Consider the following 576,716-nt stretch of genomic DNA (forward strand, 5'->3'; position numbering starts at 1 on the left):
GAGGACCAAGTTCAATTCCCAGCATCCACATCAAGTAACTCACTACTGCTTGGAATTGCATCTTCAGGAAGCCAATGCCACTCTGGCCTCCTTGGGAAGACATAAACACATGTACATACACATAAATAATAGTGATTTAAAAATGAAGACTTGTGGTAGAGCGCTTGCCTAGCAAGTGCAAGGCCCTGGGTTTGGTCCCCAGCTCCAAAAAAAAGAAAAGAAAAAAAAAATGAAGACTCAACAGTCACGATAAACTGTAACCAGTGGCCAAGTCAAACGAGCATTAACCCTGATCCTACAGTGCTCCATTTCTGTCCCTTTATCCAATATACAGTGTCAACGATACATGCTAAAAGGCAGAGTCTGGAGGGACAAACGCAACAATAGAAGCAGACTCATAAATGACAAGGGTCTGAGGAACCTTTCGGTACCAATTTTAAGTAATTACTGAGAGAAAATGGACAGTGTGCAAGAATGAGTCAAGCGCACAGATCAGGCAGGATCTGTGTCCTTGCCGGAAACCAAAAGCCACGTAAGAGAGATAGAGACCTCAGCTCAGTGGTAGAATATTTGCCTAGCATGTCTGAAGCCCAGGGTTCAACTCCCAGCAACACAAATAAAACATGCTAGTAGGTTGAATACAGACTGGGGCGGGGGGCACACGAAAAGGTGTGTAAAGGTGTGCAAAGGAGGTGTGTAAAGGAGGCGTGTAGAGGTATGTGAAGGGGGTGTGCAAAGGAGGTGTGTGAAGAAGGTGATGCTCTTATTTCCGAGGCCTCTTATAATAGTTTTTAAATGTTGGATTTCTTAACTTTGCAATGGATATGGCATATTTCTATAATGCTCACTTTAAGATAAATAATTGAACTGTGAAGGTTAGCAAAATAATAAAGCAAACCACCAAACTGGAGAGAGGTGGGGAGATACAAAATGCACTTGACAATGGAACTATATCTAAAATATGCACAGAATCCTTAAAGCTCAGTAAGAAAGGAACTCAGTTCAGAAGCTGCCTCTGCAGGTAGAAGCACTGGGTGCTCTTGCACAGGACCTGGATTTAATCCCCAGGGCCTACCCAATGGCTGGCAGCATCATTAACTCCGGTTCCAGATCCCACACTTTCTTCTGGCCTCCATGGCCAATAGGCACACACGTGTAGTGCACATATATACTTGCAGGCAAAACACTCACATAAAACAAAATAATCTTCTTTAAAATGAGAGGATGATCAGCATCTTCAGGGAATTATGAGTCCAAAGCAATGGCCTACCACCACACACATATTCCAACGACAGATCACATAACTACGGACAACAATGGGAAATATAGGAGCTATTACGTATTGCTGGTGGGATACAAAATAGTAAAGAGACTTTGGAAACAGAGAGTTTCTTTCAAAGCAGTCTACGGTCTATCCAGAAGTTGCAATGTAACTCTGAAACTGTATGGCCACACACACTTGTACAAGAACATTTCCTCCTGGTTCTCAAGAATTAAAAGCACCCAACATCTGTCTAGAGAGGAGTAGATACCTGGGCCGGGATGTGTCCTGGTAAATCCACACACTGTGCTGCTGCGCCATGAGGACTCAGGGAGGAAACAGCCTCAAAAGGCTTTCTGTAGACTATGATTCCAACTCTTCAGTGTGAAGACCAAGGGTCACCAAGAGTTAAAGAGGGAGGGGCAGTAGCTGACACACTGGGACCTGGGAGACTGTAAATCTTTTCTGCGTATTAAGCTGTAATGGTGGATACACATGCTTTTGGCAAAACTATCTTTCGGGACAGAAATGGGCCCTAATGTGAACTCTGAATTTTAGTTAACGTGTGAGTACTGATGCATTCATATAGGGGATTAACCACACTCATGTAAAATGTTAATAGAAGCTGGGTGGAGAGACATGGAAACACCCTGTGCTTTCTGCTCAACTTTCTGTAAATGCCTAAGTGCTGTGAAAAAGGAACTCGAGAAAATAAAAATAGAACCACCATCTGACACCCTGTCCCTCTCCTGGGAATGTGCGCGGGAGATCTAAGCATCCGAAGGAGTGCCTGAACCCATGCTTGCTGTGGCATTGTTCACGGCAGCTGGATCATGATCCTGGAGGAGACACAAAGGGCACGCGCGCACGTGTGTGTGTGTGTGTGTGTGTGTGTGTGTATGCGTGTGTGTGTGTGATCAAAGCTCGTGATATACATATATGAAATGCCATAATCACATGCATTATTTTTTATAACCAACGTGCATTAAATAAAGAGGGGAGAGAAGAGGAGCACACATTACCACCCCTTGTCCAACTAAGTGAATACTGTGGTGATCGTGTTGACCTCCCCCAAAGTTAGACCAAGAAAAGGTCTTGAGAAGAAAATGCACTGTGTGGGAGAGCCTCCGTGTGCCCGTACAGTTAAACCATGCGCTAGGCAGCTATCACAAACCAAGGGGCTTCCTTTGCACTCTCACACACTAGGCGGAGGGTGTCGCTGCCCAATCCACGGATCGTCGAGGCAGTCGGAGAAACTGAAGCTCGAGGAGAAACACTTTAAATAAGAATTCGTACTCCACAGAAGTAAGAATCTCTCAACTTTTATTTCTAGGATACATTCATCCGGAATCTTTGTTTCTTTACAATTTTCCCCCTAAGAGAAATAAATGAATACAATAAAAATAGAATCCAACTACCAGCAATGTCTGTAACCAGAAAGGAATCTAAAGTCTCCGGTGTGATAATATAGGATATATATTCTTTAAAAATATAAATTTCATACCAGAAATAAAGCCTGAATATTCTCTTTTGTTAAAAATATAATTTTCCTTCTTTGCTCTTCCATTTAGTTCTAAAGTCTGTACTTAAACCAGCAATTTTAACTCTTCTTGGAAGGCCGTGCCCAGCTGCGCCCGGTTCCACACTATGGGTCAACTGACTGCACGTCTGAGAAGTGACAGGCCACAGGGCTGTAGCAAGGCTTCAAGACATACTAGTCACGGACTTAAAAACTCCCACTAGCAAACTGAGGCCTGGTTACTATTTTACCTGTTCATGAAATTAGGAAATGTACACAAATTTACAAACTGTAAATCTCAATTGGGGAAAAAAAGATACCGCGAATCTGTCTTGGCTAGAAAGGTAGCTGGCTGGGACAGAGGTGGGTTATACTGGGGGACATAATTGCAAAGGTGCCGGGGTACAGACTCGGGGTCTCAGAGACTGGTTGCTATGCAGCGTGACATGCGACCACTCAATCAAGAAAGGGACCAAAGAACAAAGAAACGGTTCTTCAGCTCAGAGACCGACACCACACTGAGTAGTCAAGCCACCCATCCATCGCTGGGGGCAGGAAATCCAAGTTGGATGGTTTCCCCTCTTCTGACTGGTGTCTCCACAAAGCTTCAGTAGTTGGCAGGTAATCCACTTCTTAAGAGGCTTAAAAAGCCAACATACATGGCCTGGGGACAGGCACCTCCACTTAAGAAGGTTGCAGAAAGTCTCATTATAAACACGGGATAACATACTTAAGCCAGAGTGGAACCTTCTACCTCCGAGTAAACAGCCATCGTGCGTGCTAACTTCTGCAGTGTGTTCTAAAGAGCACAGCCAACGGAGCACAGTTAGGGTGTGCTGATGGTGAGGGACGCCATCTAGACAACAGGCGCATGAGGAGGCTTCCGGCCAGCAAACCGAACAGGCCTAGGAAGGCAAAGTTGGCGCTGCAGGGTAAGGGCACCTGACCCGAGACCGGAGCATCCTGAGCAGCGTGAAGGGGGAGACACCTGGCAAGAGGCTTCCCTCAGGAGCTGAGCTGGGAGGCAACTGGAAGGGGCCCTCCCCCGCTGACTGTCCGCTGTGAGCCTGGAAGCATAGCACAGGGCAGGAGGAAATGGCCGCCGGCCTGACCCCTCCTCCCTTTGGCTCTCTGATGCACTTGCCCTTCCCGTTAGACCTCCAACCCCCTTTCCCCAAGAGAATATTCAGGCCACTTTTTTTTTCTTTTTTCTATTTTTTTCTTTTGGTGGTTGTTTTGCATTAGTAAGGAATACACTAGCAGTCTGGGAGCTCCCTAACTCGGGGGATGTCTCGTGTCAGTATAAGAACTCAGGAGGGGAGAATATAAAATTCAAATGCATTTACAGAGGATTCAAATACACTGTCTCATACACCGAGTACCGCGGAGCACGGAGCTGAGCAATGGCACGTTTGTTACGTTTTGTCGAGGTTTAAGCCAATGTCCACATTCCCGGCGATTGGTCTGTGTTTTCTGCATACAACAAAGCACGGAGCTTTAAATACACACATTTAAACCAGTTTACTCCCTTGTACAATCGTATCTTCAGTCTTACATTTGAAAGTATCAGCCTGAATTGTCATTGAGAGCAATGAGGACTAAGTGACAGTATCATTTAAACGAGATGAGAAACAAGATGTCAGCATTAAACTTAGAAGACAAACACAGATTAGGAAATCTGTCTGTACGCCTGTTCTGTTGGACAAGAGCCTCGCACAGGCAGAGCCCCCGAGACCTCACTGTTTGGGGCTTGCACGCAGCCCCACCAATTGTCTTACATGCTCCTGGATTACAGAATAACCTCAGCTTCCAGGAACCACAGAAAATAAAAAATCATAATATGAAATTTGAAAAGAAGGGTTAAGAAGATCTGTTCCAGTACACTGCGCACAGTCACCATCACAGGACAAGAGTAGATGGAGCCAAGGACGAGAAAGGCACAGGAGCTTTCGCCAGGCTCTACACATCCTGGCACTGTACGGCTAAAACTACTCACTTTGACCGGATTATGGGTAAGGGAAGTGAATTATTACCAGAATTTGCATCATTTTCTTGGAAAATCTAATAATAAAACATTAAATACATACTTTTAAATTTTATATTTATTTGAAGAATCTTTGGTAACAATTGTGTGTGTCTCCCACATTATAGGACTTTTAAAAATCAGTGTCAACAGGACTGACTAAGGAGAGTATGGCAGACAAGCTGGTGCGCTTGGGCTCTCAGGGCAGCCCTCACCTGACTGCCAGTCTGCAGTCCATGCAGTCCAACACAGTACACGGAGCCTGTGAACATACAAAGGAGAGGCTAACACCAGAAAGGAATCAGACAGCAATGAGAATCAAGGACAAACCATAACAATGACAACTGTTCGTAAGTAATTTATTTTTAAATTATAAGATTTACAATGCCTTGATTATGCAAAATATCATAATAGAAATTAAACTAAATCAATAAACCAAGAGAAAGAAAACTTTTTCCTTAAATATCAGTATTTAAGCCATCCTTGTCCCAACCTCATCTTATAAAGTATGCTAATTTCAAAGGTTTCACTTGCAGGTTTAATTGTCATTTTCAGCGTTTTATGGAACTGTAATTTTTTCCATTGCTATCATAGCTAGCGTTTATGCTGCAACAGCAGCAGAATCTCACAAGTGCGATCAAATGTGGAGGTGGGGCCCAGCCTTCGGTTTTATCCACAGACAGAAATCATCCACAGGCATCAGGAGAGCGAGATATTCTCGAGTGGCCAGAGTGTGGCTTAGAGCGTGGTGGCAGCCGCTGTCCTGTCGCTCTGATCTGAACCAGCAGCGCGTGGTGGCATTACTGCTGTGGATAGTATGACTGCTGCGGGGGCTGAGGGAAGGGGTAGGTAGGCTGCTGGGGTCCTGGGTACGGAGCCTGTCCAGGGCTCTGGTGATACACCGGTGGGTACGGCATATTGTACTGGCCATATGTGTAGGGGTTGTAGCCCATGGGCATGGGCATTTGGCAATACCTGATGGTGACAAGAAAACAAACAAAACACTGGTTGGTAAACCAGACCCCAGAGTGCGACACACAGTCACTACTTGAGTCAGCGCTCACCAAGAGCCACTTTCCTCTGTTTCAATCTTCTGAGGAAGAGGAGTGAGGCAAAGGTCTTCTTTCAAGATACACAGAGAAAAAGCATTCCTACCATTAATTAAAAAGAATATCACACTTCTAACACTACCCAGGAAATAATAATGTTGAATCCAACTATTAACAGCATATAAAGACAGAGACAGCTCGTTTTAACGAGGCAATCTAGTTCTCTAAGTATGTTTCTCTGTGGAGCTGGAGAGATGGCAAGTAGTTAAGAGAACCAGCTGCTCTTCTAGGACAGAACCACGATGGGTGGGTGGATGGATGGATGGATGGATGGATGGATGGATGGATGGATGGATGGATGGATGGATGGATAGATGGATAGACAGACAGATGAACTAATGAATGATGCCCCCAAAACAAGGCTAACCTTTGAATGTATCCCATAACTGTCTAAGTTTCTATTCATCTGTTTATTAGATACTGAGATTTCCAAGCACCAGTATATAAACAAGGCCTGTCTTTGCTTCATATAAATAAGGGCAGCCATAAAATATATACTGAATTTCAAACAGAAGAGATATATTTATATAAATACAAGATGTAAAAAATAAAAATATATATCCTAGACACCTAGTAAATAGCTATTCAGCTACTCAAACAAGTAATTATAACATGATCTTTAATTTCTGGGCAAGTTGACATGGCTAATTCATGAATCTGTGTTGAAAGAAGGGACAAACCTGCCATAAAGATTAGTCACAGCTAGAAATTACTCGATCCCTAGTGACACAGGGTGCCACTGCTTACCCGGGATATCCTGGATAGGTGGGATACGGTGGTCCCTGAGCCTGTGGAGGGGGAGCAGAGCCAGGGGTCTGTGGCGGTGCTGCTGAAGCAGTCCCCACCCCTGCAGGGGCAGTAGCGGCAGCAGCAGGAGGAACTCGGTTTGCAGGAAGCACAGGAGGTGGAGGCCGGGCTGGAGGCTGGGGCTTAGCAGGCTGGAAGAGAGACAAGAGTGACAGAATGTGAAGTATGGGTCTCAAAGAGTGGAGAACTAAACCAACAGAGTGCAGACGGCAGTGTGAACATTCGACCAGATACTCCTTCACCGGCCACTCTTAGATACCAGCTTTCTACGCTAGCATGCGGCTGAGTAGAGGCTCTCTCGACATCTGTGAAGACCCACAGTTCTTCCTGGTGCTGACATCTAGTCACACACTGCCTCCACCAACAGTCAGACACACTACTTCTGTCAGGCCCCAAATTCTTTTTACAAAAGTCTTCAAACCTGTGAAAACTTCTAAAACCCTCAGTGGCATATGTAGCGGTGAAACTCTGTGACTGTTAGCACTCCTTTCTCTCCTGTGTTTCTGGAGAGCCACCGGAAGCTGCTGTCTTTACAGCGCAAGCCCTCCAGACAGCAGCCCTCAGCATATCAGCCGAACAATCAAGCTGTTCCCTAGGACTAGAGAATACCCAGGGGGTCCAAGATTCCCTAGGCACCTGAAAGAAAGGTCTCCTATGGCTGCTTCTGTGAACCAAATTCAAATCAAGGTTCACTCCACAAAGACCAGAGTGAATTGTTTGTTCTCATCTACACTTCCCTCCGGTCTCCCAGGGGTCCCAGAGTCTGCACCGCATGCTCTAGGTCTGTGCAGCCATTACTGAGGACACGGCTGGGCATCTGTCTCCAGCACTTCATTCCCTTGTAAGGGAAAGTCCATTCTAAAGCTGTTGTCTCACGCAAGAGAACTCATGAGTACTGGCTGTGTTTACACACTGAAGGCATCAAAAGGTTGGGCCTGGTCAGAGGCGGGACCACCAGTTTCCTCACTGCAGCCAGCCTTCAGAGCTGCCAACCCGTTGCCGAAGACCTGGCCTAGGGAAGACCTGGCCTACTCACCGGCATGGTTCTTGGAGCTGGAGTTGGAGCTGTCGCATGTCCCCCTGCTGGGGAGGACTGATATGCTGGCGGAGGGATAGAAGGAGCGCTGGGCTCTCTGGCAATGCTCTGCTGCAGATCCCTTGAGAAAGACAGGGTTAGTCTGACACCATGACAAACACCCAGGTCACTTTGTTTGTTTTCTTCATACATGAAGTAAAAGTGCCTCCAAATCAGATCAGTATTCTAGAATGTGTTTTCAGTCTCGCCTAGAAAGGAAGTCTATTCTTGCAGCAAAACGAAGTTATAGCCTAATAGTTCTAAAAACTAGCAAAGAGGGTAGATCTTTCAGACATCTTAATTACAACTCAAATATGGAGTGTATAAACTAGGCAAACAGTCTCCTTAGAAGACTGCTTCTTGTCTAATAAGAGGTAATTACAAAACAAAAATACTACAGCCCATTCAGTCACGGAGCCAACATTTCAATCATGATATGACACCAGTGTCCAAACAAAATAAAACCAGGAACCAAGGAGACAGAGGCAGACAGAGCACAGTGTGGGGTAGCCCTGGCTGTATAGCAGAAAGCTTCCCTCAAACAAACAGCAAAGGAGTAAAACTAAGATGGGCACTAATTATGCAAATAATTATGTAAATTCCTAGCGAAATTCTCAACCAGTTACCTAAAGACATGTGGCACTGAGCTATTTTATGTTCAAAGATACTATAACAACGTCACTGGGTAACCTGTCACTAAGGTAGCCTGTCACTGGGGCACTGTCACTGGGGCACTGTCACTGGGGCACTGCCACTGGGGTACTCTGTCACTGGGGCACTGTCACTGGGGTACTCTGTCACTGGGGCACTGTCACTGAGGTACTCTGTCACTGGGGCATTGTCACTGGGGCACTGTCACTGAGGTACTCTGTCACTGGGGCACTGTCACTGAGGTACTCTGTCACTGGGGCACTCTTGTCACTGGGGCACTCTGTCACTGGGCACTGTCACTGAGGTACTCTGTCACTGAGGCACTGTCACTGGGGTACTCTGTCACTGGGGTACTCTGTCACTGGGGTACTCTGTCACTGGGGCACTGTCACTGAGGTACTCTGTCACTGGGGCACTGCCACTGGGGCACTGTCACTGAGGTACTCTGTCACTGGGGCACTCTGTCACTGGGGCACTCTTGTCACTGGGGCACTCTTGTCACTGGGGCACTCTGTCACTGGGCACTGTCACTGAGATACACTGTCACTAGGGCACTAGGGCACTGTCACTGGGGCACTCTGTCACTGGGGCACTCTTGTCACTGAGGCACTCTGTCACTGGGGCACTCTGTCACTGGGGCACATTATCACTAGGGTACTCTGTTACCAAGGTACTATGTTACTGATATACTCTGTCACCAGGGTAAATTCACAAAAGATATGTAACTAAAAAAATACATAAGTATTAAGAGACAGATTTAAAGTCTCTTCAAATCCCAAGTCTGTTCAGTATATTGGAATTAACTTCAAAAGCCTCACTAAACCCCAAGGTCTACACTCAGTGACACATCGTGGCCATCAGTTTCTTGGAGCAGGATCAATAGCTACAGTGGGACCAGCAGTCCTGAAGCCAAAGTCACCCTTATCACAGTCACCCCTCCCACCTGTCACCCACACTTTCCTCTCAAAAAGGGCCCAAGGTGAAAAATACATCAGAGCTATATTCTTCAATGAAAGAAATCGATGTAAGGGCTTAATGTAAGCAAACACTATATAAATGAGGAATTTGTAGTCGATAATAATATTCTAAAGGTCTGACTTTGAAAGATCTAAAATATATACATATACCACAAAGACTTAACATAAGACTTCCCCCTTAATAAACTCCAGTAATTAGCATATTTGTGGGCCAATGAGAATTTCCTATGCCTTACTACTGATATAAGTCAAAGCTACTGTCAGAGCTCAACAAAGTACAACACAGAAAGTAAACCGCCACAACTGCTCCAACGATAGCCACTGACACTGGTGCTTTATACCCTGTGAAAAGAAACTGAAGTAAAAACAAAAACATTCCATTCTTCCAAATGTTTTGCCTTTAATTAAAGCATTTCAATTAACAGTGAAAGTAGGAAATCTGAAGGCAAATGGTCAGTCATAACTGGACAATTAATTATACTGACTGAAGGCACCCAGATCTAGAAAGACCAATACTGAATGTTCTCACTCTAGATTTCTGTGTTCACTTGGAATACCTGCACAAGGCAGGAAACTAGAAAGGGGCCACTGCGGGGAGAGAGAAGAAAGATCTGAAGGGACGTATGGATAATACAGCACAGGTGACAAGACAAAGAGAAGGAGAGAGAGAAGGATGGAGGGCAATGGGAGGGTGAGGAGAGGAAGGCTTAGGGAAGGGATAAACAAATGCTAGGGATGAAAGAGCCATCCAGAAACATACAATTGTATACGTTTCCTAAATATGTATATAGATATATGAAGATGTCTATCTACAGGTGAGTGCATATATATATGTATATATGTGTGCATATACATGTGTGTATGTATATATATATGCATTTGTGTTTATATATACATACATATATGCATATGTATATATATGGGAGAGAGAGAGTGTGAGAGTGTGTGTGTGTGTGTGTGTGTGTGTGTGTGTGTGTGAGAGAGAGAGAGAGAGAATAGGCTTAAGTGAAATTTCTCTACACAGGGGAGTGTGCTGGTTATCAAATGAAAAGTCCAGTACCAAGTATGAATCTCTCCCCCTTAAGCTGTTCGTCAACAGTTCCTAAATCTCTGTGTGAATATGGGTCAAGGCCCCGCTTTCACAGTGGCTCCTGCAAAAGGGACTGTGCTCTCTTCTGAACTATTCACTGTCTTCCCCTCTGCACCCCACTGTACTTCCTCAGCCTCGGTCTCTCTCCTTTCCATTCTTTCATCCCAGATCAGGACGCCCTATGACTGTGAAACACTCAGAGGGAAGGAGAAGGGCAGCGGCTGCGCCAGCATCAGCCGGCTCCCAAACACAGGGCCACAGTAGGATCTGACACAAAACCAACTCACTTCAAGAGCTCATCTCTTTCCGTCTTCCGTGCAAACACTATGTCACTGCATTTGTTCTGGAACCTGACCAGGATTTCAGTCAGCTCATTGTAAAACTATAAGCAAAGAAAAAATACAGATAATAAGTAAAAGTTTAAATCTAGGAAAAAATGCACTCTAACAATAATTTGGATCAATGCTGCTGAAACTAGAGGCTGAGATCACGCACGGGAGACGCATTCATACAATCACCTGAGTAGCTTAGTACTATGTCCTAAGATTGGTAAGGAAAATAAAAGTAATGAGAGGATGTCTGCGGAAGAATACTAACACTAAACATTACAAGACGGGAAGTTAAAATTTTATAACTGTGAACATGTTCCCAATCCTTAGACAAAAGCCAGCTACTAAGTGATGACTGTGAACCCACACTCACGCTGCATAACTCCAATGCGGGCCCCACTACCGTAATGCCCGAGGCTCTCAGAGAAGCCCTCGGGACATCTGCTTGAACAAAGCACTGAGCCCTAGGGACGGTCACCTCACTGTCACCACCCCAGGCGGCACAGTACTTGCTGTCTATTCAGAGCACAGTGAGGACAAGCGTCTTATCCAAGGTGACTGCACTCGGTGACCACCACAGAGTTAAGAACCAAAAGGAACTTTGCATCTGGAAAATTTAAAAATCACTTGTCTCAAAAGCAAAATAATCAGAAAGATAAAAATGCATTTCTCTAAACCCTTTAAGGGACAAAGCAAAAAAGTACTCAGAATCTACCTCTGATACTCAGGCAGGCTCCAAGTCTGTCCTCACCACCTCCTTCCACCACACATCAGTCCCAACTGAGATGTCATCACTGGCTCCGGACAGCTCGGATTCCTGCTCCCTGCAATACGCTAGCCAGTACCTCTCCATAGAGCGCCTCCTTCAACGTTCCACTGAGAGTTCCCCCTCTACAAGCCTGACACCAAGTCAAAAGCACGAAGCTTGGTCACTTGGAAGGACCAGCAGCAGCAGCCACGTTCCTTCCTCCCCCTCTGTACATCTCAGCTCTAGTCTCATGCGCGCACGCATACCTTTGTGCCCTCTTTCAAGTTAGCTACGAGCTCCACGAAGTTGTCGTACGCGGTCGCTAAGTTCTTCAGGACCTCTTCCCTCAGGCTGGCCTCACTGTTAGACTGCTTCATTTTGGAGAATTCCTGGTGTGAGACCTTTGTAAACAAACAAAATGTGTATTTTATAAATTTAATTCAGCTTGAAATACTTTTTCATTTATTATTTATTGCATACACATGTGTGTGTAGGTATGCGTATGTCACAGTACACATCCGAAAAGTAAGAACACAAATTTCAAGAGTTGGTTCTCTCGTTCCACCACATGGAATCCTTCACATAAGGACTGAACGCAGGTCCTCAGGATTGGTGACGTGCACCTTTAGCCCCTGAGCCATCCTGATAGCCAATCAAAATATTTATAATAGGAATGGAGTGTAGTGGCGCATGACTTTAATCCCAACACTGGGGAGGCAGAGGCGAGCAGATGTCTAACACGATTGAGCCCTCAGGCTTCCATCTCCCAGGACAAAAGTGTAACAACAATGTGCTGCTCTCTTTTCAATTAAGAAATCATGATTGCTGATCTGCACATTTACAAGAAATACGGGCAATGTTTCATGCCAGTACACTGCTTTGACTTTTTTCTTAAGTAAAATATCACAAATCCAATGGATATAAAAATATAATCAGTAAGTTACCAACTTCTATCATTCTATAACACAAAAATACCCAGACAAAAGCTGTTTATTTGATAACACTTTATACTACTATAAAATTCTGCACATTCACTATAAAAAGGCAAAGTCTCGAGTCCTGTCAGTACAAACTACTGATGTGCAAATGCACAGCTAATGTCTAATTATGTATTAGCCAGATGATTCTGAAGGCATTGATGAGCCCAACTAATGTTGATTCTTCCCTACACATAGCAAGAAAACTAAAAAGGAAACATCACAAGTGATTTGGAAAACACTTGTCTGAAGTAACAAGGCCTTCTCACCAGCATGCCACCCCCTAGTCAGTCAGAGGTGGCTGTGTTTCTAGTGCAGGGAACTGAGCTTAGGTCATACCCCAGGTAAGTACAGCCAACCCTAGAGATGTTCAGCCATCGAGAGCTCACACTGCTTTGAACCCCAGCACTTGGGAGGAAGACACACAAAGGTAAGACACACAGTGACAGTTGTTAGTTCTAGGCCAGCCTGAGCTGAAAGCCCTTGATTTTTGTAAACTCTACAGACATACCATGCTCTATTCTGTGAGTCCTTTCACTTTTACATTTTTTAATGGTCATAGGCTGTCATATACCTCCAATTTAAAAAAAAATTTACCTGTATATTTTTTAGAAGTCCCTCCTGTTTCTTCAGAGACTCTTGAACTTTAGTTGTTAGCCCACCATAGATCCGATCCAGCTCAGTGACAGAAAGAGCCTCCTCATTTATCACGCCATCTTGGGCCAGAGCTGTCAAAAACTTGCTTGTCATGTCAAAATTCACTGACTTCAGGTCATTCTCAAGACCCTCTCTTTCCTTCTTTATTTCATCAAGATTTGATAATAAGGATTTTAAGACATTTACAACCTAAACAACAAACACATCCATGGTCAATGGTAGGGCATCCCTGGGACAAAGCTCAGACTGAGGAACGCAACCCCTGAAGACAGGGTTCTCACCATTTTTTATACATTCAAAACATAAAACTTTAGTACTGAAAATAAATGGGCCTGTCAAACAGTTACTGCAGAGGAAATATTCCAGGCTAGGTTTGTTTTTACTCGCCTTTAATCCAAGCATTGGGAGGCAAAGGCAGGTGGATAACTGTTGATTTCAACCTGAACTACACAGTAAGTTCCAGGCCAGCCAAGGCTACACGGAGAGAGCATGTCTAGAAAGGAGAAGGGGAGGAAGGGGAAGAAGGGAAAGGGGGAGGGGAAGAAGGGAAAGGGGGAAGGAGGAGAAGGGAAGGAAAGGATAGGGGGAGGGGGAAAAGAGGAAGGGGAAGGGGGAAGAAGGGGAAAGGGGAGGGGGAGGGGGAGGAAGAGAGAAAGGGGGAAAAAATGACCAGGGAAGGTAAGTCCCTGAAAGGTCCACAGCAAGATGGAAATAGTCCTTTTTTAGGGCCACTGTAAAGACCACGGGGACCCATACAAAGTGTTCAACAGAACTCCCTGCGGATGGCCAAGCATCTGCACCACGCACCCACCACTCCCTGGCACTCGACATTTGTGATTCCCCACACAGGGCCAGCCAAGCCCACTGTGCAGGCTGGCGCCCGAGCTTTACGGTTGACAGCAAACTGCACACATTTTGAACTACATAGAAGCTTGGAAATCTAAGATAAAAATCAGAAACAGATCAGGACTTAAAGTTCTGTTTATTTAGTGAATTTAAACTTACCTCTCTAATTATGTGCCATAATTTTATCTGGCAAAGTGAAGTAGGGTTTGTAAGTTTAAAATGTTAGAAAATCTATATAGTGGGAGGGCTGGGGAGATGGCTCAGTGGGTAAACATTAGGACCTGAGCTTGGATCCCCAGTGCCATGTTTAAAAAGAAAAGGTGAGAAGCAGTAGCACAGCCTGTGACCACTCTCGGCTCCTACCCCACCCCAGCAGGAAGTGAAGAGGAACCGGAAGAGGAACACAGGGACTTATGGGGCTAACGGTCAAGCCAAACAATGCCAAGCTGTAGACTTACTGGGAGGTCCTCTTTCAAAGAATGAGGAGAAATGATAGAGAAGATACCCAGTGGCAACCTCTGACCTCAAGCGCGTGCTCCTGTACATGTGAGCATGTGTTTGCACACGCACGCACCACAAAAAATTATTGAATTTCCTATTAGCACACTAAAGTTGATAATGGACTAAGTTGATTTTAGATCTCTGTACAGACTGCATGACTAACAGGAAATGAGAATGAAGGAGGGAGGAAAGGCGAGCTGGTACCATCCTCAGGTCTCACTGCGGATGGGGTCCGGTGGGCAATGAGGGAGGCCTCCCCACCACTGTAATAGTATAACTGCCCATGTCCACTGGCACACTGAGTGACACAAAACAGAGAGTCCTAGCAAACTAGTGGAACCTCAGAATAGGCCCGGAACTAGGCAGTGGCTGTTCCCCCTCTTTAAGAAAGTCCCCTCAGGGGGCTGGGGATTTAGCTCAGTGGTAGAGCGCTTACCTAGGAAGCGCAAGGCCCTGGGTTCGGTCCCCAGCTCCGAAAAAAAGAACCAAAAAAAAAAAAAAAAAAAAAAAAAAAAGAAAGTCCCCTCAGGTGCTGACAGCCCACTACCTCCCCACAGAGCCAATGGAATGGCTGGCTACTCTAGAACTCATGTAGTTTGCCCATTGGTCAAAAGGCTGTATAAAATGCTTGCTGCTGTCGATGATGGTCTCCGGAATCTGTGTCCCTAGGTCCATGACTCTGCCTCCCTTACCCTTTCCTGATCCCAGTTCCCACATCTCATCAGCCAAAAAGGAGTAAGCTGGAGAGAAAAGGAAATTTGCAGAAGGGCAAGCCAGCTAGGACCCACAGCTGGAGCACCACTGTCTGATGACTAACCGTGTGTCTCGGACACAGCACAGAAACTTCAACTTAGATCCTCTCACCAAACAGCAGGTCTAAATGATGGCGAGAATCACCCCCACTATGAGCTACCAGTAAGAGCTGATGGAAGGGACACATATGGACACAGGTTCCTCCCCAGTGACAAACTGCACACAAGCAGTGAAGATTGTGGGAAGAGCCCTAGGGTTTCTCAGAATGGGTCTAAAACCAGCTCTATTTACCGAGAAAGCCAGCCTACCTCCTGGTTTTCATGCACATCACTTTCTAACCATGGAAATAACGACAAGTTCCTACACTTGGCAAGTCTTGTGTTATTTCAAAATGCCATGGTCCCAAGTCTCTGAAATATATCGTTTCAAACAACTGATTTATGATTGTGTGAACACCACATACAGACCAAGACAGCCGGCTCTTGGTCTCGTGTCACAGGGGCCTCTGTGCTATCCCGGTGATTAACGGGCGCCCACACTAGCTTAACTACAGTTCAGTCTGCCTGATCCTGCCCTAATTTTAAGAAAGTGGATAACGAGAAAAATGGATTGAAGTGCTTGCACAGACGAATGGCTAGTATAACAACCACAACCACAACAACCACAACAACCACAACCACAACAACAACCACAACAACAACCACAACCACCACAACCACAACCACAACCACAACAACCACAACCACAACAACAACAACAACCACAACCACAACAACAACAACAACCACAACAACCACAACCACAACAACCACAACAACCACAACCACAACAACCACAACCACCACAACAACCACAACAACCACAACAACCACAACAACCACAACAACCACAACAACCACAACCACAACAACCACAACCACAACCACAACAACCACAACCACAACAACAACAACCACAACAACCACAACCACAACCACAACAACCACAACCACAACCACAACAACCACAACCACAACCACAACAACCACAACCACAACAACAACAACCACAACAACCACAACCACAACAACCACAACCACAACAACAACCACAACAACCACAACAACCACAACAACCACAACAACCACCACTGTCTAAATACTCTCAGATACTCTAATTTGAGGCTCACACTCATTATCATATCAAAATACACAGAGGTCTAATGCACTTACTTAGTTCTCTCTTTTCAGTAGCTGCCATTATATGATCTTTCTTTAACAGGGTCCCATGTAGTCCAGGATGGCCTTTAACTCTCAAGCCTCCGAGTGCTGATATTATAGGTGTTTAAGTTTGTCGTTACTAATACATCTGCATGTAATCAGCTTTTAAAAGAACTGCCTGAATTACTTTATTAAATTAAGCTGCCAGCAGTTACTGTTCCATCAAATGTGGGACAGCTTTCTGAGCTACTGTGTCAATTACGCTAACTACCATTCCAGTTAGTGACTCCCTTCACTTGATAAGCAGACAACAGACTGATCCGGCAAGGACGGAGGAATGGCTGGGATCTGAGACAAGGAAAAGGCATGGTAGGGTAAAAAGTCCTTAAAGAAAATACAAATGTAAACAAGTCCTTGGATAGGATGGAGTTAACAGGTCAGGGCCACAGCACAGAACCAAGAAGCAGAAGGATTAGGAGGAATCCCCACAAGCTGCCAGTGCTCCTCTCGACGTAAGGAGACAGTGACTTGTGGCAACAGGCTCAAGAGGTCCCAGCCTCTACAGAGTAATAAAGTCTATGGGACGGGTGAGGAATAGACGCAGGCTCAGAAAGCAGATAAATCACTGAGTTGACTAAGTTTTACAAACAACAAAAATCACTCATGAACACTGAAATTAAATATCACATAATGTCCATACATCATGAACCATTAGTCTCCATTTTCATGATCATTTAAAGCTTGTAAGAATGGGGGGTGGTCAGGAAGGTAGGAAGGGGTGGGTTGGTGGGGGAATACCCTCATAGAAGCAGGTGGTTGAGGATGGGATAGGGGGTTTAAATGATGGGAAACCGGGAAAGGGGATAACATTTAAAATGTAAATAAGAAATATCCATTAAACAATGAAGAAAAAAAGAGAGAAATAAACCTTTTCATCTTCCTCAAAAAAAAAAAAAAAAAAAAAGAATGGGGGGTGGTAGGGACAAGGCAACACATGAGGTGGCAGCTGTGTTCAGAATATAAACTGAATGAATGAATGAATGAATGAATGAATGGAAAGAAGCCCATAAGAACCATTCTTAGCTTACATGTTATATCAAACCAAGAGGTGACTGGGCCCACAAGGTCTGTCTCAGACTGGGTCTCAGACTATGGAAGCCTTTATGGCCTTAACAGCACTAAATACACTAGCGGCATGAGGAGCTATCGGCTTCCCAGTCAGCTCTCAGACTCAGTCTGTCACTTTACTTCAAAGAAGGTAATATAAGGTACAAACAGCAACAGAGAAACAGGACTCAGCACAGCTAACTTGGAAGCTTTGCCTGCATGAGGGCCGCCATGCTCAGTACAGCTACGGGTACACAAGACACCTCTGGTCTACAGTCAGCCTTCTCAATGTCTGCTGATAAACATTCTCTTAGAGAGATGACTCAGAAACTAAGAGTGCTTGTTGCTCTTCCATAGGACTTGAGTTTAGTGCCCAGCACCCACACAGGGCAGCTCACAACTGTCTCCAACTCCAGCTCCAGGGGCTCCAATGCCTTTGGCCTCCAGTGGCATCTGCACTTCCGTGGCACCATGTGCAAGGCTCAGGTCCCACAGACACAGCAGTGGTGAGCACAACTGTAATCCCAGGATTGAAGGAGAGGCGGAAGGGTCAGAAGTCCAAGGTCCTCTCCAGCTACACAGCAAGTCTGAGCTACATGAGACACCGTCTTAAAAGAGGAAGGGGAACAGGAGAAAAGCCGCTCAGAAAGCATAGCTTAGGCAGTACTCCCCCATGAAGGTTTGTTTTTTGTTTTGTTTTGTTTTGTTTTAATGAGATACCCACTCCTCTGGCCAGAATCCCATTGGGTGAGGCCTGGCAGGCCCAAAACAAAGTCTCAGGCTCCCATGCACAAGGCCAGGTGGTAGCCCCAAGCATCCAGCGGAAGGACCTTTGAGTACAGCCCCGGCAGTTTGAACACTTTTCAGACAACAAGCTTCTTCATGATAACATAAAAATATCTCCATCAGCAAACTTTGGCTTCTGAAAAAGTATATGTCACAAAACTTTATCAATTCAATAACTGTTTCAAATGGTTAGGTTTTTGTTTTTTGTTTTTCTCTTTTAAGAAAATAGAAACCTAACAATAAGAGACACCTTGGTGGTCTTTTTATATCAGTTAGAGACAGAGTCCTTTGTTTATCTTAGCCTGGTGCCTGGCTTGGTGGCCAAAGCTCTTTTATGCCTAGGACTCATAAAAATCAAGTCAAATCAAATCAAATCCAGACAGTGCAGCACAGAACAAAGATAGACCTGCAGTCTATGATGTCACCCACAGACCTGGCCTTCCAGCAAGAACAGAGGATGTCACCTAGAGGTCCAGCAGCCATGTGGCAGCCTGCAGAGGGAGCCACTGCAGAGGGAAAGTGTGTGGTGCACAGATGAAGAGAGAGGGAAGCGGAACAGCTTGAGTGGGGGGGTACACCGTGGCGCCAGACAGAATTCCTGGTAAGGTTGAAGCAGGTTTAAAAACACCAGGAATTTGTATTTTTAATGGTCCTTCCATAATGGTCACGTGTGGGCGGCATGCCTGCCTCTCCCTGTGATGCTGGAGCACCGACAGCATGTTGCTCAGGGGAGGCAGAACACAATCCGAGATGGGGTCCCAGTCTCTGTTTCCCCAGGGAGAAACAGCCGGGAAGTTGGGACAGATGTTGTGGTTCTCTATCTCCTGTGTACCCAGACACCACCAGGGACCTCAAGGAGTTGAGAATGGTGGTTCCCAGCCTCCTGTACACCCAGGCGCTGTTGGGGACCGCAATGAACAAGGGTCTGCAGGCCCACACTTCCCCTACACATCAGGCAGGAAGGGGGTGGCTGAGCCCAGGATGGGGCAAAATCTGGTCTGTTGGATTGAGTGCCGAAAGTGTGGAGGGGCTGGTAGAGAGGCCTCTTCCAGACTTATGCTCAGCTCTTTATGACAAGGCCCCAGTGATCATTGATGAAGAGACTTTTCATTTACCCTCTGCCTGGCCAATCAAAGCTGATCAGGCAACTGCTGCAGAAGAGAGGATAGGGTGGGACTTCTACCAGCCAGGAGAGGGAAGGAGAGAGAAGAAGAAGGCTGATTCAGCCATGAGGAAGGGGTCCAGAGGGACGGCAAGGCAGAAGCTAACTGAAGCCCAGAGGGCCAGACCAATACTGAAATACAAGTATCTCAGGACTTTGGCTGGGAAGTAGCCAGATTAGTTTAGAGGATCAAAAATGATCAATGATTGCCCAGATAAAACTTGATTAAATAAATCTTTTGACTCTGTGTGTCATGATTGGGGAATCAGCTAGGATAGGAAACATAGTTGCTATATTTACTGTGTACATTTATATTAAAGTTACCCTTACAAAGATATTGTCTTTGCTTTGTATTTTGGGGTGTGTGTGTGTGTGTGTGTGTGTGTGTGTGTGTGTGTGTGTGTGTGTGTGTTTTATGGGGGGGGTGCAAGGGCAAAGGGCAGATATGAGAAGACAGAGAGCTGTGTGGGACTGAGGTGCATGATGTGAAACTGATCAAGAATCAAAAGTTTCTAAGAAAGGAAATAGATTTTTAAAGTGATTCCTGATGATATTATGCTATTCTTATAGATGGGTACCTTATCCGCTCATCATCAGAGACTTCCTCTGGCAGCAGAGGAGAGTAGATACGAGATCCACAGCCAGACATTATGTGGAGAAAGCCATCAAATCCCTCCCTTCCCTCAGAAGAGGAGGGGAAGACTGTTAAGAGCCAGAGGGGATGGAGGACGCCAGGAGAACGAGACCCTCAAGTCAGCAGAGCACGGTGCATGTGAGCTCAGGGAGAAGCAGCAAGCACAGGCCCCAGGGTCTGCACAGGTCTTCAGCCCAGCCCTCAGCACAGCGACCCCTGGGACTCCTGACTGAGAGGCAAGCAGATCGGTGACCCTGGTGACCGGGCGCCTGCTCTTAGGAATCTTCCCTCCTAGTGAGCTGCGTGACCAACTTCAACACGACAGTCCTTGCCTGACTTCACTGTATCTATTTGTCATAACAGTCCTTGCCTGACTTCACTGTATCTGTTTGTCAGTCATGCCTGGCTATTGTCTCTAAAGCCTGCTGTTTTCTAGTGAGAGAGAAAGAAGAAGAAACGGTGGGGAGGAACTGGGAGGAATAGAGGGGAGAAACTGTAATCAGGATATATTCCGAAAAGAGTCTTTTTAATAAAAGAAAAAAATGGAAAAAAGAACGCTATTGTGTATCTGCCCGACATTTTCGGTCTTACATGAACTACATGGATTAGAAAACACTAATTAGAAACATTAATTATATATATGCATATTTGTGATGCTAACTACAGAAGACAACATGAATTTGAGAAGGTGCTTTGGGGAGGGACATGAGAAGGATTGGCGTGTAGACAGAGCTGTAGATAGGATCAAACGCACTGTACTCATCTATGAAATTCTCAAGACCAAAAAAGAGAAATAGCTAATAAATATTTCTAAGACTTAAAAAACATTGATTTTTTTTCTCCATACAATGTATTCTGATTACTTTTTCCCTTCCCCCAATTCCTCCTGGTTCCTCCATACCTCCCTGTCCATCCAGATCCATATCCTTTCTATTTCTCCTTAAAAACACAGGCATCTAAGGAATAGTAATAAAATCAAACAAAACCAAATTGAAATAAGTCAAAATAAACAAAGAAAAGAGAGCAAAGAAAAAGAGCAAGAAACACACATATTTAAGACAGAGTCTCATCATATATCCTGGCTAACCTGAACCCCTCTTTGTAGACCAGGTTAACCTTGAACTCAGAGAGATCACAAGTCTCTACCTAAGTCGTTACCTAGGCATGCACTACCATGCCTGGCTTTCAAATGGCAAAGTTTTACCATGAACACTCTGGGTAAACTATCATCAAATTTCATGATAAAAGTCTGAAATAGCTTTGATAGCACATGATGCTTGTCTTAATTAGCAGAGTGCTAAAGATTTTCTTGCCACCTCTGTCAGGAAATCCAGCTTCAATACAAAAATTTAATGTTGATTATAAAAGACTTTACTTTTGTGTGCGATGGCATTAAAGAATATCAAAAGGCCTCTTAATATAAATTAACAATTTAAATTACCAAAAAAAAACCAAACTAAAATGCCAAAAAATGAAGGCTTACTAGTTCTGATTTTGCTTAGCACAAACGATTTTATTTTTCCATTAAAGGGAAATCAAGCCATATAAATTTATCAATACAACGCCAATGGGCTGGGACTGTAGAACTTAACAAACCTTTGGTTTCAATCACAGCATGGAAAGGAAAAAAAAAAAAAAAAAGGACACCAAACGGAATAAGGAAGGTATGTCTCACAAGTAGCTTTCTCTAAAATTTAAAAAAAAAAAAAGCTGCAAAGGGCTGGAGATGCCGCTCTGTAGCTCTGTAATAACACGCTTACCCAGCATGCACAAGGCCCGAAATTCAATCCCCTCCTCTGCCAGGGCAGACACAGAAGGGTTGCAGGTTAAAGACTCACTTGGGCATTTAGAAAGGCTTTGTCTCAAAAAAGAGGGGTTGGGGGTAAGCTGGGGACGCAGCTCAGTGGTAGAATGCCCGTGTAATACGCACCAGGCCCTGGTTCAGTCTGTTGCCGTACCCTGCGCTATCCTCCTTCAGCTTCCTTGCCCTCGCATGCAGCTAGCACTCCTGGTCACCACTCCTGCCGCCCTGGTTTCCTCTCTGCTGAGCTTGCTGGTGAGCGCTGCTGCCTGGGGCCTGCTCTGCTCTCCACCCGTTACCATTTCTCATACACCAGACAAACTCAGCCATGGAGGAGCCTCACATGTGATCACATTCTACCTCTGTTCTCACAAGTGTGCCAACATCCCAAGAAGACTCCCAACTCCTGTCTAAACCCCAACAGCAAGCCCTCATGCTTTTCCTGCGGAGTTTATAAACTTGTAGCCAATCATTGTCATCTTGTATATTACTAATGTTCCGTGCTGGACAACAAGTTGAAATAAATAAAGGCTAGATTCGTTTGCTAATTTTATGAAGCACTTAACATATTATATCACACAGTAAGTCTTGCTAGAATATATAAAATTATTCTATACAAAGAGAAATAAAGAACACTATTAACAACTCTAGAAATCTACTGTGTCTAGAAATGGACCTTTCAATACACTGTGTTCCTTGCTTGCCTGGACTTATTTCTTATGGAGTGGGGAGCGTCTATCCTAGTGCAATGCAACCTACCTTACAACGGCCACCACTACACTCTGCCTGCGTTTTCTCTGCTCTCTAAGACTTCCCCAGGCAGAGGATCTGGGGGTTTTCTCTTTCCACCATCATTAGCAATGTCATCCCGATGCTGCCCATTTACTAACATGCACACCTTGCCACTTTCCCCTTCAATCCAGCCCCATGTGGAACATGATGGGAGCCAAAAGAAAAATCATAAAGAACAAAGAAATTATGGTTGGAAGGCCCGTCTTCTTCACCCCAAGAAGTTTCTGTCCTTTCCAAGCCCCCCCCCCCCTTTTACAAAACCCGAATTAAACACTGTTAGCATATGAAGTACCAGCTCACAAAAGTAACTCAACAAATGAAAATCCCAACAGGGATTAATCAATAACTCCATACCACTCGATGCATAGATCACTAGTTTTGAATAATGACCCTAATTTACTTCTATGTGTGTTTATGTGCCTGTGAGTGGACATGAGTGTTTGGTACTTGGATTCAACCCCAAAGCCTGGTCCAAGCTAAGCAGTGGTCTACCATGAAGCAGTACCTCAAGCCCCCTTCGGCTGTGTTAGAGTGGCAGTAAGACCCCGGCGGGTCTCTACACAGCAGCTTCAACACAGTCCCATGAACACAGGACCACCCGCCTTCTCAAGCTCTCCCTTCTCACCTCACTGCCCTGCATGGTCTTTGCTGGGTTAGCAGAAGGGATGGCGGCATTCAGCTCCGGCTCTGGCTTACACAGAAGGGCGATGGTGTCTCGGTGGGACTGGTAGCGCTCCTTCACCTGTCCATCCGCTTGCACCGCTTTATCTAAAACGGCTCTGAACTTGGCTCCCTCTGGAGAAAGAGTTTCAAGAACTCAGCAGGCTGACAGGGCTGATTAGATTACTAAAGCTCTGGTCCTCAGTTTGCTCTTCCTTCCCTTCTGTAGGCCCTAACTCACTAGACAACAGACCTCAACTTCTATCCATCTGGGCAGCTGTGATTTAGGATAAAAGACACAATTACTTACGAAGCGAGGGTACAGTAATTTGTAGTCACTTGGTTAACATTTGCCCAGTGAAAGAAAACAGACATTTGTCCAGTTTCTTTCTAGAACTCATAAATACAGAAAAAAAAAAATCATTCATGCCAAAATAGGGTAAAACTCACTGAAAAAGTACTCCTCTCTCAAGGAATGCTCTCACTTCAAAGAAAAATAGGATCACTTTCAGAGATACCTAACAGAAATATAAATCTCTAGCTAAAATGAAGACATTTATTGTAAGCACAAATCTTAATAATCAAATTTTAAAGATTATTTATTTATTGTACATAAGTACAATGTCACCGTCTTCAGACACCCCAGAAGAGGGCATCAGGTCTCATTACACATGGTTGTGAGTCACCATGTGGTTGCTGGGAATTGAACTCAGGACCTCTGGAAGAGCAGTCAGTGCTCTTAACTGTTGAGTCATCCCTCCAGTCTGATAATCAAATTCTTAAAAAGCATAATTTATTTCAAAGTAGCTGTTAAGGCTCATTTTTTTAATCACCTAGAATTCACTACTAAGTCAAAAGGGAATTACCAGATCATAAATATCACTTCACACATGTCTTTAAAATGGTGCTTGGAGAAGCCCGAGATTTCTGTGATTAGCTTAACTGCGCCTGTCAGTGAACCTACGTGAGCGTCATTACTCACTACTGTTTGTCTTTGCTAAGGATAAGTGCCTGGGTTTTCCTTATTCACACACAAGTAAAAAGATGAGTTTACAACTGAGTCTAACTTTAAAAACTATTTGGATAAAGGGGAACTTCCTCTCACGCAGCTCATTTGTGCCATGGTTACCTGCTCGTAAAGGCTTGTACAGGTCATTGGATGGAGTCCTTTGCCACCGGTCCTTGAATTTTGCTCTTAAGTCATTATCAGTTGCTTCTTCTTCATCCAACAATCTTAGTGACTTAGGAAAGTAAACAAAAATCATTGTTATCATTTTAAAAAAAGAAACTTCAAACATTTTTGTTGTTGTTTATAAGGTCTGAGAGGGTTGTTCATATGGTTTGGTTTTATGAGTGTCTCTTACATAGACCTGGCTAGTCCAGAACTGGCTATGTAGAGCAGGCTGGCCTCAAACTCATTTCCCTGAGTTGGAATTATAGGTATAAGCCACCAGGCCTGCTATTGTTTTTAATGATCATATCCAGTAAAGGAAGACAACTAATGAGGAGGAAGTATTTCAATACCACTAACTGACTGCTGTGCAGATTTTGTTCTGTTGGAAATGGTCTCAGAATACAACCCTTATTAGCCTCAGATCTGTTATCTTCCTGCCTTCTAAGTGCTGACATTATAGTTGTGAGCTACCACATCAGCTTAGTACACAAAATGGTACATTTCTGTTGCAGAAATCTGAGTCACAACATGACAGAAACTTGATCTGGGGAGGTAGCTCAGTAGTAGTGGAGAGCTTGCCTAACAGGTGCAAAGTACTAGATGGGGTGTGTGTGTGTGTGTGTGTGTGTGTGTGTGTGTGTGTGTGTGTGTGTGTGTGTGTGTGTGTCAGAGTCAGGGTTAAGGGTAGCTATTCTCTTTCTCGGTGAGAGAAAACTGTATCTCGATGGATACAGTGCCTGCTGAGCGCACACAGCCATCGCTTCAGTCTCTAGCACCACATAAAAAATAGGTATAGTAAGCATGGTGGTGGCGTCATAAGCCTTTAATCCCAGCACTTGGGAGGCAGAAGCAGGCGGATCTCTGAGTTCTAGGCCAGCCTGGTCTACAGAGTGAGTTCCAGAAAAGGACTACTCAGAGAAACCCTGTCTCAAAACAACAACAACAATAACAATAACAACAACAACAACAACAACCCCACAGGACAGCAATCAAGTATAGTGTCAAGCGCCAGTAACTTCAGCACTCAGGAAATGGAAGCAGGAGGATTAGAAGTTCAAAGTCAACATTCCCACATGGAGAGGAGAGGGGCTAGGGTCGTTTGAACAAGGATGGCCCCTTAAGGCTTACATATCTGAATGCTCAGTCATCAAAGAGTGGCACTATTTGAGGACTCAGAAGTGTGGCCTTGTTGGAGGAGTGTGTCACAAGGGTCTGAGGTGTGAAAAGCCCACACAGACCTCAGTTGGCTCTCTATGGATCAGGATAGCTCTCTCGGCTGCTGCTCTAGCACTACAAGTGCTACCAAGCTCCCCACCAAGTCGATAACGAGCGGACCCTCAAGAACTGTAAGCAGCCCCCAACCAAATGCTTTCTCTGCCTTAGTCAAGGCATTTCTTCACAGCGAGACAACAGTGACCAAGACAGGAGCTCGCCAGGCTCCACCCTAACCAGCAGCTGGTGGCTGCTGGGGGGGGGGGGGGGCGGCAGTGTTTTCCTTCTGTGGTGTGGGCTCTTATGGGCTGTCTACACGGATAGCATCCATGTGCATGCTAGCAGCACTAACTGGACTTACTGGAGGATGGGGAGAGCAAGAGAACGTGAAGGTAGGAAGGGTAAGTATGGGAGTGGTCTGAGAGGTTGGAGGGGCACTGGAGCTGGGGTTGAAAACATGACATACATGTATGAAACAGGCAAAGAATACAGTTTTTAAATTCTAAAACTAAAATAAAAAAGTAGCTCAGCTGGAAGATGTTAGCCTAGCTTGCACAAAGGCCTGTTCGATGTCATAAACCAGGGTCAGTGATGGACATCTGTCCTTCTAGCCCTTGGCAGGAGTCGGGGGAGGGGTATCAGGCTCAAGGTCATCATCCCCAACTACTCCTAGGCCTGCCAAAATTTCATGAGATTATTTTAAACTAGAAAGAAAGAAAAATACCCACAAAAAGAAAACACTGAGTGTAAGAGTTGTCGGGTGTTTAATACCTTTCTAATAGCTAAAAAACAAAACAAAACAAAACGCCATAAACCCTACCTAGAAAAATTCGCTTTAAACCCAGAGCTCAAAGAAGGACACAGGGAACATGAATTCAGGTCAAACCTCATTCAACATTAAACACAACATGGGCCATGGGATACAAGGACAGGGTGCGAGTGCACATGAATGAGTGCATGTGTAAAACCTACAGTAGTCTCACTTCTTAGTTTAAAATCTTAACTCAGGAAAAGTGTGATTCCACATTTACTAAGAAACCTGAAGTCCAGGTCTGGGGCTGCAGCACAGTTGGTAAAGTGCTTGCCTAGCACTGTGTTCAGTCCCCAGCGCTGCATAAGCTGGGTGTGAGGGTACACACTTGTAATCACAGAGCTCAGGAGGTGCAAGCAGGAGGATCAGAAGTTCAAAGTCATCCTTGGCTACATAGGCCAGCCTGGATAGCAGAATCAAAACCATGAACAGGGGGTTGGGGATTTAGCTCAGTGGTAGAGCACTTGCCTAGCAAGCGCAAGGCCCTGGGTTCGGTCCCCAGCTCCGAAAAAAAAAACAAAAAAAAAAACAAAAAACCATGAACAAAAACAAAAAAACCATGAACAAAAACAAAACCTGATATCTAATACAGAGCCTAATGTTTATACACAAAAGAGATGACTAATTATGAAGTGTTAAGCCTAAACAGTTTGTTTGATTCCCACCAGTATGCACCAATCAATGGCCGTATGATTAATTAAGCTAATACGCATGTATTTTCCCGTAAGAATGGCTCACTGTTCCTCAGTGGAATTCTTCCTGAAGCTAAAAGGCAAATAAGGCACAGTGACTCAACCAGGCAGAGTGCTCCCCCCCAGAAACCCATGAGTCTGAATCCTACAGGCACAGAGTGCTCCCCTCTGGAACCCATGAGTCCTAATCCTACAGGCACGGAGCGCTCCCCGCCCCGGAAACCCATGAGCCCTAGTGGACGCCATGAGAACAGTTTCTACTTGAGAAGGTGTCTTTCCAAACGTACCTCCTCTAATATTTCCCTATTTCTTTGTAGCAGCTCAGGCAGCTCTTTTATCAGCTGGTCGACAGTCTGGATGCCTCCCTGCTCGACTACAGCTGTGGACTTGGTAAGTATAGACTGAGGTACAGTGTCTCCAGACACATCTTCAATTGCTGCTGGAAGGTTAAGGGAAGCCAGTACTCTGCAAAATAGGAAACAAGTTGTGTCATGTGCAAGTCTACACTGCCTTTAAAATAGCAGTCACTTTAGGCACATATCTTTAATCCCAGCACTTGGGAGGCAGGTGATCTCTGAATTCAAGGCCAGGCTGGTCTACAGAGTGATTTCCAAGATAGCCAGAGGGATCAAACTCAAGTGATCAATGCCTGCACCCACTGATCTATGTCAGGAAAACCTAAATTTTGAAAAGGCAATAAATGACTAAGGGTGGTAGAAAGAAGCCCAGTGGTAGGAGTGCACCTAGCATATAAAAGCTGGTATCAGTCCCGGGGACCCTCCATACTCTTACCCACCCTTGTCCCTCTGTAGTTCTGAAGCAAAATAAACCCTTTATATTGCTTTTGTTGTCTAGGTACTTTATCAAAACAACAGAACAGAAACCAAGACACCCCCTCGGGTAGTTTCCACAGTATTCTGTCACATGATAAAATACTGAGTATTATGGGCTGAGTCCTCCCTGGGTCTTGTCCTCAGCACTTGATCCCAGCTGGAGGTGCTTTGGAGTGCGGGGCCCTTTCCAGGTGAGGCCCACGTGAAGGCAGTGGATCAGTGGAGGACAGGCTACAGAAGTCATGGCCCAACTCCACCTCGTGAGCACGCCATAACCAGTCACCCCATGTTCCTGCTACCATGGCCAACTGCTCCCACCCTCAAACCTGCCCTACCACATCCTCTCAAGCCATGAGCCAAAACGAAGACTTCCTCCCCGGGATGCACCCTGTAGGTACTATGTGGCAGCAATGGACAGAATGACTGCTGCACACAGCGACAGCTGCATGCGCTCTAGTGGCCCAGGTGGTGCATAATGTGGCAAACAAGAACGACATGATATACACACTACAGTGTTACATATATGACAAACTGCAGAGCACACAGGCATGTGAGAGTAGCCATGAACTAAGGACGGAGGCACTGAGGGGGAAGCGTGAGGACTGACTTAGGTCATGTTCTTTCTGTAGTAGTTACACATGCACTCAGCACACTGAATAAACTACATTTTAAATGAGTACATTTCATTATATGAAAATTATACCTAATTTTTTAACCCATGGAATGTTTTCTTAATCCAATATAAAAATTGGGTTACAGTCCAGTTCCACGAGTTTTTATTACATGCATTTATTTTGTTGGGTATGCACGCGGACAGTCTCGGCCACAGTATATGGTCCCAGGAGCAGGCGGAAGGCTTGGCAGCCTGTACCTTTACCTGCTAAGCCGTCTCACCAGCCCGGACCATGCCTCCTAAAGGGCTCATCTCCACCCATTTTTGCCTCAATCAATCTCTTGAAATACAAAACAGGAGTGAAATATTCTCACTTTTTTTTCTGTAATTCCATTCCTTCCAACTCTAGATTACCTAAGCTTTTTAATAAAATGACTACAAGAGAGGAAAGAGTGACTGTGTGTGTGTGTGTGTGTGTGTGTGTGTGTGTGTGTGTGTGTGTGTGTGCGCGCGCATGATTCATTTCCAAGCTCATAAAACTAAAAAGAAAAAACTAACAACTAAAAAAGTTCATAGGGGCTGGGGATTTAGCTCAGTGATAGAGCGCTTACCTAGGAAGCGCAAGGCCCTGGGTTCGGTCCCCAGCTCCGAAAAAAAGAACCAAAAAACAAAAAAAAAAAAAACAAACAAACAAACAAAAAAAAAAAACAGTTCATAAATTATTCAAAACACAATCCTGAGAACCTTTAAGTAGTTCTGAAAGCCAGGTTCACCTACCCATTTGCCAAAGTTGTAGCTTCTCTCATCTGAGCGATTGATCTGTTAACCAAGTCAGCTTTCCTCTGACTAAACACAGCCAGGGACTGCTGCACAGACACAGGCACCATCTTCTCAAACAAATCTAAAACAAGAAAGATCCAAGTAAATGATACAGAACCGACCCAAACTACAGAATGACCACTCACTTTCTGAGTAAGACCACACTGAACAGCAGCCATGGAAAGACGTCTAGACCACGCTGTGGGCAGAAGCCGTGACCGCTTCCTTTTGAACCTTTGTTTCCCTTAAGGTTTTAAGTCCTCATATGAGGGATCTGGTGGCACTGCCCACTTGCCATTAGACAGGCAGACTGTGGTCACAGTTCATCATCTCCCAGCCCTGCAGCCTTGGGGAAGAGCCCCCTCTGGGCCTCAGCATCCTCATCAGTGGCACGGAAATCAGTCATAGTTCCCGTGCCACACGGCTGACGTGAGAGACAAACACTCATCTTAGGATGCTTAGCAATCAATGCGCGTGGTGCACGCTTTCTGTCTACTAAATACAAATAAGTTCAACAGCCACTGCCCAGGAATACACTACACATATTCACACTATCAAAAGATGGCTAGAAGAACATTGATCTAATGCAAATCCTACCCTAGAAAGATACTGGTTTAAAAATTATTGATCCAAGTATGGGGGCTCATGCCTGTAATCTCAACCCCGAGGAGGCTAAAGCTGGAGAACTGGGAGTTCCACGCCAACAGCCTAGGTTACAGTGAGCTGAAGGCAGGCTAGGCTGGACGACATGCAACCTCGATCTCAGGTGAGAAGTGAATAAACAAGCATGTGTTTATTACAGTGACGGTATTTCAGATATAACAAATGCTCCTCAGCAGAATGGCCTGGCTTGTCTCCAGTCCTACTCCTACCAAAACTGTCTCAAACATCCCACATGGTTTGTACGTGACAGATGCTTCACCGCGTACTGTCCCCTTAGAAACCTCACAGAAGACACCACCTTTAACTTTCCTACACTTTCCTGTCCAGTAGCTGGTAGCTTGTTTGCCTGTCTCACTCATCCTACAGCCAAGCAAGGCCTCAAACTCAGCCCCCGGCCTCAGCCTCCCAGGTGCTGGGACTTCAGGTACACAGCACCATGTCTATTCCCACATTTCTTTTAAACAACATAAATGAATGTTATGCTCTAATTGTTAGAAAGAGAATGTAAGACTTTACATGAATCACACAGGTCAACCTAGACAAAAAAGAAGGACGCACCAAAGCATCATTTTCTTCATGGAAAAGGGAAGATAAAGCCAAGCGGTGGTGGTGCACACTTTACCTCAGCACTTGGGGAGCAGGGGCAGGCAGAGTTTAAGGCCAGCCTGGTCTGGAGAGTGAATCCCAGGACAGCCAGGGCTACAGAGAAAGCCCAACTCAAAAAAAATGGAAAATAAGTAACTTTTAGGGTCTATGAGTGCAAAGAAAAGAAAGAGAAAGGAGAGAGGAGGGAAGGAAAGACCTGGAGAAAACACAAATGCACTACAGTGTATGTGGAAAACAGCATACCCGTGAACTTCTGGCTGATGGGTACATTAACTGGAGTGGGTTTCACAAGCGTGGCTTTGCCAATAGGATCCAGATCCTTAAGGTCCGGAACACGGTCATGATAAATAAAATCATTATCCTTCTTTGCTGCAGCCAGGGCACGGTTGATTTTGTCAGAAAAATCCTTCACATTGACATATTCATCATAGCGAGAGGCCACATTCTTAATCAGTTCTGCTGCATGCTGAAAGTAAGCATTAGAGAGAGGCTGTTTACAGGTGAAGGCTTCTCTACCAAGCTTTTTTAAGCTCCCAGGATTTCCAGTGCTGTGCTTGACAGGACAACCTGGAAATTCCATGACAAAGTAAGTACCTAAGACTAGAGAGGGGCAAACGCCCCTGTAAATCCACAAATGAGCTGCCAAGGCAGGAAAGGAAAGGTAGGCCAATCCACATAAACTGACACTAATGAAGGCTGGATATTAAGTAATTCCCACAAGCTGTACAACCGTTAAGGATAATTAAGAAGTACTGAACACCTTTATGGGGCCCTAAGACAAAGGTCTTCAAACTACAGAGTAAGCAATCAAGGGGTTGGGGATTTAGCTCAGTGGTAGAGCACTTGCTTAGCAAGCCCAAGGCCCTGGGTTCGGTCCTCAGCTCCGGAAGAAAACAAAAACAGAGTAAGCAATCAGAGATGCAGCCCCTCCACACTGACAATTCTGATAAAAGAATTGTCAGGGATGAAACAAGTACTTGTTTTAACACCTGCCATCATAAGCTACAAAACTTCTTAATTCTGCATATAAAACACTAGCCATGTAAAAAATCATAAGTTACTGGTAACTCAGTCCATGTCAAAGATTTTTAACATTCCTGGCTGAATGTTTAGGTCCATACTGGGACTAAGTTTAAAAAAAAAAAAAAAAAAAAAAAAAAAGGGGGGCTGGAGAGATGGCTCAGTGGTTAAGAACACCCGACTGTTCTTCCAGAGGTCATGAGTTCAATTCCCAGCAACCACATGGTGGCTCACAACCATCTGTAAAGAGACCCGATGCCCTCTTCTGGTGTATCTGAAGACAGCTACAGTGTACTTATATATAATAAATAAAATAAATCTTTAAAAAAAAAAAAAAAAAAAAAAAAAAAGATAAAAGACTTGAAAAGCACAATCAGTGTAATTTACCAGACCTTTCGGCTCATAGAGAACTGTGTAAACTTGATCCATGCTGAGATACAGCAAGCCTAAAACACCAAAACTACCCTACATAAAATGGTGGTTTAATACTAGACTATTTGCTTACATAATTCTCTGAAATATTCTAATTTAAATTTAAAAATGTCAAGGCTTTAGATAAAGCACCACATTTTCATCATTGGGACAAATATCTCAGGAAGTCAAAGGCTTGGGCCTCAGCATGGGAGGCCAACATAAGAAGGGCAGCTTCATAGAAGGTGTCCAGACACTGAAGTGCTCCATGAAGGACGCAGAGATCAGCTCCTTACTTGCCCTCTCTTGCATCTTGGCCATAGGTGAAATGGTTTGCACACTGCACCATGAGGTACTGACTCATTGCAGGACCAAAGGAAATACTCATGGGTAAAGCATTCAAAACTGGAGGACAAGAAAACTGACTGATGGTTTGTTCATTTGTCTGTCTGTATGTCTCTGTCTCTGTCTGTCTCTGTCTGCCTGTCTGTCTCTGTCTCTCTCTCTCTCTCTCTCTCTCTCTCTCTCTCTCTCTCTCTCTCTCTCTCTCCTTTTTCTCTAGTTTTTCATGGCAGTATGGTGGTCCCTGGCCCAGGGAGTAGCACTATTAGGGGTGTGGCCTTAGAGTGGGCGTGGCCTTATTGGAGGAAGTGCGTCACTGTGGAGGTGGACTTTGAGACCCTCCTCCTAACTTCCTGGAAGCCAGCCTTCTCCTGTCTGCCCTTGGATGAAGATGTAGAGCTCTCAGATCCTCCAGCCCCATGTCTGCCCAGACACCACCATGTTCCCATCCTGATGATGATGGACTGAGCCTCTGAACCTGTGAGCCAGCCCCAATTAAATGTTGTCCTTATAAGAAATGCCTTGGTCATGGTGTTTGTTCACAGCAGTAACACCCCAACGAGAATAACAGGGTTCCTCTGAATAGCCCTGGCTGTCCTAAAACTCGCTCTGTAGACCAGACTGGCCTTAAACTCAGAGATCCGCCTGCCTCTGCCACCTGAGTCTAGGATTAAAGGTGTGTGTGCCACCACCTCCTGGCAGCTTTATTTTTTATTTATTTTTGTGTGTGTATGCATACAGGTGCACCGGAAGGTCAAAGGACAACTTCCAGGAGTCAGTCCTTTCCTCTACCACATGGACTCTGGGACTTAAACTCAGGTCAACAGGCTCGACAGCAAGTACCATCACCCTGGCTGGGTGTTCCCTTTCCTTTTGTTATCTTAGTAGAACAGAAACAGACACACGGTTCTTTAAACATAATAAAAATCTTCGTTCTTCCAAAGGTCCTGAGTTCAAATCCAGCAACCATCTGTAATAAGATCTGATGATGCCCTTTCGGGGTTGGGGATTTAGCTCAGTGGTAGAGCACTTGCCTAGCAAGCACAAGGCCCTGGGTTCAGTCCCCAGCTCCGAAAAAAAGAACCAAAAAAAAAAAAAAAAATCTTCACCCCCCTAAGTTGGTACTATGCTTAATATAAACATGTAACATTCCTAGAAGCAGAAAAGTGAAAGCCACCAGTATCACCATGGTCCCAGACACAGCAAGCAATTGGACAAGCAGGTAATCACATGTATAAAAAAAGAACTCAGTTATAGGTGACGCATTCAGAGTTACTAAACTGATATCCCGTAAGTAGTGCTTGACACAAATACATACAGCAAGTACAAGCGCACGACCCCAAATGTGAAGCAACAGAGGAAACAGATCTACTCTTAATAACACAAAATGTAGGCTACACTTTAAAGCATCTAAGATCAATATGAAACTACAGAGAAAGGAGGACTGACATACAAAGATCTGAGGTATAGCCTAGGAAAAATACAAATTTACATGCAAATCAAATTTGATTTGCAAATTCACTGAACAGCTCCTCAAACAGAACCTTAATTCGAGGCATCCCGAAAACATGGAGAATGGAGCACAGAGCATCGTCCTTAGTGGGAACTGCTTAGAGCAAGTCAGAAACAATGGATGGATGGCACCGTAAGACACAAGCAGCCCAGACAAAAGCAACACCAACTGATTAACCTAACAGGAATCCATAAAAAAGATGGGATACTGAAGGCCTCGTGCACTGAGCAAGGGTCAGCCTACCCAGTCCTGAAGGTAGAGTTAGCAGATGACAGAGGTGAAGAGAAGGACTGAAGCGGGAGAAGGCAGAGGAGCACACACCAGGAGAACACAGCACAGACTCGAATGGGAAGCACGGGTGTAGAGGACAATTCCTTCCCACACCATCAAGCAGAGGAGCCTGTGCTAGAGCCACCAAAGGCCACCCAGGAAAGCCAGTCATATTCCAACACATGTAAATAAAAAGTATCTCACAGAGACAACTCTGAACCATCCATTCATAAGGAAACACGAATCAAGCCCTGTTTAAGCAGGAAGGGAAGAGGAGGAATACCTTAGCCCTAGCACTTGGGAGGTAGAAAGTGGCCAATCAGGAGTTCACAGTCATCCTCAACTACATAGTGAGTGTGAAGTAAACCTTATGTAAGACTATGTCTCAAAATAAATAAATAACAACAAATGTGTATTATAACTTTCCAAATTTACTAAGGAAGTACTGCCCAAAAATATTGAAAATTCCATGCTAAAGAAACTAAATTAAGCCAAGCAGTGGTGGTGTATGCCTTTAATCCCAGCACTCAGGAGGACGAGGCAAGCAGATCTCTTGAGTTCAAGACCAGCCTGATCTAAAAGGAGTTTTCCAGAATGGCCAGGGCTATGCAGAGAAAAACTGCCTCAAAAAAAGAGAGGGGATGGGGAGAGAAGGACTGAGAGAAGAAAGGAGGAAGGGAGGGAGGGAAGGAGGGAAGAACTAAAATTTTAAGTGTGCAACCATAGTAGCAAAACACATAGACAAAGCTTCTAGGCAAGGCAGTTAGAAAGTGCTGCTGTGGGGCTGGGGATTTAGCTCAGTGGTAGAGCGCTTACCTAGGAAGCGCAAGGCCCTGGGTTAGGTCCCCAGCTCCGAAAAAAAGAACCAAAAAAAAAAAAAAAAAAAAAAAAGAAAGTGCTGCTGTGTTCTAAAAAGTCAAAAACAGACAGGCTCTTCCAAAGAGAGAAAGAAGAAATGTATCAGAAACTGACCAATGGACTCAAGGGCAGCAAGAAAAGTCAGACAGTATGCCACTCCTGTCCTGGGGTCTCAGGGACAGACTGGACCCTGGTGAAAGAGACTGCCAATCCTGCCTCAGAAGGAGCCCACACTTGTCAAATGTCTCAAATGCAGACACAGGATCTGGTGACAAAGTAGCTCTCCCAAGCAGAACAGGTCAGCAGTAGAGGGAGGAGCTCCAGTTTTTCATTTGACAACACCCATGATGGCTGGCGGCCACCTTGAGTAGAACTCTACTATAGAGCTGAGCTACCCTGGAGGCCTGAGAACAAGAAGCAACAGGTTAGAGCCTAAAGTCAAGCTGCCACAGAGTGAGACACAACCCTCAGAGGTAATCCCAAAGAACCAGACCACTAGGCTATGTCCAAGCCTGCAGGCAGAAGTGTACTGGGAGGTGGACGCTGACTCAGCATCTGAGAATGGCCCTGGGTCTGAGGTCACATGTGATCACTCTCTGGAGCCATGTACCTGCCCACAAGGACACTGACCTAGCAGCTAAACTCTGATGCTCCAGCAAACTTTTGCCATCCATGGCCACATGCCCCTACCAAAGTACTTAACATTCAGTGGGTTTGAACCTGACCACACTACCCCAGTACAGAGCTCAGCGGGGCTCACTTGCCACACTGTCGACAGTCAGACACCAGAGGGCTGGGGAACTAGGTAATCTCAGGCTGGCAGATAGAACCTGCCCAATACATAGCTCGAGAGCTCAAAGAACATGGCAGATACCCTCATAGGAAAAGGAGGAAAGCGACTCTAGTGAAGGCAGCTGGGACGCAAGCTGACACTTGTCCAATCCACAGTCAGTGCAACCATCAGTCAGCTACTGTCCCTAACAGCAGCTACCCTGAAGACGACAGAAAGACATCAGTCCTGCATATTACCTATTTAGGGCTTTGCTGTGTGCTTCTCTTTTCACCTTTTGGTAAAATTTAACTGAAGAAGACACCTGACATGGACCTCTGGCTTATAGACACAGACACAGACACAGACACAGACACAGACACAGACACAGACACAGACACAGACACAGACACAGACACAGACACAGACACAGACACAGACACAGACACAGACACAGACACAGACACAGACACAGAGTGGGAGGGGGGGAGAGAGAGCGAGAGCGAGAGCGAGAGCGAGAGCGAGAGCGAGAGCGAGAGCGAGAGAGCGCAAGCAAACGAGCAAGAGCAAGAGCAAGGGCACCTGCCCCATACACACAGTGTAGAAGCAAAAAAGAATCTCACAGGGAAAAGACCAGAATGCATAACCCCACACCCTCTAAAACTGTGGGGTTACAACCTCCAGTTTACCAGCCTACCACACAAGCTAAGCAAGTAATTAATTTAGAATACTTTTACATTAAAATAAGCATGGACAAAAAATAAAACGGGATAAAAATTTAAATGCAATTTTTAGATAACACGTAAGATTTTACAAAGCATGTTTGTGGGTAAAATACAAAGATAAAGCCATCACTTGCCTCTGCTGATAAAGACAATATATGGGAAACCTGGGTCTCACTCAGCAGAATCAGGAGAAGGATGTCACCTAAACATTTATCGCCAGAAGACTCACCTGCAACCTTGCGATCTCTTCCCCAAACTTCTTCTGCTGCTTGGCCAGGATGGACTGGTGGTACTCAGCATTAGCCTGCATGATGCACTGCTTTGCAGCCAGGGTAGGGAATACCTCCTGGAAATAAAAATACTGACCAGGGGAAAGTCCAACCACACAAACCATCACAGACAACAAGGATGCAGGAAGAGAAAGGAGAAGGAGACAGAAATTACAATCACCCAGTAATGGTTTAGACAGTTAGTCATTAGGTGTGAGCAGAGAAGACCTCCTGGTTTTGCAGGAATTGCCATCTGTGAATTCAATTTTCTGTCAGTTAAAAAATTAGGGTTTATCTGTCTGTTTGTTTGTTTATTTGTTTTAAGCTGTTAAATGAAGCCAATTCAGGTTTTTTAAAGCTCATTCTATGGAGTCAGAAAATCAGCATTTTGTTTACAGGAAGAAAGGCATGCACTAGAAAGTTGGGAAGTTCGTGGGGATGAATCCCAAGCCCAGCTTTAGATGCTTTCTTAGCCCCTTACCCAGCCTTCAGGCCCTACAGCACCGTTACTCACATACACTAATGAACTGCTCTAGAGCTGACTGTGCCATCATGGTTAAAAGACAAAAGACAGTAAGGTAAGTTCTCACACAAACTCACATGCCAGGATACTAGAATAAAGATATGGTAGCCAATAAAAAAATGACTTAGTATCATATGAATATTAACATTTCAGTATTACAGACTCAAAAATATATCCCAAACATACAAATACACTAATTACTGTGATGATACAGTGTAACTTTGCCCTAATTTATTTTTGAAATCACTATAATCTGATATACTTAAATCCAAACGTAAATCAAGAAAGTCATGATATTGTTAGGGGCTCTTCCAAAATGTCGAGTCCTATCCTGCAATTTCACTGTTTTCGTTAAATACATGGTATTTTTAAAAACCAATGAATACACTATATAAGTGTTCTATTAAGAACCAAGTTACGAAGCGCAAGGCCCTGGGTTCGGTCCCCAGCTCCGAAAAAAAGAACCAAAAAAAAAAAAAAAAAAAAAAAAAAGAACCAAGTTACTACCGTGTTTTCTGTCTGCTAAAGAAAAACCCCAGCACTCTGAGCCACTGCTTGCAGACATCCAGTTAGAACCAGAACTGACTTGCTGCTTATGGACATCCAATAAGAACTGGATAATAAAATACCACGGAGACTCAGTGAAGAGAGAAATTCAGACATTGCAGACTAAAACTGCCGGCACTCCAAGAAGGCTGGAGCATCTCTGTAAAGATGTTTCAGGAGACACAGGCAGGCTGCAGAAGTGGCGTCCAAGTCTTTGAGATGACAGGACCGTGGTCAGACTGGAACAGGACTGAATTATTGATGCGACAGGATGTGACAGTGCACTGAGCAACTACCCATAGTGAGAGGGTCTGAGTAATGGCAGCAACACAGGAGGATCCTGGACAGACTTCTAAACTGGGGCACCTCATGTATCGTAAGTGCTGGGAAGTGCCTAGCAACAGCCTCAAGCCTGGTGTGCCTTAAGTCCCTAGATCTTGACATTCGCCCTCCTCTGCTCACGTACTTACTGCTCAGCACCTTAGGTCTACTTTGAACTGTACCCTATGTTTTCTGCGGTTTCATAATTTATAAAGATTCCTGAATAACATCAACTCACGGATTCTCCTACAGACACCACCAATACCACAGATAACCAAGTTCTTGCCCAACTATGAAGAAGAGCAGTTGAAACATCCTTCATGCCCACATCCGGGTACACACTTTGTCACCTACAGGCCATCTGGGAACAGTCTTCCCCACTCCCTAGAAAGGCTTACAGTGAAGCAATGCTTCCTGCAGTGTGTGGTCAGGACAGCTGCCCTGCCTTCACTGTTCATTAGCAACCAAACCTGCCATCTATCCCTGCTGGGAAAACCTAACTCTAACCAAGGAAACAGATGCATTTAGGCTTTCTTTCCTTTCTTTATGTCTGTTTTTGTGCTTTAAGGCTCATCCCTAAGAAAACAGGATAATAATTTAAAATGTGAGTCACCAACATGCTCCACCTCCAAGCTTCTCCCAAAACTATCAACAACCAGAATGATAATAAGATGGAGACAGGTGGCCAGAGTTTTCCAGAAAGAGCTTCAGCTCAGGAAAAGCAGCTCAGTAAAGAGCAAATAGAAAGGTGTCCCCCAACAGAGCAGCTCATGCACCTTAAACAGCATTCTAAAAGCTGTTCTTCAAATGTTTCCATTGAAACACCACATTCATTTGTTAGAACATACTCTTCAACTTGTTTCTCAGACATAAATATCCCCACATGCCCGACCGCCGACCATCCACGAGGGCGGTAACTGACCTTGGGGAGGGCATCTTTGTACTGACACTGTTTGAAAGCATCGCCAAAGTAATCGGCAGCCTGATTGGCCAGCTTCGCTATGATGGCATCCTTCATCTTATCTGGAATAAAATGTTAAACTGATCATTACAACTAAAACAAATGAGACAAGGGCCAGCAACAAAACTCAGCAGGTAAGGACGCCCTGCTCACCTCTGACAGTCAGCACTCCACACCAGAGCTCACAGTGAAGGAGAACACCAACTCCTCAGAGTTTCCTTTGGCCTCCACATCATAAGCACCATGGCACACATGTGCCTACATCCTCTCCCCTTTCCAACATATTCATCCTCTCCCCCTCTCTCCCTCTCCCCCCCCCTCTCTCTCTCTCTCACACACACACACACACACACACACACACACAAATAAAACAAAATAAATGAATAAATGACATAACCCCATGACATAGACACAAATTATTTAAAAAAAAGTCTACATTTGGGACTGGAAGGATGGCTCAGCAGTTAAGGACACTGGCTGGCTGCTCCTCCAGAGGACCTAGTTTCTGTTTCCAGCAGCTACATGGCAGCTCCTAACTGCCTAGGACCCAATGGTACCAAGCATATTAGTGATGCATAGATAGAAATCATCTACAATATACAGATGCATTTAAACGAAAAAAAGACAAAAGTAAAATTTATACATCTAAGAAATCAATAGTGATGAAATTTAGTCTTCTGCACAAAAAATATTCCATAGGTAGCAAAACATGATGATGATGCCAATTTACAGAACCCTAGCACTCTGGGCACAGAGCCAGGAAAATCAAAAATTCAAAGCTATCTTTGGCTACATAGCGAGTTCCAGGCCAGCAAGGCTCCATAAATACCTGTTTCTAAACAAGTAAGTAAACAAGTAATTCCGTGAACAAGTCAAGGACACTGGTGAACAAGGCAAGGAGTGAGTCCCAACAGTCCTTCTCGGAGACACAGTGCCCTAACAGACGGTAGTGGTGATAGCTATAACATTCTGTGAACACTCCAGAAAACACTGCCTTACCAAGTAAAGCCATGTTAAGGTCCATGACTGCTAGCTGCTCAGTTTTTAAAGTAGTCTGTAGTCCAGAATGGCCTCAAACAGCTATGATTATACAAATGAATCACCACATATGGAACTTTCTGTGTGTTTTGTTTGTGGACACAGTTCCAGACACTTGGCCAGGCTACTCTGGAACACACTAGGTGACGTGGCATTACCTCAGTATCACGGCATTCCCCTCAATCAGCCTCCAAGGTGTAGGGTTACAGGCATGAGCCACCAAATCTAACTAAGCAGCCATTTTAAGACAAAACTAAGATGTGTTTGTACTTGTGCACTTTCAGGTTCTCTGTTTGTAGACATTCAGTCTCTACTCTACCTTTCATATTGACTAGCACACCTTTACAAGGACTGTTCTTATCCTCCTGCTCACCAAGGACACTGAATAGCTCCCTATCATCTACATCTAGTTTAAACAGGACTACTTCAAGACGCCATCCTTGAAGGCTCCATGATTAAGAGCATCTGCTACTCAAACATGGAGAAAAACTCCCTGCACTGCTCCCAGTGCCTGTGACTCCAGCCCCAGGAGTCTGGTCCCTTCTTTTCACCTGCAGAGCACTGACACTTGCATTCACACTTGAACAGAATTCTTAAAGAAACCATTCTTAACTAACCTGATAATGCAGGGATCCCACAGCCATCCCTCAGGCAGAGCACCAGCCACTGCCACATGAAGCTTTCTATCTTCTTCCAGGTAACTCCCTCTGAAGTGAGCTCCAGAACCCAACGACCTCTTAGCATCCTACCTACCTAGAACATGCTGGGTGTTCCAGTCACTATCTTGGTATAAAAGCCTAGCACTTGTTTTCACATGTAACGCAGTAAAGAAGAAATTAGAGTTACCTCTTGTGGCTTTTAAGAAAAATACTTCTTGAGCTTGGGCCAGCATAATAAGACTGAGGGTCCCCACAGTATCTGGAGATATGTCCACAGTAGGCTCTCGACTTAAGGCAGATAAAACTGTGTCTTTAATATGTAAAAAGGCACCACTAGCAAACTAGAAAAAGAAGAAAAAGGATTCTTTAACATTGAGACTTAATTTTCTACTGTCATACACAAACATCATCTACATACCAACTGAAAGGATGGTAACTATAGGTACATTTCCATACATTCCATACATCCCAATTCATTGATAGGGTCTTTGCAAAATTTTAACAAAGATTCAAAGAAGACTACTTGGGAGAGCAAAGTAAGTGAATGTAAATGAGGATCAAAGAATTTACTAGGCACATGTCTTCACAGATGAAAGATAAAACACTATTCAAATCTCTCTCTTTCTCTCTCTCTCTCTCTCTCTCTCTCTCTCTCTCTCTCTCTGTGTGTGTGTGTGTGTGTGTGTGTGTGTGTGTGTGTGTGTGAGCGAGCTGACAGGGCTCATCCATTAGGCTAGACCGCTGGCTGGCCTGCTAGCCTCAGGGAACAGGACTACAAGTATACACCACCAAGCCCAGCATTTGTTGTGTGAGATCAAACTCAGGTCCTTGAGCTTACAAGGCAAATGCTTTCATGACTGAGGCATTCCCCCAGCTTCTACACAAATGTTTTTAGTATGGAAATACTCTTGTCTTCATGCCAAGTCATCTTTCAAATAAGCATAGCAGGCTTAGGAGACTTTTCCAATGTCACTCTAAGGGCCAGCAATGTGCTGACATTCTATCTGGCCTTCAGAACTTTCTACTGAATGTTTCCCTTTATATTTTTCTTCCCAATTTTATTTTGTTGGGGTTACTACTAAAATTACTTTTTATAAAACAAATTAAGCTGAGAAAAAGGAAATATCACTCTGGAATTTTTAAAGAGAGTTAGCTTGCTAGGCTACACAGACAAAACTCAAATTCATGGTATTAACAAAACTATTATGAGGCCAGCAAGATGGCTCAGTATGTAAAAGTGCCTGCACCAAGCCTGACAACCTGGGTTCAAGCCACCGGACCCGTATGGTGAAAAGAGAAACTAAGTCCCCCAAGTTGTACTCTGACTTCCATAAACGTGCTCAAACACACAGAGACACACAGACACACACACAGACACACACACACACACACACACACGCCCGCACGCACGCACGCACGCACAGGCATGCATGCACGCACACTTTTTAAAATGAAACTTTAGGAACTATCACTTATTGTTCTTTTATCTGAAACAAAAAATAAATACTGAGTGCATAATAAAGTCACAAACAGCATGTCATATTCGCCTAGGACTGGCCCTAAGATAGCATCTTAAAAACATTCCAGGCCTGACCACACTGACCACATTCAAACATGATTTCTCCACAGTCTACAGTTAACTATTTCCTTGCCAAAAGTTCTTAGTTTTGTCACACCACTTAAGAGTCTGGATATGCCTCACTCGCCCTGAGTAAACACACAAATATCTAACCGTTCTTGAATGAAGTCATCGATTTATAAGAGGTTTTCCACATGTTCATCTTTGCTGTCCAATCACCACTCACTGAGCCTCTGTTACATGCCAGGCACTGTGCTAGGTGCTGGGTGGGTGTGCACAGGGAGGAAAACAGACATGGGCTGGAGAGCAGCTGCGTTAGTGCTGACGTGTTCTTCAACAGCAAGGGTCGGTTGCTTAGAGCACATTTTCCGGACGCATCAGTCACGAAGAAGCAGAACTAGCACCTAAGTGCCAGTCACTGCTTGAACCCAGTTCTCCCTGTGTAGAAACTGCTTTTCTGCATACCTGGTACTGCTTAGCAGCGGTTTTCAGTCCTTCATCATTATCCAGGTTCTGCTCTGCTGCGATCTGGCTAGCTAAGGCAGCACAGTTGAACAACACACAGCTCTTTTCATATCCTAAGCTTGCAAGAGCTGGAAAAAAAGTGAAAAGGAAAAGTGTATCATTATTTTTTTCTAAAGAAAACTATGTTTAAATGAGTAATAGCATGGCCTCTATCCCACAGACTCTCCCAAGACCTGCCTGCTCTCCTACTGCAGGCTGACTGCATATCCCCACATTATATCTGTCATCAAAAACTCAAAGGATGGATAAATTATTATTTTTCTCCTACAGTTTGTCCCCATATTTTTACAATTGCCAAGTTCAAAATTTAAAACTTATTTTTATGTTATTTCTTAAATTCAAATAAATCATTTTCATTTTTCCATAACCTTTCAAATTTTTATCCCCACCCCATACACACACACACACACACACACACATACACACACACACGTGTTTGTGCGTGCACATACACGCATGCACATACTCACACACTTTAAACAAGCCCCTTCCTCCATATAATCCTGGGTCAATGCCAGTGCTTCCTGGATGGCCTTCCCAACTCCCCCCTTTCTGATGAAAACTCTACACAACCCACAGCTTCAATAGAGCGATTTAATTTAAAGATGAAAAGAACAAGTGTTGATGACGACAGAAATGAGCAGCAGCCTTTGCTGGAAATGCTGCAGGTGCTACGCAAACAGTGTGTGGGGCCTCAAAACATTAAAAATAGATTGCATGCGACTCAGAAATCCCCTTCCTGGGTATATGCCAAAAAGAACTGCACAGAGTCTCATGGAGGAATTTCTACACCTATGTTCACAGCAGCATCACTCAGAGCAAACTGAGTGGCCATCAACCAATGGATGTGTAAATGAAATAATGTATATTCATACACCAAGTATTTATCAGTCAACCACCAAGATAGGAACCTACATACTCCAACATAAGACAAACCTTACATGAAATAAGCAGTCACAAAGAGACTGAAGATTCCACTTAAGGAAATACTTAAGGGAGTCCAAGTCTTAGAGACACAAAGTACAAAAGTACCAATGGGGGTCAGCAGGTTTGTAGTTTAATGAATAAAGTACTACAAGATAAAGTTTTGGAGATTTGTTTTACAATGTGAATGTACCTTGGAGTATGAAAACCATGTACTTCAAAATGGTTAAAAGACAATCCCATGCATTGTTTCCTCCAACTTCTTAGAAAGACAGACGTGTAAGTCTACTTAATATGCAGTACTTACAAGAGTAAGATTCAAAGACAAGAGGATGAACAGGTCTGCCAGAAGCCAGCAAGAAGAGAGGGATGGGAAGTTACTGTTTAATGAGTACGGTTTCAGTCCGTCAGATGAGAGGGCGTCTAGACCAAGATGACCGCACAGCACTGAAAGGTGCTCAGTAGTCTTATGCCAACGTGACACAAGCTACAGTCATCAGAGGAGGGAACCCCAACTGAGAAAATATCTCCATGAGATCACCCTGTAGGCAAGCCTATACGGTATTTTCTTAGTTAGTGATTAATGAGGAAGGGCATAGCCCATTGTGGGTAAAGCCACTTCTGGGCTAGGATCCTGAGCAAGCCACGGGAAGCAAGCAAATAAGCAGCACCCTTCTACGGCCTCTGCATCAGCTCCTCCCTCCAGGTTTCTATCCTGACTTCCCTCTGTGATGGCTTGTTACCTGGAAATATAAGCCAAATAAACTCTTTCCTCTCCAAATTTCTTTGGTGTTTCACCACAGCAATAATAACCCTAACTAGAACAGTAAGAATGATTAATACGATTTGGAACTGTATGCTTACCATGATTAAGACAGTAGACTGTGTATTTTATCAAAATTTAAAGCAATTCTTTTAATCTACGATAGCTCAGTTATTTGTAAAATTTAATCACAGTGTAATTCAACATCTTATATATAGTTTACCAGACACTGATCATCAGGTCAAACTCTCAGAGGGCTGCCTACACAGAACACTGCAAACCCATCACAGCAAACCAGAGGGATAACAGCTCTCTACACAGGAGGACCATGAAGTAGTCAGCATCTCTCCAAAGGCAGCCAGTTCTCTACTTGTCCCCAACCCTCCTTACTCAGCAGACACACTAACTGTGCCAACTGAATTCTAAATAAGAGCATAGAAGCAAGGTAACACCGAGAGTAAATAGTGTGAGGGTCCTAAAGAAGAATGAATGCTCAAGGAAGTGGGGAGGTGCACACCTGCATCCCAGCATTTTGGGAAACGGAGGCAGGTGGATCATGGCTTCTCATAAGGCACTACTATCTCAAAACAAAGGCAATTAAAAAGTGAGCCCAGAATAAGTGTAGAAAACTCCAGAAGTCAAAGATCAGAGCTGGCATCCTGAAAGAAACTCTAAGGCAGTAAAGCTGAAGGCAGAAGATGCATCCAACAGTACAGGGTTATGGCTGCTGTCACCTTACACACTCGGTACCCAGGCTGCCAAGCACTCTAGATAGCCAAGGCCAAGCTACTCATCATCCTGCCTTCCCTTCCCAAGACCTAGGGCTACAGAGTAGTAGCCAGGACAAAATCCAAGCAGGATGTTTTCTAGGTTATTGGTACTAACATTTTCTTTTTTGTTTTTAGATTTATTTATTGATTCTATGTATGAGTGCTGTATCTACATGCACACCTGCATCTCAAAAGAGGGCATCAGATCTCATTACAGATGGTTGTGAGCCACCATGTGGTTGCTGGAATTTGAACTCAGGACCTCTGGAAGAGCAGTCAGTGCTCTTAACTGCTGAGCCATCTCTCCGGCCCCATACTAGCATTTTCTTTTAAAAAAAAAAAAAAATGTAGACGGTGTGCCTGGACTCAGAACCATCAACATCTGAGAAATAAAGAATCCGAGAGGCAGATTGGGGAGATCAAAGAAATATTTTTTAAAACTTCCAAGAGCTGAAGAATTAAGTGTTACAACTGAATGGACCAGCAATAAATGCTGTTGAATTTCTCATAACTATCATTACCCCAGGCTGTCGTCTGCCATTTTATTTTCATACTATTTCATATCTGAGAGATTTCTGATTACTTTTCTCCTATAGCATCTAACCTGAAACCAGCTTTTGAAAGCACTGACTATTCTCTCCTTCTACTAAGTGTGCGTTAAGGAAAGAACTAGTGATAAATAATAACTGTTCTCTAAAGTTCAAGCAACAGCTAAAAAAACTAACTACAATTACAAAAGAAAGGAAAATTAAAATCACCCACTATCATACCTCTTAGAAATAAACTTTTCTGTTTGCACAATAACTATGGGCACACTCCTACTCGCACACATCTTTTCACAGACGCCCACTGCATGTGGTTCAGCCTGTGGCATGGAAGCGAGCCCCAGGGAGGAGTGGGAAGAGGCTCTTTACAAGTATCCCTAGCAGCCCAACGCAAAGGGCCCTTATGGTGTAGGTCACTGAACTCGGTGCTCTATGGGCAGTTTAACACGCCACCACATACATGTCAGCATGGAAACTTACTCATCTAAGTGGACACACGAGCAGCAAGTGTGCAGTAAGATACTGCTGAAGAGCACTCGATTCTTCCAGACGTTCCACTACCAACCTGTTTCAACCCCACTTAGTCAACCCAACTCAGGCTGCACAACCGCCAGCTGGAGACAGGTCACTCACGTGTCCCACCCATCAATCCTTCTGTGGCACCGACACACTAGACTGTCCCCCGATTGTTCTAACACACAACCAAGTGTCAGAAGCACTGGACAGCACCACCTGAGAACACTTCATTTCCTGGGTCCTCCACGGCCCAAATGCTTTCTGTCAACTTCACTCCAGTTCTGGTTCTTATGTGCTCTTGCCTATAATCAGTCAGAGGGGATGAATTTTACCACTAATGATTAACTGTTACCAAATCTACAACTCTCTCTTCTGAGCTTCAAATCTACTATTTCCAGATGTCAGAGAAGATTACACAGAGGTGGTAACAGAAAAGCCACATTAGATCTATCATAAACTAAAGATCCGACCAGTCAAATCTCAGCCGAGCCGCTGTTCCTCCTCCTCCTCCCTCTGACACGCAGCAAAGCCAGTCAATTTCACTTTGCAAAAGCTCTTCCAAGCCAATTCTTCTGTGAGCACCCACACTGCCTAGTCTCACTCACCGTCTCTCAGATCTCCCAGTGGTCTGCTCCCCTGGTCTCAGAGGCAGGCTCTCTGCATCCCTCCCAGCTCCTTTAAATCCTAGCCACACACCCTTCACAAGTCACTTAACTTTTCTAAGCTAATATACTCAACTAGCCATGAAAGTGTCTGTCCTTATTTTTGTTACTGGGAATTCAGTACCATAATACATAAGAAGCCCCGTCCACAGTATGATAGTAACTGGCTATTAATAGGAAAAGAGGGAAGGTGCAAATTCTAGAGGATATCTATACCTCCTTACACTCCTTACAATCTATGCTCCATCACCATCGCCTTCAAAATCCCAGTCAGCTTACAGTTTACGCCATAGTAACTGTCACACTGATCACATTTTATACAGAACATATAGTATACAATATTATATAATAGTCCTACTTCCTCACCTATAAAGGTTTACACATATATTTACTTAAGTGTATCTATGTACATATTATATATATATTACAAAATATTAGCATATATTGTATCTTATATAATGTATATCTACTATATAAAATACACACATATAACATTCATAAAAATATATGCATCATATGTGTGCATATAAATATAGTTTACACATAGTAACAATATTTATTATTTATTATTCATTCATTATAGCTAATACTTAATGAACACTCAAACATTTTTTTAAATGAAACATTTAAAGATTTTAAATGTTTTCACTCTTTTAACCTACACAGTAACTCTATAAACTAAATACTGCTTCCATTTTTCAAATGAGGAAATTAAGGCTGACTGATCTAAACACCTTCACCTTCTGACCGTGGTTATAATGCTTGTACAAACTCCTCCTTCAAGACCTAACTCGGTGCTTGCTTTCTAGAAGTAAAGTTAACTTCTTGCTCATCCAGGCTCCCATGAGATTTTACAGCCATACCTCAATGACTTCTAGACATTGTGAAAAATAAGCCTTTAAGCACTTTGTTGTTATGTACATAGTTACACGAAATAAGACAGGTACAACATCACCAGACAACAATCAGACGTGACCACCATCATACATGTAGTCTCTCATGGAACAAAACATCATATTCTGCATTCTATACATATGTGTACATAGTACATTTCAGTGAGATAATTGTCTTCACAAGAAAGTGGACACAACTGCCTTATGCATCTTTGTAACTAGGACAGTGTCTGGCAAGGCATGGGCTCTGCAAATATTTTGAAATTACATTGGATTAGAAGGTGAAGTCAAAAAAGAAAAAGAGATTTTTTTAAAAACTGCAGTATTCACAAGGAGTTACTAGGAAGACTTTTAAAAAAATCTAAAAGCAGCAAAAATGTTTATCAAGTCTATAATTTTTATTAACCATTACATACCCAATTTTACAGATCCTCCAAAAAGGGAACCTTTATCAAAAGCATCCTTCCACGTAAATGTCAAGCAGATCTAGGATGAGGGAGAGGAAACAAAACATTACCTCTTTGGACTTGGTTAAATCCTGAAGAAATTCCAGTAAGGAGGACAGAGTCCAACCTGTGTGGCTGCCACCTCTAGCCAACGACCCCTTTCCTTCTTATGAACCTTTTTTTCCCATGTGAAGTACTAAACCTAAGTTATTTCAGAACATTATTCTATGTGGTCTTTATGAACAAAGAGAAGGAAAGGAAATAAAGCACTGTGAGGTTTCCTGGTGGACCAGAGGCAGAGCTTGCCACACAGTCCTTACGAGATGAGGTCAAGCCCTAGAACTCATGCAAAGATGAGGGAACAGAGTTGACTCCCAGAGGTGACCTCTGACTTCCACATGCAGACCATTACATCCACACACATCATATATACACATACCACTAATAAATACAGTCCGTTTGGGGGTTTTGTGAGGCAAGGTTTCACTATGTAGCCCTACAACTAGGCTAGTCTTAAACCCACAGAAATCTGTCTACATCTGTCTCCTATGTGTGGGTGAGAGGTGTATGACACCACATTTGGCCTAAAATACATATTTTTTATTTTGCTTCATTATTTTTAAAAACTTGGAAATAAATAAAAATAGCACATCAAAATTAACCAGACTCAAAGACCACACAGCTTAATGAACTTACTACAGTTAGAAATAGCACTCAAAATGCTAGCTGTGAAGCTTAAATTTTACACTAATGAAATATTTTTTAAAGGCATAAGACAATGGCTTTTGGGGGAAAATGCAATAAGGCAGTATTTTATTTCTTGATCTGAGTAATAGTTATATAGTATACTTCCTTTGTAGAGAGTCAGCTACACATGATAGAGAAGAACAAAAGTTTCACCTAACAGAAGACTAGCTGGGCCTCTGAGTGCAGGCCTACAACCCCAGCTACTCAGAAGGCAGGAAGATCACAGTTCAAGGTCTACCTGGGCTACATAAATTGAAGCCAGCCTCCACAATTTAGTGGGGCCCTGCCTCAAAATAAAAGGCAGAAAGAGGGGGCTGGAGAGATGGCTCAGTGGTTAAGAGCACTGACTGCTCTTCCAGAGGTCCTGAGTTCAATTCCCAGCAACCACATGGTGGCTCACAACCATCTGCAATGGGATCCGATGCCCTCTTCTGGTGTGTCTGAGGACAGATACAGTGTACCCACATACTTTAATAAGTAAATCTTTAAAAAAAAAAATAAAAGGCAGAAAGAGGGCTGGGGATGTAACTTGTGGTAGAGTGTCTGGGAACCACAGGTTCAATTGACAGTTCCAAAAAAAGGGGGGGGAGGGCGCACGAGGAGCTGCTACAACTCTCCTTATCTCTCTTCTTTTTGTTTTTCTAGACAGAGTTTCTCTGCACAGCCTTGGCTATCCTTGAACTCTGTAGACCAGGGTGGTTTTGAATTCACAGAGATCCACCTGCCTCTGCCTTCCAAGTGCTGGGATCAAAGGCATGCAACCACCACACCTAGCTTTCTTCCTAATTCTAAAGTAAGTTTGACCCATATGGAACTTTGAAAGATCTTAGTTTCACTTAAATCATTCATCAAAATACAACACAAAAATCTTTAAGCTGAATTATAACTTCCTAACACACACAACTACCACACACCCATCTCCATTCCCCAAGCTCCCAGCAGCTTCTGCCTTTGACTCTTCTGAGTTCACCTACTCCAGGCTCCTTTCCCGCCATCACACAAACACATCCACACATGCACACACTTTCACCCTGGACTTCCTTAAAGGGAGTCTCAACAAATGATAACTTCATCTGCAAAACTATTAGTACAAGAAGAGGCCAGGCACCTGGGTTACAGCACTAGTTCCAGGACAGTCAGAGATTCACAAAGAAGCCCTGTGTCAAAACCAAAAACCAAGCAAACAAACAATAAAGGCTTTGCCAGACTTGGTGGCCTTTAATCCTAGCAGAGGCAGACTGATCTCATGAGTTCAAGGCTACCCTGGTTTACATAGTAAATTCCAGGACAGCCAGAGACCCTGTCTCAACCCTCCTCAAAAAAAAAAAAAAAAAAAAAGTCAAGGGTGAAAATAGCAGATTATTTTCATCTATGAACAGATCCCATTAGTATAAAATACAGACTAACACTCTATACAAGTTTCAAAACTGACTGAGGACATGAAGAAAACTCAGGAGAATCTTCAGAAGGACAATATTCATATCAGACAGACTCAAAACTTATGATTTATATAAAACAGCCATAGAGGGCTAAACATAGTAAAGACACATCATTGACTTCAATGAAACAGACTCAGAGGGGAAGGAAATGGGTGATCTGCAACCACAATTTGATAGCAAAATTTACAGCTTACCTGATTTTCAGAAAATGGGAACTTGGGTTCAATAGAACAAATCTGGTCATAATATCTAAAAGAAAAAAAGATAGAAAGACTAATTATTAGCAGAGTAAAATGAGATGAATTTATATAAATCCAACTATATTTATATATAGACAGAGAGAGAGGGACTGGAGAAAAGGCTCAGAGGTTAAGAATACTGGCTGCTCTTCCAAAGGACCTGAGTTCCATCCAGAACACAATTAGTGGCTCACAACCATCTCTAACTTCAGTTCCAGCAGATCTTCTAGACTCTACATCCTCTTCTGGTCTCTGTGGGCACTAGGTATGCATACGGTCCACATACATGCAAGCAAAACACCCATACACATAAAATTAAAATAATAAATTAAAAGAATAAACCAAAACTATTTTTGGTGGCTTAAATGAGAACAGCTCTTATAGGTTCATAGATTTGAATGTTTGGTCATTAAGTAGTGACACTACTTGACAGAGATTAGGAAGTGTAACCTTGTTGGAAGAGGAGTGGCCCTGTGGTGTCACTGGGATAGACGTTGGGGTTTCAAAAGTCCAGGCCAGCCACAGTCTCTCTTCGGGCTGCCTGTGGATCTGGATGTCGAACTCTTAGCCACCTCTCCAGCACCACGGCTGCCTGCTTTCTGCAATACTTCCCACCACGCTGATAAGGGACTAAAACTACAAGCAAGCCATGGTTAATAAGAGCTGCCTTGGTCACAGCATCTCTTCACAGTAATAGGTTATTACTAAGACTCTACTTGTCCCCAATTACAGTGGCCCACAAATCCAACTTAATCATTTGTTTTAAGGTTACTAGATGCAATCCTTAAACCACACACTAAATTATGCACATTAAAGAGCTAGACTAAAATGAAAAAGGACCCTCACCACCACGAACAAATATTCACCTCACATTATTCAGTACAAGTCAGCAAACACCTACGTGAAAACTTTGTATTTCTTAAAATACTTTATTAAGATGGCTATGTTTGGCCTTGTATGACAGCTCACACCTTTAATCCCAGCACTGGGGAGGCAAAGGCAGGCAGAGCTCTGTGAGGCCAGCTCTTTCTACACAGCAAGTTCCAGAATACCTGTGGTTACATAGTAAGAGCCTGTCTCACTATTTTAAAAAGGTTCACTATGTCTAAGTTCACATCCCTAGTCAACCCATTAATAACTCATCTATCGACTTTCAGACGGGTTAGGCATATCATTACTGACACACACAGCTCCCAAAAAGCTCACAAATGACATGTATTTCAGGTCCACCAACCCAAAGTCCTCACTTCTTGTTCTTTGGTTCACAGAGTAATCGGTATTTCATATAATGCAGTAAATCAACCCTTACCCAAGCCACCACACTCAGGGTGAGCCTTTAACCAGTAACTGGAGGATAGAGGGTCAAAGCTAGACTTGCTGGCTGGCCTCCTCCTTCACTTTATTCCTGTCCATACCCCACCACCTTCATCATGACTAACTTTCCAATGAATACTTGCGGGGAAGGTTTCAAGAAGGCAAGCAAGAGAGACAGAGAGCAACATGCATGACAATATGTTTGCCTGCAAACTGAGCAAACTGAGCCTGTACTTAAATGCACACAGAAGCTAATGGGGGCCAGTTATCTCACTATCAAAGGAAAGAATCCCAAATACTGGAGGGGGCAGGGCTGGAACAAACTGTAATTATGGACTGGACTGGAAGTATCAATGTGAACTCATTTTCTTAACACTGTAGAGATAAACAAGAACAACTACAAAAAGAACAATACATTACATTCACTGAGAGGGCCTTGAAGCAATGACACCTCACCAGAACAAGAACACTTAGTGGCCAGATAATCTCCTACACTAACTGGAAAGAAATGGATGGAAAACAAGAACCAGGCCAGAAAGTGATGAGGATGTGAAAAACCAAGAGTGAAGCCAACCAAACCACAAGCAACTAAACTAGTCTTAAGGAGCTCCTAGTAGCCACACCAAGAATAATCTAACAAGAGTTGAGGAGATGTCTCAGTCAGTAAAGTGCTTGCTGTGCAAATAGGAGAATTTGATCCCATACTTATAACCTCAGCACAGGTACCCTGAAGCTCTGTCCAGCCTAGCCTACTCTATGAGCTTTAGATCAATGAGAGACCCTGTCTCAAAACTGAGCGGAAGTCAGGAGAGAGGCTCGACAGCTGAGTACTGAAGATCTTCCAAAGGACTTGGGTTTGATTCAGCACCCATAAGGTGGCTCACAGACATCGTTTACTCCAGTTTCAGGGCATCCGATGTCCTCTTCTGGTCTCCACAGGCACAAGGCATGAATGTGATGCACAGACATATTCTCAGACAAAACACCCATATGCGTTAAATAGGCAGACAGACAGACAGACAGACAAATTTTAAGGAAAATAAACAAGTGGATACACCAGAAGAATGGCATCCAAGGTTGACTTCTGGCCTCCACATGAATGTACACACAAGCACACAGACCGATGCACACATGCGACCACATCCTGATGAACACACTCACACTAAATAAGTCACACTGACAAATCACAATTCACTGAGGAGAAGAACAGTGTCGTGAAGTAAATAAGCAGGTGTCTGGAGTTAGCGCCACATACCATGTAATGACAAGTAGTAAATCTTTTCCCACGGTAGGTACCTATCTGGCTGGCTGCGGTGATATTCATCAGTAGACACTAACAATGGTCAAAGCTTGTACACACAGAGCCCAGGACACAATCTGTCATCGCTATGAGCTAGGGGAAGTGCTCTGCAGCTGTGATCACAGTTCTGGGGAGGCAGAGGCAGGAGGAACAGAGAGTTTGAGGCCAGCTTCAACAGAACAAAGCGGTAATAATAAAAGTTTGATGTGGTTTCTCTACAAATGTTTATTAAGGAATATAACCTACTCATCGACTATACGGTCAAGGACCTGCCAAACGTATCCCAACCAAGTCATAAAAAGCCAAGTCATCGAATGGCAGGCACCACACCCTAATATGCCCTGAAAACAGCACGGTCCACCTAGCACAAACACCTAAGCCACGAGGGAATGATACAAAACCTTACCAAAGGGGCCAGAGGAGCCAGATATGGTAGCACATACCTTCAGTCAAAACATTCAGGATTTCTGTGAGTTCAAAGCCAACCTCGTCTATACAGTAAGTTCTAGAACAGCCAGAGCTACATAGAGAGCATGTCTTTTTATAAAAAAGAAAAAAAGGGAAGAAAACACTTTATCAAGAGACATTCACAAAAAAACTAGCCTGAGTTCTTCAAAAATGCCAAAGTCATAGGTGGAGAGTAGAATGGCTGAGCCCCTGCATTTGATTCCCAGCAACCATAAAAGGGAAGGAAAGCCAAGGCTCAAATGACAAGAGGAGAACTACTCGGACTGAAGGACATTAAAGAGGCATTCGTAACCGAAGCAATGCACTGGTGGAAGCCAGACCCTGGACCTGTAAACCTCACCAATGGAGTACCAGCAAAACTTGAATTAAACAGATTAAATAAAGTCAGCAAGCTTCCTGATTAGGAAAGACACGCTGGATTACATATCCCTAGGAAACATTTTTAAGTACTAAAACCTTTGGGGGATTACTGTTGTGATAGTGAATGAGATGTCCTCTATGGTCTCAGGCATTTGAACACTTGGTCCCCACTGATGGTGTTGACCGGGAGGTGTGGCTTTGCTGGAGGAAGTAAGTCTCCCGGGTAGGCTTTGAGACTTCAAAACCTCTCACCATTTCTTATGTGCTCTGTCCCAGCTTGTGGTTCAAGATGTGAGCCCTCAGCTTGCTGCTCCAGCTGCCTTGTCTGATGCTTCCACATAACGGTGATAAACTCACCCTTCTAGAGCAGCGGTTCCCAGCCTCCTATTGCTGAGACCCTCTACCACAGTTCCTCAGGCTGTGGTGACCCCAACCATAAAACTATTTCTGATGTTACCTCGTTACTGTCATTTTGCTACTGTCATGAATCTTAATGTAAATACTTTTGGAGATAGTGGTTTGCCAAAGAAGTTACCGCCCACAGGTTGAAACCCACTACTCTAGAACTATAGGTTCAAATAAATCCTTCCAAGCTGCCTCTGGCATGGTGCTTTATCATAGCAACGAAAAAGTAACCCCAGTATACTTAAAGTGACGTTCAGAATGTTTAATGATGCTGTGCATTATCTGGCCACCAATCAACTCTCGGGCTCAACATCAGGCTACAAATTATACATCCAAGACAATAAATTACCTTCTCTCTGGCTCAGGGCCTATACTGCCTTCACTAGATCCTACTGAGGCTACAGCAAGGCCTGGAGCAACAGGGCCTGAAGACGTACCTGCCACACAGTAAGGCCAAGCTGGATAAACTTTTTCAGAAAAGGGATATTCTAGACTGCTAGTGAAAGGGAAATGCAAAACCTGTGTAAGTACAAGAAAGAAACTTCTGCCCCTGCCCCTGCCCCTGCCCCTGCCTCCACCTCTACCCCAAGCCTAAAGACACACAGCTGGTCAAGTCTCGTCAACTAGATACATTCTCTGAAATGTGACAGTTTGCAGGAAAGGAGACAGGAAGTGGCCAACACAGCCAGCATCCGCTGTAGTTTGGCTATTCAGTGTCACCCCAAGACTGACTTGTTAAAGGCTTAGCCCCCTGCCAGTGGTACTCTAGAGAGGTGCCTGAATTAGGAAATGCTCATCCACTGGTGAGTTCTATGGGCTACTAGGAAGTATCATTTCGCTGGATGAAGATCACGGGCAGCATGCCTTTGGAGGGCACATCTCCTCTCTGGGTACCCCATCCCCTGAAACTTCCTAGCTGCCATCTCACACTCAGGCTGCCTCACTCCAGGCACAAAGCAACTGAACCAGCAGCCACAGATCAAAAACCTTTGAAATCATGAGCAATAACAAACTTTTCTCCCTTTGTGTTTCTTGGTAGTCTGTCACAGCAACAAACAATACCCAAATTCTAGTGCACTCTCCTCTCCTCTAGGAGAACGAAACTGTGAACTCCCAGACTGGGGGTCCACTGGGGAGCCAGGCATGGCTGAGCTGAGTAACCAATGATATGAGTGGCAGCACAGTAAGTCTAGATAGCCGTGGTTGGTGGGCACACCAGCCAACTCAGGAAAAGCACTGAAGCAAAGCGCAGAGTAAGCACAGAACACCATTAGGCCACCAAGACTCAGAACTAACCAAGTGTTGTCTGCAGGCCATACAATAACAGGCAACCCATCAGTCCTAATCCTGACCCCTGCTAGAAAGTACGCAAAGAAGAAAATATGAAAGAATAACTGCATAGAATATACTGAAACCTTTGTCCCAAGCCTCTTCCTCCTTGAGGTCCACTAGCAAAACCAGAGTTGCTAGTTGGGAGAAGAAACCGGGTATATTCCACATTGACATGATCACGAGGTATGAGATGGCTGCCTTAGAACATGTTATAGGAGGTGACGGGAAGAGCAATCAGTCAGTGGAAATCAAAAAGCTTCTGACCAGCATGGTGCAAACTCCAAAAAGATCAGCTATAGCTCTCCAAGAGAGAGAGCCACAAAGCTAACTAGACCACAGGCAAAACTGCTGCTCCTGGAGAGACAGATACAAGAGCTATGTACTTCCGAGAGCAAGCAGACACCAGCGACTAGCTACCCTCTGCTTCCTAACTGTAATTCTGCTACTGTCATGGACGGTAATGTATATATCTGACTCCTAGGGTGTCTGATATTCGACCCCAAAGGGGCTGTGACTCACGGGTTGACAACCACTGCCTTAGAGGAACAAATGATACAATGTTGCATGGAGCCCTTGAGACAGCAGCTCACACAGGCCACACACACCACCCATAGGGACAAGCACTATGCTGACTTCCCTCCTGTTTTACAAAAGCCAGGCACTTTGAAGCAAATCCACTTTAAAACTCTAATGGGAGAACTGTTTGAAATCTGGCTCCGCTGTCTGTCAACAGATAAAGTTTACTCAGTGCTGGGAGCCGTTATGCCTATGCTAAGGGCTGTTAGCGGCCAGCCATCTCGCAGCACAGAAAGCTCATCTCTGAAGGAAACATCATGGGGTTAAGATGATGACAAAACTAAGGGATGTCTCTGGTCATCACGGTTCCCAGAATTTCTGCACCTTGCACCCGAATCCACCAGCGTCTCTTGCATGAAACAAGATCAGATTACCGGAAATTGGATCATAAGTTACCACGGAAATGTTCTCATCATTAAGTACCGGGGTTCTCACCAATTGCAAAAAGAACCAATGTATTACACATGTGCATATCCCCCCAACACCCCCCCCCGGGTCAAAAGAGTTTAAGTAGCCAGTCTGAGTGGTCTATTATGTCATTCAAGTTTTCGTTCAAATGACTGTAGCTCCTAACTTTTACAACTGTCAATCTGTCACTTGATTATTTTGAACATAGGATGACTTATTTCAAGTGAACAATGTAATAAGTCACCGACATTTGGTTCAGTGTGCCAATTCTCTCCCTTCCCTTACATAACTATTATTAGGAAATCTAGACGTGGCCCAATCAAGTCACGAAGAGGGATTGTAAAACGAAGACTTCAGTTATAACACCCAAAAAGTGAAAACCGGTCAAACAGCTGTAACCAGACAGACCATTACATGGCAGACGTCCTCCCAGGTAAGGCGTCTAGGTGACAGAAGCCACCCGGAAGGGAGGACAGGGTTACGAGAGTCCTCTCACCAGGAAAGAATGCTGACCACACCTACGCCGCTGGCCTGAGTCAGAGTGGAGAGGCCAGGCGCGGGGAGAGGGAAACGGAGCGAGGCTGTGAAGGGAGGAAGCAGAGCTGGGAAGGAAGGACGCTGGGAGGGGAGGATAGGAAAGGGAGCTGGGAGGAAGCCCCGCGACCCGGGCCCACCTCAGCAGCGTCTCCAGCGCGCCCTCGTGCTTGTCCAGCGGGCGGCCGAGCGCCGAGCGCCGCAGCTTGCTGAGCTCCTCGGCCGCGCGGCAGTACTGGGCCTGCTCCTCGCCGCCGCTCGGGTACGTCTGCTGGATGAACTTGACCAGCGGCTTGGCCAGGTCCACCTCCGAGGTCTTCTTCAGCTGCACCCAGATGAACGACGCCATGGTGAGCGCCCGGCCGCCGCTTCGGGCCGGACAGACGAAGGGACAGCGACGACGGCCTAGGCGCGCTCGGCACCGGCAGCGGACGAGCGGACCGACGGGCCGACGGACTGGGCCGCCAGCGCTTGGAGCCGGCCACTTCCGGGAGCCCCCACGCAGGCGCAGTCAGAGGGGCGCGCCGCTCGGTCACGTGACCGTGCCACCAAAGCGTCGCTCACCTGGTCTAGCCAGTGTGGCGCCTGCGCGGTGCGATCAGGCAGTAGCTTCCTGCGATGATTAAACTTTCAAGAAGATTCTTTTGGTTGTTGTGGTTTGGTCTGCTTGATTTGTTCGAGACAGGGCTTCTCTGTGTACCCCTGCTGTCTTGAAACTCACTTGCAGACCAGGCCGGCCTCGAACTCTCAGAGATCCTCCTGCCTCTGCCTCCCCAATGCAAGAATTAAAGGCTTGCACTAACTACCACCTGGCTCAAAGATATTTTTTAATTTGTCTTTAAATTCTGCTTTTATTTTTTAAATATTTTTAATTAACTATATTTTTCCCTTTTTTAGTACTTAAAATTAATTTTTAGATCAATATATTCTGCCCTGTGGTGAAATACTCCTTTGTTATGCTTTCTCGTATGAAGTCAGACTCTGGGGCCCTGGGGGTATTGTGATGTACCGTTGAAGGTCCACTGTGTGTGCAGCTCTTCAGTCCAAAGTAGGCAAAGTCTACTTCGTGCAGTCAGCCAGGTAAGGACACAGATGGGAGTCTCTTATAAGAACATAGCATAAGCGAGATAATTTAAGATACATTCTTCCAGAAGATGAACTCGCAGAAGAAGAATACTCGCAGTTTGAGAAGATGCCTTGACATTTAAGCAGGGCACGGGTGTAGAGGACTTAAGTGGAAAGAGCCCCCCAGACTAAAGCTCGTGTGTCCCATATCTAGAACTTAAAAGGGAAGTAGAGACTAGAATGAAAGGAAGTTGACAAGTTCATTATGGAACTTGTAGTCAATGTATAGAATCTGTTTAGCACGCTCAGTGGTACTTAGGCAATTTATTTTTATATTTTAAAAAGGCCTCCCTCTGTAACTGGAGAAATAGATTAGCAGTTAAAGATTGTTTGCCGCGGGGCTGGGGATTTAGCTCAGTGGTAGAGCGCTTACCTAGGAAGCGCAAGGCTCTGGGTTCGGTCCCCAGCTCCGAAAAAAAGAACCAAAAAAAAAAAAAAAAAAAAAAAGATTGTTTGCCGCTCTGCCTGTGAGCCTGAGCTGGGACCCCAGCACCCTCTTCAGGCACTGCGCTCAACACCTATAACTCAAGGTGACCCATCGCCCTCTTGTGGCCTCCTCTGGGACCAGCTTCCAAATGCACATACAAAAAACGTTTTTTGAAGGCCACCCAGAGGACAAGTCTGATATTTTTTTTTTCTTTTCTTTTTTTTTGGAGCTGGGGACCGAACCCAGGGCCTTGCGCTTGCTAGGCAAGTGCTCTACCGCTGGGCTAAATTCCCAACCCCAAGTCTGATATTTTTAATGTTTATATTTTTTCTTATCTTTCATTTATTTACAGGTATGCAGAAGACAACTTCTGGAGTCAGTTCTGTCAACCATGTGGGTCTCAGGGATGGAACTCAGTTGGTCATGATTGGCAGCAAGCACCTTTACCTGCTGACCCACCTCAGCACTCCTGATGGAGCAGATGTAGATGAACAATATCATCTATGAAACATTCCAAACAAAACTAACTTGAATCCATCAAGCCTTCCCATCAAACACGCAATTTTTTTAATTTGTTTTATTATTTTTTGATGTCTGTGTGTTATGTCTGCATGTATGTCTGTGTGCCATGTTTGTTCCCGGTGCCCCCTGAAGTCAGAAGAAGGAATCAGATCCCCTAGAACTGGAGTTTCAGAAAGATGAGCTGCAGGTGGGGGCTGGGAATTGAACCTGTGTCCTCTGGAAGAGCAGCTGGTGCTCTTAACAGCTGAACACCTCTCCAGTGCCAAACACACCATTTATAAGAAATACAACAGGTGAAATAACAAATTCTGTGCCATTCTGGAGGATAACTGGTGTATAAGCTTCAACAATGTATCATCCTGGAAGAAACAATGGCTGTGTGGGGAAAAAAAAAATCTAAGGGACATTACAGCCTGACCCAGATCCTATTCTGAACAGACAAGCTATAAAACACCTTTCAGCACAATTGAAGGAGGAACGAAAGCATGGAATATTTGATAAGATGAAGTTGTGTTGCCATGCAAGCCTTGGAGGTCATTAAGAAAACGGCAAGTCACAAAATGGTGTGTGTGCAGTAGTATCTCGGTTTTAAAAAGTTAAATGTGTGTGTTTACAGACTATGAAACAGGATTTACCCTGAGGTTGTGCTGATTACAATCTTTGGAAGTAAAATCATACATTTTTTTATCTTATATTTATCTTCATGTAATATTTTTGCTTTATACATTACATTTGTTCATTAACAATGAAATTTATTTTATGAAAGTTTATTTTATTTATTCATTTGCATTTACTTTTTTTTTTTTTCGGAGCTGGGGACCGAACCCAGGGCCTTACGCTTCCTAGGTAAGCACTCTACCACTGAGCTAAATCCCCAGCCCGCATTTACTTTTTTAATTCGGGGGGAAACGAGTAAACGAGTGTGTGTGTGTGTGTGTGTGTGTGTGTGTGTGTGTGTGTCAAAGGACGACTTGTAGGAATCTTTCTGGCCCAGCTCAGGTCTTCAGTCTGGCCTGTGGAGGTCAAGGACACCTTGGGGGACTCAGTTCTACTGCTATGTGAGTTCTGTGAATTAAACTCGGGTCATTGGGCTTGGAGACAACTGCATTACCTGCTCAACCATCTCACCAGATCTACCTGTTTATATTTTTTTAAAGATTGATTGTATTTTTGAAAAGTGTGAGTGTGTGTGTGTGTGTGTGTGTGGTGTGATATGTGGTGTATGTGTGTGTCTGTGTGGTGTATGTGTGTGTCTGTGTGTGTATGTGGTGTGATATGTGGTGTGTATGTGGTGTGATATGTGGTGTGTATGTGTGTATGTGTGTGTGGGGGTGGGTGGGTGGTGTGGTGTGTGGGGTGTGTGTGTGTGGTGTGGTGTGAGGGTGTGTGTGTGTCTGTATGTGTATAGTGTGTGTGTGGTGTGTGTGTGTGTGAGTGGGTGGGTGGGTGGTGTGGAGTGTGTGTGGTATGTGGTGTGTATGTGTGTGGTATGTGGGGTGTGTGTGTGGAGGGTGTACGTGTGCGTATGTGTGTGTGTTGAACTGGAAGTTTCTGGTTGAGTAATGTAATGCAGACTCACATGGTGTTTTGCTGGAGCAGACTCATGTGATGCTGAAGCAAACCCCTGAGAGGACACGTGATGTGTATAAGGTATAAGGAGGGCCCGACAGACAGTGACAGGATGCTCGCACTGCTAGCCATGCAACGCTTCCTCAATCTCACGTCTTTGGTGATCTTCACTTCCTTGAGAGAGGCACAGCAGAGAACTGCCTTGAATTTCAGCTGGGTCTGGTTGCTTCCGAGGACTTGTGCCTATCTGGTAAAGGCCTGGCTGGATCTGACTGCTGCCACTGATTCGTGTTTGGTGACACTCTTTGAACTGAACTGTTGGTATCCTGATGACACCCTGGAATCACCCGCCAAGAGCAAGTTTTTTTTTTTTTTTTCGGAGCTGAGGACCGAACCCAGGGCCTTGTGCTTGCTAGGCAAGCGCTCTACCACTGAGCTAAATCCCCAACCCCAAGAGCAAGTTTTAAATAGGTCTAAAGATCCCCTATTTACCATCTTTTCTCCCCTGCCTTTAGATAGTGGCCTAGAAGGGGCGGGGGGGGGGGTGGTGGAGATCAAAGCATTTGAGAACCCTTATTTAAGTGTACATGTGATACACAGACATGCATGCAGGCAAAACACCAATACACACAAAATGAAAATAAATATGTTTTGAGTCAGAAATTCTCTGTGTAGCCCTGGCTGTCCTAGAACTCTCTCTCTCTCTCTGTAGACCAGGCTGGCTTCGAACTCACAGAGAACCACTTGCCTCTGCCTCCCAGATGCTGGCATAAAGGGTGCACCACCAAAAGCGTTCTCTTCTACTTGCTTTGGGGTGATGCAGGTCGAGATGAGACAAGGGCACAGAAGCAAGATTACAAAAGAAGTTGCAGTTTGCAAAGTGTTCCAGCAAGACACATGTCGTGCTGCTGGGGCAGCTCTAAGGCCTGCCGCTTTGAGAGATCAACCAGTGTCAAAATGTGATTGCCCAGCTAAGCCCACGAGAAAGCGCACCTGGAGTGCCAAGAGGAAGAGTTGAAGTACTACTGGGACCAGATTGAAAGGAGGCACTTAAAACATGCCTATCACAGAGTCAGGCATGAATTCACAAAGGGGTACTGTGACCCTAGACCTAGGAGGGGAACTCCTGCAGCATCTGGCTTCTCTCATAGATCCCCACAAGCATCAAAACATTCTGATTTTTAAAACTAACTTTAGGGGCTGGGGATTTAGCTCAGTGGTAGAGCACTTACCTAGGAAGCACAAGGCCCTGGGTTCGGTCCCCAGCTCCGAAAAAAGAACCAAAAAAAAAAAAAACTAACTTTAAAAAGCCAATCCATTTGATTATCCCTTGGGAAAGTAAGATTGATACAAAGTTTCTCTAGGTAGCCAAGGAGGGCCTGGGAATTGCTCTGCATTGGCAAATAACCCCCAATCTTTGATCCTCCTGCCTCCACAGGGGTGCTGGGATCATAGGCCACACCCACCCATCTCGGTAATGATTTTTTATTTATTTTTATTTATTCATTTTACATCCTGACCACTGCCTCCCACTCCAGTCCCCCCTCCCACAATCCTGCCCCCATCCCCCTTCCCTTCTCCTCTGAGAAAGTGAGACATCGAGTCTCTTCAGGGCTTGGCACATTCTCTCCCACTGAGGCCAAACAAGGCAGCCCAGCTAGAAGAACATATTCCACGGAGAGGCGGCAGCTTTAGGAATACCCCCCCACCCCGCTCCAGCTGTTCGGGACCCACATGAAGACTGAGCTGCACATCTACTACCTATGTGCAGGGAGGCCTAGGTGCAGCCCATGTATGCGCTTTGGTTGGTGGTTCAGTCTCTGGGATCCTCAAGGGCCCAGGTGAGTTGACTCTGTTGGTCTTCCTGTGGAGTTCCTGTCCCCTCAATCCTTCCCCCAGCTCTTCCATATAAGAGTCCCCAAGCTCCATTCACTGTTTGACTGTGGGTCTCTGCATCCATCTGAGTCAGCTGCTAAGTGGAGCCCTTTAGAGGATTAGAGGACAGCCATGCTAGCTTCTGTCTCCGTGCATAACAGAGCATCATTAATAGTGTCAGGGGTTGGTGCTTGCCCTTGGGATGGGTCTGAAGTTGGGCCAGTTATTGCCCTCAGTCTCTGCTCCATTCCACCCCTGAATTTCTTGTGGACAGGGTGAGTTTTGGGGCAAAAGCCTTGTGGGTGGGCTGGTGACCTTATAGCTCCCCCAGGGTTCCTGCCTGGTCACAGGAGGTGGCCCCTTCAGGATCCATATCCCCAATGCTGTGAGGCACACTAAGGTCATCCCCATTGATTCTTGGGTGCCTCCCTTATCCCAGGTCTCTGACAGATCCTTGAGATGCTCCCCACCTTCCCACCCCCCTGACAGTTGCAGATTTCCATTCATTCTCATGGCCATCTGGCCATCTCTCCTGTCCCTCCTCACTCCTAATCCCCTCCCCATCTCCTCTCTCACCCAGGTCCCTCCCTCCATCCATCTGCCTCTTATGACTATTTTATTCCCCCTTCTAAGTGAGATTCAAGCATCCTCACTTGTTCCTTTCTTCTTTAGCTTCTGGGTCTGTGGAGCGTGGATATGGTACCTATATTTTATGGCTAATATCCACTTATAGGTGAGCACATACCATGCATGTCCTTTTGGGTCTGGGTTGCCTCACTCAGGGTGATAGTCTCAAGCTTCATCCATTTGCCTGCAAAGTTCTTGATGTCTTTGCTTTTCATAGCTGAGTAGTATTCCACTGTGTAGACATACTACATTCTATTTACCTATTCTTCAGTTGAGAGATGTCCAGGTTGTTTCCAGTTTCTGGCTATGAACAAAGCTGCTATGAACACAGTCGAGCAAGTGTCCTTAAGGGTGAAGCATCGTTTGGGTATAGGCCCAGGAGTGGTGTAACTGGGTCTTGGTGTAGAGCTGGTTTTCTGAGAAACTGACAAATTGATTTCCAGAGTGGCTGTACAAGTTTGCACTCCTACCAGCAATGAAGGTGCTTTCCTCTTACTCTGCATCCTCGTGGGCTATCACTTGAGTTTTTGATCTTAGTCACTCTGACGGGCGTAAGATAGAATCTCAGAGTTGTTTTGATTTGCATTTCTCTGATGACTAAGGACATTTCTTTAAGTGCTTCACAGCCATCTCTGTTGAGAATTCTCTGTTTAGCTCTGTACCCCATTTTTAATTGGGTTATTTAGGCTGTTGTTGTCTAATTACTTGAATTCTTTAAAATTTTGGATATTAGCCCTCTGTCAGTTGTTGGGTTGGTGAAGATCCTTTCCCAATCTGTAGGCTTCCGTTTTGTCCAATGACACTGTCCTTTGCCTTATAGAAGCTTTTCAGTTTCATCAGGTCCTATTTATCAATTGTTGATCTCAGAGCCTGAACCATTGGTGTTCATCTTTTTACCAGTACTTAAGAGATCTTAGTAACAGCGAAAATTCTTCTTGTTGTGTGTCCTATATCCCCTGAACCACAAGGGGGAGCAGAGGCCCAGGAACACGTAGAAAGATTAGCATGACCAAGATTGTCTTAGACTTCTGCAGTCTCTGGAGCTGTGGCTCTAAAGGAACAGCTGACGCTCCCTGGCATCAACATCCTCCTCCTTCCCCAACAGAAAGGCCAGCATTGTTTCTAAACACTGAGACAAGCAGAACAGAATCTCCCCAGGAGGAGAAGGAGGGTAAGTGACCTTGGTAAGGAGTGATGTGGGGTGGGAAGGCCGGGTACACATTTTGCTGGGCCAAGAGGATGACGTATGCTTGTCTGGGTTTGTGAGGGACGCTCATGCCACAGTGTCCTAACCCTGCATGGAAATGCAACTCTTGGGTTGGCCAAGCTTCAACAATACCTAAACCCCGGATGACAAGACACCCTCTCTTTCCCGCCATCCAGGGGGTTCCTGTTACCCAGGCACCTTTGTTTCTTTTCTGTTGTTGTGATAGAATACCCTGACAAAGGCAGCATAGGGGAGAACGGGTTTATTTTCCCTCCCAATTCCATGTCGCAGTCTATCCTTGTGGGGAAGTCAAGGTAGCAGAATTGAAGCAGCTAGTTCTATAACAACAGCAGTCAAAGCAACTAATTAATACCTGCACGCTGGCGCTCATCAAGATGTCTCCCTTCTCACACAGTTCAGGACCCCCCCTGTCCAGAGCACGTTGTCTCTCACAACACACTGGTCTTCCCACCGATTAACACAATCCAGCCCGATGTCCAGGTGGTTCTACCCACTGCCATAGTGACAGTCAAAGGTAACCTGAGCTCAAGACCCAGGGAACAAATGGCGAAAGAAAGACCAGACATCCCCAACTTGTCCTCTGACTTCTGTCTGTGCACACAAAGGAAATGCATGCCAATTAATAAGGTGGAAAGTAACTGAGGAAGAGACCTGATATCAACCTCTGTCCTGCACATGCATGCCATGTACACATACAAACATGTTATATGTGTATACCTCATACACCGACTATTCAATCAGCGGGTTCCTTTGGTTTTTTTACTTTTTCTATTTGATTGGAGACAGGGTCAAGTGCATCGAAGGCTGGCCTTGAACTCATCACAAAGCCGAAAGTGAAAGTGATCTTCAGTCTCTTCCTCCACCCTGACCTTTCCATTACCACCGTCCTGATTCCTGTCAGTGGTGTCTCCCACTATGTGTGGGTTTGCTTATTTCCTTGATGGCTAAACATGTTGAGCACTTTTGTCAGTCTCCATGATGACCATTTTATCTTCTTTTTAAAAAGCTTTTAGAATTATGTGTCTATGTGCATGTAGTCTGTGTGTGATTTTCGTGCACACATGTTCAGGCACTGTAGGTTAAGGGACTGTTGGCTCCATTTTTCTTTTAGTTAAACATTGTCGGACTTTGATCGTGCCCTTAGCTAGTGGTCCCCTTGTTTGTTTGCTTTTTAAATGGGTTCTTTGTCAATACCCTTGTGAATTACACATTGTAAATTGTTTTCGTTGTCCCAAGAATTGATTGGCCATAAAATGTTTCACGATTTGTTAACTGACCACAAACTTGTAAAATATACCTTCCCCACCATCATAAAAATAACTGTGAGAATCTGGGTTGTTTTTTTTTTTTTTTAATCACTTGCTCGCTTGTTACAAAAGGGTCCTCTTGCTTCTGGTTTGTGCTGCTTCATTTTCCTGCCAAAGGAGCATGTAAGTCTGGCCTAGCTTAAAGATCAAACTTTGCCTTGCAGCATCTTGGTGTTGGCTCCTGGTTTTCAGCGCCATAACATATGGAAATTAGAAGAGGGGGTCAGATGCCCAGGAGCCAGAGTTGGAGGCAATTGAAAGCCTCAAGTTCAGTGCTAAGAACTGAACTCAGGTCCTAGGGAAGGTCGGCGAGTCCTCTGACCACTGAGCCATCTCTAGTCCTAAGGAAGTGCTTACTCAGTCCCATGACTTTTCTTAAATTATTTGTCCTGTTCGTTTCTATGCATCTTTCATATATTGTAGATGCAAGTTCCTACACAGAGAACTTTACACTTGATACCTCACAGTGGTAAAATGACATGGCCTTCCTCCTCTTGAAAATGTGACTAACCAAGATGGTGGCCATGTCACATGACTGTTGCCGTTTTGATGATTGTCTTAGTTAGGGTTTTACTGCTGTGAACAGACACCATGACCAAGGCAACTCTTTTTTTTTTTTCCCTTTTCTTTTTTTTGGAGCTGGGGACGAACCCAGGGCCTTGCGCTTGCTAGGCAAGTGCTCTACCACTGAGCTAAATCCCCAACCCCGACCAAGGCAACTCTTATAAGGACAACATTTAATTGGGACTGGCTTACAGATTCAGTCCATTATCATCAAGGTGGGAGCATGGCAACATCCAGGCAGGCATGGAGCAGGAGCTGAGAGTTCTACATCTTCATCTGCAGGTTGTTAGTGGAAGACTGACTTCCAGGCAGCCAGGATGAGGGTCTTAAAGCCCACACCTACAGTGACACACCCACTCCAACAAGGCCACACCCACTCCAACAAGGCCACACCCACTCCAACAGTGCACCTTCTAACAGTGCCACTCCCTGGACCGAGCACATACAGACCATAACGATGAGGTAACTAGCCAAAATGACAATAAAGCCTCACAGTTACTTTTTTGCTCGTAGTGAACTCAGCTCCAAGACCCTCCATGACAATTTTATCCAGTTAGAAAAACATCTTCCTGAGGACCACATGGTGTAGGGCAGTGGTAGCCTAACCACACCAGCAGCTGTCCATTCTCCATCCCTCGGCCCTGACCCGAGAGACCCATGGCATATGGGTAATAGGGAATATTCGACCAAGGAGTTGAACTTAGCATCATCTAGCTCCCACCACATGGCTATCAGTCAGCTGGAAAAGCCTGAGAGAAGAGACTCCTTTTAAAATTGTGTGTGTGCCTGGACACATGTGCATGCCATGGCGTGTGTGTGGAGGTCAGAGGGTAAGTTCATGTTTTCTCAGCTCAGTCTTTTACTCCTGAGACAGTAACAAGAGAGTGATACCTTTATACCACTGACACGCTGCCGGAGGGAACCTGTTAAAATGACCCCGAACTCTCCTAACATACCATCCAAAATGTCCAGCACCTAATTTTTTTAAAAGATTTATTTATTTATTATAAATGAATACACTGTCGCTGTCTTCAGACACACCAGAAGAAGGCATCGGATCCCTTTACAGATGGTTGTGAGCCACCATGTGGTTGCTGGGATTTGAACTCAGGACCTCTGGAAGAGCAGTCAGTGCTCTTAACTGCTGAGCCATCTCTCCAGCCCAGCATCTAATTTTTAACATATCGTTCATTATATAAGAACTGAGAAAACATCACTCTAATGAGAAAAGGCAAGAGCAGGTGGGAACTCCCAGGATGTCAGATGTGGGAACTGTCTTAGTGTTTCATTGCTGTGAAGACACACCATGACCATGGCAACTCTCATAAAGGGAATTATTTAATCAGGGTTGGCTTATGGTTTCAGAGATTTGGTCCATTTTCATCTTGGCAGGGAGCACAGCAGCATGCAGGCAGACAATAGCTGAGAGTTCTACATCTTGATCCTCAGGCAGCAAGGAGAGATCGTACCACACTGGGCATAGCACAAGCATAGGAGACTTCAAAGCCCACACCCCGATGACACACTTCCTACAACTAGACCACACCCACTTCAACAAGGCCACGCCTCCTAACAGTGCCCCTCTCTATGGCCAAGCATTCAAACACATGATTCTGTGAGGACCATTCCTATCAAACCACACAAGGAATGTCTGAAAAGGATAGGAAACAGGGCATCAGAAAGTGACTTGGGAGAGACTATGGACAAGCTTGAAGCAAGGGGGAAAGTTTCAGTTAAAGCCAGGCATGATGGTTGTGTTAGTCACTGTTATATTGCTATGAAGAGACACCATAACCAAGACAACTACTATAAGGGAAAGCATGTACCTGGGGCCTTGCCTGCAGTTTCAGAGGGTTACTCCATCATCATCACGGGAGAGAGCATCACAGCATGCAGGCAGACACTGGAGTAATAACTGAGATCTTGATCCATAGGGAGAAAGAGACTCTCAGTCCAAGTCACTGGGCATGCGTTTTTGAAAGTCCACCTCCAGTGACATAATTCCTCCAAGGCCATACCTCTTATCTCTTCTACTCCTTTCAAATAGTGACATTCTCTGATGACTAAGCATTCAAATATATGAGCCTATGGGGACTGTTCTTTTTTTTTTTATAAGATTTGTTTATTTATTATATGTAAGTACACTGTCGCTGTCTTCAGACACACCAGAAGAGGGCACCAGATCTCATTACAGATGGTTGTGAGCCACCATGTGGTTGCTGGGAATTGAACTCAGGACCTCTGGAAGAGTAGTCAGTGCCTTTAACCGCTGAGCCATCTCTCCAGCCCGGGACTGTTCTTAAACACTGCAGTGATACACACCTGGAATCTTGCCCCTCAGTAGACTGAGGCAAGAGGGTTCTTGAGAGTTCAAGTCCAGCCTGGGGTTCATAGGCTATGTCTCAAATAACAATGAGGTTTCAAAGAAAGAGAAAGGAAGGAAGGAAGGAAGGAAGGAAGGGAAAAGGAAAAAGAAAGAAAAGAACTAAGTGAAAAAAAAGTATAGGGACTGGAGAGATGACTCAGTGGTTAAGAGCCCTGACTGCTCTTCCAGAGGTCCTGAGTTCAAATCCCAGCAACCACATGGTGGCTCACATCCACTGTAATGGGATCCGATGCCCTCCTCTGGTGTGTCTGAAGACAGCTACAGTGTATTCACATACATTATATAAAACTAAGACCCGGGCCATAGCTCAGTTAGCCTTCGGGAGAACACTTGCCTAGCTACAATAACGAAGCCCCCACACATCAGAAATAGGGTGGTGCACACTTGTAATCTCTATATTGTTGGTAGAGGCAGGAGGATCAGAAATCTAAGGTCACTATCAGATTCACAGAGAGTTCAAGGCTAGCCTGAACAACATGAAATTAAGTTGAAACAATGGAGATGAAAACAATGTTTTGTTTTGTTTTGGAGCTGGGGACTGAACCCAGGGCCTTGCGCTTGCTAGGCAAGCGCTCTACCACTGAGCTAAATCCCCAACCCTGAAAACAATGTTTTAAAAACAGTGAACAGGGGCTGAAGAAACGATTCAGTGGTTAAAAGTGTGAACTGCTCTTGCAGGCGACCAAGTTTGGTTCCCAGCATCCACATCAAGTGGCTCCCAACCATCCACATCCGCAGCTTCAGGGAGATCTGATGTCTCTGGCTTGTGAGAAGTGCACACACACATGTGCAGGATGCATGCACACACACACATACTGATAACACACGCACATGGCTCACACACACATGTACATACACACTCATCACTGACATACATACAGTCAGACACACAGGCAAGCGCGCGCGTGTGCGAACACGCGGGGGCGCGCGCGCGCACACACACACACACACACACACACACACACACACACACACACACACTAGGTGGTGGGATCAGAACAGATTGGAGAAGACAAGATAAATGGGTGGACCTGGAGTCACTTTCAACAGTATGAAGACAATGGACTAAAATAGAGGCAGTGAACACCACCCCGGGGCTGGCCAGCAAGTGGGACAGTCTGTGCCTAATGATGGAAGAAGGGTGTTGCCGTAAAAATAAAAAACAGGGGAACCGGGGTTGGGGATTTAGCTCAGTGGTAGAGCGCTTGCCTAGCAAGTGCAAGGCCCTGGGTTCGGTCCTCAGTTCCGAAAAAAAAAAAAAAAGAAAAGAAAAAGAAACAACAACAACAACAAAAACAAAAACAAACAAACAAACAAACAAAAATACAGGGGAGCCGATTCCCGCTCATACTGGCTCCAGCAGGCCACTGGAACTAGCGCTAATTTATCTCAGATTAGTATCTTTCCGGGTGGCTCTCTGCTAGCCTCCAACTCTCTGGTTCCAGCTACCCAGTAAAATCAGGGCTCTAGAAGTCCAGCAGTGGCTGGCCTATCACGGCTCCCTGCCCCGGACTCTGCCCACACCACCACACACCCACAGCCCACCCTCCCACCCCCACACTCCCACACCCTTCAGCCCCACCCCCAACCCCATTCCCCCGACCCTGGTAGTTAAAATATAAACTCCCAACTACCGGGTAAAATCAAAACTCAACAAACTGTAACCCAACAATCAGATTTACATGTTAAATTCTTAATCCGCAATACATCCACACAATAAACTTAACAACCAATTGATAAGGATATAAACGGCCCACCTGTATAAGATAAATTTGCCTACAGAAATCCATCCCAACTACCTTGGCAATTTAAGACCACCGGATCTGGGTCATCCTTCTCAGTCTCCATCTTGAGCCGGCCTTCTCTCTCCTGCCTTGCAAAAGCTTTGTCCCCGCCTTTTTTTTTTTTTTTTAACTGTCCAATCATGGCCTTGACCTAACTTCTCTGCCTTCACCTGCTTAATGACATCAACCTACAGAGGGAATGAGCGGTGAAGTGGAAGGGGAGATTGACAGCCACGGGGAATTTCACTGAAGTTAGACAGGAACCTATAATTCTAGCAGCAGACTGAGCCCCACCAGTGCTTCCTGTGCCGGGGTGGAGTACGGGCCCTTTTGTGTGCCAGGCAATCACCATATCTGAGTTACACTCCCAGCCCCATAATCAAACTTCTGAAAAACCAGAAACAGAAAAATAAAAAAGAATCCTTGAGAAAAATGAAAGGGAAGTGATGTCCTACCCACAGAGAAAACCAGTTCCCTTTGACAACAGATTACTCATCCCAAACCATGAAAACCAGAAGGAATCAGGAGAAGGATGCTAAAGAACCATGAACCCAGAATTCTGTATCCGGTTAAAATATCCAAATAAAGGGGGGAATGAGCATTATAAAAATTATATATGTAGGGGGTTTCTAGAGATGGTTCAGCGGCTCGGAGCACTGACTGCTCTTCCAGAGGTCATGAGTTCAATTCCCAGCAACAACGTGGTGGCTCACGACCATCTGTAATGAGATCTGATACCCTCTTCTGGTGTGTCTGAAGATAGCAGTGACAGTGTACTTATATATAATAAATAAATAAATCTTTTAAAAAAGTATATATGTGTGTTGCATGTATGTTTAGTGTATGCACTGTGTGTGTGTGCAAGCATGTAGATGGGTTGGTGCAAACGCAGAAGCCAGATGAGAATGTTGAGCATCCTGCTCACTGGATCCACAGCGAGGCGGGCAGACAGCAAGTCGCAGAAATAACATTGTCCCCCTGCCTCAGGACTCAGGGTGCAGGGTTTGTGCTCGGGTCCGGCTTTGTACTTGGATGCCGAGGTTTTGAACTCAGTTCCTCAAGCTTGTGTCTCAGGCCCTGTTATTCACTGAGCCATCTTCTCGGCCCATGTAAAGAATAACAACAAATAACTCATGTGACTCATCTGGTCGAGTGTATAGTCTATAGTATGGTCTATAGTATGGTCTATAGTGTACTCAAGGTCCTGGGTTCAAACAGTCCCTGGCAGCAGATTAAAAAAGCACCCCAGGGGCTGGGGATTTAGCTCAGTGGTAGAGCGCTTACCTAGGAAGCGCAAGGCCCTGGGTTCGGTCCCCAGCTCCGAAAAAAAGAACCAAAAAAAAAAAAAAAGCACCCCAAAATAATTCACCAAAAATAGAAAAATCCTTAAAAAGTAGCCAAAAGAACAAGGAAAGAATCCATGAATTAAAGGAACATTTTTTTTAAAAGGTTGAAATAAAATTCTCCCATGTCCCTCCATGCTAGCTACTCGAACCCTCATGGGAGGGAGGGTTTATTTTGGCTTTGAGAAGAGTAAGGAAGAAAAAACAAAGAAAAGACTAAAAATACAGATGATAACAATGGTACAGTGGACTCTCTGTGTCTTCAGTATTTGTTGTTGTTATTGTTGTTGTTGTTGTTGCTGCTGCTGCTGTTGTTGTTGTTGTTTAGCCGGAAGCCCAGCATGAGTCAGGAACAGTACTTACCCTCCCACCCATCCGCTCCTCTTCAGTCAATCCTGCCCACACAGAGAGAACTCTGTGCTAACAAGTCATCACCCCTTGGCTCTGTGTTTTAGTGACCAGTCTGAGAGTGCCTGCCCAGGGACTCAGTTCTTGACCATATATGGGCACAGTCCCAGCTCCTAGCAGACACATCATCACTCCTCACTGAAACAGCTATAAGAACCCCTTACTTAGCCTAGGTTCACACCGACTGCCCCCTGTGAGAACCCGTGAGCTGCCTCCCAGTAAACCTGCCTTTTTACTCTTCATTTGGCTTCCCTTGGCTTATTGTGTCTTTGGAGAAAGCCCATTAGTTGTCCATTGTTGTTTGTTTGTTTGTTTGTTTTTCAAAACAGGACTTCTCTGTGTGGCCCTGGCTGTTCCGGAGCTCTTTGTAGACTAGGCTGGCCTTGAACTCACAGAGATCATCCTGTCTTTACCTCCTGAAGCATGTGCCAACACACTTGGCACTGCCTCCAGAATCTCCTATGACCCAGGCTAGCCTTGAACTCCTCACGTAGTCAAAGATGAGATTGAACTCCTGACCCTCCAGGCTCCGCCTCCAAAATGCTGGAAGTGATGTTTAGAATTAGTATATCAACTTGTCAGAATCTAGAATCACCCGGGACATGGACCTTTAAGTATACCTGTATAGGGTAATCCTTAAATTTTAAAAATCTGTGTCTGGTTGGTTCAGCAGACGTTGTTTGCTTTTCCAGAAGACCTGGCTGGATTCAGCACCCAGCCCTCACTTGGTGGTTCCTGGGAATCTAATGTCCTCTTCTGGCCTCCATGGGCACTGGACATACAAGTGATACACATATGTACATGCAGACATACATCTTTCTTTCTTTTTTTTTTTTTTTTTTTTTTTTTGGAGCTGGGGACCGAACCCAGGGCCTTGCGCTTGTTAGGCAAGCGCTCTAACATCTTTCTTTGAAAACAGAGGAAGAAAGAACCTATCCATCGTGCTGGGGGAAGGCATAGACAGCAAAAATAGGTGGCCTAGTAATCTGGAAGCAGAACAGGAAGTGGGCCACGCTCCAGAGCCTCAAGGCCTACCCCTACTGACCAACTTCCTCTGCCCAGGGTCAGCCTCTTAACAACATTCTAAAACAACCGCATCAGTTGAAGACACTATTTAAACGCATAAGCAGAGACTAAGGAAGGAGGTTCTGGGGGAGCATTGCGTGGTCACGTTACTACGCACGCGTGGAGACTCTCCCCCCTGGGAACCCAGGGAGCACAGTGATTTGGCTTGGGCAAGTCCTTGGGCAACCCAGATGACCAAGGAAGCTGTGGATGGGCATAGAGCGGGTCCACCTTGTTCCCAGCATGAGGCAACGCCTGGAAACTCTGAGAAGCAGCCGGGCACTTGTGAGCACTGGCAGGTTACAAATGCCACGCCTTACCTATCGCTCTGATTGAGATAATGAAAATGGAATTTCATTTTATTCCTAAGAAGTACAGGGGGTAGCTGCCTTTCCCAGTGTCTTCGATGTACCTGCTCTTCAGACCCGGTGTCCAGACCCTTTTGGATGAGTGACCAGTTCTTTTTTTTTTTTTTTAATTAATTATTTTATTTAAAGTACACTGTCGGTCTCTTCAGATCCACCAGAAGATGGTATCAGGTTCCATTACAGATGGTTGTGAGCCACCATGTGGTTGCTGGGACTTGAACTCAGGACCTCTGGAAGAGCAGTCAGTGCTCTTAACCACTGAGCCATCTCTCCAGCCCTAGTGACCAGTTCTACAAATACAAAAAAGAATTTTTTTCAGATTTTTTCATTACTTATTGTCTGGATTGTCTGTCATTTTACTATTTTTAAATTATTCCTCGGGGCTGAAGAGATGGCTCAGCGTTTAAGAGCACTGGGTGCTCTTCCAAAGGATCCACGGTCAATTCCCAGGAGCCACAGGGAAGCTCAGAACTGTAACTTCCTCCAGGGGATCCGAACCTTCACACAGGCAGACGAAGCACCAATGTGCATAAAATAAAACCTAAGAAAGTATTTTTAAAAATTATCCCTCATCATAACCCAAACGTTTAACTTTTCCCAATATTTTATTTCATTAGAGTTGGAAGACATCTAATATTCAGATTTATTTTAACCACATTTGAAAAGGTGTCATTTGAGCATTATGGTTACATTAGTCAAGTGTTTTATTGGTTGCAAGTGGAAAAAAAAAAACCTCAACTATGTCTGGGGTTGCATAGTTCAGTGGTAAAGTGCATACCTAGGGCCAACTCCATGGCTCAGTGGATAAAGGAGCTTGCTGCCAAAACTGACAACCTGGGTTCGATACCTAGAACCCCCATCACGGAAAGAGAGAACCAACTTTCAATGATGTCCTTTGGTCTTCACACGAACAATATAGCAAATAAATGTCCCCCAACACACGTATATTTGTATACACACATATACATTATGCATAGATATACACATACACATACATGATGCATGCTAGGTTACATCTTTGTGGAATCGATTAGAGAACATTTGCTCACGTTTGGCCCTGGAAATCTGGAGGCTCAGTCTCGAGACACTCGTGCTTGCTCTTTGCGGATCAGGAAAGTCCATTCTCAACAGAGAATTAGGAAAAGCTCTGGAGGAGCAGAGAGACGGCTCAGCAGGTAAGGACACTGGATGCTCGTCCAGAGGACCTCAGCTCCATTCCTGTACTTGGATGGCAGTTGTCCGGAACTCCAGTTCCAGGGGACCCAATGCCCTCTTCTGGCCTCCAGGATATTGCATGCACGCAGTGCACATACATATATACATATATGCAGGGGAAAGACCCACACAAATCGATCCTGGGGGAAAAGTGAGAATAAAAGAGAGAAAGAGAGAGAGAGAGAGAGAGAGAGAGAGAGAGAGAGAGAGAGAAGAGAGAGAGAGGCGCCCCATGGGGGGATGGTGAATGGGAGACCAGAGGAACATATTTAGAGGTCACATTCTTGAACTAATCCTAAGGACAAAGGGAATATTGGGCTTTCATAAGTTTGGGGCCTGGCAGGAAGTTTCACATCACATGATTTATTTCAACATAGTGGTGTACATGACCAAGAGCATGTAAGAACCAGGGACTGGTTGGTGTCATACTGTAAGGACTGCTGATAAGCCACCGCACAGACAGCTTCTATCTCCGTCACAGTGAGGGAGCTTCTGGGATTGGCTGATGCCTTCTGGCCTAAAGATGCAGGCTCATATTCTAACAAAGTCTGCCGACTGTCCTTGCCAATGTGAGCACGAAGGGGCTAGATCCCAGCCGCTAGCCGGATGTGGCAGCACGTGCCTGGTATCCCAGCATCCACAGAAGGCTCGAGGATTAGTAGTTCAAAGTCATCCTCTGTTGCATAGCGAGGATGTGCTGTCTAGCCTGTGCTACCTCAGACTCTGTCTGAAAACAGCAAAGCTTAGACACAACCACCACCGCTAGCTTCAAGAGCTCCCTGTCTCGCCGATTTCTTCCTTTGACAATTTGCTAAGTTGAGTCACTTCATTTACAAGGTGCTATTCCAGCCCGGAGCCTTCTGATTTCTATCTAAAGATCTTTCAGCTCTGGGAGTTTCTCAAGGTTTTGTTGCTGTTGTTGCACTCTAGAAAAATTTCCACTCACTGTGAAAACAGACATTTTAAACCGAAAGCATTACTTGCCTTCTTGGGTCATCAGCAAAACTAGGAAAACCAGAGGCGGCTTAGTCGTCTAAAAGACTTATTCTTAGCGAGTAGAATTCCGAGGAAAAGGGTTCCAATCTCCATCCAGCAATCACATAGGCGCGCCTCTGACATGTCCACACATGTCCTGGGCTCACTCCACCTATTTCAGAAGCTGGAGATTCGAGGTCTGTTTCAGGTCTTACTGTGGTGTGGTAAGGAAGAGAAATGGGCTCATGTACGAAACTGCAAATTCCCGAGACCCATTACCTATTTACCAGTCTCCTTCATTGTTACAGTTGACCAGTTGTGATGCAACCATTCAACGATGTATCAGGAAGAAAATCTATGGGATTCTTTCCCTCTAGTCTCTGGCTTTAGGGACTGAGGAGTTAAACCTTCAGGCAGCAACATTCCATTCACCTTGGTAATTCATTGCATCTGGGCCCAACCCCAGTACCCAACCCAGAACTCAGATGGATATAGGAGAGAGGGCATGAGGGATGGCAACGCTAAGGGCCATGGAGACTAAGCACAAGGAGGAGATGGGATTTAAATTGAAGATAGGGTCTTGTTTTTTTTTAGTACTTTTCTACTTGGATTCTTGTTTTTAAGTGTCTTCCTTCTTCCCTCCCTCCCCCCCTCTTTTCTTATTTTGGGGTTCTTGCACCGACTTCTGAGAATCAGTGTCTCTCCCTTCCCCATCTTCCTCTCTGTTATTCTTTTTTCCTTTTTGAGAGCGAGGTCTCATGTTGCCCAGAGCTCCCTCAAATTCACTATACAGCTGAGGAGGGACTTGCCTGGACTCCTGGTCCTTCTGATGCCTGCCCCCTCTTTGGGATTCCGAGGGAACAAAAACATTGAAAAGAGGTACCGGGTCTCACTCGGGAGCCCTGGCTGGCCTACAGGACTTGCTGTGTGCTCCAGGCTGTTTCATAGGATCTTCCTGCCTCTACCTACTGAGCTGATATTACGGATATGCACCACCATGCCTGGCAAACAAAAAGGCTTTTTAAAAAAATTTGGGCTGGAGAGATGGCTCAGCGGTTAAGAGCACCCGACTGCTCTTCCAGAGGTCATGAGTTCGATTCCCAGCAACCACATGGTGGCTCACAACCATCTGTAGGGAGATCCGGTGCCCTCTTCTGGTGTGTCCGAGGACAGCTGCAGTGTACTTATATATAATAAATGAATAAATCTTAAAAAAAAATTTGTCCTTACAAATACCAATTAATTCAAAGAGTTCTAAAAATAGGATTTTTAAGTCCCAGATGAAGGCTTAAGTCTTCTTTGGGAAGTAGGAGCTGGAGGAGGTCAAACTGCTCTACAGAAAAAGAAAACGGAAAGAATTTTATGTATTCACTCTTTTTCACACTGGTTTGTTTATCTGTTCTGAGGGTGAGCCAGGAGCAGCTCTCAAGGGTGGGAGCGGCTGGGTATGGGGCTTGAGGCTAAGGTTGCTTCTGCGGTTCTTACCCCCTGACCGTTCATGGTAGACCACTATCTACTCAGAGCCTTGGGACCATTCTTGGTATGAAAACTATGGGATGGACTGATGATAGGGTAGAGTCAGATTGCTGACTGAAGACCAGGAATCCAGCAGAGGCAGCCAGCGGATCATGAGCCCACAGCTCCACAGGGAGTACATCTCGGCCAGGACTCGAGTTTCCTTCTCCCTGGGGTGGGGGGTGGGGGTGGAATATAAACAGGCCAATCTTAGCTGGATCTGTCCGAAAACTAACCATACCTGGGATGGGAAGTGCACATCACATCTTTGCAAGATGCCTTTATAGAGCAACATCCAATCAAAACACCAGAAAAGTGAACCACACAAAACCCACAAAATTCACGTGTGAGATCTAGAGCAGGAAGATCAAGAGTTCCAGGCCAGTCTGGGGTTACATAGCAGGATCCTGTCATAAAACAAAGCATGGGAGGGTGTCTTAGTTATGGTTTTACTGCTGTGAACAGACACCATGACCAATGCAAGTCTTTTTTTTTTTTTCTTTTTTTTCGGAGCTGGGGACCGAACCCAGGGCCTTGCGCTTGCTAGGCAAGTGCTCTATCGCTGAGCTAAATCCCCAACCCCCAATGCAAGTCTTATAAAGTACATTTAATTGGGGCTGGCTTACAGGTTCAGAGGTTCAGCCCATTATCATCAAGGTGGGGACATGGCAGCATCCAGGCAGGCATGGTGCAGGAGGAGCTGAGAGTTCTACATCTTCATCTGAAGGCTGCTAGTGGAAGACTGGCTTCCAGCAGCTAGGATGAGGGTCTTAAAGCCCACACCCACAGTGACACACCTACTCCAACAAGGCCACACCTACTCCAACAAGGCCACGCCTTCTAGCAGTGCCACCCACTGGGTGGAACGCATAAAAACCCTAACAGAGGGTGTAAAGATACTAGTTGGATCCACTACTATGTAACATTTTTTAAATAACAATTTGCTAAGACAGGGGCCATGCTACAACCACACAGAAAGCTCCTCTAAAAACCTTAATAATTAGTCAGGGATCTAATAAGTGGGTTCATTTAAGTCCCTTCTGCTGCATAGCTGCCCTGAGAACGGCGCTGATCCAAGCTACTATACGCGTATGGTAAAATTGCTGGCTGCAGTTGCATTTCCCATGATGCATAGATCTCTTCTACTTTTTCTGTTAAGCTTCTGGCATTAGCTGGGTGTAGTAGCACACTCTTCCAATCCCAGTATCTGGGAGCCTGAGGCAGGAGGATCTCAAGTGGGAAGTCAGCCTAGGCTATGTAATAACGTCCCCAACCCCCAAAACAAAGCAAAAGAGCACTTCGATGTTAAGGAAAGTGATTATGCAAGATTATTGAGGGCTGGTGACACGGCACAGTGGATACAATGCTCCTGTTTGGGTGTGCTGCTCCCGAGGCCAGGGGAGAATGACAGGTGTCCTGCTACTCTCTCTTATTCCCTTGAGACAGGATCTTTGACTTGATCTGGAGCTTATCCAGGAAGCCCAGCATTTCTTCTGCATGGGACTACACCTAACTTTTTCTTTTTCCATTGGTGTTAGGGATTTGAACTTGTATCCTCTCTCCAGCCCATCTGGGCTCTTTTTTTTTTTTTTTTTTTTGAGCCAAAATTTTATTTATTCATTTCTTGCATTTGAAGTACTCCTCGATGACTGGGCTCTTCTAATAAGAGCGATTTCAGCCAATTTGCTTTCTCTGTGACCATCCTCCACCCTCTGACCCTTGTGACCACAGTTAGGACAATTAAACATTTTCCTTTGGTCAGGGCATGAATCACACCAGGAGTGCCTCACTATCATGATTTCACGTGACCCCAACCACCTCCTAATATTCATATGGGGCTTTTGGGCTTTGGTGTGAATATGGAGGAAAGGCCTGAGAACTGCCATCTGGTGGTGTGGGCTTCGATCCACATATAAAGGCTTGAGAATCCAACCACCTGTGGTGGAAGTTCAAGTCTGGGTCTAAAGGCCAGAGACCAATGTCAAACGCTTTAAGTGGAGAGCAGATGCTGCCATACTCACTCTCTGTTCTCTTCAGGCCCTCAGCCGATTGGGCGAAGCTCTCCTGTTAGGGAGTAGGGAGAGCAAGGCTTCTTCCTTTACCAATCCCTGGTTTGAACATAAACCCATTTAGGGACGTTATCAGCTACACTTAGAATAAGCACCTGACCTGATAGCTTTGGTACCCTGTGGCCTGATCAAGTTGACACAAAGCAAACTCCACTGGCCCCATTTTATTTCAGGCTTAGCTGTTATACATGTGTGGGTGTGTGATGTGCACTCATATTTTTGTGTGGGTGTCATACCCAAGTGTGCACATGCCTGTGTGTGGAGGCCAGATGCTAGTGTCAGGTGTCTTCAATTGCTTCTGTCTCAGTTTTGAAACAGGGTCTCTGACTGACTGCAAGGCTCAGTGATTTGGCTAGACTGGCTGTTCATCAGGGACTAGGGATTCCCCACCCCACCTTGCAAGCATAGGATTACAGACACAAACCACCGAACTTGCCTTTTACGTGTTATCTGGGAATTGAACTTATGCCCCAGCAAACATACCAACTGGATCCTCTCTCTGACTCTGAGGCATTGTTAAACTTTATGACTCGTGCTTGGTCATATCTTTTTGCTGGTGGGGCCTGTACTTCTAGAATCAAGATGCTCCAATGCATGGATACATTGTTGTTTTTTGAGATAAGATCTGATTGTATACTCTTGGATGCCATGGGGCTCTCTGTGTAGGTCAGGCTGACCTCAAACTCACAGAGATCCCACCTGCCTCAGAGTCCTCGGTGCTGGGATTAAAGGCTGCTGGTATGAGTGCAGCTTTAAACTGCTTTATAATGTATGTAAGATAATCATTAAGTAGATGCCCTGGAAGCTGATAAAGGACTAGATCAATACATGAGTAGGCTACCTTTTATTTTTCCTTTTTTTTTTTTTGAGAAAGCTCTTTTTTTTAAAGTTTATTTATTTTATTTGTATGAGTACACTGTTGCTATCTTTTAGACACACCAGAAGAGGGCTTCGGACCGGTTACAGATGATTGTGAACCACCATGTGGTTGCTGGGAATTGAACTCAGGACCTCAGGAAGAACAGTCAGTGCTCTTAACCGCTGAGCCATCTCCCAGCCCCGAGAAAGCTCTTGAATGTAGCTCAGGGTACCCTCAATCTCTATCTTGGGTTAGCATTTCAAGTGCTGGGATTACCAGCACATGCCACCAGGCCCCGAGAGTACTATTAATGGAACTTCTTACACCCTAGCACTTAGGAGGCAGAGGCAGGTGGATTTCTGAGTGTGAGGCCATGAGTTGGAGGCCAGCCTAGTCTATACAGGGTAACCCTGTCTGAAAAAAACAAAAATAAAACTCATGATATACTCTTGTCTTTCCCGAGTGCTGGGCTTGCAGGTTTATGGCACTGTGCTCAGCAGCAGGTAGGATACACAGTGTTGCAAGCAGTAGAAGCACTAGTTTAGGCAGAGAAGTAACTGCAGTGCTTGGAGAGGTGGTGGCTCAGGTTTGCAGCTCCTTTCAGTTAGACTGAGTGGTCCAGCAACAGGGCCTTGGATCTCCATACCAGGCTGGATGTAAGTTACTCAAATTTTAAAGAGACCCATTTTCCCTAATGACCCTAGCAGAGAAGTCCAAGGGATAAACTAGCTTTGTTTAGAACCAGCTATTAAACAACCACCACGACCACATGGTCAGGACTTACTCATTATTAGAACGTGACCATGTGTCCCCAACATCGTCAGAGAAGAAAGAAGGACTCCGGCTGCCAACATAACCATAAGAATAATCCCCAAAATAACCAGCTCTGTTTTCCTGTGTCAGTAAGAGCTAAAACTGAGGCATTCAGGTCAAACCAAGCAGCTCCCTTACCCTCTTGGCAACCCAATGGAGGGTGGTTTTCTTTTCTTTCTTGTCTTTTGTTTTGCTTTTTTCTTTTCTTTTCTTCTCTTTTTTTTTGAGCCAAAATTTTATTTATTCATTTCTTGCATTTGAAGTACTCCTCGATGACATCCTTGGCCTGAGATGCTTTTTTTCTTTTCTGAGGTGTTTTTTTGTTTTTTTGTTTTTTTGTTTTTTTTTTTTTTCTGGAGCTGAGACCGAACCCAGGGTCTTGTGCTTGCTACCACTGAGCTAAATCCCCAACCGCCTTTTCTGAGTTTTTACTTCATTTTGTTTTGAGGCAGCGTTTCTGTGTGTAACCCTGGCTGTCCTGGAACTCACTTTGTGGAGATCAGGCTGGCACAGAACTCAAGAGATCTGCCTGTCTTTCCCTCTTGAGTGTTGAAATTAAAGATGTGTACCAGCTCTGGATTTTTAAAAATCTCTCTCCCTACCCCCTGCTCCCACCCCCTCTGTGTGTCTGTGTGTGTACATGGTGTGTGTGGAATATGTTCTTTCTAGAAGACAATTAAGGGTGGTAGTCTGCACCTTTCACTTTGTTTCAGAGCAGCCTCTGTTATTTTTCTTTGTGTACACCAGACTAGATGGATTTTATTGCTGTGAAGAGACACCATGACTAAGGCAACTGTTATAAAGGAAAACATTTAATTTGGGGCTGGCTTTCAGTGGCAGAGGTTTAGTCCATTGTGTTATGGTGGGAAACTCAGCAGCATGCAGGCAAACATGTGCTGGAGGAGGAGCTGAGAGTTCTCATCCTGATCCAAAGGCAGCAAGGGGAGAATGTGTGCCACAATGCCATGGAATAGGAGACCTCAAAGCGGGTGTCCACAGTGACATACTTTCTCCTACAAGGCCACACCTACTCCAACAAGGCCACGCCCACTCCAACAAGGCCACGCCTCCTAATAGGGCCAACCCCTATGGGCCAAGCACTCACACCGGAGTCTATAGAGGTACCACAGTGACCCACAAACTTCCGGGATTCCCGTTTCCGTCTTCATCTCCCTATAGGAATGCTGGGACTATGTGCCCACTTGCTGTCCAGCTTTCATGTGTTCTAAGGCTTACTTTTACCCTCTGAGCTCTTTCCTACCCACCACCCATCTTTGGATTTTCAAAAGGCCACATTTACCTTTCGCTACCCTTCCCCGAAAGCACAAAAACAAGTCTTTGCAACAAAGTATTCTGGGACAGAATTGAGCTATTCTGGAATTCTGTCATATATTTGGTTTCATCTCTACATATGCCCATACATTTGTTTCTAGAAAATTCAGTGTGCTAAAGACTTTTCTTTTTAAAAAGGGTCCCACTGTGTAGCCCTGCCCTGCCAGGAACTCACTATGAACACATTAGGCAAGCATTGCCTTCCTCTGCCTACCAAGCTTTCAAGTGCTAGCATTACAGGTGTGCATTACTACACCCAGCTACGATTTATGTTCCTGGAAAATGATTTTTAATATTTATTTTATCAGCTAATGCCTCTATAGACGTCTCCATTACACATTAACAATTGCCAGTAGGGAAGAACTGGTCCCAGCACTTGTTAGCTGTGGTGAGGGAGAGATGCCCCACCCCCATTTGCCACCTGCTGCAGGCCCTGGTGGCTAAGGAGCAGGTGAGCCAGCCCTAAGGGCAGGAGAGCAGAAGTGGCCCCACTCCTTGCTGATTGCAGCATTGGCTGAGGTGGGGCAGTGCTGCTCAATTACCCGAGGCCCAATCCAGGGCTTTGAGTGGCCCACCCAAGCCCTGCCCTCCATTTATGAACTGCTGGAGCTCATGAAGGGACTAGTTCTGCAGATCTAAAGCTGCAGGGTCTCCAGGACACAGGGCAATAGGATATTCAAGAGGTTAAATTAAAAAGAAATTAACAATTGCCTTGTTAATAACATATATTCATCTAAATGTAAGGAGGCTTGGATTATGTATAGTCCTGAATATATATTTAGATGTCATTTTTACAAGAAAACAACTTTTCAGATTGGCAACTTGTTTTCTGTCCTAAACAAATTTGGAAATAACTATCATCTAAAGTGTCACGAAACTAACTTCTTTCCTTCCTTCCTCTTCAATTTCCCAAGGTAATTAACAATCAGTATCAAAGTTTTGAGCAATTTTAAGTTGAGCTGTGTATTTTATTGTGTTTAGTCAGGGTATTCTGTTCTTGAAAAACAGCCACCAGAGTTTCCTTAGACACTTGCATAATTTGATTTAAATGCCACTTTTCTTGTTGTTGTTCCTGAGGAACAGTTCTGGCAATGCAGCCCAGGGTGGCTCAAAAGCTGACTTGTAGCCCAGGATGGTCTCAATTCTCTGATTCTCCCTGATTCAGCCCCCCAAATTCTGACAGTAAAGTTATGTGTCACCATATTGATTTTAAATGCACTTTTTTTTCTCAAATACTCTGCCACTAAGCTAAATTTCTTAAATGTCACATTGTTTTTTATTTTGTGTGTATGAGTTTTTGCCTGCTTGTATGTCTGTGTATTACCCGTGTGTCTAGGGACTGAGAAGGCCAGAAGAGAACAGTGGATACCCCTGGAACTGGAGTTTCTGACAGTTGTGAGCAACAATATGGGTTCTAGGAACTAAACCCAGGTCCTCTGGAAAGGCAGTCAGCACTCAACTGCTGAGCCATCTCTCCAACCCTTAACACACTACTTTTTCATTAATTCATTTATTCACTTTATATCTCAATATCCCCCCCTCCTCTGAGTCCCCCCTCCCACAATTCCTTCCCCTGCCCCTCCTCTTCTCCTCTGAGAGGGAGGAGTCCCCTTCCTGGGTGTCACTCTACCCTGGCATATAAAGTCTCTGCAGGAGTAGGCACATCCAGACAAGCCAGGCCAATTAGGGGACCAGGATCCACGGACAGGTAACAGAGTCAGGGACAGCCCCCGCTCCAGTTGTTGGAGGACCCACACAAAGATCAAGGTGCACATCAACTACATATGTGCGGGTTCTAGGTCTTTGGTTGGTGATTCAGTCTCTGGGAACTTCCAAGGGTACAGGTTAGTTGACTCTGTTGGTCTTCCTGTGGAGTCCTTGTCCTCTTTGGGTCCCTCAATCCTTCCCTTGACTCTTCCACAAGACTCCTCGAGCTCCATTCAATGTTTGGCAGTAGGTCTCTGCATCTGTTTCAGTCAGCTGCTGGGTGAAGCCTCTAAGAAGACAGTTATGCCAGGATCTGGGCTGCAAGCATAGCAGAGTATTGTTAATAATGTTAGAGATTGGCTCTTGCCCATGGGACTGGTCTCAGTTTGGGTATTTTTAAGCATTTCCACAGCAAGGATGAGAACTTAGTAGATTTCTGAAAAACAAACTGTAAAGATGCCACCTCACCGCGTGGACAGGAGACTTCCTGAGAGTCTACAAGGACCGGCCGATCTCATGTTAAAAACTTCCACTTTATGAAAGATCATTTTAAAAACATTTTGTAACAAAAAAAAATCTACAAAGTCCTGTAAATAAAATCCTGTCCCCCTTGCCTGCAAATGAATGTTTTAAGCAGCAGGTTTCCATTTCATTTAGCGGAGCTTTCCGATTAAAATTTACTAAAAAGTTTGAGCTGCACTTTGGCTCGCCTGATTTGCTGTATTGGCTATGTTGCTAGCAGCAGGCGGCCGCACTCTGGACGGCCTAGAACAAGGGTACCATTCATCATCTCTCACATCCCAGCAGGGCAGGAGCTTGAGAGACTCCCCCACTTATTTGGCTCCGGTTCTTTCCTGAGGTGACAGCTAAGACAGCAGCCAAGGCTGTGATTGTCTGAAGGCCACGGGGAGGCTTCAAGGTCATCTGGCTTTCACCAAGAAGCAGCTGTCCTGATTGTCTTGACAGGGCAGCTGGCTTCCTCTCAAGAGACAAGTTGAAGCTATTTCCATAGCCATCTTTCGTTTTCATAGGTCAACTACGCTCACCACAGAGAGCAGTCCTCTCAAGAGCATAGAAATCTACAGGTGAAGATGGGGGGACCATGTTGGAGGCTGATGGGTTATGTTTACTGTTATATTGTATTTTCACGTGGGAACATGCACAGCTCCATGCTTTTGCCATGTCCCCTTCCCCCCTTAATAATGGAATAAAAAAATTGAGAACAAAACAAAATGGAACCTTCAGCCCGGAGTGCAGATTCACCATTTTTAACATTCCTGTTTCTGAAACTGAAATGTTGGGGTTGAGATCTTTTCCTGAAGAGGTGCTTAAAATCTTTCTGTCCAGCAGTTAGCTCAGAATCTTAAAAAAAAAAAAAAAAAATCCAGTAGAGGGTGTTTTTCAACTGAAGGGCTACATGGAGTCCTGCACACCGGCACACAGTGAGAGGGCCAATCCAAACCACTGTTGATGTGGAGATGTGACAAGAGGAGCCCACAGCCCCCAGTGTTTCAACTCAGCGGCTGTTTTGGTTCTGTCATCTTACCAGGCCCTTTCCCGTCCAGGCAAGTGTTCTACCACTGAGTGACATCCCTACTTTTGTCCTCTCCGAGTCATTTTATTGTTATTTCGACAAGAATTCTACTGTGTGGCTACGACACATCTATTTCCTAGAGTGCCAACATCGGTGTTGTTTCCAGTTGGGCTGTGCCAAATCTTGAGTAAGCCACTCCCATTGTTCCCTAATACCCCACCCAGAAGAGAACACAATGCCTTTCTTGGTGGACATTTGTTGAAAACATGACTTCAAACTAGTCGTGTGCTCACTTTTTTCCTAGCTTTTGTATGGAAAATACTCCCATTAGAAAAAAATTTCCTCAGAGTTTCCACTATTTTCACAAATACCTAATAGGCCGGGAAGTCAGTCTCCTGTCTTGTTGAGAATAGACATGTGCTCCTGGGTACATTCTAATGACTGGTCATGACGGGATTCTCAGGTTATCATTTTCTTTCCTAAAATTCCATCCAATCCTTTCATTTCCCTGCACCTTTGTGCTTTTAAAGATTTATGTGTATGGCTATATTTCCTGCGTATCTATATATGCACTGCGTGCATGCCTATTGGCCAAGGAGACTAAAAGAGAATGTTAGATCCCCTAGAACTGGAGTTACAGACAACTATGGCTTGCCATGTCGGTGCTGGGACTCAAGCCTGGGTCTCTGCAAAAACAAGTGCTCTTGACCACTGAGTAATTTCTCTATCTACTGTTTTGTTTTGAGAGAAGATCTCAGTAGCCTAGGCTGGTCTTGAACTCCTGACCGTCCTGCTGCCCATGTGCTAGGATTACAGGAGTGCTCCACCAAGAGAAAGACAGTTCTATATAGCAACATTCAAAGCACCACCTGCATTATTTAAGGAATGGTATTTTAAAAATTAAAAAAAAAACTTTTAAAAATACTTATTTTATGTACTTTTTAATGTGTATGAGCATTTTATATATGTGTGCCATGGGTATGCCTGGTGCCTTTGGAAGTCAAAAAGGGCATTAGATCTTCTGGAATTGTAGGTAGATGGTGGTGAGCTGCCATGTGGATACTGGGAATCGAACCTGGGTCATCTGCAAGAGGAAACCTGATGTCTCTGCTTCCAAGGGCACCCAAACTCAGGTGCATATGGAAATAATTATAAAAACCATGAACAACCCAGATGCCTATTGCTATATGAATGGATCAACAAGCCAGAGTATAATGGGAAATGGTTAAGTATAAAAAAGGTAGAGACCTTAAAGATACACACTTCATGGAATGAAATACCAACATTTTGCTATGAGAAGTTAGACTCAAAGAATACAGCAGCAGATTGAGCCCTACAGATACTGAGATCAGAGTTAAAGAAATTGGGAGTGGGGAAGGAAAGGAAAAAGAACATAGTGTAGAGTTATATAATTTAAAAAAGGGTAAAGTTATATAATTTAAAAAAGGGAAAATTACCCTACCATGTTAGAAATAAATTTAGAATGCAAGACACCGAGGGAGAAGGATCAAGAGTCCCACACTAGTTCACGTTTCTCAGCTAAACCTATTCTCAACAACACTGGGCTGGAGAGAAGGCTCAGCAGTTAAGGACTTGTTGTTTTTGCGGAGAACCCAAGTTCGGTTCCCACTACCCACATCAGGTGGCTAACAGCTGCCTGTAACTCCAGATCTGACCTCCTTTTTTGGCTTCTGTAAGCAAGCACATGTGTGCAAGTGTGCACATGGTGCGCGCGCACACACTCAGGTGCACACATGTACACATAAAATAAAAGTAAATTAATTAATTAATTAACAGCCCCGGCCATCCCAAAATAAAACTCGAGTTTTGTGGTTCAGGCTTGAGAGGTAGGGCCAGAAGTTTAAGATCATCTTCTGCTATAGGGTAAGTTCGTGGACATCCTGTACTATATAAATCCCTATCCAAACAAAATCTGCCTAGGGCAGATTAGAGGCAGTAGGTTAGAGCTGTCTGGGAACTTTCCGGAGTGAGGTTGGGAGGTGAAAGTGAGTCAACAGAAATGTGGATCCATTTGCAAACACTCGGTATCAACTAGAAGAAACAAAGTCTTCCAGGGCGACTGTGTGGGCGGCTGCAGGAAGGGACAGCCAGGCCTTTGCCGAGGAAGAATACGACCCGTGTATTCCGGTTTTAAAAGACGGCAGAGGCGGGGCAGGGAGAGAACAAGTACCAGAAAGTTTTCTTTCAGTCTTGATGATGGAGGCGGGGCGAAACGCCGGAGACGCCGGGATTCCCACAGGGGCTTTCTGGGGTCGCCCACGCGAGTCAACCCACACGGCCCCGACAGCCCAACGCTCTGGTCCTCAGTAACGCTACAGGCCGCAGCCCACGAGGGGCTCGGGCGCGCCGGGAGGCCGGGCGCGTCGCTCTGACGTCACGCGCGCGCTGACGTCGCCGGCAGCCGCAGCCTCTGAAGCGGGGCTGGGACCGGGGGGCGCCGAGTTTGATTAGTTTAGGGGGGCCGTCCCCCGCCGGCCGCCGCGCCCCAGGGAGCGGCGCCTCTGGGTGGCGGGCGCGTCCCGGAGTCTTCACCGCCGCGACTTGGCGGTGCTGCGAGGAAAGTTGGCGGCGGAGGGGCGAGGGCGGCTGAGGGGCGGCGGGCGCGGCCATGGAGCCCCGCGGCGCCGAGTACTTCTGCGCCCAAGTGCTGCAGAAGGACGTGAGCGGCCGGCTGCAGGCGGGCGAGGAGCTGCTGCTTTACCTCGGCGCGCCCGGCGCCATCCCGGACCTGGAGGACGACCCGAGCCGCCTGGCCAAGACAGTGGACGCGCTCACCGGCTGGGTGGGCTCGAGCAACTACCGGGTGAGCGGCGGTGCGAACGGGCGCGCGGCCGGGGCGGGCGGGCGCGCTCCTCGCCTCGGCGCTTTAACTCTGGCGCGCTGCCGCCAGGGTCCGGGATCGCGCTGGCATCGCCCCTCGGCTTGGGGTACGAGGCAGGCGGCGGCTCGGTGACACGTTGCGGTGCTGCTTGGCGCTTCGCAAAGTGGTAACTTGTGGCCAAAGGCTTGAAGACTTTGTAACGTTTGTACACGCCCGTGGGGAACGCCTGCGCTGAGACAGGGCGTTTGGGTACAGCGTGAAGTTGGACAGTCAAGTTCATCTCTTCCGAGTGGTTTCTGTTTTACTTAATCTCCAGTTTCTTTTCTCTCTCCCCGTTCTTCCTCTCCTTTCTCTTTTCCTTTTGGTATCCCTTCTTTTTGCTTCTCTCTCTCCTCCGTCTTTCTCTCCCCCTCTCCCTCTCTTTTCCTCTTTCCCTTCCCCTCCTCCCTCTTTTCTTTCGTAGTCTTTACGTGAAGGTTGTGATCTCCCCAAAACACCGCACCGTTAGCGCGTTAGCGCTTATTTGGGTCCTTCGCATGGAGGGTCCTTCGCTCATCTCATGACATTTATTCACTTTTTCCCCTTAATTGACAGCAGAAAGCCATTAAACGTTCATCTGTTCTCTTGTTTTCACGCACTTGGGGACGAACGCAGATTTGAAACACCATGCAGTGTCAGGTTTACTTGATGCTGCAAACAGAGAGGGAGTGGGGAGGAGTGGGGTGAGGTACAAGGAGTAATGGGTGTCCTGTTGGCATCAGGGAGTTGTTAGGTAGTCACCGATGGAGATTAGTAAATATTCTGTAATTAGCTGGAGTTGATGGCCGTTACTTTTCTTTTTAGTCTTCTGGTGGCAGTATTGCTTTAGAATGCAGGCAGGAACTTCCCCTGGATGGAACCGGTTCTTAGTGATATATCCAGCAAATAGGCTGTACTTTGAAAGTTTTTATCTATAGAGACAAGAAAAACAAACTGTACAGCTAAGCAGACTTAATGATGAGACCTATAGGAGTTGTAGGATGGTTAGACTTACCAAGTTTTAAAATACAGTTTTCCTAGCATATATTATCAACCACATATAATGGGTTTCACTGTGGCATCTTCGTATGTATGTTTAATGTACTTTGTCCACATTCACACTCACTGCTATTTCCTACTCTTGCTGTTTCCATATAGTTCCACTCTACCTTTGTGTCATATATATATATATATATATATATATATATATATATATAAATAAAATGAATCAGTAAGCTTAGTTAGGGTTATTTAAAGGAGCATGAGTGAAGGGACCGATACAGGAACAACATGGGCATCTTACTAGTGGCTACATCACTGAAAGAAATGTTTCCCCCATAGATAATGTTTGAGGCCAAATTGGACTATATAATGAGGCCCTGTCTCCAAAAAAAATAAAAAATAAAAAAATAAAAAAATAAAATAAATAAAAGAGAGAGAGAGAGAGAGAGAGAGAGAGAGAGAGAGAGAGAGAGAGATGGATGGGGTTTGGGAAAGCTAATATTTACTAAAATACAGGGAGTATTAATTTCTTTTGAAGAAATTAGCTAGCCACCTTACTGTGTAAGTGCACACATGTTTGCTCAGCATGGCTGTTTTGTGCTATGTTGCAGCATTGGCTGTTGTGGGAAGTCAGCCCTTTAGTAATGTTTGCTCACCTTCTTCAGAGAAAGCTGCTGAAGAAGTGGCTTCATTCTCCATACTGACAGTGGATTGCCTTTGAGCCTTTGCCGTCAGATGTTTGTCATAGTGATACCACAGTTTCCAACTCTTCTGTCATCTCCAAGAGTCCTTCCAGGAAATATCTGATGTTCACACGTTTTCTCCATGTTCCTTCCAAGATACCGTAGCATGAGGCCGCTTGAGCAGTTGGCAGCGCCACAGGCCTTATGGCTCAGTCTAAGCACTTTCTGGTAGCGCTGTTCATTAGTCTTTATTTCTGGTGCATGAATGAGTCACCCGTCTTCCTTAGGTCAGTTCCTTGGCTCTGCCATTAGATGCCACGCCTTCTTCTCTACTCAAGGACACTCATCACTCAGTTTTCTCTCTTTCAGAAATTTTAGCATAAAACCTTTTCTAATGTTTGTTAGAGACATTCTATTCTTTTTTTTTAAAGTTTATTTTATTTATTTTATGTATGAGTGCTCTGCTGCATGTGTACCTGCATGTCAGAAGAGGGCATCAGATCCTTGTATAGATGACTATGAACCACCATCTGCGAATTGAACTCAGGACCTCTGGAAGAACAGCCAGTACTTTTTTTTTTTTTTTTTTTTTTAGATTTTATTTTATTTATTATATATATAAGTACACTGTAGCTGTCTTCAGATACACCAGAAGAGGGCATCAGATCTCTTTACAGATGGTTGTGAGCCACCATGTGGTTGCTGGGAATTGAACTCATGACCTCTGGAAGAGCAGTCGGGTGCTTTTTTTTTTTTTTTTTTTTTTTTTGGTTCTTTTTTTTGGAGCTGGGGACCGAACCCAGGGCCTTGCGCTTCCTAGGTAAGCGCTCTACCACTGAGCTAAATCCCCAGCCCCCAGTCGGGTGCTCTTAATCGCTGAGCCATCTCTCCAGCCCCGCAGCCAGTACTCTTAACCACTGAGCCATCCCTCCAGCCCTGAGGCATTCTATTCTAATGAGCCTGTTGTTTGGGTTTTCTTTGTTCACTTACTTAGTGATACAAGCTCTCATTTTTCACTATGTAGCCCTGGCTAGCATGGGACTCACTGTCAGGGTTGACGGGACACAAGTTTTTAGAATTTTTAAATATTCATAGCTATCATGTTTCTAGTTTAATTTTTTTCTTTGGTTCTTTTTTTTCGGAGCTGGGGACCGAACCCAGGGCCTTGCGCTTCCTAGGTAAGCGCTCTACCACTGAGCTAAATCCCCAGCCTCTAGTTTAATTTTTTTAAGATTTATTTATTTTATGTATATGAGCACACTGTAGCTGTCTTCAGACACACCAGAAGAGGGCATCAGATCCCATTACAGATGGTTTTGAGCCACCATGTGGTTGCTGGAAATTGAATTCAGGACCTCTGGAAGAGCAGCCTGTGCTCTTAACCTCTGAGCCATCTCTCCAGCCCTCACAGCTAGAGTATAATTAGTATGGTGTTAAGACAAAGTTGAAAGCCACTGGATATACAGACGTACAGGGTTTATTTTGTTTATTTTTTTGAGACAGGTTTTCATAGGGCTTAGGCTGGCCTCAAACTTACTACATCTAAGGTCATGTGATCCTATTTTAAATGTGGTAGGGTTTATATGAGGAACAGTCCTTTAATCCTTAGTGGGAAAGGAAAGGAATAGCAGAAGAAGCCCTTGGTAGCAAGGGCTGGCTTGGTAGCAGTGACAGTGCTGTGTTTTTTTTTTTTTTTTTTCTGTTTCTTTTTCTTTCCTCCTCACCTTCCTCCTTTTCCTCTTCCTCACCTTCCTCCTCTCTCTTTTTTTTTTTTTTTTTTTTTTTGAGACAGGATGTGGTGGTTTGAATGAGAATGTCCCTTAGGCTAATATATTTGAGTACTTGAGTACTCCATCTCCAGTTGGTAGACTATTGAGGAAGGATTAGGAGGGGTAGAGGTGTGTGTGTGTGTCCGTGTGTTTGTGTGTCTGTGTGTCCTTGTTGGAGCAGGTGTGTCACTGAGGGTGGGCTTTGATGTTTCACAAACCCATACCAGCCCTAGTTTTCAGGTCAGGATACAAGCCCTCAGCACCATGCCTATCTGCTTCCTGCTCTGATGTTCATAGACTAATCTTCTGAAACTGTAAGCAAGCCTTTAAGTAAATGCTTTCTTCTATAAATTGCTTTGGCTGTGGTTTTTCTTCATAACTGTAGTAACTAAGACACAGGTCTCTGTAGCCCTGGCTGGTCAGGAACTCACAGATCTAACAGTTTGAGTTCTGGAGTTAGAGGTGTGTACCACCAGCTAACCATTTGACATGTAATTTGTGGTAGGTCCAGGGGGACTTTGTTTTGGGTTGGTGTGAGGCTTGAGAGGAACAGTAATTAGGGATGCTACCTTCTTTTTTTTTTTTTTTTTTTTTTGGTTCTTTTTCTCAGAGCTGGGGACCGAACCCAGGGCCTTGCGCTTCCTAGGCAAGCGCTCTACCACTGAGCTAAATCCCCAACCCCGGGATGCTACCTTCTTGAGCAGTAGGCTAGGCATGCTGCCTGCTGAGTTTGGTTGTGACTAGGTTATGTTGGAAAGATGTTTGGTATCAAGGTTAAAATGTTGAGATGATTGGGGTCTCAGATCTGGTTGGAGAAGTCATAACTAGAGACTTAAGCTCTCATGGGAGTAGTACATGTGTGATACATATACTTTGGTATTTGAGTGTCGTCAAAAGCCTTGTAGATTTTGTAGCAATATTATGTTAATACGGTTTCCTTCTTCCATATTGTTAAAATGAGAAACACCACTTAAAAGCAGCCCTTGTGAGTCTTGGGGTCTGTCTTAAGGGCTAAGTTTGCATGATATCATTTACTCTCTAGGATGGCTTTAGGAAGTCTGCATTCTTACTTTCCTCTTGTAGAAAAGATGACCTAAGAAGTGTTTTGACTCGGGTCAGAGCCCTGGTAAATTAGCAGAACTGGAATGTTCTGTTTTTATCTTTTTGTACTTCTTAAGGATTAACAACATTACATTTGCCTATAAACAACAGTAAATTGACTGAAAATAGCAACTTGTAATAGTAACCTTTATTCTCCTGAAGTAACTGCTGTCTCTGAGACTCACTGCCTCTGTCTGCTAACTTAGGACTACTCCTGTAAGCTTCTAAGCTCTGGACAGTCTTACGTAGCCCTAGAGTGAATTGAGCCTCTTTCTGAACTTGCCGCCTGATTCAACTCAGCTGAGCTGTTGTGGCTCAAACTCTCCACACTAACTGGTTCAATCTAGCCTGTCCCTTCCCCCTTTTTCCCACCCCCCCTTCCCTATTTTTGCTCTGCTTGACTTCAAAATAACTCCAGCAATATTTTCTAATCTTCTGGCTCCTTCTCATTCTCTGGCTTGTTCTGTCTTCACCTGTGTCTACTTTGTTCTCCCTCTGTATCCTGGCCCTCTGTCTGGTAAAGCTGCCTCCTTTGTCTTCTCTGCACAGCTCCCTTAAGTAGCTTCCTTTTCCTCTCCTCTTGGGAGAGTTGGGCATTGCCTACTTTGTCAAATCTTTCTCTGTTTTGTCACTTTGTTTGCCACTCAGTTAAACAACACTTTAACGTGAGTGCTTCCTTCTACAAACTAATTTTACCTTCATTGTCTGGGATTAAAGGTGTGTACTAAGAGCAGAGCCACACCATAACTAGAAACAGTTGTTTTTTTTTTTCAGTAAGTAACACAGTCTCATTATGATCAAATATCCTGCATCAACAACTAGCATTTACAGTGAATGCATACTGCTAGGCTTACGCATGTGCTAGTAATTTTTTAATTCTGGGTATCCAAGATCACAGCCTATTTGCCATTTGTGTGTGCAGGTCTAGGTGCACACTTGTGCCCCAGTCCACATGTAGAGGCCAAAGAATAACTTACAAGAGACAGTTTCCTCCTTTTTACCATGTGGGTCCTCGGGATCAAACTCATGTTGCCAGTACCTGACCCAATGGTCACTGAACCATCTTGCTTGCACCGTTTGGCTTTCCTATACCACCCATTAATATTATATTACCTAAGTCCCACTTCCTGTTAAATACCACCTTCTTTTTTTTTTTTTTTTTTTTTTTTTTTGGTTCTTTTTTTCGGAGCTGGGGACCGAACCCAGGGCCTTGCGCTTCCTAGGTAAGCGCTCTACCACTGAGCTAAATCCCCAGCCCCAAATATCACGTTCTTAAAATATACCTGTTTTATTATATTTTCCTGAGAGAGAGTATGGGTACATGTGTATGGAGTGTCAGAGACAGCTTGTAGGAGTCAGCTTCTACCATGTGGGCTCTGGGGATGAATTCAGGGTGTCAGGCTTTGTGACAGGTGCCTCTACCTGCTATGCCATTTTATTATTCCAAGTGTGGGCATTTGGTTAAGAGAAAGGAGACAAGGTTTTTCTCTCATACTGTTTTGTTTGTTCTTAATTACCTGATGGGCAGGATGACCATCCAGGTTGTTTTAGCTTCTTTTCTTTTCTTATTTTTTTTTAAAGATTTATTTATTATATACAAGTACACTGTAGCGGTCTTCAGACACACCAGAAGAGGGCATCAGATCTCATTACACATGGTTGTGAGCCACCATGTGGTTACTGGGAATTGAACTCAGGACCTCTGCAAGAACAGTCAGTGCTCTTAACCACGGAGCTTCTTTATTACTTTTAACATTGTCTCTTTATGTTGCCAGTCTGGTCATATACCTGTGAAACTTTGTCCTGAATGATTTTCAGTATAGCCCAGAACATTTTGAATCTTCCTGCCTCAAGCTCCTGTGTGCTGGGCTACAGAGCCTGGCTTAATGTCCCCCTTTAATGCTCCTTTTACAATTCTCTCTCTCTCTCTCTGTGTGTGTGTGTGTGTGTGTGTGTGTGTGTGTGTGTGTGTGTGTAATATAGTTTATTTAGGACATGGAAAGTGGGGTTGGGAAGGAAGGGAGGAGGGGAGGGGAGGGGAGGAGAGGAGAGTTCGGAACAAGTGAAGAGAGGGGCGAAGGGGAAGGGAGAAAGGACTCAGGGAGAGAAGGGCAGAGAGTAGGAGAGCTCCTTTTACAGTTCTGAAATGACATATTTGGTATCAAGTACTTCATTCAAAAAAGATTCTTGTAATATCCTAACTACCATAAAGGAAACAAACATAATTTTGTTAAGAGAAAAATGTGTAGTTTCTCCATAATATTAAAAAGGGATTGGTTCTAGAGCTCTCCTTCCCTTGGATACCAAACATGCTTGGGTCCGTTACATAAGGATGTGTATGCCTATACATATCCTCCAATGTACTTGAAATTACTTCCAGAATTTTCCATCTAATGTCAGTTGAATCTGAGAATGCAGAACCTGTGGGTATGGAAGCCTGATGGTATCCAAATGTACCACCAGTCTGACTAACCAAGAAGATATAACAGTAGTCATGGCTGCAGCCGAACATGTCATTGCTGGAATGCCACCACAGCAGTTCAGACCATTACAGATGAGTGGTTGTTAGTGTCTCAGATGCTGAAAGTGATGATGTTATTGGCAAACTTTATTTCTCCAGTATACCTGGACTTAGAAGTTTGACTAGTTGGGCTGGGGAAATGGTTCAGTGGCTAAACTTAGCTTGCCATGGAATCCCTAGATCCCACATAGAGACTGATGGTGGAAAGCAGGTGCCTGTAACCCTAGTACTTCTGTAGGAGATGGAAGGAGGCGCTAAGTGAATTCCTGGCTAGCTGGCTAGCTCGCCCAAGAGTACACATAGGCAAAACAAGAAGACACCCTGTTTCCAACAAGGTGGATGTCAAAACCAACACTTGTGATTATTAGCTGTTCCATACATATAGATGTATTGTACCTGTGTGCCCCACCCTATACACATACACACATGAAAAACTGGCTTGACCACCCCATGGGACTTTCATGTCATTAAGACCTCCTTTATATTGCTTTGAAAACGAGAGATGGTTTCTAGCAGCACCATTGTTTAGGGTAGCCTTGAATTTGTCATCTCTTACCTCCACTCAAAAATGGTAGGGTCCTAGGCGTATGTGCATTACACTTGGCTTCACTGACTCCTCCATCTCTGTCTGTTCCATTTAGCTTTGGTCTTTCTAAGTAGCCTTGGCTGTTGTGGAACTTGGCTATGTAGACCAGGCTGGCTGGAAGTTGTAGAAATTTGCCTGCCTCTGCCTCTTGAGTCCTGGAATTAAAGGTGTGTACCACTATGCCCAACTTCATTAAGTGTTTAACTCTATTGCTTTCTCTCTTTACTTTTTTTTAGATTTTTTAAAAAATTTTGTTTTATGTTTATGAGTGTCTCACCTGCATGCATGTCTACCATATACATGTTGAGTGCTCTTGGAGGTCAGAACAAGGTATTGGATTCCCTGGAACAGCAGTTATAGATGACTGTGAGGCACCATGTGGGTGCTGGGAGTGAACCTGGGTCTTTTGCAAGAACAAGTGCTCCTAAGCACTGAACATCTCTCAAGGCCCATTCTTTCTCAATTCTCACCTCCCTCTTCATGCCTGCCTTACGGTCCCTTCAGTAAAACACAGTACTGGCTAACTCCACTCTTTCAGTCCTGAACCAGTGCTACCGCAGATCAGTGGGGAACCTCTTCAACTGGCTTAATTTACGTTGCTGAACTCTGGTGGCCCCTGGCACTCACATTATATCTTCTGAGTTCACTCATTTATACCTTTCTCTCCTCAGAGCACACCAGTGTTCTTCCCTCTGCTGGCTCTGTGGTTCCCTCTGCTTCATTCATTTCACTTGTGTGGGCTCATTTGCCTGCCACTTACTCTATAAGATTCTTTCACTAATCTTCTTAGAATTTATCATTTTTCTTAGATTTTTCAATTTTAAAAAAATTCTATGAGCTTTTTTCCAGCAAGAGGAGCATTGTGGGTGTGTGTCCTTTATGAACAACACGTTTTCTTCCTTAGTGGAAGACCATCCATGATTATGAATTAAGCTTACATGATAGCTACAGGTCAAAAACTCTTGTCTGGTTTGCCAATGTCACAGGTAAAGTTCTCAGTTGTGAATCTTAAATCAGGTGTGATCATTACTATTTTACTGTGGGGAACCTCCTGGTCTCACAAGCACGGAGATGGGACAGAGTCAGAAGAAAGGGGAAGAGAAACTGATGGCCTCTGGAAACTCTTTCTTACTGTTCTGTGCTAATCAATGATGGTTTCTTTTCTCTGCAATGCTAATTAACATTGGTTTCTTTTTTTCTGTTGCTTAAGGAACTCACTTGACAGGCTTGGACTCGTTAACTCTTCATGAACCAGTGAGAAAGTAAAAGAAGAAAAAGAAAATTCATCTACAGACACACACACACACACACACACACACACACACACACACACACACGTGTTCTGGTCGGGTCCCACCACCTGTCTCATCAGCTTTACAAGTGTTCATGCATACTTACATACACACACATATAGCTATACATGTATGTATATACACATATACATACATACATACAAACATACATACACATATATACATTTGGATGGGTGGCACAGAGCCCTCCAAGCCACACACACATTAGGTGGGTAGATGGGGCAGAGCCCCAGAAGCCACCACCTTATTGTTTCTCTCGCCTCTTACACCTTCTCAGGCAGAAATTCTTTAGAAGCTGCCTCATAGAGAAGATGTTACACACAAGGGGAGTTACAGAAGGATGTTGATAGTTAAGTTCAAAGCATGTTCCATTCTGTAAGCTCATTATAGGTTCAGCAATAGCTTCACACGGCCTTGATTTATCATGGTGCAAACCTGTGGCTTCATCCATGGACCTGACCTAGAAAGAATGTTTTTCTTTGATCACAAATTTGTCCCAAGTCTATTCCTCTTTTTAGTGTAATTGTGAAAACTTGTATTTCTTATTATGCAGCCTTTACTTACTAGTCTATGAGGAATGGACACATTCTATTTTTGATTCTGACTTTATTATATATTTATGGCAAAACAACTAAAAATTATCTCCAAAAACTTTCTAAAACTATTTAAATAAAATCGGTAATTCTATAAAATCATTGATTAAACATCATTAATTCATGAAAGTTCATCTTCATGTTGATCTGCAGGAAATCTGCCCAATAGGGTGGGCTAATGCCCAGGAATCATTAGATTGTGATAGGGAAAGGGATAGCAACAGTAAGAAGCCATCCTGAGATAAAATATCTGAAGGCCTGCAAGTCAGAGCTTACCTGTCACAGGCCATGCACAAATGGTGGGCCATCTCCAAAACATGTTTTTGCCTAGATGGCTCCTGACATTTTATATAGTTCTTTAGCTCTGTAGTTGACTGACATTTCTGTCAAAAAAAATTTTTTTTTTATTTCATGTGTGTGTGCACACACACACTAACGGATCATCATGTCCTGAGGTCAGAGGAATACTTTAAAGAATCATTTCTATTTCCACTATTGGTTCTGGGGATTGAACCAGTGCTTGGCTAGAAGTATTTTTACCCACTGAGCCCTCTAGCAAGCCTTTGACTGACATTCTGATCTAACCTATTTAAAAGATTATACATTCTACTGAACTGAAACTAGAGCTACGATGACTATAGCATGTTCATTTGTTAATACCAGTGTCGGACGTCGAAGCATTTGGGATGCAGATGGGAGGAGAAAGGGAGAGAAAGATTGATAAGGAAAACAGGGAGATGATCCTGGATACTGAATCTTCTCAGGATAATAGCATTCATTAAATTTGTAATTAAAACTAAAGCGTGAAGATGCTGCTGTGTATCCAGGCTAACTAGATCTTACAGTCTTCCTGCGTTAGCCTGCTATATGCTAGGATTGCAGGCTCCTGCTGCCAGGTCTGGCTTTTTAAAAGTTAAATAGTTGTGTGTGTGTGTGTCTCTGAGTGTGCCATGCTTGTGGAGGTCAGGGGACAGCCCGTAGGAGTTAGTTCTCTACTGGGCTGTATGGTTAAGGGATTGAACTCAGGTTGTCGGTCTTGATTGTAAGTACCTGTTGAACCATCTCCCCAGTTCCTGTCCTGACTTATTTTAAATCTTAGTTTTATGATTTAAGAACACACCAAAATAAAAGCCTTAAAAGTTGGCTTTAATTGATGGATTTAAAAATAGTTCTTGATTTTTGTTTGTTGCAGTTTGTGTTTAGAGTAAGGTCGGAGTAGTCTTGTCAGTGTGTTTATGTTCCTAACTGGGTCTAAATCCGCTTGTTCTGTTTCCAAGAGCAGGGTGTAGCGAAGTGGTACTGCACCTGCATAGATGCATAAAGGCCCTGCCCTTCTGCAAAAAATAAAATAAATAAAATGGACTATTTTTGTGAACCTTAACACTTAAATAAATGAAAGTAATTTTTATTTATGTCTTTGATATGGTTTTTGTTTGTATAAGTTGAGGCCTATTCATTTTGAACGTTGACATCTAATTATAGCAACATTTGTTTAAAGGCTAATCTCTTCCTTGAGGTCCTTTGTGCAGCTGCTAGATACCAGCTAGTTTTTCTCTATTTTGTACTCTGTCTTCTATTTCATGAAACTCTGTGTTCATCTCTTATTAATAACTATATATTTTTTTTTTTTTTGGTTCTTTTTTTCGGAGCTGGGGACCGAACCCAGGGCCTTGCGCTTCCTAGGCAAGCGCTCTACCACTGAGCTAAATCCCCAACCCCAATAACTATATTTTTAAAGAAGTTAATTTATTTTTATGTGTGTGGGTGTTTTTCCTGCATGCGCGTCTGTGACCACATGTATGCCTAGTGCCTAAGGCCAGAATTGGGCACTGGATCTCCAGGTACTCGAGTTAGAGTTGTGAGCTGCTGTGTGGTGCAAACTGGCCTTGAATCTGGGTCATGTGTACAAGCAGTGAGTGCCTTAACTGCTGAGCCATCTCTCCAGTCCCAGCTCTCTTTCTGGATTGCTGTAGCTTCATATAAAGTCTTGAAATCATGTGATTTGTTAGCTTGTTTTTAAGTTTAGTAGTGTATGTGTAGCCTGCTCATTTACCTTTTCATCGTAAGACCAGTTTAGGTCTCTGAACAAATCCTCCTGGCGACTTTGGGATTGCTTCCTGCAACCTTGAACTTCCTTAGCTCATCTTGCATTATTTTATTAGCATTTTGTAATTTTTGTGTGTTGACTTTATATAATTGTTATAAGTATTTCCCCCGTGTGTTAGTTATTTGTTCTGTGACAGAATACCTAACAGGAGCAATTTCAGGGAGGAAGGACATCAGTTCATCTTGGTCTGGAAGGCATGGAAGCTGGGGCTGTTCTGTTTATGGCAGTGGGAGCTTGTGGTGTGGCTTCCTCATGTCCTGGTGGGTCAGGGAGCATAGAGTCCAAACCAGAAGGAGGGAGGGAGGGAGGGGAGGAAAAATGGGGTTGGGGTTGGGGACCGTCTCCCGCAATTCATTGCTGCTACATGGGCTGTAATCCCAAAATGTCCATACACTCTCAAAGCAGTGTCATCATCTGGGGACCAGTTGTTCAGACACTTGACTTTTTGGGGTCCATTTGACATCCAAACTGTCATTGGTTTTACTCCTCAGTTTTGAGTGCTAGTGTGTAGAAGAATCACTGTCTGTTTTGTAGCAGGCTCTCACGCTGCAGCATTCGTGCTTTAGGATTTTGGGTACTAGAATCATGGCAGGGATCCTCACAGGCTTGTGTTTTGTTTTGTTTTGTGATAGAATCTAAAGCTTTTCCTGATTGTCCTGTTACTTGCTATTCAGATTAGTAGAGATCCACCTGCCTCTGCCTCTGCTGGGACTAGAGGTGTACGCCACCACCATGCCCAGCAGTCAGTTTTTATAACAACCTTTAATCTCAGGGCTTTACTGAACTCATTGGCTTTAGTATTTACTTATAGCAATCATTTTTAGTGATTAAGTACTTAACTTATTTTTGAGATATGATCTCTTGTAGCCCAGACAGGCTGTGAATTCTCTTTGTAGCCAAGGGTGGTCTTGTGTTTTTTCCTTTGTTTTCTTTTTTTAGGACCGTGGTGGTAGTTTTATTTGTTGGTTTGGTTTTTGGCTAGCTCTGATTCTTTTTTGAACGCATTTTGCATACTGAGTGCTGGGATTATGAGCATGCCATGGTGCAGTGCTGAGAATCTCATGGAAGGACTTGTACGTACAGTCAAGATTGCAACCCCAGTCCTCCTGCTTTGTTTTTAAAAGTTTTTGTATTACTATTATGATGTCGATGTGATGATGTGTATTGGTTAGGTTTTTTTTTCCTTTCTTGTCAACTTAACCCAAACTAGAGTCCTCTGAGAAGAGGAAACCTCAATTGAGAAAATATCTCCATGAGATTGGTCTGTAGGCAAATGAGGCATTTTCTTGATTAATGATATGAGAGGGTCCAGCCCACCGTGGGCATTGCCACTTCTGGGCAGATGGTCCTGTGCTATATATATTTTAAAAAGCAAGCTGAGTGAGTCATGGGGAATAAGCCAGTAAGCAGCATTCTTCCGTCTCTGCCTTTAGATCTCTTTCCTTTCTTTCTTTCTTTCTCTCTTTCTTTCTTTTTTTTTTTTTTTTTTTTTTTGGTATGGTCTTTCTAGCCCTGGCTGTCCTCGAACTCAGTATGTAGAGAAAGAAGGCTGGCCTCAAACTTAGATTCAACTGCCTCTGCCTCCCGAGTGCTGGGATGTACCACTGTGGCCAAAGGTTCCTGTCTTGAGTGTCTGCCCCAGCTTGCCTTCATGATAGACCACGAAGTTTACAGTATAAACGAACTATGATGGAGTAACGCCCCCCCACTATTCCTCCCTAAGTTGCCTTGGTCATGGTGTTTATCACAGCAACAGAAACCCAACTGGGGCTGTGTGTGTGTGTGTGTGTGTGTGTGTGTGTGTGTGTGTGTGTGTGGTGCAGAGATGGGGTACTGTGCTGGTGGGGTGGGAAGAGGACATATGCCATTGGTGTGCGTGTGGAGACTGAGGACAACTTAGTGCTGGCGGCTTTCTCTGTGTGGGCTCCAGGGCTGAGCACAGGGTGTCTGTCTTACACAGGGCTTTACCTGCTGAGCCAGTCTCCTGCGCCCTCTCCTCTTTTTTACCTTTTTTTTTTTTTTTAAATAAAACATATTTTGGATTATGTTTTATTTTTTTGAAACAGTGTCTCACTATGTAGCCTTAGCTGGCCTGGAACTTTCTGGGTGGACCAGCTGGTTTATGCTTCCCCAGGTTTCCATATGTATGCAGAAACTGCATATTTATTCATGTATGTTGTCTGGGTGTTTCTCCATGCTGCTTGTCGTGACAGCATATGTCTTTAATTCCAGCATGGGGCGTGGGGAGGCAGAAAGAAGAGAATGGTCTCTGAGTTCAAGGCCAGCCATGTCTACAGAGTGAGTTCCATGACAGCTGGAGATACAAAGAAGCCTTGTTTCAAAAAACAAACAACAAAACAAAACAAACAAACAAATCTTCCCCCATGTAGTGTTGTTCCCCATGTATCCTCCATGTCTGCTGTTTTCTACCATGTTCAGTTTGTATGGTTCTGGAGATTAAATCCAGGGCCTTACGCATGCTAGGCGAACCCTTTACCAACTGTGCAGTGCCCTGTTAATCTTATTTTAGAAGGTCATTTTGTGAAGGTTCATCTTTGGTCCTTTTGGTCACCAGTCAGCTTCCCAGGCCTCTGCTAGGGCCTGAGCCAAGGCTTCTCGTGTTCTGGGTAAGGGCTGTCACCCTGTGCTGTAAACACGTTAATCATTGGTTTAAACTTAGGCTTCAGACCTATACATTGTATTTTGTTTCTTGATGGTTTTGCTCTTGATATTGGGGTCCAAATTCCCTATCTTTTGATCTTTTTCCTGTGCCTCATACTTCTTAGTTGAAAGTTGCAGAGTTGAGAAATTTAAGACTAAACTGAATCGTTTCTTTCATTGAAGTAGCACCTTTTCCTTCTGTTAAGCTTATAGTATAGAGCTGTATAATCAGTGTAGTCAGGAGTTAAGTTAGGTCTGTGTGCTGTGTTTGTTGTTGATTCCTGTTTGCTTCTGGTTCCCCTGAGTTACCTTGATGATGGGTTTTCTTCCGTATTCTGATGAGCCCTCTGCTTGAATCCATGTTTCTGTAATGCTCCCTTCCCTGTGCTCTCGCTTCGTCTTGCCAGCCTGATTGTGAGGTGTGGGACGGCGGACTGTGCCAGGAACATTGGTATGGTTGAGCCGGATCCTGCATAGCATCGCTTGTCTCAAGGATTAAGCCATGCATGTCTAAGTACGCATGGCTGGGTACAGTGAAACTTCGTGTGAATGGCTCATTAAATTAGTTATGGTTCCTTTGTCACTCGCTCCTCTCATGCTTGGATAACTGTGGTCATTCTAGAGCTAATAACACACCAATGGGCACTGACGCCCCCCCCTCAGGGTGGGGAATTCATGCATTTATCAGCAAAAATCAACCTGGCCGGGGTGAGGGGCGGTGATGGGGGCTTTGGTGACTTCAGATAACTTTGGGCAGATCTCTGGCTCCTTGTGTCGGTAATGACCCATTTCAACATCTGCCCTATCAACTTTAATGGTAGTAGCTGTGCCTACCATGGTGACCATGGGTGACAGGGAATCAGGCTTCCATTCCAGAGAGGGAGCCTGAGAACCAGCTGTCACATCCAAGGAAGGCAGCAGGTGTGCAAATTACCCACTTTCGCCCTAGGGAGGTAGTGACAAAAAATAACAATACAGGGGCTGGGGATTTGGCTCAGTGGTTAGAGCGCTTGCCTAGGAAGCGCAAGGCCCTGGGTTCGGTCCCCAGCTCTGAAAAAAAGAACCAAAAAAAAAAAAAAATAACAATACAGGAGTACTTTCCTGAGGCCCTGTAATTGGAATGAGTCCACTTTAAATCCTTTAACGAGGATTCATTGGAGGGCAAGTCTGGTACCTTCTACGTGGGGCATACCCTGCTGGTGACCCACACAGAGCCCCATCGGAACTCCAGATTAAGCAAAGACCCAGACCTTCCTGCTCTAAAGGCAGACACTCTGTCTCCTTCCCATTTTTGTTTTCGGGCAGAGCTACTGCACTGACCTGTTCCAAATCCAGACAGTCCAACTGACCATTTACAAAAACTCCGATCCACACTCTCCTCTCCCTGCTCCCCACTCCCTCTGGCCCCACCAATACTGTGCCACCAAGTCCCTGTGCTTCTCTTTCCACTCTACTTTTAGGGTGTACAAAAACACCCCACCCCCACCGCCTTCTAGCAGTACCAGCCAAGGAAAAACATGCAGGAAGAAAAAGGGATACCTGCCTGTTAGAGCAGATAGCCACAGCCACAGCCATAGCCACAGCCATAGCCACAGCCATAGCCACGGCATGGCAGAGCAGGCCCTTCCCCCTTTACCTTGGGGAAAAGAGCCCACCAGAGCAAGGACTATAGATGAGATCTTGCTGCTGAGAATTTGAAACAAAAACCATACCTGTAACCTTTAACATAAAATTTTCATACTTCTTTATTTAAATGTTTATTTTTCTCCCTAACAGGAACACCTGAAATAATGTTTGTGCCTTCAAACTAAAATTGTCCTAAAATTCATATTTAATCTACTCCTATAGGTCAAACTGACTACATTAATAACTATTATTTAATCCTTAAATAACAATGTTTTCTTTTACAGGCAAACTGCTACTGCCTATCCTAGACACATAGTTAACATGGGATTTTCTTCCTCAGCCATCCAAAGCAGATAAATTTCCAATTCTTCCCTCTGCTTTCCTTAATACAATACAGGCAGCTGCTCACTTGAAGGATTCCCTCCAGGACTAAATTCTTCACCACCCTTGCCTTTTTTCTAGGACCATTACAACAGGCTACGCTATACTCCCAGCAAACTGTTACACCACCCACCCTGTGCAGACACCCACTGCTGGGGTTCTGCTCACCTCTTATTAATCTACAAGTTAATCTCTACAAAAGGGAGAAAGAGAGCTGCCGCCTCGGGCCAGATGGGCACTGACCTGCCACCTCCTAGGACCTGCCTGCGGCAACAAAGCTGCCTTCGTCCACACACAGCATCTGAAGACTTCTGAGACAAGCATGCGCTGACAGCTTCCGGACCTTCCAGCCACAGATGAACTCTCTTACCAGAGCCTAATGGCTACCGAGCTTGGGGAAACTTACATGATGTCTATATAGATAAATCAAATGTTGTTTAAAACCGATGTTAATACTCTCACAAACTCTGTACAGACTCACTCTCAGTTTCAATTTACTGAACAATTAATCCAATAATCCCTTGTCTTTCTAGCCCCTACCCCTCTGGCTTATATTGTGTTTTATTTTGATGCTTACACTCCAACCCACCCCAGATTTTCACTGTAGATAACATAAGAGACACTCACTCCAATGGCATCTCTCCTTTATAAAAGAGAAGAGGAGTTGTGGGGCAATGGATTGTGCCAGGAAACTCGGTAAGGTTGAGGGGGTTGGAAGCCCCAGAACCTTTGAGAGGACAGTAGGAGCTTCACCTACTTCCAGCCAGACCCCTTGACACGTGACCACACTTCCTACATAGGATTGTGACCTATGGTCACATAGATCAGAACAGTTCTCCATGCTAAGGAGATATCTAGATGGGCCCTGAGAGTTTAGCCAGTAAGCTTCTCTGCCTGAACATTCCTTCCTTCAAAAGGTATTTAATCTCTGGTCTACCTTGAGATTGTATGCACCCATTTTCCACAATGAACAATCAGTAAACAGTTTGAAACCAAGGACTGTCTTTTATCAAAAGCATGGAGAAAGCCTTTGTCTGCAGAGCCACTTTGCCTGAGTCTCCCTTGGAAAGCCCCTCGGAGCTCCCTGACAATCTGCTAAGCTAAGGACAACTGCCGATGAACTAAGCCAGAAGGCCCCTCTCCTCATCCGGGGGACCCAACTCTGTTCCCAACTCCCTGAGACACAGGATTTCCAGGAGTTTTGGAGCCTCTGGTCCCAGGCTCCTCATTGCAGGCTGGCGGACCCCTTACCCTATGACCCTCCATTCTCAACTTCTCTGCACAGTTTCCAGTGGGGACTGGACACTTGGGAGTCAGGGAACCCCAGCTTAGGCCTCCCACATCTTTGGCTGCGTTTTCCTACCCCCTGAGCAGTGTATTAGCATTTTCCTCAAGCCTGGCACCAAGAGCAGCACAGGGTAATCTAGGGCTCCTTGTGTAGTCTGCCTGGCAGCATTCCTGTACCCTAGTGGCGAAACCGCAGTATAGAGTCAGTCTTTGGAGGCTCTTTGCCCTTGAGCCTTGTGGTGAGTGAGTGAGGTTGTGTCAGAAACAGTCACCTGGATAGTGTGCTTGAGGACGGCTTTCTGTCTCATAGCGGAGTAGACAGCCAGCTTTGGATCTGCTCCTTCCCTCCACTACAGTTTATTCCCATTGGATACTGGATCTTCTTCCCCCAGGACTTCAAGTTAAGTTCTTCTTTTCTAGAAGACAAGGGGACTGAAAGCATTACCTTTACTGTGTAGGCCATACTGATCTCCAAGACTTCCACCAGCCACAGAGCCTTCTCTAATCTCCCGCCCTCCCGCCTAGCTATGGGTCTTAACTATCAAGTAATCTTGTTTTTGGGTGCAAACTGGGGCCTCTGAGTGGGTATGAACTCCTGCGTCTCTGGCTATTTGAGAGATTTTATACTAAGTGCTGGACACAAGGCTCAGCAGTTAAGAGCACAGGCTTCTCTTCCAGAAGACCCAGGATCAATTCCCAATACCCACAAGGTGGCACAACTGTCTGTAATTCCAGTCCCAAGGAGCTCTGAAGCCCTCCTCTGCCCCCATGGGCACAGCATCATGGATGTGGTGCACAGACGTTCACAGGCAAAACATCCATGTACACAAAAATAATAAAATGCTCAAAAATATTTTTAAAATTTTCTATACTAGTCTACACTCAGATTATTAGCAGTTTGTTAAATACAATGGAATTCTTCCTACCCATTCTTGTCACTGCAGCTTCATTTTCTCCTGTCACTTGTGGACGTTTTGTTTGTGTCTGTCTGTCTTTTTTTTTTTTTTTTTTAAATATGATATCTGACTGGCTAGTTTACACAGTGATTCTCAATCTGTGGGTCATGATCCATTTGGGAGGTCCAACAACCCTTTCACAGGGGCCACCTAAGACTATCAGAAAACACAGATACTTACATTATGATTCATAATAGCAAAATTACAGGTACAAAGTAGCAATGCGGATAATTGTATGGGTGGAGGTCACCACAGCACAAGAGTTGTAGCATTAGGAAGGTTGAGAATCACTGCCCTACATCCTCAGTTCTCTCATGCATTCAAGAACAGTGTTCCAGTCTCTACTCTCCAGACAGAAATGGGAAATCCTTTGTTATTAACTTGTATTACTGAACTGCTCACTGTTTAAATGTATTGCAAACTGAGAAGTGAGTTGCAGGTATGGTCACTAAGCCTTTGGTAACCGTCACCCATTTTATCCGTTATTAATTTAGTGCACTGAAACACTACGACCAAAAAGCAAGGTGAGGAGGAAAGCATTTACTCTGTTCTACTGTATGACATCACTCTTCATCACCAAAGGAAGTCAGGACAGGATCCTGGAGGCAGGAACTGGTGCAGAGGCCATGGAGGGTGCTGCTCACTGGCTTGCTTCCCTGACTTGTTCAGCTTGCTTTCTTATAGAACCCATGACCACCAGCCCAGGGATGGCACCACCCACAGTGGGCTGGGTCCTCCCCCTTGATCGATAGGTGAGAGTGCCCTTTCGCTGGATCTCATGGAGGCATTTCTTCGACTGAGGCTCCTTCCTTTCTGATGACTCTAGCTTGTGTCAAATTGACACACAAAACCAGCCAGTACACTCTACATTTATAAATTGTTATTATTGATGTATTTGAGAGTAGAATCTCCAGTCTTATGATTACCTACCTGTAAATATATCAATCTCACTAAAAAAATTTTAAATTTATTAAATTTTATTATTTTTTGATACATGGGTGAAACTCAAAATGTATAAAATATATAGATATATAATGTTTTTATATATGCATATGTATTTGTATGTATGTGTGTATACATGTATAATACACATGCATATATAATGTACATATATAAATGAATATATAAATACATTTTGAACCAGGGTCTCACTATGTGCCCTTGGTTGGACTGGAACTCACTATGTGGGCCAGGCTGGCCTTGAACTCATAGAGATTCTCCTGCCTTTCCCTCCTGAGTGGTGGAATTAAGGGCCTGTGCTACTATACCCAGCTAAACTTACTTTTAAAAATTTTAGTAATATGTGAAGATTGCTGTATATTAAGTATTATATACTGATAAGATATGCATCAGTAATTTTTACTTATTAAATCTTTCTATTTGTAGGTATCATTATTAGGATTGGAGATTTTAAGTGCCTTTGTGGATAGATTGTCAACACGATTTAAATCTTACGTAACAATGGGTAAGTTCACTTTAACAATCATCATAGAGTTTGATATAGTGACTTTTACTTGTAGTTTTTGTTAACTAGAGTGAATTTTTGTAAATTTAGAAAAAAATATAGTTTGGGGATTGGAGAAATGGTTCTGTGGTGAAAGCGTTTGTTCTTCAGAAGGCCTGCGAAAGGCCGGTGTTAGTCTCACCACTCAGAACAGGGGTTCACAACCATCTGTAACTCTAGTTCCAGGAGCTTCCGTGCCCACTTCTGGCCTCTGGTCTTTGACAGTACTTGCACACACACGCGCACACACACACACACACACACACACACACACACACACATACACACACATAGCACACACTTATATATAGACATATTAAAATCAAGTAAATGCAATTAATTAATTAAAAATTTAAAAAAATATAATTTTGAATAACCCGGAGACATTTTAATTTACTAGAAAACCTTTAAAGCTTCTTAAGCAGGTAATTCTGCAGGAGGTATACAGCAGAAACAACAGGACTGCACAGCATCCTGGATGCTGTTAAGTATTTGTGCCATGTCCTCATCTTTTTTAGTGTCATCTCTCTGTAAAATGACATTTGTAATATAAACTACATGCTATGGGTTGGTTTTTGTTGTTTTGAGACAGTCTCACTCTGTGGCCGTGGCAGGCCTGAAACTTGTTCTGTATGTGAGCCTGACATCCAACTCACAGAGATCCCCTGCCTCTGCCTCCCAAGTTCTGGGATTACAGGCATGCGTCACCATCCAGGCTACATTGCTAGTTTTTTTTCTTTTTTCTTTTTTTCGGAGCTGGGGACCGAACCCAGGGCCTTGTGCTTCCTAGGCAAGCACTCTACCACTGAGCTAAATCCCCAGCCCCTGCTAGTTTTTTGTTTGTTATAAAACCTAAGTTTCTAGTTATTCATGTTTAATCATTAATTAGTATTTCCCTCCTTAGTATTAAGATAAAATTTTTACCGTCAGTCTTCTGCTTAAAGTTCATGGTAGGTGTTTAAAAAATCCATGCTTTAAAAACATGTTTTATGTATTTGAGTGCATAAATGGGGATTTTAAAAATTAAAATTTTGAGGCTGTGAGAAATTGATTCTAAGGTGTGTCTGATTTTCTCTTATGTGTAATTATTACTTGAAGTTGTATTGCAACTTCCTTCTGTCTAGGTCCATGGAGCTTTTCTTTGCTTTTCTTTCCCTTCCTCCCTCCCTTCCTCCCTCCCCCCTTCCTTTTTTACTTCCTTTAAATAAAAGGTCTCCTCTCTGTGTAGCTCTGACTGGTCTAGAACTCACTGTTTATCTCAGGCTGGCCTTGAGCTGTTCATACAATCAAGAATGGCTTTGAATTTTAAATGCCCAGGCCTCGTGGATGATGAGCACTGCCTCTTCCCCAGGCCTCTTCATGCTAAGCATGCCTTTTCTCTATTGCCGACTGTCTTCACCTGCCAGCTTCCAGTAATGACACAGAGACTTTATTCCTGAATTGTTTATTTATTTCTGAGTGCTTAGGCCTTATAGTTTAGGCTCGTTCCCAATTAGCTTGTATAAGTTAATTTACTCTATTTATTCTAATAGTTCTTCCCTTTCAGTTCTGGCGCCTGTTTCTTCCTCAGCATGTCTTCCAGCAGCATGCCTGCCTGGTTCTTTCTCACACTTCTGTCTCCTTTCCTTTCCTGCTTAGGTATAGGCCATCAGCTCTTTATTAAAGCCAATCAGAGAATGCCTTAGGTAGTCAAACAAACCTTCACACAATGTACAAAAAGATCACACCAACACTTTCCACCTGAGCCTTCAGCATGGGCTTTCTCATTCATAATTCCTTTCATCTTTTTTGTTATTTAACTGAGAATATTGACTGCAATATTGCAAGGCTGAAATACTGCACTGAAATTGGCACACGTGGCATTTCTCGTCTCTCTATGGTTGTGGGCATGTTTGTGATCCCCTCAGAGATAGCAGTTTACACTGAAGTGTACTCTGGGTACTCGTGTCTTACGAATTTTTCAGATCCAGGGTATACTGACAACTCACTGAAGCATGATGGACTGGAGTTGTCACTGAGGTTGAATAGTGTTCCCAGACACTGGAATGGTGTTTCCTTTACATACATGTGCCTTCTCCCTTCTCAGTTATCTTCTACACAATCTTGAGCAAGAATTCTCCACTATAGTTTAGCAAAAGCCTGCTCACTTATTTTTTTAAAATTAATTTATTTATTATATATAAGTATACTGTAGCTGTCTTCAGACACACCATCAGATCCCATTACAGATGGTTGTGAGCCACCATGTGGTTGCTGGGACTTGAACTCAGGAAGAGCAGTCAGTGCTCTTAACCGCTGAGCCACCTCTCCAGCCCTCCTGCTCACTTGTTTGGATGACCTTAACTTGCATGTGCTGTGCTCTTTCATTTGCAATACCTCCTGTTCTCTGTAGTTCTTCCCTTCTTGGTATCTCAGAACTTTTCAGGTTAATTCTTTATACTCTAGACTTTTCTTTATAGTTTTTTTTGCTGTTAAGTATATTACACATAATATATTAATATTGTATATTAATATATCACCTATATTACATTAATATAGTATCTTATTTATGTATGTAATATTATATATAATATATAACGATATAATAACTATTAATTACATTTCATTGGCTCATGCTTTTTTTTTTTTTTTTTTTTTCCTTTTTTTCGGAGCTGGGGACCGAACCCAGGGCCTTGTGCTTACTAGGCAAGCGCTCTACCACTGAGCTAAATCCCCAACCCGGCTCATGCTTTTCATTTGTGTTCCCACTTCACATGTACACCCAGCCTTACTGCAGTGTACAGTTTATTCTTTTAATCTGTTACTTCGGCAGATTTCCTGTTAGTGACCATTGTTTTACTTTGAAGATCTTTTGTGAATCTTTAACTTGTTATTACATGCAAGCTTATGTAGTAGGATGAGAAAATGTGACCTTATTTTTTTGCTGCCATTTATTGGATGCCTCCTTAAAGTATTGATTATGTCTGTGAAAGAGTATCATCACATATTTCTGACTCAGGGTAAATAGAATGTCTGCATGCTCTTCAGGAACTGGAGAACTTCAGATTTGCCTTTCACAAGTCTCAACCAGATTACCTGACAGTGGCTCAGTGGGTAAACCTTGCTTCTCAACAAGCCTAGTGACCTGAGTTCAGTCCCCAGGTCCCACATGGTAGAGAAACCTGACTTGTTCAGATTGTCTCTAACTCCATACACATGACATGGCACATGTTCACCCTCCATACACAGCAGAGAGTAAATAAATACAGAACAGTTTAAAAAGTCTCTCTATAAAAGGACAGGGTTGAATTAAATTGGGGCCTAATGAACAGTGTGTGTGTGTGTGTGTGTGTGTGTGTGTGTGTGTGTGTGTGTGTGAGAGAGAGAGAGAGAGAGAGAGAGAGAGAGAGAAAGAGAGAGAGAGAGAGAGATCTCCTGGAAGAGGATTAACAGACAGTTGTGAGCTACCAAGTGGATGCTCAGAATTGAACCTGGGTCCTCTGGAAGAGCAATCAGTGCTCTTAACCACTGAGCCGTCTCTCGAGCCTTAATGAACATTCTTTTTTTTTTTTTTTTTTTTTTTTTTTGGTTCTTTTTTTCGGAGCTGGGGACCGAACCCAGGGCCTTGCGCTTCCTAGGTAAGCGCTCTACCACTGAGCTAAATCCCCAGCCCCTTAATGAACATTCTTTAAACCTTCCTCATTCTCCCAGATCCTTCTCAACTCTTCAACTTTTCTTTCTTCTTCCTTAGAAAGTGAACAAACAGAAAACAAAACAAAAACACCCAAAGAAATACTACAGGAAACATACACAAACTCATAGAAATACAAAACTGGAAGTCACTGTAGAAAGCAGAAGAGTAAAACCAAACGAAACAAACTCAGCAATGTGAGACAAGTCCACGAGTGCCACTGAGTGCATCTTGTGTTAGTCGTCTGCTGCTGAGCACGGGGCCTGCCACAAGCCTGCTTAATATACCCAGTGCGAGTTTATTGGGAAAAAACAATTTCCTTTACAAGTGCCAGTTGCAGATAGCTTCTTGGTTAGGGGTGGACCCCTGTCCACTACCCTTCTTACCACGGGGATCCTGCCTTACTTCAGTCTGTGTGGGTTTGTGCATGCTGCAGTGTCTCTGTGAGCTCAGATGTGTACCGGTCCTTTGTACACTAAAAGTAAAAAATTGAGAGTCCTATTCAGTTTTATTTCTAGTTCCAAAAAGAGATTTGTACATAGCTCAGTCATCAGAGCATTAGGGACAGTTTGGAAGAGAGTGGACTCAGCTTTGTGTTTGGAGCAATAATCTGTTCACATTGATACTCTGGTTTTATGGTAACTCAGCTTAATAAAGAATTTTGTAGTTTAAAATTTTTATCAGGGGGTTGGGGATTTAGCTCAGTGGTAGAACACTTGCCTAGTAAGCGCAAGGCCCTGGGTTCGGTCGTCATCTCCGAAAAAAAACTTTTTTTTTTATCAGATAGTTTAATCCCTAAATGGTATGGTGGAAACTGTCAAGAGTCTTTAGGAGACTCAGTAGTGAGTTTTATGTCTTGTAAAGTAATTTTACATTTTACAATGCCAGTGAAATGAAAACTACTAACACCCATACTTCAGTTTTCTGTATTTTACCTCTCAGTGCATTCTGTGGTAAATCAACATACTTGTTTACATCCTCTGGGCTTACAAAATGGAAGTCTCTTCCCTGGGTCTCTAGGAAAGATACAGAGAGTTCACTGTTGTTACTGATGATTCACAGATGTTCACATCCGTGAACAGATCTGCGCATATAGTGTGGGTGCCTTCCTATATCACCCAGACTGTCTTGACTCTCATGGCTGTTTTTGTGCCTCAGTCTCCTGACTGCAGGGCTGTAGGCACGAGCCATTAAAACTGGCTCTAAAGTTTTCTGTTAATTTTGAGACAGAGCCTTACTGTATTGATCCCAGCCTTGTCTGGAAGCCTGGGCTGCCTTGAATTTCATCATCTTGCCTCCACCTCTCCAATCTCAAGTACTGAGATCCCAGGTATAAACCACCACATTTTAAGTGTGGCCTAAAATACTTCGTGGTATTAAAATGAACACCTGTTTAGTCCAACTTTTGAGTTTCCTTTTGAAATTAAGTTTTACCTCTCAGGAACAGAGTATTTTCTTACCTTGTTACTGTTATATGGATGCCAACACAACACATACACACTCTCTCACACACACACACACACACACACACACACACACTCTCACACTCACACACTCTCACATACACACACTCTCACACACACATACACACACACTCACACACACTCTCACACTCACACACTCTCACATACACACACTCTCACACACACATACACACACACACACTCTCACACTCACACACTCTCACATACACACTCACACACACACTCTCACACACTCTCACACACACTCATATACACACACACACTCTCTCATACACACACTCACATACACTCTCACACTCTCACATACACACACACACTCTCATACACACACTCTCACATACACACACTCACACACACTCTCATACTCACACTCACACACACACACTCTCATACACACACTCACATACACCCTCACACTCAAACACACTCTCACACACTCACACGCACACTCTCACATGCACACTCTCACACACACACACACTTTCACACACACTCACACACACTCACACTCACACACACTATTCCAATTACCTTATTAAAAACTATGTATTTGGGGCTGGAGAGATGGCTCAGTGGTTAAGAGCACCAACTGCTCTTCCAGAGGTCCTGAGTTCAAGTCCCAGCAACCACATGGTGGCTCACAACCATCTGTAATAAGATCTGATGCCCTCTTTCGGTGTGTCTGAAGACAGCTACAGTGTACTCATATATAATAAATAAATCTTTAAAAAAAAAAAAACTATGTATTTACTCAAATTCTGATTGTACTCCCTAATAGTAGTTTAGTCTAATAGTGTTGTAAGGATTAAGTGGGATACATTATTATTATTATTATTATTATTATTATTATTATTATTATTATGATGATGTTCTGTGATTTAGAAGAAGCAGATTTCCATAATAGCTAGCCATATAGATATTGAATGATTCTTACTAATAATACATCTAAACAAAATGAGAAAGATGCTGGGTTAGAACCCACTGGCTAACACTCTACCACTGAGCCATATTCCTAGCCATGAGCAGTATGTATATGATTTATAGACTATCGTATTTTATGGGTGGAAGTTTTGCCTGCATGTGTGTCTGTCATGCCATGGAGGCTGCAAGAAGACATGGGATCTCTTGGCGCTAGGATTAGGAGTGGTTGTGAGCGGCCATGTGAGTGTTGGGGAGCAAACCCAGCTCCTCTGGAAGAGTAGCCAGTGCTCCTAACCACTAAGCCACCTCTTCAGCCCTATGTTTATGATTTTAATTGTGAGGGCCGCTTTTTGTTTTATTGTGACTGGTTCTCTTTATATAATCCAGGCTGGCCTGGAGCTCTCAGTCCTGCTGACTGAGCCTCCCAGTGCTGGGATTAAAGCTTGTACTTCCATACCTGGCTTGAAGGCTTCCCCTTGGTTACACCTTCTGTAGTAAACTAGATAGATACATCCTCCAAACATGTTCATTTCTCCTTCTTACACGCAGGCTTACATCTATGTTTTTGTTTCTGTTTGTCAGATTGGAAATATGTCCTACAAGAAGAATGTATAATATACAATTTAAAGTCTAACTATAAAACTGATCCTTGAGTATGACTGGGTGCAGAAACTCAAGCCTGCCATGTTCTTGGACTGCCCCTGTCCATCCTTCCTGAGGATGCCCTTTACTCTCCCAGAGCTCTCCCTTGCGTTAACCTCGACAAAAGCATTTACTTGCCTGTCTTTGGATCTTGACCACATACAGAGTTGTCCTGGCTTTGAGCAGTGTCCTAAGTGAATATGATTGTACTTATTACATTGAAATTTGTTCATTATTTTCACTTGAACTTATAACTAAGGGACTTAGCGTAATTTCTTCTTATAATTATTTATTGAAATAGTTGCTATTTATTGTTTTGTGAAATATGGTTTGCGATGGAGTTGATTTTCAAATACTTACTCTTTCCCCATTAGTTACCACAGCTTTAATAGACAGAATGGGAGATGCCAAAGACAAAGTTCGAGAAGAAGCTCAGAATCTGACCCTGAAGCTGATGGATGAGGCAGCACCGCCTATGGTAGGCTTACATTTGAATGAGCGTTCTAAGTAGATTGATGGCTGCCCTAGCAAACTAATAAATCATCAGGGGTGGAAATAGTAGAATTTTAAATACTGGATTGTTGCTAAGGTTTTAAAGAAATTCAAATTTAAGATAAAGTGCCATTTTTCCACTTACCTTTTCTTTTTTTCAGTTACTTACTGTTTTTACAGAACCAAAAGACTCGAGTGATTTGTCAGTGTGCTGGTTGTAGTTGTGTCAACATTTTCTGGTTTCTCTTACCTGTACATTATAAAATACCAAAGTTGTTATTTTGAAAACTACTGAATATTATGTTAATTTCTGCAGCTCTTTCAGGAGCAAGAATATTTTTTTATTTTAATAGGCAGTTATCGATTATGTAAAGCATAGTTTATGACAACTTGTGGTTTTTGTAATATAGTAGAAATAATTCTTGCTTAAGGAATGTAGTAATTACATTGGATGCATTGCTGTCAGTAAGAAAACCTAAGCTTGCTCTCTAGAGGCCTGTTTCTTTGCTTTCTTCTCTTTTAAAGTTAGGCTTGGTGGCATGTATTTGTCATCCCCAGTGATAGGGAGGCAAAGACAGGCAGATCCTTGGGCTGGGGCTTGCTCAGAAGCCAGTAATCTGGCTTAGCCAGCTTTGGCATGTTCTAGGCCAGTGAGAATCTAGTGACCAGAAGAACAACACACAAGGTCATCCTCTGCCTTCTAAATGTACACATACATATGTACTTGCACACACATTCACCCCCACACATATGTTCATGGGCATATACTAGTTATGTATTGATCTGTTTTATGCTGTTACAAAATGTCTGAGGCTGTACTTGTAACAAAAAATGTAGTTACCTCATGGCTTTGGAGGTCATAGTTTTGTGGGCACAGCTCATGGAAGGTGGAACCATGTTGGCAGGAATGGCTTCTTCATGTTTTTGAGAAACTAAGAGCCAAGATAGTGGCTTGTTTGTTTGTTTGTTTTTGGAGATAACATTTCTCTGTGTAGCCTTGGCTCTCCTGTAACTCTCTGTAGATCTGGCTGGCCTCAAAATCTTAGAGGACCACCTGCCTCTGGCTCTCATGAGCTGGGATTAAAGGCAAATACCACCACTCTGGCTACTATGTCCTGTTGCTTAAAGGTACTTCTATTAAAAATATTTTATATGTATGTTTGTGTGCATAAATATGTATACCATGTGTATGTAGGTACTTGTAAAAATCAGAATTGGAGTTATAGAGGTAGTTGTGTGGGTGCTGGGAACTGAACTCATATCCTCTGCAAGAGCAGCAATTGCCCTTCACCATGGAGCCATCTCTCCAGTCCCCAGGTCTTTCCGTCCTAACACTGAGGACCAGGCCTCTGACACAGAAGCACTTGTGCAGAAAACCACATCCAAACCAGAGCATGGAAATGTTTTGAAGGAGAATATAATAAGCTGACATGTATACCACGTTGAGAGGGTAGCTTAATGCTCATAAGTATAATATGCACAGTGATACAATGTGACGTGTTAAGTATAATGTCGCATATAGTTAGTGTGCCATGAGCACTGAGTTATAAAGGGAAGCCAATTCAAAGGGGTTTAATGCTTCATAGCAATACCCTTTAAAAAGGCTTTGTGGATAGCCTTTACTGATTTACATTTTAAATTGTTGCTCAGGTAACATCTGTGTATATTAATCTTTAGACATAGATGTAAGCATTTTTATAAAAAAGGGTTCCAGAGTTGAGTTACCTGACACAGGTTATTCTAAGTAAGATGTATGTATGTATGTATGTATGTATGTATGTATGTATGTATGTTTATTTGGTGGTGGTAGCAACAGAACCCAGGGCCTTGTAGATCTCAGTGGTAAATGTTTTGTCATTGAGCTATATACCCAGCCAAAGCTAACAGTTTTAAATTTCCCAAACCTGATGACCCGAGTTCAGAGTTTGGTCCCCAGAATTCATGGTGGAAGGAGAAACCAGACTCCTAAAAGTTGTCCTTGGACCTCTACTCACATATCTACAGTCATGCAAACATATACATCTCATGTAAGTGCAGAAGCACAGACACGCAAATAGTAAGCACTTTTAAAAAAGTTTTTTTTTTTTTTTTTGGTTCTTTTTTTTCGGAGCTGGGGACCGAACCCAGGGCCTTGCACTTCCTAGGCAAGCGCTCTACCACTGAGCTAAATCCCCAACCCCTTAAAAAAGATTTTAAAAATCAATTTTCAGGTTGGAGAGATGGCTCAGTGGTTAAGAGCACTGATTGCTCTTCCAGAGGTCCTGAGTTCAAATCTCAGCATCCACATGGTGACTCACAACCATCTGTAATGAGATCTGATGTCCTCTTCTGGTGTGTCTGAAGACAGCTACAGTGTACTTACATATAATAAATAAATAAATCTTTAAAAAAAATCAATTTTCAGATTATGTTTTTGAATATTTCACATACACACATGGTTGGGGGTGGAGGATGAGAATGTGGATTTGGTATGTTAAGTTGGCTTTCTAAATATGAAGTGACAATTTATGGGACAGTTTACTATGTTTAGGAAGCTAGAGTTGAAATCCTTGCTACACTATTCCTGAACAGTTGTTTTGCATTTTTGGTGTAAGCTCATTTTTCCTCTCCCCACAGACTAGGTAGTCATAAAACGACCTGTTCCAGATATTTCTGTACTTATGTCTGGTATTAAAAAGAGAAAAGCTTTAATTATAAAATGTTTGCAGTTGCTCCATGTGGCAGTCTGTTGTAGGGAGTTCATCTCTATTGAGTGCTTCCCAGACCACTGTGCCTATAATTGCAGTGTTCTTAGCATCAATGCAGCCCATGTTCTTAGAACTGCTTACATGCTACATATGGGACACGGTGTTTCTTACAGTCATTGAAACTTCAAGTGGAAAGTATGTATAAAACTCAGAATTGTGGTTCAGCTGTCAAGCGAGCAGCCCCCCCCCCCAAACAGCAGGAACAACAACAACAACAACAACAAAGTAAGCCAGACTTTGTAAATGGGAGTTGATCTGAAAATCTAAAAGTTTCATCCATTGATATAGCATTAACACTGTAGGTGGAAAATTGCACACCTGATCCCCATGGCTGGCTACAGTCAGAATTTAGCTGCACTAAGAATATTATATAAATTATGCTCAGGTTATATGTATAAAGTAAGTATGAAACAGACATGAACCTTACATTTTGGGTTGTTTCTTAGCAATAAGGTTTCTTACTGTTATTATGTAAATATTCCAAAATTTGCAAAATGTCCCACATATGGAGCACATCTGATTCCTGATGACTTGATTGTAAGGTTAGGAAAAGTTATATTTGTCTCGTGCATTTCCTAACTTTTTCCCATGCATGTCTACTTGCTTTCTTAATAGTACATCTGGGAGCAGCTGGCCTCTGGCTTCAAGCACAAGAACTTTCGATCTCGTGAAGGCGTGTGCCTGTGTCTTATTGAAACCTTGAATATGTGAGTCCTGTGGTTACAGAAATGGCCGCCTTTCTCTTAGTCGTTTCTCAAGGGTTTTCACAGGGTGATGGGAGAGAGAAAATAAATTTTAAGTAGTTATTAATTGATTTCCCAAACAAAAATAAAAACTTTAGTGCTACTTTTGTATGTATAAGATTTTTTCATGTTAATTTTTGAATTTATCATTTTTTTACTTAGCCATCCACAATCGATGTTTATATACGTCATAATGTTGATAACTTTGGATCCTTTTTCTGTTAGGATCTGCTTCAGAACTTTTGAACTCAGTGCCGTGTCACATGTTAAAGCCATTTCCCCACACCCCTTTTGTCAGTTGACCCTAGGCTGTGTGGAGCACTGTGGGTGACTGCTAGAGGTTTACAGAGTCTCTCTGAGTAGTAGTGGGCGGAGTCCTGACAGTGCAGGTGTCACAGAACTAAGAAGGAGGCAGGAGTGTAAGCAGAGGCTTCTGTTTCCATTCTAGAAGAGTTTTCCAGGCTGTGAGGTATGTTAGGTAATGCATACCCCTTTGCCTTTTCCTGGGGCAAGACGACTTCTTTTACTGCTCTGGGTCCTTCCTGCTAGCAAGTGCTAGTCAAGACCTTTAGTCAGCACACCTTCTGAGTGTTAGCACTTCTGTCCTTTGCACTCAACCTAGACTTTGGAATATTAGTAAACACAAATATCTGTTACCTTACGTCATCTCACTGTATGATGAGACTCAACTCAGGTTTTCTCAAGTAATTGATAAACTGTCAGGGTGGTCAAACTGCTGTTGAGAATTTTGCCCAGTTGTCCTGATTAGTTTATGTCAGTTTGACACAAGCCATAGTTATCAGAAAGGAGGGAACTTCAGTTGGGAAAATATTTCCATCCGTTCTGGCCGTAAGGCGGTTTTCTAATTAGTGATTGATAGGCGAGGCCCGGCCCATTGTGGGTGGCGCCATCCCTGGCTGTTGGTCCTGGGATCTATAAGAAAGCAGGCTGAGCAAGCCCTGGTCGTAAGCCAGTAAGCAAGACCCTCCATGGTGTTGCGTTAGTTCCCGCCTACAGGTTCCTGCCTCAGCTTCCCAGCCTGTGTGAATGATGGTTGCAGTAGTAACCCTAGCTAGGGCTGCCCAGGTCTACTTTGTGCTGCTTACCATCACGCTGCTCACTTCTCATCTTTCCTTAACAGTCTGTGTCCATGCTTCCCGCATAGAGATAAGAAGAAAGGCTGGTCGGTGTCCAACACCTTCAATCCCACTATGAGGTAGAGGCAGGTGGGTCTCTGACTTGGAGGCCAGCCTGGTCTACAGAGTAAGTTCCAGGAAAGCCAGGGCTACACAGAGAAACCCTGTCTTTAAAAACAAAGCAGAAAAGGTAGAAGAAACAGAAGATAACATCAGGATATTTTGTTCAATATTTAGATGAAACTAATATTTTTCTCCCTTAAATTATATTTAGGTTTGGGACTCAACCACTGGTCATCAGCAAGTTGGTGCCGCATTTGTGTGTCTTATTTGGAGATTCTAACAGTCAGGTAAAAATGACTTACCTTCAAGCATTGACTGGTCTTTTTTGAGGGTGGGGAGGGGGCAGCCCTTTCTTGTGCTCTTATCTTAGGACATAACATTGAAGAGAGAGAAGAAAGATAGTGAAAGTTTTGCCTTTTTTTTTTTTTTAAATTAAATGAATGTCTGGCTGTTTTGCTCAGAATCCACTGGGCTCACGTTATCTTCCTGCTCTACCCCTCCCAAGTATCGAGAACTCCTGGCCTCTTTTTCCCCCCTCTCCCTCTCCCTCCCTCTTCCCTTTTCTACCAGGAGTTGTTTGTTTTGAAAGGACCATAAGTTGCTTGTCAGTACTTGGGCTCATAGTAAAGACGGAAGGAACTGAATGGTTAGTTCTTGAGTTTGGCAGACTCAGAGACTTCTAGTTCCTTCTATAGTCCAGTCTTAGGTGAACTGTGAGGCTAGACTGTTAGTGGCCTGTGTGCTTGAATGTGCGTATACAGGAGTGGTTGCAGCTGTTGATGGCCTGTCTAATTAGGGAAGGCCTCTGTGTCCACAGCGCATCTCTTTCCTCGATGTGTCTGTGCTTTGGTGAGGAGGCTGAGGTCTGCACAGCCTCAGTCTTCCCCTAAAAGTCACTGTAATATTTCTATAGTTACCTGTAAACTAGCAAGGGCATTTAGGTGACAACAGTAAGATCCTTCCTTCTTAAAAGTCCTCGCTGCCCCTCAACAGTCTATAGTTTCTCTCTTCAATGGCTTTTTATTTATAGACCAAGCTTCTCCTTTTCCTGACCACCCTGGCTTCAAGCTCTTGAACGCAGTTGATTTTTTCCCCACCTTAGTGAGTCTCGCGGGAAACCAGGGCTGTGGGTATGCGCTAGCACATCTGACTCTGAGCTGTTATCTGACAGTGGGTTTTTCTAAAGAGTAAGTCTTATTTTTCAGATTGTTCTCTTTAGACTCCATTCTTTTTTTTTTTCTCTCTCTTACTTAGAATTTAGAATTTACCATTACAACTTTTTTTTAAAAGATTTATTTTATTTATGTGAATACACTGTTACTGTCTTCACACACAGCAGAAGAGGGCATCAGATCCCATTACAGATGGTTGTGAGCCACCATGTGGTTGCTGGGATTTGAACTCAGGACCTCTGAAAGAGCAGTCAGTGCTCTTAACTGCTGAGCCATCTCTCCAGCCCCTCATTGCAACTATTTTTAAGAGTACACTTCAATGGTGTTAAATACGTTTTTCTTGTTTTGCAACTATATCACCATCTACATGCAAAATGTTACTTCCTCAGCACTCAGACTCTGTATCCATGAGACAATTTCCCAGTCCTCTTCCCTAGTTGCTGGTAACTACCCTTCTTCATCATAGTTTGACTACGCCATGGACCTGGTGGACGAAAGTCAGACTGGTCCCATTTAGTATGATGACCACCACAAGGTATCCATGCTGCAAAATGTGTCAGAGTTCCCCTCTTTTTCTAAGGTTGAATAGTTTTCATTAACACACAGGCATCACATTTTGTGTATATAGTCATTTAAGAATAGGATTTTTTAAAAAATTTTTTTGTTTTTTTTCCCTATCTTTTGACTATTTTAGAAATAGTGATGTAAAAGTTTTTGGTTTTTTTTAAAGTTCAATTCATATCCTTGGAAGATAGTTTTGTTTCAAGAAAATTAATTAACTGTACTTTAGGTTAATACAATTACTTTTTAAAATCCCAATTGGTAGCTTTTATTCACAGATTTCTATTAACCACATCCTGACTTTTCTTTCTTTTTTCCTGATGATAGTAGGGATTGACCCCAAGGTATCATGCTTGTGGGGTAAGTGCTCTGCCACTGAGGTCTTAACCCTTTTCAATGGGTTTTTTAGGGCTTTCCTGACAGGCCTTGGCTTTGGTTTTCCATTAATAAGGTGTGATATTATAATTTACTCAGGGACTGAAAAGACATTAAACCCAGCTTAGAGTGTCAGGTTGGGCCTTCTAGTTTATTGTTACCTTAAAATGAAGTATATGTCACATCTGGATTTCTTTAAAATGTCTTGGATTCTTTGACAGGTGAGAAATGCTGCAGTATCTGCTGTAGTGGAGATTTATAGACACGTAGGAGAGAAGCTGAGGATTGATTTGTGTAAAAGAGACATTCCCCCTGCTAGGTAAGTCTTCCTAAATTTATTTTTTGCTACAGACTTTTAAAGTTGTGTATTTTTTTACTTTATTAAGGTAAATATTATAACTAGGTGTGGTGGTGTATCCCAGCATGTGGGACACAGAGGCAGAGGCAGAGGCAGAGGCGGGCAGATGTCTGTGACTCCGAGGCCAGTGAGGCCTGCATAGAGAGTTCCTGGTGAGGTAGGGATCCACAGCCTGTTCAGTTAGAATCCCAAGCTTCCTGGAACTGATCTGTAGACACAGAACTACACCAGTACCAGGCACTTGGTGCTCATGGAGCTTCAGGCCTCCTTCAGCTCTGCCGTGTAAGTGCTTAATATTCTCAGGGTAGGGTGTGTGTGAACTAGGGCTTCTCCGTAGGCAGTCTCACCACCTGCAGAGACAGCTGTATTTTTCCCAGCCTGTCCATTTTCAATTCCCTTCCTTGTCTTCATTTTCTAGGCTTTCCTGCATGCTGTTGAGAAAGAGTAGAATGGGGTACATTCTTGCCTTGTTCTGATCTTAGAACATTCTAGTTTCTTAACATTAAGATTGAGGTTACTTGCAGGTGATACTGCATGTCTTTAACCCAGCACGTGGAAGGCTGAGGTAGGCAGATCTCTGTCAGTTTAAGGCAGGTGAGACCCTGGCTCAAAAGAAAAGAATAAAAAAGAATGGTGTTAGTTGTAGACTTTTGGTAGGTGTTCTTTTTTTTCTTTAAGAGTTTATACTTTTTATTTCCATTTTATTTGGTTTTGAGTGACACTCATGTTGGGAGAGGCTTCAGGCCATCTTACAGTCACCTTTTTCTCCACTAGGCGTTTGTTTGTTTGTTTTTTTAACTTTTTATTGGTTCTTTGTGAATTTTACACAATGCTCTCTGATCCCACTGATCTCCCCCTTTCCCTCATATCCAACCTCTACTCTTCAACCTCCCTACAACAAAGGAAAAAAAAAATCTCAGTGTGGCAGCTGTAGTGTGTCACAGGGTGTCCCACAGTTCACCCTTTTGTCCACACTTTGCTTGCAAGTGTTCATTGCACTGGCTTGTTCTGGCACAGGCCTCTCTCTGACTTCTACTCTCAATCCTGGACCCTCACTGGGACTCCTGTGAATTCTGTTGTTGCCGCCCTGTGTCATGGGCATCCTAGAGCTTTGGGTCTGTAGGACGTCCCCTTCATGCTCTTCAACAGTGCACTGATAGGGTAGATGTTGGGTAGGCCAATTCAAAGTCCTGGGTCTGGGCCTGAGAGGTATCTTAGCGAGTCAGCTCACACCCTCAAGGGTGGGCTTATCACCAGCCCCACAACCAGGGCCAATTCTCCCACTCTCCTGACCCTGTGGCCAGCTCTCCTTCCTACCATAGATGGTGAGGGTTGAGGGAGGTGGGGAGGCCATCACTCTTTAATCCACACCACCACTCGGCAGACAAGAGGCAGGGGTCAGCTCTTCAATACTCACACCCTGGGGCTGGCTCACTCGCAACCCCCTCAATCCAAGGTCAGCTCTATTGTGCTGCCTGGGTGAGGGGCAGGGCCAACTCTTCCTCTCTGATGACCTTAGAGCCAGCTCTCCTTCCTGCCGCAGGTGGCAAGGGTTTGTAGGGGTTGGCACACAGTGCCCACTCTAGTGTTCATATTTTTGGGGCCAGCCCCCTTACCATTCCCGCAGTGTGCAGGTCCCACTCTCAGTACTGTAGCTGGCAAGGGGTAGGATCAGCATTCTGTTCCCATGCCCGAGGGGCTACCTCTCCCATGATGCCCAAGTAAGGGGTAGGTTCAGTTCTACACAGCTCTCAGTCATTAACTTGCCCCCAAGTGGCAGCCCAGAACAGGAACTGCTATCTGGCCTTTGATGGTAACAGACCCCTACAATTGCAGGGCCATGTATCCAGAAGTGGCCCCCAGTGGCAGCACAGGCCAAGACCCCACTATGGTCCCAGTTGGTATCAATGGCTACTTACATCAGGCTGTTCCTTACTACCCTCAAGTCTCTTAGTTTTGGCTCTCTTCATTGTACCCAGAGCCTCTGTTTCTCTTTCTCTACCACTTACTTGCTCCTTTTAGTGGCACCCAGGGTCTCTAAGTGTCTGGGCTCATCTCAGGAATGGTCTCAGGAGTGCTATGCCTTGTTTGTGCATTATGGTACCAGGCAGGGGTCATCTTGGGCATGATTCCTCCCTCCCCCACTCCAGGCCATTGGTTATCTTGGCCCAGCTGGCCCTAGTTGTCCCTTGTGAGGGTCATTTGTGACCTGATCCGTTGGTCCTAGGTGGATTCTTCTACTTTCCAGCTTGTTCCTCGTATTGGGAGGCAGTGTGGGCCTTCCTGACTGATAGTCGTCTCAGGCTAGCTCCCTGCCCAGCCCCATGGCACAGGACTGATTGTCGTTGTCTCAGGCTCCTTTTTAAAATTAATCTAATTATTGGAATGGTCATAGGTCTGAACACTGAGTGTAGACATAGCCTCTCTCCTCTGCCACCTCCTGATGTACATGTGACACAGCGGCCACACCTACAATCTAAGGGCAGGCCACTAAGCTATCTTTCTACCTCTAAACATGCACTCTGATGAGGTTTCAAGTATGTGGAGTTAAAACTAAGGTCAGTTGGGCATTTTAAGTGCAGAGATGGGCTGGGCAAAGTGACTTGTGGTTGTTGCAAATCGTCTTAATGGCTACTGACATATTTTCCCTAGAGCTGATTGAAGCCATTTATTTTCTACTTACATCGTTTGTGGCTGTCAGTTATCTGCGCTTTCACCAGTAGTTGCTATTGTGAGTCTTATTACTAACGCTCAGTTTCTGCTGGTAATATATGGTGGCTTCGTTTTGGACGTAATATACATTTTTCTGGTTTCTAGTAAAGAGAAGTATTCATATTTTTTTGCCATTTGGCTCTTTTTAAAATGTTTATTTTGGAGTGTGGCAGGGGCTAGTTTTTTGACACAAGGGTTTCTTATATATGGATCAGGTTGCCTTTGGAGTGTTTCTATATAATATATCAGACATAATATATAGACATAATATATAAACAAATATAAACATATATACCCAAATGCTCCCAGTCTCCTGAGTGCTAGGCTGACAGGTGTGTACTCCCATGAGAGTAAAATTTATTTTCTAAAGAAATATTCTTTTCAAGTCTCCTGTCTGTTTGTTAGTCTTTTTTATTATTTTTTTTTCTTTTCTTTTTTTCGGAGCTGGGGACTGAACCCAGGGCCTTGCACTTGCTAGGCAAGTGCTCTACCACTGAGCTAAATCCCCAACCCCTGTTTGTTAGTCTTGATTATCCGTTTTCTTAGATTATTTTTATTTTTATATATGTGAATATATCCATGTGCTGTGCCTATACCATGGAACCGGAGTTACAGACAGTCGTAAGTTATCCTAATCAAGTAGTGCTAACAGCCGAAGCCAGGTAGTAGTCTGGAAGAGAGTAAGCACTCTTAAGTGCTAATAGGTTGTCTGGCCAATCCCTAATGTGTCCTCAGAAATAGGGCTTGGGACAGTCTGTCTGTGTTGTAGATAAAAGCGTCCTTAACCACGTAAGGCCCCATTTATCTTATGCTCTGTGACTGGAACTTTTCCTGACAGTGGGGGCTTTTTGTTTGTTTTTTATGTGCATGGCTTTTTTGTTAATTTAAAAAATGATTCATGTGTGAGTGTGGGCCAAGCATTATTTGTATGGAGAGTGTGTAGGACTGTCTTCTTGCCATCACATATGATTTCTAGGGATGGAGCTGAAGTGACCAGGCTGGGTAGCCTTTTACCCAGTGAACCATCTCACTGGGTCTTTTCTGTTGTTTGTTAAATTTTTAGGATAGCATACAAAGTAAGAAATTTTATTATGGTTTTTCATATCTGTGTCATTATTCTTCACTTATAATCATTTCTATTCCTCACAGCCCCTCAGCATGCTCCTGCTCATGTCTAGTGGTTCCATTCTCTCCCTAGGTGGTCCCCTCCCCCTTTGCTTTCTTGTTTATAATCTGTTGCCCACTTCCATGGCCTTAAGATCCTGCCTCATGGTCATCTTACTAGTTTCCTGACTTCTACATACATTTTAAATACACACACACACACACACACACACACACACACATACACACACAGAGGCATATTTGTAAAATTTTAAATCTAGGATCTGCATATGAGAGAACATACGGTACTTGGCTTTCAGTTCCATCCATGTTCATGTAACTGTCACAATTTTTTCTTTATACCTGTGTAAACTCCTGTTGTGTATATATACACCAAAGTACTGTTCATTCACCTTAGATAGGCATCTAAGAGATGACATTTCTTACTTATTCTAAGTAATTCATCAATAAATACGTATTTCCAGGGGTGGAGTGACTTAGTCTACTCAGTAATTGTACAAGCAATTCACGGGGTAGTTCTGTTTGCATGGCATTTTTTATCTCAGTGTCGTTCTTACTCATTTGCTAAATGAATGGAGGGAAAATTCTGGGCTCTTGTTTGAAACCATTCCTCATGCAGCTGGAGCTCATGTAATCCTTCTGCTTCAGCCTGCTGGGTGCTGGGATTCCAGTCATGTGCCACCGTGCCCAGCATGACGGACTGTGCTGTGATTCCTCCTGATGAAGCTTTACTTGCATGATTGCATGTAGTCACAGTCAAATGACCTTGGTGTGAGCTTCGTGTGCCACACACAAGTACACAGTGGCTGCTGGTGCTATGCTTCTTCTGTGTGCAGAATCTTTCCTTTCCTTCCTTCCTTCCTTCCTTTCTTTCTTTCTTTTTTTTTTTTTTGGCATTTTAAACTTTTAAATGTGAAATCTGAAACACTAAACCTGCTAGAAGAAAACACAGGCAGTACCAACAGGGTATAGATGCAGGAAAGGTTAATAATTTTATGTGCATGGTGGGAGGGTGTCAGATACCCTAGAACTGGACAGTTACAGATAGTTCTGAGCTGCTATGTGGGTGTAGAATCCTCTGGAAGAGCGGCCAGTGCTCTTAACCACTGAGCTATCTCTCCAGCCCCGAACTTGTTTTATTAATAGTGTTTTTAATCTTTAAGCTACTGGAAACATAAAAAGGTTATAACCTTCAACAGGCTAAAATCTAACTTATTTTTATTTACCCTCCTTTTCCTCTTTCACTATGCCAGTTTTTCTTTTTCTATTTTAATATTTAATGTTAAGAACTAGCTTTATGCTAACGACTCATTGTTGTGATGGCTCCATTCTAACTTTAATTTTGCTGCTCTCTGGATAGAACTCTCTAAGTCTAAAGTTACATTTTGTTTATATTCAAATTTGTAGTAAAGCCATTCTTTATTTCAAGCAACTGAAGAATAATTAAATCATAGCTTTAAAATAATTTAGAGATGTTTTCCTTGAGATGTTCTCAGGAGATGTGTGCTGATAGCAGTGTACTAGTTCAGCAGTATACAGTGCTACTCACGGCTCACTAAAACATAGCTGAGAGTCAAGAAATAACCTCTTACTTTATTGGTCATTGATGCATATCCTCTGTGCAAGACCACGCAGAACAACAAGAGGTGCTTTCGGTGCATTTCAAATGTCCACATGCAGCATTTCATCCCCTCATAGCATACTCAAGAGTAATTTAAAAAAAAAGTAAAATCAGAGGAGCTAAAGTGATAAAACACTTAGAAATTGCTAGATAGTTTTTAAACACTTGAAACCAAATCATATGCTCCAAAAGAGAAATGTTAATAATTTGATCTATCAGTGATAAACAAATTTCTCAATGTTGCAGCATACAGAAGCGCTTACACAAATCAGTAGCTTTTTGTATACTTTAATGATCTTTTATACCAACAGCAATCACAGAGAAAAAGATTTTGGACATAGTCCTAGTCACAGTAACCAAGGGAGTGAAGACCTCCAAGGTGAAAACTTTAGACCTCTGAAGAAAGACATAGAGAGAGACAGTAGAAGATGGAAAGGCATCCCATGTTCATGAATTGGTAGAATTAATACTGTGAAAAGAGCTATTTACCAAAAGCTATTTATAGAATCAGTGCAACTCCAGTAAAATACCCATCTCAATTTTTACAAAAATAGAAAAAGATATTCTAAAATTCATATGGAACCACAAAATACCCTGGATTGCCAAAATAATCCTGAGGAAACAAACAAACAAAAAATAACTACTGCTGGAGGGCTTACCACTCCAGATCTAAACATGCACGAGAGCCAAACTAACACAAATAACCTGGTGCTGGTACAAAACCAGGCAGCTTAACAGTGCCGCAGAATCAGAGAGCCACACAGGAGTGCCTGCAGCTTCAGGCATTTAATACTCGATAAGGATCCCAAAACCAGAAACTGAAAAGGAAAGCATCTTCAATAGCTGATGCTTGGAGACCTGCAGGACAATGGAGTTCGACCTATATCCACCCCCTTGTAAAAAGACTAGCTCCAAATGGATCAAAGACCGAAATGTGAAATCTGAAACTCTAAACCTGCTAGAAGAAAACACAGGCAGTACCAATAAGATATAGGTGCAGGACAGGTCTTCTGGACTGGATCCCATTTGCCCCAAATTAAGACCAACAGTTGACAAGTGGGACTTCACAAAAATAAAACACTTCTGTGCAGCTTAAAAAACAAACAAACAAACAAACAAACAAACACCCAATTAATTGGGCCTGAAGAGATGGCTCAGTGGTTGAGAGCACTGAGTGCTCTTCCAGAGGTCCTGAGTTCAATTCCCAGCAACCACATGGTGGCTCACAACCATCTGTAATGAGATCTGATGCCCTCTTCTGCTGTGTCTGAGACAGTGACAGTGTACTCATATACATAACATAAATAATAAAACAAAAATCAAAAAACCAAAACGATTAATTGGGTGAAGAAGGAGCTCACAGAATGATAGAGAAGCATTGCCAATTATAAATCTGACAGTATATTAGTATCCAGAGTATATAAAGAACTGAAAAGCAGTGACTGAAAGCAAGCAAACAATGACCCATTGAAGGATGGCGCCTTCTACCTGAACAGAAGAAAACAAAGCCTAAGGGATCTCAGTGTTTATTGGCCTTAGTTACTAGGTCAGTGCAAATCAGAACCAGTGAGCTTTTATCTTACTCCAGTCAGATTGATGGACCGTCCTCCCACAGAGGCTGGCAGGGCTGAGGAAGGAGGTGGCGGTAAAGGGAAATCTTATTCGTTGGTGGTGGGATTGCAAATTGGGGCAGCCAGTGTGAAATCAGTGAAGAGACTTCTCAGAAAGTTAAAAGTAAATCTTGTATTGCCCAGCTATAGCCCTCCTGAACATTTGCCCCACAGGACTGGACATCATACTCCACCCATAGCTGCTCAGCCAGGTGCATTGCTGCTGTGTGCACAGTGGTTAGAGACCGGAACAACCGAAATGTCTTTCAGTTGACAAATGGGTGATGATTTTAAATAGGGTTCATATCCCCATGGAATACTACTCGCTGTAAGGAAATATAAAATTAGGAGTTTTGCTGGTAAACAGATGGAACTTTAAAAGATCATATTGAGTGAGATAACCCAGACACAGAAGGGCAAATATCACATGTTCTCTCTTATTATATGTTCCTAACTACAAATTTTCAAGTGTGCACACATATCCTGGAGTACCATTGTTAGAGGAGAGCTTGGCTAGGAGTGGAGCAATAGTGAAGGGAGCAGCAGGCTACAAGTGCTCTGAACGGGAGAAATGTGCGTGGGGTATTAACAGCCTACGTAAACAAGCCTGTATTGTGTGCCATCTGTATAAATATGCATGTGTAGTTTAAGTCTCAGAGATGATGAAAACTCCCAACACCAGGCATGGAAACCTTCCTTTGAATTATCGGCCAGGGTTGTCCAAGAGACTTCCGAAACATTCCAGGTTATTGCTGTTGCCCTTATTTTATCCCCTAGAGATGGAAAGTAAGTCCTTATTGTTGAATACACAGCACATAGTGAGACACTAGGCCCAGAAGGACCCTTCACTGGGATCATCTGAAAGCTCCCTCCCTGAGAGACTGACCAACAGTCCTACCCAGCTCTGAAGTCTGTGAACCACAACAGTGAGCAGAAGGACACAGTATTCCTAAGGGTTCAGTAGTGCCATGCAAACCTTGGCAGTAGCCAGCAGCTCTCTAATTGGACTGAAGACCCACTCAACAAGAGGAAATTGTGCCTGGTATTGGAAACCTAGCTAAATTCTCACAGCTAGTGAAGTCATGGGTCTTGGAGAAAGAACCTATAGCCTCCACTTTACTAAACCAGCATAATCCAGCTACACTCCAAATAACTGTCCTTATACTCACAGACGAATGCAGTCCTCACCGGGGCCTCAAAAAGCAACTTCTTTTTGTAACAGTGAGAGTCCATTGCAGAAAACTGTAACTAATCACAATGTAGAGTTATGGAGCCAGTCCCGGTGGGTAAACATCTACCAAGCGACTCTTAAACCTAAGGCTCAGGCAACACTGCTGAAGAGGGGCAGAAAGAATATAGTAGCAGCCAGAGGAGCAGGAAGTTTACTGTGCGTGGGAAAGGAGTTTATAACTTTCAGAATGTCAATCATAGAGCGATCACATGACCCAACAGTTGTATTCATAGCTATATGAGCAAGGAATAGGTAACACGTCTCTACAAAGACCTCTTATGTAAGTGTTTCTGACTGCATTCATCATAGTTAGCAAACCATGGAAATACCTGTCGCCCACACATCTCTCAGCTAATGAGTGGTTATTCAAATGGAGTATATCCATGCACCGCACCGGAATATTCGGAACCCGGTCATAAAAGCTCCACATCCTGTGATTCCATTTGAATAATGTGACATGTACCTCATAGATCATGTATGACCTACAGCAATAGGAAGTGGATTAAATATTGCCAAGATTGGGGAGAAGTAAGAAAATGGGGAACAGCTACTGCTAATGGTGTGTGGGTGTTCACTGAGATGATAAAAATGTAAAAGTTGTAATAATAGTTGTACTACTCAGGGACTATTTGTAAACTACTGAGTTGTACATTTCATTTTCTTTTATTGTGATACTGGTGATAAATCCCAAGGCCTCACACTTGTAACACACATATTCTACTACTCGGCCACACCCTAACTTTGAAAGGCACTCTTCAAAGCAATGAAGTATCTGATACTTGAAGTCTGTCTCAGTAACGCCTAAAGAAGATGTGCTCTGAACACCTCACTTTAATGTACCCTTCTTACCTGGGAACCTAGGCTACACTTACGTTAGAGTTGCATTTCCCTGTCTGTCTTTCTTAGCCTGTAAATTTGAACCTCCCTCGAGTTTCTCTGGGCTCCTATTGTGCTGTGTTCTTTTGGACACCCCTGTCTTTGTTGTGTTTTTCTTCCATTTAATTTGCTAATCTCACCTCACACAGAATTATTTAAATTCCCTTGTCTTTAGATTATATATGTAAAGATGCTCTGTTAAGAATAACTCTGACTTTCATTTCAGCATGCAGAAGGCAGAGGCAAGTGGAGTTTTAGTTTCAGGCCAACCTGGTCTATATAGGGAGTGACAGGCCAGCTATGGCTGCGCACTGAAACCCTGTCTCAAAAATTTTTCTAAAATATGTGTTTGAAGCTTAAGACGGGGATTGGAGTCTTGAATGAAGTCTATGTTGTGCTTATGTCATGCTTGTATTTGCTATAAAGTAATGTTTTGAATAGGAGATTAAGTATTTTTAAATAAATACCAAGGTTTCCTGTGAAGGTTGCTGAAGAAGAGTGCTTGGGAAGAAGGGAGATGAAGGACAGACTAGGAGAGCATAGGAGGAGAGTGCGGCTTGCAGCAAGGTGCAGGTGTAAAGTAAGCTCTGCTCTTCTCCCAGCCTCGCCTGGGTGCAGCTTTGGAGGTTTCCGCTTCTCCTCCCCTCTCATGGCTTCTCGAGGTGCTGTTACTCTCCAGCTGTCTCAGTCGCTGCTGCTTCAGTGATGCTGCTTCTGTTTCCCTCCCTTGCTCTGTGCTTTACTGCCTCGCTTTAATTCCATGCCAGTCCTGTTTCCCTTCTGAACTTCGTTGTTATTGAAGACAGGTTCTTCTGCGTACATTGGTTTTGAACTCACTGATGGCTTAAGCTTGCCTTCTACAGCACCTATTCCTGCTTTCTGCCTCTCAAGCAGGATTACACCCACCCACCAGGCTTATTCTGAGCTTTTGTCTTAAATTTCTTGTTCCCATTTTCCTAATATTTAGAAAAGTTGCTCTCGGGCTTTTTGTCTTTTTTCTTTTAGTGTTTCGGAGGGAGCCCAGCTCTTCACGCAGTCTCACGTTTCTCACAGCCTTATTCTGCTTTGTCTTCAGAAAGCTTTTCCAAATCCTTTCCTTTCTGTCTTTGGCCCATCTGGACTGGTTCTAAGGAGTCAGCTTGTAGTGTTCCCTTGCATCTCATGCCCACATCATACCTACTTTAAAGGCTGTTCAACCCCGTGGACGGTAGGCACTGTGTTGTGTATGAGGTGACCTGTGTCTTTCCTCTGCAGATACATTAAAACTGTTCTTGTTGGATCTGTTGGGGTTGGAAGTAGGTTAAGGTTTAGAAATTGTTTATAAGGAGTTCCTAAGGGGTTTTTAGCTAAAATATATATTTTTCTTTTTCTTTTATGTGTGAGTGTTTTGTCTGCATGTATGTCTTTGTACCATGTGCATGCAGTCTTGGTGAAGGCTAGAACAACATCAGATACCCTGGGACTAAGTTACAGCTGACTGAGTGCCATATTGGTGCTAGGAATCAATCAAGGGCCCTGGGGAAGAATGTCCAGTGTTCTTAACTGCTGAACCATCTCTCTAAACCCTTCCATCCCTCCCCTCCTGTCCTCTCCTCTTCCCTTTCCTTCCATTCTTTTTTCGATTTTCCCCTACATAATATTTCTGTTGGTTATTTGGGAACTTCACACAGAGCACCCCAGTCACACTTGCTTCCCATTCCTCCCAGTTCCACCCTCCCACTCTCGTTCCCTCCCAAAACCACAGCCGCAAGTCCAGTTAGTGCTGTCCATGAAAGAGATTTAGTTATTTCTTTGGTATTGGCATTCTCACCATTTTTATAGGCTCACTTTATAAGTAAGAAATGGCACAATATGTCTGAAGACTTCACCAGTGCTTTAGAAAATAAAATTATGAAAGAAATGTAAAAGTAAGCCAAAGGTAAACATTTGGCAGTTAAAACCCATGGAACTATGGTTCTCTTTCGTCTCCCAAATATATATCATGAATTTGAGAATAAGCCATAGAATGGCAGGTTAGAAAGTTAAAGAAAAAGCAGACTAGATAAAGTAAAGCAGTGATGGCAAGGTTTCATGCTATCCCATGGAGACCTGTGTGAGCGTGAATGCTCCAGGAGACTGAATTCTCGGCACGGTTCCTTTTATAAATGAAGGGAGTCAACGTTTGCATGTGGGTCATTTGGAAGTATGGTTGCTGCTGTGCTTGACGAGATTGCTCTCGCTACCTCCAGAAAAGGAGCGTTGTTGTTCCCCGTTCCACTTCTCTCTCTTCTGTTTCTCTCTGTAAATAACAGCAGTTTGAGGTTAGAATCTGGCATTTATTTTTCTTGGTGAGAGTCCCAAAGATTGTCTTGGAGATTGTGATGTAAATATTGCAAGCCTAGTTGAATATGAAAGTTAAAATTGTCTGTAATAGACATGCCGAATAAAGAAGTTAGTTACATTTTTTTCTGTTTTCAGTTAAGATGTTTTTGATGACAGCATATTTGACTCCATGTCTGTAGCTCCACATTTGTGGACACGATAGCCACAGATTGTGCCAACCATACATCAAGTACCATCGTGCTTACGATGAGCACCTCTGTTCTGAACATGGGCAGATTGTGGAGTATGTTATTGTCACCTCAACCATGTGGTCACGTGTAGGCTTATACTGCATGTTTTCGTACTACTCTAGAGATGATTTAAAGTCTATGTAAGGACACATCTATGTGTTGGTTTTTTTCCCCTCCCTGTTTGTGTTCCCGATTTTATTCTGTAATGAGTATGCATTTTATTTCTAGTAAATGTGTTTTTCTGGGCAGTGGTGGATCATACCTTTTATCCCAGAACTCAGGAGGCAGAGGCAGAGGGATGTCTTGGCCAGTCTGATCTACAGAGTGAGTTAGGTCCAGGACAGTCAGGACTACACAGAGAAACCGTGTCTCGAAAAAACAGCACAAACAGAAAAAGAATGTATGTTTTGTGGGGTTTTTTATTTTTATTGTTTTAAGTATTAGTTGAAGTGCGGAAAGCATGGAGAAAGTTAGTGGACTTGGTGCTGTGGGAGGCGGGTGTACAGGAGAGCCCCAGCGCCTGCCCCAGCAGCACCACTGTGCTTCGTCCCTTCTTTCCCTCAGGCCGGCCTTTCATCTCTGGAGCAGCAGTCGCGCAAGCTTTTGAACTGTGTCTGAGTGGATTTGTTACAAGGATGGAACTAGAAAGTTTTTTGCTGGGCTTGGAGAAATAATTTTGATGAAATTGTTTTGTATGAAAGGTGTCTGTTTTGTCAAGGTATCCATACATAGAAAGGTCTGTATTTGACTTCTCATGAGTGAGGCGCGTAGGCTTTGTGTCTTCTTTTTGAGTCACTTCTATAAATAATAAGACAAAGCCCAAGAATCTTTTCCAAGAGATGTGGTAAAGGAAGTTGTTTCTGTTCATCTCTATGTAAAAACAATGTATTCTTTATCCCCAGATTAGAAATGATACTTGCCAAATTTGATGAAGTCCAGAATTCCGGTGGTATGATTTTGAGCGTCTGCAAAGGTAAGCGTAATTAAGTTTTCCAGGTCTTAAACATTTCTGAGATGACTTAGTAAAATGTTAGATACAAAGTTTGTTTTCAAGCCAAGTTTGCACCTTTAATTTCAAAAGCATTGTTTTTGTAGCTTGTAAACTTAGCTAAGGTGTAGCAGCGGACTCTTCTATCCTGGATCTGCACCTTCTTTGAATCGTTGGAGTCGTGAAGATTTTGTAATGCAATTGTACTCTAAAGGGATAACTTTTTGTCTTCGTGCATGTCCCATGTGTACATCATGTTCTTAGAGTCAGAGTAATTATTTCATCTTGCTGGGGGCAGTTGGCGGGAAACTGCAGCGTGCCGAGCCGAGCCTGAGTGACAGTCTGTGAAGAAGCGGCAGGACGTGTGTGCAGTGGTCATCTTGTCTGCTGAAGTAGATGGGTTTAGGGAGCTTTGGGATTAGTGTCTGTGTCCACTGATAAGTTGGCATTTGATTTGTGGTTCCTTTCTTTTTTATAATGTTGATAAGTTGTGTTTATAGTCTTATCAAATAGCATCTCCCTAGACTGTACTTATCAGCCACATTTGTGAAGAATAGATTGTCTTCCTAAAGATGATGCAGTTGTTTTTCCCCAAGTGGGAAAGCAGCTTCACGTTAGACAGCGGGTTAGCCTGACAGAGTAAATGGTATTGGAGGAAAGTTTTGTATGCCGTTAAAGCCATACAGTAGGAAAACTAGCTAACATATCATTTAGGTTTTTCCTCTCTGTGCTCACTTGAGGTCAGGCTTGGTTGTACTGTTTGGTGGGGTGACAATTTGGTGTTCTGCAGGTTGTGTGTACCTCAGTTTATACTTAGATCCTAAGCACACATTGACATTGTTCTCACTCACACAGCTGTTTCTCACATCTCTTCTTTGAATAGAAGGTGTCTAAGAACAGCATCCTAACTGGTTTAGTTGTTGTCTTTACTGGTGCCTGTGAAAACCAGAACAGCAGGAGAAGGAAGAGCTGTTACATTTTGTAACTTGGTTTTCATAGCGTCCTCGTGTGCTCCACAGTATTTGGTTATAACTAAGGACATGTTTAGGTTATCTCAAATATACATGATTTTATATGAGAAGGACTTGAGCTTCCTTAGATTCCCGGGACCAATCTCATTATTATGGAGGTACTATGTTGTGCTGTTTTTTTAAACAAAATATCAAATTGTTTAATTTTACTAATGAAGACCCAGGAGCCAGCTGACGGGATGAAAGCCTGCTATCTCAGAGAGGCAGAGAAAGCACCCAGCTGACCTTCCTCTTCAGCTGAGGCCCTACCAGGAATGCCCTTCTCTCACTCACACCATCTTACAAAACCTTCTTCAAATTGAATTTCCCTCCCTTCTACTTCCTGTGTGTCTCTCTTCCCCTCTTGACTCCCTCTTACTCTATGTTTTTTTACCTTTTTCTTTTTTTTCTTTTTCAGAGTTGGGGACTGAACCCAGGGCCTTGCGCTTCCTAGGCAAGCGCTCTACCACTGAGCCAAATCCCCAACCCTGTTCCTTTTTCTTTTTTTAAAGATTTATTTATTTTATGTGTATGAGTACACTGTAGCTGACTTCAGACACACCAGAAGAGGGAAATCCCATTACAGATGGTTGTAGCCACCATGTGGGTGCTGAGGATTGAACTCAGGACCTCTGGAAGAATAGTCAGAGCTCTTAACCGCTGAGCCATCTCTCCAGCCCTATGTCTTTTCTTAATAATCTGGTATTCACTTCCTGTGAACTGGTCATTTGCTCCAACTCTTGACCTATAGTTGACTTTATGTAATCCTGTTTATGATATTCAAACAGAAAGCTATGAATTAAAGATGTGTGCTAAGGGTGAGCCACACCACAGCTAAAAACAGATTTTTCCAGAAAATAACAAAATCATAGTGTGATCAAATATCCTGCAACACAAAATGCCATGTGCTTAGCTCTAAATCTTGGCAAAGGGTTGATGCCAGTGAGGCGTCTGTGTCAGAACAGTGGTGGCTCCTGCTGGGCTTAGGCTGTGCCATCTGAGAGCATGAGGATGGCCTGTGTCCGGGTGGTCAGAGAACACCTGGTTCTGACAGGTGAGAATGGACAGGAGTAGAGCACTCCCTCCAGTGACTCACATGACAGTCTCGTGTCCTCTCTGACACACTGGTCCTCAGTGTCTAAAGATGGACTGCCCCGAGTTGTTATCTCTAGGTTGGTAGCAGCCTCTGAGTCTCTGGTTGAGCGGGGTCAGTGTGAAGCAGGTGAAATAAGAACCACCAGGGGTGTGGGTTCCCCTCCCCTCTCTCCCCACGTTCCCTTGGGATGTGAAGCCGTTGGCTCCCTAAGGCTCTCCTGGCACCCCTGCCCGCCATCGGTTCCGTAGGACGTTGAGGTTCTTCCCTGAGCAGCATTTTCTGACGAGCAGGGGAAAGAGGCAGGGTTTAAAGGAAGCCTTTGTGCAGCTTCGCACCCAGTGTTTGAGTGGTTGGCCTGAGAGCAGCAGAGAGGGGGCTAAGACTCTCAGACGTTATTGAGAGAGGGGTGGGGCGGGAGGGTAGGCCTGTGAGCAAGCGTGACGGATGTTCGCGTTCTGGTTCCACCTCAGAGCCTTGTGCGTAACAGGGAGTACTCAACCACTGAGCTACTTCTTTAGCCCTGTACTTTGGGGTTTTCATTGGTAAGGTTTATTTTTATGTATGTAAGTGTTTTCCCTGCTTATATATGTACGCACCATGTTTGTGTGTGGCCCACAGAGGTCAGAAAAGGTCATCAGAGTCCCTGAAACTTGAGTTACCCTGTGGGTGTTGGAAATAACTGGATCCTCTGGGAGAGCAGCAAGTGCTCTATACTGTGGTGTCATCTCTCCTGTACTTTGTATTTTAAAAAAGGTAGGGAGAGGAGAATCAGGAGTTCATGATGAGATCATCCTGAGCTATCTAAAACGTCATCTCAAAAATAAACAAAAAGACAGCTTTCTTATTTGAATTTTTAAATTCACTGATAAATTCTAGGTGGACTTACACTTGTTAAGAAAACTTGTTAACTGGATCTAGAGTCTGGAGCGAAGGCTTAGTAATTAAGGATTACTTGCTGCTATTCCAGAGGACCTGAACTTGATGCTCATCATCTCTATCAGGTGTCTTACTAACCACCTGTGACTCAAGTTCTAGACTCTAGAATCTAGACTGGATCTCACCCCCTCTTCAGGACTCCTTGGACACTGCACTTGTAAATCCCCACTGAGGAACACATATACATAGTATAAAAAAATAAATTTAAATGAGTAAATAAATGAATGAATCTCAGTCTGTCTGTCTGTCTCTCTCCCCTTCTCCTTTTCCCTCCTGATTGCCCCCTCCCTCACTGACCTAGCCTAGGCCAGGCCAAAGACTAGCAGGTTCTGTGCTGACGACCCCCGAGTGTAGTTGTCACTGTTTATTCTTCTTTATATTTTGCTTTTGGAGGCATGTGGTCTGCATGACATTGCTGTTTGCATTTTAGCTTTATCATGTCCAAAAACAACCCCTGGTACCTCCCTCTTCCCCTCCCACCCACTCCTCCACCATCCCTTATTGCATCTCACGTGGCCCTGGCCAGCCTAGTACCTCACACGTTTTAAAACTATAGACATGTGCTCAGTCCTAACTCTGTTCTCTTCTTAACCTGTCTCCTCCCCAGTTCCAGTCCTTTCAGTCAGTTGTCTCCAAGATTCAGTGTGACTTGATTATCCCTTCTCACTAATCCATTGTTTCTACCTCTGATACGTCCTGCTTGCTTGGTTTTTCCACCTTTACTGTCAATACTTTAGGTCTCCTTTAGTGCTTCCTTGAACCACTGTAGGAGACTTATGTTTGGTGTCAAACATACACAGTGTGGTAACAGTTAGCAGTGGGGAAGATACAGGTATTCCTTGTTCACGAGATTTACATTTTTCCTAAATAACCCTGCTGCTAATTGGGAAATCATTAAATGAAAAAAAATATTTCCACTTATAGTGAGAAAAATTGTGATGCATTTTACTTTAACTCAGGATACTTGAATAGTGTGTGTGTGTGTGTGTGTGTGTGTGTGTGTGTGTGTGTGTGTGTGTGTGTGTGTTGGTGACTTGGTGACTCTTGGAGAAGTCCACTCCCGTGCTTTCAGGTGTATCTTCTGTTTAAAAAATCTATATTTAGGGGCTGGGGATTTAGCTCAGTGGTAGAGCGCTTGCCTAGGAAGCGCAAGGCCCTGGGTTCTGTCCCCAGCTCCGAAAAAAAGAACCAAAAAAAAAAAAAAAAAAAAAAAAAAACTTGTGTAAAGATTTCAACTCTGCTTCATCTTATATATACCCCCAACTGCTGGAGCAGGCTGACAGCTCAGCACCTTGTGGGGCTGAGGGAGCAGGGCTCAAGGTAAGGGCTTGTCTGGGAAATGCAAGCTGGGGGCTGGGGCTAGAGCTCAGAATATTCCCCTGTATACAGAGCTACAGAGCTGTCAGTTCAGTCCTCAGTAGTGCTAAACAGTTGTTAATTGAGCAATGAAAATAATTTTATAGGCCATACTGGGAAGACCAATAGTTTATAGAAAAAAGTAATTTAGTAAAAGTTAATTCAGCTTTTATTTCTCTACATTTTTTTGTCCCACAAAGTTTTCCACTCTTTGCTTTTTTTTTTCTAAATCACATATTCAAAGTAAAATTACTGAGATCAGAAACTCTTTAGGACAAAATAAACGCCCACTGTGAGATGTGGGGAAGTGGGTCTTTGGCACAATAGGATGCCACCTCTTCTTCTCACGTGGTGTCCCTACCCAAGGGGTATTATCTTGGGGTTTTCAGAGATAACATGAGTTATAAATCTGTTCCACATGGTAGTGTGTGACCAGAAACTGGTATGGCAGGCAGTGTCTTTGTCTGTGACTTCTATAATGGAATAGCAGGTCTTGCAGTATAATGATTTAGAGTGTTTGTGATGAGAAGTATAAGCAAGAAACCCAGGGGGTTTGATGTAAAGAGTCATCGTCTGAGCAGTCATTGTGTGAAGAAAATAGAATACTGAAATTATAAGTAATTCAGTGATGTTAAGTCAGCTTCTCTCAAGAAGTGTCATATTTCAGTTGAAACTTGATAGCTTTGAATAACTAGTCAAGGAATAGTCAGGAAAACACTTTGCTAGAAGAAATAATGACTATGAAAGCTCAGAGGTGAGCAGGTCTTGATTATTTGAAGAACAAAGAAAGACCTTGGCTTCCTGGAGCCCAGTCAGGGAGAGGAGACAGTGTTTGTAGTGTCAGACAATGAGCAGAACCATGTGTCGAATGTCCCATAGGCCAAGAGAACTTTTGATAGGTTCCTAGAGGTCGGAGCCATGAAGGATTTTGGTCTAGAAAGGGACATATACATGGGGTGACATGGCGTCACACTGTCTTCTTGGCTTGCCTGTTGAGAGAAGCCTGCTTTTGTTGCTCTTATGTCCTGCTGTATGGCTACACATTATTCTTTGTTTCCCTTTGGCTTCTTTCATGATTGCCGTTGCAGTGCTCTTGACTGAGGCTCTGATTATGTTCTTTGACTTTAGTTTTAAAAGAACTAGTCGGTCAGAGTCAAGAACACTAAATAATATCATCAGACTTGAACATATATGGTTTGGTTTAGGAAATAATGAGAAATGCACATTTGTTTTTTTCTGGGGATTTTAAGAAGCTGGACTTTAATTTTCATGTTACAAAAAACAAATTGGCAGAGTCCCTGAGTATAAAGGAATTAAGTTTACGATTAGAAGGAAAGTGGAATGAAAAGTAAATGTAGGGGTTGGGGATTTAGCTCAGTGGTAGAGCCCTTGCCTAGCAAGCACAAAGCCCTGGGTTCGATCCCCAGCTCCGAAAAAAATAAAAAGAAAAAGAAAAAAAAAAAAAAAAGAAAAGTAAATGTATTGTGTCTGGAAGGCGCACCAACACCAGCCCAAGAGGAAAAGATGACAAATTGGGGTGCTCTGTGATTGTGAAGGATCTGGTGCCGACATGGAGCTTTCTAGACCATCTCCTAGTACCTGACAGATGTGAACACTAAGCTTGCTGTTGGCTGCAGCTGTTTCCTTTTCCTTCATCGTGAAAACACTGTTCTGTCTGAAGTGCTTAGGATCAAGTACAGTTTGACTTATAATCACAGTAGAGTGATTTCCAGGTTCTCTGAGACAACTGCCAGGAAGAGAATTATTTACCTCAGAGGCTGACAGTAAAGGAAAGCCTAGGACTTAGACTTTAAAATCACCGTGGTAGTCAGCTTACGGCAGTTTGCACCGTAACGTGCAGTCCAGTTTTGTGTATATTCATAGCATGCTCTTTGGTAGCGAGCAGAGAAGCTCTTTTCTTAGGTTGATTTAAGAACATGTCTCTGTGGCCGTGAGCCCCAAGGCCTTCTCAGAGCTTCATAATGTGGCGATGGCTCTGCAGCCTGGGTAGTGGGTGCTTAGCTCCCCTGCAGCTGCGCACTGCCTGGTTCTGTCTTCACCAGAAGCAAGCTTTGTTCCGTGTGGCCCTACTGTCCGTGCACAGAGCTGCCTTTGATGGGCTGTCTTTGACGTGATTTGTTTACAGCAGCCAGAATGCTTCCTGCATAATGAGAACAGTTAATCATGGAAACTGGGCTCTTCCTGTCTGTGCACTTGTAGCGGCTTCTGTTGTAAATATTAAAAGGTAATGACCAAAGGATGAAAACCTTTTTTAAAAGGTGCAAACCATCTAAGCCATCAGATCATGTGACTGCTACTGATTTCATGGATATCTTTAGGGAAGCAGAAAACGATTGCTGAACACATGCCTTGTGTTTTGATGATTGCATTAAAAGTCCCCGAGTGGGATGACATTTATTGGCTTTCAGAGCTTTTCTTAGATTAAATTTCAGGCATCCATTACAAGGAGAAATATCACAACGTGTATCTAACAGCATATGTGCAGCTAAAGAGTAATTTTGATCAAGCCCTGCTAAGGTCCGCTGAAAAAACGAGGGTTTTCAGCAAGACCCCAGACTTTTATTTTGAAGTGGAGTAGCAGCTGTTGGCTATTGCGGTGCAGAGCTGCAGCGCGGCCTGGGTCACACAGTGCTCCCGGTGCCTGTAGGCTGCAGGCCGAGCCCAGTGGCGCAGGCACTAAGCTACACTTATTTTGCTGTGATATTTGACCTTTCGGTTTGAGAGAGCTCCCTGGACCATCTGAATGGCTATGGGAGATGGTGAGTATGATTTATTTTTCTTGCTGTGCTGTGTTATACACTTCGCTTTAAGGTGATGATCGTTTGCTGTGTAAGAAATCTATTTTCCCCTAAGAATGAAGGACATGTACGTGTTTGTGTGTATTTTTGCTGTATATGGGCTTTTCTTGGGTGTCTTTTTCACTTGATGTGTCAGTGTGGGGTCTGGCAAATATAAGGTGGAATTTGCCTTGCAACCCAAACACGGCTTCCTCAGTCTTTGGTATTGGGTCATGAAGGATAGTGGACGGATAGTGTCATGAAATGTGCCCAGAAGCCCTGGAGGGGGACATGGCCTTTGGAGCAGTGGCAGATTTAGGCACGGAGGTTTGATTATCTAGCTTGATATTTCCTGTTGTATTTGACAGAATTTCAATTCTGTGGTAATAAAATACTTAGAGAAGCAAAATGGCTTGCCATGGATACTATACTAATTAGTATGCTCATGGTTTGTCAGTGTCTTTAGTAAACAGCCTTTAAGAAATTTATATAGGACATAATTTGATCACAAATTGCCTTTGTTGGTGTTTTGGTAAGGGCAATCTTAAAAACACCTATTTGGACAGTGTTTTATACTTTTCAGAGGCACTTTCATATACTTTATGTACATTGTCTCCTTGGACACAAATGACCAGTGAACTACACAGATATTCAGTGTTTCCATTTCACAGAAACTAAGACCTGCTTAAAGATCTGTTCCAGATTCTGAGAGAGAGCAAACTGGGCTGAATCGAGAGCCACAAATGCATCTGCTATTGTCCTTCAGAACACTGAGTGTTCGAGCTTTTCCTTGTCACTACCCTTATATTAAGATGCCTAGAGATCTGTTCCACAGTGACATCAATGTCAGAGATGTGTACAGACAGTGTGAGGTTTTACAGTGTTTTGCCTTTTTCTTTTTCTGGTGTGTGTGTGTGTGTGTGTGTGTGTGTGTGTGTGTGTGTGTGTGTGTATGTTTGTGTATCTGTGTATGTTTGTGTATCTGTGTGTCTGTGTGTGTCTAGGTTATTATTCAGGACTCCTTGCTTGGATTTGTAGATTTTATGTCTTAGTAGTGTCAGTCTTCCTATGATTAGATTATGACCTCTGCCCAACGAGAGTTGGTCCTCTTGACAGTATTAGGAATAGGTTGCAAACTTACCAAGTTGCTGTTATTGATAGTCGTTTAAAGTATTTATGTACATTTAAATAGAAATATCATCATAAATTTTGTATTACACATTGTTATGAGTGATTTTTTTAGAATTTAGGTAACTTTTATATGACATTATAAATAAGTTAGATATACTTTATTAATTAAAGTAAAAAACAGTAAATTAATTTCTTACGTACTTAAGAGCATTTCCAAGTTTCTTAGGAAAAGAAAATAACGGGCTGGAGAGATGGCTCAGCCGTTAAAGGCTAGGCTCACAACCAAAAATATAAGGAAAAGAAAATAACAAAAATGTTTAATTTTTAGGCAACTAAATGTTGGATTTGCTTTGAACCGTATCTAGGTTTCACTTTATTTTTTTAATAGCAAAGTGTTTTAGCTACTCATGCATGTTTACTTGGTTTTTACTTTCCAAATAATACATACATTCAGACAGGTTAGCAATGTATTAACTTTTGTTTTTCATTCAAAGTAATGACCTCTTGTAAAGTTTTCAACTAATTCTCTTTCTTAAAATAGTAAGGCTTTTGTTGGGTTAAAATATACCTTTTTAAAAAGTCTGAACAGTCAAGAAGGGCATGTGTGTAGCAGTCAGGACGAATAGTTAGCGTCGGTGTGGCTGCCCAGTGTGCTGAGTCTCTCACGTGCAGTTTGAATGTGCGAACATCGTGCACGGTCTCATTGCTCTGCCTATTTGCGCATGTAAACATTTTAACTATGAACTTAGTGTGTAAATATCATCTTTTTAAAATTGAAATGATGGTCATATTACGAAAAGTTCTGTAAACTTGTTTATGCAGTGAATTCTGCCTCTTACATGCTTTAACATATGAACCTTCACACAGACTGTGTGTGGTTTGTTGCTTATTTGCCTTAGCAGTGGGGACTGTGGGAATGGAACCTGAGGCCTCCCTCACTCTGGGCAGTCATTTTACTACTGAGGCACGTCCCTTGAAAGCAGTCATTCTGAGTATATTTTCAAAATTTGCTCTCTCTGCTCAGCATATGAAGTGTTATAAGTCATATGTGTCAGTGTTACTCTGCCTCCTCTGTGTAAACTGTTGCATCGTCTTCCGCTGGACAGATGCAGTCTAACAGTTTTACCTTCAGTGAGAGTTTACATCCTTTGCCATGTATAACTTAAGTTGTTCTGGGAAAGACACTTTTGCTTGGGCTGTTTATGTGAATACAGAGACATGCATTTTTTTTTTCCAAAATACTTTGTAAGTGGCATTTTAGAACCAAAAATCTTGCTTTAAATTGTGTTAGCTATAACAATACTCCAAAAATACTTTATTATATACATTCCAACAGTAATACCTACTAGCCAACATTCTTTTCAGTTCAGTGCTTGCTATTATTAATTGTTTAAACAATTTGCCAATCATATCAGTGAAAAGTGTCTCAGACACTATCAAACATACCTGCTTTCTGGTAACCCTAGTCATCTTCCTGTGTGTGTGTGTGTGTGTGTGTGTGTGTGTGTGTGTGTGTGTGTGTGTGTGTTTGGTCATTCGTTCTGTGAGTTGCCTTTTAGCTTGCTTTATTTATTTGGTCTTATACAGGTGCATGCGAAGGCCAGAGGTTAGTGTCTTTCTCCATTGCTCTTGTGTATTTTCTAAGACAGCATTTCTCAGTCGGCCTGGACTTCACTGTGTCAGCTAGGCTGACTGGCCAGCAAGTCCCTGTGGTGCAGCCTTCCAGGGATGGGAGTGAAGCTTTAGACGCTGTTTGCTGTGCACCAAGCTCAGCTGTTTTGTGGGTGCTGAGTGTTAGTGTTTGTGCCGTAAGCACTAACCCACTCAGCCCTCTCCCTAATTGCACCTTGTGGCATCTTTGACCAAATCATTTGACTTTTTATTTGTTTATGGTTGATCTTTAGGTATTCCAGTTGTGTCATTGGTGGTTTCATTTTAAGGTCAACTCAGATTTATGAGGTCCTGGAACAACTTACTGCTTGGTGAATTCTTAAGGGTAGATTTTGGACGTTTTTAACTTAAGTTGTTTCATTCTTAATTCCAAGGCATAAAACTAAACATTTGAGTAATTGTGTAATATTATGCTCTTGGCAGTCAAATCAGAGAGGGTTAAATTTAAAACCTGTAGGATTATTATGTGGTACTAACGCCTGCACTGGGCCACAGACGCATGAGAAAGGAATTTGGCCTTTTGTTGTTCCTGCAGAGTGACTGGAAAGAAATAAGGTTTTGTAATAAGTAGATTTTTCCTAAATTTTAAACATTTCAATATAGTCTATCAAAAAATTAATATTTTAAGAATATACACAAGTGGGGCAGGCATGGTGGCAAACTACCTCTGCACTCAGGAGGAAGATGCTTTGTGATTTCAAGGCCAGCTTGGTTTATATAGTGAGTTCTAACTCACCTAGTGAGATCCTATCTTTTTTTCAAGAGAAAAAACCTATTTTTAAGGGGTCACCCTTCTGTGAGATCCTCTTCCTTCTAGGATCACTTCTAACTCATTTAAAATTTAGTTTAAGAGGAATAGAACACTAGCAGGAAACTAATGCTGAAAAGATCCTTCTTCCTTGCTCTTAAACATGTTTTATGACACATTAGGATTATATGATATAAATCACAGAAGAGAATCCTGCTTTTTCACCTGCTGATATAATTTTCTACTAAAATCAATGATAGGATAAAAAAAAATAAATGTATGGAGAGAAAGTAAATTACAAGGAGCAAAAGAATGGATGTTCCTGAGAATCAGGAAAGCCAGTGCTACACCGAACAGTCTAGAAGAGATGATGTTTCAGGGAGTGTTCAGAAGCCACAAGAGGCTGATGGCCACTTGACATAGTCACAGTCCCTACTCTGCTGATGGGCTTTTCTATTCTACCCAGGCCCTAAAAAAGCAGTATTAGCGTCAACATAAGGCAGAAGACAGTAAGTAGCCAGTGGCTAAAATAAAGTACCCTAAAAGTAGCCATGCTGGCCCTCACCAGCCAGCCAGCTTGTGCTGCAGCTCTGTGAGGTGCCTTTAAACACATCACAGACTTCCTGAGGCAGTCTTTTACCTTTTACCTGTTGGCAGTAGCAAGCATTTTCTTTTTTTTTCTTTTTTTCTTTTTTCCTTTTTTTCTTTATTAACTTGAGTATTTCTTATTTACATTTCGATTGTTATTCCCTTTCCCGGTTTCCGGGTCAACATCCCCCTAACCCCTCCCCCTCCCCTTCTATGTGGGTGTTCCCCTCCCCATCCTCCCCCCATTACCGCCTTCCCCCCAACAATCACGTTCACTGGGGGTTCAGTCTTAGCAGGACCCAGGGCTTCCCCTTCCACTGGTGCTCTTACTAGACTATTCATTGCTACCTATGAGGTTGGAGCCCAGGGTCAGTCCATGTATAGTCTTTAGGTAGTGGCTTAGTCCCTGGAAGCTCTGGTTGGTTGGCATTGTTGTTCATAGGGGGTCTCGAGCCCCTTCAAGCTCTTCCAGTCCTTTCTCTGATTCCTTCAACGGGGGTTCCGTTCTCAGTTCAGTGGTTTGCTGCTGGCATTCGCCTCTGTATTTGCTGTCTCTCAGGAGAGATCTACATCCGGTTCCTGTCGGCCTGCACTTCTCTGAGTAACAAGCATTTTCAAAACTGATGTTGGTAATGAACTGTACTCTTTAAAGGTTTACATATCTTCTTTGTACTTGTAGAATGATGTGGTTTGATGATCCTAACAATTATTGGCTTGAACATTTATGACAGATTTCTGACTTTTACGAACCTTGTTTACTATTTATCTTGGTATATTTTATGACATGTTACTTTATTAATGCCAGGAATGGTCCGAATTGTGATTGTCTCTTGCTTGCTTGAGTTATGGAAGGTCTTAAATCTTTAAAGAAAACCTTCCGTTTATTATTCAAAGGGGAAAAAAAGCTAGCAAAGACTTTAAAAATATTTTAAATTGTTCAGTTACAGCTTAGAATTATTAGAACTCCCACTTCTAATTAAAATTTTTGTTGTTGTTGTTTTGAGTCAGAGTTTCTCTGTGTAGCCCTGGCTGTCCTGGAACCCGACTCTGTAGACCAGATTGCCCTCAAGCTCAGAGACCCGCCTGCCTCTGCACCCTGAATGCTAGACTTAGAGACATGTGTTACCATGGTTGCGCAAGTTAACTGATTTGATGTTGTTTGCTTGTTTTGCTAAATTTTATTTCTAAAGACTTATTATTTTGGTCCCTGGAAGCAGTGTGTTGTTATATGTGTGTATGTGTATGTATGTTGTACTTGTGTGTGAGTGCGTGAGTGCACACTTTGGTGACAGGACCAGAGGTTACTCCCTGGTGAGTGTCTTTCTCAGTTGCTCTCTACCTTACTTGTCTCTCACCAGACCTAGAACCCACTAGTTCCCAGGGTAGGCTGACTGTGAACTCCAGAGGTAGTCCTTCTTCCCTGGGGTTACAGAACCGCCACCGTGCCCAGCTCTGCGTGGGTCCAGGAGATTTGTACTCAGGCTTTCGTGCTCGTACAGAAAATAGTTTTCCACTGAGTGTCCTCCCCAACCCCTCTGGGGTTAATTTTTTAATGGTGTTTCTCCCCTTTCTTTGCTTCTGCCTCTCCTCACACAGCAGTTGTTAGTTATTTGTTGGACTTACTGGGTTGTTCCTCGGTGTCTTTAATGTGCTTCCTTCCAACTTTCTCTTTACTGTGCATCCTGAGAAACATTCTTCATTTTGTCATCCAAACCTTTAAATTTGGCAAATGAAAGTTTAAATGGTTCCAAAACCTTTCATTTTCCTTTTCAGTAGTTCCTTTTTTCTGAGACTGACTGTCTGTCTGTGTCTGTCTGTATCTGTGTGTCTAAGTATCCGTACACCCTACTCACTTGTGGAAGCTTATGTGTATACCACATGTAGGTGTGGACCTTCTGAGTTGAAGGTTTTAATACTGAAGCCTTTCCATCAGTTTTCAGTGGCTCCTAGTATTTATTTCTGGCCTAGGCACTGTCACTTCTGTAATTCTGAAAGGTAAATAATTTTTATGCTGTAGCATAAAAATGGGATTCTGATTTGTAGCTGGACACAAAGAAGTAATCCCAACACATAGAGGTGGGGACAGGATGATCGTCACAAATGCAAGTCCAGCCTGGACTTGATAGCAAGACTGTGTTTAGGGGTCAGGGGAAAAAAGAATCCACGTTGCAGCTTTGCAGTGTTCTTCCCAGGAGTTAACCGTCCCTCTTACAGGCTCTTGTAAGCGTGTACCGACTGTCTTTAGGGCTTACCTCACATAATCTGCCCTTAATTCACATGTTTGCTCTTACACTCTGCTTACAGTACTGGGTTCTGGTGCATGGATTTTGAAAATAAAGTGATTTAAGCTATAATTTTTACAGTGTAAGTTTTCAAATCTCAGTGGCTTTATAACTCCTCTTTTCAGCGTGTTTTACACTAGGATTCAAGCTAGGCTTCCCACTGTTGTTGGCTGCTACATCTCTTATCAGCAGGAGAGTTGGTCTTTTTGTGACATTTGTTTAACATCTCTCAGGTGAGCATTCTCCATACTGCAGCTTGGAGACTGCACTGTATTAGTGCTTTGCTTGGTTGTTTTGTTTTGTCTTTGTTCGTCTGTATCTGGCCTTTTGTAGTCTCTTTTAGTTGAGGATGACCTTGAAGTCCTGATCCTCTGGCTCCTTCTCCTGCTCCTAAGTGCTGTGATTACAGGCTGTACCATCACCTGGATCTGTATCTGTTGTATTTCCTGAAAATTGAAACCACTTTGAATGGCTTGATCAAAATCAAGTCTGATTTGAGCGTTTTGTTTTGTTGATATCGATTTTTCAGTGGTGCTGTTTTGTGTGACTAGTTTGAATGAAAACAGTCCCCATATGCTCATATATTTGAACGTTTGGTCCTCCGTTGGTAGGACGTGTGTCGTCAGATCCAGATTTGGATTTCGGCCAGAAGACATATAATATCTCGTTGTCTTTGTATATCTAGTTATCAAGCAGATCCTTCCTTTATATTTGTGTTTATCCTTTTTTTTTTTGGTTCTTTTTTTCGGAGCTGGGGACCGAACCCAGGGCCTTGCGCTTCCTAGGTAAGCGCTCTACCACTGAGCTAAATCCCCAGCCCCGTGTTTATCCTTTTAATATCCTCTGATTCCAGTTCTTTGTGGGGATCACACTGGTCTGCCTTGTGGCTTTGAAGGAGGTCAAGAACATAAACTGATGAGTGAAGAGGCTGCCCCAGTGCTGTAGACAGGTGGTGCCAATCCAGCCTTAGAGTAGCAGCAGCAGCAGCAGCAGCAGCAGCAGCAGCAGCAGGGAGCAGTGGGTGGGCTTCCCATACTGCTGGGAGTTATATAGGGCAAGAATTGTTGGTGGATGGTCAATGTGGGCATGGTCGACTGCGTAGGCTGTAAGTCCACGGTTTGAACTTGAGTAGCAGAGATAGTGATGTCATTTATCACATTGGTATGGGAAGACTTCGAAGTAGTGTTGGTAGAATCATCTGTGTGAAACTAGAGGTGCCTTTGACACCTCAAATAGGAGACGATTTCCTCAGGGTCAGGTCAGAGTAGCTTACTAGGCCAGAAGTGGGTACTGGAAATTTGGGAACATTTTGAGGATACTTAACCTGGAAAATGGGTGAGACACTTCAGAGAAGCTGTGGAGTGCAGAGGAGACTTAGACACACAGTGGTTGGTTTAGACAGGAATTACCTATGCAAAGACTTAGCGGGGAACCCTGTGGGGACAAAGGAGAGGCCATAGAGCATCCTGTGAGTTTCCTTTGACATGAGTAGTGTAATTATATAGTGCAGCAGTCTACTAACCCTCTTGATAATTCACCGTCAGAAAGGATCATGCTCAGTGACCCTCACTGGCCATCTAAGAGTGCAACAGCCCGAAATCCAAAGTCCTACTGCTTGTCGTTTTATTAGAATAAGAAGAATATAGTATCAAGTGAAAGAGGAGCTTCGATGTAAGAAACTAATTAATAGGAAGTAGAGTGTGTTTCTGGTATGTAAATTCCTGGGATTGAGAGTTCTTTTTTTTTTTTTAAGATTTATTCATTTATTATATATAAGTACACTGCAGCTGTCTTCAGACACACCAGAAGAGGGCATCGGATCTCTTTACAGATGGTTGTGAGCCACCATGTGGTTGCTGGGAATTGAACTCAGGACCTCGGGAAGAGCAGTCGGTGCTCTTAACCACTGAGCCATCTCTCCAGCCCAAGAGTTCTTTTTGAACTAGTTGTTTTACTGAAGAAAACCCACAAAAAATTAATACTGTGAGACCTATGTACTTTTTTGTTTTGCTCGTTTGCCCTATGAAATGGAATAATTTTTATGTTTTATATATTAGATATAGTTACTTTGGAGTACATTATTGTACTAAGCATAAAGGAGGAAGTTTAAAAAACATTCGAAATTATGGCCTGCCCTCAGTTTTAAGAAAAAGTATAGTGTGTGTATGTATGGGTTTGATTAAAGTTTAAAAAATCCTGGGAAAGGGGTTGGGGATTTAACTCAGTGGTAGAATGCTTGCCTAGCAAGCGCAAGGCCCTGGGTTCGGTCCCCAGCTCCGAAAAAAAGAAAAAAGAAAAAAAAAATCCTGGGAAAATTGGTGTCATTGCATACACCTGTGATTCCAGGATATGGCACATGGAGGCAGGAAGATTATAAATTTGAGACCAGTCGAGTATACATGGTGAAACCTTGGGGGTACCTGTTGTTCATATTTGATATGCTGTGTAATAAGTCCTTTCAGGCATAAGGCAGTCGGGCCCCTGTAATCACACATGCTGTTAACTTTTGTCAATGTGTGCAGATTTACACAGAGTAAAATAAAAGAACAAAGAATAAATAGACACGTGTTGTTTAACTATGTTTTGCCATAAGCTGGGTTTAGGTTAGTTTAGATTTTGCCACCAAATGAAATTAAAAGACAAACATGGTCACCCTGGGCAGCAGCTGAAATGTCTGGAAGACTTAGGTCAAGGACTCTGAGTCTTGATAATTCCATATTGAATCCTTAAAGACACAAGAACAGAATTTCAGGAGATATGATACTGTGTCCAACAACTCTGTGTGGTGTAAGCAGAGTCAGTGTTCCAGAAAGTTCTTCCAGATGAGTTGTCGTGAATGATGGAACCACATTGCTATGATGTTATCCCAGATGTTTACCTTTAAAAATCTCTGATTCTGGAAAAACTAAGGAAAATATAGCAAGTAGCACAGGAGGGGTGTGTGTGTGTGTGTGTGTGTGTGTGTGTGTGTGTGTGTGTGTGTGTGTGCGTGCGCGCGCGCCTGCCTATGTGTTGCCTGCACGTGTACATCTGCACTGTGTGCATGTAGTATCTGCAGAGGCCAGAAGAAGGCATTAGATCCCTTGGAACTGGAATTACAGATGGTTGTGAGGTGCCCTGTGGGTGTTGGGAATGGAATCCTGGTCCCCTAGTAGTAGGGCCAGGGCTCATAACTGCTGAGTCATCTCTCCAGCCCCATCACAGGATATATTTTGCCAATAAAAGGAAAGCAGAGAAATAAAAGCAGCCCATTGACCAGTGCTTTATGCTCATGGAACAGCCCTCCTTTACTTCCTATTGAATAACAATTAAACAGTTAGAAACTATTTATATCAGTATACCGAAAATATTCATTAGTAAAACTGAGCATTTGTATAAAGGATTTTAAAACATCTAATACTGAAGAAACATGTCTTTAAGCACTGGTTTGTGTTAAATTTAGATCCAAATTTTGTGGGTTTTTTGTTTTTGTTTTTGTTTTTTAAGGTTGCTTATGTTTGTGAAGTATTCACCATTCCCGTTGCTGTCAGTTTTAAATGCTACAAGAACCAAATGCCCTGTTTTCATATAGAATGTTTTCTTTACATGTCTATTAAATGTCTAAACTTGAAGGTCGATCCAAATTCATACATAATACATTTGTGTTTACCTTTTTACCTAATTCAAAGCAAAACTTTGAAATCAGTTTTATTCTTGTTGGGCATCAATGGGAAGAGAGGCCCTTGGTCCTTGAAGGCTCGATGCCTCAGTGTAGGGGAATGCCAGGTTGGGGAGGCAGGAGGGACTGGGTGGCTGGGTCGGGGAGCACACTCATGAAGGCAGGGGTTTGGGGGATGGAATGGGGGGTTTCCGAGGGGAAACCCGGAAAGGGGATAACATTTGAAATGTAAATAAAGAATGTAAAAGAAAAGAAAAATGCAAAAAACAATTTTATGTGTCATGCGTTTAGTACTGTCTAGCCTGACTGGTAATGATCTCACCAGTAATTTCAGAACTGGTTTCTGATCTAAATTTGACCGTTAAAAAACTCATTCTGAGCCTGGTGGTGATGGCACATGCCTTTAATCCCAGCACTTAGGAGTCAGAGGTTGGCAGATCTGAGTTCAAGGCCAGCCTAGTCCATAGAGTGAGTTCTAGGATAGCCAGGGCTACACAGAGAGACTCTGTCTCAAAAAAATCAAGATGGATGGATGGATGGATGGGTGGATGGATGGATGGATGGATAGATAGATGGATGAAGGGTGGATAGATAGATAGATAGATAGGAGAAATTTATTTTTGACGGAGAGGCAGGTAGATATCTATGATTTGATTCCAGTTTTGTTTATAGGCTAGTTTAGTCTACATAGTGAGACAATGTCTCTGAAAATTGAAAAGCAATAAGCCTTCACCTATTCTCTAGTTAACTAAGCTTTTTATTATGTTGATTTTAAGAAGTGAAAAATCACATGGCTGTCTTTTTATCCCAATGCCAAACATGGTTTAACAGCCTGAAAATGTTTGTTGGACCCATATAACTCTCAGTAACATTGAAGGAACACATCTGAAAGACCGGCTGAACCTGCTCCCTCTAGACAGGAAATTTAAGTTTTCCTACGTGACCTAAAATAATTGAGTTTCATTAGTGAAAATGAAAAGCCCAAACAAAGCCTGCGTTTCAGAGCTTTCTTAGCTCTGGACCTAGGAGTGGGCTGACAGCCCAGCAGAGCAGTGCGCTCCTGCCTCTGCACATGCCTTTGAAGGTGGCAGAGGGAGCCTGGGCTCCTTCTGTCAGTGCTCTGCTTTTCTCCTCTGCTGCTGTTCGTCCTTCCTCCCTCTCCCATGTTTTCCTTTTGTCTGGTTTCCTCCATTTCCCCTGGAGTCCATCTCTTCCTTGTCTTTTCCCTCTTCTGTCTACATCGCTTTCTCTTTATGCCTGGACCAAATCAGAACAACAATTCAGTTTATTGTTTTGCTAAGTCTTATTCAGGCCATACAGACAGTCTAATACATATTAAACTAAACTGTTCACTTTTCTTGCCCTTTGGTTGAAGTAGTTTGCATGTGCCAGATAAACTTTTTGTGACACCTTCTAGGAATTTAGGAGGATAGTTTTTTTTTTTTTTACTTTTAAAATTATTTTATTATGCAGCAGAGTGGCCGTAGCAGAGTCATGCACACAGCATAGTGGCCATAGCAGAGTCATGCACACAGCATAGTGGCCATAGCAGAGTCATGCACACAGCATAGTGACCATAGCAGAGTCATGCACACAGCATAGTGACCATAGCAGAGTCATGCACACAGCATAGTGACCATAGCAGAGTCATGCACACAGCATAGTGGCCATAGCAGAGTCATGCACACAGCATAGTGGCCATAGCAGAGTCATGCACACAGCATAGTGACCATAGCAGAGTCATGCACACAGCATAGTGACCATAGCAGAGTCATGCACACAGCACACACTTCCATACACTCACCCTCTGGCTGTGAGAAATGTTCATGCCTTGCCACAGTGTGTACCAGATTTTTTTGAGAAATAAAACTTTATTGCTATTTCTAGTCTGTTCATCCTTTTTCTCTCATTTGAATAATAAAACACAAACTAGTGTTGCTTATTTATGAATGCATCTAAATATAATAAATTGTATGAAGAGCTTCTTCTAACTAGAGAATTGACATTTAAAAAATTAATTCAAAACTTCGAAAATGTATGGAACCAGATCCCACACTGCAGAGCTCTTTCAGTCCCCTCACTTCTCAGTAATTGCTCCATGGCCTCTCCCTTGACCTCACCACCTGTCTGTTCCTGTCACCCTTCCTCCTCCATCTGTGTTGATATGGCCCATTTCCTTCTCTTCCCTTTTCAGTCCTTGTCATGTAGGCAGCACCACACCTGCTCAGCAAGTGTGTCCCGCACTCAGCCCTTTTTAACGTCAGCTTTCTGCCTCAACCTCTGTGAAACACTGGTGTGCGGACGAAGCTGCTGGCCGCCATGGTTTTCATTTGCTTTTTGTGGTCACATGTTCTTTCCCAGTCTGTAAACACTGGAAGGCCTACTTCATATGTACCAGACAGGGTCTTCTGACTTGTCTTACTAATTATCCCTTGAGTTGTGTCACGTCTCCGGTTAGCCCTGTTTCCTGAATTTAAGTTTTGGCTACTATGTTTTTATCTGTAGAAGTTCTGCTTAACTGACAGATATCTTTTTAAATAGTCCTCCGCTCCCTACAGTTTTCCTTGTAGGAAAACATGCCTTTCTGTCTCCTCTAGAAATGCAGCTTTTAAGCACACCTGGTCATGTTAATTGTTTACACTTGTTCTTGCTGTGATGTCTTGTTTCCCCCTCGGTTTCCATCTCTTCTTCATCTCCTTTCCTTCATCTGTGTCGATTTTTCCTATTCTCCATCTTGTTCCCTTTTCCATCAAGCAGCTTCTTCATCCTGCTCGGATGTTAGTTCTCCTCTAGCACCTTTGGGCTGCTCCTAGGAACTTTGTGTTTGCTCTTACAGCCCACAGAAGCATTTGATTTGATTCATTTCTTGTCTCTTTCTGCCCCTTTCCCTCTCCCCTCTTACTTACCCCTCCACCACTTTTATTCATTTAGGTATCCTTTGCTTCTGTGTGATGGTGGTGCTACTGCTGATGGTGTAGGGTGTGTGAGCATATGCTAATGAGCCCATGTGGGCATGGGAGTGGAAAACAGTCTTGGGCTTCAGTCCTTTCCTTCCTCGTTGTGTGAAACAGGATCTCTTCATCTTTGCCTGCTACATAGGCCAGGCCAGCTCCTGTAGGAGCACTGGGCTGATGGATGTATATGTTTTGTTTATATGTATATGTCACTTCACCCAGTTTCCTGTGGGTACTAGGGATTAGAATTTAGGGCCTACACGCACATAGCATGCACTTGACTCACAGAGCCATGTCCCTGAGTGATTGGTTCTCTTTTGAAAAAAGTTTGGAAAAAGAAAAATAGACATAGGAGAATTAGCACTGACTTGTGGCTCCCCATATCTTATGAGTTCTCCTTTGGTGTACTGAGTTTTACCTGCGTGTCACATGGTTTTCACCTGCTCCTTTTACCAGACAGTATCGTAGAAGCTTTGATGGGCTCATTCTATCTAGTCTGTGTTCTCTTGTTGTCAAACATTGTTTGCTGTTAAGATTTTTAAAAACCAGGAGTCTTATCAAGTGAGTGCAGTTGTTTGCCTCTGGAATAGTTCCTCAAAAACCTTAGTAATACTTTCGTTAGAGACTGAAAGCAGACGCTTGTCTAGACATTGCTGCACGTGTTGACGCTACACAGTAGTGGTCCTACCAGCAAACGGTATGGTCCTGCCTTCTGGTCGTGAGCTGCACTGGGAAGGGCAGCTCAACAGCAACAATAGGAACCAGAAGAACAGCTATAGTATCTCTTAGGATGTTCGGAGTTTACAGTTAGCACCCAGAGAAAACTTCATCAAGGTGACAGAGAAACAAAGACATGGAGGTTTGACCGAGATGTAGAGAAGCACTAGGTAGAAGGTACATGGGTGGAGACCCAGAACACTCATAACCTCTACATTGATTGTAAAAACAGGTTTAATTTGAGGATTTGTGAGAATTAGTTCGTAAACTCCTTTATGGTAAGAGAATGTGAAACCTTATTGGTAGTAGGTAAAAACTGATTGTTCTCTTCTCTCTTGTTTTTGAAGACTTCCCTTTCATGAAGTGTTAGTGTTTTGTTTGTTTCTAGTACAGGGAATCAGACCTAGGACCTTCAACTGCTCTACAGCTGTTCTCCTACTCAGCTGATTCCTAAGCCTCCGCTTTCTATTTTGTGTACTTGAAGCTGTTTCTAGGTGTGTAAATACTCAGTTTTTAGTCCCCCTGTTGAACTGCCCCCTTTATCGTCTTTATCTCTAGTATTGCTTCGTTGAGCTGCTTGGTTTGATATAAATGTTACCTACTCCCTTTCTGCCTTGTGCTTGTGTGGTCCACCTCCCCCCACCCCAAGTTGTGCTTGAGTCGTCTGTCCCACACTTGCCCTTGTGTGGCCTATCCCCCCTCTCTAACTTGTCCCTCTGTGGTCTTTACCCCCACTTATCCCTGTGTGGTCTGTCCCCCTGTCCCCTGACTTGTCCCCATGTGGTCTGTCCCCCTGTCGTATCCCCCGACTTGTCCCCATGTGGTCTGTCCCCCTGTCTTGTCCCCCGACTTGTCCCCATGTGGTCTACCTTCAGAGTCCGGCTTTCCAGCTTTACTTCTCTTCACATATCTCAATCAACAGAAGTCATCCTGGCAGCCTTTGCTCATACACTTTAGTTCATTTAAATTTAAGGAAAATACTTGCAGATTTAGAATCTATTTTATTTTTATATATTAAATAACACTATAATAGAATGTTTTGATGTAATTTTTAAAAATTTTTTTTACTTGAATTACATGTATATGTGCATGTCTGTGTGTAGCATGTGCACATGAGTGTAGCTCAGTGAAGGGGAGGAGAGTTATTGGGAGTCTCTGGAGCCAGACTCACAGGTAGTTGTGAGAATGCCTAGCGCTGGGACTAGGAACTCAACTGTGGTCCTGTGCAAAAGCAGTAAGCACTTAAAGGGCCCTCTGTCCAGCCATGTGGTTTTTATTTTGTTTTTAAGATTTATTTTTAGTTTATGTGCATGGGTGTTTTGCCTGCATGTGTGTCTGGGCATCACATGTGCTCAATGTCTGAAGATGCCAGAAGAGGGTGTCAGATCCCCCTGTAGCTGAAGTTACAGACCCCCGTTAGCCTTCACGTGAGTGCTGGGAACTGAATCCCGGTCTTCTAAAGATCAATCTGTGTTCTTTTTTTTTTTTTTTTTTTTTTCTTTTTTTCGGAGCTGGGGACCGAACCCAGGGCCTTGCGCTTGCTAGGCAAGTGCTCTACCACTGAGCTAAGTCCCCAGCCCCTCAATCTGTGTTCTTAACTGCTCAGCCATAGTTCTAGTCTCTTTATTGATGCAGTTTAAACACAAGAAAAAAGTCAAGTTATACCCTCCCCCAAAACGAGATTATTTTTAAAAATTCACGCTTTCTAAGTGGGTCAGTGAGATAGATGTGTTCAGTGACTGTTTGTGCCTAATTGATCTCGTGTTATGGGCAGTGGAATGAAAAAGAAGTTCAACGTTGAAGTTTACTGCTTCAAAGAGTAATGCATATTAGATTATTTTAAAATGCAAAATGATTCTTGGTACTTCAGCATACAGGAAGTCGAATTCACATATTTACACAAATATATAAATTATTTCCTATTACATCTTTTTTAATATCTAAATCCTTGCATACTTTATATAAAGATATGTTTCTATAATTTTTTCTCTTTTATGTGTACATTTACCCTAGTTTTTTTATATTTGGTTTTTACCCTAGACACAGGAATTGGCAAATTGTTGCTTATGGGCAAGTCCTGGCTATCTCTTGTTTTTCTATGTGAAACTAAAACAAAGCCATATTGACTCTTTACAGTTTGTATGGTGCTTTGTTCCCATATCATAATTGAGCAATTGCACTAAAGAACATTTGTGTATAGATCTTAAAGCCTATATTTGCCATGTGGCCCTGTTTATTAAAGAGAGAAGTTGACCAATGTGATTGTTAGGAGATGATCTTATTAGTGGGGGGGGGGTATCAGGCTGCATGCTCACAATTTCTGATGTACTACAATGGATTCATACCTGAGAATCTGAATTTTGGGGGCTGTCAAGATGGCTCTGTAAGTAAAGGCTTTAGTTGCAAGCCTGATGTCCTGAGTTCAGTCCCTTGGATCAATATGATCTCCATATGAGTGCTGTGGTGCATGGGTACAAATACATAAAATAAATAAGTGTAACCATCATTTACTCCATCTCTAACAAGTGTCAGCAGTGCTGAGCTTTTATCTGAATACCACATATTGAGGAACACTGCTATAGTATATTACTAAATACTCTAGATACCGTATTATTAAATACATCTTTGATTTCCTGTGGTCTCAAATAAATACATTAATAATAAATTACATGTTGAACATCTCTTATCTGAAATTCTTGGGACCAGGAGTGTTTTCAGATTTTTGTCCTCTTTCTGTGTTTAGAGTATTTTCATGAGTCCGTTTATATTTAGCTGAACATTCCTAATCCCCCAATTCGAAATACAAAATGGTCTTACATCTGAAACTTAGCATTATGTCATGAGAAAGCACTGCGTTTCCAACAGTTCCTATTTTAGATTTTTTAGAGATGCTTGGCCTGTGGTTTGTGTGCTACTTGTAATAATGCTGAATCTGTAAAGCCTTTAACTTTCTCCTAAGAGCACAGCTTTAGAATAGGTACAGACTCTGAGCAAACAAAATGTCTGTGAGCAGTGGGATGAGTGGGCACAGTAAGCCGTGATACCTTCATACCAGAGAACCCAGGGACAGCCTGAACCTTCCAGGATTATCTACCTGTGGTGACGAGAACCAGATGCCACAGTAGACACTGTACTTCATTACTGTCTTGTGGGGATGCAGAACCGATGGGTGTGAGAGTGCTTATAAGAGCCAAGGCGGAGGCAGTCCTTATAGCTGGGTGCTGACTATACTAATACATTTGTTTGTGAAAATTTATTATTTGTTTCTTGGAATTGTATGCTCACCTTTGTTATTATTTTTTTTTAATCCTAGTAGCTCGAAACTGTTAAGAGTTAATTTTTTAAATGCTAAGGACACTTAGACTTTTCAGTTCTTGTGTGTATAGGAGGAGAACATGGTTTCCATGGGAACTTCTGCCTCCTCTTTCAGTGCCTGACTTTCTGTAGATTTCTGTGTCTGTTCTATCGTGTGTGTGTGTGTGTGTGTGTGTGTGTGTGTGTGTGTGTGTGTGTGTGTGTGTGTTTAATAGTGAACCAAAAGAAGTTTATTCTGAATTGTTTTGGTATTCTTAACAGAGAGATACATATAAATATAAAGCACAAGTTCTAAGTTCCTTAATTTCTCCATCCTGGCTTCCTAACTGTGTTATGGCAAAAGGATGTTGTATTTAAACTGGAAGAATCGGGGGCTTGGGGATGGAGGGCAGAAGTGATGTTAACAAAACATTTGCTGAAATAGAATGTGATCTCAGACTGTTCATTTTTTACCCCAGTAACAGTCTTAAAATTTGTTGGGGTCTCGTCTTTGTCCCTGTCTAATAGTTATACTGGTGGTGAGTCTTGAATTCAGGGTGAGTGGGCATTTATATAGTGAGAACAGAAAGGACAGGAGGGAAATTCTCACGTACTGATCTGAAGTCTGTGGTAAAGCTGCTTCTCTGCCTCACCCATCTTGTTTGTCATGGTTGGTTTGTGCAGGGTCCTAGAGAAAACCGTTTGTCAGCAGAGTGCGTGGCATCTCTCTTGTGAGTGGGGGAGGGAGGAGTTGACTGGAGGCTGGTGGGCTTGTGTGAGGAGAGGACAGCAGTGTGACTGTGCATATTCCAGCCGGAGCCTCTGAGTCACTTAAGAGAAGAGAATATTTGGTTTCCTTTCTGTCGCTCCCGTAGGCAGCACATTGTGAGGTTACATACAGAGTTAATTATGCACAGCAGTGAGCCCTGCTGTTCCCATGCTTTCCTGATGCGGTAGCACCCAGCACAGTAATTATCGCTGAAACTCAATGTCCTAGTTACATGGATTTCCATGGGTAGAACGCAAGAAACTACAAACCTAGATTTATAAACCTTTAGCATGAAATGCGTTTACATTTTTCATAGAGGATGCATTGTAAGTGTATAGAGGATTTTTTAGATGCATGGAGATTTTTTACCTTTCATCAGGCAGTAGCTGCCATAAGATGATGTCACCTTGCAGCTGATTGGCTGTTGCAGCACCTAGGGCAGGGAAGAGAAAGAAAAATGCCGGCACAAACCTCAGTGGTGGTTCTGTGGTTGTTTCTATCTATTTTTGATAGAATCTTTGATTAGTATCAAATTTACTGTATTTGGCCATGTGAACTATTAGGAGCTATTCTAGGGTGAGGGAAATTCGGAGGAATGAGGCGGCTGATTTGCAAACGGATCTGTGATTGTAAGTTGCAGAATCTGGGTATAGGAATAAGGCAGGGCGTGCTAGAGGATTGACTATGGGAGGGGCTGGCAGAAAATGCTTATATGAGCAGCAAAAAACAGAGATGCTTTGACTGCTCTCAAGTTAATATGTTTCCTTTAATGTCTGAGTTGGAAATGTGACAATATGGTATTTTTATTTTAAATCACAGAGGTTATTTTATGTGGTGTTAAGCAATATATAAATATTTATTCAAAGAATCTTTATTTTCTTATTATGTGTCTTACCTAAATAATGATTTTTATCCATAGCTTTATTTATTTTGAGTCTTCCTGGAAAATGGAAAAAGCTTCCTTAAGGATTTATTTTCTTTTGCTTTGTGCAGATAAAAGCTTTGACGATGAGGAATCAGTGGATGGAAATAGGCCATCATCAGCTGCTTCAGCCTTCAAGGTTCCTGCACCTAAAACTCCTGGAAACCCTGTCAACAGCGCACGGAAGCCCGGTTCAGCAGGTGGCCCTAAGGCTGGAGGTAATGCAAATGCATCTCAGGTCCATGTGCATGCTTCATGCATTGTGGTGCTCAGTGCTTCAGAGCGTGTGCTCTCCATGACTGCAGCAGAAATGCAGGGCTGGAGACACTGTTACACATAGAAAGTGTACTGCCCTTTAGACGATGACTACTATAAATGGTAACTTCCGGTAAAAATGTATGAATTTGTGTTTTCTTTTGGGTGCTTATTTTTCAGATGCCAGGTTTAAAGGAAAGATTCAAAGAAGTGGTCTTTTGGAGTGTGTCTTTGAAAGGGAGTGGTATTTCAGGACTGGGTCGATTTTGGGTATTGTAGCTGTCAGAGCTTTGAGGTACAGAAATAGAGTATGTTTTCACAGTGTCTAGGTGTAACGGACACTCCAGCATTTAAAATGGCTGAATACACTGAATAATTTGTCACAACAGGAACTGGATGATGATGATCAAGGAAAACTGCCTCAGAAATGGTTTCTGGGTTTGATAATAATAAATAAGGAAGTGGGGGAAGCAGGCTTTTACGCAGTCTTGCAGCACCTCTTGGAGCTTTTTAGAATCTCTGCCTTATTTTTTTAATGGTATTTTTTCATATACTCAGTAGGATCCATGTGTAACTACCTGGTGTGATTTTCTGCAAGATCTGTCTGACAGAATGAGTCTGTAAGGACAAATACCTATTTGAATGGTAGAGGTCACTCATCTTAAAATACTGACACGTGTGTGTGCTTACACATACACACAGTATCTTGGAAACATTTCGTTCATAGTAATTGATGTGAAAATCAAGGTCTTTACAGTTTTTGTGTTTTATCTTTTTGTCTGTGGTACTTTGATTAACAACAAAACTGAAAGGAAAATAAAAACTGCCTGTCTTCTACTATGTTGGTTCTGAAAGAAGCTGTGTTCTATTTTAGCACAACCAAACATGTTTTCTAAATCATATGATTAGAAATATAGGGATGTATGCCTGCCCCCCGCCTCGTAGCTGGGGGGTCTCGCTATATAGCCCTGGCTGGCTGGAACTGGCTATGTAGACCAGACTGGCCTTCAACTCACAGAGATTACCGGCCTCTGCTTCTCGAGTGCGGGTACGAAGGATAAGCGACACCGGTATCTCATATTTAGACTTTAACTCTGATATATCATATAATGAGAAAGAATGCCCATAAGCGTGTTCTGCACTACTAGTGCTGTAGCACATGATGCTCTGTGACACCGTCTGATCTTCAGGAAGATGCATGTGGTAGTCTTTGGTGTTCTCTAACAAAAAGCGCCGTTCATCCTTACAGGGGAGGTTTTTCCTGATCTTTAATGACTGAATTACAGAATTCTAATCTGTGATAATTTCACAAAACCTTTGCTAAAAATAAACTGTATGTTAAAAATATATGAATTACTATCTGGGTGTATATTTGCCATAATACTTAGCATTCTTATGAATCCTGACTAGTAGTTTATAATTAGTTCTGGTTTTATGAGTTAATTCTGGAGTAATTTATTTATCACCGGCCACGTGGTTCTCTGATATGAGAAGGTTTCTCTTGAAGGACTGACTTAGTCCCCTTAGCCTATGGCTGGCAGTCTGCAGTCCTTGCAGGTAGGACAGTGTGAGGTAGGCCTTGTGTCATCCTCCTAGACAGTGACTCTCCTCCTCTTCTTTCTTTTTCCTCTTCTCACTCTTCAGCAATCACACATTCATTCTCGTTTCTCTTGCTATCAATGCTCACTTGATTGTCTGTCTGGTTGTGGGCTTTTTGAGATTGTCTTCCTTCATGGCCTAGGCTGACCTCTAAATCCTAACTTCATGTGTGTGAGTTACAAGGATAAGCCTCCGTGCCAGGCAGCTGCCTGTTCTAAGAAACACATGTCTGGCCAGAGAGTACTGATGTTCTGAAATTAATGCATTCTTGCCTGTCAGTCTTTCTTTGAGAACTTACCTATAGATGCTCTGGTATTGGCAGAGACGCTGACTTTTAAATTAGCTGTAGGGAGTTTTCTTAGAGTCACTGCAGCATCTTTGTATCAGAAGAAACCTTGGCCCTCGCAGAGCAGCTCTGCCTAGTAATCCCGGTGGTGCCAGCTCCAGTGTGTGAGGACAGGAGCCGGCTGTAGATAGAGTCAGGAGCAGATGTCACGCGCACTAGCTGTAGTGCGGAGAGAACGCCTTAGTTACTTCCACACATGCCTGTGTTTTCATGAGAAGACAGAATTGGCACTACTTGTATTACATCACTTTGTATACCCCTTTCCTACCTGTTATTTTATCCTGTTTTTTCATGGTCTTAAATTAGTTAAAAATTATTTAAATTAAATTATTAAATTAGTTAAACATGTATGTGTAGATATTTACATTGCCTTTAGTTTTCCTGCAAGTGTAAACTGTTGCCACTCTTTCATGTATATCTTTTCACATGTCTCCAGCGCCCCTGTGGCTAAGGCTTTGGTGATGCTGGTATTCAGTTGTTGTTTAGTGGCCTTGTAGTGCCGTACCCATGCCTGTTACTGAGGCATTCCACAGTGCCTTGGTTTTTGAGGGCAGTAGAAGTAAAGGACTTGTGCAAACAAAAGAAATACAAATAAATCTAATTAGGGACAGTCTCTTCCTGTCCCCCGGGCTTCTCCTGCAGCCTCAGCTGCCTTGAGCTTTCTGTTCCCCTCTGCAGCATCCTGAGCACCAGCATCCTGAGCACCAGCATCGCCGTTGGGCTCCACCTGCTTGACTCACTGGAATGAGTTTCTGGAGTTTACTGAATGAGAAGATAGGGACATTTTAAGGTTGGGGATGTTTGTTTGTTTGCTTGTTTGTTTGTTTGTTTTAAATTTGACAGAGTTCCCCAAAAGGATCATAAACCTAGTTGTGGCTAAAATAGTTCTTGAAGAATGTGTGTGTCCTCGCTGTCTGGCTGCCGTCCTTCCCTCCCCTCCACCTCCTCTCAGTGGTTTGGCTCATATTCTTCACTTAAGAGCCTAAGGACTTGATTGTCTTAGTTTAATTGATGAACAACTTCGAGTCTACAGAAATAAAGTAACTTACATAGAGTTGAATATTTAATAAGCAAGCAAAGTATAAAAATAAAAATAAAAATCATCTTGCTGTTGCTGTTGCTGCCACACACTCATTTTTGTGGACAAATGGGGTTTTGCTGGCTCTGTGTCCCCAAAGTTTATCAATGACCAATAGTGATCAAGTGTGTCATAGTGGAGCTTAGCAGGTAGGGCCCCAACAGGACACAGTAAGCAAACCTGTGACTTTTACTTTGTAAATGTAAAGATCTTCAAATATTTTCTTGTTGAAATGTATCCTTCTTTGGTATCCTTTAGCTTGGGGTTGTTTCTTTTTAATGGTTGCCTGGAGCCCAGGCTAGCCATCCGCTTGCTGTGTGGCCAGGGCTGACTTGGAAAGCCTGGTCTTCCTGCAGGTAGTACCGAGCCTGGCTTTGAGATTGGGTTTTTGAAGTTCATCTCCTGACTTACAGGATCCTCTACTACTACACCAGTTGTTTGGCTGCTCTTTGTTTTGTAAAATAAGAGAAAGATTAGATGGTGGTATAATTCCATAGTTTGTAATTAGCTTTGGATTGTGAGGTTAATAACTTGTCATTGAGACATAGAACTGGACAAATCCTGTTTTCAAAAGTCCTTTGTCTTTTCTTGCTTAATTAGGTGACCATTTAATTGTGTTTGTGTTGTTTTCCTTTAATACCAAGGCTACTTTGAACCTCAGCACTCCCCAGTGGAGTCCACTCTGGACTTAGCAGGCAAGGCCAGCCCGGAGCGGCCTCAGTACGTAGACGGCAGCTTTAGCTTTCAGCTCTCATTACTAGGAAGACCAGCATCTCAAATCTGCGGTGCCCGTCTCCTCACGGAGTTCCTTGTTTATTATTTGCTCGTCTGTTACACAGTGTTCTGACACATGTATGCCTGTATGTCAGAAGAGGACACCAGACCTCATTACATATGGTTATGTGCCAGTGGCCTGCCTGGGGTGAGAAGGTTCCAAGGGAAGACAGAGGTGGGGTGTGGGTCAGGGGAGTCATGGGGAGGGGAAATTTATCTGTCTCCCGCAGTACTTCTGTCTACAGCTCTGCTAGTCTAAGGCCAAAGGCTGCTGCCTTCTAGTATAAACTCTGTTAGCAGCCAGCAAAGGAGTTAAGAAAGAAAGCTTAATTTGTAGTGCTCCCTTCTCTGACTCAAGAAATTCTTCATGTCCAGGTGAGAAACTTGGATTTGTTAACTCTTCGTGTGCCAGAGAGAAAAGAAAAGGAAAGGAAGAAATTGATTTACACAGAATATATACATACATTTTGGTTGGGCCTGAGCACCTGCCTCGATCAACTCCACAGGAATTCATGCTTACATACATACATATATAACTACATATGTACATATAGACAGACAGACATATACATATGTACATTTAGTGGATGGGGCAGAGCCCACAAGCCACCACTTTATTTCATCTCTCTGGCCTTTTTATAGTCAAAAGTTCTTAGAAAATTACCTCATAGATAAAATGTCACAACAAGGGGTTGCAAAGGATGTTAACAGTAAGCTCAAAGCGGCAGTTCACTGTGCAGTTCACTGTAAGTTCAGAGCAACAGGTTCACACGGCCTTGCTTTATCACAGTGCACACCTGTGGCTTCATCCTTGGACCTGACCTAGAATGGATGTTTTAACTTGATCACAGATTTGTCCCAAGCCTATTCCTCTTTTTAGCATCATTGTGAAAGTTCCTTGTATTCCTTTTTTTTTTTAATTTTATTTATGTATACAGGGTTCTGCCTGCATATATGCCTGCAGGCCAGAAGAGGACACCAGATTTCATTACAGATGGTTGTGAGCCACCATGTGGTTGCTGGGAATTGAACTCAGGACCTCTGGAAGAGCAGTCAGTGCTCTTAACCTCTGAGCCATCTCTCCAGCCCCCTTGTATTCCTTATTATGCAGCCTTTACTTACTATTCTATGAAGAATGGATATATTCTATTTTTGATTCTAACTTTATTATATCTTTCTGGCAAAACAACTAAAACCATTTCTTTTTTTTTTCTTTTTTCTTTTTTTTTCGAAGCTGGGGACCGAACCCAAGGCCTTGCGCTTGCTAGGCAAGCGCTCTACCACTGAGCTAAATCCCCAACCCACTAAAACCATTTCTTAAAACTTTTTTCCTAAAATTATTTGAATCAAATTAGGTGTTCTATAAAATCATTAATTCATTTAAACAGTCTTAATTCATGAAAGCTCATCTTCATGTTGATCTGAAGAAAATTTGCTCAATAGAGTGGGCTAATGCCCATAAGTACTAAGGCTATGTAATGATGACAGGAAAGGCATAGCAACTGCACGAGGCAGTCCTGAGATGAAGTCTTTTGGACATTGCTTCTCAGAGCTCAACCATCACAGACCATGGAAAACTGATGGGCCACCTCTAGGAAAGTCACCTGCTAGCCTTAGCCTCTCCTAGATGGCTCCTGACAGTTAGGAGCTGCCATGTGGTTGCTGGGACTTGGGCTAGAAAAGCAGCTGTTGACCTCTGAGCCATCTCTCCAGCCCTCTTTCAGTAATGTCTAAATACCCACTTGCTACAGATGATGCTAATCATTCCCTCTCCTCAACATACATACATTTATACATACATACATACATACATACATACATACATACATACATACATACACACGTGCACACATACATAAAGAATAAGCATGACAGGACTCACATTTACCTAATTTCAAAGCATATGCTGTTGATGAGAAGCAGAAGTTCACTAGTAGGTCTCCATGTCTTTGTGCTGTAGCTCAGCTCGTAGAGCACTTGCCTCATATCCATAAGCATAAACCTCATGAGCTCAGACCTCACATAACCCTGACACGCAGACCTCACATAACCCTGACACGAAGGAAGTAGAGGCAGAAGGTTTAGAAGTTCAAGTTACAGTAGATGTTTCAGGCCAAACTGGGCTGAGACCCTTTTGATAAAGAAACAACCAACAGAAAACCTTTCTGTATGTGTGCTTTGGTTTTATTTTCCTTCTTTGTTCCTCCCTTGATGATGAGGAAAGATCTTTGAGTCAGAAGATGTTAGCACTAATGAGGTCTGAAGGAAGTTCTGACCGCCTGTTCATAAGTGGAATCCCAGAATTGACTGCTTTCCCCGAGATAGTCAGCTGTAACTGGGATGGGCTGAGGACCCGGTGATGCACCACTGTCAGACTTCCTTTTGCACAATTTCTGGGTCATTTCCTAAAGAAAAGTTCATATATATGTTTTTTACTTTTTGTCTCAAATAGTAGAAGTTTCTTACTAAGTTTGGAACTTAGAAGTCAGCTAGTCACCATTCCAACTTAAAATCTTTTTGAATTTCCAATCTGTGCCTCATAAAGTCCCCCAATACCAAGAATCTTAACTTTACCTTCAAGGTAAAAATGATTTGAGAAAATAGAAGTTATTGTGAGTAGGCGGCTGCTCGTTTTGTCACTGTGTGGAAGAATGGATGGCTTTTACTCTGGTCACATTTTTAACCTTAGTAGTTTTTTTTCCTCCTATGTAAATCTTAAAGTGTCACAGACATTTCTTTGTACAAGATTTATTTTTTGAGGCACTCAGAATATTTAGGAAAAAGATGACAATTTTGTTGGTATCTGAATATGTGAGTTGAAGACCCATACTCTACATGTAAATCCTTGTTCCCATCTGCAATTGCCTGTGGAACTCACTCTGTGCCCCACTCCGTGCTCTGTCCTGAAAGCACCACAAAGAGAGATCAATTCAAGTCGTATTTCTGTGACGGGGTCTCATGTATCCCAGGTTGGCCTTGAACTGGCTGTGTATCTTAGGATCACCTTAAAATTCTGATCCTTTAGCCTCCAAACACATAAGTGCTAGGACTGCAGGTGCATGCCCCTGCACCCAGGTTTTTTTCTGCTGGGGATGTTGGGACCTGGGGCTCTATTCATGCTAGGCAGTGCCTCCTCCAGCCCCAGTCTGAGGTTGTTAACCTAGAAAGACACTAGAGTGCCTGTTCATGACCTTATGACCCAGAGATAATTACTGGCAGCATATGAGTTCCCATGCTGAATCTCCCTGTTCTTTTTGATGAAAAGTGATGTGTTAGAGCATTGTAAAGCTGTATAGACACAAATCTATTCCAGTTCTGTCTCAGAAAGATAAATTTATCATTAAGAAAATTTGCCTGTGTGGGACATTTTCAGCCTCATTGTAGCTGTCCATGTAAATAGAGGTTTCTAATAATGCTGCAGTTCCAAGCTCGTGCTTATGTCTGTGTGCAGTCTGATGCAGCTGGATTCTTATTATTTCTGTAATGTGCATATTCTGAATGAATCTTTCCTTTCCACTTAATCTTTTTAAAAATATTTTTATATATTGCTTGCCAATGAAAAAAGTTTGGACACATAGTTCCATTTTAAATATAAAAATCATGGTAATTGCTACAATAAACAATATAATTACATTTGAGGGGCTGGAGAGAGGTGCTCAGCAGTTAAGAGCATGCACTGCTCTCGAAGGCAAAGCACGCTTGCTTCCCAGCACCCACACTGGGCTGTTCACAAGTACCTGTAACTTCCACTCTGGGCAGCCAATCCCTCTGCCTCTGAGGACGGCCCCTGCACACACTTGCACACACTGATGCATTGCATACAGTTTTAAGTAGTCTTTCAGAACCTTGGGGAATACCTTGCCTCCGTAGTGTCATCAGGTAGAAGTGACTGGTGTATGTTCTCTGTCCTTCTACAGCGTCAGTCCTTTTTATTATGTAGGTCCTAAAACTAGATTCTCTCCTCATTAAGGAATGTGTTTTCAGTATTAAGAATGGAAGCTATTACCTCCACTTCAGTATCTTTTCTTAGTGTGTTTTCTGCTACAATATGCCTTAGACTGGATAGTTTATAAAGAGGCTTACTTTCTCTTGTACAGGGATGTTGGACAGTGTAGTATCTTGTTACTGCCATGTGCTGAAGGTCTTCTGCTATGGAGGACACCACATGCCAACAGTGCCCAGGTTCTTTCCCTCTTGTAAAGGGAAGTCTCATCAAGCAACCCAACTTTCACCTTCTCCCAAAGAGAGAGTCTCTTAAAATACTGTAGCCTAATTTGAGAAGCACAATAAGCATCTGGCACAAGAAATTGTGGGGAACACTTTCAGTTGGTAGCCAGGATTTTAAAAGCTTTTTTTTTTTCATGTCATTAAAGTCGTTTGCAATGAATGTCATGACATTAGGGAGAATGCAAATCTCATAATATGATATTTTTTGTGTCTCTATTTTGTAGAAAATTCCACTAAGTGAGATTACTTAATCCAGTGTTGTGTGTCTTTACATAGTATTATTTTACCTTCTCCACTTTTGTGTATATAACAGCCTTATTAGCTTTTGCCATTTTTATATGTGAAATGATTTCTTTTCTATCTGCCTTACTTTTGGCCAGCATATTTACTAAACATGTTTACAAACATTTTTGGCCACATGTTTACTAAAGTCCTTCACAGTTTCTTTTTACATTTATTTTACTTGTTTGTTTGTTTGTTTTTGTTTTGTGTGTGCATGCATGTGCACGCATGTCAGTGTGTGTGTGTGGGGGGGAAGGATTGGAGGAGTTTGTTCTCTCCTGCACAACTCGAGTATTGAGGATCAAACTCAGGCTGGCAGAAAGTGCCTGAAGACGCTGAACGGTCTTAGTAGTCCCCTAAGACTTTCAGTGTGCTTCTTTGTAATCCTGAGGCATGTCAGTGCACAGACAACACTAGCCTCACGCTCTTGGGATCTTTTTCTTCTAATCAGGTATAGAAATGCTGTTTTGTCTTATCAGTTGATTGGATTTTTTTTTTTTTCCGGAGCTGGGGACCGAACCCAGGGCCTTGCGCTTGCTAGGCAGGTGCTCTACCACTGAACTAAATCCCCAACCCCTGATTGGATTTTTAAAAAATGATAGATTCTATTTTGTCTTTCTTTACTCTCTTCTGGCATTTTTGCAACAGGCTTCACATATTTCTTAATTATGGTATCTGAAATATCCACTCTTTTCTGTTTGACTCCAACTTTGCCTTATTCAATAAAGACTTGATTAAGAGTTGGGCAGTGGTGGTACACACCTTTAATGCCAGCACTATGGAGGCAGAGAGGCACATCTCTGAGTTCGAGGCCAGCCTGATCTACAAAGTGAGTTCTAGGATAGCTAGGGCTACACTGATAAACCCTGTTTAGAAGAAAACAAAAAAACAGAAAAGAATTCAGTAAAATTATAAAAATAGTCTTAGTTTCCTATAAGAGTAGGGTTTTTGTTTTTATTACATTGACATTAATATACTGGGAGTTTATTTTGTATAAAGTGGCAGTGTGCCCGTCTTAACTTCCCTGTATTTCTTTTTTTTTTTTTTTTTTTTTTCCCTTTTCTTTTTTTCGGAGCTGGGGACCGAACCCAGGGCCTTGCGCTTGCTAGGCAAACGCTCTACCACTGGGCTAAATCCCTAACCCCTCTGTATTTCTTTAAACATGATCAGTTAAGTCAGTACAGCTAAGTAGAATATTCTGTACTCCATTGAAACGCTAGCTTTGTAACAGGTTTCTATAGGGTTTTTGTTTTTTTGTTTTTGAGACAGGGTTTCTCTGCGTAGCCTTGGCTGTCTTGGAATTCACTTTGTAGACCAGATTGGCCCAGGCTTTGCCCAATTTGATTTTCCATACTTTTTATTACTAAGAATTTTTACAAGTAGCACAGTTGGTAAATAGTACACTCTTATCACTTGTATGTATAACAGTAATTCTCCATATTTGTATAAATTGTCTTCAGATAGATTTTCACAGCTATGCTTTTGTGTAGAGAAACATAACAAAGTAAATGTAAACCATGCCATTTCACCTCTAGTTAGTAATGACATCTCTAGAGTTAGAAGGCATGCTCAGTTATGACTGCGGTACGATTGTTGAATACAAGAAACTCGTGTGATGTTATCTCTAAAATAGTCCCATCACCAGTTTTCTCTCTGTGATGTTGATATTTTAAAGTCTTACAGTTGTCTTTTTGGATTGCCCCAAGTGTTTTCAGACTTCTTTCTGATGTTGTTTAACTTGTTCCTATAGCCCCTTTATTTTATATAAATTTATTTCTAACATATATGACTACCTCTCTTCAAATACTTCATTCCATATTCAAATTTCAAGTGTCCTCTAAGAAATTTTCAAAGTAAAGTAACCTTTTGCCTTTAAAGCAAGGATGTAGTTATACTCTCTCACATAGTTGGTGACTTAGTTCTCAGGTGATTTTGTCTTTTTCTTTAAAATGTCTTGTCTGACTTTAGTTAGTGCCTTAAGTCCTGTGTCTGAGTTCTGAGTTTGCCTACTGCTTTGCTCTTCTTCCTGCAATGGCTGTGCAGTCTCTTGAATTTTTGTTGCTGCTTGTGGTTCTTTTCCTCTTAATGTTTGGACTTTGTTTTTCAGTCAGCTAGTTTTATCATCAGAAAAGCTTCTTTCTTACTTCACTTTCTTCTTTATTCTGTCTGTGTAGATGTTATTTTGGCGTTTCCTGCATAATGTGTAGTCTGATTTGGATTGAAGCTTTGCTCAGTTTAAACTGGCCCTCTTCTGTTGGTCTGTGGAAATGCATACACATGCTGTGCCGGCTTTCTACTTCAGAATCCGGAATCATTTTGTCTCTCTGGAGCCTTTTTGTTTCTTCTTTTCCCTTGCCCTCCTGTCTTTGGAGGGCACTTCCACCTTTTAAGCACCACTTAATTATGATCCTGGGGACACCTTCCGCAGATTCTGAGTTGTCTCTGGTGGTCTTAGACATTTCTTTCCCATGCTTCCTTGTGGTTTGCAGCTTGAAATGTTTTTCTTCTTCCTTATCTTTTTTGTTAGCATGTTCTGTAGTTTTATTTACTTTTTTTAGTGTCTGTGGATTTATATACAACATTTACTTGAATATTTGCTTTGACTAGACATCTACATATTCATGGAGTCAGGGTCTACTGTAAGTTTTGTTGGTTTGCCTCTGGGTTTTTACAGGGAGGCCTCATTCTGCAGCCTTGGCTGGTCTGGAGCTTGCTATATAGCCATGACCTCAGACTCACAGAGCATCACCTGCCTCAGTGCTGGGATTAAAGGTGTGGTTCTCAACTGTAGTTTTTCTACTTGATAAATGTTTTTAAGCTGAATACTCTGTTAGCATTGTTAGTTCTGGGACCTTAGTGAACAGACTGTCCTTCCCTACTTTCTCACGTTTGCTTAGTTGCTTATGTATTCCGTAGGCGTCACGGAAGCTAGCCTGTCCTGCCTGTGTAGACCAGGAAGCTAGCCTGTCCTGCCTGTGTAGAGCAGGTGTGGCTTCAACTTCTGATCTGATGGCCTTTGCCTCCTGAGTGCTGGGGTTACAAGCATTATTACCCTGTGCCTGGATGAATCCAGGTTTCTTTGCTATGGTTTGAGTGTGTCTGCCAGTTGTCTATGTGGTGTAGACTAGCTCCTCAGGGGGCATTATGGAGAAATGGCATGTAACTGCAAAGAACAGGTCACTGAGGATGCTCCTCTTATAAGGGGTTAATTTTCATGGCCCACATAAAGAGTGAGCCCCAATCTGTCTGCATTCATATCTTGCCACTCTGATTGTTTCCTCTGTGTGTAGTGCTAGTATATCATTGTCCTGTCGTGAATGTTATGAGGCTCCCGAGACTTGCAAACTTCCAACTTCTGACCAAAATTGGGTCTGTTTTCTTCCCAATATTCCAGTCTCAGACATGTTGTCATATTAATAAAAAATAAGCAGATACATTTATCATATTTAAGTGTTTTATAAATCTACAGGTGTGTTTTGAACTTTCCATTTTATTCTTTACCTGGTCTATCCCTGCTCCACGGTTCTGTTATCATAGTTATTTTAGTTCTTAAGGTTTTACATTTCATAGATAATATACTCAGTTTGTTGTTTTCTGCAGGGCTGTTGGAATAGTTCCTGACTTACTACTCGTCTAAGTAATTTTTAGTCAGTCTGGCAAATCTGCTTTTGTGAGCCTATTTATTACCGCTGTACCTGGGCAGACTGGGCATCTTTATGGTGACAGTTTGTCCTGTCATGAATGTGAAGTTTATCTTTGTTTATTTATGTGCTTTAAATGCCCAATACCTTTTTGTATTGCTGTGATAAAACACCATGATCAAAAGCAAGTTGGGGAGGGAAGGATTTATTTTAGCATAAAATTCCATCTCTGAGGGAAGTCAGAGCAGGAATGTAAGCAGGGAGAAGGAACTGGAGGCAGGAGCTGATGGAGAGGCTAGGCCCCTTGCTGGCCTGTCCTCGGGGCTGGCTCAGCCTGCTTTTTGTGGCTCCCAGGATCTCCATCAACAAAAATGGGCTGAAGACTTCTTCACCTTCAGCCCCGCCTTGTAGAGGCCTTTTCCTCTTAGGTGCATTTAGCTTTTGGTTTAGGTTGGCATAAACTAGCCAGTGAACCCTTTGGTTCTACCCTAGATCAATTTGGTTGGTTTATTCCTAGGCGCCCCCAAGTATGTTTTTATTAAACTTTGTATGTTTTCAAGTTTGGGTTTGTAAGTCTGCCACTGTCTCCCGTGCTCACAGAAGAATTTGATTTGTATGTATTGGTTCTATAGCCACCTTTAAATTTAATTTTAGTAATTTGGATGGGTAGGGTATACTGTTTCACACGCTTTGAACTTCTCCCCAAGGACATTACCTCTTCCTGTATGAAGCGTGCTCTTCAACAGCAATTGTCTGAGATGAGCATCAGCTAGACTGGAACCTCCATTCACACCAAACAGGCTTTGGAGATTAGTTCTATTTTGAGTAGCCCAGCTATTTAGAGTCTGTTTCACAAAAGGCGAGTTTATTCCATATGCTATCATAGACTCTTTAAAATGCCTTAGATTTATCATTTCTGTAGGGTGCCATCCTATCTTGCCATAACCATATTCCACAGTTAGCAAGCATATGCTGTATGACTACTGGGAGAGCTGATGGTGACTTGTAACCCAGGGCCGCCCCTCCTCCCACTCTGGTGGCAAGGTTGGTTTTGAGATTAACCTTTTCTCTCAAAACGGGCTGTTTCATCAGATTGTTTTCCCATTTCAGACATTCTTTCTTTCTCAGGCCCCTTCATTTCCACCCACAATTTTTCTAACTGCTCAGCCATTCTTCCATATCCTTGTTTGAAACAGAATATATGAAGAAGAAAAAGGCAAAACAGAAAATCCCCTCTGGGAGAAAAATGAGAGCTATCTCAGTGGTAGCAGCTGCAGTTAACTTTGTGCCTTTTGAAAAGGGGAAAGAAGCCTCTATTCCTTCATCCCTACAGTCTTCTCTACAGCACTGGAAATCAATTCCCTCTCTCCCTAGCCTCCTTGTAGTGCGACTTCTGCTACTTGGTGGTTTCCTCTTTCTACCACCCTTCTTCACCCTTTCAACCCTAACACTGGAGAGGAGAGACAAGAGGATACAGGAGTTCCCTGAATAAAGTCAGAGGTCTGAAAGAGGGTGAGGTTATCATTAGACTACTTCCTGCTGAGTGAGGTAATCAGGTCCCTTGGAGCGAGTGCGATCTTTGCCATCAGGACATCTAATTTATTATTCTTATTTTTCTTTGGCCATGACTAATTAACAAGTGGCGACCGATGACAGCCAACAACCCATCCTACCTCTCAGGGCCCTATCACTTACATATACTAAAATAAAAGTCCTCAGGATTCCTCTCAGGGCCCTATCATTTATATGTATTCTAAATAAAAGTCCTCAGGATTCCTCTCAGGGCCCTATCATTTATATATACTCTAAATAAAAATCCTCAGGATTCCAGTGTCACACGTCACAAAATTGATCAGCAGCTGGCAAAAGTCATGTACCTGCTAGAGCCTGAGAAAAGTCATAGTTGTAATCTTTTGTGGTTTTGTTTGTTTGTTTTTCAACCAAAACTCCAAAGCTCCCCTTCTCCTTTTTACTCCGTCTCTGACCCCAGTGCATAGAATGGTGTTATCCACATTTAAAGTTGGGTTTCCCTCTCAGCCATTTCTGGAAACACTCTTACAGAGGTGGACTGGACTCTAAATACAGCTAAGCTGACTGTGAATATTAGTTATCAGTGTTCAAATATTTCAACTCTGGGAGCACTTCAGACTTTGAATTTTCAGATTAGGGATACTCAATGTTTTTTGGTGAATTGTGAATATGAAAGTGGGGCCGAAGAGATGGCTCAGTGGTTTAGAAAGCGTATTGCTGCTGCAGAGGTTCTGAATTTGGTTCTTAGCATCCATATTGAGTGACTTACAACTTCCTGAAACTCTAGCTCTGGTAGATCTGACGTCTTCTAAAAGGCATACATAGGCATACATGTAGACAAAACATACACACAGAATAAATAACTTAAAACACTGAAAACAGGATTGTGGGAAGCAAGCATACACCAGCTATTATCCCTAGAGCTCTGGGTACCAATGTGGAGGCTGCAGTAACTAGAGCTTACCTTCTTACCATGAGGTAATGCTGTTGTGGTCGGGAGCAACTTCAGAAACTCATAGAATGGTCTCTGACTATTGAGTACCCGGCCACAGAGGGGGCATCATATCACCCCCTTCCAAGGTTCATGGGACATTGTGGAAGAAGGGGAGGAAAGAATGTAAGTGCTAGAAGAAACAGGAGAGAAGAGTGTTTCCCTTGAATGCACTCTTTAAGCATCATGTACGGTTACGCTTTTTAACTCACAGCTACTTTGATTACATGCCCAAGATTGAGTCTCAGAGCAGTGCCATAGAGAGGGAGGAGTCATGATGCACTGCTTCTCCTTGATGATTTTTACACAGTTAACGGATGATGATGATGATGATGATGGTGATGGTGATGGTGATGGTGATGTGAGAAAGAGAGAGAGAGACAGAAACAGGGAGAAACAGAGACAGGGAGGGAGGGAGGGAGGGAGGGAGGGAGGGAAGGGGAGAAAGGTGCTCCTAGTGTAGCTCATGCTTTTCTAAACAAACTCTGAAACAACCCTAATTAAACTCTTGCTCCCCACCCCAAAGTACCAAGAATAAAGAGACATGGCTGGGAAGAGACGAGAATCCGCGTGTGATCAGTAATGGAAGCAGAGGCATATACTATAGAAACAAATTACATAGTGTATAAACATGGCAATTCTAATCGTATCTAATTAAGATGTTAATAAGAAACTGTAGAACTTTAAAGAGATATCCATCAGTCTTGGGCTCAGCTGTCTGCAAAAAGGCATGAGCTGGCTGGTGCTGTCTTCCGAGGACTGTGAGCGGAGGCAGGAGGGTTAGAAAACTGTCAGCTGGAGCAAGTGGTCTTCGGAGTACTAGAGTTTTACTAAGAAGAACAGAATGCACCCTCCACCCTGCAAAGGGGGCGGGTCCCTAATTCCTGTAGCTTTCAGTTATCACCTATTGATAGAGCTTAGCAGAAAACCAACAGAAGACATTGTAGTGGGCTTTAGCTCAGCATCTCAGGAGAATGGAGCTGAGATCGTAGCTTAGCCATCAGCTCTTATGGTTGCTACTTACCAGCTAGGGCATAGAACACCTCACTAACATTGCTTGTCTGGGTGTAATGAATGGAGGTTATATAACCAAACCAACACCCTCATCTCTTTCACGCGTGTTCTAAACACAACATCATGTATGGACTTTTGTTCCTGTTGCTTCACATCAGTTTTTTTGAATTTATTGTCATTTAAGGTTGCCAATTAATGATTGATTTAGGATTTGAGAGACGTTTCTGTTGTGTCATCCAGACTGGCATTGGGTGTGCCACAGTCTTGCTGCTCAACCTTCCAAGTGCCAGGATTACAAGCTGGGCTGCCACACCTGACCAACTATTCAGTTCTTCGCCTCAGCGTTCCCGTTACTGTGTCCTTGCCAATGCCTGGCATGGTCATGGGGTTGGGCTTCTGCCGTCATTGTCAGGGAGGAGCCAACTACTACCGTGTGTCTGGGCCTTTCTGGAAGTTGCCCTGTTTTAAAACATTTTTGTATTCACTGGAACATCCTCCAAAATTGTGTGATTGTTCATATCAAATGGATCTTTCACTTTGTCCTTGTTGCTAAGATACCTAAAATATACAGTAGAAATTAATTTCTTTTTAATTAACAGGTACTTCTAAAGAAGGAGGGGCTGGAGCAGTTGATGAAGATGATTTTATAAAAGCTTTTACAGATGTTCCTTCTATTCAGGTAAGGTGTCCAGGGAAGAGGCATCCCCCCATGGTACTGTCTCTGCCTCTTCGTCTCCTTTTTTTGTTTTTGTCACTTTAAAAATTTTTATTTGTGGGCACAACTAGAGTGCTCAGGCCAAGCACTTTACAGTGCAAGTCTGACAAGCTGAATTTGACCCTGAATCCCACATAATGGTAAATGGAGGAGACCAATTCCATAGTTGTCTTTGCCTACAAACATCATCCATAATGAGAAGAGGAAATGTGACAGGAAATCTAGTAGACTCTTTCTATCTAGGATATGCATTAGGATGAAATGGCTGTCTTTTAAAAGTACTCCAACCTTGGAGCAGTCATTGTGGAAGACAGTGCTGTTTTCTGTCATCTGTAGAGTTCTTTTTCTGAGTAGGCTTCACAGCCCTCACAGAACTGTGCTCACAAGACAGGCGGGCACACCTGCAGTGTCTCACACTGCTGAGTGCTACAAACAGTGGACAGGAAGTACTAACGTTGCAGGGCATGGCGTTTTCCTTCACCAAACATAGAGGTTAGATTAGCGGCTGTGATATGAGGAACTTGTACCCAATTAACAATCAATAAGCTGCCTTTTCAAGATGTTCAGTCCACAGAGGCTGGATCTCCCTGCTGCCAGCAAGGCCTTAACTCATCCTTGAGTGACCCTTTCTTCTGTCCACCCACATGGCCAAGAACACCAACATTTCATAACATTTAGCTGGGTAGTGGTAGTGGTGCATGCTTTTAATGCCAGGTCTCAGGAGGCTGAGACAGGAGGATCTCTGAGTTCCAGGGCAGCCTGTCTACAGAACAAGGTCTAGGATAGCCAGGACTACTACATGGAAAGACCCTGTGTCCAAAAAAAGAGAAAATTTTAAATGTTTAAAAAAGTTTCCCCTTAAACGAATGTATAAAAGATATATTAGACATTATCAAGACATTAATCATTGTATAATTTAATTTTCAAATTAGTTTTTCAGTAAAGTTTAAATAAAAATGAAAGTACATTGCAATGTCAGTTATAAAGTTCATAGTTTTCACCCCTAGGGAATGTTTGGAGGCTGACAAGCAGACATATGAAAGTTCTTCCCCTGGAAGGACTAAAGGAGTCAAAATGACCGTGCTGTTAGTCATTTCATGTCAACGAACAAGTAAACACTGCAGTGTTTATAGTAGTAAAGTGACATGGCCTTGGACCAGTGCTGCTCGGCGTATTCTTCTACAGCGCTAAGTCTGAAATTCTGTCCCTTCCAGCCCTGTGTGAGTGGTTTATGTGTCCTTACTGCTGCTGCTGTTCAGTCCGTTCCCAGCTTCTGCTAGCCTGTGCTCTGCTGCAGCGAGGGGTTCTGTTGATAAGGTTTATCTGTTTGTTGCTTTGAGTTGTGTTGTTGTTTTGGTTTTTGAGCGGGTTCTTCTGTGTAGTCATGACTTTCAGAACTGGCTATGTATACCAGACTGGCCTCAGATCACAGAGGTGTACCTGCTTCTGCGTCCTGATGAAAGGTTTTAACCTTCTGCTGTGACTGAAGGCCTGCTTTTGTAATGATCCTCCTGCCTCCAACTCCCAAGCATGCTGGGATTGCAGGCGCCAACACGCCAGCTTTCACAGGAGCCTCTCCAGGGTGTCATTGGTGTGGAATTGCGAAGCCGTAGCTCGTTTGTTTCCCTAGATTTTGCTGTATGGGATGACTATACCACTGCTAAGGAAGGTGTGATTAGGTAGCTCATTTCCAGAGCTTTTTGCTGTGGGAAAAGGCTTCTTCCCTATAAGAAAGTGCTTTATCTTTCTTTCTTCTAAGGTTTTTACCAAAAACCAAGAAACCACACACACACACACACACACACACACACACACACACACACACACACACACACAGAGAGAGAGAGAGAGAGAGAGAGAGAGAGAGTCAGTCAGTCAGTCAGTCAGAGAAAGAAAAATTAAATGTGCATTTCTTCACACTCTGTCTGTTTGTCCTTCCTGCCTGACAGAATGCTGCTCTGTCATGGATGTCCATGCTGAGCGTGTTCTTGAAAAGGTTATGGAGCTTTGTTTGCACACTGCCTTACACTGTGTGAGCTTTGTTTGCACACTGCCTTACACTGTGTGAGCTTTGTTTACACACTGTCTTACACTGTGTGAGCTTTGTTTACACACTGTCTTACACTGTGTGAGCTTTGTTTACACACTGCCTTACACTGTGGGAGCTTTGTTTACACACTGTCTTACACTGTGTGAGCTTTGTTTGCACACTGCCTTACACTGTGTGAGCTTTGTTTGCACACTGCCTTACACTGTGTGAGCTTTGTTTGCACACTGCCTTACACTGTGTGAGCTTTGTTTGTACACTGCCTTACACTGTGTGAGCTTTGTTTACACACTGTCTTACACTGTGTGAGCTTTGTTTGCACACTGTCTTACACTGTGTGAGCTTTGTTTGCACACTGCCTTACACTGTGTGAGCTTTGTTTACACACTGCCTTACACTGTGTGAGCTTTGTTTGCACACTGCCTTACACTGTGGGAGCTTTGTTTGCACACTGCCTTACACTGTGGGAGCTTTATTTGCACACTGCCTTACACTGGGAGCTGTTAGGCCCCGTCAAAGGAAAAGCTGTCCTTAAGTTATTTAAGGTCTTAAAAAGTTACAGGAAAGCTTTAAAAATGCTTCTAGTTTACGTGTATTTGAAACGGATTTTTCTCTTAAGATTCGTTCTCTCTTTGTATTTTGTAGGCTTTTCAAATAAGGAAATGGTCAGTGTTGTAGGAACAGTTGTGGGACTTGTGTGAACTTGATCATTGTTCATTGTCCAGTGTGTTTTCCAGAATGGGTCCTTAGCGAGTCACGGAAGCCATGGGCTGCGACCTCAGGAAGGAGAGCAGGCTTCCCAGCCACTGTCGCCACAGCATCACTGCTTCTAGAGAGTCTGTGTCTTCAGAGCCCGTGCTGTCATTAAAGTAGAGCTTTCCTTTCATTAAACTCTAACGTAGCTGGGGCTGAGTCAGCTGTGCTTGCTGTCCTCATTGTGCTGCACTGCTCCTGTGAGACCTTGCCCTCTGGCCAGACCTTACTGTTCCTTGTGCTGTTCGGGACATCTGTCTGCCGTTACCGAGGGATCAGCTGCACTAGCTCTACAAGCATCTTAACTTAGGACTTGTTAGTGTGCAATCAAGGATGTTATGATGATTCAGTTCGGTAGTGCGATGGTAAGCACATGCCTGCTATGTCCACACCCTAAATGTTGATATATTCTTCTTTCTTCTTTTATTTTCCTTTAATATATTTTAAAATTAAAATATAATAAATCTCCATCCTTTGCTTTCCTCCCTCCAACCCCTTCCATATTCTCCCTCAACCTTCTCAATTTGATGACCTCTTTTATATTATTGTCACATATACAAAGATGGACAACCTTGAGTTCATTTTTCTTGATTATGTGTATATGACTTAGGGCTGACCATTTGTATTGGATAACCACTTATGGGGCTCTGCTCTCAGAAATGCAAACGCTCCCTCTCTCAGCAGCCACTAGTTGCCTGTAGTTCTTTGTCTGAGTGAGATTTTCCTCCTCCTGCATTGGCTTCCCTAGTGATACTGTCATTGGGTAGCTCTTTAACAGCAGGCTCCCCAGTCCTCTGGCTTTTACTGTCTTCCCACCTCTCTCCTGTAATATCCCCTGAACTTTAGGGGACCCTGTATCCATTGGGACCGGGCTCCCCACTGTGTTCAGTTCTGTGCTAGCCTTTGCTGTCTCCCCTTCCCTCTCCTCTACATCCCTCCCTCCCTGCTTCTCTCTCAAGATTTCTTTTATTATTTTAAGTGCATCAGTGTTTCGTCTGTTTGTATGTATATCCAGCACATGCATGCCTGGTGCCTACAGAGGTTGGAAGAAATTGTTGGATTCCTTGGGATTGGAGTTACAGATGGTTGTGAGCCACCATGTGGGTCCTGCACATTGAACCCAGGGTCTCTCTGCAAGAGCAACAAGTGTTCTTAACTACTGAGCCAACTCTGGCTCCGGTTGTTTTCTGTAGGGACCTCCATTTGCTGAACAGAGAAGCTTCTTCGATGAGGAGGGAGAGCTATGTTTACCTGTGCACAGAAGGATAAGCATTAGACTGCAGTTGGGAATTATGCAGTAAAGCGGCCGTAGTTCTCTTCTGAGATCCTTGACCTCACGAGTTTGCAGTGGTTGGCTAGGTTTCCAGCAGCAAGCATGTTTTCCCTCCTGTTGAGCGTGCTTTAAGTCCATTTGACAACTTTTGATTACCACAAAGATTGAGTTACTGCTGTGGTACCTTTAGGTATTTGCATGCTGGTCAGTGTTCTGATTCATTGGTACCACACTGGATTCAATCAATTGCATCCCTTCCTCGATAGCTTACATAGTACTTTCTGGCACTGTAGAAGCCAGAACACAGGAAGGAGGCTTTCAGGTTCGTTCTACCTTGATCTGTCCAATTCCTGGGTTTTCAGCAACAGTATCTTCCCTTCAACCTCTGTGAAGGAACTGAGGGAAACAGCAATACAATATCCTATATTGTTTTGGAAATCACTTGGATTACTGTGAGCAACTTGAATGGAGGTTTCTCATGCCTGGTACTAGGGCATTTTGTTAAGTAAGCTATGGCTTTTGTAGGAAGTTTGGTCAGCCCAAGTGCTATAACTTCATTTAAGGTAGTTGAGGTGTGTGGGTGTGGGTGTGTGGGTATGGGTGTGGGTGTGTGGGTGTGTGCTCACATACATACATTTACATACATTGTATGTAATTTAATTTTAGGTAAATATAAAATAGTATGGTCCCCTGAGGTTTTACTAACGGCCTTGGCATTGTCATTCAGCCCTCCTGTATTCCCTCCCCCTCCCAGTTAGCCTTCCTCCCCATTTCCCCTATTTCCTCCTTCATATTGTACTTGGTAACCTCCTTTCCAATTGGATGAAACATCAGGTTTTGTGTTGAGTGTGGTGTTGTTGATGTTGTTGTTTGGTTTTTGGTTTTTTTGAGATAGGGTTTCTCTGTGTACCCCTGGCTGTTCTTGAACTCTGTAGACTGGGCAGGCCTTGAACACAGACATCTGCCTTCCTCTGACTGGATTAAGGACCTGTGCCGCAGCTGACTGAAACATCAGTTTCTGACTACCTTCCCACCTTCGTTCATGCATCGTCGTCTCACACACTGCATGCTCCTGCACGGGGCTCCGCTGCTGCTCCAGCACACAGCACACACGTGGCCGCAGCATCTATCTTTCCACTGACCTGTGCTTCGCTTCTTACCCAGGCTCTGAAACTGTAGTTTCTTGCAATAACATCATTCATAATGCATTGATATCTTAATAGTTTTGATTTTTAAATACTCCTTTTGCAAAAGCACAATTATGGATATTTCTAAACTTTAACAGTTTTTCCGTTTCATAGCCCAGAAAGTTTGGCTGCAGAAAGATAGTTACAGAGCACACAGCTCTTACTACATACCACAAATGCTCAGCAGTCCCACATCCATGCTGTTAAGTCATGTCTGTGCTCTCTTGGAAGTACTTGTTTTCTGCAGCCATCAGAAGGCTGCCTTGTGATCACAGGATCATGGGTTATGGCCTGCCCTCACCCCAAGCCAGTGCCTCCAGTGTTCCACAGCCTCCTGGTGCCTTCTTTGTCACCGGGCTCACAGATTTCAGTGACCTGTGTGAATTCAAGCTTCTGGTTTTCTGGAGCTTTCTAGCTGTCTCTTAAACATCGCTGACTTTTTTTTTTTTTTTTTTCGGAGCTGGGACCGAACCCAGGGCCTTGCGCTTGCTAGGCAAGCGCTCTACCACTGAGCTAAATCCCCAACCCCTCTGACTTTTACTATTAGAAAAGAAGTGTGCTAGTAAGATGTTTGCTGGATAAGGGAGCTTCCCCCCAAAGCTTCCAACCTGAAGTTGATCCCTGGAACCCTCATGGTAAAAGGAAAAAGCCAGTGGCACAAAGGAAAAACTGAAGGAGGTGTGCAGTTTGGTGGCTGGGTGTTTGCCTAGTATCACAAGGTCCCACACTTGATCCCCAGAAGCTGGGAAAAAATAATGGACTGTATGTCTTCCAAACACTGCTCTGTTCTAGGTCCATGTCCTCTCCTGTTGAGCTGTCTGTATTTGATACTTTTTCTTTTTTTTTTTTTCCTTTCTTTTCTTTTCTTTTTTTCGGAGCTGGGGACTGAACCCAGGGCCTTGCACTTGCTAGGCAAGTGCTCTACCACTGAGCTAAATCCCCAATCCCGATACTTTTTCTTTAAAGATGTTATTTAAAATTTTTTTCATGCTAGGCATGATGGTACACACCTTTATCTAGCATTTGGGAGACAGAGGCAGGTGGATCTCTGAGTTCAAGTCCTGCCTGGTCTACAAAGTCAGTCTAGGACAGCCAGGGCTCTGCTAAACAGAGATACCCTGTCTTGAAAAAAATTTTTTTCATACAATGTATTTTTCCCTTCCCTCTAAACCTTCCAACTTCCTATTTTTTTTTTCCTCACTAAACAAGCAAACAATAAAAGCACACACAAAAGCATGGAGTTCATTTTGGGTTGAACAGCTATTCCTCCTGAGCACAAGTGCTGCCCGGCCTGTGGTGATTACCCAGTGTCAATCTAAAGCTGATTCGGGGGCTCCAGAGATGGCTCCACAGTTACGAGCATTTGCTTCTCTCGTAGAGGACACAGTTGGATGTGATGGCTCACAGCTGTCCTGAACTCATGTCTAGGCTGTCTACTGACCTCCACAGGCACTGTGCACACATGTGCTGCATGTCCGTGTGTGCAGGCAAAACACACACACAAAACTAACAGTGAAAAGCCTCTGTCTCTGTCTCCCCCCCTTCTCTCTGTGTGCGCACGTGTGTGTGTGAGTGTGAGTGTGTGTGAGTGTGTGTGAGTGTGTGTATGTGTGTGTGAGTGTGAGTGTGTGTGAGTGTGTGTATGTGTGTGTGAGTGTGAGTGTGTGTGAGTGTGTGTGAGTGTGTGAGTGTGTGTATGTGTGTGTGAGTGTGAGTGTGTGTGAGTGTGTGTGCGTGTGTGTGCGTGTGTGAGTGTGTGTGTGAGTGTGTGTGAGTGTGTGTATGTGTGTGTGAGTGTGAGTGTGTGAGTGTGTGTATGTGTGTGTGAGTGTGTGTATGTGTGTGTGAGTGTGTGTGAGTGTGTGTGTGCGTGTGTGAGTGTGTGTGTGCGCGTGCGCGCATCCGTTTGCATCTCCCCTTCTCTGCACCCGCATTTGCTTCCTTACATTTTCCCAGCTTCTAATCACTTACCATTCTGGAAGCACCCAAAGCAACTGGCCTAATTGTTTTCTTTGTTCTCGGTTTTGTTGTAATAGTTGTAAAACAGTGTTTCCCACTTTCCTCCCCTCCTAACAGTCTGTTTCAGATCCATTTCCTTTGCAAATGGATCCTTCTTTATTTGTTCAGTTAATACTAAAGATGATTAAGGGTTACTAGACCCTCTCTTCCTCCTTGCATCTTGTTGCTTCATGACTTCTTCAACAAGTGGCTTTATCTAGCACCTGTATGTTGATTATATCTAATTTTACCTCTAAGCCAGACCTCTCCTGAGCATTAAAGTCATTTCTTTTAGGGATCTCAGATATATCTCATACCCAATCTGTCTAAAATCAGAATCACAATCTCCCTTCTTAACACTTGATCTTCCAGTGTTCTTTATGTGGAAACCGTCATTCAGTCAGCTGTAGAAGTTAGAAAACAAGGGGTCATTCTACAACAGATTCTTAACCCAGTGTTTGTAGACCTAGGAGAGACACGAGGAACACAGGGACAGATGACTTGAAAAATTAGGGAGTTACTGGAGTGAAATTTTGAGTTAGTTTTCCCCTATTTCGTGGTTTAGAGAAGGTCTTTACATTGTCTTCCAAGATAGCACCTTATACAATTAGACGTGGTATTTATAATAAATATATTATGTTTGTTATATATTATAAACATATATGCTTAGTCTATTCTTGCACGAACCATTTTCCCAATAGTTTTACAAAACTGAAGTATGTCTTTTAAACAGTAGTTTGTAACAGTATATAAATGCAGTTTTGGGAAAGTGCTTCTTTTTTGGTTCCTTGGACATGTGCTCCATTGGAAGCATTGTAGAAGCATGTTTGATGTTGTTCATGTGGGGACAAGTAGCAAAGAGGGCAGAAAGGAAGGTTATTGGGGCGTCTATTGTCTGTAACAGTCTCCACTGAAAGTCTAGTGTGAAATGGCCTTACTGTATGAGAGAATTTCCAACACTGGTGCATCATTTTCTGTTGTTTACAGCAAGAAATGTTCTAATTTTAAATATTTTCTTTTAAGATCTATTCTAGTCGAGAACTTGAAGAAACGTTAAATAAGATCAGGGAAATTCTGTCAGATGACAAACATGACTGGGACCAGCGTGCCAACGCAGTAAGTCCTCGCTCTTTGTCTTCTTCATAGCGCTCCTGTCGAGAGCAGCTGAGAGGGGTCATAAGTTAAAACCTGACGGGTGACATTTATAGGCGTGATCGGCTTTGGGTGGCCTTTTCTTCTTCTGTTTTTGCTGATTACGTCAGTGTGTGTCCCACAGCCTAGTAGCCTATCCCCTTTGGCTTGTGAGGTTGAGAGAGCTCTGACCTGGCCTCTCTGGAGTCACCCAGCTGCTTCCCAGCACCATTTTCAGTGCAGCTTGAGTCATGAGGACTGGCCAGAGAAGAGATTGGCTTCTCCTGTGGATTCAGGATTTGTTTAATATTGACCTAATTTTGCAGCTATGTGTCTATTCATCTGACTCTTAAATATAGTAAATGCGGGTGAATTATTTATAAACATTTTGAGCTAGGAATAGCTTATTTATAGTAGATTTCTTAAAATCTACTATAAATACTTAAAGTATTAGATAAATCTTAAAATAATGTTTGTGTTGACATTAGTTTTATATTGTATTTCACATCCTGTGATGTCAATTTTGTCAAATGACAGTGACTCTTCTCAGTATCGTCAAGGCCAGGAAAGGGCCAATTTGAAGATGCCTGTGCTCTCAAAGCTTCCAGTCCGACTAATCAAGCGCCTTCCTGACCAGTACTGCTTTTACGACATCATACAGTACAGACGGCTTTTCATCTCTGTGTTTGGAAGTCGATAGTTTTGAATGTGTAACATATTGTTCTTAACACAGAAAATAGTGCTCTGACTTTGTTTAAATATGGTTTTTATTTCTTTTCAAGTTCTACAACACACATAAATCACAATTTAAAAAGTTACACAACTTTTCCACCTATGACCTATGGAGAAACATCACAGATTAAAATATATGAGATGAGCTTGAATCTGAAGGATTTTTGTTTTCCTTTCAAAGTAGTCCTTCAGACATAATAATAATTCAGTAGTCTGAATGTTTTTTGGAGTATGTCATGTTCTTTGTGCATTCAGATGTATGTGAAAACAAACAAAATGGGGCTGGGGATTTAGCTCAGTGGTAGAGCGCTCGCCTAGGAAGCGCAAGGCCCTGGGTTCGGTCCCCAGCTCCGAAAAAAAGAACCAAAAAAAAAACCAACCAAACAAACAAACAAACAAAAAAAAACAAATGTAATACTCTCCACTCCTTTTATTAAACTAAGCCATGCTTAATCCCTTGCTCTGTTATAGGTAACAAAATGTACCTATGCAATATACATGCTTGCACATGTTAAGCATATATTGGTTGCTCAGATATTTACCGAGTGCTGATAGATGTGAACATACATTCTTTAGTTTGATATATGTATGTATAACTCATTAAACTCACTCTCATTTGACCATTATTCGGATTTTTAAGATTTTTTTTTTCTTTTTTCATACTAATGATGTAGGAGGGGGTGTTTTTGTTTATTCAGATAGGATCTTTCTGGTATCCTTGGCTTGTCCTACAGCTTGCTGTATAAAGGAAACAGCCACTCAGAGAGACACAGACAGACAGACAGACACAGAGACAGAGACAGAGAATTGGCCTACCTTTGCCCCCTGAGTATGAGATTAAATTAAATCACCACCAGGCTCAGCTTTAATGCCATAGTTAATGTCCTTCTGCTCCCTTTTTCCTTTGATATGGTGTTAATAAGTATTCCATCACTGAACTGAGGCCCAAACCTGCACATCCTTGTAGCAATTCTGTGCCGATAGGCTAGAGTACTTACATGTGGGTTCCTGGTAAAGAGTATACGCAGTTTTATTTCAGTCGATGAGTAAAGGTTTTAGTCCTTCACACTTTACTCAAACTTTTTGTGAGCATGTATTTTCTCTCTGGTACTATCAAGTTTGTATGGTTTCTGCCTGTCTGACATACAGAAAACATTTTTCTTCCAACGTTGGCTTCCCTGTCATATGCAGCTGGATACAGCTTTATATATTTACTTTACCCAGTTGACTATTAATTTTTCTTTTTCTCTATTTTCATTTCTTATGTGTTGATTGTGTCATACTTGCTTAGCACGTATGAGATCTTGGGTTTGCGCTTAAACACACTCTTTCACAAACACACACACATGCACACACACAGGAAGAGAGCAGGAGAGACAGGGATATGAGACTATTACTAGGTAATGACAGTGGTTGTCCAGTGTTGCGAATGTACTTAAATGCCACCAATTAAATATTTTAAAATGGTACATTTTAGTGTTTATTACATTTCACTGTACTTTGAGAAAGAATGATTAAAAATTTAAATCTACTTTTACATAGAAATGTACCTGTCCACGTGTAACTACACTTGTAATGCTGCTCTTCCAGGAAGCTTTTGGTTGTTTATTTACATGGTGCACTCATGTGACTACAGCAAGAAAACCTTCAGGTTTTAGATGATGTAATTTGGATACCTTCTTTGTAGGCTGCGTCAGCGTTTGTATCAATAATGAAATTTCTCTTTCAGCTTAAGAAAATCAGATCACTACTTGTTGCTGGGGCTGCACAGTATGACTGCTTCTTCCAGCATTTGCGTTTGTTGGACGGCGCACTTAAGCTGTCTGCGAAGGACCTCAGATCCCAGGTGGTCAGGGAAGCTTGCATCACCGTTGCGTAAGCTCGTCTCTCTTGGGCTGAGGGTTTCTGTTTGTTCTTTACACAGGGTCTTACCTTCTTCAGCCTTCTTCTGCTTTCCCAAGTGCTAGGATAAAAAAGGTGTGCCACCATATCTGGCATGCTTTTTAATTTTTTATGAATGAACATAGAACTCATTAAATCAGATTTCATTAAGTAAAGCAGTACTAGGATCGCCCCCAAAGATGCTGACATATGAACCCAAAAATGATTTATATTATACATACAGATTCAATTATTTGATTTTTTTTTCTTCTTTTCTTTTTGTTATTTTTTAAGTTTTTTCCTTTGCTGAGATTGTGGCACTGTGATAAAGTACTTGCTTACCATGTGTGAGCCATGGAGTGAGACCCTAGCACGAGTTAAAAGATATTTCACATAATCTTTACACAAGATAATCTTTACACAAACTGTAGGTGTATAGGGAAAAAATGAGTGGGTCTAGAATTGGCTATACTCATTTTTCTCATTCCTAATTTGTCTATTAAGTACTCCATTTCTGATATCTTAGCAAATTAGAATCCTAACCATTAATTTATCAAAATTGATTTGTATATCGTCTTCTCCTGAAATCATATTTACCGCTGAGTACTGTTGTTTCATAGATGGTTATCAGCATATCTTTTGAAGACGGGGAGCCCAGAGGTACCTGCAGTACATCTTGTAATTACTATTGTGATACTGTCTAAGGAAAGAAAGGGAATGTAAAAATTATAAGTATTTCAAGAAAAGGAAGAAACTGCCAGCCAGCTGATGTAATTATCCTATGCAGGGACTCTGTGATGACTTGTAATCAAGGGATGTTAGCAAAGTTGCCCTGTGAAGCCAGTATAGTAAAGTAATGCTATAAACAACAAAACAAACAAACAAAGAGTTAATCAGTGTAACCTTAAATATACGTAAAAGCCAATAAAGTGGCTCAGTGGCTGAGAGCACTGGCAGCCAAGTCTGCACCCTAAATTCAGTTCCCTGGCCTCAGACGGTAGGAGAGCTGAGCCGTCCATGTTCGAGTCCTCTCACTTGGCTTGTCTGACATTGCACTTATATGTACACAAAATAAGAAAATAAGTTTTAAAAAGAAAACCAAAATATACTTGGACTAGGAAAACTGCAGAGTATGTAAGTAACTTTGGTCTGTGCTCCGAAGACAGAGCTGGGATACTTTAAAAATACAAATTAAGAGGCTGCAGAGATGGTTCAGCGGTTAAGAGCACTGGCTGCTCTTCCACAGGTCCTGAGTTCAATTCCCAGCAACCACATGGTGGCTCACAACCATCTGTAATGAGATCCGATGTCCTCTTCTGGTGTCTGAAGACAGACAGCAACAGTGTACTTATATATAATAAATCTTTAAAAAAAATACAACATAACAGAGCAGTGTGGTCATAGCTGTCCTGACCTGCCACTGCCTTAGACATGTAGGGTAGAAGTAGGGACTTACACACAGCAAGGCAGCCGCACTAAATTAGGGATCTAGAGAGCAAGTTTCAAAAGGTAGGATAGCCAAGTATGCAGAACAGTGGAGAAAAGAGGCACACAGCCAAAGAGCTGTAGAAATCTATGTAATCCTGAGTCTAGCTTAACACCGATCTGTTCACATGAAAGCTACAGCTTCCTGGGAAGTAGAAAAAAATATTTCTTCCAACACTGAAGCAAACCCCAATTCCCAGGGCTCATTTAGGAAAACATTCAAACCTGACTGAATTCCCAGAATTCTTGTTAGCACACAGAATATTGAGCAAAGACCCCAGTAAAGTCACTGTACAGGATCTGTACTAAGCCTCTTGCTGCAGGCCTTTCCTCTTTCAGCAAGCTTCTCAAAGCTCATTCCCATGTGTGTCACCTGCCCACTGGAACAGAGCTCACACTTCTCAGAGGAAGACACTAGACTTGAGCTGAGAGGTTGGGAAACTGACTTTATACCTGAGCACGCGGACATAGGTCTAAGGCTGCAGTTCCTCTCTGAATCAAAAACCTAAAGGTTGGCCCAACTGACAGTCAACTTCTGAACACAGTGATAATGTCTCTAGTGCCAGCACTTGGCAGGTGGTAATAGGATCCAGAGTTAGAGATCATCTTGGCTATGAGGGAGTTCAAGGCCTGCATGGGCTACATTAAGACCTTATCTCTGAAAAATAAAACATTAATAAAATAAAGATTCTGTATATGTTGAAATTGATGAACATCACAAACATTGTCAAGGTTGTCATTACCTATAACTTCTCTAAGTGTTTTAACTGAAGCTAGACAGGGATCATAGGGCCACTCAGTGAGTAAGCTGCTTGCTGTGCTAGCATTTGGGTTTGCTGTATGCCCTTCTAATTTCAGCACTGGGAAGAAAGAAACAGGAAGAGTCCCAGACTGGTTGGCCAGCCAGCCAATGTACATCTTAGTTGGTGGTCCCAGGCTGCTGAGGGGGAATGGATAGTATTCCTGAGGATGACTACAGAAGTAGTCACCCATACTATACATTTGTGCACATGCGCACATAGAGCTAAGGGAGGGAGGAGGAGAGTGGTGCTTAATTACAGATGTAGAAAGGGAATACAATTGTTCTTAAGATTAGTGAATTTATAGGAGATACTTGAGTTGTATTTTTAGTTGTGGATACTTAAATCCAGCCCAGCAATACCAGAATATTTGTGACAACTGCCGCTCAAAAAAAAAAAAAAAAAAAAACAAAAACAAAAAACAAACAAACAAACAAAAAAAACCCAATCACTCAATTAATCAAAAAGGTAATGTTTTACAAAACATTGCTTTGGGTAAGATCTGGAACTTAAAAAGAGTTAAGCATTTTGGACTTTAGGTTGTTGGGGCATCAAAATGGAAATATCTTACATGGACCCACAATTTTACTTAATGTTTACTTAGAATGAATAGTTCTATTCTGGGATCGCATAGCCTGTGATCTGAACATGTCTCTACACAGGGAGAGTACCAGTTTTGTCTTTGCACTGCCAGTTATTAGATAGGAAAAAGCGAAGAAGGTATAGTACCTAGAGGGTGGGTTCAGGTTCAGCTCATGGCGGAGGCATGGATAAACCCAGCCTGGCCTCGAGGTCTGGGCCCTCATCAGCCAGGCATGCGGTGCACACCTGTGCTATCTGTACCTGGAAGGGGAGGGGGATGAGAAGTGCAGCTCCATATCAAATGTGAGGCTAGCCTTAGAATATAAAACTCTTTCTCAAAATAAATAAATCCTTTCTGTATTTAATATTTAAGTAGTTTTTGTGTTCTTTTGTAGCCATCTTTCAACGGTTTTGGGAAACAAGTTTGATCATGGCGCTGAAGCCATTGTACCTACGCTTTTTAATCTTGTCCCCAATAGTGCAAAAGTCATGGCAACTTCTGGATGTGCAGCAATCAGATTTATTATTCGGGTAGGTTTCTTACAGAGTCTCTCCGACACATGTCCTTAATTAAGTCATATTATTACTGTTTTTACATCTAAAGGAAAGAAAATTACTTTTAAGTTATTTTTCTGATAATAACTATAATTATTATTAATTATAATTAAAGCAAAGCAATTATTATAGAGCACATAATAATACAAAAGATTACAAAGTATAATCATTTGAATATGGACCATAATGCACATGTACACTTTTGTCTGTGATTGTAGTTGTTGCAGGTAGTGAGGAAAACAGCACATTCTTAGTGTGGGATACTAGATACCTAGAGATTTTGATAACAATGTTATAATTTCCTAAAATATCAGAAACAGGGTGCTTAATGGCTAAATCAAGAATGGGAAAAGTGAGTATAGCCACAACCGAAGTGATACATTTATGCTAAGTTCTGTGTTTAGGATAAGCACTTTACTGCTTACTTCACTAAAGAAGAGCATAAGAACTGGAAACTGGGGACCATTATCTATTGCTTCCTTGAGTCTAAGAACTGCGTTTCACCCAGAATGAAAGTTCCATTAAAATCACCATTTCACAGTAGACTGTATCACAGTTGTTAGGAGTGTAAGTGTACTGTGGTTGTCATCTTGGTCATTAGTTCTGTGCTCGAGTGCGCGCACGCGCACGCGCACACATACACACACACACATACAGAGAGAGAGAGAGAGAGAGAGAGAGAGAGAGAGAGAGAGAGAGAGAGAGAGAGACTTCACAAGTCTTTCTGTGCCTGTGAACAGTTTGTCTTTGCTACGTATTGGTAACCTGGCAACTGTCTCTTAAAAACTATCCCATCACCATTCTTACTCTAATTAGGGAATTTGAGTTGCTTTAGATTGATTTGCACTTTTGTCCTGGCTGTCCATGACTAAGTGTAAGACAACAGAAGCACTCCGTGGTGTGCAGTGTTTGATGCTTCTGTACATTATCTTTTCCAGCATACCCACGTACCCCGACTTATACCTTTAATAACAAGCAACTGCACATCAAAGTCAGTTCCTGTGAGGAGGTAAGTTTTAGGGGAAAGGGTTTTTAGGATACATTTTACCATTAGGTAACTCATTGAATTCTAAGTTTAGTTTAACAATTAGTTATAACTTCTTAATATTACCTTTTCCATTAAATCCATGATACAATTTTTCAAATTTGTTTACCTTTACTCCTAAGTCTGTGTGTATGTGCCATAGTACACTCGTGGAAGTGAGAAGACAGCTTTCCAGAATCAGTTCTTCTTTTCAACTGTGTGTATCCTGGGACTCAAAATCAGGATACCAGGCTGGTTGTGAGCACTCTTCCTTGCCTAGCCGACTCTCGAGCCCATGATACCAGTGTTTTAACCACATGCCATTTAAGGGAAAGTGGATAAAGCAATTGCTGTGAGCACTTATGTTTTTCATGTTTGTCACTTAAGCTGTGGTGTAGTAGTTCACTGGTTGCCTTGTTTTCCAGAGTGTACAGTTAGAAATAGCTAGAAGTCTACAAGTTTCACTGTTGTATATCTCAGCGTATATGTAAATTATAAAGCTAGTGAGTTCATTCTATAGATTGTAGATTGAACATTAAGAGTTCATAATTTTGTGTGTAGAAGACAGGAAATAGACAAATCAGCTTTGTTGGTCCCTTTCTTTCTCTCCATGGTTTGTGGAAACAAAGATTCATTTACTTCGAAAGAAGGCCTTGCAGTATAGCTGGGCTGTCCCTGACCTTAGAATTGTTCTGCCTTTGGTTCTCAGCTGCAAAGATTTCAGGCTATGCACCACCACACCTAGCTTGATTTCTTCAAAACATATTGCCATCAGTGATTAGGACCAAAGGACTAATGGGGTGGGTACATCTGTGGTTCAGCACTTGCCTAACACTGGAGGACCAAAGCCGCAGTGAGTGTAGGGAAAGGACTTGTGTCTTTAGACCCAGTATCTGTGCATTGAATGTTGGAGAGTGATCAGTTTGCAGAGCGATTTGTCATTGGACAATGGCTGAATAAGGCATTATGTCCTTTATGTCGCCTAAAAGTGTTAGACCAGTTATATAGTCACCTCTTTGAAATCTTTAGGAGTCAGAAAATAGGAGCCCACAGGTGAAATCTGGCCAATGGCTCATTTTCCGGAGCCTACAAATGGAAAACAAAATGGCCAAAGTTGAGAACTAGAGGTTAGGAGAAAATGCATGTGACTTCGCTTTAAGATTCTATGTAATTATCACTGCATATTTCCTTACATGTGTGATGTGTGTCGGGACTACATAGCACGTATGAAGTCCAGGGACTGCTTTGTAGAATTTGTTCTCAACGTTCGCTTTGATGTGTGCCTCCCTTTTTCTGGGCTCCATCATAAATTCTTCTATTTAACAAGTATTTTGAAGTTAAATTATAGGACTCAAACTCTCTTTGAGCTGTCTAGCATGATAATGGCTAAATCCTTTAAATTTGTTTTGTTTTTCTAATTAGGATAATCTGAAAGTGAGTCTTGTGTGTTTTATTTAGATGCAGAGTATAGTATGGGGAAAGAAAGCAATGTGTTGCTCACAATGTTTAATTGTAATGTGACATTTGTTTTTCAGACGTTCATTTGAATTTTTAGATCTGCTGTTGCAAGAGTGGCAGACTCATTCGCTAGAGAGGTAGGCACCCACCGGTACCAGCACACATAAAGAGTTTCCTCCTCCTTCCTTCCTGTGACAGCAGGCACACAGAAGGTGTTGTTTACATGAGGTCTCATCTGTCCAGGGTGTTTGTTCTTGCTTGTCTTACTTAGGGCTGGGATGCCGTGCTCCTCCTGTGCCTCAGGTTTGGTGTTGGGTGACAGCCCCTTAAGTAGATTAGGTTATGTATGATCCTCCACATTGCATTGGGTAGCATTTTACAAAGCACATATGAGGTAAGTTTCATGAGCTGCAGTCTTGAAATGGCTTCCTGTTTTAAGTAAGAGAATTGTTTGGAAGAGAAATCTGTGGGATATTCCTCCACACTAGCCGAGGCATTCACTGGACAGCATGTGCTTTAACTCTGGGATGCAGGGGAGTACGGACAGCTCATTGGCTCTTCCCAGGGCTATGCATGTACTATTTCGTGACACTTTTCAGTTTTGAAGCCTCAGCAATAAGCTACATTTTTATTGACTATATTGTTGATTTCTATTTTAATGGATTTTTCCACATTTATTTTTAATTAAAAAAAATTATATGTGAGTGTGGGTACCCCAGGAAACCAAAGGTGTCAGATGCCCTGAGGCTGGAGTTATAGGTAGCCACGAGTTGCCTAGCGTGGGAACTGGGAACCAAACTGATCACCTGCAACAACAGTATGTGCTCTTAACTGCTAAGACCTTACAGGTCTGGTGTTTTGTTTTTGTTTTTGTTTTTGTTTTTGTTTTTGTTTTTGTTTTTAATTGAAAATTTTTTTAACATAGGCACAAGTAATTCATGTTTCGTTTGATTTTTGGCAGCTACTCTTTGATTTATTGGTTAGATCAATGGTTCTCAGCTTCTGAGTCCTGACCCATTTGGTGGTCAAACAACCCTTTCACAGGAGTTGCATAACAGATACTTACATTACAGTTAATGACAATAGCAAAATTGCAGTTTTGTAGTAGCAACAAAATACTTTGTGGTTTTGTGGGGGGCCACAAGATGGGGAACTGTACTAAAGGGTCACAGCATTAGGAAGGTTGAGACCCACTGGGTTAGGTCAGACTCGGAGCAAATCATTTCCTACAGTAATGGAAGAGTAAGGAACCCACCACACAGGCTTTCCACCATCAGTCAAGTTTATAATTTTAAATTTAAATATCACATATTTATTTACCTGTTGTCAGGATTCTATAACAATACTTACTTCCAGATTTGTAGTCTCAGAAGTACCAGAAAGAAGCAGTGTATGGGTGAGCTGTTAGGGAAGACTGTTAGAAAATCCTCCGGTCTTTGACCAGGCCAGACCTGCAGTCCCAGCTAGTGGGGATAGAACCTAAGCCAGGTTATCCAGGCTGCATAGAAAGACCTATCTCAATAGGAAAGGAGAGAGGGCTGTTAGATGTGGAATTGCACACTTGTAACCTCAGCACGCTGGAGGCTGACGGCCAAAGATTCTGAGTTCAAGACCATCCTAGACTGTGTGGTGGGAAGTGGGGTGGGGATGTTACAGTCTTAATTATTTGGCTAATTAATCTTTCAGTTTTCTCTCTCCTTTGGGGTAGGTGTGTATTATATGAGAATAACTGTTGTATGTGGTGAAATACATATGAAATATTAACGTAAAGGTGCCTTTATTGTATAGACATGCAGCTGTTTTGGTTGAAACGATTAAGAAGGGAATTCATGATGCTGATGCTGAGGCCAGAGTGGAGGCAAGAAAGTAAGTTTGTACTGTATTTTTGTGACAATGTGATTAGTCATATTTAAGGTGTTGTGTTACTTTTAAGGAATTATGTTGAGAAGTGATTCTATCACCAACTTCCCAATGACTCTGTTGGACTAACTCTCCAGCAAACTTGAAGTGCATTTTATCCACTAACGCTGGCTAGGCATGTCATAACCTACTAGTTGTGACCGGTGCAGTCACCGTCAGAGACTACTCACCTTCCATTGCCAATAAGAAAGCCAAGTTTACTGAGTAGGAACTGTGCATCTGATACTAAGGAAGGCTCTTGGTACCCCACATCTGCTTTGAGACAGGTTCTCACTCTGTATCCTTGGCTAGCCTGGAATTTAATATGTAGACCAGGCTGGCCTTGAATTGACAGAGATCTGACCCCCTCTACCTCCTGAGCACTGGTATTGAAGACATATGCTACCACAGCTAGACTCTTTTTAACTTTTTAATCCTGAAGCTAGTCCTCAAGAGGGTTCTGTTTCCATAGTTGCTTCTGGAGTTTGAGGTCCAGGTCACTCAAGGACATGTGAGCTATGAGTGGCCACAACTGGACTGTGAACTGAGATCTGTTTTTCTCAAAACCTTAAGTTTTTCCACTGGAATTTGTTCAGTTTACACAGTTTTTACCCGACACGAAGACTGCATTGAACATGCGAGTTTGTGTTCCTGTAGTCATGACCAGCTGTCACTGATGTCCCTTTCTTTCTTTACAGGACATACATGGGTCTTAGAAACCACTTTCCTGGTGAAGCTGAAACATTGTACAACTCCCTCGAGCCATCCTATCAGAAAAGTCTTCAAACATACTTAAAGAGTTCTGGAAGTGTAGCTTCTCTTCCACAGTCAGACAGGTCCTCGTCAAGCTCACAAGAAAGCCTCAAGTAAGGCCATATGCTTGGACGCTCATGTGTTCCTCTCCCCAACTTGCATAGCTTGCATCTACCAAGACCGTGAAAACTGGTGGCCTTGTCGTTGATTTCTTTGACCCATGGTTAGGTTAATGAGTCCCATTTTGTTTCTATGGAAGTGTAGGACCACTTGACTTCTGTGTGCTTTCGATACCATAAAATAATTGATGTAGTGAGTAGTGCGTTCCCAGCATGTGACAGTGGAGGGGTCACATGAGACAAGACTGGTGTGCCAAGCTGCCTGTATGCTGGTAAGAGCCATGCGGTCTCTGTCTTCTAAGTGAAGTACTTCCGGGTGCAACATTGAGTTGTCTGTGCTGAAGAGCAGAGTAATGTAACCTGGTCTCCATTTGTTCATTGTCAATTATTTCGTTTTATAGCTAATTCTTGAAAACAACTGTTTTTAAAGGAAAATGTCTCAACTTTCTTGACAGCTGCTATTTCGTTCTTATCAGAATGATTAACCAAGTCTTTTTACTAAAAACATTCTTTTTACCTTTCAGTCGTCCTTTTTCATCTAAGTGGTCAACAGCAAATCCTTCAGCTGTAGCTGGAAGAGGTAATTACTTCTTTGAGTAAGAGTTACATCTGATGTTGTTCTAAGTAGTAGTGCCTAAAGTGCTTTGATGTGCTCTACAGTAAGAAAATATTTTCATGGCCCAGTGTCACAGATCATGGGGACACACTGTGACTCTGGACCTGTCTAGCAGCTGAGGCTTTGGGGAAAGAGCTTAGCTTTTTACTGATCCACTGTGTCTCTTGTGTTTCATTGCTTTAAAATGTGGGTTAGGACCCACTCAGATGACTTTACAGCTGTCACTGAGTTAGAGCTCATAATATATTCAAACTCTTGTAAAAACTAGAGCTAAATGTCAGTCTAATGTCTTGGCTCAGACTTCCTAAGAGTAACAAAACTCCACTAATTTTTAAATATCCCTCGTCCTAGACTAACTTTTCTTGCATTTTCTAATAGTAAAGAATAATAACTCTCATATATTTTAGTGTTTTCTTTCTACAAATCAGTCTTAAACATCTCTCTTCTGTTACCAAACATCCTTGTCAATTTGATAATCAAAAGTCATTTTTTTCCATGAGAGAAAAATGAAACAAAGAACTATTCAGAATTACTGAAGAAAACTTTTATCTTAACTAAAACTGAGCATTCTGACTTTAGGGTGATGTTTATGGTGTTGGCCACTGGGCCCCTGCTGCCTTGTGGACTGTGTGTTGCCACAGACGATGAGTTCGCAATGATTTTGAGTTCATGTGTCTTCCTTTCCTTTGCAGCTATTTAAGTAATATAGGCTAATTTGTTTTCTATAGTGTCGGTGGGAGGCAGCAAAGCCAGCCCCCTTCCAGGAAGCCTGCAGCGCTCTCGAAGTGACATTGACGTGAATGCCGCCGCCGGTGCCAAGGCGCATCATGCTGCTGGACAGGCTGTGCGAAGTGGGCGTTTAGGCGCAGGTGCCCTGAATCCAGGTTCCTATGCATCACTAGGTAAGACAGCTCATTCCCTCTCCTGTGCTCTCAGTGACAACAGAATAAAATGCCACACTTATTTCTGGTTCATTCTCGCTTGTTTGGAATGACCTGTGTACTCGTCAGCCACCTGGTCTGGGCTTGTCTCTGTTGTTTTCCTCCTCATCCTGATCAGACATACTGTTCTTGATTCCACCGGTGCCCGTGGAATTTCCATAACCGCACTGAAGACGAACCTCCCTGGGGGTTACAGAGGGGAGACTCGGGCTTTGAAAACATCTGCTGTTTCCTTCGTCGTATTTCTGTCCCTTTACCTTTGGGGCCAAGGGAGGACTGTAATGGGCTTCTGTGTCTAATCAAAGCTTAGGCATACATTCCAAATGCCGTTCATAGTTGGTTTTTTTCTGTATGTTTTAAAAGTTTAAGGCTAGTTATCCATGTTGAATCTCTGATGCACACTTCTGTTTTTTGCCTCTGGTTGTAGTGCAGAACACTAGCAGATCGGTTACAGGCGTAAAGTAAAGGGCACAGAGATTTGGTGAATGCTAGAATGGTAGTGTTTTATAAGTTGCAACGTGTTACACACCATGTTATAATACATCCCAGATGACCAGACTCTTGAACAAAATTGTAATACAATTTATTGAAAACCTAACAGATAAGAATTCATCTAATCTCACATCACTGAAAAAATTTCCAAATCTAAATACACCATGGTCTTAATTTAAGTCTAATATATGAAATATAAACTCAGAGACTGTTTGTGCCACCCTCCACAAAAAGAAAAACTCAAATAAGGTATAAATAGATCATAAGAGTAAAATAGATATCAAATTTGCCTATAATATGAATATATTGGAAAGTTTGAGAATGTGTTGGACTGTTGATGAGAGCATGATGAACTGGTCCTTGCCACACAGTGCTGAGTCAGTTAGCGATGGCGCATGACTTCTGAATGGCAGTTGAATACTTGAAGCTTTGTTAACTGTTTAGAGTTTGGATCCAGGGCCAGCATGATGGCTCAGGTAAAAGTTCAGTAAGTAACATCCTGATAAAAGGAGAGACCTTATTCTTGTAAATTGTCCTCTGACTTCTATATGTTTTATAGCATAAATAAAATATATAGATAGGGACACGGACAGACTCTCTCTCTCTCTCTCTCTCTCTCTCTCTCTCTCTCTCTCTCTCTCTCTAACCCAATAACTGAGTAATTAAATAATTATACCAAAAAATAAAAGTCTACTTTTTACTCCAGAAAGTGGCCTCTTGTATGCCCTTTGAATCTGAGTGTCTTTGGATTGAAGACATACCCACCACTCTAACTGTGCATATTTACTGCATATGAGCTTGTGCTCTTACCCTGGTGTGGTGCTCTAATGGTGCATACATATGCTCTCGCTGCCACTGAGGTTCCTGACTGCGAATATCTGAGCCTGTGGCACCCTTAAGATCATGGAAAGGATGGCTCAGCTCCCTTTTGGCTCTGTTCTCTACAGTGAGGAGTAGATCCCCTCCTGGTGGAGAAACTAAAAGGCCTCAGCCTCAGCAAAGCTGTGAGGGGTTGGCAAGGAGGGTTCTGTCAACCTAAGGAAATGAAGTAAAAAAATAACTGGGGACCCAAAAAAAAAAAAAAAAAAAAAACCTGTAGGAGGTGGTGGAGGAGAAAGAAAGGAAGAAAAAGAAGGTAGAGGCAGCAAAATAAAAGCAAAACAAAAAGCCAGGTGTCCTGTTGCATGCCTTTAATCTCAGGACTGGGGAAGCATTTTGACCTCTGAGTTCTGAGCCAGCCAGGGTTACATAAGGAGACACTGTTTCAATAAAATAAAGGGAAGTAAGAACAGGATTAGGAAGACGGCTCTCAGTGTGTAAAAGCACTTGCTACACAAGCATGAGGATATGAGTTAAGATTTGAGCACTTGCCTAGAAGCTGGGCAAGGCAGCACTCACCCTTCCTCTGTGCCCACGAGACCCTTTAACTCCGTACTGCTCCCATACTCAACCTGGTTTATCGTGTCGGAACTTACAGAACTCAGGATCACATCCATTTTTCTTTCAAACACTTACTGTATTCAGTTTTTCACAGGTTTCCTGCTAAGTACTGAGGATCTGGAAATTCTGGACTTAGCGATTTTTCAGTTTATTTGGTTGCTGAGAACTAGGGGCTAATGATTTGTTGACTTTCATGCATTGGAGTTGAAACTGCTACAAGACCTCACACTCAAAATGTTTAGGAAACAGTTGAGATGAAATGGGTGCAGAAAGAAAAGGTAACATTATAGTTTCTCGTGCAGTTGCCACTGGTTAATTTGCTGCTTTTTTTTTTTTTTTTTTTTTTTAAGCATTGAATTCTGTGGCACAGAGGTGGCCTGTGTGTTTTGAAATTTACCTAGAAGGCTGGAGAGATGGCTCAGTGGTTAAGAACACTGGTTGCTCTGCCAGAGGTCCTGAGTTCAATTCCCAGCAACCATGTGGTGGCTCACAACCATCAGTAGTGGGATCCGATGCCCTCTTCTGGTGTGTCTGAAGACAGCTACAGTGTACTCATATGAAATTTATCTAGAGGAAATTTTCTAGAGGAAGCTTAGTGTCATACAAAATGGCGTGCGTGCGTGCGTGCGTACTTTGGAGTATAGCTCATGATAAAATGCTTATCTAGCATGCATAGGTATTCTTAATAGAGAATTTATGGAACTGCCTGAATGGAAAAGAAAACAAATGATTTTTAGTAAGGTCAGTTAGAGGAAAGTCAAATTTTAGTTGGTTGTAGAAGAAATTGGCACCAGAGTCTATAAATTTGCCATGCCCGATGGCCAAGAAAAGATGAGAGGCTCTGTAGTTCTCTCAGCTCTGACACTCTCCTCTTCCTTGCTCAAGGATCTTTGTGTGTACACCAAGGTGGTCAGTTAGCTTAGGAAGAAAGTGAGGATGAAGAAAGTGTGTTCTGATGCATGTCCTACAGATGGTGTGAGGTGTGCATGTGTGGTCTGCAGTGAGCAGAGCTGGGAGGCAGCCCTGCTGTGAAAGGCCTGAGCCAGGGTAGGAAGAAATGGGGGGCGGGGCATAGACTCTGGCATGGTGTTTGCAGGACCAGGTGGGTATTGGGAAGAGTGTCTTTGGAAGATTGTGATTGTCTGCCTGAGAGCTCTTGGTCCAAGAAGTAACTAAAGGTTTTGAATAGTCTTGAGTACAAGAGGAGGAACATTGCTAGACTTGGCATAAGGACCACAATTTGGGGCTTGTAGGTGAGGTTTATTAGAGTGAAGGCTACACAACGTAACCAGTAGGGAGAAAGCCTTGGAGGTCTAATGTGTGCTTTGTAGTCCTCGCCCCAAGAGCTAGGCTTAGGAAGAAAGACTCCTCCTTCTGGCATGAAATGCTACAACATGTCAACCAGTGCTTCTACTAGGGAAGCTCATTTAATTAAGACTTCTAGTCCAGGGTGGGGTAGGGAGAGGGAGCTGGTCATATTGGCTCTTTGCTTCCTCAGCAAGCCACAATTATCAAAATTCCAGACACCCAGAAGAAAGTTGGTGCTCACCACAAATCATACTGTTTGCATACGGTTCGGGCTGATTGCTATGGCAGTTGAGAGTCTCTGCTGTCCTGTAACCTTGTTATCACTGGGGCCTTGAGAGCTGAGTTAGCAGGGTCCAGCCTCACACACAGGATCTGCCGGAGAGCAGCAGCCACATGTGGTGGCGCATAGCTGTGACTGCAGCACTCTGGAGGCTGGGACACGAGGATTGTCACACGTGGGCCTCAAAAACAATAGCATTGTCAGTCCTACTATGCTACCTTTCTTGTGGCAGATATTAAAGGCCTGGTCTTCAGTGGTACCACCTGATCACAAGCTGTGTGGGTTTTCGCTAGGAACTTGTGGGACAGAGATAGACGTTTTTACCCAGATGTGTGATTATAGGAGCTGAAAGTTCAAAGGAAAGATAGATCTGTGAGAGGCCAGATGGCAAAGTGAGCCTATACAAGCCAATTGTTGTTTTTTAAAAAATGGGGTGGGGTGGTGGAGATTCTAAAGTCTGTTTCTAATATACTGAGTTTTCCTCTGTTCTTTGCTTGCTCTTTCATCAAAGAGGACACTTCTGACAAGATGGATGGTAAGACTTTTATCATACTTTCCCCATTGCTACTGGCCCCTGTTGATTCCTTTGCAGTTCTCTGAAGTGTGCTGTTTATGTGTCGGGGACTCATGTGAAATGGCTGCAGGGCTCCCCAGCTTGGCTTTGGAGTTGCTTTTATCTGCTTTGAATTTCCTTGTACTTTCTTTGAAACTTAAGTCAGTTACCTAAACTATTTCACATGAACCCTGAAAAATAGGCCTCATATTTTAAATTTCTTATTCCCTTTTACAATACTGGGTTCAGAAGGAGGAAAGGAATCTCTAGGTCTGTTTAACGTGTTAGTTACCAGCTGACGGAGAGGGGCAGGGACTGTGTCACAGTTCATATGTTGATTGTCAGGTGCACATTCTGAGTTTTTAAACTAACATTTAATTAAAACTGAAGTTTAAGCTTTGCTTTTTAAATTCAAATTATTGCAGCCTGTCTGTGGCTGCTCCGGTGTAGTCACAAACCTGTACCATGTTTTGTCAGACACTAGGGATAAAACCATTCTGGCACTCTCTTCCTGTCAGGGCCAATGGTGTCAGCTGGGGTCTCAGATTGGTTAACGGATTTGTGAGAAAGACAGAAGCAAAGCACCGTTTCTCTCAGTTATTACATAAACTGCGAATTCATCTCATTTTTTCTATTTTAATGAAATGGAAGCTTATTTTAATCTCAGGATAGGAATGTGTTATTTTTAGTATCTCCATTTTAAAGTACGTCATAATTAAAACCTTTTGAATGGAAATGACAGCCATCCAGAGGGGACTTCTTTCTGAACTCTTAGACATCCTTGAACCTCTCTATATTGCTGGAGTACTGTGAAAACTTTTCACTTACCATCAGCGTGCTTTTCTCATTTGGGGCAGAGTTAAAACCCTTTCTGAGGCGTCCTCTGGTACCCGATGTGCTATCCCCCGTGTCCAAGCCTTCTTCTGACAGTGTTGCTGTGCAGTCTCACTGCCCCTTAGTGAGGGTGAGTGCTGCTGGCTTTCATGCTTGCTCAGCAGGTCACACACCCGGCCGTTGAGTGGATAAAATAGCTGAGCGTTACTGTCAGGCCCTCCGATTTGTCTGTGCTCTGAGGAAAATGTTAGGCAAGTACGGCCGAGGTCATGGGCTTGATTTCTGTTTCGCTCTAGTTCCCTTATGAAAACCTTTTGAAAATGAACAGAATGTTGGGTCTGCATTAGAGAAGTCTGTATAAAACTTTATTTGCAAGGAAATGTAATCGGAGTTAAATTGTTCTTAAGTAATTAATTTCTCAGATTTTTTTCATCCTCTCAAAATTTAAGAATTTGGCTGTTTTTAGTTTTCTGGCTTTAACTTTTTTGGTGTGAACTGTGAATTCTGTCAGATTACTCTTTCTCACATGAATGTCTTCAAAGCTAAATTCATTACATTCTGCTCTCACCTTTCAGATGAATCTTGGGGGAGGGGATTATAAGGTAGCATTTTCAGAATTTGTTGAAATACTGTTTTATTTCTCTTATTTAGGAACAGCATCTGAAGATGGTAAGAAGTAAATACTTATTAGTAACACAGACCCTCCACCTCACAGTTTTCATGGGTAGTGTGCATTGGAACTAAAGCAGGCTAATTTATCCGCAGACCCTTCTCATTTGCCAGCCGTGGTAGCTTTTGCATTCTATATTTGGTTGTGTTCATTGTGTGTAAATTTTTTTTTCTAATTCTTCATCGTGCAGTTTTGCTTTATATCCTGAGTCATCTCATGCTACAAAAACATTACTGTTTAACATATTTAATAATATCTAGTATGTAATTCCATTTTTCCCAGTAATGGCAACAGAAATGCTTTTTTTTTTTTTTTTTTTTTTTTTTTTTGCCCTTTTCCCCCTCTCTTTTAAAAAGTTAATGCCATGTCATTTCTGCTTCTTAGGAATGCTGCTTTATCATTGGAAATTAAATACTTTTATTTCATCTATTTTGAAGTGTATCTTTTAATTTTTGAATCAGTGACTACAGAATTGGTCTCTGATTCAAATTCAGTTTAAGAATATAACTACATAGACATTCCTGAGTCAGTTCATATTAAAAGAAAAATTCCTTCTGAGTTTGTAGAAATGAAAATAATTTAGTTTTTGTATTTTTCCTTCCTGAAGACTATCTCATTAAAGCCTTCGTTTTATTTTAAACACAATTTTTTCCTAAGTTAGACATGAACAACATATTCTTGAGTATAAAACCAAAACCATGTAATTGTTTTTGTTTCTATATTAACTGTGGTGGCTTAAAATGGTTTTAAATTGGATTACTCCAAAAGTATTAGTTCTGATACTGACAATGAATGGCAGCTTACTTAAGTACTTCTAATTTAAAGCATTAGTATGTGGCTAGAATGTAGGTGGATCCTTTATTCAAAAGTAATCATTCAGTTTCTCTTCACTGGTCTTCAGTCATGAGGAAATTACGACCTGCCCAGAGCAGACTCTAGAGCTCAGGGGCCTGCAGTGTGGGCTCCTGGGGCCTTGCTGGTGACAGTGTTCAGGCAGTGCCCAGGATGCTCTCTCCTTGCGTCTGCCTCTGCTTCACTCCCAGCTCCTACCACTCCTCTGACCACACTCAGTCCTCATGTTCTAATCCAGCCCCACTCTTCAGCATGCTCCTTTCCCAGTCAGGACTGTCAGATTAGATCAGTCACAACTTTTGGGACTCCCTAAAATTATGCCTCTTAATTTACAAAGATTCTAAATGCTTTTTCTCTTCTGTGTTCAACATAATGTGCTCTTGTGCTCTGCCTGAGAGGCTGGAGAGCCCTGCGCACCTAGCGGTGGGGATTTGACCAGCTCCCATCTTTACTACTGGCAGCTCACTCAGACACTTCAGCTCTAGCAGGAGCCCGCTGGAGTGGCGAGCATCTTAATAAGGCAAATCTCAATGGGGTTGAGGCCAGCCTGGTCTACAGTGTGAGTTCCAGCAGGACCAGAGATCCTGCCCTATACCCCCAACCACAAATGAGCAAAACAAAACTAAACCTGGAAATACAGTGGAAATAGTTGTAGTGTGGTTCTAGAGCAGGGCTGAGACGGAGGTAGAGGTGACAGGAATGGGTCTGGGAAAGAGTTGGCAGATGGCAACTCTTCTGCAGCTTCCTTTAGAAGTACACTGTCTGGAAGATTGTTTAAGTTTTGTTTATCTTTAAAGCTCCAGTGGACATTTGAAAACAGTCCTAATTTTCTAGAAACAGAATGGGAGGGATTGTTTTATGTTCTTGTCTTTTGAGGGTCTCATGTAGACCAGGCTGGTCTCTTAACTCAAAGAGATCCTCTTGCCCTGCCTCCCAAGTTCTAGGATCAAAGGTATGCGCCACCAGGCCTGGCGATTTTATTCTTACACAGCACATGTATAAAGAAGTACCTATCTGGGCTTGGTGGTTTATAGGCTGTAGTCCCACATACTTGAAAGATAAGGCAGGAGAATCTCCGAAGCCAAGGAATTTCAGATAAGCCTAGGTTAGATGCCATCTTAGAAAGCAAACCCTAAACTGTACTTTTAAATTCTTAGGAGAAATATATAAATAATGGCTGCCTTGCTTTAGAGTTTAAAAATATTTGAAAATAGTGAAAGTCCCCTTTCTTAATACTAAATACTGTTACAGGAAGTGTTTTAATTGCGTAAATATTTGTTCCTCAGGTCGGGTGAGAGCCAAGCTTTCTACACCACTTGTTGCTGTGGGAAATGCCAAGACCGATTCTAGAGGGAGAAGCCGGACAAAAATGGTGTCTCAGTCCCAGCGTACGTACTGCTCCCGAGTCCCCCCTGTTGTCGGTTGGTAGGGTGAATGTGTCATGTCACTGTTAGGAAGTGAGCAATGGGTGCATTCAAAGCTGACTCGGAAAGCCGCACGCCACATACTGAGCTCTCGTTCTGTGCTTTAGGTTCATCGTCACCTGACAAAAATGAAGGTATTTCTTCAATGTTTGGGGTCAGTTGTTGTGCATGTTTGGGTTTGGTTGTTTTTGTTTGGTTGGATTTTTGTTTTTAGAGTGGGTGCTGTCTTGTGTCTGTGTTATCAGGGGCCACAGCATTGATCTCTACCACTTAGAAGGAAACCTTCACCTTACATACAGAAGTTTGCATGGAAATACTTTTTCAATACGAGTCTTTAAAGTCAAGGTTCACATTCTACTCAGAAACTTGCAGGCGTGGACAGTTATGCCTTACAGAATGCAAAATAATTTCATTATAACACCAAAATCTGTTTATATCTAGCAGATGCTATGCAAAGACAGAAAAGTGGTATCTTCTTACTCTCCCCCAAAATTTGTTAGATCTTAAATTTTGGGTAAGTGAATAGTGATTTATCATGAGGGGAATATAGGCTGAATAGCTAGTTCTGATTAATTTCATGGGAAAGTTGAGATTATGTTCTTATGTTTTATTGCTCACCGAGTTCCTTATGAGAAGAATTAAAAAGCACAATCATAGGATGAGGTAAACAAATGGCCCACGTCTGTCTGTCCCAACAAGTGCCTGTGTAGTGCATTTTGACTCACAGTGATTTTTTTGCTGCTCCCTCTGTACTGATAGGCTACACTCAGCACTCTCTAAAACCAGATGATTTTTCTAAGAAAGTAAAGAATAAGTCCTTTCTGTAAGCTAATTATCCTGGGCTTAAAGACTGCTCCAGATGTCCTGTTTATTTTATTAGTCTGATTCCTGCACCTTGGGAACAAGGGAGACAAGTAAGGCTCAGAGGCATTAGGACACCTCAGCACAGTGTCATGGTGCCACCTCTTTCTGGAATCAGAATGTCTGGCAGAACAACCTTGGAAGCTTTTTGCACGAGTCTTGAAATGAGCAGAAAGATTTGGTATAGTTTGTTTCAGAATGAAGACTACTCAAAAACAGCCAGAATAAACACAGTTCTACAAGGTAGATCTCTGCCAGATCAAAGTGATGGTAATCCCACATTCTCCTGTGGGTCTGTGCTTTTGGAGTGATTCTTAGAGAGCATTAATTAGCAGTGTAGCCTCCCTTCTTGTATGTTGCCCAGACCAACATCAGTACAGCCTGGAAGCTAGTTAAGGTAAGACAGGGTCTTATAGACAACCAAAGTCAGATCGCCAAGTACTCTGGGGTGCTGTGAAGTTTGCAGGCTTTGGAGCTGTGCTGGCCACACTGCAGTTCCAGCTTTTCTAGGTTCCTGTATTTTTCTGTACCCACCTGGAAAAGGAGGAGGATAATAGCATCTACCTCATGCGATTGTCATGAGCATTAAATGCTTTAGCATATTTAATGCAGTTAAAACAATGTGTGCCCCAGAGTAGGTGCCATGAATTACCTGACAATATTACCCTTGTTATTATTCATAATATGATGAAAAATGAATTTTATGATGCTGGTACGTGTTTTTATACTTGATATTTTTACTGCCCTCATGAAACAGAAGTAAACACTGAAGTTTGGATGTTTAAAACTTAAAGGAAAATAAGGATAATCACAAATTGTCCAAGCTAAGATTTAAATTAAAACTTAATTGTGAGATAATTGCTATTTTCTGACGTTTTGGCCTTTGTTGGGACCCTCTTTTTCAGTCAAACTTCAGATCCTATAGTGAAAAATAGGATTATTCTACATTTGGCTTGTTAAACTTCATAGGACTTTAAGATCTAGAGACTTTCCCACAATACAATCACACAGATCTTAAATCATATTAGAAAGATTTTATTTGTTTGCTTGCCTCTTTATTTGAATGAGTTTACATCCGTTCCAGGTTCTTTATTAAATAGCCGTGTGATTTGTATGCAGGTTTCTTCCCAGCTTATGTGCACAGGAGTCTCATGTGCCTCCATCCTCACATCGTACTGACTCATTGTGTGCACGGTGCTTCCGTGGTTCTGTGTTGCATCTAGAAAGACAGACTCTCTTGGTGTGCTCAGGCTCTGACAACAGACCTGCTGGAGAGCCTTGGAGATTAAGAAAGAGCTAGGCCCGCTCTGTTGGTAGCGCCTGGTCGTGTACAGACGACTGCACAGCCTGTCAGGAAGCTTCCCTCCCTCCCGCCTCCTGCTTTTCTGTGACTCTTAAGAAAGATGAAATGCTTAGCTTTTTCATCTCCACTTTTCTTCAGCTATAAGATGTGGTGTTTGTTCCTAAATCTCACTTTAAATTAAATGTTTAGAAGAAAATTGTAAACATTTAACAACTTGGATTTCTTAATGGATAAGCTGAAGAGTGTGCCTTGGCTTTTGCAGTTTCATTCATCTGCTTTGTACATGAGTGTCAGCTGTATACCTGTTATGTGTACCGCTTTCGTGACAGACATGTGTGCTATGAACTTTTTTTTAAAGTTTGCCTTTTTTGCGTTAGGTTTGTTTGTTTGTTTGTTTGTTTGTTTGTTTGTTTCCTGAGAACTGACTAAAGCTTTGTTATTTTCACCTGCCATCCATTTTTAAACTGCTTCTCCCCTGTTCGTGGATTATAACCCTTACCCTAATTCTGCCTTTGCACTTGTTCAGGATCACAATCTGCTAATACCGTTGGTGGTAAGAATCTGCGGACTTTATGTGTGCACATCTCGTTGGCTCACCTAGTCTCATTAACAAGACTGAGTTCTATTCAGCAGAGACTCCTACTGCATAATACTCTCAGGAGTTCTCTTTGGCCTGTTTTTCTAAGATCACGAAAGCTCTAAAAATTTTGAAATTATCCAAGTTGACTCTACAGATATAACTATTAAGAGGAGAGAGCAGCCTCTAGTAACATTCTGAAATGTTACAATACAACAGAAAATAGTTATTCAGGTTGAAGTTTTGCCTTTGGGACATTTCTGTTCCATGCTGCTCTCTGGGGTGAACACGCCCTTTTCTTCAACTCTGCTGGCTCTACTAGAGAAAGTGCCTCAGCATGTTAAGTAAAAATGACTCCAAACAACCATAGGCACTGGAAATGTCTCATTAATTGGGTGAACAAAGCATAATGGAGAAGAGAGGACTGTGTGTACATGAAGTGAACACTTCCAGCTTCCCTCCCTAAGGTGAGGGAATGCGTGAGCTTAAATATCTAGAGAGTGAACTTGCACAGGTTTCATCAATTCAGTAAATGCAAAGTAGAAAGAACAGTCAAGATGCTTCTAAATTGATCTTTCCTGTCTGCTGAATAGACCCACATTTCACAGAGTTCGTTAGTTTTCCTTACCAGTACCCCCACCCACATGAATTTATTACTGATTTTAATAAAATGCATACTGTATGTACTCAGTTCATTATAGTTTTTATATCATCGAGAGTTTCTCATAACTTCCATTGGCCTACCTTGCATTGTGAGTTTGTGGCATGTTGGGTGTTTGGGTGTTTTTGTGTGTATGTTTAGTTTATATATTGCATGAAGAAAATAGATGCCTCAGCAATACTTCAAAGAAGAAGAGAGAAGCCAGATTTGAAGATTCTTCACCTGCAACATCATGAAATTTTTGAACGATCATTTTAAAGTAGACTTGAGTGATTTCTCAATAATTTAGAAGTCATCTACTCAATCAGTAATTTTTTTAATTTCACAGGAAGCAATGCTTCATTTTATAATATTGCTATCCCTGGTGGAATATATTTTATTTTGTGTGCTGAAAATATTTAAAAACTGACCTAGTATGAATTGAACTAAGCAAATGATGCCCAGAAAACTTAACAATAAGGAGAACAGTTGGTCACAGCTAGCTTGTTCCTGTTTGTTAACCTGCATTGAGTGACAAAATTTGGAGCTTTTAAAGCCACGGTTTTTGTAAGTTCCCAAGAACTTGTTCAAGTTACTTTAAGACAGCTGGCTAGGATTAGAAATGGCATCTTCCATAAGGAAGATAAGATAGCCTCTAAAGCCCTCTGAAATACCTGCCTCCTAGTATACAGTGCCAATCTTGTTGTTTTGATGGGTGGTTTTGTTTTTGTTTTTTGTGGGGTTTATATTTGGTTTGGGTTTTTTGTTATTGGGTTTGTTTGATTTTTTTGTTTGTTTGTTTTTGTTTTTTGGTTTTTATTTTTTTATTTTTTGGCTTTTTGAAACAGGGTTTCTCTTTGTATCCCTGGCTGTCCTGGACTTGCTCTGTAGACCAGACTGGCCTCAAACTCACAGAGTTTCACCTACCTCTGCCTCCTCGGTACTGAGATTGAAGGGGTGCAGCAACACTGCCCAACACACAGTGTCACTTTTGACAGCCAGTATTCATTCCCATTGGCATTTGAGTCTTAAATCTACTAGGTAGAAATAAGACACCGTTGAGTATGTCATGTAAAAGTGCGCAGTGTGAACATTGACTCTTACAGTGGGTAACAATAAAAGTAACAGAAAGCAGTGGTAAAAGTGGGTAACAGAGAGACAGCATTTCCCTTGAAGAGTTATTTAAATGCAAGGTTTCTAAAATATCACCATTCGGTTGAGCATCTGATCCATGTTTTTATGCAGTACACACATAAAACACTTCGCTAGACAAAGTGATCCCTCTTAAAAAGGTAGCCTTGGTGTTTTAGTTTAAACATGGGTTTCTTTCTGGGTGTGGTCTGACATACCTACCACCCTAGCATGTGGGATGTACAGGCGAGCAGGTTGCTTCAAATTCCAAAGCAGCCGAAGATGCACAAGAAGGCAGGCCTCTGGGGGCTGGGGATTTAGCTCAGTGGTAGAGCGCTTACCTAGGAAGCGCAAGGCCCTGGGTTCGGTCCCCAGCTCCGAAAAAAAAAAAAGAACCAAAAAAAAAAAAAAAAAAGGCAGGCCTCTGTAAAAATTTATCTCTTAACTTTGCTTAATCTATACACAGACCTCTGAGAGTTAATCTAGCTCTTTCTCTCTAGTTCCTGACCATATATCTGACTTGTGTGACACTTAGTTCTTCTGGTCTACCCTTGGAACTTGGTATCCTAGAATGTGGCCAGCCAAGAGCCACAACTAGCAAAAACAAATTTCTCTTCCTCAGCTGGCCCAATTTTTCCAGCACCTAATTTAAATTTAGTGTTTCTTTTATTTTTGACAATTTCATCCACTGTTTACAATGTGTCTTAGCCCTATAGTCTCCCTACCTTTCTCCCCTCTTCCTCTGTCTTGTCCCTCCTTTACATTCGTGTCCATTTAAAAAAAGACTTGCTGAGTCCAAATAGCGCTACCAGTATGTGCAAGAATGTGGGGAAGCAGTGTGCCCTTCTAGGGGCCACAGTGGGGCGGTGGGAGGACTCTGCCTTCCCCATTACCATCAGCTAACAAGAGCTCTTGAGCTGGGAGTGGGGCCTCATGAGCCTTTCCTCCCTCTGTGCATGCTGGAATAGTAACTCAAGTGTAGCCAAGCTGTGAGGTAGTGAACACAGTAGGCATCGCCCCGCCCCCATCACATTCTTTACATGACTCCTTCTGCAATGTCCCTGAGCCTTGGCGTAGGGCACCTTAACAAAGAAGTTCCATTTATCTCTGAGCACTCAACAGTTACTTAGTCTAAGCTCTTTGTCTAGTTAAGAGTCACTGCACACTACAGAGAGAACCATCTCTGACCAGATTTGAAAGCAGCACAGTTTTTAATTTTTAAAATTTAAAAATTTGAATAGCACCAAATGACCATGCCCATTCAGATATTTCATAAGGCAAGCTATTTTAAGAAAAAGCAAGTTGTCACTGTATGTTGAAGGCACAAATAGAAGCAGTAATAGAACTAAGAGTTTCCACCCTTGTAAGTAAAGCTTTTCCATAGAGCATCTAAGCCTCAGGAAACACACTGTCAAACATGGGATTGCCCTGGGGATCTTTTTACTGTTTGTATTAAAGTCCCAGTAGGCCTGCCTTTATCAAGCATATGCCTGAGGTGGCTTACCCTCAGCGCTGGCATACGCAGCGCATTTTCCCTCAGCAGGTTATGTTCGTGTATAAATCTCAGTCCATTTCTTTGGTCTTAGAACCTGCCGTATCACAATTGTCTTGTATCTTTGCACGTTACCTTGGCATCAGTGTTTGCATATTTTTATGTGTTTCCTGTTTAGCTGGCAGCAGATCTGGGTCTCCGGGAAGAGTTCTAACCACAACAGCCCTCTCTACTGTGAGCTCTGGTGCTCAACGAATCCTGGTCAATTCAGCTTCAGCACAGAAGAGAAGCAAGATACCAAGGAGCCAGGGCTGCAGCAGAGAGGCCAGCCCATCTAGGCTTTCAGTGGGTAAGTCTCTGCAGGGCCACCTTTGGCATCCTGGAAGTTCAAGGAGAACTAATGTCTGTCTGGGTTGCTGAAGTACAGGGTATGAGTTGGGTCTTGAACGTGTGAGGACTTTGAAAGGGGCCGAGCATTGTCAAGCCCAAGGTCACTGTTTTGTCTCATCCGCACCTTAATTCTCATCCGCACCTTAATTCTCAGGCCTTTCAATTGTCTTAGTGCTACCAGCTTCGTCCTTACTCTGAGGCTGAAACATGGCTGAGTGGGAAGAACACTTGCTGCTTCCGCAGATCCTCTGAGTTGGCTCCCACATCCATAGTACACAGCGGGCAGCTGACAGCCACCTGCAGCTCCAGTTCGCAGGGCTTTGGCACCATCTGTCCTCTGCAGGCACATGACTCTCTCACATGTGCCATACACTTCCACAGACATGCGTACACACGTGAATCATCTTTTTGAAAGCTGTAAATGGTTGGTGCCTGAGCGTACGATCTAATCGGGGCAAAGGCAGATGATGGTGACTTTAAGTCAGCCTGGGCAACATAGCAAGACTGCAACATACGAAGACTTCTCTAAAGTCCTAAGAGTAAAGTTTGCTCATAGGACACAGCCTGCCGTGACCCCGCCTCCTCTCACAGTACACTGTGTACTGCATACTGCAGTGTGGAAGGGACTGCCTCACTGTACAGAAGCAAGCTCTGCTCGAGTCCTGCCAGTGGCTCACGTCAGCTGCTCTGCGTCTGCAGTGAGGCATCCCTAGATGGTGTTCTCCCAACAATTTCTGACTTTTTCTCTATTTTGAAAACTTATAAAAGACCTCATTCCCTTCTCATATCTTTGTGACATTGTCCTCTCAGGAAGCCTCACGACCTCTGGAGCATCCTCTTTTGTGGGCCGTGGCCTGTGCTCTAGCCCAGCTGTCACTTGGAGACTCCTTTTCACGGCTTTCCTGGGTGGGATGGACTCATTTTTCTTGATCTACTACTCACTTGCTTTGCCTCTTCCGCATTCTCAGACTCCTCAGAAATGGTTGAGGACTCCAGGTCTTAGAGCTGCAGAAGAATGTCACCATTCAGTTCAGTGCTCGGAACTTCCTGTAGGCCTACAGACGTGGGGCGGGTGCCTTGGTAACACCAAGGGTGTCTGGGCCTTTCATCCTCACGACTTTGCTTCCTTTTGCTTCCCAGACATCATTAGATTCTCTATTATATCTTCAGTCCACAGTCTCAGATCCTTTTGGCTTTTTAAAATCCGTATTTGTATTTTGTGTTTTTATTTATAAGGAGTAAATAAGACATGAATTGAAAGCTTCATAGTTTGAAACTAGCCTGGGCTCCATGGTTCCATAGACTCAGTCTGAAAGGAGAAAAGAATAAAAGAGCAATTCATTTTCAACCCCAATACAAACAGACTTGTTATTAATCAGTTCCTTAAAAAAAGAAAGCTAAAATTTTGAAAAGCTTAAATTCTGCCTTCTGTTTTCTCTTGCTGTGCTGCTGCTGCTATTCCCTCTCAGCCCGGAGCAGCCGGATTCCTCGGCCGAGTGTGAGTCAAGGCTGTAGCCGGGAAGCTAGCCGAGAGAGCAGCAGGGACACAAGTCCGGTCCGCTCTTTCCAGCCCCTTGGTGAGTGTCTGAGCAGGTGTGAGGCACACTGCTTCCCGAGGGAGTGAGCTCTCCCCTGCGGAAACCGCCATACCTCTGGGCTTTAGTGTTCCTCCTCAGTTGTATCTTGGCTGTCAGTCTCAGGAGAGAAGCCAAAGGAGTAAATACATGGCAATACCCCTGCCCTTTGTAACTTACCTTAAGTGAGCAAGTCAATCATTATATTAATGGAATCCTACCATAATCAAGTCAATGTCACACATAAATTCAGAATATTGAATTCAATTTCTTCACTAGGGAGGCTGAGTCAAAATCATAAACAAGACCAGCCTAGTCTACATATTTGTCACTAAGAAGACAAACAAAAAGGAAGATTGAATTCAAAACCTGTAGAATTAGAACATGTGAGACAGACAGACAGACAGGCAGGCAGGCAGGCAGACAGATGTGATATCCAGAGGGACATTTTAAGGGCTGAGCATGTCTCACAGGGGAAAACGCAATTCATAGCAACAGGAAACGCGCGGCCCCTGGTGGTGGTGATGGCTGGTGACATCAGCTGCTGGCATGGAGTTGCTGAAAGGCAAGCTGGAGGAGAGCCTCACTTTTCAGTATCTCTCCTTGTTGTTTATTGTAAAAGGTGAGGAAACGGGAAAGGGTGGTGTTAAGACAGGAATGAGGGTGCTATACCATTTAGACTGCTTCCTGCTGTTTGGGAGGCAACAATGACATCTCTGACTACCCAGGAAAAGTGGGGTGCTGGTCAAGTCCCAGGAGAGCAGCTGTGTCAGTCAGTGTCCAGGCTCCGTGGGACCATCTGGGCTGGGAAAGTATAGGCCTGGTGTATACATCTGTGAGGCTGGACCTGGCAGGATACTGGAACATATAGATGTTAGGGCAGAAGATAAAGAGTTGAGGGAAAATTCTTTTTCTTGGGTGTACAATTGAAACTTTTAGGCCCCATGATCCTGGTAGTTGAGGGAGGAAAGTCCCAGGATAAGGAAAAGTGAGAACTATCGCACCCTCAGGAATAAGCAGTGTAGGTGGGAGGGTAAGCTGGCTGTTGACTGACAGGAGGACTTACCTCCGGTGCATTTGACCCGTGAGAGCTACATTCAAGTAGATTCCGTGAAGGTTACAGGGATTTTCAAGTGTACAGTAGAGATAAGTTTTAGACATGTGACCATTAGCACTGTTTGTGATCTGTACTGAGGTCCACATTGTAGAAGAGGCAACAGAGTCGTACTTTGGTGTCATAGTAGAGACTTGGGAATCAGTTTCAGGTTAAAATTGTGAACACGGTTGAAGGCATGCCCTGAAAGGACAGAGACCTCCCGTGCAGCAGAGCCGGGGTGGGACTCGGGGAGCTCACTTGATCTTGATTTTTGTAGGAAGACAGACCCTGACAGCAGGGCTTTCCTCTATCCAGAAGACTGGGGGTATGTAGAGTAGACAGATGTTGTTAGTACACTGAGAAACACTTTTAAGTTTATACTTGAAGACGTACCAGTAGCCTAGCTAGAAAGGAATCTGAAGCAATTTGTGTTCTTTTCTATTCTTTAAGTCTCACAACCTCGAACTTTTATAACACACATTTACCCACCTTCATTTATACCTTGCCTTTACACACCTTAAAACACACCTTCTTAGACCCTAAAACGGTTTTTAGGTCCTCACAACTTAAAGCTTTTGATACCTCAGATCTTACATAAATTTTATACCTTTATTTTTTTTAATTATTTACCACAAGACACAGGTGGTTGATGACTGAGAAGAGTCTTTGTAAAGCCAGTTCCTTTAACTAAAGGAATAGTAAAAAGTTACACTGAAGTTTTATTTGTGAGTTTATCTCTTTTCTGAGTCTAGTAACACAGTAACCTGTGTCTAGGCCTAGTTGAAGCTGTAGGAAAGGGAGGCCTGAGGCCTGATGTTACACATGAAGAGAACTGAGGAGGTGGCTGAGGCCTTGGTTGCTGCTGTTACACTAACAAAGGTGTCACTAGCCTAGTGTCAGCATTATCAGAGACCTGAAGGGGATGAATTTTACCTGAGTAAGCAGGAACTACAGACCAAGCAGCTTCCAGTCTATTAGAAATGACAGAGACTCCCTGGCTGCCTAGAATGTCACCTTAGGTTCCTCCATGGCCATTGGGGGCAGAGGCCCCAGGGCAGCATCAGTCTTTGGCTGCCAGGCCCAGGAGGTCTGACAGACGTCCCCTGGGAGAAGAAACTTAGGGAGACTTGCCTGTCTGTCTAAGCAAAGCAGGATAGTCAACCTTCCAGTGTCCTGCTTGTCCACAGTTTGGATCAGGACCTGGTAGCGGCTGAGGTGAACTGTGGGGTTTTGCCCTTTGGCCTACGTTGCCAAATTTAAAGCAAGCTCAAGGTGGAGGTTCTTTGTGTCCATCATCTTCTTTGGAGGAGATGTTGGGGAAGCCGCCAGGAACTGGCGTGTCTCTCTATTATGAAAAGGTTTTTTATTGAACATTTTAAATGCCATATTCTGTAGCTCTCTGAAACAGTCGAGGGCCACTGTCTATTAATTCTATCTAAACTAGACAGGCTTTCTTGCCTTGAGTTACTTGTTTTTGGCTTAACTTTATAAACATATAGAGGGGACTAACGCTTATTCCTGTAATTAATTACATTAGAACTAGCATGACTACAAATACAGTTCTGAACACATTAAAGAATTTGATCATTTATAAGGTGACTGACCACTAACTTAGATAATAATTCTTAAGTATCTGTAACAGTCTTTAATAATTGTAGCTTTTATAAGACTAGAACTTTACTTTTCATCCCTGTTAGGTTTGGCCTTAAAAATAACAATTTTGAGTTGAAGCTCTTCACTTACCAAGTTTATCATAGACACACTTCATAGAGACTGACAACTTCACTGATTCTTTTATAGTATACCATTATAGAACATTGCCCTTTATTCTATGGTTTGGTTTATCCATAGCTAAAACTTAAAAGATGAAGAAGCTAGACAGATACTACTGCAAACCTGAATTGACCATAGGAATTTATAGTTCTTGACTGTCAAATATACCTAATTTATCAAACACACATTTCTCATCTAAATTTTCTACCACCTTGATGTTAAGCAGTTGGCGAAGACTGAGTAGTTAGACATCTTGAATTAGCATTTGCTAACTCAATAGACCTTTATAACCTTACATTTTTATCACCATAAATAGTACATTCTAAGCGAGAGTTGAATCATATATGTAGTATGTGTAGCAAATATACCCTTACATTTTTATCATACAAGAGTCTATAGGAATCCAAACTATTTAAAACTTGTTACTGCTTCCTTACTCTAAAAGGAGTGCAATGGTAAGTAGAGAGCTCATTATGGCTGAGAAGTTTGAGCCGTTTGAGAAGTTTGAGAAGTTGCTTTATACCATATGGTCATCTTAAGACGATGAAGTAGCATAGCGCATACTCTTTAGTCTCAGTAAGACAGTTGCCAGCCATGTGGCTGCTTACATCCTGACAAGGTCACCAGCCAAGGTGAAGGAGAGCCACATGGTTGCTTTTTAAAAGCATTTGTTTTTTTGTATTATTTTCTATTATATATATAGTTGATCTAAGTTACATACATACCTACATGCAGAGTTTATGAAGAATATTTATCAGCTTTCATTAATCATAAGAGTAGGATGATGTTAAAATGAAACATATGTATTTTATTAAACATTAAAATGCATTTATGTGGCAGTTTAATTCTAGATATAAGACAAGGGTCAGCTTTATATGCTATCAACCTGAACAGAGGTCCGAGATGTAAAGTACGACGGTTAGGTTATAGAGTGATATTTCGGGATCTACATTACGGATTTCTAATGGGCTTTTGTAGGGTAGTAAAAGTCTTTTTTTCAGTGCGCATAGCTTCTATTTTTCAACAGTTTATTCCCAGATACAAAACTAATATTCTTTGGACCATTATGAATAAAATGTTTGCCTTAACATAATTAAGTAAATGTTTGACTGATCTAAAATTTGTCTGTATACTTGTGAAAACAGAGATCTTGAAAGAATTCAGTTGCAGTTATAGCAATTAATCGTGTGCTTTCCTCACACATGGCGACCCGTGCTCCAAGTTCCCTTATATCTTAGTCTGTCTAGGCTGCTCTGACACTGCTGTAGCTCAGTACTTCTAAGTTACCAGGACTTATCCCACAGTTCTGGAGGCTGGGGTGTTGAAGGCGAAGGTACCCAGTGTCTGCTGAGGGCCCTGCTGGCTCTTGCATGGTGGAGAAGTGCTTCCTTAGCTCTCTGCAGTACCTTAATGTTCTCATAACCAGAGTGCCTCTCAGAGTCAGCACCTTCCTTTAACACTTGGGCTCAGTATTTCAACATAAGAATAGAAGAAGGGGGGGTTGGGGATTTAGCTCAGTGGTAGAGCGCTTGCCTAGGAAGCTCAAGGCCCTGGGTTCAGTCCCCAGCTCCGGAAAAAAAGAAGCAGAAAAAAAAAAAAAGAAGAAGGGCACAAAAATTCAATCTTATACTGAAATAACTCTCACTAGGTGTTAAGAGTGAAGGACTTGATTATCATTAGTTACCATAGTGGTTTTTTTTTTACTACAAGTGTTTGTTTTTGTTTTGTTTTCATGCTTGTACTTTGACATTTCCCTCCATTTGAATACTTGCCTTTTCTGTCTCCTATAGCCTATGTCCGTCCACTTAGGTGTAATTCGTATTTGTGTCAGGGTTGATCTTGCAATGCTACTGGAGTCCCCTTGCCGTGTGGTGATGCTCTGACCATTAACTATGAGGGTGACACCACTGCTAACTAACTCCTCGCCTGACAGTAGTGCTGCCATTATCCTTGTCTCTGTGGTGATAGATGAGGTTTGTATGGTCCTGTTATTCCAGCCTCCAGACACCATTCCAGATCCACTGGTGCCCTCTACGCCCCCGATGTGTGTGGGGCCGCAGGTGAAGGATGAGTACATTTTCACTGTCATCTTTGCATTCATCCCAGAGTCTGTCCTTTTCCGTTTTCATCACATAAGATTCATTTCAAGTTAATTTGTGTTATGTAAATTTAATTTATTAGAGAATAATTCACTTATGTTTTTTCCTCCACGTAACTATCCTTCTTCCCTTTAGCAACCTTAGCATTTTTCTAACTGGTGGATGGGCATTGGTTGGTTGTCTATTTGTTTGGGTTTTTTTTTTTTTTTTTGGTACAACTTGTATCTTTTTTAATATAGAATTGTTTTATGTTCTCAGTTATGTACTTCATCTTTATATATGTATGTTTAAAAAAAAAACCAAAATGGTGGATGAAGTGTTTTAATTGTATACAAAACAGTCAGTGGGCAGGTGAGAATTTATGTCTAGTTTGTCTATATGTGTCAGAACATTGGACACAAAGTAGTCACTTGATGGTTATTGAACAGTCTGTTTTAGCTAAAGAATAAAATGAGTTTTCCTGAAGGAGACATTACTATTAGAGCTTTTCTTGTGGTGAGTTGCTGGTGTGACTTCATAAATCTCCCCCTGACTGTTATTGATGAGGGAGGTCTGGGTTACTTTATGGTTCACTTCATTTAGAGAGCCTTGCCTGAACTGGCAGAGCCATCTTCTCCTTCTACTAAGTAAACAGTGGTTCTTTAAATTCGTTTCTCATTTGTGAATAATTTTGACTGCCTTTTCCCTTTTACTCGACCAAAACTTCATTGTGCCCAGAAAAATACAATATTGCTTTTAAAATGCTTTGTCCCATTGGTTTTTTTTCTTTCTCCCTTAATAAGAGTCGACTTTCCCTCCCCCAGCCCCCAACCCTTGCATTATCATATCTGTGACTCTAAAAGCTGTTTTCCTTCTTTTTCTGATGAATTAGGTCCAGGATATGGGATGAGCCAGTCAAGCCGGTTGTCATCCTCTGTCAGTGCCATGCGGGTCCTAAACACAGGCTCCGATGTGGAAGAGGCGGTAGCTGATGCCTTGGTACTTTTTCCTTCATTACCCCATCCATGTAGCTGTTCCTATTCAGAGCCTCTGTGGGGGAGGGGATGGCAAATGCTAGATTAAACTTGAGAAGCCAAAATGTAGGCAGTGTAGGAGGAGAGTAGTGCATTAATGATTAATCCTTGCTAATATTCAGTATTTTAAGCCAGTTCCAGTAATCTTACCTAGGTATCAGGAACAAAAATCTTTTATTGTCTTTAATAATAGTATTCGTGCATATATACTTATAAGCATGCAATTTCAAGGTTATCTTCACATTGAGTTTATAGGGCATTGATTTGTTTTTGAGGCAAGGAGTCCCTGTGTGGCCTTGGCTGTCCTGGAGCTCTCTATGTAGACTCTGCTGCTCTTGAACTCACAGAGAATCACCTGCCTTGGACTCCTGAGTGCTGGAATTAAAGGCATGTGCCACTATGCCTGGATTTAATCTAAGATATGTTCCTGATTCTTAATGCTCCACACATTAAACAGTAAAGTTTTAAAACACTTCAGGAGTGAGGTAGTTGTAGGAAGAATGCAGTCTACTGTGTGTATATACACATACGTATTTCACATATGTATATACACTGTTCTTACATGATATTATAAAAACTTGAAATGGTGATGTGTGTGCTATTGTTTGGTTAACTCCCCTAGTCTTTCAACTTGTGACTTACAGTTGGGGGTGTGGCTGAGCGGTAGAGCATTTGTTTGGCTTACCATGCACAAGGCCCTGTGTTCGGGGTGACTCAGATAATGATGACAGTAATCCTGTTTCAAAGAATTCATTAATTTCTCTTGGGGGAGTCCAGAGTCAGAGCCCTGCTGATGCTGCATTTCTACCTGAAGTCTAAGGAAGGCTCCACCTTTGTGTTCAGTGGTTCCCTCTGCAGGAGCCTCTGCATCTCAGGCAAGCAGCACACCTCCGAGTTAGCTCCCTGGACCCCTCAGATTTGTTTTGAAATTTAGAAGTACAAAACTCACCTTAAAAAAAAGACCGATTTTGTGAAAATTAATTTTAGCTATAGAGGTGAAAGACACATTTTAAACATGTTCATTGTTAATAGCTAGGATTTATTGCATGTCCTAACTTGTGATAATAACAGTGTTGACTTTCTATTTTTACCTCAGCTTCCAAAGTATTTGAACTGATATAGTTAAAGACTCTGTTCTTCTGAACCGAGGATGTGTGGATCACCTTTTCTGATGTGATCAGTCAGATGTTTTAGTTCTTATTACTCTCCAATCATGTTTTTTCAGGTAGCCTTTTTTGTTTTGTTTTGGTTTGGTTTTTAGTCTAATGATATACTGCTTAGATCTGCTCGAATAGTTTTAGGGATTGGCTGTGTCATTCTTGGGTTGCTATTTATTCAAGTAAGACGATAGCTTCAAGTTATGTGGAAATATTTAACCAAAAAAATTGTTGTCAAATGTATTTTGACATACATGGATGTTTTGCCTGAATGCAGGTCTTTGCACCATGTGCAAGCCTGGCTCCTATGGAGGCCTGAAGTGCAGATAGATGGCTGGGAGCCACCATGTGGGTGCTGGGAATTGAATTCAGGACCTCTGGAAGAACAGTCAGTGCTCTTAACTGCTGAGTCAGCTTTCCAGGTCCTTTGTTTTGTTTGTTTTTGTGTGGTTCTGGCTAGCCTGGAATTCACTATATAGACCTGACTAATGTGGATTTTCACAGATTTTAGATTAAAGTTGTGCACCACCATTGCAGGTATGAACCACACTGTTGTGAATCAGAATTGTAGTCCTAGGATCCTACTTTTCATCTTGCATAGCACAAGTGAACTGTCAAGTTTTTAGAAAATTTCCAATATTAAACCAAAGTTGTACCTGGGAAAAGTTTAGTTTATAAATGGCAAAAGGTCTATAACTAATAAAAGTGGTTTGAGTTTCTTTGGGAAACTAGTGGGTTGGGTTTTTTTTTGTTGTTGTTGTTTTGTTTTGTTTTGTTTTTAGCTTTTTGGTTTTGTAGCTTAGGTGTTTCTCTCTGAATTGAAGGACACTGATAGGACTAGAGATAGTCCTGACAGTAAGAGGTTCCTTGTTATCTGTGTTATACAACTGGGTATTTCTAATTGTAGGCATTGCTAATGCCAACTTCACTGTGCTGTTTAGCAAAATGTTCTTCATTATTTTCAATTTCTCTCTTTAAAAATTGACTGCTCTCAGCTCTTAGGAGACATACGGACTAAGGTATAGACACCGCTATTTTCTGACATCTTATGATATCATAGCTTGTTTTCTTTGCCTCATCAACTTAACAGATAATAGTCTATAAAAAAATTAAAGTGGAAGTAATAAAATCTTTAGCTGTCCATCTGTTTACTCTGTCACTGTGATTGTCTGTGGGGGATCCTGACTGAACATAGTGTCTTAGGGAGGTGCCCCTTGTTCACACCTGAAATGAGTCATTTATACTGGAGTCTTTCGTTGACCTGGTCCTGGAGCCCACCTGAGTTAGCGTCTGTAGGCCAGGACAAGAGTTAGTGAGAGCAGCAGCTCCCGAAAGCATTGGTCAGTTGTGTTCAGATAGTAGAGGTCTGCTCTCTGTAGATGCTTGGAACCTTTGGATTGCTGTGCTCTGTGCTCTGTGGCAGTGGCCCCACCGCTCCCTAGCCAAATCCAAGTACCAGAGTTTGCACAGTTTTTTTTTTCCAGTTTCTGCATGGAATTCTCAAAGATCTGTTTACCTCATGCTACTTTTAATATCAAAGGCATAATTGGCAGTTAAATAAAATTAAACCTTTCAGTTAAGAAATCAAAGGAACCTCAACTGCTTTCTCATACAGAATAAGCTACAGAATATGGATTACATTGGGAAAACTCTAAGGACTAGAGCCATCTTGCTTTCTAAAAACCCATACTTATCTTGAAAACATAAAGGTTGGACCAAAGGGGAGAAATGGCAAGAGAAATAGAGAAGAGGATTCTAGTACAGTTTTTATTAATTTACATTCTGTTTGTTCTTGCTTTTCCATGTAAAGGAGAAAGCACATGCCTTTGAGCATCTCCCGCTTGACATGTCTGGGCTTGCTCAAAGTCACTTCTCCTCTACTGTCATCATAGTTAAACAGTTTGTGTTCTACTAACTTCTAAAGCACTTCTTGAAGAGAAACTAAATATTGACATTTTATCTTTACAATGATTAGCAGCATGTCTTCCACTGATCTAAGACAGAAACAGTCCTTTTGTGTTAAGTAAACACTATGAAATACTCATATGTTTGTAACTACTGCTAATGTAGTTTTTGATATGTAACAGAAAAAACCTGCTCGAAGACGGTATGAATCATACGGAATGCACTCAGATGACGATGCCAACAGCGATGCTTCTAGTGCGTGTTCAGAACGCTCCTATAGCTCTCGAAATGGTAGTATTCCTACCTACATGAGACAGACAGAAGACGTGGCAGAAGTCCTCAACAGATGTGCTAGTTCCAATTGGTCAGAGAGGAAAGAAGGCCTCTTGGGTCTACAGAACTTGTTAAAAAACCAGAGAACACTAAGGTGAGAAGTGTCATGAAGTACTTGTCCTAGCAGGCTATCACCTTCCAACTTGGCTTTGGGAAATGTGTCAACAGTTATGTCAAAACTTTTCCCAAACCATACTCCTTTAGGGCCACTAGTTTGGTAATTCACTAAAACTGCTGTGATTTGCTTGCTCCGATTACTGAAACATTTTAAAGCACACCTTTCAGGTTTGGGAGATGACTTGCCGAGGGAGTACTGGCTTTGCAAGTGTGCGGGCCTGAGTACAGGCTCCCCAGACAGCAGGCAAAGCTGGACACAGTAGCGCATTGTAATGTAGTGTTCCTAGGAAAGATGGAAAGTGGAGGCAGGAGGATAGCTGGAAACTCACAGGTCAGCTAGTCTTGTGTCTCCTCAGGCAAGGAGTGACACCTAGGACCTCCACCACATAAGCAGGCACCACACAGACAGAGGGTCAAAAAATAAGGGGTTGGGGATTTAGCTCAGTGGCAGAGCGCTTGCCTAGCAAGTGCAAGGCCCTGGGTTCGGTCCCCAGTTCCGGAAAAAAAAACAACAACAAAAAATAAAACACTTTTTCATTCCAAATAAGTTAGAAGGTTACTCACTTTGGAGTTGAAAGTGAGGTGAGATGAAGGGTGGTGGAGGACTTTTCCTAATGGTTTAGTTTGCTCCATTCTTGCATCTTTCTCTGTCTTTATGGATGTGATGCTGTAAACCTGTGTGATTGACCCCTGAAGAACCCAACTTCCACCTAGGTGTTTGGGCACGTGCCTTTTGTTCCAGTGCTATGGAGGCAGAGACCGGTGTATCTCTGAGTTCAAGACCAGGGTAGGCTACAAAGTGATTTCAAGACCAGCCGGGAAGAAAGTCTCAAAAAAAAACCCAAAACAAAATCCAGATATAAGGGATTTTTTTTTTACATATTTTAAAAAGTATTAGAAATACATAATTCAAAGCCAATGTTTATTTTTATACTACCTAATGTATTAATTTTCAGGTACACATATCATACTTCATGACTCAATACAAATAAATCATATTATCAAGCGTATTAGGTGCAACATTTAATTTTAAATGTAAAAGAGAATGGGCAGTTTGGAAAAAGGTAGAACTTAAACATTGTAACGTTTAGTAAAATTCAGATGTGGTTCACTACAGTTTGTTCAATGCCATCCTCACAGTGTGGGTTGCAGCAGAATTGTTACTGCATTTCACAACTGTACATTTATCCTAGCCTGTTAAATCCACAGATCTCTCAATTTCCAGGAATAGTTTGTATAGCCTTTTGTTGTCATTGTCAGTGAACTTAATTATCTGTAGGCTTACTTTTAAATGACTTCATCCTATAGCAAGATATTAATCACCTTTTTTTTTTTTTTTTTTTTGGGCAGTCGAGTTGAACTGAAAAGATTGTGTGAAATTTTCACAAGAATGTTTGCAGATCCTCATGGCAAGGTATGTTTTAGTATTCAAGATGATTTATTCCTATACGGTATAAAAAAGAAGAAGTATAGTAGTAAATAACTATAAGCCGTTAGTAGTGATGTTTTCCAACATAATTTCAGTTGTTTCATGTCATGCATTATTTAGAAATTCTTTTTATTCACTCATTCCGGCTTCTTTAAAGGAAGACTGAGGGGTGCAGTTAGAATCTTGACTCTCAGGATGTAGACCAAGAATGCTGTGCAGGCTGGATGGTCGTCAGTAGAATCTGAAGTTTTACCACTAGAAGCAGAAGTTTTAAATGTCAGCCGTGGGGCCTGTCAGTAGTGGCACATGCCTTTAATCCCAGCACTCCAGAGGTAGTGGCAGGCAGATCTCTGAGTTTGAGGCCAGCCTAGTTTACAGAGTAAGTTCAGGACAGCCAGGATTACACAGAGAAACCCTGTCTCAAAAAAACAAAACTCATTAAATAAGTAAATGAATAGAATAGAGTAGAGAGTAGAATAGAGTAGAGTAGAGTAGAACAGAACAGAACAGAACAGAACAGAACAGAACAGAACAGAACAGAACAGAACGAAATGAAACGAAACGAAACGAAACGAAATGAAATGTCAGCTGTGGGGCTGAAGCGGCAGCTTGGTGGGTAAAAGCGCTGGCTGCTCTTATAAGGGACTGGAAGAGCAGCCAGTGCTTTGGTGGTGGTGGTAGTAGTGTTTTGCTGTTTGTTTCTTTCTTGAGACAGGATCTCACTGTGTAGCCTTGGCTGGCCTCAAACTCAGAGAGATTCACCCTTGCTCCACCTGTAGGGCTGGGAAGATAGACAGCGCCAGATTCAGCTTATAGACAGTCAGTGCTCTTAAACTACTGAGCCATCTCTCCAGGCCCAGGAACCTGTATTATTTAGATCATCAAGGTTAACTTACTGAACATTAGGACTGCTGAGGGGTAATGTACCAGCACCCTCTAGAGAGCCCTCACCTGCTCTGCTCTCTCTACATCTGACCCATGGTTGAGCCTCATAGTCCTTCTCATCTCGGTTCTTACTCAGTTCTTCACTGTAACTGGATCTAACACTCTGTCTCCTAAGACCCCTGCCACATTTCTCTCCTCGCCTTTGTCTTTTGCATGGATGCCACCCCTTACTCAGGAAGCATATTTCCTGTCTCTGACCATCTTACTTTTTGCTGAGATAGAAGGAGCTCTCACCTTGAAACGCGTGTTCACTACAGACATGTAGCGCCCCACCATCTTTTGTGATATTGTACTCATAGACATCTCAACCCCTACTCTTGTAACCCTTTAATGCAGTTCTTCATGTTGTGCTGATCCCAACCATGAAGTTATTTCATTACTTTGTCATAACTGTCATTTTGCTAATTATGAATCGTAATGTGTTTCCTAATGAATCGTAATGAATCTGTGTTTCCTAATAGTCTTAAACAACCCCTGTGAAAGGATTCTCTCTCCCCAAAGGGTCCTGTCCATAGGTTGAGAAAGGCTGAAAAACAAAACAACACACACAAAAAAAAAAAAAAAAAAGAGAAAGGCTGCTATGAGGTCTCATCTACTTGGCTTTCAGGAGGTTCTTACAAGTTCCAGTTGGCCGCTTGACATTTTTGTTTTACTAAGCTTCATTTTGGAACTGTTCTGCACTTGGCGGTACTTTTTCTACCATTTAAGAAACATGGCTGTGGGCTGGAGAGGTGGCTCTGGTTAAGAGCACTGACTGCTCTTCCAGAGGTCCTGAGTTCAGTCCCTAACAACCGCATGGTGGCTCACAACCATCTGTAATGGGATCCGATGCCCTCTTCTGGTGTGTGTGAAGACATTTACAGTGTACAGAAAAGAATTCGTTTTTAAAAAAGAAGCAAACAAACGTAGGTAAGATAGGGAAAAATAGTATTTTCTTCTATTCTGAATCCCTCCTTCCCTTGTGCCCGTTTCTTCTGCTCTGGTTCTCACACCCCGTCTCTGCCTGTTTTACTGATCCTGTGGTGTAGAACGCTGTACCGAAATTCTCCTTCCACGTCATACTGTTTATTATTTGAAGTGTGTGTGTGTTGTTGTGTAGACTACCTGACCTGGAATCTTCTATATAAATCAAGCTGCCTTTGAACTCAGAACTCACAGAGATCCCCCTGCCTTTGCCTCTTGGGTATTGAGATTAAAGGCATGGGCCACTACATAATGCCTAATGTAATACGTTAGTAACTGACTGAAATTGTATTACTAAAAGTGTAGTGTAGTGGAAATGGACATACTTATAGATGCAAAGGTTTGCAAATATTTAAAATATTTAAAACACAGATGCAGAAGTCTAAGATACAGGGGCTGGCTCTGTCTTTAGCCTTTCCCATTCTTCCTCCTGTGTTTCCCACCATTTGACTACTCAACTTAGGAGTTTGCATTCCTGTAACAATACCACTCCTTTTGGTTCTGCCTCTGAATGTCCGTCCACTCTCACTGCTAATTAAGGAACAATCATCTTTTGTCAATTTTGTGTGTGTGTGTGTGTGTGTGTGTGTGTGTGTGTGTGTTCATGTATTTTCTTGTGTACAGGTACTTACGGCTGTGTTCGTGCAGAGATACTGGAAGAAGGTATCTGGTGTCCCCATTTGTGTACGCCTTGTTTCTTTAAAGTAGAGCCTCTTCCTAAATCTGTAGTTTGCCTGTTTCAGCTAGGCTGGTAGCCAGTAAGTCCTGAAGATTCTCTGTCTCTTTTTCTGACAGCAGTGAGATTGCAGGTACAAGCAAGACCGCAGCTTGCTCTGTGAGTGCTGGGATCAGAACTCAGGTCCTCCTAGGGAGCCACTCGCTGACCCCTGAGTTTTTATTTTTACTGCTGTGAATCTATTTTATGCCTCCTCAACTCCCTAATATATGTGATAACATGTACTGAAACTAATTTTACCATGTGGTTTCAGCATTTGCCTTTCATAAGGAATTCTTTAATTCCACCCTGTTACTGCTCTACTAGGACCCAGTTGAATGTTTTCAGGTCATCATCTCTGGTTCTGACAAGCATTGTAGCCAGGTCAGGGAGTGAGCTGCTTAACAGTCTTAGAGCAGGAGATGGTAGTACTCTTACCCACAAAAGGTAAAGTGTGATGGGAACATGTGTTTTTACTTGCGTAGAATTACAAAACTTCACAGAAGTCATGTAACTTGTCAAGGTACAGGGAGAAGATGAGAAAATAGTTTTAGATACTATGGTTTGGAACCAAATTTTGACACTGTTGATAAATGGAAATGAGGTTCTGTTAACCTTTTTTTTTTCTACAAATTGATCCACAAGGAGAGAGGATGGTGCAACAAAACAGTATTCGTACTGGGCTGGGTCTGGTGGTCCAGGCCTTTAATCCTGCCACCTCCGAGAGTTCGAGGACAGGCTGGTCTACATGGTGACTTCCAGGACAGTGAGGCTACATAATGAGACCTTGTCAAATAAACAAATAAGCAAACAAAGAAATAAGAAAGATTTGGGAACAACAGAAACAAAGAACTCCTCCCCCTTTTACATTTCCTTTACAAGGAAATAAAGGAAACATGCAGAGAAACCCTGTGCCTTTCTCCTGTGTTGTTCATGTAACTCTTGTTTTAAAAAACTTTGAAAAACATTTGTTACTTTTATTTTCTTCAGTGTTTTTCTCTCCCATACAGGAACTTTGCATTGATGGCGACTAATTTGTGTGTTTTTCTTTTTTTCTTTTTTCCTTTTTGCATGCTGTCCCCTGTGTTGGAACTCTCAATAGAGAGTAAGTTGGTTCAATATTTGTTGAAAAGCTAACTTTACTGCATGACTGTGGAATTAACCCATTTTCTCTGTTTTCTCTCCTGAAGAGTCCGTGCAGTGTTGGATCCTTTGCAATCCACGAAATGCTATTCGCAGTTCCGCAGGCTGTCGTTCTATTTGGAGATGTGCTTTTAATCTACTAATTGCTCTAATTTGATTATGTTCTTCTGTTTCATATGTGATGGCTGGCACACCTAAAATAAAGCAGGCTTCCAAGAAGAGGCTGCCTCAGTTGTAACAGTCCAAGTATTTGTTTCTCTCCTGAAAAGTTCCAGTTGTAAAATACCAAATTGATCCATTGGAGACTTAAAATAGTTCCCAAGTTTTGAGATTATTTAAAAAACAACAACAGGGGCTGGAGAGATGGCTCAGCAATTAAGAGCACTGACTGCTCTTCCAGAGGTCCTGAGTTCAGTTCCCAGCAACCACATGGTGGCTCACAACCATCTGTAATGAGATCTGATGCCCTCTTCTGGTGTGTCTGAAGACAGCTACAGTGTGCTCATATTCATTAAATAAAAACATATTTTAAAAAAACCAAAAAAAAAAAAAAACAAAAAAAAAAACAACAAAATCCCTACTACCCCAAATGTACTTTCTGATGTTCTATTATCATTCTGTAAAAGTAAGCAAGGGTAATGGACCACTAATTCTAAACTTCATCTTGTGAAATACAGTTTTTATTCCATCTAGTATATATTTTTTTTTGGTTCTTTTTTTTTTTTTTGGAGCTGGGGACCGAACCCAGGGCCTTGCGCTTCCTAGGTAAGCGCTCTACCACTGAGCTAAATCCCCAGCCCCCTCCATCTGGTATATATATTTTTTTTATTAACTTGAGTATTTCTTATATACATTTCAAGTGTTATTCCCTTTCCCGGTTTCCGGACAAACATCCCCCTCCCCCCTCCCCTTCCATTTGGTATATTAACATGTGCATTTCTCCTTTATTGGTAAGGAAAAGAGAGATTATTGATTGACTTCTGAAATGAATTTTCTATGGTAGTGGAAAGGTTTTGTATCATTTTCAATATATTATGGCTATGGCTATGCATATATGTATGGATATATGCACACATGTTTATATGCATGTGTGTATGAATATATATACACATAATGTCAGCATGTGCATTGTTAGGATTTCATATGTTTAGTTTTATGTGTAGTAAGCTGTAAATCATATCTGTGCGTTTTAATTATAGTACTTAGCATTTTATTTAACCAGAAGAAATTTCTATCTGGGACATTCAGAGAAGTTTTCTGGAAGGAAAGAACAGTTAAGACTTGGGAGAAGTCTAAATGTAGATTGTGCAATTATTTTGAGTCAGGAGGATTGCCATGAATTTCAGGCCATCTTGTGCTACATACTAAGACCCTGTCATGGAGGTAGAGGATTGTCTCAGTTGGTAAATGCCTGCTGTACATGAGTGAGGACCTGAGTTTAATCTCAGCCCCCACACTGTTCAAAAGCTGACTGTGGAGATGCACAGTTGCACTCTAAAGTGCTGCAGAGGCAGACTCCAGTCCAGAGATCCTGTGCAAAAGTGGATGGCTCGGAAGAAATGACACCAAAGGCTGACCTCTGGCCTTTAAATACAGGTGTATACATGTGTGCTCATGTGACCATTCATACAAATGACTACTGTGGGGTGGGCCTAGCAATACCTGCCTTTGACCCCCATCACTAAATAGGTTGGATCAAAATTATCATGAATTCCAAGTCATTTTGGAACACATTTTAAGACCCTATCTCAAAAATGAATAAAATATGCATAATTATAAATTTCTGGGTAGAATAATAATAATATAATTGAGAAAATCTTAAGTAGTACTGTGCACAGCTAGTCACATCACATGCTCCAAATAGGTGGTAGAACGTGCCTCAAATTCCAGCACTTGAGAGGCAGAGGCAGATGGATCTCTGTGAGTTCAAGGCCACTTTATTCTACATAGTGAGTTTCATGTCAGCCAAGGCTACATAGTAGAACCCTGTCTCAAACAAGATGTGTAGCTGTGATCTAAAGTAGCCTAAACAGCTCTTAACAGACTTTGTAGGAAGACACATGCTATACATAAGGGGTAGAAGGTGAGGGAATAGTAGGAAACAGAGTTGTATGAGATGCGTATGAAAGAGGAGGCACAGTTCACGTTGCCAGCTGCTCCAAGGCCAGTTTGGGGACATACAGAACTAACTGGGAATGCGGAGTGATTTCATTTCTCTCAAAGTGGCATTCCAGTAGTAGTAAGAAAGAAGCATGAATTGACAAGCATCCTAGAGGTTGAATATGCCTATTGTCTGGTTTTGTAGAGTTGTTTTGAAACACAATTGTACTAATTTTGTACGTGACCATGATACAGTGACAGGGCTGTATAGTTTCTAGACCCATGGCTTGAAAGGCTTCAGACAATTATTATCTAGCCTGTTACAAAAATGATTTGGTGATCCTAGTATATAGGAAATAGAATAAAGGCAGGTCTGGAGGTCAGAGGGCTTTGTCCCTATAGCAGTGGTTCGGGAAGCAGACTTTGGGAAGGCCAAAGAGAGCTATTCTGAGGGTGAAGGAGACCACAGTGCTGTTGAAGAGACAGTCAGGGTGAAGGCATTTGGGACATCAGGAAAATTCCTACCAAGAAGGACAGAAAGAAGGGAAATCAAAGAAAGCAGCGTCAACTTCAAGAAGGCCCAGTCATACTGTGTTTTAAGAAAAAGCCCTCGGGGGCTGGAGAGATGGCTCAGCGGTTAAGAGCACTGGCTGCTCTTCCAGAGGTCCTGAGTTCAAATCCCAGCAACCACATGGTGGCTCACAACCATCTGTAATGAGATCTGATGCCCTCTTCTGGTGTGTCTAAAGACAGCTACAGTGTACTTATATGTAATAAATAAATCTTTAAAAAAAAAAAAAGAAAAAGCCCTCACAGCTCAGGATAAACAAAGGATCAAGTAGGGAGGCAGAGGTGGCAGAGATGCCTCGAGAACAAGGTATAGGACTGATGAGATGGCTCAGCCAGTTAAGAACATAGACTGCTCTTCCAGAGAGTTCGATTCCCAGCAACCACATCTATAAAAGGCGTACAGCCATCTATAAAAGGATCTGATGCCTTCTTTTGGCAATTCTGTGTACATGCAGACAGCACGTGTGTGTGTGTGTGTGTGTGTGTGTGTGTGTGTGTGTGTGTGTGAGAGAGAGAGAGAGAGAGAGAGAGAGAGAGAGAGAGAGAGTAGAGTGTAGAGGAGAAAGTAGAAATTGGGAAGATTGGCTGTAGGAAGGAGTAAAATGAGATTGTCCTTAGGGAGGCTCGTTAGGTTAGCATGTAGAGGTAAATCAGATTCCAGTGGAAGGCAGTGACACTTGAAACTCTACTGTGAAACTGTCTAGAAACCACACGGCTACAGCATAGCCAAAGCTAAATGGCTGTTGACCACTTGGAACAGGAAATTTGAAAACTGACTTATGACTTCCAGTGTCTTAAGATTGTTATTGGTTTTTTGTTTGCTTGTTGTTTTTTTGTTTTGTTTCGTTTTGTTTGGGTTTTTTTGGGTGGGGGAGGTTCGTTTGTTTGTATTTTTCTATTGTAGTGGTGCATGCCTTTAATCTTAGCAAAGGCTAATGGATGTATGTGTGTTCAAGGCCAGCCTGGTATACAGTGTGAGCTCCAGGACAGCCAGGGCTACAGGAGAAACCCTGTCTTGAAAAAAATACAGAGATGTTCATGACATGTTTTCATATGGAAAAAGGTACAGTTGGAACCCTCAGACACTAGGAAACAGTTGAAACCAGAGTGAAAGCAATTCACCAGACAGTAGCTGGGAGCTCTTAAGCCTACTCCTGGAGAGAAACCCTTCTTGTCCTATGTTGGCGTCTGTAATGCTACTACAGCTGATTTCCGGTGTCCAGCAACCTCACAGTGCTCACTGAAAACTTAGTCCCTCCTGCTGACACCTGATTCTGTAACATGTGACTTGTTTAGGAATATAAAAAACAGCTGCAGCTTGCTGCCAAACATTTGCCAGATAGCCAGGAAGAGTGAGTGCCAGGTTAGAGTCACAAAGTTGCCACAAGCTATGTCTAAGAAAATTCTTTTTACAGTCTTCTGGGCCTAGAGAGCCCAAACAGGCTGAAGGGCAGCACTCAGCCAGCACTCGGTGGGGTAGTCAGTTAGGAAAAGAATGGGAGTTAGAGGGGCTCTGCCTCACAGACACTGCTGGGTAGACAGCACAGCAAACTCCAACTGACTTCACTGCTGCTGTTTCAAATACATAGCATCTTAAGAAAATAGCTAAGGTGTTTCTTTTTTTTCTTTTTTGCCAACTTCCAAGTGTTAAAGCTTAGTTCTAATTCTAAATAGAGGAAACTTCATGGCTAATATGAATGGCAAATACTAGAGTTCATTACAACTACATAAAGGAAATGCCAGAAATATCATTGAGAATGAAACAGTTCCAAAGTAGCAGTTACTTGGGAGATTATGGAATATTTTATAACAGTAAAATGAATATAAAGTAGATAAAAATAAGCAAATAGAAGTAGCATGGTTTTAATCACCTGTTCTGGTTTTGATTTCTCTCAGTCGAGCATGAACATGAATGACTCTTAAAAACAGTTTTCTTTTACTTAAAAATAAGTCTTCCTGTATAATAGTGACTTCTTACGAGGAACAGAACTTTGTCAAGGTCACTTTTGCAGAATATTTTAATGGGACATCATATGTGAGTATTAGTTTATCTTTCCCTTAAGTTTTATTTTCACCTTATACAATACTGGTATTTTAATCTTGGAATCAAGTGTGAGATTCATCAGTATATGTCAGGCATGGTGCTCACACCTTTAATCCCAGCATTCAGGAGGCAGAGGCAGGAGGATCTCTGAGTTCTCAGGGCAGTGTGGTCTATAGAGCCAGTTCCAGGACAACTAAGACTACACAGAGAAACTCTGTCTTGAGAAATAAAACATAGAACCCACGGGCACAGAAACAATTAAAAATTAAGTTTTAATTGAATTTTAAATAGATTCTTTTAATCTCAACTTTATTATATAAATACTTTTTGTTATTTTAGGCTATTTAAAATTACCTTTGGGGCAGTCTTAAAAAATAATAAATGTCACACCAAAAAGTTGATGCAATTTATTATCTTCAGAAACCTGAGGATTTCTAATCAGCGTATCGCTGTAGATGCGATTTCTATGTTATGATGACTATAAGTCAATGATTTCCTAATTTGCTCAGTACCATTCTTAAAAGCTGAGTGTCCTCCAAATATACACAGCAGCTCCTCCATTTCTTAGGAAACGAGTCTCAGTTTAACCAGCTTAAGCTGTGGCGTTGTCAATAACGTTAGGTGTGCCAGCCATTACGGGCAGTTTCCTTACCAAGTGATGCTGCATGGACTAGCTAACTGTCAGACTTCTGCAGAAGCTGGTCACAGCGCAGATGCACTCTTGTATCAGACTCCACTGAAAAGCAAGAGAGAGTTTTTTTTTTTCCGCTTGGCTGCCAATCGCTGTGCCTCAGATTCCTTTTTCCCATCTATTTCTGTTTTGAATTGAGCATAGAGGTCAATATTTCCTCTTTCTTCTTCCCACTTCTCCCCATTATCAACTACAGGTGTTCAGCATGTTTTTGGAGACCCTAGTAGATTTCATACAAGTCCACAAAGATGATCTTCAAGATTGGTTGTTTGTTCTGCTGACACAACTGCTGAAAAAAATGGGTGCTGACTTGCTTGGGTCTGTTCAGGCAAAGGTTCAGAAAGCCCTTGATGTTACAAGGTAATGTTTTCTGTTTATATTTCAAGTTTAGCTGGTGATCATGAATACTTAATCCCTGTGTTAAAGTTTTGTTAATACTGGTTTGAATACTTGAAGCTGTTAGCTTATCTTAAGTAAAATGTAAAGTGGTGTGTAGTCCCAGCACTTGAGAGACAGAGACAACAGCAATAAAGATAAAGCCAGAAACCTGGGCCTGGCGACGCAGCTCTTTAATCCCATCACTTGGGAGGCAAAGGGAAGCAGCTCTCTGAGCTTGAGACCATCCTGCTCTACATAGCAGAGTCCCAGGACAGCCCAAGCTGCATAGCTATGTAGTAGGACCCAGCCTCAAAAATAAAAATAAGGAGCTAGAGTAACTGGTTAAGAACACTTCTAGAAGTCTAGGCTTCAATTCCAGATACCTATATGGCAGCTCGCATCTGTCTAGAACTATGTGGGATCCAATTCCCTCTTCTGGTGTGCAACTATACATGTAAACAAAACACCCATATACATAAAATAAAGAAATCTCATTTAAAAATAAATTAAAATAAGCATGTGTGTTTAAACATGTATGTGGGGCAGGCGTGGTGCCACTCATCTACAATCCGGCATGTGGGAATCAGAAGGATCAGGAGTTCAAGGGCAGCTAGGGTTACAAAGAAACACCCTCTTTCAAAAAGGAAACAAGACAAAGCACAAAGATTATTTTAAATAGAGCCAGGGACAGTGGCAAGCCCCTCTAGTCCCTTTTGCTGGGACACTGAGATGGGACGATTGACATTGACATTTGAGGCCATGACATTGAGGCAAGCTCAGGAATATAATAAAAGCTTATCCCCAAAGACAGCAAAGGCCAGTGATGCATCTGATAAAAGGCATTGGCTTTCAAGCCCTGTAACCTGGGTTTGATTCTTCACTACTGAAAGGCAGAGAACCAGCTCCCACAAGTGCACCATAGCACACATGTGCCCAGACACAGATAAATAAATACAAGTGAAAATGGGTGTTTGTTATGAAACAGGGTTTCTCTATGTAGTCTTGGCTGTGAACTCACAGAGGTCCACCTGCCTCTCTATCTCCCAAGTGCTGGGACTAAAGGTGTGTGTCACCAGCTGAAGAAAATTAAATATACAATTAAATGTATGTTGTCTTGACCTTTCAGGTAAAACATCTAACTGCACATGTGTGGGGTGAACTGAGGTTTAATTTAATTTTATGTGAAATTAAATACTATTCCGAAATGTTAGAGAATGTTTTCTCATGCTATTACCTCTCCAGAACCTCCTTTCAGAAAGCTTTACACCAGTGGTGGGCTTCTCCCTCCATGAGGTCACTGTGAAGGGACTCATTTCACACACCCAGATATGAAGTTGAAATGAGTCTGCAATTCAGATGTTTGGTGGTGGTGGGTTTTTGGGACAGAGTCTCAATATGATGTGGCTCTGGCTGTCCTGAGGCTCACTCTGTAGACTAGTCTGGCCTGGAACTCACAGAGATCCTCCTGCTTCTACCTCCTGAGTGTTGAGACTAAAGGTGTGCACCACCCACTCAGCAGAAACTCAGATCTGAAGGAGAAGAACCATGTCTGAAAATACTGGACTTTTTATTTTTATTTTCTTTTTTTTTTAAAGATTTATTCATTTATTATATATAAGTACACTGTAGTTGTCTTCAGATACACAAGAAGAGGGCACTGGATCTCTTTACAGATGGTTGTGAGCCACCATGTGGTTGCTGGGAATTGAACTCATGACCTCTGGAAGAACAGTCGGGTGCTCTTAACCACTGAGCCATCTCTCCAGCCCTTATTTTTATTTTCTACTTTGTATCTCTATGTGTGAGCTGTTTCTGAGGAGGCAGAAGAGGGTGACATTGGCTGCTGTAGAGCTGCCATTAGAGGTGGTTGTGAGCTGCCCACGTGGGTGCTAGGAACCAGGCTCTGTTTCGCTGTGAGGCAGTCTGTGTGCTTTTAACCACCAAGGTGCTGTCCAGCCCCAGAAGTGTGGACTGTTACTGAGTATAGTTTTCTGACTAAATACATATAGGACACAAGCAAAACACTGTTGTTTCTTAATGCTTTACTAAGTTCGTTATTCCTGAGCTGTGTGTGCTTCATGGACTGCCACTTCAGCTGTCTGTTCTCACATGCCCTCTGGTGGCATGATATGTGGTGTTCTGTATAGGCTTTTCCTTTGGAATTTGTTAAAGTGAAGACTTGTCAACTTAATCTGGTGTGGGGTTGGCTATTTTCTAACGTTTTTGTTTTTGGTGTTGTTCTTTTTTCAGGGAATCTTTTCCAAATGATCTTCAGTTTAATATCCTAATGAGATTTACAGTTGACCAGACCCAAACGCCAAGCTTGAAGGTAAAAATTTGTTTTCTTCTGAAATATTACAATGAATTGAAGTATTTTATTAATAAAGTTAGATAATATTTGTATTTTTGTCACAGAAGAAGCTGCTCAATCAGTAGGCTTTGTTTTTATAAACTTTCAGATAGTCACGCCAGCACTGCGGGACCAGCTTCACTCTTTTTGGAGCTCAAAGGTTTTTCTTTGGATTTCTTTTAGCCTGCCTTATTTCTCCTCATAACTCTCCCCAGCGTTTCTGATAATGCTCTGTGCATTGACGTCAGCACTAACCTTCCTAAGTCTTTACACATGCACATACTTGATTTGAAATGTTCTCCAGAGACTTGACCATCATTGGGAAAAGCTCTCTGGGTAAACACATTTTAAAATCATCAAAAAATATGGTCATCTAAACCTATGCTGGTAATACAGAGTTACTTTGCAAGATCTTGTTTAATCTTACATTTCTGATTTCCCAATTCTTTTTTCTCTTAATTGTAGTTTTTGGAATCTGATAATTATTTGGGCAAAATATAGCATTGCCTAGGTGCTGATTTTAGTGACCATACATACATACATACATACATACGTACGTACATACGTTCATGCATGCATAAAGTTTTTTTATGCATAAAGTTTAACTCAGTTTGTTCTCCCTATCTGAAATAATAATGTTTTCTGTAATGTGAAATGGCTGAAACAAGTATAAAGTTTATGTCAGAACTATATTTCTCAATTTGCTAGTTGTGTGAAATGTAAATAGATTCTATTTTATGATTTGAAATGATTAACATTAGAAAAGAAATAGTTTCTACCTGGGATATGACTTAATTGATGGATGCTTGCCTAGCATGCACAGAGCCCTACAAAAATGTTTTTCATGAGCTGATCCATTGAGATTAACGTCAGGAAATAAGGAGCACACTGCTTGAACAGGTCTTGTAGTTTCTAAGATCACCCTAAGATCCCTTTCCCCTTACATCTTGTGATGCAGTTATGCCTCAGAATCACAGTTATTCCTACAGGGCCGGCATGCACTCTACACAGTCTCATCTTCTCAGAGCCACTATATAAAAGGGACCCCCATGGGTTTTTGTTTTGCTGGAGTTTTTTTAAGTGACATGCAGGTAAGGCTTTATTTAATATTAATGCATAGTGCAGCTCATACTACATCTAAGACAGTTTGGGAGGAGAAGGCTTAGACTCTTTATCATTGTTACCTATAATACTTGATTAACAAACGGTAATAAAGGATTTGATGCCCGTCTGTGGTAGGTAGTCAGGAGCTGCTGAAAGTATGACAGTGTTTTGTGTGCCTGTGCAAATAAAGCCTGAAGCGATCTTTAGAAATGGAAGTCACATGTAGTAGTATAGACCTGTGATTCCCACATGAGGCACTGAGGCAGGTAGATGAGCAGTTACTTGTCACTATGGGCCACACAGAGTTCCACGTAACCTGAGCTGTAACGCTGTGACTTGAGAGACAGGCAGTGGGAGAGGCAGAGTGAGCTTGCTGAAAACCTAAATGGAAAGACGAGAGAAAAACAGGGATGTGGGAAGCAGCTGAAAGAAGACAAGCTTCCTGTGGGCCTGGAATCAGATGCTGCTTTTGGAATGTGTGTTTAAGTTCAGTCAGTAGCAAAGCCATGGGAGCCATCTTTGTTATACTTTTAGACAAGAGGAATGAGTTATAATACTGCCGTACTTCATGCCCATGTGAGAACAACTTGAAGATGGATTAATTATAAAGAACTTGGTCACGGTGGCTCAGCACTTACATTCAGGGGACTGGAGTTGGTCTCCCAGCAATCAAGTCAGGCAGTTCCCAAATGCCTGAACCCCAGCTTAGGGGGTTCATTAGCGTCTTCTGTACCTGCATATACATGGCATACACGTTCACATAGACCCACACACATACATGTAGATAAAAACTTTTTTAACCATAAGAACTTAAAAGAGATGAAGGATAGAACTCAGTGGTTCAGAGCAATCGTCTCACAAGCATAACCAGAGCTTGGGTCTGGGCAGCCAGAAACTGGCGCGCGCACACACACACACACACACACACACATACACACACACATACACACACACCACACACACACATACACACACACACATACACACATACACACACACCACACACACACACATACACATACACACACACACATACACACATACACACACACACCACACACACACACATACACACACACATACACACATACACACACACACCACACACACACACGCACACATACACACACACACCACACACACACATACACACACACACACCACACGCACACACACACACGAGCACATATATTCACATAGAAACACATACACAAAATGCCTTAAAAGTTTTACCAGGTTGCTAAGTGTGGTGCACACGCACCTTTAATCCCAGCACTCAGGAGGCAGAGGCCAGGGACCAGCTTGCTCTATGTAGCAAATTCAAAAAGAGCCAGGACTACATAATACAGAGACCCTGTCTCCAACTAATAATAATAATGGTAAATATAAAATTGAAAATAGGGGCTGGGGATTTAGCTCAGTGGTAGAGCGCTTACCTAGGAAGCGCAAGGCCCTGGGTTCGGTCCCCAGCTCCGAAAAAAAGAACCAAAAAAAAAAAAAATAATAATAATAATTTAAAGGAGTAAATCTTTTTTAAAGAAAGAAGGTAGCGGTAGATTAAATAACAATACAAAGTTATTTTAATTAAATTAACATGCAGTTGTTAAATATTCAGGAATGGAATATTTTTCCAGCTTGACAAAGATGCTGAAGGATTACATGAACCTTTGCGACTATATAGTTTTGGGTTTTGAAGTGGAATGTATAGTTGCACCGTTAGTTACGGACTGCATGACTTGTGAGTTGTCCTACTAGAATGGGAATGTTTCAGTTGCTATGTTTCTGCGGTTGCTTGCTTATTATAGTTAACACCATGTGTTGCTGGAAACCTGTTAAAACTGCAGGACTTGCTTTGCATGATTATAAATGCCTTGAATCCCAGCACGTCAGAAGCAGAGGTGAATGAATCTCTGTGAGTTCAATCCCCAGCCTGGCCCACATAGAGTTCCAAGCACCAGGGCTACATACTGAGATTTCCAAAGTCTCACAGCAAACCTGCCCACACATGTAAACACACATACATATACACAACACCCAGAGTGCAAAAGAAACAATGTTAAAGGTGATTTGAAGTCCTGTACATGTAACTATGCCAGAGTGCTTGCCTGACATTAGCAAGGCCATAGTGGATTTAATCTCCAGCAAGGCAAATAATAATAGTAATAACAACTTTAAAATAAAGGACCTCAAGAGGCTGAAGAGGACCTAGGCTCAGTTCCCAGCGTGTGCATGGCCGCACACGGCCTCTACAACTACAATTTCAAGGGATCTGATCATCTCCTGGTCTGCATGGGCACCAGGTATCCGTATGGTGTGCATACATGGAGGCAAGTGCTCATACGCATAAAGATAGTCCATAAAGACAATCTCAGCACGCGGGACGCAGAGGCAGGAGGACATCTGAGTTCAAGTCCAGCTTAGTCTGCAGAATAAGTTCTAGGACACAAAGAAACTGTCTTAAAAAAAAAAAAAAGTTAAGCAACCCCAGCCTTGAGAGAACTATCATTAATAATTGCTTACTAGAAGAATTAGAAATGGTGGAGCCTAGAGAGAAGCACGTGTGCCTCAGAAGCCCTTCCCGCCCTTCAGCTGCCTGTCATGCACTCTACGGGGGGCGAGTGGGGGTGAGTGGGGCCGGGGGGTAGCCCAGCCGGTGCCCGGCTACGCTGCACCAGGTGCTGGGTTCTACACCCGCACCTTATACACTGCACTCGGGGGTAGAGTCAGCGGAAGAGAGAAGGCCAAGGCCAGCCTCAGCTACACGGTGCATTTGAGGTCAACCTGGGCTAGAGGCCTCGCCTTAAATGTAAAGAACAGTCATGTTACCCACTGCAGTCCCAGGCTCGTCTTTCCATACCTTATTGTCTCACACAGCGACTATTTCCCCAAAAAGAAATGACCATGTAGGACTAGCCATCTGAAAGCAGGCTCAAGGAGATGTTTGCTAGTTTGTTGAGGAGATCTTTAGTAGTTCCTACTATGGAAATGGAGTGCTAAAAGTTCTAATGCTCATGAAAACAGGACTCTTCACTTTGCCATGTCAGGTGGTAAGTAACTGCACCATTCCTTGGAGGTTTTTTGTTACTAATGGCAGTTATTTCTGATGCGTCACCCAGTGCCTCATGTCCATCTCACTGCCCTCTTTGATTGTGCTTTCCTCAACAGGTGAAGGTGGCTATCCTTAAGTACATAGAAACTCTGGCAAAGCAGATGGACCCAGGAGATTTTATAAATTCCAGTGAAACTCGCCTGGCAGTGTCTCGGGTCATCACCTGGACGACAGAGCCCAAAAGCTCTGATGTTCGAAAGGTTTGTTTGAGTGGGATGGAGAGATAATTTTAGGTCTTTTTTCATTGATCTTTTCTTAGACACAAGCGTTGTGTTTATCATTCACCATCAGTGAGAACCTGGCCTTCCCTGTGCCTCGTTCACACCCTTTCCAGCTGTCCCTTCGACACAACCATCCGTACTTGCTGCCGTGCAGTCTGCTTTTGCTTTCTTAAAGTCTGCATTGCTTTTCATGTGCTCTAGTTCTATCTTAGAGTTAACTGTCTATCTTGATTTTCATTTCCTTGAGTTATGGTCTTTTAAGACAGTCTTATATAACCTGGGCTAGCCTGGAACTCACTCTAGCAGATGACCTTGAAGTCCTGGTCTTCCTGCCTCAACCTCCCAGGTACCAAGAGTTCTGCCACATCATGCCTAGCTTGACTGAGCTTTTAAACATGTCTTGTTTGGTATATGTTAATATTGTTAGTATATGAATATTTTTAACATTTCTGCCAAGGGCTTATGGCTAGTATTTTCTGTTGACTCAAAAATATATAACTTGTTTGTGCTAGGAAAATGACTCCATTGATAAAGTATGTAAGAACTGAGTTTATATTCCTAGCACCTACATTATAAAAAAATCAGGCATGGTAGCACATGCCTGTAATCTGGGTGCTGGGAAGGTGGCAGATACAAGAAAAGTGCTAGGGTTCACTGGCCAGCTAATCTTTCCTAGTCATTGAACTCCTAGTTCAGTGACAGATCTCAGAAACTAAAGGGGAGTTGGGGACGGTGGTGCACACCTTTAATCCCAACACTGAGAGGCTGAAGCAGGCAGATCTCTGAGTTGAAGGCTACCCTGACCTTTGGCCTCACATGTGGACACACTTGAGTACACGTACAGATGCATGCACAGCATGGACACACACATGTATATACCACAAAACAGAACAGAAAGTACACTAAAGTAAATAAAAGTGAGGACATGGCATAATAAAACTAAGAGATACAGCAGAAGCTGCATCGTGAACAGAACTCAGGGTGCATAGATGTGTATGGAAACAAAACACTCACTCATACATGCGATGATCATGTGAATCAGATAGAAGCGAGGCTGGCACACACCTTAACTCAGAAGATGGAGGTGGTCTACCTAGTGTGTTTCCATCCAGCCAGTACTACAAAGTGAGACCTTTTCTCAAAGGAAAAAAACGGCAAAGAAAACTGCACCCTGACGCTGCTGTGTGACCAGCCACCTTGTGCTCCCACTTAACTGTCAGTTGTGAGCCAAAATAAACCCTTCTGTTCTTAAGTTGCTTTTGTCAGATACTTTGTGACAACAACTAATCCAGCGCTGGTAATAAATCAGTTATCTAATCAACCATCAATGACAGTGAGTCAAAAAGAGTAAAGCAAACCTGAAGCAAACAGAAATTTGTAGCTGAGAATATAGAAAACAGAGACCGCACATGGAGGCACATACCTTTAATCCAGCCCTCAGGAGGCAGAGGTGGGCAGGTTTCTATGGATTCAAGGCCAGCCTGATGTACATAGTGAGTTCCAGGACAGCCAGGGCTCTATACAAAGACCCTATCTCCAACAATAACAAGGGAGCAGCAGGACTGGTGAGATGTTCCAGCACCAAAGAGTCCTTGCTGCTCTTGTCAAAGACCCACATGGCAGCTCACAAATGGCTGTAATCCTCGTTCCTGGGGATCAGACAATGTCTGGCATCTGCAGGCTCTGCTTGCACTTGGTGCCCAGACATACATTCCAGGAGAGTGTTGAGTAGTGTTGCATTATCTGCATACAGCATGCTTTAGCTACTCTCCTGTTATATAGTCAGACTCTAAATGCAGAGTGCAGAGTTTTTCATAGATGGAGTCAGAAACGGTCCAGAACAAGGTGTGTGCACTGGACGTGGTCCTGTGGTTGAGCATCATCTCATCCACTAAATTATCTGATTTGACTTTAGATTTTACAGAACACCTGACTAACCTTATCTTGAGATTAACTGTAGACTTTTTAGATTAGCTACTTAAGAAAAGACTAGGTCTTGCTAGTTAAAGAATCCTAAGAGCCAGGCCTGGTGGTGTGTACCTGTAATCCTAACACCTAAAGCAGAGGTGGGAGGGTCGCAGACTCAAAGGCCTTCAGGACTCCATAGTACAGTCATGCTCTGTTTTGTTTTGTTGGTTGTTTGGTTGGCTTTTTTGTCGTTGTTTTTTCCTTCTTATGCTAACCTTATTTTTAATTATCATACAAAGTAGTATGTTTTTATATGGCATTGTCATGTGTGCTTGGGTTTTGTTAATTCCCCCTCTTCCCATTCCTGCCCTTACCCCTGTGTTGTCTGCTGCCCATGTCTTTTTCCCATATTGAGAAAGTTTAAGTTTTGTCCTTTATGATCATTTATGGGGAAACATAAAACAGTAGTATATGTTGTCACAGTAGTGTATGGAATAACCCTGCAATGTTTGTCGTTACCCTCAGAGTCCCTTCCTTACTTTAGAAAATAAAAGGTAGTTTTTATCCTCTCAAAGAGAAAGAAGTTATGAAAGTCAAGGCTTGACCATCACATTTCCTGCTCCGTGGGAGAGAGGGTGGAATCCTGTGCTGTCGAAAGGATGCCCTGGAGAGCCAGCATGCAGCTCACTTAACTTTTGTACCCCTTTGTTCCTTTGTAGGCAGCACAGTCGGTGCTGATTTCTTTGTTTGAACTCAATACCCCAGAGTTTACAATGTTACTAGGAGCTTTACCAAAAACTTTCCAGGATGGTGCTACTAAACTTCTTCACAATCACCTTCGAAACACTGGCAATGGCACTCAGGTATCCTTACTTGTTTTGTTGGCTTTGTCTGCTGTTATGGCTGATTTAACAATGGTTGCTTTGCTTTGCATGAAGTTAACTTGATTTTACTATGTGATTTTTACATCTGCATTTGGCAACCGTTTCTGAGCAGGATTAAATATTGCCTCGGGAAAAATAGGCTTTCTTGAACCTATGGTGCTTTTTTATAATTTGTGTACGCTGGGATAGAAGTGAGCAGTGGGCGGTTGGAAGGAGAGACACATGTGAGCAGTGTGTGTCCAGGGCACGTGCGGCAGCCTTAGAGTGTGCTAGAACTCTAGGACATGCTGCTCTTTGACTTCAGATGAACCACTTCTTGTTTGAGCACCAGCCAGGGTGACTCATCTCAAGCCAACAAGTAAGGTTGAACAGAATCATACCAAAGAGTAACAGGCTCGTTGGTCTCTGGGTGTCAGTGTGCAGGACTTGGTTCTGAGGAAGTGAACTATGTAGATGTATGTGTGATTTACATAAAATGGCTAACATTGAATGAGAGTTTTAAAGGAGGGGCCTTTGATAACAAGGAGAGTGAATGAATGCAGGCGAACTTGATGGCAAGCTTAAAGGGATGAGTTCAGGGTTGAAAGTGATGCAGGATTTTTAAATATGGCAAGACATTTCAAAGCCCAGTTATACATGACTCAAAGGTGTGAAATGCGGACTCCGATGGTTACCGACTCAAGCCAGTGACTCCAGGTTGGTGGTCTCATCCAGATGGGGATTCCAGACGCGTGCGTATTCTGGAACAAGCTTTATAAAGAGTTACAGAGACGTTTCGGAAGCTCCTCAGAGATAGAAAGGTTTCCAAGAGAGGAAAAGAGGCATCAAACTTCTTGTCTAGAGTTTTTATAGAGCTTTGGCAGAGAATGGACAAGTCTGGGTTGGAGTAATTGCTATGAGATTGGTTATTTCTCTGACGTATTGTAGACCAAGATAATGAAGCACCCACATGGTATTTGTGTCCTCCCAGCCCAGCCAGAAAGATGCTGATGCACAGTTTATGTTCTGCCCGCCCAATAAAACATGGTTGAAGCCCTCTGTCCATTTCTAACCTCAGATTTGTTAGTGACCTTGGTCTTCCAGCTGTCACTTCTCAGATGTTGTCTGACCTTGCAGGGATCTCAGTTGCTAACTCTGTTGAACTCTGTTCCTCCTGGCTCCTAGATGCCGTTAACTCCTTGTCTTCCAAATAGCCTGGGTTCCCCCTCCTGAAAGAGGTGAGGGCTTCCTCAGAAGCTCTCTTTACTTAGTCTGTTAGAATTACCCGTATTAGAAATGTGGATATATGCAGGGTATCCTTCGAGGGCTAGAGATGGGGAACAGCCCTACCATCACTGCCCTAGAGCCCGGACCCAGCTCTGCACTGCTTACTCAGTTTACTCCAGCAGTTACCCAGCCGGAAGCCCTCTGCTCCTGCCTCACTGTTGTAGGCGTGCCATCTTCCTCTTATCCTCACCTCTGTCCTCAGAGCAGCAGCTCTGAGCAGTTTCCAGTGTGCCCTTTTTTCCTTTGCTGCCAACAGAGCAGCAGCCTCTGCACTGAGTGTCTGAGAGTGATGTCTTTGAGTCAGAGGCACTTCCTAAGCAGAGAGGCAGTTAATTGAAGGAAAAACACATATTAATAGCATGAACAGATTTTACTTCTTCAGTGTCTTTGGGAAAATCATTTTAAAAAGAGACTCAAAAGGAACTGAATTATCAATCTTTTTTTAAATTTATAGAGGCAGATGTCTTTGTGAGTTTGCGGCCAGCCTGATCTGTATATTGAGTTCTGGGCCAGCTAGGGCTACATAATGAGTTGCTGCCTCCAAAAATAAAATAAAAGCTAGTATAAATCCTTGAGAGAAAAGATATTAATATTTGAGAGACAAAATTGGGTTAAAAACAAATGGGTATGGTGATGTACTACCCCTGTAACCTCGCACTTGCCAGGTGGAGGTAGGAGGATCAGAAGTCCAAGGCCAGTCAGGGGTACATGAGGCTGGGGCGGGGCAGAATGGGGGGGGTGAGTAAGGAGATGAGGGAGAAGACTGAGGAGGTGGGTTTCTGAATGAAGACACATTTTCTCCCAGAAACCAGACATAAGTGCACAGAGGTTTAGAAAGCTGTATACAAAGACGGTGCTTTCATGGTATTCTCTGTCATGACTCTGCCCCTTCCTGATGACCTTGTAGTTGCATTTCCCTGGGTTGATGCTCTCTTTACTCCCACCCTCAGAGTTCCATGGGGAGTCCTTTGACGAGACCAACACCTCGGTCACCAGCCAACTGGTCCAGTCCTCTTACTTCTCCTACCAACACGTCACAGAATACGTTATCTCCAAGGTGAGATGACTGTCCAATCTCTATTCTTAGAAAGACAGAGTAACTATAATCTCAGACTTTCATCTGATTTGAAATGAGCTGATTCTAACAACTGTAAGTGTATGTGAAATCTCACCCTTTAAATGGTGATATATAGGATGAAAGGTATTGTCTTCTTTTCATTACCCCACTCAGTATGGATGGCGAGTATCAGTTATGGTATTAGATAGTGCACTGATGACTGCTGAAAAGTCGGAGGGACTTGAACTTAGTTAGACAAAGCATAAAGAAAATAGTGAGAAGAATTAAATATATCATGAATACATTGTGACATTATATATGCTTCTCGGAAAAAATGTGACTGAGATATTGCTGCTTAATACAGAAATAAAAAAAGGTAAAAATTTTCATACATAGCTCAAATATGGATATATCTGAGATTAAAGTCTCCTTTTTTTTGAATTGGGTATGTGAGTGCAGGGCACATGGGGCAAAAGATGCATGTGGAGGTCAAGATGCATGTGGAGGTCAAGATGCATGTGGAGGTCAGGATTCATGTGGAGGTCAAGAGGCAGCCTGCGGGAGCTTCTCCTCCTCCTTCCTCTGTGGGTTCCAGGGCTCCAGCTCAGGTGTCCAGGCTTGCTCAGCAGACAGGCATCCTCACCCAGTAGGCCACCTTGCTAGCCCTAGAGTGAATTCTTGATTCATTACATTAGTCAGTAGCCACCGTGACCCTTTTGGTAGCCTTTTGTAAAATGAGTCTTACAACATCTATTACAATTACTAGCCTGAGTTTTGTTACTTATCATACATCGTGGCTTCCTTCATCAGACTATCCATTAAAATTACAGGGTATTAAATCAGAGTTTAAGAAACTAAAATGTACCTTTGGGTTAATACATTTGTGACAGTTTTGCTGAGTAATGTAGCCTTAGTTAAATTTAGAATTTGATCATAGAATTCATCACATTATGATCAGTGTTCATGTATGTTCCCTGCCTGGTCCATTCTAATGACGTAGGAGATGAATGCTCTTGTTGAAAGAGCATGGCTACCTGAGTTCAATCCCTAGGTCACTATGTAAAGTCCACAGAGCTTCCTCTGACCTCCTTTATCTTTTGTTCTCGACAAGCAGAAGCGGCATCTGTAAGTGAGGTACAGCTAGTTCCTTTTTCTACCGAGGACTGCTCCCAGTGATGCCAGAGCCTGTGGCCTCTCCTGCTGGCCTCCAGCTGGCCATGTGTCAGAGGGTGGCTGTAAATCCTCTGCCCCGAATCCCTGAGTACTCATTGACAAACTCCATTTGTTTCTTCTTCAACTAGTGCTGCTGCTGCTCATTAACCACAAGGACTAGAAAGCTTTCTATAAAGGGCCACATGGCAAGTATTTTAGGCTTTTAATCTAAGTAGTCTGTGACCTTCGTTCAGTTCTGCTCTTAGACTACCACAACAGTCCCAGATAGTCCCAGCATACACAGTCATGGCTGTGCTCCAGTAAAACTTCATTTATGCATACTGAAACGTGTATAATATCCACATTATAAAAACATTTATTTAAAACTGTAAGCTGTATTGGCAAGACAGCTCAGTAGGTAAAAGTTCGTGCTGCAAAGTTTCTAATGACCTGAGTCATCGTGATCCACATGGTTGGAAGGAAAGTTTCAATTTCCAAAACTTGTTTCACACACACACACACGCACGCACGCACGCACGCACACACACACACACTGTAATTTTAAGACCAGACATGGTGTTCCATGCTTTTCAGCAATCAGGAGGCAGAAGTAGGAGGATCTCTTGACTTCAAGGTTAGCATGGTATGCATAGTTCCAGGAGAGCCAGGGCTACACAGAGCAACCTTATCTAGCTGTCCCCCAAAAGACTTTAAGAATAAATAAATACAGTGTTAACTGGCTACAGTGATATTTGCCTATAACTTCAGAACTTTGGAGGCAAGGAAAGAGACTCTTGAGTTTGAGGCCTGGCTTTGAGTTATAGAGTTAATTCTTATGTCAAAAATAGTTTTTATCTTTAGAAATATCCTGTACAGTATCCTCAAATGTAGTTCTTTCAGCAGGGTCAAGTTTAGCTGGGCTGCCTTCCACCTGCCTGTGTACTGGAATATTCCTGAACCCCTGGCCGCCTCCTTCTACTTCCCCAGGGCTGGCATTAGGGGAGTGCACCACCACATCCGCGCGTTTGTATTCTAAGAGTATAACTGAAAATTAGAGCCAAATGTGGCAGCTTACATCTCTGCTTCCAGCACGTTGGAGGAGGATTGCAGTGTGTTCAAGACCAGCCTGCGCTACAGTGTGAAACTCTAAAACTAAATAGGGACTGCAGAGATGCTCTTTGGTTGAGAGCACTTGCTGACAGAGAACCTGGGGTTGGGTCCCAGCACCCACGTAACAGCTCACGGCCATCTCTTAATTCTACTTCAGGGGATCTGATGCCGTCTTCTGACCTCCAAGGACTCTACACACACATGGCATATATACATAAATGCTGGCAAAACACTCATACACATACGTATAAAAATCAAATCAAATAATAAAGAAAGTACAAATTAATGCTATTTTCCTCACAGTGCATTTGATTACGACACAGAGAACATGAATTCTGAAGACATTTACAGCTCCCTTAGAGGTGTCACTGAGGCAATCCAGAATTTCAGCTTCAGAAGCCAGGAAGACATGAGTGAGCCGCTGAAGAGGGACCCTAAGAAAGAGGATGGTGACACAGTGAGTGTTTGCATGTCCTTACCATCTGTTACCTTCATGCCTAACATGCCACATCTCGGGAACACGCCTACATTGTAAGCTACTTTGGTTCCCATTGAGAGTGGGGTGGCAGGGTGTGTGTGTGCGTGCGTGCGTGTGCGTGCACACGTGTGTGCGTAGTTGTTGGTTTATTTTAAACTTTGCTTTCGGGGTTGGGGATTTAGCTCAGTGGTAGAGCGCTTGCCTAGCAAGCGCAAGGCCCTGGGTTCGGTCCCCAGCTCCGGAAAAAAAAAAAAAAAAAAAAACTTTGCTTTCTGGTGTGTTCACGCAGAATTCTTTAGAAGCTAGTCTCTCTCCAAGTATTTCCTGAGTATCAGCCACCCACATACTAGTGAGTTTTAGATGTTAGATCTGTAAGAGAGCTGTGCCCTAGAGTTCTTTTTAGATTCCTAACTAAAGATGTTTACTGTGGAGTTTTGGTTTAGAATGTGCCAGAGAGGAAAGTCAAGTGTAGTTTACACTCTGGTGCCAGGGAGTGGAGGCCTCTGTCAAATGAGGAGAGTTCTGTGAACTAATAGCCAGTGTAGAGGCAGCTAGGAACCAGCTTATGTGGTTGAAGATTTAGAAGAAAGCTACTGTAATAGGGGCACTAAAAAAGAAGGGGTACAGACCACAGACATCAATAATGGCCCTCGGCTGCAGGGCGACAGACAGACACAGGACTCAGTTTTCTTTAAGGAGCTGGCCACTGGGACTTTGACCTTGATCCGTGGAGTAGATGGGCAATACAAAATGGACTTTTTAGTTTCATTCTTTTTTCTTGGAAGCGATCACAAGGTAGGGGAGTAGACCTGGGAGAACTAGGAAGTGAGTGTGAAACTCCCAAATAATCAAAAGTATTAGCTTGGAAAAAAATAAGTAGGGGAAAAAAAAAAAGACAGGAGTGGAAGGCAGTCGCAGCATATGAGTTAATCATTGGCCTGAACCTTGAGCCTACTAGATTATGCTTCTTAGCCACACGAGTCTCATGGTAGAAGTTTATGTTTTCCCTATATTAATTATAGTAATAGCAGTCTGCACCATCAGTTTATGTGGTCCAAACAGAATGTTATAACCTACTTATCTGACATGTGATACTCTTTGTTATTTAACTGGTTTCCTTTGCTTCGGTACATCAGTAGGTAAGTTTTCCTTCTGCCTCTTTCCTTAAGCCATCCCTTCATTCCTGTTAAGCACATATCCTGTTGCTCAGTATCCACAAGCTGCAGTATTTCAGCACAGGAAGGGCTGTGCTGCTCCAAAGGATTCCCCACCTGCCTTTTCTTTCACTTCATTTTCCCTGGACCATAAAATGGTTGTCAGAAAGTCTTACCACCCACGTCTAAGGTTCCCTGTCCTAGACCTGCATGGATTTGCTGCAGCAGTAGTAAAGAATGTTATTACTTCTTTGAAAATATTATATAACCAAGGCTGTGCCTCCAGTAGCGCCAAGAGCAATGCTTGGTTTATACTGGGTGCACACAGACTGCATAAAGGATGGAGGATGTGGGGACGGTTCCCAGCTGCCAGCGTGGCCTGCAGTCATTCCGTTGATGCCGAGGATTGTGTCTCTGGTGATAATGCTTTGGATGTTAGTATTTGTATTAATATTGGTGTTTGGACAAGGGTGTTAATGAATCTCAACTCTATTAGCATCCTCTTTTTTTGTTTTTGGTTTTTGTTTTTTTTTTTTTTTTATAGATTTATTCATTATGTTTACAGCGATCCACCTGCATGTCTGCCTGCAGGCCAGAAGAGGGCACCAGATCCCATTACAGATGGTTGTGAGCCCCCATGTGATTGCTGGGAATTGAACTCAGGACCTCTGGGAGAGCAGTCAGTGCTCCTAACCGCTGAGCCGTCTCTCCAGCCCAATTAGCATCCTCCTAAAAGTTATATTTCCCATTAAACCTTGTCCTTTGGGAAGAAAAGGGCATAGAAATAAAACCTGAAAGTTGCTACTAAAGTAGTTCATTATTCAAAGGTAGTATAGAGTGGCAATTTGGAAAAAAATGTTTTATTGATTCTTTGTTGGTTTCACATCATGCACCCCAGTCCTTCTCATCTCCCTGTTCCCTTATATCTGCCCTTTACTCTTGCAGCGCCCCCTCCAAAATAAAACACGCACACAAACAAGTATGGAAAATGTCAGGGAACTGTAGTGTCACAGTGTGTCCTACAGTGTATCCCTCTGTCTACACATCTTCACATTAAATGGTTATCGCAGTGAGTCATTGGTCACAATCACTATTGGATCCTCACTGGACCTCTTCCCCCCATAGCATGGAGACACAACCTCAATTATGCTTCCATAATGAAGGTCTCTGTGTCTTCAGCTGGCGTGGAGAAGCGGTTGCTAATGTCTATGTTACTTGGTTGAACCATTGGCAAGGATAACATCATTGCAAGCAACACTGTGATGGTTTTCTTGCCTCTCAGCTATGGTTTCTTCAAACTTTCTCATTTTGAATATATATTGTGTTATATATTTTTATAATATGTTTGAATATATATATTGTAACCGTGCTGGTTGCCACTAATTTCTTTTTAAAGTATTGTTACCTTTGTTTGTTTTTTTAAATTTTCTTAAAAGCCTGTGTACTTGTAGAAGCCAGAAGTGGGTGTCGGATCTCCCTGGACCAGGAGTTAAAGACAGTTGTGAGTCACCATGTAGGTGCTGGGAACTGAACCCAGCTCTTCTAGCCTGAGCTCTTAACCATTAAGCCATTTCTCTATGGCCTTAATTTTCTTCTTTAATAAAGGTTTGTTTGGGGGTTGGGGATTTGGCTCAGTGGCAGAGCGCTTGCCTAGGAAGCGCAAGGCCCTGGGTTCGGTCCCCAGCTCCGAAAAAAAGAACCAAAAAAAAAAATAAATAAATAAAATAAAAATAAAGGCTTGTTTGTTTATATGTATGAGTGTTTGGCCTGCATGCACGTGCACCATATGCATGCATTCTTGGTGCCCATGGAGGCCAGAAGAGGCATCTGATCCCCTGAAACTAGTATCAGATGGCTGTGAGCTGCCACGTGACGATAGCAAACCGCACTTGGGTCCTCTGCAAGAGCAGTGAGTGCTCTCGTCCACTGAGCCACTTTTCCAGTCCTATGGTTACCTTTTTTCTATTTTTTTTTTTTTTTGGTTCTTTTTTTTTGGAGCTGGGGACCGAACTCAGGGCCTTGCGCTTCCTAGGCAAGCGCTCTACCACTGAGCTAAATCCCCAACCCTGTAATTTTTCTTAATGTATGAGTGCTGTGTCTTAATATAAACCTGCACACCAGAAGAGGCCATCAGAGCCACCCTGTGGTTCCTGGGAATTAAACTCAGGACCTCCTGAAGAGCAGTCAGTGCTGTTAACCACTGAGCCATCTCTCCAGCCCTTGTTATTACCATTCTTAAATAGCCTCTTGAACATTAGAGAAACATCATTTGTTAGTCCTGTTTTTAAGATTAGCTTTATTTTATTCATGTGTATGTGTGTGAATGTATTCACTATGTGGGTTCCTATAGAAGGCATTGAGTCTCCTGAGACTAGGGTTCTGGGTAGTTATATCACTTAGTTCAGGGGCTGGGAATTGAACTCAGGCGCTCTAGAAGAACAGGAAACTTCTAAGTCATCTCTCCAGCTGCCAAGAAACATCTTCTTAGAGTATGAAGAAGGTATTAGTAATGAGATAACTAACTTTCTCTGTCCTCCTCTTCCTTCCATTAGGTATGCAGTGGTCCTGGGATGTCAGATCCAAGAGCAGGAGGCGATGCCCCTGACTCCAGCCAGCCAGCTCTTGATAATAAAGCATCTTTGCTGCACTCAGTGCCACTCCACTCCTCTCCGCGCTCCCGTGACTATAACCCATATAACTACTCAGACAGCATCAGTCCCTTCAACAAGTCTGCCCTCAAGGAAGCCATGTTTGATGATGACGCCGACCAGTTTCCTGACGGTACGTCAGGGGTTACAGTGCATTTTGGAGGACTGGTTTAGTGAAACAAGTGGATCTCTTTGCTCTTTTATTGTAACTCTTTAAAGCATCCGGACTTGGGGAATGGGTATTCGTTACTTGTTACTGAGACAAAATGTTTAACAACCTCTCCTTAAGGAGGCTTACAGTTTCAGATCAGAACCATCACAACCACAGAGGCATGGTAGAGGGAGCAGGAGGCAGCGACTCACATGATCCATGGTCAGGACACCCGTGAATCTAGATGCTTGCCTCACCTTCTCCTTTTTGTCACTGTGGAGCTCTGGCCCGTGGATGGTGCTCCCGTATTCAGAGTGGATCTTCCTTTTCATCTAAACTTCTCTGGCCCCAAATGTATGTTTCCATCATGATTCCAAATCTCCTCAAATTGGCAATATATTCACTTCACTTGTGGGTGTTTATTTATACTACTGAAACTGGCTTCAGTCTCAAGGTCTAATGGTTACTAATCTGCATAGCTGGTTGGATGGTTACTATTCTCTTAAGTAAATGTTCCTTGTCACCTCTGGAAAAGAATAGTTGTCATTGTACACTCTCCTCCTCCGATCACAGTAAGCAGTAAGGCACAGCCAGGAGACAGGAAACATGAAAGCACAGACTATTCCGAGTGAGGTAGATTTGTGAGGGTGGGTGCCAGACCCCCTGTAGCTGGGGTCCAGACAGGCGTGAGGTGCCAGTGCTCTCCCTAGGCCATCTCTTCAGCACAGGCTTTTTACTCCAGTCCTGGGCTGGGGAGCCACTCTCGCAGAGGACTTGAATTCAGTTCCTAGCACTCACTTGGTAGTTCATAACCATTCAGAACTACAATTCCAGGGCTCTGGTACGCTCGCTCTTCTGTCCTTTCAAGCATGCATGTGATACACTTGCACACGCTCAAACCTTCAGACACATGAAATAACATTTTAAGGAAGAAAAATCAGAGTTCCAGTGCTATGTGACCTTCTATGATAAACTTGAAATTCTCCCTCTCAGGGCCATACATGCTATGTATGACGCAGTCACACGTGCGTACACACACACACATACACACGCACACACACACACACACACACACACTAAATAACACTTTTTTGTAAAGACATAAACTAACCATAATTATGCATGCCTAATGAAGATTTTGGCTCTAAGTATTTATAAAATAGAAAAGACAAATCAAAATGCTTTGCCAAGACTGGAGGCACAGTTCAGCTGTGGAGAACACTCACCGACTGCTCTTGCTAAGGACCCAAGCTTGGTTCCTCGCACCTACATCAGACAGCTCACCATTACCTGCAGCCCCAGCTCTAGGGAATCTGATGCCATCTTCTGTCCCCTGAATGCATTTGCACACAGCTAGCATACGTACACACTCCGAGATGGACACACATACACATACCAATAGATAAAAATTGTAACTAAAACCCAGCCCCTCTTTCATAACAATTGGTCTCAATGTGACTCTGAAACATAAAGAAAATTATATTGGCCAGGTAGGATAGTAGGGTAGTATGTGCCTTTAATTCCACCAGTCACAAGGCTGAGGCAGGTGGATTTCTTGAGTTCAAGGCCACTCTGTTTTCTGTAATGAGATCCAGGACAGCCAGAACTACTTAGTGAAACCCTGTCTTGGATGGATGGATGGATGGATGGATGGATGGATGGATGGATGGATGGATGGATGACGAGTTAAAAATAAAACCTTTATTTTGACTCTTTTCTAAAATTTAAAAAGCAAACCTAATAGCTCTAATTGATAGTTGCTGTCCGCTGAAGCATTCTGACCCATGGAAGGAATGATAGGATTAGATTATCAACAGTTTTGACTCCTAAACTAATTGCTTCAGAGGCAGTCAATGAATGGCTCAGCCCACGGTTGAAAGATTGCTGGAGAAGCTGACGGTGATCAAGCTGTAACCACTTAAGTCACTGGGAGTGGAGTGTGCAGACACAGCCTCCTGGGGAAGTGCTCGCTCAGCAGCATTAGGAGGACAGTGCAGAAGGGGTGCAGAGGGGCCGAAGGAGTGACTCTCTCACTGAGGTCTGGGACGGGTACTCCGGGATCCTTGCTCTGTCCTCTCAAGTGGTTTTGTAGTTGAAAATGTGTAAAGCACATTGCTGATTCGGGGATGGCAACTGAAAATTAATGTTTGTTCTTGCAACCAATGATAATTGTGCCTCTTTGTGTTCTAAAGTCATCGTCTCCATACCTCAGAGTCGTCCAATACAATTACAAAATTCATATTTTATCCTTTTGACAGATCTCTCCTTAGACCATTCTGACCTAGTTGCAGAGTTGTTGAAGGAGCTATCTAACCATAATGAACGCATAGAAGAAAGGAAAATTGCCCTGTATGAGCTCATGAAGCTGACCCAGGAAGAATCGTTCAGTGTTTGGGATGAACACTTCAAAACAATATTATTGTTACTGCTTGAGACCCTTGGGGATAAAGAGGTAAATTGCAGGATATATAAACTGTATTCTGCCTGCCCTGCTGAGTATTCATTTATTTCTATTTGGTGGAGGACTAGGAGTCACACCCAGGTCCTTCTCAGCCCTTGTTACCTGGCTTACCTGCTGATCAGCGTATGCATGCTGATGGCATGATGGACAGATGGACGGATGGAGCGAGTGGTGGACGGAAGGAGCGAGTGAGTGAGTGGTGGACAGAAGGAGCGAGTGGTGGAGTGACGCTCCACTGCTGGTCTCTGCATATCATTCTCACTCTGAAGTTCTGTTTCTTTCAAACATTTTTAAGAAGTTCCTGGTACTTAGAAGGAGATATGGTAGACTGTATCCCACAGAAAAATGAGGAATACTTGTACATATTTAAATATGTTTTCAGGTGTAAGAATTCCTTTCATCATCAAATGTTATTCCTTTACTTATTTTAGTCCCAGTGAAGCTGAGCACTTAGGAGGCCAAGGCAGAAGAATCGCTGCAGGTTCGACAGCAGCGTGGGTGTCAGGGCGACCACCAAGTCCCGCAGCCATGTGCAGGACTCGCTGCAGAGCCTGTACTTGTCTGAATTTTAGCTTACAAAGCATACAATTTTTCCTTTTCCTTTTTTCTATCTCATTTTTGGTGCCTCACTGTAAAGTCATGGGTTTCTCTTCTCTTCTCCACCTCTCTTTTTTCAGTAGGTTCCAGAGATTTTAGCTTGCCTGTCCTATTTTATTTTGTTTCGTTTTTCTCTCTCAAACTCTGATAATATGGTCTTTAATATGGTCTTAAGCATCAAAAGACTAGAATCTTTCTTTTTTGAATCTGCATGTGGGACTCGAGTGCCTACTGCTCTTGAACCAGACCCACACTGAAGGCCAGACCCCGCACTGGACCACTCACGGCTGGCTCTGACTCCAGTTCCACATCCTATGCCGCTAGCCCCTGAAGGCACCACTCGCATGCACAGAAACAGACTTACAATTAAAAATGAGATATTGATGGAGTAGCAAATACCTGTAATCCCAACATTCCGCAGTTGGAGGCAGCAGGATTACAACTTTGGGGCCAGCCTGGGCTTCATCGCAACTTTAAACCCACCCTGTCTCCCAAGAACAGTAACAAAGGCAAAAGTGATTAAAGAGCTTTCAGCATAGACGGTGCACTGTGCACCATGTCCATCATACAGTGTCCCTCCTCCCAATCTTACGATGCTTACAGAAATTGAAGATGTGGAAAGATTTTGTACCATCCAAATATTAAAGCCATTTAAATGTTTCTTCTTAGCCTACAATCCGGGCCTTGGCGTTAAAAGTTTTAAAAGAAATCTTAAGGCATCAACCAGCAAGATTCAAAAACTATGCAGAGCTAACTGTCATGAAAACATTGGAAGCACATAAAGATCCTCACAAAGAGGTGAGTGACCAGCACGCTCAGCGACTGTCGCATTATGATGATGATGGGGTCACATGAGCCGTGGAAGCACTTCCCAGGAAGTACTCTGGTGGGGAGGGGGTTAATTTTATTTATCTTGTATGTTTGCATGTTGATGTGTGTGAGCATGTCAGTCCTTTCCTTGCTCCTTTATGTGTCCTGTGGGAATTGAACTCAGGTCACCAGGCTAGTGTGACAAGCCCCTCTACCTACTGAACCATCTCGTGTCCTTGGTTTTGCTTGAAGTTCACTATGTGATCTAGCTGACCTCAAAGCAAATCTCTTTCCCACCCCATTCCCACCCTGTCCCACTCCACCCGCACTTCAGTTTCCTAAGCGCTGGAATTGCAGATGTGAGTGGACACTTCCAGTTAACAGTGCCCTGCTTAATCATTTCCTGTGTAAAGCCTTGCTACTTGATACAGTGCTTGATTAAGATGTGAGCATGGGGCTGGCCAGTGGAGTCAGTCAGAAGAGTACGCATTGCACAAGGCTGAGAGCCTCAGTTTAATTCCCAGAACCCACATGAAAATGCTGAGTGTGGTAGTCTAGTCTAATCCCAGGTCCATCCCCAAGGTTGCTGATTAGCTGACCTAGCTGAATTGGCAGATTTCATGCTAATGAGAGGCTCTTTCTGAAGAAATAACCTGGGGACTGGCAAGATGAAAACACTTGCTGCCAAGACTTATGACATGCATTTGACACACACAGTAAGAGGAAAGAACCAACTCTTGCAAATTATCCTGAGACTCCCATATACACCCAGGGATACACACATACATACACACACACACACACACCAATATAATTTAAATTTTTATTTTGGAATAGGATGGGTGACTTCTGTGGAATGTCACCATCTCTGGCCTCCACATACACATTTGTGAGCATGTGCTATATCATGTAATACATGGAGACCAAGACCATCCCATCAAATATGTCCAGGGTAATTCATCCAATTTCACTTTCTCCGGGTTGCTTTCATTTTCTAAAAATTCACCAGCCTGCACTTTCACACAGCAATAAGAATTTGCTGTTTAAATAACAGATGAAAATAACAAATTATCATTTTTTTAAAATTTCTTTTAAAAGATTTGTTTATTATTTAAAGTACACTGTAACTGTCCTCAGACACACCAGAAGAGGGCATCAGATCCCATGCCAGATGGTTGTGAACCACCATGTGGGTGCTGGGATTTGAACTCAGCACCTCAGAAAGAGCAGCCAGTGCCCTTAACTACTGAGCCGTCTCTCCAGCCCCACAAACTGTCATTTTTGAGTGTGAATCACCTACAAGACCTTTGTCTCTCTTACAGTTTTACTCAGTAGAATAAGAGCCGTGTAAACCTCTTCCTTACTTGATGCTCTTGACATTTTCTTTCCATACAAAGCACAGTGGGCTCTGCTCACCATTACTGCCTGCATTTAAAAGTATTCATATTGCCATTACATGAGATAAAGCAAAACAAATAAATGCATAAAACCATGGGACTGTTTTTGCTAACAGTGAAAGAACTTAAGGAAGAGAGACAGACAGTGGAGCCCAGTGCTGACAGCTCTAGACAGTTGCTAGTCTGATCTTAGCTCCTTTCCTGTGTTCATCTGTTTGCTGCAAGATTTTCAGTGCAAACCCAAAGTATCAAGTTAAATGCTTAAGGAAATCTGTGCTTAGGATTTACATTTTTCTCCTAGCTGGCTTTCCCTTTTGTTCTAGGTGGTGAGGTCTGCTGAGGAAGCTGCCTCCGTGTTGGCTACTTCCATTAGTCCAGAGCAGTGCATCAAAGTGCTTTGTCCAATCATACAGACTGCTGACTACCCAATTAATCTGGCTGCAATCAAAATGCAAACAAAAGTGATAGAGAGAGTGTCCAAGGAGACCCTTAACCTGCTCTTACCAGAGATCATGCCAGGTCTAATACAGGTAAGCTGCAAGGCTCAGACACGTAGCCAGGATGTGTGTGGCCTTCAGTTATTCTACATGGGTTTCAGGCAACACTAGTTGCACAATCAAGTCTGCAGTGCTCAAGACAAAGATGTTGCTTTGCGGGTGTAGGTGGGTCGATTTACCTATGGTACAAAATAGGTAGCTTAAAGGTGCTACATATCGATCTCTGCAGTACAGGATTTGCTGGTGTTAAATATGTACCAGAGTGTTGCATAGCCATCACTACTGTTCATGGTCACAACTGCTCGTCATTCTACACTAGAATTCTGTACCTACTAAGGAGTAAAGTACAGTTCGCCTAACCTCCATCCAGGTTCCAGTATCTTTATTGTTTCTGATTATTATAGATCTTTCATATATGTAAAAACCACAAATATTTGTCCTCTTAATAATTTGTAGTTTCATTAATTTTTTTTTCTTTTTTCTTTTTTTCGGAGCTGGGGACCAAACCCAGGGCCTTGCGCTTGAGTTTCATTAATTTTATACCAGATTTTTACTCCATCTTTTAGGAATTTCCATGTTTATCCATCATTAAAGTAAATGTTTGGGTTCTGCTTTTCTTTCCGCTCTTTATTACTGTAACTATTATAGTACTGGTGTCCATCGACCAACAGAAATCTATTGTCACATTTATCTTGAAAGTGATGGGGCTGGAGAGATGGCTCAGCGGTTAAGAGCACCCGACTGCTCTTCCAGAGGTCATGAGTTCAATTCCCAGCAACCACATGGTGGCTCACAACCATCTGTAAAGAGATCCGATGCCCTCTTCTGGTGTATCTGAAGACAGCTATAGTGTACTTATATATAATAAATAAATAAATCTTTTAAAAAAAAAAAGTGATGATACTGATTAACACCATGGATGTGCTGTGACCATGACTTTGTCACTTATCCCAAGCAGATAAACGTTTTAGCAAAAATGGGATTGTATTTTGCAGTATAGCTACATACTGTAAAACTTTGTTAATATTCTAAAATGTAAGTTTAGCAGCTGAACAGTACCACATAGTGTATATATTGAGTCTTTTTAAAAGACAATCGGTAGTTTATTCTCTTGCTTTTATAGTGCTTTATTTTCTACTTTACCCGAGCTTTATTGCTCACGGTGTTTGCACAGGGCTGTGTGTGCTTTGGTAGTAAGCACGGCCTGTACATGGTATGTAAACTTTATACACAGCGAGTGCTGAAGTAACATTTCTTCAATGAAGCCTTGGGATGTGCAGCTGTTATTTGCCCAGAGCTCTGCAGCTCCGGGTTCCCTCGCTTGCTTACTTGTTTGTTTGTTGGTGGTTTTGAGAGACAGGATTTTACTCAGTAGCTCCATGCTGACCTCAAACTTGTAGCTGTCTTCCTACCTCAGATTCCCAAGTGCTGGGATTATAGGCTTGTACCTAAATCTATAGGTATGTGCCTCAATTCTGATTAGTTCGATGCAAAGCCTTATGATACATAACTACTGAGAACCAATCAGAAGAGCACAAGAACTGTGGAGTGAATTGAAATTAGAGTTTGTGTATTACAAACCTTTAAAGTTAGAGTATATAGGTAGTAGGGCTAGAACAAAGAGCAATAGCAGTGCATAGCATTTGACTATCTGTGCATGATTCACACAGAAATTATCCCCGCAGCAGCCAGGATTGCGGGGAGGGGGGGAGGGGGTATGATTGAATGAATGGATGGACAGACACAGTGGTAAATACCTTTAAATCCCAACACTTGGGAGGTAGAATTATGTTCAGCTCCATGAATTCCTGGCTGGCTTGAGAATAGGAGAACAATTAGCTAGATAGTGGTGGCACATGTGCAGAGACAGAGGCAGACACAGGCAGGTTTTGAGGCCAGCCTGGTCTACCGGGTTTCAGGACAGCCAGGGCTACACGGAGAAACCCTGACTCAAAAAACAAAACAAAAACAAAAAAAGAATGGGAGACAAAAATTATAAATTCGTGGGGCTGGGGATTTAGCTCAGTGGTAGAGCGCTTACCTAGGAAGCACAAGGCCCTGGGTTCGGTCCCCAGCTCCAAAAAAGAGAACCAAAAAAAAAAAAAAAAAAATTATAAATTCGTATCTGGTAACAGCCAGAACATATGTAAAGGTATAATCTAACTTAACAATAAGAGAATGTTTTCAATGGACAAAGGACATTTCTAGGACATTTCGGTAGACAAGATACACAAGTAAAACAGCCAGCAAACAAGTGGAAAAGTTGGTTCTCATTAGCCCTTATGGAAATGCTCATCAAAAACACAATGGGAGGCAGGGGGGAGGGTGGGGTAGCATAGAGAGAGCTCAGTGGTTATAACAGTGCACATCTCTCCCTACTCACCCACCCCCATACACACACACTCTTTAATTATTATTCTGTGTATATAAGTGTTCTGTGATTGCATACGTCTGTGCACCACATGTGTGCTGATGTCTATGGAAGTCAGAGTCATTGGATCCTTGGTAACTGGTGTTTTAGATGTTTCTAAGTTACCATGTGGATGCTGAAAACAGGGACCAGGTCCTCTGGAAGAACAGCCAGTGCTCTTAACCACTAAGCCATCTCTCCAGCCCCTCTTGCAGAGGACCCAAATTCAGTTCTCAGCACCCATATCAAATTGCTCATTACCACCTGTAATTCCAGCTCCAAAAGGATCCAATACTCTCTCTGGCTGCGACAGGAGCTGCATTCCTGTGTACAAACTCCTTCTTAAACACACATCCACGGAATTAGAAATAAAAGTAAACTGAGAAAGGATGGAAGGAAAAAAGCAGCCACAGTGAAGGGCTGGTAAAATGACTCGGTGTGTAAGGCACAAGCCAGAGGACCCGAGAGCCCACATCAAAGTAGGAGAGATCCTGCTCTAAAACCTTGTTGTAGTTTGAGTAGTGGCCCTGAAGATACCTGATTCTACTGTAACTTATAGATGCTACCTTTTATGAATACTGTTTGCCAGTATTCATAAAATAGTGAGGTATGCTGAGGGTGAAGCAGCCCTCTTTACACTGCTCTCCACCTGCAGTCATAGGTCTCATAGTTGGGCGAGGCAAAGAGAGTTACACACATCACAGACAGAATGGAGAAGACAGTGAATGGAGACAGACTCACATGCAGTGGCCTGTAAGACCGGGAGTTTGAGTTTTAGATTAAGCTGTCACAGAGAAAGACCTCCCGATCATAGCTCTGATGCCATGCCTCCTAAGTTCCTTCACAAGTTTCCCCAACCAGAATGAGCCCATACCTCATGCAGCTCCCCAGCTGGCCCTGCCTACCGCCCCCTCCTCTTCCTCCCTCCTCCTCTTACTTCATGTGTTCTTGTTTTGACTTTTGAAACAGGATCTTACTATATATCTCTGGCTGTCCTAGAACTCAGCCATCTCTCTACCACCTTGTCCGTCCTTTTTGAGATTGAATTTCATATAGCCCACACTGGCCTTGAACTTGCTATAGAGTTTAGGGTGACCTTGAACTTGTGATCCTCCTGCCCTCTGCCTTCTCAGTGGTGAGACTAAAGTCGGGGGCCACCATACCTGTTTTTTGCAGCGCTTGGCACCACATCCCAGGTCTTGTGTGACCTAGACAAGCACAGCCCCAGCTGAGCTTCCTCCTCACTCCATCTTCTCCAGGGTCCCAACTAGCTTTCCTCCTTCTTTAGCTTCCCATTTATTTCTTCACAAAGTATTTTCTGAGTTTTGTTTTCCACCCAGCTCTCTCCTGACCATGGGGCTCAGGAGCTCTTCTAGAAGGGTCCTTTATATCTCCTGGCTCAGCATTGTTCGCCTGCTCACGTGGCAAGCCCTTCAGTATTCGAATGTCAATACAGTACTGTTTGAGGTTCTTACAGTTGGAAAGTCACCTGGTGGGAGGTGGTAGGAAGAACTAAACAGCATTTAGGTCTGAGTGTGCCACTCAGTGGACCTGAATTCATTCAGAGAAAACAAGCCTAAATTTACAGTACTATAGTGTAGTAAAATCGGGGTTATGCTAAATGGATAAAATTAATTCATATTATATAAAGATTATATAAATTGAATATTTATACCTTTATTATGAAGAATTTCTTTTAAAGAAATTGATAATTTTACTGTCCTTTTAGATAATATGACTTTAGTAGAGACGGACTCATAGCTTGGTAAAGTGTTCATGTATACGTAGTTAATACCTCCTGTTTTGCCCACCCATGGGATTTAATATTTCATGAATAAATGCCTAGGCTAGAAGCTTTGCTTCTTCCTGACCAACTCATAATTTAATTGTCCACTTATTCTATTCTAAATCATGCCATGTGGCTGGTCCTTAGTTCATGATACTTCTTCTATGTCTGGGGTGAATCTTCCATAGCTAACTCAAATTCAGAACACATACACACACCCTGCCCCTGCCTCCCCAATGTCCCGTCTTCTATCACTGCCTCAGCACATTGGCCAATAGCTTTATTATTTTTTTTTTGGACAGGTGATGCTTCCATAAAATAAGTTAAAGGATTCATTGTACATATATATTTAGATAATTGATTTCATATTTATGAATAGGATTTCTGTGGACTCTGGGAGAGAATAAGGGTGTATCCAAGCATAAGGGAAGTACATTATCTAGACTTTGTGAAGGTAATTTAAAGACTGGGGCAAGCTGGGTGGTGGTGGTATAGCCCTCTAATCCCAGCGGAGGCAGAGGTAAACATATCTGTGAGTTCAAGGCCAGCCTGGTCTACCAAGTGAGTTCCAGGACAGCCAGGGTTATACAGAGAAACCCTGTTGAGAGATGGGAGATTCAGGGGTGGGGGGATGGGTGGGGGGTGACAGGGAGGGCTGGGGCTAGGTTACAGAAAGGCCTGATAGCTCCTTACCAGGTGAAGAGCCGTCGCTCCTCCAGAGCTAATGCTAAAGAGGTTCTCTGGAGGGTCTTACAGGTGGGTGGGGAGGGGCAGGTGCAGGCCTGTAATTTCAAAGAAAGGAGGTGATAAGAACACTGGTGCAGTGTGAGATGGATAGAGAAGAACACTGTACCATTCCTTGTCTGAAGGGTGGAAAGTTGGTGCAGGTGAGAATACATTCATGTTAGACTCTCTTCTGGCCTTCCTAAACTGTCAAAGACACTAACATAACCTCTCTTCCTCAGGGTTATGATAATTCAGAAAGCAGTGTCCGGAAAGCTTGTGTCTTCTGCCTGGTGGCTGTCCATGCGGTAATTGGTGATGAACTAAAGCCACATCTCAGTCAACTCACGGGTAGTAAAGTAAGTCACCCTGAGCTCTCACACTAGCAGCCATGACACTCTGGAACTTACTTCTCTTTGCACATTACAGGGTAAACCTATTACCCAGCTCTCAAACTTCGCTGAGCCTTCTTTTGCCTTTATTTCTCCAGCTGCCTTTTAGCCCTTTCTGCTCCTAAAGAACTACAATCACTGACACCAACAGAGATGGGGATGATTGGGAGATGACAGCAGTTTCCCGCTCCCACACTTAAATCCTGAGGAACCACACACACACAAAACCCCCAGACTGTTCCATTAAGAAAAGATTGTTGGGGGCTGGGGATTTAGCTCAGTGGTAGAGCTCTTGCCTAGCAAGCACAAGGCCCTGGGTTCGGTCCCCAGCTCCGGAAAAAAGAAAAAAAAAAAAAAAAGAAAGAAAAGAAAAGAAAAGATTGTTGTAGTTATTCACAAATTACTTTATAGCTCCCAAAATGTACAACACTTGAAGCTTTGAGTTTCTTGTTTTGGTTTGTTTTGTTTGGGGGCTTTTTGTTTTCTGAGATGGAGTCTCACACTATAGTGCTGTTGATATCGGCCATGGCTGTGTCTGTGACAGACAGGACTTTATAACTTACCTCCTGTGTGGGCGGACTAGCTCAAAGCCACCTGTCTTGCCCTGAAGAGCCTCTCTCTGGACAAGAACTTGGCTGTTTTTTAAGCCTTCTCCCATATCCACCACTGAAGAGACTGCCAAAGTTTCCTCCACCAGTGCTACCCCAACGTGGCCCATAGTTGAATGGGGTTGGAGACTGATTAGAGGGCCCACCACCAACATAACAACCAGAACTTCATATTGCTGTCCTTCACTACCATAACCACCCCTACTCCTGTAACCAGGACCACTGCAACAGTGGCCACCGTCACCTCTCCTGTAGCACCTGTTGCAGCCACCTCCATTACTGTAGCTTCCTGTCCCACTGAAAATTCCACCATGGCCAAAATTACCTCTTACCCCAAAAAATGTCCAACACAGCCCAGAGTATCCAGGTCCACCTCCACGGTCTCCTTGTGATCCAGCAGACCACATCTCTTACACAGGAAGACCCTTTGTGCTTACAGTTTATACTCATTAGGATTCCTAAGCAGAATTTTTACCAACTGTCTCATCATTACAATTCAGAAAAACAAATTTTTTCCTTTTTCTACTGGGTCCTAACTTTGTGTTTCAATTTTGCCATATTTCTCAAGATAACCACCCCACCCCCGTTATCTGTCACACGCCCACATTCTCTTCACTGATAAGTGGGTGCTGTGACTGTACGTATGCCCATCAGCCTGGTGTGACAGAGTACACATTGCTGCCTACCCTCTGCACCCAAGCAGAGCCCCTGGAACGCTTTGTGTGGTCCCCACACTACCGTCTCTCAGTATGTTTCATTAAACTGTCGTCTGCAGTTCTGCAGCCGCTCTGCTTCCTGTGGATTGTGGCCTTCACTTTCAAGCTCTGACGCTTGATACTTGGAGGCCAGTCTTGGCTACATAGCAAATTACAGGCCAGGCTAAAGTACAGCTAAGACCCTGATTCCAAGAGCAGACCGACAATGATCAAACACTCTACTCCTCTTCTCTCCAGCTTTGTTGTCTTGTTTTGTTTGGGGAATCAGGGAAAAGAGCAAGTCTTCAGTGGTCAGACTCCCAGTGCAAGCTGCCCTTGAGTTTGCAGCAGTCAGGATGTCATCTTTGAGTGCTGGGTTACAGGTGTAAGCCACCACTCCCCCAGCTCCTTCTGTGGTTTTACTGTGACCCAGATTAACATGCAACTTTGATTTGGTATCTTAAACTAAAATTTTCTGGTTAATCCTAAAGACTTAAAAAAAAAAAAAAGTCTGTCTTACTGCACTAAGATTACGAGAGCTGGGGCTGGAGAGATGGCTCAGTGGTTAAGAGCACTGACTGCTCTTCCAGAGGTCCTGAGTTCAATTCCCAGCAACCACATGGTGGCTCGCAACCATCTGTAATGGGGTCTGATGCCCTCTTCTGGTGTGTCTGAAGACAGCAGCAGTGTACTTACCATAGATAAATAAATCTTTAAAAAAAAAAAAAAAGATTACCAGAGCTTTGGAACTGTTCTGGCCTACAGGATGAGAAGGAAGTACAGTGGTTGGATTATAGCTGAGGACAACGAACTGCAGACGTTTACCTGCATGTAGAGTTTTCCCAGACCCTAACAATTGTCGTCAATGTGATCGTATTTATATTCTAAGTTGCAAAAAGCCAAAATAAAAATAGACATGGGGTAAGGCATGAAACTCAGTTGCAGACTGCTTGCCTCACATATTTGAAGCCCTGTGTTCAGACCCCAGCATCACACAAACTGAGCAGGGTGGTGCACACCTGTAAACTAGCTGAACCCAGAGGGTCAGGCAATGGCGTCATCATCAGGCACACGGCCGATTGAGGACAGCATGGTCGCTGTCCCTAAGCACAGCTCCTTCAGCTCTCATAGGTGCACATAGGATTCCTTATGAGTATATTACTATAGTGAGAGCACTTTGTTCAAATGGTCATATCACTTTGATCTGCAGATGAAGCTGCTGAACCTTTACATCAAACGTGCACAGACGGGCTCTGCAGGAGCCGACCCCACTACTGATGTTTCTGGACAGAGTTAGTGCTGCACATGAGCCTCCCAGGTCTCTGAAAGGACAACTGCCTGCCCTCCTCAAGGAAAGGAAACTCAAATACAGCTTTGGGACTCAGCTACGGTTTCCCAGTTCTAGCCTTTTGTTTTGTTCTGTTTTGTATTTTCTGTAACAGAGGGGTGTCCTCAGTCTGCATGTAACTTTATGATAGTTATTCCAAGTTCAGGAGAAGCAGTATTAACATCAGTTGATCAGTACAAAGTAATTTTTTAATCTAATTCACCATTTCACATGTTTGTACTTCTTTGTCTTCCCATTAACCTTTGCCAGTGTTATGATTGTATAAATTTTTTAAAATGCTGGTTAAACAGGAATGCTTAAAGCTTTAAAAGTTTAACAGTCTAAACTTTTTTTTGCCTTTATTCAACTGCAGAAGAATATTTTTATTGCTACTTTTGTTCCGTATCATGTCCTATGCTAGAAATACTGACAATAATGTGAGACAAAGCAGGGCTACTTGGAACTCCAGCCAGACTCTGTTGATGTGGCGGTGGTACATGTCGTTAGCTGCGACTTCTTTGGGATGACCTCAAAGAGAAATGTCATAGAATCAGCCAGTTTTGTAAGACTGATAGTGTCTGTTGGTTCTTGATCTTGCCACCTTTATTTAAAGCCGTGTCCCTTCTTTTACCACGAAAGAAAGCTGCACCCAATCACCTGCCTCGGCTTCCGTGGGGATTAGTACAGTGCCGGGTTTGGTTGCCGAGCCTTTGGTTTATCTTTGTTGTGAATGATGCTTTTTGTTGTATTTATTAATATCAAATTCACTTATGAATAGACTTGATAATGGAAACAGATGAAAAAAAATCAAGTGCATGTGTGTCTTTGACTGTTCTGTTTCTCATTTGATAAATTAATTATTGACATGGGAGTCAACCAGCACCTTCTTGTTGAATGGTGGAACCTGGTTTCCTTTGACCATGAAATTGTCTCATAAAAGCACGATCCTGACGAGAGAGAAGACGGTGCCGAGCCTCTTGTCCAGTGGCTCACACTCTACCTCTTCAGGGCTGACCCTTTAACCAACCCGCTGCCTGGAGTGTCTTGGAAAACTACTTCAAAGGTGATGTTTTGTTACTTTTTAACATTTTTTAATCACCTCTGCTAACGTTATTTTCATGTGCAGCCAACTTTCAAATATCACCAGTTTGGGTGAAAGGCCAAATTAGGTCATTTGGAACCAGGATACTATTGATTTCTCATCTTGACTTTTGTTTTGTTTTGTTTTTTTGAATCCTAACATGAGGTGAATGTGACTGGAAAGCAGATGGCTGTGGGAGCAGTTTGCTGTTGTTACAGAGCTACCTGTACTTCGTTCAGCTGGAAAAATGTAGAAATGTATGTAAAGGGCGTGAGCGGAGAGAACTGGATGGGTGATTGGTCGGAGAAGCTTTTCCTTTCCTTCCTTTTTGTTCTGTTTTAGCAGCAAGAAAAGATATTACTCCATCCCCTCTCCCCTACTGTAACAGTTTTGTTTTCTACTGTTAATGACATTGTGTATTTATAGTTCTATGCTTACCGTTGTGCATATACTGGCAATAAAACTGTACATAACATTACTTGAAAACCTTAACCATGTAGCTCAGCTCTTTCTCTCACTGTGTAACAAAAGATATGGGTTTTTCTGTAAACGTGAAACTTCTTGGACCAGTTACGTCCCCTGAGTTTTGTACATGCATTTGAGTTGCAAAGATCAGGCCTAGCAACTACAATACAATATATGTAAGTATGGGTTTCCTACAGCTTGGGCATTGAACTCTGCTCAGTAGTGTTTTGTACTAAGTGTATTTCATAATCATTTTGAACCAGTATATTGATTTGGCTTGTGCTTTAAAATATTTTAATTCCTGTTGACAGCTGAGTAGAGTGACGTAAGCATTGAGCCCTACACTGTGTAGAAGAGGAGCAGAGTTTATTGTTTCCAAATGGAAGCTAACATAACAGTGGGAATGGTGGTGCACACCTTTAATCTCAGCATTGGGAAGTAGAGACACATGGATCTGAGTTGAGGTCAGCCTGGTCTACAGAGTAAATTTCAGGATAGCCAGGGCGACACAGAGAAATCCTGCCTCAAAAAAAGAAAAAGAAAAGAAAGAAAGAAAGATGGATGGAAGGAAGGGAAAAACATGAAAATTGTATAATTTGGGGGATGGATATGGATGTATAGCAGAGCCCTTGCCTAGTGTGCACAGCGCGTGGGTTCAGTCCCCAGAGCCACAGACAAGTAAAAATTAAAAAAAAAAAAAAACTTTCATAATTTCAAGTTGATACGACTGAAAAAGTTATTGATATTGAGATCACTTTGTACAGTATACGTCTACTTTGTTCATTTCAGAAGCATACTTAGATATCAACTGTTAAAAATGTCATAAAGCTACTGCTCAAATGTCTTTAGCTGAAGAACTGGCTCGGCAGTTAAGAGTGCTTGCTCTTTGTATTAAACGATATATAGAAAGGGGATTTACTAGGATGACTTACAGGCTGTGGTCCAGCTTATCCAGCGGTGGCTGCCTATGATTGGAAGGTCCCAAGAATCCAGTGGTCATTCATTCCTGTGAGGCTAGTGTCTCAGCTGGTCTTCAGTATATGCTGGGATCTGGAAGAAGTGTAAACTTGCTCAGTCTGGAAAGCAAGCAGGGAATGAGCAAGAACTTCCTTCTTCCATGCCTCTCTATATGCTTCCAGCAAAAGGCATGGTCTTCCCACCTCAAAAGATCTAAAGATATGTCTTCCTATTTCAAAAGATCTAGATTAGAAATGAATCTTTGTATATACTTCAAATTAAACAAAATTCCCTCATGAGCGAGTCCCTTTGGGTGTTTTGATTCCTGATGTAGTCAAGTTGACAACCTAGATAGCCATCACACTCTTCCAAAGGACCTAAGAGTTCACTTCCCAGCATCCACTTCGGATGTTTCATAACCCTCTGTAACTTCAGCTTCCGAGGACCCAATACTCTGTTCCCACAGCCACCCACACATGTGTATACATACAAACAACACAAATAAATAAAAATAAAACTTTATTTTCTAAGTCTTGCTTTCCTCACCCAAACTAATACACAATACGTTCATTGCATTACTGAGAATTTATTAGAATTGCCCACAGTCATCCCAGCTACTTGGAAGCTGGAGCAGGAGGATAGTTGCATCTAGAAGTTGAAAGAGCAGCCTGAGCAAATGGCTAGATCCTTTCTGCACAATACGTACACATAGTTTTTAAATATATTTTATGCATATGTGTTCACTGTAGCTGTCCTCAGACACACCAGAAGAGGGCATCAGATCTCATTACAGATGGTTGTGAGCCACCATGTGGTTGCTGGGAATTGAACTCAGGACCTCTGGAAGAGCAGTCAGTGCTCTTAACCACTGAGCCATCTCTCCAGCCCTCCTACACATATTTTTAAGTATATTTTAGTTTCAGATTTTAAAGCCTGTTTAGTTCTGGGTTTCAAAATCTTGCAGACTTGTGTGCTTTTTGTCTTGTTTTTCCCTAAGGTATAGTGTAACTATGGAAAAGTCCTCTGTTGTAAGCAGCCAGAGAAGGCACTCTGTAGTTTCTCATGAGGTGGCTTTTTTTGGTTGTTCTTTTCACTAATATTGAGCAGGATGGCGAGTTCACTTCTCACTGAGTGGTTGTAGGGGAAAAATATCTCAATTTTTAATACAACTTACATACCAAACATCCTACCAAATAACTGGTTTCCAGCTGCCTTCATTCCCTTTTCTGTTGCTGTGGTAAGGATATTCTGAAAGGATGTGGAGCTGGAGAAGTAGCTCAGCAGCTAAGAGCACCAGGTATTCTTCAGAGGACCTGGGTTCAGTTCCCAGAACCCTACAAAGTTATTGATTCACGAAATTCGTATGGCAGCAGTTCCTCCTTAATCAACTAATTCCCCGATAACCACGCAGACTATGATTTATTTAAGTCACCTTGAGCCAATACTGAGCAATTATTATTCCATTCTAAACCTCCAAGCTGATCAGACTTCCTCCCAGACACTATTCCCATTTACTTGAATTTTCTCCGTGCTCTCCTGATTCAGCTCTCTTCTGATGTTTTCTCCACCTCCCCCATGGCTCCCTCCTTTGCTTCTTTATTCTCCACCCCTAAGTCCCACCTAGTCTCTCTGGAGCCCTGTGTTGGCTCATTAACTTTTACTGGCAAGACCAAGAATGAATGAGGAGCAGTGCTCATGCAAGCTTGAGACAAGAGCTCGAAGAATAAGCGTTACACACTGTGTGCAGATTGAAACAGGATATGAAGGTATGAGAGCAGAGAAATCGGCATTTGAATGACACAGGTAAACCACACCCTGAAAACATGCCTCATGCCTACAGTACCCACATGGCATTTCACACCCGTCTGCAATTCCACTTCCAAGGGGTCTGTGGCCTCCTGTGGCACAAACATGTCCATGGTATACTTGCATCCATACAGGCAAAATACGCAATGTAAAAGAATAAGTGAACTAAAATACCTTGATAAAAGCAGGTTAGAGAAAGCCCAGCAGGAGGTTGAGTGCTTGTCATGGTCCATTCACAGTCGAGAGGGAGAACCAGGGGTGAATGTACAGGCTTCCTCTGCTTCCTCTAACACGGGTTCAGGATCCGCTTCCTAGGGAGTGGTGTCACCCAAAGTGAGCAGACTTCTCCATTGGCTCTTGCTTCCCAGGTGATTCTAGGCTAACCATCACACCAACTCAATCTGTGAGTTTTCTCCTACAGCACATTCCATTCACAAGTTTCAGGTTAACACTAGATGAGTTATTGAATTACTCTCATGGAAAAGATAGTGGTTTGGAAATTGTTGTTGGGTGTTCTTACTACTGTTGGGGTTGGGATTGTTTGGAAGCTCTTGTTTTCTCCTTTAAAGACATGGTCACTTAGAGCCCGGGTGACTTCAGACTTACCTATAGCTGATTGAGCTACTGCCGATCAGACCCACAGCTCCATGTGTGCCAGGCGGTCTAGCAGTCCCTGCTCCAACGTGATGGGCTTTATTTCAGAATACTGCTGTCAACTCCGGAGTCCACAGAAACAAATGGAAACTGAACACTCAGGGAGGCTCAGGCTTTTCTTACACTGAGTTTTACCCCAGGCTAGCATCACTTCAGTAACCAAGGAAAGCAGATCAGTACCTTCTGCAATGGCTGGCTAGTACATTTAAAAACCTGAGAGTTCTCAGAATACTGCATGGTTACACTTGCGTACAGTACCTAGAATAATCAGAATAAGACAAGACAAAGTGAGAATGGGAGTTGCCCGTGTTGGGGATTAGGAAGACAGAGCATTCAGACAGGAAACACAGAGATGCAAAGCACCTGGACTTCAAGCATCCTGACTACTACAGCCTTCCTGCACTCTTTGCTCCTCTCTGCCCCAGACCTGAATGTTTCCACCTATGACACCACACCAAGCATTTCACTTGCTGACTGCAGACCTTCTGTTAGAGTGGTTAACAGCCAGGTATGATGGAACACACATGTAGTTTCAGCACTTTGTAGGCTGAGGTAGGTTACTGTCAGTTCCAGGCCAACTTGATAGTGTGTTGCAGGATATTTGATCACACTATGAACCCTGAGGATGTGTTATTTATTTGGGGATGAGGGGGGTGGGACGAATTTCTAGTTGTGGTTCTGCTCACTTTTAATCCCTCTGGCTGGAATATAGTCATACTCTTTAGTGAGTTTTTTTTTAAGATTTATTTATTTATTATATACACTGTAGCTGTCTTCAGAAACACAAGAAGAGGGCATGAGCTCTCATTACAGATGGTTGTGAGCCACCACGTGGTTGTAAGATTTGAACTCAGGACCTCTGGAAGAGCAGTCAGTGCTCTTAACCATCTCTCCAGTCACAATGTTTTTTTTTTTTTTCTTTTGTTCGGAGCTGGGGACCGAACCCAGGGCCTTGCGCTTCCTAGGCAAGCGCTCTACCACTGAGCTAAATCCCCAACCCTTCCAGTCACAATGTTAATACACACCTTTAGTCCCAAAGAATGAAGGTAAAGTTGGTTTGTAGAAGGAAGCACTCATATTTGAAAGTGATGTCTAATTGATGGGCAAAGTGACGGATCAGAGAAAGATTTGACAGAATAGGATATGCCCAACTCAGAGAGAGAAGGGAAAAGGGAAGCTACTTAAGGGGCAGTACAGAAAAGAGGAGGCAGCTTTACTGGGACAACTGTACAGGGACAGGTTGCAGAGAGAACAAGCTAGATACAGGTGAAGGCAGAAGATCAGAGCAGATTGCTACAGTTAGTTAGAGATCAGGCAAAGCCATCAGCAATTCAGGAGAGGGGCAGAGGAGGGAGGAGAGGGAGAGAAGCCAGATTGAATCAGTCACCATGAAGAGTTCTAAACAACAACAGGTGAGTTGAATCAGCCAGCGAGAGTTCAGAAAGACAGAAAGGGTGAGCTTATTCTGTAGTAAGTCTCAGGCTGAAAACATTCTAGGCATAGGTTAGATTGTACAGAGGCTAGAAGCTTCCAGGACTAGACCTAGGTTAACAGACTGGAAGCAGTAAGCCCCAGAGACAACAAATTACACCAGGAAAAGAAAAGTTACCTTTACAATAGTTATTCCAGGTCAACCAGGGCTACATAGCAAAACCTTGTTTCAAAATGCACGTGCATGCACACACACAAGCATACACACAATGAATAAGTAAACAAATAGGCAGACAAACAATAGAAAGCAGGCCAATCTCTGGGAGTTTAAAACTAGCCTAGATTACATAGCAACTTCCAGGCCAGCCAGAACTACGCAGTGAGACTTGAAACACACAAAAGGCAGAGAGATGGGGAGATGTCTCAGTTAAGTGCTTGGGAATACAAGCATTTGGGCCCGAGTTCAGTCCCCCACGACCACACAAAAGCCAGATGTGGTGCACACTTGTAAGCGCAGCACCAGAAAGGCAGAGAAGGATCCCTGGGGCTCACTAGTCAACCAATCTGGCCTAATGGACGAGTTCCAGATTCACTGAGGAAAGCCCCACCTCAGTGAGAATAAGATGAAAATGACTGAGGGAGCCAGCTTGTCCCAGAAGCACCTGCATGCAAGTGCACACAGGAACACACGTTAAGACACTCAGATTTGATGGGGTTGGGGATTTAGCTCAGTGGTAGAGCGCTTGCCTAGGAAGCGCAAGGCCCTGGGTTCGGTCCCCAGCTCCGAACAAAAGAAAAGAAAAAATAAAAATGACACTCAGATTTGTCACTTCACAACTAAGAGCAGCAGATTCCACTATGTGTCACCATAACAAACACTGGAAGGACTAGGGCTCTGGTATCAGGTAGCAGAAACTGGAAGGCCTCAAAGAGGTTGCTTCCTTAAGCCTAAAAGGCACTGAGGAGGTTACGAGTTGAAACTGGAGCCGATGAGAGCTCTCAGTTTAGAAGTTAAGGGAAATGTTCCTGGAAGCTGGAGGAGAAGAAATCTTGTTCTGCAGTGGAAGTGCTCTGGCAGCACAGTGGCCACAGTTAACATGGAAAGGAGCAAATGAGCCAGTGGTGCACACTCTAATCCCAGCACTTAAAAAGCCGAGGCAGTAGGAACAGTTCAGATTGGTCCTCAGCTGTCTGTTGAAACTAGTTGAAACCAGCCTGAGTTACTCCAGAGACTATCACAAACAAACATACAAACAAAAAACCACAAAGGGGGATTGGGGATTTGGCTCAGAGGTAGAGCGCTTGTCTAGCAAGCGCAAGGCCCTGGGTTCAGTCCTCAGCTCCTGCGGGGGAAAACAAAACAAAAACAACAACAATAAAAAACCCACAAAGGGCTGGGAAGATGGCTCAGTGAATTGACTGTTGAGCATGAGGACTGGAGTTTAGATCCATCCAGAGAACCCCCCCAAAAAAGTGAGTACAGGTGGCTTAGTGGTTGAGAGCACTGCTCTTCCAGAGGACCTGGGTTCAATTCTCAGCACCACATGGTGGCTCATAACAGTAACTCCAGTACAAGAGGATCTGACGCCCTCTTGTGGCTTCTGCAAGCACGGCGCACACACAATGCACAGACCTACACAAGGCAAAATAACTGTACAGATTAAAAAAGAATGTAAACTACTCCCTCTCCAGAAGACCACAGATTTCAGAGTAAGATATATACACACACCACAGCATCGTCATGGGGGTGTCACAACTGTAGGGAGTTGGTTCTCTCCTTCCACTCATGGGTCCTGGGACTCAAACTCAGGCTGTCAGACTCAGAGGCGGGTGCTTTTACTCATCTGTATCCCCAGCCCCAACTCACTCACTGATTCTATTCATTAAACTTACACTTTCAATGGTTTTCTGATATTATTGGTTTGCCAGATTTAATATGAACTGCTTCCCATCCTGGGAATGAGCCCAAGGCCTAGAGCATGCTAGACGGGCTTTCTCCCAGTGAGAGGGAATGCCAGGCTCAACTCCATTTAATTTTGTCTTGCTTTGTATTACTCGGCAGCCTTAATAAGCTGGCCTTTGCCACTTGTCCTTCAGAAACAACTGAAAGGCTGGAGAGATGGCTCATTGGTAAAGAGCACTGGCTGTTCTTCTAGGAGACCCAGGTTCGATTCCCAGCACCCACAGGATGGCTCACAACTGATATAACTCCAGTCACAAGGGACCTGACCCTCCCTCCTAGCCTCCATGGGCAAACTGTACACTGTACATGCAGACGAAACACACATATGCATAAAATGAAGGAAAATCAAGAGACAAGCGTAAATAGCTTTAAAAACACTGTAGTACACGTAAGTCAGTGTATAAATGTATGTGTGGTTTAAATGACGTTTCTCACCTGGGATGACAGCACTCCCTCCAAGAGCCGAAGACCACCTAACCAAAACTCCAGTGCCAGGCGCGAGAAGCCTTCTTTTGACTTGTTACTCACACTCATCCGGAGACTCCTCAGACATTAGTCTGTTGCTATTGCCTTCCTTTGTCCCCTAGAGGTACAAACTTAGTCCCTGTTGCTAAAGGCTCCAAGCACTTCAGATGCAGGCCCTGAAGCCTGCAGAGCCAGATCCGACCTGAGCAGCTCTTGTCTGAGGACTAGCTTTCATGCAATGCTGTGCAGCTTCCTAAGGAGAGAAGCAGCAACAGTCCTAACCAGATAAAATGACCCTCACGACATGATAACCCTAAGGGTATGGTGCTGGCAAGTTTGTGTCATTTTATTGGGTTCTTATACCTCAACCACCCTTCCGACCCTTATTCCACCCTAATAACCTCCAACCCCCCTCCAACACTAGATAGGAGAGAAAGAAGGTTACAGTGGAATGGGGATGTAGCCTCTATAGGCTACTTCCTGCTGATTAAGGTCGTTGGGTCCCTTGGGGCTAGTCCAGGCTTCATCATCAGAATGTCCAGTAGTAGTTCAGCAACAGCAGATGCAGCGGGGGAGCAGCGTCTGCCACAGAACCTCTCAGGCCTGTAGTGTTTATACCTTCTCCAGAGTCCCCAGAATTAAACTATCTGCAGCTGGCAAAAATCATGCCCCCTAGAGCGGGAGACAATCATAGTTAATGGCTGTGCAAAATCTGAAGTAGCCCTATATCCCATACCTGAGATTAGAACAAAGGCATATTCATATAACGCAACTGGGTTTTTAAAGAAACCAAAAAGCCCTCGCTACAGTACAACTGTGACACACTTACTCTGCTGGTGACCGGTAGCTCTCTACTTAGACTTAAGGCATGCTACGCAAGAAGGAAATCATGGCTACCGCTAGAAACGTAGGAGAACCCTCACCCACCAATCTACTAAACCAACCAAGTACCGAACTGCATTCCAAATAATTGTCCTTACAGCCTTGGATAAATGTAGTCCTTGCCCCCTCATCGAGGAAGCTTCCCTTTGCAGACAGAAACAGTGACAGAAAACCACGACCCACAAAAATGCAGGACTGTGGGTTTCAGTCCCAGTAGATACACTTACAATATGACTCCTGCACCTAAGGCTCGGGGAGCCTTTCAGTACAGGGGACTGGGATTGTAAGAGCCAAAGAATGAGGGGGTTTACAATGAGGTTGTGTCTTCTAGTAAGATCAGCAGCTACACCCGGTGAGTGTCTCACCAACGTGACTGCATGTGCTGAGCAAGGACAGCACCAGTAGACATGCTAAGGTGCATGGGAAGAGCAGCAAGTGCTTGTAACCACTGAGCCATCTCTACAATCCCACCACTCCCCCCTGCATGCACACATTTTTTTAAGCCAGGATTCTGTGAACTTAGGTTGGCCTCAAACTTTTGTTTCTCCTGTGTTACCTCCGTAATGCTGGGATTACATGTCTGGTGGTTTGATTGAGAATAGCTTCCATAGACTGGTGTGTGTGTGTGTGTGTGTGTGTGTGTGTGTGTGTGTGTGTGTGTGTGTTTGAATGCTTGATCCATAGAGAGTGGCACTATTAGGTGTGGCCTTTTTGGAGGCAGTCTCGCTGTGGGGACCGACTTTGAGGTTCTATGGAGGCTGCTCTCCCATAGAAGTTGAGTTTGGTTCCTAAAACCCACACCAGGTAGTTCCTAACTGTAACTGAGCTGCAGCGGATCCAGCACCCTATTATGACCTTTGTAGGCACCTGCACGTATCCATACACAGACATACACATTATCAAGAAGCTTGCTCAAGCTACACCCGGTGTGGTACACAGTCTCTGCCTGCTGCCCGAGGAACAAGATGTAGATCTCAGTTCCTTCTCCAGCACCATGCCTGCCTACATGTTGTCATGCTTCTTCACAGACATGATGTAACAGACTGAACCTCTGAAACTCTAAGCTAGCCTTAATGAAATGTTTTCCTTTAACTGGATCATGCCTTTAACCTTAGCACTTGGGAGGCAGAGGCATGTAGATCTCTGAGTTCAAGGCAAGTCTGGTGTACAGTGTGAGTTCCAGGACAGCCAGGACTACACAGAGAAGCCCTTTATGAGAGTTGCCATGGTAATATTGTCTCTCTACTGCAATAGAAACCCACGAAGACAACATCCATGCACCATCTCACCGCTTCCAAAGACAAATGTTTGACAGAGAAAAAGTCTCTCATTTTCTTTGGGTATGTTCTTGAATAAACCTAGTTCCACTAATTTCTGTCTCCAGGTCTTTCAGTAGAGCTCTGAGCTGAATTAGCCTGAAAGTCCTTGGGTTTTTTTGTTTGTTTGTTTGTTTATTTGTTTGGTTTGGTTATGTGTGTGTGTTTTTTGTTGTTGTTGTTGTTGTGTTTTGTTTTGTTTTGTTTTGGAGCTGAGGACTAAACCCAGGGCCTTGCGCTTGCTAGACAAGTGCTCTACCACTGAGCTAAATCCCCAACCCCAGCCAGTCCTTGTTGTTTTAAGACTGGGTCTTGGCTAGCCAAGAGCTCAACCGTGAAGACCAGGCTGACATAAACTCAGAGATCCCACCTGCCTGGGCTTCCAGTGTACTGGAATGAAAAGCATGCCCCATCACCCTCAGCTCTAATCTTAAATGTTGGCAAATGTTAGCTTTCAGAGGCTGTGCTTCTCTGTATGTGTGAGTAGTCTAGTGCACAGGTTGATTAAAGAGACAGCACAATTACACTCTCCCAAGAATCAGAGGATTACACACACACACACACACACACACACCCTCATTTTCCAACAGTTAATAATAGACTTGTCGAATCTATGTTGCTGGACCCACATCTGTCTGTTTACTACTCAAATTCAATTCTTTGGAAACAAAATTTTCTGGAAAAGAAATAATCATGGGCCAGCTTGGAAGGAGCAATTCTTCTCAAAGCTTCTTGTTAGGGATACCCAGACACAGAAGACTTCCAGTAGCAAGTAAAAGGAGTCACCTGGACACGGAAGTCTCTGTGCTTAGTGTATAGCTTTTGTATTTTATTGGTGGTATCTGTGTTTCTTTTTTGTCTTCATGTTACCTGAACCTTAACCTCCCGTTTTGTTTCGTTTGTTTTTTTTAGAACAACATTGGTTTTCTTCAAGTTAATTCTCACAGCAATTTGCTTCGCTTAGGGCACAAAATTAAGGAATAACGAGGGTATCATACACTCTTGTGCTATGTGAGTCACCAGATGTTCTGGGCTCTGCAAATTTGTTTTGAGACAAGCCCTTGAGACAAGTATATAACCTTGGCTCAGCTGGAGCTCGCGAAGTAGACCAAGCTGACCTCGAACTCAGACCAGCCTGCTTCTGCCTCCGGATTAAAGTTGAGTTTAGAGGGGGCGGGGAACTTTCAGGGAGGACTGACTGGCTTATTCTCCTGCCAATCAAGATTTTCTGCACAACAGACCTAGCTTACATCAGAGGATACGTAGCCGCTTTTCTCTGGAGTGGGAGCAAAAGCCGACGAAAGGGTATTTCCCTGAACCGACGGAAGTAGGACCTGGAACCACTTCCTCCAGTGCGGGCCAATGAGCTCTTACTTATGGCAGCCAATTTAGTCCCTGAGAGGAAGAGTGTTTTGATTGGTGGCTCAGCCGGGGACGCAGAGGCTCACGGGAATCCAGTCCGGCCGCTTTGCCGTGACTGCCCAGAAGACCTGTCAGTCAGCCGAGTCTGGTTACTCCTCTTCCGCCGCCAGGCCCCGACGCCGCGGGGGCCGGGCAGCGCCGCTCGGCCCAGGCTCTAGTGCCGCGGCGAGGCGCGGGGCCGTGAGGGGCGGGCCTGGGAGGGGAGCGGCCGCGGGGGCGGGGCCGGGGCGGGGCCGGAGGAGGAGGCGGAAGCGGCGAGCGAGTCCGAGCCGGAGCCGCATCGAAGCTGCGTCCGGGCCGGCGGAGCGGCGGTGGCGGGGTTGGCCGGGGCGAAGGGGCGCTGGAGCCTGGGCGGGCGGGCAGAGGGCCGGGGGGGCGCGGCCAGGGAGCGGGTGACGGGCGTGCCGGGGGGATGTGCGCCTGGGCTGAGGGGCGGGGCGGGCGGCGGCCGCGGGAGCGGCGCCGGGGGCGGGCGGCGGCATGAGGCGCGGGGCCGGCGGCCGCGGGAGGGCAGCGCGGCTCGCGGCCCGGTCGCTCCCGCTGCAGCTGCTGGCCGGCACGCTGTGCCCTGACAGCTGGGCCTCGGCCGCTCTCGTCTCAGCCGCGTCCCGCGCCGCCGCAGGTGACCACTCGCCGCGCCGCCGGAGGCTTCACCCGCGTCCTCCCTCAGGACGCGCCCGCGGAGCTCGGGCGCCTTCTCCCCGGACCCGGAGGCCGCGCTGCGCGGGGCGGCGGCGAGGCCGGAAGATGGCCTGGGTGCTCAGTATGGACGAGGTGATCGAGTCCGGGCTGGTGCACGACTTCGACTCCAGCCTGTCCGGCATCGGACAAGAGCTGGGCGCTGGCGCCTACAGCATGAGGTAAGGGGCGCGCGGTTGCCTCCGCCGGGCGGGGCCTGGGCCGCGGGGTCGGGGTCTTGCCGCGTGGCGCCGTAGCCTCGGAGGACGATGGGGGCGGCTAGTGGTGGAGGACCCTGTCACTTCTGCCAGGGGAACCGCGTTAGCTGTTGAGACCGGGTCAGAGGGGTAGGGGCTTCCTTTCCAAATGATTTACGAGCCCTTTTAGCTGGAATATGCTGTACAAAAGGCACCGCTTCTAATGGGAAAACTGCAGCTTTTCCTACGGTGCCTTTCCTAGCGTGGCCTGCGAATTTTAGCCGCTTGACATTACGATAGTAAGTTATATTGTGAGTGAAAGTAGCCCTGAGGTTTGGCGTGCGCAATGACTTGCTTGTACAGTCTCCTGATTGATAGTGAAGTTGGGCCCTTGCCTTGGTTTCTTCATTCTCAAAGTGACTCCCCTCAGGCTGTTTCCTGTTGCTGAGGGCTTTAAGATTGTGCCACAAACAATAGTTTAGTCACTGCTGTCTGCACCAGCAGCTGTTCCGTTTTGTGTAGTTGGGAGAGGTTGAAACAGATAGGAGCCAAGTGAGTCTGCCTCTAACTTATCCCGAAAGAGTTGAGTTCTTCGTGGCTCGGCAGCTCTTTGTTTCGATGTTGGAATATGGCTTGTGTAGGTATAGTTTACCCGAGGAGGTAAAAAAGTGTGGTTTTTGAAACTTGTGTAAATTAAGTGTAGTACTCAGTTTTCAGCAAAATGCTTGGTGTGTGAAGTGTGCGAAGTACAATAGGGCGTGGGGGTTCCCAGTAACTCTCCTACCTTCCCTGCTGGCACGGGAGGTCAGAAACATTACTACCCTAAGAGAAGTGACCTGGGTCAGACTGGTGTGCACAAGTCCCTGAAGCAATTTGCCTTGACTCTGTCCAGTCGGGAGGTTTCTTGGCCCGTGGAAAGAAGCGGTGGAAAGCATACTAAAGAATTAAGCCGCTCGCATCTGACCCTGATTTGGTCTCTGCTCGACTCCTGATCTTGGCACCTCCTTTCTCTGCAGTTGTGTAACTTGAGGGCTTTGCATGAGGTGGATTGTTTTCTAGAACAACTCTTGGTTGTTGAGGAAATTGAGCTACTGAAAGTGTAGGAATCGTCCAGAGAGGAGTACTGAAGACTAGGTCTTCTGTGGAAGTCCTCCTGTAGTGAGTGTCCTTGTCCTCTTGAGAGCACATGAACTTAGCCCAGCCTTGTCTCCTTGCTTCTCATTTTCAGTCAGATGGGGCTGCTGAAAAGCTTGCTTATTGGTAATTTTTAGAACTTGGCTTTTTTTCTAGGATCCTCTGTGAACTAACTGCTGCGTTTTTGATAATTCTACCAATTTGGCTAACTTGTGTTTGGGATTATTTTTCTGAAAAGGAAGTCAATTCTTGGTGGCAGTCTTCTCTTAATAATAACAATCTTTAAGGCGTGCTGGCATCTTTGTGGTTCTCATCTGTGATGCTCCACTTGGGAAAACCTTTTCAGTGTTTTTGGCTATGTCCTATAATCTAAAATTTCCAGAATCTCAGAAAGTATCAGTTTTTGAGGGGACTTGTTTATTTGTTTATATTTAATTACATCATGAGAAATCAAGAGGAATTTGCCTCCTGTGCCTTCAAGACCTTTTATTTGAAAATTTCAAGTATAAACCATTGTGAAAACTGAGCTGAGAGCAGAACCTCCAAGGGGCATTAGGCGTCTGCAGGCTTCCCTTAACCCCAAGTTACCTGGAGCGGCCTGCTCCTGTTGGGAAGGTATTAGGAAGCAAGCTTGTCTTTTTGTTATTTGTTCTCACCTGTGAGGCTCAAGAAGTAAGCCTGGTGTGTGCTCACACCTGTAATGTCAGCACTTGGGAGACTGAGGCAGGATGATCATTTGATTTTGAGTCAAACCTGGGTACATATTGTAATTGTCATATAGACACACAGATCAGAAAGTATACTTGAACTTCTAGGAAAAATCTTGATAACATTTTGGTTCGGTGGGCTGCAGAGATGGCTCAACAGGTAAAGCCGTCTGCTATCAAACTTGCCGCTGTGAATTCTAGCCCCAGGACACATGCTAGAAAGAGGACTGACTTCTGCAAGTTGTCCTCTTACCGCGTGCATGTTGAAGACATGCTTGTGCTAATTGTATTGTATTTTTTAAATAAGTGCAAGGTGCTTTCTAGTGTTCTTTATACTGTGTTTGCTGTCTTTGGATTTCTTAAAATAGAATGTATTCTGTCTATAACCTCCCAAACCTCAGGGCTTTGGGAATTGAACCCAAGGCCTTGAGTGTACTAGGTAAGTTTCTTTCTTTCATTTTCTTTTCCTTTTTTCTTTATTTTTTGAGATGAGGTCCCACTGTGCAGTCCAGGCTGCCCTGGAACTCAGTATGTAGCCTGGGCTTCCTTGAATAAATCCTGAGTGCTGGGATTATAGGAATAAACCAACCTTCCTTCCTTTCCTTCCTTCCTTCTTTCTTTCTTTCTTTCTTTCTTTTTCTTTCTTTCTTTTTTTTTTTCTGAGAAGAGATCTCATTTAGCCCAAATATCCGAGGATAACTTCTGATCCTCCACCTCCAGAGTGCTTGGATTGTAGTGTGAACCATCTCTTGTCCATGTGGTGCAGAGGTCTTTGTGCATAGTATAGCTAGACAAGCACATTACCAGTTGAGCCATAGCTTCTGCCTTTGTGACTTTTTAAGACTTTTTTCAGGCTATCTGGAGCTTACAGTATAGCCCAGGCTGGCCTCAAAAATTGAGATTTGCTTCTGCCTTCCAAATAGTGCAATTTTATTCTTAAAATTTATGTTGCAGGGGGTACTTTCTTTAGCTTTTATGGACAGTAACTTGAAAGAATTGGAGCATCTTTTTCTTCATATGTGTGGCATTATACATGTTTTATTGATTAATTTAGGCTGATGGTGTTGGAACCCTGTTTAGGCTACTTTCTGATATTCCCTTTGCTTTTCTTTTTCTGGGGGGAAGGAGTCTGGTTCTCATTTTGCAGGTACAGCCTAACTTGTAAGCTAACTGTTCAGATTCCCTTTGAAATGAACCAAGCCATACATAAATGTCAATTTTTTTTCTTTTAAGATTTATTTATTTTACTTATATGAGGGCACTGTAGCTGTCTTCAGACACAGCAGAAGAGGGCATCAGTTCTCATTACAGATGGTTGTAAGCCACCATGTGGTTGCTGGGATTTGAACTCAGGTCCTCTGGAAGAACAGTCAGTGCTCTTAACCACTGAGCCATCTCTCCAGCCCGTCAATTTGTTTTCTTATAATATCAGTTCTAGGCTGGGGATGTAGCTGAATTGATAGTCCTTGACTAGATGCATGTAGCCCTGGGTTCAATCCCCAGCACTGCCTAAAACTGGGCACAGTGTTACACTCATCTGTTATAGGTAGAAACATCAGAATTTTAAGACTATTCTGGGCTAGATAGCAAGTTAGTTCTAAGCCAGCTTGAGATACATGTGACTGTCAAAGAAAGAGAGAAGGAAAGAACCAGCCCTTACTAATTGATAAGATAACTAAAACCATTATTATTATTATTATTATTATTATTATTATTATTATTATTATTTTTAACTAAAAAGTATTTCACAAAAGAAAAAAAACTTAACCATAAGAGTGAAGTTTCTTTTTATTTCTTATTTTGTGAAACTTAACTTTCTCCTTTGGATTTGCTTATCTGATACAAATAAAGTCAACCTCACAAAGGTAAGTGCTTAGAAAAAGCAAATTTATATAGATAGCCTTTTTAGGTAGTTGTGGATATTCTTTGAAATTGTCAAAATTTGACAAGTGGTAGTTTACTTTTTAAAAAACTTACTAAGATGGAGAAATGGCTCAGTGGTTAAGAGCACTCACTGGCTGTCCTTCCAGAGGACTTGGGTTCAATTCTAAGCACTTGCATGAGGTCTATAACTCCAGTCTCAGAGGATCCACAGCCCTTTTCTGGCCTCCTCAGGCACCAGGCATGCATGTAGTACACAGACAGACAGACATGAAGGTAATACATCCATACACATAAATAAGTTGTTTGTTTTATATAGCCCTAGCTGTCCTAGAACTCGCTCTGTAGACCACTCCAAACTTGCAGCGATCTGCCTGCCTCTGCTTTCCAATTGCTGGGAAAAAGGAATGCCACCACCACAGCCCTGCTAAAATAAGTAGCATTTTAAAACTTTATTCATTGTGAGTATGGGCATGAGCCACAGCTCTAGGGTGGAGGTCAGAGGACGGGTGACAGCTTGTTCTCTTCCTTTGTCTCCTTTACCATCACATAGTTAGGTTCTGCCCATTAAACTCTAGTTGCCAGGATTGGCAGCAAATGCCTTTACCCACTGATCAGCCCAGTGGTAGGTTCCTAGAGCTCCACTGGCATGGAGACTGTAAAACCATTGCGTTTCCTTAATCTGCTTTTGCGTTTTCTTTATTCTGTTGTTTTGAGGCAGTCTGATTATGTAGGTAGCTGTTTAAAAGGCTGGGAACTTTCTATCCTCCTGCTTCAGAGTGCTGGCTTGCAGGCATGTGCTGGGTTACAGACATGTGCTGCTATGGCCTGTTACATTTTGACACTTGTTAAGTTACACAGTATCAAGAAATTGTATTCTTTAATATAGCTAGTTGTCAGCCCTGGTGGTGGGGCCCAAACTATTACTGCAACATATTGTCAGCTTTTGCCTTCAATGATGGGCTTACTTTGTTAAATTTTTTAATTTATTTATTTTTATTTTTTTAATTTTTTTTAAAGATTTATTCATTCATTTATTATATATAAGTACACTGTAGCTGTCTTCAGATACACCAGAAGAGGGCATCAGATCTCTTTACAGATGGTTGTGAGCCACCATGTGGTTGCTGGGAATTGAACTCAGGACCTCTGGAAGAGTAGTCCGGTGCTCTTAACTGCTGAGCCATCTCTCCAGCCCAAATTTTTTAATTTTTAATGTTAAACTTACTTATTGTGTGTGTGTGTGCATACTACTGCAGTTACTTGGTGTAAAGGTCAGAAAACAGCTTTTGGGAGTGGGTTCTCTCCACCAGATGTGTCAGGAGTGGAACTCAGGTTGTTGGGCCTGGCAGCAAAGCCCCTTTACCAGCTGAGCCAACTTGCCATTGTTCAGTGTGTTAATTTTGAGAACGTTTCTGTTTTACATCCAGGTCTGAGTAGTCATACCCTTTCAGTAAAATGATGTCTGTTCTGTCTCATACACTTGTGAGATCTTCCTCAACATCACCATTTCTTAGAGCTCAGAGAAGTTGAGTAGCCTGTGGTGAGCGCGTCACTCAGAGTGGCAGCTGGGGCTTGCAGATCCAGGCTAGGGTTGGTCTCTGACCTTGCATCACTTTCTTAACCATCCTACGACAGTAAGTAGCCGAGCAGTCCCAACAGAGAGGAGTAGGCTCTCCACAGGAAGAAAGTGGGCCGAGAATCATGTTTCTGTTGTTCTGTTTTGTATTGTGTTAGTTTTTGAGTGAGGTTTATATAGTCCATGCCATAGCCCATGCTGGCCTCAAATTCACTATGTACTTCAGGCTGGCCTTAAACTTGTGTGGTCGTTGAGTAGAGGCACATGACTTGGTTAGAACCTCTGTCTCTCCCTTTGTGAGATGTCTAGGGTTTCAGTGAAATGGTGGCTAAAGACTCCAAAGGCTGGAATCTTTAAATATTTTACTGATTTTTATAGAGAATGCCTCTAAATTTTCAGATTATTTGATTTCATTCTTAGAAAAGGTTAGCTTTTAGCCTTCTTTTTAAAAATTTTTTTAATGTTTTAAAAGGTATATTTTATTTTATATGTGTATGAATGTTTGCCTGCATGTCTGTGTACCATGTTTGTGCCTGGTACCCATGGAGGCTGGAAGGTGTCAGATTTCCTGTGAATGGGGTTATGGATGGTGTGTACCACCATGTGGATGCTGGGAACCAAACCCAGGGCCTCTTTAAGAGCAACATATTCATTCTTAACAGTGAACCATCATCTCTCTAGCCTTCTTTTTACCACATTTTACTAGAAAGTGTGTGTATGTGGTGTGTGTGTGTGTGTGTGTGTATGTGTATGTGTATGTGTGTGGTGGGATGTGGAGTGTGTGTGTGGTGGGGTGTGTGTGATATGGAGTGTGTGTGTGTGTGTGTGTGTGTGTGTGTGTGTGTGTGTGATGTGGGGTATGTGGGGTGTGGAGTGTGTGTGATGTGTGGGGGGGGTGGGGGGGTGGAGTGTGTGTGATGTGGGGTATGTGGGGTGGGGGTGTGGAGTGGGTGGGGTGGGGGTGTGTGTGGGGAGAGGGTGTACTTGCCATCGCACATATGTGGACATCAGGACCCCTTTCAGGATTTCATCCTTCCCTTTACCTTGTGGGTCCCAGCTTGTCCACAAGTGCCTGTGCCAGACCAGCACTTTCCCGGGCCCTTGTTTGTTTTTCTTAGAATTACATTCTTAGCCCGTGTGGGGCTGAGATTTAACTATTTATTCAAAGGTTGAAGCTAGTCATCATGGCACACACTTGAAATCCTAGTAGTACTCAGGAGTGGGGGCAGTTTAGGATCCATCTTGGCTAAAGTGAATCCAAGGCTATCCTGAGCTACGTGAAATTGTCTTTCAAGACAGAAAAGAGTTTTGTGAAGTTTATCTAGAAAGAATTCTGGATTTGAGCTTTTAGTTCTTTTTCAGTGAGAATGTTGTCCCTGTAATTTATTTCAGGCACATGGGAAAATTAAGATTATTTTAATTGTGATTGAGTCATGGGGTCCTGGCTGAGTCTTAGCTTCAAGCTGCTCAATAGTGACCTCTTACCCCAGCTTCTGCCCCCTCCCGCACTGCCTTCCTGGAGGGCTGTCCAGCCTCAGTACTTCCTCTGTGTGCTGCTGTCCCTCACCTGCTGGTGAGTGGTCACAACAACTCTGCAGACTGAGGACTGACGGAGCCTAAGGTGTGCTTGTTTGTGGGTCACTTTGTGTTTGTCCTAGTGTGGTCACTTGGGCTTCTTGAGTCAGTGAATTGGGACAGTTGTCAAGTTTGGAGTTTGTTTAGACTTGGCCTCTTCAGATGCTACCCCTACTGCAGCACTCTGCTGCTTCTGGAACACGGGGTGATAATGTGCCATGTGGCCTTTAATCAGCACTCAGCAGGCAGAGGCTGGCTGATCTCTGTGAGGCCAGCCTGATCTGACCACACACTTTCAGGACAGCCAGAGTTGCATGATGAATGTTTCAACCCCACTCAAAAAAAAAAAAAAAAAAAAAAAAACCTGCAATCTCTTTATTCTTTACTGTTCCCCTGTCCCCTCTCTGTCCTCTTCTGAATAACTTCTTTCTCTCCATTCCATTTTCTCAAGTTTTCAGTTTCTTAGTTGGAGCTGCCATTTGGGTCACCTTAATTTCCTGTTCTGGGAATTCTGTGTGTTCCCCTTTTGGGTTTGGTATCCTTGAAAATCTCTTCCCTGCAGATCTTTCTAGACCTGTGTTTTATTTCTTCAAGCTAGGTAAGCGTGATTTCGTAATTTGGGTTTGATAACTCTAGTATTTGAAATCTGAGTCATTTCTATATCCAATTAAATGGAAAATGAAAGCCACCGAGGTGTTTCTGGCAGAGGTGATGAGAGGACCAGGGAAGGAGCTGGGGTGCCTTTAAGCTCCTGCTGGCTCAGCATCTAGCTCTCAGAAGCCTATGTGTTGCCTGCCTTGCACCTGCCTTTTCCTGTCTCAATCTGAAATTTCCCACACGGGCTTCTCTTTGACTCAAACCAACAAGATTCCAGCTAGCAAGAAGTCTCTTAGGAGCTGTTGTGAGGCCTCAGTCCTCTGTAGCACAGACAGAAGAGCTGGGTACTGCAGATGGAGTCTGACTGGGTGTTAGCCATCTGTTATTTTTACTTTGGGTTCTTATTCCTAGAGTCTTGTTTGTCTTTTATGCTCAGTTATTTTTGTGTCTTGGCATTGTGGAGTTACCTGGAATAATTTGATGCCTATGGTTTTCATTAGTGTGCCAAACTCCTGGAAGGCCTTCCTACCTGGCTAGGGCCGTCTTAAGTGCACATTTAGTGGTCTCTTCTACCGTCTGGAGAAACTACTATAGTAGGCATCCTTGCAGGAACCTGCTCCCTTTTATCCTGGCTCTTTCCTCAGTTCATGTGCTGGTGGGAGTAGCCAAAAGTATAACACAGCATCATGGTTCTATCTTCAGAGTGGAAATGCACTCTTTGGTGAAAGCCGTTTAGCATTCCAGGCTTGCTTCGAGTTTCTGAACTTGGCTTCTAGATCAGCCTACTTCCATACGTGATAATTAGGTCGTAAGAAGAATCTATGTTGGGTCTGGAGAGGAAGCTCAGCAGTTAAGAGCACTGACTGCTCTTTCAGAGCAGGGTTCAGCTCCCAATACCTGCACTGTGGCTCACAATCATTTATAACTCCAGTTGCAGTGGATCCAGTGTTCTCTTCTGCCTTTCTTGGGCTCCTGTATTCATGTAGGACACGTAGAATTCATGCATGTGTATATGTATATGTTCATCCACACTAAGTAAATACATCTTTTTTTCTTTTTTTAAAGAACATATGTGATATTCTGGATCCCTCCCTGCTTTGCTGACCTGGAATTCTACATAGTCTTGACTTTGAATCAATGATCTGCCTCAGATGTCTGCTTTCTTGTTTTGTGTGGGTCAGAGTTGGGAATAGAGCACTCTGTTAGTTCAGATAACCTTCGTGTCATTCCCATCTTGGTTTTATTCTTGTCTTTTGAATTAAAAAGTATTATACCTACTTATGATTATGCATGTGAATGCATGTGTATCCATGCCTACCATAGTACACATGTGAGCGTCAGAAGACAGCTTACTGCAGTTGGCCCTGTCCTTTCACCATGTGGGTCCTGGGGGACTGAGCTGGTCACTAGGCTTTATGTGGCAGGGCCTTTCCTGGATGAGTTATTAGCCAGTCCTTGGTCTTCTGAATTCTGTAGAATTTCACCTTCCAAATATGTCTCCATTACTTACTTGTTATGTTCTCACTAAGAAGACATCGAATTTTTTTTAACTTGTTTTTGAAAAGTAACCTATTGCTCTCTATAGTCATGTTCAAATCTATGAAAGGGGACATAGCACCCAGGTCCTCCTGGAAAACAGAATACACTGCTGGACAAGGTCACTTTATCGGTTTGTTGTAGGTGTAGCCGAGGCTGGCCTTGATTCTTGATGCCTCTAGTGCTAAGGTTCCAGGTGTGCCCTCCACACTCAGCACATTGCTTTGTGTTCTGAGACACAACTCCTGTAGCCCAAGCTGGTTTTCAACTCCACAAGTAGCTGAGGATAACTTTGAACTCCCGACTCTGACTCTGCTAGGATAGCAGGCATATCCAACTTTGTTACGGTTTTAAAGTCAGAGCTTCAGTGCTAACTGCGTATGGTTCGGCATTTCTTTTTTTTTTTTAAAGATTTATTTATTTATTATATATAAATACATTGTAGCTGTCTTCAGATACACCAGAAGAGGGTATCGGATCTCTTTACAGATGGTTGTGAGCCACCATGTGGTTGCTGGGAATTGAACTCATGACCTTTGGAAGAGCAGTTGGGTGCTCTTAACCGCTGAGCCATCTCTCCAGCCCTGGTTCGGCATTTCTTATCAAGAGTTTTCTCTGGTTTTATGCATTTTGAGGCTATGCAGTAGATGCATCGTAGGATCAAGTTTGCTGTGACACTCATGTGTGCTTCACTCAAAATGGTCCACTTGTTTGAAACATCATGTGATGCCCTATACATATGTATTGTCTTATTTGTCAGTTTTAAAAATGAAATTTAGTTATTAGAAATCTGTGCTGGCCTGGAGAGATGACTTAGGGGTTAAAAGTACTGGCTGCTATTCCAGAGGACCCAGGTTCCATTTCTAGAACCCACATAGTGGCTCACAACCATCTGCACTTCAGTTCCTGGGGATCTGATGTCCTCTTCTGGCAAGCAAAATACCCATACACATAAAATAAAAATAATTTTAAAAGAGTCTGTCTCTAACATTCAAACGACTCCATTTCTGGGTTTACAAAGACCATTGTGCACTTTCCGTATAGCTCAACATAGGAAATCTTGACTCATAAGTGTCTTACCCTATTTTGGCTGCTTTGTGTTTGATAGCAGTGAAGGAACAGCTTTGGGTGCTTATGCACAAACTTCTCAGATCTCTGTATGAGCAGGGTAATGGGGAGTGTGTGGAAGTCTGTCCTTGACACCTGAACTTGGGCATTCTGTAGAAGAGCAGAGCGAGCAGTTGGTCCTGAGAGCCTCGTGTTGAGAGGTCACTGTGGACAGAGAGCAGTGGGTGGGTTTGTATGGATTTGTTAGGACCTTGGTTGAGAGCAAGCTGATGGAGGGTTTAGAGGAAAAAGAATCTGTTGACTGGAGAGATGGCTCAGCGGTTAAGAGCTGACTGCTCTTCCAGAGGTCCTGAGTTCAAGTCCCGGCAACAACCATCTGTAATGAGATCTGATGCCTTCTTGTGTTTCTGAAGACAGCTACAGTGTACTCACATACATAAATAAATAAATCTTTTTTAAAAATCTAGTTTCTGACATTTGCTGTGTTTATTAAAATTTTTTCATCTTTTTCTTTTTTTAACTTTAAAAAATATTTTTATTACCACTCCCCTCTCATACTCTCTCTCACGTGTGTGTGTGTGTGTGTGTGTGTGTGTGTGTGTGTGTGTGTGTGTGTGTGTGTGTGTGTAAAAGAGAGTCAAAGAATTATAAACATCTTTCAGTTACTATGTGGATGCTGGGAACCAAACCCAGGCCTACATAAGAGTAAAAAGTACTAAACCACTGAGCATCTCTCCAACCCCTTCTATTTCTTTTGGGATATATGGTCTTACAGACCATCCTCAGACCTGGGGTGATCTTGCCTCAGTGCTGGATTTACTAGCACTCCTTGCTTTGTTCTCTGTCTCTACCCCTCCCGCCTCCTGGAGCTAAGGACCGAACCCAGGGCCTTGTACTTGCTAGGCAAGTGCTCTACCACTGAGCTAAATCCCCACCCCACCCCCTTTTTTTAAAACCAGGGATTGAACATAGGGCATTGCACATGCTAGGCAAATATTCTACCATTGATCCACAGCCCCCACATCATCCCCCCCTCCTTTTTTTTTTTTTTTTTTTTTTTTGAGGTAAGGTCTTTTTATATAGCCTGGCTGGCCTGGAACTCACAGGAATGGGCCTGCCTACCTTAGCCTGTGGAGTGCTTGGATTAAAAGTGTGTGCCACTATGCCCCACATTTTATTTTTAATTAAGTCAAGTTTAAGAAACATTTAGTATCACATGCCTATAATCCTAGAATTTGAGAAGTTAGTAGGAGGAGAGTCAGGAGTTTGTGGTAATTTCCCTGACTTCACAGTGACTTTGAAGCTGGCCTGAGCTAAATGAAAACCTGTGTCAAACAAACAAAAACACCACAAGGGAGCTGGAGAGAGCACTGCTGCTCTTATAGAGGACACGGGATTCTGTCCCAGCACCCTCATGACACAGACGGTGACTCACAACTCCGCTTCCAGGGGATCTAATGCCCTCTTCTGGCTTCTATGGGCACCAAACATGCATGTGGTGCACATACACAGATACATACAGGCAAAAATACTAATGCACATAAAAATAAGTTAATATCCCTATATTCGTGTGGACATGCGTTATAGCTGCCCTGGAAAGCTGTCTGGCCATGTAGTCCAGGACTCTGCTGAGGTTCATACTTAGGGAGCTGAGTGCTATCTACACAGGAGCATAAGTGTGTTCCCAGCACTGTTCATAGCTAGAAGAGAGAAGAAGCCCCACGCCCCCAGGACAGATGCAGAACTCGTTGTCCATATAATGTAGTAAGGTTGTACTGAGGAGAGAAGTTGTGATTTATGCTGAGCCACAGGTAGACCAGACAAGATGCCAAGTGCAACAGGCCCATCCCAGGAGACGACGGCGTATAGCCTATACCTCATCTGCACTAACTCTCAGAGTCAGCACATCAGTAGAGACAGACTTGAGGCCAGTGATAGGGAAGGGAAGCAGGCAGGACAGTGAGTCACTGAGTTGGATGTGGGCTATCTTTTTCTCCCTTTGAGGCAGGGTCTCTTGTAGCTCAAACTGCCCCCAAACTGGCTCTGTAGTAAGGCTGACCTTGAACTTGTGGGATTACAAGCAGAGCCACCATGTCTGCATTTTGTAGTGCCAGGGATCAAACCCAGGACAGGGTTTCTCTGTGTAATCCACCTGCCTCTGTCTCCCAAGTGCTGGGATTAAAGGAATATACCACCATGCTTAACTGTTTGTTGTTGTTTGGTTTGGTTTGGTTTAGAAAATCTCACTGTATAATCTATGCTGGCATCCAACTGTTGATTCTCCCAAGAGCTGATATTACAATAAGAGATTTCTTCCTGAGGAAAATGTTCTGGAATTAGATACTAGTAATGATTGCATGACTATTATCAGTATGCCAAAAATAATGGAATCGTACACTGTTGAAAGATGACTATTGATATCCAGTGAAGCTGTTAGACACCAACAGAGCCAGCTAGCCAGGCCCAGGTTTGTTCAACCACAAGGCTGGCAGGTATAGACAGTCCCAAGAGAGCCCTGGTTGCAGGTCACTGTAGCCACTGTCTGTGCTGCCAGTTGGTTTTGTGAGTCACTTTCTTGGACTGGACCAGAAGCTCTTCACTCTCAGCTTAGCTGGCCTTGGTGGGGAGTATCTGCTGAGCGCCATTTTATTTGGAACTTTTCATTTTTATTAATTTATTTTGAGAGGGTCTTAGTGTGTAACTCTTGCTACATAGACTGGGCTGGCCTCGAACTCATAGAGATCCACTTGCTTCTGCCTCCTGGGGCTGGGATTAAAGACCTGTATCACTATGCTTGGCCAGTTTACAGATTTTAAAAGAAAAAAATTTCCAGATAGTGTTGTTGTTGTTTGTGGTGGTGTTGGGGCTTAAGCCTAGAGCCTGGTGTGTTAGGCAAGTGTTCTCTACTAAGTTACATGCTACAGTTATTACTTTACCATGTTTCTCATGTGTTCTCAGTAGTGAAATGGATGACTTATAGTATCTTTTAGATGAACAGATTAGCATTAATAGTTTTGTTCTATGAAATATTTCTTATATTTAATTTTAAATGTAATAATTGACTTCCTAGTACATGCAGAGTTTTAGGTTCAGTCTTGAGCACTGGATGGCTGGTAATAACCCCTGAATTGTGTTTATTTGCTTTAAAATAATCTAAAATGCAAAGAAAGGTGAGTTTCGATGTTCTGTTTTTCAGTGATGTGTTGGCGCTACCCATTTTCAAACAAGAAGACTCCAGCCTTTCTTTGGAGGCTGAGGCCAAGCACCCCCCATTCCAGTACGTAATGTGTGCTGCAACCTCACCAGCCGTGAAGCTGCATGATGAGACGCTCACTTACTTGAACCAAGGTTGGTACGGTCGTCATATACTGACATGTAAAACTCTACAAAAATCTAAAGAAGTGCTTTGATATTGTAACCTACAGTGCTATTGATAATTAAAAATGAGATTCTGAAATTGTACAAGCTTAGCAAACACTGTAGGACTTTTTTTTTTTTTTTTTGACCTAACACTGTTATCTATGATGTAGTTTGTAGTTCCTTTCCTGTCATTAAATGGACTCTTTATTCATTGAACAATAGGTTTTAGGTTTTATATTTATGGTTAATATTATCAAATGTGGAAAGGACCTGGGCCTTTGGCTCGTGATTTTGAGCCCTGCACATGAAAGGCAGAGGCAGGCAGACCTCTGAGTCTGAGGTCACTCTGATCTACACAGTGAGTTCCAGAGCTATTGATTTCCCTTACTACGGAGCTTAGAATCCTGCAGCTCTCTTTATCTTAAGACAGCAGTCCTCTCTGAGACATGTGTGTCACCTTACTTTGCTTTTACTATACAGAAGTTATTTGGGATTCATTTATCAGATTTAAGTTTCAAATGATTTTATTTATAATGTATTTAGGACTTAGAATCTTCAGAAGTAACCCATGGGGCAAGGATAGTCATTGTAACCTACTTTACTCTGTTGGCTGACTGTAGTGTTGGACTTGGAACCCTGAGGGTTGCTTAGGCACTGGCAAAAGATAGGGTTAATTCTTAGCTGTTTTAATAAGAGGCGTTTTATTGTTGAGGTGCTTGGGACCCAACCCAGGGCTCTAACTGGGTAAGGCAAGTGTTGACTCCATAGCAGACCCACTAAGAGCTTTTCTGGAACAGGACCTTGTTCCAAGAGGGCATTCTGACTGCCTCTGCAGTCCTGGCCAGCTGGGTACTTGAGCTTCCACACAGGGCAACGCTTTCAGCGCTACAGGAGGCTGAGGCTGAGACCCCAGGTCCTAGGGACAGGACCCAAGAACTTCGCTTTTTTCTTTCTCTCTCCTCTTCCCTCCTGTCCCCTCCTTACCTCTCTTCTCTTTTGAGACATGTTCTCAGGCTGACCTGGTGCTCACCGAGGTCCACCTGCCAAGTACTCAGGTTAAAGGTTAAATTTAGGTGAGGCTGCTGCTGTCTTGGGGACCACATTACCTCTCACCCAAACCCTGTCCCCATCCACTTTTTGAAATATGTCTCACTGTATGTCTTAGGTTTTCTATTGCCATGAAAAGACACCATAATCATAACAACTCTTTTTTTTTTTTTTTAGATTTCTTTATTTATTATGTATATAGCATTTTGTCTACGTGTATGCCTACAGGCCCAGGAGAGGGCACAGATCTCATTACAGATGGTGTGAGCCACCATGATTACTGGGAATTGAACTCAGGACCTCTGGAAGAGCAGACAGTGCTGTTAACCTCTGAGCCATCTCTCCAGCCCTCTCATGGCAACTCTTATGAAGGAAAACATTTAATTGGGGATGTCTTACAGTTTCAGAGGTTTAGTCCATTACTGTGATGGTGGGAAACATGGCAGATCCAGGCAAACATGATGCTGGAGAAGGAGCTGAGAGGTCTGCATTTTGATCTGCAGGCAGCAGGAGACTTTCACACTAGGCCTAGTTTGAGCGTATGATACCTCAAAGCCCGCCTCTACAGTGATGTACTTCCTCCAACAAAGCCACTCTTCCTTCACCAAGGCTACACCTCCTAATAGTGCCACTCCCTATGAGCCAAACATTCAAACACAGGAGTCTGTGGGGCCATTTGTATTCAAACCCATCACACTGTATATCCCTGACTGTCCTTGGAACTCACTGTGTAGACCCAGCTGGCCTTGAACTCAGAGATGTGCCTGCCTCTGCCTTCATTGCTGGGAATAAATTATGTCACCATGCCACTCAGAGTTTGCTATCATCATCATCATTGCATCAAATACTTGGGAAAATGAGTGCACTTTCCTTGTCTCTTTGTCTGCTGGAATCACTGGCCTCCTGTATGCAGCGCAGTGCTCCTTGGCTCAGTCTTACTCCCCAGCCCTCCAGCACCGCCTGCCTGGGTCAGAGCAGAGCTGGCAGGTGCTCCAGAGCTAATGCTGTCATTTGCTTTCTGCTAGTAACTGCCTTAGGCTCATTGTTCCCCTGCTTCTTAGAGCTATTCATTAGGACTGCTGGAAGAAAACAAAAGAAAGAGGACACTGTAGGTAATTTAGGTGGCAGAAGTTGGAAGAAGAATTCTCAGCTGAATGGGACGTTTATTGTTTTCAAACTACAGGAGTATAGAGTTTAAGTCTGCAACTGTGTATTTGCTTGTTATGTCTGAGTAGCCATTTGTATGCAGAGTTAGATCCCTGACTGTTACCCTAGAGTGAAAACTAGTCCAGACTGGAGTAACTGGTTCTCCTTTGAGCAGGGTCTGACTTGAGTAGATTACTCTTTGCCAGGGGCTAAGTCTTTGGAAGGGGATGTTTGTGAGCCCTGCTCTGCCTTAGTGCCCTGTGTATTAGCTCCTCGTAGCCACTGGAGCATCATCTCACTCTGCAGGCAAAAACCCTTTCTCTGTTTCTCTCAAAATACTGTTCATTTGGAGTTGTATTCTATTCAGAAAACATTCTGCTATGAATGTTAATTAACCAATATTAGCTAATTTGCAAATAGGTCTTATGCTCTAGGATCTAATAGCACATTTGTTGACTTAAATTTCTATTAAAATATTGTACACTTTAGAAAGAATGAAGTTTTTAATTACTTTTGTTTTATTCTATAGTAGATTTCCTTTTGTCTAGTTTTGCTTCTTGTTAGTAAACGTCAGTACTGTAGAAATGAGAGACTGGATCTTAGGTAGCGTAGAGGCTAGGAACACTTGCTGTACTCCCACCCCCCAGGTAAGGCCCCAGTTGTATGGTCCTGGCTGTCCTGAAACTCACTGTATAGACCAGGCTGGCCTCAAATTCAGAGATCTCCTGCCTCTCTCTCCCATGCTTAGATTTCCAGCCTTAAAACAATTGATACTCAGCCATGCTGGGCAGCACATGCCTTTAATCCTAGCATTTGGGATTGGTGGGATGAGCTACAGTTCGTCCCTTGGGATTTAAAACAAGCTGGCCTAGAACTCCTGCCTCAACCTGGAATCACAGGCACATAGTACCATGTCCAGACCACTGACCCTTAAAAGCCCACTGCTGGTTTGGGAGAATAAACAGTTTTTCTCCAAGAGCAGCAATTCTTGATCTGTCTGTAGGAAGGCTGTCAGCTTCTTGGTTCCTTAGGTGGACCATGAAACATCAAGCAAAGAAAGCTGAGGTGCCACCTCCCCACCCCACCCCCACCCCATTCTCTCAGTTATGTGGATTTCGAGTTTCTGAGGATCATGAAGTAATCCCAGTGGGACTAGTTTCCCTTTGTCCAGGAACCAAATGAGCACTGCTTCTCGGCCTCTCATCACTGCTTTCTTGGGTGACTCCAAGAGGTTAAGCCCTCTGTTTCTGTTTACTCCTTCAGTGTTCGTGTTCAAATGGCTTTACCTAACAGCTGTAGCCAGAAAAGCCCTCTGTTAACCTGTCCAGGCCAATCTCTTCAAAGGAGAGCTCCAGATTTTACATTAACTGATCACTATGGGTGCCCCATGGTCTTTGACTTAATCCTTTAAGTCTTGATCTGCTCTGGGTCCGCTCCTTGCTGTCTTCACCACGTCTGGAGCTTGCAGCTGTCCTTGATCAGTATTCTGGAGCAGTTCTCAGCTCTCCTTTTGAAGTTTACATCTAAAAGCAGAAAACTCTCTCCAGGGAAAGACCTCTGCTTTCACACTCTTAGCAAATGGAAATATGCCTTGTAGCCTGGCCAATTCAAACCAAGGTGAACAGTGGTCTGTATTTATTTCATGGAGGTTGACTCTCTTCCTGGTCTTAAATTAGCACCCCCATCGCCCCTCCCCACCCACAAAACCTTCCCAAGACAGGATTTCTCTGTGTAGCCCTGGCTGTCCTGGAACTTACTCTGTAGACCAGGCTGCCCTCCAACTCAAGAGATTCACCTGCCTCTGCCTCCTTAGTGCTGGGGATTAAAGGCGTGCACCACTACACCCCAGCTTCGTGAGCACTTCCTGAGTATTGGACAGACAGCCCTTTGACAAAAATACGAGTTAAAATGGTCCTTCTCTTATATTTTTGTTAGAATACTAAACCCAAAGCTCTGGAATTTTTTTTTTTTTTTTTTTTTTTGGTTCTTTTTTTCGGAGCTGGGGACCGAACCCAGGGCCTTGCGCTTCCTAGGCAAGCGCTCTACCACTGAGCTAAATCCCCAACCCCAAAAGCTCTGGAATTTAACGTGTTGACAGGTGCGCACAGGTTGCTCTCTAGAGGGATATTTACAGTTTACCATTGTACACAGTCACCACTCTCTGTCCACGTGACTTTTTTAAGACAGTAGTATTTCTCTGTGTATCTTAGGCTGGCCTGAAGTTCTCAGTCTTGCTTCATCCACTAGGGTGTTGACTTTTAGTTAAACATTTTGATTAATTGGATAACAAAGTTCTTGTGAGATTTGATGTAATTTTAAGTCTGTATTGGGGTATTTTTCAAAACTGCACCCATGCTTTTTAAAAAATGTTTAGTTTTCAAAATTAAGATTCATTGTTAGATACATTGCAATCTATGCCTTAACGTTCTAAAGCTTCTGTCATAAATGCTTTCATTATTCTTTCAATATGATGGACAAATTTCAGACTGTTTCTCAGTAATGTATTGTGCCCAGATGGCTTTGTTTCTACCAGTTTTCAAGTGATTGGACTATGTTTTGATAACCTCTTGCTGAGCACTGTAATCTCAGTGGCTCTCACCTTCCTAATGCTGCAGCCGTTTAATACAGCTCCTCATGTTGTGATCCCCAACCGTAAAATTAGTTCATTTTTACTTCATTTTTGTCATGAATCATAATGTAAATATCTGATATGAGGCCCCTGTGGGGTTCTCAACCCACAGGTTTAGAGCTGCTGATCTGCAGTCTCCTTTGCACTGTACAGGCCCATGGGATTGATAAGGTGTTAGTTAGGTCTCCAGCTCAGCGGGTACTAGAAAACAGTCATCAGTTTATGCCAAATTATATTGTCGTTTTTGTTAATAACAACCCAGAAGTAGTATTTCTTTTTAATTTGGGTATATTTAATATGTGTGTGTGTTTCATTGTGGGGTAGGCAGTGTGGATGTGAATGCTGTTGCCCCTTGAGCTAGCCTTATGGGAGGTTGTAAGCACCTGATATGGGGACAGGGAATCAAACCTGTGTCTTTGGGAAAGCAGTAAGTGCTCTATAACACTGAGCTATTTCTCCAGCTCCTCATACTTAATTTTTTTTTGCAGCAGCAGCAGCAGCTTATTCCTAATTTTCTAAATGTGAACAGTGTGCAGAAAGTGTGTGTGTGTGTGTGTGTGTGTGTGTGTGTGTGTGTGTGTGTGTGTGTGAGATTGTCTGTACAATGTACAAATGAAGCAATGAGCAAATGTGACTTGTATTCATTAAAACAGAGAGGGGCTTCCAGATTAAAATTGGGCTTGTTCTATATAAAAAATGGTTTGTCCATGTTCGTAGTACCATCTATTGTCACCCTAGATTGGAAACAACACAAAATATACATCACTTGATAAGTAGATGAACAAATTGGGTCTGTGTATGCAATAGAATGTTTTCTGGCAACAAAATAGAAAAATGTTACATTAAATGAAAGAACCCAATCTCCAAAACTTCACATATTACGTTTTTGTTTACATAGATGTCTCTAGTAGTCGAGTTCCTAAGAGATAGGAGGTGGATGAGTGATTGTCTAGGGGTTAGGAGACACAGGGGAGCTTAGGAAGTGATCCTCTGCCTGTGGGCTTTAAGATCATGAAATTGCTCTAAAATTGGTAGGAGTGATAGTTGTACAGCTCTGACCATATTTAAAATCCCATAAATTATAAGTTAAAAGTAACTTTTATGGTATAAATTAATAATTCAGAAAAGCAGAAACTCAGTCTCAGGTAGAAATTTAGTAGAATGGCAGGGGAAAGTAAACTGAGATGACCCCATGTGTAATTAGGACAGACTGCAGTGATTTTAAGAGAATAATCAACTTGAATTTGCTTCTAGGGCACACTGACAAATTAATGTCATGTAGTTGTATATTGTGAGGGACAGTTGAATTATGTAGAGTGGCGTAGTGTTCTTTACATGGATTGTTTTTGATACATAATTTTTTTAAATTAGGCCAGTCTTATGAAATTCGGATGCTGGATAATCGCAAAATGGGAGATGTGCCTGAGATCAGTGGGAAGTTGGTGAAGGTAAGGACAGTCTGCTTTAACTTGTACTCGGTACTGTGGTGTTGGGGTAAAGTGGCTAATTTCATGCAAGAGATTTCTTTGGTTCTTTTTTAAATGCATGCTTATCTTGTGCATGTGCCACTGCCCAGCACACCATCGGAGGCCGGGGGGAAGCTGGCTGTCTGCTTCCACCATGCGTGTTCTGGAAATGTACCTTATCCTCCGAGCCACTGCTACAAGCTTTTTTATAAAAAATTTCAAATGACTATTTTAAAGGTTTGGGCTTTTTAGGCTGTATTTTGCTTCCTCGTGTGTGAAATGGCAATGACAGTTGTTGGGAACCAGAAAGCAGTAGAGAAGTTAGCTTAGGTGTGCAGAGCAGAACCCATCACCACAGTTAATCCCAGACTCTTTAGACTTTACATATTTATTATTAGGGAGAGGGAGGGAGGGAGGGAGGGAGAGAAAGAGCGAGCAAGAGTGAGCGCACACGTGCACAGAGATGCGCATGCCATGTGTGGGGGGCTAGAGGGTAGCCTGCAAGTTTGTCTTCGCTTCCGTCTGCGTTCTGGGGCTTGAACCTGGATTGTCAGGCTTGTGCTGCCAGCACCGTCACCAGCTGAGCCATCTGCTCAGCCAGCCCGAATCTCTAATTTGAAAATTTATCAATTTAAAACTTTCTAAAGATTCTTTTATTTTGCTTTTTAAATTTTTCTGTAGTGTAAATTAGAATTTCAGTCTATCTACTAACATATCTAAATGAGGATGTCCACCATCCTACATAGAACAGACACAGACAGCCCATGTCTGCTCAACCTTGAGGATTGAAATTGCTACTCAGGCAATCCGCATACTCTCATATACTTACACATACTCTCTCACATGGGGCATGTAGGGTGGATCCTAGCTTCTGTCTGCCTGGGCACAGGGCATATTACACATACCACAGCACTAGAGGCAATAAGTTTTGTAATGAGCTTATTAGAGCGGTACTCGTGTCCTGTCAGTAGGAGGTTGCAGAGCTCAGCTCTCCTGACGTGTGTTGCAATACTAGGGTTAGACAGATCTCATACAGGCCAGATAATGCATGCCACTACCCCCAGTAATCACTTTTCAGAGGAGAAAGACTGCATTTGTTTTTCTGTCTCTGTGAAAGTTAAATTTGACAACTGGAGTAACCTGCTTTTACCAAAAATGCACAAGTATAAAAGGTTGGAATGTTAGGATTCTATAATAAAATTGATTAATATTTGATATGTCTTGTGCTTGGACCTGTAAAACTGGTTCCAAAAGTGGTGCATGTGTGTTTTGGGACAGGGTCTCATAGTCCAGGCTGGTCTCAGATTCATCGTGTAGGCTGAAGATTGCCTTGAATTTCTGGTCTTTCTGCCTGTGAGTGCTGGGTGGATACCACCATGCTGAGTGTGCGTAGGTGCTGGGCACTAAACCCACAGCTTCATGCATACTTTATCTCCAAGTCCCAAATTGTTAGAATAGCTTAGAAACTTCTTTGTTTGGTTTTTGGTTTTCCTCTTAGTATTGAGGATTGAATCACAGACCCCATGCATGCTACAAGCACTCAGTGAACTAAATCACAGCTCCATTGGACTCTCTCTTGTAGGTGAACAAGCCTTCTGGAGGTCCTTGTGTAGGTTACACAGACCTTGAATTTACAGTCTTCCTGCCTTGGGATTTCTAAGAGCAGAGTTGCTGGCTTGTACTGTCAGGCCTGTTATTTTAACTTTTGTATTGTAAACTTTTAATCACACCTAGAAATAGAGAGGGGATACTCTGAATTCACATAGACCTTTTACATAGCATGTGAAACATGCTTGTGTCATAATAGAGTCTCTTGTCAGTGTAAACAGTTACCAACAACTTCCCAGTCTTAGTTTCATCTATGTGCTGTTTTTAAAAGGTGTGTGTGTGTGTGTGTGTGTGTGTGTGTGTGTGCGTGTGCGCGCGCGCGCGTGCGTGGTGTGTGTGGTGTGTGATGAAAGATGCTTGTGTGTGTGTGGTGTGTCTGTGATATGAAAGATGCTTGTGTGTGGGCGTGTGTGTGTGTGTGTGTGTGTGTGTGTGTGTGTGTGTGTGTGTGTGGTATGGTCTCTGTGATATGAAAGAGTTCTTAGTAGTCAGAAGATTCCTGGTAGCTGGAGTTGCAGGTGGTTTTGAGCCTCCACATGGATGTTGGAAGCACAGCTTGGGTCTCCACAAGAGCAGGTCCTTCCTGAGCATCATGGCTGCCGAGCTGGGTCTCTGGCCCTCGTGCCCTGTGTTCCTTGGTACATGCAGGGTCGTGGTTTTGGTCAGGTTACCATGTGAGACTGTTGGTGTTGATATGCACACCAAAGGTCAGGACTGGATTCATCAGTGAAAAGTGGCGTGGGGTGGGTTGGTTTGCTCGTTTTGAGATGAGCTTTCTCTGTGTAGTAGCTCTAGCCACCCTGGAGCTCACTCGGTAGACTAGGCTGGCCTCACTCAAGAGATCGTCTGCCACCCCAACCCTCGAGCCAGGATTAAAGGTGTGCACCACCGTACCTGGTTTAATTGGCTTTTTATGGCAGTTACCTGATTAAGAAGTAGGTAGTAGGTGAGGCATGTTGGAACAAGCTAGTTAAAATACTTGTCACATTAACTTGGAGCGAAAGGGTCATTTTAAGAGGTTTTACTTCCTACTCTCTATTTAGTTGGTAACATGTCTGATTTTTTTTTTTTTCTGTTGAATATGTTAGAATATATCTAATTCTATCCTGAGAGGTAGAATTAAGAGGTTGGAGAAAGGCTCAGTGGTTAAGGGCACCAACTGCTCTTCCAGAGGTCCGGAATTCAAATCCCAGCAACCACATGGTGGCTCACAACTATCTATAATGGAATCTGAGGCCCTCTTCTGGTGTGTTTGAAGACAGCGACAGTATATTTATATATAATAAATAAATCTTTTTTTAAAAAAAAAAAGCATAGATGATGATAGGATGAATTTATTGAAAATCACACCTTTTTACATTTATTGCCCCTGGCATCTTTGACTGTACAGCTTAAATTTGGAGACACATGGTACTCATGTGCTGTGAGGTGTTATAGAAGTTATTTGTGTTGAATCTATTTAATGTGCTCTCTCTCCTTGCTTTTTATTTATGAATGTTGAGGTCTCACCTTGTAGCCTAGTCTGGAATAAGACCTCCTTATATAGCCCAGATAGCTTTGAAGTAAGTAATGTACCCTAGGCTGATCTATGACCTAGGTTTCCTGGTCCTGCTGCCTCAGTCTCCCGAGTGTTGGGATGGCAGGGCCTGTGTCTGTGTTCCAGGTTCTGTTCCCTTAGCCTTGGTTTAGTGGCTGTGCACTGGTCTCTGCCTCATGGCCTTGGATTGGTAGTTGGCTCCTTTATCTAGTGCTAGTTCTATAGGGGAAGCCTCTTTTTACTCAGAACATTTAGTTCCTTCTCGTGTTCTTTTGTATCTTCCAGTTCAAACCACTCCCAACATTACTACCCTTTGACTTCTTAGTTTGTCCTGTTGTGGCCTGCCAATCACGTACGTCAGCCTCAGACTTGCTGTGATCCTTCTTCTTGTCCTGCACTTACTGGGCTTAAAGATGTGAACTATGGTGTCTGGCTCTGCTTTTTTATATAAAATTTGAGACAGGGACTTGTTAAGTTGCAAAGGATGGCCTTGCACTCCCAAGTAGTTAGGTTAATATTATAGGCCTGTATCACTAGGCCCTGCTAGGATGGTCATCTTTGTAGTTTATTGATTTGTATAATTTAGTTGTATGTATATGACACAATGTGTGTATGGCCATTAGAGAAAAGTTTTATTGAATCAGTTCTCTCTCCCCACCTTTATGTGAGTTCCCAAGATTGATCTTAGGTTATCTGGCAAGCACTTTACCCTCTGAACCATCTTACAAGCCCATCCTTAAAGAAGCCTAGCCATTATTGTTATTTCTGAGATAGCCTCTAGATTGCTGGGATTGCAGGCGTGAGTCACTGCAGCTAGTATTAAGATTACTAGTTTACTGTTGTATCTGCGGTTATCTATCGGTATTTATAACATTTTCATCTTTCATAATTCTTTTAGGCAGCTGGTAGTTTCTCATAGAAATCTAATCCCTACTCAATAATTTCATGGCCATGTACACTGATTTTTTTTAATTATAATATGAATTACTTTAAAATTACACATTTTAAATTTGTATATAATTTTTAGGTATAATTCCTAGTTTCTAAGTACTCGTGCTATAAATCAGGTATCCAAAAATAGAAAAGTTCACAGGTGGAATTTTTCTTCTCTTATTTTGGAAATAAGATGTCACTATAGCCTATGTTGGCTTTGAAATGCGACCTAGGCTGGCCTCAAACTTGAAGCAGTTCTCTTGCCTCAACCTCTGGCATTATAGGTTGAGAGCCATAAGGTCCAACTAAACAGAAGGAGTATTTAAGTAGCATACTGGGTTTGCATGCCCCTCCATTACTGATTAATCTGGGATAGCAGTGACGGCGATGCTTCTGAGCAGGTAGGGTGCTTACTGCCCTCCCTTGTTTTACAGAGCATCATAAGAGTGGTGTTCCATGACAGACGGCTACAGTACACGGAGCATCAGCAGCTTGAAGGCTGGAAGTGGAATCGCCCAGGAGACCGGCTTCTTGATTTAGGTACAAGTGGCCATCAAAAGACTGGAAGTGAAGGTGCTGTCTGGTCACAGACCAGCACCACGAAAGATTTGTTGCTCAGATGCAGTTGGTGTTAGATCCGTGTCTTGAGAATTGTTTAATGCTAAAGGAGTGAAGTAGCTTTCTGGTGCTAAAGTAACCTCAACCAGGAATTGTATGAATTTAAAGCTGCTTTAAACCTCAGATGGCGCCATCCATCATATTTTTAATGCAATGAAATACAAGCCATGGTGGGAGAAACTGTGATTCTTGTTAGGTGGATTTGATATTGAAGACAAGGTTGACTACGGAGAACGGTGAAGGGAAGTTCAACATGGATTAATTATTTCCATAGAGCATAATATAGTAAGTTGTAAGTTTGGTTTGTTTGTTTGATTTTTTTGTTTTGTTTCGTTTTGAAATGGGGTTTCACTGTGCTGCCCAGGCTGTGCTTGAACCCCTAGTCTCAAGCCATTCCCTGTACCCCAGCCTCCCGAATAGCTGGGACTCTGCTTCTCTACTTGAGTAGCCGCCACACCAGGCTCAAATTGTAAGTCTTTTAATTACTTAAGATGGATCCTTTTTTTTTTTTTTTTTTTTGTAACTTGTGTTTGAACATACAGATATTCCAATGTCTGTGGGAATAATTGACACAAGAACAAATCCAAGCCAGTTAAATGCAGTTGAATTTCTGTGGGACCCTGCAAAGCGCACATCTGCCTTCATTCAGGTTTGCCTTTTTATGTCTGCCCCAGTCATTTAGAAAATTAAACTCCTATCTCATGAAAATATTTCCTACTTGTAAAGTATAATGTAATGCCTTTTTTAAAAAAATAAATAAACAAAGTTAAAATGGGTTTAATTTAGTGGATTAGTCATGAAGACAAAAGATGTTTGGTGAGAAGTTTTTTTGTTGTTGTTTTGTTTTTTGTTTTTTGTTTTTTTGAGACAGCGTCCTTTAATACCCCTGGCTGTCCTGAAACTCACTCTGTAGACCAGAATGGCCTTTAACTCACAGAGATCCTCCTGCCTCTGCTGGGAGTATAGCTGCGCACCACCACACCTGGCTTTTTTGAGACAAGGTCTCCACCTAGGTGGCCTGGAGTTTGCCAGGCAGAACAATGTGCCATCACACCTGGTTTTAAATTCTATTTTTATTATTGGTGTTCATAATAATAGAAATTTCTGTTTTTCATGATGCACATTTCTTTTGAACAGAAACTCCTATTTAAAGGAAACTGCTGAAAAAAGTTTCAGGTTTAAAATTTTTTCTCTAACATTATTTAAAACATATTTGCGAGCAAACTTTAAAACCTCCACAGTGAAGAAATAAAAGTGGATTCTCCGTGTGTCCATCATGTGGTGAAGCAGTTACCATCTTTTTCCCCTAGTTTTAGTTATCATTGGCTTATTTTTTGAACAGGGTTTCTCTGTGTAGCTCTGGCTGGCCTGGAACTTGCTCTGCAGACCTGTCTCAGCTGAGTGCACAGAGACCTACCTGCCTCCTCTCCTGAGTGCTGGGAGGACAGCCGGGCACACCGCCCCAGCCACTGCTGTATATGTTACACATACCCATGGAGTTTCATCCATAGACAACCTTGAAATTAACATGACCACATATTTAAAAGTCACAAGTAACTGTGCTATGTACTGTGTGCCTTTGTAAGTGGTGGGATTTTAACTACTGTGTAGATAGTTATGGCATAGAAGGGAATAGCCATTCAATCGTTGGCCAGCTTAAGTGTTTACATCAACTCTAAGGAGCATTAGCACTCAGTGTTTGAATTGTCTCCCAAAAGTTACCCATCAGTTAATAATGATGATGACATGATTCATATTAGTATTTGTTCAATAGAATAACAAGTTTTGTAGTACATGGGAGGTACAGTACCTGGCCTTATCTCAGGTTGTGCAGCCCTATTTCGGAGGTGAGCTATCACATTGCATATTTGGAGGAGGGCATGTCTATGCAACAGTCTGAAGTGACTTTGGTCTTACTGCTTGCTAACTTTCTGTTCTACCCTGAGCTTGTTTTCTGAAGGGGGAAGCATGAATATTGCCCCTGGGATCCTGACAGAACTTAACAAGGGTTAACCTGGAGATTTTAGATGGAAAGAATGAGGCTTTAGGGCCTAAAATTGCCCAGGAAAAGCATCACAATATGGTGTATACAGAGAAGCAGTAGCAAGAAGCTTGGTTGACTACAGCAGGGTGGAGACTGTGGTGAAGCAGTTCTTAGGACCTGAGTGCATGTTGTTGGGGTAGACAGGTGATACCACAAAGAAGCGTCTATGCTCTTCGTTCCTCACTAGAGCAGATCCCCATGAGAGAGGCACTAGAACGAAAGGCTCCAGGGACATTTGGTTCTGAAAGGAAAGCCTGTACCCAGAGTAATTCAGAAACGTCCTAAGATAATGTGACTGTTTGTCTGTTTTAAGGGATCTTGACTGTACTTCCATGAGGGAATAAAATAGGAAGAGCCCCAGTAGAAGGTTTTTTTTATGTATTTTGGCTTGAATTGTTTTATAGGTACACTGTATCAGCACCGAATTCACCCCACGTAAGCATGGAGGTGAAAAAGGAGTGCCTTTTAGGATCCAGGTTGACACCTTTAAGCAGAATGAAAACGGGGAATACACAGATCATCTTCACTCAGCTAGCTGCCAAATCAAAGTCTTTAAGGTAAGCAATGGAACCCAGGAGGGACGCTCAGTTTTGCTTGCTAAGCTGTGTGCTGCTAGGTGAATGAAGTCATCTACTTTGTGTTCAAGCCTAAAGGTGCGGACAGGAAACAAAAAAATGACCGAGAAAAGATGGAGAAGAGAACAGCTCATGAAAAAGAAAAGTATCAGCCGTCTTACGACACCACCATCCTCACAGAGGTAATACAGCGCAGCCTTTGGCTTTGGAGAGAAGCAGAGGCGTGCGTGTTAGCTGGACCTCACACGTGTGGCAACAAGGGAGTTGGGGTGGCTGGGTGGCGCATTGACGTGATATTCTGAGGGCTTTGTGGGCACATATTTTTCCTAAGATTGGGGATTTTTATGAGTTTATTTGCATGGGTGGGATCTTGAATGAAGATGCTGAAATCCCAATGTGAGGTCTCAGAATAGACCTGAAAACTTTGAAATTGATAAGAGATTTAAGTGGGGGCCTAGAATGTCCAATTTTTGTCACTGCTGGGGTTTTGCATTTTCTTTAACATTGAATCCTGTTAGTCATACATTTGTTTAATTGAACGCATATGAAGACATAAAACAGGGTATTAGGTCTTTCTTTGTATAATGAAAAGACATTGATCCCAATCTTTGGTGTTTGTCCAGATGAGGCTTGAGCCTATAATTGAAGATGCAGTTGAACATGAGCAGAAAAAGTCCAGCAAGCGGACTTTGCCAGCAGACTACGGTGATTCTCTGGCAAAGCGAGGCAGTGTAAGGGGCTTCTGCTTCTCTTTTCATTGTGCAAGAACCCTTCCTTGTGCAGTGTTAGATATAGGATCAACTCCCATAGAAAATAAAGCCGAAACTGTTTTTGATGTCCATGTCTTGATTTAATTTGCTTTTGTTTAGCTTTCTGCTTTCTGTTTGTTCCTCATTGAGGAAAATTTCCTAAATCTAACACTTTAAAACTAAACATAAACAGTGTTGACCATATTGGGTGGTTTTGGACACTCAGAGATATGTTTCCCAACCTGTTCCCTTGTTCCCTCCCCCGTCACACACACAACTCCTTCAAGATAATTGAAATTATCTGACTAATTTTATTTTTATTAATTTGATTATTTTTGTTGTTTTGTTTTTTTGAGACAGAGTTTCTCTGTGTAGCCTAGGCTGTCCTACAACTTGTTCTGTATGCTAGGCTGGCACTAAACTTCTAGAGACCCACCTTCCTCTGCCTCCCAAGTGCTGGGATTAAAGACGTATGCCACCAGCTCCCAGCTTACTTAACTAATTTTAAATAGCTATTTTTATGTAGTTAACGAAAGTTTTGCTTTTTTTTACATGTATACCTAATAAGACTATTTCCTAGGTAATTAAATGATGACAGGAAGCTTGGCATGAACATGTGCAGTACTCCATGTCACAGTCCCTGCATGCACCATAAGGATGTGTGTGTGTCTGTGCTTTTAAAGGCCTTTTTGGTGGCACTGTTAGAAAAACATCTTTGACTGTGTAGTGTTTACTCTTGGCACCTGCATTGTGATGTAATTCTTCAGACTACAGTAGTGACCTTGCTGCACTTAATCCCAGCACCCTCAGGAATAAGCAGCCAGTGAGAATCTTGTTGAGTTTTGTCAGGTTAAAATAGCATGTTTTCGGCAGTCCATGGAGGATTGTTCTGTTGTACATGTAAATCAGCGTACATACCTTTATTAAATACGAGTAGTTATATTATAGGTTTTCCCTAAATAACTGTTTTCACTGAGCTGTTCAGTATTGTACTCTGTTTTATTGGTGTCCCCAATTTGAAGAGTGGATTTTCACTCTTTTATCTTTATCTGTGATTAATCGTGGAATTTGAAGATCAACATCGCAAGCTCTTTCACAGGGATGTCATTTCCCATGTAAAGCCGTGTTTAAAAGCTTCTATATGCATGCTTGCATCCGGATGCTGGGAGCATATGCTACACTTTTTATCTTTTTATCTTACCTACCTACCATCCTTTTTCAGACTAGTCCAGCATGGCCTGGAGCTCACTGTGTCGCTCTCAGGGCAGTCCTCCTACCTCAGCCTCCCAGGTACTCCTAGGCTTACAGGTGTAAGCCACCATGCCTGGTTCTTTATATTGTCTTTAATTGGGCTGTTTTGGTTTAAATCAGTGGTGGTCAGGACCACTGAATGCTCCTTTCCCCAATTGTCTGTCCTCCTGTTCTACGTTTTATTATCTTCAATTGTTCTGAAAACCTACAAATGTTCTTAATAATTTTTTGAGGGGCTTATGGGAGCTTAAGTCACTTGCCTTATAACTTAACTTGCCCGTTACAAACTCTCTAATTTAAAGAAGTTGATTCTAGTGTGTTGTAGCCCGAGCCAATCTGAAAATGAGGCAGTCCATGGTAAATTGTCAATCTGAAAATGAGGAAGTCCATGGTAGATTGTCAGTGCTTTTTAAGTCAATATGCAAAACATCAGCAGTTCATGCCTGGGATTTCACATCTTCTTAAGTGTGTCACCTGCCACCCTGGCTGCATTTGGTTTGGGTATGATGCTTCTAGTGTTGGTTAGACCTTAAGCTAAAAAAAAAACTATTTTCAAAATGCAAGGTGCAGAACATGAACCCCTTAACCAAGACCATAGCTGCAACCCTTCGTCTGTCTCTTCAAATGTCTGTGTCGGGTACTGGGGGGGTGGGGGGGGACGGAACACCTTTCTTGCAGTTTTGAGCAGTTAATGTTGGCTTCCAGTTAAAGGGATATATCCAGAAGTCTTGACAAAGGTGCTGGATGACAGGTCCCACACTGAATTGTCACACCTACTGGCTCCCAGGATGATGAGTAACAAAGCCTTCGTGTGTCTGTTGGTCTCTGGCACACCCCTGGGCTGCCATGGCTTGCTGCCCACAGTGGGTCCTCATTCTTTAATCTCTGTGGGAAACGTCCACATTCCGAGTACCCTGAAACCAGAACCGTGCAGGTCCAGGCCATCGGCCGAGGCTTCAGGAGCATCACTGAAGTAAGCACTTCCTTCCACTGCTGCTAACAGCGGGTACCCATTAGTGCTACCGTGCTTGCCTAGCAGAGAAGGTTCTAATCTGCCCTCCAGCCACATAAAGCAAACAAGACTTCAGAACTCTTCTTGTGATAGTCAGAGCATCTGAACTTTTAATAGATGAGTGTATGGTGAATAAATGGGCTCTCTACTGTGCCAAACCAACTTCAAGTTCGGGGATAGCTGTGTTTCCTCACAGAGCTAGCAATAACCAAGGCAAGTTTGCTTTGGAGAGGCGTTGCTTTGGATATTGAGAGTTACTGAGATATGTGTGCTTGGACGCGTGACTACACTGTGTTAGGAGAGGATGGTGTAAGAGGAAACACTTGCATGTGGTTGGTGGGGTGAGAGCCCTGCTCCCGTGGTCACATGTGCTGTAATAGGCACGGACACTCCACACTGTGTCACCTGAAGAGAGAGTGATCTCTAGTGGATAAAAAAGGCAAAGGCTCTTCTCTTAACACAACAGGGATTTCCATGTGGAGTGCCATCTATAGTAAGGTCACTACCCGACTCGACCAGCCATTAGTTTCTGCTTTGAAAGGTGGTTGTCTGGGGAACAGAGTCTGCAGTGATTTTTCCTCTCTTTCAAGGGCTCCATAATTGGTCAGATATGGACAGCTGGTGATTTCTTTTCTCTCCCTGTTGATGCTTGCATTTGGTGGCTGCTAAGACATGTGGTTTCTGTCTAGAGAGATTCTCAGTGCAAGCTCTGGGTTTCACATTAGTGAGCTTAACATTTTGTAAAGAATTTGAAAAAGATGATTTTTTTCCCTTGATTATTTTCAAAATAGCATCCAAATGTTTCGTTGTAAATTTGAACAGTTGTAAAAAGGAAGCATTTCCTGACATGATGAATATTTGTATTTATTAAATTAAAACTTATCTCTGTGAGTTTAAGGCCAGCCTGGTCTACAGAGCGAGTTCCAAGACACCAGAGCTACAAAGAAAAACCCTGTCTCTGGAGAAAACAAAACAGACCCAAAAAAAAAAAAAAAAAAAAAAAAACTATTGAAAGTTAAATCTATTATTAATTAGGAAGAAGTAGCCTGCAGAATCCAAGGATCACAAACATTTTAAATCTCTTTCATTTAATACTCAGGTTTACTCCGCTCGTCTCTCCTGGTCTCACCTTTGTACTCTGATGGTTTTAAATGTTGCCTTTCTGTGATCACCCTCATGCCTGGAGGCCTTTCCATAACCTCAATAGCTTTGAAGAGTTACATGTTTTTATTTTATATGTATGAGCATTTTGCCTGCCTGCATGCATGTCCGTGCACCACATGTGTAGTGCCTAGGAGGCCAGAAGATGGTGTTGGGTCCTGTGGAACTGGAGTTAGAGATGGCTGTGATCCAGCGTGTGGGTGCTGAGAACTAACCCAGGTTCTCTGCAAGAACAAGTGCTCCGTAGTCCTGAGCAGCCCAGGCCCGGTAGCCCCACTTCTTCACAGTAAAGCCTCTGGGGTTTGACTCAAGGCTGACTCAAGCTCATAGTAGTCTTTCCTACTTGGCCTCCTGGATTTAGGGATTGCAAGGGTGAGTCCCCACCACTCCTGGATACAGTAGATCTTTGTGAATTGGGAAGAATGTTTTCTTGTTTTAAATTTAGGGTCTTAAAGTTGGCCTTAAACTTCTGACCATCCCGCCTCCACCTCCAAACCCTCATTACAGACATAGGCTACAAGCCTGCCAGAGAGTTAAGTGTTGGATTTTTCCTATGACTGTAGATTAAACCTGGGTGAGAAATTAAGTATTTGTGTGTATGCCAGCAGCCTGAGTTTGTCTTTAAGTCTCAAGTGGTGGAAGGAGAGAATAGAGTCCCCAGAGTGTTTTTGACCTCCATGTGCATACCATGGCAGGTGTGCGTACATATAGACACGCACACACGTGTGTACATAAATAAAGGTAACTTTGAAAGGAAAAACTCATTAGGACAAGTTTACTGAAAGAATTATACACATTTTAATGATAATAAATATAAAAATGGACAAAACAGATAAAATGCCAATTTGTTTGGCTGTGGAGAGTCTTGAAACCCCAGTGCTAAGGTTAGATGTGGTGTCTTTCTTCTCTCAAACGGGAGCAGGCCATTACAAAGGGGAACCCTTGAAACTAACATGCTCAACAGAACACGTGTGGGAAGAGTACTGGTTACTAGGTGGACCTTTGTGACGCTCGGAAGGGACAGTTTCTACTTGATTGCTGTGGCCTGCTCAGCATACTCTGGACCTCAGCTTATTCAGTCTTATGACTGGAATGTGTTTCTGTATCTTTGCTCTGTCTCTTGTCAGAATTTGCTTAAGGTGAAGAGCTACTCAGTTTACCATGTCTGTTTCGGAACGCACAGTCCTGGCAACTACCCACAATTGACAGGCGTGTGTGCTAGCCTGCTCAGTAAACCTTGTATCATATCATATAGTGGTACTGATGGGTACGGATGAGGCTGCTCCCTGGCAGGCATAAGGAGTAATTAATCGACAGGCCCTAACCATACCCAGATCACCGTGGAATGTCAGATGTTGCTTGTGAATCTCTTTGTCTGCTGCTTTGAAACCTTGAAACCTTGAGACGTGTTTGCTGGAGCATCTGACAAGATACTAGAAATGTATGTGTGTGTCTGTCTGCGTGTGTGTGTGTGTGTGTGCGTGCGTGCGTGCACGCGCCTACATGTAAGCTTTAAGAAAACAAACGTCTGTAAATGTTGCTGCTATCATCACTCAGGACATCTTTAAGCTAAATGAGTGTCTTTTGCTGCACAGGGTGAATTTGACACATTTGATAGGCAGCGGGTATCTTATGGTTTATAAGTTTGTATGGGGTCAGTTAGAGACCAGATTACAAAAGTGCTTCTTCTGTACATTTAAAAAACATGTTGTTAACTCATTTCTGTTTCTGTCCTTAGTGCTCTCCATGGCCCGACACCCCTACAGCCTATGTGAATAACAGCCCTTCCCCAGCGCCCACTTTCACCTCCTCACAGCAGAGCACGTGCAGTGTCCCAGACAGGTACCTGGTTTGTGTGGCCCTGTGCTTGCACCATTTCCCTTCTAGTTCCTGTCCATGTGGCCTCTGTGTGTGTCTGTGTTGGGTGTTAGAAAATAGCCCGTGCTTGGCTCATAGTCTTTACCTGACAACCTTTGTGCACCTCGTCTGTGTCTCACACATTGACAGTTAAGTCCTGCAGAAAGCAGGCAGAGAAGCATCTTCTTCAGATACAGAAAGATTTTCTTCAGAAAATAGGAAGATTTCCAGTTTGAGACCAGCCCGGGGCTACATAACAAGACCCTAACTGACAAAGGGGAAAGAGGAGTTTTTAAGATAGAGAGATTTAAGAAAGCATTAACAAAGTCCGGTTAAGGACCCAGCGTAAGTGGTTGATGGGAGGTTCTGATATGAATATATTAAGGCCCCATTGATCACAAAGCACAGTGGACTTTGACTCACCACACGACACACATTTGTATCGTTTCTTACCCTCACAGCAAATGTAGTTTTTTAGTTGAGTATTTAAGATTGAAAGGAAAGATCTTTCTTTTTTTTAAAGACTGTAGTGGCTTTCAAATCAGGACCTCTGGACTTCTTTAAATGTGTTATCTGGCTTTCACAGCTGAGAGTCCAGGGAGCTCAGAATGTGAGCTGCATAGACCTGAGCCTTCTGTAAACCTTTGGCTCCTAAGGTCTTGCTGGAGGGCAGTAGTGCAGAAGTTCCTGCTTTTTTGTTTGTTTGTTTGTTTGTTTTAAAGATTTATTTATATGAGTACACTGTAGCTGTCTTCAGACACACCAGAAGAGGGCATCAGATCCCATTACAGATGGTTGTAAGCCACCATGTGGTTGCTGGGATTTGAACTCATGACCTCTGGAAGAGCAGTCAGTGCTCTTAACTGTTGAGCCATTTCTCCAGCCCAAGTTCTTGCTTTTAGGAAGTTTCTTATGGGACAGAAAAATTAAGGAAGCATGAGATGGCAGGGGAAAGTTCTATGTCGGTCTTTTGTTGACTGGGTCTGGTAAGAAAAACTACAAAATCTCAGTTTCCTTCTGTGGAGATGGAAAAACTAGCCAGGAGCCTGTTTGCATGTAGTGGTTGTGTCTATAAGTAGAAAAGTTCTCATGAACCCGAGGTTACCAGAGAGCCAGTGTGTAACATACAAGAAGTCTCTTGTGTTTCCTGTCTGGGTATGTGAGCAAATGGCTATGATCTCAGAGATGAGCTTTGAACTGTGTGCCTTAGTTGTCTGGATGTTTCCTTGAGAGCCCACTGTGTTTCCAGCACAGCCCCATTTGCTGAGATATATAGAAGACCAGACAAGTTCCTGTTGAAAGGGCTTCAGGCCTAGTGAATGGAGAATAATGTAAGGCCTAGGACATGGGGAGCTGTGCTGAGAACGGGGCCTGCTCGGCTCGTGTCTCTGGGCAGTCACTTGCAGTTGTCTTTATGTCTTTGACTTGTCCAAATATAGCATGTTTGTCTCATTTCCTTTACTAATGAGGAAGATTGTCTGTTTAGTTAGGATCACTGTTTCTTATAGCCTGGTTTTCTCTTAGAATTTTTTCTGGTTATTTTTTAGCTGTTTATCTTATTTGATTTCACATATTTTCCTAACTAAAATGAATGCATACAATCCCCAATTACCTGGCACCCATATAAAGACTGAAGGGAACCCTTCACAGTGCTGACCTCACGCATGGTGGTGCTGTTGTGCCCGCGTCCCGTCCTCCGGCTCTCCCTGTTGTGATGCATTCTTGTTGCAAGCTTACACTTTCTACACCGTCGTCCTGTCCAAACTGCCTGTGCAATAGATAGCCTTTAATTTCCTAAACAAAATTAAAAGCCATTCCTTCCTTTTCCTTCTCCAGCAATTCTTCATCCCCAAATCACCAGGGAGATGGAGTTGCACAGGCATCCGGGGAGGTAAGTATCTTTCCTTAAACTATTAAATGTAAAGGTTCAGCTGGTTACATGGGTACTCAGCCATCAGCTGGTGTCCGACTTCAGATCTTAAAGCCTTTCGAGTTCTGCTTAAATATTCTTCATGACAGGCCAGTGACTTTTAAAAGCTTGAATAGTTTTATCTATGCTCTCTCTCTCTTTTAAATTAATAGCAAATTCAGCCTTCAGCTACAACCCAGGAAACACAGCAGTGGCTGCTCAAAAACAGGTTCTCTTCCTACACAAGACTGTTCTCTAATTTTTCAGGTATGTGCATGCGTGAGAATATTTTATTTGTATGTTTTTCTGCTTTTATTAACTAAGAATTTTGAAACTTTTGAAGTACTTTTAGATAAATGTATTACAAACAAGAAAAAAACATACTATCTCTCAGTATTCCTCAGTTGTAACACCCTGTTAAAGTCTTCCAAACCAGGAAATTCAGTCACTGCTGTGTATTTAATTCTATGTGGTATTTTCAGTCTATTTCTTTTTATTACTTTAAAGTTATGTGTGTATATATGTGCCTGTCTCTGGGTGTATGCATGTGCGTGTAAATGCCCACAGAGGCCAGAAGTGTCAGGTCCCCTGAAGCTGGATTTAGTGATTATGAGTTCCCCAGTGTGGGTGCTAGAACCTGAACTCAGGTCCTCTGCAAGACCAACATGTGCGCTTAACTGGTGAGCCATCTCTCCAGCCCCAGTGCTAACTTACTTTGAGATAATATTTTGGTTAATGATAAACTGGAAAGACAGTTGGGAGATTCTGTTTCTCCCAAAACTATAGTACACAACTGTAAACAGAGGTCAGCATTAACCATGGATGTATGGAGATGGATGATGTATGGAGCTGTCCCTGGGCAGTGAGTGTAGCTCTGCACTACTGCTGCAGTTAAGATGCACAGACATGTAGGGTGTCTGTCTACACAGGTAGTCTATCCTGCTGCCTCCTAGTAAGGTCATTCTTGCCCGACATACCCCTTTGCCACACACATTGAACTGCCCTGCCTATGACTGCTCACTGAAAATGTTAAGCTAATGAAGCCCTATAGTATGTGACCCTTTGAATCTGGCCTTTTCTTCCTTGACCTTATGAACTCAGATCCCATAAGGCTGCTCTGTCTCCTGTGGCTTAAACCTTTTCACTTAGAGCAGTTATCTCATTTGTGTGGCTTCCTTCGGGTGTCACAGATGATCTGCCCTTTTTCTGCACAGGAAACTGAGGGAATGTTCTGGTGAACTTTAGGTGTCAAGCAGCATTGCCCCAGGTAATGGGGCATGCATAAGAGAACGTGCAGGAAGCAGATATGCTTGACCCTTGAACTCTTGCCCATAGTACATTTGCTAATGAGTCCTGACTAAACATTCTGAGAAATGCTGGGCCACAGAGATGTGGCAGCTAGCGTTCCTTTTGCTTGGGTATGGAGCCGTTAAAACAGTTTAAGAGGACAGACATATCTGTGCACATGCCCAGAGGAAAGCCTGGTTTTACAAACAGTGGTGTTTTTATGTCTTTTATTGTATTGCTTGTACACTGGGTACTTACTCCTCATGAAGCTCTTGAAGTCTAAAATTAAAATTCCATGTAGAAATAATTTGCTTGCTGGGATCCACATTTCTGTATGATTAAATAAGTCTTTAATGTATGAAAAGCTAGAACTTCTAGAACTCAGTATGAGAGGTGGATTTCATGAGCCCTTATATAGGGCAAGTGAATGAGGAGCAGACACAGAACAGTCTCTGCTCTCTGGGGCTGCATATTACTGCCTGTTCTGTGGAGCTGGAAGACTTCCTTGTACACAGTGTTCACGGGGCTTGGCAGTCTGCATTTTCCTTAGCCTGGGGCTCTGGAGGGTTCGTGCAGAGCTGCCTTTGCGCATCACCTGAGCCGCAGCACTTGAAGAGAATGGCAGAGAGAGAGCGGTCTCTTAGGTGGTCAGTCACATGTCAGAGCTGGGGTACATCTTTGGCTCTTCATAAGGTACAGATATCACAACTGGGAACCCTGCTTCACAGCTGTGTGACCCTAGTAGAACCTCTATCTGCTTTTCATTCGAGAGTGACTCCACACAGGCTTACACTTGGTGGAAATTAGGCTTCTCTAAGTTTTTATTTCTTTATAAACGAGGACTCGGTCAGCCTCTTTCATTTGAGCCTATGAAGCAGAGCGAGCGAGCGAGCGAGGGAGTGAGGGAGTGAAGCAACCCCATTATCTTGCTACATATTAAAGCAGATGTTTATTATATGAAGTCGTACCTTAATGGTATGGGTCCTGACTGATATTAAAGGGTAAAGAGACTTTATATGCATCTCTGCATATGGTAAGTACTGAGTCCATGGAAGGCTCCTCTGACTGTGCCAACGTCACTGCTGCCCAGTGCCTGTTCAGTCTTGTACCCACTGCTCCCTTACACACACTGCAAATCCTAGACACTGAGTACTTACGGAAGCAATCTGATGTAACAGTGATTTTCTGCTAGGCTTTCCTCTGAGAACTGGCTGTGGATGGGATTGTAGCAGTGTCTACCTTGATACTGCACATTGGTGTAAGGAGACTTGCTCTCCATGTGCTTCCCACTCACTGGTGACTTTGGGCAAGTTTCCCAGATGTCAGTATTCCATTTATGTTCCATTTTTGTTTTTAAAAAGGAGAAAAGCAGCAGGGTTTTGGGTGGTGTTGGAAACATGCTTATCCACAGCCCAGCAACAGGAGAGAAAGGCAGTACAGGAGGCCTTCTGGCACCTTGTTACCACAGCGTGTTGCCGCTCTGAGGGACAGAATTGTGTTCCTGTGTTATGGCCGTGTGTAGTCCAGGACCCCTGTTGCTGCTCAGGAGGACAGTATGACAAAGCCTGCTGTGAAGCGGCAGCTCCGTCCATCCCTTTCTTACTGAGCTGAAGAGCTCTGCTGTTTTCCAGGTGCCGACTTATTAAAGCTGACAAAGGAGGATTTAGTTCAGATTTGTGGTGCAGCCGATGGAATTAGGCTCTATAATTCCCTGAAGTCAAGGTAAAACACTCTACACTGTTTTGCGTGAGCTGAAAGGGACTTTTCTCTGCGTGGGGGATTTGGTGGGCAGAATGTGTTTCCACGCTAGGTTGGCGGTGCCTGTATGTGCCATCGGGCACTGTGCTCACGAGAAGACTGTTTTGTGTACACCTTCAGGGCAGGCACTGATGAGGGCAGAGGTAGACTAAGACTGGTAGCAATGCACATGGGCAGGACTGATTTCTTGAAGACGACTGGGTTTGTTGCCAAGAAAACAAAACTTCTAATTTAGGTGAGCTCTACAGAATCTATGGTTTTCAAGGTCATGATTATTGTTAAGCAGTTATTAAATGTGAACGTGTAACTGTCAATTAGAATGCTAGAACTGTGACTTGCTGGCTTGAGACCCACTGCTGCCATTACCATCTCTAGACGTCTGTGCTAAGACTTTAGTAAACTCGAGCCTTACTGATTTCAAATTGCTTAATCAATCTTAAAACTTAAATTTACCAGCATCTGACAGACCATCTCAGTGGTTTAGAGTCTGGACCTGTGATAGTTGGTGTGAGGTGTGTGGTTTTTATATTTTTATTAGAAAATTATTTTGCATAATGAAATAACACTGTAACGTTCTCACAAGGAGAAATAGGCCATAGATCCCTGTAGTTGTTGATCATACACGTGTGAGGCGGCTTGGCCTCCCAGACTCACTGATGGCGTCTTCTGATTGCAGGTCGGTTAGGCCCCGCTTAACCATCTATGTCTGCCAGGAGCAGCCGAGCAGTGCTGTGCCACAAGGGCAGCCACAAGCTGCAGGCAGTGGAGGTGAAGGTGGCGCTGGGACGCCCTGCGGTGGGTATTGACGGCATTTCCTTCCCGTCCTCCCTCAGGCTGACAAGAGCCGCAGGACTGCCGAGCTGACAGGAGCAGCTATAGGGCCAAGTCCTTGAAAGGAGGGAACCTTCTTTGTTCTCAGCTATGTATGATATAGATCTCTTTTTATGTAAGAAATTCCCAGCAATCAGTACAATAACTTGAATATGTTGAGGCATTTCTGGATGAGTGTCACATTGGCAGCTTGCTGGGAAAAGAGGTGGTTGTTTTGGTTTTTTGGGTTTTTCCCCCTCCATTTCACTAACTAGATGGGGGCTGGGGGAACACATGACAGGCAGGTCAATGTAGCAGTCTTCCCCCAGTGTAGACTTGCCTGGGGTGAGCATCCACTGTGTCCCATGCAGCCAGAAAGGTGAGCTGTGTCTTTGGTCGGCGTCAGCACAAGCTGTATAGTTTACCTTCTGACTAAGGAGGCTTCTTTGCCTTGCAGATTATCTCAGTTGGACAGTATGAAGCACTGTGGCCTCTGTTACCTCTTTTTTCCTCCCTCCTTTGATTAGAAACACTTTAGGAGAGTGAGAGGTTGAGACCAGGTCTTACTGGGTAGTCTAAGCTGGTCTCTGCGTTGCCATTCTCCTGCTTCATCCTCCAAAGGACTGAGGTCACGGATGTACATCAGCACACCTTGCTCTCACTTGTATAGTAGTAGTAATGTCCCTTCTTCTTGCATTCTGAAACAGAATGGCGGTGACATTCAGCTTCAGGGAAACATAAGCTATGGAATTCAGAGAGGTACCTGAGAGTAGTAGAGCTCTGAGAAATGCCTCGTGGCTTGGGTTTTTTTAAATGAACAATCATCACAGCTGTGGCTTTTAAGACCAAGGACACAGATTCTTACAGGAACTCTCTGTATCAACCGTCATACCCCTCACTCACATTTTGCCAGGAGTGTAGTGTTAGGGAACGTGTGTCCTCAGAGATGAGTGTTAGAGGGCAGGAGGTGGAGACATGGGGGACCTTTCACATTTAGTGAGCGTAAGACCAGGTAGTAACACTTCAGACTTCAAGCTTTTCTTCACTGAACTCGCTCACAGCCCTGAAGAAGCCACAGAGGGTATGCGAACAATAGCTCTGACCCTGTTCCTGTAAACAGAAAGTTATGTCCACTTTCTTAAAAGAGCCAGGAGGCAGGAACTTGTCCCCAGTCATTGATATGGTAGTCTTCAGAGTCTTCAGAGTTGCCTCTAGTGTTCTGCTCTAATTCTAGGCTTCTCCAAATGTGTGATTAGTGGCTGTCCCTGTGCATGGAGCTGCTCACTTCCCTAGTGAGGGCTGTGTCCGGTTTAGTTGGTGGTTGAGGAGGACCCACTTGACTGACACACAGACTCAGAGCACTGCTGTGTTCAAGGCACAGACAGAAATATCAGAAGGTGGATGTTGAACTGAGGCTGGGACTTCCTAAGGAAGAACCAGACTTCATTTTCTGAATCCTTATTTTTCATAGGGTGCTGTCTCCATTTCTTTTAATTTTGTGTGTGTATAGGCGGTGACAGGGATAATTTTTAGACTTACATCATCATTTGGAGGATTGGTTCAGACTCCTTTTAGAGTTTTTTATGCATAATTAGAAACATGCTTTTTTAAAAAAAGCTTGCTTGTGACATAATTTATAAAGCACCCTCGTCCCGTTGTGTCTGCGGCATGACATTTTAACCCACATACATATCATTTTCATCCTCTGTCCCAATCCACTGCTCCCATTACTCTGATCCCTGATGCTTTTAACCTCTCAGTCTATGAGGCTGTTAGAGAAAAATGAAAGTCATACAGTTGTTATACAGGCAGGGTTAGTATTTATTGTATATACATGAGTATAAATAATAGGTTTTTATACCTCAAGTAGATGGTTGGGGAATGTAAGGGGGCAAAGAAATGTTAACCTTGTCTCTGTTTCTAACTGTGAATTTTATTCTTTAGCACTTTGAAAAGACAAGACTGTATAGATCAAGTATAAACAGCAAATAATATTGTTAAAGTGCTATTTTCCTTTTTTTCAGTTTATCATGCAATCTACTTGGAAGAAATGGTTGCTTCAGAAGTTGCTCGAAAACTTGCCTCGGTGTTTAATATTCCTTTCCACCAAATTAACCAGGTTTACAGACAGGGCCCCACTGGTATCCACATTCTTGTTAGTGACCAGGTAAATCAAACAGGTAGTAGTCCCCCTCCTGCCACACAGGTACTCATAGTGTTGGAATGTAAGACATGCTGCTGGCCTCTTTTGCAGTAGCTGTGTTTAAATATAGCCATTTATGAAAAGGTGTGGTCACAATAGTATCCTAGTAGCAGAAGGAGTACAGTCAGGGAAGGGACTGAGCTTCCCCTAGAGCTCGTAAGGTTTGTGGCAGACGCTGGTTCTTTCTTTGAGGTGAGGCATTAGGTATGTTCTCCTTTTACACATTGTTGGAAGAGTGGCATTTTTAAAACATGTAATATTAGAAGTATAACTCCCCATGCTCCAGCTGTGTTCACTGACAAACTGTAACAGTAGGAACCAGCCGATGTAATCTTTAAGTCGGGATTCACAGGCCCGGGCACAACACGCTGCTCAGTGGCTCACAAACAACAGGCATAAACGTTTACTGTCTCCTACTGCTGTCAGCGTGACTGGGACTGTGTATTTGTGTAGGAAACATGCAGAGGTTGTGTCGGAGTCCTTTATAAATTTGTCATTTCTGGTCAGTTAAGGACTGAGAGATCGTAATTATACTTACATGTCTGCTTTATCCTTCTAGATGGTTCAGAACTTTCAAGATGAGAGTTGTTTTTTATTCTCTACAGTAAAAGGTACTTTTTATGTGTGTGTGCCTTGGTGTGTTGTGATTATGAAGGACACGGTGACCTGATTAGAAGCTCTTGTGTATGTGTATATTCTTGAAAAAGATATCTTTGCAAATTTTAAGAGGTTGGAACATGGAGGGAGAGCATTTTTAGTGTTTGAAATAGAAATTATCAAGCAGTGCAGGAAGGGCTGGTTTTAGATGACCTGAAGAGACCAAAGCGTCCATTCAGCCAGTGTTTACTGAGCATTTTGTCCAAGACAGCACTCTGTTGATGCTTAAATGAAACAAGGGCTCGAGGAGAATCCCATTGTAGTGGGAAAAGAAAGTCAGAATTGACCAGTATTCGGTGACACGAAGGAATAAGTCAGTGCCGAGCTTATGGGAGTTGGGTAAGCATGGAGCTGTCAGAGACAGCTTTTCTGAGGAGATGGTCTAAGAGAAGGAAGATCCGGCCATAGGGCTAACCCAAGGCAGAGTGGGATTCTGCAAAGGAATCCTCTAGTTTCTGTGAGGTGTGGAAAAAGCCCATGAAGCATGAGAATGAACAGAGCACAGTGGGTCTGGGACAGAGGCAGGCCCTGGCATACAGTAAAGACAGGTGGTGATGGTCATCGGCTCTTATATCAGATGGGTTGGGAAGGCAATGAAGTGGTTTAAATAAAGGAGCAAGGGGGCTGGGGTTTCCTTCTGCTCTCTCTGTGGAGACAGATGACAAGACAGCAAAACTGGAACACGGAGGCCAGAGGCAAAAGGAGTGTATGGATGTGGGCAGGGCGCAGTTGGTTCCTGGTTTGATAGAGGAATAGTTGTGACTGCCAGGGCAAGTGGCTGCCTCATCAAAGAGGCAAGTCAACTTGGTCTGAAAGCAGGCAGCTAATTGTACCATTCTGAGGTGCACTGAGTTTGAGGTGCTAATTTAGAAGTTTTCAGATGTCATTAGTGACTAACGGTTGGGCAGGATGTACAGAGGGAGCAGTGTGGGAAGAGATCCAGGCCAGGTCAAGTGAGCTCCAAACTACAAGGTTAGCAGGAATGGGCAGAGAACGTGGGTTAAGACCAGTTATACTGGTCTCAGCACAGACCCCACCCCTAGAAGAGGAAGCAGTCACACGGTAGTGACTCTGAAAAGGTGCTGCCCAAAAGGGTTTGAAAATATGATTTGCTTTATACTTGATTGGCCATCAGGCCACCTTATGTGGACACCTGCACATGTGACACAGTAGTGAATTGGTTCGCTGCTTATATGAAGAAACAGCTTTAATTTTAAAATGTAATAGCTTTTATTTTGAAAAATTAAAAAAAAAAAACAAGAAAAAAAAAACCAAGAAACTCACGTTTACTGGGGAACTTGTGTCCTGTGAGGCTGTGAATGCTGCAGCATTCGTTCCCACAGGGTCTCCCTCAGGGCCTCCCTCCAGCATGGACACCTTCATTTCTGTCTTTATGGACGTCTTCACGGAGTCTCACAGTTTTCTGAGGCCATTATGTCTTGCTATCTGCCTCTGAGAGTTCAGTTCTCCAGCAAAGAGACGTCCGTCTCCAGCAGAGCCTGCAGGTCACCTACACATCTTTTGCAGGGCTTTCTCAGCTCTGCCCTCACAGTGCTTTGGCCCGTTTTGCCCTAGCGTACAAGCGCATCTGCTGCTGCTGCTCTCGTAAGCCTTGCCCTGTAGAGCTGGGCTCCCTGAGCAGTGTTACAGAGGATGCATCTGAGGGGAGAGGAGCTAGAGTAGTGCAGTCAGTCTTACTACTGTTTCTCTTCTAAGCTTAGTTCAGAGTTTTAACCCTCCCCCCCTTTTTTCTTGCAGCTGAAAATAATGATGGTATTCACATAATTTTGAAGTGATACCTTATACAGACTGAACTCTATTCAGTACCAAATAAAGTCATGCTTAAAAGTGTGTGAAGACTGAATCCAAGAAGTCTGGGAATTGGATTTTACTGTGAAATGTTTCATATTGAAAACACAAGATGACCTTCCTAATGAGCTGTAGGAGAGACAAGTCTCCTCATTGTCACTGCCACAGCCCAGCATCCTCGTGAGAGAGAGCATGTCAGGTGACGTGCAACCAGCTCCTAACCATGGTGATCACGAGTACTTGCTTCCCTGGCAGGGGCCAGCGGAAAGACCCCCGCCCCACCTCCCCCAGAAGCAGTTGCTGCTGCTTTTCACACTGTATGCGGTTTGGATTGAATGTAAAACTCAACCGTGGGCATTTACCTTTCTGTGCCAGTTTGGCTTTTGTTGCCTGACCCTTATGCTGACCTGGGGAGGAGATAGGGGGAGCTTCTGGGGGAGCTGCCCTGCACTGCGCTGACAAAGCAGAATCGGTCAGGTAAGAGGCTGAGCACCTCCTCCGAAGTGATCATGTCTGAAGGTGTTCGTCAGAGGGGATCCTGCCAGACAAGAAGGGCCAAGATGATGAGCAAACAGCACTGTCAGCCATACCTTGTGAGGTCAGTGTGAGCCCTAAGAGTACAGAGACTTGGGTGTTTGGCTTTCGCTCCCAGTTTTAGCATTTTAGTTTCTGGATCTCACCTTTTGAAGCCTCCTTGCCTTTTAAACTCGTGTGGTTTCCTTTTCTCATCTCCCCATTCCCCCACTTCAGCCTCCCAAGTAGCTGGGATGCTAGGTGTGCACTCACTTGTCTTGTGCCCAGCTCTGTTCTTAAATATGTCTAAAGCCCTTCCCCAGACATTAGAACTAGGTGATGGAATGGGGGACAGTATTGTTGTTGATAGTTTCTGATGATATTAAAGGAATTTTTTGAATGAGACAAAATTACCCATGGAAACACTAGATGTCATAACAAGACACTAAAATGTACCATAAACCTTCCCTTTTCTCCCCTCAAATACTGAGTTTCAATACAATCATGGATAGATAGTGTGGTGATTGGTGGGGGCTCTATACTCTGCATCCTTCTTGCTTTGTCTGTGACAGGTGTGCCTGTGAGTCGTGTACTCGCACACTGCTCAGAAAGGGAGTCGTTGGCTTTTCCCTTTCTACGCCGCCATTACCTCTCCCCTCACTCCGAGTTTTTAAAAACTTCTTTCCATTTTAATTATGTAGCGTCTGTACCCGTTTGCTCAGCTGCTGGCTGTGAATGCGCTTGTCTGACCCCTGTTGTTCGGGTGGGTAGGAATAGTTAAGGTTTAAGTGTAATCTCCCCCAGAAGACAGACTACTCCATCCTTCAGTGGGCAGAAGCGTTGACAGCCTGTTTTACCTGTCCCTGGTTAATTACTTGCCACAAAACAAACTGTCTCAATATTTTCCTCTGGGGCTTGGCAGTGCTGTAGCTCTGCAAGCCCTCTAGGGGGCGCTCCCATCCGTCCTTCCCTTTGCTTTTGTGTGACCACATGCTTTCTTTCTGTACCATTCACTTACTTGGGAAAGAAGTGAATTTATCTCCTAATTGTTTTAGAATTTTGCTTGTCTATTTAGCTTTCTTTTTTGGATCTCATGATTTATGGAACAATAAATGTCATTTAATGCTGTGTGCTATTTTGAATTCCTTATCAGATTTTAGAAGTGGGGTGAAAGTACTCATAAGCTCCTTAGACTTGATCTTGTGCTGAGCTGCACGAAGTGCGAGTCTAGTCTGTCTCAGTGAGACATGTTCCTGACCCACGGCACCAGCAGTTTGCTACTTGGGTTATAGGACGTACAGTTCAGTGTAATAAATGTTTTCTGATTGTTTTGTAAACGTATTGCTCATTTAAAATCTAAGTTGTCCAAGCATCATCTGAGATCACATGAAATCAAGGGCTGCCCTCAATGTGCATGGTGCATGACATTCACCCCGACTTCCACAAAGGCGATGTGACTCAAGACAAGTAGTTACAGGAACTTCCTGCTGCATACTTAGAGGAGACAATCAGGCTCTGCTAGGCTTGAAGTCGTGGTCACTGAACATTGGGTACGCCATCTGCGATGGGCCGCACTCTATCGTCATCTCTGGTATTTAATAGAGATGAGTGTCGTGACTCACTGGACTGAGCCTAGGGCAAACTTCTTTAGCAGCGTCTCCGTCTGTCACAGCCCAGCCCTCCCCACAATGGGAGGAGGCAGACCAACCCTTGGTGTCGCAGTAAGCAGAATACAGGGATTCGCTCACCTGGTGAGCCCCCTAGAGTGCAGTGGGGAGTCACTGCCTCTGTCCACTCAGCCGCAGAGAGAGCTCAGTTTTGCAGTTCTGGTTGGGGAGTGGTTGCTGGGAAGGTTCAGCTACTGTTACTGATAAAGAAGTGGGAAATGGTGCACAGAGCAGCAGCACCGTAGTAAAGGACAGTACCCTATTGCAGTCCCAGGGACAGGAGCACCTGCGTCTGCACAGTGGATTTGTTCTTTTTGCCTCATGATGTCACGAGCGTGAAGGCCCTGGTGACTCCAGTGCGCATGGTGAGGCTCTGTGAATTTGAGAGCCGCCTTCACTTCGTTCATTTGACCTTTTCATGTGTAAAGTTTAAAATAGTCCTGATAGGATTCCTAAAAATTCAGAGTAAATTAAAAAAAAAAAAAAAAACACATCCATTCTACGTATATCCGTTCATTAGTTTTACTTGATTATATTATAGATAATTTAAGCCTTAATTCTGGATTTCTTCAAGGTTCCTGCGAGTTTTTTGAGGAGTGTGGGCTTAATTGGCTTTTCTCCTTTAGCAGAGTGCACTGTGTGCTGTAGCATATGGCAGAGCGTATAATTTCCCATGGATCGATGCAAAGGGGCTTGGGTTTGGTCCCTAGACTTGGGTATGATGAGCTGACAGAAAGAGAAAGGTGACGAGCCCGCCCGCCCAGCTCAGAGGCCTTGTATCTTTGGTGTCTTCTGCAAGTATGTTAACATGCCTTTCACACGTGTTTCTACATGGCAAACTACCAGCCACTCTGAGTTTGCAGTACAGTCACGTTGATAAAGGTGCTATTTAGTCCTCACAGTGGCAAGTCCTGCAGATCAGTAGGAAGTGCTCTGAATTACATTAGACCACTGGCGTAAAGATCAGGTAGGAAACCAACAGACTCTTGCTCTGCTAGGGTTGTGCTAACACTGAAGGTGTACGTAGAATGCTGACAAAGCCAGATGGGGCTCATACGCCTAGGTACCCACCTCTGATGGGCTCCAGGCTGCACCACACCACTCTTGCCGGGTGGTAAGTGACACGGGCCTGGGTCTGCTTGCATCCTAGTGACGTTAAGGTGCTGGGCATCACCAGTTTCTGCAGGTATGTGGGCCGAAGGTTTTTACCTGTAATGCTTTCACCACGGAGAGTCCAGAGATGGAGCGAGCAGTCAGGAGACTGGTCTAACCTGGAGGGTAGGGCCCATGGCCTAAGCAGCTGCTGTCAGAGTATAACACAGCATCTGCACAGTCGATGTCCACTTCCTGCCACTGCTGGTGGAGGGGTGACTGGAGCAAAGTAGGCATGGACTTTGACACGAGGAAGCTGAGCCTGGAAGGAAATAGGAAACGGGGAGTCATCTGCCCTGGTCTTAGGAGTCGTATATAACCTTTGAAAACCTCTAGTCCATCTACAATTGGTTACCTTATTATTAGGCAGGTAGACTGCTGTGAGCTAGAACTGTCCCTGTTAAACCCTCTACTCACTACCAAATCCAGCACCTTCTGAAGACACATGGAAACACTTCTCTCAAGTGGCAGCAAGAAGCCTAAGGTAGCACTTGTGTAATCAGAGTTTGTATAAACACACCAGACTAGACAAGTGAATATTGGTTTTAGTACATTGTGTGCACTAGGGTAAGTGCATGCCACAGCATGTATGTGGAGGTCAGAAAACATGAAGTGCTTCTATTCTACTTGTACCATGTTCTTGGCCTTAAACTCAGAAGACAGGTACTGGCTGAGCCCTCTAGCCTGGTACAAAAACTCATCTGACAGCCTACCATTCTTCAGTAATCCCTGATCAGCATCCACCAGTCTGGATATTGATTTCTGGGTATTCCCCATTGCCAAGGAGAGCTTAAGAGGGGCTCACACCTACCCGCATACGCTTGATGCCTGCACGGGTGACCTGCTGGCAGTCGTACAGCTCCAGTCTCTCCAAGCCCCGGCAGTTCTCCAGGTGCTCCAGTGAGGCGTCAGTGACAAGAAGGCAGTTGTCCAGCTCCAGTACCCGGAGTCTCTCGTGCCCACAGGTGCTGCTGCTCAAGTGTAGGATCCCTTCATCGGTGATGAGCTCACAGTGGGACAAGCTCTGCGAGGGGAGAAAGACATTCTTTAACAGGACCCTCATTCCAAGTTCTACCTAGCAAAAGCTGGGAGCCGGCTCCTCAAGGGCCCAGAGTAACTGCTTGCTGTGATGGTATTTCCTCTGGAAAACACGTGCTGGAGATTTAGTGCTGTGTGTGGGAAGGGTCACCATGAATAAATGGAAGTCTGTAAGGGCCAAAGACTACAAAAGCCTCCTCTGACTGACAGCCAGCGTGCTCCTATCCCCCTGTCCAGTACTATAGGAAAGTCTGGGGTTTTCTCTAAGAGCACACACTAGAGGAGTTGGTAAGGTCCTGGGTTTGCTGCCCCAGACCATGGCAGTTAAGTTTCCAACCAGAAACAGGAAGTATGTTTCAGGGGCATGGTTCAGAGTTAACTCTCCAGCAGTTTTATGGGTCAATTTGAATAGAGGTGTCACTAGTAAAGCCAGTAGATTTACTGTCCTTGTTTAAAATGAGCAGGGTTGGAGAGTGGCTAGTAGTTAAAAGCACATACTGGTAGCTCGGCTACAGAAGGATCCAATGACTTTGGCTTCCATGAGCACCCACAGTCTCAGGCATGTACCCCAGCACAGACAAAGTGCTCACATTAAAAATGCAAACATCCATGACTCAATTGTGGCTATGCAATGAGACTCTGACCGTCGTCATTTATCACTAGCCTCTTGGAAGTGGTAACTAAGGTTACAGAAGTACAAGGATGAATTTAAATAGCAAGTTTACTTAACTTCAGGCTGGACAGTTGTCTCACTATGAAAATAGAAAACACACACCAACATTCAAAGTTCTCAAGAGAAAAAGGAACAGAGCCTGAGAGCGACCGACAGGACGACCATGGCAGTCTGTGAGCTAATGTCTGAGGTACTGGGGTTCAAGTAGGAAAGGGCAGAACGTGCTTTGAGGCCCAGGCTGGGGGACAAGAATGTCAGGCTCAGAGTGTAGTAGGAGATAGAGGCAGGGACGGGGGAGAGCTTAACTTCTCTAGCGTTTCTACATGTTTCTACATGTACATTTGGGGGAATTTAGAAATTCTAAATGAATTCCTTAAGAGGATTTTGGGTTATTTACATAGTTGTACCTCCTACAAGTTTAGCAGCCATAACGTGAGAATTTGAAATCCTCCAATTCTAAAGAAATTTTATTATCACTACAGATAGGAACGGGCCACCGTGAGAACGCAGTGCAGTGGCAGTTGTGGAAGATGCACGCTAGGTAGAAGATAAGTGTGTGTTTAGGTTTTGGACCCAGCCTCAAGTACTTCAAAGTGTATCCGACAACCTGGAAGCCCAACACCTTGGCCCCATTTTGGATACGGGACACTCGGCCTGGATAGACCTGGTGGCAGCCAACTGCCGCTGATACCAGCAACCTGGCCTGGGGCCTGTTTCCAAAGCAGCAGCCAGCGTTGCTATGATACTGCACTGGTGTGTGTGCACCACTGAGCTCTACAGTGTTATGTCCTTTTGATTTGGGCTTTATTTTGCTTTCTTCTGATGACACTGTCCTTGGGGACCTGGCTCACTTCACGTAGTATCATGTCCTCAGGCTCACCCATGCTGAAGCATGTGCCAACAGCGCTTCAGTCTCAACGGCATTCTTGGCATAGGAAGCATGTCGAGTTCACCTGTTGACATTTTGGTTGCTTCCCCATGACTGCTGTGGAATAATACTGCTAATGTGGGTGTGCTGTCTGCCTCACATCCTTTGAGGTTGCCTGTGTCTTGTGTTTTAACGTACTCAGCAGTGGCACTGTAATACTGAGGACCCGCTATCTTGCTTTCTGTGATAGTAGATTCATTTTATATTCACACCAATGTTCTCCTGCACTTCCTTGATAAGATTTCCACACGGGGGCTGGAGAGATGGCTCAGCGGTTAAGATCACCGACTGCTCTTCCAGAGGTCCTGAGTTCAATTCCCAGAAACCACATGGTGGCTCACAACCATCTGTAATGAGATCTGATGCCCTCTTCTGGTGTGTCTGAAGACAGCTACAGTGTACTCATATACATAAATAAATAAATCTTAAAAAAAAAAAAAGATTTCCACACACAGGATTCTGAGGTGAGAATTCTTGACCTCTGCCAGTGTCTGCCCAAGGATCCTGGGAGAAAGTGGCTTTGGTGGTTGGAAGATGGCTGATGATGAGTATCTGTCCAAGGTCTGATCAGCTTTGACCTACAGGACATTTTACCAACTTGGGACTATTTAGCTCTGTTTTGATTCTGTGATACTATGACTGTCACATCCTTTGTTCCTGCTCCCTGTCACCCCCACCTTTGTTTTCTTTTTCAATTAATTTTTATTGGATATTTTAAGTATTTACATTTCAACTGTTCTTTCCCTTCCCCCCTTTTCCCATACTCCCTACCCCTGCTTCTATGAAGATGCTCCCACTCCCACCTCAACACCCTGGCATTCCCCTATACTGGGGAAAAGAGCCTTCATAGGACCAATGGCTTCACCTTCTACTGATGACAAACATCCTCTGTTACATATGCTGCTGGAACCATAGGTCCCTTCCATGTGTATTCTTTGGTTGGTGGTTTAGTCCCTGGGAGCTCTGGGGGGGGGGGGGGGGGTATGTTTAGTTGATATTGTTCTTCCTATGGGATTGCAAACCCCTTCAGCTCCTTCAGTCCTTTAACTCCTCCATTGGGGTCCCTGTGCTTAGTCTGATGGTTGGCTACAAGCATCCTCATCTGTATCAGTAAGGCTCTGGCAGAGCCTCTCAAGAGACATCCATATCAGGCTCCTGTCAGCATGCACTTCTTGACATCAGCAATAGTGACTGGGTTTGGTGACTGCATGTGGGATGGATCCCCAGGTGGGGCAGTCTCTGGATATCATTTTCTTCAGTCCCTGCTCTACTCTTTGTACCTGCATTTCCTCCCATGAGTATTTTGGTCTTCCTTCTTCTTGAGCTTCATATGGTCTGTGAATTGTTTCTTGGGTATTCCGAGCTTTTGGGCTAATATCCACTTATAAGTGAGTGCATACCATGTGTGTTCTTTTGTAACTGGGTTACCTCCCTCAGGATATTTTCTAGTTCCATCCATTTGCCTAAAAATTTCATGTAGTCATTGTTTTTAATCGCTGAGTAGTACTCCATTACTGCAAGCTGGTACAACCACTCTGGAATTCAGTCTGGCGGTTCCTCGGAAAATTGGACATAGGACCTGAGGACCCAGCTATAGCACTCCTGGGCATATACCCAAAAGATGTTCCAACCTAGAATAAGGACACATGCTCCACTATGTTCATGGCAGCCTTATAATAGCCAGAAGCTGGGAAGAACCCAGATGCCCTTGGAATGGATACAGACAATCCTCCTAATCCTTGAGGCACAAAGCGGTCTTCTGTGTCTGCTTGCAGTTTTGTAAATGATCAGGCACTTCATGTTCTTATCGTTGTTCTGGCTTTTGAACTCACTGCTTGACTTCTGTTTCTTAATTCAAACACTATGCATTTATCCGCCATTATACAAGCTGTCACAGCTTCTTGAAGAGATGGTTGATATCAAATCTGTGACATGCAAACCACCAGGCAAGTTAGATTTATTTTTAATGCCAGAAAGCATGGCAAAACTCAGAATCTGGGGTTGGGGATTTAGCTCAGCGGTTGAGCGCTTGCCTAGCAAGCGCAAGGCCCTGGGTTCGGTCCCCAGCTCCGGAAAAAAAAAAAAAAAAAAAAAAAACTCAGAATCTTCCTGAAATGAATAACACTGAATTAGGAAAAACAACAACAATAAACCCATATCCATTTACAACAAACACTAGACAGAAAAATAGGTGATATTCTTTTCAGTTACATCTTTGTAGGTATAAAAAATGACAGAATTAGAAATGATCATTTTGCAAAACTTCATTGCAACTTAGTAAAAGATCACTAATCACTATTAAAATTATGGAATGAAAAATGGGTGGATACCAAACAGGACAGACTGCTTACTCATTAAAAAGGGAACATTGGTGAGGCATAGACACTGTCAAGTAAGCCAGGTACACAACAGTGTGACCACTGAGTTAGAACAATGCAGGTGCTTCGTGAGGAAGGCAGTGATAGATACTCGTTACCTCTACAGACCTCTGGGCAAATCTACTTCTGAATGTATGACAAAAGAGAAGGTGAGACTTCTCTAACTGGCCTCTTCAACAAAATCATCAACAAAGGGCATAGGGGAGGCACCACCCACAGTGGGCTGGGCCCTCCCACATCAATCATTAATCAAGGGAATGGTTCAGAGGCTTGCATACAGGGCAAAGTGGTAGGGACATTTTCTCAGTTGAAGTTTCCTCTTCCAAGATGGCCCTTCCATGGGAAAGTCCTTGAAGTTGTCTTCCTCTCCAGGAGACCCAAGTTGACAGGCTGCTTCCTCTTGGACACCAATGGCGCTGCACCAAGTCCCACACCACTCAGATCAGCCACAAAGTTGGAAGCCTCAGTTGAGGCACTGATTCTCCAATACTGTGCAACCATTCCAACCCTTTGTTTTCTAAAGGCTGTGCTCACTTGGCAAGAGTAGGCCACTCTGTTGTTGGGTCCTCCACTCTGCTTTAAGGCTGTTCGCTGATTTTTGGTTTTAATTTTCTGAGCAGTTCTATATACTGTATTTGTGGGCATTGATTTTCTGTTGGTTTTATGGTATCTTCATAATTTGTACCAGGAACATTTTTCTGAAGTCTCCTTTAAAATGTCATGTTAATCTGGACTTGTCATCTGCAATGTTGCCACCAAACATGTCCTTTCTTGAGTCCAGACTGTTCTGTTTATCCAGAAGGTTCTGACTGCTTCATTACATCTCCTTGCCCCAGGCCTGTAATATTCTGTTGCTGTGGGGTAAGGCCCTGTACATACAGTGGGCAAGTCTCCATACTGAGTGGTCTGATGTCTATGGGGCAGGTGTCTTGTCACTGTGAGACAGAGGTAGATAGGTGTTCAGATTCGGGTCTGGTGAGGCTCTAGGTCTAGGCTCCTTGTGTGGTCTCAGGCGATACTGCAGATCGACACTCCTGGGCAAAGAGGAAAGACTCCTAGTGGTCCATTCTCCTTTACTGGCAGGGTAGAGAAGCACAGTGCTATTTGGAGTTACCGAGAGTCCTTCTGGTGCCCAGAACCCCTTGAGGGAAACTGATCACTGGAAGGCAGGGGTCCTGTGAGGACTAGACAGCATGCGGAGAGAGGGCCCAGACCCTTTCCCCTAGGGCTGAGAGAACGTGCACAGCAGACCCCTCAGAGCACAGTGCTAGGGAAAGGTCTCTGCACCTAGATAATGGTGTTTTTCTTCTCCCTGACAGGGTGAACACGAGGTGAAGTGAATCGATGATGGGGCTGTGATTTCCTATCAGCTCCTCTCCCTCCTTACAATAGAAGTAATGTTTAGATGCCTCACAGCTCATGCTACCCCAGCACGGGCTGAGACCAAGAATGATAGTGGCTTTACACAGAGTGGACCCCATGGCATCTGCCGGGGGGAGGGTCCTCTCATTCCTAAGACATTCTTAACTCTCAGCAGTAACTCAGACTCACCAGGGCTTGCAGCTTGGGGCAGTGGATGGAGAGCTGGATCAGAGTGCTGTCAGTGATCTGGAGAGAAACACAGTTGGCGTGTGTGGCTTCTGAACCAGGACTTAATACCCACTCCTGGATTCTCCTGAGTGTAGGCTCAGAGGGAACAGAAAGAAAACTAACACCTCATCCATGCACACTCTGGCTCACATTGTCAGTGTGTCCTAGGGAGGCACACTGTTCTCTGGCCTTGCTTCCGGTGCTTGAGGGAGCCTAGGGACGGGGTATTAAAGCAGTGGAGTTGTGGGGGGGGGGTCCCCAGAACACCTTCCTGTAGCCACCCTGTCATGCATCCAACATCCAGGTTCATTCCTCTCACAAGCTTTGCAAAATAGAAGGAAATCCTGCCTGTGCTTGGAAATGGATGGTACTCTCCTGCATGTGGAACCACCAAACCCTTATAGATCCCACAACAGGTGCCTGATCCCCACCACCATGCTGGGTAGCAGTGGTGACCTGTGCTTGCTACAATGCTGGGCCCTGAGCAGTGACAGAGCAGCCCTAAGAAGCTGCCAAGAGCCTACTCACCAGGACACATTCTTCAAGGTCCATCTTCTCCAGGTCATGACAATTCTGGAAGAGTCCACAAGATACTCTGCTATGTGGGCGCAGAAGAGTAGCCCTGTAGCCCACCCAGTCCACTGAGCAGGGGCTCCTGTTCCTGCAGCCATCCCAAACCAGCAAGCTCACTTTGAACAACGGACATGGCTACCCCCCCCCGCCACGCCCTCCAGCACCATCCTCTCAACCGAGAAAGAGAGTTGTCACAGCTTCCTACAACATAGATCAGACTCCTCTGTAGGAGGTGGGGACAGGACACAGACAGTACCACAAGCCGTGTGGGAGACCGAATAGAGCACAGTCCTGGCCAGGGAAGCCAAGCAGAGGCCAGCCTGGGTTCACACAGAAAGGTCAAGGTGGGCCTCACTGACAAGTAGGGGCACTGAGGTCTGAAGGCACCCAGCTCATGGGCAGTGTGTGCTCAAGGACAGCTATGAATGGGGCCAACATTTCTTGGTAACTCAACTGCATAGTTCTTTTTTTTTTTTTAAACATTTATTTATTATGTATACATCATACAGTTTTCTGCCTGCATGTATGCTTGCAGGCCAGAAGAGGGCACCAGACCTGATTATAGATGGTTGTGAGCCACCATGAGGTTGCTGGGATTTGAACTCAGGACCTCTGGAAGAGTAGACAGTGCTCTTAACCTCTGAGCCATCTCTCCAGCACCAACTGCATAGTTCTTAAGCATGAGTGTTGTAAGTGACAATATTACGTCAAGAACTTGGACACACCTGCCAGGGTCTCTCTAGTGTCCTGGCCATCTGAAAAAAGTCATCATAGCCATCTTCTGAAGCTAGATGTCATTTTCTTCGCATTCCCCAAACTACCCAGAGTCGCTTTGAATTACAGCGTAGTTTTGTCTCAAACTGGATGCCTTACCCGAGCCAGCAGTGTGAAGCCTGCATCGGTCAGATGGGAGCATCGGGCAGCCTCCAAAACTCTGCAAAGTGGGCACGGGGGAAGAAAACACATAGCACCCGGTTAGCAACAGAAACACTGTATGGTGCACATTCTCAAGTCTGCTCGGCTCTGTGGCACACTGAGCCACTTCCTGTCATGTCCTCCTGGGTCTCGAAAACAGGGCCTCTTGGGACAGGTTGAGTGGTACCAGGCTCGAAGGGATGGGTACTAAGTCCGAATGTCTCATCACAGTGAACCAGGAGCCCACCACAACTGTTTTAGAACACAATTAAAATGGACTCTTGCTAAACAAAATCGTCTCTCAACCCACAGTATTTATCTTGTGGTGCTGGGGACTGAACTAGCCCCAGGCATGCTGGCAAGGCCTCCACTCCAGTTACCCTCGAGGGGACCTTAAAAGTGTAAGCAATGAAAAAGATGAGTTCATCCTCATTAGAATCAAAACAGTTTTGATGTAAAGAAAGATAGAATGTTCTCACTGCCTCTTTGTATGGTCTCTGTTAAGGCTGTTCGTTCTGAGACAGAATCTACAGGTTCAGATTTTTGCTTCCCTCCTTATCCATGAGATGCAAGACAAACTGATTTTCCTTTGGGCCTCAGTTTCTGCTGCTGAAAGTGGGGGTCCACTCACCGAGGTGTGTTTAGTTAAATCAGGGTGGCGCAGGCCTGTGGGGTCGGCTACTCTCTGCACCACGCTCTCTGTGTGCAGAGCTAGTGTTTGGGGCAGCAGCAGGAGTGCACTACCTTGGGAACCAACCTTTCTGCCTACACTCAGGAGGACAAAAGGCAAGCAGCAGAGTTTGCCCATCTAGTGACAGGGTTAGCAGAGACATTCAACCATTCTACGCACCCCCAGACCACTCCAATGACCAAAGCCAAAGCGTAACACATGAGGTAAAATATGAACAAACACGGGAAACAGACCAGAGACTACATGAGAGTGAGCTGTGCTACACAGCCTCCCCCCCACCCCCGGGTGGGCAGAGGCACTGTCATACCGCAGCCTAGCCAACACCTCCTGGCTCTACCACCCTAAGTGTGGCAAACCTACCCCCTATGGTAGCCTAGTTGGTCCTCTCAGAGCCAAAGAGCAAAAGGGGGTCACACTCACTGTAGTCTGGGGCAGTTCAGGCCCAAGGCCGTGAGAGATGCATCCGTAAGGTTGCTACAACCCGAGAGACACAGCGCCTGTAGCCGGTGGCAGCCCCTACAGATCTGCACCACGCCGTCATCAGTGATGCGCTGGGAGAAGAGCACAGGGTCAGGAGCCAGCAATCACACGGAGCCCGGGGGAATGAGCCTAGTGCGGTCTGCCCGGTTCTCCGCTGCCTACAAGCACTTCACCCTGACACCCAGCCAAAACACAAGCAGGCTGCATGGGGCAGCGCTCACCTGTAGTCCTGGCACTTCGAAGGTGAGGCAAGAAGAGGCCTAGTCCATCCTGGACTTCATTAGTGAAGCCCTACCTCAAAACAAAACTAGCCAAGTGTATACCTTTGGTCCCAGCACGTGGGAAGCAGAGCTAGTGGAGTCTGGAGTCTGCCTAGTTCCAGACCAGCCGAGGCTGTATAGTAAGACCCTGTCTCAAACAAACAAACAAACCTGTCCAAAATCAAAGTAACAAATAAGTCTGGGCGATCACTAGGTTGGTAGGTGCCTGCCTGGCATGAATGAGGCTCTCTCTGAATTCAATCCCAGCACTGCTAAACAAACGAGAGTAGAGGGGAGATTCTGCACAGCGGAGAAATATCCTAGTATTAGTGATGGACACTGAAAGGCCAAGACTCCACCTGGACAGTCATCAGAAGAGACCATTTTAGGAGCAGTTCATAAACTCGTGGAAAACACTAAGTTACTCCTGGAACTCCCTAGTTAAATGACACGGTAGTGCACGGCTGGATGCGTAGACAGTCCTGCTTTGTGTGTTCATCATAGAAATCACCATGTTTACGTGCATTTATAACATTCACCAAATCCTCTAGAGAAAAGGAGAAGTGGGCACTGGTAAATTCCTTGGAGTTCTGTTTAAGCAGGCTGTAAAGGTCTAGAATAATCTTTGCTTCAGACACAGTAAGTCGTGCAGACGTGACTGTGTTCCCGTTGAGTTTAACCACTGGCCGGTCTGTCCCGTGTAGCTCAAATCTGCCCCTGGGGCAGTCCAGGCAGGTCTGTGAAGCCAGCTCTGAAGACACTGCTTTCCCTCCCACCATCTCACACTCTGAAGACCTGGATTTGTTTGTTAAAGATGAATGTAATGATTTTCTCTTAGGTTTCCCAAACTCCTGGCTTCCCCTTGGGCCATGCAGCCCATCAACCAGCACATCCACAAAGACAAAGTGAGTCCAAAGCTGATGCCTAGAAAAGTGCTGGCTTTCTCTTGCACATGGCCTCTGTTTATAGCACTGCTGCTGTGTGCATGTGTGTGTGTGTGTACATGTATGTGTGTACATGTGTGTGTGCACCTGTGTGTGTGCACCTATGTGATTCTTCAGCTGCTGGCCACCTTTTTTGAGACATATTCTGCTGACTCAGAACTCCCCATCAGCCAGCCAGCCAGTGAGCTGGGGAAATCCTGTCGTCTGCTCCCCCAGTCCTCAGGTTTTGACATGGGCTCTATCCTGCCTTTGCAAAGCCATTCCTTAATTGATTGGGTTATCCTCCCAGCCAGGGCTGTTATTCTCACTGAGGAATCAGAGGGCCATCAGCCCCAATGTGTTAAAAAGAAATGACACTGAGATCGAACACCTAGGTGGTGACTACTAACAGCATTCCTGACTTTTCTTTAAAGAGCCAGCCAGGTATATTGGCTCACACCTGTAATCCCAGCTTTCAGCATGCCCTCAAAGGCATGATAACTGCATTTCAGGCTAGCCTGGGCAGGGGAGACCATGTCCATTTGTCTCATTGTGTGTGTGTGTGTGTGTGTAGGAACCGACAAACTTTATATAATTCAGGGAGGAGCCATAGCCTCGTGCTGACCATGCTGCTTTACTGTTGTTCTCTCACAAAGAGTCACAGCTCCAATGAGGATAGAGGATGAGGAGTTAGGACAAGGTGATGTGGCCGGATGCCAGCCACTTTGGGCCGTGCAGTGGCAGTGGGGCAGGTGTGATGGGCAGTGGGGCTGTGTGCAGGTGTGATGGGCAGTGGGACGCACAGGTGCGACAGGCAGTGGGCCGTGTACCAATGCCTGTTCCATACTTACTGAGCAAGACTGCAGGTTGAGGCTCACGAGCTCATGGCAGTGGTTCTGAATGTGTTTCAGGGCTTCGTCCTCTAACTGAGTAGATGGAGGAATGAAAGAGGGATGGATTCCAGGTGAGAGAACCAGTCAGGCACCAAGATGACCACCACAGCAAGAGAAACAGGCTGACCAGATATGTGACCTCTGTACCTGTGTACAACCCCTCAGGAGCAGGGCTTTCAGACCCCGGCACCCCCGCACCAGCGCCTCAATGCCTTCCTTTGTGATCTGGTCACACCAGGAGAGGTTCAGATACTCCAGGTTCCGGCAGCCCTCGCTGAGAGAACAAAGAACAACAGCACCCTGTGCAGCCTCCTGCAGAAGGTGCTGAACTCAGTACACCACAGACAACCTCCTGCAGAAGGTGCTGAACTCAGTACACCACAGACAACCTCCTGCAGAAGGTGCTGAACTCAGTACACCACAGACAACCTCCTGCAGAAGGTGCTGAACTCAGTACACCACAGACAACCTCCTGCAGAAGGTGCTGAACTCAGTACACCACAGACAATCTCCTGCAGAAGGTGCTGAACTCAATACACCACAGACAACCTCCTGCAGAAGGTGCTGAACTCAATACACCACAGACAACCTCCTGCAGAAGGTGCTGAACTCAGTACACCACAGACAACCTAGAGAGGAGACTAGCCAGGTGCTGCCTGAACGGCCACCTCCTCACCCAGTACAGTCACCGGGAATGCCTCAGTCCAAGGCACTGACCGTACTAGGGTTGGCGTTAGGGGTTCTCTAAGTGCACATATGTGTGGGTGCATGTTCTGTATGGCCAGAGGTTGACTTTGAGGAATCTTCCTTGCTTGCCACCTTTTGTTATTAATTTTTTAAAAATCAGTTAATTGCAATGAACCCACAAGCAAGAAAATATGGCAAAGTTAGGTCAAGGTAGCGAATCAAACACTGAGCTAGCCTCAAATTCTGCACATCTCAGTGAAATCTGTGCAGTTAGTAGGGTCATTCTGAAGCCATAAGTTTAGCTAGGATTTGACACTTTCACTATAAATTACAATTTTATGTACTTATTCCACCACAAAAAGAAAATGATAGCATTGAAAATAGAAGATGGGCCTAGAAAGACGTCGATGGTTAAGAGCACTGGCTGCTCTTCCAGAGGTCCTGAGCTCAATTCCCAGCACCCCACAGCAGCTCACTTCTGTCTGTAACTCCAGTTCCAGAGAACCTGACTCCCTCACATAGACATGCAAACAGGCAAAACACCAATGCACATAAAAATAAATATTTTTAAAAAGAGAAAATAGAAAATAATTAGCTTTGAAGTCTTTTAAAGTTTAAATTGTGTTCACACACACATATGCGTGTGGTGTGTGTGCATGTGAATATGTGTATACCTGCGAGTATGTATGTGATGTGGTGTGTGTGTGGTGTGTGTGTATATGTGTGTGTGCATACATGTGTGTGCATGTGTGTGGTGTGTGTGTATATGTGTGTGTGTGCATGCGGTATGTGTGTGTGCACGTATATGCATGCGTGTGTGTACGTGTGTGTATGTGTGTACATGTGGGTGGGTGGCTATATGTCTCTGAATACAGTGGTCCACACTGTCCAGAAAGGGCTTCATACCCCTAGACCTAGAGGCAACTGTTAGCTGTCCAGCACGGGTGTTGGGTTCCTCTTCAGGAGCAGCAGTGCTCTAACTGCCGAGCCTCTTCCCAGCCCCTAGCTTTATATCCTCTTTCATGACTCATGTCCATTCTCCTGCATTCTGCCCCCACCCCCAACCCCGTATCACACAGGGTCTCTCACTGAGCCTGGCTGGAACTTCCCAATTCAGCTAGGCTGGTGGCCAGTGAGCACTAGGGTCACAGGTAGGAGCCACCGGTCCTGGCTGTTTACCTGGAGCTGGATGCTGGAACATTCATTGCCTTACAGACTGAGACACCTCCTCAGCCCACATTTTCTTCTGACCCCACCCCGCCCCAAACGCCAAGGACTCTCACCTGATGCCCTTTAAGGAGCTGTTGGTGACAGACACGCAGGACGTGAGATCCAGATGTTTCAGCTTGGAACAGAATCGGCTAAGGCTGTAACACGTGCTGCAAAGAGGCAGGCATATTAAAGACATCTCCCACTGTGTTTCTCTCCAACTCCTGTGGCCACTCTGCCTAGACCCAGCCTCAGTCCTACCTGTCAGTGATTTTTGTGCAGCCATTGAGGTTTAAGTGTTCAATGTTCCGGCAGTTCTGTGCAAAGGTCCTAAAATGAGAAGAAGAAGAAGTAGGAAAAAAAAAAAAAAAAAAAAAAAAGGAAGCACTCAGGGTGAGCCAGCCGTCGAGTGGCCACAGCGCTATAGTGGCTGCAAGCCACAAAGTGGCCACTAGAGGGCAGCACAGCCATCCACTTCAAACTGCTTTCCAAATCTTTAACTCAGATCAGCAAAGGCCACAGACTTCTTGGCAGATACAGGGCTCAGTAAGCTAGGACACTCCCAGACGCTGCCTATTGCTAGCTTGTACAAAGGCCCAAGCTACCTGTCTGCTGACCCTCCTCCAGCCCCACCTTGGGGATCATCTGAGATGGGAGATCTGACAGTTCTCCACTGGAAAAGTCCATTTGAAGCAAGGGCGAGATCTCCCCTGTGCTGTGCTACGGGGCACTCAGACCACTGTCAGTCTTGTTAGTATCAAGACCCGTCATTTACCGGCAAGGACCACAAGTTATGGAGAATAGCTAGCTGCCTTACTGTGGGTGATGGCAGGGCCAGAAGCAGAAAGCTACACACCACTACCGCTCCCTGTCAGGACACGCTCATGCAGCCTGCACCTTCCTGAGACCCTCCAGCGGGTCTCACGGGTCCTGACTGGTCCATGACATAACCGCCCCCTCCAAAACCTGGCTGCATGCCACCTGCTCGCTCTGCCCTGCTGGTGTGTAGGGATGGGACCAAAGTGGGTCTCTGGGCAGGGCTAGGAAGGTGGAGATGAAACCCAAGCAGTTCATGAGGCTCGGCAGGGGCGAGAGGGATAGATGCCGGCAGCTGCTATGTGTGACCCTGACATGTGCAGGAGAGCCACTACCTGCTAGGTAAGACTCAGCTAGAATCCTGACACCAGACGATCTCCTCGGCCCTTTGGTGGGGTACACTAGCTACCTCTACCTGCAGAGACTTAAAACGGTGTCACTGTTTCTAGGGTGGTGGGGACCATGGGCTTCCAAGTGCTACAGGAGTACACTCCCTCGAGCCTGCCAGCCCCAAGCCTCACAAAGGGTTTGACCCCAAACGACAGTCAAACCGATGAAGACTTAAACTCCCAACAGCAGTTAAAGGAATGAAAGGCGCTGAAGGTCCTCGCTGAGTCGTGCGGATGCTGGGCTGCTATGGCAGAGTGGCGGTATTTTATGGAGAACACAAGAGGTTTTTATTAATTTGAGAAGAAAACATGTTATGGGTTTTTTTTTGTTTTTGTTTTTTTTTTGTTTTTTTTTTTTTTTTTCGGAGCTAGGGACTGAACCCAGGGCCTTGTGCTTGCTAGGCAAGCGCTCTACCACTGAGCTAAATCCCCAACCCCAACATGTTATGTTTTAAATATGAAAACCCAGTGACCAAGCTGAAAATGTTCTGGACGCGCTGACCACAGACTAGCTAGGGCAGGAAGAAGATCAGTGCGTTGGTGGCTCACGGGGACACCAAAATGAAGTGAAGACCTGTGAGGGGGGTGTGGGGGGATCAACATATAAAAATGAATCAGTTTTCTCTTCCTACTGACGAACAGTGAAGAAGTCTGGAGTGCACAGCTTGCAGCAGCACTTCAGAGATTTAGATCCTCCCGCCTGGAGGGATGGCTCAGTGCTTAGGAGCACATACTGCCCTTGCAGAGGACCTGAGTTCAGTTCCCAGCACACGTATTAGATGGCTCAGCTCTAACTCCAACTCCAGGGGATCGGGTGACCTCTTCTGGACTCCTTGGGCACTGTACTCAAATATACATACCCATCCCATCCCACCCCACCCACTGCCAACGAATAAACATGTGCACATAATTTAAAATATTTTTTTGGAAAAAATATTTAGAACTAAGTATGACAAAATATGTATGCAACTTTCGCACAGCTCAGGACAAGCTGCGAGGAGCTGAACACTTGAAGCTAACTTTGTAGCTCTGTGAAGCAGGGCTGGAAAACAACTGTCTGGTTTCAAGACACGATGGCACTAGCCATTAGAGCGTGTGTGGCAGACTGTAAGTCACAGATTATACCAGAGTAACTGGGTATCTGTAGCCAGAACCCAAATCCAAATGTGTGCCCTAAATGTGTGCCCTAGTCCACATATAAAGACCAGCTCTCATCAGGGGCAGGGCTCAGTGGGAAAGCTCAGCATGAGTGAGATCCTGGGTTCAACTACCAACAACTTCCCCCAGATAGTCAAACTAGGCCTGGAAAAGGTGGTTCCGCCATTCAGAGCACTGACTGCTCTTCCTGAGGTCCTGGGTTTAATTCCCAGCACCTACACGACAGCTCACAACTGTCCGTAACTCCAGTTCTAGAGGCCTGACAGGCCTGACACCCTCACTCAGACATACATGCAGGCAAAACACCAAAGCATATGCGATGTCTTTTTTTTTTTTTAAGTCAGGATTAAAACTACAAAGCTTTATGGGGTTGGGGATTTAGCTCAGTGGTAGAGCGCTTACCTAGGAAGTGCAAGGCCCTGGGTTCGGTCCCCAGCTCCAAAAAAAAGAACCAAAAAAAAAAAAAAAAAAAAAAAAAACTACAAAGCTTCTAAGGGGTGGGTTGTAGGGGGTCCAGCAGTCAGGAGCCCTGCTTACTTTCCCAGCACCCACATAGCAACACAACTTCAGTTCCAGGACATTTGATGCCTGCTCTGGCCTCAGTAGGCACCAGGCACACATGGTACACATTCATAAAGGCATTCACACATATATATAAAATAAAATCAAAGAACTTTGAAGACTTTCACAAGGCAGGTACAGCATAGGGCATGTGTGACCCCAGGAACACAGAAGTGCTATGTTCCATAAGGAAGAACTCTGTGAAATGCCTTTCATTAAAAACTTCCCTTCAGGGGGGCTGGGGATTTAGCTCAGTGGTAGAGCGCTTACCTAGGAAGCGCAAGGCCCTGGGTTCGGTCCCCAGCTCTGAAAAAAAGAACCAAAAAAAAAAAAAAAAAAAAAAAAAGAATTCTCAAAAGTCAATAAAAAACAACCAATGAAAAAATGGACACATGACCTGGACAGACATTTCCCCAAACGATCCACGGACTCAAAGCATTAACGCACTGGGCAGCATCGGAGAGACAGAAAAGAGAACAGGTGTCACCGACCCAAAGTGAAGGGGACACACCAGCCACACCAGGGATTGGCAGGAATGTGAAGAACTGTAAGTCCCAGAGCACACCGGAACTTACAGCCCTACATTCCGTTTGCAAAGTAGATTGGAGGCTTCATCAAAGTCAAAGTGGGACTCGGGGGACACGGAGATGGCCAGGATGCTTGGGACCAGGCCTCGTGGCCTGAGGCTGATGCTTAGAAACCCTGGGGCAGTAGAGAGCCAGGCTTGTGTGCTGACCTCCAGCACAATCCGTGGCATGTGTACATGCACACACGCAAGTAAGTGTTGAAGAGAGGGAGAGAGGCGTGCGTGCCTGGGTCAAAGCAGGGGCTGAGGAGTTAGCTCCCCCAGTAAAGTGCTTGCCGAACAAGCAGGTGACCCTGAGTTTGATCCCCAGTCCCCAAACCAAAGGTTTGTGATCCCAGTACCAGGAGGCAAAGAAAGGCAGATTTCGAGGACTCATTGGCCAGAGAGCCTAGCATACTTGGTGCTGCGTGCGTGCGTGCGTGTGATGGTGGAATGTTTGCCTAACATATTAAAGTCCTGGTTTTCACCCTTTGCACCACAAGACACAAGAGTGAGGCTGGCATGGTGCACGTCTGTAATGCCAGCACTTGAGAGGCCAGCAGAAGTTGAAGGCCAGCTACACAGAGACACCTTGTCTTCTGCAAGCAAGCAAACGTCTGTAAGCACGGCCCAACTGCTCCATTCCCGGAGAAATGAACACTCCCAACAGCTTTATCTGTAATGGTGCAAACTAGAAAGATCCCTGATGTCCATAAACAGAAGTGAGCACAAGCAGCAGATCCTCAGCTGAGGGTGGCTGAACAGGAACACACACACACACACACACACACACACACACACACACACACAGCTGACACACACATACATACTGCAGAAGATCCCCTGGCTGACAGGGGCTGCCTGGGACCCCCACTGCAGATTCCTTGACTGACAGACAAAGTGGTTGGACCTGGACTTTTAGTGGTTATCTGACAAAGTCAGACAGTTAGTAGACATCACATTTTGAATTTTGGTTTCCCTGCCTTGGTGTGGTGGAGTACAGCAGTCTGAATCTGCCCTGTTCCCACAGGCTCATGTGTGGAGCACTGGGTCCCTTAGACACTGTAGGATTTTGAGGAGAGGGATCTCGACAGAGGAAGCAGGGTGCGGGGAGTGGGCCCCTGGAGCTACCTTTCCCTGGTCCTTCCTGTCCTGCTCTCTGCTTCCTGTTCATTGACAGCTGTCTCTGTCACACAGAATCAGTACACACAGGGGCAGACAGCTCAGACTAAGCCTTCTGAAACTGGGAGCTGAAATAAGCTTCGTCTCAGTGACCACAGCTCCCAAGCACCTGTGGTCAGACTCTCAGGGGGAGGGGGTGACACAAACATCTGTAGTCAGAAACCCTCCAGAGTGTACGGGGGCACAGCTAGACGACTGAAACCCAGAGAGACAACGCTGTGTTTAGATGCAGACACTCACAACCACGCAATGAGACAGACTTTGTGCTGGATGGATTTGCTCAGCTCTGTGGTCATTGCAGTGTTCTTTTTTTTTTTTTTTTTTTAAACAAATGAGTTACACTTTTTTTTTTTTTTTAGTTCTATTTTTCGGAGCTGGGGACCGAATCATTGCAGTGTTCTAAACACACCTAGAACTAGGCAGAGCTGTGAGGTTCAGTGAGGCTGGTCTATTAAACACAACCGTAAGAGGTTACCTTTATTCACTGGTATGTATATGTGCACATGAGTGCAGGTGCCCATGGAGGCCAGCAGGGGGCGCTGGATCCCTGGAGCTGCGGTTACAGTAGGGTCTGAGCTACCTGACACTGGTGCTGGGAACTCCAAAGACCACGCGCTCTTAACCCCTGAGCCATCTCCCCAGCCTCTTCAGACAGACAGGTTTATAGGCTGTGAGCCCGGCACCTGTACATCGGAGGAAGGATTGCTGCTCAGCCATAAAAAGGAAACAATCTGTTGGTATTTACAGTGACGTGAAGAAATCCTGGAGGAACTGCACTGAATGGCAGGAACCGTGCACACAGGAGCAGAGTCTCCCTCTGATGCAGAGACCAACGTAATCCATACAGATTTTGGGTCTCAAATTCAGAACAAGCCAGTTCTTGTTTCTCTCAGCAGGGATTTCCTAGTGAATCTGGGTTTCCAATCCACGGTGAGAAGGTATTCCTCATCAGGCAGTGGTGACACACACCTTTAACCCCAGCCCTCAAGGAGGCAGAGACAGGAGGATCTCTGGGACCTCCAGGCCAGCCAGGGCTACATCATGAGATTCTAAGACAAAAGAACAAGCAAACAATGGAGTGGCCTTTGATATTCCCACTAGCAAGCCTCATTTTCACATTCATTTTGGTGTCTTCAGTGAGGCAAGTGTTTCGATCCATGTCTTGCAGTGTAAGCTACATCAGGCCTATAGGGGCATGCCCTGCCATACCCTGCTTCCACTTCACTGACGTACAAAACTTCGTAGGCAGAAAAGCCTGCCCGAGGGCCTGAGCTAGTCATTAAGTTATTGGTCTATCTACGCTGTCCACAATGACAGCTTCATTGCGGCATTTTCCACTCTGGTGGGCGCTGAGTGATGACCACAGTCACACCGCGTGGCCTGCATCTACCCTCCTTTCCTCTACTTTCCACGGTATCCCTGCTTAGACCATCCTCATGGAGGCTGAGTGGTGTGGATCTGTGAGTTCAAGGCCATCCACAGCAAGTTCCAGGACAGCCAGAGCTACATAATAGAGAGATTCTGTCTTTTATTTATTTATTTTTTTTAATCTTTAATGGGCTAGAGAGATGGCTCGGCAGTAAGAATGCTTTCCTCCAAGCCTGACGTCATCATTAGCTTCATCTATCAGCTATATATAAACCTGGAGTCACCTGGGGAGAGGTGACGACGACTGGGTAGAGGCTCCAACCAGCTTCACCTGGACTGCCCTGTGGCCAGCTCTGGGTTGTTATCTTAACTGCTAATCGATGAGGGCGGGTCCAGCCCACTGTGGGTGACACCATCCCTAACCAGGTGGCTCCGGGCTGTGTAAGAAAAGAGGCTGAGCCAGCCAATGAGCAGTGGCCTCTGTGGCCTCTCTGCCTCAAGCTACTGCCTTGGCTTCTCTCGATGTTGAACTGTAACCTGTCAGTTGAATAAACCTTTGCTACCCCAGCAAACCACGGCTACCTAGGAGGACGGGGGTTCGAATAGCTGCACAGGGATGCCGATTGCTATAATAAAGGTAACATGATACAATAATCCTGTCTCATCACAAATACGCAAAAATCTATCTTACCATAAAGGCATTTCTGAAAGAGTTGCTTTGTGTGTGAGTCTCCTAAGAAACTAGAGAGACGCCCGGAGAGGGTTGGGGAGAAAGGGCCAGAGGAGACTGAGCAAATCCAGGACTCAGCACTGATTTGATGTGCACCCTGGCACTCCACACATGCTCCATAACCTCCCCACTGGCATCCAGGAGACAGAGCTCACACTAGGCAGGTGAAGCCATTTGTCCCCAGGCTGTACCCCTCATGTCAGTGGCCTGTTCTTCCGAATTACCACAGAAAGGACGGAAGAAAGGTCTAGGCGAGTTTGCTTTGCTTTTTCTGATGTCAACCATCAGCTGCTGTGACCAAGTGGTCACTGTGTTTGTCACTCACTTCAAGGAGGAGTCCCCGACGCCGATGCAGCCACGCAAGCTGAGCTTTCTAAGGAAACCCCCGCACCTCTTGGAGATGTTTTCCACCACTCGGCCCTTAAATGGAGAAAGATGGGAAGCAATCACTTTTGCATCCGACGTATGTCTTACCAGTGTACAATGTGCTGTCAGCGTGGTGCATGCTGAATCGTCAGTGCGCTTGTCCGTCAGTCCGTCAGTGCGCTTGTCCATCAGTGCACTTGTCCCAGTGCAATCAGAGTCCATCCTTGCCGAGTTCTCCAGGGCAACACAGTGAGGACTCTCTGAGAGCCTCACTGCCTGGCAGAGGGTTTAGACACAACCTCCCCAAACACAAGGCGACTCAACTATAGCTGTGGCAGCCACTGGGAGAATAAAATCGTGCTGTTGAAAGGGAAGTCAATTTGTAATGTGTGTGCATTGTGTGTGTGTGCATGTGGTGTGCAGTTATGTGCGTGTGTGTGTGTGTGTGTGGTGTACAGTTATGCACAGCCATCTTGGCAGAGATCTGTAAGCAGTGAACTTTCTAGGACACAAGCCACAGCATCCAAGGGGCTGGCACTCACTGCTACCTAGCTAACATTGCAGCTGGGTTGCAAGTCTGAACCTTGACCCCCGCCTGTCCACCATGCTTGAGGATTACTGGGCTAATTTTAAAGATATATATTCTAATTTATGTGTATGTCTGTGAGTACCCACAAAGGCCAGAAAGAGTGCTGGATCCCTGGAACTCAAGCACTTACTTGTAAGCTACCCTGCATGTGTGCTGGGAACTGAACTTGGGTCCCCTAGAAAAGCACGAAGCGCTTTTAACCCTGAGCCACCCCTACCTTGAGTTTACCATTTTTAAAGCAAGGTTACTAAGGGGAAAAAACGATTAGGACTCGGAAACCTCAGGCTGTAAGCACCTAACAGCTGAACCCCGCAGCATCCGTGTCTCTCCATTTTGAGAATTTCTTTATTCTTCCTTCACTGGAACAAAAGTTTCTTATACCAGAATTAAAAAAACAGTCATGGTGACACTTACAGGTTACTGCCTCTAAGAGGGAAATACCAAGACCTCTGCCAGTTCGATATTTATTCAATAACCCTGTTACCCGCTAGGCCTAACAACCACAGGAGCACATTGTTAGAATGAGGGGCTCCGTGGAGAGAAGGGCCTTCCAGGAGCACACAGCCCCAGAGTTAGAACTGTAACGCAGGGCGCAGTTACTTCTCAGGTTTGGCCTGTGACTTTGAGAATCTCGGGCAATGTTTTCATTACATTCATCAGTCCCCAGTCGCTCCCAGACCCGCCTCTCCCTTACCCCACCGCCCTGTGGGTTGTTTCTGTCTTGTTTGTCACCCAGTAAGTCCAGTTTGTGCTGTCCATACACTCGGGGGCAGGGGGTGCCCCTCCGCTGGGACAGACGGCTCACCAGGGACAATGTTCTTAAAGGGCTCCCTGCTCTCCGACATCAACGGCTGTGGTGAAGAGCATTTTCAGTAACTATGAAAGCTGAGGAGGAAATGTACAACTTATTTTTTACTTACTTACATGTGTGTACGTATAGAAACGCCATGGTCCATGTGTGGAGGTCAGAGGGCAATTGGCAAGAATCTGTTCTCTCCTTCCGCCATGTGCTGGGGCCCCAGGACTGAACTCACATAGTCAAGCTCGGTGAGCCACTCTGAGCCATCTCTGGTCTCATGTAAGTGCCTCACCTCAGGGAAACACGCACGCATGCTCAGAAAGAGTGACACTGGAGAGACGCCCTGAGCTCCGTGACGTCAACACTTTACTCTGCCGTGGCTGTGAGCCCACTGGCATGTAACCCAGTTCCCTCATGAGTAAGTGCTTGACTCAAGCTGTTTCTCCCTCAGCCTCTTCAGGCCGATCTTTAATGTCAGTTTATCTTGTTACAGGTGTGTGTGTTTGCCTGTGTGAGTTTACGTGTGCAGTGTGAATACTGGAACCCTCAGAGGCCAAAGAGGGCATCAGATTGCCTAGAACAGGAGTTACAGAGGTTTGTGACCAACCATGTGGCACTGGGAACCAAACCCTGGTCCTGTGCAGGAGCAGCTGGCACCCCCTCACACTGAGCCATCTCTGCAGTCCCCTGCCCACCCGGTGTGGGTACAGAGAGACCCTGTCTGTAAAAACACTACCACCAACGGGACCAGAGATGCCCAACGGCGCCTGTTCCCAAGCTGGGAACCGGAGTCTGATCCTTGGAACCTGCTTGGCGGGAGGTGGGAAACAACTCCTCCAATTTGTTCTCTAACTCTCTACCCTTTGGCAAGTGTACACGCACGCACATGCACGCACACACCAAACTAACTAACTAACTAACTAGCTAGCTAGCTGAATTTACTTACCTCTACATCTGTTTGAAAGTTAAAAAGATCCACTCGCTGCCAGTTGCTACCATCCAGGGCTAAGATGTTCCAGGCCTGGGAGATGGACGGAAAAGAGAAGGCTGAGTGAGGGGCGTGAGCTGAATGGCTTCTATTCTTGGTGTATATTAAGTGAAAGCAAAGGATACAATTATAACCCTGTTATTCCCCTTCCCTTTTTTATTGGATTTTTTAAAAATTTATTTACATTTATTCCCAGTTTCCTGTCCATAAACCCCTACCCCATCCCCCAACCCTGTTATTTTAATAGACAAAGTTTAACTGTAATGTTTTGTTTGAACCAAGCCTGTCCCTCTCACTGACACTAACAGTCAGGCAATACTCTACCTTGGAAATCTGTGCACATCGACATAGAGTTACGATATCCAAGAAGGAGAATATTCTAGAGAAAGAGAGAAAAGGCGAGAAGATAAGATGGTGTCAATATTTTAAATTAGAACTTGAAAATCTAAAGTATGGTCTGACACAGACTTCCCGAGAGCCCCGGCTGGCAGCACAGGGCACACACCGAGTTCTTGCCGCTGCTGGAAAAGTCTAAGAGTCTGCGTTTGCCTAGTCTGCTCTAGTCACTTCACACGAATACTCTGAAAACAGAAGTCACCGAACCTCGGTTTCTCCTGCCCTGAGAAGGGAAAACAGACCCTTCTTCAGCCTCCTTGAAGACCAGCACTCGGGTTGCTGAGGCTGGGCTAACTAGCTCCCCGCCCTGCCCAACACACAGCGCCAACCCCTGGTGTATATCCCCAACAGGTTCAGATATGCGGGTCCAAAAGTGTGAGGAGAAAACCCATTTGGTTAGATGTATCTGTTCAGCTGGCAAAAGTTCCCTCTCTACGTGGTTTTTCCCGACCCGTAATGGCTTTGAAGGAAGGTGGCCACAGGTGGGCGTGGCAGGGCCTCAGGGGGTCTCTGACACCAGAGTGGGCACACAGTGTGTGCACCGCAATACAGGGGGCTGGATGTGTGAGAACAGGCGCAGTGCTGTGTGGGTGAAAAGGAGATGTGTGAGGAAGGCGACAGCTGAGACAGCAAACAGGCTCCAATAAAGTTCCCCAAATTCTTCAAAGTGACAGCCACGTGGAGATAAATTTCTGTGGGCTCGGCGATGAATGACAGAGCCCTAGAATACCACAGCACTGCACGCTACCATGTGGACCTACACAGTGCCACAGGGTCGAGAGATGGCAGACATTGCTTGCCAATGCTCTGTGAACACGAGGGGTAGACACCTAAGGCTGCACTGGCCTTAACAGACTAAGTGCCTAATGCCAGTGGCTGACCTGAGTGCTGACATACCAAGTCATACTATTTTTCCCCAACATAATATTTTTATTGGTTATTTGGGAAATCTCACATAATGGACTCTAATCACTTCCCAGCCCTCCCAGTCCCGCCCCTTGTGACCTCATCTGAGGAGGAAGAGGAGGAGGAGGAAGAAAGAAGAAAGAGGAAGAGGAGAAGGAGGAGGAGGAAGAAGGGGAGATGACAAAACACAAAGTCAAATTAGTGTTGCCCATATCTCACTGGAACATGGTCCAATTCCCAGTGGCCAGCCCCTGAGAACTGAGTCCTTTCCCACCCCCACCCCCACCAGACGCCATCAACTGAGCAAAGCTACACTTGATCATCCCCATCACAATTTTTTTTATTACTTAAAAAGTTGCATATTTATCTTGCTTTCTGACCCTGCTTGTGCCCTCAACACTTTCACAGTGATTTTCTGCTCCTCAGAAAGGAAAGCCCGCTGATCCTGTCACGGACACACTTGGCACACATGGAGCCACCATAGGCCCTGCTGATGCTTCTCTGTCTTAGACAATCTCACACGGACTTGGGGGTCTCACATGGACCCCGTGAAGTCTGCCTGGGCACACACCGCATGCAGATCTAGGTGCTTTCCCAACCTTCTTGGTGTAAAGGTGAACAATCCTGTTGCCAGGGGTTGGTTATGTTAGAGGCTGTATTGGAGGAAAGCCTATGACGGTTGTCAAATGCTGGACCATCCTGAGCGCCTCTAAGTGCTGTCCCCAGAAGAGCCCTATCACAATTTTTGAAGAGTTCTCTCCAATGGCTTCCTGTCTATACTGTTTCTTTTGAGGGGTTGGGTGGGGGTGAGGTTGTCTCAGAAAGCCGTCTCTGTCTTTCATTCTCAACTGTGAGCCTGCAGTACTCTGTAGCAGGGCAATAAATGTGTATGCTTACGACTGAGTCTCTGCACACCTATGTGACCTCCATGGGGATTTATCTTGCTCACCTACAGACCCTCCTGCCCCAGCGGCCATGCTGATAGCTCACACGTGGTCCCACAGACTGCCCGTGCGCACATTTCACGCTGAGGTCCAATGCGGAAGGGTGTGATAAGGTAAGAGGTCAGCTAGGGTCTCCATGAACGTCCTCAAGGGCATACCACTCAGAGAGTCAATCTACTGTCTCAGTAGAGCAACACATCTGATTATAAGGACAGACAGACTGTGCACCGTGAGTCACACATGGGCTACTTGTTACACACTGGTCACAGCCACACTAGGAGAGGACTACTGTGTCCAGTTCAGAGACGTGTGTGTGTGTGTGTGTGTGTGTGTGTGAGAGAGAGAGAGAGAGAGAGAGAGAGAGAGAGAGAGAGAGAGAGAGAGAGAACAGTGTCGGTGTGTATGGGTGTGGACAAACCATATAATTCATCATATAAATCTGATGGAGCTGGTTCTCTTCCTACCTTAGCCTGGGTCTCTGAAGTACCAGGCCCGCCTAGCAAGCACCTTTACCTGCTGAGCGGCCCAGGCCTTTTCTGTTGTTTGAAACAGGGTCTCTCTATGTAGCCCTGACTGTCCCAGAATTCACTATGTAAACCAAGCTGGATTCCAACTCAGAGAGATCGACTTGCCTCTGCCCCCGAGCGCTCAGATTAAAGGTGTGCACCACCACGCCCAGCTCCAGGCTCTCGTTTTACAGGTAACACAGACTAGAGAGTCTGAGGCCCGGAGAATGCTCCTTCAGCACTGTAGCAGACATCTTCCCTTTCGAGTTATCGCTCACAAGACCCAAGCTCGGCAGAGCTGTCAGCTTAAAGCTGGGTCACAGGCAGGGTGCCGGGATCGGAACACTGTGGCAGCAGGCTGCATCTTCCTCACTGAGCCGTCTCTCCAGCTCACTTCTGCCCCTCGACAGAGAGGTTCTACTGTCTCGTAAGGCATGCCCTCTTCCTCCTGCAGATGGCTTTCCTATAGATCTTTCCTGAATCTTTCCCGAATCTTACGCTGGCTGCCGTGCAGAGCTCAGCTGGTCTCAGTACCCAGGACACCCACGGAGGCGTCTGCCTACTTGTATTTGCTTAGATCATTCCAGGTCCAAGGAAGACGTAGCTTTTTTTTTTTTTTAACTTTTAACCGTTTATTAACCATTTAGTACTAGCACAGGGCAATTTGAGATAGTTGCCCCATCCCCTCCCCTCCAGGGAAATCAACCCCAAGGGAGCAAATCATCTCAATGCGGAGGGAACACTGGACCAGAGATCCTGCCATTTTATAGACTGAGCAGGAAGGTGGAGGTCAGGCTAGGGGTGGGAAAGGACTGAGGACTGCTTTATAGTGGGGATTAAATGTCTTCAAGTTTTTATCCTAGGAGAGGTGCAGGTGTGCATGAGACGTGGCCGCTGAGGTGGGCTTCAACTCCCCTTGAATACTGCAAAGCACTCCGAATGAGTCTGGTACGGTGAGGACAGCTTCTCCCTAAGTGGTTTACCAGGATCACCTCAAACTTCCTTCCACATGGACAACGGCCATTTTTCTCTTCTCTGTTGTATCCTCGGCAGGAAAGCTGGGTGGCGGTTGGGGGTGGGGTCCCAGTCCACGGGGTGGCTTTTGTTTGTTTTTTGGCTTACTTCCCAGAGCACTGGCGTCATCTGGAAGTTGGGCACCTGCTCATTCCTAGTCCTCAAGTTCAGGTAAAACTACATCAGCTCACTGGCCACCGGCTGAGTCCAGCACTCTGGACTTTTAACTATTGTAGGTGAAACAAAAGAGGCTTAGATGCGCTCTCTGCAAACTCTTCTGAATCTCCGACTACAAGGATCCAAAGGCCCAGGCAACTGCAGACAGCCCCGCCCCTCCTGGCAGGATCTGAGGAGGAGTGAATGGGGGGAAATTTTAGGGCAAGGAATTTTGTTGTGTTCGGGCCTCTGAAACATGGCTGGTTTAGTTTATATAAAACTCAATACGGCTTCGTGAGATTGCACAGTGGATAAAGGTGCTCTCGGCCAAATCTGACTACCCGAGTTCGGTCCTGGGAACCCACGTGACAGGAGGAGAGAACCGATTCCTGTCAGTTGTCCTCCAACCCCCATGTGTCGTCCCGAGCACGTGCACATGGATGGAACACACAGTATTAAAAACAAGAACAGCAGCCCCTCAGGCCCGTGCGCCTACACCAGCGCTGGGCGTGGAACCTGGGTATGGAGGCAGCTACAGCGCCCGGATCACCCTCCACGGCCCCCATGAAAATCAGTCCGTCCCTCTGGCCTCCCGTGTCCTCTGATCTTCACTCGCTCTAAACAAAGTCTGATTTCACCTTTCTTGTCTATAATTAGTCTTATGTTCCTCAAAGAAGCAAACATCTTCACGGCCTCCTAACCAAATAGGAAAAACACTTTTCTTTTTTACATTTTATTTTGAGACAGGGTCTCACTCTACCTCGGGCCAGGCTAGAGCTTGCAGCAAACCTCCTGTCTCAGGTTCCCAAGCACTGAGCCATCATCCCTGGCATCTAAGGACGTTTTTAACCTCTACCTCTCTCTTACCTTGCATCACTCTCCCTGCAGTCTAAAGATGAAGCAGCTCTGCGCTGTAAGCTTCCCCACTGCTCTGGCCATCCTCTCCCAGCACCCACGCTCCGGCTGACTCCTCCACATGGCGAAGTTTCTTTCTAGCCAGACATGCCTTTGATCCCAGCACTCGAGGAGGCAGAGGCTGGGGGGAAGGGGGGACTCTGTGAGTTTGAGGCCAGCCTGGTCTACAGAGAAGAGTTCCAGGACACCTGAGGCTGCACTGTAAGACCCTGCCTCAAACCAAATACTAATAATGAAATAAAAATAAAAATACTACTACCACTACCAGAGTACGTTTATGGAAGATTTGCCTGTGCCCCTTATTTCCTGGTTGGTGCTGAGGTAAGATGTATAAATCTCTCTTTAGCCTGTTCTTTAACGTTAGCTCTGACCTTCATAAGAGATGCTTTTCGTGGGTGAGGTGAAATCCTGTGATGTAAAATCAACCACACAGTTCAGCAAATACTGGTGTTACACCATCAGCTCTGACACAGTCCTGTCACCCAAGGGAAAGGCCGCATACCGCAGCCAGCCTAGTCCCTGGGCCCCTGGCAATCACCACCTCATGGATGGGCTCTGAAAGGTGCCGGTCTGATCCTTCAGGTAAACGGAGGCATCAGACCCTGGGACATGACTCGCTTCCCTGAAGTGCTCCTTACACTCCTCCATACTGACACACAGGCCTTCTCTGTGTGTGTTTGGATTCACTTGTGCAGCCATCTGCTGATCGGCATCTGGAGATGCTCCCTGGGCTCTCATGAGCACCTCTCCCGTGGATATTTGTGTGCACGTGTCTGGTTCTCCGTGTTTGCATCACCGACTTGGGCTCATTTGCAGCCTCCATTTTAGGGTGGCAAACTGGGGTCTGAAAATATTAAGTGGACGAATTCCAGAAATGAGCAAGTTTAAATCTGTGTGTGTTGTTTCTCTTTTCCTTTGGGAGAAGGTCTTGGTATAGACCAAGGTGGCCTCAGAGCTCACAGAGATCCACCTGCCTCTGCCCTGTGGTGCTGGGCTGAGTGCATTGTTCTCTGTGTTACCACTGGATGTTGTCATTTACTCTGCTCCTCCGTGGATTCAACTTTGTCTGAACGCATAGGAAAGACCACAGTGCAGGGAGAACCAGAACCCACCCTGCCCGTTCGCTTGGGCTACTGGGATACACAGGGCTGTAGTGCACCCAAGAGAAGAAATCACCACCAAGTGATTATTTTGTTTCTTTGTCAAGAATTGCCAACGGGTCACACCATTATGAAAACGACTTCATTATTACTGCCTCACTTTAGAATAACTCAGCTCAGGAGACCAATTCTGGTCTCTCCCCTTGGTCACGTCCTATCACTGCTGCCCAGAGACCTGCCGTTGGTTACTGATGCAGCCTCTGGAAGTCTGGCTCAGGCTGCAGGTTTGTTTAGGCCACAGAACCTACATAGCAGATAGAAGGAATCAATTCCCACCAGTTGTCCTCTGGGCTAGACAGATTTACGCCAATTTGACACAAAGTAAAGTCATTTGAGAGGAGGGAGTCTTAATTAAGAAGCTTCCATAAGAGGGCTGTGGGCCATTTTCTTAATTGGTGATTGATGGGGGAGGTGGGTGGTGCCATACCAGGGCTCATGGTCCTGGGTTTTATAATTAAGCAAGCCATGGGGAACAAAGCAATAAGCAGTACCAACCCTCCATGGCCTCCCCATGGGCTCCTGGCTCAGGCTCCTCCCTCTGGTTCCTGCCTCACTTGACTTCCGGTCCTCAATGTTCAAGATGATGTACCACGAGTGAAATAACCCTTTTCTCCTCAACTTGCTTTCGGTCATACTGTTTCATCGTGTTTCGCTGCGGCAATCGCACGGTACCTCTAACATCTTCTGACTACATACGCACACCAGGGCACATCCCCAACCCACTTACGGAGAGGTGGCTCAGTGGTTAAAGCCCTGGCTACTCGTCCAGAGGGCCACGTGCACACATGTGTAGTGGGTTTGGCCTAGTGCTGCTTGTATTCTAAGGTTAATTTTGGTCTCCCAAACTGCTTACACAAGTGTCTGCATGTAACACACTGAGGGTCCCTGCCCCCAGTTGGTTCTGATTGGTAAATAAAGATGCTGACAACCAATGGCTGGGCAGGACAGACAGAGGCAGGACTTGAGGATTCCGGGACTTGGGATCAGGAGGAGATGAGGAAAAGGAGATGGGCCATGCCGGAGTGTGTACAGGAGAGGAGAAACGCCTGGCCTGAGAAGAGTGTAGGACAGAGAGGCATGGCCGCCAGGTGAAGGAACCAGGAGAACACAGCCCAGAGTGCAGTTGGGCAGCGCTCTGGGTCCGGAGCAACCAAGGTAGAATATAAAATTGAGTAAGTGGTAGCTCACTCGGGATCATCAGCAGGAAGTGGTTAACTGCATGGAGCTTAGGAAGTGGCCCAGCTATTGTGTTAATTAAAGCATATCAAACTATAAGGCTGTGCGTGTGTCTTTCATTCAGGAATGTTCAGCATTAAGGCGGTGGCAAACCGGCTGCCGGGATTTATTAATCAATTATTAATTCAACACACATGCAGGCAAAAGCGTGCCTAGCATGTTGGCCACTCTCTGGAGAACGCTGGGGCCTCTGGAACCTGTGCTATGGGTGGCTGTGAGGCACCGTGTGTGTCCCGGGAACAAAGCTGGGTCCTTTGCAGGGACTACTGAGCCCCTCTCCAGACCCACTCTACTTAATTATAACCATTATTTCTGCCTGTATTTTCACACCGGCCCCAGGGTACAGGATCCCGGTATCACATCCTTTCTCTTCTGTGGTGACTGACAGACTGGAATGCAGCGCAGCCTACATGGTCAGCTGTCAGGTCCCTTTACCTGTATTACAGCCGAGAACCACACACTCGTGCCAGCCACAGACCAGTTAGACTCATGACCTCTAGTGCTGAGCAGCCTGTGAAATGGTGTTTGCAGTCCCCAGTGGGGTAAGAATTCAGCCAGGCATGGTAGCACACACCTTCAGCCCAGTGCTGGGGAGGCAGAGGCCGGCAGATCTCTGTGAGTTCAAGGCCGACCTGGTCAACATAGTGAGTTCCAGGACAGCCAGGGCTATGTAGAGTATATGCTTGATATTTTACAAATAGATGTGAGAATTTAGAGAGTTTCTGCTGGATAATAAGACCAAAACATACTACACACCACTTTTGAGACTGTAGAGTGGTAAGTTTACAGAGGAAGAAACATGAGGCTTGACACGTGTGCCCTTCGAACTCTGACCCCACATGCTTACCAACTGTGGAATCTGGGTTGAGACAGTTTGCCTCTGAGCCTGGTTTTTTGGGTTTTTGTTGTTGTTTTTCTCATCTACATAATGAAGATTAGTCAGGTCTACTGTGTCTCTTCAAGATTATTAAATGATGGTCAAATTGCTATGGTGCCCTCAAGAAACCTTATTTTTTGCTGGCTGTGGTAACGCACAGAGGAGCTCCACGAGTTCAAGGTCAGCCTGTTCCACATATGGAGTTCCTGGCCAGCACTGGCCATATAGTGAGGGCCTGGCTCAAAACAGCAAAGGCAAACGAGAAAGAGAAGAGGAAACCTTATCTTCCAGGAAACGTTGGGCTGAATGGATAGTCCACACTAAAGAGGAGATTTTTTTTTTTTTAATGAATTAAAGGAAAATGAAATGCTGAAAGGGAAGGGCCAGCGCCTCTCACAGGAGCTGACGCCAGCACAATGCTGTGAGGCAAAAACCTGAATTAACAGGCTGAGCGCACTGGTGCCTATGATCCCAGTCTAGGAAGGGGGAGGCAGGAGGAGCAAGAGTTTAAGGCCATCTTGGGCTACATAGTGAGACTGAGGCCAGCCTGGGTTATATGAAACAATGTGTCAGAAAACAAAACCAGGGACTGGCAAGGTGACTCTGTAGGCACAAGCCTGACCACCTGCTTTGGTCCCCAGGAGGGAGTCTTCTGACTTCCATGGCAACACTGTAGCCCATATGTCACACACAACAATAATAAACATTCAGTCCCCCAGGAGGGTGTCTTCTGACTTCTATGGCCACACTGGAGCCCACACATCACACATAATAATAATAAACACAATGCTTTAAGATGCTCAAAAGAATAATTAAGAACGGGGGCTGGGGATTTAGCTCAGTGGTAGAGCGCTTACCTAGGAAGCGCAAGGCCCTGGGTTCGGTCCCCAGCTCCGGAAAAAAAAAGAACAAAACAAAAAACAAACAAACAAAAAAAAAAGAATAATTAAGAACATTATCTTGCGACAACAGATGAAGGATTTTTTTTTTTTGAGACAGGGTCTTACTATGTAGACCAGGCTGGCCCTTGGGTTCATGGAATCTATCTGCCTCTACCTCACAACTGCTGGGATTAAAGGCCTATGCTACCATGTCGCAAAAATGAAAAAAAAAAATCATAAATAGACCAAAAGAGAGGCATAGAAAGGATTTGGGAGAAAATGACAGACGACGAAGACGGGAGCAGAATATCTAACTGACGGGTTGTCAGACATTCCTGCGGGGCGTGGGGGTGGGGGTGGGGCGTGCAAACAGCAGAAATAGCAGAAACAGTGACTTGACAAACACTCTCAAAGTAAAGACATGCATTTTATGAGTGTGCAAGACCAGAATGTGTGTGGAAGGAATGTGTGAATTGGGGACATTAGACGTAGAGCTGGAGCTGCGGGTGCTGTGAGCCGCCCGCCGTGGGCACTGGAAACCCAAGTCCTCGGCTAGACCCAACTGCTCTCAACAGCTGAGCTCAGGTCCTCACAGAAAATTAAAACTGACCTGAAGCTATGCATTTTTTTTTTTGCATTATATATTCTGAGAGGTCAGAGAAGGCATCAGTTGTGAGCCACGCTATGGGTGCTGGGAACTGCACCAGGGTCCTCTGCAAGAGCAGCAAACGCTCTGGTGCTTTAAACTCTGCACTCTTCTGTGCCACCCACCCAGAAAGTGCGTGTGTGCATGTATGTGTTGCGGTGATCATCTGCTAAAAGCAACCTAAACAAAACAAATACCCTGCCCGTGTTGGAGGCAACATGTGGCTTCTAGGTTGACAACATCCATTTACCACATCAGCTTAGGTGAGGAGAGTAACTTCTTCCCCGTAAAACCATTAGGGGCTTCCGTAGACAGGAACCTCTCCTCGTGCCTTTCCTACACCATGTTTTCTAGACTATTCAATAAATACAGAACAAAGACCTCTGTTAGGAACAGAGCAGCAGCAGATAAGACACACACACACACACACACACACACACACACACACACACGCCAGCCTACAGACAGGCCAGTAACAGACAGCTGAAAGACATGGCGAGAGAAGTGGAAGGTTCAAACTTGGGATTGCTGTTGGTCTAAACTCGAAGAGGAGGACTGTTTTCATCCTTAGTGTGATATCCAGAAAATGGAGTAATGTATCTGAATCAGTCAGGAAGAGGAAGAACAAGCCAGTTTAATATCCACCAGATTTGCTCTTCAATGTAAGCGACGCAGTGACTATATTGGCTCGAGTTGTGTCAGGTTGACACAAGGTACAGTCACCTGGGAAGAGAACATCTCAGTTGAGAAAATGGCAATTAGATTGGCTTGTGCAGTGAGGCTTTCTCTTAATTGATGGTTGAGGTGAAAAGGCCCAGATGTGGGGCCAGCCCTGGGAAGGGGGCCCTGGGTTCTGTAAGAGAGCAGGCTGAGCAAGCCGGAGAGAACAAGCCAGCAAACAGCACCCCCTCTCTCCCATCCAGGCCCCTCCACCTCAGCTTCAGGTCCTAGTCCTAGTTCTTGTCCTGCCTGCGTTCCTGTATCTACTCAGTGGATAACAGACCACAATGGACCACAAACTGTAATATGAAATTAACCCTTTCCTCCCCGAGTTGCTTTTGCTCGGTGTTTCATCTGTGTAACAGTGACAAAAAGAAACACAGGGACGGGGCTGGGGATTTAGCTCAGTGGTAGAGCGCTTGCCTAGGAAGCGCAAGGCCCTGGGTTCGGTCCCCAGCTCCAAAAAAAAAAAGAACCAAAAAAAAAAAAGAAACACAGGGACTTGGGACAATGTTTCTTGCAAGCCTTTCACGGGAATATCCTGGAGACAGAGCATCAAAAATCAAAAAATCAAAAAGTGACAGAGAGGGCTGGAGAGATGGCTCAGCGGTTAAGAGCGCCCGACTGCTCTTCCAGAGGTCATGAGTTCAATTCCCAGCAACCACATGGTGGCTCACAACCATCTGTAAAGAGATCTGATGCCCTCTTCTGGTGTATCTGAAGACAGCTACAGTGTACTTATATATAATAAATAAATCTTTAAAAAAAAAAAAAAAAAAAAAAAAAAAAAGTGACAGAGAAACTGAGTGAACAGAGAGAGACGGTAAAAGGAAAGGGCCAAGGGTATTGTCATATCTTCAGGGGCCACACTAACGGATGAAGCTTAAATTTCAACCCATAAAATCTGGCTTCAAAAACTGAGACTGACAATGTGGAAGACCCAGGTAACTGTATCTTCAACTCCAAGGGGCAATCCCACTGTGATGGGCAACATACGTCTGACTGGCCAGGGACAGGAAAGGTGTGAGCTACTGAGGAGGGCAAGGAGCAGAGAAAACCACCTTCTTTAAAAAGGTCATTTTTATTTTTAATTACCTGTCTTGTGTATGGGAGCATGAGTGCACTTGCAGATACAGCCCAGAAGAGGGCGCTGTAGCCCCTGGAACTGGAGTTAACAGGAGTCAACAGATGCAACAATCCTCTGTGAAAGTAGTTAGCACTTTTAACCACTGAGCCGACCCCCAGCCCCAAGAAAATCTTTAATTCATAAGTGGAAGGTTTGTAGAAAAAGTCAAGTTGTATGAGCTGAATAACAGAATGCATGGAAGGAATATGTAAATTAAAAACATTAGGGGTTGGGGATTTAGCTCAGCAGTAGAGCTCTTGCCTAGCAAGTGCAAGGCCCTGGGTTCGGTCCCCAGCTCCGAAAAAAAGAAAAAGGAAAAAAAAGTAAGTATTTTTAAAACTATCAATAAAAATCACCAGATGAGGGGTGGATGGTGGTGGCATATGCCTTTAATCCCAGCACTCGGGAAGTGTAGGCAGGGGGATCTCTGGAGTTTTAGGCCAGCCTGATCTACAGAGTGAGCTCCAGGACACCCAGAGCTACACAGAAAAACCCCGCCTCAAAAAAAAAAATTTGAAATACCCAATTTGAAAAAAGAGAGAAAAATAAAACTAATTAATTAAAGTAAAATAAAATTTTACCTTCTCTGACTGGTTCCAAAATAAGAACAGGAGCTTAGGGACATGAACTCTCAAGAAAATGTGATGGATGGCTGCTCTCAAGTGGCAATTCACTTCAAAAAATTCACACGAGGAGCCTTGTGCACGACTTGAAAGCTACACCTGATGACCACAACCTCCATGTTCTTAACAATGGGTACACTGTGGGCTGCTGCTGTTCTCTGCCTCCCTCCCCCCGTGTCTGTCTGTCTGTCTGTCTGTCTGTCTGTCTCTCTCTCTCTCTCTCTGTGTGTGTCTGTCTGTCTGTCTGTGTGTGTGCGTGTGCGCGCGCGCGTGTGTGTGTGTGTGCGTGTGTACCCATATGTGCAAGTGTGGAGGTCAGAGTTAACGCCTACATCTTTTGTTAATCTCCTCTCCGCTTTATCTTTTGGAGACAGGGTCTCTCAGTGAACTTAGATTCACCATTTCGCTTGGCCAGCCGACCAAGTAACCCAAGGACCCCCTGGGCACTGGTTAAGCGGTGTGCCACAGTGCCTGGAGATCCAAACTCAGGTCTCCATGCTTGCACAGCAAGCCCTTTACCCACAGAACCACCTCAACACCTCCATAGTCCCACGTCTGACTCAGTAAAAGAATATTTTTTTAAACGGAGTTTCGCTGTATAGCCCAGCCTGGCCTAGAACTCACAGAGATGCACCTGCCCTTTCCTCCCGAGGACAAAGAGGTGTGCACCACGCCTGGCCTAACTTAAATACTGATAGATATTGATAATTGATAGAGACAAATGTTAAGAGGACGTGGACAAGGAGGACGGACGGCCTGTTACCAGAGTTGAGTACTAAATTCTGCTTAAGAAATGTTCAGAATCCAGTTTACTGTATTTTTCCAAAGCTCAACTCTTCCTCAGTTACGTTTCCTTAAAAAGATTTTGGAGGGGGCCACAGAACTGGCCGGCAATTAGGAGGATGCCCTGTTCCTGCTAAGGCCCTGTTGAGGCCCTGCGCTCAGTTCTCTGCATCAGGCCCGAGTCACAGCCACAACTCCAGCTCCGAGGGATCTGGCGCCCTCTTCTGGACACTGCAGGCACTGCACTCACATGCACACCCACAGTAACAAATGCACATCACTTAAAAATAAAATAAAATTTGTTTTGTTAAAAAACAAAACAAAAAGACCCTGGAGACCAAGGAGAGGAACTCCTCTGGGTAGTCGCCGGCAGTTCTTACGGGCTTCCCTCGGCTGCGGTCTGAGTCTGTCTTCAGGCCTCTGTGGAGGGCGGAGTCTCTGCTCCCTTGGCCACAGGGCTCCCTGTTCCCCACCCTCTTCTAACGTGCTCATTCTTCGAGCATTTTCTCACCTATCAACCAATGTCACTACAGTGACCAAACAATTCCAGAATATCTGTGGCCCTCAGCCACAGCTAGGTCAGCTGCGGGTGCCACGGGCTGGCCACTCCACTGAAAGACAACCAAGAGGACGGACTTCTACAGTGGGTTTAGAAATGACCACAGAGAACAACAGAACCCCTTATTTCGACCTCTGCATCAGCAAATTGAAACCACTCGGTGATTGAGCATAAAAGCTAACCCCAAGATGGGGGGAGGGAGTGTGTTGTCAGGGGTTAGAGGCTCTGGAGAAGGGTGGAGTTTAATCACAGCCTGGTGATGGATGACTAATGCCCTGGCTGCCTGGAGCTGGCTATGGCTCCCAGAGTACCAAAGCCACACTCACCCTGCAGACCGAGGCCTGGGCTAGACAAATGCTCAAGCTGAGATTACAGTCACTTTCCGGGCCGTGTCCCCTGCCACTGTATAGTGCCAGCAGTCCACCCTAGACTCAGCCACGCTGAATTCGATGGCTCTTTTTCTGCAGCCTTTGTTGATTTGTGGCAGCTCATAGAGTCCTCTGACGTCCACAGGTGCACCTTATCACATGTGCATGACTCTATCCTGAAGCAAATGTAACTCATCAATTACCCCCCCCCCCCCGATAATTAAGCAAAACACAGATTCAATTCTCAAATCTGAAACGCTGTAGCATGTCCAGGGACTGGGGTCATATTCTATAACTCCGTGGAATACCGCAAACTTCCTGTCAATTGCTCCTCACCTTGGGCCATGCACCAAAGAGACATCTATCCTTGGATCAGAACCTGTTCTTGTTCTGAGGGACACTGGTGACAGTTTGGAAAATGCCACTCGAAGATCATCATGTGTACTCATGTAAAGAATTAAGATGTGTCAGCCTCCACAACGAACAACAATTTGACAACTGCAGAACTAAAAAACAAAAACAAACAAAAAACCCGAAAACCAAGAACAAAGTTGCAGGACCCAGTGGCAAACAAGTGTCACCTGGAGACTCGTTTGGTGACATGACAAGCAAGTGACTGTTCTCTGAACAAGGACACCCTTTGCTCTTGGGTGTTATCAATTAGAACGCGTTCTGCTCAATACCTGGGGGACAGCACTCTGGCTGTTCTCCCAGGATATCATAAACACACAGCTTTCGTAATGGCTGAACTACTCACCTCTCAGAAAATGCAAAACCCTCTGGCCCACACCTGTAGCAATAACCTTTCCCCGTTACTAATCAATTATGACTGTGAATTCATACCCAACAGGGGCACAACTGCTACAGTCTATATCATGCTACAAAAGGAATCCAGACTTGGCACATTCTGGAGCTGACCAAGTAGACTTGGCAACAAGCTAGACAGCTTCCCACTAAACAAACCAGAAAGTCAGGTGGGCTCTGTCCCTCTCTAGCCCAGGACTACACCGGGACAGAGGCCATCTTGCATCTGGAGGCCCGAGCCAAACTCAGGCTCTCGAACTAACGTGTCACACTTACCTTAGGAGGAGCTCCTTGGGTAACTTCTTGTTGATAAGGCCGTCATCATTGTTTGAGAAAACCTGCAAGAGGAGAAAAGTTGAAAAACAGTTCTTTGGCCATTGTATGAAACAAATGAAGTCTCCTGCAGAAAAGAAAAACAACTTCACCACTTGAGTTCAGTTCCCAGCAGCCATGTCAAACCTTACAACCACTTGGACCTCCAGCTCCAGGGGACCCAACATCCCTGGCCTCCATGACCCCAGAACTCATGCTCACCCATCACCCTAACCCCCCCCACTAGCACATATACATAAGTAAAATTAATAAAAATAAATCTTTTAAAAATGTCAACACACAACCACCTGTGTACTGGATTTTACTGGAGGCTCTTAAAAGCAAGAGAAACAGAAGATGTAAAAACAGGACAGCCGTACATACCCGGATTACATAGCCAACAAGGAGAGCCTGCCAGAACTGAGTGCAGCCCAGCAGAACAAGCTGAAGCATCTTACCATCGTGAGTTTGGCATCAAGAATGAAGTGTATCCCCTACTCTGTGCTGCTGAAGGACCTGGAGATGAGGAATCTCCGGGAACTAGAAGACCTTATCATTGAGGCTGTCTACACTGACATCATCCAGGGCAAGCTGGACCAGCGAAATCAGCTCCTACAAGTGGATTTCTGCATTGGCCGTGACATCCAGAAGAAAGATATCAATAATATTGTCAAGACCTTGCATGAATGGTGTGACGGCTGTGAGGCAGTTCTCCTGGGCATTGAGCAGCAAGTTCTGAGAGCCAACCAGTACAAAGAGAACCACCACCGGACTCAGCAGCAGGTGGAAGCCGAGGTTAGCAACATTAAGAAAAACTCAAAGCAACGGCGTCCTCCTCAGCTCAGGTCAGGAAATGGAGCAGCAGCTGGCTGAACGGGAGTGTCTCCCCCCATACTGAGCAGAGGCAACCCACTAAGAAGATGTCCAAAGTGAAAGGTCTGGTCTCCAGCCGCCACTAGGGCCGGCTGGAGCAGCTGGGACTCAGCAGGCCTGGGTCAGGTGGGAGGGGACACCCAGGGCCTATTTCCTCCCCTCTCTAACTGCAGAGAGTTCCAGATCTGCCCGCCCCTCACCAGTACCTCCCCATCCATTGGTACCATTGCGGAAAATGATTGCTCCTCCCTTGCCTCCTTTCCTAGTTGTTCCCTTCAGACTCAGGGGCTCAATGGATGCCATCCTAACAGGGTCCAACACTGCCTGGCTTCCCTGCAGGGTCCTTGTCTCTGTGATGGGCTACCTCCCTCCCAGTTGTTCTTTTGCCCCTGTCATTTTGTCAGGCTGGTCCTAAGCTGGAGGCAGTTTCCCCAGCCCTGAGGGATGACTGTGGAGGTAGTTCCTCTCTGAGTGAAGAGGGGGCCTTGCTTCTCCAGCCCCGTGTACCACAATACCCACAATGGTGCAAGTATCTCTAGCCAGGTAGCCACATTGTTTCCCTCTCCTGCCTTACCCCTGTTGGCAGTGCCAGTGCAGGCCATGGAGGGATGTGGTGCTGGGCTATGTTTACTAAACCTTTGGGTTTTCAGCCTCTTAAGCCCAGCCAGGATCTCTCATCGAGTTGAGGCACTAGGCTGACAAACCTCTGGTGTGTGATACCAGTGGGGGGTGCTTGGGTCTGTGGGCGGCAGAAGGCGTTTCTCCTAGCTTGGTGTCCTCTGCTGGCTGCTCTTCCTGCTGCCTCTGACTGCTCAGCCTTGATTTGGCATTTAGGCTGCCCACTGCCCACTGGGATTGTCTGGCAACATTTGCTCTCCCAAGATCTTTCATGCCTCCTGGCTGTCCCTGGGGTAGGAGTGGTGGTGCGGAAGCCCCTCAGACTGGTGAAGGACCATTGCTGCTTCTTTCTCCTTCCTTCCCACCCCTCCTTGGCTGGCAACCCAGAATCCTCTGATGACATCATACTCCACTCCTGGCCAGAGAAAAGGACTTGCCTAGACTTTCTGAACTTGAACAGTTTCGGGTTATATTTTAATTTTTTTTGTACAGGTTGATTCTAATACATTTCAACATGCTTTTTTCTAAAAAAAAAAAAAAAAAAAAAGGACAGCCTCCATTTAAAGACATGGTATTGTATGTAGATGACACTAAAAACACACAAAATCATATAACTTGTCAAAATGTCAGCAATGTTATATGTTTATACAAAAAAGTATACTTTTAAAATTATTTTTAATTTTTTATTTTTAATTGTGTGTTTATGTGAGTACAGCACCCTAGGAGGCCAGAAGAGGGCGTTAGATCCCCTGGAGCTGGAATTACAGGCATTGTGAGCTGTTTACTCACTGTAGGTGCTAGGACACAAACTCCAGTTTTCTTCAAGAGCACCCAGTGCTCTGAACTACTAAGCCATCATTCCAGCTTCAAGAAAGTATCTCTCTAGATACTTTCTTAATGGACAGCTTTGAAATGAAATCAACTAAGCAATCACATTTATAATATTAAAATGAATAATATATTTAGAAATAATTTGACACATATATACACATGTATATTATATATAATTACATATATGTTATACATAATTACATGTATATATGTGTGTGTATAAAATGTATATATATATAATACATATGAGTTCCATACTAAAATTTTATTCTGGGTTTGGGAAGTGACTCAACAGGTAAGAGGACTTGCTGTGCAAACACAAGACCTGAGTTTGAATCCCAGAACCCGCATGAAAAAGCCATACACACGGCTGTGAATGCCTGTAATCCCAGCTCAGTCCACCAGCCTGGCTGACCCAGTGAACTCTGAGCCCAGGAACAGATTCCGTCTCCAGGGATACGGTAGAATGCAGTGGGGAGCTTAATACCCTTTACTGGCCTCTACTTGCACATGCACAGGCATGCACAGACACAGGCATATACACATGGTGACATATATAGACACATGCACATATGTGCATACACCACACCCACACGTTCAAACACACATCAACATACATATACATAACACAAGCACATACAGGCATATATCTCATCATACACCCACATGCGCCCACATCCCCATGCGCGCGCGCACGCACACACACACACACACACACACACACACGCAAGCAGCAGGGAGTGGTGGACACCTGCAATCCATCAGTGCCAAGGCAGAGGCAGGAAGGCACATAAAAGATGTCAGCCTGGACTACAGACTGAGACCCTCCGTCAGAAAATGCAAACAGAGGAGAGAGAAAGGAGATGGGGAAAATAAAAAAGAAAAAAGAAAGGAGATAGGATACGGGGAGGGAAAGAGACTTGCTTTAAAATTGAGAAATTGATTACGAGGCGTGAACTGGCAAACCCCATGCCCGCCGTGACGGTGACGCACTAGCAACCCCACCCCCACCCCTGGACTGCTGCATGGGCCTGTGGTTCACACCAACATCCATGTCTTAACCCTGAGTTTGCGCACAAATGCAAGGGACCCAAAATAGCTAAAATAGACCTGAAAAAGAAAAGGTTGGGGAACTCAAACTCCCTGATGTTAACATTCACGCAACGGCCAGACACAGGAGCTTGTGCCCATCTCAGTTGCTGCAGGGCTTCAGGCAGAGCAATCACTTGAGCCCAGACAGACAGACAGACAGACACACACACAAGTAAACAAAATTAATTAAAATACTTTAGTGAGGTTTTTTAAAACTCTTTCAGACTTAAAGACTCTGTGTGTGCTGGTTTGAATGAAAATGGCCCCCACAGGCTCATAGGAGTGGCACTATTGGGAGGTGTGGCTTTCTTGGAGGAAGCGTGTCACTGGGGGTGGGCTTTGGGGTTTCAGAATCCCAAGCCAGGTCCGTGTCACTCTCTCTCTCTGCTGCCTGCCGATCCAGATACAGAACTCTCAGCTACCCCTCCAGCACCATGTCTGCCTGAGTGCTGCCATGCTTCCCGCCATGATGACAACGGACAAACGTCTGAACTGCAAACCCCAATTAAACGTGTTCTTTCTAAGAGTTGCCAGGTTTTGGTTTCATAATAGAAACCCTAAGGCAGTTTACATAAATGCAATTGTGTGTGCAGTACCCACGGAGTCCAGAAGAGGGCGTCGTGTCACCTAGAACTGGAATTGCAGGCAGTTGTGAGCAGACCTGGGTGCTGGGAACTGAGCTCATGTCCTCTAAAGGAGCAATCGTAACTGGTCAGTCATCTCTCCACTCCTAATTTTTAAACTTATTTATAAAGCTATAGCAATGAAGCACTGAAGTCCTGGCATAATTAAAGGAATACAGAAGTGAACTTTAGTGGGAAAGAAATTTGGTTTCTTTAAAAACCCAGTAACATTATGGAAGTGTGGCTGGGTTTTCATCCCAAGTGTGGGACGTGGGGCTGCTTCAGACTGTCCACAGCAGCTGACTATGATTTGACTCGCGCTCTGGCAGGGGCGGGATTCTGCCAGATGAAGATAGTTTACGTTTGGAATTCTGTGGGCTCTTCAGAAGGTATAAAAATGCCAGTGTTCCGGGAGAGGCACTGGCTGCCTCCCCCTGTCCCCTGCCCTACCCCCACCCCACCCTCACCCCCAGCCCCACCGCTGCTGTGGTCTGTCAGGTGGTCCTGGGCAAGGAGAGGACAAGGGGAGCCGCCCCAAGGAACTCGACGGCCTTTAGTCTAAGGAGATCTACGCCCCATTTCCCCTACAACCTTTCTCATCTACCTAGTTTTGGGGAGTTGGAAGGGACTGGGGTGGAGAAGGTAGTTGACATAAGAACCCAATAAAGTAACCAAAAAGTACAATTACAGTGGACAGGACTGAAAGCCCAGATACAAACTCTTACAGCCGGGAGCCATTGATTTAAATGAGAAAAAGTCTTTTCCAGAAATGGCACAATAGGCGGGGATATCCTCGTGAAAACAACAGGACTGAATGTTCCCTCCCCGACACAGATGACGTGAACACAGGATCAACCAGGTCAGCCACAGACAACAACAACAAAGCAGGTAGGGTGGACTTCGTTAAGGTTGAAACCTTCTCCATGCACAGGGCATCTAGAGATAAAAGAGAGCCCAGTGTGGTGGCGCTGGAACCCCAGCACTTCAAAGGCAGCGACCGAGGCAGGATTGCCACAGTTTGAAGCCACACTATCATATAATGGGAGTTCCAGGGCAAGCCAGGAGACCTTTAGGGAGCAGGGGTGGTGACCACGGAGGTGACAGAGATGGACACAGAAACAGACACGACTCACAGATACTGCAAACGACATGTAAGGTATCCCAGGACACACAACGGACCTCTCCAGAAGAAAAAGGCAGGCCAGCACTCGGGAGAGGTGTAGTGGGTAACCCTGGAGACGCTGCCCACACACACGTACACACACACACTAACACACACATGCACACACACATACATCCACAAATACACACACATAAACACACACACAAATGCACACATCTATACACAAACACACACATACACACACATACATCCACAAACATACATACACACATACATCTACAAACACACACACATAAACACACACACAATTGCACACATCTATACACAAACACACACATACATCCACAAACACACATACACACACACATACACAAACACACATACACACATACATCCACAAACACACACACATAAACACACACACAAATGCACACATCTATACACAAACACACACATACACACACAAACACACACACCCCCATACACAAACACACACCCCAAAGTGGTGGCGTACACCTTTGATCCCAGGACTTGGGAAGTGGAGGCTGGTGGATGTCTAAATTCAAGGCCAGTTTGTTCTACATAGTAAGACCCTGTCCCAACAAATAAACAAAACGTCAAAACTCACAACTGCCTGTTAACTCCAGCGCCAGGAGACCCAGTGTCCTTTTCTGGCCTCCTCAAGCATCCACCCTCATGTGCACATCCCCACCCAGAAACATACACATAATTAACAATACATCTCAAAAGCTGGGCAGTAGGGCGCACGCCTTTAAGCCCAGCACTCTGGAGGCAGAGGCAGAGGCAGGTGGGTCTCTTGAGTTTCAGGCCAGCCTGGTCTACAGAACTATTTCCAGGACACCCAGGGCTACACAGAGAAACCATGTTTTGAGAAATCAATGAATCATGAATCTCGAAACAACAAACAAACAGGAGGCAATCATAGGTCTCATCGGGGGAACTACTACTGTTCTGACTGGAGGAGGTGCCCATCCGATTCCCTTCCAAACACTTGTGTTCATGCCGCAGACTGGCACTGTCCACTTTGGTCCCTCACGGGCACTCATTCTTGCAGTGGGTGGTGATTACTGCCGAAAGTCACACCTGGTCAGACTACTGGGAACAGCTGACTGCTGAAGCTGAGCCCGGAAAGGGACACTGATGTCACCCCCTCTAATGCTCACGGAATGTGGTGGCCCAGGGTGGTGGAAAGGAAGGAGGGACCTGGCGGGAGGGGCTGTGAATGCCTTCAGAGCAGGACAGAGGCCGTGCACTCTGGAGCTCTCAGTAGCCGAGACTGTCTACAGACACGGCCTGCAGAAGACGGGCCATCGTAGAACAGGGAGCAGTTACGGCCATTTTCACATGCACAGTTCCAGAAATAACCGCAAACAAAACCAAAACTAATTCTGCAAGTTGTTATCACCACCCCTGCTGCTTGTCAGAGAGAGGAGTGGGAAGGGGTTGGTCTTCCTCTGGCTCAGTTGACAAGACACTGAAATTCTTTTTACTCTTTGGAGGAAGGAGGGTGGCTGTGAGCCACCACACGGGTGCTGGGAACCAAACCCAGGGCCTCTAATTTTTTTCATTTATCCTTTTTTATTCTATGTATAGGTGTTTAGCTGCCATGTATGTCTACATACCACTTGTGAACCTCATGCCTGTAGAGACCAGAAGAAGGTGTCAGATCCCTTGGAAACAGTTACAGATGGTTGTGAGCAGCCATGTGGATGCTGGGATTTGAACCTGGGTCTTCTGGAAGAGCACTCGGTGTTCCTAACCACTGGGCAGTCCTCCCAGTCCTTCTCTGAGAGTCTTGATCTTCATGTAACACGTGCTTTAGTTTGGAAGGCTATGGTGTGAAGGTTGTAGCTGAGTTCAAATCCATCCTTGGCTGCTGACCAACTACTCCATGACTAGACAAAGCACATACTCTGTCTATGTCTACTCCATACATCTAGCAATGCCCATCTCATGGGGATGGTGGAAGGGTGCAGGAATTCAATGTGATTAGCCCAACCCGGAAGAGAGGTGCTGTTAGAGTAGCTGAAATCGCTCTTCACATCAGCCGCATCAGGAAGAGAAATCCAGACTCCATCACGGTCAGTGAGCCCTGAGATTTCATGGCCTAAGCATCTCTGTCTCACACAGCACCTCCCCCTGCAGGTGCCGGGGACTGTGGGCCTTGTACTTGCCAGGCAAGTGTTCGACCACCGAGTTACATCCCAGGCCCCTTTCCCTGTGAGACAAGATCTCTCTAAATTACACAACTTGGCCTTGAACTTAAGACCTTCTACCATAGCCTGTGTGAGGAGCATATATGCCAGCAATCCTTGTACCCAGGAGGCTGAGGCAGGAGAATCAGCACAAATTTGAAGCCCAGCTGGTCTACATAGTAAGTTCTAGAGCAGCCAGGGGCTATTAAAAAAGAAAAATCTGCCTTAAAAGAAAAACAAGCTAAAACCTTCAAGAGCCCAGTTGGTAAAGTGCTGTCACATAGGTCTGAGGACCTGTGCTTGACCCCCAAAACACACATAAAACAACCAACCAAAACCCCAAGTGTGCTTTGACCCCAGCAGAGGAGAGAGGTGACCTCTGGGGCTCGCTGGCCAGCCAGTCTGGACTAATTGTGAGTTTCAGGTTCAGAGGGAGACTCAGACTAAAAAACAAACAAAAAAACCGGGTGGCTGGTACCTGAGGTAGCACACACAAGGCTGACCTCTGACCTGCACACACACCCAGAAAAGTCAAAGAAGGGAGGGAGAAAGGGAGGAAGGGAGGGGAGAGAGAGGGAGGGGGGCTATAAAGAGGAAGACTATCATCAAACATTTCAATTTGAAGTCTCCCCCAAATGTATGCTTTCCAAGCCTGTAACCGGACCCGATTATAGACAAAAATCAGAAAGTGGGGTGCAAAATAAGGGGAGACACTAAATAGAATGAATTAAAATGGGAATACATGTCGATATGACATACAATTTAAAAAATAAATTTCTCCTATAAGCTAAATTAAATAATAACAAAACTCGTTGGCAACAAGGTAAGATATTCTAACACTTATGTTGTTCCAAATGAACTAAATCAAACCAACTCCTGGATGTCTGTCTACAGCAACCCCAGAAGAAAATTAGGAAGAAGAGGAGATGAGGAGAAGGAAGGGGAGGGGGACTGAGAGGAGAGAGGAGAAGAAAGCGATTTTTAAAAATAATAGTTTCATCCTGAGCCCCAAACGGCACTGTATAAACCATCCATTCTGTGGCCTGCAGTGAGCAGATGCCAAGACCGTAACACAAACCAAGGTGCTGTCCTAGGCAGAAGTGTAAACACATCCACAAGCCTGTGAGTGCTGATCCCTTCCTTCCCTTTGCTAAAGGGAAGAACAGAGTTGGGAGAGGGCCAGGCAGGCCCGCTCTGCTGACAACACCTAGCCCAAGGCTGAGAACTAGATGCAAATCACTCCAGAAGGCTCAACACCAAAGCATCCAAACAAGAAGCAAGCCTCTCACTTCTACACCACAGCTTCTCCACAGGGGAACAGAAAGCTCTCCAGTAGAGCCCACTTGTGTGTGATGTCGGTAACCTCAGTGTTGAGGAAGCCGTGGGTGGGAGAGTTAGGAGCTCCAACCTGGACAGGGATGGAGGAAGTCAACCATAGACCTCTGGACCTCATACCCACGTGCGTACATACGTGCACACGTACACACATACGTGTACGTACACACACACACACACACACACGCACCAAGCAAACCTCCATCTAATCACTCATGACAAGTTCGTATTTTTTTTTCTTACATTACTTAAATGGAGGACATGCCCTGTTCAGAGGTCAGGGGACAATTTACAGGACTCTGTTCCCAACACTCGTAGGACAGGGGTAGAGAACTCGGGACATCAGGATTTGCAACAAGTGTCTTTACCCACTGAACCATGTCGCCGGACCTCTAGATACGTATTTCTTAAAATTAGGCACTTCTCTATTGGCTAACCCTCAAATATCCTATTCCCAGGGTGTGTCACAAACCAGGAAGCCTACTTCTCTTCCGGATGGGGCCTCTCAAGAAATCACACTTTAACCTTGCCCATTAGAGCCAGCACACAGGCCAAGTCAATTAAGGCTTCAAAGAAGAAGTTAATGGAGGCCAGGTGGCATGCCCACAGCCTTTCAAGTTTATTGAGCAAAGCTAACGGCTTCTGTAAGGCGTTTACAACGTACTAATGACAGATTCATTAAATCCCTCACTGAGAGTGCAGCACTCAGGGAAAAAAAAAAAAAAAAAAGAAAGAGTCCAGTTCAATGCTATTTTTATAAAAGGGGTGAAAGGGCATCTCAGAAGTCACCCGTTAAATCCCGTCGTGCTGAGAGCCCCGTCAGGACACAGAACTTGAAACAAATGCATGTTTTGATATTGACATCATTGTATAAAAGCAGCCTGAAGTACGCAGCCTGAAGTGTGTGGCTGGGGGTATCTATGTAACCACACCCTCTGGTGGGTTCCCGGGTACGCTCGGGACGAACAGCGTCACGGCATCGGGGTGGTCCACCGAGTGGAGGTCCGGGGTGTGCATCAGAGAGCACAGCGTCCGGTGCCCCCTGCATCCGGGACCTGAGGACCCAGGGTCTCAGTTCCGATCTAACCAGCTTTGCCTTGCCTTGCCTTGCCTTGCCCTGCCCTGCCCTGCCCTGCCCTGCCCTGCCCTGCCCTGTCCTGTCCTGTCCTGTCCAGCCGCATCCGACCTGGCCGAGCCCTGCCCTGCCCCGCCCAGCATCCCCTTGGCTCTTCTCTGCGCCCTCCTCTAGGCGCCCAGCATTTCCACAGCCCCGCAGCGCGGGCCCCAGACTCACCATGGCCGCGAGCGCGCCCACAGCCTGAAGTCACACGGCGCCGGCGACGCCCGTTGTCCTGGTGACGCCAGCCCGGCGCCCCGCCCCGGCCTCAAGGTGGGCTCGGAGACCGCCATTGGCCCGCTTCTGACACATGATCCGTAGGCGAGCCCTTCGGCCCGCCCACCTCTCCTTGCCCCAAGCAGCTCTGAGAAGGAGCCTGGCTACCCTGGGGCTCCACACCTGGCCCTTTCCCATCACCACAGCATCATCACCTTGACGCCCTTGCAACCGACAGGTGTCCCAGATATGGCCAGAGCAACATACCTCTATGGAGTCTCTCTATTAAAAAACAAGCAAGGGGCTGGAGAGATGGCTCAGTGGTTGAGAGCGCTGACTGCTGCTCCAGAGGTCCTGAGTTCAATTCCCAGCAACCACATGGTGGCTCACAGTCGTCTGTAATGGGATCTGATGCCCTTCCTGGTCTGTCTGAAGAGCCAGTGTACTCATATACATAAAATAAACAAGTCTTTAAAAGACAAACAACAGGGGTTGGGGATTTAGCTCAGTGGTAGAGCGCTTGCCTAGGAAGCGCAAGGCCCTGGGTTCAGTCCCCAGCTCCGAAAAAAAGAACCAAAAAAAAAAAAAAAAAAAAAAAGACAAACAACAACAAAACCCTAAATTGTTGGAGCTGGAGATGGGGCTTTTGGTTGGTAGCCCACTTGCCTAGGGTGCATGAAGCCCTGGGTTCCATGCCCAGCGCCACATAAACCTAGCATGTTGGTGCACACATGTAACCTCAGCGTGGGGAGGTGAAACCTGGAGGACCAGAAAGGTCACCCGCAACTACCTACAGAGTTCGAGGTCAGCCTGGGAATATATAAGACCTTGTCTTGAAAAAAACAAAAACAAAACAAATACCAGTCACTCAAGATGGCACTCGATTGTTGAGGCCATTTTAAATGACCAATGAGCATGATCACAGTAAGTACCAGCACCTGAAATGGTCACGGCTGGTATTCTAATCTCTTCGTTTGCGTGCTTCCAATCAAATACATGTCGCGAAGTCTGCATTTATTCTATAAGCTACTTCCTTCTATCAAAAATTATTAGCCTTAAGCTGGCGCAAAGTGACTAAGGTGGAATCCTAAGTACTTGGGAGGCTGAGGCAGGAGGATCCCTTGAGTCAGGAGTTCAAATCAAGACTGACCAACATAGACCTCATCTCAAACACATAAACACATTTATATGTGTTAGTCTTTGTAGATCTTTTAATGACGGAGGTTAATAAGCATAGCTTCTAATTTAGTAAATCAGACAGCAATTTGTTGGATGTTTTTAATGTGGCTCAATAAGTTTTGGACATTCTCAGATCCAGCCCATCCACCTGATAGAGAAGAAACATTTAGTAAGAGAATGTGGCTCAGCTGGAAGAGTGCTTGCCTGGCTTGCAGGAAACCTGGGTTTGAGCTACAATGTTGCAGAAACCTTGTATGGTGCTGTCTTAGTTAGGGTTTCCATTGCTGTAAAGAGACGCCATGACCAAGGCAAGTCTTATAAAGGCAAACATTTAACTGGGGCTGGCTTACAGTACCTTCAGAGGTTCAGTCCCTTACCATCAAGGAGGGAGCATGCCAGCATCCAGGCAGGAGCCAAGAGTTCTACATCTTGATCCAAAGGCGACAGAATAAGACCATGTCTTCCAGCCTCAAGATTCGGATCACCAGTGTGATCTCTCCCTTTCTAGATTGAGGTTCATTCCAGTATAGTCAGGTTGACAACCAAGAATAGCTATCAAGCTTATAAACAATAGACTGGAGGATCAGAGAGGTTCAAGGTCACCCTCTTTGCTACACAGCAAGTCTGAAGCCAGTGTGGGCTCCATGAGACCCTGTCTTAAAACTAACTAACTAACTAGAAACAAAAATCAACAATCATCTGTACATCTCCCATGGGATGATAGATAACACTGGTTTTACATTCCCAAGATTCTTGCTCCCCAAGCTTTTCAACCCCAGCAAAAATTCCTAGTGTTGCCTGATTGCGTGGAATGAATTGTGCTTGAGGTCCCCCTTTATCCCCCTTTGAATTCGATTTCCATTAACAAACCTTCTCAAGACTGTCTTAAAAAAACATGAGGGTATGGTGGTCCACTCCCTTAATCCAAGCATTTGAGAGACAGAGATGGGAAGACCTCTGTGAGCTCCAGAGGTCTACATAGTGAGTTCCCGGACAGCCAGGAATACATAGATAAACAATATCTCACAAAAACAAAAGCATGTGGTCCAGGGCTAGGGAGATGACTCAGGTCCTCAAGTACTTGTTGTACAGGCGTGAAGACATGAACTGGGTCCCTAGAACAGGTATTTAAGAGAGGAGAAAGGTCATCGCGGGTGGCCTATAATTGTAATCCTAGTGTTGTGAAATCTCAGACAAGAGATCCCTGGAGATCCCTGGAGATCCCTGGAGATCCCTGGAGATCCCTGGAGATCCCTGGAGATCCCTGGCTACTTGGTGAGACACAGTGTGAGACCTTGTCTCAGAAAACAAGGTGAATGATGCCTGGGGTGCCCAAGGGTATCCTCTTGCCTTCACATGCATGTACACACATGTGCAGATATACACATGTGGACACACACACACTATCCATACAACTGCAGATGTAGACATAGTGTATTATCTATCTTGAAATCTATTTTCTCATCTTATTCTCTCACCAACACCACTATCTCCTGCCTAAATTTGTCTCTTTGAGCTATGATTTGAACATCTGTGTCCAAAACTCAGGATCAGATTGAGTGCAGGGATAATGGCCTAGAAGGGGGCTCTTTTTGTTTTTTTGTTTTGTTTTGTTGGGTTTTTTTTGTTTTTTTGTTTGTTTGTTTGTTTTGAGACCGGATATCTTTGTGTAGCTCTGGCTGTCCTGGCCCTCGAACACAGAGATCCACCTGCCTCTGCTTCCTAAGTGCTGGGAGTAATGGTGTGTGTCATCATCATCTGCCTGACCTTGGCAACTCTTATAAGAGAAAACATTTCACTGGGGCTGGCTTACAGTTTCAGAGGTATAGTCTACTATCTCATGGCAGGCAGACATGGTCTGGAGGAGGAGCTGAGAGTTCTACATCTGGATCGGCAGGCAGCATGAAGAGAGGGGTGTTGGGACTGGCTTGAGCTTTTTTTTTTTTTTTTTTTAAGAAGTTTTTTCTTTTTAAAGATTTATTTATTTATTATTTTATGTATGTGAGTATACTGTCTTCAGACACACCAGAAGAGGGCATCAGATCCCATTACAGATGGTTGTGAGTCACCATGTGGTTGCTGAGATTTGAACTCAGGACCTTTGGAAGAGCAGTCAGTACTCTTAACCACTGAGCCATCTCTCCAGCCCCTGGCTTGAGCTTTTGAAACCTCCAAACCCACCCACACTTCCTCCAACCAGGCCACACCTCCTAATCCTTCTCAAGTAGTGCCACTCCCTGATGACTCAGCTTCAAACATATGAGACATTCTTACGCAAACCACCACAGTACGCCAAATGATTCTGTGCAACATGTCTTTGGTTTCCACCTTGCCATGGGAGTGCTGGGATTGAAGGGTTAAAATTTCTAAAAGTTAGTCATGAACAAAGTCCAGACATGCCTGAGAGAATTTGAGATAGGGCTCACTGGCCTGACTATCAACTCCCAAGGACACTGGCCATCTGGAGCCACCCCCTCCCCTTCCTTCACTCCCTGAGGATGGGTCATCCCCCTGCTGCAATGAGATGAGTTGCCCTGCCCACATTGCTGAGATGCTAGATTACACGTATGCTTTGTTGATGTAACTCCGTGCCAAAAGTAACTGTGCACCCTTTGTATTAGCCAATTATGTGTATTCACACGAAACCCCTGGTTTTCCCTATATAAGCTCCTGCCTAGAGAGGCTCAGGGCTTGACTCAATCTCCTGTGTGAGATACGTGTCAGCCCGAGATCTCGTAAATAAAACTGCCTCTTGTTGATTACATCAAGACCGGCTTCTCATGTTTCCTGGGGGTACCTCAACCGGTGACTGGAGCGAGAGTCTCCCCAAGTCTGGGGGTCTTTCAGGATGGCAGACACAAGCACCTGCATCTGTCCTCGTGTGGCTTCCAGGGACCAGCCTTGTGTCACCAGACATGAACAGCAAGTGTACAGCCACCTTGCCAACCCCGGTGAAATTATTTTTAATATCATTCCTTTTTCAGAATATACATGGTATCAAGGCTTTTAGCAACTGTTGGACTAGGTGTAGGTTAGAGACGTCCCCTAACTTTTTGTTAGTGTTGGAGTAAATTGGTGATCCCTTTGGGTTGTTTGGATCAAGGTCTTGCTGCTTAGAATGGACTGGCTAGAACTCATGATGGTTCTGCCTCATCCAAGACTACAGGCGGGCTTCAGCAAGCCTGATCCAAACTGTGTATCAGTTAATTAAGCGCCAGAGTTCTTTTAAAAATATCTGATTTTATCTAAATGAGTGTTTTCCTTGTATGTTTGCATGCCACATGTGTGCTGGGTAACTGCCAAGGTCAGAAAATGACATCACATCCTCTGGACCTGGAATTATTACAGACGGCCTGAACCACACTGTGGATGCTAAAACTCAAATCTGTGTCCTCTAGAAGAGCAGCCAGTGCCCTTATCCAATGAGCCATGTCTCCAGCCCCATAGTCTGCTTTCTTGATACCTCTTCTGCGCATTCCCTAGTTTCTCAGCATCTTCCCTCTCGTCTTGAGGTTGGTGAAGAAAATGTCAGCTAAGTTGTTCCAAACCGTGTCGTTGTCGTTAGGGTAGCAAGACGTGGACACAGAAGGCTTAGGGATGTAGGGAGATCTGGCAGTTGATGTCAGCATCTGGTCTTGGTGGTAGTTTGACACACCTCCAAGGGGAATGCTGTGGTTGTGGCTGCCTTGGGGACATCGGTGTGCAAAGAGGTAGCAGATAGAGAGGCTGGCTGGGGTCAAGCTCCAGGTTCCGTTCAAACACCATTGGAGCAGGAAGAGAGGGTGCCTCTTGGAGGAGACTGTCTCTATTTTTTCTTAATTCTATTATCAATGCTGTGTGTGTGTGTGTGTGTGTGTGTGTGTGTGTGTGTGTGTGTTCAAATGAAGCGTATGCGGCTACGCATGACACAGTGCTTATGTAGAGCTCAGAGGACAATTTCATGGAGTTGGTTCTTTCCTTCTACCAGTTCATGGGCTTCAGAGATCAAACTAAGCTCCCCTGGCCTCGAAAGTTCACCACCTTTGCTACTGAACAATAAAAGCCATTCTAAATAATCCATAATATATCTGGCAAGATACAAATCAAGCTGAAGCTTACTTTAGTTTACTTTCCAAGCACACTGCCGTTCTTTAAATGGCCCCGGTAGGCTCATGTGTTTGGATATTTGTTCCCCAGTTGGTTGAACTGTTTGGGAAGGATTAGGGGGTGTGGCCTTGTTGGAGGAGGTGCTTCACTGGGGGGTGGGCTTTGAGGTTTTAAAAGACCATGCTGTTCTCAGTTAACTCTCTCTGCCCTGCTTGTGGGTCAGGATGTAAGCTCTCGGCTATGGCTCCAGTGCTAGGCTTGCCCGCCTGCCTGTCCACCTGTCTGCCTGTCTGCCTGTCTGCCTGCCTGCCGCGTGCCTGCCACTTGCCTTCCTGCCTGCCTACTGCTAAGCTGCCTGCTATGATAGTCAGGGACTCTAACCCTCTGGAACTGTAAGTACCTAATTAACTCTTCCGTGAGTTGTTCTGGTCATGGTGACTTATCACAGCAGTAGAAAAGTAACTAAGACACGCACATTTTTAAAGTATCTCAAACTGGATACTTATTATCTTTTTTTGCATCCTTTTAAGTTATAGACTGCATTTCTTAAGGATTGTGTCTTATCTTTGCTTAGAGAACCCATGAATATACACGAAGTCAACCACATTCTCAAGATTCCTTCAAAGAATAATTTTGTACACATATTAAAAAAATTTAAAAAAGCAAGATGTTAGGAGGTTGGGACTGGAGACATGGCCCAGTGGTTAAGAGTGCTTACTGCGGGGCTGGGGATTTAGCTCAGTGGTAGAGCGCTTACCTAGGAAGCGCAAGGCCCTGGGTTCGGTCCCCAGCTCCGAAAAAAAAGAACCAAAAAAAAAAAAAAAGAGTGCTTACTGCACTCAGCTCCCAGAGCCACGTCAAGAAGTTCACAACCACTTTAAACTCTACTTCTAGGGTTCCCTACACCCTCAGGCCTCGAAGAACTACTATATGTATGTGGTGCTCGTAAACTCATGCAGATGCATGCTTGCAGGGGAAGATGCGCGCGCGCACACACACACACACACACACACACACACACACACATATGAAGGTAGGAGGATCAGGAGTTCAAGGCCTCTTATGACTATATATTGAATTGAATTCAAGGACCATCTGAGCTACAGAGGGAGACCCTGTCTCAAAACGAACAAGAGCGAAGTATTGTGTTCCCATCTGCAATTGGAAAGCTAAGGGAAGAGGATTGCTCCATGTCTGAGGCCAGCCTGGGCTGCAGAGTGAGACAAGAGGGCTAGCCAGATAAAGGTGTTTGCTGGGAAGCCTAATGACATCAATCCATCTCTCCTTTGGTGACCTCTGAGGTTTGGTGAGCTCCTCTGTTAAGGTTCACGGTCCTTTTCCCTAACTTCCAGAACAGATGATTTCCTAAACAGACAATGCATACTACATCCAAAAATAACCTCCCTGCCACGCACGTCTGGAGTTGGGTAGGGATGTGGGGGGTGGGAGGGTGGGGGGCAGACTGGAGACGCTCCCTCTACATTAGCTGTCCTTCTCCGAGTTTCACATAATCAGTCCAGCAACCGCTGCAGAGGCAACACAAACTTGTGTGGGAAGCTCTGAGATGCCCGCCACATTGGCTTGGATAGGAAGGAGCCTAGCAAATGACTGATGGTTGCCTAGCCAGTGGCTGGCACTTGGTGGGTTCCTGATTTGTGCACATCGAGAAGGTCCCAAGGAGGAAGTGGAGAGCAAAGCCACTAGGAAATGGCTTGAAGACTGGGCTGGGAGGTTGTTTAACGGATGGAGGGCTGGTAATGAGACTCCTCAGAACCTGCACGGCCAGCACTCCTACAGCGAGATGGGAGAACCCCTGAAATCTGTGGCCTCATAGCCTGGTTTATGCAAAGATGAACAGTAGGACACGCTGTCCCAAAGCAGCTGGAAGGCGAGGACAGACACCTGATGTCGTTCTCTGACTTCCGCGTGTGCACCATGACGCACACGCATGGGTACTCACACACCTACCCACACACAAACATATACGCAGAAGCATACATTATATACACACAATGTACAAATAAATAAGTAAGAAAGACAGGCTCTCAGTAGTACAGGCTGTCTGTGAACTCACATGATAGAGCTGGGGATGGCCTTGAACTTCTGACTCTCCCTCTTTTATCTTCTCAGAGCTGAAGTTAGGGATGGAAGCTCCCACATTAGGTTTGTGCAGTCGCCAGGGCATCATGAATGCTAACCAAACACTTGCCATCTGAGCTATGCCCCAAGCCCCCAAAGCTGCCCCCTTTTAAAGGCATTTATTTATAGGGGATGTGGGGATGTGTGCACGCCACAGCAGGGCAAGCTGCTCTTAAAGAAAATCTGCGTTGACATTCATTATTTTATTTATTTATTTTTATTTAATGTGCACTGGCGTTTTGCCTGCGTGTATGTCTATGAGGGTGTCAAATCCCCTGGAACTAGGGTTACAGACAGTTGGGAGCTGCCATCCGGGTGCCGGGAATTGAACCTGGGTCCTCTGGAAGAGTAGCGAGCAGCCAGTGCTCTGAACAGCTGAGCCATTTCTCCAGCCCTGTCCCTGACACATTCCTAGCTGGCATCGTCTCGATGGTTTATCATTCTCTCTCTTTTTTTTTTAAAAGATTTATTCATTTATTATATATAAGTACACTGTAGCTGTCTTCAGATACACCAGAAGAGGGCATCGGATCTCTTTACAGATGGTTGTGAGCCACCATGTGGTTGCTGGGAATTGAACTCATGACCTCTGGAAGAACAGTCGGGTGCTCTTAACCGCTGAGCCATCTCTCCAGCCCCCTCATTCTCTCTTTCTGTTACGAATGTCTCGACTTAAGCACCATTTACTCTTGATTACTGCTTTGCCAGATATCACCTGGTCGTATGAGTCGGGTCTAACTTCTTCCCGTTTCTTTTCAAATATCCTGTGCTGTGTCCTTTGGAAGGTTGGTCTTAAATGATTGGCAGATGAACAGATCAATCAACAGACTTGTTTCACAAGCATTCATAGATAGTCTCCTCTCTGAATGGATGAGTTTAACATGTCGACAGAGAGATACGTGCCGCATTATGTCTGTAATATGAGATGTCTCAGCTTTGAATACACAAATTTAATGAGATCACGGTTATTATGAATGATATTATGGGATTGGAGAGATGGCTCAGTGGTTAAGAGCACTGACTGCTCCTCCAGAGGTCCTGAGTTCAATTCCCAGCAACCACACGGTGGCTCACAACCATCTGTAATGAGATCTGGTGCCCTCTTCTGATGTATCTGAAGATAGCTACAGTGTACATACATAAAAATAAATTTAGGGGTTGGGGATTTAGCTCAGTGGTAGAGCGCTTGCCTAGGAAGCTCAAGGCCCCGGGTTCGGTCCCCAGCTCCGAAAAAAAAAAAATTAAAAAAATTAAATGGTATTATGTTCCTCCTTTTTTCTTTACTATTTAAGACATTTTCTGTAATATGCCTCCAGCAGTTTTATGATACCTAGGTATAACTCTGTCATTTTTAAAGATTTAATATTTTAAGAATTTATTCATTTTTGTTTTATGTGTATGGATGTTTTTCCTACATGTGCATCTGTGTACCGTATGCATGAATGGTGTCCCTGGGAACCAGAAGAGAGCGTTGGGTCCCTGGAACTGGACTTGCAGGCGTTTGAACCCATGTGTAGGTGCTGGGGATCTCTGGGAGACTCGTCAGTGCTCTCAACCACCGAGCCATCTCTTCAGCCCCAAGGTTTTATTTTACTTAAGATTTATTTATGTTATGAGTAAGCTATTTGCATATGTACCTGCATGAAAGACAAGGGCGTCAGATCTCATTACAGATGGTTATGACCCACTGTGTGGATGCCAGGAATTGAACTCAGGACCTCTGGAAGAGCAGCCAGTGCTCTTAGCCACTGAGTCAACTCTCCAGCTCCAAGATTTTATTAAGTGTGTGTGTGTGTGTGTGTGTGTGTGGTTGGGGGTGAATGCGCCTGACAGCAGTGCCGGCGGATGCTGGAAGAGGATGTTGGATCCCTGGGAGCTGGAGTTACAGGTTATATAGTAACTAATATGGAGGGTGGAAACGGTACTGGGTCCTCTGCAAGAGCAGGATGTCACGCACTTAGCCCCTGAACCCTTTCTCCATCTCCATGTTTGTCCTGCTTGGCTTTATGCCTTTTAGATCTGTGAGACTGTGTCTTTCGACAACTGAAAAAGATTCTCAGTGATAAGTCATGCCCACTCTCAGCCTCCCTCACTGACACCCAATACATTTTTCCCAATCATATGCCTTGAACAACATTTTTCCCAATCATATGCCTTGAACAACATTTTTCCCAATCATATGCCTTGAACATTTAAATTCAAATACATAAATTCACCTCATATCTCTCTCTCTCTCTCTGTCTCTCTCTCTCTCTCTCTGTCTCTCTCTCTTTCTGACATAGGGTCTTGGATAGTCCTGGCTGGCCTTGGACTCCCTAAGTTCTTAAAGATGACCTTGAAATCTGATCTCCCTACGTCCACCTCTGGAGTTCCCAGCTTACAGACACGAGGCACTATGATCAATTTAGTCTTTTAAAAATTATACGTACCAACTCATAATGACACATGCTTCTGATGTTGCATTTCTTACAAGATAAATGAGTTAATCTTAACTTGCATAATTAAGAACTTGAACAAGTCAGCGTTATAAGTGGGGCAAAGACATTTTGGGATTAGAGCAGAAGGCCTTTGGGGGCAGACAGCATCATTTTGCCAGAGGGCTTCTAACATTTGAAGCTTTTTTTTTCTTTTAAATTATTTTGAGTGTGTTTGTTTGGTGTTTGGTCTTCGTGGACAGGGTGTCATTTCGTTGTCCCCTCTGACCTATGAGTTTATCATGCTCTCATCTCAGCCGCAGTATTGTGATGGCCTCTTCCTAGGCCCTGTTCCTAGATGATAATTATTTGTGTGCATGAACTTTGAGGGGAGGGGAGGTACGTGTATGTGTGTGCTCATGTGATACATGAGTAGAGGCCAGAGGACAGCCTTGAATGTCATTATTGGGTGCATTTTATTTTTGAGATCTGTCTCTCATTGGCCTAGAATTTAATAAGTGAGTAGGTTGGCTGGTGGGCCATGGGCCCCAAGGATCAGTTTGCCTTCATTCCTCTAGCCCTGAGATCACATGCAGGTGCTACTAAGCTGTGGGTTTTTATTTTATTTTATTTTACTATATGTGCATGTGTGGGTTCGTTTAAGTGAGCACAGGTGTCCTGGAGACTAGAGGTGTCGGATCCCCTGAAGCTGGGGGTACAGGAAGTTCTGAGCCGCCTGACATGGGACCTGGGAACCAAACTTGGGTCTTTTGGGGGAGCAGTCTAGTGTTAACTTTTGACCATCCCCCAGGCCAGGTCCACCCTTTTATGTGGACGCTTGGCATCGAACCCCAGCCCTCACGTTTGCCCAGCAAGCACTTTGCCTACTAAGCCATCTCCCCAGCTCGGGGGAATTATTATTATTATTATTATTATTATTATTATTATTATTAGTTCTTTTTTTTCGGAGCTGGGGACCGAACCCAGGGCCTTGTGCTTCCTAGGCAAGCGCTCTACCACTGAGCTAAATCCCCAACCCCGGGGGAATTATTTTTAATTCTCTGTTCATACTATATTCCCCTATATCACTGAAAACCCCCTACTACACTCCGCTTGCTCCAGTGTTCAGTCCACACCAACACTTAAGTAGTCTAGACTGCGTCCTATTCGCTGCAGCGGGGAGCTTTCCCGTCAATAATGGCGTCCTTCTTGCTACCCTCTCCTCTCTGCTCCCAGAGGCACACATTGCACATTTGTGTGAAATGTGGAGTTAGACTTTGGGTTTTTTTTTTTTCCCCCTGTGCAAACGAAGATAAATTTCCAAAGCTGTCAAGCCCCTACGAAGCAATCCTTTTATTTGCTCACTCGTTCCGGCAGAGGCAGGCAGGGCTGCTAAAAAGTCAGCAGACAGGAAAAGATGTAGCGTTGAATCACGGCGGAATGAAGACCAGTGGGCTTCGAATCCTTCTCCCAAGAATCCCCTCCTCTTCCAATAAACAAACACCAGCCTGGCCACCTTTTTAATGGGCAGCCTGGAAGTAAACCGTGGGGGAGGGGTGCGGCGAAGGGGGTAACGGACGCCAAGCATGCCTACCAGTCTGAGAGGGGCGCCGATGCCGGCGATGCCCTCTGCAGGGCTTGATCAGGCTTTGGTCAAGCGCTTGGTGGGGTCCACAGAGACTGCATTCCCATGGCACTGCCTGGTGCCCTGCTGCCCCTTCTGGTTCCAACCATGACTCAGCCCTAACGTTGGGTTACCTTTTGCACTGTGTGAGCCTCCCATCTTCAGTCGCGTTTGTGACGTTTGTGACGGGGTCAGAAGAAGGTGTTAGATCTCCCTAAACTGGGTTTACAGGCAGTTGGGAGCAACCTGAACTCAGGACTGGGAATTGAACTTGGGTCCCATTTAAAAGCAGCGCGTGCTCTTAAGCATGGAGCTAGCTCTCCAGATCCACTTTTACACTTAGATAGCTATGCCTATCCTCTTATTTTCAGATGATTCAGCTAATTGTTAGTGATTTGTTATCTCGGCAGTAAGTGGATTTGGCCTCCAGTGTATAATGTTAAAAAATATTGGGGTTGGGGATTTAGCTCAGTGGTAGAGCGCTTGCCTAGGAAGCGCAAGGCCCTGGGTTCGGTCCCCAGCTCCGAAAAAAGGAACCAAAAAAATATATTATATTTCGTTGCATATACAAAATTAAACAATAAACTGAGGTTCCAAATGAATTCACACGTGTTTAAAGTACACAAGTTGATCCAGACAGGGTAGCACATACTTAAATTCTCAGCATTTGAGAGCTGAGACCGAGAGATTGCCACAAAATTCTGGGTCAGCCTGGGCTACATCCTGAGTTCAAGGCAAGCCTTGACTACACAGCAATTTCAAGCAGACATGGCTTGCACATCCAGACCCTGTTTTAAAACAAACAACAAAATCAGTCAAAGCTGCCAAGTGGTGGAATACAGCTTTAATCCTAGTAAGAAAGGCTGGTATTTGTCACGAGTTTGAGACCAGTCTTGGTGACATAGTCAATGCAAGGCAGCCAGGGCTACATACACATCATGACCCTGTGTCAAGGAACCAGAAAAATAGGAACCAATGTTGAACAGGCGTGACCCGCGTTCACTTTCAGTTTGCCCTCTTCCTCCGAGCTATTTAAGATTTGTTTCTGTATGCAGGAACCCACATAGGCCAGAAGAGGGCGACAGATCCCCTGGAGGTGGAGTTTCCGGGGGTTGTCAGTTATCTGATGTGAGTGCTGGAAACCAAATTCAGGTCCTCTGCAGGCACACCCAGTGCCCTTACCGACTGAGCCATCTCTCTAGCCCTCCTTTGAACTATTTAACGCCGTAATTAATTCCTCTAGCCCCTCTAACCTTCAGTTCACCCTGTGGGTTTCCTTTGTACTATTTTGGCTTTTTTGTTTGTTTCTTTTTCCCTCAGTTTAGGTAATCGTTTCCCCCCCCCCTTTTTTTTTTTTGCAGTGTCGGGGATCGGATGTAAAACCTTCACACGCTAAGCAAGGCCCCTCCGCTGAGCTACACTGACATTCCTTGGATTTTGAAGGGGGATTCTCTGTGTAACCCAGGCTGGCCTTGACTTTTCTGCCTTGCTATTTTTCATTGCAAACACGCTGACATGCGACAGCTAATGGTCAAAATGCACAACTTGCTTCGGGTTAAGGCTTCTCTGCTGCTCTGGCAAATTTAACAGTGTGAGGTGGTAGTTACCACTGAGTCACTGTGGCAAAGGAATGAGAGAAAGGCTTGCTTTGGCTCTCTGCTCTAGAAATTTCCATCTACCTAGGCAGGGAGGGCAGGCTAGCCCACTGCGTAGCAGAATGGGGGTGTAAGGTAAAGGCATTCGCCCCATAGCAAACCAGGAAGCAGAGCCCAAGGAGAAACCAGGGGCAGGTGTGACTTGTAGAAGCCTGTCCCTAAACAGATTCTCCCAGCTACTCCCTACCTCCCAAAGGCCCAGAGCTTCCCGAAACAGTCTATGGGGACAAGCATTCGAATTGTGAGTCTGTATGTAGAAGGGAGGGGATATTTCAGATTCAAACTGTAGGAGGCACTCTAAATTCAGGAAAGAGATGGACGGGAGGGAGGAGACCTGTGGCCACCAACAGGATAAGGAGCGGCTCCTTAGAAGTCACCTTCGTTAGCATTCTGTCTAGGCTCCACCCATAGCTACCTGGCAACAGCTAACACTTAACCTGACACTGTAAAAGGGACTGCTTGCTCCCTCCTCCCTCTCTTGCTTTCTTGCTCTCTTGCCCTCTTGCCCTCTTCCCCCCCACCTCCCCTTGTCCCTTCTCTCCCCATTCCCCTCCCCTCTCTCTACATGCTCACTGTCAGCCTCTCCTCATCCTCCCCTCTCCTCTCCTCATCCTCCCCTCTCCTCTCCTCATTCTCCCCTCTCCTCTCCTCTCCTTTCCTCTCCTCTCCTCCCCTCTCCTCCCCTTCCTTCCTTCCCCTCCCCTCCTCTCCTTTTTCTTCTCCTCTCTCTCTCTCTCTCTCTCTCTCTCTCTCTCTCTCTCTCTCTCTCCCTCCCTTTGTCTCTACTACCCTCTCATCTCCCCGCCCCATGTCCTGAATAAACTCTATTCTGGCTGGTCCCTCAGGGGGAAGGGATGCCTCAGCATGGACCCTCGGAGGCACCCCCTTGCCCATACTTCACCACATCTACACAGAGCATGTCCCCCCTCTCTTTCTCTTTCTATAAACACATCAACCTCTGCCTTCACTGGGCTTTGTGCAGCAGAACCAGAACCAGAAATCACACAAAGGAATGTTTAACCCTCGATAAGTTGGTGACGTGCATTCTCTCCTGGCCAACGTTGAACCCCTCAAGCACCTCTTCTCAAGGAGATGGGAAGGACCGTGTGCCTGTGCTGGGGGTGGAGTCCAGGGTGGCTTTGTTCATCTGACATGTGTCCTGGGTTCAAGCTCAGTACTTGCTCAGCCAAGGAGGGTGGGAGTGGGGGACTGGAAGGGGGAGGTGGAGGACCAAAGGAAGGGAAAAGATAAAGGCAGGGAGAATACCTTTGCTAAGATTCACTACAAAGCCCGTGTCAGCACAGATCTCAGATGCACGGTTTTAACTCTGCAGAGCCTTGGGAGGGTTTGCTGTGTCTGGTACGAAGACAACCGTTCCTAGAAACAAAGATTTGGGCATGAAGACGGACAAACACATGTATACCAGTGGGCACAAGAGGACCAGTAATCCTTGGGCTATCTGGGGTCAGTCTTGGATAGATAGCCCCTAAGAGGGCTGTCGCTGTTGCTGGCCCCTACAGAGGGGTCAGTGAGAAGGTCAGCTTAATTGTTTCTCAAAGCAAGGCTATGTTTCACTGGTTAATTTGTGATCTCTAAAGTCCCCTTTTGGTGATGATGATGATCACCATCATCATCATCATCATCATCATCATCATCATCATCATCATCATCATCATCATCATCATTATTTATGTGAAGAATGGGAGTGCCCGTGAGTGTAGGTGCCCACTGGAGCCAGCGGCATCAGATCCCCTGGATTTGGATCTGGAGTTAAAAGGTGAAACCTGAGTTCTGGACCCCTGCAAAAGTCATACACACTTTTAACCACTGAGCCACCTCTTCAGCCTGCAAGATCTTGTTTTTAAATAAACACAACCTCTACCTAGGCGACATTATGATGTGTGTTAAAGGAAAGTGACCACGGTCCAGAAATGTGAAAGGAGGCCCCAAGAAAGTTGCAAATTAAATCAGGAAAGCCAGAATTAACCACAGGCTTTAAATACCAGAGCTGTCCCTCTCAGGACCATCTGCATTTCAACAAGAAAGGAAGAAGACGACAGGATACCATCTGGAGCCTGCAGGGGCTTCCTGAGAGACTGGGAACTTCCCGGGATCCCTGAAATACCAGCACAGAAACAGCCAGGGACAAAACCCACCCAGAAGTAAGACTCCTGAGTGCGCCAGGCCTTCTCTTTGGCAGCCCTGACCTGCCTGCCTTCCAAGTCCAGATGGGGCTTCCTTTGGGGTCCAGTGTTCAGCACCCCTGTCTGAGGACTCATCCCTGCTCTGAGGATTAGGCTCTAACCCTGTGCTTATACAAAAGTCTCCTGCCACCGGCAGCCTGCAGGCCAACAGCTTCTCCCTGGATGGTTTCTTTTAGTTAATTTTTAAAAGAGGCAGGGGAGGTAAATTGAGGGTTGGGAGGCAGGGAGCAGTCTTGGCAATGACTGGGGTCCAGCTGCAAATCGGCTTCAGACCCCAGAGCAACTTGAAAGAAGCCCAGTGTCCACAATGGCTCTTCAGTGCCCGCCTGTGTTTACCCAGGACCTAGCCCACAGCCTCGGGGGCCTCCAAGGCAGCTCACAAGTAAATGCCACATTGTGCTCTGGGTTTTTTTAGTGCTTTCGGTAGCTGGTAGCAAGATGATTTGTAAGGCTGCTGCACATCAAACGGGTCTGAAATTCTATATTGGCTGCTATAGCCCAGCTCTGCAGGCACACGAAGCCTTCCTTCACTTAGCGAAAACACACAAGATGTGCCTAGGCCTGCAGTAGCCACAGAAGGCAAAAACACATGGCAATGGGCTGTGTCCTATAGAGCAGACCCTGAGGGACTGGGGAGACAGTACAGTTGGTAAAGTGCTGGGCAGTCAGAAGGACCTGAGTTCAAATTCCAGTCACCCTTGTGAAAAGCCAGCCACAGCGGCGACATGCAAGCAATTCCAGTTCTGGGGAGGTAGAAACAGGAGGATCCCTGGAGTTGGCTGGCCCGCCGGTCTAGCTAAATGATGGACTGTGGTTCAATGAGAAACCCTGTCTCAAAATATAAGGTGGACAGCAACTGAGAGAGACACTGGACTCATAGATAGGTGTATATGCACGTGTGCACACATGCACGCACGCACACACCACACACACACACACACACACCACACACACATCATACAAACACACACCACACACACACACACCACACACACACACCACACACACACACACCACACACACATCATACAAACACACACCACACACACACACACCACACACACACACCACACACACACACACACCACACACACACACACCACACACACACACCACACACACACACACCACACACACACACACACACACACACACACACACACACACACACACTAAGTAACGAATAGATAAATAAACATTTGAAAATTCTGAAGCCAGAGCTACCCAGCTATGCCACTCCTGAGTGTCCACTGGATAGAGCCTAAGACAGCTTACTGCAGAGACACCTGAGTATTCACGTTTACCACAGCGCTGTGACCAAGGTAAATGATTGGCTTAGGAGTTGAACAGATGAAGGATTTATGAATGAAGAGGGCGTGGCACACGCAGTGTATTAGCCGCTTTTCTCATTGTTACGGCCAAGTACTCAACAAAAGCAGCTGAAGAGAGAAAGGTTGATTTGGGTTCATTCTGCTGGAAATGGGCACATCAGCTGGGTTTCATATGTGTGTGTGTGTGTGTGTGTGTGTGTGTGTGTGTGTGTGTGGTATGTGTGTGTGTATGTGTGGTATGTGTGGTATGTGTGTGGGTTTGTGTGTGTGTATGTGTGATATGTGTGTGTTTGTGAGTGTATGTGTGTGTATATGTGTGTATGTGTGTATATGTGTGTGTATGTATGGTATGTGTGTGTATGTGTGTGTGTTTGTGTGCTTGTATGTGTGATATGTATGTGTATGTGTGTATATGTGTGTTTATGTGGGTGTGTGGTGTGTGTGTATGTGTGGTTTGTGTGTATATGTGTGTGTATGTATGGTATGTGTGTATGTGTGTGCTTTCGTGATATGTATGAGTATGTGTGTGTAGTATGTGTGTGCATGTGTGTATGTGTATATGTGTAGTATGTGTGTGTATGTGTAGTATGTGTGTGTGCATGTGTGTGTATGTGTAGTATGTGTGTGTGCATGTGTGTATGTGGGATATGTATGAGTATGTGTGTGTATATGTGTAGTATGTGTGTGTATGTGTAGTATGTGTGTGCATGTGTATGTATGTGTAGTGTGTGCATGTGTGTGTATGTGTGTATGTATGTGTGTGTGTGGTGTTTGCATGTATATCTGTCCTATGTAGACACGTGGACACATGCGAATGCCGGAAGTGGATGCTGGTGTCTCCCTCCAGGGTTTCCCACTGACCCTCCAGTGCACTGGTTCAGTCAGGGCAGCTGGCTGCCCAGTGAACTCTGGAGATCTTCCTGGCTCTGTCCCCAGGAATGGGATTAAAGATGACATCACCACCCCTGGCTTTTACATGGTGCTCAGTTCTTCTTGGTCGCCCACCTTTCGGTCCCAGACCTCAGCCATGAACGGCACTACCCACCTTAAGGATGGGTCTTCTCAATTAACTTAACGTAGCAGTTCTCTCAAGGACACATCCAGAGATTTGTTTTCTAGGTCAATCTAGATCCTGTCACGTGAACAATGGATCCCACCACCAATCTGCACAATGGAATGCTAGTCATCTACAAAGAATGAATGGCGGGGCTGCAGAGAGAGCACAGCACGTAAGAGCCACGTGATGCTCTTCTAGAGAAACTGAGTTTGGTCCCCACTGCTCAATTCCAGCAGCTCAGAACCACCTGTGACTCTGGCTCCGGAGGACCTGCTGCCCTCTTGTGGCTTCCTTAAGCAACTGCATGCATGTGGTACACACAAATAAAAATATTTTTATTAAAAGAATCAAATGTCGAAAAATGGATGAAACTGGAAACTGTCACATTAAACTCAGTAAGCGAGGTTTAAAATAATACCACATTTTCCTCATGTGTGAGTCATAGAATTCTTTATAGCTGTGTAAAACCATATCTATACATCTACATATAAATATATAGACATACATACGCATATATGATATGACATCAGGAAGGGGAGGGGAGGGGAAGGGAGGAGACTAACAGGGGAGGCAGAGGGGAGAAGAGAAGAAAAGGAGGGAGCAGGAGGGCAAGACGGTCAAAGTACCTGACAGGCCAGAGACAGAGCTGCTCTGTGACCACAACGCCATGCACAATGAGAATATGCCAGTAAAAGAAAAAACATGTCCTTGCTCATGCAACTTAAACAAAAGCAAGCAATCCAGAAAGGATGTGCTCTCCGTCTTCAAGAACATTCATGGTACCTTACCGAGGCAGGTGAGACAGATGGACCGACAGCTTAAATGTTCTATTCTGGAGCCAAGTTACTGAGCTCTACGAGGCTGTCCTGTGGGGGCAAGGTGTGGGAGGGGCCATCTGTGGAGGGAGTGGGGCTTAGTTACCAGGAGGACTGCTCGGTGGAGACGCTGCCGACACTGAGTCTGAAGTGGCGGGGTGTAGAGCCAGAAGGACTATGGGAGACAAATCTTCAGTGTTGTGGAAGTCACCTCCCTCATTCAGCAAATCTTTGACAACCAGTACACATCAGTCACCAGGATAGAAGTGGTGTAGACCCTCCAAACCACAGAGAGATCTTAAGACCCCACCCAACGGTGTGGAACGGGACAGACCCATAAGCATAATCACAGTGGACCAGCTGTGCAGGCACAGGGTGTCCCACGTGGCTTCTTGTCATATACACTGCTATGAACAGGCCCATTGTCCTTCCTGTGGTTTAATTATCTTTTCTCCTCCTCCCTCTTGCCCTCTCTCCTTCCCTTCCTTTAAAATGTATTTTTGTTTGTTTTGCATATGTGTGAGTGTAACCTCGTGTGTTTGGGTGATCATGGAGGCCAGGAAAGGGCATCCGATTCCTCAGAGCTGGAGTTACAGGCGATTGTGAGCCGCCCAACCTGAGTGCTGGGAACTGAACCCCAGTCCCTCTGGAAGAGCAGCAAGCACCCCAAGCTGCTGGGCGTCTCTCCAGCCCCTTCACGTCTGTAGTGCTGCGGATTGATTGCCGTGCCTCCCGAAAAGTAGGCGGGCACTTGGCCACTGAACTGCTTAGTTGACCTGCCTCTCTTTCATGTTTGACTTTGAGCCAGAGCCTTACTAAGTCTGGTAAGCCAGCCTCGAACTCAGCTCTCTCGATTTACCAGCGCCCGAGTTGTGGAATTACAGCCATGCACTGCTATGCCCAGCTCAAAGCAAAATCTTTGGAACGGTGAACTTCCCATGGCAAGGTCTAGGCATCCCTCCTCCTATGGTGTGAGTCCACCAATGTCTACTCTTGGGAAACAACCAGTGAATCAGGCTTACTTTACAGAGTTAGGGGTGAGGGTCACAGGCTGGAGCATAGGTGGCCTTAACATGGCTGCACTGAAGGGTCTGCGCTCAGCTGAAGGCTCTTCCATGGCTGTGTAGATGGAGCTCCTTCCGGTGTTTCCCTCCACTGACTTCCTCTAACCCCTCTCAGAGACCCCAAGGTGTTGTGCAGTTGGGACAGACTTATACACAGCTAATTGGGAGGAGTGGCTGGACACTCAAGCGAGGGTCCCAGGACACTCCGTGTCCTCTCTTTTCAGGTGGGGAGGGCAAGAAGCCCAGCTGGGATCCTGGGGGATCCAGCCTAGGGGATCCTGAAGATCGTAGAGGTCTAGCTCTGAGGAGAGCCCAGTATGATCCTCATCTGTGAGTATAATATTGTGGGGTGTTTATTCCTGCTGGGCGCATGCAGAGTTGTGGTGGGAAGCCAAGGGGAGCAGAGACCTAAAACAGAGGAAGCATTTGGCGATGAGATTGGGGACAGGAGACGAGCAAGAAGGAAGTGCAGGGAGATGGTGAGCAATCAGAACAAAGCACAAACCAAAAGGGGAAAAAATGGTGGACTTGGAGCCAGGAGGATGGCTTGGGGAGAAAGAAAACCTACTGCTCTAGCTCGGTGTCACTTTACACAAACCCGATGTCATCTCAGAAGAGAGAACCTTGACTGAGGAACCGTGTCCATCACACTGGCCTGTAGCCACGTCTGTGGGGCACTTTCTTCGTTGCTAATTGATAGAGGAGGGTCCAGTCCACTGTGGGTGGTGCCATCCCTAGGCAGAGGGGCGTGGGCTGTATAAGAAAGCAAGCAGATGGAGCTTCGGGATGGGCACTGCATACATGACGGCAAAACACCCATAGCAAAAATTAAAAAAAAAAAAAAAGAAAGAAAGAAAGAGAAGAGAAGAAAGGTAGATGGGTGTGAACAAGCTAGCAAGCAGTGTCCCCGTGATGTGTGCTGCAGGCTCCTGCTTTGAGCTCTTGCCTTGGCTTCCCCACAGGCCCATATCAACCTTTCGACCCCGAGTTGCTCGAGGTCATGGTGTTTATCACAACAAAAGCAAAGCAAACTCAGACAGCTCAGGATTTGAATTCAACCCCAAGATTCCATGGACCAACCTCAAAAGTTGTCTCTCATTTTCACTGTGAACTCTGTCCACCTACGGAATGCTAATAGTAGTAATGAGGAGAATGATAAAATACATTAAAACAAAAATAGAGCCGGGCTGTGGTGGTGCACGCCTTTAATCCCAGCACTCAGAAGGCAGATGCAGGAGGATCTGTGTGAGTTTGAGGCCAACCTGGTCTATATAATGAGCGCCAGGACAGGCGAGAATACATATGGATCCAAACAATAAGTAAAATAAATGAGAAAAATCAAAATAGCGAAGTGGCCCAAAATGACTTTCAAAGAGATAAATCTAGGTATTTTGACTTACTGTATTCGTGCTACAGTATTAACCATTGTTTGAAATCTCGATGAAAACAAAGAGAAAAATACCCTAAAATGAATCCCTCATTTGAGTTAGCTCCGGCTCTGGGTGACTCTGTGAACTGTAACGGATGCCTCGGGAATCTCAGAAAACTTCGGGTGGGTTTCGGACTTTGTGCAGAAAACTTTATGAGTAGTTGGGTTAAACGGGGCGCACGTTGATCTCGAGGGGAAAGGATGAGTTAGCCTGATACAGGACCAATAACGGGGCCGTGCGAAAAGCACCAGCTACTTAAGACTGACTGACCGTCTGAGTTCAATTCCCCACAAGAGAGGACTGACTTCCAACCCGTTGTCGCCCGACCAATCATAATAACGACTAAAAGAATCGTTTAAAGCAGACGCCAGCTTGGAGGTTGGTGTTTCCAAGGCTGGAGAGATTGGTGCTGGGTTCACTAACCTTACTAAACCGTGGAGCGGAGGCGGGGCCTGTTACGTGATGCTCACAGGAAGAGAAAGATGGATGCCAACGGCGGGTTTTCAAAGTAGAATATGCGCCTTGCCTGCGTGCAGACACACAAGCAAAACAATTAACCCCACAGCACCCTCAAAGGGATGGAGCTGACGGTCTGACTGTCTGGGACCGCTTCTCAAAAGGAACCTGGGATTCGTGGGTTAATGTGTGGATTCTTGAAAGTTCAAACACCATCTGAATGTCTGTGTCTCATAGTTCCGGTGACTCTTCCTTGTGTTATCCCACCAAGTCCCATGAAAGCATCCTCGGAAATGAAGTTTTCCTCTCCCTAATTCTCTCTTTCCTTCCTTCTTTCCTTCTTCCACCTCTTGCCCCTCCCGGTCCCCTTTCCCCTCCCTCCCCCTCCCCTTCTCTTTCTCATCTCTCTCCTTCTCCCTCCCCTTCTCTCTCCCCCTCTCTCTCCTTCTCCCTCCCCTTCTCTCTCCCCCTCTCTCTCCTTCTCCCTCCCCTTCTCTCTCCCCCTCTCTCTCCTTCTCCCTCCCCTTCTCTCTCCCTCCCCCTTCCCCTTCCTCCCTTTCCCCCTCCCCCTCTCCTTCCCTTCCTCCCTCTCCTCCCTTTCTTCTTTCTTCACTCTTTTCAGTACTAAAGATCAAACCCAGGACCCCACACACACACCAGGAAAACTCTGCTGGAGAGTTACATCCCCAGCCTCGCTGGACAATTTCTTCTTCCTCCCAATTACAGAGACTCTGTTTGCAAACCCAGTCTTGTGCTCCCTGCAGGTACATAGTGGACATCTCATACACTCCCGTCCTTTCTGCTGAGGTGGTGTGAGGGGAGGGGGGGTCGAGGCCCTGGACCATCCCCTCCTGGCTGGGCTTCAGCTTCCTGCCTGTGACCTGCCTCTTGGGAGTGGTGGCTTTTGGTGCTCAGGGGAGGCAGTGAGGTTCTGAGGACTGCAGAGCCCAGCCAGGAGCTGACTAAGGAAACGGAGGTGAAGGCCTCTACTGTGCTGACCACCTGAGGGCTACCCTCAGCATCTGAGTATGGTAATTGAGGACTGTCCATTAGAGGTGGACTTTGTGGTAACAGAAGGGTGGGGTGATGCCCGGTAGAACTGACAGGGAGTGGTTGGCTTGTTTGAATAATATCCTGGGCTGGCAGAAAACGGAAGAAAACTGCTTCTTGGGGATAAACAGGAACCCTGCTGCTCTCCCTGGTGAGGGCGGGTATTTGGCTGGGAGACCTCATCCTTAGAAGTTCATTGGAACGGAGCATCTGAGGCAAGGCTACTCAGGCAGGCACTTCTGTTTCACCAGATGTCTTGATTCTGGGGAAATTATTTAAGCATCACATTTCACATTGTGTGGGTTAAGTAGGGAGATGATGATGATGGGGTGGGGATGATGATGGGGATGAAGATACAAAGTCCATACAGTCCTTGCTGTGACCAGGAATTCCTGGAAAGTAGCTATCTGCAAAGACTCACTAGTTGGTTAAAACTGCAGTGATGGCCTGGCATGGGGTCACACACCTTTAATCCCAGCACTCAGGAGGCAGAGGCAGGTGGAGCTCTGAGAGTTCAAGGCCAGCCTGGTCTACAGAGGGAGTTCCAGGACAGCCAGGGATACACAGAGAAACCCTGTCATGAACAAACAAATCCCAAATCAACCAACCAACCAAGAAACCTGCAATGGTGTGGAGAGGTTGGAATGTTGCAGGTCCCCAAGCTAAGAATGTCACTAGATAGCATCTGAGGTCCATAGAAAAGCTTCTGCACCATGACTATGGAAACCTATAAAAGAAGCATTTAATCAGAGACACACAGATACAGAGGATAGTAGAATCCATAACCAACATGGTGGGAGGTCCTCCCTTGATGAACTGTGATCCTCCCTTGGTGGGGTGTGGTCCTCCCTTGGTGGGTTGTAATCCTCCCTTGGTGGGCTGTGGTCCTCCCTTGGTGGGCTGTGGTCCTCCCTTGGTGGGCTGTGGTCCTCCCTTGGTGGGCTGTGATCCTCCCTTGGTGGGCTGTGGTCCTCCCTTGGTGGGCTGTGATCCTCCCTTGGTGGGCTGTGGTCCTCCCTTGGTGGGCTGTGGTCCTCCCTTGGCAGGCTGTGGTCCTCCCTTCTCTTCCAGAGTTGATGAAGGGAGCAGGGTAGACAAACGGTTTGAACAACTGGTGAGCACAATGAAGATGACAGATTATCTCCAGGTTCGGCTTCAGAGAGGCAGCTCAGCTTTGCTCAGGAGAACAATGCTTATATATAAAACTTTGGGGAGGGCGGAGGAATTTCCGGGGAGGGCAAACGTCACTGGGTTAAGGTGAAGGTGCTGAGATAACTCATCAATATGGGGAGGGATTCCAGGAATCTCAGGTACTTGCTGAATGGGTTTCTTATCAGGAGAAAGGGAGTTGGGACCTGTAATTTCTCTAAGGGCTACATGATGTTCCTCAGATCCTGGGTGTCCAGGATCCTGAAGGTAGAGAAGAGGAAGCCCTGGTGACTAAGGGAATCTGCCATTTTGCACCAAGCTCAGGGCTTTCTGGTAATGTCAGACTCTGGCAGGGCTTCCTGCCAGTGGAAACATGGCAGGAGACAGGCAGGTAGGCAGCAGACAGGAGGGCAGGCGAGGCCCTGCAACAGTAGCTGAGAAACTACATATGATCTGTAGATAGGAGGCAGAGAACTAACTGGGAATGGTGTGGGCTTCTGAAACCTCAAAGCCACCCCTAGTGACACACCTCCTCCAACAAGGCCACACCTCCTAATCCTTCCCAAACAGTTACACCAACTGGGGACCAAGCATTCAAACACATGAGCCTGTGGGAGCCATTCTCATTCAAACTACCACACCGACCAGACTCGGTACTGTATTCCAAACTTGCCTTGATTTACAATGTTCTTTGTTCTGTAAAACTGTCGAACTGATTCCATATTGAAACATGGAATTTGGGAAAACCTAAATCTGGGTTCCTGGACCATGGTCATTCAAATGGCTCCAGAACAGACTCTCTTATTCCCTTTAAGGTGAGAGGTGTGTTTTGTCTGACTTTGCTGCTATTAAATGAGACGTCTCAGGGCACTGCAAACATAGCACAGAGATCTGTTAAGCTCCGGAACTGTAATTCCTTCTCTGTGTCACTTCAGGGACAGGCTTGTGAAAGAGAATGATTTACTGAACCCTTGTGGTAAACGCGCTGATGGCCGTAGTGAAGAAGTAATGCAGGGAGGGAACTCTCATGACAACGCGGTGATGACACAGCTTCTGGGGGTGAGAGAGTGCTTAGCCTATGCCTCAGTTAGGGTTTTACTGCTGTGAACAGACACCATGACCAACGCAACTCTTATAGGAACAACATTTCATTGGGGCTGGCTAACAGGTTCAGGGGTTCAGTCCAGTATCATCAAGGCAGGAGCATGGCAGCATCCAGGCAGGAATGGTGCAGGAGGAACTGAAAGTTCTGCATCCTCATCTGAAGGCTGCTAGTGGAAGACTGGTTTCCAGGCAGCTAGGATGAGGGTCTTAAGCCCACCCCCTCAGTGACACGCCCACACCAACAAGGCCACACCTACTTCGACAAAGCCACACCCACTCCAACAAGGCCACACCTACTCCAACAAGGCCACACCTACTTCAACAAGGCCACACCCACTCCAACAAGGCCACACCTACTTCAACAAGGCCACACCTACTTCAACAAGGCCACACCTACTTCAACAAGACCACACTTCCGAAGAGTGCCACTCCCTGTGCCAAGCAAATGTAAACCATCACAGCCTGAGAGGGCTTTCAGAAGGCTGTGCCTGGTTGCCCACAGTGGGGAATGAGGGAAGAATCCGGAGTCTTGGGTTTATATGACACAAAATATCTCCTTCGTGTAAGTTTCTTTTAAAAAAATCTGTGCTTAAAATGGAGACCAGTGAGGATTTGAGTGGCGGTTTGTACGGTTGTCCCAGGACACATCCTTCAGTGACCTCATGAGCACTGGCCTGGTGGCAGTCACCTTTAATCCCAGGACTCAAAAAGCAGAGGCAGGAGGATGTCTGTGATTTTGAGACCAGGCTGGTCTACATAGTGAGTTCTGAGCCAGCCAGTGCTACATAGTGAGACCCCGTCTTAAAAAACTATATAATCGGGGCTGGGGATTTAGCTCAGTGGTAGAGCGCTTACCTAGGAAGCGCAAGGCCCTGGGTTCGGTCCCCAGCTCCGAAAAAAAAAGAACCAAAAAAAAAAAAAAAAACCTATATAATCCCCCCAACTAGCCCTACTGGTCTGGCAGAGCTAGGGCATTGTATTCAGGAACACAGAACAAAGCAGGAAGTGGGGACCTATGGTCCTGGCTTATTTGGAGACAGAGAGTGGAGGATCCCTTGTACCAGAGAGTTTCAGGGAAGCCGGCTTCATCTTTAAAAAGAATAAAGAACAACAGCGAGGCTTTAAGAAATAGGACAGGAAAGGGTACTGTGTCAGAACAGAAGAAAACGGAGCTCAGAGGGAACCTGACGGTGGCGTATGCCTCGAATGCTAACACTCAGGAGGCCGAGGCTCTGGCACAGCACGTCTGTGGCTATCCTGGGTTAGATGGCAAGATCTTGTCTCTTAAAACAAAGCACACATGAAGGAGGAAACGGTACAGAAAAGGCTTCCCTGGAAACCCAGACATCCTGGAGCAAGGACCCAGCAGATGGTGAGCTGTGGCTGTGGTTTCCTGGAGAGACGGACAGAAGATAGAAACCGAAGGTGGTGGGTGTTCCGGGAGACAGTCTGGTGAGCGATAGAAGCTGAGCGCTCGTCTGGATTGTGCTCATTATACCGTCCATATTTATTTTTACATTTTTTACATTTTAGGGTTTTTGTCACTGTTGTTATTGTTAGTTTTGTTTGTTTTTCGAAAAAGTCTCGCCTGGGTTGGGGATTTAGCTCAGTGGTAGAGCGCTTGCCTAGCAAGCGCAAGGCCCTGGGTTCGGTCCTCAGCTCTAAAAAAAAAAAAAAAAAAAAAAAAAAGGAAAAAGTCTCACCATGACACTCTGACTGTCCTGGACTTTCTATGTAGACCAGGCTAGCCTTGAACTCACAGAGCTCCGCCTGCCTTTGCTTTCTGAGTGATAGGGTTAAAGGCATATACCACCACACCAAACATTTAAAATTTTTAAATTAGGTGTGCAAACACACGCACGCAGGCACGCACGTACGCACACACGCGCCAGGGTATTACCTGAGAATTGAACTCAGGTCATCAGGCATGGCGGCAAGCACCGCTATCTGGTGAGGTATCTCATTAGCCATAGGAGGTTCCTCAGAGCAATGAAAACACTGGCTCAGTACTAGACTGGACAGGATACTGAGAGTCTGTGCGTAGGTAAGAAACACGAGCCTGGACATCTGCTCCATCACAGCGTTCCTTCCTGTTTACCAGAGCAAAAGCCAGAAGAATTTGGGAAAGTAGTACTTACTTATTTTCAAACTTGTCCAGCATCCTATTCCAAATTTCGCTACTGTCCCGGGTGTCGCTGTCATTGCTGGGAGAGGTCAACACACTCTGGAGCCCCGTGTGGTTGTTAACCCCGGTACAGTTTATTCCCACTTCCTTAGAAAGAAGCAGCTTGTCTACAGCTGACGTAGTGCTGTCTCCGTGAGTCTGCGCCTGTAGCCAGAGGCAGGTGTCAATCACACGCCGGCTGACCTCAAGGTCAATGAACGGAACACCCGCTGCTCCAGAAATGTTTCAGAAAAGAATTAGCAGCAAGGAACCCGGGCCATGTGCAAGCAGCCATCTCGTGCCGGCTTCGTGATGGCTTCAGACTGTGATCGTGACACAACCTAGAATCACTTGGGAAGAGAGTCTCAATGAGAGATGGTCTCCATTAAGGAAGGCTTGTGGCCATGTCTTAATTAAGTTAGCCATTGTGGCAAGACAGAAGAATTCCTCCATGCCTTCTACACCAGCACCTGCTTCTAGGTTCCTGACTTGTGCTCCTGCCCTGGCTTCCCTGTAAACTGTAATAAACCCTTTCCTCCCTGTGGTGGTTTGAATGAAAAATGGCCCCCATAGGCTCACAGGGAGGTGCTTTATTAGGCAGTGTGGCTGGCCTTGTTGGAGTGGGTGTGGCCTTGTTGGAGTGGGTGTGGCCTTGTTGAAGGAAGGCGAGCTTTGGGCTTTCTTTTATTCTTTTTTTTTTTTTCCTTTTTTTTTTTCCGGAGCTGGGGACCAAACTCAGGGCCTTGCGCTTGCTAGGCAAGCGCTCTACCACTGAGCTAAATCCCCAACCCCGAGCTTTGGGCTTTCAAAGCCCAAGTCAGACCCAGTGTCACACTATCTTCCCGCTGTCTGGGGATCCAATTTTAGAACTCTCAGCTCCCTCTCCGGCACTATGTCTGCCTGCACGCCATCATGCTTCCCACCGTGATGATGATGAACTGAACGACTAAAACTGTAAGCCAGCCCCAATGGCGTACCCACAAGCCAGCGTTATGGAGGCATCTCCTTATTGAGGCTTCAGAGAACTGGATATTGTATCAAGTTGGCAAAGAAACAGGTAAAATCCTCAACAGGCCACAATCGGCCACAACCAGCCCCAACCAGCCCCAGCCCCACCAGGGCAGTCACGGTGTGAGGTGAGCTTCTGTGCCAGGTCTCTGCCACTGTGACTTGCTCCCAGGTTTCTTTTGGTCAATGTTTTCTTTCTTTCTTTCTTTCTTTCTTTCTTTCTTTCTTTCTTTCTTTCTTTTTTTTTTCCCGGAGCTGGGGACCGAACCCAGGGCCTTGTGCTTGCTAGGCAAGTGCTCTACCACTGAGCTAAATCCCCAACCTCTTAGTCAATATTTTATTCAGCAAAAAGTAGACTAGAATAGGGTCTCTCGGTGAAACCTGAGAGTCCAGCTCAAGTGCCGCCCAGAATCTGCCTTCCTGTGTTTTTGTGGGTGCTGGGGAAGTGAACCTGGGTTCTCCTGTTCGCACATGCCCTTTTCCCATTAGGTAATTTCCCAAGGTACGGCTGTTTCTTGCCTGGTTTGGTAACACCCAACTTCCCCTCCCAGTCCCAGTAGCTCCACCCCGGAAATTCAGCATCCCTCAGCCCCGCCCACATCTCAGTATGTGGTCTTTTCATTAAATGTTTTTGTCCCTCAGATAAGTAACTAAATCTATCATCATTATCATGTTGTTTGTTTGTTTGTTTGTTTGTTTATTATTACAGAGTTTCTCTGTGTAACCCAGGCTGTCCTGAACTTGCTCTGTAGACCAAGCTGGCTTGGAACTCTAGACCAGGCTAGCCTCAAACTTAGGGATTCCTTAAGGGCGTGCACCACCACCACCTAGTGTGAATGTATTATTTTTTTAAAGTATTTGATCGATTACTTGTGGAATAAAACTATTCGATAAACATTGTATACTTCAATGTATAATACAGTGGGCTTTCACAAATGTCCACACTCACGTGATCATCATGGTTCTCCGGAGAAAAGACATACTTCAGACTTGTGTTCCTCTCCCTCTGGGCAACTTTGGCATGGCTGGTAGTTTGGAGGCTTTCCTAGGGAGACAGGAACAGATGTCTATTCACCCCCGATAGGACACTATTGACAGATTAAAGAAAAAAGCTCTGCCCAAGACTAGCTTGGTGAGCTGGGTGAGCTTATCTGGCTTACTCTCTGGAGCATGTATAACCCAAGCACCATGAAAGGCCCACCCCCTCTTGAATGACAACCCCCAGGCCCCTGCTCAACCTGTAGGCAGCTCCACCGAAAAGTCGTCTCTCCCTTAGCACCTGCTTGCTGCTTATAGAACCGTGGGGCAGGACCCCGGAACTTTTGTAGGTTTTCCCAGTTTGTTTAAGTTCCTGAAGCTGGGGCTTCTTCCTAAGTCCTTAAATCTTAGAATTCTTCCTCCCTCTGGAGGTGGAGGATCCATTGCAGGAAGTAGCTATTCAATGCAACAGGCCATCTCATCTCTGATTTCTTTTCCTTTATAAAAAATGTACATATGTATGTGTGTATACGTATGTATGTATGTGTGTATGTATGTGTGTGTATGTATGTGTGTATGTATGTGTGTGTATGTATGTGTGTATATGTATGTATGTGTGTATGTGTGTATGTATGTATGTATGTATATGTGTATGTATGTATGTGTGTATGTATGTGTGTATGTGTGTATGCATGTGTGTGTGTATGTATGTATGTATGTATGTATGTATGTATGTTTTGAGACAGGGTCCCACTATGTAGCCACGGCTGTCCTGGAGCTCACCAGGCTGGCTTTGAACCCCCAAGAGCTCCTCCTGTCTCTGCCTCCCAAATGCCCAGATTAAAGGTGAGCTACACCATAACCTGGCTGGCCTTCTTTCTTTTTCACTTTTTGAATCAAATTTCATATCAATGGATCATATGGAGGAACTCCTTTGTATTTGGCTTTTCTCGGTATTTGGTTTTATTTATTTATTTTGGTGTGTGTGCCCTTTTTAACATTGATTTATTTGTGGACTTGTGGATATGTTTGTCCCAATTTGAATGTGGAAGTTAGAGATCACCCAAGGGGGTTTGTTCTCTCCTTCCACCACACAGACTGCAGATTCAATCAGGTCAGCAGCTTCGAGGTAAGAGCCTTCTGCGTTTGGGACTTCTTGCTAGCCTGTTTTTATGATATATTTTGTAGGCCCAGGGTGCACTTGATATAGCTAAGAATGACCTTCAACTTCTGAGCCTTGAGTCTCCTGCCTCTGCATCTGAGGTGCTGGGATTGAAGGCATGCACCCACACCCTGCAGACCGCATTAGAGTTGAACCTGGGGTTTCATGCATGCTGGGCAAGCATCCGGTGTCTTAGCATTGCGCTTTGATCTCTTTGCAGCTGGTATTCTGTTCCATTTGAACACATCATCACCATGTGTCAGGCTGTTCATCCACTGGCGACGTCCAAGCTGCTCCTGATTGGCGCAAATGAGGGAACTACGAGCTGTCCCGAACAAATCTTTCTATGGATGTCCGTTTCCGTTTCTTCTGGATAGACGCCGCAGCACTTTCTGGGACAGGAGGCAAAGATACACTCACGGGAGACAGCTGGACAGTTTTCCCCAGTGCTTGCACAAATTATACCTCTAGAACATACCATTTCCCTGGAGGAGGACAGGCCAAGACAGACCCGAGCAAAGATAATGTTTAAAATGCCATCAGGGTTAGGTAGTGAGTTTCAAAATGACTTCTATGATGTTAGCAGGCATTGCCCTTGGATGGGGCTCTGGGCGTCGCCTGCAGGCAACTTTCAATGTCTCCTCTAGCCCAGACATGTGAAATCTCACCCCCTGGGTTGTCTTGTTAACTGCTAAACAGAAAGTAGCTAGGTGAATTCATTTATACTTACATGGGAATGGTTGTCAGCCCTCCCTCCGGTAACGCCCTCAAACACCTATGTTTTAAGTGGGGAACTTAACCACCTGAAGGAATTAATCAGTGTAGGAGACTTGCTGTCTCTTTAGTGTAATCTGAAAGTTATGTGGGGGTTAGCAAGATGGTTTGGGTTGATAAAGGCACTTGCCTTCTAATCTTATGACCCGAGTTACATACACACATGCATGCACGCACGAGACATATGTTGAAGCCCTGGGCTAAGCAGCTCTTTCTCTATCTGTGGGGGTATAGGTGGGAGGGATGTGAGTTTGAGGTCAACCTGGACTAACTAGTGAGTTCCAGACTAGCTTTGACTCGTGCAAACAATGTGAGCTGAAAAGCGATGTCTGTTTTAAGCCAATGTAGTTCAAATCCCAGCCCACACTGCAAAAAAGAAGCAAATTCTTCCCATGTCTGTGTCCTAGCTCACTAACTGCAGACAGTTTCTCATGGTTTAGCACCAAACTCTTGTTCACCCTTTAGCATTTGGCTTGCCTAAACAGGACTTTTCAGAAGGACAAACCATGGCATCGTTATTGTCTAGGTCCCGGGCAGCCATAGTATAGACACATAATGCCATTTTTTTTTTTTACTGTGTACATTAATATGGAGGGGACTTATAAACTGTACAGAGCCATTGGTGTTCTGATCTTAACAATGCTATTATTCTTTATTGATTGAGTGATTGAGACAGGGTCTTGCTATGTAGCCCATGCTGGCCTGGAACTGGCAGCAATCCTCCTGCCTCGGTCTCAGAATGTCAGGATTACAGAGACATTGGCCACCCAGCCAGGAGAGAGAGCTGGGTTTATGTGCTCTCCAGCGAGCACATACTTAAGAGTTGTGACTTCTCGGGGTTGGGGATTTAGCTCAGTGGTAGAGCCCTTGCCTAGGAAGCGCAAGGCCCTGGGTTCGGTCCCCAGCTCCGGAAAAAAAAAAAAGAGTGTGACTTCAGGTCACCTGCCCTCCATACCTAGGAATTCCGTGCGCTCTGGAGGTCACCTCACCAAGATCTAGGTGGTAACGATGTTCAGGAACGCTAGGGTGATGTAGGAAATACCTTTGAAGGAAATACTTAAATGAGATGCGCTCCCTTTACCTCTGCCACACCTCCTGGTGTGGTGTCCCCAGTGTGGAATAGGACTCAGGCTCCGCGCCTGCCAGGCAAGCCTTCTGCCAACTGAGCCACATCCCCAGCCCCAAGATGGCCTTTTCCTAATGGGATGTAGGAGCTCGCTGTCCTGAGGACCGAGGCTAGCAAATCAGCAGCTTCCCTTCTTCATTTAAAAAACGGTTCGTTTAAAGAAGGGTCTGTCTATAAGCCTGCGCGCCCAGTCAACCCTGCGTAGCGACCGTCCTCCCCTCGGGGATACCCACTGCCGGCCCTCAGGGCCCCGGGCGCAGCCCCTTTTGGCACCGGGACTCCCAGGTGCCCGGCGCGAAGGCGGAGCCGGACTGCAGCCGCCTGGGTGGCGCCACCGAGACCCCCGGGAGTTCCCGGGTCCCAGCGCTCCCGCTGTGACTCCCGCAGCATCCCCGGCCGCGACACCAGCATCCCCCGGACCTCTCCGGCCGCGCGCAACCCGCGGACGTCACCACCATGAGCGCGGGGCCGCAATGGCCGGCGCCCCGCAGCCTGCCTGCGCTCTGCGCCGCGCTGCTCCTGCTGGCTCTGCAGCCGCCTCCTGTGCGAGCCGAGGGTGAGTGTCCGCAGGCGGGAGGCCAATGGGGTTGGAGATGCCGTCCGGAACTGGCCACCCTGCACCCCAGCATCACCGACCCCTGCGCCCCGGCATCACTAGCCCTTCTCCGCGCTCCCCACCGCCTCTTGCCCAGAGAGAGAGCTCTGGAGTCACGTCTAGGCTGCCCTCGAACTTCCTCTGCTGGGATCGCTTTTTCATCCCCCCCACCTCGCCCCCGTTTCTCAACGTCTATTAAGTGGGTGCCCTTCCCTGGGTCTGAGGTTAGAAAATCTTCAGTTGTCTTGATCCTGAATGGGGATCGACGCCCAGGCAAACGGGGAAGCAGAGTGTCCCGGGTAGAGGACACCGCTCCAGCTGAGGCACTTGGGGTGTTGGGGGACATAGGACAGGATTTAAAAAACAAACAGCAGGGCGAGAGCTGAACCGCCAGGTGGGGATGGATGCCTTGGGACAGGAGATGGAAAGCCAGGTAGCGGCCAGATGACGTTGACACATTTTGTCTTATTGAACCCGAATTCAGCTTAAAATTCTGTTAAACATTTAGTATTTATTCCGTGCGTGTTTTACTTTGTTTTTAAAATCCAAATTCAGTCTTAATTTTACAAATGGGGGGGGGGCGTGTTTACTCGCATGCTAGCCATAGTATGAGTGTGGAAGTCAGAGGACAACTCCGATTCACTCCTTGCCGATGCACTGCACTGTGGGTCCCTGGGGGTGGAGTTCGTGTCATCGGGCTTGGCAGCAAGCGCCCCTACCACTGAGCCATCTCGCTGGCCCTTGAATTCAGCTTTTGATACCGTCCTTAAACTAGTGGGATTAGAGCCCTGTGTCAATACAATTTCCGTTTGAAAAGCTAATTCAGCTGTGTTTAGCTGTCGAAAACAAAACCCCTCTCTGAACAGGAGCTGGAGGATGTGAAGGGAGCCTGCTGTCTTCAGCTTCGGAGGGTTTCTAGAAAGTCCTCCCTTAGGACAACATCGACCAATGGGGGAGAAAAGCCCTCGACTGACTCAGGAAGCTTTGCATAGGTTAAAATATAGTTATTTTAATCCTGTACAGCATAAGGTAGGAAGCGGAAGATCAGGGAAAGAAACCCCTGGTACTTGAGAAAATGGTGAGGGGACACTGTCTCCCTCCACAGACACTACACGTGCTGGGTGTGCAGTACTGTGCTCTAAAGAAAAGCCTGGGCGCCCTGTCCATGTCTGTACAAGCGTTAGAGAAAACATTCTTAACTCTAAAGGTTGTTAATGACTACTAATTAATTATCAATTAATTTATGTGGCGTGCTGTAGAAATATCCAGCCACTGAGCCCCAGCCCCAGCCCCGATTTTTTTAATATAAAAAAAATTAAATTTAAATAGACCTTTTTAGAAATCTAGACATGCCTCATAAAATTACCGTTTAAAAATGTAGAACTGCGGTTTTATTTTGTTGTACAATGTTTGCACATCTAATTCCAGAACATTCCATTACTGCCACACAGAACGTCTTTGCAGTATGTTCATTGGTAATGCTTTGGGATTGCTGGCCCGGTGTTGGGTTATGAAAATTCGGATGATTTTTAAGAACGCATGTAGAATGGGTTAGGGCGGAGGGGGGGCGTTAGTACTAACTTTTGAACAATGTCTACTTTTGTTCCAACTTTAATTCCCTCAACCAACATCTCTTTCCATGATGTTTTATCGAGTTTCACCCCATTATGAACGCTTAAGTAGAATGCCACATGGATCAAGACCAAAGTTTTGTGCCCATCAGGCTCGGGGAGGGACATAGAAAACAGGAGCCGGGATTGCCATCGAGCAGGGGAAACTGAGGAGCCCTACATGTGTGTTTGTCCTTGCTGGAAACGCTTTCTGTCCCCCCCGCCCCCCCCTCCCCACCTTCCTTTTTCCTCTCTCCACTTGGCCTATGGAGAATTGTGAGCAAACTTCATTTTAAGAAGACTCGGCTTGCTAAGCCCTCCATTGTGTAGAGGAGCCATGAAGAATGCTAAAGCATATTGTGAACAGATCCCTCCCTGGGTCTGTGCTTACCAGCCTGCCACATGCCTTGTCTATGCCGGGAGGAGGGGGACTGACTGTTTAGCCGAATCGTTACTATAGATACTTAAAGAAATTTGGACAAAAAAAAATGGTCTCTTTAAAAATTAAAGTTTAGGGGGTTGGGGATTTAGCTCAGCGGTAGAGCCCCTAGCAAGCGCAAGGCCCTGGGTTTGGTCCCCAGCTCCGGAAAAAAAAAAAAAAAAAGAAAGAAAGGTGCTCGCTTCGGCAGCACATATACTAAAATTGGAACGATACAGAGAAGATTAGCATGGCCCCTGCGCAAGAAAGAAAGAAAGAAAAAAATTAAAGTTTAGGGGCTGGAGAGATGGCTCAGCGGTTTAGAGCACTGACTGCTCTCCCAGAGGTCCTGAGTTCAAATCCCAGCAATCACATGGTAGCTCATGACCATCTGTAATGGGATCTGATGCCCTCTTCTGGTGTGTGTGAAGACAGCGACAGTGTACTCACATACATAAGAGAGAAAGAGAGAGAGAGAGAGAGAGAGAGAGAGAGAGAGAGAGAGAGAGAGAGAGACGGACGGACAGACAGACAGACAGAAAGTGCATATGCATATATGCACCTGGCAGAGAGCAACTTCAGCTGTTGTCCTCAGGTGCTGCCTTGAGACACAGGTCTCTCACAGGCTTGAAACTCCTCAGGTAGGCCAGGCTGACTGGCCAGTGAGCCCATAATCTACCTGTTTCCACCCCTTCAAGGCTGGAATTACAAGACAACAGCACTCCTGGCTTTATTTTTATGTGGTTTCTACAGATCAGGCTTGGGGCCCTTAAGCCCCCAAGACAAACACTTAACCAACCAGTCTATCTCCCTACCCCACTTCCATGTTTGTTTATTTGTTGTTTATAGTAGATAGAACCAGTGGGACTCAGTGTCCTGCTCTTCTCCCAGAGAGACGGGAAGATAAGACAGGAGGATGATTTGAGCTCATGGGTTTGGAGTCCTCTTGGGCAACAGGTCCCAGGGCTGGTGTGCACAGTGTCTGCAGACAAGCACCGAGCTCCCTTCACAGTGCCTCAGACCTCACCTATCACTCTCATCCTACATAGGGAAGCTCTTCGTGCTGGACTCTCAGAATGGCTCTCAGGGTCTGGACCTGGAGACGGCTCGACAGTCCTGCAAGAGCAGGGGTGCCCACCTGGTGTCTGCTGGAGAGCTGAAGAGGGTGGTTCAGGACTGTGCCTCCGCGGTGTGCACGACAGGCTGGCTGGCTGATGGTACCCTCGGGTAAGTCCGCAACCACCTCAGCTACCCTGCCTCGATGTGTATGGGGGCTTGCAGGGACAGCAGGACAGGCTATGTGAAGTAGACTGTGGTTTCTAGCATGTTCAGTTTATTACTTATTTGTGTGTATGTGTGCATGTGCATATCAGCTTTTGGATGCCTCCCCCTAAACCAACAGCCCCCAACACACACACACACACACACACACACACACACACACACACACACGGAAATCAGAGGACAGCCTTTCTTTTCTTTCTTTTTTACCTTTCTTTTTTGTTGTTTTGATTTTGCTTTTTTTTTTTTTTCTTTTTTTTTTTTTTTTTTCGGAGCTGGGGACCGAACCCAGGGCCTTGCGCTTGGTAGGCAAGCGCTCTACCACTGAGCTAAATCCCCAACCCTTTTTTTTTGTTTTTTTTTTTTTTCTTTTTTTCTTTTTTTTGATTTTGCTTTTTAAGACAGGATTTCTCCGTGTAACCCTGGCTGTCCTGTAACTCATTCTGTAGACCAGGCTGGCCTCAAACTCTACCTGACTCGGTCTCCCAACTGCTGGGACTAAAGGCATTCGCCACCACTGTCCAGCTCAGAGAACAACTTTTCAAAGTCAGTTCTTCAGCCTTGTCAGACCAGAGTCTCTCTTGTTTCTGCTTCTCTGTTCTTCAGGCTAGCTGACCATTCAGCTTCCGGTCAGTTCTTGGGTCTCTGCTCCCACCTTGCCCAGCCCTTCCAGCATGTTCTGGCTTCTGGAGTCCTTTCTTTGTCGCTTTATAATTACTGAGAGGTAACTAGAGTTTGAATCTGAAACGTCCCCCCACGAGCCCTCGTTCTGAGTGCTCGTCCCCAGACTGGAGACACTATTTGTAGGGAAGATCGTGTGGAATGTGTACGATGTGGGGTCAAGCTGATCAAGTGGGTCACTGGGGGCCTGGTCTTTGAGTTTAGTCGCACAGCCCGATTCCTGTCACTTCCTGTATCCCGGCCTTCAGTCACATGATCAGTCAGCCTCTGGCACCAAGACTAGGTGGTTCCTGCCTCCATACTTCTCCAGCTGTATGGACTGAAGTCTCGGGAACCATGGGCCCAAATGAACTCCCTTAGTTGTCTCGCTTGGGTGTTTTGTCTACAGCTGTGCAAAAGTCAGAGATACAGATGAGATGGCTACCTGCTGAGGGAGTCTAGGGCTTCACATAGGGCCCTTGCCTAACCAGTCCTAGGCAACATTCAATGTTAACTGCCAGAAATGGGCGAAAAGACCCAGCTGCCTCCGGCCCCCAGTTGTTGTGTTTTCCTCAGCCTACGAATCATCCCAGCTCAGGGTCTAGATCAGTGGTTCTCAACCTCTAGGTCTTGACCCCTGTGAAAGGGCCATTAGACCAGCGTAAGAGCATCGGAAAACACATTTACACTACAATTCATAATAGTAGCAAAAATTACAGTTATGAAGTAGCAATGAAAATAATTTTATGGTTGGGGGTCACCACAACACGGAGAACTATATTAAAGGGTTGCAGCATCAGGAAGGTTGAGAACCACTGATGTAGATGGTCATCCCCACACTGTGCTGAGTTCCTGATCCGTGGAATGCTTTAGGGAAGTTAAGTCTTGGGATTAGCTGGAGTGAATGTCCCAACAATGTTTGCATCTTTAGACTTCAAAGATGATCTCCGGGTGTCAGGAAGAATCCATAAAATTTTACTTATAAGGAGAACGATTCTACTCCAGGCCTTGATTTATTTCAACAAACAGTTTTTGTTAGCATAGCATTCCTCACACAACATAAAAGAACTAGTCACACTAGGACACTAATAATAAGTAAGATTCAGGAGACACAACCGCTAAAAGAAATTCCGTATATCAGCATGGGTTGATAGTAACTTTAAAGATTTATTTATTTATTTTATGTCTATGAGCACACTGTAGCTGTCTTCCGACACACCAGAAGAGAGCATTGGATTCCATTACAGATGGTTGTGAGCCACCATGTGGTTGCTGGGAATTGAACTCAGGACCTCTGGAAGAGCAGTCAGTGCTCTAACCACTGAGCCATCTCTCCAGCCCCGATAGTAACTTTAAGATGACAATCCCTGGGTCTGGAGAAATGGCACAGCCATTAAAAACACTGGCTTCTTCTATAGACTACCTGGGTTTGATTCCCAGCATGCACATAGCAGGTCACAGCCATCTGTAACTTCAGTTCCAGGGGGTCCAATGTCCTCTTCTGACCTCCTTTGGCACCAGGCTCACGTTTCTGAGGAGTTTAAGGAAACCTTATGGATGTCCAGCTTTGCTGGTATCTAAGTTGATAAAACTGTCTTTATTCCATCCTGCCTCTTTTGCCAAAGATCAATAGGCTGAAGGCGTGGGGATCTAGTTCTGAGCTCTCTTTTCCGTCCCACCAATCAATCCTATTGGCCCACAAGCACCGCTCTCTCCTGCCTACTGTACCTCACAGTCCTGAAACCCAGCCACAGCGGACCCTGACTTTGTTGTTCACTATGGAGCTGGCTGCTCTGAGTCCTTCAGTTACATCGTCTTAGCTATTGACCGGATCCGTAAGACCACACTGGTTATTTTGATTACGGTATTGTGTCAAAAGAAATCAGCTTGGAAAGACCCAACCTGTTGACAAAATCAAGTCTCACTGTTTACATAGAATATTTTCCCTATATCTCCTCAACGCCTTGCAGTTTGCCTCATGCTTAGCATTAGTTTTAGATTTATACTTAAGTGTTTCATTTTGGGGGTGCTACTGTAAATGCTGTGTTTCGAGTTCCGAGTCCCACTGTCCATTGCTGTCACCTAGGAAAGTGTAACTCTGTGTTCTGGTTTCATTTCTGTGGCTGTGGTAAAATATCCTGACAAAAAGCAATTTAGGGGGCACAGGTCGGCTCAGCTGACAGCTCCAGGCTACAGTCTGCCGTGACATTGTCCACTGCAGTTCAGACGTGCTCTTTGGCGAGCATTGCCTTCTCTTGCTCAGACGTGGGCTTCTTGACAGTATGGAGTGGTCCCCTCAAGAGGCGCATGGTGAATGTTGCTTCTTTTGAGGTCAGGTATAGGAAGATGGCAGTGAGGCCATTTACAGAGATTTCAAAGCCCTGACCCCCAACCAGAAGGCCACCGCCTCAAGAATGCCACTGTGCCTACGAAGTATCTCAGTGAAGAAGCCATCGGGCTGGGACATCCAGCCTGGAAAAGTCAGGCATTTTTCTGGGGAAGACGCCCAGGGCAACTCCGTGTAAATGAAGCCTTTGATTCTCAGGAGTCGGGCAATGTGGGGATTTTGTGGCTTCACTTCTCCTGGAGTTACAGGACAGAGTGAGCTGCCATGCACAGTGGGTGCCGGGAAATAAACTGCTAACCCTTCTCTCCAGCCCAAATGTGAAACCTTTTCAAAACTCAAGTGAGGGGTTGGGGATTTAGCTCAGTGGTAGAGCGCTTGCCTAGGAAGCGCAAGGCCCTGGGTTCGGTCCCCAGCTCCGGAAAAAAAAAGAACCAAAAAAAAAAAAAAAAAAAAAAAAAAACTCAAGTGAGGCCCAGAGAAAAGGCTCATCAGGTAACAGTGCTTACTGCCAAGCCTGAGTACCAGGAACCTGCTGGTAGCAGGTGAGACCTGATCTATCTGCCCTCTGATCTTCATACACACATGCAGTAATAACATAGAACGTAAAGCTAAACTCGAGTGGTTCCTCTAAAGAGTTTCTCCATAGTAGAGAGGAAAAAAAAAGAGATCGTGGAAGGGATCAAAAGGTGTTGCCTCTGGGAGCAGAACTGATGCTTTGAGTCAACCCCAGCATCAGGCATCTTCCAAAACATGACCTCTGTCTGTGGAGAACGATTCTTTTTGGATGCTTTTGTCCAAAGGTCACGCACAAATCACCCAAATTATCTGCTAACTCACCTGATAGAAGAAAATCATTCTTTTCAACCCAAAGACACTCTCCTAACCCAGGCTCCTCCTTTGTTTCAGGACAACGGTGTGCAGCAAAGGGAGCGGTGAACAGCCAGTCTTGAGGGCTATAGACGTGACAATTGACAGCCACCCAGTTCCCGGTGCCAAGTACAATGCTCTTTGTATTAAGGACGAAGGTCAGTGTCTGTGAGGGTCTTGGAGGCTATGGGTGGGAGCTGCTATCATGGGTGGGCTGACTAGACAAACACAGGGCAGATCGAGGGGCCACCTCAGTGGCTAAGATCACTTACTGTTCTTCCAAAGGACCTTTGGTCCCCCCGCACCCATGTTGGGCAGCTGACAACCTCCTGTAAACTTTTCTGGATTTTGTGGACACTAGCATTCACATGTGCGCACACACACACACACACACACACACACACACACACACAATTTTAAAAATAAAATAGGTAGGCAGGATGATGGTGGCGCACACCTTTAATCCCAGCACCCAGGAGGCAGAGGGAGGCAGATCTCTGTGAGTTTGAGGCTAGCCTGGTCTACAGAGTGAGTTCCAGGATAGCCAAGGTTACACAGAAAAACCTATCTTGAAAAAAATAAATAAATAAAATAATTAAATGATAGTGGTCAATCATTGGCCAAGGAATGTGTCAGGAAATGTGACTCCTGGATTTTTGTTTGTATGGGTGCGATACTACCGTCCCACAAAGAGGTGAAGGTGCCCATCAGGAACCCTGTTCCTGGAAAGGGCCAGGTTTCTAGGGAATGAGAACAGAGCCCTGGGTATGTCTAGTACAGATCCTGATGGTCTTCTGTCTCTCTTCCTAGTAAGGGCAATACCTTAACATAATCCCTTTTCTGACCTGGAGAATTGGCTCAGAGGTTAAGAGCACTTGTTACACTTGCAGAGGACTCAGTACCCACATGACAAGTTACATACATGCATACATACATACATACATACATGCATACCTGCAGGCAAAGTACTCAAACACATAAAATAACTAAATAAATCTTTTTTTTTTTTGGTTCTTTTTTTCGGAGCTGGGGACCGAACCCAGGGCCTTGCGCTTCCTAGGCAAGCGCTCTACCACTGAGCTAAATCCCCAACCCCTAAATAATTTTTTTAAGATTTGTTTTTCTCATTTTTATTTTTATGTGCAGTGGTGTTTGCCCAAATGTATGCCTATGTGGGGATGTCAGATTCTCTGGAACAGGAGTTACAGACAATTGAGAGCTGCCACGTGGGTGCTGGGAATTGAACCCAGATCCTCTGTAAAAGCAGCCAGTGCTGGGGGCTGGAGAGATGGCTCAGTGGTTAAGAGCACCGACTGCTCTTCCTGAGGTCCTGAGTTCAAATCCCAGCAACTACATGGTGGCTCACAACCATCTGTAATGGGATCTGATGCCCTCTTCTGGTATGTCTGAAGGCAGCTACAGTGTACTCATACAATAAAATATAATCTTAAAAAAATAAATTTATAAAAAAAAAAGAGCAGCCAGTGCTCTTAACTGCTGAGTCATCTCTCCAGCCCCATAAGTAAATCTTCAAAAATCCATTTTCTGAGAAAAAGAAATGTATGGAATGCAGGAAAGTGCCTGAGGGGGAGAAAAATTCAACTTCCTATTGGAAAACTCAGCCCAGTGGTGCAGAGAAAGCCAGTAGGAAGTTTCTCCAGGGCTGAGGCGAGAAGGGCTTCATTGTCAGAGACACGTGCTGCCGAGTGGGGCTGTTCGTGTGATGAAGAAAAATGCCAGGCTAACTAGCGGGTCTCAGAAACAAGTTTTGCCTGGGAAGTGTTAGAAATACTGGTACGGGGGCGCTCACCCTGAAGGATTTAATCTGAATGTTCTGGACATGGAGGGTGTTTGTTCTTTTGAGACAGGGTCCCATGTAGTACAGGCTAGACTAGAAACCACCATGTAGCTAAGAATGGCATCTGATCCTCCTGCCTCTACTTCCTGAGTGCCACTGTGTGTGTGTGTGTGTGTGTGTGTGTGAGAGAGAGAGAGAGAAAGAGAGAGAGAGAGAGAGAGAGAGAGAGAGAGAGGAAAGCTCATGCAATTCAGAGTTCTCCTCTTCCACCACATGGCTTACCAGCAAGTGCTCTTACCCACTGAGCCATCTCCCCAGCCCCAGATTTCTCTCAACATTAAAAACATCAGACCACACTGTTAAAAAGCACAATGCTTGGGCCGCCTGTCTCTGTATGCAGCAAATCGCTGTGTTCGGGGAAGACGTCATTAGAATTGGTAAACGTGAGCACCGTCATGTGTACTGGTAGATGATGGCCGCACAGTCACCAGTGACCAGCCTGTCTCGCAGTGAGAGCTCTCTTTCTAGGAAATGCTTTCCATTTGCTGGGTTCTATGAAAGGCCATCAGAACCATCTCTCCATCAGTCCAATCAAAGAACCAAGAGATGTGACCTTGATTTTACAAACATCTAGAGAGAGCAAGATCTGTCTGTCTCTATCTATCTATCTATCTATCTATCTATCTATCTATCTATCTATCTATCTATCTATCATCTGTCAGCCCTATATACAAATTCAAATGGCCCTTTGGATCCCAGACATTGGCAGTGTTGACCCCCTGAGGGAAACAGAACAGAGCCTTGTTCCTCTAGTGATCTCAAGGAATCAGGTCCTCTGTAGCTTTTATGACGTTAAGTGCCACTCCGGAGTGGAGTGACTTAAAATGACAGCTTGGTAGCCCTACAATTTTTGTGGCTCCTGTGCTAATCCTAACTAGACTCATTTAAAAGTCAATGGCCCGATTGTGGTTTGGAGGTAGCCTTGGTCCTGGGGAGCTCAAGAGCTGCCATCCTAGCTATAATGGTGAGATTCGGGTTCAAAGGAAAACCGACCATGGAGGGAGTAAGGCCAGCAGTGACAGAGTGGACACCTGGCATCCTCCTTTGGCCTCCACAAAAGTGTGTGCAGGCATGCAAACATGTGCACACAGATACACAGAGACACACACAGATACCCACACACAGCACTACACACACATCACAAATGCAAATGCATAGACACTACATATGCATATACAGTAGACATTCAGATGTCCCATTTACACACACAGTACAGACACTACGCACAGATATATATGACACATATAGACATCCTGTCACACACAGACACTATACACACATCTGCACACACATACCTACACAAGCAGCACCATACACACACACACACACACACATCACATCACACAGACACCCGGCATCCCCACATACATCACACACAGACAAAACACACGCACACGCCCCACTCAAATAAAGTAAGATAAAATAAATTAAAATGCAGAGAATTGGAAAAACAGAGGCAGCCTAAGCAGCTGTCATAGATTCAAATAGGATAAGAGAATTGGTAATGAAATGGAATCTGGGATTGTATCCTGGACTAGAAATAAAGCAACCATATTCGATGCTACTTGAATATGGATATGCTACTGTGACTGGAACAACATGGCATCAATGTCCCAATGCCCTGATTTTGATAAGTACTGCTGCTGTGGCAGGGGTCATCCTTGCTCATAGGAAATGCATGGCAAAGTCTCTTAGGGGTGAAGGGCCCCACATCTACAGCCTCCTATCAAAGGGAGCAGAGGAGAATTTACAAATGGTTGTGTGTGTCCTCCCATGCAGTGAGTTTCTCCTAGTGAGACGTGGAGAGATGTAAAGACACATTTCACCTCTGAGAAGACCCCAGTGCCAGGACCAGAAATGACTCCACTTAAGTCAAGCCTAGTGGTCAGTTTATAGGGGTCACTCTCAGGTGCCTGAATGACAGGGTAGAAACACTGCCCCACCCCCAACCTGAGTTTCTGCTGGGTAAAGCTGCCATCTCCCATTGTAACCTGTCTACGTCCGGCGGTCCTTCTGTCCTGCCTTAGAAGGACTGTGTAAGCCATTCCTCACAGCCCTTGGGGCTTGATGGTGGAGGGGCTGCTCTTCCCTCATGGGGACTTGATGGATTACAGAGCTGATGAGAGGCATAGGTTACTAAAGGAAGGACTGCCTCCTTGGCCAAAGCAAGCACTGGCAGGGCAAGGTGTTCCTACGTACTTTCGAGTGTTGCTCAGTGAGCTCTCCTGAGGTTTCTTAGTACGTGCAGCGTTAATAAGGCTCGCAGAGGTGAAGTTGGAGGTGGTAGGCCTGGCTCAGAGGATCTGAGGTTCCTACTTGACATAGGTGAGGCTCAACTGGGTGCCCCAGCAGCATACCCTCTTTCTACCCTCTCTCTGGGTGGCCTGTCATGGCGGAGTCACTATGGTGATGCTCCACTCTGGCAAGACCAGGAGAATGAAGAGTGCTAACTTCAAAACTGGCAGACAGGCATCTGCTAAAAGTGTGCGGACGGAAGATGGGGCCTGGCTCGCATGCGCACAGCCCCTCCCACACTTCTTTAAAGCAGAGTTCATCACGTGATGTAGATGTGGCTCGCTCCTTCCGGTGTTCTTGTTTCAGACAGTGAATTTCCAGTCCTGTGGTGATCTCACTTAGACTAATACGTGCAGTTATTTTTAACTGACGGGATGCTGATGAAATATGCCTCTTCCCTTTGGGTCATCCCGTTCCCATCCTCCCTCCCGCGATGTCGTTCTCATGTCCTCCCTCCCCCCCCCCCACGCCTCACCTCTGCTTTGGGAGCAGCTCCGTTGGGTTGACCAGCTGGAGGTTGGGTTGCTCCAGCTTCCCTTCCACCCTGTCTCCCGCACTCCAAGCCAACACTCTGCTGCTGTTTTCTGGCCCTGAGACCGAGCTGGCCTCACCTCCCTTTCTTACAGCCATTGTCACCCCATGCATGACAGTCACCTTTACTTCCCCTAAAGACAGGGAAGGACAGTTCTGTTATGCCTTCAAGAAGAGCTGGATTTGGGCTGGGGATTTAGCTCAGTGGTAGAGCGCTTACCTAGGAAGCGCAAGGCCCTGGGTTCGGTCCCCAGCTCCGAAAAAAAGAACCAAAAAAAAAAAAAAAAAAAAGAAGAGCTGGATTTGGTGTTGGGGATCTGGCTCAGTGGTAAAGTGCTTACCTAGCAAGAGCAAGGCCCTGGGTTCGATCCGCAGCTCCGAAAAAAAGAATAGAAAAAAAAAAAAAAAAAGAGCTGGATTCTCACTGTCCCCGAGATAAGACAGATGGGAATTTTTGAAGGGGACCAATTCTTAGGTCTGCCTGGGGGAGCCCCCTGCCTCAGAATTGGCTTTGGGAAATTTTCCCAACTGAGCCATCTCTCTAGCCCCTCCTCAGCCTATCTTTTAACCTCTATCTACCTGGGCGTAGAGTCTGGGTATAGAGGGTGGTCAGGACCGTTCTCCTTCAAGATTTTGAGTGTTTGGCGTTCAAGTTTAGGCTCAAATAGAGTCAGTGGCTCCATGTCCCAGAAGCAAATGAAATACAGTTGAGTCTTCCCAACTCTTCCCCTTTACCAAGTCAAGGGCTCTCTGTGCACTGTTTCCTTGACTCTTGTGGATTTTCTAGTCTTCTGACTTTTGTGGATGGCGCAGTGGTCCTCAACCACCTAATGCTGTGACCCTTTAATACCTCGTGTTGTGGTGACCGCTGACGGTAAAAAGGTTTTTGTTGCTACTTCGTAACTGTAATTTTGCTACTGTTGTGAACTGTAGTGTAAACGACTGCACTTTCTGATGGTCTTAGGCCCGCGAAAGGGTCATTCATCTCTCAAGGGGTCATGACCCACAGCTTGAGAACCACTGGTTTAGAAGTCTCCAAGCTGGGTAGCCATGTTGAGCAGCAGCAAGGAAGATCTTGGTGCATTTGAGAATTGTCCCCAGCAGGAGGGACAGTTATCTGCAGGGGAAGAAAATTGTATTGGATTTTAAGGAGGAGGTGGGAAGCCATCGCTGGGCTCTTGTTTAGAATGTAAATTTTGAGCATCTTATGGTTGTTCTAATCTCTGGAGGTAGACTGGAGGTGAGCACAAGCCCCTGAGCTTGCTCCCCACACGGAGACCCACGTCTATGGCAAAAGACAAGTCCACACTAAACTTCAGTCATTCTGAGGGTAAAGGATCTAAATTCAACACTGTATGGAGAGCAGACTCACGGGCCCTCTGCATCCAATCCCTGGTTTCAAATCCTGGGTCTGTACTTCTCTGCTTTGAGAAGAATGTTAGAATTCCTGGTGCAGAGTTAGCCACAGATAGATGAGCTAAACAAGTCGATCACTGAGGCAGGGACAAACTCAGGTTCAAGTGTGAAATGTGACCGTGAGTCCTGTCTAGCTCAAAAAGAGCTCTACAAGAATGGAGTAACAGTCGTCTGGTTTCTTCACTGTAACCCTACGTGATCTTTAACGAATACATTGCCCATGATTTTCTTACAGAGCATTGAGCAGGGTTAAGAACACACAGATTATATCTGCATGCAACAAGCCCATAGTCAAGTAACTCCCTGCCTAGATGTTAGACTAAGAGAGCTGGGTGCTTAGCTCAGTGTTAGGATGCTTGCTTCACCTGTGTGAGGCCCTGGGTTCGGCGTTCTGTAACTCAGACAGACAGACAGATGAAATAGAAACAAACCGAGAAGCCAAGAGTAACATAGGTCCTGGACTTTTCTATTGAGATGAAGGGCTCTGTCTACAGCCATACCACCTTGAATGCACCCAATCTCATCTGATTTCAGGACCTAAGTGGGGTTGGGCCTCGCTAGTACTTGAACAGGAAATAAGGCACTCTGACCAAAAGCAATTTGTGGGGGGGTGGGGGGAGGATTATTTTGCATACCGTTCCAGGTCACAGGCCATCATTGAGGGAAGTCAGGGCAGGAGCTCAAGCAGGGATTGAAGCAGAAACCATGGAAGAAGACTGCTTACTGACTCACTCACTGGCTCTGGCTTAGCTAGCTTTCTTGTATAGCCCAAACCAGCTGCATAGGGATGGTACCGCCCAGAGTGGGCTAGGCCCTCCCACATTATCCAGTAATAAGACAATCTGTCATAGACACATCCACAGACATGTCCAATTACAGTAATTGAGGTCCCCTCTTCCCAAATGACTCTAGGCTGAGTCAAATTGACAATAAAATCTAATTGGTTAATTGGGCGTGTGAAGCCAATGCCTTCACCCACTTGGACAAATGTGTGTGCTCACGCGCGCGCGCGCACACACACACAGGGGAAGAGCATGCACTGCTCTTGTGGAGGTCCTTTTTTGGGTTCCATGGGCACTCACATCTACACACACGTGCACACACACATCCATACACAAATAAATACTTTTTGAAAGAAAATGAAAAAGCAGCCAGGTATGGTGGCATTCACCTTTAATGACAGCATGCAGGAGACAGAGGCAGGCAGATCTCTGAGTTCAAGGCCAGCCTTGCATACATAATAAGTTTCAAGCCAGCCAGAGCCGCACAGTGAGACTTCCCCTGCCCCTGACCAAAAATAGAGGGAGAGGGAGATGAGGGAGAGAGATAGGGAGAGGAGAGGGGAAGGGGGAGGGAGGGAGAGGGAGAGGGAGAGGGAGAGGGAGGAGAGGGAAAGGGAAGAAATGAGAAAAGGAGACCCACTACCTATCTCAGGGATATTAAAGGAATCATAACATAAATCTACAACTAGGGCTGGAGCAATGGCTGAGCAGGTTAACAGCCGCTGCTTTGGCAGAGGGCTGAGACGTCAGCACCGGTATCAGGAGAGTCATGAGTCTAGCAGCCAGTTTGGTTCCTCAGCTGAGAACACAGGCGGAGAGGTCCCAACCAGCTGTGACTCCAGCTGCAGGGCTTCTGGTGCCCTTTACCGTCCTCTGCACTCGAGTGCACAAACCCAAACCCAGACACATGAATACATATGATTAAAGACAAAAAAAAGGCCCAAGTAGCTGCACCCTCAGCCTTGAAACCCAGAGGAAATAAACCAGTTCATTGAAAGAACCATCTAGCAACCCTGTAAGAAGACAGGAGCGATCTCAGTGAGCCTCTCTCTGTTAAAGAACAGAATAAATAACAACTCTGGAACAGAGAGCATCAGGCCCAGATGGGCCCGGGCATTTAAGGAAGAAATTATGCTGATTCTCTATGAAATTTTCCAGAACTTAAAAGCAGAAGGAACAGTTCCTAATTCATTCCATGAGAGGCCATTATTACCTCCAAACCAAAACCAGACAAGACATTCCAGGAAAAGAGGACTACAGACCAATATATCTCATGAACACAGACAAGAAAACGTTAGCGGATCCAATCTAACAAGATAGAAGAGAAACACACAAGCCACGTGTGGCGGCATGCCTGGAACCCACCACTCCAGAGAGGCAGAGGCAGGGGAATCACAAATGTGAGGTCACACTGGGCTATGTAAGGAGACCCTGCTCCACCCCACCCCAAATTTACGGAGCTGGGAAGGTGGCTTAGTGGATAAGAACACTTACTCTGCAAGTAGGAAGACCTGGGCTCAGATCCCCATCATACAAGTAAAATGCTGTGCGTCCCTGTTGTCCCAGAACTGGGGATGGAGACAGGGTAGGGAGTGAGGGGTCCTGGGGACTTTCTGACCAAGCAGCCTACCCAAACTTCGGGTTTAGTAAGAAACCATATCTCAAAGCTTGATGTCCTGCTCTGGGCTTTGCATGAGCACACATAAACACATGGATACACACATTCCCATATAGACAGCACGTGTGTGCATGCATGTGGGCACACACACACACACACACACACACACACACACACCACATTACACACTAATCAAGTAGGGTTGGTCCCAGGTGTGGACACACACACACACACACACACACACAGAGACACACACACGCACATACACTAATCAAGAGGGGTTGGCCCCAGGCGTGCTTGTCTGGCTTCACATTAAAAGAGCAATTGAGATAATCCATTACATGATTGGACTACAGAAGAAAAATCACATGACTATATCGAGCCAAGAGAAAAGCAGTTTCAGATCCAGCACCCGCGGATAATAAAACAAACTTTTCATCAGTGTCAAAATAGGGAGGGACTTTCTCAGTATGACTGAGAACATCTAGGAAAAAAAATCCTGCTGCTCCTGCTTCCCTGAATGTCGAGAGATCGGATCTTTCTCAGTGAGGTCAGAAACAATGTGCCTCTCACCCCTGCTTTCCAGCATCCAGTGGAAGCTACAGATAGTACTGTAAGGAAGGAAACGGTGGGCAGAGGCGGATGGAGAGATGGCTCAGTGGCTAAAATCAGGCACTGCTCTTCCAGAGAGCCTGAGTGTGGTTTCCCACACCCACATCAGGTGGTTTATGATCACCTGCCGTAACTCCAGCCCTAGAAGACCCAACATACATATGTACAACCCCCCCACACACAAGTAAGCAAATGATAAAAGTCAACTTTTTAAATAAAATAGTAAAATAAAAGGTGGACAGGGCAGTAAAGAAAAGCTAACATTGTCTTCGCCTACAGATAAAATGGCCGTGTAGGTGGAAAACCCCAAACAATGTTTTAACATTTCTTTATTCATTTGCTTTTATTGGGTAGAGGGCACATGACTCTGGCGCATAGGAGCTCAGAGGATAACTTGTGAGACTTGGTTCTCTCCTTGTACCATGTGGGTCCTGGGGCTAGATTCCAGGCCGGCTGGTGGGCAAGTGCCCCTACCCACTGAGCCGTCTCTCCAACCCCCAAACCCAAAACAATCGACAAAAGTGTCTTGAGGTTGATCATAGCGAAGTTGCGGAATACAAATTACGATGCGTATAGGGTTGACTTTGTCAATTTGACAGAACCTAGAATCGGTGGTGACTCTCGATGAGGGATTATTAACATTGGGCTGCCCGTAGTCATGGCTGTAGAAGTTGCCTTGAATTAATGGATGTGGGAAGAAGACACAGCCCACTGTGGGTGGCACCATTCCTAGGCAAGAGAGTCCTGAACGTATAAGCGTGGAGACACTGAGCCAAACACAAACTAGAAGGTGAGCTAGTGGGCAAGCATTCATCTCTTCTCTTCTGTCTTGATGGTGGATGTGACATGGTCAAGGTCTTCAAGTTCCCACCATCTTCACTTCCCCTCCACGGCAGACTGTAGCCTGGAACTGTCAGCTGAGCTGACCTGTGCCCCCTAAATTGCTTTTTGTCAGGATATTTTACCACAGCAACAGAAATGAAACCAGAACACAGAGTTAACAAGCCAGCATTACACTTTCCTATGTGACAGCAATGGACAGTGGGACTTGAAACTCAAAACACAGCATTTACAGTAGCACCCCTGTACCTGCATAATGGCATCAACCGACACCCAACTCTTGTATATATGCAACTTTGTATCTGTGCATTTATTTATATATGTGTAGAATGAATATTTCCACTTGTACATCTTTCACGTGTATGGCTGCCACTGGTAGCCATATTACCGCTAGCTATCTGACAGATGCTATAAATGTATTTATGTGAACGTACATGGAACGAGCACCTCTGCATGTAGATAGGTCTCTTGACAACACACCGAATCCTTCATCCAAACGAGGCAAAATGAACTGCCGTGAGGCTTGTATGTCTGAGTCACCAAGGAGACCTCACAGAGGTCTCGGTGTCTGGCAATTTTAAAATACAAACTGTAACTTGGTACCAAGCTGAGTCACATGGTACCTCGATGAGTCACTCAACCAGCTTTTTTTCTCCCTTTGGGCTTCCTCTGTGTCAGGCATTCTGCCAGACCATGAGTTGGATGAGCTTGTCCCTGGGGTCCTGGTTTGGGTGTAGGTGGCACTCAGGGGACAGGATGTCCCAGTAGGTGGGTCCACTCTGTGGGTTTTTTTTTTTTTCCTCATAGGCTGGGAAAGTTCTGAATCACTTGTGTATCCGTTACTGGACACGATGCTGAGGTGGACAACAGCAGCTTGGGGAAGCTGGGTTTCCTTTAGCTCATAGTCTGAGGCTGCAGTCTATATATGGTGAAGAAGGCTGGAGGACCCTGCATCTCCAGTCAGCTCTCCCTCTGCCTGTGTCTCTGTGTCTCTCTGTCTCTCCATCCCTGTCTATCTCTGTGTGTGTCTGTGTGTCTCTGTCTGTCTCTTTCTGTCTCTGTCTCTGTCTTTCTCTCTCTCTGTACTCCTGACTATCTTGGAACTCACTCTGTAGACTGGGCTGGCCTCAAACTCACAGAGATCCTCCTGCCTCTGCTTCCCAAGTGCTGGGATTAAAGGTGTGCACCACCACTGCCTCCACTAAATTCTCCTTTGTATTCAGTCCGGAACCAGAGCTCTTGAAATGGTGCTCCTACATCAAGGTCCTCCAACCTCAGTTAACCCAATCTAAGAAATCCCATATAAATCCCATACAGACAGCCCCAAGATGCATTTCCGTAGTGATTCTAGTCCTGTCAAGTGGACAAGGGAGATTAGCCACCACACTTTGCAGACCCTGACTGTTGCTGCTTCTCCTCAGAGAGACCGTGTGGAGACCCACCGTCATTCCCACACACCATCCTCCAGGGTCGCACTGGCTTGGAGATGGGGGACGAGCTGCTGTACGTGTGTGTACCAGGGTCCGTCACAGGCCACCGGGAAACGGCCTTCACTTTGCTGTGCAACAGCTGTGGGGAGTGGTATGGACTGGTGCAAGCCTGTGGGAAAGGTAAGAGCCCCGTTGCCTACATGAAGCCCACACAGGGTTTGTAGACAGCTGCCATTCTACCTCTTTCTACCCCCATGCATCGAAAGCCTCCACACCTAGGAGTACATGTGCGTGGGCCATTGCAAATGTGCTATGTGAACAATTACCCTCTTCCTCTGCCTGCTGGAGGTGAAGGGTTAACAAGCCCATCCCCCTCTTCCCTGAGGAGAGGCTTGATCTTCAGCTAAAGTGCTTTTTCTCTTCTTTCTCTTATTTTCATTGTTGTTGTTGTTGTTGATGATAATGATGGTGGTGCTGATGGTGATGATGGTGGTGATGGTGATGATGGTGGTGATGGTGATGATGGTGGTGATGATAATGATGGTGATGATGATGGTGGAGGTGGTTTGTTTGTTCATTTTATTATTTTTCAAGACATGGGTTCTCTCTGTAGCCCTGGCTGTCTTGGAACTCATTCCATAGACCAGGCTGGCCTTAAACTCAAGGGATCCACCTGCCTCTGCCTCCCAAGTGCTAGGATTAAAGGTATGCACCACCACTGCCTGGTTCAAGATACTTTTTAAATAATTTGTATTATATTATTTTATGTGTTATGGGTGCTTTGCCTGCGTGTATATCTGTCAACCCAGAGTTTGCCAATATAAGCAGGGATAGTCTTGCTAGCCAGCTTGCTCTATCCTCACCTTCTGAATGGTAAATTAAATTACAGACAGACCACCATGCCTACCCAGCATTCACAGGCATTCCTGGGGATCCAAACTCTGGTCCTCATAGTTGTACGGGAAGCACTTTAACCATGGAGACATGAACCCCGCTACAGTATTGTATTTAGGACAGTTTGTCCTCAAATGTCTTATAGATCGTGAGGGGAGTATGACGATTCCTAGAACACCTTCTGGAGCCTGCGATCCACCCACATTGTCTAGAGTTTTCAGTTGTTGTATGCTTTCGCCGTTAATGACTATTCATGGTGAGACACAGCCCTGTACGTCAGGCTGCCAGAGGGGACATTTGGCTTGCTTTCATTTTGTGGCTGTCAGGAACTGTACCCATGAGCTGTCATCTGCACGGCTGGCTTCTCAGGCTGTGTCTGGTCCTCTGCACAGGGACTCTGCCACGAGGCGTTTTATAGACCAGTCTGATCAGGGTGTTTTGTTATTTATCTCATTACTCTGACCAAATCTCTGACAAGGGGCACCCTAAGGGAGGAGGGGGTGACCGTGGCTCTAAGGGGACCGTGGGTTCTAAAGGGACACCGTCCATCCCTGTGGGGAAGACACAGTGGCAGGAGCAGGGGTCATCAATGACATGCACAGTCAGGGAGTGCAGAGTTCCCAGCTCACCTTCCCCAGCACCTCCCACATTTAGTGTGGGTCTCCCCGCCCCAGTTACCCTAAGATGGAGACTCTCACAGACAAGGCTGGAGGGGTATCTCTTCTGTGATTATGGATCCTGTGAAGCTGGATCAACATCGACCCTCCCCCCCACCCACCCCCCCCAGAAGCGTCTGGTAGCTCATGCTGCAGGTTCCCAGCAGCCTTCGGGGTCGACATCTGTGAGTTCAGTCAAAATGTTCATTTCGTGAACGGTAGCACAGTCATGACACAGTCATGACACGTCCATCAGTCAAGCCCTAAACTTTCCTCTCGTTGATTGTTGGCGGACATGACTTGCCAGGTTTTCCAATGGAAATTTTAATTTCTAATCAGAAATGGTCGTTTACGGTCAGGAATGGTGGCACACGCCTTTGGTCTCAGCATTTGGGAAGCTGAGCCAGGTGGATCTCTGGGTTTGAGCTCCACCAGATCTGTATACAGAGCAAGTTCCAGGACAGCCTGGGGTATTCAAAGAAACTCTGCCTCAAACAAAAACAAACGAAAAAGAAGGAAGGCAAGGAGGGAGGGAGGGAAGAAGGGAGGGAGGGAAGAAAGGAGGAAGAGAGGGAGGTAGATGATAATTTACATACCGTAGATTTTCTTATGGGACATTCATAATTAATGTTCTAAATATTCTTCCCAGGTTGGGAGGCAGAGCTCATTTGTAAAGTGTTTGGCATGTCTGAAGCTCTGGGTTTGGTCTCCAGCAACACAAATACACATCCATTAAACTGTATTTTTGTTTTGTCTACCTTGTCATTATTACTAATGTGCAACTGTGCAGTGCACACACACACACCATGGCATGTAAGCGGAAGTCACCGGACAGCGTACAGCATTCTCTCCCTCTACCGTGAGCATCCTGGGATCCAACTCAGATCTCCATGCTGTGAGCATTTTCACCCACTGAGTCATTTCCCTTTCTGTGTTTTCTCTCTCTCTCTCTCTCTCTCTCTCTCTCTCTCTCTCTCTCTCTCTCTCTCTCTCTCTCTTCCCCCTTCCCTCCCTCTCTCCTCTCTCTCTCTCTCTCTCTCTCTCTCTCTCTCTCTCTCCCCTCCCCTTCCCCCCTTCTCTTTTTAGGGGGTTAGAGTTTCCCTGTGTAGCCCTGGCTGTTCTGAAGCTCATGCTGTAGACCAGGCTGGTCTCAAACTCCAGAGATCCACCTTCCTCCAGAGTGCTGGGTTTAAAGGTCTATGCCACCATGCTCTGCCCTTTTTATTTTTTTTAACTTGAGACATAGTCTTGGTTCAGTCACTGTGTCTTGATCAGGTTTTTTCTGGGCCAACTAAAGAATTAACAGACAGGAGTTTCTACAGGGCCAGGGATAGGACCCAGGGCCTTGTGAACTACAAGTGAGCTACACCCCAGCCCATAGACAGAACTGTTACAAATCCTCTGTCCCAGAGTACAGCTTAACCTTGTCTGGGTTCAGAACAGGTTTAGATGAATGTGCCTTGGTTAATTTTTAAATTTATTGTATAACTTTTCAGAGGGCGGTTTAGCCTTAGACCATCTGCAAATTCTATGGGCTATTACAAACTTTTGATATTAAGTAAGTAATAAAAATAAATAAATTAAATGGAATAAAATTGATTCCCATTATAAATGCAGTATTTTCTAGCATAGATTTTAAAAGTTCCCTGTGAGCTTATTACAGAGGTGCCTAGGGCCACCATCTCTACCTGCTTGTTAGTTCCTAGTAACTAAAGTTACGGAGGCAGACAGGTGCTGGAGGGTGTCCCCCATCGACTGTCTAGTACCCATCCTCAACATTTTCCAGAGGTGCTGAAGTTGCGCGTTCCTGTGAGCCACACCCATCTACCAAATGGGTGGTTTACTGGCCCAGGGAGGATGAGCACTAAATGCAGGCTTTGTGTGTTCTGGAAGGTGTTTATTTTCTCACTGCACGGAGGAGTCAGAGAGGCTTCTGGCTTCTACACTTGGCTGGGTGGACAGACTGCTACTGTTTTCATTACTCTGAAGGCTTAACATGGACACTATCTGGGTCCCAGTAAGAAGTGTGGTGGTTTGTGTGTGTGTGTGTGTGTGTGTTGTGTCTGCAGAAAACCTTCACCAACAAGGTCATGGGGCCATATGCCTATAACCCCAGCCCTTGGGAGCTGGGGACAAGAGGAGGAGGAGGTGAAGGTCATCCTTGACTGAATAGCAAGTTCAAGGCCAGCCTGGGTCACATGAAAATATGCCTGGAAAAGATGCAGAAAAAGACTGTGGGGCGTCACTCAACGGGTACTTTTCTTGGCTCCATGTGAATTCTAGGCTAGTCTGGGCAACATGGGATGTTTTCAGGGACATTCTAGATAGCTGGAGGGAAGGAAGGAAGGAAAGAAGGAAGGGAGAATGGTGAGAAAGAATAGTCACAGTATAGGGCCAGCCAGTCTCCAGATGTCACAGAACTACAAAAAGCATAAATGGGGTGGGGCTGGGGCTGGTGGTTTACTCAGTTGACAGGGTGCTGGCGTAGCATATGTGAAACCCCGGGTGTGATCCCTGACACTGTGTAAATAAACTCTGCCTCGCAGCATACACCGCCCACCCCAGCATTGGGAGACGGGAGCAGAAAGATTCATCTTCAAGGTCACCTCTACTGCACAGCAAGTTAGAGACCAATCTGGGCTACAAGGGAAAGTCTTAAAACAAGAATTAAACATATAGGCTGGAGAGGTGGCTCAGAGGTTAAGAGCACTGACTGCTCCTCCAGAGGTCCTGAGTTCAAATCTCAGCAACCACGCGGTGGCTCACAACCATGTGTAATGAGATCTGATGCCCTCCTCTGGTGTGTCTGAAGACAGCTACAGTGTACTTATGCATAATAAATAAATCTTTTTTAAAAAGAGAGAGAGAGAATTAAAGGCACACATGGAACTTGGGGCAGAAGTCTCCAGTGGCCTTTTGGAGTCTTAGTGCTTGCCCTGGAGGTAAGGGCTAAAGGTTTTAGTTTCCAGGTTTTCTGCTTCAGCCTTTCTTGTTGCCACCATCCTTTCCCCCTCTGACCACACAGGATGTGTGTCCCCTTTTGGAACCAGGGGCAGGAGCCTCAGGACCCCTCCATCCCGAGGACAGGTGACAGTAGAGGCTGGAGAGGGAGGGGCTGTGAGCCACCATTCTCGTTGTGCCAGTGTCCCAGAAAGACAAATGGCTCTGAAGAAGGATACGGGCTTGGCATAGTAAGGATCAGACGCAGCAAGGATATCTGTGGTACCCACGCTTACATAGCAGAGCTTCAAGGGGTTTCTGTAATTAGAGCAATGACCAGTTACAGCTAGATACTGAGCACAGCAGAGAGGCAGGCCAGACAAAGCTGCCAACCTGGAAAGGAAACCAACTTGTGTGGATTTGGACAGGACAATGGAAGACTGAATAGCTAGATCCAGACCAGGGCTCTAAAACCAACACCACAAAACCCCAGCAACTGAGGGAGAACACACAGGCCAGTTAGCTTAGTGGTCAGGGCTTACAGGATGCCCCCTCCCCCCAGGAACACCTGGGCTAAGTCTAGGAGATAAATAGCACTCTTTCTTTCAGGATAGCAAATTAGACTCTGGAAGTCTGAGAGGAGTGTTCTGTCGGCAGCTCTCCCCAAACCCTTTCGTCATTTAAATATCTTAAATAAACAATCTTTTAAAAAAATGACAAGACTTAGAACCCACGCGGTAGGACAGAACTGATACCCACAAGTAATCTGACCTCCACACAAGTGTCGTCACCTCACCCCACACACACACACCCCACACACAAAATCAATGTCTTTTTAAAAAACAAGACAAGCCCTCACCACTCCTTGGACTCCTTCTCTGTTTGCCGGGGCCACCATTCTGTCTGTATTTCCTGGTTTTCGTGGAGATTAAAATGTGTCAGTGGGCACACATTTTTAATATTAGAACTCAGGAGGCAGAGGCAGGAGGATCTCTGTGAGTGCAGGGGTCTGGGGATGGGGAGACCGTGCCCTCGGTTCCCTTCCTTAGCCCTCTTTGTTGCCCCTGGCCTGGTATATCCCCGACTCACCAAACCCACTGACTACAGGGTCAGGGACGGCATCTGCCATGAGCGTTTCTCAGCTCACATGTCCTTGATTTCTACGGCCATTAAACCCATCGAGCACTGTGCAGTATTGTGACTTCTTTGGATTTTCATGATTAAACCCATCGAGCATGGTGCAGTGACTTCTTTACTCACCCCCACCCCCAACAAACACCTGCTCCCTGGGTTCTCTGTTACCTCCTCATCCTCTGTGTCCTGGGCTCCATGAGGCACCCAGGGACTAGCAAATGGTTTGATTCAGTGTGTGTGTGTGTGTCTGTGTGTGTGTGCATACACACGCGTGTGTGTATGTACAGGTATATGTATCTGTGTGTGTGTGTAGAGGTATGTGTGTGTACAGGTGTGTATCTGTGTGTACAGGTATGTGTGTGTACAGGTGTGTGTATCTGTGTGTGTACAGGTGTGTGTGTGTACAGGTATGTGTGTGTACAGGTGTGTGTATCTGTGTGTGTACAGGTATGTGTGTGTACAGTGTATGTATCTGTGTGTACAGGTATGTGTGTGTACAGGTGTGTATCTGTGTGTACAGGTATGTGTGTGTACAGGTGTGTGTATCTGTGTGTGTACAGGTGTGTGTGTACAGGTATGTGTGTGTACAGGTGTGTGTATCTGTGCGTGTACAGGTGTGTGTGTACAGTGTGTGTACAGGTGTGTGTGTACAGGTATGTGTGTGTACAGGTGTGTGTATCTGTGTGTACAGGTATGTGTGTGTACAGGTGTGTATCTATGTGTACAGGTATGTGTGTGTACAGGTGTGTGTATCTGTGTGTGTACAGGTGTGTGTGTACAGTGTGTGTACAGGTGTGTGTGTACAGGTGTGTATCTGTGTGTGTACAGGTATGTGTGTGTACAGTGTATGTATCTGTGTGTACAGGTATGTGTGTGTACAGGTGTGTGTATCTGTGTGTGTGTGTACAGGTGTGTGTATCTGTGTGTGTGTACAGGTGTGTGTATCTGTGTGTATAGGTATGTGAATGTACAGGTGTATGTATCTGTGTGTGTGTGTACAGGTGTGTGTATCTGTGTGTGTGTGTACAGGTTTATGTATATGTGTGTATTTATTTATTTTGTGCTTATTTCTTTTTGTTTAGGCTGTTTTTGACTATTAGTTATTGATTTGTGAGGGGCGTGGGTGCCATGGTGCCCATGTGGAGGTCAGAGGACAGTTCGCAGGACTGGACTATGTTCTGTCCCCATGTGGGACGCCCCAGGCCTGCTGGCAGGAACTGTTACCTCATGAACAAGCTTGACTTTTCTCTATCATATCTCCTAAGGCTTTTGTTTGTCTGGGGGATAATCTCTCCTGTACACAAACTGGCCTACCATGCATCATGCAGCGGAGGAAGTCCCTGAACTCCAGATACTGCAGCCTGCACCCATCACATTCCCGGGTTGCCAATGTCTGCCATCATGTCTGGCTTTCTCTAGCCTTTCTTGTTAATTCTTCTGGTCTGATCAGCCATGGCCACGAGACACATCTCTGTATGGCCCTGAGATGTAGCTCTTACCAAGCCATCTTGGTCCTGGTAATTGTGATGGTCTCTTCCCCAACCTTTGATTAAAGCTTGACTTACTGTAACAAGTCACCCATTTAGAATATAAAACCATCTGAGTTATCCCAGGAGGACACACGTGTGAACACACTACCACAGTCAAATCACAAACCAGAACACTAAGGCTGAGGGGAGGCTCAGTGGCTAACAGAGGATGCCCTTCCAGAGGATCCAGGTTCAAATCCCAGCTCAGAACTGGAGGCTCACAACTGTCTGTAACCCCATCCATGCAGACAAAACACTCATAACCATAAAATAAAAATATTAAAAATCGGGCTGGAGAGATGGATCAGCAGTTAAGAGCCCTGACTGCTCCTCCAGAGGTCCTGAGTTCAAATCCCAGCAACCACATGGTGGCTCACAACCATCTGTAATGGGATCTGATGCCCTCTTCTGGTGTGTGTCTAAAGACAGCTACAGTGTACTATAAATAAAAATAAATGAATCTTTAGAAAAATGTATTAAAAATCAGAACAACGCTATCACCCCAATTTGCCACTGCACCTTTCCACAAAAGGCATTTTACATATTTCCCCTCATCATGTGAGTACATTAATGCTTAGCTCAGTGTGCAGAGGGGGAAACTGAGGTCCACAAAGCTTTCTTGACTTGCCTGTGTCACATAGACGGGGGGGGGGGGAACTCACAGAGCTTGGATTTGACCAGGCCTGTGCCACCTCTGTGTCGTCACTGAATAGAGGGGTGCCTCTGCCAGGGACCTCAAAACTCCTAGCAAGCAGGGTCAGAAGCTCACTCCCAAACTGTCTTCTCCTTGAGTCACCCCATCCCTCCCCCCACCGCCACTCTTTTTTCGGATGGCGTTCTTTTGGTTTCTTAAATCAACTTAAGTCTGTTTTTCTCTGCCATTTGGACTTCATTTCCCTCATTGACTCAAGCATGAGCCCAAAGCTGAATTTAGAATTCCCTCGTCAACATGACCGTATTTGTTCAGAGGTTCATTCAGTCGCTCATTATTCCTGGCATGGCTGCGTGTCCTTTTTTTAAAACGACTATTTTTAAAGGCTGTGTAACCAGGACGAGAGGGCAAAGAGAACCTATGAGTAGGTTTCCCAAAATGTGACAAAGATGGAGGATGGTGGCCGCAGGAGAACCCTGGAGTGCTGCTTCTGGACATTAGCCCCTGGCCAACCCGATGGGTACAAGATGGCTCCTGGAGCTGAGGGTGGGGCTTCTGGTGAGGGAGAGAAGGAAGGGGCGGTCAGACATGCCAAGAACAGATCACACAAGCTGAATAAGCCAGGGTGTTACTTATCTGGCTTTTCTGTGCTTCTCTGCGCATGCATGTGTATTTGTGTGTGCATGGGGACCAGAGGGCAACTTAGGATGTCATTCCTTATGTGCTGTTTACCTTTTTTTCTATTATGTGTATGAATATATGTTGATTTGTCCATGTCACATATATGGTTGCCAGAAAAGGCGTGTAGGAGCAACGAGCGCTAGAGTTACAGGTGGTTGCCAGCCTGGGTGCTGGGAATTGAACTTGTATGCTCTCAAGAGTAACAAGTCTGAAGCCATCTTTAAAGTTTTATCTGTTTGTTTGTTTGTTTGTTTGTTTGTTGTTTGAAACTTGCTGCCTCACTGGCCTGGGATTCAACAAGTAAGCTAGCCTGGACAGACAGTGAACCTCAGGAGTCTTCTGTTCTTGGTTGCTGTTCTATTGTTGTGAAGGGGTGCCATGACCAGTGCAACTCTTTTTTTTTTTTTTTCTTTTTTCTTTTTTTTCGGAGCTGGGGACCGAACCCAGGGCCTTGCGCCTGCTAGGCAAGCGCTCTACCACTGAGCTAAATCCCCAACCCCAACAACTCTTTTTTTTTAAATTGTTTTTACAATTTAATTTTTTCTTTTTATTTATTTATTTTGAGATGGGGTCTCTAGTCCTGGTTGTCCTGAAGTCACTATGTAAACCACACTGGACTCGAGTCCAGACATCCACATCCTCCTGCCTCTGTCTCTGGAGCGCTGGGTAAATGTACCTTTCTAAAATTGGAAAAATAAAGTAATTAAGTAAATGATGCCACAAAGCAAAAGTGGATGCCCATAAAGGCAGAGGTGGATGCATGAACACAAAGTGTGGCTTGAGGCTGGCTATGTTGTGGGCGGGTTGCCACAGTGCCTGAGACCAGAAGTGTCACAGTGCAGCCCTTAAAAGAGGAAGCATTTGATTGGGGCTGGCTTAGAGTGTCAGCGGTTTAGTCTGTTGTCATCATAGCGGTGAGCATGGTGGCAAACAGGCAGACACGGTGCTGGAGAAGGAACTGAGAGTTCTACCTCCAGATCCACAAATAGAAAGAGAGTGGCTCGAACCTCTTCGGCTAGGACTCTTGAAGCCTCAAAGCCCACTCCTAGTGACATAGTTCCTCCAATAAGGCCACACCCACTCCAACAAGGCCACACCTTCTAATCCTTCTCAAGTAGCTCCACTCCTGGTTGACTAAGTGAGCCAGTAGTGGCCATTGTTATTCAAACCACCACAGTACTTACCTCCCCAGTACTGAGGTTCTGAGAACACATATCCCAGACCAGCTTTTTAGACTGAGCTCTGGGGATTGAGTTCAGATCCCAAATCATCACCCCAGTGTTATTGATTTAGGTTTAATTCCACCAGGCAAAAAAAGAACACTACCACAATTTTTGAGTCAAATGTGAAAGAAGCAAGTTTTATTAAATACTGGGTAGGTTCATGGATACTGGCTAGGTTCATGGACACTGGCTAGGTTCATGGACACTGGCTAGGTTCATACACAGGATTCCCGTAGTACCAAATTACGTAAGTCGAGCTTTATAAAAATAAAACCCACAAGGCCGCATGCTTCCCACCGTTATCTGATCAGGGGCAAGCATACATCCTGACCTAATGCCCGCCTGTATGTGATTCAGCACATCCTGTACAGTGAGAGCAACCAAGCTTGCTTACGGAAGTGGGAACACAAGGTTTTCTATTTTTACTGTATGCCTCCTGAATAGCTGAGCTACAGGCAAGAGACACTCGGTGTGGACAGACTCACATACAATATACTTGTACTACATGTGAAATTCGTGGTATACAGCTCTCGTAAAGGGGATGTTAGTGGTCATACCTGGGCTGGGAGGGAAAAAGGGGGAAGTAAACTCTGTTCCATAAGGATAGCAGAGCCAGGTAGCTAGGAGTCCACTAATTAAAGGCAGGCTTGTGGATTTTAGGCCCCCTGGGTCCCTCCCCTTTTTTCCATTGGTTCTGTCTCCGTACAAGCCCCGGCTGCCCGGGCTGACCCAGCTGGCACCCCAGCAAGCTGCTTTTGCCTTCCTTGCCTGTGACCCTTTCATACAAAATAACACTGTGGGTGTCTCTGAGGTGTTGGATGCTAATTTCCTTCACCGTATGACAGTTACTCTCAATGTCTGTCCCTTACCATGCTATATACTTTTTTTCAAGATACGGTTTCTCTGAGTAGCCTGGGCTGTCCTGTAGACCAGGCTAACCTCAATCTCAGAAATCCGCCTGCCTCCGCCTCCTGAATGCTGGGATTAAAGGGGTGCACTACCACCCGGCTTTTTTATTTTTCCTTTTCTCTCTCTCCCTCCCTCCTTCCCTCTGTGTGTGTGTGGGGGTGGGTGGTAGGGCACAATCATCCCCTTCTAGAGGATGCCCTCTTCTGACTTTCTTAGGCACTAGACACCCACGTGGTACACCGACATAGATGTAGGCAGAACAACCATGTGAGCTCCATGTGGGACCTGGGCATTGAACCTGGATCCTATGAAAGATTAGCCTTAGTCACTAAGCCATCTCTCCAGCCCTTAAAATTATTTTTAAATTAAAAATTTTCTTTTCATTTTCTTGGGGTTTCTCAGTGTGGCCTTGGCTATCCTGGAACTCACTCTGCAGACCACGTTGGCCTCCAGCTCCAAGATATGCACCACCACCTAGCTTGTCTTTCCTTTTGAAACAGACTCTTGTGTGACCCAAACTCATCTCACTGCCCACCCTTGTGCCCCAGCCTCCCAAACACTGGGGCTGCCTGGCTAACACTGATTGGTTTTTGTCTTTTTTTTTTTTTTTTTTTTTTTGTCAGTCTCACTTTGTAGCCCAGGACTGACTCAATGCTCAAAGTCCAAACTCACAATGACCCTCCCGCCTGATTGTCTCAAGTGCTGGGATTATAGGTGTGTATAGGTGTGAACTACCATGCCCAGCGTTAAACTTTATTTAAAAAAAAAGAGACACAGGCCACACCCCTTTTACTCCAAAAGTAGCCATTGTTAGCATTCTGTCTAAGCTCCACCCCACAGTTACCTGGCAACAGCCAGGTATAAAGGGGGCTTCTTGCCCCCTCCTCACTCTCTTGCTCTTTTGTGCTCTCTGCTCTCTTACCCTCTTGGTCCCTTCTCTCCCCATTCCCCCCTCCCTTGTCTCCTCATGCTGATGGCCGGTTTCCATTTCTCTACTTCTCTACTCGGCCTTTCTCTGTCCCTACTACCCTCTGCTACCCTCTGGAAGAGCAGTCAGTGCTCTTAACCACTGAGTCATCTCTCCAGCCCCCAAGATGCCTTCTCAATACTTACATTTATCTTCTTCTAGACTAGTGCTGCTCACAGTCTTTAGAGACACCTACTGTGTGCCTGTGTATGTTCACATATGTGTGGGCTACACAGCCTGTGGGTGGAAGTCAGGGGACAACTTGTAGCAGCCATATCCTTCCTTCCACCATGTGTACCCCAGAGGTAGAACTCAAGACATCAGGCTTGACAGCAAGAGTCTTACCTGCTGAACCATTTCCCCCACCCTATTTAATAATAATAATAATGATAATAATAATAACATAATTAAATTAAAAGCAAATTGGACACTAAATGAAAAAAGAAATCAAAGAACATGAGCAAGTGAGCACACAGTGTGGTGGAAGAGATTTATTATAGATTGTGTGGGAGAGAATAGCCAGTCACAGGGACATCTGGGAGATTCCAAAGTGAACATGAGCAGAGTCGTGTAAGAAGAGGGGTGAGGGAAAGAAGAGGGGTGAGAGGGGAACCAGGTGCAGTAGCCAGGAAGCCCAAAGAGGGCAGTTAACCAAAATGGTCAGACTACATAGGGAAAAGCAGCCCAGGTCCCTGGCCTGGAGAGGTCAGTGTAGAGGGCAGGATATGCCAGCCAGGAGAAGTCAGGGTAGAGGGCAGGATATGCCAGCCAGGAGAAGTCAGGGTAGAGGGCAGGATATGTCAGCCAGGAGAAGTCAGGGTAGAGGGCAGGATATGCCAGCCAGGAGAAGTCAGGGTAGAGGGTGGGATTTGCCAGCCAGGAGAAGTCAGGGTAGAGGGTGGGATTTGCCAGCCAGGAGGACCCTGTAACAGGTGCAGAGAGAAGCTGGCAGCCAGGTCCACTTTCATAGGTTAAATGGGCAGCTCAGTCATCTGTCTGAGGTTTTAAACCTAACAGACATAGCGTAAAACAACCCGTGGGGTTGTGAAGAATACCAAGTTTCTTTGCAATAAGATCTGACTTTGATGAAAAATCACCTCTCTGCCTTTTTCTGATGAATCTACCAGCAGTGGTCTCCTGGGGCACTCTATTAAACTGACACAATGAGGGGCCTGTGTGTGTGTGTGTGAGTGTGTACCTGTGTGTGTGTATGTGTGTGTGTGTGCCTGTGTGAGTGTGCCTGTGACTGTGTGTGTGTGCCTGTGTGAGTGTGCCTTTGACTGTGTGTGTGTGTGTGTGTGTGTGTGTGCACTCAACAATGGTGTCTTTTCAGAGGACTTAGGACAAGCCATTCGTTCCTCATCACTTGGCAGTGGGCCAGCACCCCCTTGTGTTTGGGAGCTGTGCTTCTGGAAATGGGTCTTCTGTTCTGAGTGGTTATGAAGCTGCTCTGGAGAGCAGTTTGGATGTGAGCTACTTCAGACCTTTCCTCCATGCCAGAACAATCTACTCTTTCATTCCTTCAAAGATGCCTCAGTGAGCCAGACGTGAGGATGAATATCTGTAATCCCATCAGTTTAGGAGATTATGAATTACAGGCTAGCCTGGACAACACAGCAAGACCCCATCTCTTTACAAAAAAATCAAGTATTTTTCAAATATTTGTGATAAGTCTTCTTATCCTACCTTACAGATTCAATGTCTCGATTTCTTTCTTTGAGCAACTCATGGTCAGTGTCATAGCTTTTTCTGCATAGTAGACCATCCTCTCACCCGAACCCTACTGGCTTAATCAATAATCAGGGAACTCAGTGGTTAAGAGCACTGACTGTTCTTCCAGAGGACCCAAGTTCAATTCCCAGCACCTACACGGAAGCTCATAACATCTCTAACTCCAGTTCCAAAGAATTTGACACCCTCCTCCGGCGTCTGTGAGCAGTACACACAAGGTACGCACACATGCATAAACAATTTAGAGCTGGCCGAGGTGTCTTATGATATAACGTCAGCACACGAGGGGTGTAAGAGGCTCTGGAGAGAAGTTTAAAGTCAGTTTCAGCTACTTGCTAAGTTTAAGACCAGCCTGGGGCATGTAGGACCGTAGGGAGTCAGAAACAGGTAGATCTCAGAGTTTAAGGCTAGCCTGGACTACGGAGTTCCAACCAGGGCTACATAGAGACCCTGTCTTTAAAAAAAACAAAAAACAAAAACAAAAAAAAAGGACAAAAGGAGAGCAGAGAACATGTCCACCAGCAATCTTTCCCATCATGGCCCATCAGTAAATGCCAATACCGGCAAACCTAACCTCTTCATTCCTGGCCAAAGACTTTACCTGATGCCTTTGAATATCTCCACCTGGATCCAGGACAACTGATCCATTTCACAGAAAGTTTAGAGAAAAGTTTTGTCATTGGATCTTATGTTTTAAAGTATGGTTTGTAAATGAAATCCAGCTATTTACTCAGCAGGATGAGTGAGACCAACTCAATAGATTTTAGGACAACTGGTCGACCTCAATGAAGTTCACTGAGTGAGGGAGTTGGCCACAGCAGGACCCAGAATGATATGACAAGGTGCATCCCTTGGGCCCTGGTCCTTGCCTTTCACTTCGAGACAGTCACATTGTTTTCCAACAATAATACAGGAGACTTGCTGGTCTGTGAGCTTCTGGGGAGTCTCTTGTCTCTCTCTCCCTTTGTAGGAGCACTGGAACATCACAGGCTTACGATACCCACCTGAGTTTTATGTAGGCTTGGGGGATTTGAACTCATGTCCTCATGCTTGAATGGTGAGCACATTTTCCCACTGAACTGTATCCCCTTCTCCTTCCACCTTAGTTTTTGTTTGTTTTGTTTTGTTTTGTTTTGTTTTGTTTTGAGACAGAGTCTTTCCCTGAGTCTGAAGCCCTCTGTTTTTTGTTAGTCTATCTCACCAGCAAGTCTTGGGGAATTCTGTCCCCAGTTCCCTGCAATGGGGTTAGACGTACATGGCTCTGACCCTTTTTAATTTATTCAATATTTTTACATTTTATTTATTTTGTGTGTGTGTGCGCGCGTGCGCACGCGCACGCACGTGTGCACATGAGTGCATGGGCATGTGTGTGTTTGAGACAGACTTCCATATATCACAGACTAACTTCAAACTCCTTATAAAGCTGAGGATGACCTTGAATTTATTTATTTATTTTTTCCCCGAGCTGGGTACCGAATCCAAGACCTTGTGCTTGCTAGGCAAGCTCTCTACCACTGAGCTAAATCCCCAACCCAACCTTGAGTTTCTGATCCTCCTGCCTCCACCTCTTGAGTGTTGGGATAACAGGTGTGCAAGTCTGGTTGTCATGGTGCTAGGATCAAGCGCTGAGCCTTGTAGACTGTACTGGTTGTTGTGCCTGGCTGGAGTCACCTGAGAAGATGGAATTGCTTGGTCAGGTTGGCTTTTGGGCATGTCTGTGGGTCATTGTTTCCACTGATAGCTATTTGGGAGAGCCCGGCACACCATGGACTTGTGCTGTGTAACAAAGTTAGCTGATGGCAGAAGACAGAGGCAGGTAAATAGGAATTTGAGGCAAACTTAGTCTACATAGTAAGTTCCAAGTCAGCTGGGGCTGTGTAGTGATCCCCTGTCTCAGGAGTTGGAGAAAGGGAGATGGAGACAGAGGAGCTAGCTGAACATGGCCTTGAGAGTACGCTGGGAGGCAGTGCTCCTCCATGGTTTCTGCTTCAGTCCCTGCCTCCAGGTTCCTGCCTTGATTTCCCTCAGTGATGGATTGTGACCTGGAAGTGTGTGCTGTCCAAGGTCACAGTATGTATCACAGTGAACGAGGCTATGCATGCTAGCAAGCACTCCCAGCCGAGCTACATCCCCGGCTCCCTGACCCTCCACTCTTGAGACGGGGTCTCACTACATGGCTTAGACTCAAGCTCACAGCCCTCCTGCCTCATTATCACAAATGCTGGAATTACTGGCATGCACTACCATACTTTATTTTTTTTCTGTTATTCTAAGTGGTATTCTTATGATTCCTTTTCTGAAAATCTTTTTTTGAAGTTGTTTTCTTTCCTTTTTTTTTTTGGTTCTTTTTTTCGGAGCTGGGGACCGAACCCAGGGCCTTGCGCTTGCTAGGCAAGTGCCCTACCGCTGAGCTAAATCCCTAACCCCTTCTTTTCCTTTTTTAATTGAACCAATGAGTGTACTGGAGTCACTTATGGGGACATGACTGATGCGAGAGCAGCTGCGTCACCATAAATCCCACTTGATAACTCATGAGAGTACGTTTTTTATTTCCTGTGTCTTATAATCTTCCTCTATTATTTTTATTATTATTACCTTTATTTTTTTTTTACAGTCCAATCGTTACCCTCCTCCTGATCTGCCCTCCCCTGGTTCCTCATCCCACTTCTTCTCCCTCCCATCTCCAAGAAGATGTCCCCCCTGCCCCACACACCAGCCTCCCCACTCCCTGGGGCCTCAAATCTCTCAAGGGTTAAGTGCCTCTTTCCCCACTAAAGCCAGACCAGGCAGTCCTTTGTCTGCTGTGTATGTGTTGGGGGCCTTGGACCAGCTCGTGCATGTTGCCTGATTGGTGGAAAAAGTTGTTTTCTAGTATATAGAAATATGCTTGGTTTTTAAATATTTCATAGAGCCCCAATACCTATGGTAAGCTCTTATTTTATTTATAATGGTCTGAGTACACATTCTTCAGGGGTGACTGTGATTCCCAAGTGACAACAGTTGCTAATTCTCTTCCAGTCTCTATGGTCTGTTCCCCTTCGGGTTTTCCACATTGACTCCACGTCATTAGATCTAAAGAAGTTTTTCCTCTTTCCCTCCAGATGAGGCCGAGGCCCATATTGACTATGAAGAAAATTTCCCTGACGACAGATCCGTGTCATTCAGGGAACTCATGGAAGACTCCCGGGCAGAGGGAGAAAAGGAAAAGGCTCAGGAAGACGCCTCTGATGAGACACCAAAACAAGATCGTCTGGTCTTCACTTCTGTCTCTAAAGAAAATATAGCCCAGGAAAAAGCCTTTGTGCCAACCACAGGTTTGCCAGGCGCTGGGAGCAGCTTTCACACAGACTGGCCAAGATCCCGCCTACACCGGAAGTACTCACTCTGGTTTCCGGCTGAGACTTTCCACAAGTCAGAGCTGGAAAAGGATGTGGACGATGAGACCAAAGAGCCACTTCCTGCCAGAGACACTCACAGTGATGAGAAACCGGCCCCAGAGGAGTCTGAAACGAGGCTGGTCTATGCCACCACTTACAGCCCCTCAGAGCCATTTGCGGATAGGAATGACAGCAAGGCGGAGGACATAGGCGTGAGCAGCAGCGATGATTCCTGGTTAGACGGCTACCCTGTGACAGACGGGGCTTGGAGGAAGGTAGAAGCTGGGCAGGAGGATGACGAGGATAAGGGGGATGGGTCAGTGGGACCAGATGACAGTGTCCTCATGTCTCCTGATCAGCCTATCAAGAATGTCACGGTCATATCAAGCGAATCCGTGATATACAGTTCAATCAGTCCCTCTCAAATGCTGGACGTAGAAGCTCTCGTTCCGGGACCCATCAATGTGTCTGAGACTGAGCGTCCCCATACCGGGGATGCTGATTTGACCAATTATCAATCAACTATACCCCGAAGAGTCACCACACAGCAGTCACCCATGGCCACCTCACCCTCTGAACTGACCACCTCCACCACCCAAGAAACAGTACTAACAACCCTTCAGCCAACACATAAACACAGCCCCTCCAGTAATGTGGAGGCCACCCAGCCTCCAGCGGAGGTCACAGCTCCCGAGGTTCAGGATAACTTCCCATACCTGCTGTCAGAGGACTTCTTGGGACAGGAGGGCCCTGGGCCTGGTGCAAGCGAGGAGAGGCTTCTTCCAACCTTGGCACCGTGTGTGGGGGATGAATGTCCCAGCTTCAGGAAAGGCCCGGTGATCGCCACGATCGTCACCGTCCTGTGTCTACTGTTTCTCCTCGCAGTCTCGGGAGCCGTGTGGGGCTACCGCAGGTGTCAGCACAAGAGCTCTGTATACAAGCTGAACGTTGGACAGCGGCAGGCTAGACACTACCACCAGCAGATTGAGATGGAAAAGGTCTAGCCTCTGCCAGCAGGGGCTCTCACAAAGCCACTTGGAGGAAGATTAACTGTGACTGGTCACACTGATAATTCTTGGGGTCTGAGGTTGGAAAGGCTTCATTCTCTAGAGTTCAAGTCTTTCTTCTACATGCTGAGAAGTGTCTAGGGAGGTGCCTAAAGGGCAGAAAGGGGTTGGTGACGTCATCACATATGTCAAGGTCTCCTCAACCAGTTGTCCTGGAATTCACTGCCCAAATCCCAGACCTCTGCTTTGGCCCTATTCCAATACGAGGTTGGGGTGTTGCTGTCTTAAAGTCACCATTTGTTTCGTCTGTAGAGAATCACAAACTCCATGCCCTGAAATATTTGAAATCATTTTGATAAGCTGAGTGTTTGAGAGTCATGTTAGGAAACAAATGTCCAATTGTGGAGTGGGGTGGGGAGCATAATGGTCGTTCCCTTTTAGGTGTTGCTAAGGACAAATGAGTCAGGAGCCGGAACATATTTTACAAACTTTGGAGTTTCTTTTTTTCTTTTCTTTTCTTTTCTTTTCTTTCTTTCTTTTTGCTTGTGGAAAATGGAGAGAATTTAAGACTGATATGTTACTTTGGGGAATGGTGAGGGAACAGGCACACGCCCACCTCTAATCCAGCCCACAGTTTTGAGACAGCCCATTGTTTTCACTTAAGAACAAGGTAATCTCTGTGCCAGTAAGGACAGCGAGAGGGGTCCATGCCTGGCCCGTGCACACGAATGCCACGGGATTGCTACCAGGGCTGGCGGCAGAAACCCAATTCTCGGTTTCTTCTCTCAGGGTTAAGTGTTTCTCTGAAGCCCAGTAAGAAGAAATGATTTGGAAGCGAGGACATGTTTGAAGAAGCCCAAAGACTGCTTTATCAAATGTGGGCACTGTTTGATGGTGGAAGAGAAAAAGCAAACATGAATTCCCTGGGCTGATCCATCCCAGCCGTGGCTTACCCCAGTGACCACCAAGTGGTAGCCAACGGACGGTGCTTCTAGAAAGATGGTCCTCCGACCAGGGCTGCACCGGGAATGCGTTGGAGATGCAGCTGGGCTAGCTCTGAGCTGTCTTCAGGTAGCTCTGATGTGCTGTGTTGATGGCAAGAACCGCCGACTTCTGTCATCTGTGGTGATCTCGGAACCCAGGAAGGCCTGGAGACAGGGAGGTGAGAACTGCCTGTGCCCTGTCCTGTCTCACTTGGCCTCGGCATCTCACAGCAGCATGGAAAGTGTCACCTCTGGCTGTCTCCAGGGTGTTGACTCAGAAGTAAGCACACCATGGTTTTCTTTCTGTATTACGTCCTTGAAGGTGTGAAAGTGACGGAGGCCGTGCATTTTTTTTTCCCCTGAGGCTCCACGGCCCTGTCTGGTTTTGTATGGCACCAGAGATCCTGATCCGTGTTTTTGTTGGTGGTAGTTTCGCAGGTGAAACGTAGGTGGACAGGGAGTGCGGCTCGGTGGCAGAGAGCCTGCCTGGCAGATGTCAGGTCCTGGGTTCAATCTCTGGGTATGATGTAAACCCCAACCCTAAAACAAAAAGTTGGTGATGGTCTTTTACCAAAGGAAGAAAAAAGATCTCATGATGTATTTTCTGCGCTGTCACCTGCTTGAGTCACGCTTTGGAAAACAACAGGTTCGAGAGCTACAGAACAGTATATAGCACAATATAAAATCCTAGGGACCATAACTGGGTCGCACGAAGGCCTGAGGGGGACCAGAGAGGACATGTCTGCTTCGGAGGGGACAGAGAGAGGGAATAAGACACTTCCTGTATGTAGCCAAAGAAAAACTGGACAGAGCAAATCCAGAGTGTACATTTTTAAATCAGATTCGAATCTCTTGTGAGATAGCATTTCTATTTTTATGATTTAGTGATGTAAAATAACCTTCGTCTCCACACGGGGATGGTGTAAGTAACTAACCTGGAACACTGAATTTATGCCAACATGTAAGTAGAGGGTATAAATACAAATGTCTTAAGTTTATTATAAATTATTAACACGCGTCAATGCGCCCTTTCGTAGACATGGACTGTAAAGTCAGCTCAGCGCACCAGCTCATACATTTTACCAATTTGCTGTCATCTAAATTAATATGAAAACACAAGGCTGCTCGTCGGAGGGCGTGGGCGGCGAACTCACCAGGAACCTAGGCTGTCACCGCAGACGCTTTGAGGACGGTAATGCTTACGAAAATGGAGAGGGGGGGAGGGTTTCACTAACACAAAGCTTCTGACATATCTAAATAAAGTTCTTCCCCCCCAAGCTCTTGACAAATGTATTGAGTTTCTACATTGCCGGAACACTTCTTTTTTTTTTTGTTTGTTTTGTTTTTTTTTGTTGTTTTTTTTTTTTTTTTTTTTTTTTTTTTTGCCGGAACACTTCTTAAACTCGAGTGTGCACCCACATGCTGTGTGTGCATCTGCGACTGTGTAAGGGGTCAGAGGGCAATCTCAGGTGTTGATCTCACCCTCCACATTGTTTGCCACGGGGTGTGCTGTTGTTCACGCCTGCATCCACCAGGCTAGCTCTCCTGTCTCTGACACATATCTCTCCGTAGACTACAGATCCCCACTCCTGTGCCCGGCCTGAGATGGGTTCTGGGGATCGACCCCAGGTCTCACACTAAGTACCTCACTGAGCCACCCCCCTTACCCCCATCATGACTTTAGTAGTCACAAAAACAGAGCTTGCTGTATACACTGTGGTTCTCTCTAACCCTGACCCTGTCAGCTTCCTTACCTCCCGTTGCAGGATTTGGGAGGGGGGGGGCGGGTACAGAGCTCTTCCCATCTCCCTCCGCCTTCCTCATGACGATCATAAAGGAGTTTGGAGCGCATGTTAGATGTATAGAATTTGGGCCTTCCCCAGCTCGGCTGAGCTAGAACCTGCACGGAGCACAGTGCCCTGGTAAGGAGTGTGCATGGTAAGGTCTGAGAGATCGCACCCAGTGGCCCCTCCTCTCAACAGTTAGACAGACTCTCAAAGGGATAATTAAGGAGGGCTAGACTGAGGTCTTCAAATGTGCAGGCTGACAGAAAGACCAAAGGTTGATAGGGAGTTGGCAGGGTACTCAGTGACAGCATCAGCAAGTGGAAGGACCCTGCAAGGGGACCTTTGGCCTGGAGGAAGACGAGCCATGGTCCAGCCATAGCCTGGAGCAGTTGAGGATAAAGACCTGGCTACCTTTCTCCGAAGTCTTCAGCACATGCGTCTAGTTGACAACAAGAAGAGCCCAGATAGTAAATACCACAGGGAGGGAGGGAGGGAGAGGGGAAGGGGAGGGGGGGAGGGAGAGGGAGAGGGAGAGGGGGAGAGAGAGAGAAAGAGAGAGAGAGAGAGAGAGAGAGAGAGAGAGAGAGAGAGAGAGAGAGAGAGAGTGAGTCTAGCTGGAAGGGATGGGGTGCTCAAACAGAAACCATTAGCACCATTGCCATCTCCTTCAGTGTCACCCCCTGATACCTCCAGCCACCAAGAGACTGTGACTCTCAAGCCTCCTGTGTTGCAGACACCCCCAGCAGGTGAAGATCTCTCAGCTGCTAAAACACGAGTGAAGTACCTAGCGTACCCTCACTCATAGCGAGACCCACTTTCTCCCCTACTGGCACAGTACCACAGAGACCAAACAGGCCCACCTCCCTCGCTAAAACGGGAGCTGTCTTGTCTAACTCATGCTCCAGGACTCCCAGTGAGATCCAGCCCCCCGCCCCCAGTCAAACTGAGGATATCCTTGTTCAGTTCCTCCTATGATCCTCACACACCCCTCTCTTGAGAGCGCCTGCCACATGCTTCAGGAATCCAGATGCAGGACTTTACTTGACATTCAGACACTCCCGGGACACAAAATAAATCCACCTGACACCGTGGTGTGGCCTATACAGACCTGCAGATAGGCAGAACACATAGAGATATGAAAATAATATAGTTCTTTTAAATATTGCTTTTAATTAAAGAGGGAGTTGAAGAAGTACCTCACTGTTAAAAACACTCACTGCTCTTGCAGAGGACAGGAGTTTGCACACACTGGCCCCTCACAGCCCCCTGGAACTCAAGCTCCAGGGGACAGAAGACCATCCTGTGACCTCTTCATGCACTCCCACACTCATACACATGCATAAGAGTAAAAAACGTTTTTTTTTGGTCAAAATAAAATAAGTCCCGAATAAATAATTTAATGAAGGTACCCGAATATTTTTAAAAATAATCTATTGATTCTTATTATATGTGCTTTGGTGTCTTGCCTGCAGGTGAGGGAGTCAGATGCCCTGGAACTGGAATTGTAGACAGTGGTGAGCTACCCTGTGGGTGCTGGGAATTGAACTTGCATCTCCTGGAAGAGCAGCCCATGCTCTTAACCTCTGAGCCATCTCTCCAGCTCCCTGCACCTCAGTACGTTTTTAATGACTAAGCCAAACTCCACACAATAAGGCCCAGGGCAGAAACCAATGAGATAGAGCTGGAAGAGGGCATAAAGAGCCCAATCGTTGTCTGTTTCTTTGTGGTGGTTTGGTTTTTGTCTTGTTTTTTGTTTGTTTGTTTGTTTTTTATGGTGTTTGTGGTATTTTGGCTCTTGTTGTTGTTGTTGTTGTTGTTGTTGTTGTTGAGGCCACCACCACCACCACCTGGCTGGTTATTTCAAAACATAAATGAGTTCCAGAAATCCTAAGCAAAAATAGCCAAAGAAAAGAGGAACCCTGTGATGGTCTGCATATGCTGGGCCCAGGAGGGGCACTATTAGAAGATGCAGCCCTGTTGGAGTAGGTGTGGCCCGATGGGTGTGGGCTATCAGACCCTCATCTTAGCTACCTGGAGGCCAGTCTTCTGCTAGCAGCCTTCAGATAAAGATGTAGAACTCTCAGCTCCTCCTGCACCATGCCTGCCTGGATGCTGCCATGTTCCCACCTTGATGATAATGGACTGAACCTCTGAACCTGTAGGCCAGCCTCAATTAAATGTTGTCCTTTTTAAGAGTTGCCTCGGCCATGGTGTCTGTTCACAGCCGTCCAACCCTAACTAAGACAAACTCCAAACTAATAAAATTAAGAGATGGAAACAGGGAGACTACGAGAGCTCTCAGTCAAATCCAGGGGATTGTTAGGGATCCTTTGGAAATCTATATTTCAAAGTGCCGAGAAATCCAGAGGAAGTGAATAAGTGCCTGGACACACATGACCATCCCAAGTTAAATAAAATGATACAGACAATATTTAACTATACTGAGCAAGGAGCAGTAATAAAATATCTCCCAAGAAAGAAAACCCAGGACCAAACAGATAAACCTCTGAATTCCATCAGACGTTCAAAAAAGAAACTAACAGGATCAACGGTGATCGCACACCTTTAGTCTAGCACTCGGGAGGCAGAGGCAGGTGGATCTCTGAATTCAAGGCCAGCCTGGTCTGGTCTACAAATCGAGTTTACCAAAACAGGTAAGGACATAACAAAAGAAGAGAGACCAAGAGTCCACGAACGCAGACGACAAAATTACCAGTAAATGACTTGCAAACTGAATTCAACAACCCATCTTTTAAAAAAAGCACATGCCATTTTCAGTTTGGCTTCGTTCTAAGGCTGCCAGGAATGGCTCCGACAGCACAGGCCATCCAAACACTGTGCGCAGAACCACAACCGCCCTACCAGATGTAGGGAGGGGCTTCGAATCCCTCATAGACTTCCTTACAATTGTTTTTGTCTTGTTTTAGTTGGGTTTTCCCCGCTTTGGCCGGTTTGGCTTGCCACTTAGCCCAAGGCTAGCTCAAACTGCAGCCCTCCTGCTTTGGCCTCCCAGCGTGCTGGCAATTCAGCCACATACCACCTTGCCAAGGGTCTCTTGTTTCAAAACTGTCTAGCTCCTTGTTCTTTCTGCTCCACTCCTTTTCATTCCTGTCACCTCCCCTGCCTTTTAGTGACACGCACGCAGCAGCTGCCATCGGAACTCACATCCAAAAATGCTCAGGTCCTTCTGTGGAATACACTGCAAATGTTTTTCCTCCTAGGATCCCAGGTCTCCTCTGAAAGTCTTCCTAGGTTTTCCCCCAATCCTAGCCAGCCCAGAAGTCTAGAAGCCCCACCCAGCTTTGGATGACCCAGGGGTCTCGCTGTGAGGACTCTGCCTTAGAAAGTGCATGTCGGAAACCTCAGGACTTGAGAGAACAGAGTCCACTGCAGTAGCGTCCTGGAATGACTGGGTATGGCTACGATCCCTGAGCCCAGTGGATGGAGGAGAAACAGTGGGAAATAACCAAAATAAAACACTTAAACTAACTTAAAAAAAAAGGGGGGGTTCTTTTCCCAACTATTTTCCAAGTTCTAATTTCCTCCAAGACAGAGAATGAACATACCACTCTAACTCTAGGGGTAGACACGGCCAGAAATAACATTCGAGGCTGCAGCTCGCCATCACTGTGGGAAACAAAACTCAATTTCTCATCTCCCGGCCATATTTACAAATTTCTTTCCTTTGTGTGTCCATACTTGTGCAGGTAGAGGTCAACCGTAAGTGTCATCCCTCAGGAGCTGTGGTTTTTGAGACAGCATCCTTCTCTGGGACCTAGGGAGGCCAGCTGGCCAGTGCCTGTTCCCTCCTCCCCAGTGCTGGGAGTATAAGCATCGTGCACCACTTCATCTGTTTGCTTCTTACACGCTGCTGGCATCGGACTCAGGTCCCGGTGTCTGCAGGGCAACCGCTGTGTCAACAAGCTGCTTCCTCCGCCCTCCCTTTCTTCTTTTTGCTTCCAAGACACAAGCCTGCTAGTTAGCCCAGGCTGGCCTAGAACCCCGTGTTGGCCTTGAACTCGTGATCCTACTTGCTCAGGCTCCTGTTTACAGGCACGAACCACAACAGCTTATGGCTACCTTCCCTTTGTAAACTGAGGCACTGATATCTTGTGTGCCCGCTCCCAAGAAGGAACTAAAGCAAAGCCACAAGTATCCCAAGCCAGGAATCTGTGGCGGATGCTCTGAGGTACTAGGAGAGCTGTTGGTATGTTACCAAGAGAGATTTTTCAAAAGCACACACACACACACACACACACACACACAATCACACAGACACACACAATCACACAGACACACACACCACACACACACACAATCACACAATCACACACACACCACACATAATCACACACAATCACATACACAATCACACAATCAATCACACACACACAATTACAATCACACCCACAATCACACAATCACGAACACAGACACACACAGACCACACATAATCACACAATCACACCCACACACAAGCACACACACACAACCACACACACACCACACAATCACACACACAGGCACACACACAATTACACAATCACACACAGACACCACACACACACACACACACACAGCACTTGCACAGCACTGCTGTCTCGCTGGGTTTGAGTGGGTTAGCCCATGCAAACCCGAGTGGATTGGAGTAGGTCAGTCTATACAAACCTGGGCTACCCTGGTGCCTGTTCTTTCGGGAACACGAGACTAAGGCAGACGGGGACTGGTGCTGCCCCTGGCTGCAGACAGGAAGAGCAATACATAAACCTTTTGACTGGGGCTCACTTAAGGTTCTCCCCATCCCGCCCCCGTGCACATAGTTTCTACTCCCCACACTAGGTCATTCAAGTCTGGAGTCACCAGAAAAAAGAAGTCGCTGTTTGGGGGATGGCAGACGATCAAGAGTTCAGACAGCTGCGATGAACGGTTAGTTGTGGTTTCTCCTCACAGCCTCGCTACCAACTGCACTGCCATCCTATGTTCAAACACTATTAAGTGAGAATGTTTGCTCTGGCGCTAATCCATCTTCTCCCCACAGTTTAAGTATTGATTTAAAAAAAAAAAAAAAAGAAGCAGCTTTGGTTTGCAGTGCACATTTAAAACTTAAAAAAAAAAAAGTTATTTCCATAAAAGTTGGCAGAAACCAGGCCACTGGTCATTCCCCCAGTGGCTATAATAAACCCCTGCCCACTGACAATCTAACAGATCTTTTTCTGTTTGCCACTGGGCTGGGTTCAATAAAATTTTTGTGCTTAACATTCCCCTAATAAGGGCTCCTAAGAGCACACGCTTCCTTCCTAGGGCAGCCTTTGTGGGTAACATTCCCAGCAGCTCTCCTGGATCCCAGAGGTGAGTGGGGGCCAGTTAGTGACCATCAGAATGCCTTGAACTCAGAAACACACTCAGGTGCTCAAACTAGTGCTCTGGCTTGGGGACACAGCTCACTAGTGAGTGTTTACCTAGCATGCACAAGGCCCTAGGTCCAATCCTCAAGACCTCAAGACACACACACACACACACCTTGCCTGCCATGCATTCCAACATTCCTTTTACTTGAAGGATGTTGGCTCACACCTTGTCATCCCAGCACTGGAGAGATTAAAAGCAGGAGGATCAGGAGTTCAAGGTCATCTTCAGCTTGAAAGAAAAGGAGAAGGAGAAGGAAAAAGAATCTGTGTGTTGGCTCACCCTTTTAATCCCTGTACTCAGCAGGCAGAGGCATGTGGATCTGCGTGACTTTGGGGCCAGCCTGGACTTTGTAGCAAGTTCTAAACTAGGCAGGCTACCCAGTGAGAACCTGCCTCAAAAGAACAAGAAGTAATCTTGAATCTGGTAGGCTGTTGGTCAACCTTACACGCATGTGTGTACACTAACTTTTCCTTGGCACTTCTCTCTGGAAGTCAAGCCTAAGGCTGGTATGGGGTTCACACCCATCATCCCAGCACTTAGGAGACTGAAACAGGAGGACGACCTTCAGTTCAAGACTAGCCTGGGCTATAAAGCAAGGCTCCAGATCTCAAAACACAAAACCAGATTATATATTGAGTCTAAGTGACAGCCCTTAGGGTATGACACTCAGACTTCTGGAAGTTCCTAGAGTTGAGCAGATGCCCCACTGTGATGGGGTCACTCACAGACAGCCACTGCTCCATGCTCGGGACAGAGAATAAATAAACTATCTCAATGCAGACATGGAAATCCTCATAAACTTACACTGCATGCTTTACAAGAAAACAAATTTGGGGTTGGGGATTTAGCTCAGTGGTAGAGCGCTTGCCTAGCAAGCGCAAGGCCCTGGGTTCGATCCCCAGCTCTGAAAAAAAGAAAAAAAAAACAAGAAAACAAATTTTATTTCCCAAAAGTATACACCATTCTGATGGCGACCTTATGGAATCCAAAGACCTTCAAGGTTCTTCCAAGAATCAGAGGTGGGAAGGCATTGGCTGAAGCCACCGAGTGATTGCATGGCAGATACGAAGGAACAAGTTCACATTTATTTATTTATTTATTTATTTATTTATTTATTTATTTATTTATTTATTTATTTATCTTAGAGAGAAGACCTGGTTTCCATTGAAATAAAATAATTTCAGTGGATCTGGTTGTGCACGCCCATCATCCCAGCATTCAGAATGCTAAGGCAAGAAGACTACAGAGCAACTTCCCAGGCCAGCCAGAGCTACAGAACAGTGTCCTGCCCCAACTAAACCAACAGACTGTAGCACTTCAAACCACAGCATTGTCACCCTCGAAAATACTGTCACCAGAGAACACACTGCTGAACCGGGAAATCAACTTTTAAAGGCCCCAACTCAAACCGTAACCCTGCTATTTGCACCCTAACTCCAAGGACAAGGACCAAGTGGCCACTTTAAGGGCTACAGAGAGGAGTAAGCACCTGTAGATGTCACTACAGCCTTAAGGCAAATTCAACACCACCAGGTTCTCTGGAATTCTTGGGCAGCTTCTAGACCGAGCCCGGCCACACCCCAGCCCTGCCTCCTACCTGCCGCGTGACTCATCCCCAGTTCTCCCAATGAAGTTTCTCTGGTAGAACAGTGGGTGGGGCAAGGCAAGGAAGGGGAATTTACGCTTCGAGGCTGCTCTAGTTTGCTTCTGTTGCTGTGATAAAACACTTAGATTGAGAGAAATTTAACAGGAGGAAAAGGTTATTTCAACTTACAGTTTACAGTCTATTGATGCAAGTCAGGGCGAGAACTCAAGCAAACCCCCACCCACCCACCTTCCCAAGACAGGAATCACCGAGGAGTGCTGCTTTTCGGGCTCACAGGCTCAGGCTCAATTAGCTTTTATACAGCTCAGGACCACCAGTCCAGGAAATGGCTCCACCCATAGTGGATTGGACCCAACCACATCAATTAAAATAATCAAGGCAATTCTTCAGGACTGGAAAGAAAAATGGCTCAGCAGTCAAGAGCACTGGCTGCTTTTCCAAGTTCTAGTCCCAGCACCCATGTGGTAATTCAAGTTCCGGGGCATCTTCTGTCTTCCTCAGGTACTAGATATGCACATTGCACACAGACAGACAGACATGGAGGCAAAACACTCATACACATAAAAGTAAATAAATCTTAAAAAAAAAAAAAAAAGACAGCCTTCCACTTCCAACCTCCGCGCGCGCGTGCGCGTCTTGAGTGTGTATCTATCAAAGAACAGCATCAAGTGTCATTCCTCAGGTCCTATTTTTTGAGACAGGGTCTCTCACTGGCCTGACAGTCATCAAGTAAGCTAGACTGGTCTTCCAGCTCGTTTCCAGCCGGCAGCCATTGCTCAGGTTTTTTCTGAGGGAGGGGAGAGGCAGCTGAGGGTCAGAGGGTGACCTGCAACAGTCCGTTGGAACCACGAGTGTCTGGGGAACTGAACCCAGGTTGTCAGGCTTAGTGTCCGCCACCTCTACCCACTGAGCTATCTTGCCAGCTGTTGGTGTTTCAAGATGGGTTCTGGGGGCTGGAACTCAAGCTCCCAGCAAGGCAAGTGTTTTACCACCTGAGCTACCATTACCCCTGCATGTGTGGGTTTCCTCAATGAATCCCCATAATACGAAGATTTATTGTGTTCAGTCCATAATGGGACATCATCTCCCAAATGTTGTGCCTGCTTCTTCCTACACAGGGTCCCAACTGAACAAGTAGTCACAAGTTAAAGATGTCTCAGGTTTCTGGACCCCCATCCTCCTGGCCCTCTGTGGCCCAAGGCTAGCTCCTCAAGCTTTTCCCCATGTCCTAGAGAGCCCTGGGTTCTGCCCTCAGCTCCCCATGGCAGCCTTTCATCATGCACATCTCTACATCACCTGATGGCTTCACATGTTCCTGACATGCTAGGGACTCAATAGTGGATTTCCCAGTCCCTCACACAACCTCAGAACCCTGGGCATGCTGGCTATGGCAGACCCGCGACTTCTCCTCAGGAGAACTGTCCTCTGTAGAAGTCACTAGCTGTTAAAAGTTGTCAACGAGTGCTTGAAAGAGGCAGTCACAGGGGTCCTTGAGAGCACCCCATAAGAAACCATCTGTGGGGCTAGGGAGATGGTCAGAGGGTCACATATTTGTCTCACAATGATGAGGACCTGAGTTCAAACCCACAGTCACGCTATAACCCCAGCACTCCCTCAGTGAGAAAGAAGGCAAAGGTAGAAGAATCCTGGGCCAGCTAGCCTGGAGTACATAACAGTGAACAAGGTAGCCATTGAGCCCTACACCCAAGGCTGTCCTTTGACCCTTCACATGCTTGCCGTGGTGTACATGTGCCCACACACATCCCTGTATGGGAAAAAAAAAAAAACATGTATACTGGTACCCCTGCCTCAGGCTCCGCCCTCTGATGATTCCACTGTTTGTAGCCTGGGCCTCTCAGACCAACCTCAGGCCACCAGCTCTGCCCCAGATCCCTTCCCTGCCCACTGTTGCCATTAGTCACTTCCCTGTTCCCTGTGACCAAATGCTGACAAGAAGCAGTTTAGGGGAAGAAGAGTTTATTTCAGGGTTTGGTTCAGGCAGACATCCCACTGGAAAGAAGCTGGGGTGGCTGAAGCAGGACGTAGCCCTTGGTCACATTCAGTTACCTCAGGAAGCAGAGAGATGAACACTGGTACCAGTTCACTTTCACTTTTTATCAGTCCAGAATCCCAGCCCAGGAGAGCGGGCAAGCACAGTTATAGGGTGGGTCTTTCTACCTCAGTTTACCCATAGAAACTCCCTCCCAGGCAAGCCTAGAGCCTTGTCTCCTAGGCCATCTAAATCCTGTTACGTTGACGGTATTAGCCTCTCACCGACGTTGGTAAATGAGGGAGCGTCATCCTCCCCGGTTTTCAGGCCTACCCTTTGCTATCACCCTCAAGCCTTCTCCTCTTACATTCCACACACACCCCATTATCAGCTCCCGGGTCTGTGCTTTCAAATTCTGCGTGGAATCTGACCACTTCCGGATTCAGCCCTTGCTCCGGGAGACCCTGTAGCAGCCCACTCCCAACACCCTGCGTCCACCCCCACTGCTCAGGTTTCCTGCGGCAGGGCAGTAAGTGACCCCTGTGGAGCTAACACTCCTCTGTGCAACCCAAAGGCTTTTCCACAGATTGTCAGAACCCCGGGCATCTGTCTCCAACCCACATGGCTGCCCAGCCTTCCGTCCTAGGTCCCAGGTCCAAGCTTCTCTACAGGCCTCCCTGCTGTCGATGCCCCCACCGACACGGCACCGAGAATCCCGTGTGTGTGTGTGTGTGTGTGTGTGTGTGTGTGTGTGTGTGTGTTCTTTAATCGACCAGCGACACGGCACCGAGAATCCCGTGTGTGTGTGTGTGTGTGTGTGTGTGTGTGTGTGTTCTTTAATCGACCAGCGCACGGCACCGAGAATCCCGTGTGTGTGTGTGTGTGTGTGTGTGTGTGTGTGTGTGTGTGTGTGTGTTCTTTTATCGACCAGCGCTGCACCGGAGACCTGATGTCCCAAGGCTAATTTCACCTTCTCAGTCAGCCTGACCACACTTCACCCTCATTCCAACCTCTGGTCTTCCCTGCTTCCTTTTTCTCTAGTCAGTGTCCTACACATAGGATGCCTCGGTTCCTACGAAACCATGAGCATCCCTCTTCCTGAAGGTTCTAAGTTGTGAGGGCAGGGCAGTGGTTAACATCAAAGGTCAACATGACAGGATCCAGAATCCCCCAAGTCTCTGGTCTCTAAGCCTGAGAGGGAGATCGATCCTAGGTTATCTTACCTGAGTTGGGGAAGCCCACTGAAAATGCTGGCAGCAGCGCCTGTCCAGGGGTTGGATCCCAGATGGAAAACAGAGGAAGTGAGCCCAGCGCCAGCATTCTACTTCCTGCCTGCAGATGCTCTGGCAGCCTCAACGACCCCCTTTGCCCCACTCCCCACCTCTCGAGGCCATAGTGACCAACTGCCACCCCAACATCTCTCTGCTGTGACCTCCTGCTGCCCACTATCTCCTCCCCTCCGTCCCACCCCCTTGTCATGACCTCCTACCACCCATGACCTCCTGCCCACCCCACTCCCATTACCTCCTCCCATCACCACCCCTACCATAACTTCCTGCTCCCATGACCTCCCTCTGCTGTGACCTCTGGCCACTGTGACCTCCTGCTGCCCACTACCTCTTCCCCTACCCCCTCGCCCTCCACCCATGACCTCCCATCACAGTTACCTCCCATCACAGTTACCTCCCCCCACCTCACCCCCTTGCTGTGACCTCCCACCACCATTGTGATCTCCCACCCATTACCTCTCCCTCTAACCCTCCCCACTTAAACCCCCACCCCTTTTTCTCCCCACCTGTCATGACCTCCCACCACCGTGGCCTCCTGCAGACGGGATCTCATGATGGAGTCCACCCTCTTACTGTGAGTTGCTTGTGTCAAATATTCTGTTACAGCTCCCAGACCAGGAACTAACACAAGCAGCTTTTCCTTTGGTTACTAAGCATGGGACCTCTGCTGTCAGTCAAATGAACCCCACACCCCTTGGGAGAATAAAGAAAACCAGACCCCGCCCCTAGCATCATTTCCAACTCTGAGACTTAGAACCCGGCACTGTCCAAATCAAATGAGACTGTAACCCCTGATGTATTCTGAAGACCCATGGAACTGAGCAGAGGCCACCCTCGGGTGTTCTACTCAATATGCCTCTCAGTGGGTGAAAGGAGGGTCTCAGGCCAGGCCAAGTGAAGGTGATCCGAGGCTCCGAGCTTAACCTGAATCTTCTGTCCTTAACCAGTGGCATAAAGGAACGTCTGGAAGGATGGAGAGACCAAAGGAATTCTTCAAATATATTTATCATCTTTTAGTGTTTTTCTTACTTAAAAAATAATACTGATTTTCTTCAGGGATTAAAAAAGCAGACCACAGAAGACTGTCTCTCTGAACACGGGGGAGACACATGGGACCAGAGGGGAGACAAGTGTGACCATGGGGAGGGCTGGACTGGACAACGGGAAGGCACATGTGAGGGGAAAGACAGGCGTGATGACGTGTAACCATGAAGACGAGTGTGAATACAGAGAAGGCAGGTGGAAAGGGGAGTGGACGGGTGTGACCGTGGGGAAGGCAGGTTTGACCTTGGTCGGGAGAGACGGTGGCTTCCCCCTTACTTTAAGAAGGGAAAGCTGTGAGGTATCAACAACCCAGGCACTTGAAGAAGGAGGAACTCGGAAGAGAAGTCCCTTAGCTGCTGTGGACTAAGCAGACTCTTCCATCTCCAACAGGTCATCCACATACTCCACAACCTCTCCCTGTAAGAGACAGCAGACACCTCGGTCAGGCAGGCCACAGGGCAGGAAAGGCGTCAGAGACAGGAAGAGAGTTTCCCAGAGGCTACCAATGGCTGGCTGCTTGGACCCAGGCAAGTTCCTCCACTGACTTGGAGCCCAGATGACCTGATGTTTCTCTGCCTGAGAACAGAGCCTTATATTCTACCCCATGTGACCTCGTTGTAAAGCAGCCTGCTACCCCACAGATGACTGGTGTCAAGTAGGTGGTCTAGCTAATACCCTGAAGGGCTCCACAGGTTCTCTGCACTGGGCACCTCTCCATCGTCCTCCTGGTCCCTTGGTTGTACCTCAGAAACACATTCTTCTGGTACTTTCCACCCTGAGCAGCAGTCACACTTCTCAAGCCACTACAGCCATGTAGGTATGTTGGTATGTTAGGGACTAGTTCCCTGGGACCCTCTTGAGTGAGACCCAACCTAAGGTGCAGGCCTATGCATCCTTGATTAATTCGTTAGTTTGGCAGCCCTGGGGATTGAACCCAGCGCTTTGTGCATGTCAGGTAAATGCTATACCACTGAGCTATACCCCAAGCCCCCACTTTCTCACTTGCACAGAACTTTCATACCCACTGCTGTTCACGGTCACTGCTATTTCATAAAACACTGCCGCTTTCTTCCTTAGTGGCCATGACAGGCCATGCGGATGGGCATGGTGAAACTTCCCTGACCATGTCTTACTCAGAGTGGTAAGAAGAGTGGGAGGTAGAGCGAAGCTGGGGAGAGAGCCTCTGCGACTGGCCCAGCATCTCTCAGAACACATCCTCCTGGCTCTCCCAGGATACAATGGGTCAGAGCAGAACAAGCTCCCAGATCTCTTACGGCTCTAAACACATCGAGGGCCCAGCTTTCTTACAAAGCATTTTCCAGTTCCTTCCAGTCAGATCTCAATAAGTAAACAATAAGACATTTCTACTGATGGCTTTTCCCTGGCCCGGCTGCCCCTCCACAAAATGACCATGTCACTCTTGGTCAGGATGGGTCAGGAAAGGAGCTGGCTTTGAGGAAGAATGCATGGGTCAAGCATGGGCAAAGTCCTAAACTGAGCCCCACTATATGAATAAACGGGGTGCGGTGGTGACTGTTTGTAATGCCAGCATTTGAGAGGTCCCAGCAGATCACCAGAACTTCACCTTAGAGCTATAAAACAAGCTGGAAGCCAGCCTGTGCTACATAAGATATTGTCTCAAATGACAAAACAAACAAACAAACAAACAAACAAACAAAGGGTTGACCAAGGGAGAGCTAGTCAGAAAATCAGCTCCCAGAAGAGGATGAGCGAGGACAGTTTATACCCATCAGATTATAATAACCTGGTAGGAAAATGAGGTGGGAGTTATAAGTGCCTTCAGAGTGGAGAACCGGTAAAACTCACTACACTTCTCAAAACTGAAGGTGGGGGGGACAACCTTTGGGACAGCTCAGTGGGTGAAGTGTTTGCTATAGAGCCTAATGTCCGGAGTTCAATCCTTGGCACCCACAAGGTAGGAGAGGACCAACTCCCTCAAGCTGCTTCTGACTTCCATGATGGTGCTGTAGCATGCCCCTGCCCCCTTCCCCACACAAATAAGTAAACAAGCAAATAAATGTAAATAAAACCAAAGAAAGGGCCTGGTGGGACACACCTATAGCTCTACAGCTTTGGACTTGGCTAACCTGGGCTACATGGCAAGACCTTATCTCCAGAAGAAACAAAAGGAGGGGAAAGCCGGGAGCACAGGTCCACGGGAGAAGTGCCTGATTCTCAAGTTTAGGGACCTCAGTATGCACGTGTACAGCACCAAGGCACAATGACACAGGTCTGTCACTCACCGCTGGGGAAGCAGACAGAGAAATGAAGATCCCGGGAGCTTGCTGCATAGTCAGTTGAACCAAGTAAATAAACTCCAGGTTCTGTGAGCAACTCTGCTTTGACCTGAATTCAATCCCCGGAACCCACAAAAAGGTAGAAGTAGGGACTGACCCCACAGGGCTGTGACCTCCACACATGCACAAGGACAAGTGTCCCCAACTCTATTTCTCCCTCCCTCTCTCCCTCTCTCCCTCCCTCTCTCTCTCTCTCTCTCTCTCTCTCTCTCTCTCTCTCTCTCTCACACACACACACACACACTTGTCACATATTCCAAACACATTTCCCCCACAGGAAAAGCATCGGTCTAGCCTGGACTTCCAGCTCTGGGCTTTCCACACCAGAACACTGGCTTTCATTAAAACACTAACAGCAGCTGTCTTTTTGAGGGCCCCTTTTGTTTCTTACATGAGGGAGGATCCAGCCTTCCAGTGACTCTAGCAGAGACAAGAGTCATGTTTTCTCTTGGGCAGACTCGTGCAGAGCACAAAAGCTTACCTCATCGTCGTCCATGAGGTGTTCCTGAGCGAAGTCATACAGTTCTTTCTGGAGTGTAGTCACATTAAAGAACTGAACTGCCTCCTGTTCAGACAGAGAGAGAACTGTCAGGTGACCAGACTTCTCATGTGAGAGTTGGCAGCAAGAGGCACAGGGTCCTGGATTTCATTCAAGTCGTGAAAGGGTTAATGAGCATGCAAGAGGAAAGATTGTGAGTGTGAACGAACCCCACAGCCACCGAAGTGTGGGGATACGAAAGTGAATACTATGATATATAAATGATATGGTTCTTAAAAGCGGGGTGGGGGGGAGGGCGGGACGGGGGTTGGGGGAGGTTCTGGCCGAAAGCTCAGTTGGGGTCATGTTTGCCTGGCTTGCTCCAAACCCCAGGACCCATACCCCAACACAGCACAAGCCAAGTGTGTGCTGAATGCATGTAATCCTGGACCTTGGAAGGTGGAGGCAGGAGAAGCTCAGGGCTAGCCTGGGCTACATGAGATGCTGTCAAAAACAAAAAAACCCACTGGAAATGTAGGTTAGTGGCAGAGCATGTGACTGGTGCACATGAAGTCCTGGGTTTTATTCCCATAGCATAAACTAAACAAAACAAGTCAAAAACCAAAACCAAAACACTCATAGCAACTGAGGAAATGTATGTACGTGTGTGTGTGTGTGTGTGTGTGTGTGTGTGTGTGTGTGCGCGCGCTTTAGCAAGGAATTGAGATACGGAAGATTTATTTATGAAAACCTAGGACAGCATACAAAGAAACCTCCTGAATAGAAAAAAAAATATTTGTTACTATTTTATTGGGACAGGTGTTGTAGCCCAGACTAGCCTCAAACTTAATGATAACCTTCTCGCCTCTGCATCCAGAGTGCTAGAATTATAGTCACATGGCACCATGCCTGACAGTGGCAAATAGTTTTTGAAAGTCCCATATAAGGGGTTGGGGATTTAGCTCAGTGGTAGAGCGCTTGCCTAGCAAGCGGAAGGCCCTGGGTTCGGTCCCCAGCTCCGAAAAAAAAGAAAAAAGAAAAAAAAAAGTCCCATATAATTAACCCCTGACAGTAGGTATAAAGCCTCAAATTTGTATCAAAGGAATTAAGTGATATTTAATTCATAAAAGTCTATGACCCCAGTTCTTGGCACAGGCAGGGAGATTGCAGATTTGAGACCAGCCTGAGCTAGATAGCAAAACCCTATCTTTAAAGACCAAGGGCTGACGGTACCTCAGTGAGGGAGCATGTAAGACTATAAGAAGCTCCTGGTCTCAAATACCATAAAGGGGGGCAGGGGTGATGCTGGGGACACAAAGTTACAAAACCAGCATGTGAAGTCAAATCCTATTTTTGTAACAATAAACCCATAAGTAAATACATGGACTGGAAGAAGGAATTTAAAAAGCTATGTGGGTCTGGAGAGGGCTCATTGCGTAAAGGTGCTGCTAAGCCTGACAACTTGAGTTCAATCCCTGGGACCCACATCATAAAAGGAGAAAAATGATTCTCACAAGTCGTCCTCTGGCCCCACTGCATGCCGCTGTATGTGCAGGGCCACATACATACATACACACACGGCAAATAAGTAAAAATATAAGAGAAAAATTAAGCAGGGTGTGACGGCATATGCCTCTGATCCCAGCATTCAGGGGGCAGAAGCAAGGGGGTCTCTCCGAGTTCAAGGCCAGCCTGGTCTACTCAGTGACTTCTGGGTCAGTCAGGGCTACAGAGTCAGAGCCTGACTCTGGAGGGGCAGGGGGACTGGTAAGTCGGACCCAGTGCGGACACTCACCAGTCTGGGCTGGAAGTGCTCATCTGAGAGGCCCCACTTGTCCCGGTGGTACTGATAATAGACGAGATTCTGTTGCATGACCTTGTCATTCGGGTCAAAGAGCAGGTAGCTGACGGCACACGGGGCTGCGTTCTTCAGATCGTTCACTGGAACCAGAGAGGAGAGGCCAGGCAGGTGAGAGCCAGCCCTGATGCCGCCCACCCCCATGGAAGCCAGAAGCTTGACCTTAGACCTCGGGACGTGAGCAGGGCACAGTCCACGTCCCATGGCAGCCTCAAGGATGGCAGAGACCGTGGATCACGCTGAGGCTTCAGACAATCGGAGCGTGTCACAAGAGGTGACGGGTGGGTCTCAAGGCCTGTGCCACACTGGGACTGAGGAGGACAGAGGCTGCTTAACTACAGGCTTCCTGCTGGAGGCTGCATGCAGCTCCTGGGTCCCATCTGGCTTGGACTACTGTTCCCAGAGAGGGCAGGCCCTCCTCTAACCAAACCAGACTTGGAAGTCAGAAGAAAGGCTGGCGATGTAGCTCAGTTGGTAAAGTGTTTGCTGAACATACATGGAGCCCTGGGTTCGATCCCTAGTTCTTTATAAACCATGCATAGTTGAATCAAAGGTGACCTTGTCCTGCCATCTTCGGAGAACATGGGTTCCCTGTTTAGAACTGGACCCCCCTACATCACCATCCACACGGGGATTCTACAGAGTGGCATTTGTCTTGGGAAGCAGGCCAAGAAGAAATGAGACAGAAGCCCCAAGGTATTTACTCTGGTACTTTCCAGAGCCACTTCTAATCTATAATGCAAAGACACATGATTAGCATTTGAAGATGATTCAATTGTGCCCCCTAGTGGCTGCTTCCTATAATGACAACATTAAGGCTCTTCCTGCACGCAGCCTGTATGGCTGATGAAGGTGATAATTTATACTTAGACTATATTTCTCCAACCCCTGGAAAGCAAAAATCTCCCAGAGAATAGCAGGCAAAACCCAGAGTTCAAGCTCGGAAGCCTGGCTCAGGGTCTCTGTTCAAATGAAGGAGCCACAAGGCCTCTGCGTGCACAGCACAGCCCTTGGTGGACCTTCTCAGCCACCACAGGAAAGCAGGGAGTTACTTACACTTGTAGTAAGCAAACTGCAAATAGTGGTAGATGGTAGCCACAAATTTCTCCACGGGGTAACCTCCTATGACTGGGGTGAGGGTCTCCTCACAATGAATCTTACACTCCAGAACTTCCACATAGTGATCTGAAAAAACAGATATAAATTCTTAGAACAGAAGGTCTGTCTGTCTCTGTGTCCCTCCTCCTCCCTCCCTCCCTCCCTCTCTCTCTCTCTCTCTCTCTCTCTCTCTCCTTCCCTTTCTCTGTCTCTGCCCCCCAACACTCTCTCTCCTCTCTCTCTCTCTCTCTCTCTCTCTCCTTCCCTTTCTCTGTCTCTGCCCCCCCCAACACTCTCTCTCTCCCTCTCTCTCTCTGCCTCTCTTCCTCCCTCCCTCTCTGAAAACCAAGGCCCCGTGCACTCTAGGCACATGCTCTTCCACTAGCCCAACCTCAGCCCCGTCACTATCTTCAGTCTAGTCCTGCCTTCCACACACACACACACACACACACACACACACACACACACACACACACACACGGAGGTAAAAGGGGGAAATTTTTCAACATTTAAAATAAAGAACTCGTGGCTGCAGGGATAGCTCCACAGTGAACACCGGCCGTTCTTCTAGAGGACCCCAGGTTCAGATCCTGGCACCACAGGGTGGCTTGCAACCACCTGTAACTCCAGTTTCAGGGGATCCCCTCACATTCTTTTGGCTTCTCCAGGCACCAGGCATGTGGCCCGGTCACCAGCATGAATCAATCTCAGGACCCACATTGTAGACAGAGAGAACCAATATCCACAAGTTGTCCTCTGACCACAAGTGAGCCACCGTGCTACCCCTCCCTACACCCCATATACACGCAAAATAAATAAAAAAATACGATCCAAAATGTTTTAATGAGCAAAGAATATTAATATAAATTAATATGAATAGCGATCTTGCACTGCTGAGACACTATTCCTCTTCTACAGTAAATATTGTCATTTCTCTAACAGTTTAAACCAAAGGTTAGGGGTTTAACTCAATGGAAGAGGGCTTGCCTGACATACATGAGGCCTGGGTTTGATCTCCAGCACCACAAAAAACAACAACAACAACAGCAACAATTTAATTGTCAAGTTGGTAGAAAACAAAACTGAGACATCGTCTCATGCAGCTCAGACTGGTTTTGAACTCCTACTAGCAGAGGGCGGCCTCCACCTCCTCGTCCTCCTGGCTCTACCTTGTGATCCCAAGTGCTGGGATAACAGGCGTGCGCCACAGGACCAGATAATGCAGAGCTGGGAACCGAACCCAGGGCTGGGTGAGTACTTTAGTCCACTGAGCCGCACCCCCAAACCCAAACGACGTAAGTCCTGTGTGTGAATTTGGATATACAAACTGGGAAAGATGAAAACCAGAAGAGACTGTAATATCTGTGGGGGCGGGGGGAGGTACTTATGCATGAGTGACTTTCATAGAAAAAAAATGCTATCAGCAAAACTTCTCAAGGGTGAAGCTGGAACTGAGGAGAAGCAGGCAGGGACTGTGATGTCCTTAGGGCCCCTGCTGTTAACATATAACTCGTGAGGCGATAGATCAACCCTGATGCAGCAGAAGCAGAAAACACTTTAACTAAATGCTTACAAATTAACAGCCCTGGGCAGGGACAGAGCAGTAACCAGGGTTAAACATTTATGAAGCATGAGTGAGGCCCCAGGTTCAACTCCCACATCGCCATAAAAAATAAATAGCGCCTCCGATAAGAGAAGAGCAGACATCACACGTCTGCATGTGACATGCTCAAGCTACTTCTAGCTGTTCTGGCCAAAAATGCAGAAGATGGCAGCCAGGGACCTTTCTTTTAAAATGGTGGCTCACTGGGTAAGAGCACCTGCAGAAGCCGCGACGGCTGGAGTCTGATCCCTGGGATCCATGTGGCAAAGAGAGAATAGGCCCTGTAAGTTGTCCTCTGACCTCTACACGCACACTATGGCACATGTGTGCAAGCGTGTATGCACACAAGAGAAATAAACAAATAAATGAAAAATAAAACAGCTCAATGGGGATAAAGGTACCCGAACCTGGGCACCTGAGCCCATTGCCCACAGGGTGGAAAGAAGAAACTGACTTCCACAAAGCGTCCTCCACCCGTGTGCCGTGGCAGACACGGGCATACACACACACACACACACACACACACACACACACACACACACTCTCACACACACAATGGAAAATGAGTAATACAAGAAAACACTGTAGGGGCTTGGGAGATGGTTCAGTGGTTAAGAGCACTGACTGCTCTTCCAGAGGTCCTGAGTTCAATTCCCAGCAACCACATGGCAGCTCAAAACCATCTGTAATGGGACCTGATGCCCTCCTCTGGTGTGTCTGAAGACAGCTGCAGTGTACTTGGATATAATAAACAAACAAACAAATAAATAAATCTTTTTTAAAAAGGGTCCTTAGATGCCAATCCGAGCACCTGGTGTACAGGCCCCACCCATAACCGACCTGCTATGGACAGGTAGAAGTCCTTGAAGTCCTTAATCTCCCTCGACCCCTCACAGGCAGCCAGGCACTCATAAAAAGCCTTGAAGAAGTCAGGAAGTGCCAGCTCCATGTCGGAAATGGATGTCCTCCAATTCTCCCCGTTGTAGGCCCGCACCGCACGGACAAACAGGCTCTGCGAAGCAAGAAGACGCGGTGAAGCCCCCTCTTGGCAAACAGGAGACACACTGTCTCCCCAAAAGAACCATGCAAGACCCTGACCAAGCCCTGTTCCCTGGTCCTGGATGACTCTTTTTTTTTTTTTTTTTTTTTTTTTGTTCTTTTTTTCGGAGCTGGGGACCGAACCCAGGGCCTTGCGCTTCCTAGGCAAGCGCTCTACCACTGAGCTAAATCCCCAGCCCCTCCTGGATGACTCTTGACTAGATGCAAACCAAGCCCCACTGTGTGTGGATCTAGATTTGCTGACCGTGTTCACAACAGACACATTTAAAAAAAACAAAACAAAACAGAATCTCAGGTAGCCCAAGGTGACTTCAAACTCCCTGTGTAGCTAAAGATGACTTCTACCTCCTTTCTAAAAATTTACTTTTACATTCTATTTAGAGTGCGTGCGTGTGCACCACATGTAGACTTGTAGAGATCAGATGCCCTCTGAGAGGAGACAGTTCTCTCCTACCAAACTGTGAGTTTTGGGGATCAAACTCAAGACACTCCCCAGGTTTGGCAGCAAAGACACATCAGCCCACTAAGCCACCTTGCTAGCTGGACCTTGAATTTCTGTGTGCTAGATTCACAGGTATGCACCACCACGCCCAGTTTTATACAATGCTGGGGACTGAACCCAGGACACTGTGCATGTGTGCAAACACTCTACCACTGAGCTACGCCCCCAACCCAAATGACTACAGATCTCATTGTATTAAGACTAAGACAAATGGGTACCGGCATAGTGGGCTATTCCTGTGACAACCTGACCATGTTTTGGGGAGGACTCTGGAAGGACTTTGGAACTTCGAGCTAGAAGAGCTATTTGGGATGTTAAGAGCTTCTGTAGGAGCTTCGAAGATAATGTTGAGAACAGTACAGAAGATGGAGGCCTGGCTTGTGAAATTTCAGAGGGAAGACTCTTATCGGGGCCATGTTGTTTTGATTGTGAAGATTCTGTGGTTTCGGTTAGCTGGGGCTGAAGAATCAGCTGTGATTAACAAGATTCCAGAACTACTAAAACAAACCTTTGCATTACCGGGACTAGTGATGCTGGTCAGCTCGAGTTAAGAAATTAGTGGTGATTAAGAAGAGACCAGCGCTCTCTGCTCCCAAACCCCGTGGGAGAGAGACCTCACCGCCTGATCAGGTGGGCACTCCTGAGGCTGCAGAGCGGAGGAGACCACCAACACTGCCCATCCCTGCCCACATCCCTGGCCCAAGAGGCAACTGTATAAGGCCTCTGGGTTCCCGTAGGGGAGGGCCCAGGAGCGGCAGGACCCCTGCGCCTGAGACACCGCCAGAACCTGAAGGAAACAGACCGGATAAATAGTTCTCTGCACCCAAATCCCGTGGGAGGGAGAGCTAAACCTTCAGAGAGGCAGACATGCCTGGGAAACCAGAAGAGACTGCACTCTGTGCACATCCAGACGCCAGAGGAAAACACCAAACGCCATCTGGAACCCTGGTGCACGGAGGCTCCCGGAAAGAGCGGCGCAGATCTTCCCGGTTGCTGCCGCCACGGAGAGGACTTAGGCAGTACCCCACGAGCAAACTTGAGCCTTGGAACCACAGGTAGGACCAACTTTTCCCCTGCAAGAAACCTGCCTGGTGAACTCAAGACACAGGCCCACAGGAACAGCTGAAGACCTGTAGAGAGGAAAAAATACACGCCCGAAAGCAGAACACTCTGTCCCCATAACTGGCTGAAAGAAAACAGGAAAACAGGTCTACAGCACTCCTGACACACAGGCTTATAGGACAGTCTAGCCACGGTCAGAAATAGCAGAACAAAGTAACACTAGAGATAATCTGATGGCGAGAGGCAAGCGCAGGAACCCAAGCAACAGAAACCAAGACTACATGGCATCATCGGAGCCCAATTCTCCCACCAAAATAAACATGGAATATCCAAACACACAAGAAAAGCAAGATCTAGTTTCAAAATCGTATTTGATCATGATGCTGGAGGACTTCAAGAAAGACGTGGAGAACTCCCTTAGAGAACAAGTAGAAGCCTACAGAGAGGAATCGCAAAAATGCCTGAAAGAATTCCAGGAAAACATAAATAAACAAGTAGAAACCCATAGAGAGGAAACACAAAAATCCCTGAAAGAATTCCAGGAAAACACAATCAAACAGTTGAAGGAATTAAAAATGGAAATAGAAGCAATCAAGAAAGAACACATGGAAACAACCCTGGACATAGAAAATCAAAAGAAAAGACAAGGAGCTGTAGATACAAGCTTCACCAACAGAATACAAGAGATGGAAGAGAGAATCTCGGGAGCAGAAGATTCCATAGAAATCATTGACTCAACTGTCAAAGATAATGTAAAGCAGAAAAAGCTACTGGTCCAAAACATACAGGAAATCCAGGACTCAATGAGAAGATCAAACCTAAGGATAATAGGTATAGAAGAGAGTGAAGACTCCCAGCTCAAAGGACCAGTAAATATCTTCAACAAAATCATAGAAGAAAACTTCCCTAACCTAAAAAAAGAGATACCCATAGGCATACAAGAAGCCTACAGAACTCCAAATAGATTGGACCAGAAAAGAAACACCTCCCGTCACATAATTGTCAAAACACCAAACGCACAAAATAAAGAAAGAATATTAAAAGCAGTAAGGGAAAAAGGTCAAGTAACATATAAAGGCAGACCTATCAGAATCACACCAGACTTTTCGCCAGAAACTATGAAGGCCAGAAGATCCTGGACAGATGTCATACAGACCCTAAGAGAATACAAATGCCAGCCCAGGTTACTGTATCCTGCAAAAGTCTCAATTAACATAGATGGAGAAACCAAGATATTCCATGACAAAACCAAATTTACACAATATCTTTCTACAAATCCAGCACTACAAAGGATAATAAAGGGTAAAGCCCAACATAAGGAGGCAAGCTATACTCAGAAGAAGCAAGAAACTAATCATCTTGGCAACAAAACAAAGAGAAGAAAAGCACACAAACATAACCTCACATCCAAATATGAATATAACAGGAAGCAATAATCACTATTCCTTAATATCTCTCAACATCAATGGCCTCAACTCCCCAATAAAAAGACATAGATTAACAAACTGGATACGCAACTAGGACCCTGCATTCTGCTGCCTACAGGAAACACACCTCAGAGACAAAGACAGACACTACCTCAGAGTGAAAGGCTGGAAAACAACTTTCCAAGCAAATGGTCAGAAGAAGCAAGCTGGAGTAGCCATTCTAATATCAAATAAAATCAATTTTCAATTAAAAGTCATCAAAAAAGATAAGGAAGGACACTTCATATTCATCAAAGGAAAAATCCACCAGGATGAACTCTCAATCCTCATCTTCGGTTGGTTTATATACAAGTGTGCAATTTCTAGGCTTGAAAGTAAAATGATGCTATCTGGTGCTGGATAGAGGAGCCTTATTTTTTATTATGGCAGCTTGCTATTTTTGTAACATGGTGATTTGATTGAACACAATAAAGTACAGTAGTAACTGATCTCCCCTTCTTCCTGGATGAGTGAGGAGATGATTAAATGTTGATGTCAGCATCCTTGAGCATATTCAGATGAGCTTCTGCTTCTGTTGAAAAGGATGCTGTGTTTGATTGTGGTCCGAAGCTTTGAAGCACTACTTGGCATCTCCTTCCTTGGAGGTCTCACTGTTTAAACATAACAGATTTGATAGCTTGTTGGTAAGGTGAGGTCCAGCTTGTCTCCACTAGGTCATCTTCATGTGAATCCGGTGGTTATACGGTTTTGTTCTAGGGATATTTCATTTTTTTAATAACGGTTTTAGCTGACATTCATGGAGAGAATGAATCCTTAGAACTGTGCCACTAGTGAAAGGAAATCCTGTCTAGAGTATGTTTCTTTACAAAGCTGTGTCACACCATCCTTTGGGCCCTCTGCTGGAAAAGTAGAATCAAGTCTCAAATAATGCCTTTTAAATTGTATCCTCTAGTATTATAGATGTAGGACAGTACTGTATCATACCTCTGTGGATGTAAAATAGCTTGTACCTGCTTTATGACACGTAGTAGTGACCGTGCTTTATCAGAGCTGTTTTTAATGATGTTGCTCAGAATGTATTCTTTCCAGATGATGATTGAGAAGCTAATTTAAAAAAAAAAAAATGGTGCCAGGTACCACAAGAGTAACAGAACTGTGCTGTTTTCTCGGGTTTTGTTTTTTTACTTTTTTTTTTTTTTAATGGAGTGTGCTGGATGTCTCTACAGTTTTGTTCAGATGACTGCAGAACCTGGAAAAGCTGTTGCTGCTGTTGATGCATAACACACTGCTATTATTGGTCTTTTTATATAAATATAAATATATATATACAGATATATAATTTGAATTTTTGGAAACTTTAGCTGTGCTGTCAACTTTGGAAAAAAGTATCCCCGTTTACTGTGTTGAATTGGCACTGTACAGAAATTAACAGCCATATTGGTCTAGAAATGTTGAACTTAAGTTTTTTCCATTTGTACAGGGGTAACGCACTGTATTAAATATGTAAGGTCTTATCTACGTGGGTTTGATTACAAAAACTAATAAAGTATTCTCTAAATTTAAAAAAACATATTTTAAAGTTCCCATATATTAATCCATTTCCATTTTATATTGATTTTCCATTTGATTATATTGTGGTCTGAGAATATGTGATAGGATTTTTCTTTATTTTTTTATGTTCTTGAGATAAATGATCAGTCCTAGAAAACATTCCATGTTCTGAGGGAAAGAATGTCCTCTCGCTGTTTGATGAAATATTTTGTTGTTAATTGAAGTGTTTCTTGATTTTCCCATCTGGGTGATCTCTACTTTAAGAAAAGTGGAGTGTTTGATCTTTGTTAAGGTCTGTCTTTTAGATATAATATTTGGCTTATATATTTGTGTTCTGTATATACACATAAAACTAAATAAAATCGTAAAAAAAAAAAAAAAAAAAGAAGAGACCAGCATCACTGAGGTGAAATCTTCTGGGAAGTGTTTTCTGAGAGCACGAAGAGCCTGTGTTCCAGAGAAAGCCAAGGTTGTACCTTGGGCTGTGACTGGACTTGGTCATGTATAAGAGTCACCCAGGTGGTACTGGTTTTAAAGGCATGAAGGGGTCATGAAGAGCAGCTGAGGCTGGGCACTGTGAGAGGCCATGGAAGGCCACTGGTGAAGGTGCAGCCTCAGTTGCAATTGATAGCCCAGGACTGAAGGGGTCATGCAAAGGAGTTAAGGCTTGGCACCATGAAGAGAGCCTGTGAGAGGCTATTGGTGAAGCCTAGTTGCAATGGAAGACAGCAGTGTTTTGGAGACACCAGTACCATGAGATGACCACCAAGAGCAGCAGCAGCAGTGGGGAACAGGCAGCTGGAGCCTAGAAGACAAGGTGTGTGCTACAAAGGGCAGAGCTGGAGAAGTGACCCAAGCCCTTCCTAGAAGATCGTGAGTGGATCCCAGATGTTGGACAGTTAGAGTTTGATTTTGCTTTTGGTTGTGACTGTGCCCTGAGATTTTTCCCTCTTGTAAGAAGTATTTTAGTGGAGTCACAGTTAAGAGACTTTGAATTTTAAAAGGTATTAGACATTTTAAATGGATTGAACTTTTAATATGTAAAGACTGTGAGACTCTCAAAGTTATTTAGATCTTGGGGATGAATAAGAAAGTAAGGGTTGAGGCTTAATAGTGATGTGTATGTCAAGGTGACAAGGGGTCAATTATACTGGCTGGTTTTGTATGTCAACTTGACACAAGCTGGTGTCAGAAAAAGGAGCCTCAGTTGTGGAAATGCCTCCATGAGACCCAGCTGTAAGGCATTTTCTCAACTAGTGATCAAGGGGGAGGACCCAGCCCATTGTGGGTGATGCCGTCCCTGGGCTGGTGGTCTTGGGTTCTATAAGAGAGCAAGCTGAGCAAGCCAGGGGAAGCGAGCCAGTAAGTAACATCCTTCCATGGCCTCTCCCTCCATGGCCTCTGCATCAGCTCCTGCTTCCTGACCTGCTTGAGTCCAGTCCTGACTTCCTTTGGCGATGAACAGCAATGTGGAAGTGTGAGCTGAATAAACCCTTTCCTCCCCAGCTTGCTTCTTGGTCATGATGTTTGTGTAGGAATAGAAACTCTGCCTAAGACAATCTTCTTCAGTTCAACTCAAAATATAGCAAGTATTTGACAATAAAATCAAATTCAGACCAGGGGGAAAAGTGGAAGAGATTGGATTGGGGCTGAAACTGGATCAGCCTCTGAGTCAGGGGCTGGATGGCAGTGGCCTGACTGCAAAGGGGCAGGAGGAAATGTGTCAGTCAGGGTGATTAAAAAATTCCTCACCACGCTTCTTTGTAGCTGTCACATGACACATGAAGTTGTCACAGATCACTGAATTACATAAAGTTCATCAGCAGTTAGCGAAAAGAGCATGGTGGCGCATGTGGCCCAGCCTGGCTTTGAACCTCCGGCAATCATCAATGCCTCAGGCCTCCCTAGTGCTGCGATTACAGGCAAAGTCACCATGCCCAATTTGCCAATTTTCCTTCATGGATATTTTGTGTGTCCCCAGTTTCCTATTGTCACAGATCAGCAGATATCACTGAAAACATCACGACGTTCTTTAGATGTCAGCATCCTGGCCAGGGAGATAGCCCAGTGGGTAACGGCTCCTGCCGTCAAGCCCGACAAACTGAATTCAATCCCCCAGACCCACAAGGTCAAGAAAGATAAGTACAAATTGTCCTCTGACTGCCACAAAAGTGGTATGCCACACCTACTGACCCACACACACATACTCACATTCACACACACACTCACACACATACTCACACTCACACACACTCACACACACTCACACATACACATACTCACACTCATACACACTCACACACACTCACACTCATACACACTCACACACATACTCACACTTATACACACTCACACACATACTCACACTCATACACACTCACACACATACATACACACACATACACACATATACTCACACTCATACACTCACACACATACACACACATACTCACACTCATACACTCACACACATACTCATATACACTCATACACACACTCACACACACATACACACACATACACACATATACTCACACTCATACACTCACACACATACTCATATACACTCATACACACACACTCACACTCACACACACATACACATACTCATACACATACACACACACTCACACACATACTCATACACATACACACACACTCACACACACATACATTCACACACACACACACACACACACACACACAAAATAGAATGTAATTTAAAAAAAAAAATCAGTTGCTCCCAGAGTCCTGCCCAACTGTGGGTGAAGCCAGAGAGTACCTCGTAGGACTTGGTTTCCAAGTCTTTAATGTGGTCCTCAGCTCCAGGCAAGCTCTTGTAATACTCCATGTTTCTCTTCATCATCTCGTCCTCAGGATGTTTCAGAAGGTAGGTGTGAGCGGCAGCGATGGCCTTCGGGAGGTCATTGGCCTAAGTGTGTAGTTGTAGACAGACACTGAGCCTTTATGACTGGGAGTTCATTTCAGCAACTTCTCTTTCTTCCTTCCCCTCTCTCTCCTCTCCCTCCCTCTCCTTCCTTCCTTAACCCACTCTTAGGTAGCTCAGGCTAGCCTGCAGGCTGATGATGACCTTGAACTTCTGACAAGGGATCACAGCACATGTGACTGTAGCCAGTCTTACGCATCGATGGGGCTCAAAGCCTGCTGCACGCCAGGCAGTTACTCTACCAGCCGAGCTAGGGCATCAGCCTCCTCAGGGAGCTCTTGACTTAAGTGACATCTCCACTTAAGAGAAGAAGGACGTGTCAAGGACTTTCAAGACCTGGCCCAGCCATTCTGACGAGTCTTTGTGCCTTTCCTGTCTATTCTGCATTGTCTGCACCATCCAAGCCCCAGGAGAATGGCACTGACCGCAGATCCCAGGTTCTTTGGCTGGCCCAGGGGTTACCTACGAGGAGCCCAGTGGGAAGCTAAAAGGAGAGCTGTAGCCTATTTCATCTTCTGGCTCTCTCCCCACAGCGACCCCCTGACTGCAGTGTTCCCAAACTAAAGGTCACAGATCCTGTCAAGATGGCCTTCTCCTTTGGTCACTCCTCCCAACTTCTAGTAACGGCTCACTCCTTTGCTCTTTCTGGCCAAGGGTTGGTTATCCCTGAGTGGCCCTAGTGCTGGGGGGATTAGAACATCCCATGTGTGCCCCTGAACACTTCTACAAACAACTGTCTTAATAAATTCTCCTCACGTTATCTTTTCTGGAGGAACCTTGACCAACACGTTAATGTTTGCGGAGATCTCACGGCACCTTCTGCCTCCCTCTCTCTGACTCATGCACTCCACACATATTTGTAGAGCCTCTCCTATAAGCGGGCACTGTTTCCAGGAAGCAGGAAGCAGGCTAGTGACAGTTCACCCACGGAGCTGCAGGAGCTTCAGAGTTTAGAGCTGGCTACCTGACCAGTACTAGCAGGAACACAGTTATTAGGAGAGGCACCAATCTGCACCAGAATGCCCCTAAACTTGAGCCAAGTCATCTGCATACAATGGAGGTTTTCATGTGGAGAGGAAGTGGGTGGGGGAAGGCAGGCTCCCAGGTGTCAAGGCTGATGCCCAGAGAATGGCAGGAGGCGGCCTGTGGCTGGTGGGACTTGGGAGGGAAGGCTGAGCTGGCAGTTGGAGAGAAGAGAAGGCTGGGAATGCAGCCAATGACCTGAGACTTGTTCTAGGAAGAGCACATGGGCCAGCGAGATGGCTCGGTGGGTAAGGGTGCTTGCCACCAAGCTGGACGGCTGTGCCCGGAGCCCTCATTCTAGGAGAAAATAGACTCCCACAAACTGTCTTCTGACCATCACACGTGCACATCGTGTGCCCACCTGTGCACACAGGTTCACTAAATTAGTAAAAGCAAAAAAATAAAAAAATAAATCTTGGGGTTGGGGATTTAGCTCAGTGGTAGAGCGCTTGCCTAGCAAGCGCAAGGCCCTGGGTTCGGTCCCCAGCTCCGAAAAAAAGAAAAAAAAATCTTTCTTAACCAGAAAAAGTATTAATTGGGTCTTGAGAATTCTCTCTCTGCCAAGGCCCGTGAAGGCCCAACAAGCTGACACCTTTCTGTCCAGAAACTGGGAATTCAAACCTCCCAGAGCAAGGACTTAAAGGGCAGGGAGCTGCAATTTGTGGCTATTTTTAGCAAGCAATCTCAGGCAGAATTAGCAGCCATGAAGAGACAGTGAATGATCTGTCTTTTTTTTTTTTTTTTTTGGTTTTTTTTTCGGAGCTGGGGACGGAACCCAGGGCCTTGCGCTTCCTAGGCAAGCGCTCTGCCACTGAGCCAAATCCCCAACCCTATGATCTGTCTTAAATTCTAGATGACAGGGCTGGAGCAGAGATGAACCTGGGGAATCTGCACACACTTCCCAGAGCAGAGGAGTCTGCCACCAAAGGGCAGGCCGCGTTTACGAAGCCCTCCTTCCAGTTCCGGGTACTCCGCTGGGGCACCCTGTGGCGTATTTGCTACCTCAGCAGAGGCCGCAAACAATTTTCACAGGAGCTGGGGGGGGGGGGGGGGGGCAGGCGGCGTACAGGAGGTAAGCAGGCATAAAGATTCACCATCAGCCTCAGCTGAAGCCAGCACAGATTACATAAGAAAAAGAGAGAGAGAGAGAGAGAGAGAGAGAGAGAGAGAGAGAGAGAGAGAATTTTCATGCTCAAATAAAGGAGGAAGGGCAGGATTTGGAGAGCTTGGGCAGAGCTCTGTGGTAGAGCCTGGGTGAAAGGGACGGGAGCCATAGCTCAGTCGGTAAGGGCACTTCCTGCTCTTCCAGAGGACTCAAGGTTCTCTCTATTCCCTGCACACAATTGTTCTGAGTGGCTCACAAACACCTCTAATTCCAGCTCTAAGGGGATCTGCTGCCCTCTTCTGGCCTCCACAGGCATCCACACACATACGACGTGGTATACACAGACAGAAGCATACAGATAGACACGCACGCACACAAAAATATCTAAGTGAGGGAAAAAAAATCAAAGGATAAAGGAACGATGCTCAAGGTTGAGGGGCGAAGCGGATCCTTGGGCTTGGTGGGGCTAGACCTAGAGCAGAGACCCACCAATACGGGATGCTGCTGGTGGGTGCTCACAAGGGTGGGGCTCAGTGGGCTGGGAGAGGCAGGGTGGGCTCAGTTGGGGGAGCTCAACGGGACAGGTTGGGATCTGGGAGTGGGGTGGGAATAAGCTTGGTGAGGTAGGTCCCAGGGGCAGGCCTGGGGCAGGGCTCTGTGGAGAGGGACTCTAGGGTAGAGCTGGAGAGGCTGGGAGGTGAAGTATGGTTCTGGGAACTGGCAGCTCAACTGGGCGAGGCTCAGCTGAGGTGGGTCTTCGGGCAAGTCGGGATTGGCTTGGTAGGACAAGTTTTGAGAGAGGGTGATTGTGCAGAGAAGGGAGGGTCTTGCACCCAGGACAGCATATGATGGGCGGGACTTTGTGGGCGGGGCTCAACTGGACTGCAGGCTTGCTTGGGGGGGGTTAGGTGGGGCAGAAGTGGTTTGGCAGCTGGGGTCAGCTGGGCGGGACTTAAGGGCGGGGATTTAAGTTCAGCCGGAAGGGGATCGGTGGGCGGGACTCGGGGCGTCGACCTGGGCTCCACGGGGCGGGGCTCTGTGCCGGGGTGGGCGGGGTTTCGCGGGGCGGGGCGAGCGCACTTACCTTGAAGTAGGCGAACTGCAGGAATTTGTAGGGCTCGCGCTGCTGAAAGTCAGCCAGCACCGCGCGGCTGGGCTGCGACTGGCGGAAGGCGGGCAGGCCCTGCTTGCAGCGCTTGAGGCACTGCGCGCGGCGCAGCACGCCGCCAAAGAGGCGCAGCTCCCTGTGGCTGGCGGGGCTGGCGGGACCAGAGGGCGCGGGCGCAGGCGTGGCCGCGCTGCAGTTGCGGTGGCAGAAGGCCTCGCTGTCGCGCAGCAGACGGTGCAGCCGCAGGCTCACCTCTAGGTAGCCCACGCTCTCGGCCCAGTGCTCGCCGCTGTACTGGTCGAGCGCGTGGCGGTAGGCCGACTCGAGCGGCATCAGCTCGTCCCGGGGGAAGCTGCGGAAGCTGTAGCGCTCATACTGCGCGCGCCCGGGGGACAGCACGCACCCAGCACACAGCAGCACCAGCAACGCGGCCGCAGGGCTGCGGGGCCCCATCGCGCGTGGCCCGCTAACCCGAGCCCAGAGCCCAGGATGCGCTACGCGGCAGGCCTAGGAGGGGAGGCGGGGACGCCGGCCGTGGCCCGCCCCGTCCGGCAGACTTCCCCGTCCGGGGACCGAAATGGGCGTGCCTGGGGGAGGTGCTCAGTCCTTCCCTCTGAGAGGTGGAGGGGCAGGACCTTAGTGAATTCCAGGCCAGTGTGGAACCCCATCTTTGAAAGGAAAGAAAGTTTATAATCACTTGAAGAATGTATGGGCCGCGCACCTCTAGTTTCCAGTTCAGCACATCCTGGGTCGGGGTGCGTTTTCTTTTTCGACTTGATCTCCTTGCCCAGGCTAGCCTTAAACTCCCTCTATAGTACAAATTGATTTCAAATTCACTGCCATCCTCCAGCCTCCTCACTGCAGGGAATCACCAAGTCTGCCATACACAACAGGCTGCGGGTTTACAAATGTCACACTTTGAATAGCAATGCTATTTGTTTACCTAAGGTTTTAAAGGATGTTGCATGGATAAAATTAGTAAGAATGCCAGTGGTGTGACTTGTCAGGTTGACGATATATTGCATCTTGGGATGCTGGAGAAATTTGTGCCTGAGCTATGAGGAAGAAAGCATTTTAAAAATTATGTACACTTTTGAAATACTCCGCAAAGTTGTAGGGATAGAATCATTTTATATATATTCATCCCTTCGTGAAAACGTGCACACCTTTGATCCCAGCACTTTTAAAAGGCAGAGGCGGTGAGTTCCAGAGTAGCCTAGGCTACATAATGAGACCTTGTCTAAAACAAACAAACAAAACAAAAGGTATTTAGAGCTTTGAGATTAGCTGCTAAAGGCGCTTTGTAGCAAGCCTGTTGACCTTCAATCTCAGGAGGCACTTAGGGAAAACGGAGAATCAGCTCCTTCAGGTCATCCTTTGACCTCTGCACATGTGCTGTGGGACCGGAGTGCTGTTCCGAGTCTGGAGGGCCAGAAAAACAATGTCTTTGGGAGGGTCCTGTAAAAGAGTACGACAAGAATTCCTCATCTCTTTTCCACCTATTGTGCCATTCAATAAATAGATGGCCTTTGTTTGGGACTAAGATTATATGACTATTAGATTAGAATTGGGGATATCAGAAATCTGAATAATCAGTCACATTCTCAGTAAACGAGACCAACCAACAGTTGGTTTTCTTGTATTCGCCATGACCGTCCATACTTTATCTCAAATATTAATTATCACCAACAATAACAATATTGTTATTGCTGCAGAGATGGCTCAGTGGTTAAGAACACTGTCTTCCCTTCCAGAGACCTGGGGTTCAATTCTCAGCACTCCCATGGCACCTCACAGCCTTCTGCAACTCTCTTCCCAGGCATCAGATTCCCTCTTCTGGCCTCTGGAGGCCCCAGGTTCGTACGTGGTACACTACCATGCAAGCAAAATACCCATGCACACAAACTTTAAAAGAAATGAAAATTGTAAAAAGTGGTTGAGTACTTACCTGATAATGTGTGAGGTCTTGGGTTTGGTTCTCAGAACGAAGGAGGGTGGGTGTTTGTCTTACTTGATGTAGCTGTGTTGAAACATCATGGTCAAAAGCCAACTTGGAGATAAAATAGTTTATTCAGCTTGCAGAACACAGTCCATCATCAGAAGAACACTGGGGGGCTGGAGAGATGGCCCAGCAGTTTGGGGCACTGAAAACTGCTCTTCCACAGGTCCTGAGTTCAAATCCCAGCAACCACATGGTGGCTCACAATCATCTGTAATGGGATTTGATGCCCTCTTCTGGTGTGTCTGAGACAGCTACAGTGTGCTTATATATAATAAATAAATAATCTTTTTTTAAAAAAGGGGGGGGGTTGGGGATTTAGCTCAGTGGTAGAGCGCTTGCCTAGGAAGCGCAAGGCCTTGGGTTCGGTCCCCAGCTCCGAAAAAAAGAACCAAAAAAATAAATAAATAAATAAATAAAGAAGAAGAAGAAGACTGGACTTCTCAGAGCTTATGTCTGATATGATGTTATCCCTGGGACTTTGGGCCTGGTATGGCCAGACCTTCTAATCTTTCAAGGAAACCTGGAAATGTAGATTATGTCATCCTCTGATTGTATGTTGACAACTATAGAAATTAAATTACACTTGAGACACCAGTGGGCTAACATGTCATGGGCCAAATCAATAACTCCTTGGGCCACATCTACTTATAACATTTGATGTAGCTAGAATACCACTGCGATTATTCAGAGACTAAGAGAGTCACACCTGCAGGTGTGGCTGTAAACTCAGAGTGACGTAAACCTAGGGAGCCTCCCTGTAGAAGAAACAGCAGGACCTGGGGACAGACCAAATGTACCAGAAAACTAACCAAATAGGAAGAGGAGGAGGAGGAGGAGGAAGAAGAGGAGGAAGAGGAAGAGGAAGAGGAAGAGGAAGAGAAGGAAGAAGAAGAAGAAGAAGAAGAAGAAGAAGAAGAAGAAGAAGAAGAAGAAGAAGAAGAAGAAGAAGAAGAAGAAGAAGAAAACAAACTAGGGGCTGGAGAGATGGCTCAGCGGTTAAGAGCACTGGCTGCTCTTCCAGAGGTCCTGAGTTCAGTTCCCAGCAACCACATGGTGGCTCACAACCATCTGTAATGGGATCTGATGCCCTCTTCTGGTGTATCATGTCTTAAGACAGCGACAGCGTACTCACACAAAACAAATAAGTAAATCTTTAAAAAAAAGAAAAGAGGGGCTGGGGATTTAGCTCAGTGGTAGAGCGCTTACCTAGGAAGCGCAAGGCCCTGGGTTCAGTCCCCAGTTCCGAAAAAAAGAACCAATAAAAAAAGAAAAGAAAAGAAAAGAAACCTTAAAGACATAGCCGAAAGGTACCAAGAGCACACGCTCTCTACACACAGGAAAATAAGAAAGAAATTTGGGGTAAATAACGGCAGCAGTCTTCTGCCCCAAGTTGGGCATCCATGGGGCCTCGGGTGCTGTCAGACAGTTCAGACTCCTGAAAGGACAAATTCGGGTGAAGATATCCCAGCAGCCCCTGGTGCATAAGCCAATTTCTGACATGCGGCTACCAACTTTTACTGATTACTTATTTTGCAACTTTATCTTTTTATCACTTTATAACCAAGCATCTTGCTTGGTTGCACAACTTAACCCCAAGACACGGAGCTCATGACATACCATGCCAGGAAACTTAAGTGAGAAAGATAAAGAGTTTTTGACACAGCAGAACTTCCCACACTTTTAGCTGAAGAGTGGGCGAGGGGCCTGGCTTTGTCTATTTTAAATCATTTATTTATGTTTGAAGACACACACGCCACTACTCAGTGGGCAGCTTGTGGGAATTGGTCCTTTCCTTCTGCCCTGTGGGTTCTAGGGCTCAAACTGAAGTTTTCAGGCTTATCGACAAGTGGATACATCACTAAACCATTTCCTCCTGTCTTAGGGTTCACTCCTGTGAACAGACACCATGACCGAGGCAACTCTTAAAAGGACAACATTTAATTGGGGCTGGCTTACAGGTTCAGAGGTTCAGTCCATTATCATCAAGGGGGAAGCATGGCAGCATCCAGGCAGGCATGGTGCAGGAGGAGCTGAGAGTTCCACATCTTCATCTGAAAGCAAACAGGAGAAGACTGACTTCCAGGCAGCTAGGATGAGGGTCTTAAGGCCCACAGCTACAGTGACACACCCACACCAACAAGGCTACGCCTACTGCAACAAGGCCACACCTCCTAACGTGCCCCTCCAAGGGGTCAAGCATTCAAATCACCATACCTGCCCTATGCATGTTTGTTGTGAGCCACTCATTCTATAGCTAGGGCTGGCCTTAAACTTGCAATCCCCCTGCTCCATCCTTCCAAGGTGTGAATCACCATGGCTGGTTTATTTTTGCATGTACCTTTTAATTTTACATTGTGTATGTGTGTGTGTTTGTATGTGCACACGCATATATCTATGTGTGGAGTTCAGAAGTTGACAGCTGATGTCCTTTTTTTATTTTTTAAGACTTATTTGTTTATTATATATATGTACACTGTAGCTGTCTTCAGACACACCAGAAGAGGACGTCGGATTCCATTACAGATGGTTGTGAGCCACCATGTGGTTGCTGGGAATTGAACTCAGGATCTCTGGAAGAGCAGTCAGTGCTCTCAACCACTAAGCCATCTCTCCAGCACAGGCATCTGGTGTCTTTTTTTTTTCTTTTCTTTTCTTTTTTTCAGAGCTGGGGACCAAACCCAGGGCCTTGCACTTGCTAGGCAAGCACCCTACCACTAAGCTAAATCCCCAACCCCGACATCTGATGTCTTAATCAATCACTTACCACCTCCTTTTTGTTGTGGGGTCTTTTGAACCTTAAGCTCACTGATTTGGGAAGATTGACCGCCCAAAAAGCCCTGAGGTCCTCTCTTGTCTTCCCTGAAACCTAGGATTATAAGAGCACTGCTGTACCCAGATTTTTATCGTTTTATAGCATGATTTCTGAGAATTCAAATATAGGAAGTTTTCATGCTTGCTTGTGTGACAAGCACCTTACTGACTTTCAATTCTGATATGAGTTCCTGTGTATTCTGGCAGAGACTGAAGCAAAACGATTGTCATAAGCTCAATGCCAACCTGGGCTACAGAGCAAGATTTTTTTTTTTTTTCTTTTTTTCCTGGCTGGGGACCGAACCCAGGGCCTTGCGCTTGCTTGGCAAGCGCTCTACCACTGAGCTAAATCCCCAACCCCTCAGAGCAAGATTTAAAACACACACACACACACACACACACACACACACACACACACACTCAAAAGAACTGTATGCCTCTAACACACACATATATGCATATACATACACACACACATACGGAGCTGGAGGGATGGCTCAGCATTTAAGAGCACTGGCTGCTCTTCCAAAGGACCCCGGTTCAATTCCCTAAATCCCAGAGTCCTCGTGGTGGCTCACAACTGTCCAGAGCTCCAGTTCCAGGGGCTCAACCCACTCTTCTAGCCTCATCAAATACTAGGCACCCATGTGTTATACAGACATATATTATAAAACAAAACAAAATAAAAAACCCAGGGAATCATGTAGTCCAGGTTGTCCTCAATCTTCTGAATGCAGGCAGGCAAAAACATACATAAAAAATAAATCTAAAAATAAATATGGAATACTTCATGAATTTTTATGTTGTCCTTCCCCAGGGACCGTGCTCATCACTGTGGTGGTTTCAATTTTAGCATGTGCACTGCCAAGTAAACACTGTTGTACATTAAAAAGGAAAAAAAAGATTTATTTTGCTTTTTTGTTTATGTGCATGTATGCACGCATGTGATGTTACCCTGTTCTGTTTTGGTTTCTGTTTTTTAAATGTGTTTACACTTCAAACCACAATCTGTCTTCTCCTGGCAAGCCTTTTCAGCAAAGGTCAGAGAAACAAGCATTTTAGGTCCATGGCTCCTGAGTCTCTGCTGGAGCTGCTGTTCTCCTTCAGTGATCAGGAAGCTAGAGGCCTGGGGAGGGCTCTGCTATGTGCACGTTAGCCAGGGAACACTGACATTTCAGTCTTAAACATTAGGGGTGAGGAACGGCTCAGTGTGTAAAGTGCTTATCTTGCAAGCTTGAGGACCAACTCCCCAGCACCCATGTAAACATGCCAGGGTTACTGACACCAGTTCATAGTCCCAGTGCTGAAGAGGCAGGGACAGAAGGATACCTGGGGCCTGAGGGGCAGCCAGGCTAGCCCAGGCTAGCCTAATCAGTGAGCTCCAAGCCACTGAGAGGCTCCATTGCAAACAGGGTTGTTGGTGTTCCTCAGGATGACACTGAAAGCTGTCTTCTGGCTTCCACATGCACACATGCTCACATGCCCACGCACCATACCACACATACAACAACACACAAGAGTACACACACACATGCGTACATACATGCATAGTAAGGAACTGGATCTCTGGCTTGTGCATCAATGACCATAAGAAAATATAAAAAGTATGCTTAACTAGAAGGCCATTCAAAAACAGACGGCAGAATGGATCTGGTCCTCTGCCCGAATTTCGCCAACCCTGCTCTAAATATTCAGCCTCAATTACTGAGTTCAAATCCCAGCAACCACATGGTGGGTCACAACCATCTGTAATGGGATCCAATGCCCTCTTCTGGTGTGTCTGAAGACAGCTGCAGTGTACTTACATATGATAAATAAATAAGTCTTTTTAAAAAAAGAAGAGGAAAGGGGAAGAAAGAAAGGAATAGTCTCTCACATTTCAAATGTAATGATCAAGTCAATAAAACACAAATTTTTTTTTCTGAGACAGGGTTTATCGAGGAAAAATGTTAAGGCCTAGGTAACTGTTACCTGGCTAGCCTGCCATTTTGTGCTATTACAAATATTATAAGGAGATGTTCTCATATGTCTCTGCTGTTACTAGAAAATTTTCTAATGCCAAAATTGTCTGTTTTGTGTCCCTGGAAACCTATCCTACAGCAGTCAGTGTAACTGCTTTGTATAGTTACCCACAATAAGCTTGGGCCTGAACCAACCACCCAGGGGCACTCCCTGTACCTATGTATGAGCTTTTATGGTATTTGCTTTTATAAGTTGCCCCTGGGATGGATCTCGACATAAGAGAGACACCTGCACCAATAGAAGAAACTATTTGGAATAAGCCTTCCATTTTAAGTAGGAGTCAAGTAAAGTTAAATTCCCAAGACCTCCCTGGGAACTGACATCCTACTTAGCAGAAGACATATACATGGGTAACTGACATCCTGGTTGGCAAGTTAGGACACAAATGTTAGACAAGTCCTAACCTGGTTGACAAGTTAAGACATGAATTTGTTAGACAAGGCAAGTCCCCTGCCGTAGTTGAACACCCCAACCAATGGAAACGGGATAAGTGTACAACAAAGACACATTCCTTATCCCTAAACCCTGATTGGTAAAATAACTTGGCACAGATATTTGTCAATCTCAGGCTTAAATATCCCTATAGGATCTCAACTCAGGGTCACAGTTTGAGCTCACAAGCCTGGAAGGTGGCCCTAATCAATCAGACTCGGGGTGTGGCATTCAGTAAGTCATTCCTGTTTGACTGAGATCGGTGTCTGAGTGGTTTGTGTGGTAATTCCCAGAATCACTATGGATACCATCAAGATTGATAAAGATTAGATTTGAACAGAAGAGATCTCCTGAATAAGGAGAGATGATAGTTCCTCAGACAGCTTGACATGAAAAGTGAAATTAAAAACTAATAATATTTTTGAATCATAATTTGCTAATGGCAAACTTGCCTTGCTGTCATGAAATAAAAGATGGGTTTTCGGGGCTGGAGAGATGGCTCAGTGGTTAAGAGCACTGACTGCTCTTCCTAGAGGTCCTGAGTTCAATTCCCAGCAACCACATGGTGGCTCACAACCATCTGAAATGGGGATCTGAAACCTCTTCTGGTGTGTCTAAAGACAGCTACAGTGTACTCTATATATATATTAAATAAATCTTTAAAAAAAAAAGATGGGTTTTCTTAAACCATGCGTCTTATTTCTACATTAGAACGTTAGATTGTAGATTGCCACGTGACCCATGCCATCTTGAACATCGACTTTTGAGTTTTCTTCTTAAATAAAAAGAATATGTTTGTTGTTTTGTGTGAAAAGCACAGTTAAGATATTTAAAGTGTTTTAAGTAAATTCAAAGGGTTACTACAGTTCCAACTTGCTTTCTAAATCTCTTAAGAATTTGGAACTAAGATAAAATATTTGAACAGGTAGCTCACACCTTTAATCCCAGCAGAGACACGTAGATCTCTATAAACTGTTGTTTTCTAAACTCTAGAGTTACACTGGACTAGGTATTGGTGGTCCTTAATCCCACCATCCAGGAACAAAATTCAGATATGGATCTTAATTGGTATGTTTGATCACTAGAGAAATCACGTACCATATTTACAGATTATTATAGAAACTCTCTACAGGGTTACTAGAAAAGCAGCTAAATTCCAATGTGACCAGGAACAGAGAGCAGCTTTTGTGACTACAAGTAAGCTCATCTCTGTCATGCAACCCTAACCAATATCGAACCAGATGATACCCTAATTATGAATATCACATTTCTTGGTGATTTGGCAACTGGGACATGTCTTCATAAAGCAAAAAGGAGCCCACCAACATTTGCCCGTTGACTTCTATTGCAAATGCTTTCCACATATGGAAAATAAATATTCTCTCTTTGAGAAACAGATCTGGACATTTTACAAGGAACGGAGAACCTAAATTCAGTCCCTGCCAGCCACTCTATGGTCATAAGGGTGGCTCTTACAATGATGAATTAGTCCATTGGATGGCAGAATCCTTCACAGGCTTAGCTATGGAAGGGAAGGTATTACAGTGGACCTGGTACCTATGTGAACTCCTTCATGACCAGGATGTGGTGGCGAAACAGTACGTGCCTCCCTCACTGAGGAATTATCTCAGTTGCCTACAATCCTCAAACATAAACTGCTCACCCCTTCCTGCCAAGAGGCACCTATTAAACAATGGTGACTAAGAGAATGGTCACGGCGTTCGTGGTTTACTGAGGGTTCATCAACCACTGACGGAATCAAAACCAATGGAAAGTGGCATCTATAGACGGGAATGGAATGGCCAATCCTGAGGAAGGACCCACAAGGTCAGCACAGCACTCTTGGCTATAAGACAAACAACTAAGAAGCAAAAGGAAAATGGCTGTGTTCTCCAACTCCTGCTGCCTGTGCAATGGTATAGCAGGTGTGTGGTCCTCGAAATAGAAACCCAATAACTGGCAGATGAGTGGCAAAGATGGCTGGTCCTGGGGAGGGGGGCATGAATGGAAATGGTAAAACTCAGCAAACTTAGCAAAAATATCAAAGTTTAGTTTGCAAGACAGACAAAATGTCCAAAATTAATGAAGTAGGGGACAAATGTACATCATGTTTAATTAAGGCTAGAATGTTAAAATTTACCAGGGATCAAATTGATAGGATGATAGGTTACACATTCAAGAAACTTGAAAGTTTACCCCAAACACTAAGAAATAAGGGGAGATAGAGAACCAAATTAGACCAGGATGACCCTATGAGAGTGACTATTATAAGGAACCTATAGTCAGTCAGTGGTTCACATCTTTAATCCTAGCACTTGGGAGGCAGAGGCAGGCAAATAGAATTACAGTGATTTGAATTTAAAAACCACTTGCAAAAGGCAGGTTGAAATTCATAGTGAATGTCCTTTGTGATCTAAAAATAAATATACATTTTAACCTTGAATTTACATATAAAGAGAAAGGGGGACTATAGACATATTTATATGGCATGTTTTAGTTTCAAATGTTCAAAAGAACCTTTTAAATTTCAATTGAAAGATAATACTTTTACTGTTACCAAAAAAAAAAAAAAAAGAAAATTTCGCCCTAGGAAAGACATAACCTGCCAAAAAGGAAACTCCCCCAGAGTTAGGGTTGGGGCAGGGTTTTGCTTTTGTCTTTCTGGGAGAAGTATCCATCTAAGGAACCCAGAGACCCCTGGACAAGTGAAACATCTAAAGAAAAAGAACAGATAAGCAAGAGAAAATGGGCCAAGAAAAAGAGTAAACTGGCCAAGTGGTATTGTCCACCTCCAGCTTGTCTCTGTTGCCCTGTACAGACACAAATGGCAACTGGTCTTTATTAAAATTCAGTTAAAATTAAAGCTGACTTTGGGGTTAGAGCATGGCGCTCTCCTTCTCACATAGGCTTCTTCCCCCTTCTTCCCCCCCCCGCCCCCCCCTTCCCGGAGCTGAGGACGGAACCCAGGGCCTTGCACTTGCTAGGCAAGTGCTCTACCACTGAGCTAAATCCCCAACCCCTCACTCTACCACTGAGCTAAATCCCCAACCCCTCACTCTACCACTGAGCTAAATCCCCAACCCCTCACTCTACCACTGAGCTAAATCCCCAACCCCTCACTCTACCACTGAGCTAAATCCCCAACCCCTCACACAGGCTTCTTAAAGGAAAATCCAACATCTCCGTCTCATATCAAAAGAGCCACCTGGTGTGGGACAAGGGAAACAAAAAATAAGGGAGAAAGGACCATTCTATTGCCACTAATCTCAGTCTTTTGGGTTTCATTTGACTCTTTAACTTTTCTTAAGGTATAATCACGACATTCATCAGATTATTATGAATATTTAAATTTTCTTTCATGTTATTAGTAGTCATACAGAATACTGGCTGATTCTGGAAATAGGCTTCATCTAGGTTCCAGTACATGTTTCCAGGTTTGTGTCTGAAGCAGGTAACTAGGAAAACAGTTTGTGTACCTCAGATGTACTTAATAGATTGGGGTCCTCAAACCTTTCTGGATCTGCTGAATATGCCATTTAAAATGTTTAAGTTTTCTACCATCCCTAATAACCTTTGAGGTCTCTGAGAAGATGATGGGACCCAGCAAGGATGAGTCCACGTGGATTGTGGCAACGCTAACCACTGAGCAGGACGCTCCAGGCTTCTGTCACCAGGTTCTGCACACGGAGGACATCTTTGGGTTGACTGCTGGGTTCTACCTAGTCAGGATTGCCACTAAGCTTGCAAACACCACCCAAAGAGCAGCTTCGGGCTAGAAACTGCTCAGGACATTAAAACTGCTTTTCAAAGATAATTGTAATTAAGTTGCCAAACACAGCCAAGCCGCACACCGTGGAAAGCCCGGCAGAAACAGCTTCGTCATTGTAAACGGTTTTGCTGCGTTAGAATTAAAACCTTTCTTTCTTATTTACATAAAACAGGGATAATGTTGCAGGATGTTTGACCACACTGCGAACCCCGAGACCGTGTTCATTGGAAAAACCTGTTTTTAGTTGTGGTGTAGCTCAGTCCTAGCACACTTTAATGCCAGCATCTGGCTCCAGAGTCTTTATCCGTGTTAGCTTCCATGCGGTTCCATTAGGCTCCGCCCAGTGACCTAGCTTACATCATCACCTGCTGCCTCTGACCCTTCTCCAGGCCCCCAGTAAACCCCCTTTATACCAGATCTGTTACAAGGCAGAGTTACTCAGGGACATACCTCGGCATGCCCCCCCCGCACCCCCTTGACCCATTATATTTCATAACAATTGGTAAAACGGAAGCTTTAGATTTTGTGAGGAAAAAAAGATAAGTAAAACCAGTAGGGTATTCCACACACATGTGCAATAAAGAAAATGACTGTCCCAAGGTGACCTTTGGGACATCACAAACTACCTAAGGGGTAGTGTATGTGAGACTCATAACTTCATGTGACTATAGCAGAATCATGGAATGATGCATGCTGGGTTAACATAACATATAACCTAGAGACACCGATCATCTCTCAGTCAAAGAGAAGTCCCCTTCTTCCGGTTCAGGGACCACTCTCCCTTCACTTTTGTGACTAAGCCTGAGGGCTTAAGCAAGCAAGCGGCTCTACACAGATGCCCCCAAATGGCTGGCAGACTAAATTGCAGCCAGTTCACAGATAGGTGTCATGTGGATCAATACTGTAAGGAAGCCAGGAAGCAGTCACATGTCCAGCCTGGTCTAATAGTAAGAGCCTATCTAAACAGGAAACACGAGAGTTGGAGAAGGGCACTGGATCTGGATTGATTCCCAGAGCACTGGATCTGAATCGATTCCCAGCACCCACATGGCGGCTTACGCTATTTCCAACTCCAGTTCCAGTGGACCCAGTGCCCTCTGCTGGCCCCCAAGGGCACTGCACACCACGGTACACAGACATACATGCACCTAAACACATAAGATAAGAATAAAATTAGGGGAAAAAAAGATGAAAGGGGGTGTGTGTTTTATAAAAATAGAGAAGGAATGTGTTTGGTGGAGGCGCTGTAAGGTGTGAGGGAAGGGTGTGCCTCTGCGGGCCCATGCTAAGGCATCCCTTCCACCTGAGGGACCAGCCACACATCCGTAGGTTATAGAGTAGAGTTTATTCAGGGAGTGGGGAGGGGAGGTGAGAGGGTAGTAGAGACAGAGAAAGGCAGGGAGAGAGAGCAAAGGAGTAGAGCACGGTCTTTAGCACGTGAAGGGTGGGGGAGGGGAACGGGAAAATAGGGGAAGTAGGGGAACCAGGAAATAAGGGAAGTAGGAGAGCAAGAACACAAGAGAGCTAAGAGGAGCCAAGCCAACCCCTTTTATAGTGAGTCAGGCGACCTGACTGTTGCCAGGTAACTGAGGGGCGGAGCCTAGACAAAATGCTAACAGAAAAATGAATTCAGTGGGCTTTGCCTAGACTTATAGTGGAACCTAATCTTTACTGGATAAGGCTTTATCTTTACTAGATAAGAAAGGCTTGGGCTGGAGAGATGGTTCATCAGTTAAGATCACCGACTGCTCTTCCAGAGATCCTGAGTTCAATTCCCAGCAGCCACATGGTGGCTCACGACCATCTGTAATGAGATCTGATGCCCTCTTCTGGTGTGTGTGAAGACAGCTGCATTGTACTTGCATGTATTGGATAGATGAGTCTTCGGCAGCTCTGAAAAACTTGGACCAGGAAGCAAATCCAGTTCGTAAAGCTTAAAAGCAATCAGAGTGGGGCCAGAGACCTGCTAGGGTCACTCCCAAACAAATGCGGCCAGATTCGTATGAAGCCGATTCCAGGGTCAACAGTGGCTCCACACTGAATTTCAGATTTATTGGCCCTCCTTCTAATGATATACAGAATGCTGGAACTTCAGTCAGTATTGGAGCAAGGTGTACCTTAACTCACAGTACCCACAAAGCACCAGCAGTGGAGGGATGTGGGGGGGAGGACGATACAGATGGTGAAAGCCATGCTTGTCCTAGGGCTGGTCCCTTAGCACCATCTCTCCCTGTACGGTGGATGCAATCCTTCATTACAAGAAACAGGGTCAGGGTGAGTCTCCTGCTGACCATACCCTGCATCCCACCATTACCGAATTTTACCCAATCCTGTGCAGCTCAGGAAATGAGAGCCTGTGAGGAGAGAGCATTCATATCTAGACCAAAGCCCTTGAAAATGTCAGTGTGGTGAACAGAGAGGCCGGCCAGCCACGGCAATGCGGAGCATGGTGAATGGAGAGGGAGAGGCCAGGCAGGCAGCCCATGATGAATGGCTACAGACAGCAGGGAGCTACATAAGGCGGTGGGTGCCCCACCAGAGCCACCTTACCTAGCACTGCCCTTTTGACAGAATCAATGCAGTGGGATCTCTTCATATTGTCTTGGACCTTGCTAGTATATTCTTTTAGAAATCCTTTCATCTACTGAATCCCAAGAACACTCCATACTGGCTTGAACAAAGACAGGGCCTCAGGAGTCTACCCTTAGTTTTAAAAAACAGTCTAGAAAGACATCTAAAAGAAAATAGTTAAAGTTAACAATCAGCCAGCCCAGACGGCACACTCTTTAATCTCAGCACTCGGGAGGCAGGCGGATCTCTGTGAGTTCCAGGCCAACCTGGTGTACATAGTGAGTTTCAGGCCAGCCAGGACTACACAGTGAGACCCTATCTCAAACAAACAAACAAACAAACAAACAGAAGAACAGACAAAGGAGAGTTAAAAATCAGCCAGGCGGTGGCCAGAGAGATGGGTTAGTGGATATATATATATATATATATATATATATATATATAATTTTATATATAAACATATATATAATTTTATATATAAACATATATATAATTTTATATATAAACATATATATATATATATATATATATAAAATTAAAAACAGAGCCAGTAAGATGGTTCATTGGGTAAAGTTCTTGCCAACATACTGACAACCTGGGTTTGATCTCTGTGACCTACACAGTAGAAGAAGAGGACACATTACTCTAAGTTGTCGTCTGACCTTTGAATGTGTGCTTTGGCATGTATGGAACCACACACACACACACACACACACACACACTCAACACACACACAGAGACACGTGCGTGTGCAAATGCAACCATTTTTTCTGTGAGGAAAGGGGGTTGGAGCGACAGCTCAGCAGTTGAAAGTTCTGGCTGCTCTCCCGGAAGACCAAGGTTCTAGTCCCAGGAACTCCATGGAGGTTCTGTAACTCCAGTTCCAGGGGATCTGACACCTTCTCCTGGCCTCTGCAGGCACCAGGCACACACAGACATGCATGCAGGCAAAACACCCATACACATAAAGTAAAATAATTTTTTTTTTTTTTGGTTCTTTTTTTCGGAGCTGGGGACCGAACCCAGGGCCTTGCGTAAAATAATTTTTTTAAAGTAAGAAAGACACTCCCAGAAGCCACAGGGATATAAGGTGAGAACGCCAGTTACGAGGGAGGAGTACTTGGCTGGCTAAGAAGGTCCCTGAGAACCTATAGTAAATGCTATTACCGTTGTTGATGGCTGCACACCAGAACTGGAATGACAAATTGTTATTGCCAGAACACGATACCCTCTGGTTACAGGGCACAGAGACATCAGGGCTGGAGGCTTTCTTCCTGATGGCGGGTGAAGTGGCTATTCCTGGTTGTCAACTTGAATGTATCTGGAATGAACTATAGTCCAGAATTGAAGGGCTCACCTGTGATCCAGATCTTGAGGCTGGAAAACAGTTTCTGACCTGGATCTTAGCATGGAGATCTTGAGGCACAGTGGCCATGAAAACCGTAGGCCACGCCTAAGATAGTACACGCCTTTAATCCCCAGGAGACTAAGGCAAGGAGATCTCTGAGTTCAAGGTCAGTCTGAGATAAAGTAAGTCCCAGATCCAGACACATCTTTAATCTGGGCCACACCTTCTGCTGGAGGCCTGCACAAGGACTTTGGGAGAAGGAAGATTCACTGTTCTCCACTTGCATTTACTCGCCAGCACGTCTGTCGGAGCCTACTTCTACAGAAGACCAGCTGAAACAGCCAGCCTCGTGGGACTTCCCATCCACAGCTGACCACTGTTGGGGAGTTGGACTACAGACTAAGTCATCACATTAAATTCCCTCAAAATAGACATCCCATAAATTCTGTGACTCTGGAGAACCCTGACTAATACAGCTGGGATAAATAATACCACAGCACTGCACAAGCTGCTAAGAATTGTTGCTGTCAGCCCTGTTCCCCTCTGGATCCACATATCCCATTAGCAAATGTGGTGGCTATTCCTGGTTGTCAACTTGACTGTATCTGGAATGAACTATGATCCAGAATTGGAAGGCTCACCCGCAATCCTGATCTTGAGGCTGGGAGATACAAATTTCTGATACCTGGATCTTGGTATGGAGATCTTGAGGCAAAGTGGCTATAAATCCCCCAGGAGCTAAAGGCAAGGAGATCTCTAAGTTCAAGATTAGCCTGGGACAAAGCAAGCCCCAGATCCTGGCATGGTGGTATATACCTTTAATCTGGAACACACCTTCTGCTGGAGACTTACGTAAGGACATTGGAAGAAGTCAGTCAGAGTCTCTCTCTTTTGCCTGCCTGCCTTGTGGGACTGGGCCACCGCTAGATCCCTGGACTACAGACTGTAAGTAATTCCCTTACTATATAGAGACTACCCATAAGATCTGTGACTCTAGAGAACCCTGACTAAGACACCAACATGTGGGCAATAGTCATTCTAGGTTGACATGACATTCTAGGTAGGCATGACAGTTATGGGTACAACCAACTACTTTCTGATTCGACGTAAGCGATGTAAGGCCCACTCCAGAAGTGGAAATTCATGTTTGGTACTGTACATCAGGGCAAAGTCCCGTGGCTGGCTAGTTTTCAGCTGAGGTCCAGGTTAACTCTTTTCTGGTGTGTGGGTGGAGGTTACTGTGGCGACGAATGACCGTGGGAATAGGGAGCTGACGTTTGGGCATAGTGTCCCAGTGCGCAGAACGGAGTCATACTTACATCCCCCCATCAAACATGGCCGATGAGGTGGTAGAAAGACGAAAGACGTTGGGGGAAGGAGTGGAACATTCTGGTGTCACTATTTCCTTTTCGAACGTTTGAAAGACATGGTCACCATCAGGAAGCGGAAGTCGTTGTTGAGGGGACCACACAGTACCTGAGTCTGGCAGCCATAGAACAAAACAAAGCAGCCAGGTAGGTGTAATGGTGACGGTCACATGTCAATGAAAGGGTCACCAGATTGAGAGTGGGCTTGTAGAATGCTGACACTGTAGGAAGTAGAAGGTTGACCTGGGGGGTCAGGACTCAGCGACACGGTCCTTCTCTATGTGTGGGTGGCACTTGCTCCAGGGCAGCTGCTTTTCAGTCACCCAGTAATTAACCCCAGGACACTCAAACCTTGCCAAGCTGGACTTGGATAGAACCTTTTCTTTTCATGGGACAACAGGCTTTCACAGCAACGGCTTTTTTTTTTTTTTTTGGTTCTTTTTTTTCGGAGCTGGGGATCGAACCCAGGGCCTTGCGCTTCCTAGGCAAGCGCTCTACCACTGAGCTAAATCCCCAACCCCAACACAGCAACGGCTTTAATCCTCTGCACCATCTCCCTGGCCCCGAGAAAAACTCATTCTCTCACATTATATCTTGAAGACTGTATTCAACTACTGAAATAGGGTTTGACACCATTGCAGTAGGAGAGAGAGATCTGTCTGGGCCCTAAGCAGAGTATACAATTATGAGCATGTGGACAGTGGTGGGGGGGAGCTCGGGGGCGGGAGAAGTAATGTGTGGAAAATTACTAAGAGACACGATGCCTACAGATGTCTACCTAGAGCGACATGTAGCCCAGGCTACCCTCTTTTTTGTGGCAATCCTCCTGCTTCAGCCTCTGGAGCCTTAATGATTACAAGTGTAAGTTGCCACACGGTGGCCTAGACCACCAAGGACAGAACTAAACGTCATGGACAAAGCAGAGACCCAGGTGAGAAAAAGACAGGAGATCATTTAGAATCTGGTGATAAAATCTGGTGAGGGAGTTAGTCTGGCCGTAACATAATTTAACGACACACACTTTCTATTCATCAAAACAGACTGAGAGTGGACTAGGATGGTCAGAGATGCATAATAAAGGCCCTGTTTTACAGAACTAAGACAGCCACCCAGCCTGTTCCACTCGAGATCCTGCTTTTTACTTAGGATATGTATTTGTATATTATGTCGTGTATATATGTTCCTGTGTGTGTGCACGCGTGTGTGTGTGTGTGTGTGTGTGTTCTGTCCTGTCCTGTCCTGTCCGGTTAGTCAAGGATAAACAGTGAGAAGCAGTCTCAGAAAAACAGAAAAGAAAGGGGTATGGCCCAATGGTAGAGTATTCGCCTAGATTAATGAGGACCTGAGACTCACACGGAGCACGGCAAAGATAAGTGAAATAAATAAATACAACGAGACAATGTCTAAAATAAATAAATATTGTTATTGGTTGCAATTCACTAACGCTGGAAAAAAACTTACCTATATTTAAACCAACCTCGACTTAAGCAGAGGTGGTGGCCCATGACTATAATTCAGCGTCCAGAAGGCAGTAGGCAGGAAGAACAAGAAGTTGACTGACAGAAGTGCCATTACTCTCATTAAAATTCAGGGCAGTTTAAAATAACTTGGCCATAGCTCAGTCACAGTTGGAATTTCTCTATAACCTAACACAGTGCTTCTCTAACTTTGCTTGCACTGAAACTTGGAGCTGGGTTCAGGGCTGGGATGCTGAGTCTGCATTTCCAGGTTTAAGTCGCCTGGCCGGTGGACCTCACCTTGTGTTAGACCACGTGCTAGGGAGAGTTTTAGGGGCTAGGACTACTCCCCGGAGCACTGAGGACTGGCTGTTTTCCTTTTCCCTGCTCAGTTCGTTTTTGGCAGCCAGGACAGCCTGAAGGCCCCTGTGGCTGGCCAGCCCCTGAGCTTCACCACAGTTCATTCTGAAGATCCGCCCTTCCGGGGGGACTCGCGGATGCTTAGACCACAGCGGCTCCGGAGTCACGTGGCCTGCAGAGGCTGGACCTTCGCTCCCAGCCTAGAGCCTCGGGGTGGGGCGGAGCTGGGGGCGGGTCCTCCTGGGCGGGTCCTGGCAAAGGGTCCTCAGTAACCCCCGGAGGTGGAGCGGCTGGCCAGAGCGCCCACTGCAGAGTGGAGCGGTCCCATCGCGGCGCCGTCATGTTCCGGGTCCCCCTGTGTATGCTGCTCCCGCTCCTGGCGCTCCTGCAGTTGCTGGGCGCTGCGCACAGTTTCTATGTAAGTCTCCGGTGCCACCGCGCGGGGACGCTCCGCCGCTGGGAAGCGGGCAGAGGCCGAGGAAAGCCGCGGCTCTGCAAAGTGGGGATCGGGGTTACCCTCCATCTCCCCTCGGAGCACGCAGGCTGCCGAGGCGCAGGCAGTGGCCGGGCCTCCCGTAGGGGCGGGCCGGACGGGCGGGGCGCGCGTCCTTCCTGGTTGCTGGCGCGCGTGGGTTCCGCTGCGGCTGTCCCCTGCGGACCGACCTGCTTCCCGGTTTGCGCATCGCGGTCGGGGGCTAGCTGAGGTGCGCCTGAGTCTTTCCAGCTTCGGTTTCTGGGGAGAGGGGCTCCAGGCTGGTGGCTGCGAGAGGGCTCCGCGGGCAGTGACGTGGGACGCGATCCTTGCAGAGTTCGGGCTTCACAGAGCGCTCCGGAAGGAGAAAAATGGGGTCAGGAGAGGCTCCTGCAGTGGGGTCACCGGAACATTTGCTTTCCGAGACTTCTCCCTTTTCAAGCGTACTGTTCACGTTTCTCGCTAAGCCACCTGCTGGCAGCTTTTAGTTTGAGGTGTGCATCGCCTTGTTGGAAGCCTTTTCCTCTTAGGGTTTGGCAGTGCGGGTCGAGGGTGGAAAGAGGCAAACTGCAGCGGGCGAGGTCTGGGTGGCAGGGCAGTGGCTGAGGCGCGTGGGACACGCACCTGGGGAGGCCCGCACGGAACCTGCGAATAGGACAGGGCGTGGTGGAACGCGGCTCCTACTCTTTTGCACTTTGAGCGAGTCAGCTTGAGGCCCCCGATGGACTGAGTGGGGGGGGGGGCGGTAAGTTCAAGTACCTGCTAGTAGACTTTGAGCCTGGTAGACGTGTAAAAACTACACTCTTGGAAATGATACACGTTTATCTGAAACCAGAGTTGAAACTTTTTGAAGTTTCTGGAAAAACAGTTGCTGAAAATGCTTTCATTTAAGGAAAAGGAAAATCGAGTGCAGCCGGCTTCATCAGAGCTTGACGTCCTGAGTACCAGTGGGCAGAGGTTCCAACAGGTAGGGTAGAGAGGGCAGAAAGGAACCCATAAATCTTCAGTGTCAGGATGAGCAGAAGTGATAAGGTTTTATGGAGGTCACCGGTTTGATGTTAGTCATCAGATAAGAAGTAGGAGGTGCCCTGGGAGAGCGCCACCCAGAGAGGCTGCTGCATGATCCTCGGGAAATCTTAGATGGATCTCTCTCCTGAGCATTTAGATTAGAGCCAACGAAAAATTCCAGTCGACTAGCTTTCTGTTATCCTTGTTTGTTTGCAACATTAACTCTCAAACTTCAGAGCTAGATTAAAAATTAAAATGTGTCTGTTTTTTTTTTTTTCTTCTGCTTTTGTTTTTTGTTTTTTTTTTTTTTTTTCAGAGCTGGGGACCGAACCCAGGGCCTTGAGCTTGCTAGGCAAGCGCTCTACCACTGAGCTAAATCCCCAACCCCCTGCTTTTGCTTTCTCAAGACAGGCTTTCTCTTTGAAGCTCTGGTCGAACTGGGACTCACTCCGTAGAGCAGCCTGGCCTGGAAGTCAGAGATCCTCCTGCCTTAAGAAGTAGTAAACCAATTGGACATTAACAAGCAGTACACTTATATGAAGAAGGGTCTCTCAGTTTTTGGCTAGAACTGTAGTTACTTTAAGAGAAGGGCCGATTGATTTTTTTTTTTAAGTTTTATTTACTTTTATGCATATGAGTACACTGACATTGTCTTCAGACACACCGGAAGAGGGCATCAGATCTTATTACAGATGGTTGTGAGCCACCATGTGGTTGCTGGGACTTGAACTCAGGACCTTGGGAAGAGCAGTCAGTGCTCTTAACCGCTGAGCCATCTCTCCAGCCTGAGAAGACCTATTCTTTGCTTTTTAATGACAGGCTCTCACGAAGTCTGGGCTGGCCTCAAACTTGCTATTATGTAGTCGGACATAGCCTTGGACTTCTGACGAGCCTGCCTTCACCTCTCGCATGCTGGGAGTACCGGCATGCACCACCGTGCCCTGTTTCTGTGGTGATGAGGGTGGAACCCGGGCTTTGTTCATGCTAGGCGCCCTACAAACTGAGCTATGTCCCCAGGCGTAGAAATCAGAGTCTTACATTGCTGTTTTCGGTCTGCAGTCAACTCAGGTTTTGGTGTCTTTGAAAAACTGTATTATGCACTCACTGGAAGTGTGAAAATGTTTCACATGTTATGTTTCCATGTAAGGACATTCGCAGTGATGCTTTGCCATTGTCACGACTCCCGTGTGAGACTTCCCCCAGGTGACACGCTAACAGCGGATCATTTGAAATAGTAATTTTCCTATTAAAAAACAGAATGGGCCGGAGAGATGGTTCAGAGGTTAAGAGCGCTGTCTGCTCCTCCAGAGGTCCTGGGTTCAATTCCCAGCAACCACATGGTGGCTCGCAGCCATCTATAATGAGATCTGGTGCCCTCTTCTGGCCTGCAGGATACACGCAGGCAGAGTGTTGTAGGCACACGAATAAATCTTTAAAAAGAAATAAAGAAAACAGCCTGGGGAGGTGGGGCAGCTGGCCCACGCTTTTAATCCCAGCACTCAGAGAAGCAGAGGCAGGGGGATCTCTGTGAGTTGGAGGCCAGTCTGGTCTATAGAGCAAGTTCTAGGACAGCCAGGGCTACACAGAGAAACTCTGCATATATATATATATATATATATATATATATATATATATATATATATATATATATAGAGAGAGAGAGAGAGAGAGAGAGAGAGAGAGAGAGAGAGAGAGAATGTTTCATGTCCATTCATTGTGGGGACCCTTTAACCGGCTGAAACACTAAGACAACAGTGGAAACTGAAGCAGGAGATGTGGTTTGGTTGGTAGAACGCCTGCCTAGCATGCATGGAACCTAGGGGCCCATCCTCACATAGAGCTGCATGGTAAAGCCTGGAATCCCAGCACCTGTTTGGTGAAGGCAGGAGGGTTGGAAGTTCAGGGTATCCTTGGTCACACTGTGAATCCAAGGCCAGCTTGGACTACCCGAGACCTGTCACAAAAGGAAAAGAAAACCGCCCTCGTGTTTCACGTCATGATTGCGGTGTGTTTCAATAAGGAAGCCTGGTGGCTCACTGGTGTTTGAGTGGCTTGGATTTGAGGCAGGTTGGAGCCATGTCTGTGGCCTGTGGTCTTTGGGCTTTGGTCGAGTGGGGACAAGAATGCTCTGATGGTCTATCCCATAAAGCTGATGCCAGTTCCTGGTTGCAGGCGGAGCTGACCTGGAAGTCTCTCACTGGCCACAGTCCTTTCTCAGGAAGTTACTTGCCTCCCAGAGTCTTCCAGCACTGAGCTTTGGGGGACTCCTCAGGCGCTGGGAGAATGGCGCTCTTCAGGCAGCTGTCCCTGGGCTCCAAGGCTGCCCTGGCTGCAGCCACAGTCTTCGTGTCCATGATCCTCTCCCGCTCCTTCCTGGCGGAGGCCCTTGAGCTCCAGGCCTGGCGCTGGCTGTTCCGTCTGCAGCTGGCCCTGTTCGTGAACTCGATTCTGCTCATTGGTTCCTCGTACATCTGGCGGAGTACAGTGAGCAACCTCAGCCATCCCCCTGCTGTGGAGTCTACCTGTTTCCAGCTTTGGAAGCTGGTTGTCATGACATTTCTGGCCCTGGCACATTCCAGCTTCTTTACCATGCTCTTCTTGGTGGCTGAGGAACCCTACCTGTTTTCCTTAGCAGCCTACTCCTGCCTGGGCGCCTACATCATCATGGTATTCTTCCTCTGCATCTTGAATGCCATGGAGCAGGCCTACCAGTTCTTAGCCTGGCGCAGTGGTAGGGTGGTGGGCAGCCCTAACAAGACAAGGCACCTGGTGCTCAGGCCTGCGCTGGCGGTGGCCGTGACGGCTGTGCTCAGTACCATTGGCCTCCTGAATGCTGCCCAACCCCCGTTGGTGAAAACCGTGGAGGTGCCCATCCACCAGCTGCCCCCTTCGATGAATAACCTCAAGATCGCCCTCCTTTCGGACATTCACTTGGGGCCCACGGTGGGCAGGACCAAGATGGAGATGTTTGTGAGGATGGTGAACAGGCTAGAGCCAGATATCACGGTGATCGTGGGCGACCTCTCCGATTCAGAAGCCTCTATCCTGCGGACGGCGGTCGCTCCTTTGGGTCAGCTCCGTTCCCGTCTCGGCAACTACTTCGTCACGGGTAATCACGAGTACTATACGTCGGACGTCAGCAACTGGTTCACACTGCTGGAATCCTTGCACGTCCGGCCCCTACATAATGAGAATGTCAAGATTTCTTCTGCCTCGGGGGACCCGGACAGTGGAGGGGGAGAGAGAGAATGGGTCTGTTTGGCAGGTGTGGATGACATAGAAGCAGACATCCTTCACTACTCTGGGCACGGCATGGACCTTGACAAGGCTCTGGAAGGCTGCAGCCCAGAACATGCCACCATCTTACTGGCTCATCAGCCTCTGGCTGCCAAGAGAGCCCTCCAGGCTCGGCCAGATATAAACTTGATCCTTTCCGGGCACACTCATGCAGGGCAGATCTTCCCCTGGAATGTTGCGGCCTATCTCCTGAACCCTTTCTTTGCTGGACTTTACCAAGTAGGCAAGGCTACGTTCGTGTACGTTAGCCCGGGTACAGCCTACTATGGGATACCCATGAGGTTGGGGAGCAGGGCAGAAATCACAGAACTCATACTGTGGCGGGCTTCGTAAGCCTGCCCGATGGTCCTGCCTTGCCTTGCCCCGCCCTGGCCTATGACCTTTGTCCATCTCCTATACCATCCTAACCTTGCCAGCCCCCTTTGGGCACAGCCTGCTGGGGAACATCGATTTGCAGTGAGGCTGCCTGGAAAATTCAGGCTGGCTCAACTCTTTAGATAATGAACCACTTTTGACCGTACACCTGGGGGTCCACTCCGCCCCATATGCTGGAGTGGGCATTTGTTTTCCAGCTGCCGTGGAGATGGGGGTCCTTTTGCAGAGTGTGGGGTGGCGGGGAAGGGCACTTCTTGACCAAACTCAGGGAGGGGCAGGAACACTTGTCTCCTGTGGGTTTAGCTATGGTTAGGGTGGGCTCTGGAATCATTTGATAGTTGGTTTGGGCATGGGCCGTGTTGAGAGGCTAGTATCCCTTTCCTCCATGTCAATGAAGGTCACCTTTATTGAGGACATCGGCAAACCCCATTGAATCATGGGGCACTTCTTGTCTGCACCTTGAGGGGTCCTGATTACTGTGCAGAGTAGTTGGACCAGAATGGCTAGAAAAACGAGTCATGGGGACTGTGGTAGGGGACGACTGCGGTCCCTTAGGGACTTAGCAGTTCTGAGTCCCTGGTTCTTTGTAGTTTTTGGGTGAGATAATTAAGGACAGGCTGCTTCTGTGTTTGGGGGTGAGGAAGGACACTGGATGTGATGAGGTATCTTTAAAACACCACAGTGACAAATACTTTCCTAGGAGGTGCTCAACGACAGGTTCCAACTCAGTGTGTGAAGGGAGTTCATTCTGCAGCCCGATGGTTTGATGTTTTTAGAGGTTACAGCGGATGCGGGATTCTGTGTGCAGATAAACAAGACCCTAGAGTCTCACGTTCCCCTCAAAGGGCCTTGCTTGTTTGAGGCACTTTGTTTGTTCGAACGAGGCAGGTTCAGTTCACTCACAGCTAGATGAGGGGGTCCCTCTAAGAGTCTCTCACTGCAGGAGGCCATCTTTAATAATCATTGAGGTCAGCACCTCCTACCCATCAGGCCAGGTTTGGGTCTGAGATTTTGGTGAGAAGCTGAGGTTTCTCGTCTACCCATAGGAAAGTTGAAGCTGCCCCAGGTCTGACCCAGCTCTGCCCTTGCAGGTTGCCCTAGGCCCTGGAAAGGCAGGGTCTGTCTTACCTGCTTGGGGGAATTCTAACCCTACCTTGGCCTCTGGTCACAGAAGCTTAGGGTCATTCGCAGGGCTTCTAGACCCACAAGAAACAAAGCGCTCTCTTGTGCAGTGTCTGTCGTTGGTCTAGTCTTTCTTTGCCAGGGGCAAGAGAGACATTGCCCTTTGCAGAGCCGAGAGCTAGCTGGGCTTAGGAAGAGGCTCTACTGAGATGTGTTTAAGAACATCTGGGAGGCTGAGAGTCCTCTGTCTGGAATGGGGCTTCCTGCTGCTTGTGAGAGAGGGTTGAGACCTGACAGTGGCAAGTCCTCCTAGATTCTTAGCTTCCGTCATCCCAGAAATGGCCGTACTTCTTGTATCTACCTCAAGGCTGCTGTGCTGAGAGAACGCTGAGCCCGTACCCACGGTGGGCACACACTGTAATGTTTGTTAATCAGTGCACCGAGACCTGCCAGGGAGCATTGCCAAGCAAAAGTGCCTAGAGAGCCAACCTGGGGGACTGTCGATGGCTGGCCTGCTGCCCTCCAGCACAGCCCAGATGTACATGTGATACTAAGAGCCACCTTCCTGGCAAGTGTCTCGAGTTTCCTATGCACACTCTGCTTCCGTAAATGGAGGATTCTTCACCTTTTTGTCTTTCTGGTGTGATGCTGTCTAGTGGGTCCAGGAGGTTACTGACTCATTCTTGTCTCCCATCCCAGTATTGGCAGGGCGCCATCTGGTCCCCGAATGAATGAATGAATGAATGAATGAATGAATGAAGCAAACATACCTGTAATTCCCAGCACTCAGTAGATAGAGACAGGAAAATTGGGAGTTCAAAGCTCGTAGTGAGTTTGCAACCATCCTGGGTTACATGAGATCCTGTCTTGGGGGGTGAGGGGTGGGGGGGGAGGAGAGAAAGAAATAGCTTTGCCTAGATACTGTGATGGTCTCATTTCCCACCCACCCCAGAGAGGATTTCAACGCACTGGGCTAATCTGTAGTTGGGATTCTAGGAGAAGCCACAACTCAGCACCTTGTCCCCCGAGACCTCCTCTCGCACCTGCCACCCCTCCAACCTCACGAAGGCCTTTAATCCATGTCCTCCATTTCTGCTGTCAACCCTCTTGGGGTCACGACTGCCCTTTCTGTTCTCCTCAGCTTTGGATTTCAGCAGACTGAGTCAATGCCTTCTCAGTCCAATCCTCTAGGCTACTGGTAGCCTTTGACTCCTGCCATTCCTATTCTTCCTCGTTTTCTGGTTCTTTCTCTTCGGGGCATTAGACCCATCCTGGTCTCGTTTTTGATACGGTCGTCTTGTGACCTGTGTGCACATCTGCTGTTCTGGCTTTCGGGTGTTTTGTTTTTTGGTTTTTGTTTTTGTTTTGTTTTGTTTTGAAGCAAGGTCTTGCTTTGTACACCAGATGGCCTTCAACTTGCAGTTATCCTCCTGCCTCTGCCTCCCAAGAGCTGGATGCCAGCATGCGTCACCACAGCTGGCTCCTTTCGTCCTCTCTGAACTCTGCTTTGCCAAATGCTTTTCTATTAGCAGACCGGGGTTGGGTTGCCACTTGGTTGAGAGAGAACTTGCCTTGCAAGTGTGAGGCTCTGGGTTCGATCTGGGGACGTCAGAGAAAGGAAAAAACAGTGGTGAGGGACAGTCGGGTGGCTCAGCAGGCCGCCTCACAAGCCTCCCTTCAGCTCCATCTCTGAAACCCATGGTGGAAGGAGAGAACTCCACAGAGCTGTTCTCCGACCTCCCCCCATGGATTCCGTGCCACACCTCTGCACAGCGCATAATGCTTATATAAATAAAATTGTCTAACGAGATGGTACTGCCTGTTCTTCTGAAGGTCTTCTATCCTAATAAAGGAAAGAGCGATGCCGTGTTTGTGTCAGGTCCTCTCTTCTCGATCTCTCTTACACTGCTTTACCTTCAGCCTTCAGGGCGTGCGTGTTAGCACGCAGTGTTCACCACGTTTCCTCCTTGACAGCTCTTTCAGTCTCAGGGCCCCACCCTAGGGACTGCGGGTGTGCACTGCCAGGCCCACCCTCTTCAGGTCACTTTTATTTCTGTGGTTCAGTTGCACTGCACCCCCTTTCCCTTCTGAACTGAGCTGTTGTGTAAAGGTCCATCCGTTGTGTTTTTATAGCCAAATGTCTATTTTTTTTTTTTTTTTTGGTTCTTTTTTTCGGAGCTGGGGACCGAACCCAGGGCCTTGCGCTTCCTAGGTAAGCGCTCTACCACTGAGCTAAATCCCCAGCCCCGCCAAATGTCTATTTTGCTTACTCTTGCGCTGTTTTCTTCTGCTCCCTGTTCCAGTAGTCTCTCTCTTCTCTTCTCTTTTTTGTGTTTGGAGACAGGGTCTCTGTATGTAGCCCTGGCTAGCCTGGAGCTCACTACATAGACCAGGCTGGCCTAAAAGTCCAGATCTGTCTGCCTCCCCGTGCTCAGTTCTTTATTTTCTTGAGGAAATGTCTCTTTACAGTTTGATCTTCATATGAGTCAAAGCCTGAAAAGTTCCGTGTGTCTCTCGGATCACTTCTCTTTAATTCTGTGACATTCCTCTTACTCATGTAAACATGGACACACCCAAAAAAGTTAAGGGAGCTGGAGAGATGGCTCAGCCGTTAAGAGCACTGACTGCTCTTACAGAGGTCCTGAGCTCAATTCCCAGCAACCGCATGGTGGCTCACAACCATCTGTCATGGGAACTGATGCCCTCTTCTGGTGTGTCTGAAGACGGTGACAGTGTACCCACATACATTAAAAAAAAAGTTAAGGGGCTGGGGATTTAGCTCAGTGGTAGAGCGCTTACCTAGGAAGCGCAAGGCCCTGGGTTCGGTCCCCAGCTCCAAAAAAAAAAAAAAAAAAAAAAAAATAAAAAAAAATAAAAAAAATAAAAAAAAAGTTAAGCAAAAATAATTGAGGACATCTTTATTTAAGGTATATTTTGAAAGAGGGGTGTGTGTGTGTGTGTGTGTGTGTGTGTGTGTGTGTGTGGTACTAATATGGAGGTCAGAGGACAGGTCCTCTTCTTCCTGTGGGTCTCTGGGATCAAACTCATATTCTGCCAAGCACCTTTACTCAGCTTTTAAAAAAAATTTTTTTTTTTTTGGTTCTTTTTTTCAGAGCTGGGGACCGAACCCAGGGCCTTGCGCTTCCTAGGGAAGCTCTCTACCCTGAGCTAAATCCCCAACCCCTAGCTTTTAAAATTTTTAATCGTGCGTGCGTGTGTGCATGTGTGTGTGCGTGCGTGCACGTGTGTGCCCATGGGTGCAGAGGCCAGGGGTTGCAGGCTGTTATGGGTACCTGACACTGAGCAACCAAGTTTTGTTCCATCTCCAGCTGCCGATTTTTATTTTTAAAACTATGCATTTGTCTTTTTTTTTTTTTCTCCCTGAGATACAGGGACAAAATTAAGCTGATCACTGTCCTGGAGGGCAGAGTGTGCCCATCCCTCTCCTATCCTCCGGTTTCTGTTCCCCCACCTCCCTGTGGCAGTGTCCTCTCTTTAGCTTGGCGTTTCAGAGGTGAGAAAATGTTCTTGACACAAGACACATGAGCAAGATGGCTGAGCATGGGTGTGTGGTACCCACAGATCTGCCCCGGGGGCATCATCATGGAGAACCTCAATTGCTTTGCTTCACCAGCCTGTTGGAAATGAAGTCCTGGCCACAGCAGCCTCTGGACTTCCGGCCACCTGAAATTACTCTTGGCTTTCTCTCCATGTATGACCTTAAGGGACTATGGGGCCATAAGTGAGCAGAGCCCTCCCTCCCACTCCCCCGCTTTCCATAGCCCTGAGCTGCTAGTGAAACAGCTGGGTTCTTCCCCCCCAGCCCCACCCCACCGGGGTGAGTTGGCAGGGCTCCTGGAGGGTGAGTAGGGACCCATTGGATTGGAACTTCTCAGCTTTCTCCCAGAAGACTTGGAGACCGAGGTCTAGCTTGATGAGCTCATTCACAATGACCCTTAACCTGTGATGTCACCAAGCTGCTTTTACTAAGTCCAGGGATGTGCATGGGGGATGCAGATATATTTATTTTTAGCACTGAGGACTAGAAATCTTGGGGGAGATGTTCAGGTTGGTCAAGTGACGCTCAATTCTGTGTTAGAGTTAGTGGGGTTTTTGTTGTTTTCTTAAAGATGCTTGTAACTGAAGAAATCACACTGAATTGGACCCCTGATGAGTCCATCTAAGGGTGTTTTGTGTGTGCTGATTTGTTTTTTTTTTTAAACCTCCAGTATGATATGCAGTGTGTGTATAGTGGGGGTGGGGACTCCAGGCGACCTGAACATCCATTATGGCTGTGCTTAGGACTGCGTTTTGTTTTGTGTTCCTGTGGCTATGCACTTTGTAAATACACCGATGCTACTCCACCCTGCAAGTGTGAAATAAAGTTTTCTCTCTTCGTGATCACTTTTTGGTGTCCATTCGTTCGGAAGGGATTGAGTCATACCCTGGGCAAATTTGAGGGTCTTTTTCTTTTAATTACTAGAAGCTAGCTTCTTGTCTTTTGCTTTCTTCCTCTTCCCTCACCTCCCTCCCTTTTTTCACTCCTGTTTCCCTCTTCTCTCTTCTCCCTTCTTTCCCTTCTGCTTCCTCTTCTCTTTTAAAGAAATTATTATTTATGATTATTGATTTGCACATATGTGTGTGCCTGTGTGAGTTTATGTGCACTGTGTGCAGTAGCCCATGGAGGCCAGCAGAGGGCATCAGGTCCTCTAGAGCTGGAGTTATGGGTGGCCGTGAGCTGCCTAACCTAGGTGATAAGAACTGAACAGGGGTGTACTGGAAAGATGCCTCAGTGGTTAAGAGCACTGACTTCTCTTCCAGAGGTCCTGAGTTAAATTCCCAGTAACACATGGTGGCTCACAACCATCTGTAATGGGAACCGATACCCTCTTCTGGTGTGTCTGAAGACGGCGACAGTACTCATACATCAGATGGAATTCGATAAAGATGACCTTTAAACCTTGATGGAAGGAGATTCTTCCAGGAGCGTGGTCTCTGGGTTTTCCTTGAGGAAGAGATGATGAGTATCCAATTCTGGAACTTTCACTGCACTCATAAAAACCCTTGTGTGTGGTGAGGGTGCTGCTTGGTTCCAGCTTGCGTTCAAACCAGGGAAATAATGGTAGGATTGTTCTACCTCTGGGATCCACTGTGTGAGGGACTTGGACCTTCTTGGGAGTGACAAAGGGGAAAGATGGTCTGTGACATTTCATAGTATCAGTGTTGGCTACGACTGAGCTGTACCAATGGCCTGGATGCACCTCTCTGCAGGTAGGTACCCCAAGTCCCATTGTTGAGGGTTTTGGGAGTGGCTAGCTATTGCTTGGCAAGCAGTTACACTATGGGGTCCTTCCTTCAGGAGATACTCACCCTCCCTTTAACCAGTGTGGCAGCAAACTGACTCACAGCTGGAGGTTGGAAAGAGGCACCTCAGCTTTCTAGCGGCCCTCTCAGCACACGGGGATTCTGTTGCCTATGACATGACGGGGAATTGTGTCCCTCAGTTTTGGATTATCACAGTGGTCGATAATGCCAGGATGTCACTGTCCCCAGCGATGAGGGCCCAATGTCATTGGTGGTATCTTTTGTCTTCCGGCATCTACTGAGGACTACTAAGGTTACCAAAAGCCTTTCTCCCTGGCTGAACGTGCATCCTCTGGGCCTCCTGAGGTATAAGGTTTATAGGGTCAGACAGTGGTTTCTCTCAGGTGTGTCTTTACGTTAGTTACTCCCTCCTTGAACAAACACTCCATTGCTCCCTCAGTCATAGGCAGACCTTCCTGCAGACTAGTGTCATGTTTGTTCCCAAGAAACTATTCCATGAGCTTAGGTATTCGAGCTGACACCACAGTGATAGTTCCTGAGTCAGGCCAGATACCCCATCCTGCTGCCCTCTCCCAGGACACTGTCCTTTGTTTCCTCTAGGTCCATCCCAGTGTCCCACCATGATTAAACCCTCAACCTTGCTTTTCTGGTAGGAGATGAAGGTCTCTGTAGAAACCGTTACAGACATTCGTGCCACTCAAAGAATGCCCTGAGTGGCCTAAACCTGTCAGTCCCTCTCTTCAGAGCTTCCAAACCTGCTAGCCAAGACAGACAGCCCTGAAGTCTGTCCAGTTCCTGGTAAACCAAAAGCACTAAGTCACGTGGCAACTCCCGCACGAGGAGAGTGTTCAACAGGTACTGTGCTTACTGTGCAAGAACTCAGGGAACCCTGGGTTCGGTCCCCAGCTCCAGAAAAAAAAAAAAAGAGAACTCAGGGAAAGGGGCTGGAGAGATGGCTCAGTGGTTAAGAGCACTGACTGCTCTTCCAGAGGGCCTGAGTTCAATTCCCAGCAACCACATGGTGGCTCACAACCATCTGTAATGGGATCTGATGCCCTCTTCTGGTGTGTCTGAGGATAGCGACAGTGTACTCATACATAAAATAAAATAAATCTAAAAAAAAAAAGAACTCAGGGAAAGGAAGAGAGAAAGAACGGACTCCACACGGTCCTCTGATCTCTGCATGTGCACTGTGGCACACGTACAACGCCAAGCATGCTACACACGTGTGTGAGCACACACACTTACACAGTGCTCTCATACACACTCATGCACACTTACAGACATGCACACTCATACACGTGCACACTAAAGCTAATTTAAACATGTCCCCCTTAACCTGGACCTCTTCTGTATCTAGCGTAGGTGAGGAACATGGCATACATTTTGGAGTATTGAACACTAGCTGTAGGGTCACCTCCAAAAACTCCAGATGCTGGCCCACAGCCCATGTGTAGGTCTTTGTTTCATTTCTCACTGCCCTGACAAACCTAAGGGTCCTTGGATTGTGGTGTGGAGGTGCAGTCCAGCGAGATGGGGCAGGACTGTGAGGCAGACAGCTGATCACATTGGGTCCAGGGTGGAAAGACAGAAATGAGTACTGATACTCATTGGCCTAGTTTCTTTTCTTCAGCCGTAGCTCCCAGCCCATGCATAGTAACGCCCACAATCAGAGTAGGTCTCCCACCACCATTTAAAACTCCCCGGGAACTCCCTCACAGATACCTTTGTCTTAGTCACTATTCTGTTGCCATGAAGAGACGCCATGACCAAGGCAACTTCTAAAACATTTCATTGCGGGACTTACTTAGAGTCCATGATCATGGCAGGGGGTCGGGTGGGGGGTGGGGGTGGGGAGCATGGCAGCAAGCAGGAGGACATGGTGCCAGGGCAGAAGCTGAGCCACAAGCACGAGGCAGAGAGAGGTAATTAGGAATGGCTCGGGCTTTAGAAACCCTTGAAGGTGGACTGGAGAGATGGCTCAGAGCACTGACTGTTCTTCCAGAGGTCCTGAGTTCAAATCCCAGCAACCACATGGTGGCTCACAACCATCTGTAATGGGATCTGATGCCCTCTTCTGGTGTGTCTGAAGAGAACGATAGTGTACTCACATACATGATGTAAATAAAAAAAAAAAAAAAACCTCGAAAGCCACCCCCCAATGACACACCTCCTCTAACAAGGCCACACCTCCCCATCCTTTCTAAAGAGTTCTACCAGCTGGGGACCAAGCATTCAAATATACGAGGGCATGGGGACCACTCTCAACCACCACACTTAGCCTTCCGTCTCTGTTCTTGGAGACAGTCAAAGTTACTCGTCACCGTAGGCCGTTCCTGGTACCACTTGTCTTAATTTCCCTCTGGAAACAGAACCTGAAACAAAGGCTTGGGGGGCAGGTGGCTTGAGAATCCAAATGATCACAGGAACGAGGGGGAGGAGGGGAGACCTGCGAATATACACCTCATTTTCTAGCCCATACTGTGGCGATCAGCCAGTCAGCTATGAGGCTGGTGGAACCTGGCCCCGCCCCCCCTTCCCTGAAAACTTCCAGGCGCACGTGCCAACTCCGGCTTCCCATAACCCTGGTTTGGAGGGTGCCTGCTTCCCCTTGCTACCTGCCTTCGTCCACCAGGGTGCAGTGTTCCACGCTGTTTAACAGCTTCTAATCCCAAACTGGGTTCCTTTCTTTGACCTTTCAGCCGGTGAAGGTGTATACCGGGCGTGTTGGAGTTTACTGTGCTGGGTGCGATTCGCTGTTGTCTGTCCCTGAGATAGGTGCTGATTTACGTCCCCCGGGGCCCCAATCAGTTCGACTCATGAACTGAGTTGTACCCTACGGCTTCAAGAATACGGTTCAAGGGGTTGGGGATTTGGCTCAGTGGTAGAGCGCCTAGCAAGAGCAAGGCCCTGGATTCAGTCCTCAGCTCCAAAGGGGGTTGGGAGGGGACAGAGATAAAATAACAGAAAGAATACCGTTTGAAAGTTCCTTTCCTCTGATTCCCCAGCGGTTACAGGTGAGAGGTGGGGACGGAGAGGACACTTGCCCAGGTCACTCTGGGACTCAGAGCAGCAGTTAGGATGGGGACCCATGGTTCTATTAATTCGTGCGTTTGAGACAGGCAATCCTGTAGCACAGGCTGGCCTCAAATTCTGAATGTAGCTAAGGATCGCCTTGGATTTCTGATCCTCTTTCCTCCACTTCTCTGACACTCCACCCCCAGCACCTGATCCTGGCTGTCTGCCCTGCTTTTTATATTCCTGGTGATCCGAACGGGGGACATTGCTGTTGAGCTGATGTGTGTGCCTCTACGCCTCACACACAGCTCAGTGGATGGAGTCCCAGCTCCTGGATGTCAGCAGGCTCCAGATTTTGGGAGCAGAGCCAAAGAGGGGGTGGCCTCCTCAGTTACTCTGTAGCCAAGTCACCTGGGCTGGGCAGAGCCGCGGCTTGTGTATCAGTTATTGTGTAACGTAGTAAGTCTGCTCGTTGTGTAACTTAAACAGAAAAGCATCTGCCCCGGGCTGCACTTCTGAAGTAAAGGTTCACATTCTCACCTGGCCCCTTCCTTGCCCTGCAGAATGTCTCCCAGAGGACATTTGAGCTGGACTACAAACGGGACCGCTTCCTCAAGGATGGGCAGCCATTCCGCTACATCTCGGGAAGCATTCACTACTTCCGGATACCCCGATTCTACTGGGAGGACCGGCTGCTAAAGATGAAGATGGCTGGGCTGGATGCAATCCAGACGTAAGGAAGGACATTTGCCTGAGGACCCCCCTCCCCCAATACCCACGCCTAACTTTATTTCTTCCATTCTAGCTATTGTGTTGCTCGGAAGTAGGAGAGAGCTCTGTGTACACCCGGTAGGGACTCATTAGGAGCCTGTCTGGCCTTCTTAAAGATAGCGAAGCACTTTTCACTTGAACTTTATCCTCAGAAACCATGAAGTTGAAATCAGCTTGAAGAGGCGAAGGTAGGAGGGCAGGGAATGGCTTAGAAGGCACAGGTGTCTGCTGCCAAGCCTGACAGGCTGATTTCGATCCTGGGAACCTACACGGTAGAAGAGAACAGAGTCCTACGGGGTGTTGTCTGATCTACATGTGTGCGTGTGCATGTCTGCCCGCAAGCACACACAATACGCTAATAAAGGTCATAGCTCATGAAACTTACATTTATGCCAAGGCCATGTCGTTGGTCCAAGGTCCAGTGAGGAGCCGAATGGGAGGAGGTATGGAGTGTGGCTGCTTTTGATGTGAGGAAGTAAGTCTTGTGCTTAGGTTTTTGGAACCCAGCTCATCTTACCGGGTTAATTTTTTGAGCCAGGATATAGGTTCACATCAACAGGCATGTTCCAGAATCCTCTGACTCTGTGAGGTGACTGTGGGAGAGTGATCACTGGATTTTGCAGAGCCAGTGTGAATTACCGATAACGTCTTAAAAGATAAAGGGTGAGAAAGCTTTAGTGGGTTTGGTAGAAATCTAGGGGATTCCCCATTTATTCTGGATCCCAGTTCACTCACAGTTGCTAACACAGAGTTCCGGTGGGCCGTGGCTCACCCTGGATGGTCCGTATGAGGAAGGATGGTGCTTGTGGGGCTCATCAACCAGGCTTTTGTGCCGAGAGTGACGGGGAATGGGCGCGTGTGTGTGTGTCTTCACCAGAGCTGGGGAAGGCGGTTCAGTTTGGCTCATTCCATTTCCTGGCCTGGTATCCCTGATGAAAGTCTTTTGTCTTCTTGTAGGTTGGAGGTTTACCTGTGGCTTTGTTTTCAGTGCTGAGAGCCAAACTCAGGCTTTCGCACATGTTGGGCAAGAACATTACCACAGGGCTATGTAGTACTCTAGACTGGGTGGGATTTTTTTTTTGTTTCTTGTTATAGATGTACATATAGACATATAATGTTATATTCATATAACATGTATGTCTATATATCATGCGCATGCAATGCCCTCAGAGTCCAGAAGAGGGAGGCATATCTCCTGGAACTGTAGTTTCAGACAGTTGTGAGTGGCCATGTGGTTAGGAACCAAACCTAAATTCTCTGAAAAAGTGTTAAGTGAGCTTAACCGCTGAGGAGCCATCACACACACACACACACACACACACACACACACACACACACTCACACTCACACAGACACACACACACACACACAGACACACACAGACACACACACACAGACACACACACACTCACACACACACAGACACACACCTCACACACACAGACACACACCTCACACACAGACACACACAGACACACACAGACACACACAGACACACACCTCACACAGACACTGACACACACAGACACACACAGCCACACACACAGACACACACCTCACACACACTCACACACACCTCACACACACAGACACACAAACAGACAGATACACACAGACACACACAGACACACACCTCACACACACAGACACTCACACACACACAGACACACACAGACACACACTCACACACACACAGACACACACAGACACACGCTGCCTCTTTTAAAGGAGATAGGATCTCTCTATTGTAGCTCAGGCTAATCTAGAACCCACAATCCTGCCTCAGCCTCCTGAATACTAAGATTATGTGACAGGTAAGCACCATGCCTGGCTTATTCTTACTTTTTAAGTGTTTGTTTTTTTGAGAGAGAGCTTCTCTTTGTCCTCTGGCTGTCCTGGAACTCTCTTTGTAGACCAGGCTTAAACTCATAGAGGCCCACCTGCCTGTGTCCCCTGGGTGCCGGGGTTAAAGGTAAATGCCGCTGTGACAGCTATTTCTTTGTTTATTTTTCAAGTAGACGCTCATGTAGCCCAGGCTACCCTCAAATTTACTGTGACCCCAGGCTAGCCACTTAACTCTTACCTTTCTGCCTGTACTTCCCAAGTGCCACTGTGTTCAGTTTAACCTTTATTTTTTTTAAATAAATATCTCATATTCCTTTAGCATGATAATTAGAGTTCGTGCACTTATTAAAGTTTTCGGTGTGCTGGGAGATTTTTTTTTTCTGTCACAGTTTTTATGGAATTGTTCTCAGAGGCCTGTTTTGGGGTTCCGAATTAGAGCGGGTACCTGGTATGCTCAAGGACGGTGTCCGATTCTCAAGGTGTCAAACCTGCTGGGTATAAAGTGAAGCCAAAGGAGAGGTGTACAGAATTGACCAGGAAGCCATCTGAAATAAATCCGCCTGGGCAGATAACGCTGGTAACTCATTCGTGTCCTCAGAGCAGTTCTGTGTGTGAGGAGCATCATCTGTAATCCTGCCAGACCACAGACAAAAATAAACAAACAAAAACCCACAGGTTGACCTCCCCCGTCCCCCACCATGCCACCAGTCAGGAAGCAAGAGAGAGTGAATGAGAGTGGCCCTGCTGGACCATCTCCAGCATGACATACAGAGGCCAGCCTCGGCCTCCTGCTCCTTGTCAAGCTCAGTGACTCCCATCCAGGTACTTGCCTGAGCTGACTGTACCATGTGTGTGTGCATGTGTGTACCATGTGTGTGTGCATGTGTGTGCATGTGTATGTGCATGTGTGTACCTTGTGTGTGCATGTGTGTGTGCATGTGTGTACCGTGTGTGTGCATGTGTGTGTGCATGTGTGTGCATGAGTGCAGCATGTGTATGGAGGACAGAAGACAACCTGTAGAAGCCAGCACTCTGCTTACACTATATGGGTTCCCAGATTGAACTCCTAGGGTGAGGCTTGGCGGTGGCCTTTACCCACCGGGCCTTAGCACTGGCCTATGTCCCACTCTTATGCCTGTGGTGTCAAACAGTCATAGAGCCCGGGCTCCCTTCTCTTCCCTCCCATTCAACTACCACTGTGAGGATTTCAGCCATGTGTGTCTTCACAGGTACGTGCCCTGGAACTTCCATGAACCCCAGCCAGGACAATATGACTTTTCTGGGGACCGTGATGTGGAACATTTCATTCAGCTGGCTCACCAGCTGGGACTCCTGGTGATCCTGAGGCCTGGGCCCTACATCTGTGCAGAGTGGGACATGGTGAGTTTGTTGCAGGACCCTGCCTGCCTGGTCGGCATGAGTACAGGCAGGAGAGGCTGACCGGGGCTGGGGTGGTGCTCTGGCAGAGTAGATTAAATAAGCGATCTAAGACTCAGAGTCTAGAACATGTGGTGCTGTGATCCACCAGCATTTATTCCTTTAGTGAGGTGCCAGGCAGAGAGGAGCAGGCTGGAGGCAGAACCTGGGGACTTCCTCTTGGCTTCCTCTGTCACAGACATGGACTGTGCTCCGCTCTGTCTCCTTCATGGATTAGTTATAAAATTAAGAGAAGCACATAAAAACAGCTTTGGGGGCTGGAGAGATGGCTCAGCTCTTCCAGAGGTCCTGAGTTCGATTCCCAGCCACCACATGGTGACTCACAACCATCTGTAATGGGGCCGATGCCCTCTTCTGGTGTGTCTGAAGACAGCTACAGTGTACTTATATACATAAAATAAGTAAATCCTTTTTTTATTTTTAAAAAGAGCCTTTGGGTATAGCTCCATGGTAGGGCCCGGGCTAGACCAAGCCTGTAATCCAAGCACTTGAGAGGCAGAGGCAGGAGGATAGGGCTAGCAGGTGCCCTATGGGGGAGTAGGGAGGAGGAGGGTTCCAGCTTTAAATTTAGCTCAAAACAAAGAGGGGAAGGTGTCTTGATTCTTAGAACAGGATTAGTAGAGAGATCCTAATTTTTTTATATTCCAGTTTCCCAGAAGCCCAGGTCATTTCCCCCTCTGTCTTCTCCCTCCCTGCTGACAGCAATCTCTCCTAAAGTGACAGGCAAATGACTGCTGTTTTCTCTCTCATAGGGGGGCTTACCCGCTTGGTTACTAGAGAAAGAATCGATCGTTCTCCGGTCTTCCGACCCAGGTGAGTTACCGATGCCCCTTAAAAGACTTAGGAGAGATTGGACACTTTGTATCAAAAGAGCCAGGCATTTGAAGGTGGGGCTTCTTCTGTATAAATACCCCTTAGTGGGGCGTAAGTCTCATTTCACTGGACAGTGGGCGTGTAGGCTTGAACAGATCTCACGGATAAGTGGGTCACCTTTTGCGTTTGCAACCTGGTTGTCGGTTAACCAACTGGGTTCAACACTTGGTTTCTTCTTCCCACACACTTAGTATATTACACAGCCAGCTAGTCAAAATGGCAGGGTTGTTTCTGGGATGATGTCACTAGTTTTCTTGGTAGCTGTGTGTCTTGTTTTTGTGCATTTTCAGAGGGACTTGTCAATGACAGCTTTTTGTCTTATCTTTTCAGAACACGAGATATTATTTCTATCTGTAAAACCCTAAACAGCCATTCAGTTGCATCTCTGTTTTCACGAATATGTGTGTGTGTGTGTGTGTGTGTATTTGTGCCTGTGTGTTTGTGCCTGTGTGTTTGTGTGCCTGCATGTGTGTGTTTATGGGTACATGTGTGAGTGTGTGTGTGCCTGTGTGTGTGTCTGCGTGTGTGCGCACATCTATGTGCCTGCATGTGAGCGTGCTCTCTTACTGTATTATTGCTGTTTTCACATGTGTTGTCTCCTGAATCTTCCTAACCATTTTTAAGAAGATTTGCTTATTTTCATGTGCATTGGATGTTTTGCCTGTTGGCATGTCTGTGTGAGTGCCACAGGTCTTCTGGAACTGGAGTTATTTATAGACAGTTGTGAGCTGCCGTGGAGGTGCTAGGAATTGAACCCAGGTCCTCTGGAAGAGAAGCCAGTGCTCCTAACCACTTAGCCATCTCTCCTGACAACTGTATGAAATGCCTGTTTTTGTCAGTCTTTTTTGAGGTTGTAAACATATGGTTTGTTAGTTGTTAATTTTGGGGTGACTATGGACACACACACACACCTGTAACCTTGACACTTGGAATGTGAGGCAGGAGGATCAGGGTTTCAAGGTCTTCCCCAGCTACAAATCAAGTGTGAGTATAGCCTTACTTATTTGGGTTTTGTTTTTTTGGTTTTTGGTTTTTGGTTTTTGGGGTTTTTTTTTTTTTTTTTTGAGACAAGTTTTCTCTGTGTAGCCCTGGCTTTTTTCTGGGACTCACTCTGTAGATCACGCTAGCCTTGACCTTGAAGATCCTTCTGCCTCTGCCTCCCCAGTCCTGGGAGCATACACCCTGCTCTGTTTTACTTTTTTTTTTTTTTTTTTTCGGAGCTGGGGACCGAACCCATCTGTTTTACTTTTTACACCACAGGCGTGCTTGCTTGATGCCCACAGAATTCAGAAGACGGTTTGGATGCCCTGGTAGTGGAGTTAAAGACAGTTAGGAGGCACCATGTGGGTGCTGGGAATTCCACCTTACACTTTATATAGCTGTACACAATCCCGATGTGCTGATCCTCCTCCCTCCGCAAGCAGTGGGATTACAGACGTGAGCTTCCAGGTCTAGTGCTGGGATCAAACACCAGGGCCTGGCACACGTTAAGTAGGCACTCTGCCAACGAACCAAGCCACATCCTCTACCCAGCTGACTTGATTGATTTTCGAAGAAAAAGCCCCCTACTGTGTTTGAGAGGAGGACGCAGTACTCAGCACCTCTCTGTGTGCCTATCCCACAGGGCCTTGCTGCCTGTGCTTCTGACTGAGCCCCATGGCGGAGTAAGTTCCCAGGCATACTCAGATATCAGGACAAGTGTGTTCAGGAGACTGTGGCTGCCTCATTGTAGAAGATAGTTGTTGAGGACAGTCTATCCGGGGACAGGCTGCATTGGGGTCTCCTGGCTTTAAAAGGACAAGGCTGCCAAGATAAGGACGAGGCTGCCAAGATAAGTTAGCTGACTTGAATTTGATCCCTGAAGCCCACTGTAGGGCTTGTGCTCACATACACCACACCACCATTGCCTCTCTCGCATGCCCACATGCGCTTGCACACACACAGGCTAACAGTAGCTGGTGACAAAGGCTGGTGACAGTTGCTGCACACCCTGTTTTTGCAGATTACCTTGCAGCTGTGGATAAATGGCTGGCAGTCCTTCTGCCCAAGATGAAGCGTCTGCTCTACCAGAACGGAGGGCCCATCATAACCGTGCAGGTACCTGAGCTGAGCCTGGACGAGGAAGGAGGGAGAGAAGGGAGGCGGCTGTCCATCAACATTGTAGAAATGACAACTGTCACCTGGCTGCACACTAAAAATGACACTTGGCTGTGACACAGTCTGGGGAAGTGTTAACTGTCTTCTCTCGCTTCTCTCCCTCCTCTGTCAGTCCGTCTCTGTTCCTCTTTCTGTCTCTGTCTCTGTCTGTCTGTCTGTCTGTCCTTCTCTGTCTCTGTCTCTATTCCTCTTCCTATCTCTGTCTCTCTGTCTCTGTCCTTCACTGTCTGTCTCTGTCCTTCTCTGTCTCTCTGTCTCTGTCCTTCTCTGTGTCTCTGTTCTCTTTCTGTCTTTGTCTCTCTGTCCTTCTCTGTGTCTTTGTGTCTCTGTCTCTGTTCTTCTCTATGTCTCTCTGTCTCTGTCACGCTCTCTGTCCTTCTCTGTCTCTCTGTCATATATCTCTCTGTCTCTGTCTCTTTGTCTTTGACTCTCTGCCTCTCTCTCTATGTCTCTCTGTCCTCTGTCTGTCTCTGTCCTTCTCTGTCTCTCTGTCTCTGTCTCTTTGTCTTTGACTCTCTGTCTCTGTCTCTCTGTCTCTCTGTCCTCTGTCTGTCTCTGTCCTTCTCTGTCTCTCTGTCTCTGTTCCTCTTTCTGTCACTGTCTCTCTGTCTCTGTCTTTCTATCTTCTGTCTCTCTGTCTCTGGTCCTCTGTCTCTGTCTCCCCTTTAGTTTGGGTCTCATGTATCTCGTGCTGATGTCAAACTCTGCACCTGAGGATAACTTTGAACTTTTGTTCCTCCCTCCTTACCCTTTGAGTGTTGCCATGACAGGGTGCACCACATACTTGTTTTATGTGGTCTGAACTAAGACCTTGAGCACACAGTCAGTCTACCAGCCAAGCCACACCCTCAGTCCAGAATCACATACATTTTGTGTCCCTAGCCACCACCGGACCCAAAAAACTCCAAGACAGAATTAGAATTAGAAACACAAACAGGGGGTTGGGGATTTAGTTCAGTGGTAAAGCGCTTGCCTAGCAAGCGCAAGGCCCTGGGTTTGGTCCTCAGCTCCGAAAAAAAGAAAAACAAAAAAAAAGAAAAAAAGAAAAACAAACAGCTTTACTTTTTTTTAATTTAATTGTTTTATTTAAAAACTTTAGATTATCTATTTTATTTTATGAGAATGAGTGTTTTGTAAGCATGTATGTGCATGTACCACATGTGTGCCTGGGTCTGTGGAGGTCAGCAGAGGGACCATTGGATCCCCTGGTATGGTGAAAGTTGGCAGTTGCCATGTGGGTGCTGGGAACTGAACCTGGGTCCCCTGCAAGAGCAGCCAGTGACCCCAGCCACTGAACATCTCTCTTGTCATCAGTTTTTTAGGTTTTATGTGTATGTGTGCATGCTCGTGTAAGCTTGTGTGTACCGTGTGCCTTCAGGAACTGGCAGAGTCCTGCAGGCATTAGATCGCCCGGAGTGAGTTCCAGATGGTTGTGAGCCGTCTTGTGGGTATTACAAATGGAACCCAGGCCGTCTGGAAGAGCAGCCAGTGCTCTTACCACTGAGCCATCTCTCTGGCTCCTCATGCTGCCTTTTAAACCCTCCCCCGACATCTCAGGACATAGTCCTTTTACATAGCCCTGTCTGTCCTGGAAGTCACCGTGTAGATAGACTGGCCTTGAACTCAGAGTCCCACCTGCCTCTGCCTCACAAGTGCTGGGACCAATGGTGTGTGCCACCATGCCTGGCTCACGTCATTATTTTGTTAATGCCCATGAGTATCTGCCTTTGTCCCCAGTGTCCTGCCAGTGTTACTCAGTTCTTCCAGATGCCCCCTTTTAAACGAAAAGGGGTGGAGGGATGACTCAGCAGTAAAGAGCACCGACAGCTTTTGCAGAGAACCTGGGTCTGATTCTCAGGACCACCATGGCGGCTCAGAACCATCTGCAAGTTCAGTTCCAGGGGATCTGGTGCCCTCTTCTGTCTTCCGTGGGTACTGCACACATATTGTGCACATACACACATGCAGGCCAAACACCCATACACATAAAAGAGTAATAATAAAAAAGTTCAAAAACGTTAAGTGACTTAGCTAGCGCTGCCTAGCTGGCAGGTAGTAGAATTTTGAGCACCGCCTCATCGGCTGACGCAGGATCGTCCTCGTGCAGGAAGCTTGGGCTGTAACCTTGACAGAAGGGCTTCAGGCATCTCTGAAGTGGCCAGAGCAAATGATGAACTGGGACTGTGCTCTTTCCTCTCCCACTTCCTGCCGTGATCTTTCCCAGTGTGCTCTGGGCCCTGCGAAGGCGCTTGGCTGTGGTTGCAACCCAGGGTGCAGAACGCACACTTGACTTTCAACAACTTTCGGTATTTGTAAAAATGACTTGGGTGGATGGTGAGGCCTGGTTCTATGAGCTCTGGCAGAGCATGTCTTCATGGAAAGGAGCAAAGTTCGTGTGGAACTGCCTGGGCCCTGAGATGCTAAATGGAGTGTGGCTTTCTCTGAGGGCTGTAGTTCAGAGTCCCAAGTGTGGGCTGCTTTAGGGATGAGTGCTGATTTAGTAGGAGCGTAGCCATTGGGTGTAAGTGACGTGAGGTGATGAAACGACTGAGGGGGAGGTCAGGGGTCCACTGTGAGGGGACAGGTGGCTGCCTGTTGAAGCTCTTGACCCCTGAGTGCCCCTGATCTCTTTTTCAAGTAGAGCCTGTACCAAGGCCACAGCTTCCTGTATGAAGACAGGAAACTTGGGCATGTCTGTACTCTGTGCAGCTGGATCATCTCTGTGTACACACACACACACACACACACACACACACACACACACACACACACAGAGGCACTCCTGAAGCTTGTCTGTGGAGGCCAGAGGAGGGTATCAGGTGTGCTGTTTCACCACTGTTTACCTGATTCCTTCGAGACAGGGTCGTCCCTGAACCTGCATTCATTATGACTGACTGATCAAAGTCTTTCATTTGGCTTTTGAGATAGGATCTTAGGTAGCCCAGACTGGCCAAGAACTTAATAGGTAGTTGAGGCTGCCCTCAAACTCCTGATTGTCCCCTCTTTTGCCTCCCAAGTGCTGGAATTTTAAGTGTGTCAACGTGTCCTATATTTGATCACAGTTTTTATGAAGTTTCTTTTTTTTTTTCTTTTTTTCCGGAGCTGGGGACCGAACCCAGGGCCTTGCGCTTGCTAGGCAAGTGCTCTACCACTGAGCTAAATCCCCAACCCCTTTATGAAGTTTCTTTAACCAGAAGATGCTGAAAAGTTGTGGGCTGAAATGTGACTCGAGATGAGGTCAGGACCGAAAGCAAATATCAGGCAAGTGGATCTCACCTAAGAGCAGGTCAAAGGAAGATCCACGGGACTGAGAGATGGCTCTGTGGTTAAGACTACCCACTGCCCAAGCATGAAGGCTAGAGTTCAAACCCTGAGGCCCCATGTGAAAAGCCAGGAATGTCTCCATGCAAATGTGACCTCAGTACTGGGGTAGGACAGTGAAACGGGAGGGTCCACCTGCCTCTGGGGTCCACCTACCTCCAGGATCAAAAGTGTGTGCTGACACCACCAGGCTAAGTCAATTTTCTTTAAAGATTTATTTATTTTATGTATATGAGTACACTGTAGCTGTCTCAGACACACCAGAAGAGGGCATCGGATCCCATTACAGATGGTTGTGAGCCACCATGTGGTTGCTGGGAGTTGAACTCAGGACCAATGGAAGGGCAACCAATGCTCTTAACCATCTCTCCAGCCCCAATTTGTTTGTTTGTTTGTTTGTTTGTTTGTTTATGGAAGCTGGGGACCAAACCCAGGGAGCTAAATCCCCAACCCCAATTTTTTAATTTTTTTAAACCAAGATGTAAAAGACCTATTTTAACGCTATAAGAAGAGAGCAAACCTACACACCTTGGGGATATTTCTTTTCCCATCCATCTTGGCCGTTGCTCCTACTGGGTGATTCTGCTCTCGGCCTGGTCCCCTCCCCTCCAATTATGTCACTCAGACCTCAGGAGCCAGAAACATATTTCAGGGGTTTTGCGGGAGAGATTTTTGTCTCTCCCTCTCTTCCTTTTTTGCAGCTTATGTGATGTGACCTGTTTCCTGTGTGGTATTTTTCACCTCATTTCCCTGTCAAAGGCCTTGTCTCACACCTGCAGTTAGGACATAATCTACGGTTCTTTTGTATATCATTGGTTGTTTCCTTGTCTTTCTGTCTGTCTGTTGCTTTGAGGCATAGTTACCCCGTGTAGCCCAGACGGGCCTCAGACCCAGTGGTCCTCTAGCCTCCCTGGTACTAGACTATTATTGAGTGTGGTCCTCCAAGCCAGGTTCCACCAGCCTCTAATTCAACGCATATCTGAGGTTGACCTTGACCTCCTGATTCCCCTGCCTCTGCCCCCAAGTACTGAGATGACCGACTCCCACCTGTCCCTGGCATATGCAAGGTTGGGAATCCCACCCCATTTGCTTTCTAAAGACGGGGTCCCACTGAACCTAGGGCTTGCAGAGTGACTAGGCTGGCTGAGCACTGAGGTCACAGACAGTACGCCGCCACAGGTGCTGAAGGTCCCAACTCGGGTCACCACTCACTTGATCTTAACCAAGAGGCTGAGACACAATTCCAGCCATGTTCCCAGCCCCCATTGCTGCACTCTGACTAAGGTGTCTGTAGGTAGACTAAGCTAGCCTTGGGCTTTCAGTGAGCCTCCTGCTCCTGCCTCTTGAGGGCTGGAGGGGCAGCCATACCCAACCACGCCCAAATGTGACTGTTGCTTTTGTCTCTTCAACTAGATCAAGTGGTAGTGAGGGTTTCACCCAGAACTTGACCTTGGCACTTCCCAGGTGAGCCCAGGGACACTTGAGGAGGAGAGGCTGTCGATAACCGGGGTGAAATGGGCTGTGCCTTCCAATCTGGCCTAAGGGCACACAGGCCCTTCTACCTTTGTTCTTCCAGATTCGGGACAACCAGACTTGCCACAGATATGTAAATGTTTATTTTCAGGAGAGATAAGCCAGGCCCGGCCATGGAGGATGGGTTTCACAAGAAGTGTTAATCTCAGTTTTTCCCTAGAATAAGTAAAGCTAGCCAGCCATGCAGGCTCAGGCCCATAAACCCAGCAGCCAGAGGCTGATACAGGAGAGCTGCCGTGAATTAATTCAAGGCCAGCCTGGGCTTCCTGACTGAGTGTTCCCAGGTTCCTCGTGTCTTTTCCAGAAACCTGAAGAACCACACGCAGGCTGTCCTGACAGGAAGCTTGAGGAAGCAGAGCTGAGGCAAGGAACAGTGCTCCCGGAGAACAGCTTTTGGCTTAGAGCAGTGGTTCTCAGCCTCTGGGTTGAAAACCCCTTTCTCAGGGGACCCCTAAGACCATAGGAGAACAGGGCTATCTACACTACGGTTCACAGTAGCAGCAAAACTACAGTTAGGAAGTAGCAATGAAATAATCTCATGATCTGAGGTCACCACAACATGAGGAACTTCATGAAAGGTTGAGAGCATCGGGAAGGTGGAGAACCACTGAGTGAAGCTCTTTGGGCCCTGGGTCCTCTATCTCAGTCAGGGTTACTACTGCTGTGATAAACACCAGGACCAAAAGAACTTGGGGAGGAAAGGAGTCATTTAGGTTATACTTCATCCTTCTAGGAAGTCAGGACAGGAACTCACGAGGGGCAGGAACCCGGGGGCAGGAGCTGATGCAGAGGCCATGGAGGGGTGCTGCTTGCTGGCTTGCTCCCCATGGCTTGCTCAGCCTGCTTTCTTACAGAACCCAGGACCACCAGCCAGGGGCTGGCTCCGCCCACCTGGGCTGGCCCCTCCCCCTATCAATCACTAAGAAAATGCTTGGCAGGCTGGCCTGCTACCTGATTTCATGGGGGCATCTTCTCAATTGAGGCTCCTTTCTGTGATGACTGTAGCCAGCACAGCCTTATCAGGGGGTGGCCAGAAGGGGAGCTGGTTACTAAGGGGTGTGTGTGTGTGTGTGTGTGTGCACATTGCACACATGTGGTAGTCAGAGGACAAGTCACGGGATTGGGTTCATCCCGTACTCCAGGCCAGCTCGCTCAGGAGGGTCTGGGTGAGTCTTCTGTCTCTGCTGGTCTCTTCCCTGTCCCCACCCCCATCCTGCCATGGGAACAAGGAGATTATAGATGTAGACTAACCGCCACATCCATTTCTTGATATGTGTTCTGGTGTCGAGCTTGGGGTGTCCCTCTTGTGTATCCAGTTCCTTTATCCACCAAGCCGCCTCCCCCTGTCTTGATTGGCGGACTTGAGCTACACAAGCTTTCCTCTGCTGTATGTGTCTCTTCTCACAACGCACCTGGTTTTAACCATCCAGTTATGCGTGGGTATAAGATTGCAGATGGGGGTTCTCCCTTAAAACTTCACTCAAGATCACACAGCTGGCTTTATCACTAATGCACGCCAGACCAGTTCAGACCGGATCTGGGGTATGTTCCCAGAGATGGCTAAGGCTGCCTTGGTCTCTCATTCTTCTTTCTAAACACACAGGTTGAGAATGAGTACGGGTCCTACTTCGCCTGCGATTATAACTACCTGCGTTTCCTGGAGCACCGCTTCCGCTACCATTTGGGTAACGACATCATTCTCTTCACCACTGACGGAGCAGCTGAAAAATTACTCAAGTGTGGGACCCTGCAGGACCTCTACGCCACAGTGGATTTTGGAACAAGTCAGTGTCTGTGGCAACTAGAAAATGCTGTTGGACCATTGGTTTAGTGGTCACTCTCAGCAGAGCTTTCGCAGACAGAGTGAGGTGTCTCAGAGTTTCCTTAATCAGGTGGGCTCTGCATTACTGTAACAAAATACCTGAGGGAGTCAACGCATAAAGAGGGAAGGTTTTGTTTTAGCTCACAGTTGTGGAAGCTTCAATCCACAATCTGTTTGACCAATAATAGAATCTTTCTGGGAGCGTATGATTCAGGAGACCCATTTACCTCATGGCTTGAGGCCCTCAAAGAGGGAGAGATAGGACTGATACCGTGTCTTTCTCCAACATGTTCCCAGTGACCTAAAATCTAAGCTCTGCCCACCCCACCCCCCTCTTTTTGAGACAGGATTTTTTTTTTTTTTTTTTTTGTAGTTTAGGCTGGCTTCTTATTCGTTGTATAGCGAAGGATGATGGCCTTGAGCTCCCGATGCCCTTACTCCCATCTCCCAAGTGCTGGGGTTCTAGATGTGTGGAACCCCTACCCTCAGCTTCTTTGTACTGTTCTTCCACAGCTGTACAAGATTTCAAGTGATGGGTCAGCAAGATGGCTCAGTGACCACGGGTGATTGCCGTCAAGTCTGATGGCCTGAGATTGTGTCCTGGAACCCACAGGGTGGGAGGAGAGTACCGACTCCTATAGATTGTCCTCCGTCCAAGAGCATTCCAGGACGTGTGCACAGGCACGCACGTACACAGTCATGCGTGTACGCACTCTCGTGTACGCACTCACACGTGTACATACACAAAGTTACCCAATAAAAATGTGATGAAAAAACAGATTCAGCCAACAGGTAGCACACCTGTAATCCCAGCATCCAGGAGGCAGAGGGAGGGGGGAATCTCTGTGAGTTCAAGGCCAGCCTGGTCGATGGAGCGAGTTCCAGAACAGCCAGTGTTGTACAGAGTAACCGTCTTGAAAAAACAAAACAAGACAAAACAAAAAACAAAACCAACAAGAATAGATTCAGTGGTTGGGGATTTAGCTCAGTGGTAGAGCGCTTGCCTAGCAAGCGCAAGGCCCTGGGTTCAGTCCCCAGCTCCGAAAAAAAGAAAAAAAAAAAAAAAAGAATAGATTCAAACGGAGATTAATACGATGGAAAACAGGGTCCTGGAGAGGTGATGGCTCAGTGGTTAGGACCTCTGGTTGCCCTCACAAAGAACTAGGGTTTGCCCACATGGCAGCTCATACGTACATACAAGCAAAACACCTTTTAAAACAGAAGTTAAAAACAGGCGGGAGGTATGCCTCAGTAGGTAAGACGACTAGCTGCTCTTCCAGAGGACCCGGGTTCAATTCCCAGCGCCCACACTCATCTACAACTGCACTTCCTGGTAATACAAAGCCTTCTCCTCACCTCCCCGGGCACCCTCACATGGATACGCAAACATGCGCATAAATAAAGACAGTTCTGAAGCGAATGCTCAGTACTAGTCTTGACAGCGTAGCAAGTTCCAGGCCAAGGCTATGTGAGACCCTCACTTAAAAGAATTGTTTTTCCAGGGCACGGTGGGGCATAATTGCAATCCCAGTCCTGTAGACACACGGAGGGAAGAAAGTTGCTTTGACTTAGAGGCCAGCCGGAACTATAACATATTACATAAAACATTCTAGACACCCTGTTTCGAAAAAGGCACAGACAAGGGAGCTAGAAAGGAAAAGGAGGGAGTGTAGGGGAAGGCAGGGGACTGTCTCCTTCCATTTAAGCTGTTACTATTACTGTTGTTGACAGGGCTGTAGTTTAGGCTGGCCTCAGCTCCCTTCATAGGTGAGGCTTGCCTTCAACCTCTGATACTCTTGCTTCTGCCTTCCTAGTGCTGGGAGCGCACAGGCAGGCCTCACTCCCTGAGTCTGTGTGTCCTGGGCACTGAGCCTTGTGCATGCTCCCGGCTGAGCTACATCTCCAACCCAGTTTGGGTTATTATAGCAAATTAATGAGCTGGATACAGTGGTGAATCCCTTTCTCTCAGCGCTCTGGAGGCTGAAACAGGAGGAGAGTTGAGCTTGAGGTCAGTCTGGGTTGCATGGTGAATTCCACGACAGTCAGAGCTTTGTGGTAAGACCCTGTCTTAGGAGAAGCTAAAAGAAATAAACAGGATCTCCTGTCCTGCTCACTGTTCTGGGGGGTTCCTTTGGATGCAGTGCTGAATGAGGGTCTCTCCTTCAACTCCACGTATCAGTTTCCTGTTGAGTCCTTATGTGGCAGAAAGGGGTGAGGGCCCCCCCTCCACTATAAAGCCTTTAAGACACAGTTTTTTCATGTATGGAGCATGTGTGGAGGTCAGGGGACAACCTCGGCAGTCATTTTTCTCTTTGTGCCATTTGGGTCCTGGGGATTGAACTCAGGTCATCAACCTTGGTTGCAAGCACCTTTTCCCTCTGAGCCCTCTTGCCCGCCCTCCACTTCTCATACGTTCATATTTGGGATTATGGTTTGCCTCGTGAACTCCCTACCAGTGACCTTAGCAGCCCGTTTAGCTTCTTAATGCCCATGACTGACTTGTCTTCTCTTTCTTCCAGCCGGCAATATCACACGAGCTTTCCTGATCCAGAGGAATTTTGAACCCAAAGGACCTTTGGTAAGAACTGAGGGTAAGGGGTAGAGACTGGGCTGGTACCAACCTCATCACAGCTCCTCCCAGAGGAGGAGGCAGACTCAGAAGAGAATGTGTACATCTTCGGTGATTTGTTTTTTATTTTTGGCTCGGGGATCAGCAGCTGATGGGTCTGGGGGTGAAGGGAACGTAGCCCTTTCTGACCCCTGAGTGACAGTGGGGCCAGCGCTCTGGTTTGGAAACTAAAAAGCTCTGTGCTGAAGTGAAGGAGATGTCTTCAGCGGGGCTGTCTTCAGTTCTCTCGTTTTATTGTATTCTCCTTTTCTCTCTCCTCCTCTCACCTGACTGGATCTCAGGTATCCAGAGGCTCAGAACTCAATGTGTAACGGAGGCTGACCTTAAACTCCTGAGCCTCCTGTTTCCCGTTCTTGGCCACTGGGAATAATCCTGCACTCCCACGCCCAGCTTTATGTGGTGAATCAAACCCAGGGCTTCCCTGCAAGCGAAGACTGTTGCTTTCCTAACTGAGCTACATCTCAGGGAATACTTGTAAGTTGCTCTGATTTGAGGAGGAGCCCGGGAGTGGCAGGGCCAGGATCTGGTTCACGTGTGTGTTCTTTAAGATTTATTTTTGTTATTATTGTGTCTGTGTATGATGCACACGTGTGGGTGCTCTCAGAGACCAAAATGGCATGTAGGATCCCCTGGAGCTGCCTGATGTGGGATGCTGTGAAGAACAGCAGGTGCTTTTTGTGGGGAGAAAGGGTTCAAGACAGGATTTCTTCTAGAACTCGATCTGTAGACCAGGCTGGTCTTGAACTCACAGAGATCCTTCTGTCTTTGCCTCAGATGCTGGGATAAAAGTCATGCATCACCACATGCTCAATAGCTGCTTTTAACCTCAAAGCAGCTTCTGTAGCCCGCAGACTTGTTTCTTAACTCCACAAGCTTCCCCACCTCTCTTGAGGATCTGGTTGAAATGTAGAACTCAGTTCTGCTGAGCCTGGGTGGACCTGATGCTGTTTCCGGAGCAGCCAGAAAGCAGCAGGGTTGCAGTTTTGGTGCTCAATTCTGCTGAGCCTGCTGGGAGAAGAGAGACCAGAGCCTGGCCCGGCCTGTATGAGCCTGCATTCTCAGCTCTTCCCACCAGGTTGCTGCAGCAGGCCTGGTTTGCAAAAAAAAAAAAAACAAAAAAACAAAAAAAAACAAAAACAAAAACAACAAAAAAAAAAAAAAAAAACTGGAGCTCTGCAGAGCCTCAGGCAGGGAGAGCCACTTCCTCTCCAGGTTCCCTTTTTCTATTCTGACACAGAACTGATGTTAGCTGCTTCTGGCCAAAGGGTCTCAAGATCAGTATTCACACACACACACACACACACACACACACACACACACACACACACACACACACACACACACAAAGGGAATTGTGCAGTTGTGCATAATGAATAAATTTGGGGCTTTTTGTTTGTTTATTGTTTGTTGTTGTTAATGGTATAAGGTGTTACTGAATCCCACCTGATCCCGCCTGAGATAACCACTCAGACTGATTTTATCCCCAGTTGAAAGTCTTTATTCCTCCGGCTGGAGAGATGGCTCAGTGCCACTCTCCACTGCTGCACTGACTGCTCTTCTAGAGGTCCTGAGTTCAAATCCCAACAACCACATGGTGGCTCACAACCATATGTAGTGGGATCTGATGCCCTCTTCTGGTGTGTCTGAAGACAGCTACAGTGTATTTATAACTGTTTTAAAAAAAATAAAGTCTTTATTCTAGCTAGCTGGGACTACACCCAGGTATTGGGGACCTCAGTGTAGCCCTGAGAATTTAGACAATGGGGCTTTTATAGGAAACAGCAACATATCTGTTATCTCTTTCAGCAGCTTAGGGGGACCAGGGGTTGGGGGAGGATTGCTCAAGCAAACAGTTTAACAGTAGCCAAGCTATGTTAGCTAGGGCATCTTGGTTTCAAGGCCTAGAATAGGATTGGCTAATCTTCCACTGGATTCTTCATCAAAGAGATTAAATACCCGTTAAACCTGAAATGGCCACAGCAAGAATACAAGACAGGCCAGGCAGTGAGTTCCAGGTCTGTGCTGTAGTGTCTGTACTGTTTTGCCCGGTCACATGGGGATTGAATACAGAGTTTACACACAGTAGGCAATTTCTCTACCACTGAGATATACCCCTGGCCCTTGGGTTTTTGTGTTTCACTTCCAATACAGTCTTACGAGGTAGCCTCCAGTGGGTTTCAGATTAACTATGCAGTCTAGGCTGACTCTGAACTCAGAATTCTCCTGCCTCAGCTTCCCAAGTGCTCAGATTATAGTTGCACACCACCATGCCTGACTGGGGCTATTAATTATGAAAATATCTTCCCTGGATAAATGTTTTGGTGTTGGACAGGGAGTGTGGGATATTCCCAGCTGACAAAACTGAGGGAGGCAAAAGACTTTTAGGAATCAGTTGTCCCAAAATATCCATGGATCTCGGGCGTGGGATACTCAAGTCCCTTCTGTAAAATGATGCACTTCCTGTAAACCTACATTGCACATCCTGTCCTAGGTGTAATTCTTCTCTAGGTTGCTTGTATCTGACCCAGGATAGATACTGTCTGGGTAGCATATTAATTTACTATTTAGGTAATTAATAATGCCTAGGGTGGGGTAGTTTATACATGCTCAGTACTGATACAAAGTTTTTCTCAAAAGAAAAAAAAATTTTTTTAAAAAGCTATAAGGTCTCATGTAGCCCAGGCTGGCCCCAAACTCACCATATAGCTAAAGATTACTTTGAATTTAGAATCCTCCTGCCTCTACAACCTGAGTGCTGGATTTACAGGTGGGGATCACCACGCCTAGTTTTTGCAGGGCTGTGGACGGAACCCAGGGCTTCATTCATGCTAGGTAAGCATTCTACCAGTTGAACCACATCCCAGATATTTCTGATTGTTAATAGGTTGGGTCTTCAATGCAGAACTCATGGGTGTTGGTGGTGAACTGTACTTGTGTTTTGTAGGATGAAATGTCACAATTGGTTGACACTCGGAGACCCAAGTGTCGATACTGTTGCAATTGGAGGTTCTCATGGGACCCTCCCTGCTCTTGCTGAAGCGCCCATGTCAACCTCCCTTGCCACCCGTTGTTCCTTGGGGAAGTAGACAGGGCGTTACAGGGACACCTCAGCATCAATTGACGGTCGTAAACGTCTCCTAAGCACCACCCCTTTTCCCTTTCAGATCAATTCTGAGTTCTATACTGGCTGGTTAGACCACTGGGGTCAACCCCATTCCAAAGTGAATACTAAGAAGTTGGTGGCCTCCCTCTATAACCTGCTTGCCTACGGGGCCAGCGTGAACTTGTGAGTACCCAGGACTGGGAGAGGGAGCCCCGTGGCTATGGCTCACAGTGAAGTACGTGTGTTCTCTTATTTCTCTGTAGGTACATGTTTATAGGTGGGACCAATTTTGCCTATTGGAATGGTAAGATCCTTTCACAACCATTGCTAAAAGCTTATCCTGTCTCCCGTGTGTGATTGGGGAGATGGTGTATCTGTGGGCAATTCTTATTTTCTATTTCCGTTGGTCTTCTACATTTTCTAACGTGTAAGAATCACCGTATGAATCACATTTGAGTGTGGGGAAAAAACCTTAAGGGCCATCGTCTGATGGTTTAATGGTTTGAGGCCTTGCTTTTTTTTTTTTTTTTTCCTTTGGTTCTTTTTTTCGGAGCTGGGGACCGAACCCAGGGCCTTGCGCTTCCTAGGTAAGCGCTCTACCACTGAGCTAAATCCCCAGCCCCGAGGCCTTGCTTTTAAGCCAGTCTGTCTGGCATTCTAGTGTGGCAGGTGTATGTGTGCGTGTGCGTGTGCGTGTGCATGTGTGTGTTCCTCCTCTGCTTTGGTCTTTCTGTGTGTGCCTTCATGTGTTGTGCAGGTGTCTGTACCCATGAGTATTTGTGGGTGTGCATACATGTGGAGGTCAGGGGCAACCTCCAGTGTCGGTCCTCGTGCACCTTCTCCTGTTTTTTTAAACAAGATCTCTCACTGACCCAGAACTTACCAAGTAGATTGAGTTGGCCACTGAGCCAAGGAAGCCTCCTGTCTCTACCTCCCCTGATTTGTCTGTCTGTCTGTCTCTTTCATTATTACATGTATTTATTTATGTGTCTGTGGGGGTCAAAGAACGAGTTGATCCCCTTCTTCTAACCTGTGGATCATGGGGATTGAGCTCAGATGGTTGGGCCTGGTGGGGTGTCTTTACCACTGAGCCCTCTCCACTCCCATTATTTATAACATATGAGCACACTGCAGCTGTCTTCAGACACACCAGAAGAGGATGTCAGATCCCATTACAGATGGTTGTGAGCCGCCATGTGGTTGCTGGGAATTGAACTCAGGACCTCTGGGAGAGCAGTCAGTGCTCTTAACCTCTGAGCCATCTCTCTAGCCCTTAATTTAAAAACAAACAAACAAACAAACAACAACAACAACAAAAACCCATAAAGCCGATGATGTTAAGTAACTACTCTAAGCATTCTCAGAGTCGTATAGTCCTTACCTTCTACTTCTGGAACATTCTCCCACCCCCAGAAAGAACACACATTGTCACACTGTCTCCCCTCTTGCTTGAGGCCCCTGGAGGTCACTAAGCTCTTTCCTGCTGCCAGGGACTCTCCTGCTCTGGGTACTTCTTATAAATGGAACCATATAATATAGAGGTAATTATTTTAGGTAGTTTGTAATTAGTCACAAGTAATCTGATTTCTTTGATTTATCCTAATCTGTTCAAGGCTCATCCACGTTCTACTGTGTATTAACCTTTTATTTTTATTGCTAAATAATATTGCTAAGGTGCTTGCCTCGAATGCACAGGGTTTGAGCCCCATGTACATGGTGGTACACGTTTCTAATGTCAGCACTTGGGAGGAAGAGGTGAAAGGTAGTTTTCAGGCTGCACAGTGGGTGAGAGGCCACTTGTGACCCTCTCTCAAAAAATAAACAGAGTGAAGGCTGAGTCAGGTGTGGTGGTGGGAACCAATGATCCCAGCATTCGGGAGACAGAGGCAGAATTACCACAAGTTCGAGTCTAGCCTGATCTACATAGTGAGCCCTAGGCCAGCCAGGGTTACAAAGTAACTCTGTCTCAACAATAAGTAAACAGACAAATGTTTGTTTGTTTGTAGAATTTTTTTTAAAAAAATGATGTAAGCTATTCTTAGCCTTCAGGCCCTGGCCCTGCTGTGTCTGTGGGGATCCGTCTCCTGCCTGTCTTTGAGTTCTCTTACCAGGCCTTTTCAGACTACTGATTATTGACATCAGTTTACAGATAAGAATATATGGATACCCCAAATCACTCACCCTACTGCCCCCCATTTTCTGTTCTGCTGGAAAAGGGCGGAGTCTGGATTAGAGCCCAGGTTTCAGCCCCAGGCTACTGCCCTTCTGATGACCCCCTGTTGCCCTCAGGCCTGGAGTGAACCCCAAATCAGCCAGGTCTTGTTCTCCAGGCCTCTCTGACGCTGCTTTTGCATAGCTCTTATCCCCAACTCGGCTGTCCCACACTCCCTCTGTGCGTGTGCGTGCGTCTGCATGCGTCTGCGTGCGTCTGCGTACATCGAGGGACACTCATGCTCAGTCTCTGTCACCATCTTTTTATTCATTCGTTTATTTGTTTATTTCATGTATGAGTACATTGTAGCTGTCTTCAGACACACCAGAAGAGGGCATCGGATCCCATTACGGATGGTTGTGAGCCACCCACCATGTGGTTGCTGGGAACTGAACTCAGGACCTCCGGAAGAGCAGTCGGTGCTCTTAACTGCTGAGCCATCTCTCCAGCCCTCTATCACCATCTTGCCACAAATTCCCCCACATGCCTTAAGTGCAAACTCTCCCCTATGGCGTTGATAACTTGCAGTGCAAACACAGGGACCTGAGTCTGAGACCTGGTGGCACAATTTAATCCGGGCACTCAGGAGGCAGAGTGCTTTGAGATCAGCCTGCTCTATAGAGCAAGCCTCAGGGCAGCTAGGGCTCCACAGAGAAACCCATTTCCAAAACAAAGGAAGGAAGGAAGGAAAGAAAAGCCAAGCCAGGCAGGCATGATGAGGCGAACTTCTGTAATCTTCGTGCTAGAAAGGGGAGACAGGCAGATTTCTGGGACTTACTAGTCACTTAGTGTAGCTGTGGCTGAGTTAGAAGCTCCAGGCTGGTGAGATACCTGTCTCCCTAACCAGATTGAGGGCCAATAAGATGATGGTCCAGTGGCTAAAGGTCCGGTGCCCAGACTGAAGACCTGAGTTTGCTCCTTGGGACCTTTATGGTGGAAGGAAAGGAAATGACTCCTGGGGTTGGGGATTTAGCTCAGTGGTAGAGCGCTTGCCTAGCAAGCGCAAGGCCCTGGGTTCGGTCTCCAGCTCCGGAAAAAAAAAAAAAGGAAATGACTCCTGAAACTGACCCCCCCCCCCATGAGTACCATGACACACATGCAAACAAAGTCATTAACTCAGTTTTTCATCCATTCAAAACAAGATGGCAGCCAGCCCCTGGCTTTTATATGTATATGCACTGTATATACATGTGCCCCTGTGTGCATGTGTACTCAGGTGTGCATGCATGTACTCTCACACACATAAAGAACTAGGAAAGTTATACCTGTTCTACCTTCACACCATACACTCACTGATCATCCCCCACACCCTTGCCGGGCTCAGGCTGAGGACTTGGGGTCGGGCAGCACAGGCTGCTCTGTCTGTAAGGTGTGTGAAGCTTAGTATGTATGAGTCAAATGAGAAATCCACTCTGGAGAGGGGCCACACAGAAGGTGAACGCCTTAGGTGAGGATGTGGTTTCTAATCTCTCTGTGTCTCATGGGAAGGAATGTATTTGAACCTGTACTTCCCCTGGGGCAGGCAGACCTGGCAAAGAGCTGCCTCTGAGGATGGGGAGTAGAGGAGATGAATACACCAGTCTCTTGGCTGAAAGTCTAGGTCTGCTTAGATTCTGTGCGGAGCACTGATGAGAAGACCTGATCCCTGCTCACTGACGTCAGCCCTCTGACAGCTGGTCCTCAGCCCATCACTTGTGAATTTATCACCAAGCATTGGCGAACCCTCATGTTTTGTGTCTCTTTTACTTACAAATTAGAGCCATTGTAGAACAGCTTCATTCATTCTCCTGTGTGCACGGCAGAGTGCTGCCAAGCTAGAAAAGGAGGTGAAAACCTTGTAGGCTCGCAGTTAGCTGCAACAGTGTTGCTATCTCAAGAGCTGCAGGTGGCACCCTCTTGGCCCAGTGCCAGCTTAGCCTGCACAAGTCCCTGAATTCCACCCCAGCACTGCATAAACTAGGTTTAGTGATACATGCCTGTGACCCCTGATACACACCTGTGATCCCAGATACACACCTGTGATCCCAGATATACACCTGTGGCCCTAGATACACATCCATGATCCCAGATACACACCTGAGATCCTAAGACACCTGAGAGGTAAAAAGCAGATCAGAATTTCACTATCACCCTTGGCTACATAGCTTATGTGAAGCTAATCTAAACTTTATCTAAAAGAAAGAGCAGAGAAGGAAAGAGAGACCACCCCTGCCCCCACACCCAACCACACATCCGCCTCTCCATCCCCTCCCCCAATCCGTCACAGGAACCAGACTCGAGGGCAGGGCTCAAATCTTTCTGCAGACTCATATGTCTCTCATTCTCATTCGTGGGTAAATTTTCACTTTTTTCAGTCTTTTTTTTAAATTTTTTTTTATTCATTTATTATATATAAGTACACTGTAGCTGTCTTCAGATACACCAGAAGAGGGCATCGGATCTCTTTACAGATGGTTGTGAGCCACCATGTGGTTTCTGGGAATTGAACTCAGGACCTCTGGAAGAGCAGTAGGGTGCTCTAACCGCTGAGCCATCTCTCCAGCCCAGTCTTTTTTTTTTTTTTTTTAAAGATTTGTTTATTTTATGAGTACACTGTAGCTGTCTTCAGACACACCAGAAGAGGGCATCAGATCCCATTACAGGTGGTTGTGAGCCACCATGTGGTTGCTGGGAATTGAACTCAGGACCTCAGGAAGAGCAGCCAGTGTTCTTAACCACTGAGCCATCTCTCCAGCCCTCGTGGGTAAATTTCCAAAGGGCTGGGCAATAGTACAGGGGATCCTAAACCTGTGAGAATCCTCTTTGACAAGCTTGGAAGTTTCTGGTCTAGACTCTGAGCCTTGAACAATAATTGTAAGGGAATTATTCTTCTGGTGCTTTTGTGTACCCAGCCCTGACTCTGCTTGTGGGTCTTGTCACAGGTCAAGTTCTGGGAACTTGTATTGATGATGCTCCCCATCGTTATGACAGAAACCTAACAAAACCAAACATAAGGAAGTGTTCAGGAGCTGACAGTCGTTAGCCATGTCATATCTGCAATCAGGAAAGGTCCAGAGATGAAAGCTGGTATTCAGCTAGCTTAGTCTTCACTGTGGGGTGGTAGCTTCTTCCCCAGAGTCCCTCCTAGGTGCTTCTAAGTCCTGTCGAGTCAATGTCAACTGTCCCAGAAGATGCTCCTTGGTGTGTTCTCAGGGGCAGCATCTGTCACACAGATGTAGAAGACAAGGTGACGTAACTTCATGGGAAGCTTCAGCCTGTCCTAAGGAAATCTGGGGCAGGGGAGGCAGGGAAAGGTGGTTTTATGTTCCCAGACTGATTGGCTGTTAGATACAGGCTTTCCCTGGAGGGATGTAAACTGGAAAAGGAGATCAGAGCACTGGCTGCCCTTCCGGAGGTCCCAGGTTCGATTCCCAGCACTCACATCTGCAGCTCCAGTCCGAGGAGATCTGACACACTCTTCCAGCCCCTGTGGATTGCAAATGGTGCACAGACGGATCTGCTGGCAAAGCACGTACACACGTGCAAAAGGAGAATGGCCTTGAACTTCTGATCTTCCCGCCCCACCTCCCAAATGCTCAGTGACAAGCATCCAGTGTCCGCGCTGCTGCCGAAGCACTTGAGGAGCTGTGGAGACTCTATCCTACCTCTGACGGTTTGGGGCTTTAATGTGTCTTCTGTCTCTCCTCGCCCTAACGTGAGCCCCTTCACAATGACCTCGAGTGACCGGTGCCATGTTTTTTTTTGTTGGTTTTTTTTTTTTTTTTTTTGGTTCTTTTTTTCGGAGCTGGGGACCGAACCCAGGGCCTTACGCTTCCTAGGCAAGCGCTCTGCCACTGAGCTAAATCCCCAACCCCTAGGTGCCATTTTTTTTTTCTGTCTTCCAGGTGCCAACATGCCCTATGCCCCACAGCCAACCAGCTATGACTATGACGCCCCACTGAGCGAGGCAGGAGACCTCACTGAGAAGTACTTCGCAGTACGAGATGTCATTCGGAAGGTGGGTCCTTCAGACTCTCAGTGAGCTGGACAGCTGGGGAGCCTGCCGTGAACTCCTCATGGCTCTGAATGGCTCCCTCACTGACAGAGGAGAAGGAGGGAGGCCCAGGTTTGGGGCACAGCTGTGCCTGTGGGAGACCCCGTCAGCAAGGCTCTGCACCCCTCATCTGTGAGACTGGGGTTAGGGTTCCTAATCGATGCTACAGGGAGAGCAAAGGACTGCAGGCCATCCAGCCTGGTCTCTGACTGCAGCAAGGAGAAGCCAGAAAATGCGTCCTCGTGGGGGTGGCTCAAGTAAGGGAGGAAAACTGATAGTCACCAGTGTGCAGAGCAGCTATGACCGGTGCAGAAAGAGGTGCTGTGGTCCATCTGGGGCAAGCACTGCTGTTTCCTCTAGTTGGCTCCGGAACATCGTGTCTGTTCTACTGGCAGCCAAGCCTTTGAAGCGCCTAAAGCTCTCAGGTGGGGTTTCCTGTCTCTGAGGTGAATTTAAAAAAAAAAAAAAAAGAAAAAGAAAAAGAAAAAAAAAAAAAGAGCAAACCCACAATTTTTTTGCTCAGTCACCTAAGTTTTGAAGTTAAAAAAAAGAAAAAAAACCAACAGATTTTCTGCCTATAAGTGGTAAAAATTATGTGTCATGTAATGATAATTTAAGCATGTGTTAAGGTTTGTGTTCAGAAATATTTTGGGTTTTTTTGGGGGGTGGGAGGGTGGTTTATGTTTTGAGACACGGTCTCTCTGTGTAGGTGAGGTTTGTACTTTGAACTCGCAGAGGTCTGCCTGCCTCTGCCTCCCGAGAGCTGTGCACCACCGCACCTGGCATGTTAGGGGGAAAAATGGTGTGAACCTGGGGTGATGCACGCCTGCACTTCGGACTCAGAGCGAGAGGATCAGGAGTTAGGTTCTCAGTTCCATGGTTCAAGGCCTTGGCCACACAGACCATATCTCCAAAAAACGAGAGAGGGGGGTGGGTATATTCTCACTTAAGGTATAGGTGTGTGTGTATGTGTGCGTGTGCGTGTGCGTGTGTGTGTGTGTGTGTGTGAGCACGTGTGTGCATGTGTGTTGGGTACCTGAGGATGCCAAAAAGGTCACTGAGTCCCCTGGAGCTGGAGTCAGCAGGCGGTTGCAGCTATCCAATGTGGTTGACACTGAATTGAAGTGGAGTTTCCCCAGCACCCTTAACCACCCCACCTGGTCTCCAGCCGGAGACATTGTAACTCTCTGATGTATGTTCGTGCTTGTAAGTGTAACCCTTGATACACAGAGACTGGTTTGTGTTTTGCACCTGTGTATGCATGTGCTTCTAAGTGCCTATCTTCCTCAAACTCTCCCGCCTTATTTTTGAAGCAGAATCTCTCACTGCCCCTGGAGTTCTCTGGCCAGCAGGCCCCCCAGACTCTCCCATCTCTAGGATCACAGTCCGTGCCACCCTGCCTAGCTCTTCGTGGGGCTGGGGATAGAACTGGGCTCCTTCGCTGGAGTGCCTGGCTCTTCAGCACCTGTGCCCATGCAGGGATTAATTTCAGCTTTTTCTTTTTAAGTTTCTTCGTGTTCCCCCTTTGCATTGTTTTTCTTCCCTGTATTACTTTCTCTTCACCTTATTCGAGGATGTTTTTGTTTTCTATGCTTCCTCCTTCTTCTGGGTAGGAAGTTTGTCTTTCTCTGTGTTTGTTTTCTTGCCTATTCAAGTGTGTTATCTGTGCCCTTAGAAGAACAAACAGGGCTCCCTAGGCTACTGTGTATGGGAAGTGAGCAGAGCTCAGCAGCCGACGCCCAGCGGGAGCCTCCCTGGTACCCCTCCATCTTCCTCTACACCCACCCCCGTGCCTGGAGTGAACCGCTGCCCCAACTCCTGTTACCACGTAGTGATGGAATTGTTTTAAACTTGATATAAATGAATTCATACAATAGAAAATAGATTCATCCAGTTCACACCTTGGTGTCTGGCCCTCGGTAAGCTCCTGCCCTCAGTTGTAGTTTATAGCACTGTAGAACCCGGTTGATAGAGTGCTTGCCCGGCACGGACAGAGGCCTGCGTTTTATCCCCAGCAGTGTGAACTGTGTGGTGATGCACATCCGCCATCCTAACATTGGGGGTGGGAAGGACAAGAGATTCAGAGTTGTCCTTGGCTACATAGTATATTTGAGGCCACCCTGAACTACATGAAACCGTACCTGAAAAAAAATTACTAAGAGGCTGGTGAGATGACTCAGCAGGCCAAGGCGCCTCCTTGACTTCAGTCACAGTACCCAGGAAACCTAAGCTGGGCATAATAGCAAACACAAGTAATCCCGCTTGGGAGGTAGAGGCAAGAGGGTCAGGAGTTCAAGGTTATCCTCAGCAACCTTGAGAATTTGCTACTTGGAGTCCTGTTTTAATGAATTACTTAATTAGTACCATAATAGCTTTAGATTTTTTAAAATTTATATATATATAACATTATATATATATACTCACACATATGTGTGTGTGTGTTTGTGTGTGTGTGTGTGTGTGTGTGTGTATGCAAACACTGTAGCTGTCTTCAGACACATCAGAGGAGGACATCAGATCTCATTACAGATGGTTGTGAGCCACCATGTGGCTGCTGGGAATTGAACTCGGGACCTCTGGAAGAGTTTAGTGCTCTTAACTGGTCAGCCATCTCCCCAGCCCATGGCTTCACATGTTTTCAACCCATAAATCTCATTCCTTCACAGATGACTAAACAGGTATGTGTCATGTACTGCTTTGCGCTAGCTGGTTTTAGCTGCTCGGTACATACAGGCCTCCTGCTCAAGGTGAAACCTGTACAAAGTCTTCAGGCAGAGCCAAGAGAGTCAAGCATCGTGTTGACAGCCAGGGCTGGAACATTGTCAGGACTCAGCCAAGGAGAGGAAGGCACCTTGCTTTTAGAATGTAATGGACGGAGCCCAACCAGTGAAGTCTGAGGAGATGGACCAAGCCAGGTATAGAACTGTTAAATCCGTCTCCTGGGCTAGACCGAGACTCGCTTAGGTGAGGACGCATGGGCGGGTTGGGCAGAAGAACTGAAGGGTTATGCAGGCTGTGACATGAACTGACCAGGGAGAGAACCCCAGTGGAGCAGGAAGACCAGTCGCGCACTGGTGGTAACTGTGGTGTGTGTACACTCAGACCACGATATGAAAGTGGAAAGCCGCACGCGCTGGCTCACACCCATAATCTCAGCACTTGCAGAGCTGAGGTAGGATGGCGCCCATGCGTCTGAGATCAATCTGGGCTACGTAGTGAGTTCAGGGCCAACCAGAGCTGGCTACAGGGTGAAATCCTGTCTCAGGGATGGAGGGAAGGGAGAATGCAGATACTTGTGATGTTCTGGGGTAAGTGTGAGGGGAAAGGGCAAGAATTAGTCGCCTCGGCCCGAGGGAGGCTCAGCTAGTCAAGCGTTTGTCACCCAGGCTGAGGATCTGAGTTCAGGCCCCAGGATCCACATGGTACAGAGAGAAAAGTGACTCCTGAAAGTTGTCCTCTGTCCTCCATATGCAAGTGGTGTGTGCATACAATAATAATAATAATAATAATAATAATAATAATAATAATAATAATAACAACAACAACAACATAAAGCCCATAATAACTAGAATCAAATGTCTCTCACTGTTTGGCCTGACAGACTCCAAGGCTAGCGTTGTCACCCCTGCGGTACAAATCACATGTATGTGGGGCGTGTAGGTGGGTCGCACATGTGTGTGCCCGCTGTGATGCTCATGTGAAGGTCAGAGACAGTTTCATGCCTGTCATCAGCAGAGGGTGTCCACAGGCCACACAGTGGCTAAGATTGCCTGTGGAACATGAGGGAGAGAGGGCAGAGAGCCATGCAAAAGACCAACCCAGGAGATCCTGTGTATCTACCCAGCAGGCCAAGTAAGGGGACCTGCAAGGGGAGCCATCGTAGTGAATACAAAAAGCTGGCCAGGTAGATCAGCAGGTGAAGGCATTCGCTGACAGGCCTGACAACCCGAGCTCAGTCTCCTGTCCTTGAATGGTACGAGAGAAAACTGACTCTCAGAGTTGTCCTCTGATCTCCACATATGCACACTTACTTTGTGACGAGAGAGAGAGAGAGAGAGAGAGAGAGAGAGATTTCGTTTTTCAAGCCAGGGTTCTTCTGTGTAACCCTGGCTGCTCTGTAGACCATACTGGCCTCGAACTCAGAGATCCACGTGCTTCCTCCTCCTCCTGCGTGCTGAGATTAAAGGTAAGCACCACCACCCCCTGGCTTGGGAATGGCTTCTTTTAAAAGACTCAGTGGAATGCTGTTTCCCCCAGTGCTGGGGATTACTCCCAGGCTTGGCTTGCACATGCTCAGCAAGCACTCTGCACTGAGGACTGCCTCTGGCTCTTAGAGGAATTTCTCCCGGAACTTGGAACTCAAGATGCATGGGTAACTGATTTGCTTGCCATGGAGAGACATAACAAAGGACAAGGGGCCTGTGCAGACTCAACCGACGTAGGGACTTAGGGAGTGGGAAGTTTCTCCCAGTGAGACAGTGTCAGTGTACCCCCGTGGAGATGGGCAGTGTCTCCCCATGCCTTGGAGTATGGAGGGAATGGCTTCCCAGCCGGCTGCATAAGCCTAAACTCACTGGTAAAGGTCATGTGGGAGTCTTCAAGGCTTGACAAAACTTGACATTTGCATTTCTGTAAGACACTGTCTTTGGTGTGGGTAAAACTAAAGTAGACAGGGTTAACACCTTGACCATAAAACTCTAGGGCAGAGTGTTGTATACACACATACACACATACACACACATACACCCTCCCATCCTCATGAGACTGTCATGTCTCTATGAGCTCTTAATTAAATTGGTGATCTATTTTAACAGTTCTGTCTTAACCCCCACCATGTGTGTGGGTGTGTGAGAGAACAAGTGTGGGGGTGTGGGTGTGAACAAGTGTGTGTGGGTGTGAGAGAGAGAGAGAGAAAATGTGTGTGCCTTAGTTAGGGTTTTACTGCTGTGAACTGACATTGTGGCCAAGGCAAGTCTTATAAGGATAACATTTCATTGGAGCTAGCTTACAGGTTCAGAGGTTCAGTCCATTATCATCAAGGTGGGAGCATGGCAGTGTCCAGGCAGACAGGATACAGGCAGAGCTGAGAGTTCTATATTTTTTTTAACTTTTATTTTATGTTTGAGAATATTGTACCTGTTTTCAGACACACCAGAAGAGGGCATCAGATCCCATTACAGATGGTTGTGAGCCATCGCGTGGTTGCTGGGATTTGAACTCAGGACCTCTGGAAGAGCAGTCAGTGCTCCTAACCGCTGAGCCATCTCTCCAGCCCGAGAGTTCTACATCTTCATCTGAAGGCTGCTAGTGGAAGACTCACTTCCAGGCAGCTAGGGCGAGGGTCTTAAAGCCCACTCCCACAGTGACACACCCACTCCCACAAGGCCACACCCATTAATAGTGCCACTCCCGGGGCTGAGCATATACAAGCCATCACAGTGAGTGTGTGTGTGTGTGTGTGTGTGTGTGTGTGTGTGTGTACACTTCCACGCTTGTGAGAGAGTGTGGCAGTCAGAGGATGAGCTTGAGGACTGGTTCTGCCTTGTTTGTGGTGGACCTTGTGTTGTTTGCACCTGTGTCACCAGGCCAGCTGTTCCCTGAGCTTCCAGGAGCTCTGTCTTCTCCCACCTCACTGTAGGAATGAATGCTGGTGTTTCCACTTACTGGATGCATGCCCCTGTTTCCGCCTTCCTGAGGCTTCCTAGGCTGCAAGGGCTTTACCCCGTGAGCCATCTCCCAGCTCTGGGAGAATCCAGTGGGGTTCTTAGATGGCTAACATAATTACACCTAAGTAGGTGTGGTTGAGGACCCCGATAGCTATAGGACACTGGAGATTCCAAAAGGTGGCTGTTGGGACTGGCTGGGCTTGTGGGTCCCAGTGCTTCCAAAGCGGGAGACACAGCTCTGTTGGTCCAGTTCCCAGCTAGTCATTAACTGAGGATGGTGGTGCACGGCTGTAATCTTAGCACTTTGTGGGCGAGGCAGGACTGTGAGAAGGGCCCTTCAACCTTATCTCTCGGTTCTCCCCCCTTTATGTTTAATGCTGGCTCTAGAATGGACCAGACCACCCAGAGAACTACGCTGAAAGGAGCACAGCTCCTTGTACCCCTGAGCATGCTCACCACTCCGTCCTCCACACCGGAAATGAATGTACACCTCAGGTGGCTGACCGACTCTGGGAACATTGCCTTTTTTAAATTTTGCTTTTTTTGTTGTTGGTACTACAAGTTTGTTTAATACTGTCTCGCCGTGTAGCCCTGGCTGACCTAGAACCCACTATGTAGACCTGCCTCTGTGTGTGTGTGTGTGTGTGTGTGTGTGTGTGTGTGTGTCTGAACCTGCGTATATGTGTGTGTACCCGTAGGAGCTCATGTGCACTTGTGCGAGTGTGCTTGTGTAAAGGATAGAGAACAACTTCCTGGCATCTTCCCCTATCTCTGTAGGGTTTATTTTTGAGACAGGGTCCCGGGCTGGAGAGATGGCTCAGCCGTTAAAGGCTAGGCTCACAACCAAATATATAAGAGATAGGGTCCCTCATTGAACTCTGAGCTTGCTGGATCAGCTGTGCTGGCTGCTGCAAGCCCTGGGATCCCCCATTTCTGTATCCCCCATTCCAACCCCCCTGTGCTGGGGTTTCAGGTGTGCACTGCCACACCTAGCTTTCATGTGCGTCCTGAGGATCTGAAATCAGGTCGTCATGCCTCTGAGGTGGGTACACTACCCACTCAGCCGTCTCCCCAGCCTTTGACTCATCTCTGGGCAAAGTCACTCATGCTGTCTCCTGGCTGTGTGGTGATGTGGGAATCTTTACTACATGACTTACTGCGAGGTTTAATGCAGCCGGCTGTGGCCTTTCTCACTCTTTGAGCAAGGACTGTTTCTAGCCCGCCCCCCCCCCCCCCCCCCCCCCCCCCCCGCTATTGAGCATCTCTACACAAAGTGCTTTCTAAGCAGAATCTTTAGATGGAGGGACAGAAACCTGTCAGTTTCCGTGGAATCTGCTGGACTCCATGAGGGGAAAGAACAGCAGTCCGCTGGGTATGCGTCTTTGAATGCGGTGATTTTGATGGTCAGTCTGGATGCTGTGTCTCAGGCATAGATTATGCTGGAGAATGGAGAAATGAAGGATAGGAGGTATTTGTACATATTTGCTTATTTTTCTGAAATATTCACTACCAGGATAGAATGTTATGATTTTGCTGAGCCGTAAACTGGTACCAATAAAAAGCTATTAAGCAGGATCAGGCGTGGTAGTGTACAATTTTAATCTCAGACCTTGAGAGGGAGAAGCAGGTGGATCTCTGAGTTCGAGGCTAGCCTGGTCTACAGAGTAAATTCCAGGTAAGCTACGACTACACAAAGAAACCCTGTCTTGAAAAAAAGGAAAAAGGAAGAATTTTACAGATGAACGTATAAAGGGTTAACTTTTTTTTCCTCCCCTCTTCCCTACTGTGTTTTATAGTTTAAAGAAGTCCCAGAAGGCCCTATCCCTCCATCTACACCCAAGTTCGCATATGGAAAAGTTGCTCTGAGAAAGGTAAGACAATATACAGGGTTGGTAGTGTAGAGTGGGTAGAGTGTTTGCCTGGCATAAGTGGATCCCTGGGGTCTCTCCTTGGCACCATATAAACCAGGCATGCTGACACGAACTGTAACCCGGGCAGTCGGGATGAAGAGGTCAGGGTCATCCTTAGCTACATAGTGAGTTAGAAGCTAGCCTGGGCTACATAAAACCCTGCCTCGAAAAGAAAAAACAAAGTCAGATCCTCACTGAGCGTCCGATGGGGAGACAGAGACTGGGGTGTCATCAGCCGGCCACGGGGTTGCTCTCTTCCCTGCATTTGTTTTCTGAGAGCTGGGTGGGAGAATTGGCATTTCCAGGGGAGGGGAGAGGTGGAAGAGAGGATGCTCGTGCAAGCTGACAGGATGCAGGGCGCGGCACAGAAGAGTAAGAGGTGCTTGTGGGCCACTCCGTCCATTTTGGTTCGGTGCTTGGCTTTGAAAGGCAGTGCTTCCGGTGGCCGCGGAAGTGACGTCATACCTCACAGTTCTGTCTGGTGAGGCCTTCTCCCATCGTTTGCCTCTTTATTATTTTCCTTCTTAATTATTTCTTAATTTATTTCTTGGGTTGGGAGACATGCATCCGTGGCACCCAGGTGGAGGCCAGTCGGGCAGGTCATCAGACACGGTGACAAGCTCCCTTATCCGCTGAACCCTCTTGAGAGCCCCATCCGCCCCTTATTCAATGAGCCCCTCAAAGCCACTGGAATTTGGATATCTCTGTTCTTAAATTAGATCCAAAAATCATACCATAGTGACTTTTTGAATACCGGAACATCGGAGGAAATAGAAAGTAATCATTACCAAGAGTTCAGGTAATTTTATTCTGGGGAGGAAAGGAGAGAGTTACTGAATAGTTTACAAAACTGGTTTGTTTTGACCCTTTGGGTCTCCGGTTTTCCCCTAGCCCCATGTTTTACTCCCACGTGCATTCGTTCACCAGAAAAAAAAAAAAAAGAAGAAGAAAACGTGAATAGTCACTTACTTCTTAAGAACCTTGAAATTCTAAAATAACAACCCAAGCTTTTATCTTTAAGGCAAACACCAAACCCCACGGCATAGTTTTTCCATCCGTAGCCTTGAGCTTCTGGTTGGCTGGTCGGGCTGCCGTAATAGTTTCCGTGTAGTGTCAGATCCTGTGCCACATTCTACAAAGAACGTGGTCTCTGATAGGAATCTCTACTCAGGGTAATCGCACTTGAATCACACTTGGAAAGGGGCACATGTTCATCTCCGTAGCTGCTTACGACAAAGGGTGGCTTGGTTTTAAAACAGTCGGGAGTTCTTTCACGTGATATAAATAGCTACAAATAATTAAAACAACAACAATACCAAAATTGGAAAACCATGGAGAAATATAGCCTAGTGCTATGAAGGAAACCAGCAAATTGTCTTGGTGGCTCATGCCTACATTCCCAAATGTGGGGGCTGAAGCAACAGGATTGTTGTCAAGTTCAAGGCCAGCCTTTGCTACATAGTGAGTTTGAGGTTAGTCTGGGCTAGAAAAAGTCTTTCTCCAAAAGAAAGGTGTAGGAGGAAGCAGATGTGGAGGTAATCCCAGCACTTGGAAATGGAGGCATAAGGATGAGGTATTCAGGGTCAGCTTGGCTACATAGAGGGTTCTAGCCTGGGCTGCAGGAAACACTATCTAATAAACTCAACACAAAACACAGAAGGCTGGGAGGGAGGGAATCTGCACACAGCTTTTTTCAACTTATGTAAGATACAGTGTATAATAAAGCTTTATTTAAAATTAGATGTGTTTGTGTGTGCACTTGCACACACTTGTGGAGTTCAGAGGGCAACTTTCCGGAGCCGTGACACAGGCTCAGAATACATGCCACAGAAGCCTGGAAGACAGTGGGGCGACCGTGGCACAAGATCTAATCTTAGAGTGATTTGCCTCTGCCTACTATCTTTGCTTCAGAACTCTTCCTCACTTGAAAACATGTTGTGATGTTTCGCAGAGGCGGCCGGCCTCCTGCCTCGGGTGCCGTTCGTTTTGAGGCCTTTCTTAGAGAGCTCTGAGCTTTATTTCTGAATGGGCGCTCTTGAAACTGCTTGAGACAGAGTTTCTGGGCATCCTGGATCTGATATGTAGACCAGGCTGGCCTCAAAGTCACAAACGTTTGCCTGCCTTCTAAGTGCTGAGATTCAAGTTGTGGGCCACTGTGCCTGGCTTTGACTTCTTCCGAGGATCCAGGTTTGATTCCTAGCAATCACACGACAGCTCACGACCCTCAGTGACTCCAGGTTCTGACTCCCTCTTCTACCCTCCTCAGGCACAGCACACACAGTGCACAGATGTACGTGCAGGCCAAACACTCAAACACATAAAATAAAAAAGAAAAGAACAGGTTTAGGATATGGTTGGGCATGGCTTTAATCCCAGCACTTGGCAGACAAGGCAGGCTGTGAGTTCAAGGCCAGCTTGGTCTACATGGCAAGACACTGTCTCCAAATAAAATAAAATAAAACAAAATAAAATGTTACGAGCAGGGTTGGGGATTTAGCTCAGTGGTAGAGCGCTTGCCTAGCAAGCACAAGGCTCTGGGTTTGGTCCTCAGCTCCAAAAAAAAGATTAAAAAAAAAAAGGTTACGAGCAAGACCCTGGGCTTGCTGCTCAGTGGTAGAGAACTAGTCTGTGTGGAACCCTGGGCTCACAGCCCGGTGTGATGGCACACGCCTTCAGTCTCAACACCTGGAAGGCAGAAGCAGGCGGATCTTTGTGAATTCGAAACTCGTGGATCTATAGAGTAAGTTCCAGGATGGCTAGGGCTGTCACATCGAGAAACCCCGTCTTAAAAAGCCAAAGAAAGAAACCAACCAACCAACCCTGGGTTCAATCCTCAGCACTGCAGAAAACGGGAGGAAATAAACGTGAGTGGGTACTAGATTTTAACTGAGTCAGCGGAGGGCCTGCCCGGCGTGCCGAAAGCCCCTGGTTTGAACCCCAACAATACATAGGGTGGGAGTGGTTGAACACTCAAGTAGCATTCCTTGGAGGATCAGAAGAGTAAGGCCGTCCTTGGCCACAGAGCAAGCTTGGGGCTTGCCTGGGACAGGTGAGGCCCTGTCTCAGAGAGAAAGGGAGGGTGGAGGGAGAGAGAGAAGAAAACAGGGAGTGGGTAGGACCAAAGGGGATTGGGAAACAAATAGAACTTGGTCAGTTGAGGCTTATCTCGATGTCTCTGTTAAGTCAGACTAATGTAACCACCCCTCCCACCCACCCACTGGTGGCAGGACACTGAGTCTGGTTTTGCTTCTTTTCAGTTCAAGACGGTGACGGAAGCTCTGGGTATACTGTGTCCCAACGGGCCCGTGAAAAGCCTCTACCCCTTGACGTTCACTCAGGTAAAACAGGTAGGTCTCCACAGGAAATGCTTGTCTTTCTGTTTCTGGCAACACAGGTGTATCCTTCCTTATTGCTTCCTGGGTGTCGTTATTTTAATGGTGACTCGGGTTAGGGCTACGTTGGTAAGGTGCTTGCCTGGTGTGTGAGCAGAGCCCTGGGTTTAATCCTCAGCACCTCAGAAACCAGGCATGGTGGCAAGCCTGTAATTCCGACGTGTGGGAGATGGAGGTAGGAGGCTCAAAAAAAAAAAAAAAGAAAAGAAAAGAAAAACTCAAGGTCATTCTCAGATACGTGGTATTGGGGGCCAACCTGGGCTACAGGCTACATGAGATCCTGTCTCAAAAAAAAAAAAAATGTTGGTTTCAATTTTCATTCTTAGAGGCTCTGTTTCCTGCTTTGGGAAGGACTTTGGTGTGCTCTGTTTGTGTGTGCTTCATTTCCTGGCATTTCACTTCCTTGTCTCGCTAGAAGTTTCTCGAAGCTTTTTATTTCACAGGATTTTACCCTGTACACGTTTCATCCAGTTCATTGGCTAGCAGTCACTTTTCCTGCTTCGGACGTGTATGTTGTGGACTGCTTCTCCCCAGAAAACAGGGCTAAGATCCCAACTAAATGATCCAGTGTGACATAGGAACCAACTGACCCATGATGTCCCAGCGACACCGTCCCATGCCACACAGGGACAGGAGGACACGTCTCCTCTGCTGTGTCCACATAAAAGGCATTTTGCTGACTCCAGGGAGGGAGGGAGGAATGGTCTAGGAACAATCTGAACTCTTCAAAACCTATTGCTGTCAGTCCGGCTGTGGAGGCCACAGCGTGGGAGGCCAAGGCAAGAAGCTGGAGAGCTAGAGGCCAGCCTGGGCTACATAGTAAGCTCCAGGCTAGCCTCTGAAACAGTGCGGACCTTATCTCAGAAAAACATGAGAAAATCTGACACCCAAACTCCAGTGAGATCGTGAACCGGAGACGAGATTGGAAAAGAATTTAAGTGACCAGAGAGATGCTTCAACAGTTAAGATCCCTGGCTGCGGGCTGGGGATTTAGCTCAGTGGTAGAGCGCTTACCTAGGAAGCACAAGGCCCTGGGTTCAGTCCCCAGCTCCAAAAAAAAAAAAAAAAAAAAAAAAAGATCCCTAGCTGTTTTTCTAGAGAACCTGGTTTCAGTTCCCTGCACCCGAATAGCAGCTCATGATTGCCTATAACGCTAGTACCAGGCAGTCCAAAGCCTCTGACCTCTGCGGGCACCTGCATTCACGTGCACACACCCTAACATGTGCGAACACAAACATGCTACCCACACACATGCCTAGCATGGCCTGAAGCCCTGCACTTGATCCCCAAAATTACACACAACCAGGCGTGGTTACATGAAGCCCCGGCACTTGAGAGGTGGAGGCAGGAGAGTAAGAAATTCAAGATTATCCCTAGTGATGTGGTAGAGTTGAGGTCAGCCTTGGCTACCTGAGTCCTTGTCTTAAAAAAAAAAAAAATCAATAAATGTTACTCCTGATTTGGTAGGGGAACCCACCCCCCGACTCTCTCTTTCCCTCTTTGCTTTAAAGAGTTTCAGGTTGAGTCTTGTTTTGTGCTTAGAGCAGATTCAGCCCATGAACCTGGAGAATGTTTTACTGAGCAAGACTCGGTGCTTGTCTTGTGTTTGGGGCTTTTCCTGGCTTAATTTCTTTTATGTGCATGAGTGCTTCGCCTGCTTGTCTGTAGATTCACCGCCTGTTGTGTGTTCTGCCTGCAAGCCTGGTTTAAATTTATTTATTCATTCATTCATTCATTCATTTTGTTGATGTGTACATGGCTGTGCCCCACAGCGCACATACGAAGGTTAGAGGACAACTTGTGGGAATGGGCTCCCTCCTTCCATCCCGTCAGCCCTGGGGATTGAACTCAGGTCATCAGGATTTGTGGCAAGCATCTTTACCCACCGAGCCATCTCACCAGCTCTTGATTTGTTTTTGTTTTGTTCGGTTGAATGCCAGTGACCTCTGACCTGTAGGTATGATTTCCCTGGGTCACTCTGGGCAGTAACTTAACTCTCGTTCTCCCGGTGTGACAGAGAAGCCCCTTTGTGTTTGAATAGAGAAGCGCCAAGACAGACGGAGTCAGCTTGAGTTTGGCTGTGGGTGGAGGAAGCTTTTCATTCCGTTCGGCTTTCAGAATGTTGCTTTCATCCAGATCCAGGGCAGCCAAGCTCTCAGCAGCTGAACGTTCAGAGTAACACACTTTTCTCATTTTCCTTTCTCACCAGTATTTTGGGTATGTGCTATACCGAACGACACTTCCTCAAGATTGCAGTAACCCGAAACCCATTTTCTCTTCACCCATAAATGGTGTCCGTGATCGGGCCTACGTCTCTGTGGACGGGGTAAGCATTCTCTTTGAACTCCGCAGCTAAGCCTTGACAGCAGGGTGGAGGGTCCTCAACACTTAATAACATCACTTCTCCAGCCCGTGTCCCTGGGCAGTACGTGCCATGGCCCACACGAGGCAGATTCAGGGCTAGTCTCTGACACGCGCACTCTAGAAAACCGTGGGTCTCCTGAGCCTAAGGCCAATGCTGCCCTGACTGAGCTCAGCATGACACCCAGGCCTTCTCTGCTCTTTAGGGACAGCATGCACATCAGCTTGGGACCTGCCACTATACAAAATGTACTGAAGTTAGTGTCTTCCCCTCAATAAGATGTTAGACTCTAAAGGGTTGCTCATGTCAGTTGTACCCAAAGTATGCCAAGGGCTTCGTTTCACAGTAAAATGCAGATGTGTTTTTAAACACCCTTCCCAACATCCGGTGTGATGGCACACGCCTGCAATGCCAGCTGTCAGAAGATTGAGGCGGGACAATTGCGAGATTCAGACCAGCCTAACTGTGTGATGGAATCCAGGCTATATAAAACAAAAGAGAAAGGTCAGGGAGCCAGAGGCCTCAGGATGGCTCAGCCGGTAAAGGCGCTTGCCGTGTACCTGAGGATGAGTTTGATCCGTGGGAGTGACGTGGTACAAAACAGAGCTGACTCCTGCAAGCCGACCTCTGATACCCACTCGTATGCTTCAGTCCCTGGGTGCGCACACACAGCGAAAGAATAACTCAAAAGGTATCTGGCAGTTTGCTCCTCATTGGAACAGTTGTGGGAAAAGCTCTTGAGAACGTTTTCCTAAACAAGCGCATTTTTTTCCCCTAGAAAAGTTTTAGCCTTTGGAGGCTTTGGTTCTGTCTTTAGAAACAGGGTTTCATGCAGCCCAGGTTGGCCTCAGACATGTCTGTTATCCAGTGCCAGCCTTGAACTCCCGGTCTTCTCGCCTCTGCCTCCCAAGTGCTGGGATTACAGTGCACACAGCCACACTCAAGAGTAGTTTAAACCAGAAGGTTTTCATTCTAGGCTAGGAAGATAGCTTGCCTTGCAAGTGTAAGGACCTGAGATCACATCACCAGCGCCCATGTAGAACAAACAAGGGGCTGGAGAGATGACTCAGTGGTTAAGGGCAGTGGTTGTTCTTCCAGAGGACCTGGGTTTAAATCCCAGCACCCATGTGGCAGCTGGCAACTGTCTGTAACTCTAGTCCTAGAAGACCCTGTACACTCTTGGCCTCTGAGCACCAGGCACAGACAGAGTACACAGTCATACATTGCAAGGGAAACACTCGTATGCATAAGTTAAATAAAAGAATAAGAAGAAAAAATGTGCGAAAGCACCTATAATCTCAGGGGAGAAAGGGACAAGAGGGTCCTCTGGGAGCCTGGCCAGCCAGCCTAGCCTCCTCAGAGTTCCGAGGGAGTCAGAGGTCTTTTTTTTTTTTTTTTAAAGGGGGGGGGTTGGAGCGCTTGCCTAGGAAGCGCAAGGCCCTGGGTTCGATCCCCAGCTCCGAAAAAAAGAACCAAGAAAAAAAAAAAAGATTTATTTATTATACATAAGTAAGTACACTGTAGCTGTCTTCAGACACACCAGAAGAGGGCATCAGATCCCATTACAGATGGTTGTGAGCCACCATGTGGTTGCTGGGATTTGAACTCAGGACCTCTGGGAGAGCAGTCAGTGCTCTGAACCAGAGCCATCTCTCCAGCTTGGAGCCAGAGATCTTATCTCAGAAAGGAAGATGGACCATTTCTGAGGAATGACACCTAAAATTGTCGCAGTGGCCTCTACACACATACACATGTACTTTGACCTGAACACACACACACACACATGTGCACATGCACACACACAAAATAAGGGGGGTAGGGCTTTCTTTTACAGCCAACAGATTTAATTTCAGTGGGGACAAGGCCCTGAGAGGTGACACCGTGCTTACCATTTTCCGGCCTTCATTAGCTTGTGTCCTAGTGACTTATGGTCAGTGCAGCCAGTCTGAAAAATAACCTTTTAAAAAGTTAGGGATGGGGATTGAGCGCCCTAACAGAGCCGTATGTTCTGGCCTCAGCTTGGGGTAGGTGTGGGGCCGAGAACGAATGAACAAACGGACAGACAGACGGACGGGAAGACAGATGGATGGATGAGTGGTTAGGAATTGTCTGGTTGAGAAAATACCTGTTGTTTTCCCTTGTTCTGTTACATAACCTCTGTGGCTGATGTGCCGTAGCTGTTGAGGTGAGCTCTCTCCACCTAACTCTGATTTTATCTATTACCTGATTTTATCATCTGCTCTCTCCTCATGTTTTAAAGGCTGTTTCTTTGCACCTAACTGTGCAAAGGTGAGGAGCTGTGAGGAGGTGTGGTAATCTTTCTTACAGGGACATTAGAGTATCTTATGTAACTCATTCCTTTAAAAATAGCAGTGTAGGGGTTGGGGATTTAGCTCAGTGGTAGAGCGCTTGCCTAGGAAGCGCAAGGCCCTGGGTTCGGTCCCCAGCTCCGAAAAAAAGAACCAAAAAAAAAAAAAAAAATAGCAGTGTAGGAGCTGGAGAGATGGCTCAGTGGTTAGAAGCACTGACTGCTCTTCCAGAGGTCCTGAGTTCAAATCCCAGCAACCACATGGTGGCTCACAACCACCTGTAATGGGATCCAATGTCCCCTCTTCTGGTGTGTCTGAAGACAGCTACAGTGTATTCATATATATTAAATAAATAAAGTCTTTTTTAAAAAAATAGAAGTGTAGGAGCCACACCTGCAAGCTGGGCTTATGGGGTGTGAGGCAGGAGAATGAGAAGTTCCGGGGAGGCCCTCACGGTAGAAGCAAAGAATTGACTTCCCAAGTTGTCCTCTGACCTCCAAATACACCATGGCACATGTGCATACACACACACACAAATAAATGTAAAATATATATGTATGTATACATGCACATACACACACACACATATATATGTGTATACACACACACACATACACACACACAGAGAGAGAGAGAGAAAAATGCCTGAACCAAGCATGTTGGTCCACACTTATAATCCCAGCATTTATGAGGTGGAGTCAGGGAGGTTTCAAGTTCAAGGCCATCCTGGACTGCATCCCAAGACTTTGTTCCACGTAGAACAGGGTCCCACTCGCTCTAGCACGTTCCCAGAAGAGGAGCGGACCCTGAGCTGCGTATAGCCATCCTCCTCATTTGGAAAGACAGCGATTGTAGGAACTTGGCCTGAGCACATCCAGACTGTCCCTGTAGACCTGATGACGCTTCAGGACAGGAAGAGGGACAGATGAGCTGTGCACACTGCTCTTCTCTGATCTGATACCCCCATTCAGCCTTGGCCTTAACTCACAGGTCCCCCAAGGAATCCTTGATCGAAACCGTATGAACGTTCTGAACATTCGGGGGAAGGCCGGAGCCACGCTAGACATTCTGGTGGAGAACATGGGGCGTGTGAACTATGGCAACTCCATCAAAGACTTTAAGGTAGAACACCTGTACAAGGGATGATCTGTGCCTGAGTGGTGGAAGGAGTTCTGCTCTGCATGCAACCCACTCACACATTTGTCTCTGTTTTCCCGCTTCCATTCATTTATACACAAAGAAATCTAAGAGAGTTTTTCTATTTCTACTAAGGAATATAGTATATATAAATATATATAAATATATATATATATACATATATATATATATCTTCTCCTCTCCTTCCTCCTCCTCCTCTTTATCCTCCTTCTTCCTCTTCTCTTTCAACAAAAGGTCTCCCTGTGTAGTCCTAGCTGTCCTAGAACTCCCTATATAGACCAGGCTGGCTTCAAACTCAGAGCTCTACCTGCCTGTGTCTCCCAGGTGCTGGGATTAAAGGTTTGCATCACCACATACTATGTCTATAACTTACCTTTTTAATTTTGTTTGTTCTCTTTGTTGTTGTTGTTTAAGGCAAAGTCTCAAGTGAGTTCTTGAACTCACCATGACTTTGAATTTTCAATCCCTCTGCCTCTACCTCCCAGGTGTTGGGATCCCAACTGTGTGCTACCAGCCTGTTTATGCGATGCTGGAGATTGAATTCAGGGCCCCTTGCACACTGGGCAAGCACCCTGCCAGCCGAGCCACATTCCTCAACCCTTAAGAATCGATAAATACTTATATATGCTAGATGTACATATAGTACATATATGATTATATATAATATCAATATATACACAATAGTTAAGAGCTGGGGAAAATACACACATACACACACATATATAATTTTTTTTTCATTCTAGCCAGTCACCACAGACCAGCTGTCACACATCACACCAGTTCCCTTTCGAGGCCCGCACACTTTGCTGAGCCTAAGGAGTGAAGCCCCCTGATGTTTTGCAGCCTAGATGATGAATTCCTTTAAGAGGCTCTTTTCCTCCACAGCCCAGGAGAACCTTGAGCTCTGCAAACAGAACACTTCCCTTGTGCTTGGGTGCAGTCATCCTGTGGGGAGAAACGGAAGCCACTCCACCATGCCCTTCCTCTGCTTTGAAAACCCACCCAGCTCACCAGGGGCTCTCCCTCTCAGGACCTGAGGTGGCCTGCAACCAAGCTGTGTTAGGGAAAGCCTCTTGGGTGCCATTCAGCCACCAGCCGGTTACTTATTCTCTGTCCAGTCCCAGTGTGCTGTTCTGATCAACATTTCTAGATCATTAAGAAGCTTTACATTTTTAAAAAAAGATTTATTTATTTATTATACATAAGTACACTGTAGCTGTCTTCAGACACTCCGGAAGAGGGCATCAGATCCCATTACAGATGGTTGTGAGCCACCATGTGGGTGCTGGGATTTGAACTCAGGACCTCTGGAAGAGCAGTCAGTGCTCTTAACCACTGAGTCACCTCTCCAGTCCCAAAACCTTACACTTTTAATCTGGGTTTTTGTTTTGTTTAACTTGTTTAAGGAAAAAAAAAATATCGGCTGGAGAGATGGCTCATGAGTGGGAAAGCTCCTCATGTAGAAAGTAGAGAATGGATGAGGTATGGGGACATGCACGTATGCATGCGCGCGCACACACACACTCACACACACACACTCACACTCACACACACATATTGTACTCGAGAGCATGTGAGCGTGCACACCTGTAATCCCAGCCCCTTGTGAGGTCTGGGCTACATAGCAAGATCCTGTCTCAACGAACAAATAAAAAAGCTATTGTGAGACGTTAGGTGAGTTCCCAGAGGCATAGCCCTGCAGTCCAGTGCTTGGGAGGCCAAAGCAGGAAGGTTTAGGAGCGCCAGGCTGGCTTCAGAGCACATGGGCCCTTGTCTCAATAACAACAAACAGAAGTTCGCTACATCCTGATCATAAGTATCCGTGTGATGGCTGTAGTCAGGGCTGCCTCAGCCCCTGGCCCCTGCAGGTCAAAGAGGAGAGCTTCTAAACCAATCCTAGTGTCCACTGTGTTATCATTGCCCTTAGAGCCTTTATTCAATCCCACAGATGTCCACACACATGGTCCTCACAGCTGGCCAGATGCTTGGCCACTCTGGGTCAGAGCTTGCTCCTTGGTTGGTGTGAGGGGCAGAGCCACTTCTGCCTGAGCACCCCCTTCCCGCCTGACCCCTCGCCATCTGCATCGGGATGATTATTCCTAGATTTCCCTACTAACTCATTCTCCCCTTCCTTGGCATTCTTTTTTTTTTTTTCCCATTCTAGCAAATTCTGAAGGCAGGGGGTTCAGGCTAGAGCGCTCTCTCTGAGGCACCCACTTCCTGTAGCCCAGACACTAGGGCGACTTTGGCGATTTGTGGTGAAGCTGGAGCATAGGGCGGTACCTCTTTCCAAATGTTGCTGCTGTTGCGGGAACTGTTAGGGTCAGACAGATCCAGCTGCCTGGAGAGTAGAACCAGACACGGGACACTGAAAAGCAGATTTATCCACGTGGCCACTCTGGGAAGAGAAATAAGTAAGTCTGTAGCACCCCATCCTACTGCACCCCAGTCCATCCTCCGCATCCTAACATGGGGTTCAGGTTTAAATAGAACGCTGGAGGCGCTCTGGCGGTCTTGGTAAAGATGTGCCCCAGCTCCAGTCTCTGCAGCCGGTGTTCTGAGGCGTAGTCAGCACTCGGTGACACCTCTTCCTGGGAGACAGGTCTGGCTGGCTCTCGATGATACCAGGCTTTGTTTGGTCTTTCTTCTCCTAGCACGAGATTTCTAGGAAAATTCCAGTTCCTTGGGTTCCATTGTCTCAATAGTCTGCCAGCCAGAGGGAGGCGCGTACGTGTCTCTTTAGAATGTCTTCATCCTGGGCTGGAGGCGTGGTTCAGGGGTGAGCGCACTTGTAGAGGATCCAAGTTCAGATGCGAGGACCCACATGGGGCAGCTCGTAACTGCCTGTAACTCCAGCTCCAGGGTATCTTATGTCAAAAGATGCATGCATGCATGTACGCACACACGCCACAAATAAAGATAATTTTTTTTAAACAACAACAAAAAAAGGAGCCAATTGGTAGCAGTGTACTCCGTAAATCCCAGCACTTGGGAGGCTGAGGCAGGCAGACTCTGTGGGTTTGAAACCAATGTAGTCTGCAGAGCGAGTTCCAGGACAGCCAGGGCTACACAGAGAAACTGTCTTGAAAAAACAAGATGGACAGACAGACGGACGGACGGAGTATTTTCATTCCTGCCGAAAGAGTCGACTGGACTGAGCCTCCAGCCAGCCCTGTGTCACCTGCTGTCCACACAGCTGAGCCTCATTTCCTGCTGCAATGGAGGTCAGTGACATCCATGAGTCCCTGCTTACCCACTGACTGACTCTGTGCCTTCCCTTACCAGGGTTTGATTTCCAACATGACCCTCAACTTCACTGTCCTCACCAACTGGACAATGTTCCCACTGGACACTGAGGCCCTGGCACGCAGCCATCTTGGGAACTGGGAGGCCGCTGATGAGGGTCACCTCGATGGACACTCGACCTTACGTTCTTCAAATTTCACACTCCCCACCTTTTACGTGGGCAACTTCTCCATCCCCTCGGGCATCCCAGACCTGCCGCAGGACACCTTCATCCAGTTTCCCGGATGGGCCAAGGTAGGCGTCTTCTTGAAGAGCCTTTGGGTTCAAGCCTCAAGTGTTTGGTTCTTAGGATCTGAGAAGGAATCAGAAGGCTGCTAGTTAGGTGCTGTGTGATGTGGGGAGGGTTTCCCACTGGGTCACTCACACAGGAACAAGACTGTGGCAGATCTTCAGGGACCCAGTGTCTGGCTTGGTGTCCTCCTCTGCCCCATTTTCTTTGACAACTTTCTTCATTGAATGGCAGCTTCCTCCAGGAAGAGCTGGGGCCTATTTCTTTATTCTTATTACACTCATTTCTTGTGTGCGTTCAAATGTGTGTACACGTGTACCTGCCAAGGCAAGCATGAGGTCAGAGCCATATAATTAGCTTTCTTCCTCCACCATGTGGGTCCTGGGGATCGAATTCAGGTCATTCAGTTTGTCACACAAGCACCCTCAACCATGGGTCACCTCCCCATCCCCAGGGCCTCTTGAAACGCATGCTTATGAGGGGAACAATTTTTGGTCTACATAGTGTTTCTCGTGGCCCAGGCTGGCCTTGAATTTGCTGTGTAACCAGGAATGACCTTGAGCTTCTGATGCTCCTGACTGCTTCAGGTACACAGCATCAGGCCTGACTGTAGAATGTTCAGTTCTCTTTTTTTTTTTCTCTCTTTGTGTGTGTGGGGGAACGGGGGGAAGGGACGAGACCCGGGGACAACAGAGCTATGAGGACAGAGAAGAGGGGAGAGAGAAGGACAGAAAGACAGAGAGGAAAGGAGGAAGAGAGAAAGAGAGGTCAGCCAGGAACACATGGAACAGAGAGAGAAAGAAGATGGAGAGAGCGCTGGGGTGCGAGCAGTGTTCTTACGTGCCTGACACACACCTGGCCAGGTGCACGCACGTGGCGGCCGATGATGATGTAAGCTGTTGCTAGGTCGCTGTTGGGTGGAGACTAGCAGAACTGTGTGTAAGCCAACAAAAACGTTTACTTTTCAAAGACGACGGCCCGCAGTCTGAAAGAAAATAATGTTCACATCCTATCATCAACAAAGGGCTTCAATCTAGAACGCATAAAGAGTTCTTACCACTTAGTAAGAGGAAGAAATACCAACCGAAAACCATTTAGGGGAGCTGGAGAGATGGCTCAGCAGCTCAGAGCAAGCCCTTGCAGAAGAACAAGGCTTGGTTCCCACTACCCACATGGCACCTCTTCACTGTCTGTGGCTCCAGTCCCAGGGGATCCGTCACCCTTTTCTGGCCTCCACGGTGCAGTTTGTGCATGGTGCACAGATGTCGGTGCAGGCAGCACCCATACACATACGATAAAAAAGGTCTCGTGGATAGAGAACTTGAATAGCAATTGCACAGAGAAAGTAAGCAAACGGATAATAAATACTTTAAAAATTTTAGTTCCAGGGGGTGGGGGAGGGAGTTGGGGGAATTCTTAGTGACAAATAAATTAATCATTGAAAAGACACAGCTTGAGCAGGGCGGTGGTGGCACTCCTTTAAATCTAGCACTTGGAAGGTAGAGGCAGGCAGCCTCTCTGCGGGTTCAAAGCCAACCTAGTCTACAGAATGAGCTCCAGGACAACTGAGGCTATACAGAGAAACCCTGTCTCGAAAAAGAAAGAGAGAAGAAAAAAAAAAAAAAAACGCAGATTACAAACTGTAATTTTAAAAAACCAGTGTAGTGACACACACTGGCACAACCAGTCTTTGAGAGGTTGGAGGCAGGAGAATCAAAAATTCAAAGTCATCTTCCAGTACGCATAGCGTTGGAAATCAGATAGTAACAAGTCTGGGAGACCGGAGAGAGCAAAGCAGTGTTGATACGCAGGTGTGCAGAACGAGACTCGGGCTTGGAGAAAAGGCAAAAGGGGCCGGGAACTTCTTGGCTCAAGACAGTAGTTGATAAATATCTGAGGTTTTGAGGCTTCCTTGTCCTCACCTCCCACAGGCCAGAATGACTCCCTGTCCTGTTGGTTTCACTCACCGAGCTTCATCTAATGAATACTTTGGGGCTCACCCCTGCCCCCTTCTCTGATCTTGGGCTCAGTCAGGAGCCGACTCCAGTAATCTTCCGGTTCTCAGAGTTCTGAGATCAGTGCTAACTGCCGGCCGTGGGAGAGGGGTCCGAGACTCCTGCTTGCTCGTGACTCTGATTAACTGTAAGCATACCTCATACTGTAAATGGACCATAGCCATTTATTCCTTACAGTAACAAGTTCCAGGCCGGCCTGGGCTACACGAGAGACTGTCTCAAAACCAAACCAAACCAAACCAAACCAAACAAAAAATCCTAGAACCGTGGGTCCGTTTGACCCTCGCCCATCCCTTCCGCCCCCTGGAAGTGACCATCCTTGGCCTCCTGGCTGATTCATCATGCACCAAGCACAGTGAGGCTTCTGCTATGCATCGGTCACCACCATGTTCTCCCACGTTCAAGCTCCACCTGCCTGGTAAACTTGGACACTCTCTGCCCTGTCCCTGGGGACCTCCTCTCTGACTGCCATCAGTTGGGACTCCTGTTTCCTGGACTTCCTGTCAGGCTCTGTCCTAACTTCCTGCCCAGTGGTCTCTAGAAGGAAGGCTCAGTCCTTCCTGTCTTCCTCCTCAAAGCCATAAGCGATCTTCTCACTTTCTCTGCCTGTGGTTCATCAGCCTTTCTTCTCTCTCCCAGCAGAGGCCCTGGGGCCTGAGAACAGACGTGCACCCTGGGTCTTCCCCTGCGGCCTAGCAGGGGACTTTCTGCCTCCTAGGTCACCTTTGGTTTTTCCCCTGCCAAGAAGAACCTAAAGTGAGAGAAGGTGAAGGGCACTGTGGCCGTCAGAGGCGGCTCTTTTTTACCTGTGTGGGCCACCGAGCAAGGCCTTATGCACCGGACCCTCTCCCAGCTACGGTACCGCAGGAAGTCCTCTTCTTCCTCCGGTTTAGCACACAGAATCTCTGGCTTTGGCCACCCAGCCTCTTAGACTAGGCCACCCAGGGCATTTCAATAATTGAAAAGAGGAAAGAGACCGGAGTGTGGCTTGATAGAGTGTACTAGTGTATATATGTGTGTATCCATGTATACATATGTATCCATACATATATGTATGTATCCATGTATGTGTTTGCTACATGGGCTCAACCCTGAGTACCACTTACAACTGGGTGGATGGTACTGAGCAGCACCAGAAGGCAGGGAGGAGGATCCTAAATTCAAGATCATCTTCAGCCACATACGGAGTTCAAGGACAGCCTGGGCTCCATGGGACCTTGGGTTGACCTCTGACCTGAATGTATAAACACACTGCAGGAGCCCGTCTGCCTTGGTTTTGTTTTGCTTGTTTGACTTTATTTTACTTGGTTTATTATTACTGTCATGTGTGGGTGATGTGTGTGTATGAGTGTGATCACGGGAATCACAGACAGGTGACATGCGTGTGAGCATGGACACAGGAATCACGGACAGGCGACATGTATGTGTGAGTGTGGATACAGGAATCACAGACAGGTGACATGTATGTGTGAGCGTAGATACAGGAATCACAGACAACTTTTTAGCATCAGTTCCCTTTTTCCACTTTGGATTCTAGGGATCAAACTCAGATCTTGAGGCTTTCACAGCAAGCCCCTTTATTTGCTGAGGCAGCTTGCCTGCCCTACCGTGTTTTCTTAGGAAGTCTTTCCCTGGGACCTGGGGCTTGCAAATTCAGCTGGACTGCTTGACCGGTGGATCCCTTAGAGCCTCTACGTCCCCAGTGCTGGTCTGATAAGCATGCACCAACACACCAGGTTTCTTATGTGGGTTCTGGGGATTGAACTCAGAACCTCAGAACCAAAAGATAAAACTTCACAGATCAAGGTACATCTCCAGCCTCAAGCATTCAGTGTGCCCCAAGGCTTATACAAAAAGGTAGGCAGCTAGGGGAGGGTTGGGGTAGGGGGAGAGACACAGGGTCCACGCACCTTATAGTACAGTCTAGGCTTCTCTAGAGAGTCACGCTTAGATTACTTTACAATGGTGTCTTAGGTTCTTGTTGCTATCATAAAACTCATGGCCAAAGGAAACATGGAAAGGAAAGGCCTCATTTTAATATATTTCAGGTAATAATAGTCTGTCCCTGAGAGAAGTCAGCACAGGAACCTGGAGGCAGGAACTGAAGCAGAGGCAATGGAGGGGAGACAGAATCCCGGCGGTCTCTGGACAGTCAGGGAGATGGCTTCAGCTTCGGTGGAGACATTCTGCCTCCAAAAAAGAGAGTGAAGAGTAATGGAGAGTGCTGGGGTGACAGCTCGGAAGCTAAGAGCTCTTCCGGAGGTCCAGGGTTCTATTCCCAGCTCCGACATCGTGGCTCACAACCATCTGCAACTCTAGTCCCAGGAAATCTGATGCCTTCTTCTAGCCTCCGTGGGCATCAGGCACAAACATGGTGCACAGACATGGATTCAGGCAATGGAATTTAGTAATGATAAGATAGCAGAGGGAGGCACTCAAAGTCAACCTCTGATCTCCATTTACACACAAACAGGCAAATGCCTCCATGCACACCCTCTGTGAACACAGAGAAGCCACCCCTCCCCTGGGTCTCACCGTGTGCTGAGGGACACCTCAGCAGACGATATGGGAGAAGGAGAAGGATTTGACCACATGACACTGAGGCCTGAGCAGTCCTCAGACTGGGTTAATGCTCCATGGACCCTGTCTTCCTCCTCCTTAGAGGCCCCTCCCTCCTGAGGGCCACTTAGCTTTTGTTTCATTTGTTACCAAGGAACTAACTTGATTTCGTGAATGAAATCACTGATAAATTCAGTTCATGAGATAAAAGCACCACTTTTGGTTACTCTGGCTTTTCTTGGGTCGGATGTGGCTTTCTGGTTAAGCAAATGTGCTCAGTGGATTTCGGGGGTCAGGCGTGCCTGCTCCGTCCACACAGGTCAGCACCTGTCTGCACTCTGCACCGACTGATTGTAGACTCTGGGGGAGCCACGTTCGCCAGGGCTCTGACGGTCAGAATGTGTGGGTCCTGTGCGCTGCGTGCGTACGGCGTCCTGCTGTGCTGAGGCAAAGGCATCTCTTCTGTTCATCTCCATCCCAGGTTGAAACAATCGTGGAGACCTCTTTCATTAAAATCACACCAAGCTGTGCTTCGTGGTGTAATCCCAGCGCTCGGGAAGTAGAGGCAGGCAGATGTCTGTCAGTGAGTTCAAAGCCAGCCTGGTCTGTAGAGTGAGTCCAAGACAGCCAGGGCTGTCTCCAAACCCAAACAAGAGGTAGAGGAGGATACAGGAGAAGTTCGAGGTCATGCTCTTCGTGCACATGGAGGTCAGTCTGGAGTACATGAGATTCTGACAAAGAAAGTGTGGAGTGTCATAAAAGAGTGTGGGGCTGGAGTTGGATCCGCAGTTAGGAGCACTTTCTGCTCTTGGAGAGAATCTAGCTTTGTCTCGTACCTCACAGCTGCCTGTAACTCCAGTTCCAGGGAATTTGACACCCTTCTCTGACCTGCCTGTGCTCCTGAATGTACATGGTGCACATGAACACACACACACACTGTACACACACACACACACACACACACACACACACACACACACACACACACACGGTTCTAGCGTATGCCACCCCACCCAGCCAAATGAATACTTTTAAATGAATTTATAAGAAGGTTAAGGAGGGGCTGGGGATTTGGCTCAGTGGCAGAGCACTTGCCTAGGAAGCGCAAGGCCCTGGGTTCGGTCCCCAGCTCCGAAAAAAAGAACCCCCCCCCCCAAAAAAAAAAAAGAAGGTTAAGGAGCTAGCTCGTTGGTAAAAGTGTTTCCTATGCCTAGCAGAGCCGTAAACAATGTTGCAAACAGTGGCGGTGTTTGCCTGTAGTCTTAGCCTTGGAGACACAGAGAGAGGCAGAACCCTGGGGTGTGCTGGCCAGTTAGCCTGTCCTAACTAACAAGCCCTAGGTACCAGTGAGCATTTCTGTCTCAAAGCACAAAGTGAAAACCCCCGGTCACTCACCATGTTGAGGATTGGCAGACTGTGGCTCTGCTGCTGACCTTACCAGGGTGTGACTGGGTGTCAACTGGCTTTAAGCTGGAAACTAGGTGTCTGTCATCCTGCAAGCCATTCCTACGGTGCCTGGCAAGGGTCGAAGAAAGGGTAGACTCTAGCACATTCCCTTTGCCTGGTTTCCGATGGTGCTAACCCTACAAGGTCATCCTTTAAGTCTAACTTATGCTTTCTACTCATAAACCCTGTGAACCCGGAAACTAGATGGTTGGGCTTCTCCCGGCAAGGTCGTTAACTGCAGTGGGTTCGTTTTGATTTTTAGTACACAGAGTTTATTTTAGTGAGTGTGTGAAAGAGAAGGGGGAGAGGAGACGGAGGGAGGGAGGGGGAGAGAGAGAATGATGATGATGATGATGGTGGTGGTGGTGGTGGTGGTGGTGGTGGTGGTGGTGGTGGTGGTGGTGGTGGTTCACATGTTTGTGTACATATATATGCCCTCATCACAGAACACTGGGACTGTTTCTGATCTTTTATGCTCTCTTTCACCTCTTGGCCCTCAAGTGAGTCATTTTGCCCAACCTTTCATGTCTTTTAAATGCCACGTGTATGAGTGTTTGTCTGCTTGTAGGTATGCGTGTGTACATCACATGCACACAAGGCCCACAGAGGCCAGAAGAGGGCGTCAGATCCCTTGGAGTTACATGCAGTCGTGAGCTGCCCTGTGGGTGCTGGGAGCAAAACCTAGATCCTCTCTAAGAACAGAAGAACTCTTAACTAGCGAGCCACCTTCCAGCCCCGTCCCCTTCTATTGGGGGAGGGGGTCTTTAGAGACGGGGTCTCTCTACATAGCCCTGGCTATTCTGGAGCTCACTCTGAACTCACTTTGTGGACTAGGCTGGCCTTGAACTCGCAGAAATCCACCTGCCTGTGCCTCTCAAGTGCTGAGATTAAAGACACCACACTTGGATTCCCTTCCCTTTTAAAGTTTGAGGAACGTGCGTGTGTGCCTGCATGCCTGCGTGCGTGCCTTTTGCAGCCTGCCTGTGGGTTTGAGAGCTCCCAGACTTCTTCTTTCTCTGAGCCTTGGGTATTTGTCAGGGGAATAGGAAGTCACCCCAGATGCTTCCTAAATACAGGGAGAACTCAGAGCTGCTTCATTGATTATAGTAAGACCTGGGTAAGTGTAATTCACACAGTCTGCAGATAGCCATGGGGTTCGGGGAGAAAGGAAAGCTTGTCCCCTTGCTTATTTCAGGGGATCCGCATACAGTCGTACCTCTAAGGGCGCCCCTTGACGATTTACCTTATAAAGTCAAGCTTTCGCTCAACCTCACAGCACAGTGTGACGAGTTAGGGGTGAGAGCATTTTAACCTTGAGAACGGACCTCCGTGTTCCCCGATTCCCCCCCCCCCCCGCACCCATATCTCCTCTCAGTGTAGTCTATTATCTCGTTTGTGTTGTCTTTGTGTTTTTTAGACAGGGCCTCACTATGCTGGCTGTCCTGGAGCTTGCTCTGTAGACCAGGCTGATGTTGAACTTAGAAATCTACCTGTCTCTTCCTCCCGAGTGCTGGGACTAAAGGGATGAGCCACCATGCTCAACCTACATTCACGTTTAAGGGAACATCTGAATGTCTTAGAACAGCATTGAGGGCGGGGGATGGTGTCACATTGGGAGGCAGAGGCACGTAAATAACTGTGTTCCAGGCCAGCCTGTCTACTGAGACCCTGTCTCAAACAAAGCAAAAGACAGTACTGGAAGTTTAACTCCAGGGTCTGGAGAGATGGCTCAGAGGTTAGGTGCACTGGACACTCTTCCTAGAGGTCCCAAATTCAATTCCCAGCACAACCACATAACAGCACACAACCATAGCTCTCCTCCCAGGGGATCTGACACCCTCACACAGACACACATGCAATGAGCATCAAGTAAAAATAAATTTAAGAAAGAAAGAAAGCTTCGCTGTAAATTCTGGGAAGAATGACTATGTCCAGGTAAGTTAAGGCAGACGCACGCTCACTGAAAAGTAGGTCAGGTACTTACAGGAACTTCCTCATTGCTGTCACCTCAGTGTTAATAGCAAAGGGCAGGAGTGTGGGCCGGGGTCAAGATGGTCAGAGATAGTCAGCTTCTGCCCTGGACTGTAGAAGCTGGGACTGCCATGGGACACCCCCAGCCCCTGCAGCCACCTCATTAGCATAAACCTTTCCATTTACCAAGAATAATTTACCAAGAATAATTTCAGCATATATTTTTCTTCTTGGTCTTCGGTAGCAGAGTTTCGCACTGTGGCCTAGACCAGCCAAATGTACTAAACGAGAGTTCTTTACTGAGCTACACTCTCAGCTCTTTCAGCATTCATTTTACTTACTATTTAGTTAGTTGGTTAGTTAATTAGTTACTTAGTTCAGTTTCTCAACACAGGGTTTCTCTTTGTAGCTGGACAGCCAGGGCTATGTAGAGAAACCCTGTTTCAACAAATAAAAATAAGTAGGTTAATAAAAATAAAACTAAATAAAGTCTTTAAAACTTTTAACCGGAAGCCTAGCGTGGTTACTTAAAACCCCAGCACTACAGACTCAAGAGGCCCAAGGCTCACTGCAAATTCAAGGTCAGCATGTCTATGTAGCAAGTTCCAAGCCAGCTAGGGCTACTAATAAAAACCAAACAAGAACTATGAGCCAGTGAGGCTCATGCCTTTAATCCCAGCACTTGGGAGGCAGAGGCAGACTGATTGATCCTCTGAGTTTGAGGCTAGCCTGGACTACAGGGCAAGTTCCGGGACAGCCAGGGCTACACAGAAACCTTGTCCTGGGGGAAAGAATACAAACAAATGAAAACAATTAGAAAGTCAAAAACAATGTTGTTGACCCGCACAAAGCTAGAAACACCCGAGGACCCGTTTTCAGTAGCAAAGGGGTAAATAGCCGGTGGGATTTTTCCCAGCAAATATAGCGTCATGGTAGCCTGCATGGGCCTTGCTTTAATCCCTATCATGGAAGACAAGGTGAGGAGGAGGGGATAATGTGTTAGTCAGGCACATGCCTGTAATCGCAGTGTACAAGAGACCGAGGTAGAAGGATTGTGAATTTGAGGTTATCCTGGGCTACAAACCCACCCTGTCCCTAAAAATATTTAGTATATTCGTACCCTTGAATGCCGTGCGATATTTAAAACAATAGTGCATATGTACACTGATTTGTGTATGTGTGTGAGTGTATGTCATGTGTGTCTGTGTATGTGTGTCATGCTCCTGTGTCACAGGGGAGGAGGTCAGAGGAGTAGAGGTGTCCTACTCAGGTCTCTTACTGAACCTGCAGCTAGGCCAGAGACCAGCAAGCTCCAGTGATCTTCGATCTCTGTCTCCCACAACACTGGCATCAGAGGCATGGGAAGGACCGACCGCGCCTGGCTCTCTTATGTGGGTGCTGGGGATTTGAACTTGTGTCCTCATGCTTGCCCACGCATGGCTCTCACCCACCGAGCCATCCTCCCAGCCCATCTATGTACACTTACACATAGGTAAAATTAGTCAAAACTAATGCAGGGCAACTGAAATCAGGAGCTGGTCTTACGACCGTGAAAACAGGATTCTGGCAGAGATGGCGCTGATAAAGCCAGGGTGAAACTATTATGGTTTGTGCCTTTTAGGACGGAGGGAGATAACGGATCCCTTGTGAAAACAAGAACTAAAGTAGTTCTGAGAACCTCGAAACTGTCGCCCTTTTCTAAATGACTTAGTCCAACAGACAGGCAGTTGTGAGTCGCTGACCTCCTTCTGTGAGTGCTCAAGGCTTGCAGCTTTGTCTCGGTGTACGCAGCGCCCACACTGAGCCAGCAGCGCAGCCCACCTCCTCCCCACTCCCTGCACCAGGCACTGGGCCGACCACCAGAAATGTGCTGCGTCCCAGGCTGGCCTCAAATTCATAACCGTCCTCTGCCGCCACAGCCTCCCAAGGGCTGAACCTACCCACCTCACACACCCTTGCTTTCATCTTGAGTTGCGTTGGGAACCGTTCTCAGACCGTATAGACTCTGTGTGTTGCCATCGACCCTGGGCTGGGAGAACTTAAATGGAGACCTGCCTGAGGTCGGACAGCTAGCAGGGGGACAAGAATAAGATGGGACACCAGGGAAGACGTTTAGGTGGACCGGAATAAAGCCAAGGGAAGCCTTATTATCCCTGCAGTCTCAGCCCTTTGGACGCAGAGACAGGAGGATTACCTGAACTAGACCACTCAGGCCAGTTTTTGCTATACAGAAAGACTGTGCAAATATTAATAGTTCATTTTAAAAATGAGCAGGAGGGATCACCACGAGTACCACGCTCCTTCCTTCTCTCCATTCTCGTCCCTTCTGTCCTCTCCCTCTGTCCCTTCCCTCCTCCTCCAGATCCTCTGTTTACCTCTGGCTGTGTGACCCCAACCCCCACCCTCCCTGACTTTTCAACAGAATGTTCCCTCTTTTCTGCTGCCCCCTCGAACCCTGTTTGTGTCTGTTCCGGAAGCAACTTCCCCGCTCACGGGAGTTATCTCCACAGCTTCTAAGACTCTGAAAACCTTGTCTTCCAAGTAGACGCGCCATCCTCCCTCAGAGGAGAGCTATGAGCGCCACATGCCCAACAGCAATGTGGACACTGCTGAGTAGCCCTCTGCTCCCATCCCCTTCCTGGCCCACTGCTGTGGCTTAAGCTCACTGCACTGCCCAGGCTGCCTTCCAACACAGACCAGTCCCCCCTCCGGTAGCCTCCAGGGCTGAGGTTACAGCACCTGCTCCACACGCCCTCACATTCCTGCTGGGTTGTTTGGGGAAACGGTTCTTAGACTGCGTGCAGACTTTGTGCACACCAGACAGCATGGCTGGACCCTGCCTCTCTCTGTAGGGCAGCAGAGAGAGCAGGGAGACTCTCCCGCTGAAGGGTGTGGGCAGCCGTGGCAGAGAGGGCCGGGGTACAGACGGGCAGTATCTGGGAGCCAGGATAGATCACAGAATGTGGTGAGGTGTGCCTCCCAAGCTGTAGCTTCTGGAATCTGAGGCTCCACGTGCATTTCTCCTGCAGCAAGGATTGGCATTTGGAGAACGCTCTAGTGTCCTTCCCACCCATTTCCCACCTAACACGAGATACTGGGATGCTGGACTCATGGGCCGTCTCTTGCCTCTCTGGTACTAGTGATCTTCAGCTGATGATCTCTCCTCTCTCTCTCTCCTTTCTCTTCAGGGCCAAGTATGGATCAATGGCTTTAACCTCGGGCGATACTGGCCCACAAAGGGCCCACAAATGACCTTGTTTGTGCCAAGGAACATCCTGACCACTTCAGCCCCAAACAACATCACAGTGCTAGAACTGGAGTCGTCACCCTGCAGTAATGGGACCCTAGAGCTATGTACAGTAGAGTTTGTTGACACTCCGGTTATTGGCTGACCTCAGTGGCCATTTTCCAGGCCAGTCTGGTCAAGACTCAGGGCTGACCCGCCTGCGACGACTGATCCTCTGGGCACACAACCCTACTCTTGCTACGTGGACCACCCTTATGGTACAGAATTGTGGAATGTGTGTATCCTGCTGGTGACTGCAGCCCTGCCTTGCCTGACCACCCACCCTCGTGGCCACCAGGAAGGCTGAAGAGAGTGGATACCATAGGAATACACAGCTGGTGTGCCGAGTTGGAACAAAACTTGAATAATGTCCCTTATTCTGACTTGAAATAATCATGTCTTTCTGATGAATAAAATTTGAATGCAAGCTGTGGTCTTCCTGTCATTAGTGTATCAGGCAGGTATTAAACTCTGAGGTCTGACTTAAATCTCAACTAGACTTGAGTGGGCTGGGTGAAGCCACTTCACTAGCTTGAGATTCAAAGTGGGTAGGAGAGAGTGCTGGTTTAGGCTAGCAGAGGGCTTCGTTTTTGATCCCGGTTTGACTGTTTCTGAATCTCTGTGATATCTACGAGGTGAGACATCTCCAGTTACAAACCACCTAAGAGATTAACAGTTGCTCAAAGTAGGTGCTGCGGTCTCTCTTTACAGTTAAGTAGAAGTGTGTGTGTGTGTGTGTGTGTGTGTGTGTGTGTGTGTGTGTGTTCATGTATGTATGGAGATGCATGTGTATTTACATGTATTTGTGCAGGTCAAAGGCCCATCTTTGGCCCATTTCTCAGGACTGCCTTAGTGTCTAGGAACATACGGAATGTATAAAATGTAATTCTGCTTATGTTTGAGACGCTGTCCCCCCAAAAAAAAAAAAAAGTGTTAATGTGAAGCTGGGCTCTAGCTAAGTTGGTAAAAAAAAAAAAAAAAAGCTACCATGCAAGCAGCACTGGGTTCTGTTCCTGGCAGTACATAAAACCAGGCGTGATATTACACCCATTAACACTATTCAAGAAGTGAAACGAGAGAACTGAAGTCCAAGTTTACCCTCAGCTACACAGTGGGATCCAGACCTCAGGCTCTACGTAACCCTGTCTCATTAATAGAATTAATATGCTTGTATCTGAGTGGTAAACATTTTGGGTAGTTGGTCACATTTTCTAACCTACACTTTAAATTCGGAGAGAGTGTATTTATACACACTAGAAGCTTTGAACCCTTCTGTTTCCCTCTCCCACGGGAGCACTGGGGTTCCACTCATGCGCACTACTATATTAAGCTTTGACATGGCTTCCAGAGGTCCAGACCCACGTCCTCATGCATGCATGGTGCCTTTATCCACCAAGCCACCACCACAGCTTGCTTTTGTTTACTTATTTATGGATATGCTACTCTATTTGCATGTCTGTCTGTATGACGGAAGAGGGCATCAGATCCCAATATCGATGGTTGTGAGCCACCATGTGGGCTCTGGGAATTGAACTCAGGACCTCTGGAAGAGCAGCCAGTGCTCTTAACCGCTGAGCCATCTCTCCAGGCCTGTTTTATTCTTTGAAACAAGGTCCCAAAGCTGCCCTTGAGTTCATCATGTAGCCAAGGATAACCTTTAATTTCTGATCCTTTAACCCTCACTTCTTTTTTTCTTTTTCTTTTTTTTTTCCCAGAGCTGGGGACCGAACCCAGGGCCTTGCGTTTGCTAGGCAAGCGCTCTACCGATGAGCTAAATCCCCAACCCCCAGCCCTCACTTCTTACAAACATGCACCACCACACCATCCTTAGACTCTGTTGGGAAGGGAAGCCAGGGCTTCGTGCATGTTGGATGTTTGACTGACAGAGCTCCAACCCCAGGCCTTTTCTCCATTGTCTAGTGTCATTTTCTGTTTGTCAGTCTGTCCATCTTTGTTTCTCAGTAATTCCAGTTTATTTAAAATGAAATTGCTTTGCCCTTAATCTCCTGTCAAGTGACAGGGACAGCAGATGATCTCCCCCGGTCTTTATTTCTTCTATGAAAAATAAAAGGTCATTTTATTACTTCCTGGTCACTGTGAGTGATCTGTCTAAGCTGTGGTACAATGCTACATGTGGGCTGCAGGAATGCAAGGTGACTGTCCAGAGGGTGGGAGGGAACATGGTGGCTCTAGGTGACAGTGTTCCAACCCCTGAGAGTCAGAGCTTCTCCTCAGCTTCCCTTGGCCCTCTGGCTGTCTGGAAACTTGCATCTGGAAACTGTGTTCCTGGCTGTTCTGGTGTTCACTCTACAGATCAGGCTGGCCTCCTGAGTGCTGGGATTAAAGACGTGAGCAGCCATGCTCACCACATGGCTCAGCTGATGGAGTGTTTGCCTAGTATGTGTAGGGCCCTGGGTTCCACCCCCTCACCGAAGAAACAAGGTCTGGTCAAGGGCACGTGTGATCCTAGCACTCTGAAGTGGAGGCTGGAAGGTTGGAAGCTCAAGATCCTAGCAAGGTCTGGGTCAGGATAAAAGTGATGATGCTAACAGTTCAGACTTTTGGAAAGTCATGCTAGCCTCCCCCTCCCTCTTGCTTACATGCCTTGGTCTCCTCAAGTGTGGGAACCACTTAGTGGGCTTTTTCAATTAGAAGCAATCCAGCCAAGCACCTGCATAAAGCATGTTGTATGTTGTTCTAGTTTTTTTGTTTCTGCTGCTCTGTGAACACCCTGGCCAAAAAAAGAAAAAAAAAAGAAAAAAAAAGCTTCAGGGAGAAAGGACTTGTTCTCCTCACAATCTCACTGGTACAGAACATAGCAGGAGCTTGAAGCTACTCGTGTATCCCACAGTCAAAAGCAGAGTGATGAGTACAAGAGCTCGATCGCTTGCTTGCTTGCTCATGCTTAGCTCAAGTTGGACTCACTGTGCTGTTTGAGGCCCCCTGCCCAGGGAATGGTGCCACCCACAGTGGGCTGAGTCTCCCCATAGCAATTACTTAAGACAGTCCACCATAGTTATGCCCAAAGGCCAACTCTCTGAGACTCTCCTCTGGTGGCTCTACACTGTGTCTAGGTGACAAAGCTAGACACCACACACATATTCATTGACTCTCCCCCATTGTGTCTCTACCCAAGCTGGGAAGCCTAAGGGATGGGGAAAGTGATGCCACCCAAGATGGTTCTCTGCGTCCCTCTGTGTTCAGTTCAGCAACATGGTGCTACCCAGCCACTGTGTTAGGCTCAGGCTATTAAGCAAATAAACCTGTCTGTGATGAGCCATGAGATGAACCAAGGACGGGAGGCTGAGGAAGGGTTGCATCCAAAGGGATCCTCTAGCCATGACCTGGGAGTACGGTGGACACTCAGCCTGGAGAAAAGGCTACAGGCCCCCAGTGGTGTGAGCACAGGTGAGCTGGTCCAGTCCCTCACCTGGGGAACACAGTGGAGCTGGCCCTGGTGGCATGGGCTCTGGAGAGCTGGTGGACTGACAAACTCAGCTACCATCGAGGTCCAGATCCAGGTCTTTGACTTGGCCCACCCCAACATCTACCCACCTGTGAGCTCCTAGAAACCATGACGGGGCCAGTACAGATCGAAAGCTGTAGGATCTCCATGACACAGGGCAACAATAGGATAACCAAGAGGAGTCCCAGTGAGGATCCAGGGTTAATGTTGCAGCAGCAGCCACAGGCCTCGAACCAGATCAATGACTCCTTGCAAGTAAAGCTGTCTAGGCAAAAGGGTGTACTGTGTGACACCCTGGTGACAGACGGCAGCTTCCCACAGTGGTGGGGAGGTTGCAAGGGCAGAGGGCAGGTATGGAGGGACAGGGAGATGAGAGGGATTGGGGTGCATGATGTGAAATTCACACACACACACACACACACACACACACACACACACACACACACAAATCAATAAAAAGTTTTTTTAAAAAAAGATTCCAGGGGTTGGGGATTTGGCTCAGTGGTAGAGCGCTTGCCTAGCAAGTGCAAGGCCCTGGGTTCGGTCCCCAGCTCCGAAAAAAAAAGAAAAGAAAAAAAAAAAAAGATTCCAGACCCGGGATTGGCCTCTAGGGCTACAGTCTGTGCCTCTTCCGGGTTCTGGTTCCTTAAAACCACTGCACTCTTGTTCTCCAGCAGCAGGAGTGACTCTGGCTCCAATGCCATGATTTTGCATGCCCCCTCCCCTGGTCTGCCGCTTTGATGGTGTTTGTTACTGTATAACACGGCAGTGCAGCCAGCTGGATGTGACAACTAAACTAATCTCCTGTTTTTGAAACAGGGTCTCATGTAGCCCAGGCTGGCCTCAAGTTCACTATGTAGCAGAGGATGACATTCAACTTTGAATGCCCCTGACTTTCCTCCCCAGAGGCTGAATGACAGGTGTGATCGACCATGATTAGTTTAGTGCAGTGTTGGGAATCGAACCCAGAGCTTTCATGCATGCTAGGCAAACTGTCTACCAACTGATCCACAGCCAACAGGTAAAATGGCCAGCCCAAGAGGGGCTCTTTTTTGTTTGTTTGTTTGTTTGTTTTTGTTTTTTGTTTTGAGGCACAGTCTCTTTTCTACATAGCCTTGGCTGTCCTGGAACTCCCAGAGAAATCTTCCTCTGCTTTTAACCGTGACTCTGACTGCTGGGATTAAAGGCTGGTACCATCACACCAGGCAATCGTGGCTATTTTTTTTTTAAAGATTTATTTATTTCATGTATATGAGTACACTGTCGCTGTCTTCAGACTCACCAGAAGAGAACATCAGATCCCATTACAGATGGTTGTGAGCCACCATGTGGTTGCTGGGAATTGAACTCGGGACCTCTGGAAGAGCCGTCAGTGCTCTTAACCGCTGAGCCATCTCTCCAGCCCCCAATCGTGGCTATTTTAAAAAACTGTTAATAGTACCCAGCGGCAATCATTTTGTCTGTCTGTCCATTTCACAAGAATGTTCACACTCTGAAACTGCACAGTTTTGGTCCAGCCCCATCAGCAAAGTACAGGGCTTGATCATACCAGCTTTGCCTGGCCTGTATTTAATATCAAGGTCTCCTTGGGCCATTTCAGCTTGCCTTGGCCCCTGACAAACACACCAGATGGAAGGAGGAGGGCTAGAGGCCTTGAGCACAGGCTAGGAATGTACCCTGTGAGTCCCACACCAGCCTGTGCACCGTGTGTGTGAGAAGCTTGGTCTCTGTTTCTTTTTTTTTTTTTTTTTTTTGGTTCTTTTTTTCGGAGCTGGGGACCGAACCCAGGGCCTTGCGCTTCCTAGGTAAGCACTCTACCACTGAGCTAAATCCCCAGCCCCTTGGTCTCTGTTTCTTATCTGCTGGTGAGATCTTTCACTCAGAGCTGACGGTCCACTCAGGTGCCATCCAACCTTGCCCCTCCCTTCTGCTTTGAATTTCACTAAGCAAAGAGACTTTGCGTCTGGAGGTTTTGTGATGTCTGTCCTGTCCCCGTTCCTGTGGACTCTGTAATTATTGGCTGTTGGAAGGAATTAATGCTGAAGGGTTTGGGTCTTACTCGGGAGCCCGTGTGATGGCACAGGCTTTTAATTCCAACACTTGGGAATCAAAGGCAGGAGGATTAGAAGTTCAGGGTCATCCCTAGCTACAAAGGAAGTTTAAGGCCACCCTGGGCTACATTGTGATTTCTTGCCCCAGAAATGAATAAATAAAACAGGGGGGGTGCTCACACCTGTGATCCCAGCACTGGGGAGGCCAAAGCAAGAAGGTTCCTACCCTTTCGTGTGATGTACAGTTCCTGCATTCCTAATACTTGGTGGCCCATAGTAGGTCCTCAGTCAATGCCTACTAGCTGGGTAAGTAAGTGCCTGCATGCCTGCGTGTCTGCATCACACTGAGGGCATAGGGTCCCTATGAGGACACCAGCCCCTCAGGTGTGTCTGAGCCACCTGTTTTATTCATTCATCTTCTTGAAAGATCCAAGATTTCATTTAAAAAAAAAAAAAAAAAACCAACGTCAATGTTTTTAAGACCTTCCCACAGAGGGCTTGCTTTCCTGTTGTTTCTTCTGGCTAGACAGTCTCTGTTCTTCCAAACAAATTCAGTCCAAGAAAGACAGAGCCATCCTACATAGGCTTGTACAATATCATGACTCAAATGTGGAGGGGCGTGTCTTGAGTTCCACAAACCCTCAACCACACTGGGCCCTGTTAACATCCAGAAGTCTTGAATTTGTAGAGTCCATCTGCCCTGAGCCTGTACAAACACAATAAACACAATATACTGAATAGGAGATGCTGGTTTTGTTCCCTTTTTCTCTGGGGTGTGTGTGTGTGTGTGTGTGTGTGTGTGTGTGTGTGTGTGTGTGTGTGTGATGTAGCCCAGGCTAACCTTAAACTCACTGCTGTAGTCAAGGATGCCCTTGAACTTCTGGTTCTGAATCTATTCCAAAGTTCTAGAATTGTAAGTGGACACACACCGTGTATCACATGGCCAATTCTATGAATCCCAGGGTCTCATGCATGCCAGGCAAGCGCTCTACCAACAAGCTCCATTTCCAGCCCAATACCTCAGGCTTTAGAAGTTCTCCCTCCCCAGAGCCTGCCCCACATGTGGCCCATACATATACAGCCACCCAATTAGACAAGATGGATGAAGCAAAGAAGTGCAGACCGACAGGAGCCGGATGTAGATCGCTCCTGAGAGACACAGCCAGAATACAGCAAATACGTAGGCGAATGCCAGCAGCAAACCACTGAACTGAGAATAGGTCCCCCGTTGAAGGAATCAGAGAAAGAACTGGAAGAGCTTGAAGGGGCTCGAGACCCCATATGTACAACAATGTCAAGCAACCAGAGCTTCCAGGGACTAAGCCACTACCTAAAGACTATACATGGACTGACCCTGGACTCTGACCTCATAGGTAGCAATGAATATCCTAGTAAGAGCACCAGTGGAAGGGGAAGCCCTGGGTCCTGCTAAGACTGAACCCCCAGTGAACTAGACTATGGGGGGGAGGGCGGCAATGGGGGGAGGGTTGGGAGGGGAACACCCATAAGGAAGGGGAGGGGGGAGGGGGATGTTTGCCCGGAAACCGGGAAAGGGAATAACACTCGAAATGTATATAAGAAATACTCAAGTTAATAAAAAAAAAAAAAAAGAAAGTAAAAAAAAAAAAAAAAAAAAAAGAAGTTCTCCCTCCCTTGGCCTTCTTTGTCCCCTCCGACCTCCACATTTCTAGTCATTTTCTTTTTTTTTTAATAAAGATTTATTTATTTATTATATATAAGTACACTGTCGCTGTCTTCAGACACACCAGAAGAGGGCATCAGATCTCTTTACAGATGGTTGTGAGCCACCATGTGGTTGCTGGGAATTGAACTCAGGACCTCTGGAAGAGCAGTCAGTGCTCTTAACCGGCCCCTTCTAGTCATTTTCAAACTCAGCATGTCCCATCTGTGTTCCTGAAAGACACATGCTGCTCTTTCGAGGTCCAGGTCATTAAGATGGGGCTTTGGGAGGCAAGAGGCTTCTAGAGTCAGAAGGGAGCAGCAGCCAGGGTGTGGTGGCTCGCACTTACCATCCCAGCAGTGTGGAGACAGGCAGATCTCTGGAGCCCCCAGACAGCCTACTCAGCAAGTTCTAGCCTAGTGATTAGTGCACACACGCAAACACACACACACACACACACACACACACACACACACAAATTTACTTAAAAACTTTAAATTTGTTATTTTAAATTATGTGTATATATCTATGTCCATGTGTGAGTATACAGGTGGCTGCAGGTGCTCAAAGAGGCCAGATCAGATCTCCTAGAAATGGAGTCACAGGCAATTATGACCCCCTCCCCTCTGCTTTGTGATTGTGGAAACTAAACTTGGATCCTATACACGGACGGGCAACAAGTACTCTTAAATCCTGAGGCTTATCTCCAGCCTTACCAACACTAAAAAATACTTTTTATTTGAGGACAGTCGAGACTA

The 576,716-nt window shown here is 45.4% G+C and overlaps 8 protein-coding genes, 5 long non-coding RNA genes, 1 other non-coding gene and 3 pseudogenes across 84 annotated transcripts; 8 read left to right on the forward strand and 9 right to left on the reverse strand.

Moving 5' to 3' along the window:
- Positions 1-2,567: 2,567 nt before the first annotated feature.
- Positions 2,568-58,338, reverse strand: Pdcd6ip (programmed cell death 6 interacting protein). Of its 2 annotated transcripts, none has more exons than NM_001029910.3 (18): positions 57,998-58,338; positions 51,116-51,170; positions 48,706-48,775; positions 43,157-43,284; positions 41,300-41,453; positions 39,377-39,477; positions 37,025-37,141; positions 31,131-31,353; positions 29,577-29,700; positions 27,641-27,818; positions 24,594-24,705; positions 23,430-23,599; positions 13,164-13,412; positions 11,856-11,990; positions 10,800-10,894; positions 7,756-7,876; positions 6,660-6,850; positions 2,568-5,778 (listed from the first exon to the last, which is right to left on the reverse strand). In NM_001029910.3, exons 1-18 carry the CDS (start codon positions 58,204-58,206, stop codon positions 5,604-5,606), a joined length of 2,607 nt encoding a protein of 868 aa, NP_001025081.2. In that variant the 5' UTR covers positions 58,207-58,338; the 3' UTR covers positions 2,568-5,603. The 2 variants fall into 2 exon arrangements, with proteins under 2 accessions (NP_001025081.2, XP_006244059.1); XM_006243997.4 differs by having other exon boundaries at positions 37,025-37,156; positions 57,998-58,206.
- LOC100910424 (uncharacterized) lies at positions 57,438-66,559 on the forward strand. 3 transcript variants are annotated; one of them, XR_010054496.1, is made up of 3 exons: positions 57,438-57,756; positions 58,832-58,937; positions 59,762-66,559. It is a non-coding gene; the product is annotated as an uncharacterized LOC100910424 (long non-coding RNA). The 3 variants fall into 3 exon arrangements; XR_594153.4 differs by lacking the exon at positions 57,438-57,756 and having other exon boundaries at positions 58,800-58,937; positions 59,762-60,777; positions 61,531-66,559; XR_010054495.1 differs by lacking the exon at positions 57,438-57,756 and having other exon boundaries at positions 58,800-58,937.
- Positions 66,560-84,727: 18,168 nt separating this feature from the next.
- LOC134480240 (uncharacterized) lies at positions 84,728-88,866 on the reverse strand. Its single transcript, XR_010054494.1, has 2 exons — positions 88,666-88,866; positions 84,728-85,258 (listed from the first exon to the last, which is right to left on the reverse strand). It is a non-coding gene; the product is annotated as an uncharacterized LOC134480240 (long non-coding RNA).
- A 10-nt stretch (positions 88,867-88,876) lies between these two features.
- Clasp2 (cytoplasmic linker associated protein 2) lies at positions 88,877-270,279 on the forward strand. Of its 50 annotated transcripts, XM_063264733.1 has the most exons (43): positions 88,891-89,298; positions 109,307-109,385; positions 116,516-116,619; positions 119,996-120,087; positions 121,534-121,609; positions 123,652-123,749; positions 136,418-136,488; positions 162,505-162,651; positions 178,770-178,849; positions 187,167-187,259; positions 189,736-189,881; positions 193,150-193,285; positions 194,248-194,318; positions 195,869-195,928; positions 197,580-197,657; positions 198,389-198,556; positions 199,087-199,142; positions 199,907-200,080; positions 204,151-204,174; positions 205,678-205,695; positions 207,835-207,936; positions 208,080-208,106; positions 210,663-210,689; positions 214,155-214,325; positions 215,836-215,943; positions 220,807-220,869; positions 221,780-221,886; positions 224,074-224,097; positions 225,166-225,410; positions 226,784-226,847; positions 236,230-236,393; positions 238,662-238,740; positions 238,871-238,921; positions 243,031-243,174; positions 245,823-245,966; positions 248,204-248,310; positions 250,876-251,029; positions 254,757-254,985; positions 257,262-257,455; positions 258,731-258,859; positions 260,592-260,798; positions 265,927-266,043; positions 268,590-270,279. In XM_063264733.1, exons 1-43 carry the CDS (start codon positions 89,104-89,106, stop codon positions 268,674-268,676), a joined length of 4,710 nt encoding a protein of 1,569 aa, XP_063120803.1. In that variant the 5' UTR covers positions 88,891-89,103; the 3' UTR covers positions 268,677-270,279. The 50 variants fall into 50 exon arrangements, with proteins under 50 accessions (XP_063120826.1, XP_063120803.1, XP_038936602.1 ...); XM_039080674.2 differs by lacking the exon at positions 238,871-238,921; XM_063264735.1 differs by lacking the exon at positions 224,074-224,097.
- LOC120094511 (small nucleolar RNA SNORA17) lies at positions 126,153-126,275 on the reverse strand (annotated as a pseudogene).
- On the reverse strand, positions 269,714-281,181 carry LOC120094275 (uncharacterized). Of its 2 annotated transcripts, XR_010054497.1 has the most exons (4): positions 280,989-281,181; positions 273,622-280,685; positions 273,190-273,326; positions 269,714-271,302 (listed from the first exon to the last, which is right to left on the reverse strand). It is a non-coding gene; the product is annotated as an uncharacterized LOC120094275 (long non-coding RNA). The 2 variants fall into 2 exon arrangements; XR_005488512.2 differs by having other exon boundaries at positions 273,622-281,181.
- Positions 281,182-281,349: 168 nt separating this feature from the next.
- Positions 281,350-327,169, forward strand: Ubp1 (upstream binding protein 1). Of its 12 annotated transcripts, none has more exons than XM_039081289.2 (17): positions 281,350-281,467; positions 281,750-282,008; positions 295,297-295,448; positions 301,654-301,730; positions 306,261-306,366; positions 306,987-307,093; positions 308,893-309,045; positions 309,135-309,245; positions 309,687-309,794; positions 314,975-315,078; positions 316,930-316,984; positions 317,176-317,269; positions 319,921-320,011; positions 320,724-320,842; positions 322,882-323,024; positions 323,620-323,671; positions 325,476-327,169. In XM_039081289.2, exons 2-17 carry the CDS (start codon positions 281,896-281,898, stop codon positions 325,511-325,513), a joined length of 1,623 nt encoding a protein of 540 aa, XP_038937217.1. In that variant the 5' UTR covers positions 281,350-281,467; positions 281,750-281,895; the 3' UTR covers positions 325,514-327,169. The 12 variants fall into 12 exon arrangements, 11 of the variants coding, with proteins under 11 accessions (XP_038937217.1, XP_038937218.1, XP_038937219.1 ...); XM_039081290.2 differs by having other exon boundaries at positions 281,771-282,008; XM_039081291.2 differs by having other exon boundaries at positions 281,819-282,008.
- A 1,045-nt stretch (positions 327,170-328,214) lies between these two features.
- Positions 328,215-376,610, reverse strand: Fbxl2 (F-box and leucine-rich repeat protein 2). 4 transcript variants are annotated; one of them, XM_039082672.2, is made up of 16 exons: positions 376,545-376,591; positions 366,504-366,565; positions 365,760-365,929; positions 351,932-351,986; positions 351,566-351,640; positions 349,191-349,285; positions 342,358-342,426; positions 342,171-342,266; positions 340,348-340,474; positions 340,159-340,233; positions 338,065-338,195; positions 336,912-336,972; positions 335,994-336,038; positions 335,427-335,483; positions 329,670-329,882; positions 328,215-329,120 (listed from the first exon to the last, which is right to left on the reverse strand). In XM_039082672.2, exons 3-16 carry the CDS (start codon positions 365,870-365,872, stop codon positions 329,013-329,015), a joined length of 1,320 nt encoding a protein of 439 aa, XP_038938600.1. In that variant the 5' UTR covers positions 365,873-365,929; positions 366,504-366,565; positions 376,545-376,591; the 3' UTR covers positions 328,215-329,012. The 4 variants fall into 4 exon arrangements, with proteins under 4 accessions (XP_038938600.1, NP_001414141.1, XP_038938601.1 ...); NM_001427212.1 differs by lacking the exon at positions 365,760-365,929 and having other exon boundaries at positions 376,545-376,610; XM_039082673.2 differs by lacking the exons at positions 328,215-329,120; positions 329,670-329,882 and adding an exon at positions 331,021-334,909 and having other exon boundaries at positions 376,545-376,598.
- On the forward strand, positions 366,899-368,578 carry Cops7b-ps1 (COP9 signalosome subunit 7B, pseudogene 1; annotated as a pseudogene).
- A 31,702-nt stretch (positions 376,611-408,312) lies between the features above and the next one.
- Susd5 (sushi domain containing 5) lies at positions 408,313-447,672 on the forward strand. Of its 3 annotated transcripts, NM_001399281.1 has the most exons (5): positions 408,898-409,108; positions 412,225-412,402; positions 416,370-416,488; positions 427,704-427,892; positions 444,130-447,672. In NM_001399281.1, the coding sequence occupies exons 1-5, from the start codon at positions 409,009-409,011 to the stop codon at positions 445,407-445,409; spliced, it is 1,866 nt and encodes a 621-aa protein (NP_001386210.1). In that variant the 5' UTR covers positions 408,898-409,008; the 3' UTR covers positions 445,410-447,672. The 3 variants fall into 3 exon arrangements, with proteins under 3 accessions (XP_008764878.1, NP_001386210.1, XP_038938603.1); XM_008766656.4 differs by lacking the exon at positions 427,704-427,892 and having other exon boundaries at positions 408,313-409,108; XM_039082675.1 differs by lacking the exons at positions 408,898-409,108; positions 412,225-412,402; positions 416,370-416,488; positions 427,704-427,892 and adding an exon at positions 435,902-436,037.
- LOC120094403 (U6 spliceosomal RNA) lies at positions 411,371-411,470 on the forward strand (annotated as a pseudogene).
- A 7,674-nt stretch (positions 447,673-455,346) lies between the features above and the next one.
- Positions 455,347-458,805, reverse strand: LOC134480241 (uncharacterized). Its single transcript, XR_010054498.1, has 3 exons — positions 458,734-458,805; positions 458,411-458,450; positions 455,347-457,264 (listed from the first exon to the last, which is right to left on the reverse strand). It is a non-coding gene; the product is annotated as an uncharacterized LOC134480241 (long non-coding RNA).
- Positions 458,806-459,461: 656 nt separating this feature from the next.
- Positions 459,462-479,188, reverse strand: Crtap (cartilage associated protein). 2 transcript variants are annotated; one of them, NM_001401203.1, is made up of 7 exons: positions 478,636-479,188; positions 475,259-475,408; positions 467,716-467,887; positions 465,231-465,359; positions 464,112-464,257; positions 462,320-462,403; positions 459,462-459,937 (listed from the first exon to the last, which is right to left on the reverse strand). In NM_001401203.1, the coding sequence occupies exons 1-7, from the start codon at positions 479,110-479,112 to the stop codon at positions 459,884-459,886; spliced, it is 1,212 nt and encodes a 403-aa protein (NP_001388132.1). In that variant the 5' UTR covers positions 479,113-479,188; the 3' UTR covers positions 459,462-459,883. The 2 variants fall into 2 exon arrangements, with proteins under 2 accessions (NP_001388132.1, NP_001102255.1); NM_001108785.3 differs by lacking the exons at positions 459,462-459,937; positions 462,320-462,403; positions 464,112-464,257; positions 465,231-465,359; positions 467,716-467,887 and adding an exon at positions 471,434-471,575.
- Positions 479,189-484,244: 5,056 nt separating this feature from the next.
- On the reverse strand, positions 484,245-484,348 carry LOC120094423 (U6 spliceosomal RNA). Its single transcript, XR_005488741.1, has one exon. It is a non-coding gene; the product is annotated as a U6 spliceosomal RNA (small nuclear RNA).
- A 12,703-nt stretch (positions 484,349-497,051) lies between these two features.
- On the forward strand, positions 497,052-504,939 carry Tmppe (transmembrane protein with metallophosphoesterase domain). The gene is made up of 2 exons (NM_001399026.1): positions 497,052-497,216; positions 500,451-504,939. Exon 2 carries the CDS (start codon positions 500,562-500,564, stop codon positions 501,906-501,908), a length of 1,347 nt encoding a protein of 448 aa, NP_001385955.1. The 5' UTR covers positions 497,052-497,216; positions 500,451-500,561; the 3' UTR covers positions 501,909-504,939.
- On the forward strand, positions 497,063-569,671 carry Glb1 (galactosidase, beta 1). The gene is made up of 16 exons (NM_001108192.2): positions 497,063-497,216; positions 511,979-512,148; positions 515,261-515,411; positions 516,221-516,281; positions 518,344-518,438; positions 524,956-525,136; positions 527,694-527,752; positions 530,968-531,089; positions 531,170-531,210; positions 537,003-537,115; positions 544,614-544,688; positions 547,985-548,074; positions 550,329-550,445; positions 553,781-553,912; positions 557,234-557,488; positions 568,663-569,671. The coding sequence occupies exons 1-16, from the start codon at positions 497,139-497,141 to the stop codon at positions 568,864-568,866; spliced, it is 1,944 nt and encodes a 647-aa protein (NP_001101662.1). The 5' UTR covers positions 497,063-497,138; the 3' UTR covers positions 568,867-569,671.
- On the reverse strand, positions 544,095-545,158 carry LOC120094277 (uncharacterized). The gene is made up of 2 exons (XR_005488514.2): positions 544,923-545,158; positions 544,095-544,256 (listed from the first exon to the last, which is right to left on the reverse strand). It is a non-coding gene; the product is annotated as an uncharacterized LOC120094277 (long non-coding RNA).
- Positions 569,672-576,716: the final 7,045 nt, after the last annotated feature.

This window comes from Rattus norvegicus, chromosome 8 (genome assembly GCF_036323735.1).
Source record: "Rattus norvegicus strain BN/NHsdMcwi chromosome 8, GRCr8, whole genome shotgun sequence".
NCBI lineage: Eukaryota > Metazoa > Chordata > Mammalia > Rodentia > Muridae > Rattus > Rattus norvegicus.

Bases quoted from the DNA above. Each gene is read 5' to 3' on its own strand.
- Clasp2 (XM_063264733.1), top strand. From the start codon at position 89,104: ATGGAGCCCCGCGGCGCCGAGTACTTCTGCGCCCAAGTGCTGCAGAAG. The intron at 197,658-198,388 runs GTAAGTTTGTAC...CTTTCTTTACAG, and splicing joins GCCAGAGTGGAGGCAAGAAA to GACATACATGGGTCTTAGAA. The intron at 198,557-199,086 runs GTAAGGCCATAT...TTTACCTTTCAG, and splicing joins AGCTCACAAGAAAGCCTCAA to TCGTCCTTTTTCATCTAAGT.
- Pdcd6ip (XM_006243997.4), bottom strand. From the start codon at position 58,206: ATGGCGTCGTTCATCTGGGTGCAGCTGAAGAAGACCTCGGAGGTGGAC. The intron at 29,701-31,130 runs GTATGCTGTTTT...TTCTTGTTTTAG, and splicing joins CATCAGCCAGAAGTTCACGG to ATTTGTTTGAGAAGATGGTG. The intron at 5,779-6,659 runs GTAAGCAGTGGC...TGTCACCATCAG, and splicing joins ACCTATCCAGGATATCCCGG to GTATTGCCAAATGCCCATGC.
- Glb1 (NM_001108192.2), top strand. From the start codon at position 497,139: ATGTTCCGGGTCCCCCTGTGTATGCTGCTCCCGCTCCTGGCGCTCCTG. The intron at 531,090-531,169 runs GTGAGTACCCAG...ATTTCTCTGTAG, and splicing joins TACGGGGCCAGCGTGAACTT to GTACATGTTTATAGGTGGGA. The intron at 531,211-537,002 runs GTAAGATCCTTT...TCTGTCTTCCAG, and splicing joins CAATTTTGCCTATTGGAATG to GTGCCAACATGCCCTATGCC.
- Tmppe (NM_001399026.1), top strand. From the start codon at position 500,562: ATGGCGCTCTTCAGGCAGCTGTCCCTGGGCTCCAAGGCTGCCCTGGCT.
- Ubp1 (XM_006243962.3), top strand. From the start codon at position 281,629: ATGAGGCGCGGGGCCGGCGGCCGCGGGAGGGCAGCGCGGCTCGCGGCC. The intron at 317,270-319,920 runs GTATGTGCATGC...GCTGTTTTCCAG, and splicing joins ACTGTTCTCTAATTTTTCAG to GTGCCGACTTATTAAAGCTG. The intron at 320,012-320,723 runs GTAAAACACTCT...TTCTGATTGCAG, and splicing joins TATAATTCCCTGAAGTCAAG to GTCGGTTAGGCCCCGCTTAA.
- Fbxl2 (XM_039082672.2), bottom strand. From the start codon at position 365,872: ATGAGTACACATGATGATCTTCGAGTGGCATTTTCCAAACTGTCACCA. The intron at 338,196-340,158 runs GTAAGTATGGAA...CTCTTCTCCCAG, and splicing joins TCAACCTGCAGTCTTGCTCA to CGCATCACTGATGACGGCGT. The intron at 336,973-338,064 runs GTGAGTGTGACC...CCCACTTTGCAG, and splicing joins CTGAACTGCCCCAGACTACA to AGTTTTGGAGGCTGCCCGAT.
- Crtap (NM_001401203.1), bottom strand. From the start codon at position 479,112: ATGGGGCCCCGCAGCCCTGCGGCCGCGTTGCTGGTGCTGCTGTGTGCT. The intron at 475,409-478,635 runs GTAAGTGCGCTC...CTACACACTTAG, and splicing joins TGCAGTTCGCCTACTTCAAG to GCCAATGACCTCCCGAAGGC. The intron at 465,360-467,715 runs GTCGGTTATGGG...CTGTTTTTTCAG, and splicing joins CTTCTACCTGTCCATAGCAG to ATCACTATGTGGAAGTTCTG.
- Susd5 (NM_001399281.1), top strand. From the start codon at position 409,009: ATGAGCGCGGGGCCGCAATGGCCGGCGCCCCGCAGCCTGCCTGCGCTC. The intron at 416,489-427,703 runs GTCAGTGTCTGT...GCTTCTCCTCAG, and splicing joins TCTTTGTATTAAGGACGAAG to AGAGACCGTGTGGAGACCCA. The intron at 427,893-444,129 runs GTAAGAGCCCCG...CTTTCCCTCCAG, and splicing joins GGTGCAAGCCTGTGGGAAAG to ATGAGGCCGAGGCCCATATT.